Source organism: Bos indicus x Bos taurus, unplaced genomic scaffold (assembly GCF_003369695.1).
Source record: "Bos indicus x Bos taurus breed Angus x Brahman F1 hybrid unplaced genomic scaffold, Bos_hybrid_MaternalHap_v2.0 SuperScaffold_100147, whole genome shotgun sequence".
NCBI classification, from domain to species: domain Eukaryota; kingdom Metazoa; phylum Chordata; class Mammalia; order Artiodactyla; family Bovidae; genus Bos; species Bos indicus x Bos taurus.
In genome coordinates this window covers 189,163-736,154 of record NW_020867070.1, presented here as the reverse complement: position 1 = coordinate 736,154, position 546,992 = coordinate 189,163, and the positions used below count along the sequence as shown (strand labels likewise).

The following is a 546,992-nucleotide window of genomic DNA, read 5'->3' as shown; positions in this document are numbered from 1 at the left end:
GGAAATTTATTTCCATGTAAAGTAGCTTCTTAAGAACCTACTGTATAGCACAAGGAGCTCTACTCAAAGCTCTCTGGTGACCTAGATAGGAAGGAAATCCAAAAAAGAGAGGATATTTATATATAATTGGCTCACTCTGATGTACAGTAGAAACTAACTAAACATTGGAAAGCAACTATACTGTAATAAAAATTACTAAAAATTTAAAATATTTATTTTTATTTATTTATTATTATTTATGTGTTTTGTTTTTTTTTTTTACTTTACAATATTGTATTAGTTTTGCCATACATCAACATGCATCTGCCACGGGTGTACACATGTTCCCAATCCTGAACCAAGTAGCTACTTCTATGCCCAAGTAGCTTTAAAAAGTTTGAAAAGACAATGTTAAGTTGCAAGTGGACAATCTCTTAAATGAATTTCAAGAAACTACAGATTATATTTTGATATGAGATAGTAAATCTAAACAAGTACCTAATCTCTCACTAAGTGCTTGGGGGCTCAGTTCAGAATAAAGCATCAGCCTGCAATGCAGGAGACCTGGGTTCAGTCCTTAGGTTGGCAAGATCCCCTGGAGAATGAAAGGAAAGAGTGAACATCGACATTTTAGGAATAAGCAAACTATAATGGACTGGAATGGGTGAATTTAACTCAGATGACCATCATATCAACTACTGTGGGCAAGAATCCCTTAGAAGAAATGGAGTAGCCATTAGAGTCAACAAAAGAGTCCAAAATGCAGTACTTAGATGCAATCTCAGCAACGACAGAAAGATCTCTGTTCATTTCCAAGGCAAACCACTCAATATCATGGTAATCCAAGTCTATGCCCAAACCAGTAATGCTGAAGAAGCTGAAGTTAAATGGTTCTATGAAGACCTAAAGACCTTTTGGAACTAACACCCAAAAAAGATGTCCTTTTCATTATAGGGGACTGGAATGCAAAAGTAGGAAGTCAAGAAACACCTGGAATAATAGGCAAATTTGGCCTTGGAGTACAGAATAAAGCAGAGCAAAGGCTCATAGAGTTTTCCTAGGAGAATACAGTGATCATAGCAAACACCCTCTTCCAACAACACAAGAAAAGACTCGATACATGGACATCACCAGATGGTCAACCTGAAATAAGATTGATTATATTCTTTGCAGCCAAAGATGGAGAAGCTCTATACAGTCAGCAAAAAGAAGACTGGGAGCTAACTATGGCTCAGATCATGAACTCCTTACTGCCAAATTCAGACTTAAATTGAAGAAAGTAGGGAAAACCAGTAGACCATTCAGATATGACCTAAATCAAATCCCTTACGAATATACAGTGGAAGTGGAAAATAGATTTAAGGGACTAGATCTGATAGACAGAAGGCCTGATGAACTATGGATGGAGGTTTGTGACACTGTACAGGAGACAGGGATCAAGACCATCCCCAAGAAAAAGAAATGCAAAAAAGCAAAATGGCTATCTGAGGAGGCCTTACAAACAGCTGTGCAAAGAAGAGAAGTGAAAAAAAGGAGAAATACCCATTTGAATGCAGAGTTCCAAAGAATAGCAATGAGAGATAACAAAGCCTTCCTCAGTGATCAAAGAAATAGAGGAAAACAATAAAATGGGAAAGACTAGAGATCTCTTCAAAATCAGAGATACCAAGGGAACATTTCATGCAAAGATGGGCTCAATAAAGGACAGAAATGGTAGTGACCTAACAGAAGCAGAAGATATTAAGAAGAGGTGGCAAGAATACACAGAAGAACTGTACAAAAAAGATCTTCACGACCCAGATGATCACGATGGTGTGATCACTCACCTAGAGCCAGACATTCTGGAATGTGAAGTCAAGTGGGCCTTCAGAAGCATCACTACAAACATAGCTAGTGGAGGAGATGGAATTCCAGTTGAGTTATTTCAAATCCTAAAAGATGATGCTATGAAAGTGCTGCACTCAATGTGCCAGCAAATTTGGAAAACTCAGCAGTGGCCACAGGACTGGAAAAGGTCAGTCTTCATTCCAATCACAAAGAAAGCAATGCCAAACACAATTTCACTCATCTCACACACTAGTAAAGTAATGCTCAAATTTCTCCAAGCCAGGCTTTAGCAACACGTGAATTGTGAACTTCCATGTGTTCAAGCTGGTTTAGAAAAGGCAGAGGAACCAGAGATCAAATTGTCAACATCCATTGGATCATCAGAAAAGCAAGATAGTTTCATAAAAATAGCTATTTCTGCTGTACTGACTATGCCAAAGCCTTTGACTGTGTGGATCACAACAAACTGTGGAAAATTCTGAAAGAGATGGAAATACCAGACTGCCTGACCTGCCTTCTTGAGAAACCTGTATGCAGGTCAGGAAGCAACAGTTAGAACTGGACATGGAACAACAGACTGGTTCTAAATACGAAAAGGAGTACATCAAGGCTGTATATTGTCACCCTGCTTATTTAAATTATATGCAGAGTAAATCATGAGAAATGCTGGGCTGGAGGAAGTACAAGCTGGAATCAAGATTGCCAGGAGAACATATCAAAAACCTCAGATATGCAGATGACACCACCCTTATGGCAGAAACTGAAGAAGAATTAAAGAGCATCTTGATGAAAGTAAAAGAGGAGAGTGAAAAAGTTGGCTTAAAGCTCAACATTCAGAAAACTAAGATCATGGCATCCAGACCCATCACTTCATGGAAAACAGATGCAGAAACAGTGGAAACAGTTGCTGACTTTATTTTTGGGGGCTCCAAAATCACTGCAGATGGTGACTGCAGCCATGAAATTAAAAGATGTTTACTTCTTGGAAGGAACATTATGACAAACCTAGACAGCATATTAAAAAGCAGAGACATTACTTTGTCAACAAAGGTCCATCTAGTTAAGGCTATGGTTTTCCATTAGTCATGTGTGAATGTGAGAGTTGGACTATAAAGAAAACTGAGCACTGAAGAATTGATGCTTTTGAACCGTGTTGTTGGAGAAGACTCTTGAGAGTCTCCTGGACTGCAAGGAGATCCAAACAGTCCATCCTAAAGGAGATCACTCCTGAATGTTCATGGAAGGACTATATTGAAGCTGAAACTCCAATACTTTGGCGCACCTTATGCAAAAACTGACTCATTTGAAAAGACCCTGATGCTGGGAAAGATTGAAGGAGGGAGGAAAAGGGGACGACAGAGGATGAGATGGTTGATGGCATGACCCACTCATGGACATGATTTTGGGTAAACTCCTAGAGTTGGTGATGGACAGAGAGGGCTGGCATGCTGCAATCCAGGGCTTGCAAAGAGTCAGACATGCCTGAGGGACTGAACTGAACTGATGACCCAGAAAATCCTCCTATGCGGGTACCCTGAGAATCCATAATTCAAAAGAGACATGAACCCATGTTCATAGCCACACTAGTTATGATAGCCAGGACATGGAAGAAATCTAATGTCCATTAACAGATGAATGGAATAAAGAATATATTTAAAATTTTAGGTGAACATATGCTTTAAATAGTATTTAATGCTATATATATTCTAAACATTCTTGTGAATAGAGAGAGTCATGTTAATATTAGTCTGGAAAGCCAATTGTTAAAATAATCACACAGTTGAGAAGGACATAATACTAATCTCAAGTTAAGAAAGAGAGGGAATCTAATCCCAGACACTGGATTCCCTGCTTAGCTTCTCAAGTAATTAGTGATTAGCCAGTGTGGTGAAGGGAATATTCATACCTGGGAGGCAATAATGCGTTTATTGGGCCCCATGCTGCCAGAGATTTCATCTAAGATCAAAAAAGCCAAGGCTTATTTGGACAGAATTGGAACAACCTGAACCACAGGGTGGGGATCCATGTCTAATCCCGTGCACATCATAAAACAATATCAAGTTAGCTTAAAACAACCCTATTAGAATAAACATTGCAACGTATTTCCAGTGGCTAACTTTTGAATGTGCAATCTGGTTTAACTACCAACATCCAGTACAGAGTAGATTAAGAGTCTTCATTCAACCCCTTTTCTTCTAGTAGGTCTTTAAAATAATTATTCTAATCAATTCTCAGAGTAATGCAACTCAGACAGTTAATCTGTTAAGACATTACGATTACTCTGGAAGCCCTCGTTGCTCACAGACTCATTGTAACTTAAACTCTGATATAATAGAGCAAATGAGTCAACTTTACCTGAATAAACTCTTAAGCACCAGTTCAGAAGGAGCATCACATCTACATCTTCTTTTACAAATGCCCCAGAATACAGGTTAATTTGTAAATTCGCCCTATGGAACAGGGAAGAAAAAATATTATACTATACATAAACATAGAATTTACACAAATGTTAAAAAAAAAAATTACCTCAATTTGAGAAACACGTTTCATGCTGGAAAGTGTTTCCCAGCTCACAAGACCCTCTGTGTGTCTCCCTTTTAAAAATCTGAATGATTATTTTCAGTTCTCAAACTGTCTGTGAAGAGAGACTTAGAAAATGAATTTATGGTGCTGGAGGGGAAGGGATAGTTAGGGAGTTTGTGATGGCCATGCACACACTATATTTAAAATAGATAACCAACAATAACTTATTGTATAGCACATGGAACTCTCTCAATGTTATGTGGCAGCCTGGATAGGAAGGGGACAGTGTAGAACGGATACATGCATATGTATGGCTGAGTATCTTTGCTATTCACCTGAAACCATCACAAAATTGTAAACTGGCTATACTCCAATACAAAACAAAAAGTTCAAAAGCAAAAAAAGAAAACAAATTGTCTATGAAGAAGCTGCTAAAGAGAGGAACGTGGGGAGAGACCACGAGGTGATCACACTCCCACCCGCAAGAAGTTTACTTTTTCTTCGAGAAAATTACTGGTTGGTCGTAAATGGAGGTTAAACAAGCCCAACCCCGGCCCAATTTCTCAGCACTTTGGGTCAGACCAGGAATCACTCACCAGAATGCAAGCCACCAGTCCTGAAGGACGTAGGCAACCTGGAACAGGAAACAGCAATCATTCACACACTGACATTACTGAGCCCTCAAACCACCGCTCACTAGCATGGGGGATAGAAAGGCTCCAGAACACAGAGACGGTCCTTCCGGCTCAGGTCTGCACTAAGCCCCACACCCCAGATGACCATAGGTCAGGGGAGGGCATGATACATTTTAATATCTTTAAAACAGATCCCCTTTTCCCCAGAAGACACTGCTCCCCACAATGTAATGTCAGTCAGTTCAGTCACTCAGTCATGTCTGACTCTTTGCAACCCCATGAACCGCAGCATGCCAGGCCTCCTTATCCATCACCAACTCCCGGAGTTGACCCAAAACTCATGTCCACTAAGTTGGTGATGCCATCTAACCATCTCATCCTCTGTCGTCCCCTTCTCCTCCTGCCTTCAATCTTTCCCAACATCAGGGTCTTTTCAAATGAGTCAGCTCTTTGCTAATGTATTTCAATGCAAATCCAAGTAGACTGAAAGACGGAGTAATAACTTTTGTGGCAGCCTTGTTCAGTCAGGACAGAGGCCTGGAGAGCAATACCTGAGGCTTCCAGGGGAAGGAGAAGAAATTCTGCCTCAAGTCAGCAGGGTCAGCGCCTGCCTGAGCTTCTAGCCTGCAGACCTGCCTTCCTGATTTCAGATTCACCCAGCTAGAATGCACAACCTCAGCTGGTTTTTCAAAATAAATCTCTTAATACACACATCTAAAAATAATTATAAAATACAGTATAGTGAAAGTGAAGTTGCTCAGTCGTGTCCGACTCAACCCACTCCAGTACTCTTGCCTAGAGTACTTGCACCAGGCTCCTCCATCCATGGGATTTTCTAGGCAAGAGTACTGGAGTGGGTTGCCATTTCCTTCTCCAGGGAATCTTCCTGACCCAGGGATTGAACCCAGGTCTCCTGCATTGTAGACAGACACTTTACCATCTGAGCCACCGGGGAAGTCCAAAATACAGTATAAATAGTATGTAATTATCAATCTGAGTGCACAAACCAAAATAAATGCCCTTACGTACCTGAGCTGCGATGTTTACTAGAATAAGGAAGGTGATGAGGGGCCAGCCAGCACCAGCTGTGAAGTAATTCTTATAGGTCTTAAAACCAACTTTTCCTTCCAAATAGTCCTCTAGAGGTAGTGTAACTTGTATATTCTCAGTCTGGAAGGGGAAAATGGCAGTGAGAGATGAAATTTAAATGATGAACTCCAAATTTCAAGAATTCAACAATGGCCTCACTGCAAAGCTGTAGAAAACAGACACATCTCATACACTGGTGAGAGTACAAGATGATCCATCTCCTATGGAGAAGGGTGTGGGAATATCTGGCCAAAACACATAGGTGTTTACCCAGCTATCCCACTACTAGAAATCTATTAGAAATAAGGAAACATCATTTTCACAAGGTTATGCACTGCTGGATGACTTTGCTTAAAGTCAACCATGACTGTCAGCACAAGTACAGCCTACCTGATTCAAGGACAAATGCAGAAGCTTGTTCTAAAATAATGTGTAAAATGATATGGAATTAATGTATCTCTCTAGATGACTTGTATCACTCAATGATGGAAAGTTTAACTGTAGTTGGGGATCAAAATACTAGACAAATGCAATAAACTGAGTTCATACAGTGGGTAAGAGTCATGAAAATCTGGATAGCAGGGGGACTTTTGATCTGAATCTATTTGGTTCTTAAACTTCAGAGAGTGATTCCTGAGTTTAGAAACTGAATAACTAATCTGAATGCTTAACAGAATTATCCAGGCTCCTGGGTTTGGATATTGAGAAATATCTGTGTATGTTTTTAAGGGAGATCTAGTGCATTTCTGTCTGGAGGACTTAAAATGCATTATAGTCACAGGAGGCTAGGATGTCCACAGCTCTATGCTGGCCACTGGGATTCAAGGTGGATAAGATGTGGTTGTTGGTCTTGACTGGTAAGAAAGGTGAAGACGGAAACTAACTCCAAAGTGTCTACCATGTGTCAGGTCCTTTGCACATGTTACCTCTGACAATAGGGCAAAATACTACCATCAGTCACCTGCAGTGCCAGACATTCCAACATATAGGAAAAGAAGCTGATTTAATGTGATCACAGGAGGCCTCATCTAAGGGTGTCTTCACATTAAGCCTCTGGATGCATAAGGGAACCCAGGGGCCACCAGAGCAAGTAGGATGTAACTATGGTAAATTGAAGAGTTCTTATTTCAGTGTGAGCCACAAGCACCCAGAAATTTACAGCAGTGCACCCACTCCTGGTCCCCATAAGATTCTCTAACCTACACCCAAAGGGGAACTCCAAGCAGGCTTGCTCCTTTCCTGTTCTTCTATCCATTCCATGGAATAAGACTTTGGGAACCTTAGGATCTACTTTGGGACAAATAAAGATGTCATGAGCAGAGCAGACTGAAGGTCCATGAGGCCACCAAAAGCAGACAGACTCAGGCATTCTGCAGGATAGAAACTCACATCTTGGTCTTCTGGAACTGCATCTTTTAAGGAGGGTCTGGGAGACGATGGAGACCGATCCAAAGACTCAGAGATCAGAGTAGGAGTTCCCAGAACTGGAGATGATCCAGGCTGCTTATTTCTCTTCTCAAAAAGGGAAAAAATATCTACCCCAGATTTCAGGAACTCAGAGTAAGTCCCCCTTTCCACCGTTTTGTCCTAAAATAAAATTTAAAAAATTGAGAGGAATTAATTTACATTTGATAATATTGTTAGCTGCTCAGTTGTGTCTGACTCGTTTCAACACCATGGACTGTAGCCTGCTAGGCTCCACTGTCCATGGGATTCTCCAGGCAATAATACTGGAGTTGGTTGCCATTCCCTTCTCCAAGGATTTTCCTGACCCAGGGATTGAAGCCGGGTCTCCCACATTGCAGGCAGATTCTTTACCATCTGAGCCACCAGGGAAGCCCTCGATAATATTAAACCAACCGGAATACTAATCAAGAAATTTGCTGCTGCTAAGTCACTTCAGTCATGTCCAACTCTGTGTGACCTCATGGACTGCAGCCTTCCAGGCTCCTCCGTCCATGGGATTTTCCAAGCAAGAGTACTGGAGTGGGGTGCCATTGCCTTCTCTGCAAGAAAAGTTATCTGGTCTTAAATTATTATTTTTGAAGAAAATAAAAGATACCTGGGTCTAGAATTCTTGTTGAGAAATATAGCCAACTCAAACAGAACTGAGCATTCTGTTCTCTGCCAAACCCTGTGTTAAGTGCTGGGGTATTTGAAAGAAATGTGTGCTTGTGGGTTAAAAATGGAGGCTGTTCACATAACTACCATAGGCACTTAGGGAAGCAAGAAGTACAGAAGTTGCTGGGAGGATCAGCACAGTCTCTAGAGACAAGAGAACTCAGAGAAACCTCATGTGACAAGCAAAATTTAAAAAAAATTAAAACCCTGGGGAGAGTATTCCAGAAAAGAAAATTACTGACACAGAGGTGGGCACGAGCACATCTGCATAGGTAACAGTCGCTCATTAAATTTCACTGACCACCTTCACTATCACAGTATCATGTGCCCTGGCTGGGACAGGACATGTAGGAACCAGCCTTGAACAGAGAACCATAAGCTGCATATTCATGGTCCTTACAACTGTCTGGAGGACTTAGAGTGCATTAGAGAGACACAAGGATCAACGAAGTTCCCAAATGAAAATTCAATATTCCATCTGTTAAAATAATTAAACAAAGAGGCCATGAGGTTGGGGTGGCTCTAATGCCTTGACAGTCTGTGCCTGTAAACCAAAACCTAAGCCACAATCAGTGCACACAGATCCAAGACAAAACTTTACACCAACTGACCACAAGCAACCAACCAGGCTTCCCCAATCAGGCAGCTGCTTAAACTACAGCCAATCTAATCATGTTCTTTGAACACGTGTGACACATCATTGCAGTTTCCCTCCCTTATAAAGTCAAAATAATGTGCAGATGTTTCACTATTTCTGACCCTGAAACAAGATTCAGGTGATCATTGAGTGGCAAATAAAACTTTAGGGAAAAAATTCTCAGGATGCAAAACTCATCAAATGAGAGCAGCCCTGGTTAATGCAGGTCAGGTGGAAGAAGATGGCCCAGGACCCTAGCTTGGACCCCTCTCACCCTATGTCCTGAGGTGAGCCACTGGGAGAAACCCAGTGAAGCATCTGGGTACCATCTGATACTGCAGAACTAGAAAATTATGCAGGATATATTGTGTCTTGTTCCACTTGGCAGGAAAAATTCACATACCTCTTTACTAAAATCACTACTCACAACTTCATATCTCTAATATGCACAATGAAATGACTAGAAGTACAAAGACAGAAATTTCACTCAGCAGCCAAGTGCTGACAATTCTGAGGGGACAAGGGGGCAGCCATCTCCCCTCTGCTACAAGAGAGAGACCCGACAATGAGGATGGACTCCAACTCATCCAAGAGTGCCCACCAGTGGACAAACAGTTATTTTGTAAGTACTAAAACTGGGGGCAGTGCCCTCAAAGGAAGCGATAGGGGACTCTAAAACATCTAAGACATTCGTTTCCAAGGCAAACCATTCAATATAACAGTAATCCAAGTCTATGCCTCAACCAATAATGCTGAAGAAGCTGAAGTTTAACAGTTCTATGAAGACCTACAAGACCTTTTAGAACTAACACCCAAAAAAGATGTCCTTTTCATTATAGGGAATTGGAATGCAAAAGTAGGAAGTCAAGAAACACCTGGTGTAACAGGTAAATTTGGCCTTGGAATACTGAATGAAGCAGGGCAAATACTAACTGAGTTTTGCCAAGAAAATGCACTGGTCATAGCAAACGCCCTCTTCCAACAACACAAGAGAAGACTCTACACATGGACATCATCAGATGGTCAACACCAAAATCAGATTTATTATGTTCATTGCACCCAAAGATGGAGAAGCTCTATACAGTCAACAAAAACAAGACTGGGAGCTGACTGTGGCTCAGATCATGAACTCCTTATTACCAAATTCAGACCTAAATTGAAGAAAGTAGGGAAAACCACTAGACCATTCAGGTATGACCTAAATCAAATCCCTTATGATTCTATAGTGGAAGTGAGAAATAGATTTAAGGGCCTAGATCTGATAGATAGAGTGCCTGATGAACTATGGAATGAGGTTCGTGACATTGTACAGGAGACAGGAATCAAGACCATCCCCGTTGAAAAGAAACGCAAAAAAGCAAAATGGCTGTCTGGGGAGGCCTTACAAATAGCTGTGAAAAGAAGAGAAGTGAAAAGTAAAGGAGAAAAGGAAAGATATAAGCATCTGAATGCAGATTTCCAAAGAATAGCAAGAAGAGATAAGAAAGCCTTCCTCAGTGAACAATAAAAAGAAATAGAGGAAAACAACAGAATGGGAAAGACTAGAGATCTCTTCAAGAAAATTAGATATACCAAGGGAACATTTCATGCAAAGATGGGCTCGATAAAGGACAGAAATGGTATGGACATAACAGAAGATATTAAGAAGAGGTGGCAAGAATACACAGAACTGTACAAAAAAGATCTTCATGACCCAGATAATTACGAGGATGTGATCATCGACCTAGAGCCAGACATCCTGGAATGTGAAGTCCAGTGGGCCTTATAAAGATCACTACAAACAAAACTAGTGGAGGTGATGGAATTCCAGTTGAGCTATTTCAAATCCTGAAAGATGATGCCATGAAAGTGCTACACTCAATATGCCAGCAAATTTGGAAAACTCAGCAGTGGCCACAGGACTGGAAAAGGTCAGTTTTCATTCCAATCCCAAAGAAAGGCAATGCCAAAGAATGCTCAAACTACCACATAACTGCACTCATCTCACATGCTAGTAAAGTAATGCTCAAAATTCTCCAAGCCAGGCTTCAGCAATATGTGAACCGTGAATTTCCTCATGTTCAAGCTGATTTTAGAAAAGGCAGAGGAAACAGAGACCAAATTGCCAACATCTGGTGGATCATGGAAAAAGCAAGAGAGTTCCAGAAAAACATCGATTTCCACTTTATTGACTATGCCAAAGCCTTTGACTGTGTGGATCACAATAAACTGTGGAAAATTCTGAAAGAGATGGGAATACCAGACCACATGACCTGCCTCTTGAGAAACCTATATGCAGGTCAGGAAGCAACAGTTAGAACTGGACATGGAACAACAGACTGCTTCCAAATAGGAAAAGGAGTACGTCAAGGCTGTATATTGTCCCCCTGCTTATTTAACTTATATACAGAGTACATCATGAGAAATGCTGGACTGGAAGAAGCATGAGCTGGAATCAAGATTGCTAGGAGAAATATCAATAACCTCAGATATGCAGATGACACCACCCTTATGGCAGAAAGTGAAGAGGAACTCAAAAGCCTCTTGATGAAAGTGAAAGTGGAGAGTGAAAAAGTTGGCTAAAAGCTCAACATTTAGAAAATGAAGATCATGGCATCCGGTCCCATCACTTGATGGGAAATAGATGGGGAAACAGTGGAAACAGTGTCAGACTTCATTTTTCTGGGCTCCAAAATCACTACAAATGGTGACTGTGGCCATGAAATTAAAAGACGCTTACTCCTTGGAAGGAAAGTTATGACCAACCTAGATAGCATATTCAAAATCAGAGACATTACTTTGCCAAAAAAAGTCCATCTAGTCAAGTCTGTGGTTTTTCCTGTGGTCATGTATGGATGTGAGAGCTGGACTGTGAAAAAGGCTGAGTGCTGAAGAATTGATGGTTTTGAACTGTGGTGTTGGAGAAGACTCTTGAGAGTCCCTTGGACTGCAAGGAGATCCAACCAGTCCATTCTGAAGGAGATCAGCCCTGGGATTTCTTTGGAAGGAATGATGCTAAAGCTGAAACTCCAGTACTTTGGCCACTTCATGTGAAGAGTTGACTCATTGGAAAATACTCTGATGCTGGGAGGCATTGCGGACAAGAGGAGAAGGGTTCGACAGAGGAGGAGATGGCTGGATCGCATCACTGACTCGATGGACGTGAGTCTGAGTGAGCTCTGGGAGTTGGTGATAGACAGGGAGGCCTGGCGTGATGCGATTCATGGGGTCCCAAAGAGTCAGACACAACTGAGTGACTGAACTGAACTGAAAACATCTAGGGACTGGTAAGTAGGTTATTCTCCTGCCCACGAATCCTGTGCTCATAACACTGTCAACACTGGGATTTACACACTAGAAGTGCCCCTTTTGTACATGAAATCAACTGCTCTCAAGCTTGAAAAACCTTAGCTCCTCTCCCCATTCCTACAGGAGTGGAGAGGAGTCACATTCCTAGAGGAGACACATGGAACTGCTTCCAGAGCGACAGAGGTTCTGTATTTTAATAATCTTTCTTGGAGCAGAGATTTATTTCATAAGTCAAGTATCTGACCAAGTTCTGTGGAACATTCAGGTGGTAAAGAAAAAGATGCTGAGGACCAGATGTAAATGAGCCAAAAAGTGAAGCATCAAACTACCACCAAGTCTGAAAACTTCTCACTAAACCCCACCTCCCAACTATGCTAGGAGCTGTGGGTTGGATGGTGCTGCCTCCTCAAAAAGATAAGTTCAAACGTGACACGTGTGAACATAACCTTATTTGGAAACAGAGTCTTTCCAGATGTAATCAAGTTAAGATGAGGTCGCACTGGTGCAGGGTGACCCTAAATCCAATATGACTGATGATCTTATGAGAAGAGGCCCAGACACGGGGACAGTGGCCAAGTGGTATCAGAGGCAGAGAACATAGTGCTGCAGTTGGAAGCCAAGGAACACAAGGAAGGCTGGCGAACACCAGAGGCTGGAAGGAAGGATTCTCCCCTGGAGCCTTCAGGGAGAACACAGCCCTGCCAGCACCTGGATTTGGGACCTGTGGCCTCCAGAGCAGGGAGACGATAAACTTCCGCTGTTTTAAGTCACCCAGTTTGCAGTACTTGGTTACAGCAGCTCTAGAAACTGATACTCTAGCCTGAGCCCACACTTCTGTCTTCTCAGCTTTACTAAGACCCGGAATTGCTTCCCTGTCACCCCTCCAGTGACCATTAGAGAAATCTCTCAAATTTGATATCAGACCACATCGCTGTTCTGCTCTGGACCATCCAAGACTTCCATGCCAGTTCTGGTCCCCTGGCCACTGCTCAGAGACCAGCTCCCTCCACATCCCCTGCTCACTCTCCTCAGACACACTTGTCTTCCTGCTGTTCCTCCAACCTGCCAGTTCAGCTCCTTCCTCAGGACTCCCTGCCTCAGACCCCTCCCCTAGGTGACTGTGTGACCCCCATCTTCATGTCACTCAGACCCCATGAGGCACCAGCTCTTTAGAGAGGCTAGGATGTCACTCTCACTCCCTCTTTGTCACATCCATCCCCATAAGAACAGGAGCCCCGTGAAGGCAGAGCCTTGTCCTCCTGCTGCACACACAAGAGACCTGGGCAGGGAGACTAGCAACTGGAGACACCAGCAGAGAGGGCATCTCTGATCCAGGTGCTCGGCTACCCAACCTCACTTCTGGAGTTAATGGAAGATGCTCTTTAGGCAAACTATGTATGAGAATCTCTTGGATACCAACAGATCTTAGAATCTCTAATTTGTAAGTAATACACTTTGACTTAAGTCAAGGAAGAGGAAAATAAAAAGTTCTAAATAAAATTGCATCATTATCCTTAACAAATTTCATTAGAGCAGGGATGATTCAATAATCCTGTGGCTGCACTCTTACACACTTTAGGGTTTATATGGCTTAGAGTGTAATAGTGACACTTCTACAGAGCTTTAGATTCATCCTCCAAGGTGTGAACACCAGCTCTGAAAAGAGGGTGAAAAACTGAGGGAGAAGAGGGTGTTTACCATGCATCCAAGGAAAGTGACCAGAAAGGAGGTCTGTCCTTCAACACTGCTGTTACTGCTGCTGCTGCTGCTGCTAAGTCACTTCAGTTGTATCCGACTCTGTGCGACCCCATAGATGGCAGCCCAAACAGGCTCCGCCATCCCTGGGATTTTCCAGGCAAAAACACTGGAGTGGGTTGCCATTTCCTTCTCCAATGCATGAAAGTGAAAAGTGAAAGTGAAGTCGCTCAGTCGTGTCTGACTCTTTGCGACTCCACAGACTGCAGCCTACTAGGCTCCTCCGTTCATGGGATTTTCCAGGCAAGAGTACTGGAGTGGGGTGCCATTGCCTTCTCCCAACACATCTGAGGGCTAGCAATTCCACAGACTTCTAGAAATTACTTACATCTTTCAATATCAGAATCTGACTTGCCTCTTTCAGGTATTGCAACTGATGAGTGACTAAAATTGTGATCTTCTCCTTCAAGGCCTGACGAACACACCTATAAATGTAAAAGGTACAGAAACCAAAAGCACATTAATGGAGTGCCTCAAACTGAAAACCTATTTTAAAAACAGTGAGACAAAGACCACATAGCAACCACAGATCTTTAGTTTAAATGCCAAATCAATAATAAATAAACATAGTCAATTAATCCAACTAGGTTCTTAAATTTATCAGCAGCAAATTTGAATCTACTGCTACAAAAAATTCTTAAAATCAGTCCAGTGAAGGAGGCACTACCAGCTAAGTCTTTTCCTCTAAAACTCAGCTTAACAATTATTTACATGTTTCATAAAGGAAAACAACTGAGTAATACTGAGATTTCAAAACTTGACTAAACTAAAACACTATTTTATCACTATTTGGGAATGGGAGAAGAGGGAGCCATGTCATTTAAAAATGTGTACATTCTTAGCTTTCTAGGTGATTATTTATAATTAATGATTGTTGGGGGCCAGCGTGAGGCACTCCACCCATGGCAAAGGTTATGAGGAAGGAGGCTCGACATACGCAAAGGCGGGATCAAGCCTCAGGAGTCCCCCTGGAAATCGTCGAGCATCTACCCCCATAACCAGAGCCTGCCTGCTTTACCATTTTGTGCTTCCACCTACACCTCTGACTTTACGGGGGGCTGTCCCCCACCACCTCTTTCAGAGAAGGAGTTAACCTAGAGCTCCAGTTAATAAAAACTCCTGGGTGTGACAAGAGTGTTTTAACCTACAAACTCCTCTGAAGGTTCTCTAGCCTGCCTGACAGGCTTGTCCGGCCACATGTGATTGCTCACAGCCTCCCAACCATGAGAGGCACGAGATGCTTTAAACCTTCTAAAAACAGTTTCCTTAGAAAAGTTAGAAAACTATTAGTATAAGTATAATGGGCTGATTAGAAATTGTATTGGTGAAGGGTTTTTCATTTGTTGAGCCAATGTTTGTTGCTAAGTCTCCATACCCCCTGCCCTTACACACATTAATGAATATACAGAAGAAATAAGTATTAACCTTTGATATTAATCACATTAGACCTTAGGCTAAGTAAATTCTTTCCTTAACTAAAACCCACTACACCCTCACACTATAGGAATGTAACTTTATTTGGGTGGCGTCTGTTTTAAGAATAATCACCCCTGGAGAAATAAGTGTCCTGGTTAACTGACTGCTGTCACAAGGAGAGGGTCATAAATTGTCAGCAGGCCCCCTGGCCAGAAGATGATGTAACACCCCTAAGACCTCTGTATACATTTGTATGAAGCACCTGACTGATAAAAGTCAGGACTGCTGACCCCGTGTGACTTTTGAATAACATCTCAGTGTATAAAAGTAGACCATGGAAAATAAAGAATTGGGATCAGTTTCTCGAAATACTGGTCTCCCCATGTCGCTCTCTCTCTCACTCTGGCTGAGTCTCCATCTGGAGCGCGGAACTCACCATGCTTACTAATTATGCCTGGGCTTCTAAGATCCGACTGGGGAGGCCTCAGTGTCTCCTCTCCTTCGGGAGAATAGAAGGACGCCTGTGGCCTACATAAGTGGTGCAAGCTTCTTGTCTTGAAGTTTTATTGGTCTCCCGCGTAAACCAAGCTACTCAGCCTCTTTTCTCCACTGAATTTTCCTACTGAGCTATCCTCATTCTATTACTCTTTACATCTTTAATTAATATCTAATTGAAGCTATTGTATCCTGATCCTTGCCGACGCCGTCCCCGCTTCGAACTCCCTGGATCAGCTGAGGCTGGACCCCGGCAAATGATGTAAATAGTCACAACAAAAAATTAATCAATTCTTGGTAATCTTTGCCAGAGTGCATTTGTTAGACACTTCTTCCCAAAGAATGTTAGATATAAAATAAATGTCAGCATGGCCTCTGTCACTCTCTACAACAATCCCAGTTCCATCTAGGAAGCAAGTCTTCTTTCATTAGGACTGAACACCTTCCAAACATGAAAGTAAAAGAACAGAATCCAAAAGGCCCAAATCACAGTGGAAATCATCCAGTGGCTCAGAGGACCCATCAGTTCTCTTAGTCAAGACACCCTCAGTCTTCAACCTTAAATTTTTTTCACAGTGAAAAAAACTACTCCTACATTTCAAATGTAGACCCCTAGGGACTCAGCTGTAGTCTCATCCCACAGGGTTCACAACCCCTCCAGGGAAGCAAATGGCTGAGTCTGGGGCCCTGGTGACCACAGGCAGGGCTCCAGGCAGGTACTCTGGGTGCCCCAGCCCCTCACAGAGCAAATCTCAGGAACCTGAGCCACAGCTCAGCCTGTGAGTGAGTCAGATGGAGAGTCTGGAGCCAGCAGACTGCATCTCAGCCCCTCTCACAAAACTGACGTCAGACGAGCAACCCAACCTCAATTTCTTCATCTCAAAACAAGGTCAGTGACAACTCATCCACACATTCTGACAAATCAAACCACCAATCCACTCAGTAAAGGTCAGGCCCCTTCTTCACTCCTCCATAACCACAAGCAGTCATGTGCTTTGGACTCAGGATAGAAAAGTCCTAAGGGGACACTCTGGACACTGGGTCTGTGATCAAAAGCAAGACCCCTGGATGTAGAAACATACACCATTGCTTTGTTAAGTCCAAAAGGATTCATTCTCACCTTTAGACATCCGTCAGCTCAGTGTTCGTAAAAGGTTAACACCTTTTCAATTTAGAACTAAAGTTTTCAAACAGAATTTTTTCTCCTTAATTCATAATTGCCTGCCAATAGTCCCTAAAGGTGGATGTTAATCAAATATGATGGGGGTGTTACGTTCAAGATGAATCAACCCAGAAGTTTTAAGATGTTTTCTTCCTAACATTCCATCACAGATAAGGTAATACAAGTAATTACAATGAAGTGATCAGTTGATGGCTTGGAACTTTTCCTAAATAATGCTTTCATCCAAGTCACTAGAAAAATACACTCTTTTCCAAGTTTTTAAAGATTTCCAAGTCATGCCATAGAAATGATTGAGTCAGCAACCAGTTGAATAACAGTTATTCCTATATAAAGGCTGTGTTAATTCTATGATCCCACATATAATCCTATATAAGGGCTGTATTAAGAGGGGACACATCCCATGGTGAAGGTGATACAAATAAGACAGAGAGAGTCCCCACCTCCATTCATTCAATCAGCAGAGGTTTGTTGAGGAGCCAGGCACTCTCCTAAGTGCTGAGGACCCACCCACAGGTCAAGATAGAAGAGAATACTCTGCACCGTGTAGAGGACACCCTGAACAAGTACAGAAAATGTGCTATTGGGCTGTGACCTGTGCTCTGAAGGAAAAACAAGGGGAGTTGCTGTCTTAGATATGGAGACATGGGAGCCCTGTGACTATCTAGGGAAACAGCATGGAAGAAGGCACAGCAGGTGCAGGGTTCCTGGGACAGAAGATGCTGGGCTGAGGCACCTTCCTGCATTCATAGTTTATAGGTGGCAAGGGGACTCATAAATCATCAAGTGCACCCACTGAGGGTTGTGGGAAGACGAAGGGCAGGGCGCCCCCTGGAGGAGAAGGAGGGAATGGCAGGTCCTTTCTTCCACCTTCCTTCTGTGTCCTGTGCACTGCTCCCTGGCTCTGAACAGAGGGACCAGTGTGTACAGACAGACGGGGGTGAGAAAGGAGCCCCACAGAGCCAGCACAGCTGGATACCGAGTGGGTGTGGGGACGAGCTGGAAAGGCTGATGGGGGCAGAAGAAGCAAGCCTGTTTGAGGACCTGGAGCTGCTTCCTTAATGGGGCAGGGTTGGGGGTGGGGAGTGGGCAGTGTCCATAAAAGGCTGGAACATGTGGTGAGCTGTGTAGACAGCAGTGTGGGAATCTGATTAGGACAAACCCCAAGAGCTGATGATGCAGGAGGCAGGGGTCTGGTGATATGGGGCTGAACCAGGATGGGATCCATGGCTGGACACAGGTGAGACTGCATCAGTTCATGTAAGGCCCCTCACCTTCTGTAGGTACTAGAATCCACCATGTTCACAGCATAAAGTTGTAAAAGTCATGAACCTCAATGACCTTGGATATGAATTCATGACTGAAGGAAACTGTTAACAGTAAGTAGAAGTGTAATTCATTCACTTTTAATGCAAAACCCTCCCCATGACCAAGTTTCCACACAACCACCATATCTCACAGCATATTGTTCCATCTGATTCTCTAACTTGAGAACACTCTCCAGTTGCTGCTGAGTGGTTTCCTAAATTGCTTTCACACTCTCTGCTTTAAATTTCCCAAGAGAGTGTGTGGTTCTGATTATGAACAACAGTCTTAAGCTTGCTTCTATCAAGTATATATCCAAAGTGGTACACCCAAAATATTTGAGAGGATTTTATAAATATCTCCTGTGTTTGAAAAAGAACTCAGGAGAACTTCTGTGATCAGCACACTCTACTTGGCACCAAAATGCCTTGCTCTCCTCTCCCTGTGACATGGATGCTATGACCAACAGAATCTGTTCCTGCATTGATGGAGAACATGTGCAGATGCTCACAAGATGGGGTAACCGCATTTGTGAGTTCAGGGTGGGGTACTTGGAACAAGGAGGCTAAGATACTCATGACGCCAGGAGGGTGGGGGTGAGGAATCCCTGTCACAGCACTAGTGCCTGTCACTGAACTCATGACAAGACACAAGACACTTCTCTAAGGGAAAATTCAAGTCATGAACAGGAGAGGCTGGGAAAGGGGGGGTCAGATCAGAGCTGGAGGCCATGCTATGTGTCATTCACCCTGTTCTCTCCTGTTCTCAAAGATTAAGTGCTACTATGCAGGTTTGTGTGTATGTGTGTTACAATATACCTAACATGAAATTTACCATTTTAATCATATAGCCATATAGTGGCATTAAGTACATTCACATTGTTGTGCAGCCATCACTACCATCCATCTCCACAACTCTTTCATCACCCCAACACTAAGAACATCTTATATTTGGGCAGTTTCCAGCAAAGTCTAACAATCCCGTTAGTGGATGTGGAATCCTAGATCCTTGTGTCCAGAGCTCAGAGCTCCTCACATACCTACTGACTCTGCTGAAGTCTTTTTACTTTGCTATTCTAGGCCTGCTCTACACCAATCATGTCCCCCTCCAATTCACATGTCATGTTAGTTACTAGCACCTTAGAATTTGGTGACAGGGACCATAAAGAAGTAATTGTTACCCTTAAATACATTGCACCTAATCTGATCTGACTGGTGTGCTTAGATGAAGAGGAGACTAAGACATAAGGACAGAAACACAGGCATGTAAATCAATGAAGTTATGCACCATGCACCAAATAAACTAAAAATGGCTTAAAGACTTTATCATTAGATGTGACACCATAAAACTCCTAGAAGAGATTAAAGGCAAAATATTCTCCGACATAAATTATACCAATGTTTTCTTAGGTCAGTCTTCTAAGGCAATAGAAATATAAAGAAAAATATGGTGGCTCAGTGGTAAAGAATCCACCTGCCAGTGCAGGAGACACAGGATCCATTCCTGGTCCCAGAAGATCCCACCTGCTGAGCTCTGGAGCCCAGGAGCTGGAACCACTGAGCCCACACATGCAGGACCCCATACTCTGCAACAAGAGAAGGCATCTCAATGAGAAGTCCACACACCACAAATAGAGAGTAGTCCCTGCTCGTCACAACTAGAGAAAAACCATCACAGCAACAAAGACCAGGTATGGCCACAATTATTTTTTTAATTAAAAAAATAAACAAATAGGACCTAATCAAATTTACAAGATTTTGCACAGCAAAGGAAACCATAAACACAATGAAGAGACAACCTATAGACTGGGAAAAAATATTTGCAAACAATGTGACCAACAAGGGCTTAATTTCTAAAATATACAAACAGCTCATACAACTGAACAACAACAAAATCTGATCAAAAAATGTGCAGAAGACTAAATAGACACTTTTCCAAAAGACACATACAGACGGCCAATAGGCACATGTAAAGGAGCTCACCCTTGGGAATTATCAGAGAAATGCAAATCAAAACTACAATGAGGCATCACCTCACACCAGTTAGAATGGTCAACACTAAAATAACAATGGCTGAGAGGGTGTGGAGAAAAGGGAGCCCTCCTACACTACTGCTGGGAATGAAAGTTGCTTCAGGCACTGTAGAAAACAGCATGGAGGATCCTCAGAAAACTAAAAGTAGAATTACCTTATATTCCAGTAATCCCACTCCTGGGCATATATATGCACAAAACCATACACCAAAAAGACATGTATCCCTATATTCATAGCAGCAGTATTCACAATAGCCAAACATGGAAACAACGTAATATCTACCGACAGACGAATGGTTGTGGTACATGGAGAGAATGTAATACTACTCAGCCATAAAAAAAGGAAAAAGAATGCCAGTTGCAGAAAAATGGATGGACCTGGAGGTTATCATACTAAGTGAAGTAAGTCAGAACGAGAAAGACAAATATCATATGATATCACTTACATGTAGAATCTAAAATATGGCAATAATGAACCTATTGACAAAACAGAAACAGACTCACAGACATAGTGAACAGACTTATGGTTGCATGGGTGGAAGGGGTGTGGGGAGGGATGGACTGGGAATTTGGGGTTAACAGAATGTGAAGTACTATGTGTAGAATGGATAAACAACAAGGTCCTACAGTATAGTGTAGCGAGCTATATTTGATAATCCGAGATAAACCATAATGGAAAAGAATATTTAAAAGAATGTATGTATGTATATAACTGAGTAACTTTGCCATACAAAGAAATTAACATAATAACGTAAATCAATTATATTTTAATATTTTTTTTAAAGGACAGAGACAGGGGTGCACATGGACAGAAGATCATATGAGGACACAGCGAGGCAGACGCCACCAGCAGCCAAGGACAACATTCTCATCAGAAACCAAACCTGCCTACACGGCGAACTTCCAGCCTCAAGGACTGTAAGAAAATGAATTTCTGTTCTTTAAGCACCCCAACTTTGACAAGTTGCTATAGACTGAATGTTTTTGTCCTCAAAATTCATATATTGAAACCTAGTTCCCACTGTGTACTAGAAGTGTAGCTATTGGGAAGTGACAGGTCATGAGGGTGGAGCCAACATGAAAGAGATTAGTGCCCTTACAAAGGGGACCCACAGGGCTCCCTCACCCCTTCCCCATGTGAGGACATGGGAATCGTGCCCTCACCAGACACTGAATCTCTCAGCACCCTCAGCTTGGACTTTTCCAGCCTCCAGAATCCTGAGGGATAAATTTTTGTTTTTTATAAGCTTCCCAGGCTGTGGTCTCCTGTGAGAGCAGCCTGGACAGACAGCCCCAGCAAAGTAACACAGAACCTGACAGCGAGAATTTCCAAATAGCTTCTCTCTGCCAAACACCCCACCTCCTTCAGACAAGGACACACCTGCTGTTCTCCTCACAGCCCTGCTTCCTCCTCCCTCCATACCTGAGCTTCTACTCTTCCTTCAGGAAAGGAACTGGGTCCTCTTCTCAGCCTCCACACACCTGCCCAGCCTGCAGGCCCCCAGGGCACTTCCCTCCCAGCCCTGGGCACAGGGAGCTTTCCAACTTCAGTGAAAGTCTCCAGCTGCAACTTCCACTTAGCATTTACTGTATCCTGTATCAAAACTCTCTAAACCTTGACTCTGCTGAGCTTTCCCCTGGCATCTGTCTTAACAAGCTCCACACAGAGACAGGTTCCTTGGTGGCAGGAATGAGGGCTGTGTCCTAGTCTCCCTTATTCTGCCCAGTGTGGGTCCTTCCCCTCTCCTGGATCACTGTCCTCCTTGTAAAGTAAGAGGTTCTGTGCAGGAACATCTGTAAGGGTATCGATCTCAGTGCATACAGCAGGGTGCTGATATGCAGCTGGAAGGCTCATTGTCTTTAACAAGGTGAACGACAGCAAGGGAACTAACCATGGGGTAGATGTGGAGGCTGCTTCAGAAAAAGCGAATTCATGAGACTTTCAAAGATGTCAGTCTAGACTCCACCAGAGGCCTCAGTCAGCATGTGTTGGGACAGAGAAGCAACAGACCTGTTCTCCAGGAGTTCTGTGGCCAAGAAAGAGCCACTGACAACAAATTCCAGAAACACAAAATAAGAGTCAGGACTTCAGAAAGATTCCAAAAGATACTGAGTTTCAAATTCAAGTTAACCCTACATGTGGGTCTAAGTATTAATTTTAGTAAGTATCCATGAAGAAATGTTAAATAATTGAGCCATACTCAGATGTGGAATAAATCATCTGTAAATTCTAAATCATTTGTAAATACTTTACTAAGTATTTCTAAACCAACAGAATAATAAGCATAAACCAACAGGAAAAATTCACTTCTAATGTGCCTTCAGCAAATGACAAAGGAAAAGAATTGGCAGCCAATTACCAGGTTACCAAGTCCTACTCTCTGATTTTAAAACTTTACATCATCCTTCTTATCCCTGGGGTTTGGATCCATCCACAATGTCTGGATCCATCAAGTGCAAGTAACAGGGGAATCTGTCATGTATCCCTCACTCCCTAAAGCATGGACCCCACTGTCCTACACACACTGGAAGCAACTGCTGTATTTTCCTGTCCTGACCTCATCATGATGCAAAATTTCTCTATGATGGGTCTTCTGTGGAGGGAAGGGAGGGACACCAGGACAGAGTGAGCTGAGTCTCCAGCACAAAGGCTTTCCTGAGCTCTCTTCCCTGATCTCTACAGGGTTCCTGGAAAGCAGAGATGATAGAAAACAGGACCAAACTCACAGTTCAAACAAGTGCCTGCTGACTCTTGCGTCCACTGCACTGAGTGGATCGTCCAGGAGGTAGATGTCTGCGTCCTGATACACGGCTCTAGAAAACAGAGAGAGACATCAGGAGAGGACACTTCACATTGCCTGGGTCTCATCTCTGAATCATGATGGTGTCTAACAACTCCAGGTTCCTTCCACAAGCCCAGGGAAAGGGCCAAGACCCTGCTTCACACAGGCCCACCTTGTGAGTGGGGTCTGTGTGCTCAGGTCCACTAGGAGCCACAGAGGAGGAGGGGCGGATGGCAACTGAAACCCCACTTACCTGGCGAGGCTGACCCGGGCTTTCTGTCCTTCACTCAGTGGGGTTCCTCCATCTCCTGTCACAGTTAGATCTCTTTCCTTCAAATTCTGCAAATCCTGTATGGAGATAGAAAAGGGAAAAAAGAAAAAGATTTAAAATGTGTTCTCCTGCCATCCTAACCTTTTAGCATCAGTTCTTCATACAAGTGTTTAATCAACAACAATGGGCTTATTTCATAGTGACTAAACAGAAAGTGAAGAGGAACTAAAAAAGCCTCTTGATGAAAGTGAAAGTGGAGAGTGAAAAAGTTGGCTCAAAGCTCAACATTCAGAAAATGAAGATCATGGCATCCGGTCCCATCACTTCATGGGAAATAGATGGGGAAACAATGGAAACAGTGGCTGACTTTATTTTGGGGGGCTCCAAAATCACTGCAGATTGTGACTGCAGCCATGAAATTAAAAGACACTTACTCCTTGGAAGAAAAGTTATGACCAACCGAGATAGCATATTGAAAAGCAGAGACATTACTTTGCCAACAAAGGTCCATCTAGTCAAGGCTATGGTTTTTCCTGTGGTCATGTATGGATGTGAGAGCTGGACTGTGAAGAAGGCTGAGCACCGAAGAACTGATGCTTTTGAACTGTGGTGTTGGAGAAGACTCTTGAGAGTCCCTTGCACTGCAAGGAGATCCAACCAGTCCATTCTGAAGGAGATCAGCCCTGGGATTTCTTTGGAAGGAATGATGCTAAAGCTGAAACTCCAGTACTTTGGCCACCTCATGCGAAGAGTTGACTCATTGGAAAAGACTCTGATGCTGGGAGGGATTGGGGGCAGGAGGAGAAGGGGATGACAGAGGATGAGATGGCTGGATGGTATTACTGACTCGATGGACGTGAGTCTGAGTGAACTCTGTGAGTTGGTGATGGACAGGGAGGCCTGGCGTGCTGCGACTCATGGGGTCCCAAAGAGTCGGACATGACTGAGCAATTGAACTGAACTGAACTGAAACTGTAACAAGGAAAATTAAAAAAAAACTTCTCAGGGCTTTTCATTTGTTTTCATTCTATATTTTTTCAAAGCATTTATGCATTTAACCATTTCAACAGGTATTTATTGAGGATTGACTATACATGAGCCATTGTTCTGAGAACAGTGAATTCAGCCATGAGGAAACAGAACCCCTAGAATTCCTCTCCACGGTGGGAGACAGACAGTATGGAAAATAAACCTGAGCGCAAGTACTGAGGATGAGAAGGGAAAGGAAGCTGCTCAGGGGGATGGAGAGTGAAGGAGGGAGTCCACACTGGGGTGTGAAGCCTCTGCTCAGAGGGGGCTGTGAGCAGATCTGGGGGGGAGGGGCAGAGGCTCAGGCAGACCTGGAGAGGCTGCTCCTTACAGAGGGAGGGGTGAGTGCAGGGGCCACAGGGAGATGCCCAAGGGGTTCAGGACAAGGAGGCCAGGAGAGCAGAGTAAGAATGAGGGGAGTAAGGGCAGAGACAGAGCAGGAGACTTGTGTCACTGCCAGTAAAGGGGGAGGGGAAGGGGAGGAGGGACCTGGTCTGAGGTTTTTAAGGAATCACTTCTGTGCTTTGCAATAAACAGACAGTAAGATTGGTTTATTTTTTTGGGCGGGGGGAATGATGAAGGCAGATACAAGGGAGGAGGCTACTAGAATAATTTAGGGAGCAGTGGAAATGGAGAGACAGGGTCACACTCCAGACATACTTGGAAGGTGGAGTCTGTAAAACCTGCTGACAGGACGGGTGTGGGTTGTAAGAGAAGAGGACTGTGATGTTTGGGGTGAGGAAGCGGAAGGACAGGGTCACCATTTATTGAGTTGCAGATGATGATGGAGGCAGATTTAGGACACTTCTCTTGTGGACAAGCAGAAATGACCTCTCAGTGATATCACTGTGCAGCTGGACATGCAAGTGTGAAGGTCTGTGCTAGAGACACAGGTGTGAGAACTGGTGGTCCAGGCTGGTGAAGGACTTGTTTTATCTTAAATTGCCAGTTTTGCTGATCTTGGTCTCCACTTCTGATTTTCAGAGAAGGGATGAAACCTGACCCGAGTCTTCACAGTGATACTTAAGGCAAGTCATAGTGTGACAGACGACGTCTGTATAAGAAATGGGAACAGAAAGAGCAGGCTGGGCAGGAAAACCAAAAGGAAAGAAACAACATGCTGAGGGACACCAAGCAGATCAGTTGGACTAAGTAGATCCTTGCCCTTAGAAGCAGGAAATACTCAAAGTTAAGAAGGATATGAAGTTTTGGCTTGAGGATCTGGGAATCTATCATAAGTTATATTTGAGTATTATTTAAGAAGTAGACAAATCAGTCTATTTTCCCCAGAGTATCTGGGAAAAATTTTTTTTAAATGACAAGAAAATCCCCAAAATGACCAGGTAACAATCAGGTTTAAGTTACACAGTTATTACACGGGAAATCTTTACTTCAAATTACCTATTAAACCCCTCAGGCATCAACCTAAGATACACAGCAGTACCTTTCTGTAGATGACGCCCTCACTTCTGTCTCTACTTTAGAAATTTGAGGAGAAAGAAAACTAGCACACTGGGGTCTCCATGATAAACAAGTCCTCTGATCTTCCTAAGTCTCATTTTCCTCTTCTACATAATGTGCTGCAGAAACCAGAATCACTAAACTCAAGCTGTGAGAATCGAAGGAAGTGTATGAACACCCTCCATAAATGGAAAAAGGACATGAATTGATTATAACTTGCTATTGGTGACTGATGTCTATTTTCTCTTCAAACCAACAGTGGGATCCCATGCATAGTGTGTATCACAACATGCAAAGCACACGACCACAAGGAAAAGATAGAGACTGTCTCCATCATAACCCTCCCTGACAGCCACAAGACATAAAGACACACACAGGTTTCCTGCTCACTCAGAGCTTAACTTGGGTGCATCCAATGAAGGGCAGCAATTGCTCTGTTGTGAAAATTCATCATTATGTCACTTCCTCTCTTTCTGGAGCTCAGAAATTAATACCATCTCTTGCTTTGGTTTTCATGAACAACAGCAAACCATTTTAAGATAGGTTCCAAGCCTTATACATACATACATACATACACATACACACACACACACACACACACACACACACACACACACACACCCGAGTTACTTGGCCTCCATTTCACTGATGACAATCCTTGCAAACTGTTCCACTTAGCTTTTATGCTTTGATTTTACATTGTTTTTGTTTCTTTCTCAAAATAGTGACATATCATAACACAAAAATCTTAACCATGCTCTAGAAAAGGCACATAAATCCACTCTTTTAATTAGTACATGAGGGGATAGAAACAGGCTCTCTTCAACTCTGGTGGTAGGACTTCAAGTGTGTTGGTGACTCTAAAATTATTCATGCATGAGCCCCACATGGGCAAAGCATTTCAGAGGATTTGAAGTAAAATCCAAGGCAGGCTAATTTCCTAGTCACCATTTTCTGATTAAATTAGAGGGAAAGGCCTGACTTGAGCATATATTACAATTCCTCCCACTGACAGGAAGGTGTTTTTATTCATGTTATTTTCCTCTAAGTTAAATTTCACCAATTTTCACTGAAGAATAGATACACAGATGAGAGGCAGACTAGGAAACGGTGACACTGGTTTGATGCCATCATCCAGAAGCTCACCCAAGGCCCTTCAGCGATGGTGGAGACTTACAGTAGAAACACTGTTTTGTAGAAAGCTTTCACTTTCATGTCAGGTTCCAAGGATTTGCTAACAAAATAAGCCACTCGTTATATACAAATAAATAATACCAATATTTATCATAGAATTATCTAGCTTATTCAATATACTAATATTAAAAGAAAAGAGAAATAGAAACAGCAGAGGATACATCATCATATTGGGTTCTGACCAACATCCAGATGCAAACAGTGCTGAGAAGTCCCATGACATAGCACATATGGGGTCTCAATTTGTTACAGAATCCAAGCTTGCTCTGCTCACCACACAGGCCAGAGAGACGAGGAGTTGAGGCCAGGAAGAAGAGAATTTATTTGGGGAGCCCGCTGACTGAGAAGATGCCAAGCTAGCACCTCAAAATGACCATCTTATCGGGGTCTGGATGCCAGGTTCTTTTATAGATCAGAGATGGGGAGGTGTGGAAGCAAAGTAAAAAGGCCATTAATCTTGCAAATCTCCTAGAATGTCAAGACTCAGGCATGGGATATGTTAATTTCTTCCTTCCTGCCATCTACAGGTGGTCAGGATTCTGAACAAAGGCACTTTAGTTTAACAGGCAGAGGAGCAGGATTCTCTAAGGTAGGACATTCAGTATGATTATATTAACAAAAGCAACAAAAAAAAACAGTCAACAAAATAGTTTCAACATGGAGTCAGAATTGGCTTCTTCTCTACAATAAGTAGGAGAAGGTAATGGCAACCCACTCCAGTACTCTTGCCTGGAAAATCCCATGGACAGAGGAGCCTGGTAGGCTGCAGTCCATGGGGTCGCTAAGAGTCGGGCCCGACTGAGCAACTTCACTTTCACTTTCATGCATTGGAGAAGGAAATGGCAACCGACTCCAGTATTCTTGCCTGGAGAATCCCAGGGACAGAGGAGCCTAGTGGGTTGCCGTCTATGGGGGTGCACAGAGTCGGACACGACTTAAGCGACTTAGCAGCAGCAGCTACAATGAACTGGGAAAAGGAGCCAAGTAGCACATCGGCTCTGTGGGTGAGATTTCAAACACTGCAGTTCAGTTGTTGTTGTTCAGTTGCTTAGTCGTATCTGACTCTTTGCGACCCCATAGACACAGCTCATCAGGCTTCCCTCTCCTTCACTATCTCCTGGAGTTTGCTCAAACTCATGTTCATTGAGTCGATGATGCCATCCAACCATCTTATCCTCTGTCACACCTTCTCCTCCTGCCCTCAAATTCTCCCATCAGGGTCTTTTCTAATGAGTCAGCTCTTCACATCAGGTAGCCAAAGTATTGGGGGTTTAGCTTCAGCATCAGTTCTTCCAATGAATATTTAGGGTTGATTTCCTTTCGCATTGACTGGTTTGATCTCCTTGCGGCAGTCCAAGGGACTCTCAAGAGTCTTCTCCAGCATCACAGTTCAAAAGTATCAACTGAACAACAACAAACACCGTGGAGAAGACTGCAGTAATGGTTAATGAGGGCCAGACGTGAGGCCCTGGTAGAAGAATGCTGTACTTCGGACTCAAACAGGGGGTCTGAGTCCCTCTTTTTTCACAGTTTTTTTTTTTTTTTTCCATTTGAAACTGCCCCTCCTCTCACAGCCTGTTAATATCCTGCCCATCTTTCCAGGCTCAGCCCAAACACACTCTCCCATGAAACCATCCTGGATTTATCTCTCTTCTCATTGGGTTCCTAAGGCTCTGTTTACATCTCTTGTGAAGGACCCGTCTTGTCCTGCTCCATCATTTATACACATGCAGACAGCTTTTCTCCGCTCCTGGGGGATAAGATCTGTGCACCAAGCACTGTGCTGGACCACAACACTGGTTATCTCTAAGCCTCACAACAAGCTGCACAGGCAGTACTGGCCCCATTTCACAGATGAGGAAACTGAGATTAAGTGAGGTCACGTTACTGGTATGAGGACTGTTACCTGTTAAACAGAAGAGCTGGACTCTGAACCAGCTCATGTCAGTTCAGAGCCTTTTGCTCTTTCACTTCACGCTGCCCAGGTCGTGACTAAAGAGTGTATTTGAAATGAAGACAACACTAAACTAACTCAAGTCATGAAGGCCTCTATACCTAGACATAGAAGGATCAATTAACTTATTATCTTATGATTTTCCAGGCAATCTGAAAAGAAAATATTCAAGTTAGGGGAAGCACACTGACTAAAACTGCCTACCCTGGCCAGGCACCACAGTAACTATTTGCATAAGGTCCTGGTAAGGAACATGGAACTAATAAGACACCACCCACTGGAAGAGTTCAGGAAAGGTCAAAAGGAGATGCCACATGTCTGACCACCTCCCAGAATCCTTCTCGCTGGCATCCATCTTGACTGAACAAGGCAGGCACCACTAGGAAGGACTCTGGGTCAGAATGATTGGCTAAAGACAACCCTGAAACTAATCCCGTCACCATAAGACCCAAGACTGCGAGCCACATGGCAAAGCTGTTCTCCTGGGTTCCCTTACCCTTCTGCTCTCCACTCGGGTGCCCTTTCCAGATAAAATGTCTTGCTTTGTCAGCACATGTATCTCCTCGGACAATTCATTTCTGAGTGTTAGACAAGAGCCCTGTTTTGGGCCCTGGAAGGGTTCATGCTGGCAAGAATGTGGTAAATATGAGATAAAGGTACAAGCTTATAGGCATCCAAGAGGGATTTGTAAGGTCAAGTGATCTATGTGGGAAAATATCAAACTAGAATTTATCAGCTTGATACCTTTAACTGTGTAACGCCCAAAAGTTTTTAAAAGCCTTAAAAATGTTTTGTAAAAACTTGTTTTTTTAAAAAAAAACAACTTAAAACTCAAAAGTTTTTAAAAATGGTTAAAGATGACATGCAGACCAATGTTACATACACTCTTGCTTATGGTAACAGAATATGTTTACTGTTGATTTATGTAATATACTATATGTACAGCACCTATATAAATTATCAGCTCAAATAATGAAAGTTACATATATCAAGAAGATACCTTCTTTCTTACAAGTCACATTTCATGGATGTGACTTTATCAAAAACTGGTTGAGCTTACAATTAGAGGCTAATTTATTTTCAAAATTATTCTAACATTTATAGAGTGCTTGTTATGTCCCTAAGCAATCAGGTGCTTTAAAATCACTATTGCATGTCATTCTCGAAACAACCTTATAAGATTGACAGTATTATTATCTCCATTTTACAAATGAAGAAACAGGCTTGTAAGGTTCAGACAATCAGCCAAAACCACACACCTAGAAAACAGAGAAACTGAGACTCAATCTCTGAGTCTTCTGACTCCTGGGCCCTGGAGTTGACGTCATCAGCCTGAACTGATGTTGCCAATGGGATCACTTCATGTTTTATTAGAAGAATGTTTTCATCTAGATGAACTTAAACATTTACTTCAATTTGACCTAGTTTAATACATCTAGTTGTTATTGACATTCTAAGAAATGCTGTTTTCCAGTGCTTGTTCCTCTAGGATTTGGGGGATGTAGGAGGAGGAAGAACCTTGGGGAAAAAAAATCTTGATTATATTTATAGGAATGTATGTGTGGATGGCCACTAAGTGCAGGTGGCTGCGATGACCGGCACACTAAGCGTGGCCAAGAGGAGCCACCCCACATCCAAAGTCAGGGGCAGAAGCCAGGAGGACCCCATGCCCAAAGGGCAGTGGCCAAGAGGAGTTACCCCACGTCCGAGGTCAGGGGCAGCAGCTGAGAGTACCAGACTGCGATGGCGCAGGAACAGCCGAGAGGAGCTACCCCACATCCGAGGTCAGGGGCAGTGGCTGGGAGGACCAACCCCACGTCCAAGGAGCCATGGCTGCATGGGCGCAGGAGAGCCTAGAGGCGCTATTCCACTTTGAAGGTGAGGAAGGGCGGTGGTGAGGAGATATCCCTTGTCCAAGGTAAGGAGCAATAAGGCTGCGCTTTGCTGGAGCAGCCGTGAAGAGATATCCCACGCCCAAGGTACAAGAAACCCAAGTAAGACGGTAGGTGTTGCAAGAGGGCATCAGACAGCAAACACACTGAAACCATACTCACAGAAAACTAGTCAATCTTATCACACTAGGACCACAGCCTTGTCTAACTCAATGAAACTAAGCCATGCCTGTGGGGCAACCCAAGATGGGAAGGTCACGATGGAGAGATCTGACAGAATGTGGTCCACTGGAGAAGGTAATGGCAAACCACTTCAGTATTCTTGCCTTGAGAACCCCATGAACAGTATGAAAAGGCAAAATGATAGGATACTGAAAGAGAAACTCCCCAGGTCAGTAGGTGCCCAATATGCTACTGGAGATCAATGGAGCAATTACTCCAGAAAGAATGAAGGGATGGAGCCAAAGCAAAAACAATACCCAGCTGGGGATGTCACTGGTGATAGAAGAAAGGTCTGATGCTGTAAAGAGCAATATTGCATAGGAATCTGGAATGTCAGGTCCATGAATCAAGGCAAATTGGAAGTGGTCAAACAAGAGATGGCAAGAGTGAAAGTTGACATTCTAGGAATAAGCGAACTGAAATGGACTGGAATGGGTGAATTTTACTCAGATGACCATTATATCTACTACTGTGGGCAGGAATCCCTCAGAAGAAATGGAGTAGCCATCATGGTCAACAAAAGAGTCTGAAATGCAGTACTTGGATGCAATCTCAAAAACAACAGAATGATCTCTGTTCGTTTCCAAGGCAAACCATTCAATATCACAGTAATCCAAGTCTATGACCCAACCAGTAACGCTGAAGAAGCTGAAGTTGAATGGTTCTATGAAGACCTACAAGACCTTTAAGAACTAACACCCAAAAAAGATGTCCTTTTCATTATAGGGAACTGGAATGCAAAAGTAGGAAGTCAAGAAACACCTGGAAGAACAGGCAAATTTGGCCATGGAATACAGAATGAAGCAGGACAAAGACTAACTGAGTTTTGCCAAGAAAATGCACTGGTCATAACAAACACCCTCTTCCAACAACACAAGAGAAGACTCTACACATGGACATCATCAGATGGTCAACACCAAAATCAGACTGATTATATTCTTTGCAGCCAAAGATGGAGAAGCTCTACACAGTCAGCAAAAACAAGACCAGGAGCTGACTGTGGCTCAGACCATGAACTCCTTATTGCCAAATTCAGACTTAAATTGATGAAAGTAGGGAAAACCACTAGACCATTCAGGTATGACTTAAATCAAATCCCTTATGATTATACAGTGGAAGTGAGAAATAGATTTAAGGGCCTAGACCTGATAGATAGATGGCCTGATGAACTATAGAATGAGGTTCGTGATACTGTACAGGAGACAGGGATCAAGACCATCCCCATGGAAAAGAAATGCAAAAAAGCAAAATGGCTGTCTGCGGAGGCCTTACAAATAGCTGTGAAAAGAAGCGAAAAGCAAAGAAGAAAAGGAAAGATATAAGCATCTGAATGCAGAGTTCCAAAGAATAGCAAGAAGAGATAAGAAAGCCTTCCTCAGCGATCAGTGCAAAGAAATAGAGGAAAACAACAGAATGGGAAAGACTAGAGATCTCTTCAGGAAAATCAGAGATACCAAAGGAACATTTCATGCAAAGATGGGCTCGATAAAGGATAGAAATAGTATGGACCTAACAGATGCAGAAGATAATAAGAAGAGATGGCAAGAATACACAGAAGAACTGTACAAAAAAGATCTTCACGACCCAGATAATCATGATGTTGTAATCATTCACCTAGAGCCAGACATCCTGGAATGCGAAGTCAAGTGGGCCTTAGAAAGCATCACTATGAACAAAGCTACTGTAGGTGATGGAATTCCAGTTGAGCTATTTCAAATCCTGAAAGATGATGCTGTGAAAGTGCTGCACTCAATATGCCAGCAAATTTGGAAAACTCAGCAGTGGCCACAGGACTGGAAAAGGTCAGTTTTCATTCCAATCCCAAAGAAAGGCAATGCCAAAGAATGCTCAAACTACTGCACAATTGCACTCATCTCACAGGCTAGTAAAGTAATGCTCAAAATTCTCCAAGCCAGGCTTCAGCAATATGTGAACCGTGAACTTCCTGATGTTCAAGCTGGTTTTAGAAAAGGCAGAGCAACCAGAGATTAAATTGCCAACATCCGCTGGATCATGGAAAAAGCAAGAGAGTCCCAGAAAAACATCGATTTCTGCTTTATTGACTATGCCAAAGCCTTTGAATGTGTGGATCACAATAAACTGTGGGAAATTTTGTAAGAGATGGGAATACCAGACCCCCTGACCTGCCTATTGAGAAATTTGTATGCAGGTCAGGAAGCAACAGTTAGAACTGGACATGGAACAGCACACTGGTTCCAAATAGGAAAAGGAGTACGTCAAGGCTATATATTGTCACCCTGTTTATTTAACTTATATGCAGAGTACATCATGAGAAACGCTGGACTGGAAGAAACACAAGCTGGAATCAAGATTGCTGGGAGAAATCTCAGTAACCTCAGATATGCAGATGACACCACCCTTATGGCAGAAAGTGAAGAGGAACTCAATAGCCTCATGATGAAAGTGAAAGAGGAGAGTGAAAAAGTTGGCTTAAAGCTCAACATTCAGAAAACGAAGATCATGGCATCTGGTCCCACCACTTCATGGGAAATAGATGGGGAAACAATGGAAACAGTGTCAGACTTTATTTTTCTGGGCTCCAAAATCACTGCAGATGGTGACTGCAGCCATGAAATTAAAAGACGCTTACTCCTTAGAAGGAAAGTTATGACCAACCTAGATAGCATATTCAAAAGCAGAGACATTACTTTGCCAACAAAGGTCCATCTAGTCAAGGCTATGGTTTTTCCTGTGGTCATGTATGGATGTGAGAGTTGGACTGTGAAGAAGGCTGAGCGCTGAAGAATTGATGCTTTTGAACTGTGGTGTTGGAGAAGACTCTTGAGAGTCCCTTGCACTGCAAGGAGATCCAACCAGTCCATTCTGAAGGAGATCAGCCCTGGGATTTCTTTGGTAGGAATGATGCTAAGTCTGAACCTCCAGTACTTTGGCCACCTCATGTGAAGAGTTGACTCATTGGAAAAGACTCTGATGCTGGGAGGGATTGGGGGCAGGAGGAGAAGGGGAGAAGGAGAAGATGAGATGGCTGGATGGCATCACTGACTCAATGGAAGTGAGTCTGAGTGAACTCTGGGAGTTGGTGATGGACAGGGAGGCCTGGCATGCTGCGATTCATGGGGTCGCAAAGAGTCGAACACGACTGAGTGACTAATCTAATCTGATCTGATGTGTGGATGGGCAGATGTAGAGAAAAGGGTTAGAATAGAAAGGACAGGGACAATTTACTGAAACCCTGACATGCCTGCATTTCATAGGCATGGCCTATGAAGTAACTGTAAAGGCATAGCCTTTACAGTAACCTCACTCCTCCTGCATTTAATAAGAAAGGAAACTGAGACAAACACTTAGAGATACCTCCTAGGACTGCTTCTCTCCAAAGGCCAAGCCTTTTCTACTGCACATATAGTCTCCGTATCTACAGGACAAAATACCTCCAGCACACCACTATTATGTGACCACCTGATGCCCATCCACTGAGTCATGGATTCTAAAAGGAGATGAGCAGAGGATCATTACTTTTTAGGTGGTTCCCAGGTATCATAACGATCTTGCTGACCCCTGCTAATCAGAGGCAGAGATGACACTTCAGAGCAGCAGCAAAACCTCCTGGAAACTTTCTGACCCAATATCCTCTTGAAATGTCAGAGGCCCAGGCAGGAAACAGAACATACTCAAAGTAACAGCAGGCAAGACTAAGCCACAGCTCATCTCTTCACTACTTCTCTGCCCTGGGCCTCCCTTCCTGCCAAGGAAGGAATGGGCACGAGGGGCCCGACTGCATGTCCTGACTGTGCAGAGAACAGGAGAGCAGTCCATGTTTATAAACGTCACATCATGTACAGAAGAATCGCTGTGCAGCCCAGTCCTGCAGGGCCCTTTCCCACCAGAGTCTGTGCTGCACAGACTCCCAAGGATGGGTGAAGCCCCGGACGCTGCCCATATTACTGGTCCTGTCACCCCATGTGGCTGTGGCAAAGCATTGGTCCCCAGGGAAACACTGAATATCAGCCACTGTCCAGCACCTGCTCTTTTGCAGAGACGCTCACATGTGGGGAGAAAGACAAGGCTGAGCTTCACCAGAAAGGAAAGGTCATAAGAGAAACACCCACACACTGGTCTGGGTCTCTGGAGTCTGATCTGGGCATCAGGAGGTTGACATGATTAAGGTAAAGAGGAAACACCTGAAATCTGTTTATTCCACACCACACCTTCCAGCTTTATCCATCACCTGCTTTTTAAAAAGTTCTCTCTCCAAGCCTTAGTTTGACCGACTATAAAATGAAGATGGTAACACTGAAGATAATCATGCTGCTGCTGCTGCTGCTAAGTCACTTCAGTCGTGTCCAACTCTGTGCGACTCCAGAGATGGCAGCCCACCATGCTCCCCCATCCCTGGGATTCTCCAGGCAAGAGTACTGGAGTGGGTTGCCATTGCCTTCTCCGAAGATAATCATAAAGAATTAATAATTCATATACCCTCTTCTGGGAGAAGGCAATGGCACCCCACTCCAGTACTCTTGCCTGGAGAATCCCATGGACGGAGGAGCCTGGTAGGCTGCAGTCCATGGGGTTGCTAAGAGTCGGACACGACTGAGCCACTTCACTTTCACTTTTTACTTTCATGCATTGGAGAAGGAAATGGCAACCCACTCCGGTGTTCTTGCCTGGAGAATCCCAGGGACAGTGGGGCCTGGTGGGCTGCCGTCTATGGGGTTGCACAGAATCGGACACGACTGAAGAGACTTAGCAGCAGCAGCATACCCTCTTCTGGGTGCATGTCTGAGAAAGAGAAATAATTTGCATGTAGACTCTAAATAAATGGGAGCTATTGTCTCAATGTTTTATGTTTGCTTTCCCCTTCTTTTCTTACACAGTATAAACACTATTTAATAAAAATCTTGCTGTTTACTGCTAACTTGGCATCGGTTCTGCAAACACAATCTCCCATTAACCAACCACAGACCAGGAGAAAGAAACAGAAGAGTGAGCAATTCCATTTTGTCCACATCATCAAAAATTGATATTCACCTGATAAAAATCTATGATGTTCAAGCATTACTCAAGCAAAACTACTGTTTCTTCAGAAAGCAGGTTTGGCATCTCCACCACCACACCTTTGAAAGACAGTTCCAGACTTTTTTCCTCACAGTATAAAAGATGTGCAGATCTGAACAGACCACAGGGGGAGCCCTTTAACACTATTGTTCATGGATTTTTATAACTCAAGAGAGTAAAATACTGTTTAATCTGTATTTATGTTTTTCTTTCTTTTTGCCAAATTACATTTTCCTATTAAGTAAGTTCAGTTTTCATCATTCATTTACTAATTTCATCTAAATCTCAAGGTAGAGTTATATGTTTCTTCTTGCCATTTTCTGTGAAACTCAATGCAATTTCTGAAAACAATCTCTCCCCCAATGAAATGAGGCAGGATTAAGAAGAAATTTTAAAGCATTACATTTTCTTTAATAAATTACAAGTCAAAACCAAACAGAGAGGGAAACCTGGAGACTGAAAGAGACTGAGGAGGCACTAACCAAGTGCAGTGGGCAGACCTCATGTGGAGTCTGATTCCATCAATAGTGAACAAGACTTCTCAGTGAGATGATTAGCAACATGTAAACACTGATGAAAAAGTTGATGATATTCAGGAATTAGGGTAATTTTTCAGGTGAAATAATGTTGGTAAGTTTTTTTTTTCCAAAGGCTTTCCTATCTTTTAGACAAAAACAGATGAGATGTTTACAGATGGACTGACTAATCTGAGGTCTAGGATCTGCTCCAGAATAATAATGGGGTGGGGGTGGGGCTGGCAGAGGGCAGGGGCGGAGATGCAGTAAGACTGGCCACCAGCTGATCCTGGTTGGAGCTGGGGGTGGGTACATGAGGGATCATTACAGTGTGCTCTCTGTTTTTACAAATTTTTGTAACTGTCCATTAAAAAAAGAACCTAAAACTGAATGAAGCTTCACCAAATGAAATAAAGGCATTCTGTGATTATCACATCAGAATTAAAACAACTGCGTATACAACTGCATGTTTACCCAGACCAGCTTAAAGCAACAATCAAAGACCTTTCAAATTTTTTAAAAAGAGAACTTTCAACAAACCTCATAGCTTAAGCCAACACTATCAATTGAAATTTGAGTATATGCAGCTCACAAGTCATTACTCACCTCTTCCAAAGCACAAGCCTTTATTACTTCTTTATATCGCTCTTCTTCGTATTTCTTCCCAAATAAAATGTTACTTCTCACAGTTCCTGGAAACAGCCAGGGCTGCTGAGAAACATATGCGATCCTCCCATGCACGCTGACCTTCCCCTGGCTCGGGGCCAGCTCCCCCAGCAGAGCACGTAACAGTGACGACTGAAACAGACGGCAGCACATGCACATGTGAACAGGGAGAACTCAGGCCTGGACACGAATGCCGCACAGTCCCCACCCTGGTGCTTGATCAAGGATATCAGAACAGGATAAAGTGCAGCTCTGAATATTGAAGGAAAAACGTGGAAAAGAGCACTATTGGTCAATGTAAACTGAAGGTGGATAAGGAATATAAATACCGTAACAATCTACCCTGCGTTAGTTTCCCCAAACAGAGCATTCTACTCAGCAAAGACTAACAATGTGTAATATTCTTCTCTAGCAGAGCAGACCAGCAGGATGTGTACTTTCTGTTCAGTTCAGTCACACAGTCGTGTCCGACTTTTTGCAAGCCCATGAACCGCAGCACACCAGGCCTCCCTGTCCATCACCAACTCCCGAAGTCCACCAAAACCCATGTCCATCGAGTCGGTGATGCCATCCAAGCATCACATTCTCTGTTGTCCCCTTCTCCTCCTGCCCTCAATCTTTCCCAGCATCAGGGTTTTTTCAAATGAGTCAGCTCTTCACATTAGGTGGCCAAAGTATTGGAGTTTCAGCTTCAACATCAGTCCTTCCAATGAACACTCAGGACTGATCTCCTTTAGGATAGACTGGTTGGATCACCTTGCAGTCCCCTCTCAAGAGTCTCGTCCAACACCACAGTTCAAAAGCATCAATTCTTCTGTGCTCAGCTTTCTTTACAGTCCAATTCTCACATCCATACATGACTACTGGAAAAACCATAGCCTTGACTAGATGGACGTTTGTTGGCAAAGTAATATGTCTGCTTTTGAATATGCTATCTAGGTTGGTCATGACTTTCCTTCCAAGGAGTAAGTGTCTTTTGATTTCATGGCTGCAATCACCATCTGCAGTGATTTTGGAGCCCAGAAAAATAGTCAGCCACTGTTTCCACTGTTTCCCCATCTATTTGCCATGAAGTGATGGGACCGGATGCCATGATCTTAGTTTTCTGAATGTTGAGCTTTAACATTTTCACTCTCCTCTTTCACTTTCATCAAGAAGCTCTTTAGTTCTTCTTCATTTTCTGCCATAAGGGTGGTGTCATCTATATATCTGAGGTTATTGATATTTCTCCCAGCAATCTTGATTCCAGCTTGAGCTTCCTCCAGCCCAGCATTTCTCATGATGTACTCTGCATATAAGTTAAATAAGCAGGGTGACAATATACAGCCTTGACATACTCCTTTTCCTATTTGGAACCAGTCTGTTGTTCCATGTCCAGTTCTAACTGATGCTTCCTGATCTGCATACAGGTTTCTCAAGAGACAGGTCAGGTGGTCTGGTATTCCCATCTTTTTCAGAATTTTCCACAGTTTATTGTGATCCACATAGTCAAAGGCTTTGGCATAGTCAATAAAGCAGAAATAGATGTTTTTCTGGAACTCTCTTGCTTTTTCGATGATCCAGTGGATGTTGGCAATTTGATCTTTGGTTCCTCTGCCTTTTCTAAAACCTGCTTGAACATCTGGAAGTTCATGGTTCACGTACTGCTGAAGCCTGGCTTGGAGAATTTTAAGCATTACTTTACTAGCGTGTGAGATGGGTGCAATTGTGCAGTAGTTTGTGCACTACTTTCTGTATCTGATGTTTAATGCAGTTGTTCCTGCATCTGGATATCTGTTACTTGACAAATACTTGTTTTTAAAAAGGTATGTGGGGACTTTCCCTGGTGGTCCAGTGGTTAAGAATCCACCTTCCAGGATGTGGGGAAGGGATATATAGCGAGTTTGGGATGGACATGTACACACTGCTATATTTAAAATGCGTAACCAACAAGGACTTACTGTATAGCACATGGAACTCTACTCAATGCTTTGTGGCAGTCTGGATGGGAGGGGAGTTTGCCGGGGAATGGATACATGTATATATGTATGGTTGAAAGATACCCTTCACTGTTCACCTGAAACTATCACAACACTGTTAATTGGCTATATCCCAATATAAAATAAAAAGTTTAAAAAAGTAACAATTATACCCAGATTAAAAAAAAAAAAAAAGAATCTGTTTTCCATTGCCAGGGGCTCTGCTTAGATACATGGTCAGGGAACTAAGATCCCACATGCCCCAGGGCAACTAGGCCAACACACAATTAGAGAGCCCATGTACTGCAACTAAGACCCAATTCAGCAGAATAAATAAATATTCTTTGTTAACTTAAAGCGATGCGTGAAGAATATATCCAAAGATTATTAATTAAGAGAACTCTGAGGTTGTTGTGGTCAAAGAGTTAAAGTCCATCATGCCTAGGGAGCTCAAAGTCAGTGCTCTGTAACAACCTAGAGGAGTGCAAGGTGGGAGGGAGGTTCAAGAGGTAGGGGACAGGCATATACCTACAGCTGATTCATGCTGATGTATGGCAGAAGCTGACACAATATTGTAAAGCAATTATCGTCCAATTAATAAATAAATAAATTTTTAAAATGTAAAATAAATACATAAATTTTTAAAAGAAATATAAATAAATAAATATTTTTAAAAGTCCATCATAGAGATAATCATCTCCCTCTCATGTACAAATCCCACATTTAGGTTTCTGTATTTTGTTGTGCAAAACACAGGAGACTAAGTGCACGTACACATGTCCTTCAAATCTGTTGTAACACACAGAAGCGGCATGTCTATGTCCACACCATCAGAGCACGCACCACACTGGGCTGAAATAATCTGCCTGCATATCTGTCTCACCTCAGAATCTGGTTGCCTCTGAAAGGCAGAGGCGTCGGGTCTGGCTCACGTCTGTACCTTGAGGTCTACCACATGGCTGCGCATTCACTTACATGTGCACTGGCGGGACCAGGTAAAGTCACATGAGGAAATGCTCAGAGCTTCTGGCAAGAGCCTTCACCACCTCCAGACTTCCTGGAGGGGCCACTGTGACAAAAAGAAGTCCCCACTGTCTCCGTCTATCCTGATCAGCTATCACATCAATAATTTCCTTCACTGAAACAGCCAAACCCCCCACAAGCAGTTCCCAACTGTGCAACATGAAACATCAAGAAGGAAAACACAGTGTGTGTTTATCCAGACTTATTTGGCCATGAAACCTTCTTGAAAACTAACATTCTATGGAACACACCTAGAGAAACACTGTTCTAGACACACCCAATTCAAACCCTGTCACACTCAGCTGTGGGCTCCACTCTGAGAATTTAACAGGAGCTGCAGCATTGCGTCAAACTGACGAAAGGCATCACAACTTACCTTTCCTGCTCCCACAGGTCCAACCACAGTCAACAGTTCACCCGGTCTGACAGTAAATGAAAGGCCTTTTAGGGTTGGTAATTCCAATTCCTGCAAATTAAAGTTTATAAAAACACACTCATTTCAACAAAGTAACACAAATTACTTCAGAAAGTAGTTGAAAATAATATAATAGTCGTTGATATGCTAATATATCTTCCCTGGTGACTTCCCCTGTGGCTCAGCTGGTAAAGAATCTGCCTGCAATGTAGGAGACCTGGGTTTGGAAGATTCCCTGGAGAAGGGAATAGCTACCCACTCCAGTATTCTGGCCTGGAGAATTTCATGGACTGTATAGTCCAGGGGGTCACAAAGAGTCAGACATAACTGAGTAACTTCCACTTTCATGCTAATATAGCCCACAATTTTTATCCTTCCTATTTTAAGATACTGTGTCCTGGAGGCCTTTTCATCCAATCCTACCTCTTTGGGTGTTTGAAGCAGCTATAATTGCCTTTAGGAAGATACCTTATTTCATCAGATTTCCATATAGACACAGCTTTAGACACCTACAAAATTTAAGTAGTAGAGATGACAAGGTGCCTGCCTGAAATGCAAACTGCATGATGAACATGAACTTATTAATATAATGTACTTAGAATATTCAGAGGGAGGTTTTTAATTATTTATAAGTTTTCATCATAAGCTTTGGTTTTACCTGTCTATCTCATTAATTTTCACAAGGTGGCAGCATAAGTACCTAGCATGCCTGGTCTTTTAATAAATAATTTGAAATCACTAATCTCTCCATTTTCATTTGATATACAATAAACCTCAATAATGCTCAGCAAGCAAAAGGGCACTTTATATGAAGTCACTCATGCTAAATTAACTCCTGTAAGTAATGGTCAGAGTTCTAATTTAACAAGAGCTCTAACGTAACACCAACAACAAAATAATGAAGAATAAAGAAATTAATTATGACATCATGGGTCAGAGTGATAAAGCCTCAATTTTATATGTGATATATGCATTACCTATTCTGGCTAAATAGAAGCAATAAAGTGCTTCTAGTACAAGGAAAACAAAAAACATGGATGTACACAAGACAGTGCATAGTCCAATATGACAGATAAGGAAAAGTACCATCATGCCAATCACAGGTCATATTCCTGAAAGACTTAGGGTGTCTGTACATCTTTACATATCTAAATGTTAAGAGAATTCTCAGTAACTGCTATGTTTAAGAAAGACACACACACACACACACACACACACATACATACAATGGTTACATATGATTAAGTAAAAGTCTGGATAATCTTCAAATTGAATTTTTTTCCTAGAAAGAACTGAACTGATTAAAAAATGTTCACATACTAAAAAAATTTGACAATGATTTTTCATCACCAAAAAACTTGCTCCAGATTTTAAGAATTAAAAATCAATAAAAAGCTAGATTTTAATACATGAGAAAGATTTTTTTAAGCTTTTTAAATTTCTCCACTTCTTTCTTCCTGCCTGAAACTTAGGATTCCTATTTTACTACTTTTCACTCAGTTATGACTACAAAATAGTGAACTACCTACAAACATCAGCTTCCCATCACAGCCCCTCAGACGGTCAGGGCCAGACACTGAGTTCCCTCCCTGTTCAGGCTTCAGTATCCGGCACTGCTCTAGGATGACCAGAAGAGGGCAGCACTCGACAGCTCAGAGGCACTGGGTCCCCTCCCCCACTGGTTATCCAGGCTCAGGGGACACTGACTCAACAAAACACCATCAGCTGAGCCCCGACTCCGTGCAGATAAAGTTCCAAATCCCTGTCCCATGAGATCTGGAGGCCCCCACAGAACCTTTATTTTGCTTTTTTTCTTATTTTGGCTGCACTGGGTCTTTGTTGCGGTATGTGGGCTTAGTTGCTCCAGAGCATTATGAGATCTTAGTTCCTCAACCAGGGGTGGAACTCAAGTCTACTGCACTGGAAGGTGGATTCTTAACCACTGGACCACTAGCGAAGTCCTTGGGGCCATTTATATTAAAGCTGAGACCTTCCCCACCTGTCCACCTGGCTGTATAGTGAGAAGGTTACAGAGCTCACATCTATCTCCTGCCTCCCAACCCAGCAGGGGCTTCATTCAGACTCAGCTTCTCTCCAAAACTCCCAATGTCTGTTCTTCTCCCCCTTTCAAGGGCTCTCTCACCCATGACCTATGACAGCCCCTAATTACTAATGATGCCAGCAAGGGACACAGTCCTTCCATAGGCAAGGCCAGGACAACAGAACAGGGTGTTCTGTACTAAGGGCAAGAAGTCTGAGAACATGATATTCAGCTCTTGAAAGAACAAAATAGTTCATTTGAAAATGCTGCATAGTTTGGTACAAAAGAAACTCAGTGGACACCTGTACACAATGTGGGGGGGTGTGTAGGGGACAAAAGGACAGACATAGCATTGGGCACCCCAGTTCCACTTGAACACCTGCATAGAGGACACGATGTCCAGGCTCTCCCACCTGCTGCTCTGGGCACAGGCTGCCTGGCCATAGTCTGTGTGATGACCACTGCTCAGGGCACCACCATGGCCCTGAATGTAACTACACACCCAGCTTTACTGACCACCACCACGAGAGCCCCAATGCCGGTGACTCCTCAGGGTCACCTCTCCAGCACCAGAAATCTAGGTAAACGACAACAGCTGTGTCTCCTGTTTAGATGCTAAGGCTGCTAATACAACCTGCTTTTGAATTGAATGAAAGGCAAAAGCTACTGTTCAGATAATTCAGCCTTAGTGACTGCCAGGTGGTGAACACAGCTGACACACCATAGCAACCACCATGAAAACCACAGTGCTGCTTTCCCCACTTCAGCTCCCACTACAGCTACTCTCAGCTACAACTAACACCACTCTATCTACGACCTCACATCCTGTGACAAAGCCTGCCTTTGATGCAACCGGTTTCTTTCGAGGAAATGTCCTTATCCTGGGTGCATGACTTTCTTTCTAATCAGCTCAGTTCAGTTCAGTCGCTCAGTCGTGTCCAGGTCTTTTCGACCCCATGAACAGCAGCACGCCAACCCTCCCTGTCCATCACCAACTTCCAGAGTTTACCCAAACCCATGTCCATCGAGTTGGTGATGCCATCCAGCCATCTCATCCTCTGTCATCCCCTTCTCCTCCTGCCCTCAATCTTTCCCAGCATCAGGGTCATTTCAAATGAGTCAGCTCTTTGCATCAGGTGGCCAAAGTATTGGAGTTTCAGCTTCAACATCAGTCCTTCCAATGAACACTCAGGAATGATCTCCTTTAGGATACACTGGTTGGATCTCCTTGCAGGCCAAGGGACTCTCAAGAGTCTTCAACACCACAGTTCAAAAGCATCAATTCTTCTGCGGTCAGATTTCTTTATACTCCAACTCTCACATCCATACATGACTACTGGAAAAACCATAGCCTTGACTAGATGAACCTTTGTTGGCAAAGTAATGTCTCTGCTTTTTAATATACTGTCTAGGTTGGTCATAACTTTCCTTACAAGGAGTAAGCATCTGTTAATTTCATGGCTACAATCACCATCTGCAGTGATTTTGGAGCCCAAATAAATAGTCTGACACTTTTTCCACTGTTTCCCCATCCATTTCCCATAAAGTGATGGGACCAGATCTTAGTTTTCTGAATGTTGAGCTTTAAGCCAACTTTTTCACTCTCCTCTTTCACTTTCATCAAGACGCTCTTTAGTTCTTCACTTTCTGCCATAAGGGTGATGTCATCTGCATATCTGAGGATATTGATATTTCTCCTAGCAATCTTGATTCCAGCTTGTGCTTCCTCCAGCCCAGCGTTTTTCATAATGTACTCTGAATATAAGTTAAATAAGCAGGATGACAATATACAGCCTTGATGTACTCCTTTTCCTATTTGGAACCAGTCTGTTGTTCCATGTTCAGTTCTAACTTGCTTCCTGACCTGCATACAGGTTTCTTAAGAGACAGGTCAGGTGGTCTGGTATTCCCATCTCTTTCAGAATTTTCCACAGTTTGTTGTCATCCACACAGTCAAACACTTTAGCATAGTCAATAAAGCAGAAATCGATGTTTTTCTGAAACTGTCTTGCTTTTTTCTTTGATCCAGAGGATGTTGGCAATTTAATCTCTGGTTCCTCTGCCTTTTCTAAAACCAGCTTGAACAATGGAAGTTCATGGTTCATGTACTGCTGAAGCCTGGCTTGGAGAATTTTGAGCATTACTAGCGTGTAAGATGACTGCAATTGTGCAGTAGTTTGAGTATTCTTTGGCATTGCCTTTCTTTGAGATTGTGAATGAAAACTGACCTTTTCCAGTCCTGTGGCCACAGCTGAGTTTTCCAAATTTGCTGGCATATTGAGTGCTGCACTTTCACAGCATCACCTTTTAGGATTTGAAATAGCTCAACTGGAATTCCATCACTTCCACTAGCTTTGTTCGTAGTGATGCTTCCTAAGGCCCACTTAACTTCACATTCCAGGATGTCATCTGAGTTAAATTCACCTATTCCAGTCCATCTTAGTTTGCTGATTCCTAGAATGTCAGTGTTCACTCTTGATACCTCCTGGTGACAACTTCCAATTTGCCTTGATTCATGGACCTAACTGGAGAAGGCAATGGCATCCCACTCCAGTTCTCTTGCCTGGAAAATCCCATGGATGGAGGAGCCTGGTAGGCTGCAGTCCATGGGGTCGCTAGGAGTCGGATACGACTGAGTGACTTCACTTTCACTTTTCACTTTCATGCATTGGAGAAGGAAATGGCAACCCATTCCAGTGTTCTTGCCTGGAGAATCCCAGGGACGGGGGAGCCTGGTGGGCTGCCGTCTCTGGGGTCGCACAGAGTCAGACATGACTGAAGCGACTTAGCAGCAGCAGCAGCATGGACCTAACATTCCAGTTTCCTATGTAATATTACTCTTTACAATATCTGACCTTGCTTCTATCACCAGTCACATCCACAACTGGGTCTTTTTTGTTTGTTTGTTTGTTTGCTTTTGTTCCATCCCTTTATTCTATCTGGAGTTATTTCTCCACTGATCTCCAGTAGCATATTGGGCACTTATCGACCTGGGGAGTTCATCTTTCAGTGTCCTATTTTTGCCTATTCATACTCTTCATGGGGTTCTCAAAGGAAGAATACTGAAGTGCTTTGTCATTACATCTGATAGACAGAGTGTGTGATGAACTATGGACGGAGGTTAGTGACACTGTACAGGAGACAGGGATCAAGACCATCCCCACGGAAAAGAAATGCAAAAAAAAAAGCAAAATGGCTGTCTGAAAAGCCCATACAAATAGCTGTGAAAAGGAGAGAAGCCAAAAGCAAAGGAGAAAAGGACAGATATACCCATTTGAATGCAGTGTTACAAAGAACAGCAAGGAGAGGTAAGAAAGACTTCCTCAACGATCAATGCAAAGAAATAGAGGAAAACAGTACAATGGGAAACACTAGAGATCTCCTTAAGAAAATTAGAGATACCAAGGGAACATTCCATGCAAAGATGGGCTCAATAAAGGACAGAAATGGTATGGACCTAACAGAAGCAGAAGATATTAAGAAGAGGTGGCAGGAATACACAGAAGAACTGTACAAAAAAGATCTTCACAACCCAGATAATCATGATGGTGTGATCACTCACACTCACCTAGACCTAGACATCCTGGAATGTGAAGTTAAGTTGGCCTTAGGAAGCATCACTACAAAGAAAGCTAGCAGAAGTGGTGGAATTCGAGTTGAGCTATTTCAAATCCTAAAAGGTGATGCTGTGAAAGTGCTGCACTCAATATGCCAGCAAATTTGGAAAACTCAGCTATGGCCACAGGACTGGAAAAGGTCAGTTTTCATTCCAATTCCTAAGAAAGGCAATGCCAAAGAATGCTCAAACTACCACACAATTGCATTCATCTCACATGCTAGTAAAGTAATGCTCAAAAATCTCCAAGCCAGGCTTCAGCAATACATGAACCATGAACTTCCAAATGTTCAAGCTGGTTTTGGAAAAGGCAGAGGAACCAGAGACCAAATTGCCAACATCCTCTGGATCAAAGGAAAAACAAGAGGGTTCCAGAAAAACATCTATTTCTGCTTTATTGACTATGCAAAAGCCTTTTCTGTGTGGTTCACTATAAACTGTGGAGAATTCTGAAAGAGATGGGAATACCAGACCACCTGACCTGTCTCTTAAGAAACCTGTATGCAGGTCAGGAAGCAAGTTAGAACTGGACATGGAACAACAGACTGGTTCCAAATAGGAAAAGGAGTACATCAAGGCTGTATATTGTCACTCTGCTTATTTAACTTATATGCAGTACATCACGAGAAACGCTGGGCTGGAAGAAGCACAAGCTGGAATCAAGATTGCCGGGAGAAATATCAATATCCTCAGATATGCAGATGACACCACCCTTATGGCAGAAAGTAAAGAGGAACTAAATAGCCTCTTGATGAAAGTGAAAAAGGAGAGTGAAAAAGTTGGCTTAAAACTCAACATTCAGAAAACTAAGATCATGGCATCTGGGCCCATCACTTCATGGAAAATGAATGGGGAAACAGTGGAAACAGCGTCAGACTTTATTTTTGGGGGTCCAAAATCATTGCGGATGGTGATTGCAGCCATGAAATTAAAAGACACTTACTTCTTGGAAGGAAAGTTATGACCAACCTAGATAGCATATTCAAAAGCAGAGACATTACTTTGCCAACAAAGGTTCGTCTAGTCAAGGCTATGGTTTTTCCATTGTTCATGTATGGATGTGAGAGTTGGACTGTGAAGAAATCTGAGCAACAAAGAATAGATGCTTTTGAACTGTGGTGTTGGAGAGGACTCTTGAGAGTGACTTGGACTGCAAGGAGACCCAACCAGTCCATCCTAAATGAGATCAGTCCATGGGTGTTCATTGGAAGGACTGATGTTGAAGCTGAAACCAATACTTAGGCCATCTCATGCAAAGAGTTGACTCATTGGAAAAGACTCTGATACTGGGAGGGATTAGGGGCAGGAGGAGAAGGGGACGACAGAGGATGAGATGGCTGGATGGTATCACTGACTCGATGGATGTGAGTCTGAGTGAACTCCAGGAGTTGGTGATGGACAGGGAGGCCTGGCATCTGCGATTCATGGGGTAGCAGAGAATCGGACATGACTGAGCGACTGAACTGAACTGAACTGAACTGAACCTCTATGAGGCAAGAAGGAAGCTGTTTTAGAATCATTTACTAAATCTTTAATGAGAGAGTCATTTTAAGTCTTGACACAGGAAATGGGAGCAGTGTAATTTCAGAGAAAAATTTTAGTTGATCAAATTACTGTAGATTTTTAATGATGATTGCCCTGAGTAAACAGATCACACTTTTTCTTTCTTCTGTATCCTTTCTCAGTTTTTATTTCTGTGGTCTGATAAGCATGCATGCTCTCATTTCTTTAGTTTCCTTATGAATCACTAGTTTTTACAAGTTTAGAGAGATCCTTCTTCCCTGCCTTTGACACACAGGATTAGTTCAGAGGCTTCAATCAGTTTAAAATGAGCTTTTTCTCACTAAGTCTCCAGGTCCTTAAGGCTTTTTGTTTTAGTTTCTTTATCCTATAGTGGCTGAATTTAGCGCTTGGTTTTCAATATTTTACCGTAATAAATGACAAGTTGCTTTTGACCGTTTCTTAAGCCAGAATTCCCTACATTTAGATAATTAAACGTTCATAAGATGAAGATTTACTATTTCGTCATTGCTTGCTAGTACAGCTATAGTTTGTTTTATTTGAAAGTTTATGCATATCCCTAATGTTTTCAAGTACCTTAATTGTTTAATATCTCTGGCTTCAAAGGCTTCTGGGAAAAGGTAGGCTTACCTCACATTTTTGTGTCTCAGTAGTAACAGTCTAGGTACCTCACAAAAATTTTATTATGGTACCATGGCTGTTAGTTTTTAGTGAGTGCAATCCCAGGGACGGGGATGCCTGGTGAGCTGCCGTCTATGGGGTCGCACAGAGTCGGACATGACTGAAGTGACTTAGCAGTAGCATAAAAGATAAGATTCAGTTGAAAATATTTAGAAATTTCATTCCCCCAAAGTGGTACAAATTAGCTGCAATAGCATAATTATCATTTACCTAGATAGGAATACCTTTGTGTTGCTTTGCTAAGTCACTTCAGATATGTCCGACTCTGTGACCCTATGGGCTGTAGCCTGCCAGGCTCTTCTGTCCATGGGATTCTCCAGGCAAGAATCCTGGAGTGGGCTGCCATTTCCTTCTCCAAGGAAACCGTGCCACACATTAATGTTAACATGGTAGCTATTTTTGTGAAAATGTAGCTGATGAAGGCTCTCATCTCTGGAATTCTGAATACTGCTCTAACAGAATCATAATATGCAATTAGTTAGATTTTACAAGAGAGCCTTACGGCAGAACTCACAACCTTTTCTCCTCTTCCTTTAGCAGTTTAGTATCTTGAGTTATTATTATTTTTTATTAAAATCATTGATTGAGTTATTAACAATTTGGATTTTTTTTACTCTAGAAGGTATATAGAAACCTTTTCAGATTTTTCATCTGATTTATTCACATAGGCTGTAGTACAACTAAAATCCCTTATTCTACCTTACAGCCATTTGTTGCACAGGCAGATACTGTTCTATATATTTTTATTTCAGTTCATTAAAAACTGCAGAAAACAATCTGTATCATATACCCAACTGATTTAAAATAAATCTACGTGTTTACTGGGAACTAAAGAAATCTGCTAACAAGTTTCATACAAAGAATGTGGTAGCATTCACATAGAGTGGACTTTATAATGGAATTTTAGTGGTGCTTTCTATAAATGTTTCAAGAGCATTATGCCAAGAACCGAACAGGAGGCAAACCTACTATATTAAGGCAGGAGAAACCATCAGGGAAGGTCAAGTACCCTGTGTGAGTTTCCATGTACAGAAGGTACAGGGATGTGGTTTCATGTATCTGGGAACAAACCACTGGATTGTCGGTGGGGACGGCAGGTGCTGAGTCAGAAGCAGGTGAACACGATGTAGGTGGCACCACAGAGTCACAGGCATGAAAGACAGGACGAGTCTACAGAGTTGACACGTGCTCTGTGGTCCCAACTCTGACAGCTGCTGGACTCCTGGGCTCTGCTCTGGAGGGTGGACCCTCTGGTGGAGGCACCTCCTCCCAGAGGTCCTCCAGCCCTGGGAGTAGGAACAGCTTCCTGCCTTTGATAACCCCTGGGTTGTCTCACACACCACCATTTTGCCCTTTCTGCTTTTTTCTCCCTTTTATCATCTCCGTAACTAACTCCTTGAATGGAATTCCCTCTCCCACGATGAGGTTCTGTTTTACTAATTCACACTGATAGAGGAGGGTGTGCACAGAGGACCAGGGAACCAGGGGGCAGGGGGAACATTTCAGTTGGTAAAGGGGCCGCAATGGGTGTGTGATGCTGACAACTTCTTGAGACCAGACCCTGTTTTTCTTGTTTTTTTCTGTTTGCCTGAACCTAACAAATAAACCAAGTGTTGGGAATCACCAGTTCTCCCTGTCAGCTTGTCATACAGTGCAGTCCTTTAACTGGGAATCACTGGTGCTCATTATGCCCACCTGCTGTCTCCTCCTGCCCCGGCTGCCACTAAAGTATCCAGAAGCTCAGGATGCAGGAGCCCCCACCCTACCCCACAGCAAACATCCAGATCATGGCCTCACTCTATGTATAATACAGTGGCCTGATAATCAAGGCAAAAATGTACGTTGATTCCCCAAAGCATCTTTAACAACCAGTTGCGTGTTTGTTAGTTAACCCATTCCACACTGCTGCATTTTGTCTGTCCAATTCCATAAATTCTAACATTACAAATATATGGACTTTAAGTTCAAAATGTGCTAATACTTTGAAAGTTCTCTTAAAAATGAGAGTGAGAGCAATATGTCAAACATTTTAGGTTGATTTTATACTTAATCTCTATTAGATACAAACCTTAGTGTCAATTTTGAAAAAAAAAATTTAACATACTTTTAGTTAATGAGCAAGTCACATTTTACACCATGGCACAATCTAAAAATTCTCCAGTAAATCTATATCACACTTGTCTGTTAGCAGTCAGGATCTTGGAAAGAAAGATATGTTACCTCATCCCAAAAAGCAGTGAAATCTTGCATGTCCACAATCATTTCACCATCTGATGGCAGCTGAGTGTTGAGCTGTGGTATTTCATCAAGTGATAAAAAATTCTACAGAAAAGAGAAAAAAAGCAGATTGTTAAACTGCAGGAAGAAAGCACAAACAAAAACAGTCACTTTCCTGGAATTTGCAAACTTTGAACAGTCTAAATACTGTTTTGCTAACTGTACTTAAAGTATTAGTTCACATCAGAACTTATTAAATAATATATGGAATAATATATACTATTATTACATCTCATGGTATATATCAATATAATCATATAATATAGTGTATTTGTTTCTGTTCAGTCACTAAGTTGTGTCTGACTCTTTGAAATCCCATGGACGATATAGCACTCCAGGCTCCCCGTCCATCACTATCTCCAAGAGTTTGCTCAAATTCATGTTGATTGAGTCAGGGACACTATCTAACCATCTCATCCTCTGTTGTCCCCTTCTCCTCCTGCCTTCAATCTTTCTCAGTATCAGGGTCTTTTCCAATGAGTCTGCTCTTGGCACCAGGTGGCCAAAGAAAGTATTGGCCCTTCAGCACCAATCCTTCCAGTGAATACTCATGGTTGATTTCCTTTAGGAATAGCTGGTTTGAACTCTTTGCAGCCCAAGGGACTCTCAAGAGTCTTCTCCATCACTACAAATTCAAAGCATCATTTCTTCCATGCTCAGCCTGCTTTCTGGCCCAACTCTCACATCCATACACAATGAGTCGAAAAACCATAGCTTTGACTATATAGACCTTTGTCGATAAAGCAATGTCTCTACTTTTTAATATGCTGTCTATGTTTGTCATAGCCTTTCTCCCAAGGAGTAAGCATTTTTTAATTTCATGGTTGTAGTCACTGTCTACAGTGATTTTGGAGCCCGAGAAAATTAAGTCTGCCACTGTTTCCACTGTTTCCCCATTTATTGCCATGAAGCAATGGGACGAGAGGCCATGATCTTAGTTTTTTGAATGTTGAGTCTTAAGCCAGCTTTTTCATTCTCCTTTGGCCAGCATTTCACATGATGTACTTTGCATATAAGTTAAATAAGCAGGGTGACAATATACAGCCTTGACATACTCCTTTCTCAATTTGGAACTAGTCCATTGTTCCATGTCCAGTTCTAACAGTTGCTTCTTGACCTGCATACAGGTTTCTCAGGAGGCAGGTAAAGTGGTTTGATATTCCTATCTCTTTCATAATTTTCCACAGTTTGTTGTGATCCACACAGTCAAAAGCTTTAGTGTAGTCAATGAAGCAAAAGTAGATTTTTTTTTTCTGGAATTCTCTTGCTTTTTCTATGACCCAATGGATGTTGGCATTTTGATCTCTGGTTCCTCTGCCTTTCCTAAATCCAGCTTGTATATCTGGAAGTTCTTAGTTCACATAGTGGTGGGAATTACAAATTTAAAAAGAAGAAGGCAGCCAGAGAAAATGGATTAAGCAGTAAATAAAAAGGGGCCAGGGATGAAAAGACAGATACAAAAGGTAGGCTCAGACACCAACAAGCAAAACATCTGTGGAGGAAAGAACTCATTTCGAACACAGAGAATTAAGTGAATCTGAGGCCACTCTTCCTCCACAGGGAACAAGGACTTCTCAGCAAGTTCCTTCCCTCCCGGCCCAGGGACTGTGCACAGTCACTGCCTGGCCACTGGAGTCAGCACAGGAGATGCACTCTGTTTGCTTCTCCTGCTTTTAGACACTTTAGTCACTCTGTAGACATCACTACACTAGAGCCCTATGCTACTGCTACTTACATATACTACTGCCCCTACATGAGAACCAGTCTTATGATATCTGTAATGCACTCTACCTAATAAGAAAAGGGAGTACCTATAACATTCTGGAAAGATTGCCAGCTTTGGCACTGAGAGAGTTAAATATCACTTAACTGGACATAGTGATTCCAAACAAAAGGAGGCATTTTACAAAAAATCCACCTACAACTGAAAAAAAAGTATTTGTCACCAAACCTTTATCCTTTGGAGGCTGACAATGGCCTCTGACACCTTTTTGACGGCCATGGGGAAGAAGAGGGTGCTCGAGAACCGCAAAGCCTCGAACAGCGTCACCACCACAAACACTTGGCTGGCTGTGATCCGGTTGTCAAGGAGCTCATTGGTGATGAAGGTGACAAAAATCATGATTTTGCTCACAGTGAAAAATGATGCCAAATTCATGCCCCTAAGGTAGGAACTTTTCAGAATCTTGGAAATTTCCTTACTGTAAAAAGAAAGTAGGAGAAATGTTTTATAAGAAGCATCAGCATACAAGACATGAATTCAGTGCCCTGTGTAAGTGGCCGCTTTCTAGGGAATGGACACAGATTAAGATAAACCATCCCTCACATCATGGAGACATTAGCATAGTGCACACTCAGGGGTCTGCCCAACACCAGGACCACACACTGCATCATCACTTCACTCTTTCAAGTAAAAGGAGGCTTAATGTCACACTTGCAAACATTTCAGGTCAATCATACTGGGTTTGAACATTCATTCAACAAACATTCATAATCACAAGTCTATGCCAGGCTCCTCACAGAAAGACACAGCCTGTCCCCTCCAGGCGCTCATGAACTTGTGGGTGAAGAGAATTAGCAACCACAAAATTGGGAGACAATAGACAGAGACAGTCGTCACAGCCCCCAAGGGAGCCCAGAGCTGGGATATGTAACTCGGAGCAGTGGAGTCAGGGCAAGTCACACACACGTGGACCCTGAAGATGAGCTGGAGTCAGTCAGGCCTGGAGGCCAGAGTAGAAGGAAGATGGGCTCCGCAAAGGTGCAAAGTGAGAGGTGACAAGGTGGGGTCAGAGAAATGCTCACCAGATATTTAAATGAAAGATGGAGAAACAGTCTAAAAACATGAAGCAGAACAAAAGGGACAGTATTTTCATAGCTCCATTTGAAATGCATAGTGATTCATGAGCTTTCATGGTGGTAAAGAATCCACCTCCAATGCAGGAGACACAGGTTTAATCCCTGGGTCTGTAAGATCCTCTGGAGGAGGAAATGGCAACCCACTCCAGTATTCCTGCCTGGGAAGTCCTATGGCCAGAGAAGCCTGGCGAGCTACAGTCCATGGGGTCACAAGGAGTCAGATCCGACTGAGCGACTAAGCACAGCAACAACGAACAATAGTGATTCATACAGTTCGGCTCAATACAAGTATACCAAGTCTCCATAATCTTCCTGGTTATCAGCCATCACCATAAATTACAATTTTAGTTTGAATGTCATTGTCTCAAATACTATGTTAAAAGTATTGCTTATTGGGATTTGAGGTATTAAAAACTTCTTAGAATTTCATTTCTATATAAGTAAGAAGCATATATATTTTTTTCCTTTGAAAAGATGGCAAATGAAAGAACAGGTTAAATGATATCTCCACTATTCTTAATCCTCCTGCAACATGTAGGTGATGCAGTGAATAGTTAGTATTTAAGTTCACCTTAATGTGAAGATGAACTTAAACACTTCTTTGGCAAGACATCTAAAATATCCAATAGAATAGGAAATAAAGCATGAAAATATGGAGTGACATCTATATATATAAACTTACCTTCTCAGTCTGGTAATAAGGTCTATAAATGACTTTTCCCAAGCATTCATTTTTATTGTTCTGATGCCAGTTATGACTTCACTCATGGTCCTGATCCTCTCGTCTGTGAGAGCAGCGGTCTTACTCCTGAGGGGACAGACATGAGATGAGCCTCAGTGACCACAGCCCAACTTTACTCAGCAGCAGCAGCAGCAGCAGGAGTGTGCATGGGGGCGGGGCTAGGAATAAAATTATTCTCTATAGCCCTTTTGCACTTAGAACACAGGCAGGTCCTACTCAAAGTACAAATGGAGAAAAAGGCTTCAACTAGGAAACCAACCATTCAGTCCATTTTAAGAAGTAACTTGAGAATGTGCAGGATCGGCTAAGAAAGACCTGAAATGTGTCAGATACAAACCATCTGCTCAAAGAGATCACGGTCAGGTAGGGAGGCAGAAAGACACCCAGGAAGACAGAGTCTGTGCTGTAATAAAATAGGAGAGAAGTTCTGGGGAGCAGAAAAGATGGGACTGTTAATTCCACCAAGAAAGGAGAACAAAAAGAGCTTCAGAGACCTGGTAGCACTTGAACAGGGCCTTGAAGGATAGGAAGTATCTATCTCTCCAGCAAAGACAGGAAAGGAAATTCCAAATAAAGACACCAAGCACAGAACTACACACACACAACACACACAAGAACTCAGTGACCTTCAAATAGCACAACATCTCCATCACCTGACAACCACCCACCTCCAACCCTCTGGGACCTGCTTCAGGTCTAACTCAGCAGCAGAAGGCTCTTCACCACCAGCCACTTTTCTGTCACATGTGCTGCTGTGACTGTGGGGCTTCATAAAGACACAATGGAGATCAGCCTGGCCCTTGGGGTGCTTATAACTTAATGGAAACATGAATAAATACCTGAAAGGCTCCAACACAAGCATAACAAAAATATATGCAGTGAGAAATGGGGCTACAAGATTATTACTATTTAACAATATTTAAATAACTTGGACATGGGTAAATTCTGCTGAAGGACACTCTATTTTTTCAGACACAGTGCCAAGAGGACCCAGTGAATGCCTTCCCTGTTCCTGTTTCAGGATCAGCCTTCAGTTTAAGGCTGGAGCTTCCACTGGCTAAGCCTGTAGGGTCTACAACTCACACAAAGAAGTGACTAGGGAAGGCATTTGTCTTGTTTTTGAACAAAAGCATCAAGCAGACTGTGGATGTTACCAATTACGTAATATCAATTTTTAAAAGAAGTGTTTCTCTTACCGGAGTGATGAAAACAACTTCCCAAAGCAGCTTTGCAAAAGCAGAATAATAATGAGAACCGCCATCCCGGCAAGACATGATATTCCTATTTCCATCCAGAGTAGGGCGGTCACTGCGACAGCCTGCAGTGGCCCCACCCACAGATAGTGCAAGAACATCGTTACCTTAAAAGACAAAAACAAAGCCTTCTTCAGTTCAGTTCAGTTCAGTTGCTCAGTCCTGTCTGACTATTTGTGACCCCATGAACCGCACCACACCAGGCCTCCCTGTAAATTACTAACTCTCGGAGTTTACCCAAACTCATGTCCATTAAGTCGGTGAGCCATCCAACCATCTCATCCTCTGTCATCCCCTTCTCCTCCTGCCTTCAACCTTTCCCAGCATCAGGGTCTTTTCAAATGAGTAAGCTCTTCACATCAGGTTGCCAAAGTATTGGAGTTTCAGCTTCAACATCAGTCCTTCCAATGAACACCCAGGACTGATCTCCTTTAGGATGGACTGGTTGGACCTCCTTGCAGTCCAAGGGACTCTCAGGAGTCTTCTCCAACACCACAGTTCAAAAGCATCAATTCTTTGGCACTCAGCTTTCTTTATAGTCCAACTCTCACATCCATACATGACCACTGGAAAAACCATAGCCTTGACTAGACAGACCTTTGTTGACAAAGTAATGTCTCTGCTTTTTAATCTGCTGTCTAGGTTGGTCATAACTTTCCTTCCAAGGAGTGTCTTTTAATTTTATAGCTCCAATCACCATCTGCAGTGATTTTGGAGCCCAGAAAAATAAAATCAGCCACTGTATTTGCCATGAAGTGATGGGACTGGATACCATGATCTTAGTTTTCTGAATGTTGAGCTTTAAGCCAACTTTTTCACTCTCCTCTTTCACTTTCATCAAGAGGCTCTTTATTTCTTCTTCACTTTATGCCATAAGGGTGGGGTCATCTGCATATCTGAGGTTATTAATATTTCTCCCTGCAATCTTGATTCCAGCTTGTGCTTCTTCCAGCCCAGCGTTCCTCACGATGTACTCTGCATATAAGTTAAATAAGCAGAGTGACAATATACAGCCTTGACGTACTCCTTTTCCTATTTGGAACCAGTCTGTTGTTCCATGTCCAGTTCTAACTGATGCTTCCTGACCTGCATACAGGTTTCTCAATAGGCATGTCATGTGGTCTGGTATTCGCATCTCTTTCAGAATTTCCCACAGTTTATTGTGATCTACACAGTCAAAGGCTTAGGCATAGATCAATAGAGTAGAAATAGATGTTTTTCTGGAACTCTCTTGCTTTTTTGATGATCCAGCAGATGTTGGCAATTTGATCTCTGGTCATATGCCTTTTCTAAAACCAGCTTGAACATCTGGAATTTCACAGTTCATGTATTGCTGAAGCCTGGCTTGGAGAATTTTGAGCATTACTTTACTAGCGTGTGAGATGAGTGCAATTGTGCAGTAGTTTGAACATTCTTTAGCATAGCCTCTCTTTGAGATGATATAAAAGCCATTAAGGACAGAGTATAGAGACAATATGCTCTGAAGGAAAAAACAGAAACCTAAATAGAAATGACCTCACTGGGTTTTAAACCTGCTAAAGCAGAAATCCAAGTGTCCACCTCAGATGACACTGTTTCAGGTAGCACAGGGCTGACTTCAGGGATGTCCCAGGAGAATCAGACCAGCAGCAATGAAGGAAGATGTGGATTTTGACCACAACACAGATGAGCTCAGGGCTTCTCCAAATGCTCTCCATCCCAGAGTTTAGCTCCCATCTCCCCTGGGCTCCCCAGCATCCCAGGAAAGCCTGTATTATGGTACCTACTGCTCTCTCCAGTAATTACTTGTGTATTCACCTCCCTGATAGACTGTGGCTTCTACAGGGCAGAAACTAAGCTTTATTCATCCCTGAAAGTGAGTAGAGGCCTTACTTCATGTTTTATGAATGAATACTGGAAAGAGAAGTGTCTACTACAACACAGATCTGACCAACAGCTATGATGTTCTGGGTCATGTGATCTATGCTTAAGGTCAGTGGAAAAAGAGTGTGTGGGGACAGCAGAGAGGAGGTTGTGTCTGGGGACCACCCACTTGAAGGCTCCCTATGCAGCAGGCACTGAACAGGGTACAGGGGAAAAAACAATCCCTGACTACCAGGCCTTCATCACCTAGAGGAGGAGGAAGACAGTTCAGCAACACCTACACCATGTGCCAAGAAGGGCCCCTCCAGGAGGACCCTTTAGGACACTAACCAAGCTGGGCAAGACACTGCTGCCATTTATTATTAGAAAAACAAAACTCTCACTTATGAAACAATACATATAATTACATCGAATTTGCACACAGAGAAGTGAAAGTTGGATAAATAGAACCTTTGTCTTACATCCTCAACAGAACCCTGGCTGACACCAAACCCTGGCACCTGGCATCCCAATAAGCTGAACCCAGTGAGAAAAACAGGAAACGGAAGAGGATCCCTCAGGGGCAGCTCACCTGGTCAAACCTGTTCACATCGTTGGACAGCAGGTTGACTATCTGGCCTGTGGTAGTCTTCCCCATGGCTGGGCTACTCAGGCGAAGGGCCTGAAATGAGAGAGGGAGACAGAGATCCGGATTCCTAAGGTGATACCAAGTCATCTTAGAACATAACACAGTGGAGCATGTGTTCCAGGGGTCTTGAGTGGTGTCAGCAGGAGCAGGATGACCCCTGACAGCAGGGCTCTAGGGACCCTTGTTCAGCTTCTAACTCCTCAGTGTGGTGGCAGCCCCAATCACAAGGACAGCGAAGGGAGGAGCAGGAGGTAAAAGCAAAATCCACCCCCTGTTTCAGTGAACTTGCACCTGTCTGAAGGTTAAAGGGTGTAGGTTTAGACTTAGGAGTCAACTAAGTAATTTTTAGCCAAATTGGATGAGACTGGAGAGGTTGCCTTAGGAAAGAAATTCAGAGACTAGGATTCAATCATTCATTCTGTGGGTAACAATATTTAAACACTTTGGGCTTAGTTTCCTCATTCTCAAATGGGCAAGTATGATGTTCAAAACACCGTTCCTGTGAGGAAACTGTGGTCTTGATGCCAGTCTGCTGATATTACAAAATACACAACCTGTGTTGCTCAATCCCTTTATTTAGTAAGAAAAATGCCCTAGAGATCTGAGGAAGCTGAAAAGATACCAGGAGCTGCTTCAACAGACCACCAACTAGAGCCACTGATCCAAACAAAATGTCATACTTCATAAGAAACTTTTTCTTTACTCCTCAAGTAAAGAAGAAAACAATGATCAAGTGAGAAGGTAAAATGATATAACCACAATGGAAGAGAATACGGAAGTTCCTCAAAAATTAAACATGACATTAGCATACAATACAGCAATTACACTACTAAGGATACACTCAAGAAAACTAAAAACACAACCTTGAACAGACAATCTGTACACTCATATTCACAGCAGCAATGTTCACAATAGCTAAAAGGTGGAAACAACTGTCCACTGACAGATGAGCAAACACACAGAATGTTGCATAGGCCTACAGTGGAAGATTATTGAGCCTTAAAAAGGAATTAAATTCTAACACCTGCCACAATATGGATGAACCTTGAAGACATCGTGCTACAGAACTTAAGCCTCACATAAAATGACAAACACTGTATGATTCCACTTACATGAAGTACTGAAGTACTCAAATTCACAGAGATAAGAAGTAGAATGGTGCTGGGTGCGGGGAGAGGGGTTGGGGAGTTAGTGTTTAATGGATGCAGAGGTTCAGTTTGGGAAAAAGAAAAAGTTCCAGAGATGAATAATGGTGATGGCTACACAACAATGTGAGTGTACCTAATGTCACTAAATGCTGTACTTAAAAGGAGTGAAAATGGTCAACTTTACACTGGGTGTATTTTACCACCACCACCACCACAATGATCAAAAGCCAAAGGTAATTTTACCAAAGCTGTGGAAATGGCAAGTCATTTTTATATATGATACCTCCTTCACAATCATTCAAAATTCAGCTGCAAAGAGCATGAAATGCTGAATGGGCCATTTTAGGAGTGGAATATGTGCAGCCTTAGAGACCTCCTGGAGACCTGCCCCAGCCTGGAATCCATGGTCAGAACAAACTATGGCTATGGGCTTAGCAGCCACTCCATTTCTAATGCCCAATCTGATTCCTCCCCAGGATCAGGGATCAGGAGGTGGGGCCTGAGCATGAACCATGGAAGTTCAGAGGGGCCTTTCAGAGCTGCTCGGCAGCACCAGCTGTGCCCTAAAGAATCAGCCCACCTGTAACCTGAAAAGAAGTGTCTTGTTTCTGCACCCCAGCAGGACTCTAGATGCAAGGCTGTGCATGAGGAAATTTGTCTTTTCCAGGTTTCTGGAATTTCAAGTTATGTCTATGTTATAATCCCCATAAGTCCTGACTTCATATAGGGCCAACATTTAGGTAAAATCAAGGCAGTAAATGAACTTCTTGGGAGATATTTACATTCACATAAGCCAATGTGCCAGGTCAGATCACATTTCCCAAAGGCAAGATTCCAAAGTGTGGTGGGAAGAGGAAGAAACACAGGTAGACAGTGGCTCACCTGTGCAGCAGAGTGAGCTTTGACTAAACCATCACCTTACCCCTAACTTAAGCTTTCACAACACGGTTCAGGTAAAATTTCACAACCATTATGAGAGTTAAGTATGATCTGGAAAGACAAACATTTAGCCAATTTGTGGGGAAATCTGAGTATCCATCTCCTAAATGGTTAAAGACGCAACAGATTAACAAAGATGATGATAAATGACAGTGAAGACCTCTGACTGCAGTTTGCAGGCACAGTTGCAATTTCCACATCACCCAGAAGGAAAGTAGCTCAGATGCTGTTGTCAGACAAGACAGTGAGATGCCAGGTCCCCAGTTTCACACAATCCTGAAAAGTACAAGACTCTGCTCAAGGAAAAACTGAGAAGACATCTCACTTCCTGCTGAAAAAAGTATTCTGAAGAAGCAGAAGCTCTAGATAAGCAGCAGCCAGGTAAAGAAGCAATATTTTCAATTTAAGCTGCTTGGTTTTGTCTTTCAATGAGGAGTTTATTTATTAATAAAAACTGCATATGTTTAAGGTTACAACATGATACTTTGGTATAAATACACACTGGGAAATGGTTACTGTAGTAAAACCACTTAAAGTATCTACTACCTAATATAGTTATCCTATTTAACATGTGTGGTGAGAACATTTAAGATCTACTCTCTTTGAAAATTTCAAGGATACAATACAGTTAAATAAGGATTTTTTTTAAAACAGTCTAAGGCAAAGACATATCCAGGATCAAGTTTATACAGAGCCCTTCAGCTCTTGACACTGATATATCTGTGGCAATACCTTTGTAAAGATACCTGAAAGCCTTACTCTTTTTATACTAGTTTAGACAAGGGTAAACTATGGAATAATTTCATGGCATTCCTCAATACAAAATCACTAAACACATTAAATCAGTTCTTATTAAAACTGCTACAATGCATACTAAAAATAAAAGGAAATATTGTATTAAAATAATTTAAATGAAGAGCAACAAATTCTCTTTAGAATTCATAAAACAATGTAAAATTTCAAGTTTCATCTCAAATATCCTATTTTCTTTCATACAATTAACAAAAATTATCTATAAAATATAAGGAGTGAGTCTATATGTAGCATGAATTCTCTTTATATTTTTCCCTAGCAAACATAATTATATTGAATATAATTAGATGGGTCTTTTAAAATTAGAATCAGTCCCTTTATCAAATACATTCTCTGCTCTTAGATATAGTTTTATAGATACAATCTCTGAAGCTCACTTTTAAATACAAATTTGATGTACCTGAAAGTATTAATGAATGACAACAAAAAATTTCCATAAACAGCACTATGGGCTTTGGGCATGAAGACATTGAAAATCAACTTGATACTTTTCATACTTATTCTTGAATATTAATTTAATATTTTACAGTACAAATTTAGTGGTTATTATATGACAGCCTATGGCTAAAAGTTGCCAAGGACAGCCCACACGATCTCAAAAGAAAACTTTTCATTATTTATTGGTAAAGTTTGCTTCAACAACAAACTTGACTTTATGCAAAAGCAAACTTCTCTAGGAAGGTGTAAACAATCCCAGTTAGAAAATTTGTAATTTACAGAGAACTTTCCCCAAATGTTCCTGATCCCTCAAGAGACGAACACACCGTGGTACCGAGCGACACTCACCTTGCGGTAGATCATATGGCACACGGCTACTCTCAGCCTCATCCCCACGTGCTGCATGTGGTAGAAGCACAAGTGGTGCAGAATGGCCCACACGAGCACGCAGGCGCTCAGCCCTGCCGCGTAGCCGTAGGCTTCGTGCAAAGCGGCAGAATCATTGGGATCATAGTTTTCAACATAACTAATCATTTTCCCCAAAAATATGGGTTGAACTACTCTGGTGCCTTCCTAAAAGAAAAGAAAAAAGTCTTAATTAGAAATGTCAGTTTTTCTTTACATAAGATTTACTTTTATCATTAGCATATTTAAAATACATTTTGACAAAATGCTACATTTGTAACTAATTTAAAAGAAAAGTATGCAGATTTATTATCTCCTATAAGACAAGCAGGCAACAGTTTAACCTTAAGGCAAAATTTTCCATTCAAACATAGTAAAGCCTTAGTACATTGTGCTTAGCACCCCATGGATGCTCAACAAATATCACAAACAGGCTCAATACCAACTGAGCCTTAAGATGAATAAAGAAAAAGGTGGCAGAAGAAGAGGAAGAAATCTGCTTCCACAGGAACAAGCCTGCTGGCAGCCTGCCCCTGTCCCCCATACTCTCAATGTCCCAGCCCAATAGAAAGTCAATGTGGTTCACATATGGGAGACACGCTTTCATCACCTTCTTCATGAATCCTTATGAAGCGAGACACTGGCACAAACACATCCTCCCTTTTCTACCCCAAACTCCACATGTAGATCCAGAGAATGGAAACCTGGCTTTGGCAGGAGTACCACAAAGAAACCAGGTTTGGCAGCTCTGCAGGCTCTCAGCTCCCGAGAGCACTGCCTCACTATGCCTCTACCCTCTAGAAGTTGGAATGTTCCTTGGAGTAAAAAGTTAAACATGGTGGAGGCCAAGCTAAAAAATCATGTCTCCATAGTTCTTGATCCACCATCCACTGAAGTTGGTGGTTTGGAAGAAATGTTACCAATCCTCTCTTTCCCAAGGCCTACACTGATTGACTCAGAGTGCACTGAGGCTTCCACCCTGAGTAAGACTTAGGGAAAGCAAGTTTCTTTCCCAAAGAAAAAGGCAAAGGAACGGCAACACCTACCCACCCTGCCAAACAGCCACTCCACCTCACAACCTACTTCCTCTCTCTAGTCACCCCTTGAAGGCCCCCTTCTTCTTAGGTCCCCTTCTTCACCTTCAAGGAAGATCACTCAACAAATCCAAGTTACCAAAACTAAACGCCTTGGGCCGCAATATCATTTCCTCCACAGACTTCTCAAAAGACAAAATGTCAAAAGTTTGGAAGTCTTTCAGGAACAGGGCTTTTCCTTTTTTGGCAATCCCGCCTTACTAACACAGACAGGGTAAGCTTTGCTTACCTGACCAGTATGCTTTGATAGCTCTCTTCTGTCTGTCTGAAGCTAAGGAACCCACACACAAGAGGAGGGAAGGAGAATCCATAACACCAAACACCAAAAAAAAAAAAAAAAAAACAAGTATTTTCTGCTCAGCCAACCAGTGCTTGATCAGGATATTTATCAAAAGATGTCCCCATCCCTCATATGGGGGTCTCATTAAACCTTAACATTCCTGTCTTGTTCTACACAAATGGACATGCACACACACACGTTAACAGGCTGCACCAACTGCCTCTCCCTCCATGAACTCATGGAGATTTTCATCCACGATAGAGGATAAAGGGAACACTATTTAGTTGAAGAAGTGTAAGTAAGATGATCAGACCTGAGTAAAATATAACTGATACATTTCCACAATGTCCTGTCATCCATCCCAAGAGGCACAGAGAGCTCTTGGAAGAGTCCTTCACACAGTGGATTGTCAAACACACTGTTTACAGTTTCCTGCGATGGAAATGTGGAGGCTCACACAGAGAAGCAAGAACATCAAACTGTACACACGGGCAGTCCCAGCCCAGGTGCTGCCAAGGGCAGTCCAGTGCTGGAGCCACAAACCACCAGAAGCGCAGCAGTAATATCTGCCATCCAAAACTTTCCTGAAACTTATGATTCTATTTGGGAAACACTGTTGCCTGTTACTCAGCTCTCCATTTGAGCCCAACATCCTTGTAATTATAGGAGAAATCAGAGTAATAGCACTCACCTAAGATAATATGGATAAATTCAATAAATCCAGCAAACAGGAGTGTAAATAAAGGCAGGTCATTACTGCCTAAGCACATCTGGAGTTTTTCACTGAGAAACAATATTTAATAACCTAGTTGAGGGACTTCCTTGGTGGTCCTTTAGCTAAGACTCCACACTCCCAATGTAGGGAAACTTGGTTCGATCCCTGGTGAGGGAAGTAGATCCCACATGTAGAAACTAAGACCTGGCACAGCCAAATAAATCAATATTAACAAAACAAAACCAAAAAACAGTTGGAGAAATAGCCTCATTAAGGTATAATGCCACTTCATGGCTCATATCTTCCACTCATCTATGAATTCTTTTTATTCTTGATAATGATTATTATTTAATTGGGATAGAAAATTTCTTATCTTTCAAAAAGATAGCAAAGGACTTCAAACATGAACTGTTACTGATGCAATTTGGGGGGAGAGTCATTTATTATTTTGGGACTTTCTCCAGTGGCTCAATGGTAAGGAATCCATCTCAATACAGGAGTCACAGGAAATGCAGGTTGAATACCTGAGTTGAGAAGATCCTCTGGAGGAGGAAATGGCAACCCACTCCAGGATTCTTGCCAGGATAACCCTATGGACAGAGAAGCCTGGCGGGTTACATTCCCTGGGGTCACAAAGAGTCAGACACAACTGAGTGACTGAGCACACACACACAACTTTGCCTCCAGCAAGGAGCTGTCATGGCAATTCAGAGAAGTGATGAAAAGTATAACATACAAGGAATTTCCATTCTGGCATAAGTTGCAACTATGGAAAACAGAAAATTGATATTATGCTCCATATGAAAAATAGCAGCAAGTAAAAAACAATTTTCCAGTAATTTCTCTCAAAAAGAAAAAATAGAAAGCAAAATAATGAATAGCACAAAATTATGAAAACAAAACCCCAAGTACATATACAGAGTAAGAAGACACATATTAAATATGATTCTTCAAAGCTTCCAGAACACACAGGGCAGACGTGACTGAGGCCATGAAAGGTAGACTGAGTAAATCCATCCCCTCCACACACAAAGAAAGGTTAGAGATGGAGAGCCAGACAGCTGGCAGCAGCATTTGTAATCTGTGAGTGTTTCCATTTCTGACATTTGGTAAAACTGTCTGAGGCAAACCAGGCAAAAGTTTGTCCAGCTACCAGAAGATTAACTCCTGCATATGCTCAATGCTCTAGTCCAAATATTAACTCCAAATGAAACGGTGGTGTGAATCCCAAGGGTAGACTGAATTTCAGAAGACTCTGCTTGCCTTGGAGAGTCTCTCAGAGAGGCAAGGAGTGGCTGTGGCTCACCCTGGGGACACAGACACTGGTGGCAGCCATTCCTGGGAGCTGCCCCCACCACGTGTACACTGGTGTGGGCAGACACCACCAAGGAATTCTCTCATCTGTACATTCCCGATTCTCACCATCAACTAATAAGAAATAAAACAACTGAGAAAATATTCATTATCAATCATGAAGCTAACCGAATTAAAACTTTCTTGATAAGCAGGAACAAGGTCAAACACTGTCCCTTAAACCTTTCCTCTCTGACATCAATCTATACCACATGTATATTCTTTCCACAAACCAATTGAGAATATAGTTCTTATTCTTTCACAAGAATTCTTCACAGCTCTGAAATCATAAAGGATCTTTAAAAGAGCTGAATTTAATACCGCAACATCCATTATTCAGGATTATCTGACAGTCTGAGTCTCTGAGGCAGACTTTTTATTTTGGCCACACCCTGTGGCATGCAGAATCTTAGTTCCCAGTCCAGGGATCAAAAACCCTCATATCTGCATTGGGTACATGGAGTCTTAACCACCGGACTGCGAGGGAAACTGGTGGTAGCCATTTCTTGATAGAGTCCTTGGTATTCAGCCTCCTGAAAGCACCTGATATTGGGTCCCACCTTTTGCTTCTTAGGATAACTTCTTGCAGGGTTCAGTTAGAAACTAGAACTTCTGCAGTGGATAGAATTCCTCCTCCAAGTTAAGGTACTTGAAACATTTCTCACCCAATTTCCTCACATCTCATTCATGGAAATAAACACACAAAAATAGAAGCAAGCTAACAAAGAAAAACACTTGAGTGAAACATATAAGCAGAAAAGAGTGAGCTTGTAGGGAAAAATTGAATAGGCAGTTAATCTTTAGAACTGGGGGAGTTCTAATGAGGTGGATAAAACTGGAGCCTATTATACAGAGTGAAGTAAGCCAGAAAGAAAAACACCAATACAGTATATTAACGCATATATACAGAATTTAGAAAGATGGTAATGACAACCCTGTATGTGAGACAGCAAAAGAGACACAGAGGTATAGAACAGTCTTTTGGACTCTGTGGGAGAGGGATGGGGGGATGATTTGGGAGAATGGCATTAAAACATGTATAATATCATATAAGAAATGAATCGCCAGTCCAGGTTCGATGCAGGATACAGGAAGCTTGGGGCTGCTGCACTGGGATGACCCAGATGGATGGTATGGGAAGGCAGGTGGGAGGAGGGTTCAGGATGGGGAACATGTGTACACCCGTGGCAGATACATGTTGATGTATGGCAAAATCAATACAATATTGTAAAGTAAAAAAAAAAAAAAAAAAGAACTGGGGAGTTCTAAAGTAGAGTTGAGAAAAATCCAAAGATGAGGAGAAAAAGCAGTGAATCTGCGAAATCATACCCACCAGCATTCTAGATATCCTAACCTTCACTCATCTTTTACACAGTGGTCTTCATCCTGACTGCACCTTAGAATCACCTGGGTGGGGATAAGGGCACTCTGATGCCCGAGGTCCAGCCTCCAGAAACTGGTTTAGGTTCAACTGATTAGGGTGGAGCCTGAAGATTCCTCTCCCTGGAAGAGTCTGGATGCAGAAACTAACCCCATGTAGGCATCTGCTAACCTCCACTCTTGCATTGTCTTTGCATCTGAGCCTGGAATGGCTACAGACCTGCTATGAAGGAGTTACAATGATCACAAAGAGTTTTAACCAGAGTCCCATGACACATTTCATGCTTCCAGAAAAATCTTTATAAACCCAAGTCCAGAGATTACAGCATTGAAATTGAAAATTTTCATTCTGCATGGTAGGAAAACTAAAATTTCAGATAAAACCATATTTAAAAAACATTAATAAACAGATGAGTCAAAATTAGCCTGGAAAGTTATCTCTAAAAGGACAAGGAGAATTAGAATAGAGCTAACAAGGATATCAGCCTTCTTTAAAAGTAGCCTTGTCTTGATTTTGGAATCATGAAAGCATTATACAGAATTATAATTATAAAAGAACTAATTTTTTGAAAAGCAATTCCTAAAATTTCAGAGTAAATTTAAATAAAACTACCTATATATCTACCCATCCTGTTGGTTCAAAGAGCCATACAAAAAAGAACTATCAAAAGTGGTTTTAAACAAAACAATTTGAAAACACATTCTCTGCATGATACACCCATGTGAAGACAGAATAACTGCAAAAAGATAAATTTTATGTTTTCAGAAGTCACATTATAAGGTAAAACAAATAAATAATTATGTTGATATCATTGAGAATTGGGCTTAGACATGGGACAAAGAGAATAGATGATGGGAGAAAAGAGATACAGATGTAAGCAAAATAAGATGAAGTAAAAAACTAGTGTCCTGTATCTGATTTGGATTGGAAACACCCATATAAACATATTTGTTTACCTTAAAAATGTATTCTAACTTGGTCTAATGAAAAAAAGCCAAGAAACAATAAGCAAGAGCAATATCCCCTCTAACATCCAGATTATAGTCTTTAAATACCATTTCACACTAAAAGAAGACAGGGCTGCTTGGAGAAATGGATGATTCCAGGGCTGAGCAAATGCTGTACAAAATGAACTAGAAACATCCTGTCACACCAAAAACAAAAAAACCAAAACAAGCAAAAAAAGACATTAAAAAAAAAAAATAGCCAAGACTTCTAGAGTGTGTGCAAAAGACTTAGGACCCAACCTGAATATACTCCCACTGCCCAAAGATGGCCCAAGATTGATATAAGCATAACAAATAAAATGGACTGAAGCAGATCAGAAATGCTTAAATCCATGAGCTCAAACTGACATTCACAAAACCAAACCAAACAACCAACCATGAAAACTCACTAGTCCCTCTCCTCACTAGAGGAGAACCAATTCCCCATTTTGAAAACAGGTTTTAAAAACGGAAAAAATTATTTTCCCTACTCTCCCTATAAACACTATAGTTCAGTGTTAACTAAAGAGCTTAGAGCATCCCCACTTTGCAACCCTTAATAAATTAATGGACCTTGAGCAAGGATCATGAATAGCTCCAACATCATACACACACACACACACACACAAAAGATGTTATATACCTTATAAGGGGGATATACAAGCCTACCTCCTACATAGACGAAAGGGGTGAAGAAAATCCAAATGAGCTATATCGAACTTCTAGACCTAAACACCTACCTAAGGTGCCAGGGGAACAAGTTAATTGAGACAGGGGGAGATGCGATCAGCCAAATCCAGACTGTGGGAATCTCTACAGGTCAAACAACCTAGAGGCTTTGGGGTGGAGGGGAACAGAAAGGCAATCTGAATAACCTGTGTCAGCCAAGTGTACCTTATTTAATACTGCTTCCAACAGAAGAGGGGAAAAAAGACAACTGTGAGCACTGGCTAGATACTAATGATATTAAAGTTAATATTTATGCATAAAACAATAAAGTGAAAGTGAAGGCGCTCAGTCATGTCCAACTCTTTGTGACCCCATGGACTGTAGCCTACCATCTTCCTCCAACCATGGGATTTTCCAGGCAAGAATACCGGAGTGAGTTGCTATTTTCTTCTCCAGGAAATCTTCCCAACCCAGGGATTGAACCTGGGCCTCACACATTGTAGGCAGATGCTTTACCGTCTGAGACACAAGGGAAGTCTATAAAAATAATGTTTAATGTAAATATGTTTAGTGGGGGGAGATTCCACATCTTTTAAAGATACATACTAAAATATTTATGGATAAAAATGATTTGATGTCTTGGAACTTCTTTAAAAGAATCTTGGGAAGTGAGGGTGAGTTTCAGATGAATCAAGACTGCTCATTATGGCAATTATTGAAGCTGACTTAGGGTGACATAGGGGCTTATTTCCCTTTATCCTTCTGAGTTCTTAGCTGAGGATCCCTGTAATAAATGACAGAATATCAAGAGAAAATCAAACAGAAGTTTATTAACATGTATATTTCTGATATACATGCGAAATATCAAGAAGAACTGAGTAACTCCCTGAGATGGCCCAAGCCACCACTTTAAATGCCATCTCCCCCTAAAGACAAAAGAAAAGGTGATGGAGCGCCAATGAGAGGTTAGCAGGAGAAGCAGCTTAAACTACAGCAGGGTTGGGTGTGTTATACAGATTTCATCCTTCTTGAAGACTGTCCTTCAACAGGATTCTGCTGTGATTTAGAGCCATCCTTCTTTTTCTGGTACAGAGAGGGAGACACCTTTACAAATGGAGATTTCCTTTATCTGTGTAAATGTCCCTCAGAAGAATAACTTCTACTCTGTCTTCAGAGTTTCTCCTGTGTCTATTTCTGAAAAACACAACCAACTCACAACAATTTTTCTGCCAGAATGCCCTATTCTGGAGTGACACGTTGTGTTACCCTTTCATTCTATTCTATTTTTGTATTTTTGAAATGTTCTTAAAAATCTACAGGAAATTAAAAAGGAAAAAAAAAAAACACTATAGAAATCAGGTGACAGAGGGGCCAGAGTTGTTTCTAGAAAAGCAGCTCCTCTTGGCTCTGAGCCTCAGTGGAGGACTGTGGGAGGAGAGGACAGAACGCAGAGAACATGGGTCTAGCAGTCAGAGCACAGTGCCTCAGAGACCAGGTCAGCCACCTGCCAGTCACAGGACCCGAAGCCCACCGTGTGCCCTCTTCGGCCCCCAGGTCTTTATCTGTGAAAATACCTGCCTTGCCTCCCTCAGAGGACTCCTGGGACAACTAAATGAGTTACAACAGCTCAGAGTGCTCTAAAACCACCATAAAAACAAGGGTTTTTCATCACTTTTAGTATTAGAAGTCCTGGTAAGAGATTTATTCTTAATGGCAGAGGCTGGATTCACAAAGGCTTGGAAAACTCATTGTTCCTCACAGGAGACCACAGTGGAACAAGAACTCTTGAGAAAAGTCATGTGTAAAACCAAATTTTCTAGACTATAAAGTTTCACTTCTACCCAGATTGCTGCAATTTTTAACCATTATGAATGCAGTCTTTCAAAAAGAGTCTCCTACTTCCCTGACTACATAAAGAAAATGGATTGAAGGGGGTGGAGGAAACAAGTGAAATAGGTGAGGGAACTTAAGAGGTACAAACTCCAAATTATAAAATAAGTAAAAGGGGACTGGGGACAAAAAATAAATATATAAACTTTTAAAAATAAGTAAATCATGGAATTATATAACATAGGAAATATATTCAATAATATTGGAATAATTTTGCATGGTGACAGTTGGTAACTACACTTATCATGTACTGTATAAAATATTAAATCACTAATGATGTATACCAGAAACTAATATAACATTGTAAGCCAATCATACTTCAATTTTAAAAAATTATTTTAATTTTACATTAAAAATTTACATATGCTTAGAAAAAGAAAAGAAGGTGGATATAAAACCCTAATTTATAACTCAAGGTCATCACTGTGGATATTACTAACACCTAAAATTCTGGGAGTTGGTGATGGACGGGGAGGCCTGGCATGCTGCGATTCATGGGGTCGCAAAGAATTGGACACGACTGAGCGACTGAACTGAACTGAACTGAATGGCTAATGGCTAATGTTATGCTCTTAGGAACCAGCAGGGCGCACACAGCAGGTCTGCTCGGCAGGTCTCTTTCTGCTTGGCTCAAGGCCCCCTCCTTCTCTCCCTTGCTGTGTGGTCCTCAGTGGTTGCTGTCAGCCCACAGTGTCTTTGCCACCAACAGACACTCCCCAGACTCCTGGGTTGAGCAAAGTGAGGGACATATGGAAGAAAGGATTGGGAAATAAATGCAAAGATCACTCAGCTCTTGGGAACCAGCCGTGAGTCGAGGCACAAAGCCCACTGTGGGATGCAGAGGATTCTGTTTACTTCCTGCCCATTAGCTGAGCTCCAAAGTGAACATTTACACACACACATGCTTCCCACAGCCTCCACCTGGACCAGAGACCATCAGCAAAAGTGGCTTCAAACAAAGGCCAAGTGACCAGACAAGGCTGGGCCACTTCTAAGAGTCCTGGGAAAAGGACACAACTCCCGGCAACACCTCCCCTCTCAGGGGAAGGGACTGGGTGAACCCACTCTGGCTCTCTGAGGTCACCCCACTTACACAGCAGCAATGGAGACCTCACCTTTCAGAGAGAAGCACTGATGACCTGGGGAGGTGGTCTCTGTGACTCAGGCCCAGGCAGAGGCTTCAGGCTCCTCCTCTCCACCCTGAGGGCCCCGGGCAGGTGGGGACCTGTCCTCCCCACCCACAGTACCCGTGGAGGTGCACACAGGGGCCAGGGGTGCTGGGAGCGCTCCGGCTGTTCTGTTCTAATTAGGGGTGACCGGCAAGTGCTCCACAGCCTGGTACTTGTTTCTCTGAGAGGTAGAGATACTCCTCAGTTCTCAAAGGACAGCCCATGGAATTCTCCAGGCCAGAAAACTGGAGTGGGTAGCCTTTCCCTTGTCCAGGGGATGTTCCCAACCCCGGGATCAAACCCAGGTCTCCCTCATTTCAGGCAGATTCCTTACCAGCTGAGCCACAAGGGAAGCCCTTCTCATAGGACAGAGGTTTTCATATCTCAAAATCCTAAAACCCTAAAAGCCTCACTCTGGACTGGCATCACCCTGCTTTCTCCCACTGGGGCTGCCAGGAGTACCTGGGAGGCCCTGCTCATGCTGTGGGTGGAAAGACCGCACTTCTTGGGATCATGGATGATCCACAGGGCATTCTGTGCACCTGAGGGATTAAAAGAGGGCCGGAGATCAAAAAGGAAACATGTTTGTGTTTTAGAAAATCCTGGGCTGAGTTTAGATCTTCCACCATCTAAAATATAAAGAATAACAAGCAGTATAGATTGATCACAACACAGGAAATTGCTTCATAAAATCAATTATTTAACTAACTAGCACTGCTACTAGTACTAGCAGTACTGCCACACAGATGAGCCCCTAAATTTAAACTCCCCACTTCTCCGCCATGACCACCCAGAGACCAACCTCCTGAAAGGGCCCAGGGCTCTACCAGTTGCACGTTATGCAGCCCCAGGCCTGGCCTTCCTGGACCCCAGCAGGAAGTATTAATGGGGCTGGACAACTTTGAAATCAACACTCCCAGCACCACAGTGGGGAGGATTCCATCTCAGGAAGAACCCCAGATCCTGTGGCCTCTCTCTCTATGTCTGTTTCTCCCATGAGCTGCCACAGCCAAGATCCAGAACTCATATTAGAATGGGATCCATCCAAGGCTTAGTGACCCCACTCAAGGGGCTAACAGCCCAGAACAGCAAGAAAAACCAGTAGCTCAGTTCAAACCCAGCCACATGGGCTCTGCTTTGAACCCACCTGACTTTAAGACTCTTTTGCATCTTGTACCAAAGAGAAACTAGAGAACCAGGGACAGCAGAAAGAGACCTGCTCCAGGATATGATCCAGCATTAAACCCTGAGGCCACTCATCCAACCAGGCACCTGGCATGAGCCACAGGCAGACACTGAGGCCCCAGGGTTTCCTGATAAGAATTCATGAGAGCTCTGCTGTCTGAGGTCAGGAAATCCTGCACAAACAGGCCACACCAGCTTGCCACCTGTGTATTTCAAACAGACTTACTGTGACTATGCGGAAATTCCATGACTGGGACAGCTGCACACGGGACAAAGAAGGGCTGGGGCAGCCTGACGGGCTCCTGCTCCCTCTCCCACTCCTGTCCTTCACAGGGCACTGCAGTAGCTAGGTGGTCAGTGCCCTCTCAAAGGCGGCACCCTGCCCCACATACCTGTCCCACCCTCTGGCACAATGGCCAATCCTCTTCTGAAATCAGTGAGAACTCCATCCCCCAGGGCCATCCAGTCACCTGGGAGCTGACGGATTCTCTGGTCTCTCCAGTTGTGTGGGGTGGACTTCACCTGCCCAGCTGCCCAGCTGCCCACTGCCCACAGTGCCCTTCAGTCCAGCGCAGCCTTTAAACAAGAGCCATGCCTCCCACCTGTAAACCACCTGGCCCACCCACCACACCCCCAACACAATGGACTGAGGACAGCTCACACCTTCTCCACCTCCTCCATCCCTTTCACAGCACCTGCATCTTCCACCCGTCCTGCTCTCACACACTCACACGCCGCCCGTGTCCCTAAGGCAGCACTAAGGGACCATGGAGAACACGAGCCCCCAGGGGGGTCTGCAGCAGACCCCCAGCAGGCTCAGCCAGAACAGGGGGGCTGACGGCACTGTGTCCCCAGGTGGATTGTCCTCTGGGGGATCTTGACCCAGGATCTTCAGGGTCACAGGGGTCACTGACCTCACAGCTTTCTGCCTCTGGTTTGCCCTGCACATTCCCTCCTACACCCTCTGCCAATGCCAGGATACCAGGATCCCCCTTCAACCAGGAATCTGCTCCCACAACCAGGGAAAGAAAGCAGCGTGGAGGGTGCACAGAATTCACGGTGAAGCTGGAGCTCCTCCCCACGGGGGCTTTGCTCACAGTTCCAGCCCACGGGGAAGGGGCAGCCTGGGGAAAGGTGTGCTCTTAGAAGTTCTGGGCAGCTATGGTCCAGATGCTGGGTTCTGTTCCCCTGGAAGAGGAAAGGCGATGATATCTTCTTAGAAAAGCATTTATCAGATGTGACCTGGTCAAGGTAATAATTTTTACCTTGTTAAACTATAACAAAGTGCCATAAAAGGTACTTTATTCTGGGCTCAGGTCCAAATTACCTTCCTCTAAATCACAGGGCACATATTGCCTGAGGCTGTTGGAATCTTCTTTTGGTCAAAGATCAGTCAGCCTTTATACTGAACACCAGGAACTTTCTACCATAATATAAAATGTCTTTTATTTCAAGGCCATCTTCCACAACACTCTTTAACCAGTTAAAAGAACAGTAACCCCTGGAGTCCAGTTCTCGCCATTCTAAAGATGAATACAACCTCTGAGCTCTATCATGTTTCCATGAGTGTTTATCCTCAGACCTTAGACCACTGGCTCTCCCCACTGGTCCCTTCCACCTCAGTACAGAGACACATACACCAAAAAGCAGTGCACAGTATGAAAATCTTTTACCTCCAGAAATGTAAACATTCCCCAAATTAAATAGGATTTCCAGTAACACTTTATGACTGCTTTCATTAAGGAAGGCTCCTGTGCATCCTTCTGGGCTCTCTTCACTTCTTGATCCCAGTACCTGTGATACAAAACAAAGCACAGTAAAGAACAGCGTGTCCACCAAAGGGAAAATGGGAGAGGGACAGAGGGGAAGATAAGCCTTCACTACAAGGCACCCTATGGCTGCCCCATAGATGCTGGCTAACTGCTCAGAGGGCTCCTAAAAGATAAGCAGTGCAGACTCTGAAGCACCAGAGAAACAGGCCTTGAGGCAAAAGTTCCAGATTCTGGAAACAAGTTCCTGCCAAGATTTGCTGGATTCACAGGTCACAAGCAGCTCAGGTGGGCAGACTCCCTCCTCCAGGGACCCCACCTACGGGGATAGAGCTCGGCCTCCAGGGCCGTGGCTGTGGGCTCCCTCCATGCCCACAGATGCACAGGGAACGCAGGCCTCCAAAGTGGGCTAAGCCCAGGGTCAACTGAGTGGCTGAGCATGCAGTGTCAGGAGAGGAGTCTCAGAAGAACCCAGAGGAAGGCAAAGCCTCCCTCAAACCTTTAGCCCCACGTGGAAATTCTCACTCTTTCTCCCCTTCTCCCTGATGTCTGTGCTCACCCTTGCAGCTCTTCTCCGAGGTGCTGGGAGCGATCTTCTGGAAGCACCGAGTACATGTCATCTGGTTCTAATTTCCGTTTGTGACCAATTTTAAGCAAGGGGTTTAGCCACCTGTTAAAAATTAAAAGGAGAGTGAAATATATCCAAATTACACATCTCTAATTAGAAACCTACATTCATGGACATTGTTAAAAAAAAGTATACATTTTAAATATATAAAGATATGGGGAAAATTAGATATATGCTTACAAACACACATACATTCTAGGTATAGGAAAGTCATGCTGGCTTATATATTACATAATTAAAGCAGCCTTTTTGTGGCCTACTGAATATACATTGTACATCTGCTTTAATTATCAAGAAAAAAAATGTTTAGAAATCAAATAAAGTAACAGTGGGTCAGGCATGCAGAATAGAGCTGAATGGCCATTGTGGGTAAGGCTGCAGATATGTTCCTGTATTCCTGAGGACTTAAATCTTCTGAAATGTATCAGATTGAAGGATACCTACATGCGCTGCTGCTGCTGCTGCTAAGTCGCTTCAGTCGTGTCCGACTCTGTGTGACCCCATAGAAGGCAGCCCACCAGGCTCCCCCTGTCCCTGGGATTCTCCAGGCAAGAACACTGGAGTGGGTTGCCATTTCCTTCTCCAATGCATGAAAGTGAAAAGTGAAAGTGAAGTCGCTCAGTCATGTCCGACTCCTAGCGACCTCATGGACTGCAGCCCACCAGGCCCCTCCATCCATGGGCTTTTCCAGGCAAGAGTACTGGAGTGGGTTGCCATTGCCTTCTCCCCTACATGCGCTAGTGGTAAAGAATCCGTCTGCTAAAGCAGGAGATGTAAGAGATGCTGATTCGATCCCCAGGTTGGGAAGATTCCCTGGAGAAGGAAATGGCGACCCACTTCAGTGTTCAAACCTAGAAAATCCCATGGACAGGGGAGCATGGTGGGCTCCAGTCCATGGGGTCACAGTCGGACATGACTGAAGTGTCTTAGCACCAGTAATATTCAAAGAAGTTGCAAACTTGAGGTCTCAAGGTCTCCTTAGATCAGTTGTCAACACAGAGAAGTTTTTACAGGGAGTTATCTTATGGACACAACACCCTGAGTCTAACAGGCTCTGGACCCGGAACTACTTACAGTCCTGTCAGACTCCCCTCAGCCAGAACACTCATGTGAGCCTCTTTCTGAACCCAACCTTCTGAAGACAACCTCAAGATAAGTAATAGCTTCCCAACTAAAATGCGATTGATTCTTCTTATGGTCCTCCTCGGTATCACTCTCAGGAAAATTCATTTATTTTTAAAAGTAACATTCAAACATCCAAAAGGGCTGGAATTTTACTGATTGTTGGATCTGTCACCATCAGCCTCAGTTGGGGAATAAATATTGCTCACCAGACTTTCAGGGAACTTTAGCTGACAATATCACCAAACTACGGTTTAATTCCACCATGCCCAGGTTTCTGCCCAGGGACATCAAGGTTGCCCCCACTGCCACCACACCGCTGCAAAGACATATGTGTTAGTCAAATCCCTGTTTTCTGGGGGTCCAACCAACCATTTACTATGAGCCCTCCACCTACAGGCATGGCCGACTCTAGATAATTACCATGCTTAAGGGCTCTGGGGATAGGATCATATCAAACATGGAGGGGCCTGGCCATGAGCAAGTACCCTGGATGGAAGGGCACCACCATGAGCCTAAACAAGACTCAATAAAATTCAAAGACCGTGTGTGTGCCCCTGAGGGATGTTTGTTCCTTGAGGACCTTGTAGCAAGGGCCACCCATGTTGGGCCATCAACCGTCTCCAAGAAAACTACCAGGGGACACTGGGCTATATGTGGTTCACACCCAGATCAAGGTTACATTCAGATTTTAATTACACTCGCACAACCTGTGAATCAAAGGGGGCCATTCATCTAGTCAGGAGGGGAGCTGGACTGGTAATAGCAGTTGTCACTCTTGTAGGATCCCTGGTGAGCCTAGCATGAGAAAGAATTTATAATAACCTAAGTATAAAAAAAAGAAATTAAAAAAGTCAGAGACTGGCCTAGGTAAGTAGAGAACCCAGTTCTAACCTTAGAATGACAAAATCTTCACTAGACCCTCTGGCCCACATGACACTTGACCACTGCAAAGCTCTTGACTACCTGCTGGCTGATCAAGGGGGAATTTGTCCCCCAACCATTTCCTGTTGTTTTTATGTTAACACTTGTGGTTAGATAGAAAAGAGCACATCCCAATTGCCAGAGAAAACTGCCTACAGACAAAGACAAATATCATACGGTATCACTTATACACGGAATCTTAAAAAGCAGTATAAATGAACTTATCTACCAAAGAGAAACAGAGTTACAGATATAGAAAATGAACTTATGGTTACCAGCGAGGGAGGGAGGAAGGGACAAATTGAGAGACTCGGATTGACATACATAAACTACTATATACGTATCCAACTCTTTGCAACCCCATGAACTGCAGCCTGCCAGGCTTCTCTGCCCATGGGAATTCTCCAGGCAAGAATACCTGAGTGGGTTGCCATGCTCTCCTCAGTGGGTCTTCCCAACCCAGGGATCTAAGCCAGGTCTCCTGCACTGCAGGCGGATTCTTTACAGTCTGAGTCACCAGGGAACTATATATAAAAGACATAACTGATAAGAACCTACTGTGTAGCAGAGGGAACTCTACTTAATACTCTGTAATAGCTTTTATCTTTTTTTAAAGAAAAGAACCTTTTAAAAATAGTGGATATATGTCTATTGATTTACTTTGCTGTACTCCTAAAACTAACACAACACTGTAAATCAACTATACTCCAATAAAAATTCTTCTTTAATAGAGAAAAGGTCACTTGGCCAAATACTCAAAACAGAAGGGCCTGGCTGAACAAATTGTGACAGGAACAAAAGAAGGTTCCCCAGCTTCCCTGGGCTTCTAAGGCCATTCTTAGAACCCCTTACATTTATTCTCCTTTTCTGGCTCTTCGGCCCATGATTCTTCAATTGTCTCATTAGTTTTATCTCTTAGAGAACTGAGACAACCAAGTGGCAGATGGTCTTTACCCAAGGCTATGAGCAATTGGGACTCTAGCCTGGTGACAGTCAGATTCATTTTGGTGGAATCAGGAGAAATCCACTCCTCTAACCCAAAGCAAAAACAACACCCAGTTGTGGATGTGACTGGTGATGGAAATAAAGTTCGATGCTGTAAGAACAATATTGCATAGGAACATGGAATGTTACGTCCGTGAATCAAGGTAAATTGGAAGTGGTCAAGCAGGCGATGCCAAGAGTCAACATCGATATTTTAGGAATCAGTGAACTAAAATGGGGTGAAATGGGTGAATTTAACTCAGATGACCATTATATCTACCACTGTGGGCAAGAATCCCTTAGAAGAAATGGAGTAGCCATCATAGTCAACAAAAGAGTCCAAAATGCAGTACTTGGGTGCAATCTCAAAAATGACAAAATGCTCTCTGTTCGTTTCCAAGGCAAACTATTCAATATCATGGTAATCCAAGTCTATGCCCCAACCAGTAATGCCAAAGAAGCTCAAGTTGAATGGTTCTATGAAGACCTACAAGACCTTCTAGAACTAACACCCCCAAAAAGATATCCTTTTCATCATGGGGACTGAAATGCAAAAGTAGGAAGTCAAGAGATACCTGGAATAACAGGCAAATTTGACCTTGGAATACAAAATGAAGCAGGGCAAAGGCAAACAAATTTTTGCCAAGAGAATGTACTGGTCATAGCAAACACCCTCTTCCAACAAAACAAGAAAAGACTACACATGAACATCATCAGATAGTCAATACCAAAATCAGATTGATTATATTCTTTGCAGCTGAAGATGGAGACACTCTATACAGTCAGCAAAAACAAGACCAGGAGCTGACTGTTCAGATCATGAACTCCTTAGTGAAAAATTCAGTCTTAAATTGAAAAAAGTAAGGAAAGCCACTAGACCATTCAGATATGACCTAAATCAAATACCTTATGATTATAGAGTGGAAGTGACAATAGATTCAAGGGATTATATCTGATAGCAGAGTGCCTGAAGGTCTATGGACAGAGATAAGTGACATTGTACAGGAGGCAGTGATCAAGACCATCCCCAAGAAAAAGAATGCAAAAAGGCAAAATGGTTGTCTGAGGAGGCCTTACAAATAGCTGAGAAAAGAAGACAAGAGAAAGGCAAAGGAGAAAAGCAAAGATATACCCATCTGAATGCAGACTTGCAAAGAATAGCAAGGAGAGATACGAAAGCCTTCCTAGTGATCAGGGCAAAGAAATGAGGAAAATATTAGAATGGGAAAGACTAGAGATCTCTTCAAGAAAATTAGTGAAACCAAGGGAAAATTTCATGCAAAGATGGACACAATAAAGGACAGAAATGTTATGAATGTAACAGAAGCAGAAGATACTAAGAAGAGGTGGCAAGAATACACAGAAGAACTATACAAAAAAGGTCTTCATGACACAGATAACAACGGTGGTATAATCACTGGACAACAGCCAGACATCCTGGAACATGAAGGCAAATAAGCCCTTGGGAAGCATCACTACGAACAAAGGTAGTGGAGTTGATGGAATTCTAGCTGAGGTATTTCAAATCCTAAAAGATGATGCTTTTAAATTGCTACATTCAATATGCCAGCAAATTTGGAAAACTGAGCAGTGGCCACAGGACTGGAAAAGTTCAGTTTTCATTAATCCGAAAGAAAGGCAATTTCAAAGAATGTTCAAAGTACCACACAATTGCATTCATCTCACACGCTAGCAAAGTAATACTCAAAATTATCCAATAGTACATGAACCATGAACTTCCAGATGTTAAAGCTGGATTTAGAAAAGGCAGAGGAACCAGAATCAAATTACCAACATCTGTTGGATCACAGAAAAAGCCAGAGAATTACAAAGAACATGTACTTCTGATTTATTGACTATTGCTAAGTCTTTGACTGTGTGGATCACAACAAACTGTGGAAAATTCCTCAAGAGACAGGAATACCAGACAACTTGACCTGCCTCCTGAGAAATCTGTATGCAGGTCAGGAAGCAACAGTTAAAACTGGACACGGAAAAAGAGATTGGAGAGAGGAGTATGGCAAGTTTGTAGAATTCCAGAAAAAAACATCTATTTCTGCTTTATTGACCATGCCAAAGCCTTTGACTGTGTGAATCACAATAAATTGTGGAAAATTCTTCAAGAGATGGGACTACCAGATCACCTAACCTGCCTCTTGAGAAACCTGTATGCAGTTCAGGAAGCAACAGTTAGAACTGGACATGGAACAGACTGGTTCCAAATAGGAAAAGGAGTACGTCAAGGCTGTATGTTGTCATCCTGCTTATTTAACTTATATGCAGAGTACATCATGAGAAAGCCTGGGCTGGATGAAGCACAAACTAGAATCAAGATTGCCAGGAGAAATTTCAATAACCTCAGATATGCAGATGACACCACCCTTGTGGCAGAAGGTGAAGAAGAACTAAAAAGTGTCTTGATTAAAGTGAAAGAGGAGAGTGAAAGAGTTGGCTTAAAGCTCAACATTCAGAAAACGAAGATCATGGCATCCGGTCCCATCACTTCATGACAAATAGATGGGGAAACAGTGGAAACAGTGGCTGACTTTACTTTTTTTGGCTCCAAAATCACTTCAGATGGTAATTGCTGCCACAAAGTTATGACCAACCTAGACAGCATATTAAAAAGCAGAGACATTACTTTGTCAACAAAGGTTGATCTAGTCAAGGCTATGGTTTTTCCAGTAGTTATGTATGGATGGGATAGTTGGACTATAAAGAAAGCTGAGTGCAGAAGAACTGGTGTTTTTGAACTGTGGTGTTGGAGAAGACTCTTGAGAGTCCCTTGGACTGTAAGAAGATCCAACAGGTCCATCTTAAAGGAAATCAGTCCTGGGTGTTCATTGGAAGGACTGATGTTGAAGCTGAAACTCCAATATTTTGGTCACCTGATACAAAGAGCTGACTCATCTGAAAAGACCCTGATGTTGGTAAAGATTAAAGGCAGGAGGAGAAGGGGATGACAGAGGATGAAATGGTTAGATGGCATTACCAACTCAATGGACATGAGTTTGGGATAAACTCCGGGAGTTGGTGATGGACAGGGCAGCCTGGTGTGCTGCGGTTCATGGTGTCGCAAAGAGTTGGACACGACTGAGCAACTGAACTGACTGACTGAACGGATGGCAGAAAGAAAAGAAAAGCTAAAGAGCCTCTCAATGATGGTGAAAGAGGAGAGTGAAAAAAGCTGGCATAAAACTTAACATTCAAAAGATGAAGATCATGCATCTGGTCCGAACAGTTCAGTTCAGTTCAGTTGCTCAGTCATGTTCGACTCTTTGCGACCCCATGAATCACAGCACGCCAGGCCTCCCTGTCCATCACCAACTCCCAGAGTTCACTCAGACTCACGTCCATCGAGTCAGTTATGCCATCTAGCCATCTCATCCTCTGTCGTCCCCTTCTCCTCCTGCCCCCAATCCCTCCCAGCATCAGAGTATTTTCCAATGAGTCAACTCTTCACATGAAGTGGCCAAAGTACTGGAGTTTCAGCTTTAGCATCATTCCTTCCAAAGAAATCCCAGGGCTGATCTCCTTCAGAATGGACTGGTTGGATCTCCTTGCAGGCCAAGGGACTCTCAAGAGTCTTCTCCAACACCACAGTTCAAACACATCAGTTCTTCGGTGCTCAGCCTTCTTCACAGTCCAACTCTCACATCCATACATGACCATAGGAAAAACTATACATAGCCTTGACTAGATGGACCTTTGTTTGCAAAGTGATGTCTCTGCTTTTGAATATGCTATCTAGGTTGAACATAACTTTCCTTCCAAGGAGTAAGCGTCTTTTAATTTCATGGCTGCAGTCACCATCTGCAGTGATTTTGGAGCCCAGAAAAATAAAGTCTGACACTGTTTCCACTGTTTCCCCATCTATTTCCCATGAAGTGATGGGACCGGATGCCATGATCTTCGTTTTCTGAATGTTGAGCTTTAAGCCAACTTTTTCACTCTCCACTTTCACTTTCATCAAGAGGCTTTTTAGTTCCTCTTCACTTTCTGCTATAAGGGTGGTGTCATCTGCATATCTGAGGTTATTGATATTTCTCCTGGCAATCTTGATTCCAGCTTGTGTTTCTTCCAGTCCAGCGTTTCTCATGATGTACTCTGCATATAAGTTAAATAAGTAGGGTGACAATATACAGCCTTGACATACTCCTTTTCATGGCAAATAGATGGGGAAACATGGAAACAGTGACAGACTTTATTTTGGAGGCTTCAAAATGACTGCAGATGGTGACTGCAGCCATGAATTAAAAGACGCTTGATCCTTGGAAGAAAAGTTATGGCCATCCTAGACAGCATATTAAAAAGCAGAGACATTACTCTGCTGACAAAGATCTGTATAGTCAAAGCTATGGCTTTTCCAGTAGTCATGAATGGATGTGAGGTTTGGACTATAAAGAAAACTGAGCACCGAAGAGTTGATGATTTTGAACTATGTTTTGGAGAAGACTCGTGGAGTGCAAGGAGATCCATCCAGTCAATCCTAAACAAAATCTTTCCTGGATTTTCATTGGAAGGACAAATTCTTTGGCCACCTGATGCGAAGAACTGAGTCATTGGATAAGACCCTGATGCTGGGAAAGATTTAAGGCGGGAGGAGAAGGGGATGACAGAGGATGAGATATTTGAACAGCATCACCATCTCAATGGACATGAGTTTGAGCAAGCTCCAGGAGTTCACAATGGACAAGGAAACCTGGCGTGCTGCAGTACATGGGATTGCATAGAGTCAGACACTTTGAGCAACTGAACTGAACTGAACTCAGTATGTGACAATGCCTATGCTTAGCAGGTAGCAAGATCAGAAGATGAACCTTTGCCCCTTCAGAGTCCTTCAGTAATAAGGAGCAGTAAAAAGGAAAGGCTGATAACCCAGAAATATATCCCTGTCCCTCCCTCGAATGGAAACCAACTGCTCTTATCTGAGTTTCAGGCTCAATCACAAAAGGAAAGAAAAAAACAAGAACTGATTAGAACTAGGTAGGACCCAAATGGCAGAAGCTCAAACATCTAGTAGACACAGAGCCTCATTATGCATCCACTGTAATATATAAGCATGATAAATTACACACCAACCAGGACCACTAAAGTTGACAATGGCTATGATAACAAAGCAAAGAGCTCATACAAGGACTAAAAAGGAGTGCTACCTTAATTTCAGGTCCAAATCACACTGCATTATTGGGTAAGCCATGAATATTCCTCCCTCTCTTAACCTGATTCCCGTCTTTTTACTTCAACCCTCCTATATACCTAGTTGGACTGAGAGGTTGACTTGCAAACTAAGTCTCCACTTTTCCATTCTTTGGTCACTGAGCAAAGCTTGTGCTCTAACAGTCACACCATCAGTTTATTTATTGGTTGTGGGAATCTGAGGGAGAAAGAACCTCCCCATCATGATAAGGGGTCTCATCCTGGGCTAGGCCCCTGGCACAATTCCAGGCAACCAATTCCATGACAAGCACAACAGTTACATACACAAGAAACATAGACCCCAGAACCAGACTTCCTGGTTTGAGATCCCACTCCACCACTTACAAGCTGTGTGATGGTAAGCAACTTACTCAACCTCTATGCTTCAGAGTCTTCAAGCATGAAATAAGAGGTAATAGCTCCTTCCTCCCCAGCAGGAAAACTGGAAATGGGTGCCAATGAAACTGGAAGTCTTCACCTTCCATTTCTATGCACATACATTTTCAAAGTCAACAAACAGAATGTGCTTTGAGAGTTTCTTGCCTTACTTGATGTTAAAGAGACATTTGTCTACTTTGCTATTATTTATGGTAACCACACACATATTCCTTCTTCTAGGTCCTTCTTTCCTAAAGGGTGATCAAATAGCCAAGGGATGTAGCTACATGCAATGAATACACCACCATCAAAACAAGCATAGGAGCTGCCATCCCCCTGGGGATCCCCTAGGCTGTCCAATAAAAGAAGTATCAGAATTTGTGGAAAAGATAAATGGGTTATCTTTAAGACCTAATAATCACCCAAGTGGGATTAAAATCCAAAGGTTCAGGCCTGCATATCTGTAGTCCCAGCTGTTAGATGAAGACTTCAGTTAAGAGCTTTAACTCTCTGCAGTGCTTTTCATCTCTGTGTTTCCTCACAGCTCATGGACCTGTCAGTGGTTTCAGGACCAAAGGACTCCTGGGCAGGACCACCTGCATCAAGACTGTGCACTGCTTCTCTGAAGGACAGAGATCTGGATAAGATGCCACAGGTTTCAGGGACCCCATCCCCAGGGTTTGGTTCTCAAAGGTAGAAGTGGAGATATTCACAATAGGGCCAGGGGCTGTGGTCAAATACATACTCTACTCCTGGCCGTGTGCCCCAGGCAAAAGCAACACATGTTCCAGAATAACGTCCCCATTCATTTCATACAAAACAATAGTGTTTTGTACACGCATGAAATTGGCCAAAACTAGGTACCAGGACATACAGGACCACACAGGAAGTGAAGGAGGGACAGAAAGAAATACATGGTCATAGACAGGGGGAAAGAGGGAGCCCCAGGGCAGTTGGAACTCAGATGTTCACCTAAGGAACTTGGGAAAAGGTGGGGATGTTATTGGAAGATGGCAAAGATGCAGGGCACTAAATAGATAAAGAAAATTGTTCACAAGCTGCTTTCTTGGGGGGGCCGGGGGGAGTTGCAGCTTATTTCAGAACTGACAGCGAATTCCTGAATGGTTCTGAGGCCACTGGATAAGGTGGAGAGTAGGGAGCCCAGTCCCTTCTCCTGCTGGGCAGTGACTCCCCCTGAGCAACCTCCTTGCCTTCTGCTCCTGCTGCATCAGCTCTCAGGCTCCAGGGCTGGCTGGATGGAGAGCAGCAAGGCAGGGAGACTCAGTTCCCCTGACACCAGGTTCCTTGGTACCCCTCCCAACCCTACCCCTCCCAACGTCCCAACCCCACCGGCCCCAGGCACCCAGGCATGCTCCCTCGCCTTGTCCCTTGGCCCCCAACAGAAGCCGACAGTGTCAGGCTTGCCCCGCAGTGGAATGTCACAGCTCAGACAGGGCACTCACCAGACAAACAGGCGCGAGCAGAAGTTTGCCTTCTGCACTGGGCTGGTCTTCACTTCCACGGACACAGGCAGCATCTTGCCGGCCAAGGTGGACACAGACCAGGGTCTCCCTGCTCAGGCGGCGGTGGGGCTCCTGCTGCTCCTGGAGGCACTGGTGGGGATGCTGGAGACTGGCTGCCTCACGGGTCCACTGGGCCGGAGCCTGAGAACACCTGCTTCTGAGAGTGGACCGCCCTTTGTGCACCAGGTCTGCCTCCCAAGACTGAGCAGCCTCCAGGGTCCACCACTGAGGCACCCTTTCTGTGCAGGTGTTGCCACAGGCATAGGATAGAGACAGTGCGCCACGTGTGGGACTGCAGGACCAAGAGACAGCCAGGTAGATGCTTCCGGAAGCCTCACGCAGGTAGGAGGCAAAGTTATCAGCTCTTTGATAAAGGCAGCAGGCTGACTGCGGGGCACAACCAGCCCAGCTCCCAGGAACGCACGTGGCTGCAAAGTCTGCGGAAGTTCCTGCTTTGAGCCCAGGCACTCACCCAGAAGGTGGAGACGAGAGGCTCAGGCCCTGCCCATCTCTGCTGCTCAGAGGCTCCCCATTGGCTGCAGAGGAAACCTGGAGAAAGCTAGCAGAAGGAGATAGAAGCCTCCTCTCTGGGCCCTCTGCCCTCATCAAAACCAAACAAGGGCCCTGTGGGAAGTTCTCCAGCTGGATTGAAGCAGAACCTAGTGGGGCCTTCCTGGGATAGATCCTACCCCAACCCCATGCCCTCTGCCTGTCTCTTGTTTGTAGAAAATCTTCAGTCTCCCAGGCCTCATCTGAATCACAAAAGGCTGGCTCAAGAATTAATGACTGGAAAAATGTGAACAAGTAATAAAAAAAAAAAAAATAAAAAAAAAAAAAACTTTATCAGTAGATTAGCCATACTGCAGTCACAGAATCTTTAGTTCCTCCCAGAAGGCTACAGATAATATGTTTGATGCACATTCCCGAGTTGTTTTGCAGATGCTAAAAAGTGCACCAGGTGGAAGAAGTTAACTGCATGATGACCATGATAAACTGGAACCTAAAGATTTATGATGATAACCCCTGTTGCATTACCGTGCTCCTCAACATCAAGCAGAGAATAGTGCGTGAGCTAAATCAAGTACTCTCCACTCTCTCCCCTAGACTGCCTTTAAAAAACCTCCCCTGAAATCCACTGGGGAGTTCCAGCCTTCTGAGCATGAGCATCCTTACTCCTTGTTTGGCCTTTGCAATAAACCTTTCTCTGCTCAGAACGCCAACATTTCAGTTCATATCACCTCAGTGTACATTGGGCACAAGGGCTTGGTTTGGCCAATACAAACCAGGCACCAAACATTTGACGATGGCCAACAGCAGGGTTTAGCACAGATTATGTTTGTAGAGCTATAAGACTTAAACAAATGTAACAAAAGATTAGAAGACTTCAAATGATTTCGAAACATGAATTCATTGGAGATTGCCACAACATGTGAGGTGTCTTGCATCTCACACGTTACATTGTGGGGGGACCTCTGTGAGCTTTTTGCTGCCTTCTTTGAAGAGGAATTTGGGACAGAAAGATTGCCTTATGATTTCTTTCATCATGAGCTCAGGGCCTGCCTAGTGGAGTAATAGTGGCAATATGTTATAGAATACAGGTTATGTGCATTTGTGGGAAACTTAATTCACTTTTAACTCCCACAATGCCCTGTTCAAGAAGGTATTATCTCTGTTTTACAGATGAGAATGATGAGGCTCAAGGACAGCATTCTCCAAGATCTTTGAATCAGTAAATGATGAATTTTGATTTGGATTCAAGTCCAAGTCCAGCATGACTGTCTCACTGTTGGATGGTCAGTGTGTGAAAAGTGTCTGGAATATGCTATCTGAATGAATCAATGCTGTAGGGCTGAAAATAAAATCTTGGGCTCCCACTCATAAGTGATAAGTTATTTGTGTGGTCATCTTACCAGCTCAGCAGCTTCTCTTCCCTTTCATTCTAAATGAAGAAAGATCAAAGTTTGTGGTGCTTATAATAAGATCACCTCAATATTCTTTGATAATTTCCCATGTACCTTGGCTAAAATGGTGTTATTAATAATGACTTTTAGCTTCAGTTATGCAAGATGAATATGTCCTGCAGAACTAGTGTGCAGCAATTTGGTTACAGTTGACAGTACAGTACTGTGTCCTTTTCATTTGCTGAGAGAGTAGAGTTTGGAAGTTCTCAACATACAAGAGAGAAAAAATTAAATGATTAAGATGTGAAGTGATAGATATATTGATTGGCTTGGTATGATGAGCATTTCACAATGTATATGTATGTCAAGTCATCAAGTTGTACATCTAAATAAATACAATTTTTGATCATCAATTAGACCTCAATAAAGCTGAAGGAGAAATTAATTTTAAAGAAACCCTTAATGTATTCAAATGTTTTTTATAACTCAAACATATAAGAATGGCAAACTGTTGATAATTTTGTATTGACGGGCATGCTGTTGGTTTATTATACTATTTTTTTTTATATCTCATGCATATTTGAAGTTTTCTATTGAAAAAAGGAAGACAAAGCTGAACACTGTCAACTTCCAATTACCCATCTTTCTGGTGTTAACTCTTTCTCAGATAATGCAATCAAACAACCTAAATAATCACTCCTCACTTGATTTCCAGTTCTCTTGGAAATTCTCTACATTTCTCCATCCCTATAAATGTTCAGCTACTACCTCTACTTCAAAGAAGAATAAATTGCTTGCTGAAGTTGGAAGTCTACTGACTTCTCTTGTCACACTTCCCCAGACTGTTCTCTCTGGTCCCCACAACTGTCTCAAGACCATAATTAGTGTCTCCAAACTGTCAAATACACTCAGTCCCTACAGCTTCTGCTGTATTTTTTTTTTTAATTAAGATTTTTTGAAACTTCTTAGCATTCTTTTCTGAACATACACCACTATGATATTTAGAAGAAATGTTCAAATCCAATGTTACACTGTTCAGAGGACTGGCTCTGGAGCCAAGGGACCAGAGCTCTAGATGCTTCACTCATCCTGCTTCCAACAGGGTTACTGTCAGCCTCAGAATTTGTGAGAGTATTTTGTAAAAGCTAAAACAAATACAAATAAAACTCTGTTTGTTTTGAAATGACTATACTACTAAGTGCAATCAACAGATTCAATGCAATCCGGATCAAATTACCAATGGCACTTTTCACAGAACTAGAACAAAAAAATTCGCAATTCATATGGAGACATAAGAGACCCTGAATATCCAAAACAGTCTTCAGAAAGAAGAATGGAGCTGGAGGAATCAACCTTCCTGACTTCAGACTAAACTGCAAAGCTACAGTAATCAAGACAGTATGTTACTGGCACAAAAACAGAAATATAGAACAATGGAACAAGATAGAGAACCCAGAGATGAACCCACCCACCTCTGGGTACATAATTTTTGACAAAGGAAGCAAGAATGTACAATGGGGCAAAGACAGCCACTTCAGTAAGTGGTGCTGGAAAAACTGGACAGCTACATGCAAAAGAATGAAATTAGAACACTACCTCAAACCATACACAAAGATAAACTCAAAGTGGATTAAAGGCCTAAATGTAAGACCAGAAACTATTAAACTCTTAGAGGAGAACATAGGCAGAGCACTCGATGACATAAATCAAAGCAAGATCTCCTACCCACCTCCTAGAATAATGGAAATAAAAACAAAAGTAAATAAGCGCTGCCTAATTAAACTTAAAAGCTTCTGCACAGCAAAGGAAACTACAAGCAAAGTGAAAAGACAACCCTCAGAATGGGAGAAAATAATAGCAAAGGAAACAACTGATAAAGAATTCATTTCTAAAATATACAAGCAGCTCATACAACTCAATACCAGAAAAGCAAACAACCTAATCAAAAAGTGGGAAAGGGACCTGACGAGACATTTCTCCAAAGAAGACATACAGATGGGTAACAGGCACACGAAAAGATGCTCAACATCACTCATTATTGGACAAATGCAAATCAAAACTACAAGAAGTTACCACCTCACACCAGAGTGCCCATCATCACAAAGCCTAAAAACAATGGATGCTGGAGAGGGTATGGAGAGAGGGGAACATTCTTGTAATGTAAACTGATACAGTCACTATGGAAGACAGTATGGAGACTCCTTAAAAAGCCAGGCATAAAACCACCATATGACCCAGCAATCACACCCCTAGGCATATACCCAGAGGAAATAAAAACTGAAAAGGACACACGTGCCCAAATATTCATTGCAGCACTGTTTACAATAGCGAGAACATGCAGGCAACCTGGATGTCCATCGACACATAAATGGATAGAGAAGCTGCGGCACACATATATACAATGGACTAGTGCTGCTGCTGCTGCTGCTGCTGCTGCTAAGGTGCTTCAGTCGTGTCCGACTCTGTGCGACCCCAGAGATGACAGCCCACCAGGATGCCCCATCCCTGGGATTCTCCAGGCAAGAACACTGGAGTGGGTTGCCATTTCCTTCTCCAGTACTCAGCCATGAAAAGGAACAGATTTGAATATGTTCTAATGAGGTGGACGAAACTAGAGCCTATTACGCAGAGTGAAGTAAGTCAGAAAGAGGAATATAAATATTGTATACTGACACATATATATGGAATCTGAAGAGATGGCACTGATGAATTTATTTTCAGTGCAACAATGGAGAAACACACATAAAGAACAGACCTATGGATAGAATGGGAGGAGAGGAGGGAGAAGGGGAGATGTATGGAGAAAGTAACATAGAAATTCACAATACCATATGTAAAATAGATAGCCAATGAGAATTTGCTGTATGACTCAGGGACCTCAAACACGGACTCTGCAAAAGGCTGAAGGGTGAGGTGGGGAGGAAGATGGGAGGGAGATCCGGGAGGGAGGGGACATGGGTATACCTATGGCTGATTCTTGTTGATCCATGACGAAAACTACAAAATTCTATAAAACAATTACCTTTCAATTAAAATACAACAACAAAAACTTTTTGTTTTGAACAGGTGTTCAGTGAATGCCTTTCAGGCGCAGGACCACTAGGCCAGACACAGAGCTTACAAACATGGGGGAGATGTCATAAGACCTCTATCTGCACTTGTTTACTGATCTGAAATTGTTCAATACTACAACTAAAAGAACAATAACAAGTGATGGAAAGGATGTACAGAAACTGGAATTCTCATATATTGCTGGTGGGAATGTAAAATGGTACAACCACAAAGTTACCACATAACCCAGAAATTCTGCTCATAGTTATCTATCCAGGATAAATGAAAACATATGCCCACATGAAAACTTCGTTACTAGTGGTATAACACCATTATTCATGAAAAGGTAATAATTAGGGGTGTTAGGGGTGGGAGGAAGCAAGTGTACACCACCTAATGAATGGATAAATAAAATCTGGTATTACATGCAATAGGATATTATTTGTAAAGATAGATACATGTATGTATGCCACAACATGGATGAACATTGAATATATTATGCTGAGTTAATGAAGCCAGCCATTGACAAAACAACATCTAAGGAGAAATTAAATCTTGTTGGACTTGATGATTCATTTCCAAATAAATCTAAGGGATCATAGGGGAAATCTGTATCTGTGCAAACTATAAATTATTATATGGTCTACAGCAGGAGTTCCCAACCCCTGGCCACAGAGCAAGAGGTGAGCAATGGGCGAGGAAGAGAAGCTTGATGGGTATTTGAAGCTATGATGAGAGCCACTTCTCATCACTCACATTGCCATCTGATCTCTACCTCCTGTCAGATTAGCAGCAGCATTAGATTCTCATAGAAGCATGAACCCTACTGTGAACTGCTCACATGAGGGATCTAGGTTGAGCACTCCTTGTGAGAATCTAATACATTATGATCTGAGGTGGAGCTGAAGTGATGACGCTAGCACTGGGGAGCATCTGCAAGTACGATTATCATTAGCAGAGAGGTTGACAGCAGAGGGTCTGTAATAAGCCAATTGCTTGCAGACTCATATCAAGACCCTTTCAATGAGTGGCAAGTGACAAGCTGCATCTGTTGGCAGGCCGTACAGTAGCACATGAGTTGGTACTTCAATTGCACAGCTGCATCTCGTGATAGGCTTTAAGGCAGAATCTGACACTAATTTTACACTGCACAAGGCCTGCCCATTACTTCCATCAGTGCCTCTTTCCTGCACTGCATACTTGTCTCTGTCACAGTTTAGGTAAGCCCACAAGCTAACTTTAGCCAAAATGAGTAAAAAACAGAGTCAGAGCTTCTTTGATAAGGGGGAGAGACCCAATGATGAGACAGCAGAAGAGTCTAAGACTGCCAACAAAAGAAAACTTCAATTAAGATAAAATATCAAGAGTTCTACTTCAATTACAGGTTAAGTGCAACACATATATTTGCAACCAGTTATGCAATGAAGCCACAAAACCGTCACAACTGTTTTCACATGGAAAACAAGCACCCTGCATTGAAAGACAAGCCTTTGGAGTTTTTCAAAAGGAAATATGTGAACACAAAGAACAGAAGCAATTAGTGATGGTCACAACTTCATCAAATGTGTCTGCACTGAGAGCATCATTCTTAGTGGTGAACATCATTGCTAAAGTTAAAAAGTCCTTCACTCTTACTGAAGAGTCAATCCTGCCTGTTGCTAAGGACAACTTTCATGAACTTTTAGGAGAGGCTGCAGTTCAAAAGGTAGCACCGTTCCCTCTTTTGGCTAGTACCATAGCTAGATGACGGAGAAGGCAATGGCACCCCACTCCAGTACTCTTGCCTGGAAAATCCCATGGACGGAGGAGCCTGGTGGGCTGCAGTCCATGGGGTCGCTAAGAGTCGGTCATGACTGAGTGACTTCACTTTCACTTTTCACTTTCATGCATTGGAGGAGGAAACGGCAACCCACTCCAGTGTTCTTGCCTGGAGAATCCCAGGGACAGCAGAGCCTGGTGGGCTGCCATCTACGGGGTCGTACAGAGTCAGACACGACTGAAGCGACTTAACAGTAGCAGCATAGCTAGATGAATTGGTGAAACAGCAGAGGATATTGAGACACAATTGTAGGAAAGATTAATGAGTCACCGTGGTATGCAATCCAACTGAACAAGTCTACTGATATTGACAAAAAGACAACAATGCTTGTTTCTATGAGCTATGTTTTCAGGAGGATGCGCATGAGGATGTGTTGTGGGCACTTTTGTTGCCAACCAATACCACAACTACAGAACTATTTAAGTCTTTGAAATTACATATCAGAAAAACTGAATCAGTCATTTTGTGTTGGTCTGTGCACACAGTGGTTGCCATGACTGGATGGCTTTCTTGTTTCACTAGTTGACTCAAAGAGATCGCTTTTAAATGTGAGTCAATATACACTGTTTTCCATAGAGAAATGCTGGCTAGCTGAAAAGTGTCACTTGAATTTAACAATGTTTGCAGGATGTGACTAAATGATTAACTACATCACAGTGCATGCCCTTAGCTCATGTCTGTTCACGCAGTTCTGTGAGGATGGATGCAGAGCACACACATTTCTTATGCACAAAAATGTGAGAAGACTTTCTAAAGGTAGATCACTGGCCGGAGTTTTTGAGGTACAAGAGATGCTCCAGAGATTTCTAGCAGCACCTTTCAGTGACACAGAAGGGATTGAAAACCTTGCTTACCTGTGTGACATACTCAACCTGCTCAATGAACTCAATCTATCTATAACTTTGGGGGAGAAGGACAACTGTGTTTAAGTCAGCAGATAAAGTGGCTGCATTGAATGCCAAACTGGAATTATGGAGGCAACAAGTGAACACTTGGGTTTTGACATGTTTCAAATAGTAACGGAGATTTTGAAAGAGACTGAGCCAGAGCCTTCTTTATCCTGGCTGGTGTGTGATCACCTATTTCAGCTTTTGAAAGAGTTTGAGCATTGCTTCCCAACCATGAAACACTCTTGAACTGGGAAGGAATGGATCTGTGATCCATTTGCAAATAAGCCAGGTGAATCAAATTTATCCATTGTAAGAGAGGATCACCTTCTTGAGATTGTAAATGATGATGATCTAAAAAGTATGTTTGAAACAATTTCAAATCTCTATATGTTCTAGGTTAAAGACAGAATATCCTGAGATTGCAACAAAGCACTGAAAAGTCTGCTTCCATATTCAACAAGCTATCTTTGGGAAGCAGGGTTTTCTGCAGTGACAGCAACCAAAATGTGATTGCAGAGTAGACTGGACATAAACAGCATACTTCAGGTGTCAGTCTCTCCCATCACCCCAAAATGAGACTATCTAGGTGCAGAAAAACAAGCTCAGGGCTCCCACTGATTCTGCAGTATGGTGAGTTGTGTAATTATTTGATTATATAGTCACAACATAATAATAAAAGAAATAAGTACACAATAAATGTAATGAGCTTGAATTATCTCAAAACCATACCACCCTCCCTGGTCCATGGAAAAACTGTCTTTCATGAAACCGATCCCTAGTGCCAAAAAGGTTGGAGACCATCAGTCTATAGGATCCCTGACATATGGTCAAAGCTGTGTTAAATCTGTAGCAGGTTTAACAACAGAACTAAAATAGCTTGAGTGGGACAGCGCTGGTCCTCAAGCATTTTTCTATCAGGACATACAGGACAAATGGGATTCACAATTTAAACATAATCCTGTGGGTATCCATAGCTCTGAATATGGTGACAATCTCTCTATCACTCCTCCTTCTAGAAATATATCTACCTCTGTAAACTCAGGGCTGGGCACCCAACTGAAATCTAGCCAATCATAATATGCCATGTCAATATGCAAAGGCTTGGCCCACTGATAACCTCATGGCTAACCAGACCAACTGGATTTCTTCCTTGAGAATGTTGAGCGGGGGGTAATTTCTGTTTTCTTTTTTGCTGGAGCTAGAAAGAGAACACCTCTCTTTCCTTTCTGATGAGGGAGTTTTAAGGACATAACACGTGATTGGTAACCATGTGCCCCATTTATTTACATGGAGAGCCTGAAAGAGTAGAGCAGGTACTCAGGAAAAGCCTTACAGTCAACAGCTATTTATTGAACACCTACTATTCCAAGAACTAGGGATACATAAGTGAACAGGACGATTGTTATAAAGCAGAGTCTCAGTGACATCAAGTCCCTAGGGCTCTTGAGGCTAACAGGATCCCTCCTTGGATGGTGTGACCTGGTGGAGCAGAAGCTATTACTTTCTAGCTCATGTCCTCTGACTCTTCTCCAGGACTAAGGAGCTTGCTGCTTATCAGCAACTCTCCACTTAGGGCCTCTTTCTAGCTATGGAACCACACTGGGGCCATATGAAAAGCAAGTAAAAAACCTTGGATTCAGCCCTTAACCAGTGATGGATGGGGAGTGGGTAGATAAATGCCCCAGTGCCCTTGCCTGTCAGCTGGAATAATTCTGTCTCCCAGGGTGACTCTGAGGGAAGGAACCCAGTTGCAAAAGGAGTAACTTTCTTGATAACACACATTTTATTCATTTCCTTCCCTTTTTTGTCTCACTTCTCCACTCCATACATGTGTTTTCCTAGGATCACTTCTAAAATAAACCACTTTCATGCAAGTGTTTGCCTTACAGTCTGCTACTGGGGGAACCCAAACTATGACACCTATGAGGAACATCCTTCCAAATATGAAAACTACATTCACTCCCTTGAATCCATGAAAATCCTTATTAATATTACAAACCCTGGGTTGTCAAATACAGTAACACTATTCACTTAATAATTTTGAGGACTTTAAATGCATCTGGTCCAAATTGAGGTGTTCCTTAACTGTACAATACACCACAGATTTCAAAGATAGCATAATACTCTTTTTTGTCTCAATGATTTTTTCCTGCTTATTACATGCTGATGTATTTTTGACATATAGTTTCAAAAAGGTCTTACTAATATTACTTGCACTTGTCCCTTTTAACTTTTTCACATGGTTATTTCAAATTTAAATTTACAGATGTGGCTCACAATATATTTCTGTGGACAGCACTGCTGTAACCAATGGACAGAATTTAACACCACAAATTTCTCTCCCACTTAAGAAAAAAAGTAAATAAGGATCATGTTAGTATTCAAATCTTGACTGTGATCTAATTCATGGAAAGAAGTCACACTCACATTTCAGAACTTTGTTATTAGTAATGAGTTACCTGTGTTACTTCCCACTGGCCCTCAGTCATATTTGCATCATTACACTATCATATAGAGCCCTGATGTAAAAACTGAAGCAAAACTGCTCAGTGTGGGCCAATGACTTCCCTGGAGGCTCCGTGGTAAAGAATCTGCTTGCCAAGCAGGAGACTCAGGTTTGATCCCTGGGTAGGGGAAATCCCCTGGAGAAAGAAACAGCAACTCACTCCAGTATTCTTGCCTGGGAAATCCCATGGGCTGAGAGGCGTCACAAAAGACGACGACTGAGTGACTAAACCACATTAAGATATCATAATAAAAATGGGGTCTTCAGTTATTTTGATTTCAGCCTTTTGGAAAACTATTTCATTATTTAGATAAGTGTCCATAAACTGCTAAGAGTTGATAAAGGTGTCCTCAGAAAAGAATATACCTAAAAAAAGATGAAATCCCTGTTTTCATTAGGCTGACAATCTAGAAAAAGAGTAAGCAAAAAAGAAAATTACAGCAAAGTAATACAAATAATGAGATAATCAGTTCAGTTCAGTAGTTCAGTCATGTCCAACGATTTGAGACCCTATGAATCACAGCATGCCAGGCCTCCCTGTCCATCACCAACTCCCAGAGTCTATCCAAACCCATGTCCATCAAGTCGGTGATGCCATCCAGCCATCTCATCCTCTGTCATCCCCTTCTCATCCTGCTCCCAATCCTTCCCAGCATTAGGGTCTTTTCCAATGAGTCAACTCTTCACATGAGGTGGCCAAAGTATTGGAGTTTCAGCTTCAACATCAGTCCTTCCAATGAACACCCAGGACTGATCTCCTTTAGGATGGACTGGTTGGATCTTCTTGCAGTCCAAGGGACTCTCAAGAGTCTTCTCCAATATGACAGTTCAAAAGCATCAATTCTTCAGTGCTCAGCTTTCTTCACCATCCAACTCCCACATCCATACATGACTGCTGGAAAATCCATAGCCTTGACTAGATGGACCTTTGTTGGCAGTGTAATGTCTCTGCTTTATAATATGCTGTCTAGTTTGGTCATAACTTTCCTTCCAAGGAGTAAGCATCTTTTAATTTCGTGGCTACAATCACCATCTGCAATAAGATAATATAAACATACAAATATATTCATTCTCACCTATTAAATTAGCAAAACCTTTATTAAAATATAAATTTATTTATTTTAATTGGAGGTTAATTACTTTACAATATTGTATTGGAAAAGGGAACCCTGTTACACTGTTGGTGGGAATGCAAACTAGTATAGCCACTATGGAGAACAGTGTGGAGATTCCTTAAAAAACTGGAAATAGAACTGCCTTATGACCCAGCAATCCCACTGCTGGGCATACACACCGAGGAAACCAGAATTGAAAGAGGCACGTATACTCCAATGTTCATAGCAACACTTTTTAAAAAACAGAATCAGTTCAGTTGAGTTGCTCAGTTGTGTCCAACTCTTTGCGACCCCATGGACTGCAACATGCCAAGCCCCCCTGTCCCTCGCCAACTCCCCGAGTTTACCCAAACTCATGTCCATTGAGTTGGTGATGCCATCCAACCATCTCATCCTCTGTCATCCCCTTCTCCTCCCACCTTCAATCTTTCCCAGCATCAGGGTATTTTCAAATGAGTCAGTTCTTCACATCAGGTGGCCAAAGTATTGCAGTTTCAGCTTCAACATCAATCCTCCCAGTGAACACTCAGGACTGATCTCCTTTAGGATGGACTGGTTGGATCACCTTGAGGTGCAAGGGACTCTCAAGAGTCTTTTCAAATATCACAGTTCAAAAGCATCAGTTCTTCAGTGCTCAGCTTTCTTTATAGTCCAACTCTCACATCCATACAGGACTACTGAAAAAACCATAGCCTTTAGTAGACGGACATTTGTTGGCAAAGTAATGTCTCTGATTTTTAATATACTGTCTAGGTTGGTCATAACTTTCCTCCCAAGGAGTAAGCGTCTTTTAATTTCAAGGCTGCAGTCACCATCTGAAGTGATTTTGGAGCCCCCAAAAATAAAGTCAGCCACTGTTTCCACTGTTTCCCCATCTATTTGCCATGAAGTGATGGGACTGGATGCCATGATCTTAGTTTTCTGGATATTGAGCTTTAAGCCAACTTTTTCACTCTCCTCTTTCATTTTCATCAAGAGACTCTTTAGTTCTTCTTCACTTTCTGTCATAAGGTTATCTGCATATCTGACGTTACTGTTATTTCTCCTGTCAATCTTGATTCCAGCTTGTGCTTTCTCCAGCCCATCCCATGCTAATTAAAAATGTGACAGGCACTGTAATCTATTATTGGTAAGCTAAAAATTAGAATAGCCTTTTCAGATAATAATTTGACAATATTTATTAAAAGCCTTAAATTTTTCACCTTCTTTTACCCAGTAGGATTTTTACCTACAAGATGATAAAGGCAAAAAAGTCATTTACAGAAAACTGTTTATACACATCTTTATTTATATACAAATGTTTCTCAGAGCAGTGATTATTATTAAATTATAATAGAATTTAGAAACACCTATCTTCCAAGTTTAGCAACAGCAACATAATTAAATAAATAATGAATTATTTTTAAACAAGTGCTTTTGAACATCTATCACACATCACATACCCTTCAAAATACTAAGAATCAATGGCTTACAAAACATGTAAGGTTTATCTTCTCACAGTATTTACATTGAAGTAGTAGGAGGTAGACAGTAAACAAGTTAATGAATGAACAAGATAATATCAGAAGTGCTGACTCATTGGAATAGACCCTGATGCTGGGAAAGATTGGGGGCAGGAGGAGAAGAGGATAACAGAGGATGAGATGGTTGAATGGCATCACCGACTCAATGGACATGAGTTTGGGTAAACTCCGGAAGTTGGTGATGGACAGGGAGGCCTGGTGTGCTACGATTCATGGGGTCAGAAAGAGTCGAACATGACTGAGTGACTAAAGTGAACTGATGAAGAACAAGAAGTGAGAGTAGCTGGAGATGGCTGACAAGCCCTGATTTTAATTGGGTAGTCAAGAAGGCTACTCAGATGAGAAACTTAGCCAAAACATGAAAACCAAGGAGTCAGTCTTCTATAAACCTGGGAGCAAAAAGAAAAAATAAAAAAACCAAAAATGTAAAAAAATGAAAAACTGTCCTTGGTATTGGATAAGATAACTTAGGTGAGTGTAGATTAAAAAAAGGAAAGGGAGACTTCCTCTTGCATCTATCAGAGGAGGCAAACTGCCACCCCCAAGACTGGGGAGGCCCACAGGTGAACAGAGGAAGTTGAGGCTTCTCAGGGTGAAACCACCATGGGAGCCTGTGCTTGGAGAGGAAACCAGAGCCATAACTGAAAAACTGCTGGAGGCTCAGTGTGAACAATCTGAGAGTAAAAAACCCCAGGGGGACCTGGTAATGAAGGTACTCATAATACTGTGAACCTTACCTCCAGGAGTTTCACTGGGATCCTACAGGAAATACCAGGGAAAGTCTCCTCAGCCTTCCTGTTGGGAGTAGGGGGATGGGGAGGAGTCAATTTGAAATAATCAGAACACTCAGTCTTCTGTAGAAGGCCTTTCCCAGGGGAAAACTAGTACTAGAGTCTAACCCTCTAGAGTATTAACTGAGCCAACTGACCCAGGGAAGGGAATACCCTGCCCCAGCTGGCTTGAGCTATTCTGTCCCATATAAGAGAAGGGGTGGGGGAGAGAAAAATGAGAAACACTTGTGAGGTTTACAGTCCAGAGAGGAAGAGACTCACTGAGGGGCTGAGACCTAATCATGGGATCTGCCTGCCCTCACACCTCACCTCCTCATTACTAAAACCCACTTATAGCAGTGCCTTTAATCCAGGACATCATGTCTACATTTCAAGAAAAAGTTACAAGGCACAGCAAAAGGCAAAAGAAAAAAAAAAAATTTGAAGAGACAAAGCATCATCGGAACCAGACATAGCAGGGATGTTGGAAACATCAGACCAGAAGTAAGCCAAAAAGAAAAACACCAATACAGTATACTAGTGCATATATATGGAATTTAGAAAGATGGTAACAATAACTCTAAATGCGAGACAGCAAAATGGACACAGATGTATAGAACAGTCTTTTGGACTCAGTGGGAGAAGGCGAGGGTGGGATGATTTGAGAGAATAGCACTGAAACATGTATATTATCATATGTGAAACAGATCGCCAGTCCAGGTTCAATGCATGAGATAGGATGCTCAGGGCTGGTGCACTGGGATGACCCAGAGGGATGGGATGGGGAGGGATTTGGGAGGGTGGTTCAGGATGGGGAACACTTGTACACCCATGGCTGATTCATGTCAATGTATGTTAAAACAACTACAATATTGTAAAGTAATTAGCCTCCAATTAAAAGATTTTTTTTAATTTTATTGTATTTAACTTTTAAAAAATTAAAAAATAAAAGCAACTCCTGCTTCCCCGGTGACTCAGTGGTAAAGAATCTGCCTGCCAATGCAGGAGACCTGGGTTCAACCCCTGGGTCAGGAAGATCCCCTGGAGAAGAAATTGGCAATCCACTCCAGTATTCTTCCCTGGGAAATCCGATAGACAGAGAAGCCTGGTGGGCTACAGTCCATGGGGTCACAAAAGAGTTGAACACGACTGAGTGACTAAACAACAATGACAATAACATGATTAATATACCAAGGGCTCTAAAGGATAAAGTATACAGCATGCAAAAATAGATGGGCAATAGAATCAGAAAGATGTAGATTCTAAGAAGGAACACAGAAGAAATGTTAGAAATAAAAAGCAGTGTAACAGAAAGGAAGAAAAAAAACCTAAACTATGTTTATTATTTTCAAATTAAAGAAAAACACTTTGTCTATAAAGGAATAAGATAATAATTGTATCCAGTTCTACTCAGAAACCACCCAAACAAGGAGAGAGTAGAGTGAAAAAGTTTTAAGTGTTTAGAGAAAAAAAAAAAAAAGACACCAATTTAGAATTCTATAGTTTGTGAAATGATTTTCAAAAGTAAAGGAAAAATGAATACTTCTTCAGACAAACAAAAATTGGGAAAGGAGTATGACAAGGCTGTATATTGTCACCCTGCTTATTTTACTTATATGCAGAGTACACCATGAGAAACATTGGACTAGAAGAAATACAAGCTGGAATTAAGATTGCTGGGAGAAATATCAATAACCTCAGATATGCAGATGACACCACCCTTATGGCAGAAAGTGAAGAGGAACTAAAAAGCCTCCTGATGAAAGTGAAAGTGGAGAGTGAAAAATTTGGCTTAAAGCTCAACATTCAGAAAATGAAGATCATGGCATCTGGTCCCATCACTTCATGGGAAATAGATGGGGAAACAGTGGAAACAAAAAAAAGACTTTATTTTGGGGGCTCCAAAATCACTGCAGATTGTGACTGCAGCCATGAAATTAAAAGACGCTTACTCCTTAGAAGGAAAGTTATGACCAACCTAGATAGCTTATTCAAAAGCAGAGACATTACTTTGCCGACAAAGGTTCGTCTACTCAAGGCTAAGGTTTTTCCTGTGGTCACGTATGGATGTGAGAGTTGGACTGTGAAGAAGGCTGAGCACAGAAGAATTGATGCTTTTGAACTGTGACGTTGGACAAGACTCTTGAGGGTCCCTTGGACTGCAAGGAGATCCAACCAGTCCATTCTGAAGGAGATCAGCCCTGGGATTTCTTTGGAAGGAATGATACTAAAGCTGAAACTCCAGTACTTTGGCTACCTCATGTGAATAGTTGACTCACTGGAAAAGACTCTGATGGTGGGAGGGGTTGGGGGCAGGAGGAGAAGGGGACGACAGAGGATGAGATGGCTGGATGGCATCACTGACTCGATGGACATGAGTCTGGGTGAACTCCGGGAGTTGGTGATGGACAGGGAGGTCTGGTGTGCTGGGAATCATGGAGTCACAAAGAGTTGGACACGACTGAGTGAATGAACTGAACTGAACTTGTATAGCACACACACTTATGGAAAGATCTTCTATCTTTTACAGATTGTTATTTTTGTACTCAATATTACAAAGTGCTTCATCTTCAAGAAGATTCATAGGAAGGACTTTTGATAAATACAGGTTTCTAATAAATTTCAGACCTTGCTGCTAAACTTTGTAAGGAATCATATAATTCAAACAGAAAATCTGATGGGTTCATAAAACTATTAACAAAAAGGACTAGTTGCTGAATAAACTTGTGAATATGGTTATACTTTTTATGATTTTTGTCTAATATTACTGGTTTTAGCTTGCATTTGCCAGATATAAAGAAACACTTCCTTTCAAGATAATGATGACTTAAAGGGAGCCCTCTTACACTGTTGGAGGGAATGCATACTAGTACAGCCACTATGGAGAACAGTGTGGAGATTCCTTAAAAAACTGGAAATAGAACTGCCTTATGATCCAGCAATCCCACTTCTGGGCATACACATCGAGGAAACCAGAATTGAAAGAGACATGTGTACCCCAATGTTCATCGCAGCACTGTTTATAATAGCCAGGACATAGAGGAAACCTAGATGTCCATCAGCAGATGAATGGATAAGAAAGCTGTGGTACATATACACAATGGAGTATTACTCAGCCATTAAAAAGAATACATTTGAATCAGTTCTAATGAGGTGGATGAAATTGAAGCTTATTATACAGAGTGAAGTAAGCCAGAAAGAAAAACACCAATACAGTATACTAACACATATATACTGAATTTAAAAAGATGGTAACGATAACCCTGTATGTGAGACAGCAAAAGAGACACAGATGTATAGAACAGTCTTTTGGACTCTGTGGGAGAGTGAGAGGGTGAGATGATTTGGGAAAAAGGCATTGAAACATGTATATTATCATATGTGAAACAGATCAACAGTCCAAGTTTGATGCATGATACTGGTTGCTTGGGGCTGGTGCACTGAGATGACCCAGAGGGATGGTACAGGGAGAGAGGATGGAGGGGAGTTCGGGATGAGGAACACGTGTATACCTGTGCCAGATTCATGTTGATGTATGGCAAAAACAATACAATTTGTAAAGTAATTAACCTCCAATTAAAATAAATTAATTAAAAAATATAACAACAACAGCAACAACAACAAAACAATTTGGAAAATTACACCTTTGTAAGTATAATTCAGATCAGATCAGTCGCTCAGTCGTGTCTGACTCTTTGCCACCCCGTGAATCGAAGCACACCAGGCCTCACTGTCCATCACCAACTCCCGGAGTTCACCCAGACTCACTTCCATCGAGTCAGTGATGCCATCCAGCCATCTCATCCTCTGTCGTCCCCTTCTCCTCCTGCCCCCAATCCCTCCCAGCATCAGAGTCTTTTCCAATGAGTCAACTCTTCACATGAGGTGGCCAAAGTACTGGAGTTTCAGCTTTAGCATCATTCCTTCCAAAGAACACAGAGGCTGATCTTTAGAATGGACTGGTTGGATCTCCTTGCAGTCCAAGGGACTCTCAAGAGTCTTCTCCAACACCACAGTTCAAAAGCATCAATTCTTCGGTGCTCAGCCTACTTCACAGTCCAACTCTCACATCCATACATGACCACAGGAAAAAACCATAGCCTTGACTAGACGAACCTTTGTCGGCAAAGTAATGTCTCTGCTTTTGAATATGCTATCTAGATTGATCATAACTTTCCTTCCAAGAAGTAAGCGTCTTTTAATTTCTTGGCTACAGTCACCATCTGTAGTGATTTTGGAGCCCCAAAAAATAAAGTCTGACACTGTTTCCACTGTTTCCCCATCTATTTCCTATGAAGTGGTAGGACTGGATGCCATGATCTTCGTTTTCTGAATGTTGAGCTTTAAGCCAACTTTTTCACTCTCCACTTTCACTTTCCTCAAGAGCCGTTGTAGTCCCCTTTCACTTTCTGCTATAAGGGTGGTGTCATCTGCATATCTGAGGTTATTGATATTTCTCCTGGCAATCTTGATTCCAGCTTGTGTTTCTTCCAGTCCAACATTTCTAATGATGTACTGTGCATATAAGTTAAATAAGCAGGGTGACAATATACAGCCTTGAAGTACTCCTTTTCCAATTTGGAACCATTCTGTTGTTCCATGTCCAGTTCTAACTGTTGCTTCCTGACCTGCATACAAATTTCTCAAGAGGCAGATCAGGTGTTCTGGTATTCCCATCTCTTTCAGAATTTTCCACAGTTTATTGTGATCCACACAGTCAAAGGCTTTGGCATAGTCAACAAAACCGAAATAGATATTTTTCTGGAACTCTCTTGCTATTTCCATGATCCACCAGATGTTGGCTATTTGATCGCTGGTTCCTCTGCCTTTTCTAAAATCAGCTTGAACATCAGGCAATTCTCAGTTCCCATATTGCTGAAGCCTGGCTTGGAGAATTTTGAGCATTACTTTACTAGCGTGTGAGATGAGTGCAATTGTGTAGTAGTTTGAGCATTCTTTGGCATTGCCTTTCTTTGGGATTGGAATGAAAACTGACCTTTTCCAGTCCTGTGGCCACTGCTGAGTTTTCCAAATTTGCTGGCATATTGAGTGCAGCACTTTCACAGCATCATCTTTCAGGATTTGGAATAGCTCAACTTGAATTCCATCACCTCCACTAGTTTTGTTCGTAGTGATGCTTTCTAAGGCCCACTTGACTTCGCATTCCAGAATGTCTGGCTGTAGGTGAGTGATCACACCATCGTGATTATCTGGGTCGTGAAGATGTTTTTTGTACAGTTCTTCTGTGTATTCTTGCCACCTCTTCTTAATATCTTCTGCTTTTTTCAGTTCTATACCATTTCTGTCCTTTATCGAGCTCATCTTTGCATGAAATATTCCTTTGGTATCTCTGATTTTCTTAAAGAGATCCCTAGTCTTTCCCATTCTGTTGTTTTCTTCTATTTCTTTGCATTGATTGCTGAAGAAAGCTTTCTTATCTCTTCTTTCTATTCTTTAGATCTCTGCATTCAGATGTTTATATCTTTCCTTTTCTCTTTCTACCTGATCCCTCCAAAAACTGGAAACTCTTAGGTTCCCAGCAGATTTATCAGATAAATAAGGGAGGCCCCTGCTAACAGGGGCACTCTTCCAAACTCCAGTTGATAATTACATTCTCTGAATGAAATTTCTCATCTGTAAATTGGGTACTGAAAAGTAATATCAATTTCATGGGGTTATTGTTGATGTGAAAGTTCTTATTACAGTTCATAGCACAGAAGAGAAAATCAATAAGTAGAAACTATTACAGCAAGCTATTTTACCAGAGTATTAAATTGACTTTCCCTTGCTATGGTGTGAATGTTTGTGTAAAAGGAATGAAAATGGAATTCTTGAGGTTATAACTGAGGAGCACTGGTGGTGGTATAAAGAGCACAGTTGGCAAGAAAACAGCCAACCAAGATTTCCTCCACAGAAGAGAGATCAAAACCCAAGTCAGAGGCGAACAAAAGTCTGGGAATGAGAGTCAGAGAGCTGGAGAGGCCTGTCCCTGGTGATGACCATCCCCAAAGTGGAGGGGACACAGGATATGATAGAAATCCCTTCAAGTATGGCTCATGCCTTACCTCCTGCTAGAAGCCAGCAGAGTTATCAGCTTTGTAGAGGAGACTCCCATGCCATAAACTTGTGTTATGAGTGAAATAAAAAAACCCAATTTCCCACTTGCAGTCTGAAAAATTCAGAAAGAGGGAGACAGCAGGTTTATTGAGTCTACAGCCAGGGTGAGCGAATGCCATAGAGGGAGATGAAATATGTGTCTTCTAACTGGGGAACAGATGAGAACCAGCTACATCCTTCCTTCAAATTGAGAATTTCTATACACTCAGCAAAAACAGGCCCAGGAGCAGACTGTGGCTCAGATCATGAACACCTTATTGCCCAATTCAGACGTAAATTGAAGAAAGTGGGGAAAACCACTAGACCATTCAGGTGTGACCTAGATCAAATGCCTTATGATTATACAGTGCAAGGGAGAAATAGACTTAAGGGACTAGATCTGATAGACAGGATGCCTGACTTAAGAACAGAGTTTCATGACATTGTACAGGAGACAGGGATCAAGACCATCACCCAGAAAAACACTCCAATATTGTAGAGTAATTAGCCTCCAAATATAGGTTTTAAAAAAAAGGCAAAATGGTTGTCTCAGGAGGCCTTACAAATAGCTGTGAAATGAAGAGAAGTGAAAAGCAAAGGAGAAAAGGAAAGATATACCCATTTGAATGCAGAGTTCCAAAGAATAGCAAGGAGAGATAAGAAAGCCTCCCTCAGCCATCAATGCAAGGAAATAGAGTAAAACAATAGAATGGGAAAGACTAGAGATCTTTTCAAGAAAACTAGAGATACCAAGGGAACATTTCATACAAAGATGGGTAGAATACAGGACACAAATGGTACAGACCTAAGAGAAGCAGAAGATATTAAGAAGAGGTGGCATGAATACACAGAAGAACTGTATAAAAAAGATTCACAACCCAGATAATCACAATGGTGTGATCACTCACCTAGAGCCAGACATCCTGGAATGTGAAGTCAAGTGGGCCTTAGGAAACATCACTACGAACAAAGCTAGTGGAGGTGATGAAATTCCAGTTGAGCTATTTCAAATCCTAAAAGATGATGCTGTGAAAGTGCTGCACTCAATATGCCAGCAAATTTGGAAAACTCAGCAGTGGCCACAGGACTGGAAAAGGTCAGTTTTCATTCCAAGCCCAAAGAAAGGCAATGATAAAGAATACTCAAACTACTGAACAATTGCACGCATCTCACACGCTAGTAAAGTAATGCTCAAAATTCTCCAAGCCAGGCTTCAGCAGTATGTGAACTGTGAACTTCCACATGTTCAAGCTGGTTTTAGAAAAGGCAGAGGAATCAGAGATCAAATTGCCAACATCTGCTGGGTCATCCAAAAAGCAAGAGAGTTCCAGAAAAACATCCATTTCGGCTTTATTGACTACGCCAAAGCCTTTGACTGTGTGGATCACAATAAACTGTGGGAAACTCTGAAAGAGGTGGGAATACCAGACCACCTGATCTACCTCTTGAGAAACCTATATGCAGGTCAGGAAGCAACAGTTAGAACTGGACATGGAACAAAAGACTGGTTCCAAATAGGAAAAGGAGTACGTCAAGGCTGTATATTGTCACCCTGCTTATTTAACTTTATATGCACAGTACATCATGAGAAACGCTGGGCTGGAAGAAGCACAAGCTGGAATCAAGATTGCCGGGAGAAATATCAATAACCTTAGATATGCAGATGACACCACCCTTATGGCAGAAAGTGAAGAGGAACTAAAAAGCCTCTTGATGAAAGTGAAAGAGGAGAGTGAAAAATTTGGCTAAAGCTCAACATTCAGAAAATGAAGATCATAGCATCTGGTCCCATCACTTCATGGGAAACAAATGGGGAAACAGTGTCAGACTTTATTTTTTGGGGCTCCAAAATCACTGCAGATTGTGACTGCAGCCATGAAATTAAAAGACACTTACTCCTTGGAAGGAAAGTTATGACCAACCTAGATAGCATATTCAAAAGCAGAGACACTACTTTGCCAACAAAGTCCGTCTAGTCAAGGCTATGGTTTTTCCAGTGGTCATGTATGGATGCGAGAGTTGGACTGTGAAGAACTCTGAGCATCAAAGAATTGATTCTTTTGAACTGTGGTGTTGGAGAAGACTCTTGAGAGTCCCTTGGACTGCAAGGAGATCCAACCAGTCCATTCTGAAGGAGATTAGCCCTGGGTGTTATTTGGAAGGAATGATGCTAAAGCTGAAACTCCAGTACTTTGGCCACCTCATGCGAAGAGTTGACTCATTGGAAAAGACTCTGATGCTGGGAGGGATCGGGGGCAGGAGGAAAAGGAGACAACAGAGGATGAGATGGCTGGATGGCATCACCGACTTGATGGACGTGTGTTTGAGTGAACTCCAGGAGATGATGATGGACAGGGAGGCCTGGTGTGCTGTGATTCATGGGGTTGCAAAGAGTCGGACAGGACTGAGCAACTGAACTGAACTGAACTGTGCCCCCTCCTCATTCTGTCAACAACTGTGCCCCTCCTTCCTATCTCAAAAGCATTCAGTTCAGTTTACTCAAACTCTTGTCCATGGAGTCAGTGATGCCATACAACCTTCTCATCCTCTGTTGAACCCTTCTCCTCCTGCCTTTAATCTTTCCCAGCATCAGGGTATTTTCAATTGAGTCATCTCTTCGCATCCGGTGTCCAAATTATTGGAGTTCCTGCTTCAACATCAGTCCTTTCAATGAATACTCAGGACTGATTTCCTTTAGGATGGATTGGTTGGACCTCCTTGTAGTCCAAGGGACTGTCAAGAGTCTTTTCCAACATCGTAGTTCAAAAGCATCCATTCTTTGGCATTATAGTCCAACTCTCACGTCCATACATGACTACTGGAAAAATCGTAGCCTTGACTAGATGGACCTTTGTGTACAAAGTACTGTCTCCAATTTTTAATATGCTATCTAGGTTGGTCATAAATTTTTCCCCAAGGAGTAAGCGTCTTTTAATTTCAGGGCTACAGTCACCATCTGCAGTGATTTTGAAGCCCCCAAAAATAAAGTCTGACACTGTTTCCCCATCTATTTGCCTTGAAGTGATGGGACTGGATGCCATGATCTTAGTTTTCTGTATGTTGAGTTTTAAGCCAACTTTTTCACTCTCTTCTTTCACTTTATCAAGAGGCTCTTTAATTCTTCTTCACTTTCTGCCATAAGGGTGGTGTCATCTGCATATCTGAGGTTATTGATATTTCTCCCGGAAAGCTTAATTCCAACTTGTGCTTTTTCCAGCCCAGAGTTTCTCATGATGTACTCTGCGTATAAGTCAAAAAAGCAGTGGGACAATATATAGCCTTGACGCACTCCTTTTCCTATTTGGAACCAGTCTGTTGTTCCATGTCCAGTTCTAACTGTTGCTTCCTGACCTGCATATACATTTCTCAAGAGGCAGGTCAGGTGTTCTGGTATTCTCACCTCTTTCAGAGTTTCCCACAGTTTATTGTGATCCACACAGTCAAAGGCTTTGGCATAGTCAATAAAGCAGAAATAGATGTTTTTCTGGAACTCTTTTGCTTTTTGATGATCCAGCAGATGTCAGCGATTTGATTTCTGGTTCCTCTGCCTTTTCTAATACCAGCTTGAACGTCTGGAAATTCACAGTTAACGTACTGCTGAAGCCTGGCTTGGAGAATTTTGAGCATTAATTTGCCAGTGTGGTGAGATGAGTGCAGTTGTGCAGTGGTTTGAGCATTCTTTGGCATTGCCTTTCTTTGGGCTTGGAATGAAAACTGACCTTTTCCAGTCCTGTGGCCACTGCTGAGTTTTCTAAATTTGCTGGCATGTTCAGTTCAGCACTTTCACAGCAACATCTTTTAGGATTTGAAATAGCTCAACTGGAATTCCATCACCTCCACTAGGTTTGTTTGTGATGCTTTCTAAGGCCCACTTGACTTCACATTCCAGGATGTCTGGCTCTAGGTAAGAGATCACACCATCGTGATTATTTGGGTCATGAAGATCTTTTTTGTACAGTTCCTCTGTGTATTCTTGCCACCTGTTCTTAATGCATTCTGATTCTGTTAGGTCCTTCTATTTCTGTCCTTTATGGTACCCATCTTTGTATGAAATGTTCCCTTGGAATCTCTAATTTTCTTGAAAAGATCTCTAGTCTTTCCCATTTTACTGTTTTCCTGTATTTCTTTGCACTGGTCACTAACAATGCTTTCTTATTTCTCTTTGCTATTCCTTGGGACTCTGCATTTAAATGGATATATCTTTCCTTTTCACCTTTGCTTTTCACTTCTCTTCATTTCACAGATATTTGTACAGCCTCCTCAGACAGCCATTTTACATTTTGCATTTCTTTTTCTTGGCGATGGTCTTGAACCCTGTCTCCTGTACCATTTCACAAACCTCCATCCATAGTTCATCCAGCACTCTGTCTATCAGATCTAGTCCCTTAAATCTATTTCTCACTTCCACTGAATATTGTAAGGGATATGATTTAGGTCATACCTCAATGGTCTAGTGGTTTTCCCTACTTTCTTCAATTTAAGACTGAATTTTCCAATAAGGAGTCCATGATCTAAGCCACAGTCAGCTCCTGGTCTTGTTTTTGCTCACTGTATAATGCTTCTCCATCTTTGGCTGCAAAGAATATAATCAATCTGATTTTGATGTTGACCATCTGGTGATGTCCGTGCGTACAGTCTTCTCCTGTGTTATTGGTAGAGGGTGTTTGCTATGGCCAGTGTGTTTTCTTGGCAAAACTCTATTAGCATTTGCCCTGCTTCATTCTGTACTCCAAGGCCAAATTTTCCTATAACTCCAGGTGTTTCTTGACTTCCTACTTTTGCATTTCTGTCCCCTAAAATGAAAACAACATCTTTTTTTGGTGTTAGTTCTAGAAAGTCTTGTAGGTTTTCCTAGAACTGTTCAACTTCAGCTTCTTCGGCATTACTGGCCAGGGCATAGGTTTGGATTACTGTGATATTTAATGGTTTGCTTTGGAAATGAATAGAGATCACTGTTGTTTTTGAGATTGCATCCAAGCTTTTCATTTCAGAGTCTTTTGTTGACTACAATGGCTACTCCATTTCTTCTAAGGGATTCTTACCCACAGCAGTAGATATAATGGTCATCTGAGTTAAATTCACCCATTGCAGTCCATATTAGTTTGGTCATTCCTAAAATGTTGACATTCATTCTTGGCATCTACTGTTTGACCACATCCAATTTGCCTTGATTCACAGACTTAACATTCCAGGATCCTATGCGATATTGCTCTTTACAGCATCAGACTTTGCTTCCATCACCAGTCACATCCACAACTGGGTGTTGTTTTTGCTTTGGCTCCATCTCTTCATTCTTTCTGGAGTTATTTCTCCACTGATCTCCAGTAGCATATTGGGCACCTACGGACCTGGGGAGTTCAACTTTCAGTGTCTTATCTTTTTGCCTTTTCATACTGTACATGGGGCTCATGTATTCAAGGCAAGAATACTGAAGTGGTTTGACATTCCCTTCTTCAGTGGACCACATTTTGTCAGAACTCTCCAGCATGACCCATCTGTCTTGGATGTCCCTACACTGCATGCTGATAGTTTCATTGAGTTAGACAAGGCTGTGAGCATAGATACACTGTTTCCATAGTGAAGGGGCCATCTTAGCCCCTTTCTCAGGAACTCAGACCTGGTTCTCTTGCACCCTGATGCCTAGGCCCTTCCCTATTTAAACAATACTCAGTTGTTTTCCTCAGCTGACACCTCAGCTCCAGGGCCATGTGGAAAGATGCTACTTAGGCTGCTGTAATTCAAGATGGCGGCCAGGGGGCTGTATGCATAAATGATGCACCTGGCCCTGCGATCTGGGTGCACAGCTACACAAATGAGCCCACCCAATGAGAACCCTGCCCCTCTCCGCTCACATGAGCCACAAGCAGCAGCCCCGGGGAGGGCTTTTAGGGGAGAGCAGGCAATGGCACCCCACTCCAATACTCTTGCTTGGAAAATCCCATGGACGGAGGAGCCTGTTGGGGGGCAGTCCATAGGGTCGCTAGGAGTTGGACATGACTGAGCGACTTCACTTTCACTTTTCACTTTCATGCACTGGAGAAGGAAATGGCAGCCCACTCCAATGTTCTTGCCTGGAGAATCCCAGGGATGGGGAGCCTGGTGGGCTGCCATCTATGGGGTCTCACAGAGTCGGACACGACTTAAGTGACTTAGCATAGCATAGCATGTGCTCCTGAAAGGTTGTTGTTGAATCACGCGAATACACCGGGATTCTTGGCCCCCGGAAGAGAAGAATTCAATCCGGGGCCAGAGACGAGGCTTGATCGCTCAGAGCTTTTGTGTAATAAAGTTTTATTAAAGTATAAAGGAGATAGAGAAAGCTTCTGACATAGGCATCAGAAGGGGGCAGAAAGAGTACCCCCCTGCTAGTCTTCAGCTGGATGTTATATAGTCACTAGCAGTCTATTAATGAAAGAAAGGAATGTCTTAAAATTCAGAATGGCACCAGGCCCCTCACCCATAAGATGCATTTTGGGATAATCTTGGCACCAAATGGCTTATCCTGGGCCATAAAATGATTAACTTGAATCTTGAAGAAGGTCAGACCACCATACAAATAGTTTCATTTACATAGATTAGGGGAACAATATCTGAGTATAACATACTGGTTTGTCAAGTAGGTTCTGGGCCAAGAGGCGGAACCGACTTGGAGACAGAGTTTGGGGTAAAGGCATAGTACATTAGCATAGCTTAAGACAAACATTTCCATAAGAAAAAGGCATTGGTTATCTCTAGGCTCAAGAATAGCTAACTTCAGGCGAAAGCAGGTGTCATTATGGCAACACAGTATTTTAAGAGAAACCTCCCTTTAAATTTGTATAGAGAAGGAAAAAATATTGCTAGTTTGTTTCCTCCTGCCGCTTAAGAGAGAGAAAAATGTCTGACACTTGCAGGCTATTTCCTCCATTTGGAGACCCCTGGCCTTCCTGCCTGTTACCCTCTCACTCCAGAGCAAGTTCTATTGGAACAAGCCACACCTGGCAAAGAATGCTTCTTGGGATCTGACATGGGAGGGTGGGCAACAGACTAGGTAGAAATCCAACCCTCTTCTCCCCAGTAACAGAATGTGATTCTCCAAGAGACCCAGATAAGGGAGAAGCAGCAGACTAGTTTAGAAAATTATTACTTAATACCATTGTGGTCTGCATCATTCCCTTTAAAAGTGATGTTTATTCTTGGAAACCTGTGCCTCCCCTCCTGTTAGAAGCCAGGCGAGACTTATAAACCTTCCAGTTCTATCAGGTTAAACACATAAAGAACCAGAAACTCGGGAAACTCTCAGAGTAGGATTCTTGAGGGAAATCTGTTGTCTGGGAGACCCAGGCTCACACTAGACCCAGAAGCCAAGAGCATCAGAGCGTTTTCTCCTTCAGACTTCCCCACCCTTCCTGACCTGAGCCCCAGGAAATACCCTGTCATGCTAATCTAAGGATTTAAACTCGAGATTTGGTGACTAGCCACAAATGGAGCCTAACTCAAGTGATGAGACCTTCATAAGGATAAGATTTTCCTATGCGGATGTATCTCCTTCAGGAGGCAGGTGCAGATTCATGTGAAGAGAGCAGAAAGGGTCCCTCAATAAAAAAACAGGTTCAAGAGGGATGGTGTTGCCCTGGGGATTTTCCCCAAAAGAAAGAACGTGTAGTTGTTCAGTCTTGTCCAACTCTTTGTGACCACACGTACTGTAGCCTGCCAGGCTCCTCTGTCCATGGGATTTTCCAGGCAAGAATACTGGAGTGGGTTGCCATTTCCTTCTCCACGGGAGCTTCCCAACTCAGGGATCAAACCTGGGTCTCCCACATAGCAGGCAGATTCTTTACCATCTGAGCCACAAGGGAAGCCTAAAGGCTCAGTTCTTTAAGTGATTTTCCCTTTAGAATATGGGGAAAGACTATTGGAAAAACTTAAGCTATTTCCCTGCTTACTGAAGTAGATATTTTAAACGTATTCTGGTTCTTGAGTTAACTGAGACCATCCCTGCCCAGTGCGGGGCTGCAGTTCCAGGGAGGCTGATGGGACAGGATGGTGAGATGGGAAAGGGGAACAGTCTCCCCATCTCCACTCACTGACCTACTGCGGAGAGAGTGTCATCCTGTCAAGTGGACTGTGACTCAGAAACTCAGGTCCTGAGAACAGTCCAGTGAACACGACAGAGCAGGAGGTAAGGGGAAAATTCCACACAGTATCAGCAGTCCTTGGAAGGGGACAGAGCAGGAGGTGAGTGGGGAATTCCCCACAGTAGCAGGGAGTTCTCCTTACTGCACAGTCAGGAACACCAGGGAGAATAAATCTGCTGTCTGTCACTACATCAACCACCTGAGACATCAGTAGCCTAAAGCTGTGGTCACTTATTCATTACTCAGTACAGTTGTGAGGGCTGATGAGGCAAGGCTATTGCTGGCCTCCTGGGCTCACTCACAGGCTTGCCCACAGCAGGGGCCCCGCTTGCACTGGGTGTCCAGATGGGCCTCACTTCCACTGTAGGCTGAGCTGGGATGGCCGGAGGACCTGGGGTGGCCTGGTTTCTCTCCCCACGTGGCCTCTCATCTCAGGCTGCTGACAGCTCGGTGGTCAGGAAGGGAGTCTGTGATGGAGTCACCTCCAAGCTGAGGTCTCCTAAAGGATTAGAAGGCAGCAGTGAGCAGGGAAAAGGGGAGAGGCTGGTGAGAGGGTGGACATTGACTTATAAGAGAGAATAACATGTGCCTATGAGGTAGGAGGAAGTATGACAGTATGACAATTTCTAGAAAAAGTATGACACTTTCTAGAAAAACAGGAATAAGGTTAGGTTGGTTAGTGCAAGTAATATAAGAAAAGAGGGGAGGTGAGTGTCAGGTCATGCAAGTTCAAGGAGCTAAGGAGTTTTTTTCTTTGTTTTTAATCTTTGTACCAAGAGTGGGAAACTGTTGAAAAGTTTTAAATAATGGGGTGACATGATCTGATGTTCTCTTTAAAGAAAGAGCATGATTATGCATTTCAGGTTTTACAGGGGGACTGGAGCAGGCTTTCTCAACCTTAGCAGGGTTGACATTTGGACCCGACAAGTCTGTGTTGGTGAGGGGACCTGACATTGCAGGGTGTGTCACAGCATCCCCGACCTCTATCCACTGGATGCAGTAGTCACCTGTCCCCTCAGTCGTGACAACCAAAAATGTGTCCAGACATTGTTAGCGAGATATCCTCCAGGAAACCAGTTCCTGGTTGAGAACCACTGGGCTGGAGTTAATGTAGGGTTTCCTCTGTCTTCTGGGAGAGAAATACTCCTCACCGGGCTTGAGTGGTGGAGGTGGAGCTGAGATGAGCAGGTGGGACTGCAGAGACCAGGAGATGAACTCAGCAATACTTGGGGGGACAGACCCATCACGATGATTCAGTTCTCAATCCTCTGTCTGCTTACATCCTTTAACATTCCACCTGCTCTGAAGAAAGAGTCTGGTCTTGTGTTGGGGATACTCATAGTTTGGTGGCAAAAGGATAGTATGTGGAACGTAAAGTTCTCTTTCACCCTGTTGTAGTTTGTTGATGCAACACTCATATAGTGTCAAAGTCTGATCAAGGAATTGATTGCTCATGTACGGTCAAAGTTTGATCAGGGAATTGATTGAAAATCAGCAAGGCAGGGCAAAAACCCCCAGAAGTTAAAAAACAACAAAAGGGACTTCCCTGGTGACCCAGTGGTTAATAAGACTATATGCTCCCAATGCAGAAGGTACAGGTTTAATCTTATTTTCCCTGGTTGGGGAACTAAGGTCTCATCTGCCACACAGTGTGACATTAAAAACCAAAAAGAGAGAGAAAGAAATAAGGTTGGTTATTCCCAGGATTGTTTACTTATTTTTGGCTGTGCTGGTCTTTTGGTCTTTGTTGCTTTTATGCGTCTTTCTTTGGTTGAGGAGAGCAGGGGCTACTCTTCATTGTGGTGTGTGAGCTTCTCGTTGTGGTGATTTCCCCTGTTGTGGAGCACAGGCTCCAGGCATGTAGGCTTCAGTAGCTGCAGCATGGACACTCAATAGTTGTGGCAAACAGGCTTAGATGTTCCACAGCATGTGGAGTGTTCCTGGACCAGGGATCGAATCTGTGTCCTCTGCATGGGCAGGTGAATTCTTACGCAATGTACCACCAGGAAACTCGTCCCAGGCTTATTTTTGAGTGAGGGTAGTGTAAAGGTCTGGAGAGCAAACTGGGACGTGAGGGCAATTGAGAGAGGGCTCTGGAATGAACTTGCTGAGGCACTGGTAGCAAACCTTAGAACATCTGTCTGCAGATGTAACCATGTTCTTTTTAAATATAATTGTGTCTTTATTCCCTTGGTTTTTCTTGTTCTTATTCAGTCACTTAGTCGTGTCCAACTCTTTGTGACCTCATGAACTATAGCACACCAGACTCCTCTGTCCTCCACTGTCTCCTGGAGTTTGCTCAAATTCATGTAGTTTGCTCAAAATCCATTTAGTCAGTGAAGCTATTTAACCATCTCATCCCCTACCACCCCCTTCTCCTTTTGCCTTCAGTCTTTCCCAGCATCAGGGTCTTTTCCAATGAGACAGCTCCTCACATCAGGTGGCCAAAGTATTGGCCAGGAACAATCCTTCCAATGAATATTCAAGGTTGGTTTCCTTTAGGATTGACTGGCTTGATATCCTTGCTATCCAAGTGACTCTCAAGATTCTTCTTCAGATCATAATTCGAAAGCATCAGTTCTTTGGCCCTCAGCCTTCTTTATGCTCCAACTCTCACATGGATACACGACTATGGGAAAAACCAGAGCTTTGACTATGGACCTTTGTCAGCAATGTAATGTCTGCTTTTTAATACACTATCTAGCTTTGTGACACCTTTTCTACCAAGGAGCAAGTGTCTTTTATTTTCATAACTGCAGTCACTGTCTGCATTGATTTTGGAGCCCAAGAAAAGAAAATCTGTTGCTGCTTTCACCTTTTCCTTTTCTATTTGCCATGAAGTGATGGGATCATATACCATAATCTTAGTTTTATTTCATGTTGAGTTTCAAGCCAGCTTTTTCACTCTCCTCTTTCAATCAAGAGACTCTTTATTTCCTCTTCACTTTCTGCCATTAGAGTTGTATCATCCACATACCTGAGGTTGTTGATACTTCTGTTGGAAATCTTGATTCCAACCTGTGATCCACACTAGCCAGGCATTACACATGATGTACCCTGCATAGAAGATAAATAAGCAGGGTGACAATATACAGCCTTGCTGTACTCCTTTCCCAACCTTGAACCAATTAGTTCTACGTCTGGTTCTAACTATTGCTTTTTGATCCACCTAAAAGTTTCTTTTTATATAATGAATAATAATTCTCTATACTGTGCCCCAGAGAAGGCAATGGCACCCCACTCCAGTACTTTTGCCTAGAAAATCCCATGGACGGAGGAGCCTGGTAGGGGTCATGGGGTCGCTACAGTCAGACACGGCTGAGCGACTTCACTTTCACTTTTCACTTTCATACATTGGAGAAGGAAATCGCAACCCACTCCAGTGTTCTTGCCTGGAGAATCCCAGGGACGGGAAGCCTGGTTGGCTGCCGTCTATGGGGTCACACAGAGTCGGACACAACTGAAGCGATGCAGCAGCAGCAGCAGCAGCAGCAGCATACTGTGCCCATCTGCTAAGGAAGTATCATGAGGAATGGTGAGTTCCCAACCCTAAAACACTAGGAATTCACCTGATCAAAGACCCTGTCCTTAGTTTTTATTTGTTCATATCCTATTATGGGAAGTAGGTATTTGAACTTTTTATTATAGAAAATTTCAAAAATACCCAAAAGTAGAATAGCACAATGAACTTCCATGAAACAAGCTTCAACAATTATTCATATGTTGTCCATCTCATTTCATCAAACTCTCCTCTTTTGCCGCAGTGCCACCAGTATTGAGCACGACTCCAAGATACATATAATTTCACCAACTGATACTCCAGTACACATTTCTAAGAACTAAACACTTGAGAAAGATAAACACAGTACCATTATCCCTTTACCTTAGCATCAATATATGTGTGTAGCACGGGCGGCTGCAAAGGCACACATAGCATGGCCGAGAGGAGCTACCCCATGTCCGAGGTCAGGGGCAGTGGTCGAGAGTGCCAGGTTGCGACAGTGCAGGAACGCCAAAGAGGAGCTACCCCACGTCCGAGGTCAAGGGCGGCAGCCAGGAGGAGCAACCCTACATCCAAGGAGCAGTGGCTGCGTGGGCACAGGAGGGCCTAGAAGAGCTATTCCACGTTCAAGGTCAGGAGGGGTGGTGGTAAGGAGATACCACTTGTCCAAGGTAAGAAAAACCCAAGTAAGACGGTAGATGTTGCAAGAGGGCATCAGAGGGCAGACACACTGAAAGCAAATCACAGAAAATTAGTAAATCTAATCACACTAGGACCACAGCCTTGTCTAAGTCAGTGAAACTAAGCCATGCCCGTGCGGCTAACCAAGACGGGCAGGTCGTGGTGGAGAGGGCTGACAGAATGTGGTCCACTGGAGAAGGGAATGGCAAACCCCTTCAGTATTCTTGCCTTGAGAACCCCATAAACAGTATGAAAATGCAAAATGATAGGATACTGAAAGAGGAACTCCCAAGGTCAGTAGGTACCCAATATGCTACTGGAGATCAGTGGAGAAATAACTCCAGAAAGAATGAAGGGATGGAGCAAAAGCAAAAACAATACCCAGTTGTGGATATGACTGGTGATAGAAGCAAGGTCTGATGTTGTAAAGAGCAATATTGCATAGGAACCTAGAATGTTAGGTCCACGAATCAAGGCAAATGGCACCCCACTCCAGTACTCTTGCCTGGAGACTCCCATGGACAGAGGAGCCTGGTGGGCTGCAGTCCGTGGGGTCCTAAGGGCCGGACACGACTGAGCAACTTCACTTTCACTTTTCACTTTCATGCATTGGAGAAGGAAATGGCAATCCACTCCAGCGTTCTTGCCTGGAGAATTTGTACAGGAAATAGGGATCAAGACCATCCACATGGAAAAGAAATGCAGAAAAGCAAAATAGCTGTCTGAGGAGGTCTTACAAATAGCTGTGAAAAGAAGAAAAGTGAAAAGCAAAGGAGAAAAGGAAAGATATAAGCATCTGAATGCAGAGTTCCAAAGAATAGCAAGAAGAGATAAGAAAGCATTCCTCAGTGATCAATGCAAAGAAATAGAGGAAAACAACAGAATGGGAAAGACTAGAGATCTCTTCAAGAAAAATTAGAGATACCAAGGGAACATTTCATGCAAAGATGGGCTCGATAAAGGACAGAAATAGTATGCACCTAACAGAAGCAGACGGAGAAGGCAATGGCACTCCACTCCAGTACTCTTGCCTGGAGAATCCCACGGATGGAGGAGCCTGGAAGGCTACTCTCCATGGGGTCACTGAGGGTTGGACACGACTGAGCGACTTCACTTTCACTTTTCACTTTCATGCATTGGAGAAGGAAATGGCAACACACTCCAATGTTCTAGCCTGGAGAAACCCAGGGATGGGGGAGCCTGGTGGGCTGCCGTCTATGGGATCGCACAGAGTCTGACACGACTAAAGTGACTTAGCAGCAGCAGCAATAGAAGCAGAAGATATTAAGAAGAGGTGGCATGAATACACAGAAGAACTGTACAAAAAAGATCTTCACAATCCAGATAATCACGATGGTGTGATCAGTGACCTAGAGCCAGACATCCTGGAATGTGAAGTCAAATGGGCCTTAGGAAGCATCACTATGAACAAAGCTAGTGGAGGAAATGGAATTCCAGTTGAGCTATTTCAAATCCTGAAAGATGATGCTGTGAAAGTGCTGCGATCAATATGTCAGCAAATTTGGAAAACTCAGCAGTGGCCACAGGACTGGAAAAGGTCAGTTTTCATTCCAATCTCAAAGAAAGGCAATGCCAAAGAATGCTCAAACTACCGCACAATTGCACTCATCTCACATGCTAGAAAAGTAATGCTTAAAATTCTCCAAGTCAGGCTTCAGCAATACGTGAACCGTGAACTTCCAGATGTTCAAGCTGGTTTTAGAAAAGACAGAGAAAACAGAGCTCAAATTGCCAACATCTGCTGGATCATCAAAAAAGCAAAAGAGTTCCATAAAAACATCTATTCTGCTTTATTGACTATGCCAAAGCCTTTGACTGTGTGGATCACTGTGGAAAATTCTGAAAGAGATGGGAATACCTGACCACCTGATCTCCCTCTTGAGAAACCTGTATGCAGATCAGGAAGCAACAGTTAGAACTGGACATGGAACAACTGACTGGTTCCAAATAGGAAAAGGAGTACATCAAGGCTGTATATTGTCACCCTGCTTATTTAACTTCTATGCAGAGTACATCATGAGAAATGCTGGGCTGGAAGAAGCACAAGCTGGAATCAAGATTGCCAGGAGAAACATCAATAACCTCAGATATGCAGATGACACTACCCTTATGGCAGATAGTGAAGAGGAACTAAAAAGCCTCTTGATGAAAGTGAAAGAGGAGAGTGAAAAAGTTGGCTTAAACTCAACATTAAGAAAACAAAGATCATGACATCTGGTCCCATCACTTCATGGGAAATAGATGAGGAAACAGTGGAAACAGTGTCAGACTTTATTTTTGGGGGCTCCAAAATCACAGTAGATTGTTACTGCAGCCATGAAATTAAAAGACACTTACTCCTTGGAAGAAAAGTGATGACCAACCTAGATAGCATACTGAAAAGCAGAGACATTACTTTGCCAACAAAGGTCCGTCTAGTCAAGGCTATGGTTTTTCCTGTGGTCATGTATGTATGTGAGAGTTGGACTGAAGAAAGTTGAGCACTGAAAAATTGATGCTTTTGAACTGTGGTGTTGGAGAAGACTCTTGAGAGTACCTTGGACTGTATGGAGATCCAACCAGTCCATTCTGAAGGAGATCAGCCCTGGGATTTCTTTGGAAGAAATGATGCTAAAGCTGAAATTCCAGTACTTTGGCCACCTCATGGGAAGAGTTGACTCATTGGAAAAGACTCTGATGCTGGGAGGGATTGGGGACAGGAGGATAAGGGGACAACAGAGGATGAGATGGCTGATGGCATCACTGACTCGATGGACGTGAGTCTGAGTGAACTCTGGGAGTTGGTAACGGACAGGGGCGCCTGGTGTGCTGTGATTCATGGGGGCGCAAAAAGTTGGACACGACTGAGCGACTGAACTGAACTGAACTGATGGATATATATACTCCTACTCATTACTATATCTCAATAACATCTTAAGAAACTGACAGTTGCCTGCTAAAATCTTAATGCTAGGATTTCACTACAGTTTTCTTCAGATCCATCAGCCTTTATAAGCATATGCATTTAATTCAGTATTACAATCCTTTATTTATTGAACCCAAGAGGCTGTTCCAATTATGACTGGTTCCTTTTCTAAGTCATCACAAGCCATTGGTTTAATACTGCACTTGGGCTTCCCTGGTGGCTCAGTTGGTAAAGAATCCACCTGCAATGCGGGAGACCTGGGTTCAATCCTGGGTTTCGAAGATCCTCTGGAGAAGGGAAAGGCTACCCACTCCAGTACTCTGGCCTAGAGAATTCAATGGACTATATCCATGGAGTCGCAAAGAGTGGGACATGACAGAGCCACTTTCACTTTCTTTCACTCTTTCTTGGGAATTTTACATGAGGGCAGTTTCTGGAATGATTTATTTCTTCCCTTTGAAACACTGGATAAAGAGCTTAAGTCTTATCTTGATACCACTCCTTTTCTTTTGTCATTATTATGCAATAAGCTAATGAGATAATTTTCCACCCAACAAATGGAGTCAGATAATAAACATGAGTTTGAAGGTTTCCCTGTGGTTCAGATGGTTAAGAATCTGCCTGCAATGTGGGAGACCTGGGTTTGATCCCTGGGATTGGAAAGATCCCTTGGAAAAGGTAATGACTACCCACTCCAGTATTCTTTCCTGGAGAATCCTTGGACAGAGAAGCCTGGCAGGCTACAGTCCATGGGGTCACAAAGAGTAGGACATGACTGAGTGACTAATACTTTTACTTTCACTTTGAGGAGAGATAAGAACAGACTAAAGACCTGGAGTATATTGGGAGGGGCTGCTGGTGACATGGAGGTCAGGGGCCAACAAAGGTACCTTTTCCTCCCTGTCACAGTTGTAGGGGATCTGGTTCTGGTGAAAATGCTGTGATGTTTGCCTTTGCTGTGTGTTAAGTGCCCCACACCCTCGTTTAAAAGTGAGATAAGAAACTAATCAACACCTCAGACCCTCCTGCCTTTTCCATACTCGTGGTTCTCCCCTTGTCCTCCTGAGTGAAGTCACTCAACTATCAAGGAATAAGCTTTTAAACAACAAAGAAGATGGCTTAAGAAATATTTCAGCTCTGAGATAGAACTCTGGGAAACCTTGCATGAATATGAGAGGAAATCCAAGGGCAAGTCCAAGGGCAGAGGGAATGGAAGGGTGGAGGTGCTGGGGGTGGGACAGGGGGAGCACTGGCTGTGGGACCAGAGGACACTCATTCATCTCGCCTCCTCCCCACCTCTCAGTCATGGGCTGACTCAAGAGTCAGGGGGCTGGGGATGGAAACACGACAAGCCTTCTCCTGCCCTTAGCCCTGCTCTTCTGGGGAAAGTGAGTGAAGAATTCTCGGAGGTTGAAGGATAGGACTCAGTGATAACCAGTCCTTTCTACTCTGGAGGTGGATGAGAGATTTGGACACTGTAAAATATATGATGTCCTATTTAAGTGGCTTTTTTGGGGGTGCAGAGTAGCAACCATTTATACAAAGAGACGCAACACGTGTTTCCCTCAAGTTGAGCTTCCATTCACAGCCTTGACTGCAGAGCCTCAGCATATTAGAGAACCACCCAGAGTGAGCCCTCAGGGGATGTCTCCATGGCACGTTCATCCTGGAAGACTCTTTTACACACACAGGACAGGCTTTGTGTGAATCACAGCAACTGGCTTTCGGCCACGCTCTTCCTAAAGTTCCCAGTACTTTTCTCCCTTCTCTCTCCAACTGTCTTCTATTTAAATCATGCAGGGTGTCCTTACCCTCCTCCCAAACACCTGAAGTTTATTAGCCACTAACTCCTAAGTCCAAGGGGAACAGAGAAGCAAGTGGACACATTTGAGACTTGGAAAGTTGTTCACCTACCGCCTGTGTGCTTTCAAACTCAGCCACCAAATACTGAGCCCTCCTGTGCCCAGGCTCCCAGACAGGCGCTGGGGTCCCTGGAGGAGACACAGCTGCCGCTCTTCCAGGCTAAAGGAGAGGAGAAAGGAGAAAACACAAGGGAGTCAGGAGAGAGGGGGATAAGGAAGGTGGGCGGGCTCATCTCAGGGAGAAGGAGTCCTGCTGGGTAGAGCCATGTCTCACCTGTGACCTGAGAGGAGAGTAAGAGTCAGTCAATAAAAATGCGGGGTGGGGGTGGGGTGGGGTGGGGGTGGGGTTCCTTGGTAGAAAAAGATGGGTTCAAAGGCCCAGAGCAAAGGAGAGGTTAGTGGATTTGAGAAACTAAAACAGTTAAGACATGTTCGATTTCAGGCTAGAGTGAGAGAAAGTCTGGAGATGAAGCAGGAGAGGAAGCAGGACTCAGCTGTTGGAGGCCTGTCCCTCTGGACAGATTGGAGTCCCTCCTACTTCCTCCTGTGGACACAGTCTTCTGCCCTAAAGGAGTTCTTCCCCAACTCCTTACATGCCTCATTAGGGTTTTTCACTGAGTAGTTAAAATCCAACCTTCCTCAGCGCCTACTAGAGCAGGCCTGAGACTAGACCTGGAGGAAAACAGTGATAACACTCAGTCCTCCTAATAAGGGGGCCATGTAATTATGTTCTTCTTGAAACACCAAATATTAACCACAATGAATATACCTAAGACATAAAAAAAATTAAAGACTATGAAAGATAAATAAAAAACCCCAAATAATCAACTCTTTTCAGTTCAGCCACTCAGTCGTGTCCAACTCTTTGCAACTCCATGGACTGCAGCACACCAGGCCTCCAAGTCCATCACCAACTCCCAGAGCTTACTCAAACTCATGTCTATAGAGTCGGGGATGCCATCCAACCATCTCATCCTCTGTAGACCCCTTCTCCTCCTGCCTTCAATCTTTGCCAGCATCAGGGACTTTTGAAATGAGTTGGTTCTTTGCATCAGGTGGCCAAATTATTGGAGTTTCAGCTATAGCATCAGTCATTTCAATGAATATTCAGGACTTATTTCCTTTAGGATGGACTGGTTGGATCTCCTTGCTGTCCAAGGGACTCTCAAGAGTCTTCTCCAACACCACAGTTCAAAGCATCAATTCTTCAGCGCTCAGCTTTCTTTATAGTCCAACTCTTACATCCACACATGACTACTGGAAAAACTATAGCTTTGACTAGACAGACCTTTGTTGGCAAAGTAATGTTTCTGCTTTTTAATATATTGTCTAGGTAGGGCATAACTTTTCTTCCAAGGAGCAAGTGTCTTGTAATTTCATGGCTGCAGTCACCATCTGCAGTGATTTTGGAGCCTCCCAAAATAAAGTCTGTCACTGTTTCCATTGTTTCCCCATCTATTTGCCATGAAGTGATGGGACCAGGAGCCATGATCTTCATTTTTTGAGTGCTGATCTTCAAGGCAGTTTTTTCACTCTCCTCTTTCACTTTCATCAAAAGGCTCTTTAGTTTCTCTTCACTTTCTGCCATAAGCATGGTACCATCTGCATATCTGAGGTTACTAATATTTCTCCCATCAATCTTGAATCTAGTTTGTGCTTCTTCCAGCCTGGGATTTAGCATGATGTACTCCGTATATAAAATAAATAAGCAGGGTGACAATATACAACCTTGATGTACTCCTTTCCCAATTTGGTACAAGCCCATGGTTCCATGTCCGGTTCTAACTGTTGCTTCTGCCCTGCATATAGGTTTCTCAAGAGGCAGGTTAAGTGGTCGGGTATTCCCATCTCTTGAAGAACTCTCCACAGTTTGTTGTGATTCACAAAGTCAAATGCTTTGGCATAGTCAATAAACCCAAAGTAGATGTTTTTCTGGAATTCTCCTCCTTTTTCTATGATCCAATGGATGTGGGAAATTTGATATCTCATTCCTCTGCCTTTTTTAAAAGCCAGCTTGAACATTTGGAAGTTCTTAGTTTACATACTGATGAAACCTCTTGGAGAATTTTGAACATTACTAGCACGTGAGATGCGTGCAAATTGTGCGGTAGTTTGAGCATTCTTTGGCATTGCCTTTCTTTGGGATTGGAATGAAAACTGATCTTTTCCAGTTCTGTGGCCACTGCTGAGCTTTCCAAGCAGTGGAAAAGAGTGCAGCACTTTCACAGTATCGTCTTTAGGATTTGAAATACAGCAACTAGAATTCCATCACCTTCACTAGTTTTGTTCATAGTGATGCTTCCTAAGGTCCACTTGCTGTCACATTCCAGGTTGTGTGACTCTAACTGAATGAGCACACCATTGTAGTTATCTGGGTCATTAAGGTCTTTTTTTGCATAGTTCTGTGTATTCTTGCCCCCTTTTCTTTATATCTTTCGCTTCTGTTAAGTCCATAACTCTTCTGTCCTTTATTGTGTCCCTCTTTGCTTGAAATGTTCCCTTGGTATCTCTAATGTTCTTGAAGAGATCTCTAGTCTTTCCCATTGTATTGTTTTCCTCTATTTCTTTGCATTGATCACTGAAGAAGGCTTTCTTTTTGCTCCTTGCTCTTCTTTGGAACTCTGCATTCAGATGGGTATATCTTTCCTTCTCTCCTTTGCCTTTAGCTTCTCTTCTTTTCACAATTATTTTTAAGGCCTCCTCAGACAGCCATTTTGTCTGTTTGCATTTCTTCTTCTTGGGGGTGACTTTGATCATGGCTTTCTGTACAATGTTATGAACTTCCATCCATAGTTCTTCAGGCACTCTATTTATCAGATCTAATCACGTGAATCTGTTTGTTACTTCTACTGTATTTGAATTAGGTCATTGGGATTTGATTTAGGTCATACCTGAATGGTATAGTGGTTTTCCCTACTTTTATGAATTTAAGTCTGAATTTTGCAATAAGGAGTCCATGATCTGAACCACAGTCAGCTCCCAGTCTTGTTTTCACTCACTGTATAGAGCTTCTTATCTTTGGCTGAAAAGAATATAATCAACCTGATTTCAGTATTGACCATCTGGTGATGTCCATGTGTAGAGTTGTCTCTTGCATTGCTTTGGAAAGGGTGTTTGCTATAATCAGTGTGTTCTCTGGGCAAAACTCTGTTATCCTTTGCCCTGCTTCTTTTTGTACTCCAAGGCCAAATTTGCCTGTTACTCCAGGTATCTCTTGACTTCCTACTTTTGCATTCCAATCCCCTATGATGAAAAGGACATATTTTTTTGGTGTTAGATCTAGAAGGTCTTCTAGGTCTTCATAGAACCATTTAACTTCAGCGTTAGTGGTTGGGGCATAGATTTGGATTACTGTGATATTGAATGGTTTTCCCTGGAAATGAATGAGATCATCCTGTTGTTTTTGAGATTGTGCCCAAGTACCTGCATTTTGGACTCTTTTTTTGACTATGAGGGCTACTACATTTCTTCTAAGGGATTTTTCCCCACAGTAGTAGAAGTAAGGGTTATCTGAATTAAATTCACCCATTTCGGTCTGTTTTAGTTCACTGGTATCCCAAAGTGTCGATGTTCACTCTTACCATCTCCTGTTTGATCACTTCCCATTTACTTTGATTCACGGACCTAACATTCCAGGTTCCTATGCAATATTGTTCTTTAAAACATCAGAGTTTACTTCCATCTCCAGTCACATCCACAACTGGGCATTGTTTTCTCTTTGGCTCTGCCTCTTCATTCTTTCTGGAGTTATTTCTTAACTCTTCTCCAGTAGCATATTGGGCACCTACCAACCTGGGGAATTCATCTTTCTGTGTCCTATCTTTTTGCCTTTACATACTGTTCATGGGGTTCTCCAGGCAAGAATACTGAAATGGTTTGCCATTCCTTTCTCCAGTGGACCACGTTTTGTCAGAAATGTGAATGAAAGCATTTGCTGCAGGGTGGAATCACCTGTGGGGTTTTATTAATAAAAAGTGTTGACTCCTGCCTCCCCTCCCCGAGATTCTGATTTAGCTGAGATGAGGCCTCAGCACTGGGATTTTATAGAGTTCTCCTGGTGATTCGAATTTGCAGCCAAGTTTACAAACCACCAGCCTTTGCCATAATGAAGATATAAAGGACTGTACCTGGAGGAGATAACTGAATATACAGGGATGAGGTGATTCTGCAGGAGCAGGAGTGTGTGTTTCTGTGTGTGGAAGGTGAGGTGAATGAGGGTGAGGCAATGCTAGAGGTCCCACCCCTCTTGCCTGCTGTGAGGCCTTCCTGGGCCTTCATTCCCTGGCCTTTGCAGTCTCCTCACCCGGACTCATGGATTCTGCTGACCCCTAGTGGTGATTTTCAGTATGGGTACCGTTGCCCCTGGAGGTTTCATACAAGCCTTGGTTCATCACAAACCTATGAGCAGGATTCCCAAGATGTGGTTTGCCCGGAGGGAAATCCTGGGAACCGTACACAAGCAGCAGCTTGGCAGTAACTTCAAGAGTCGCTCCTGCACAGGGAAGCTCAGGGAGCTCTAGGTCACTGGCCGAGCAAGGGTCTGGCACATGCCTGTGACTGGAGCCTTTCTGTGCCTGTGGTCTGAGGAAATTGGTCTTATCAGCCAGTGACAAGTGCCTATGATATCAAGCATCAGCAAGTGCAGAGGTGTAAGGTGACAAGCTTCACAGTAAACGGCAACCACCCTGCTGTATATTCACCCTCCTATATAGAAAAGGTGTGTGTTTTTACTTAATGACCATGTTTACCTGTAACACAAGCCTAGAGGACGTTAGGATCCCCATGTCACAGACAAGGAAACAAGCTTAAGGAAATTGCTCAAGGTCATACGACTCGTAACTGACAGATGCAGCCTCTGAGTCCAGGCAGGTGGGACCACATAGTCTGTCCCCGCTCCTCCCATGTCCTGGCAGGACCCAGAGTTCTCTCCTGTCCAAAGATCTGCCCAGCCCTTCAGCCCGACTCCCAGGGTGGGTCCGGGTGATCCCTCCAGGCTCCCAGAGCCCCTTTGCTCCTATTTCCCCTGATTTGGATCCCTCTTTCTGCAGGGCAACCCCACCCACCCACCCAAGAGCCCCACGGCCGGCAGGAGGACACCTTTGCCCTGTTCTAGCAGCTTCTTCCTGCAGCCAACTCCTGTGGGTGGAGTCAGGCCAGGTTGTGAGGAGAATCATGAGAGAAGCAAGAAGGTGTGAGCTGGTGGTCAGCGCCTTCCTCTGACCTGGGACCTCCATAACTTGTGGCAGCTCCCCTCTACATCCTCCTCCCCCATTACAAGTGCTCCTGTAGCTCTGCTGTGGCTCAGTCACCAGGGGAGGGATTAGAATGCAGGTTACTGGGCTCCAGCCCCAAAGATCTGATCCAGGGTGTTACACAAGTGGGGCTTGGGAATTTGAATTTTTAACCAACAACCCAGTCGGTTTTGATGCAGGGGGTCCTCTGAACACATGCTAAGAAACATTTAACAGACCTGTCACTCAGATCTGTGAGCCCTGGGTCAAGAGTGCAAATGAAGTCCATACTATATGTTTAAATATTTAAAAGTTATAAATCAATCAAACAAAACTGGTCAAGTACACCTACATAACTATTAAAACCTGGCAGACTGGGATTTTGGATTACTGAGCTCCAAGCCAGAAGGCAGGACAGCAGAAGGAGGGTCCGACCCCAGCCCCCAGCCCTCCCCCTGCTCTTCCCACCTCTGGCTCTGACCCTCTTTGTGCCCTGAGGAATCTGCTGCTCACGCAAGAGCACCCCCAGCCTTCAAGTTCAAGCTTAGGCCACCCTTTTCCCACCCATAAACAGCTGTATCTTGACCACCTGTTGGGCTGGGACATGGGCACTGGGAAGGAGGCCTGCAGTGGCGCTGGGAGCAGGGATGCTAGGGTCCAGGTGCTCAGAGCACGGCCTCTCGAGGGGCGGAGCTCCAGGTGGCTACACCCCCTTGTCCTCTCTGGCTGCCTGCACCTGGTGGTGGGGGTGGGGATGGGGGGGGTTGTGGAGTGCAACCACAGGATGACCAGAGCAGGGCCTCTAAACCAGTGCTTCTCTAACTGTACTGTGACCAGGATTCACCTGAGATCCGGAGATTCTGAGTCAGTGGGTCTGGGGTAGAGACAAGATTCCGTGTTCTAACGGCCCCCTAGGCCAGTCGATGCTGCTGGTCCACAGGCCACACTTAGAACAGCAGGGCTCTGGGGCAGGGTGGGCAGAGTTTTCCTGTAAAGGACCAGGAAGTACATTCCCAGGCTTTGAGGGCCTTATGGTTTCTGCTCAAAAAAACATCTACTTCTGCTTCATTGATTACGCTAAAGCCTTTGACTCTGCAGATCACAACAAACTGGAAAACTTAAAGAGACAGGAATCCCAGACCGCCTTACCTGTCTCCTGAGAAACCGGTACGTGGGTGGAGAAGCAACAGTTAGAACTGGACATGGAACAACCGCCTGGGTCAAAATTGGGAATGGAGTATGACCTGCATATTGTCACCCTGCTTATTTAACTTTTATGAAAAAGAATGTATGTATGTGTAACTGAATCACTGCTGTAGAGCAGAAAGTAACACAACATTGTAAATCAATGATACTTAATTTTTTAAAGAAATAAGAGAAAAGCCAAGGGTGTCAGTAGGTTCACTTTACTAATATTTACTCTGGTTACTTGCTTAGCCAGGTGCTTGCCAGATATTTCTACTTTGAAAATATAATTCTATCCTAAAGAATTAATCTGAGAAGATACTTGGAGTCCATGAAAATTCTGTCTGCTCCAACCCCTGACATTTCACTGTATATTCAGACAATGATGAATTTTGTCTGAATTTTTTATGACAAGGATGGTTGCTACTTTTCTGTCAATCTGTCTACATTTGTTAATTGACCTTCTACTGCAAAAAAGAGCTTTCCCTTCCTACTATCTATTTTATGTCTTACAGAAATCAGTATAAACTCATGGATTTTTAAAAATTTTAGTGTTTTAAAATGTAGGGTTTAAAAGCTGTCAGTCCTCTGTTTATCATTATTTACTTATGACATTTCTAATGTGATAAAAACTCCACCTCAGAGACTCATTTTTGGTCTGGGTAGTCTGCAAAATTTAATTTAAAAAATGTTTTTCATGTAATGTCCTTCAGAATTAAATACGATAAGCTTTTGGATAAAACAGTGTTTTGGAATGCCCAAGGCTTCCACCTATTGGGATGGATACTTGTGAGCATGGTTGCTGAGTAAAAGAATGAATTTAGTCAGAACCATCCAATGTGAACTTCTTGTAGGACATTCCTAGTGTGTCTAAGTCTTAACCTCGGTTCTTCTTAAAAAAAAAAAAAAAAAATCACACAATCCCAGTTTGACTCCTAAGGCAAGTCAGATGCGGAAAAGGCCATGGCACCCCACTCCAGTACTCTTGCCTGGAAAATCCTATGGATGAAGGAGCTTGGTGGGCTGCAGTCCATGGGGTTGCTAAGAGTCGGATACGACTGAGCGACTTCACTTTCACTTTTCACTTTCATGCATTGGAGAAGGAAATGGCAACCCACTCCAGTGTTCTTGCCTGGAAAATCCCAGGGACGGGGGAGCCTGGTGGGCTGCCGTCTCTGGGGTCGCGCAGAATCGGACACGACTGAAGCGACTTGGCAGCAGCAAGTCAGATGGACCCGGAGTACAGATGGAGGTCTCACAGGGCTGGGGCATGCGATTCCTACTAGTAGTGTTATTTTTTAGGTCTAAATTCAAATAAATATATATTTCTGCCTGTTTTCAACACACATTGTTGTTTTGTTTTGGGGGGAAAAAAAGAAACACTTTTATTAGAACATTAGGTTTAAAAAACAAAAAGTTAATTCATATTCTTTCTGTTTTAAAAGGAAAATGAATAGTTTACACTTAAAACCTTGTATTATAAAAATCTCTGACGGTTTAAAAGTGGTCTGTTCTGCTTCCAGGGACCTTCTTCAACCTTAGCACCATGCTGTTGATTCAAGAATAGAATCGGTAAAAACACATGCACAGTATTTAAACTTGAAACAAACCCTTTATACTTAAACAGAAGTTTACTTATTTCTCACTTTTTAATGCTATTAAAAATCTTATCATATGGACCACAGTCTTGTCTAACTCAATGAAGTGAAGCCATGCCTTGTGGGGCCACCCAATGGATGGGTCATGGTGGAGAGGTATGACAGAATGTGGTCCACTGGAGAAGGGAATGGCAAACAACTTCAGTATTCTTGCCTTGAGAACTCCAGAACAGTATGAAAAGGGAAAAAATTAGGACACTTAAAGATGAACTCCCCAGGTCGGTAGGTGCCCAATGTGCTACTGGAAATTAGTGGAGAAATAACTCCAGAAAGAATGAAGGGATGGAGTTAAAGCCAAAGGGAAAAACAAACAAACAAACAAACAAAAACAAAAACACCCAGTTGTGGATGGGACTGGTGACAGAAGGAAGGTCTGATGCTGTAAAAAGTAATATTGCATAGGAACCTGGAATGTTAGGTCCATGAATCAAGGCAAATTGGAAGTGGTCAAACAGGAGATGGCAAGAGTGAACATCAACATTCGAGGAATCAGGGAACTAAGATGGACTGCAGTGGGTGGATTTAACTCAGATGACCATTATATCTACTACTGTGGGCAGGAATCCCTTAGAAGAAATGGAGTATCCCCCATAGTCAACAAAACAGTCTGAAATGCAGTATGTGGATGCAATCGCAAAAACAATAGAATGATCTCTGTTCATTTCCAAGGCAAACTATTCAATATCACAGTAATCCAGGTCTATGCCCCAACTAGTAACACTGAAGAAGCTGAAGCTGATCGGTTTTATGAAGACCTACAAGACCTTTTAGAACTAACACCCAAAAAAGATGTCTTCTTCATTACAGGGGACTGGAATGCAAAAGTAGGAAGTCAAGAAATACCTGGAGTAACAGGCAGATTTGGCCTTGGAGTACAGAATGAGGCAGGGCAAAGGCTAATAGAGTTTTGCCAAGAGAACGTACTGGTCATAGCAAACACCCTCTTCCAACAACACAAGAGAAGACTCTACACATGGGCATCACCAGATGGTCAACACAGAAAACAGACTGATTATATTCTCTGTAGCCAAAGATGGAGAAGCTCTATATAGTCAGCAAAATCAAGACTGGGAGCTGACTGTGGCTCAGATCATGAACTCCTTATTGCCAAATTCAGACTGAAATTGAAGAAAGTGGGGGAAACCACTAGATCATTCAAGTATGACCTAAATCAAATCCCTTATGACTATAGAGTGGAAGTGAGAAATAGATTTAAGGGACTAGATCTGATCGACAGAGTGCCTGATAAACAATGGATGGAGGCTCATGACATTGTACAGGAGACACGAATCAAGACCATCCCCAAGAAAAAGAAATGCAAAAAAGCAAAATGGCTGTCTAAGGAGGCCTTACAAATAGCTCTGAAAAGAAGTGAAGTTAAAAGCAAAGGAGAAAAGGAAAGTTATACCCATTTGAATTCAGAATTCCAAAGAAAAGCAAGGAGAGATAAGAAAGCCTTCCTCAGTGATCAATGCAATGAAATAGAGGAAAACAATAGACTGGGAAAAACTAGAGATCTCTTCAATAAAATTAGAGATACCAAGGGTATCTTTCATGCAAAGATGGGCTCAATAAAGGACAGAAATGGTATGGACCTAACAAAAACAGAAGATATTAAAAAGAGGTGGCAAGAATACACAGAAGAACTGTACAAAAAAGATCTTCACGACCCAGATAATCACAATGGTGTGATCACTCACACTCACCTAGAGCCAGACATCCTGGAATGTGAAGTCAAGTGGGCCTTAGGAAGCATCACTAGGAACAAAGCTAGTGGAGATGACGGAATTCCAGCTGAGCTATTTCAAATCCTAAAGATGACGCTGTAAAAGTGCTGCATTCAACATGTTAGCAAATTTGGAAAACTCAGCAGTGGCCACAGGACTGGAAAAGGTCAGTTTTCATTCCAATCCCAAAGAAAGGCAATGCCAAAGAATGCTCAAACTACTGAACAATTGCACTCATCTCATACACTAGTAAAGTAATGCTCAAAATTCTCCAAGCCAGGCTTCAGCAATACGTGAACCGTGAACTTCCTGATGTTCAAGCTGGTTTTAGAAAAGGCAGAGGAACCAGAGATCAAATTGCCAACATCCGCTGGATCATGGAAAAAGCAAGAGAGTTCCAGAAAAACATCTATTTCTGCTTTATTGACTATGCCAAAGCCCTTGACTGTGTGAATCACAATAAACTGTGGAAAATTCTGTAAGAGATGGGAATACCTGACCACCTGATCTGTCTCTTGAGCAATTTGTATGCAGGTCAGGAAGCAACAGTTAGAGCTGGACATGGAACTACAGACTGGTTCCAAAAAGGAAAAGGAGTATGTCAAGGCTGTAAATTGTCACCCTGCTTATTTAACTTATATACAGAGTACATCATGAGAAATGCTGGGCTGGAGGAAGCACAAGCTGGAATCAAGATTGCCGGGAGAAATATCAATAACCTCAGATATGCAGATGACACCACCCTTATGGCAGAAAGCGAAGAAGAACTAAAGAGCCTCTTGATGAAAGTGAAAGAGGAGGGTGAAAAAGTTGGCTTAAAGCTCATCTTTCAGCAAACTAAGATCATTGCATCTGGTCCCATCACTTCATGGCAAATAGATGGGGAAACAGTGGAAACAGTGGCTGACTTTATTTTGGGGGGCTCCAAAATCACTGTAGATGGTGATTGCAGCCATGAAATTAAAAGATGCTTACTCCTTGGAAGAAAAGTTATGACCAATCTAGACAGCATATTAAAAAGCAGAGACATTACTTTGTCAACCAAGGTCCATCTAGTCAAAGCTATGGTTTTTCCAGTGGTCATGTATGGATATGAAAGTTGAACTGTGAAGAAAGCTGAGCGCCAAAGAATTGATGCTTTTGAACTGTGGTGTTGGAGAAGACTCTTGAGAGTCCCTTGGACTGCCACAAGATCCACCAGTCCATCCTAAAGGAGATCAGTCCCGGGTGTTCATTGGAAGGACTGATGTTGATGCTGAAACTCCAATACTTCGGTCACCTGATGCGAAGAGATGACTCATTTGAAAAGACCCTGATGCTGGGAAAGATTGAGGGCAGGAGGAAAAGGGGACGACAGAGGATGAGGTGGATGGATGGCATCACCCACTCAATGGACATGGGTTTGAGTAAACTCTGGGAGTTGGTGTGGACTGGGACGCCTGGCGTGCTGCAGATCATGGGGTCAGAAAGAATTGGACACGACTGAGTGACTGAACTGAACTGAATTGAAAATATTGATAATGTATAGTAGGGCCTTTTGAAAGCCTGTGTGCTCTAATTTTAAGTTAAATATGATGGTAACAATTAATAGAGGATAGTGCTAGAGAGGATAGTACTGATTGACAGCTAATCACATATACAGCATTGTTCAAAAGCATTGAACATACCCAGCATTGTTTCTTACCTGTCTGAGATTAAATATCAGTTTTATCTAATTTTATATTTTCGGCCCATTGCAACCTAATCAATGATCCACTGTGCATGGCTAGTGTGCAGTTCAGCCACGTGCCCCTCCCCCACCCCCATAGTGCAACACTCACACTGGTCCCCGGGGTGTTCAGAATCCCACCCGTCCTGAGGGTGGATGTCACAGCAATACAGATGGTTTTGAGTTTCTAGCTTTCTTGAAATTTCTGTACTTACTTCTAACCAGGCTACAAACAGGTCACGGACTGGTAGTAGTGCAGTCCTCACTGCGAGTATCACTGTCATAGTTAATCTTTGCAGCAGCCTTCTGAGAATCAAGAAGGCTATCCCCACCTCACCTTTCCAACAAAGACCCTGAAGCACAGTGGGTTTCCCAACCTTAACAGCCCACACTCACCAGGTAGCAGAACTTGAATCCAAACCCAGTCAGTGCCCAGAGGAGCCAGTATTTGTCCCTGACTCCAGAGCTTGTGCTCCTCCCTGTGTGCTTGTGCCATTTTTTTTTCTTTTTTTTTTAAATTCTATTTTATTTTATTTTTTAACTTTACAATATTGTATGGGTTTTGCCATATATCAACATGAATCTGCCACAGGTATACATGTGTTTCCAACAGTTTGGTTTAGGCCATCAGATGAGGACCTCCTCAAGTACACCTTCTACATTCCACAAACCTCCTTCATCAACATCCATCCTGTTCTCCTCTCCTGGTGATAAGAATCTCCAAGGTCAATGATTCCACCCTGTGTCTTTGGATGCTCTTGGTCCATCCATCATCCCAACCAAAGCAATGGTTCAAGAGCAGGAACTATACATTTTCCAGAAAAAGAAGCTGAGATTCAGAGGTGGAGGTGCTTACCCGAGCATGTTACTAAGACCGCGTGGCTGTAGGCTGTCCAGAGCCTATTTTGTCAAGGATGGTGCCATTCTAATGTCCTGACACCTTGGCTGGTTACTGCTTTCCCACACCCACACTGCTAGTGAGTAGTAAAGGACAGACCAGTGTGACTGACTCCAAAACCAGGGCTTTCTGTTATCCCAGGCTACCTCTTTATATCTCAAAGTTATAAAGTTGAGAAGGAAGGCTTGCTCTCAGTCATCATTTGTTCATTCCACAAAGATTTACTGAGCACCCTCTGTGCACAGACACTCTGCTGAAAGCCATATTCAGTGAACAGGGCACAGTTCACAATTCACTAAGTGAGTAAAAGACCACATGTGAACACTCACACTCAGGGCAGGCTACATGCACAACAGAAAGAACAGGCCCCTTGTTTAAAAATAAGGTCTTTCAAGATGGTGACACAGGACACTAACCTAGTATGGTTCAGTTTAACACGAGCGGTGCTCAGGGTAACACACAAATCTGAATTACCTAGGATGGTGGCTGATGTTAATGTGACTTCCTAGAAGAGGTGATATCTGGGCTGACCCTGGAGAATGAGGATATCTCCCCTACATGGACATTCTCCTCTATTTTTTAGACCAGAGGGTATTCAGGAGAATCACTGAGTCATCATTTTGACTTAAACATCAGTCATCAAGAGTCTCCCCCACAGTACACCCTCATCACATACCTCTGGAGCTATGATACATGCCCAGGGGGGACATGGAGATGTGCTGTCCTGACCTCCCTTCAGGGACTCATTGTCCAGCAGCTGGAAGTGCTGCCAGTGGGAAACCTTAAACCACCAGCCCCTCTGGGGGCAGCCTACGTGCAAAGATCCATCCAGATGGAGGTATAAAGGCCTGGTTATTGGATGTGTCAGGACAACCCTGAGGGGCCATCTTCATTCCAGACCCCCATAGGGTCAGCTCAGGTCATCTGGCCAGTGATCCAGCTTGATCCTTCCCTCTGCCTTACCCTGTTTCTTCCCTCCTGATTCCACAGTGTTGACCCCAAGGGCACCCCTGATACACATCCCAGCACTAAACTCCATCCAAGTCTGCATCCCAGAGAACCAGCCTGCAACATGTATCAGAAAATATTCCAGTATTGGGGAGGATTTTTATTGAAAATTACTGGTTACACATGTATTTATAACAGTTTAAAGCCCCCCAATAAAACACAGAATGGTAGAAACAAGAACCTTTTGTGTGAATGTGGTTACCTATGGTTTAAAATTCACAATCTAATGTTGTCTGACCAAATGAAATTAAGTTATATGTTAATAACAAAAGAAAACTATATGTTGAACCATATGAAACTGCCAGTTTATCACTTTTATAAAAAAGACTGAATGTTAGCAGTTCCACATGGCTAAATCTAATTTTAAAAAATCCATTCAAATTTGAAACTTATTGTTACCATCTTTCTAAATTCCATATATATGCATTAGTATACTGTATTGGTGTTTTTCTTTCTGGCTTACTTCATTCTGTATAATAGGCTCCAGTTTCAGAGGGGGGTTCAGGATGGGGAACATATGTATACCTGTGGCAGATTCATTTTGATATATGGCAAAACCCAATACAATATTGTAAAGTTAAATAAAATAAAATTTAAAAAAAATTTGAAATTTAGAGAACATTATACTTATGAATAACTCATGGGTAAAAGATATAGTTAATGAATTAAATTAGGAATTAGAAAATACATAATACTATGGCTATTGACAGTGGTGAGTACCAAAACTTGCAGGTTGCAGCTAAGTGGATCTTAGGGAAAAAGTCAGCTTTATATATTTATATTAGAAAAATAATGATGCTAATAATCTCTTTTCAATTTAAGAATTTAGAGGAAAAACCTCAAAGTTAAGGAAAAGTTGAAGGAAAGGATGATATGATGAACTGGGGAAAAAAGAGAGCATCAATCAAGCAGAAAGTTGATTCTTTGAAAACAGGAAAAAGTTATGCAAGATTATTTATAAAAAAGAAGGCTAAAAGAAAACTAGAAAGCCAAAAGAACACAGGGAGAGGTGCTACAGATATTAAACATATAAGATATTGCAAATAAATGTATGCCAATCAAGAAAAACTCACAGAAAATAACTTATCAAAATGACTCTGCGAAATAACACACTGAATAGGAAAAAACATAATTACCAAAAGTTATCCAGAAAATGTGGCTACACAACACTGTGAAGGTGATTAATGCCACTGGATTAGGTGACTAAAAATGGTTATATGATAAATTTTATGTTATATATACATTATGACCATTTGTAATGTAAAAAAAAAACAACTAAAATCCTCTATCTAGAAGACAGTCTAGCACATGTCTGTCCTTCATGAGAAAATCCCTTAGAAGGGCTCCTATTTTGAGAAAGCATATTTTCTCTTCCTTCTCTTTTAGAACATATAATATTGTCCTTCAGTATTTAACTATATATCTATTTTTTTGTTGTTGTTGTTGTTACTTAAACTAGGCTTAAACCAGGGCTTCCCTGGTGGCTCAGAGGGTAAAGCTCCTGCCTGCAATGCAGGAGACCTGGGTTCGATCCGTGGGCCAGGAAGATTCCCTGGAGGAGGGCATGGCAACCCACTCCAGTATTCTTGCCTGGAGAATCCCATGGATAGACGAGCCTGGTGGGCTACAGTCCACGGGGTCACAAAGAGTCAGACAGGAGACTTCACTTTCACTTTCTTTCACTTTCACTTTCTTTCACTTAAACTATAGTATATTGTACATTTTCCTATCAGTTTTCTCTATAGTATTTTAACCAGAGGGCTTTTGGTGGAAAAATGGATCCTAGTCATGTTAAACGAAGTGGTGACATAAAACAGCAACTTCACATAGTCTTCAAGTAAACAGAATCCCTGATATAACTGGAAAGTAATATGTAATTCTGGAAACAGTAAAAAAAAAAAAAAAAGAAAAAAAAAAACATCTATGACAACTTTGTCTCAAATCTTAGAAAATGAGTTTAGCTCTGGAGTCTCTCAAGACACAAAACCTGGGAGATGGCTATTATTGGTGGCCTGCACCTCTGATTTGGATAAGAAAGAAAGTAATATAACATTTAAGTAAACATAATAAATTCTTTTTCAAGAGCTTGAAATCATTGAGTGAACTTGGAGAACTCACATTTTGTAATGTGTAAATATTTGTTGCTGGTGTAAAACAAGTAGAATATAGTTTATGCAGTGCAAAACCTATTGGAAAAAAGCCTTTGGAATAGACATGAACTCATGGTAGAATCACAGTGTTGACTCAAAAATCGTGAAGGCTGAGGGCTGTCCACTGGAAACATTCATAACCACATGGTTACTGTGAGTAATACTTTGCTATCTCCTTTTGAAGTACACCTGAGGGAGAAAAAGACAAAAACAACATGTTTAAAAGTTTTAAAGTCCTCCTCCTAAGGCAACACATTTCTAGGTTTCCTTCTTCATGTGAAGCAATCATATTACTATTGGAGACACAGTTTTAGAAAACCAGGGCTGTATTTATTCTATGGAGGAAGCAGCCCCATTAAAAACCCCAGTGGGTCTGGACGTAATGCAAATAACCTGTAGATCTCCTAGATTTCTGATCATTCTGATTCACAGATATGCTTTATCTCTACAATAAATTGATAAGCAAAATCATTTTATTCCCTGAAATAAATTAAAAACAGGTTAACAAAGAGGATAGGAAATCTAGCATCTGAACAGGGTTTGTCATTTTCACACATAAAAGGACCACAACAAATTTGGATGTTAGTATCAGGTTGTTATCTTTATATTTTATAAACTTTGATTGACAGGCACTGAAACACTGGCATATATGTATGAAATATCCTGGTGTTTAATTTGTGCAGCAAAGCAGTTATACGGCCTAAAGAAATGTGATCTGTGGATAGTGGGTCCCAAGAATGAAAAGAGAATCAAAAATGCTAACAATGACTCAACCAAGAGACTTCTCTAAAATGTAAGATGATACCCAATAATAGGACAGATCTCTGCCAGACCTTTGAGCTCTTGAATTCTACCAAATTCTAGCTGAACTGGAAGAGATACAGGTCTTCTCAGTGCATACTCAGAACACAAAGGAAAGGAAGTCCTGTTAAGCTCCACAGTCATCAGGTTTTAGTAGCTGTATTGTATCTCGGTTCTTTACAGATGCACATAACAAAATAAAATAATGTCAGGGCTTGTGAAGTCTTATCTCTAAACATGTTAGGGCAAAAAAACTACTTCAAGTGTAACTCTCTATCCTCAAAGAAGAATGTGAAAGTTTCATTTGAGGCTTTGAAACAGAAAATGTATCATCTATCAGAGGCTGACTCGTTTCACAAACTGGGTTGCTTCAGTTCAGTTCAGTTCAGTTCAGTCGCTCAGTCGTGTCCGACTCATATGATCCCAGGTCTCTTTTATAAAACCTGACCGCAAGTGCATTGTGGGTGCCGTAAACAAAGTTATCATGAGAGAGAATGGACTTCACACACGAAACAGAAAAGCACTAGGACACCGACCTTCATAGTAAGTGCACTTTCTTACTCTCTTGTTGCTAACATAACCTGCTCTGCATATGAAATGCTATATATTTAAATGTCACTTAAGGAGAAAAATAAACCCTCCAAGAATGTTTGGGTCCACTGGCTCAAATCTGAGGCTATTTCCATTGTAATGGAATTTAAAAATAAAGCCTTTGATGGGAGTCGGGTGGGGGGGTGGGGGCAGATGGTTAATTGCATATCATCACCCTCCTCCATTTTTTTAAGCTATACACATTTTGTGATTATAGATTTATGTACTCTTTTGGTGAAACTAAAAACAGTTAAAGGAACAAAGGAAAATTAATTTCATTTTCTATTGCTTAATATTCTTTCCAAAATCATCTGGTTCCTTTCTCCATAAGCCTTCTCAATACAATTTTTTTTTATAAAGAAAATATTATTTTTAGCAACTTTTAACTGAAAAGGACTTTGCTTCATGGTCTGAAATACCTGAACTGAATACTGCAAAGGATCTTCAGCAGTTGGGGACCCCTGATTTAGGGTCTCTAAAGCAACCTAGAAGAACTATGGGTTTATTTGTTTTATTATTGGGAGGCAAGGTTTCTACCTATAGCCTTTTACAAAATGATCCCACTTTTATACTGTAAAACACTCTACATTCTTCAAGCACTTAAGCATGTGCTCTCTCATGTGATCCCTGTGATAAGTGTGAAGAAGCCAGCAGGGCTATAATCTTGCTCTACACACAGGTGAGAACCTGAGGCTCAGAGACCTGAGGGACACAAGGCTACATGGATGCTAAGTGCTTCTTCCATCTATTCAAATGGGTCCAGGCTCCTGGAGCTAGGATATGAGAATTTTATAACTTCTGGGCTGTATTAGGTGATGTCATGAATAGACAAAATGATACCTCTGTTACACCCTGGGAAGAAAGAAACTTCAAAAAACCTCAATCAGATCTGCTTCATCACAGAACAGAATGGATGGTAGGTATTTATTCTTGGAGCTGAACTGTGTCCCTTCTGAAAGGCTGTTGAGGAATCACGAAAAGACACTGCGATTCTAGGCATCCAGAGGAGACAAATTCAATCTGGGGCTAGTGACGAGGCTTGATCATTCAGAGCTTTTGTGTAATAAAGTTTTATTAAAGTATAAAAGAGATAGAGAAAGCTTCTGACATAGACATCAGAAGGGGCAGAAAGAGTGCCCCCTGCTAGTCTTTAGGTGGATGTTATATAGCTACTAGTAGTAGCAGTGTTAGTCGGTCAGTTGTGTCCGACTCTTTGTGACCACATGGACTGTGGCCCGCCAGGCTCCTCTGTCCATGGGATTCTCCAGGCAAGAATACTGGAGTGGATTGCCATTCCCTTTTCCAGATGATCTTTCCAACCCAGGGATCTAACCCAGGTCTCCTGCATTGCAGGCAGATTCTTTACCATCTGAGCTACAGGGAAGATCCATATAGCTACTAGCAGTCTGCTAATTAGAGAAAGGAAATGTCTCAGAACTTAGAGACTGGCACCAGGCCCATCACAAACAATGTGCATTTTGATATAACATTGGCACAAGGTGAGTTGTCCCTGGCCATAAAATGATTAACATGAATCTTCAAGAAAGGCAGGTTTCTAAGCAAATACAGTCTCATTGACATAGCTTACGAGAACATTTGCATGAGTAAAACATACTGGTTTGTCACGTCAATTCTGAGTCTTAGGGGGAACCCACTTGAAGACAGAGTCTAGGGTAAATACACAGTTCATTTGCATAGTTTAAAACAAACATTTCCATAAGAAAAATGCTTTGGTTAGCTCAAGGTTTGAGAAAGTTAAGTTCAGGTGGAACCAGGTATCCTTATGGCAACAGAGAATTTTAAAAGAAACCTCTTTTTAAATTTGTATTAGTTCAGTTCAGTTGCTCAGTCCTATCCTACTCTTTGCGTCCCCATGGACTGCAGTATGCCAGGGTTCCCTGTCCACCACCAACTCCCAGAGCTTACTCAAACTCATGCCCATTGAGTCACTGATGCCATCCAACCATCTTATCCTTTGGCATCCCCTTCTCCTCTTGCCTTCAATAATTCCCAGCATCAGGGCCTTTTCATATGGGTCAGTTCTTCGCATCAGGAGGCCAAAATATTGGAGTTTCACCTTCAGCATCAGTCCTTCCAATGAATATTCAGGACTGATTTCCTTTAGGATTGACTGGTTTGATCTCCTTGCTGTCCAAGAGACTCTCAAGAGTCTTCTCCAACACCACAGTTCAAAAGCATCAATTCTTCAGTGCTTAGCTTTCTTTGTTGTCCATCTCTCACATCCATAAATGATTACTGGAAAAACCATAGCTTTGGCTAGATGGACCTTTGTTGTCAAAGCAATGTCTTTGCTTTTTACTATGCTGTCTAGGTTGGGCATAACTTTTCTTCCAAGGAGCAAGCATCTTCTAATTTCACGGCTGCAGTCACCATCTACAGTGATTTTGGAGCCCCCAAAAATAAAGCCTATCATTGTTTCCACTGTTTCCCCATCTATTTGCAATGAAGTGATGGGACCAAATGCCATGATCTTATTTTTCTGAATGTTGAGCTTTAAGCCAACGTTTTAGCTTTCCTCTTTCTCTTTCATCAAGAGGCTCTTTAGTTCTTCACTTTCTGCCATAAGGGTCGTGCCATCTGCATATCTGAAGTTATTGATATTTCTCCCAGCAATCTTGATCCCAGCTTGTGCTTCACCCAGCCCAGAGTTTCTCATGACGTACTCTGCATATAAGTTAAATAAGTAGGGTGGCAATATACAGCTTTGATGTACTCCTTTCCCGATTTGGAACCAGCCTGCTGTTTCATGTCCAGTTTTTACTGCTGCTTCCTGAGCAGCATATAGATTTCTCAGGAAGCAGATAAGGTAGTCTGATATTCCCATCACTTGAAGAATTTTCCACAGTTTGTTGTAATCCACAGAGTCAAAGGATTTGGCATAGTCAATAAAGCAGAAGTAGATATATTCCTGGAATGCTCTTGCTTTTTTGATGATCCATTGGATGTTGGCAATTTGATCTCTTGTTCCTCTGCTTTTTCTAAATCCAGCTGCTTAAACATCTGGGAGTTCATGGTTCACATACTGTTGAAGCCTGGCTTGGACAATTTTGAGCATTACTTTGCTAGCCTGTGAGATGTGTGCTATTGTGCAGTAGTTAGAAGATTCTTTGGCATTGCCTTTCTTTGGGATTGGAATGAAAACTGACTTTAACCAGTCCTTTGGCCACTGCTGAGTTTTGCAAATTTGCTGGCATATTGAGTGCAGCACTTTCATAGCATCATCTTTTAGGATTTGAATTAGCTCAACTGGAATTCTATCACCTCCACTAGCGTTGTTCGTAGTGGTGCTTCCTAAGGCCCACTTGACTTTACATTCCAGGATATCTGGCTCTAGGTGAGTGATCACACCATCGTGATTATCTTGGTGTTGAATATCTTTTTTGTATAGTTCTTCTGTGTATTCTTGCCACCTCTTCTTAATATCTCTGCTTCTGTTAGGTCCATACCATTTCTGTCCTTTATTGAGCCCATCTTTGCATGAAATATTCCCTTGGTATCTGTAATTTTCTTGAAGAGATCTCTAGTCTTTCCCATTCTATTGTTTTCCTCTATTTCTTTGTGCTGATCACTGAGGAAGGCTTTCTTATCTCTCCTTGCTATTCTTTGGAACTCTGGATTCAAATGGGTGTATCTTTCCTTTTTCCCTTTGCCTTTAGCGACTCTTCTTTCCTCAGCTATTTGTAAGGCCTCCTCAGACAACCATTTTACCTTTTTGCATTTCTTCTTCTGCAGATATAAATTTGTATAGAGAAGGGGGAAAAATATATCACTAGTAGTTTGTTTCCTCCTGCAGCTTAAGAGAGAGATAAAAAATGTCTGACACTTGCAACCTACTCCCTCCATTTGGAGACCCCTGGTCTTCCTGCCTGTTACATTCTTACCTCCAATTTTACATGTTGAAGTCCTAAAGCCCCCAGTAGCACAGAATTTGACTGTTTTTGGAGACAGCATCTTTAAAGAGGCAATAAAGTTAAAAAGAAATCATACAAGTGGGTCCTAATCTAACAGACTGGAGTTTTCATAAGAAGAGACCAGGACGCAGTCTTACACAGAGGGACAAGCATGTGAGACACAGAGGGAAGATGGTGTCTACAAGACAAGGCGCGAGACCCCAGAGGAAATCAACCCTACTGACACCTTGACCTCAGACTTCCCACCTCCAAGGCTGTGTGGATATAAGTTTCTGCTGTTTAAGTCGCCTACTCTTTGGTCTTTGTATGGCAGCCCTAGCAAACTACTGCCCCCTTTAGCTTTATGTATCTAAAAGGGACTTTCTCTATTTCATGGATCATCCAAAAGGATCAATCAGACAGTGATAAGCTCACCTGAGCTACGAGTTCAACAAACTGTGATGTGGAAGCACCTTCTCCAGATATTGGGTTTTCTTTTCAGATGAATGAATTCTGTTCTATTAGTGAAAACATTATGACTTAGGCTAATGTTCCCCGTGTTATAGCTCTGAACAATGCATTGATATCTGATGCTTGCACATTCAAAAAACTGATAATCTGATAGCTTATCCTCCTAAGAGGATGCAGAATATACAGAAGTAATGTCAGGATGGGATGAGAATTAAGAAATGTATTTCTTTCTGTAGAGGTGACCTGAGCCAGTGGCAGGACTAAAATCCAAGAGTGAGGTTCTGCCTCCCTGTGAACTTCAGTGACTGGCCCAACCTTGGCTACCACGTGACAGGAGAAGTGTTCTCAGGCTCAACACAGAACCCAGTACCTAGGATAGCACCCAGCCTCCCCAGCAATTCCCCCTCTGCGCTTCCTGGACCAGCTCTGAGACCTTGGGTGAACTCTGGACACACTCTCCTCATCCATGACATGGAATAAAAATGGACCATTATGAGAGTAAGTGAAATCATACATGTGAGAACTATATAAAATAAATTATGAAGAATTACACAAATGTAACTTACCATTAATATTGTTAGAGTAGGTGCAGGATTACTAGACCAGGAATCTCAAGATTTCTAATTCTATGACCTATGTCTGCTTCAGTATGTATGTTACACTTGATTTAAAATATTTACTGAAAGAACAAATTTATAATTCTGTGTCTGCTGCGCTAGCTTAACACCAGTTATATACATAGGGCCACCTTCCTTCTAAAGCACCTTAGTTTCCTCACCTGTACAAAGAGAGGGTTGAATCCTATTATCTTATTATCTGGACCAATCTAAAATTCTGTGTTCTATTTCTCATTACTCAATGTCATGATAATATAGTTTTAAAATGAAGACTTTGACATACAGGTGGGAACACCTATTTTGATGTGAAATGCCTAAGGTCAAAAGAGCAAAAGAGTTTGGGAGATTCCTGGCTCTCTAGGTCTCAGGAAGGATGGTCTGACTGGGAGACACTCTAGTGGATAAAAGCACTCTGTGAATTTCAGGCATAAAAATAATACAGAGTTCCTTGTTCAGCTTCTCAACATTTGCACACAATTTAAGTAACTTATGAAAAGTTCAGAATACAGACTTCCTTTTCCCTAAACCTAAGCATGAACTCTAGCTCTGCCAACTCTTCAGCCAGTTCTGGGACCCAGGAAGTCTCCTACCTGATGAGCAGTGGAAGGTCCTGCTCTGCATTTCCTCATTTCTACAGAGGATTGAGAGGAGACAGTGATGAACTCAGGCCACATTTTAGATAAATCGTTCATATACAAGTACTTAAGACACTGGGGCATATTTTCTTTAAGACATTTTAAATATTACACAAATAACAAATAATCTTATTCTGTTTACAAATGAAAATCTGGGAAAGGCAGAAAAGTATGAAGAAGGGGACATACAAAGATAATTTATCACCCAGAGATAAATTTTCGATGGGGAAGCCGCATCTCACCCTGAGCCACGCATGTTAAGGGGAAAGAACACCTGACCTTCCTTCCCTCCCTCTGTCTTCCCACGACCCCAATCCCATTCCCACCTTGTCCCAGAAAGACTTACAGACGGGCTGCATGACAATGGCTAAGCCTCTTAAACCAGACCTTGGTTACCACTTCACCTCTGTTAGGAAGATACCACGTGACCTAAATGTTACTCACTGAGCCCCTTCCTCACACCACGTACGGTGCTTAGTGCCTCGCACGCCTCATCTCTGAGAAAGTGCTCTGTAAACCTTCAGGCACTATTCAGACTACAGTGTGAAGGTGTTGTGAGTTCTTGATTTGTCCTGATGAAAATTTCATCTTCTAGAATATAGAGTAAGCATGGGGGGGAAATGGACCTAATTCTAAACAACAAAGAATTAGGGAGAAAGTGATAATTTCAGGTAAGAGTTTCCTTTACAGATTACAAAACAGAAGAGACCTACACCTTTCTCTGGAAGATCTTCCTAGAATCAAAATATTCCAAGATTTTTCCCCTTAAACTCTCAAATTTCCTGGATATTCCTCAATAGAACTTGTATCACAAATGTGCTGAACACCACTCAGAATGAATGTAAAGGGTCTTCAAAATGAGGGTGTTCAGTGCTCCATGAGAATCTCAACTCAGAGTCCAAACATGTGGAAAGTCGAATCCAAAATCTCTGTCTCAGGCACAGGTGTGTGCACACAGAAGGGTTCACACATCCCGACCCCACCCCCAGCACTGCTGCAGATTCTCAGCAGACCTGCCTTCCACCTGCCACATGTTGTTAAGACCCAGTCATGAAACTTCCTCTCTGGAGGCTTCTAACTGAAAAGAGCACAGAGTGCTTGTTCCCAGACCCTTGGTGGAGATCTTGTGAAGAGTGCACCCTGGAGGCGAATTTTAATTACAGCTTCCCGCAGCAGGCTCACCTCTTCTGCCCTTTTGGTGAGGACAGCAGCCTCCGCCTCGCCCAGTTGTTGCACCATCTTGTAAAATAGACTGTTTCTATCTCGCAGCAAATTATATGGCCGACTATATTCTTTCTGTGTCCCTGAATCCAAAACCTGTTAACAGCAGAAAGAAACCCATTAGCACGCTGTATCCCCCAGTAACACAACTCAGACAATATTTTAAAAAGGGGGCAGGTTGGGGAGAAATTGGGCGGTAGGACTGGAGGTATTTAAGTGGTTTGATTCCCCTGTTTTACTAGGCACACAAAGGCCCAGCCCAACCTTTCATCATTATATGGTTATAGGAAAGGAAGAAAAGGAAAAGTTTAGAATATAATTACTGGAACTGGACGGTCTGTAGCATTTTATGTTCTGCCTAGGGCATTTGGGGTTGTTATCATTAGTCTGAGAGCTATTTATACAGATACACAGAGTTGGACATGTCTCGATTCAAGAAAATCAGACTGCATTTATCTAAAAAGTAGGTTGACATCCTACAAACCACATGGCAGTGTCCTGACAACAAATTAATTATCAAGTTGATTTGACAATCTGAGCAATATTTGGGGGAAAAAAAAGTAAATGCTTCTGGAATTTCATTAGGGTCCTGGATTATGTCAGCCCTCCTGGAAGGACTAATGCTGAAGCTGAAGTTCCATTACTTTGGCCACCTGATGGGAAGAGCTGATTCACTGCAAAAGACCCTGATCCTGGGAAAGTTTGAAGGCAGGAGGAGAAGGGGACTGCAGAGAATGAGATCGTTAGATGGCATCACCAATTCAATGGACATGAGTTTGAGCAAACTCCGGTAAGTATCTAAGGATAGGGAAGTCTGGAGTCCTGCAGTCCATGGGGTCACAAAGGATCGGAAACCGAGAGACTGAGTGACTGAACAACAAGAGGGGCAGAATCCCTTTTCCAAGAGGTTAAGATGCTTCTTGAAGTTGGCTGTGGCTGTAGTTTATTATTATGAGAGTAGAAGTCTGGCAAAAAGAGCTGATGTATAAGCAGCTTTTGCAGAACTGCTCCGCACAGAAGGAATTTCTAGAAATCAACTTTTCTTTTTGGATAAGACTATAAAAGCAAATAAGAAATTGAGCTCCAAATTGAAGTGATCACAGCCTGCACAGCTCATGGGGCAGCCCATCCTGAACTGCCTAGAATCTGAATCTATTTTCACAAATTACCTTTATTTGCTTCTTTCTCTTTCTTTCTTAAGCTGCCTGCCTTTCACCCCTTTTATTGTTCATTAATAAACCTGTTAGTTGGACATTGAAAGGGAGAAGAAGGGGCTCTTAACTCTGTCTTTCTACCTATGAGTGACCTTGGTTAATGGTTATGGAGGGGGGAAAGTACCTGAAACAACTGACCCAAATAACAGAACTACAAACACAGTTCTGATGTTAAGTGGAATTTAATTCTTCATTTAGGTCATATTTAGAGTAAATGCATCTAAAGAGAATATGCAGTATGGGCCTACCTGGTAGCTCAGTGGTTAAAGAATCTGCCTGCCAATGCAGGAGTCCCAGGTTTGATCCCTAGGCAGGGAAGACCCCACATGCTGTGGAACAAATAAGTTCATGCACCACAACTACTGAGCCCACATTACAACTATTGAAGCCTGAGCGCCTAGAGCCTGTGCTCCACAACAGAAGCCTCTGCAAGAATTCTGCACATTTGCTGCAACTAGAGAAAAGCCCACACAGCAATGAAGACTCAGCACAGCCAAAAAATAAATTAATAAAGCTATTTTTTTTTAAAAAAAGAAGAGAATATGGTGGAACTCTAAACAAGACACAAGTTATGTTTTCCACATATAGGTATTGCAGTTAACTTCTTCCTTTTTATTTAATTGGAAACATTTTTTAAGTCTCACAAAGGACATTTTCCTATTAATCTTTTGTTTATACTATAAATCATTGTTAAGAGCAGCTTTCTCAGAAGAGTCCAAGAATAATTGACTGTCTCATCCACATAATGAATTTTCTATATGCCAATTGGACTTGCCAATTTAGATGCCCTGAATGTGGAATTTTACTTAAACATAGCATAATAGAACATAACTGCTCCTCCTGATGTAGAAGAAGAAAAACTGCAGTTTTAAAACACAGGTCTCCAAATATCTATGTTCAATTAATCTATGAAAGATTAGGTAAGAATATACATTGAAGAAAAGACAGTCTCTTTGCTAGATAGTACTGGGAAAGCTGCATAGGTGGATAAAAATAAACTCAAAATAGTTTAAAGACCTAAGATAAGACTGGGTACTATGAAACAAAAGGAAAACACAGGCAGAGAACTCTTTGACATCAGTCACAGCAATATTTTCTTAGATCAGTCTCCCAAAGCAAAAGAAATAAAAGCAAAAGTAATAGGATCTAATTAACCTTAAAAGGCAACTTAAACTTAAGGGCTGCAAGAGCTAAGATGGGACATAGACTAAAAAATGGCTGGAAATAGAATTTTACCAAGTTAGCCTTCACATTTGCTGGCTTGATTAAAGAGTCTAGATATTTCAGAACAAATAAACATAAAGCAAATCTAAATTCTCTTTATGTACAGAAAAATAGGTATAGTTTTGGATTTTTAACATCCCTTATAAGAAAAATCTTGCATAATTTCCCACTATGTACCCACACTTTCTGTAACACAAGTTAAACTATAAACTAAATCACATTCAAATTGGTGTGATAATAATCCCTGAACCCCAGGATCTCTCCAGGAACCCAACTTTGAATTACTTTCAAGCTCTAGTAGGTTAAGTAAAAGCACATTATGTTGGATAAGTAAATGAGTTACATAAGCTCAATGAAGACATGTTTATCAAACCTGTTTATGTGTAGACATTCCTGGTAGCTGTCTAGATAGAAAAATTAAACGGACCCACTGCAAGATAACTTGATCCATTCATTAGCAAGATGCCATCAGCGAAAAAGAGGAATGCAAAGAGAGGTGGGTGAGTGCACAGAGAGGTGGGGGGCAGGAGAGGATGGAGTTAAAGCCCGATAAGAAATGATGACAACAATAGAGATAGAGCCCCACTTATCAACAAGTAGAGTTGCAAGGGGAAGGTCTGTGTCATATCTCTGTTTCTGGTTGCCAGGTGAGGACACAGGGACAGCTGTCCAAACTTGCATCGTGGGTCCCTCATTGGTAAAATGGGTGCCCATGATTTTCTCAGTGACAGGGCAACATGGCAAGTATTAACTCAAAATCCTTTCCTAGATCTTGAAATAATAAATTAGTCTCTCACTAGGGGGATGATGAAGGCTGGCTCACGGTCACGTCCACAGTCACTTTCCTAAATCTGCTGCCTTTGCAAATAAGCACCCCCCTCTTAAAGTATCTCTTCTCCCCAACTGTGCTTTCTACATCCATATTAGTTATTTTCCTTTGAAAACTTGAATGAAATCTTTTGGAGTTTTTGAAGTAGTTTCCTTTTCTGAAGTATTCTAGTTGCAGCCATGTAGTACTCTTGCCTGGAAAATCCCATGGATGGAGGGAGGAGCCTGGTAGGCTGCAGTCCATGGGGTTGCTAAGAGTCAGACATGACTGAGTGACTTCACTTTCACTTTTCACTTTCATGCATTGGAGAAGGAAATGGCAACCTACTCCAGTGTTCTTGCCTGGAGAATCTCAGGGACGGGGGAGCCTGGTGGGCTGCCGTCTATGGGGTCGCACAGAGTTGGACACGACTGAAGCGACTTAGCAGCAGCAGCAGGCTTCTGAAAGAAATGTTCCATGAAGGTGAAAAACAGAATTTAAGTAAAACTCTAGTTAGGCATGAGCTGTTGTGCTTTCCAGGTGGGGAGGTTACAACAGTTTCTGGTTTTGATTTCTCTAGGGAAAATTCTACTGAGAAGAGGTTTGTGTTTAGGAAGAAACATAAAAAAAAACAAAAAACATAAAATCATAAGAGTGACTATAAACAAAAGAGGTGGAATCTGAGTTTCCTGTCCCTGGTTTTGGTTCTTCATCATTCATTTCCAAAGAATTCTCTAATTATTTGGAATTAGAGACAGTGAAAATGTTGACCACAAACAACAATACTGTTAATGTAAGTGCAGATTGTCGCATGCTTCTTTGTTCATGGTTCTAGGGAGAATTCAGGTGATATGAAGACTGCAGTGGGCAGGAATTGGAGGCAACAGCTGTGCTATTGGCTGCAGAGAAAGCAGGTCACAAGCACCCAGCTAATCCTAAAATCTATAGGAAGAACTCTCTAATGTAGAGACAGTAGTGAGTCTAAGGAGAAAAAGGATTTCTAATTTGTCTGTCTTGCTCCACTATTTCGGAGCAAATGAGGAAGATTAACTTAGTTGCTGTTATGAGTTTTATGCTTAGTCATAACTTAGATGCTGTTATGACATCTTTAAGATACTTAAAATGAAGAGACTTTATTTGTAAAATAAAATTCCTAAACATTAATGGTATGGTTTAATGAACCAAAACAGGGTAAATCAGTTCAGAGAGCCAACACATACACAAAGCTATTAACTGGATCACAATTGTTTCCCAACAAGCCTTTTCTCTTGTTCACTTACACTAAGCAAAACCATATCCATCTAATTATTTCAAGATTTTTTAATAAAAGTGACAATTTGAAAAAATATATAATCTCTAAATTGAAAGTGTTAGTTGCTCAGTCATGTTCATCTCTTTGGGACCCCATGGACTGCAGCCTGCTAGGTTCCTCATCCATGAAATTCTCCAGGCAAGAATACTGGAGTGGGTAGCCCTTCCCTTCTTCAGGGGATCTTCCCGACCCAGGGATCAAACCTGGGTCTCCTGCATTGCAGGCAGATTCTTAACAGTCTGAGCTACCAGGGAAGACCATATTATGTCAAAGTTTCAGATTAATTATACTTGATCTCTAAGATGAAATTTTAGGCAGATATTAAATTGTGATATAGAAAATTAATTATTTTAATTGGAGGCTAATTACAATATTGTAAATACATTTATATTTAAAAAAGAAAATTAATTAATGATATGGGGGATTTTAAGAATATATTGTTGCTATAAAAATTCTGCTGATGAAATACTCTGTTTTGCATAAGACTAATTATTAAATTAGTAATAGTTCTAATTTTATCCAAATAATATTATAGCACTATACAACTGTTACTTTCTGGTGGTGTATATTTTGTAATCTTCCCTTTATGAGATTTTTTAAAAAATTTCCTATTTCTACCTTGCACATTTATTGCTTTTTTTGTAACAAAAATATATTTTTATGAGTTGGGCTCATCATTTTAAAAAACAGAATAAAAGAAAATATCCACCTATTTTTGTGCAGAAGTATTCATCAGTGCAACAATATGTAATTATTACACCTTAAGCACTTGCAGTGACAGGACTTTATGGTGACAGCACTGTTGGTTATGCCCTTCCTTCATCAGCATCTGCCACTTCCTCAAGCTCCTCCCCCAGGCTGGCAGCCCGCCCTGTGAAGCATCAGGCTTTGCAGCAGACTGACTTGTCTTTATGTCCTTAAAGCTTTCAGAACAAACAATTGCCTGCTTTCCAGAAAGGAATAGGTATAGGCATCCTTTGGGGCTATTGTGGGTTCCGTTTCAGAACACCAGAATATAGTGAATATTGCAGTAAAGTGAGTCATGTGCATTTTCTGGTTTTCCAGGGCATATAGAAATTATGTTTACACTATATTATACCCAAGCATGTGTGCAATAGCATTGTGTCTGAAAAAAAAAATAATGTACAGACCTTAACTTAAAAATAAGGCATTGCTAAAAAATATTAACCATCATCAGAGACTTCAGTAAGTCACAGTAATAATATCAAAGATCATTGATGTTACAGATCACCAAAGCAACTGCACTGGTAGTGAAAATGTCTGATATATTGTGAGAATTACCAAAAGGTGACACAGAGACATGGAATAAGCAGATGCTTATGGAAAAATGGTGCCTATAGACTTCCTCAATGCAGGTTTATGATAAGCTCTCAATTTGTAAAAAATGCAATATCTGGGAAGCACAATAAAACAAGGTATGTCTATAGTTCTAAAGCAAGCAATAAAAATAAGATTGCCTCAAAAATTGAAGGTTTGAGAAAGAACATTATTTGTGAAGTTTTTGCTGCATTGAAAGCCAACTGGTAATTAGAAGCTCTAGAATAACATACAAGCTTTACACCTGGTGTGAGTGAAGCACAGAGGACAATCCCCAACCCTGAAGCTGGGGGATGCCTGTCTCTTGGTGGCCCTGAGGTCTAATCCTGTTATTCCTACCAAAGGAGTCAGCAACCATAACCAGCTCAGACTGAGATGTAAACACAGGGGCAAGTTTACATCTCCTGGTGGGACCTCCCCATGACACCACTGATGACCTCAACCAGGAAACCTTAAACTGAAGGTCTCCCAACACAGGAGTGGGAAGAGCAGCTCCACAGTGAAGGGTAAGATCCTTTCCTGGAAACAAGGTCATTCATCACAAAGATGACAGGCTCCAAAGAGAACCCTTGCCTTTCCCTTCTCCCTCCATCTTCCCTACTCACCCAGATGCTCAGGCTGTGCATCCAGAAACCAGCATCAACTTCTCTCTCTGCCCTCAGATTCCATGTTCAATCCATCACACATTCCACTTGGCTCCACTTCCTTATCTAGCCCAGGTCCCACCATCTCACCATTTCCACTGCAGCCACCTTAGACTAAGCCAACAGTCTATAGAGGGTGCATTCTAAGAGAGTGAAGATTGAATTTGGAGAACTGAAAGACCATCAGTGTGGTTTTAGCTGTAAAGGAAGGAGGGAGAACAGAGTGAGACAAAACTAGAAAGTTGGGGAGGGACGGGCAGTGCACTGCTTCATGAAACTACTTTAAATATTTGTTCATAGACATTGACCAAGACAGAAAAAATTTGAGATTATAGAAATTTATAACTTCCTTACCAGGAGGTATTGGTAAGTAAAAGACACTTGTTCCTTGGAAGAAAACTTATGACAAACCTAGACAGTGCATTAAAAAGTAGAGACATTGCTTTGCTGACAGAGGCCCATATAGTCAAAGCTATGGTTTTTCCAGAAGTCATGTATGGATGTGAGAGTTAGACCATAAAGAAGGCTGTGTGCCAGCCTAAGAATTGATGTTTTTGAACTGTGGTGCTGGAGAAGACTCTTGAGAGTTCCCTGGACTGCAGGAGATCAAACCAGCCAATCCCAAAAGAAATCAACCCTGAATATTCACTGGAAGGACTGATGCTGCAACTGAAACCCCGATACTTTAGCCACCTGATGTGAAGAGCCAACTCACTGGAAAAGACCTTGATGATGGGAAAGATTGAGGGCAGGAGGAGAAGGGGATGACAGAAGATGAGATGGTTGGATGGGATCACCGACTCAATGGACATGAGTTTGAGTGAGCTATGGGAGATAGCAAAGGACAGGGAAGCCTGGCATGCTGCAGTCCATGGGGTTACAAACAGTTGGACATGACTGAGTGACTGAACAACAAATCAGTAAATAAAGCATTAAAAAATGAATGTATTTTGATATCAAGAAAGCTGACTTGTTCAGAGAATATAGATGTTCACATCTGCAGATCAGGTGCTGAGTGATAATACCTTAGGACTGACCAGGTGACATATCCTCCTAATTCTGTCCTTCTTCAGTTTCCCTAACCAACCACACATTTCAAGCTGACAGTACTTCTAAGAATTAGATGATAAAAAGAATCAGCTACCATGAATGTCCTTAATGCTGTAATACCAAAAACCAAAAATAAATCTTCAGGGTACATTCAGGAACAAAGAATTTAATTGAACAGACCCTTAACTGAGCTGGAGATTGAGCCATCTTTCTGCTGCTATGTCTAAAGCCTGACAAAGGGCTTGAAACAGGTACATCTCACAGCATCATTTATTTGTTATGGAAAAATGGTGTGTTGGGGGACAGTCTTTGAAATACAATGTTGAGAGGTAAGAAAAAATAAAGTGACAGGTAAAAACTAGAAATAAAATTTACTTTTCTAATTAGCATTCAAGAACACAAAATGAAGGACTAAGGATGCCTGACACAAAACATTTCTAGAAATTAAGAGTCACTGTTGGGCAATCTTGAATGCCACCCCACCTCTCATGAAAGTCTGTAGGTAGAGCCTGCTTCCTGTGATGTCTAGTCCAGGTGACCAGACACACTGCTTGGAGCCTAGAGCATCCCTTTGGTTGGGGATGCCCCACTCCTGTCCTCTGCCTCCTGAGAGCTCACTCTTGTGCACACCCAACTCAGGAAGTGAGGCTACAGGCACTGCCTCAGTGCTAACAGCCTGGTATCTACTCAGTGCCCCACTGATGATCTCATCTGACAATGCATGTGAAGTAGGACAGGAGGTGGTATTCCAGAAGCTGCCCAAGAAGTCATAAGAGATGGTACTATTATCCTTAGACATAAGGAACTGTGGGTATTACTGACTACTCACTAGTTATTATTACTGTTTTGTATGGACCATCAAAATATGTTAAAGTATCTTGCATTCCTTGAGATTATTTGCTGCCAAAGTTTTTCCTTTGAGGAATGCTTTTCTTATGTTATAAAGCCACATCCCATTTCTCATTTATTGAAACTGAGCAAGCAACAGAGGGAAAGGACGAGGAAAAAGATAAAACGGAAAAGAGAGAGAAAAGGAATAGATCGAGGAAGGAAATAAAGCTAAGGAAGGAAATATTAAATTACTAAGGAAGAAAGAGCAAATCAAACCTGAAAGGAAGACACTAGGCAGGTAACCAGAGACCAAAACCTGGAGCCTGTCGTGTGTACAGAACAGAGATATTGTGTAAGAGACTCGATGGTTGTTTATTTAGTCTCTCATCCCTGATTTGCCTTTCTTTCCAAACTCTCATCTGTGATGCAGAAGCTGGGTCTCTGCAAGTCACTGCAAGAGTTCAGAGACTCTTTTGCCAGGTGGCCTTTGTTAGGTCCTGCCAGTAGAGGGCACTAGAGGGAGACTGAAGGTGGGAAACAGCTAATGCGCTACCTGATTCTGCTACTAGCATCACCTCGGTACTGGGACCTGACTCCAGCTCCCAGCTATTAGCACCTGGAGAATGAGCCCCATCCTGCCCCCTCACAAATATGACCAGCAACCGGGCAGTGACCTCTCCTCAGAGGTCTGAGCATCAATTCTTCAGAGCCTCTCTTCCGAGTTCTCAGGTCTGGAGATCTGTCCGAGGATATGGTAGCTGCTTTCTAAAATCATTACCCCAGTGTTTCACTTTTCTAGCCCTCTAATCCCTATTAATACATTTCTTGTATTAAATCCTTTCAGTTAAAAAATATTGTTTTTCTCACTAGGCCTTTTCTTCTCATGGACTCCTGAGAAATTCAACTTTAGCCATCAACCTCCTGGCAGTCTAAATTCAAGTCTATTTTTTTGATAAGGGACTCCAAAAATGCTGAAACAACTACGACACAGTGAAAATGATTGTGTTTTCTACCCAACTAAAATATGGAGCTATAACCTGGGTTTGGAATATTTTAATGGTTGGCCATCATAAAACAAAAACAAAAACAAACAAAGAAAACAAAACAAAAAAAATGACAGTTCAAATAAACTTTTAAAATGAAATATAAGATTATTGGATATATTATTTAATAGTGCATTCTAAAAGTATAGTTAAGTACCTCAGTAATTTTCAGGAATGAGAAAAGAAACTAAGAGAAATATCAAGGGAGGTTCCTATCAAATTTTACATGGAAGGATACATTGACAATTGAACATAAATGGAAACGGCTAAAATGGTGAGGGTCTTACCATTATCCATTCACAGTCAATAACGGTGCTCAACCTGTGTGTAATGGTCAGGACAGTGCACTGGGCAAATCTCTCATGAATTTTTTTTTGTATTAACTCATCAGTTCTAGAAACAAAGATGTTGATTTAGTTCAGTAAAGACAGGAAAAGCAGACTTAAGACTTAAAAATATCCTATGATATTTTTACAATGTCTTTAAAAGTCAATACTTTAACATATAGTCTTGTTCCTAAAAAAACTAAGTATAAAAAGTCTACTTAGAAATTTACTATTTTTCATAAAATGATGGAAAATTAGTCTTCCCTCAACATTGCTTGAAACTATCAGGAGCTGGATTTAGGAATTCAGCTTTCTTATGGTGCCTCATAATGACATTAACACCATATAACATGTCCTGGTTTTATCCTTTGTTTCTGGAATTAATATTATCAACGATATCCATGAGCCAAGCGAGCACTTAGAAACATTTTGAAGATTCACTAAAAGTTTTCCATTTACCACATTTACAAGTCAGTTCAAGATTTCCAGGGGCTCAGCTCCACACCTTGGATCTACGTATGATGTGGCTTTGTCAAGAATCAATATCTGATTCTTCCTGAGAATAGTCCTGGCAAGGCACACCAGTTGTTTCTGACCAACACTCAAGTTCAATCCAGATTCTGCTAATTCAGTATTCATTTTAGCAGGAAGACCTTCGATGGATTCTTTGAGTTGTACCTGTGGATACAGAAAGAATGACATTTTTCTAAGCAAACTGCTACTGAAGTAGACAAGCCTCTTAGACATAAGAGCTTTGACATGCTCAGGACTTCTTATGTATCTTACATGTATAGCCAGGTGGTGGGGGAGAGCTCCTTCCAATGAGTGTTCACTGAGAAAGATGATGGAGTCAACTCAGGACAGAAAGATCTCAATGTCTCCCATTCCCACCACAGGACATCCATCAGAAACCCACCTAGGGGTTAGTTAAGGGAGTCTATCAAAAGGTGAAGCTATTTCTCCCAATGTGATTTAAACATAAAAGTTAAAAGGATCTTTATGGTTGAGTCAAGTTTCCCAAAGTATATTTTGCATAGGAATTCATACACTAGAGAAAAATTTTCAAAAATTTTACAGAAAATCTTGTTCTCTGAAGATATAAGATTATTGGCCCTTTACTATTTTCTAAAGTTCAATATATGCAAGTTCAAGCAATGGCAAACTGCCCCTTATACATTAGTAATCCTGGAGCCCATTCTGATGATGGTTCTTTCCCAAGTTTAATCCTACAAATACTGGACCAGTCAAGTACTTTTTCTTCAATGTCATAAATGCATTATAGTGAATGAAAACACATGAAAAATAAAATACAACATTTTATTTCCCAAAGCATACGGATACAGGTTATTGTCGTCCAGTTGCTGAGTCCTGCCCAACACTTTGCAACCCCATGGACAGCAGCATACCAGTGTTACCAGTTTGGTTCAGTCACTCAGTCATGTCCAACTCTTTGCGACCCCATGAATCTCAGCACGCCAGGCCTCCCTGTCCATCATCAACTCCTGGAGTTCATTCAGACTCACGTCCATCGAGTCACTGATGCCATCCAACCATCTCATCCTCTGTCATCCCCTTCTCCTGCTACCCCTAATCCCTCCCAGCATCAGAGTTTTTCCAATGAGTCAACTCTTCACATCAGGTGGCCAAAGTATTGGAGATTCACCTTCAACATCAGTCCTTCCAAAGAAATCCCAGGGCCGATCTCCTTCAGAATGGACTGGTTGGATCTCCTTGCAGTCCAAGGGACTCTCAAGAGTCTTCTCCAACACCACAGTTCAAAAGCATCAATTCTTCAGCACTCAGCCTTCTTCACAGTCCAACTCTCACATCCATACATGACCACAGGAAAAACCATAGCCTTGACTAGATGGACCTTTGTTGGCAAAGTAATGTCTCTGCTTTTCAATATGCTATCTAGGTTGGTCATAACTTTCCTTCCAAGAAGTAAGTGTCTTTTACTTTCATGGCTGTAGTCACCATCTGCAGTGATTTTGGAGCCCCCCAAAATAAAATCTGACACTGTTTCCACTGTTTCCCAATCTATTTCCCATGAAGTGTTGGGACCGGATGCCATGATCTTCATTTTCTGAATGCTGAGCTTTAAGCCAACTTTTTCACTCTCAACTTTCACTTTCATCAAGAGGCTTTTTAGTTCCTCTTCATTTTCTGCCATAAGGATGGTGTCATCTGCATATCTGAGGTTATGGATATTTCTCCCGGCAATCTTGATTCCAGCTTGTGTTTCTTCCAGTCCAGGGTTTCTCATGATGTACTCTGCATATAAGTTAAATAAGCAGGGTGACAATATACAGCCTTGACGTACTCGTTTTCCTATTTGGAACCAGTCTGTTCTTCCATGTCCATTTCTAACTGTTGCTTCCTGACCTGCATACAGATTTCTCAAGAGGCAGGTCAGGTGATCTGATATTCCCATCTCTTTCAGAATTTTTCAGTTTATTGTGATCCACACAGTCAAAGGCTTTGGCATAGTCAATAAAGCAGAAATCGATGTTTTTCTGGAACTCTTTTGCTTTTTCCATGATCCAGCGGATGTTGGCAATTTCATCTCTGGTTCCTCTGCCTTTTCTAAAACCAGCTTGAACATCTGGAAGTTCATAGTTCACGTATTGCTGAAGCCTGGCTTGGAGAATTTTGAGCATTACTTTACTAGCATGTGAGATGAGTCCAATTGTGTGGTAGTTTGAGCATTCTTTGGCATTGCCTTTCTTTGGGATTGGAATGAAAACTGACGTTTTCCAGTCCTGTGGCCACTGCTGAGTTTTCCAAATATGCTGGCATTTTTGGAAATGAGTGAGAAAGTGAGTGCAGAACTTTCACAGCATCATCTTTCAGGATTTGAAATAGCTCAACTGGAATTCCATCGCTTCCACTAGCTTTGTTTGTAGTGATGTTTTCTAAGGCCCACTTGACTTCACATTCTAGAATGTCTGGCTGTAGATGAGTGATCACACCATTGTGATTATCTGGGTCATGAAAATCTATTTTGTGCAGTTATTCTATGTATTCTTGCCACCTCTTCTTAATATTTTCTGCTTCTGTTAGGTCCATACCATTTCCGTCCTTTATCAAGCCTATCTTTACATGAAATGTTCCTTTGGTATCTCTAATTTTCTGAAGAAATCTTTAGTCTTTCCCATTCTGTTGTTTTCCTCTCTTTCTTTGCATTGATCGCTGAGGAAGGCTTTCTTATCTCTTCTTGCTATTCTTTGGATCTCTGCATTCAGATGCTTATACCTTTCCTTTTTTCCTTTGCTTTTCACTTCTCTTCTTTTCACAGCTATTTGTAAGGCCAGTGTTCCCAGTCCTTCACTATTGCTTGGAGTTTGCTCAAACTCAGGTCCATTAAGTTGGTGATGCCATCCAACCATCTAGTCCACTTTTGTACCCTTACCCACCTGCCTTCCATCTTTCCCAGGATCAGGGTGTTTTCCAATGAGTCATCTCTTCACATCAGGTGGCCAAAGTATTGGAGCTTCAGCTTCAACATCAGTCCTTCCAAGGAAAATTCAGGGTTGATTTCCTTTAGGATTGACTGGTTTGATCTCCTTGCTGTCCAAGGGACTCTCAACAATCTTCTCCAGAACCACAGTTCAAAAGCATAAATTTTTCAGTGCTCAGCCTTCTTTATGGTCCAATTCTCACATTGGTACATGACTACTGGGAAAACCATAGGCTTGACTACATGGACTTTGTCAGCAAAGTGATGTCTCTGCTTTTTAATATTTTGTCTAGGTTTGTTACAGCTCCTCTTCCCAGAAGCAAGCATCTTTTAATTTCATGGCTGCAGTCACCACCTGCAGTGATTTTGGAAATAAAGTCTGCCATTGTTTCCACTGTTTCCCCATCTACTGCAATGAAGTGATGAGACAGGATGCCATGGTCTTAGTTTCTTGAATGCTAAGTTTTAAGCCAGTTTTTTCACACCTCTCTTTCACTTTTATCAAGAAGCTCTTTAGTTCTTCTTCACTTTCTATGATTAGGGTGGTGTCAGATGCATATATGATGTTATTGCTATTTCTCCCAGCAATCTTGATTCCAGCTTGTGCTTCATCCAGCCCAGCTTTTCACATGATGTACTCTGCAAATAAGCAGTGTGACAATATATAGTCTTGATGTACTCCTTTCCCAATTTTGAAGCAGTCCAAATTTTGCTTTGGAACCAGTTGTTCCATGTCTGGTTCTAACTGTTGTTCCTTGACCTGCATACAGGTTTAGCAGGTGGCAGGTAAGGTGGTCTGGTATTCCTATCTCTTTAAGAATTTTCCTCAGTTTGCTGTGACCGACATGGTAAAAGCCTGTAGTGTAGTCAATGAAAAAGACATTTTTCTGGAATTCTGTTGTTTTTTCGATGATCCAATGGATGTTGGCAATTTGATCTCCAGTTCCTCTGGCTTTTCTAACTACAGTTTATACACTTGGAAGTTCTTGGTTCATGTACTATTGAAGCCTAGCATGAAGGATTTTGAGCATTACCTTGTTAGCATGTGAAATGAGTGCAATTTTGTGGTAATTTGAACGTTCTTTGGCACTGCCTTTCTTTGGGATGGGAATGAAAACTGACTTTTTCCAGTCCTGTGGCCACTGATGAGTTTTCCAAATTTGCTGACATATTGAGTGCAGCACTTCCACAGCATCATCTTTTAGGATTTGGAATAGCTCAGCTGGAATTCCGTCACCTCCACTAGGTTTCTTCATCATGATGCTTTCTAAGGCCCACTTGACTTCGTGTTCCAGGATGTCTGTCTCTATGTGAGTGATCACTTCATTGTAGCTATTTGGGTCATTAATATCTTTTTTTTTTTTTTTTTATAGTTCTTCCATGTATTCTTGCCACTGCTACTTAATATCTTCTGCTTGTGTTAGGTCCATACCATTTCTGCCCTTTATTGTGCCCATCCTTGCAGGAATGTTCTCTTGGTATTTCTAATTTTCTTGAAGAGATCTCTGGTCTTTCCTTCTCTATTGTTTTCCTCTATATCTTTGCATTGATCACTTAGGAAGGCTTTCTTATCTCTCTGTGCTATTCTTTGGAACTCTGTATTGAGATGGGTATATCTCCTTTACTCCTTTGCCTTAAGCTTCTCTTCTTTCCTCAGCTATTTGTAAGGCCTTCTCAGACAACCATTTTGACTTGTTCCATTTCTTTTTCTTGGGGATGGTTTTGTTACCACCTCCTATAGAGTGTTACAAACCTCTGTCCATAGATCTTCAGGCACTCTGTCTTATCAGAACTAATCCCTTGAATCTGCTTGTCACTTCTACTGTATAATTTGTAAGGGATTTGTTTTAGGTCATATCAGAATAGCTTGTGGTTTTCCCTACTTTCTTCAATTTAAGCCTGAGTTTTGCAATAAGGAGTTCATGATCTGAACCACAGTCAGCTCCTGGTCTTGTTTTTGCTGACTGTATAGAGCTTTTCCATCTTTGGTTGCAAAGAATATAATCAATCTGATTTCAGTATTGACCATCTGGTGATGTCTATGTGTAGAGTTGTCTCCTATGTTGTTGGAAAAGGGTGTTTGCTATGACCAGCACGTTCTCTTAGCAAAACTCTGTTAGCCTTTGCCCTGCCTCATTTTGCCCTCCAAGGCCAAACTTGCCTGTTACTCCAGGTATCTCTTGACTTCCTACTTCCGCATTTCAGTCCCCTATGATTAAGAAGACATCTTTTTTGGTTTTAGTTCTAGAAAGTCTTCTAGGTCTTCAATGAGCTGTTCAACTTCAGCTTTTTTGGCATTAGTGGTTGGGGCATAGACTTGGATTACTGTGATACTGAATGGTTTCCCTTGGAAATGAACTGAGATCATTCTGTCATTTCTGAGATTGCACGAAAGTACCACATTTTAGACTCTTTTGACTACTTTTTTTTCAGCCAAACAAAAATAAATTGGAGACTTGAAGCCAGGCAGCCTGGGGATAAGTCTTACCTGGCTGTGCCAACTGGGTAAGTTCCTGAACCTACTCTATCTTATTTTCCTAAACTCTAAGTAAGACCATAATATAATTATGAAGGTGTGTACCTCCTAACAGTGTTAAGAATATTAAATGAGTCAATACATGCAGAATTTGTAACAGATCAATATATATTGCCCATTATTAATAATGCTATCGGCTAGCTCCTCCTCAAGTTCTGCTTCGCTTTTCTCCTTTGCATGTATCAGCACTGAGATTTTGTTACATATGCATTGGTTTGCTTTTCAGCTTCTCCAGGAGAATTTCAGCTCCAGAAGGACAGACATTTTGTCTCCTGATGACTGTGATAGCCCCAGAATCTGAAACATTGCCTAACAAGCTCTCAGTAGATATTTGTTGGCTGGATGAAGGTGGGCTTCCCTGGTGGCTCAGTGGTAAAGAATCTGCCTGCAAAGCAGGAGACTTGGCTTTGACCCTGGGTGAGATCCCCTGGCTAAGGAAATTGCAACCCACTCCAGTATTCTTGACTGAGAAATCCCATGGGCAGAGGAACACGGCAGGATAGAGTTCATGGGATTGCAAAGAGTCAGACACGACAAACAGCAACAACATGAATGAAGACATAAGTGACTCTAATTGCGTGACATACCTGTTTCTGTAAATTAGAAACTAAATTCATATGGATAAATAATTTATATCTATCACTGCTTTCTTATTAAGTGTAATTGTAAAAAGGATATATTCTTATAACAATTAACTGACTCCAAGATATCATATTACACTTTAAACAAAGGAAAGCACTGAAAAACTTATAATTTAAGGAAAATAGAACAAATAATACCTATTTAAAACTATACATCTCAGTATAGAATACTTCAGATTGTTTTTGAGCTTGGGAAAATAATAGAATATAGCAAATCTGAAAAACAATAAACTGGACTTATAAGGCAGCCTGTCTCCATCATTGCTATGTGCACTCTGTGTAGTAGGTGCTGATGCCCCTCATAGGAGGGGAACACAGATGTCAAGTGGTTTCCAAATTTTGTGGAACTGTCTTACTTTTCAAAAAGAAAATCTGGTGTGGGTCAGAAGGAGACACTGAAGTGCAATCAACAGATGGGGAAAAGCTTTTACTAGAGCAGGGCCAGCAGTAAAGGAAGTTCACCTAACACAAGGCCCAGGGAAATGGACATGTGACCTGTCTCCACTGCAAGGACTGAACCACGTGGTTCTTGATGCACAGGCTGCTGATACCCAGGTTTCTGTATCTTGGTTTCCTGTGTGATGAGACACACTTGTGTCCTAACAGAGACACTATCAATGTCAGCCATTTAACTGTACAATTTCTTCCCAGGTTTGACATGACATTGTTGTCATTGTTTAGTTGCTAAGTCGTGGACCTTACGGACTCTAGCCCGCCAGGTTCCTCTGTCCATGGGATTTCCCAGGCAAGAATACTGGAGTGGATTACCATTTCCTCCTCCAGGGAATATTCCTAACTCAGGGATGGATCCCACTTCTCCATTGAAGGCAGACTCTTTATCACTGAACAACGGGGGAAGCCCCCATATTATATTCTTAATTCCAAATCTCAGTATATAAGGTGTTTTGTTTTTGTTTTTTAACAGAAGCAACATATCAATGATTCATTTCCAGAGTTTTATATCCTGTGATCTTTGAACCTCTGAGTGATAAAGTGCTTCATCCTCAGGCACTACTCATTTTATAGTTTTGGAGCTGCCTTTCCTTTTTAGCATCCCTATCAGCACTAATTTCTGATGAACTTTCATCAGTTAACAGTAAGTTAGCAAGTTTTCAGTACATGAAAAATGTATTTTCAGCATATTTTGAAAAATAACCAAGATGAGACAGGCAGCATCCATAGAACTGTCTTCCTTCTGAATGTCCATCTCTGCCAAGGAAGAAGGAGGAAACAGAACTAGAGGACTTAAAAAAAAAATTTTTTTTAAGCCATCTTTTCCTTTCAACTGAAGTTTATAAAGAGGAAAACCAGTGGTTCCCTCCTGCTCATTCTCAGGGTAACTCTGTGAGTTTGGATTCACATATCCAGTTAGGCATCATTTACAAGTTAATAACTAGGGGTTTTGGTTCACTTAAAAACTGACTTCATTGATTTAATGATACCGCTTGATAAAGGTGAAGGAGGAGAGTGAAAAAGCCAGATTAAAATTCAACATTAAGAAAACTAAGATCATGGCATCTAGTCCCACCATTTCATGGCAAATAAAGGGGAAAATTTAGAAGCAGTGATAGATTTCCTCTTCTTGGACTCTTAAGTCAGTGTAGGTGGTGACGATAGCCTTGAAATTAGAAGATGATTGCTTCTGAGCAGGAAAGCTATGACAAAACTAGACAGTGTGTTAAAAAAGCAAAGATATCACTTTTCTGACAAAGGTCCATATAATCAAACCTATGGTCTTTCCAATAGTCATGTACAGATGCAAGACCTGGACAATAACAGAGTGCTGAAGAATCGATGCTTTTAAACTGTGGTACTGGAGAACACTATTGAGAGTCCCTTGGAAAACAAGGAGATCAAATTAATCAATCTTAAAGGAAATCAACCCTGAATATTCTTTGGAAGGACTGAACCTGAAGCTGAAGCTTCAATACTTTGGCCACCTGATGCAAACAGTTGACTCATTGGAAAAGACCCTGATGCTGTGAAAGATTAAAGGCAGAAGAAGAGGGAGACAGGATGAGATGATTGGATGGCATCGTTGATTCAGTGGACATGAACTTGGGCAAAATCCAGGAGATGGTGAGGGACAGGGAAGCCTGGTGTGCTGTACTCCATGGGGTCACAGTTGTACGTGACTTAGCAACTGAACAACAATAACTTAGAGTGATAAATCACCCCTTTATTCAGATTCTCTTGGAATTACTTCTTTATCACATTTGTATGTTTTTCAATGAAAGATTTGGTAAGTTTTCTTTAAAACAGTCATATGTAATCAATTCCTAGAGAAACATAATGACGGGATGATTTCTTTAAGTGGTATCATCAAAGTTAACAGAATTAATTCCAGAAGCAATACATGGGAACCACATACTTCACTTCATGAAATAAGCTCAGGTTTCTTTATTTTTATAGAAAGTCCCAAATGTAGTTTAAATATAAATAGATCTTAGTATTATCTACCACTTCAGCATTTTTATAATTTAGATTAACATTGCCTCTCTGTTCATGAAACAATATGTTCTAAAATTCTAGAGTAATGCTACCTGAGAATTTGTGAAAAAAAATTTCAATCTGGGAAACAAATATAAAAATAATTTACCAGTACTTCCAGTTATTTTTTTAAGATGTGTCCCAATTTCACCATTAAATTTGTCCTGTGAATTCAAGAGTAGTGGATCATCCTATTGTTCTTTACATTTAATGGTTAACAGCTCTACACACCTCTTCTCTTGTAGAATTTTACTGTAAAAGACTCACAAACTTAAATGAAATCAGAGGCACACTGCTTTTCAGGAAGAGAAGGTGAAGCAATCGACCCAATTTAAGAAAACAAAATCCACGTGCTGCTGAAAAGCAGGGTGGGTGTATAAAGACTCAGTTGTGACATCCTTCAGAAACCAGAATTACTGGCTGGAAATGGTCATACCTCTAAATCTGCCTGCTCATAGTTAAGGCTCATCTGTATATTACAGATTTCAGAGCTTCCCTGAAAGGGTAACAGTAAATGACAACCACACCAAATCAAACCAATGTGAACAATCAATCTCTTAGATTTGTGTAATAAAAACAAACAAACAAAAAAGATTAAAGAAATATGCCACTGTCTCTGAAATGAAAAGATCAATCAAATATTTAGCAGTTATTTATGTAGAGTGTGTTTTTCCCTGTTTTTCTCTAAGAGTTTCATAGTATCTGATCTTATATTTAGGTTTTTAATCCATTTTGAGTTTATTTTTGTATACAGTATTAGGGAGTGTTCTAATTTTATTCTTTTACACCTAGCAGTCCAGTTTTCCCAGCACAACTTACTAAAGATACCACCTTTTCTCCATTGTATATTCCTGCCTACTTTGTCATAGATTAGTTGACCACAGGTGTGTGAGTTCATCTCTGAGCTTTCTATCCTGTCCCATTGATCTATATTTCTGTTTTTTTGCCAGTGCCATACCAACCTGATTACTCTAGCTCTGTATTGAACTGGCCAAAAAGTTAATTTAAGTTTTTCCATAAAATCTTATGTAACAAACTTTTCGGCCAACTCAATAATATATTCTGAAGTCAGGGAATCTAATTTCTCCAGCTTTGTTTTTCTTTCTTAAGACTGCTTTAGCTACTTGGAGTCTTTTGTGTTTCCATTAAAACTGTAAAATTTTTGGCTCTAATTCTATGAAAAATGCCATTGGTAATTTGACAGGGATTGTACTGAATCTGTAGATTGTTTGGGTAGTATAGTCATTTTCACAATATTGTTTCTTCCAATCTGAGAACATGGTATATACCTCCATCTGTTCTGCATCGTTTTTGATTTCTGAGCAGATGTTCCAGGGTTCTGTTACCTGAATTAATGCTACAGCATTAAAATTACATAATTGCCAATAAATAATCATTATAAATTCCAACTATATAATTTATCTTTCTAAACACTTTCCTATGATATCTCTACATTTTATTGGTATGATCTTGTTTACATCTTTTAGTTAATAAGGAAAAACTATTATTGTCTCTACTTAGTAGATGTTCCCTAAGACCAGAGGAATAAAATTAATATTTGAGTGTAATGGAGTAATTTTAATTCACTAAGTCACTAGTAGAATTTAATCCCAGTTTTAACATCTAATTGAGTACTCTGCTAAGGACAAGATAATGTATTTAATTTGTTCAGGGTTTCATGGAAAAAGCTAAAATGAAAACATGTTGCATTGTATTGTTGATTTTTATCATCATCAATACACACATTTTAAGTGCACCCATGTCATCAGTGTTTTCCTAGGAGGTAAATGAAGTCAGTGAAACTGATACACTCCCCTTAATTATCTGCAATGCTTTAAATGAAAACACACAGATACTGATGCTAACAAGTTAATTATAGTTACTATTAATAAATTACCTCTTCTAAGGCATTCCATAGTTCCTCATCCATATGTTCATTAAAGGGATCCAGATTTTTCCTCATTGTTCCAGTGAATAAAACAGGTTCCTAAATACTCCAAAATAGTGAATGTTATTATTGTAACCTCTTTTCATTTTATTCCAATGTGTACAGAATATCAAAATTAAAATATAAAACATTTAAATTCATTAATGATAAAGTTACAAGTGTATGTTTACAAAACAGTATCTCTAAAATAATTTTCTATTGTACAAAGTGTTCTACAAAATATCTTCCAGACTATTGAACACTAACAGAAGAAAGTGCTGATGTTTTTTCATCTTAATAAAAAAATGAAAACAAAGAAAGATTTGATTTTTAAAAAAAATGCCATCCCAGTAATAAATATCTGCTTAAACACACACACAAACTGAGGAAATAATTACATGAGAACCTTAACATCAAGATCTACATAAATTAACTCTCAATCCTGGTGTGACTGGGAAATACCAACAGCATGGTTAGTAGAAGTTTGTGCCTCAAAGCAAACTACTAATATTTACACAGTGGCACTGAAGAATAAACTAAGCTATTTTCTCCATTTTGTCTTCTAGGACCTGTAATCTCTCCATATATGTGAAATGAATACCCCACACATCCAAGGGGGACATCATTTCCTGGAACCTGTGGCTCCTCTGTCCATGGAGAGATCACCTCTGATTCTGCACCAGGTGATCCCCATGTTCTCTTACCTGTGTGTCAGGATGACCTGCCTCACAGGACCTCATTATTCACTGCAAGTCCAGGAGGACCTGAAACCCATTGTGATGTGAGCCATAATGAAATTATTTAACTAGCTTTTCCTGTTTTACTTCTGGAGGAGCCACAAGAAAATTACTGGAAATATATGCCTCCTTCTGAGTTTCAAGAAAAAATCTTCTACATAAGCTACTGTAGGCCATTTACATTTTCTTCTGGAAGATTCTAGTAAGCCATGTCACAAGAATATGAGCAGCAGTGAAGAGGCCAATTGGCTCCTTTCAGTGAAGAGGGCAAAACAAGGGGAGGTACACATGTGGGAACAAGAGGAGACCTGACTCTTCCACAAATGCCCGGAACAGCTCAGAATCACCATGTTCAAATCCTGCCTGGACATGGGGCTGGACTTTCCTTATCACTTCACAAAAGCCCGAGAATAAAGATGAAGACAGACATTTCTTTTCCCTAATCATGAGGAAGAATGATACTCAGGAAGCCTTCCAAATCTTCCTTCAATATGGTCAGTCTGGTCAGAGAGAAATGAATGCAGAAGACTTAGGGTCTGCCACCAAAAAAGATGTATCCCTGAGCAAAATCCACAATCAAAAAGACATTATAAAGGGAGATTTATTCACACAAAAATGATTAAGTGGCCAATATGCCTCCAAAGCACTGAAAATCACTAGTCATAGGATATATCAGAATGAGTAGTGAACTGAACTGAAAAATGCCAAGACCAATTTAAGGTCTCCCTTAAAACTCTTGAATTTAGAATCAAAAACTAAACAACCACATAAACAATGGTAAGCATTTCTTGTCAGGGGAATAACCATCATTCTACTTCAGATTTTTATAAAAACATGTTCAGTTCAGTTCAGTTCAGTTCAGTCGCTCAGTCGTGTCCGACTCTTTGCGACCCCATGAATCGCAGCATGCCAGGCCTCCCTGTCCATCACCAACTCCCAGAGTTCACTTAGACTCACGTCCACCTAGTCAGTGATGCCATCCAGCCATCTCATCCTCTGTCATCCCCTTCTCCTCCTGCCCCAATCCCTCCCAGCATCAGAGTCTTTTCCAATGAGTCAACTCTTCACATGAGATGGCCAAAGTACTGGAGTTTCAGCTTTAGCATCATTCCTTCCAAAGAAATCCCAGGACTGCTCTTTGTAATTATAAACACTATGATTCCCACATGTGGGCAATTTCTCATCCTTCAGCTGTCTCCGTGAGTTTTACATAAAAGACGTGGCCAGGCGAGGAGGGGAGGCTGGTCCCCAATCTTCCTCCTCCTTCTCTTCTCCATCTTCCCTCCATTTTCCAGATCCGTTCAAGTAAGCAGGCTACTTCCTGAATATAATCTCAATCGGTGTGCTTTCTGGGGGACATATTTAACTACTTCAGATCCTGAGCACAAAGAACACACATACTTCAGCTTCCTGTTGTGTTTAAGGAAATTATTTAAGAAGAAATTTCATTTTTGCTTATTTCTGAAATTTTGAACAGAAATTGAGGAGTAACTTCTTAAGAAGTATTCATCTTTGAAAGTTCCCCCCAGGACTGACAATCTATATCTCCACTCCCCTGTCTTTGGTTCCTACCCAGGTCCTTAGTGTTATTATAACTCCCTCAGTTCTGAGAGAGAGAGAGAGAGAGACCGTCCTGGAAGTTCATCACTGCTTCCAGGATCACAGGGAGCAGGGATTCAGGGAAGATGATGTGGGCCTGGCTCACCTAAGTGGGGCAACTCAAAGAAACAGCACTGGGCTCCCCCTCTGCAGAGTCTGCTCTCAGCTTCCTAGGTTCCCTAAATCAAGGCATTGAGACACAAGTATCATTGCTTCCTACTTGTTTGGCGGGGAAAGAGAGACATACGTTTTCTGTACTTAGACAAGTAACTTCAAATAATCACAGTAACAGACTTTCTCCACCTCTGAGCCAGCAAGACATTGTAAAGAGAAAGGGATCTTGGCTGGGGAGGGATAAGATTTTGACTATTTTCTCCTGTCACTTATTAGACCATGACATATAAGTGAGTAACATATTTCTTAACTGCTGCTGCTGCTAAGTCATTTCAGTCATGTCCGACTCTGTGCGACCCCATAGATGGCAGCCCACCAGGCTCCTCCATTCCTGGGATTCTCCAGGCAAGAACACTGGAGTGGGTTGCCATTTCCTTCTCCAATGCATGAAAATGAAAAGTGAAAGTGAAGTCACTCAGTCATGTCTGACTCTTAGCGACCCCATGGACTGCAGCCTACCAGGCTCCTCCATCCATGGGATTTTCCAGGCAAGAGTACTGGAGTGGGGTGCCATTGCCTCCTCAGATTTCTTAACTGATACTGTCCAAATGAGGGACAGGGCAGTAGGAGTAGTATCTTATGGCTTTGCTCCATGATTATTCACTCTTGTTATAGTTTGGGCAATTCTTTTGAGTGGGATGGTAGGAAAAATGGGGAAAATATCTCATGAGTACAACATTGCCAAAGAATTGATGTTTTCAAATAGTGGTGCTGGAGAAGACTCTTGAGAGTCTCTTGGACAGCAAGGAGATCAAACCAGTCAATCCTAAAGAAAATCAACCCTGAATATTCACTGGAAGGACTGATACTGAAGCTGAAGCTCCAATACTTTGGCCACCTGATGGGAAGAGCTGACTCACTGGAAAAGACCCTGATACTAGGAAATATTGAGGACAGGAGGAGAAGGGGGGTGATAGAGGATGGGATAGTTGGATGGTATTATTGACTCAATGGACATGAGTTTGAGCAGGCTCCAGGAAATAGTGAAAGACAAAGAAGCTTGGCATGCTGCAGTTCATGGGGTCACAAAGAGTCAGACATGACTTAGCAATTGAACAACATTTATTGAAAAAATATAAGTTTGGAATCAGACAGTTCTATTGTTCACTAGTTATTAGACCCAGGGTAAGTTATTAATCTTCCCAAGACTCAGTTTGCTTACTGGAAATGGGGTTAGCCTTGTGGGGTTGCCCTGAGAATCTGGAACAACAGTGAAGTTCCTCCTGTGATGCTAACATGGACCAGGAGCCCAGCACAACAGGGGATAATGAAAAGCCATGTTTGTTAAACTGCAAGTGTAGTCAATGGATCATGAAATCAATATAGTGCCTTGTGACCATCATTTTGTCTTTTATATGAACTAGAATAGAACTGGTAGCACAAAAGACATCAGAGCACAGAGCAAGAGTAATATTGTTTTGTGAAATTTTTTGTGCCTGTGTGCATGTGTGTGTGTGGTGTACATGCACACATGAAATAATGTTATGAAGCAGTTTCATGGACCACAGTCAACAGCCAGTTGAAGTCACAAGCAGAGCAATTCAGTGCTCAGGATCTGGAGTTGGGAATCTCTTTAATTTGAATCCTGTTAATATAATTTAGAAATTTTATTTGTATCATTTGCAAATTTTTTCTTCTATTCCATAGGTTGTCTTTTCAGTTTTTTTTTTAGTGATTTCCTTTGTGGTATAAAACTTTTATGTTTAATTAGGTCACATTTGTTTATTTTTGCCTTTGTTTCCATTATTTTAGGGGACAGATCCAAGAAAATATTGCTGTGATTTATGTCAACAATTATTATGCCTAATTTTTCTTCTAGGATCTTGTCTGACAAAGTATCTTGTCTTACAGGTCTTTGGGTCATTAATTCATCTTCACTTTATTTTTGATATGGCATTAGAGAACATTCAAATTTAATTCTTTTACAAGTAGCTGTGCAGATTTCCAATCCCAAAGAAAGGCAATGACAAAGAATGTTCAAACTACTGCACAATTGCACTCATCGCACATGCTAGCAAAGTAATGCTCAAAATTCTCAAAGCCAGGCTTCAACAGTACATGAAGCACGAAGTTCCAGATGTTCAAACTGGATTTAGAAAAGGCAGAAGAACAAGAAATCAAATTGCCAACATCCGCTGGATCATTGAAAAAGCAAGAGAGTTCCAGAAAAAACATTTATTTCTGCTTTATTGACTATGCCAAAGCCTTTGACTGTGTGGACCACCACAAACTGTGGAAAATTCTGAAAGAGATGGGAATAGCGGACCACCTGACCTGCCTCTTGAGGAATCTGTATGCAGGTCAGGAAGCAACAGTTAGAACTGGACATGGAAGAACAGACTGGTTCCAAATTGGGAAAGGAGTATGTCAAGGCTATATACTGTCACCCTGCTTATTTAACTTATATTCAGAGTACATCATGAGAAATGCTGGGCTGGATGAAGCACAAGCTGGAATCAAGATTTCCGGGAGAAATATCAATAACCTCAGATATGCAGATGACACCACACATATGGCAGAAAGTGAAGAAGAACTGAAGAGCCTCTTGATGAAAGTAAAAGAGGAGAGTGAAAGAGTTGGCTTAAAGCGCAACATTCAGAAAACTAAGATCATGGCATCCAGTGCCATCACTTCATGGGAAATAGATGGGGAAACAGTGGAACAGTGGCAGACTTAATATTTTGGGGCTCCAAAATCACTGCAGATGGTGACTGCAGCCATGAAAGTAAAAGATGCTTGCCCCTTGGAAGAAAAGTTATGACCAACCTAGACAGCATATTGAAAAGCAGAGTCATTACTTTGCCAACAACGGTCCATCTAGTCAAGGCTATGATTTTTCCAGGAGTCATGTATGGGTATGAGAGTTGGACTATAAAGAAAGCTGAGTGCCAAAGAATTGACGCTTTTGAACTGTGGTGTTGGAGAAGACTCTTGAGAGTCCCTTGGACAGCAAGGAGATCCAACCAGTCCATCCTAAAGGAAATCAGTCCTGAATATTCATTGGAAGGACTGATGCTGAAGCTCCAATAATCTGACCACCTGATGTGAAGAACTGACTCATTTGAAAAGACCCTGATGCTGGGAAAGATTGAAGGCGGGAGGAGAAGGGGATGACAGAGGATGAGATGGTTGGATGGCATCACCGACTCAATGGACATGAGCTTGAGTAAGCTACAGGAGTTGGTTAAGGACAGGGAAGACTGGCGTGCTACAGTCCATGGGATTGCAGAGAGTCGGACATGACTGAGTGACTGAACTGAACTCAACTGTGCGGATTTCTCCATACTATTTATTGAAGTGCATGTCTTTTCTTCATTATATATTCTTACCTCTTTTGTATTAGATTAATTGACCATAAGTGTGTGGGTTTATTTCTGGGTTTTCTTATCCTGTCCCATTAATCTATGTGTCTGGTTTCTGTGACAGCAACATAGTTTACCATTACTATAACTTTGCAATATAGCCTGAAGTCAGGGACTGTGATTCCTCCAGATTCATTCTTCTCTCTCAAGATTGTTTTGACTGGGGTATTTTCTGTTTCCATGCAAATTAAAAAAATTTTTTTTGTTCTAGTTTTGTGAAAAATGCCACCAGTAATCTGATAGAGATTGCGTTGAATCTGTAAATTGTCTTGGGTAGTATGGTCATTTTTAACAATATTGATTCTTTCAATCCAAGAACACAGAATATATTTTCTTTTGTTTGTATCAGCTTCAATTACTTTCATTAGTGTCTTACAGGTTTTGGACTAAACATCTTTTGCCTCCTTAGGTAGATTTATTTCTAGATTTTTTTTCCCTTTGATGTGATGTCAATGGGATTGTTTCCTTTATTTCTCTTTCTGATACTTTGTTTCTAGTCTATATAAGTGAAGCCTATTTCTGTATATACAACAGCTTATACAGCTCAATCTTTTGACTCTGTGGGAGAGGGAGGGCGGGATGATTTGGGAGAATGGCATTAAAACATGTATAGTATCGTATAAGAAACAAATTGCCAGTCCAGGTTCGATGCAGGATACAGGAAGCTTCAGGCTGGTGCACTGGGATGACCCAGAGGGATGGTAGGGGGAGGAAGGTGGGAGGGGGGTTCAGGATGGGAAACACGTGTACACCCGTGGCAGATGCATGTTGATGTATGGCAAAAGCAATACAATATTGTAAAGTAAAAATAATAATAATAATAAAAATTTTAAAAAAAGAACAAACAACCTAATCAAAAAATTGAAGAAGACCTAAATAGACATTTCTCCAAAGAAGACACACACATGGTCAATAGGCCCATGAAAAGATACTCAACATCACTAATTACTAGAGAAATACAAATTAAAACTACAATGAGGTATCACCTCACACTGGTTAAAATGATCATCATTAAAGAGTCTACAAATAATAAATGCTGGAGAGGGTGTGGAGGAAAGGGGATACTCCTACACTGTTCATGGGAATGTAAATTGGTGCAGCTGTTATGGAAAACAATATGGAGGTTCCTTAAAAGCTGAAAAAGAGTTACTGTGTGATCCAGCAATTCCATTCCTCAGCAAGTACCTGGAAAACATAAAAACCTTAATTCAAAAAGATACATGCACCACAGTATTCATAACAGTACTACTTATAATAGCCAAGATATGTTCATGGACAGATGAATGGATAAAGATATGATGTATACACATACATACACACACACAGGAATATTATTCAGCCATAAAAAGAATGAAATAATGCCATTTGCAGCAACATGGATGAACCCAGAGATAATGAAACTAGGTAAAATAAGTCAGGCAGAGAAAGACAAATATTATATGCTGCTGCTGCTGCTAAGTCACTTCAGTTGTTTCTAACTCTGTGTGAGATCACTTATATGTGGAATCTTAAAAAATGACAGAAATGAACTTATTTACAACACAGAAACAGATTCAAAAACATAAAAAAAACCAGACTAATGGTTACCAAAGAGGAGAGTGGTGAAGGATAAATTAAAAATCTGTGCTTAATAAATACACACTACTATTTTGCTGTACAATTGAAACACTGTGAAAAAACAGTCAGACACACACAAAATTTGACTCCTGGCTCTGCCCCTTACTTGATTAGTGGGACAAGCTCTCAGTGCCTCAGTTTTTAAATCTGTCAGGTAAGGATAACAACAGAAATGTGAGGATTAAGCAGGAAATGGTCAGATAAGGGGCTAAAATGTGTTAATGATTTCACAAATGTTAGGAATTATTATCAGTTCTCATGTAACTTGTCAGGGGCTGTAACAAGCATAAGAGAAGAAACAAGAGATACAGGCTCTGTCCTCAAGGAGAGGAAGAAAAAAGCCAAGAGTGTGGGGAAGGCTGAGAAAAAAGGCCAGAGGTCTTGGTGGCAGACTGGTAAGTAAGTGTACAAGGTTGTGGTCAGGAAAGAAGCTGCTGGGTGGGAAACATGAAATCAAAGTACAAAAAAGTGTTATTCTCTCTTCTTGCTTTTGGTGGAAACGTTAGATACATGTCTCTGTTACACTTTCCCCAAAATTTCTATTGTGTTTTTTTGATTTTTGTCTCTTTGCTCTATTAAGTATATTTATATGAACAATTTAGTTTATATTGTAAACAATATATATAAAGAAAATCACCAAGGACCATGAACACATAAGCAGAAATTAAAGAATAAAGTCATTCCAGAAGATGTTACTCTTTTTATTAAGCAGAAATAAGATCCAAAGGCCAATAATCCAATAATTAAGAATAACAGTTCCTGATGACTAAGCATTTTGTTGTTGCTGTTCATAAGGCAGAAACCTTATTTCACCCAGTTGTGTGTGATAAGTCTCTTCAGTCATGTCAGACTCTTTGCGACCCCATGGACTGTGGCTCACCACATCCCTCTGTCCATGGGATTCTCCAGGCAAGAATACTGGAGTGAGTTGCCATACCCTCCTCCAGTGGATCTTCCTGACCCAGGAATTGAACCTGCATCTCTTATGTCTCCTGCATTGGCAGACATGTCTTTTACCACTAGCACCACTTGGGAAGCCCAGTTATATCTTCACAACAAATCTGTGTGGCAATGATTCCAAGACCTGGTTTAAGGATGAGAACACTGAAGTCCTGAAGCTGAGCAATGACATCAAGGCCCCACAATCCTTTGAGGCAGAGTACGAATACAATTGTTGGGTCATGTTGACACTCGGTCTACACAAACATTCTACCCCTGGCTGTCTCTGGAATGATTTTCTGGGAAGCTTTGCACATTGCAAGTTCTCTACAGATACTCTCTCTTTTATCAACCAATATTGTACCTTGGAGACAAAGGCATATATAGAGGAATCTACATGTATACAAAGCTTAGGACTATTTTCTAAGGATGCTCTCTGGAGTGTGTACATTGAACATGCTCAAAGGAAGGGTGGAAATCAACAGAACAGAACAGAACCAAACCATGTTGATGCAAAGGTATGTTTAGTCTTTGCTCAGATGTGCTTCCAAACATTATTGGCAGAGCCAAGGATCTTCTAACATTATGTCTTTATTTATAGAGTTATTTTATATGCACAAGCATACAACTTTTTCTTATTATGAAGCTTTAAAAATAATGCAGGGCATGTTTCTAAAGCCTAGCATCCAAGGTTATGAAAGGATTTTACAGACATGCTCTTTATTTCTGTTAACTATTCTCATTTCAGAGATGAGTATGATCAAAACGTAAAACCTGGGAATCTAAGCTCATTTATTTTCTACTGTAACCACAAGTCATGAATTAAATAACCAGAGGGAATCTTTAAATATGGAGGCTGAACATGCTAAAAAGTTCTTCCCATTTTTCCTGAAAGGGTTATCTTTGAATACAAATTTTTAATTGTGGTAAAATACACATGAAATTTACTAGCTTAACCATTTGTAAGTACACAGTTCAGTGGTATTAAATACATTCACATTGTTGTACATCTCTACCTTCCAGCCACAGAACTTCTTTCATCTTGCAGAACTGAAACTCTACCCACTAAACAACAACTCCCCACTCCCAGCAGCTCCTGGAACCCACCATTCTGCTTCCTGTCTCCATGCATTTACTACTCTAGGTAGCTTATATTAGTAGAATCATACAGTATTTGTCCTTTGTAACTGGCTTTTTTCACTTAGCTTAATTTCCTCAAGGTTCATCTGTGCTGTAGCATGAGTCAGAATTTCCTCCCTTTCTAAGGCTGAATAATACTCCACTGTATACATATATGCACCACATTTTGTGTATTGATTCATCTGTCAATGGACCTTTGGGTGCCTCCACCTTTTTGCTACTGAGAAAAATGCTGCTATGAACATGCACGTACAGGTATCACTTCAAGATCTTTCTTTCAATTCTTTTGGGTTTATACCCTAAAGCAGAATTGCTAGATCATATAATAATTCTATCTTTAACTTTTTTGAGAAATGACCAACTTGTTTTCCACAGTGGCTGTAATATCTTACATTCCTACCAGCAATGAACAAGGATTCTAATTTCTCTACATCCTTGTCAATACTACCAACCCATTTCCTTTCTTTCTCTTTCATTTTTCTTTTTGCTAGTAGATATCTTAAAGGGTGCAAGTTGGCAACTCACTGTAGTCTGTAAAGCTGTATCTTGGTTTCAAAAGTACTTAGACATATACATTACCATATGTAAAATTAGATAGCCAGTGGAAATCTGCTGTATGAGCTCAAATCCAGTGCTCTGTGATAACCTAGAGGGGTGGCACGAGTTGGGAGGTGGGAAAGACATTCAAGAGGGAGGGCACATATGTATACCCATGGCTGATCCATGTTGATATATGGCAGAAACCGAAAGAGTATTGTAATTATCTTTCAATTAAAAACAAATTAATTAGAAAAACAAGAGTACTTAGAGTAATTCCAGGTATTTTAGAGGCCATGGGTATAGCAACAGATGTACTCAGTTGTCAATGGCAACCCACTCCAGTACTCTTGCCTGGAGAATCCCATGGACGGAGAAGCCTGTTAGGCTACAGTCCATGGGGTCGCTAAGAGTCGGACATGACTGAGCGACTTCACTTTCATTTTTCACTTGCATGCATTGGAGAAGGAAATGGCAACCCACTCTAGTATTCTTGCCTGGAGAATCCCAGGGACAGAGGAGCCTGTTGCGCTGCCATCTTTGGTGCCGCACAGAGTCGGACACGACTGACATGACTTAGCAGCAGCAGCAGCAGCAATACTCAGTTGTAAGACCCAAGCCCACATTCCCCTTCCCTTTGGGTGCCATGTTGAGATGCTTCCTAATATACAGGCATTTCAGGGCACATTTAACCCACATTCCAAAAGCACAATTGCCTGGCTCACTTTTTCTCATCTCGTCTGTTTTTCACCTCAAGAGGGTATTTATCTGAGTTTCCTTTGATGGGCAGATGATTATCAATTATATAAAAACAATTCAAATTCCTTTTTTAAAAATCAGTAAGTCTGTCAAAGGAGACGGCAGGATGGAAGGTGAGGACACAGGATCTAGGTTGCCCTTGGCTATATACCTGGAGGATAGTAATTTCTCAGTAAATATTCACTGAGTATTACTGAGTATTTCACAGTAAATATTATTTTGAGTGAATGAACCCCAAGGAATGACATAAGTGTTACTGTACATATAATCCAGTCTCCAAAACACTCCCTGAAAGTTGTACTTCTTTAAGATGCAAAAGAAAAGAAAATAGAATCAGAGTCCAGGAAAAGACTGGCCAATGGCCAATTCAATGGTCCACCATCACAGCAGTCACACCTGAGTCTAAATGACGCACTTCACACTTAGTGACCCATTTTATCCTCACAACAGATCAAAGGGAGAGTACTGTTTGTTACCTTGTAAGAGAAAACTGAGATACATAGAGACAGACTTCTCAGGCACCTGCTGTACCTCACTATTCTGTACTGCCTCCCTGGTGAAAATTATTTACTAAAGAATGGATTGTAAAAGTCTCCCCAAAGCATCTATATATCCTGTAATTCTCAAAGCTCAACAGTTTCACAGAAAGTTCTCCAAGGAGATACTCATCTTTGAAAAGACGTCCTCATTTCCCTCAGTGAAATTACATCTGTAAGACACTTAAAAGTCATGTTTCCCTATAGGAACCTCTGCAGTGCTAAAGAAACCACTTAACCTTTTGTTCTCAGAATTATGTAGTTATCAGTGGATAAAATTGTGGCAACTGAGGAAGACTGAGTCCAGAAATTTATCTCAGTAAGTTATTAAATTACATGCACAGAAAACTAATGAATGAACAAAGAAACAAAACATGTGTCCAATGAAAATGTCTGTTGAAAATACCTGATGTTCCCAAACAGGATAAACCCAAGGCGAAACACCCCAAGACACACATTAATCAAATTAACAAAGATCAAACACAAAGAACAAATATTAAAAGCAGCAAGGGAAAAACAACAAATAATACACAAGAGAATTCCCATAAGATAACAGCTGATCTTTCAATAGAAACTCTTCAAGCCAGGAGGGAATGGCAAGACATACTTAAAATGATGAAAGAAAATAACCTACAGCCCAGATTATTGTACCCAGCAAGGATCTCATTCAAATATGAAGGAGAAATCAAAAGCTTTACAGACAAGCAAAAACTGAGAGAATTCAGCACCACCAAACCAGCTCTCCAACAAATACTAAAGGATATTCTCTAGACAGGAAACACAAAAATGGTGTATAAATTCTAACCCAAAACAATAAAGTAAATGACAACGGGATCATACTTATCAAAAATTACCTTAAACGTAAATGGGTTGAATGCCCCAACCAAAAGACAAGGCTGAATGGATACAAAAACAAGACCCCTACATATGCCGTCTACAAGAGATCCACCTCAAAACAGGGGACACATGCAGACTGAAAGTGAAGGGCTGGAAAAAGATTTTCCATGCAAATAGGGACCAAAAGAAAGCAGGAGTAGCAATACTCATATCAGATAAAATAGACTTTAAAACAAAGGCTGTGAAAAGAGACAAAGACTATCACTACCAATGATCAAAGGATCAATCCAAGAAGAAGATATAACAATTATAAATATATATGCACCCAACACGGGAGCACCACAATATGTAAGACAAATATTAACAAGCATGAAAGGAGAAATTAACAATAACACAATAATAGTGGGAGACTTTAATACCCCACTCACACCTATGGATAGATCAACTAAACAGAAAATTAACAAGGAAACACAAACTTTAAATGATACAGTAGACCAGTTAGACCTAATTGATATCTATAGGACATTTCATCCCAAAACAATGAATTTCACCTTTTTCTCAAGTGCACATGGAATCTTCTCCAGGATAGATCACATCCTGGGCCATAAATCTAGCCTTGGTAAATTAAGAAAAATTGAAATCATTCCAAGCATCTTTTCTGACCACAATGCAGTAAGATTAGATCTCAATTACAGGTGAAAAACTATTAAAAATTCCAAAATATGGAGGCTGAACAACACTCTGATGAATAAACAACAAATCATAGAAGAAATCAAAATTTGCATAGAAACGAATGAAAATGGAAATACAACAACCCAAAACCTGTGGGACACTGTAAAAGCAGTCCTAAGGGGAAAGTTCATAGCAATACAGGCATACCTCAAGAAACAAGAAAAAAGTCAAATAAATAACCTAACTCTACACCTAAAGCAACTTGAAAAGGAAGAAATGAAGAACTCCAGGGTTAGTAGAAGGAAAGAAATCTTAAAAATTAGGGCAGAAATAAATACAAAAGAAACAAAAGAGACCAAAGCAAAAATCAACAAAGCCAAAAGCTGGTTCTTTGAAAGGATAAATAAAATTGACAAACCATTAGCCAGAGTCATCAAGAAACAAAGGGAGAAAAATCAAATCAATAAAATTAGAAGTGAAAATGGAGAGATCACAACAGAAAACACTGAAATACAAAGGATCATAAGAGACTACTATCAGCAATTATATGCCAATAAAATGGACAACATGGAAGAAATGGACAAATTCTTAGAAAAGTACAACTTTCCAAAACTGGACCAGGAAGAAATAGAAAATCTTAACAGACACATCACAAGCATGGAAATTGAAATTGTAATCAAAAATCTTCCAGCAAACAAAAGCCCAGGTCCAGACGGCTCCACAGCTGAATTCTACCAAAAATTTAGAGAAGAGCTAACACCTATCCTGCTCAAACTCTTCCAGAAAATTGCAGAGGAAGGTAAACTTCCAAACTCATTCTATGAGGCCACCATCACCCTAATACCAAAACCTGACAAAGATGCCACAAAAAAAGAAAACTACAGGCCAATATCACTGATGAACATAGATGCAAAAATCCTTAACAAAATTCTAGCAGTCAGAATCCAACAACACATTAAAAAGATCATACACCATGACCAAGTGGGCTTTATCCCAGGGATGCAAGGATTCTTCAATATCCACAAATCAATCAATGTAATACACCACATTAACAAATTGAAAAATAAAAGCCATATGATTATCTCAATAGATGTAGAGAAAGCTTTTGACAAAATTCAACATTCATTTATGATAAAAAAAAACTCTCCAGAAAGCAGGAATAGAAGGAACATAACCTCAACATAATAAAAGCTATATATGACAAACCCACAGCAAACATTATCCTCAATGGTGAAAAATTGAAAGCATTTCCCCTAAAGTCAGGAACAAGACAAGGGTGCCCACTTTCACCATTACTATTCAACATAGTTTTGGAAGTTTTGGCCACAGCAATCAGAGCAGAAAAAGAAATAAAAGGAATCCAAATTGGAAAAGAAGAAGTAAAACTCTCACTGTTTGCAGATGACATGATCCTCTACATAGAAAACCCTAAAGACTCCACCAGAAAATTACTAGAACTAATCAATGATTATAGTAAAGTTGCAGGATATAAAATCAACACACAGAAATCCCTTGCATTCCTATACACTAATAATGAGAAAACAGAAAGAGAAATTTAGGAAACAATTTCATTCACCATTGCAACGGAAAGAATAAAATACTTAGGAATATATCTACCTAAAGAAACTAAAGACCTATATATAGAAAACTATAAAACACTGGTGAAAGAAATCAAAGAGGACACTAATAGATGCAGAAATATACCATGTTCATGGATTGGAAGAATCAATATAGTGAAAATGAGTATACTACCCAAAGCAATTTATAGATTCAATGCAATCCCTATCAAGCTACCAACAGTATTCTTCACAGAGCTAGAACAAATAATTTCACAATTTGTATGGAAATACAAAAAACCTCGAATAGCCAAAGCGATCTTGAGAAAGAAGAATGGAACTGGAGGAATCAACCTGCCTGACTTCAGGCTCTACTACAAAGCCACAGTCATCAAGACAGTATGGTACTGGCACAAAGACAGAAATATAGATCAATGGAACAAAATAGAAAGCCCAGAGATAAATCCACGCACATATGGACACCTTATCTTTGACAAAGGAGGCAAGAATATACAATAGATTAAAGATAATTTTTTTAACACGTGGTGCTGGGAAAACTGGTCAACCACTTGTAAAAGAATGAAACTAGAGCACTTTCTAACACCATACACAAAAATAAACTCAAAATGGATTAAAGATCTAAATGTAAGACCAGAAACTATAAAACTCCTAGAGGAGAACATAGGCAAAACACTCTCTGACATACATCACAGCAGGATCCTCTATGACCCACCTCCCAGAATGTTGGAAATAAAAGCAAACATAAACAAATGGGACCTAATTAAATTTAAAAGCTTCTGCACATCAAAGGAAACTATAAGCAAGCTGAAAAGACAGCCTTCAGAATGGGAGAAAATAATAGCAAATGAAGCAACTGACAAACAACTAATCTCAAAAATATACAAGCAACTCCTACAGCTCAACTCCAGAAAAATAAATGACCCAATCAAAAAATGGGCCAAAGAACTAAGTAGACATTTCTCCAAAGAAGACATACAGATGGCTAACAAACACATGAAAAGATGCTCAACATCACTCATTATCAGAGAAATGCAAATCAAAACCACTATGAGGTACCATTTCATGCCAGTCAGAATGGCTGCGATCCAAAAGTCTACAAGCAATAAATGCTGGAGAGGGTGTGGAGAAAAGGGAACCCTCTTACACTGTTGGTGGGAATGCAAACTAGTACAGCCACTATGGAGAACAGTGTGGAGATTCCTTAAAAAAACTGGAAATAGAACTGCCTTATGATCCAGCAATCCCACTGCTGGGCATACACACTAAGGAAACCAGAATTGAAAGAGACACGTGTACCCCAATGTTCACCGCAGCACTGTTTATAATAGCCAGGACTTGGAAGCAACCTAGATGTCCATCAGCAGAGGAATGGATAAGAAAGCAGTGGTACATATACACAGTGGAGTATTACTCAGCCATTAAAAAGAATACATTTGAATCAGTTCTAATGAGGTGGACAAAACTGGAGCCTGTTATACAGAGTGAAGTAAGCCAGAAAGAAAAACACCAATACAGTATACTAACGTATATATATGGAATTTAGAAAGATGGTAACAATAACCGTGTATACGAGACAGCAAAAGAGCCATTGATGTATAGAACAGTATTTTCGACTCTGTGGGAGAGGGAGAAGGTGGGATGATTTGGGAGAATGGCATTGAAATACGTATAATATCATATACGGAATGAGTCGCCAGTCCAGGTTCCATGCACGATACTGGATGCTTGGGGCTGGTGCACTGGGATGACCCAGAGGGATGGTATGGGGAGGGAGGAGGGCGGAGGGTTCAGGATGGGGAACACATGTATACCTGTGGCAGATTCATTTCAATATTTGGCAAAACCAATACAATATTGTAAAGTTTAAAAATAAAATAAAATTTAAAAATAAAAATATAAATTAAAAAAAATGTGGTCTATTGGGGAAAAAAGGATCAACGCTTCCATGTAATTTGAAAAAAAACTCAAATTAAAAGCAGTTAAACTTAGATACATTATAAAAAGAACAATGTGACAATGCTCTGATGTGCATACCTGAGGTGCAACTGACATTTTCTTTCTTAAATCATGAAGTCCAATGTTGCTTGTCCAGATCCCATCTATCTGAATGCCACCTTCGGGTTCTGACAATCTGAAAAGAGCAGCGATGAGGGAAGTTTTTCCAGTTCCTGTTCTTCCCACAATGCCACACTGTAAAGAGACCAAGTGGGATTAAGAATTAACAGGATACAAAAAACCTAGGAGAAACCCTGATTGTTGAAGATGAATTTTCAAAGTTCTATTATATATGAAGAGTAGTCTGTAGTTTCTCAAGCATGATCTTGGTGACATTCCGAGCCAGAAAATTCATTGTTGGCGGGGGGGGTCGGTCAGGAGACTGTCTCCTGTAAGATGTTTAAAAGTACCCATGAACTCTACCCACTAGGTACCAGATTCAATCCCCAAATTGTGGCAACCAAAAATGGCAGATGTTCACAAATGTCCCTGGATGAGACCACCATCATCCCAAGCATATAGCATATAAACTACAGTTATTTTTATGCCTTCTTAAGATGTCATGCAGTTTTATTCAGATTTCCCTGAAGGGAGGCTTAATATGCTGAAAATTGTTTTCAGTGATTATCACATAGTATCCATTATGTGGTATGTTAAAGGGGGAGACATGCATGTGTGTGTGGTATGTGTATACATGTATATGGATGTGTGTAACTAACACTCATAAAGCAAGATGACTTAAAAATAATAATAATCTGCTGGCAGTGAAAAACCAGCAGTCTCCTAAGTGGTGCATAAGAAGTCAGCTTTTAAATTAGCTTTATTCCTGCTGCCTAGGTAATTTGACCTTGGGAATCACATGGGTACTTTTACAGAGATGTCAACAAGTCACAAGTGTTATACACAAACAAGTACTCACTTTCTCAGGGATCTTTCATTTAAGAGGAATTATTCTTTGGTAGAAAAATGAAATCATTTCCTGATATTAAATATCTTAACTATATTTGATGTTGAAATATCTTAAAATATAAAATGCAGAATGTTAAAAGACAGAGGCCAGTAGACAAAATGCACATAATGAGGCCAACAAAAACACAAACAAAACTTGCTATTTACACGGGACCTTTAATTGGAGCAGTACAAAAGGCATTTAATTAACAAATTAATACTTACAATTGAACCTTGAAAAAATACATGTCAAGTGTCAGTCTATTTATTAAAACCAAAGCAGGGAGAAATTAAGTGACTAGCAATAAGATTAAAGAATCTATACAATGCAGGTTAAATGCTAGTAGGGAATAAAACTGCATTCAAATATGCATGCAGAAAATGATATTTTTTATCAAGTTTGAAAGTGAAAGAAAGTATTAGTCCCTCAGTCTTGTCTGACTTTTTGTGACTCCATGGAATGTAGCCCATGGACAGGCTCCTCTGTCCATGGAATTCTCAAGGCAAGAATAGTACAGTGGGTTGCCATTTCCTACTCAGGGGATTTTCCCGACCCAGGGATGGAGACCAGGTCTCCTGCCTTGCAGGCAGATTCTTTACCATCTGAGCCACCAGGGAGGCCCAACTACAAATTCCCTGAAGGAAGCTTCCCAAGAGATGATTTCATCTCTATTTAGAATCTGGAATTGATGAGGGTGTAAGACATGCTTTTGATCATTTGTAAATCAGTAACATTTTAAAACTCATAGCTTTAAAGAGAACAGCTAAATCTGTCTATGCAATATAATCAGAATTCTTAGAAACTTTCATTTTTCTGATTTGAATACCTCTAAATTTTCACAACTTAGCCTGTCAAGTCAATCATGGCATTTCAAAAAAGAATTTATATTTATAGAGATTAAACATCAAAAAGTGGGTTTAGTTAATTTTATTATCTTATAAAGATAATACATGTATAAGATTTTGTTGTTATTGTTGTTGTTGTTGTTTAGTGTCTCAGTCATGTCCAACTCTTTGTGATCCCATGGACTGCCGAACACCAGGCTTTCCTGTCCATCACTGTCTCATGGAAGTTACTCAAACACATGTCCATCGAGTCAGTGATACCATCCAACCATCTCGTCCTCTGTTGTCCCCTTCTTCTCCTGCCCTCAATCTTTCGCAGCATCAGGGTCTTTCCCAATGAATAAGCTCTTCCCATCAGGTAGCCAAAGTATTGGAGATTCAGCATAAGTTTTTCCAATGAATATTCAGAGCTGATTTCCTATAGGATTGACTAGTTTGATCTCCTTGCAGTCCAAAGGACTCTTCTTCACCACCACAGTTCGAAAGCATCAATTCTTTGGCAATCAACCTTCTTTATGGTTCAACCCTTACATCCATGTATGACTACTGGAAAAACCATAGCTTTGATTATATGGACTTTTGTTGGCAAAGTAATGTCTCTGCTTTTTAATATTCTGTCTATTTTTGTCAATGTTTTTCTTCCAAAGAGCAAACATCTTTTAATTTCATGGCTGCCATCACTGACCACAGTGATTCTGGAGCCCAAGAAAATAAAGTCTGTCACTTTCCATTGTTTCCCCATCTATCAGTCATGAGGTGACTGGACTGGATACCATGATCTTCATTTATTGAATGTTGAATTTTAAGCTAGCTTTTTCACTCTCCTCTTTCACTTCCATCAAGGGGCTCTTTAGTTCCTCTTCGCTTTCTGCCATTACAGTGGCAGAATCCACCACTGATCTGCATAGCTGAGGTTACTGAGATTTCTCCTGGCAGTTTTAATTCCAGCTTGAGCTTCATCCAGCCCGGCATTTCACATCACGTACTTTGCATATAAGTTGAATAAGCAGGGTGACAAAATACAGCCTTGACATATTCCTTCCCCAATTTTCAACCAGTCCGTTGTTCCATGTCCAGTTCTAACTGTTGCTTCTTGACCTGCATATAGGTTTCTCAGGACATTTTGCACCTTATTTTAAACCCTAATCTGTATGATACAGATGGGCCATTCTGTGCACACAGGCAAGTCGTAGTTTGTTCATATGTGACTTATGTGTTTTGTGTACAGGCAGGCCTCAAAGATATTTTGGATTTGGTCTGGACAACCTCAGTAATGTGACTATCACAAAATAAAGCAAGTTATATGCATTTTTTGTTTCTCTGTTCAAAAAGATTTGAGTTTATTCTATATTGTAGTCTACTAAGTGTACAATAGCATTATATATTAAAAAAGATGTACACAACTTAATTTCCAATACTTTATTGCTAAAAGAATGCTAATCATCATTTGAGCCTTAAAACACACTGATCCCAGATCCCAGAATAACACATATCATAACAATGAAATGGTTTGAAATATTGAAAGAATTATCAAAATGTGATATAGAGACATGAAGCTAGCAAATGCTGTATGAAAAATGGTGCCAATGTTTTGCTTGACACAGCATTGCCATAAATGTACAATTTGTGGGGGAAAAATGCATTGTCTGTGAAGCACAATAAAAACAGGTATGTCTGTATTTCTGGGTGTTTTCACATATAAATCAACCCACAACAGGACACAAGTGAGTACTGTATCTGTGAGGATGCATGGATGTTCCCATGTCATCAGCTCTACTTAAATTGATCCATCTTTGCAAATAGGAACATTTATAGAGTTTGAGTAAATGATCTGAGATATATAGGGGCACCAAGGGTTGTTCATGATCACAGGACTGTGAACTCCAAACTCCAGTGAGGAGAAGTTAAAAAAAAAAAAAAAAAAAAATGGAGGGCTTCCCTGGCAGTCCAGTGGTTAAGATTCTGTGCTTCCACTACAGGCAATGTGAGTTCAACCCCTGGTTGAAGATCCCACATGTTGCATGGCCACAGGTACCCCAAAAGAAAAAGGCAACTCAAAGAAAACCTAGTCCTGGCTATTTCTACAGTTCAGTCATCAAAACTATAGTCTGAGTGACTTTTCTGGGTAACCAAAGGTTTTTACCAATTGCCCATGGAGAGTATCACCATTATCAGTAAGCTCACATCCTTCAATCTAAAGACACCTTGAGGGCTTCCCTGGAGGCTCAGTGGTAAAGAATCTGGCTGCTAGTACAGGAGTCATGGGTTCAATCCCTGGTTCGGGAGAATCCCACATGCCACAGAGCAACTAAGCTCATGCGCCACAACTATTGAGCCTTTATATAGAACCTGGGAACCAAAACTACTGAGCCCACATGCCACATCTACTGAAACCCTCACACCCTATAGACTGTGCTCTGTAACACGAGAAGACACCACAATGAGAAGCCCAGGCACAACAACTAGAGCAGTCTCCACTCACTGCAACTAGAGAAAAGCCCAAGCAGCAAGAGACCCAGCACAGCCAAAAATAAATAAATAAAATTATAAAGACTCTTGGAGAAAATCTTATTTTATGTGATTTACAATGGCTCCTTTCTGTTTTTCCAACCAGGTTGGTCTCTGATTGAGAGAGTCATTTCCTAGGCAGGTTGATAGGGAGTCTAGGGGTCCCCAAAGAGAGAGGGGTCTGGAATTCTCAAGGAGGAAAAAAGGACAAACTTTTTTTCTTTCTCCACATTCCTTAGGATTATATACCAATAATGTATCCTGCCTAAGGACAGTCTTTGGATTCAACCTTCTGTTATTTTAAAAAGTTAATTATGGGAGTATACCTGGTCTTTACAAGGATGTATCTTGCCTGAGGACAGTGTTATCTTAAAATGTAAATTATGGGAGTAGGTCGGAGGAGGTCTTTACAACCTCCAGACATTCTTTGGATTATATAACCTCATTATTAACACTAGCAAGCGGGTACTCTTTCTGCCCCCTTCTGATGCCTATGTCAGAAGCTTTCTCTATCTCCTTTATACTTTAATAAAACTTTACTACACAAAAGCTCTGAGCGATCAAGCCTCGTCTCTGGCCCCGGATTGAATTCTTCTCCTCTGGGGGCCAAGAATCCCGGTGTATTCACGTGATTCAACAACAACCTTTCATGATGATGACACCAACTTGTTAGACACTTGCACCTGGCTTTCTCTCCACACATCAAACTCAATATAATCAACACCCAATGCCCCACACAAAACAGCCTCTTCTTTCATCTTTCCTACATTACTCTCACAATTTCTTTCCCAGGGTCAGGGCCTGAACTGTCCACCTCACTTCCCTGAGTCCAGCACGGTGCCAAGCCCTGAAGACTCTACTCTTGCAGTGTTTTATGATTCAGTTCCTCATTTTAAGATCCACAGCCAGCACCAGAGTGCCAGGTTACATCACCTTTTAAAAAACAAGTTAAAGAAAACTCTTTTCTTAAAAAAAAAAAAATCAGTGCAAATGAATTTGAAAAGTAAATACTAGCTATCCTCAGCACTCTGAAAAAACCATTTTCAAGATGACATTTTTACTTTCTAGACTTCTGTATGTGTCCTTAAAGACACAAGTTCACATATATAAACAAAATGGGATTAATATGAACATACTGTTGTGTGTTTTCATTTAGTATTTCATAAGAATATTTACTTTAACAGCTATTTACTTTAACAAAATATTACAGTATATATGTGATCATTTAACAAACCCCCTACTGCTGGATATTTAGGCAATCTCCAATAATTTACTATTAGAGATAACTCTGTTAAATATCCTTGAAGCTAAATTTTCAGAGCTGTTAAGCTTTTAATCTACCCTCCAGAAATAGGATACCATTTTCCACTCCCACTTGATTCCCTGCACATTCACAAACCTGAGTGTTAAGAGTTTTGTTTTAATTGACATATGTTTGATTCCAAAAAGTGGAATCACTTTCCCAAGACATTTTTCTGGAGGCACAATAGCTCCAGGCTCCCTGCCTCCTGAATCTGCCCACAATGGTCCATATGCTCTCAGTTCTCAAATTAAACTCCCAAAGGTCGGCTCTGTGCCCATCACTCCACCCCAGGATATCTCTTCTACAAAACCATCCCCACTGACCCACATGTCCACAAGTCAGCTTCCTTGGGGTCATTCAGTAGTTTTCAGGGTTGAGCATGAAAATGTGTGCTGCACACTGCTGCTGCTAAGTCGCTTCAGTCGTGTCCAAGTCTATGCGACCCCATAGACTGGACAATGCAGCCCACCAGGCTCCCCAGTCCCTGGGACTCTCCAGGCAAGAACACTGGAGTGGGTTGCCATTTCCTTCTCCAATATATGAAAGTGAAAAGTGAAAGTGAAGTCGCTTAGTTGTGTCCAACTCTTAGCGACACCATGGACTGCAGTGCACCAGGCTCATCCATCCATGGGATTTTCCAGGCAAGAGTACTGGAGTGGGGTCTGATTTTCCTGAATGCTCTACAGGTGCCTAGTTCTTCGCTCACTGGATCAGGGCATTATGCTTTTGCTTATGTTGACACCACCTCCTAAAGAACTTTCACATGCATTTCTACTGAATGTATTTCCACCTGCTGGAACCCTAACCACACATCACTAAGTCTGTCTCACATACCTAAATCCTTGGAAATTCTCTCCCTGTCCCCTCATGTGGGTTTGTCCCAACCCTAACAGATGTTATGTCATTTTTGTAAAAAAAAAAAATGTTATATTTTTAAGAACCTCTATAAAAATTATGACCTCTTTCTAGTTTGCAAAGCTAATATATTCATTTTCTTGTTTCTTCAGATGAACCATACATGTTGACAGCAGAATCTGTGTTGGATTTGACTGTCTTTATTTGTATTACCTGTGATGTCCTGAGAAAAAGAAGCTTCCATTGGGAACTTAGATTTTTAACTCAGGCCAGAGAAATTTATGGAAAATCTATTATCATATTATTTAGTTATATGATAAACCAGACAGAGAAAGACACAACAGATGGACCATACAGCTATAGATACAACTTCAAATGGCTGACACCTCTGTTCTTATGGGACAGACAACTTTTGCAGTATAAGTGTTTATGGTCATTTTACACCCAATGAAGATGATGGCCATCTTTATGCAAGCAATTACTCTGATCCCCATGCTGGGTGCTTTACATGTCTTATCTTGTTAAGTCATAAAACAACCCTACAGGCTACATCCTATTGCTTCCATTTTGCAAAAGAAAAGATTGAGGCTTAGTTAGATGAATTAGTCTGCCTGAAATATCAGAGCCCATAAGTCACAGGATGGGACTCAAATCCACATCCTTGGGCTCTTCTCCATCTGCTGATGGCCTCCTTATCACCTGGATGGCCTGGCACCATATCATGTCTTTCTGTGTAGCCAGAACAGAGAAAATGGGGAGAAGTGTAGCTGCAGTTAAATGTAAAGGCCTAAGATAGAGGTCTTATGACCAGAGAGTTAAAGCATGATGTGGATACAGGCATGTACAAGGTGAGTGGGAGCAAAGAGTGTGTCTGGGGTCAGGTGGGCAGGCTGTCAGCAGAAAGAATTGGCATCCACAGCTGGGATGAGAGAGAAACCTGCACCATGTGCACCTGAGTGGGGCACATGGTGCCTGGGGAACAGACCAGACAGACCTCGTGCCCTGCTTGTGGCAGCAAGACTCATTTTTTATCCCATCAGGTGATGAAAGAACTGCATACACTGCTACACTCAGCTCTTTCTGACTCCAGGTCCAAGCAGGACTGAGCCTGTGTGAAATCCCTCCAGTCCCTGCAGTAGGCTGGTGTGGGAAAGTTGGAGGCAGGATGAAAACTGCCCGTGATGAAGACAGACTCCACTGAAAAGATGCAAATAAATGCAGTAGAATCACACAGAATTAGATTATATTGTAAAGGCCCAATTTATAGAATATAAAAGTAAGTAAATCTGTAGGGTTAGGTGGCACAGATCTTTCTAGAGCCTCCTGCTCAGTCACAACAGGGCTTTGGGTGATTCATGAACTCAGTTTCAAACTGTCAAAGGACATTTCTTGGAAATCATAGGCTATCAGTCATCAAAAACTGCCTTTGGGAGACAAAGGACTTTACTAGAAGGTCCTGTTTAAATGCAATGCTGAGAAAGTCAGTTGAATGGGCCTGAGACTCTGCATTTCTAAGAAGCTCCAGGAGATGCAGGTGCTACTGACCCTGGCACCAGAGTCTAAATCACAAGGAATTAGGAAGCTGACAGAGGAAGGGGGACAAGCTGAGAATGAAGGGAGGGGTTTCTATGAAAATATTATGTTAAAAAGGAGAAAAAGTAAGAAACTAATATTTTTGCACATTATAGCAAGTTCTAGTAAGCATCTGCAAAAATGTATTATCCAAGTAATAGCTGTGAGCAAAAACAAACAAAAAAATAAATCTACCTCAAGAGGTGGAAAATGCTTTAATATGACCCAGGACTCTCTAAAATTATCAAATCAACCACAAAATCATGTAAATGAAAAATGCAGCCTGTGTTCAGAATCTAACCAGGAAGCCAAGGGTGCAATTTATCTCATGGTGATTTTTTTTTTTTGGCTATGCTGTGTTATGGTTGCTTTGTGCAGGCTGTTTCTGGTTGTGGCGAGTGGGAGCTACTCCTTGTTGCAGTACATGGGCTTCTCACTGAGGTGGTTTCTTTTGTTGCTGAGCACAAGCTTGAGTAGTTGTGGCATGTAGGCTCAGTAGTTGTGCCGCATGGACTTACTTGCTCTGCGGCATGTGGAATCTTCTCAGACTAGGGATTGAACCAGTGTCCCCTGCATTGGCAGGTGAATTCTTATCCACTGCACCACCAGGGAAGTCCTGGCTCTTTATTTTCACTTTCAATTTCTTCCATGAATTAAAATCCTGCATAATGCCTACTACAATTTCTTATTTACTGTAACTTCTTCAGGAATCGTGACAGCAGAGGAAATGAGGGAAAGAGAATAAAGCCCCACTTCTGCTGGGCTGGCTCACTCCTATGCCTCCTCCCCCACCCACAATAGACTCTCTCAGTCAAATCCAATACCAAAGGGGTGTCCTGGAGTGACAAGGGCAGCGACAAGTGAGCAGGAGAGGAAACCTCTGATGTACACAAGTGGAATGAAATGGCTTCATGAACATGCTGCCCACGGATCATCTCCCAACACAAAAATGAAGCTAATGGCGATACTGCATCAAGTTGCTACCATTATTAAATCAGTCTCCAGATTTAATTTGTCCTGAAACATTTTAGATTCTCAATAATCCTATGATTTGTAGGTTCTAAGAAGGAAGAATAAGAATCTGTTATGTTCCTAAGTTGTACTACAGAGTTTCTTAGATAATTCATATTCTATGCCTTTGGAGAAAATTTAAGACAAGTGCAAGTTAACAGAATTACATTTACAATGGAAAATCTGACAGACACATTGTCTGAGAGTAAACAAACATTGCCTTCAGTGCTCTAGGCGACAGGATTATATCAAGAGTTGTGGTTAATGTTTTCCTGACATACCAGTTCACCTTCTTCCTGACCTACAATGGAACTGGAAATAATTAACCAGCTTTTCCCCTGTGACATGGGGTCGCTAAGATTCGGACACAACTGAACGACTTCATTTCCACTTTTCACTTTCATGCATTGGAGAAGGAAATGGCAACACACTCCAGTGTTCTTGCATGGAGAATCCCAGGGACGGGGAAGCCCGTTGGGCTGCCATCTATGGGGTTGCACAGAGTCGGACATGACTGAAGCCACTTAGCAGCTTAGCAGCAGCCCTGTGACTAACTGAAGTTGCTCCCTGGGTAGCATTTGGGGATTAAGTTGAATATTTATTTTTTTCATTTTCATGTTTCAAAGGTATCATTCACTAACTTACAGCTACAGTCCACTAGATGGGTCTGTGGTAGTGAGAGTTTTAAAGAGTAGTTCTTTCAGTTATTCAGAGTTGTCTTGTGTATATATGTGTGTTTGTTACTGGCTGCTCACACCTGTGTGCTACTCACTCTTGCAACCTGCAGTCCCTAAGCACCCTCTCTGTGCCCTGCAGAATGCCACTTTCTGGGGAACAAAGATGAAAAAAAGATGCTCTCTGATTTTAAAAAGCCTCAAGGTACTTACTGTGAAATACAGACTCCAAATTATAAAGCATGCTATAGGTGCTATCTTTTAATAGTGATATCACATATCTTTTTATACGAATAGTAAAATTCACATAACATAAAATTTAACTACTTAACCATTTTTAAGTGGACAGTTTGGTGTTCAGTATATTCACATTGTTATGCAACCAAGCTTGAGAATTTTTTTTTTTTTGCCTGCTAAAACTGAAATTCTATACCCATTAAACAAACAACTCCCGATTCCCCACCCCCCAGTCCCTGGAGACCACCATCCTACTTCCTGTCTTCCTGAATTTGACTACTTAGGAATCTCACATAAGTGGAATCAGAGTATTCATTCCCTTTTTATCTGGCTTATATTATTTGGCAAAATATCATAAAGATTTATCCATAGGTCAGAATTTTCTTCCTTTTTAAAACTGAATAATATTTCATTGTAAGGATTTAATTCCTTCCGATTTTTGGCTACTGTGAAAACAGGTGTACCATAATTTATACCTTAAAAGAAAATACAAGACACTAAGGAAGAATTGAGGGTCTCAAAGATGCGTTAGGTCAACTCAGAAAATGAGGAGACATTCACCAGCCAGATGATGGAGGGAACAGGTCTCTGAGGTGGAGGGGCAGCATACACACTGAAATCTGGAGGGCGTGGTGCTTTGGGAGAACCTACACGCGACCCGATTGCAGGGGTGTGCGTAAGTCAGGAGACATATTGGCTTCAGAGGGAGATGGGGAAGAGCTTCCTACCACCTTGCCTGCTCTGGTTTAGTCTCTCCTTGAAGACTCTGTCCTGGGCCCAGCTGAGAGCCTCAAGCTGAATGTGAAAAGAGCATCACCAGCAGACATGGACACTGGCAGATCCAGGTCACAAGCCTCTCTGCCATCTCCCATGTGGATCTTCCCTGCTCTCTTCAATTTGCTTTTGACTTTGAGCAAGTCTCCAGGCTCTGCCTCCATCTGACGCCCTGGTTCCTCACCCCTGACTGGGTCATGATTCAAGCTCTTCTCTAGTGGCTACAAACTCACCCGAAAGCCCCTACTGGAGTGGACTTCAGGCTATGGTCAGGTTCAAGCAGTAGCTCAACCCAGGCCAGTAAGGATCAGATTTGTGCTAAAGAAAGAAGCAGTCTGTGGGGAGAGGACAGAGAGCAGCTCAGTGTGCGTGAGTAGAGGACAAGTTCATGGCAAAAACTCAGGGACAGAAGAGCAGACTGCAACCAGAGGGCACCGAGAAAGGAAAAGATTTCAGAAACACAAAGAAGAAAAGAACTTTGCTGGTGGTCCAGTGGCTAAGAACCTGTGCTCCCAATGCAAGGGGCCTGGGTTCGATTCCTGATCAGAGAACTATTAATAGATCCCACAAGCTGCAACTAAGACTTCTCATGCCACAATGAAGATGGAAGATCCTGTGTGCCACAACTAAGAACAGCACAACCAAATAAATAAATAAAAATATATTTAAAAAATAAAAGATGGAAAAGAATGAAATATTGGAGAGTTATGAACAGGGAGCCAGGGCAGACTACCCAGACTTTGTATGAATAATTAGGTGTCACATACAGTGTCCTGGGTCAGATTAAGATCGAGCTCTGGAGCCCAGGGCCCATTAACCACCATGAAGGAGCTCATGACACAGGGAAAAAATGCTGGTATCCCCATTCCATGGTTAGTTTCCAAAAAAGATTCAGGGACAGTGTCACTGATCTAATCTGCATCCATTAGGAAAAGAGTCCCCCTGTACACGGACAAGGAAGCCAAGAGCAGATATGGTGCTAAACCTTTAGCTGGATTTTAAAGAGGCAAATGGCTTAAACAAACCTTTTGTCCTGGGTCAATGGACATTTCCAGGTCCTTGAATACCACAGGCCCGTCCGAGCTATATCCAAAGTTCATATTAATGTAAATCTCTCCATTCTGGGGCCAGGATGGAGGTGGACGATACTTAGGTTTCCAGGGCAATTCTTTCCCAAGGGCTGTATATTCAATCCCTCTTTCTACTGAAATAACCTGAAACACATATGACATCACATGAGTTAGTGTCAGATGGTCTTATTCATGGGTGTTCAGAGATTGTAAATGAAACCTTCTGCTTTTCTATGGTTCAAACATCCCAGGTCTCAGCATCCACAAAGGACAGAAGTAGGAGTCTGATGAGGTCTTGGATGATTTGCAAACTTGTTCATCATCCTCAACACTTTTACTTATGACTATTCCCTTCAACTTTATATTAAAACTAAAAGAATTAGAGAACTGAATGGTAAAATTTTATTGACCCACCTTTCACATCTGAATAAAAAGCAACAGAATTTTTTCAAAGAAAAGAACACTTATGGACACCAGTCAGTATGTGTGGCTACAGAAGGGCCACATGTTACAGAAGAGCAGAATTGGATGGTCATCAAGCCTCATTTTAACAATTAGTCCCTGTCTACTCTGTTAGAAGGCTGACATGGAAAGACTTTGTTTTTCTCCCTTTAGGAGAAGATACAAATATTCAAAAGTGTATAATGTACATACTAAGACCTCCTAAACAACTGTAACTCCACACCTTTGAGAGAACATTCTGAGAGAGAACCTATCCTACCAGGAAGAAAGGCTGCCAGCAAATTCAGGTGTTCAACACATACAAGAATAAATGCTAAAATGCGGGGAGGGGTGGAGAAACATATTAATTAAATAAACCTCAAAATACTGGATTCTTTTCTTTTACCAAAAATGAGGAATTACCCATTAAGAAACAAGCTGCTAAGTTAGCAAACAATTAGCCTATATTCTCTCCAGAATTTCAGAACCTTTCTCCTATGAGACATTTATTGTTTTTGAAGCCAGTTTGTGATGAATATAAAACTTTATGACATGGTATACATACGTCTGAGAAAAGATGTATATATTTTATTTCACATTAACTTTAAGCAGATGGAGGAGAATACAAAAAAAAAAAAAAAACTTTGTTAACTATGATGCAAAAATAATAGTTTTACTATTTTACATAAGAATTGCTTTTATGCCATTTAATAGCAAGGAGACTTGAAAAGGCTAAGAACAGAAAGATAAACATCACCATGTTCTCAGCTTCAGCACTTTGCCTGATGCACCACTGGAACATCCCCGTGAGTGTGAGAGTGAGAGACAGGACCAGGCCAACCTGCCCGGGAGTCAAAACTAAAATGAAGAAGAAGAGGAATAAGGTGAGCCTACTTCTCAATCCCTCATGCAGCTCCTTCTGTCACTTTACAAAGAAGACTCTTTTATTTTTATGATTTTTATTGGAGTATAGTTGATTTATAAAGTTGTGTTCGCTTCAGGTACATAGTAAAGTGAATTAGCCAGACACATATACATATAATCTATTCTTTTAAAAGTTATTTTCCATGGGGAGCATATATATACCTGTGATGGATTCATTTTGATATTTGGCAAAACTAATACAATTATGTAAAGTTTAAAAATAAAATAAAATTTAAAAAAACAAACAAACAAACAAAAAGTTATTTTCCCATATATGTCATTACAGAGTATTAATTAGAGTTCCCTGTGCTGTAGATCCTTTTTAGTTACCTATTTTATATAGTAACCTATTTTATATAGTAGTGAGAGGACTACTTTATAATATTTGAATCTTTTACATGTAATGATAGTATTACTCATAATATTACTTCTGTTGATTGAGACTGTAAAATAGTTTAAAAAAAAAAAAAGGCAAGAAAAACCCACTATGAGGGAATTCCCGGGTGGTCCAATAGCTAAGACTCCACACTTCCAATTCAGATGGCCTGGGTTCAATCCCTAGTCAGGAAACTAGATTCCACATTCCACAACTAAGACTTCACATGCTGCAATTAAAGTCCTGCCTGTCTCACCTGAGACTGAAGATCCCCTGTGCTCCAACTAAGACCCAGTGCAGCCAAATGAATAAACAATTTTTTTAAATATTATGAATTTAGAAAGAATTAAGAAAGTTGTTGCTGCTGTTCAGTCACTAAGTCATGTCTTACTCTTTGCGACACCATGGACTGCAGCACACCAGGCTTTCCTGTCCTTCATTATCTTCCAGAGTTTGTTCAAACTCATGTCCATCAAGTTGGTGATGCTATCTAATCATCTCATCCTCTGCTGTCCTCTTCTCCTTTTACCTTCAATCTTTCCCAACATCAGGGTCTTTTCCAATGAGTCAGCATTTTGTATCAGGTGGCCAAAGTATCTGAGCTTCAGCATCAGTCCATTCAATCAATATTCAGGGTTGATTTCCTTTAGGATTGACTGGTTGATCTCCTTACAGCCCAAAGGACTCTCAAGAGTCTCCTCTAGCATCACAATTTAAAAGCATCAATTCTTCAGGCTTCAGCCTTCTTAAGGGCTTTCCTTGTGGCTCAGCTGGTAAAGAATCTGCCTGCAATGCGGGAGACCTGGGTTTGATCCCTGGGTTGGGAAGATCCCCTGGAGAAGAGAATGGCTGCCCACTCCAGTATTCTGGCCTGGAGAATTCCATGGACTGTATAGCCAAGAGTCAGACACGACTAAGCGACTTTCACTTCACAGCCTTCTTAATGGCCCAACTCTTATGTCTGTACAAGACTACTGGAAAAACCATAGCTCTGACTATATGGACTTCTGTTGGCAACATGATGTATCTGCTTTCCAATATTCTGTCTAGGTTTGTCATAGCTTTCCTTCCAAGATACAAAAATCTTTTAATTTCATGGCTGTGGTCACTGCTCAAAGTGATTTTGGAACCCAAGAAAATAAAATCTGTCACTGCTTCCACTTTTTCCCCCATATATATGCCATGAAGTGATAGAACAGGATGCCATGATCATTGTATTTTGAATGTTGAGTTTTAAGCCAGATTTTTCACTCTCCTCTTTCATCCTCATCAAGAGATTCTTTAGTTCCTCTTGACTTTCTGCCATTAGAGTGATATCTATATATCTGAGGTTGTTGATATTTCCCCTAGCAATCTTGATTCTAGCTTGTGAGTCATCCAGCCTGGCATTTTGCATGATGTACTCTGCATATAAATCAAATAAACAGTGACAATATACAGCCTTTTCATACTCCTTTCCCAATTTTGAACCAGTCTACTGTTCCACATCCAGTCCTAACTGCTTCTTCTTGACCTGAATACAGGTTTCTCAGGAGACAAGTAAGGTGGTCTGGTATTCCTGTCTCTTATACAATTTTCCACAGATTGTTGTGATCCACACAGTCAAAGCCTTTCACATAGTCAATGAAGCAGATGCTTTTCTAGAATTCCCTTGCTTTATGATCCTATGAATGTTGGCAATTTGATCTCCATTTCCTCTGCCTTTTTAAACCCAGCGTGTATATCTGGAAGTTCCTAATTCACATACTGTTGAAGGATTTTGAGCACAACCTTACTAGCATGCAAAATGAGGGCAATTGTATGGTACTTTGAACATTCCTTGGAATTGCCCTTCTTTGGGATTGGAATGAAAACTGACCTTTTCCAGGCCTTTGGCCACTGATGAGTTTTCCAAATTTGCTGACATATTGAGTGTAGCACTTCAACAACATCTCCTTGTAGGATTTTAAATAGCTCAGCTGGAATTTCTATTACCTTCACTAGCTTTGTTCATAGTAATGCTTTGTAGTTAAGTATCATTTGACTTCACACCCCAGGATGTCTGGCTCTAGGTGAGTGACCACATCATCATGGTTATCCAGGTCTTTAAGATCTTTTTTGTACAGTTCTTCTGTGTATTCTTGCCATCTCTTCTGCTTATCTTAGGTCCTTATCATTTCTGTCCTCTATCATATTCCCACCTGGATTGAGATACACTTGACAATATTATATAGGTGAGGATCATGTCATTATTCAGATTTTTGTCCCTATGCTTTCAATTATCATTATGTAATTTCACTTTCTACATCCAATGTAGCTACAGTTGAAACCACAAAAACAAAGCAACAGATTCTATGAGCCAGTGCTTTTAAGTCTAAAATATGACTCTCACTTTTCCATTATTAATGACTATGATTCAGTGTTATTACTATGGAGTAGTTAGGGACAGTGAAGTCATGCCACATTCCAACAGCTGCTCATCTGGTACCCACACAGCAGTGAGGATATTGTTTTTGTAACAGACAATATTTCTCACCCCAGTACACCAGACCCCTACAACCAAGAGATCCAAGTAGACCTAAAGTTAAAACCTAAAACCTAAGCTGTACAAAAAGCTTAATAGTAAACTTGATTCTCTCCTCCCAACTGCAGGACACTACCTGAAATGTTCAGAAGGTCAATTTGCTACACTTGTATAGACTTCAACCCGTTCAAGAAAAATAAAAAGATAAAAGATCTCAACAAAGACCTACTATAAATAAATAAAGAAACAAACTACTCAAAGCAATCTACAGATTTAATGCAATCCCTATTAAATTACCAATGGCATTTTTCACATAATTAGAACAAAATATTTTACATTTTGTATGAAAACACAAAATACCTGAATAGCCAACACAGTTTTGAGAAAAACAAAGAAGAAAAATGAAGCTGGGAGGAATCAGGCTCCCAGTCTTTAGACTATACTACACATATACAGTAATATACTATACTACACAGCTACAATAATTGAAACAGTATGCTACTGGGACCAAAATCAGAAATATAGATCAATAGAACAGGACAGAAAGTTCAGAGATAAACCCACACACCTATGGTCACTTATGGCAAAGGAAGTGACCTTCCTTTGGAAAGGAAGGAAAAAAGACAGTCTCTTCAATAAGTGTTGCTGGGAAAACTGGACAGCTACTAGTAAATGAATAAAATTAGAATATTTCCTAACACCATACACAAAAATAAATTCAAAATAGATTAGAGACATAAATATAAGAACAGACACTACAAAACTCTTAGATGAAAACAGAGAGAATTCTCTCTGACATAAATTGCAGTAAGCTCTTTATTGACCCACCACTTAGGGTAATGAAAATAAAATAAAACATAAAAATTTGGGACCTAATAAAGCTTAAAAGCTTTTGCATAGCAAAGAAAACCATAAAAATACCAAAAAGACAACCTGCAGAATGGGAGGAAAGACCCTGATGCTGGGAGGGATTGGGGGCAGGAGGAGAAGGGGACAACAGAGGATGAGATGGTTGGATGGCATCACTGACTCAATGGACATGAATTTGAGTAAACTCTGGGTGATGATGGACAGGGAGAGTAAATGCTGGGTGATGGACAGGGAGGCCTGGCATGCTGCAATTCATGGGGTTGCAAAGAGTCAGACATGACTAAGTGACTGAACTGAACAGAACTAAAGAATACGAACAGTTCATGTAGTTCAATATCAAAAGTAAATAAATAAATAAACAAACCAATTTAAAAAATGGGCAGAAGATCAAGACGGTCTCCAAAGAAGAAATACAGATGACCAAAAAGCACATGAAAGATTATCAAATCTCTATTTATTAGATAAATGCACAACAAAACTACAGTAAGATTTTACCTTACACCAGTCAGTATGACCATCATCAAAAAGTCTACAAACAATAAATACTGGAGAGGATATGGAGAAAAGGGAAACTTCTGACAATGTTGGTGGGAATGTAATCTGGTAGAGCCACTATGGAGAACAACATGGAGGTTCATTTAAAAACCCAAAAATAGAGCTACCATATGATCCAGCAATCCCACTCCTAGGCATATATCCAGAGAAAACCATAATTCCAAAAGATACATGCATCCTAATGTTCACTGCAGCACAATTTACAATAGCCAGGGCATGGAAGAAACCTCAATGTCTATCAACAAGCAATGCATATAGAAGATGTGGTGCCATACATACAATGGACTATTACACAGCCATTAAAAAGGATGAAATAATGCCATTTGCGGCAACATGGCTGGACCTAGAGATTTTAGTACTGAGTGAAGTAAGTCAGACAGAGAAAGATAGAGTATGATGTCACTTATATATGGAATCTAACAAAAGGCTGCAAATGAACTATCTACAAAACAGAAGTAGAGTTACAGGTGTAGAAAATAAACTTATGGTTACCAGGGGATAAAGGAGGGGAGGGATAAATTGGAAGACTGGGATTGACACATGGATACTACTATATATAAAATAGTAAAATAGATAACAAATAAGAAACTACTGTAAAGTACAGAGAACTCTTTAATGACATATGTGGGGAAAGAATATAAAAAAGAGCGGCTATATTTTATGTATAGCAGATTCACTTTGCAGTACATCTGAAACCAAGACAACAGTGGAAATCAACTATACTCCAATAAAACTTAAAAATAAATGAATGGACCAAATGAGCCAAAGCAGGGGCCCAAAGCACCACAGGTCTCCTGGAGTAGGCACATTCATAACTGGTCTTTGCTCCTAAAGATTCTGAAAGCCAAAAACAGAAATTCTTTTCTAAAGGACAAATTATTTAAGTATTTATTAAGATGCAAATTAATATAAAATGATACATGCACCCCAATGTTCATGGGTACGGAAAAAGAATCTTTAAAAAACTGGAGGTACGTATAATAGATTCACTTGGCTATACACCTGAAGCAAACACATTGTAAATCAGCCATACACTGATCAAAAAAAAATTTTTTAAGATGTCTCAACAAGGACCTGCTGTAAATAAATAAATAAATGGGAAAAAATAAAAGTTCTCATCAAGACACAAATGACTTCACATGGACCAAACTGAGGAGTCATATGCAGCAAACACTTTAATAAAATTCATTAGAACCAAAGAGTACATATTAGACAAGATGGCAAGAGTTTAATAACTATAAACAAAGCTGTAAACTGTAAACAAACCACAAATGTCCACATCTGTACTTACTTTCTACCAGAGTCAGGGCCCCAAAGGCAACAATAGTGACAAAGATGGCACAGGTGACATCTAGATTCACAGCGAGCCATCGGGACGTCGTCAAAAGCAGGAACCAAGCCTCTGCATTTGTGAATCGTTAAGCATAATACATGAACAGAAAAAACATGTTAGCTGCTTCTCATGAGGGAGAGAATTTTCTCAGTTGAGTTACGGAAGATTTTACACAAGGTAGGACAGCAGAGTCACATACCGAAGAAACCTGAAGATTCCAGAAAACTAGGTTCCAACACAAGACAACTTACTGGACACAGAGGATCAGTCCAGGAAGCAAGGATTGAAAACTTCAACCCACAGGTTATTGACAGAAATATGATCATAAGAGAGAAGATAGTAAATCATCTCATTGGTGTGTTTCCTGCAGTGAAGGGCCTCAATGTGAAGATCATCCTCTCACAGGGTCAAATGTTCCCAGCTCTCTGACAGCAGAGAGCACGGCTCACAATGTTTCCAGCACTTTCTGCCCTCACTACAGGGCACTGTGGTGTTTATTCTTAGGGGCCAGTGTCTACATTACCATCAACTAATAGGATCTGCATGTGACTTTCAAAATGCCATTTTATCTTTAAAATACAATAATGATTGGAAAGTTTGGCCAGGATTTTATAGACTTAGAGAAAATTCTGAATTTTTCACCTGGGGCGGGGGGTGTGGGGTAGGAACTTCACTGATACAAAGTATAATCAAGCGGGTAGCAAATCAGGAAATTATTTTCCTCAACCACATCTGCTACCCTCCATGCTCTGAAAAGAGTCGGCAAACCACAGCCTGCAGGGCTAAAACAGCCACCGCCTGATTCTGAAAATAAAGTTTTACTGGAACACAGCTGCAGCCATTCGCTGATGTATTATCTTTGCCTGTCTTTGTGCTACAACAGCAAAGGTGAGTAGTTGCAACAGAGATGGTACAGCACACAAAGCCTGCAGTATTTTCTATCTGGTCCTTTGGAAGAAAGAAAAGCTTGCTGACTCCTGCTCTAAAAAGACAGAAAGCCACAGGGCACAGGGATGGAAGGACAATGCAAGCCAGGCAGGGAAGAAAAGCAAGGGTGTGACATGGGAAGAGGGGAGCACAGAGGGATTGCTGAGAGGAAGGGGTAGGGGAGGCAGGTGTGCAGAGGGGGATGAGGGGTGGCACAGAGAGAGGTTCTGGCCAGCAAGACCACCTGAGAGGGAGGTCAGGCCTCAGAAGGCAGCACATCCCATCCTTTGAAATCATCTTCAGAAATTTACAGACCTGAATGCAAGTCCTGGTGTGAGTCGAACACTTTCTGAAACTTCTGTTCAGCTTTGCATGCCCGGATGGTCCAGAGTCCCCGCAGAGAAGATGTTAAGTGGGAAAATACCAGGCTCCGTGCTGGGGAAGCAGAGACAGACAAATAACAAAGTTGGGGAGGCTGGATGCAAGGAAACCAACTGCCTCCAGTGCTCTGTGACCACACATCCTGCCAAAGGGAATCTTCCACATGATCCTCAAACTTCTGCTCACATCACACTTCACTTTAGCAACCTGGGAATGAAAGATTCTCTTTGAAACTGCTGCTGCTGCTGCTAAGTTGCATCAGTTGTGTCTGACTCTGTGTGACCCCATAGATGGCAGCCCACCAGGCTCCTCCATCCCTGGGATTCTCCAGGCAAGAGTACTGGAGTGGGTTGCCATTGCCTTCTTCTGAAACTATCTTTGATCAAATTCAAATCACAGCTAGATTTAGGTAAAGAAATTCTTTTATTGGTTCTTTTATCAAGGTCTTCTCAAACACGCCTCCCTCCAAATTTTTCTGGCATCTCAACAGGTGGAAATTGTTGACAAAGTTTTAAAAATACATTGAAGTATAGTTGATCTACAATAATGTATTAGTTTCAGGTATATAGTATAGTCATTCAGTTATTTTTTCTGATTATATTCTATTACAGGTTATTACAAGATACTGAATAAAATTCCCTGTGCTTTACAGTAAATCCTTGTTGTTATCTGACACTATTAATAGCAATGTGTCTATTAATCCCATTCTTCTAGCTTGTTCCTCCCTCTCTCACAGTCCCCCTTGGTAACCGTAAGTTTGTTTTCAATGTCTCTATTTCTATTTTGCATACAGATTCATTTGTATTATTTTTAGATTCCATATGTAAGTGATATCATATTTATCTTTCTCTGACTTACTTTACTAAGGATATTATTCTCTAAATCCATTCATGTGGCTGTAAATGGCAATATTTCATTCTTTTTCATGGATGAGTAATTATCATTCACTAATTTTTGAATCAGTAGCATTTTAAAATTTAATTCCTCATTAGAGTCCTCACCACACTGAAGCTTGATGAGCTACCTGTGTTTTGTCTCCATGTTAGATGAGCAGCCTAAGGTCTGGGATAGAATCAGTACACCCAACCCTGCACCAGAGCCAGACCCAGGACAGGGTGAGACAAGTAAGGGGAATGGACAGTCTGCCACCTCCCCTGTCCTGGACCTCCCCCTGCACCTGCGCCAGGAGCCTCTGTACGGGTCACGGAGCACCCGGCACTGCCCCTCCCTTGTGCCCTCAGGACCCAGCAGATGAGGGGCCTTTGAATGTTCTTGACTTCCGCCCCGGGAACCTGATGGATGTTTTTATATCTGCCTGCTGGATACCTTTCCTGGTGTTTGGAGGTCATAGTGGCATGGGACATGCACATCACCCTTTTAGAACATGACAGTGGCCTTAGTGTCCATTCTCTTTTGAGTGACTTCGTGTGGGTTTGGGGTCGGGTGTCACATGACTGCCCATTCGTTTCCTGCCATCTTCTCTAAGAGCACACTGACCACGAGCTCCAGGGTCAGGCTCTTGCCTGTCAGGGAACAGCTGGGCTGCAGGCTACCAGGCAGGGATGACCCCTTATGGTTCTCATTCCCCACCATGAACGAGGCTATAACTTGCTACTGTCAGGGTAATAGTGAGTCTGTGAGCCATGTCTGGGATGAGTGATAACTTGTTCTGTATTAGCAGGAAATACTGACATCACTTTGTTACCTGTACATCTCCTAGAGAAGCCCTGTTAGTACAACGAGGTTGTTCATGGGAAGTTAGTAATGCATCTTATAGGAGGCTACAGAGATTTTATAAAACGATGGGGGAAAGGATCAAGTGTAAAACTCTAAACTGTTTTCAGGTCCTCACTTCTTAGTCCAGTATCTGAATGCCTGTTCAGTCAGTACCAACATGCACCTGGGCACTGCACATTTGGAGGGCTTAAGGTACAAACAGGTAAAGACACAGAACCTCCTCTTGTGTTTAGTGTCCCCAGTTCTATAAGGAAGGAAGAAGGAAGCTTCCTCCTGTGAGACACTGGTGCTAAGAGAGGGTAGGAAGCCCTGGACTAGGGGGAAGACAGCCTGGGCTGGGGGCCAGGTGACCATCCACTCAGCCCTGGGGCTCATCAGACCAGGAGCCTTAACTGTTAGGGACCCTCAGCTGTAATATTGCTTTAAGGAAAAATCCTTCTCTGAACTATGACATGATCTAACATTTCCCCTTTGTACTTTGTTTAGGCAAAGAGATGAAAGTGATTCAGTGGTGCTTTTGATCATCCAGTTGTGTACCTGTGTTCTCATTCCAGCATCCGCACTGCTCTTTCTCTTCACTCTACTGAGTAATTTTTTAGCTTTCTATAACTTTACACTTATAAGAGCAATATAAACTCAGACTGAGCTCAAGCTCCAAATAAGAAAGGCTGGGAACTCTGTTCAGGTCTTTTCTGCACCCCAGCAGGTGTCCCAACCACCCCCAGAACTCATCAGTCTGGACACCAGGTGCTCACATGAATGATGCAGATGAATTCTGGGGCCCATCACCCTGTCAGGAGGATGCCGAGAGTCCAGCTCCAGAGAACACAGAAAACTCACTAGAACCAGGCTCTCATTTCCAGAGCAAATGTTGTGATATCAACACTATTCATTACAGACAAGGAGGAAGTAGATGTGGCTGTTCACCCAGGAAGAATCCTGGAATGAACTCTCCAGCGTGGCCTCCCTCACCTGCTTCCCTGACAGGAGATGAAAGCTGCAGGTGATTCTGTCCAGTGGAGATAGAGGGCGGGGTTGATTTTAGAAACCAGGTGTCATCTCAGCTTTGAACACCAGGGAACCCAAACACCCCTTCACCTACCTCAACTCAGGCACAAGAGTTCAGCAGGAATGCAGACCTGTGAAAAGTCATTCTGTTTCTCTTAAATTCTGTTAGGTCTGAGCAGGATGCCAGGATGAGTGAACTGGAGGGTTTGCAAAGAAGATTAACTAGTACAGGGAAGAGGGGATGTCAAGGCCCCTGTGTCATGTTGCCCAAAGTAACATTTTCCCACAAGCACTGAGCTCGCTGTCCTGAAGAAGACTATGTATCAGCCATGGCATCAGTTCACAGTCACAGACACGTGTAACCCTACAGTTTGCATGACTGACAAGTGTTTCCCACAAATCTGAGGACAAGTGTAGGGTGCAATTCCTCCCTGGCCCGGGCTGACAGCCCTGCTCCATGTTATTATTCAACCTATGTGAGACCTTCTAGTTGTGAATAACTTCTTAATGGCCTCTTGTTCAAGGTTTTAGTGCCTTTGATAGTAGCCAGCAAGCACTTTACAAACATCAACTCAAGAAATCTTCATGAGACCCCCAGAGACTAAGGGATTCAGAGCACTGACTGTGCAGGATTAACTATATTAACCCAACAAAGTGAGCAACCTGGGTGTGAGACACAACATTGTCTTATTCCCCAGGTTGTGCTTTTAATTAGCCACAGTGTCTCAGAGGGAGAATAACCAGGGTTAAGGACGCCTTTTTGTGACAATGAGCAATTTTTCTCTAGACCTTATTATTTATGTTCAGAAAACCCCCAGATCTTACTCAGCTAACACCCAACAGCATTAGCCACTACTGCACATCTTAATCACTTGGTGCTCAGTCGCTTCAGTCGTGCCTGACTCTTTGCAATCCCATGGACTGTAGTCCGCCAGGCTCCTCTGTCCATGGAATTCTCCATGCAAGAATACTGGAGTGGGTGTACATGTGTTCCCCATCTTGAAACCCCCTCCCACATCTCTCCCCATACCAATAAAGTAATTAGCCTCCAATTAAAATAAATAAACTTAAAAAAAAAGAAAAAAAAGAATACTGGAGTGGGTTGCCATAACCTCCTCTAGGATATCTTTCTGACCCAGGGATCAAACACACATCTCTTACATCCCCTGCATGGCAGGTGCATTCTTTATTGCTAGCACCACCTGGGAAGCCCCATTAATCACCTTCCATTGAACAAAGTCCTGGGAATCCAGCATAAGAACCCCTTAAAACAGCAGACTTGATGATCCATGGTCCTAATACACCTGACACATGTGCTAACCCAGCCTTAACAATGACCATAGCAGACATTGTTAGTTGATCCCAGCACCTTTCAGACAGAATTTGGATATGGCTTCATCATTTAGGCACTGTCAAATGCAAAAAGCTGGTTACAGAAGCTAGAGAAAGGCAAGCAAAGGCCATCCTGGTTTTATGTACTTGTACATGATTGACCATTGCTATCATCACTTTTGCAAAAATGTGACCCTAAAGCCCTGTTAAAATCAGCTGCCAATATGCCATTAGATATAAATGTCCGCATAAGTTGCAAGGGCAGTTAGGTCATAGGACCTGAAAATAGATTTTTCAGTAGTCCTTCAGAGCACAAGAATGAAGCAGGCTTCTGTCTTCTGGCCACAGCAGTCAGGTGTCTTTCTTTTTGCTGTTGGCTCCAGCAGTGAACTTTAAGATATGCTCTCATTTGCTCAGTCATTCAATCATGTCTGACTCTTTGCGATTCCACGGACTGTAGCCCACCACATTCCTCTTTGCATCTAGGCAAGAATACTTGAGTGGGTTGCCATGTCCTCCTCTAGGGGATCTTTTCAACCCAGGGACTGAATCTGTGGATCCTGCATCTCCTGCATTGGCAGACAGATTCTTTACCACTGAGCCACCTGGGAAGCCCTAATATATACAATCAGTTCCTGTTTAGAGGAAGTGGCAGTGTTATTATTTATGGCATAGTCCCACCTCCCAAGGTCAGTAGGTGCCCAATATACTACTGGAGAAGAGCAGAGAAATAGCTACAGAAGAAATGAAAAGGCTGAGCTAAAGCAGAGACCCAGTTGTGGGTCTCTGGTGTGGATCCACCGGATCTCTGGGTGACAATCCACCCAGTTGTGGATGTGTCTGGTGGTGAAAATAAAGTCTGATGCTGGAAAGAACAATACTGCATAGGAACCTGGAATGTTAGGTCCATGAATCAAGGTCAAACAGGAGATGGCAAGAGTAGACATTGACATTTTAGGAACTCAGTGAACTAAAATGGAAGGGAATGGGCAAATTTAATTCAGATGGCCATTATATCTACTACTGAGGGCAAGAATCCCTTAGAAGAAATGGAGTAGCCCTCATAGTCAACAAAGGAGTCCAAAATGCAGTATTTGGATAGAATCTTAAACACAACAGAATCATCTCATTCGTTTCCAAGGCAAACCATTCAATATCACAATAATCCAAGTCTATGCCCCAACCACTAATGCAGAAGAAACTGAAGTTGAATGGTTCTATGAAGACCTACAAGACCTTCTAGAACTAACACCAAAAAAATCTCCTATTCATCGTAGGGGACTGGAGTGCAAAAGTAGGAAGTTAAGAGATACCTGGGGTAACAGGCAAGTTTGGCCTTGGAGTACAAAATGAAGCACTGAAAAGGCTAACAGAGTTTTGCCAAGAAAACAGACTGGCCATAGCAAACACTCTCTTCCAACAACACAAGAGATGACTCTACACATGGACATCATCAGATGGTCAATACCAAAATCAGAGGGATTATATTCTTTTGAGCTGAAGATGGAGTAGCTCTACACAGTCAGCAAAGACAAGCTAAGGAGCTGTGGCTCAGATCATGAACACCTTGTGGAAAATTCAGATTTAAATTGAAAAAAGTAGGAAAAACCACTAGGTCATTCAAATAAGACCTAAATCAAACCCCTTATGATGATACAGTGTAAGTGACAAATAGATTAAAGGGATTAGATCTGATAGCCAGAGTGACTGATGAACTATGAACCAAGGTTCATAACATTGTACAGAAGGCAGTGATCCAAACCATCCTGAAGAAAAAGAAATGAAACAAGGCAAAATTGTTGCTGGGGAGGCCTTACAAATAGCTGAGGAAAGAAGAAAAGTAAAAGGCAAAGGAGAAAAGGGAAAATACACCCATGTACAGAGTTCCAAAGAATATCAAGGAGAGATAAGAAAACCTTCCTCAGTGATCAGTGCGAAGCAGTAGAGGAAAACAATAGAATGGGAAAGACTAGAGATCTCTTCAAGAAAATTAGAGATACCAAGGGAACATTTCATGCAAAGATGGGCTCAATAAAGGACACAAATGGGATGGACCTAACAAAAGCAAACTATATTAAGAAGTGGTGGCAGCAATATACAGAAGAACTATACGAAAAGATCTTAATGACTTGGATAACCACGATGGTGTGATCACTCACCTAGAGCCAGACATTTTGGAGTTCGAAGTCAAGTGGGCCTTCGAAGTCAAGTAGGAAGCATCACTACAAAAAAGTCAAGTGAAGGTGACAGAATTCAGCTGAGCTATTTCAAATCCTAAAAGATGATGGCTGTTAAAGTGCTGCACTCAATATGCCAGCAAATAAGGAAAACTCAGCAGTGGCCACAGGACTGGAAAATATCAGTTTTCATACCATTCCCAAAGAAGGGCAATGCCAATGAGTGTTCAAACTACTACACAACTGCACTCATTTCATATGCTAACAAGGTAATGCTCAAATCCCTTTAAGCTAGGCTTCAACAGTACATGAACTGAGAACTTCCAGATGTACAAGCTGGATTTAGAAAACGCAGAAGAACTGGAGATCAAACTGTCAACATTCATTGGAACATAGAGAAAGCAAGAGAATTACAGAAAAAAAATATCTACTTCTGCTTCATTGACTATGCTAAAACCTTTGACTGTGTGGATCACAACAAACTGGAAAATTCTTAAAGTGATGGGGATACCAGACCACTGTACCTGCCTCCTGAGAAATCTGTATGCAGATCAAGAAGCAACAGTTAGAACCAGACATGGAACAACTGACTGGTCCCAAACTGGGAAAGGAGTATGTCAAGGCTACGTATTATCACCCTGCTATTGAACTTATGTGCAGAGTACATCATGAGAAATACTGGGCTGGATGAAGCACAACCTGGAATCAAGACTGCCAGAAGAAATATCAATAACCTCAGATAGGCAGATGACATTCTTATGGCAGAAAGTGAAGAAGAATAAAGAGCCTCCTGATGAAGGTGAAAGATGAAAGTGAAAAAACTGACTTAAAACAACATTCAGAAAATGAAGATCATGACATCCAGTCCCATGACTTCATGGCAAACAGATGGGGAAATAGGGACAGACATTATTTTCTTAGGCTCCAAAATCACTGTGGACAGTGACTGCAGCCATGAAATTAAAAGACACTTGCTCCTTGGAGGAAAAGCTGTGACAAACCTAGACAGCATATTAAAAAGCAGAGACATCACTTTGCTGACAAAGGTATGCATGTTCAAAGCTATGGTTTTTCCAGTAGTCACATATGAATATGAGAGTTGGACCATAAAGAAAGCAGAGCATGGAAGAATTAATACTTTTGATGTGGTGCTAGAGAAGATTCTTGGGAGTTACTTGGACAGCAAGGAGATCAAACCAGTTAATACTAAAGGAAATCAACCCTGTGTATTCACTGGAAGAACTGATGCTGAAGCTCCAATACTTAAGCCACTTAATGCAAAGAGTCGACTCATAGGAAAAGACCCTGATGCTGGGAAAGATTGAAAGAAGGAGGAAAAGGAGACAACAAAGGACGAGATGATTGAATGGCATCACCAACTTAGTGGACATGAGTTTGAGCAAACTTCGGGAAATGGTGAAGGACAGGGAAGCCTTGTGTGCTGCAGTCCGTGGGGTCAAAGAGTCAGACACGACTAACTGAACACCACCACTACCACCTAGAGAGAGAACATAAACATTCTAATCAACTGGCCACCACATGTCATTATCTGAAGTGTGCAGGATGTGGTACCTGGATTAAATTTATTGTCTAACTTGTTGCATCCTGTTGGCTGCAAAAAATACAAATATTCCACAGTGAGAGTGCCAAAGTTCTCAGACTCTCCAGATCAAATACTGAGAAAATCCTGTATTGCTGATTGACAAAAACCTCAGGAGAAGCCCTTCTCTCCGCTTCATTATGAATGGGAAATGGCCCTTGCCCCAGGCAAAAATTCTGTCAAGTATTCTTTTTGGAACAACCCTTCTACCAATGTACTAGAGAGTTTCTTTACACCAAGACTGCTGAATTACTACATTTCATGAGTGGCCTCAAACCATAAAACATCTGAAGCATCTGAAACATCCAGAAGACTGGATGGACCTCATCACTTCCTCTTCTGCATTCCCAGGTCCTACCATCCTATTCAGTCATACAGGTAGAATGTCACACACACCTAGACTCTACTGCTCCCCATTCATTCCAACACATCGACCTCACAGGAGGTTAGCAGCTTCTCTTGATGAGTGAAGATGTCTTCCATAGACTTTATGAAATTGATGATCATTATCCTTTTTGCAGATAAAGATAAGTACCTCAAGTGTTTATTATTAAAAATAAAACATACAAATGTTATAATAAAAAACTCCTTTGATTGGATGAACTGAGATTTTTTTTCCACTTAGTAGATACAGAGAACCATGAGACTCAATATGCTTCTGTTCTTGGCTTGGTTTCTAGAAGGTTAAGTTGGTTTTACTTTGCAATAATTATTCATGGCTGAGGTCTCTGATACAAACATATTCTCTCCTTACTTTTGGGCTATTGTTTTTATAACTTTTAAAAAATATATAACAATCCATTTTCCTCCTTATTTTTGAAATTGATGAAATTGTGCATTAATAAGAGAGAGATTTGATTTCATCATCTGTGATTACCTGTAGAATAGACTAACTAATCATTAAATGTGTCCCCATTATTCTGTTTTTTGGCTGCACCTTGCAGGATCTGGTTCCCCAATCAGGGACTGAAGAGGTGGCCCCCACAGTGGAAGCACAGAGTCTTACCCACAGGACCAACAGAAACATCCCTGATCCCCATTATTCTAAAACTAGGAAACTGAATGGAGGAATCAACTAAATACATACTGAACAGATCCCCCTCCTGTGTCCTCCTAGGGGATTATTTTCAGCATCATTTATATGAATAGTTTTGAGAAAGGGATATTCAAACAGTGTGGTATCACCCAAATACTGACAATGACAAATAGCAAACCTGAAAATAACAGGGCTTATCTTTTCAGCAGGGCTTCCCTGGAGGCTTAAACATTAAAGAATCCACCAGCAATGCAGGAGACCTGGGTTCAATCCCTGGGTCAGGAAGATCCTCTGGAGAAGGGAATGGCTACCCACTCCAGTGTTCTTGCCTGGGGAATTCCATGGACAGAAAAGCCTAGTGGGCTACAGTCCATGTGGTCGCAAACAGTTGGACATGACTGAGTGACTAACAGATATCTTTTCAATACATTTAACAACTGCAACTTACTAGAACATGTGAAAGAATGTATTTTTCAAATATATCACTTCCGACATATATTTCCTGAGGTCGCCTTTCCTTTTCCTAAACTTTTCCCTTCCTTGTCGTTTCTGGTAACTTTAGGAGAAGAAAACTTTTCTATTTTCCTTCTATATTAGTTCCAACATGATGAAACATTTTTAAGAATATTATTAACAGAGTGGATACTCTGTGTAAGGAAGTATGCCATGAACAAGATAGAAATGGTCCCTGTCCTCATGGGGCTCACATCCATCCTCCTTGGGCTAAAATGCAAAGGCAGCTGACCCGTAGCCATCTCCATTTGCCTTAAGGGCCAACCTATTCTCAGGGGCCATAACTTTCAATCACCTAATGTTAACAGTGAGAAATTCCACAAGACAGTCTGCAGAATTTCAGGAGTCTGGTTAATTGCAGTATAAATGGAAGCCAGCCTGCACTGCCCTCCAGTGCAGGTGGAAAGCCCTGGTACTGAGAGCCCCGGCACTCACTTGTACATTCCAGGCGTTTCACATCTCGTGACGTCTCTAAGAAATACCGCCGAAGAACAAAGGAAATGATGCCAAGGGGAATCATAGGTATAGCACTCCAGGGAATTGCAGCCACCATCACGCCCACCACACCAATCACAAGCAGAAATGTCTGAAATAACAAAAATATAGAGGGCTTTGTGTCAAGGATGATTTTCAAAGATAAACTTCATTGATTTGTTAGGCTTAAACTCTTTTCCTTGAAACTTGTTGAAACAGCAGGGAATGCCTTCTATTCCAAAGAAATAAAATTATAGATGGTCCTCATGATGTTTATTGCAAGCACCAACTATTCTGATAAGAACTTTCTGGGTATCAGCTCTTGTGATACACTCGAGGCAGGCATTATTATTTTTTTAAGGCATTACTACTTTTAACAGATGAGAATATTTGAGGTTCAGAGAGTAGGAGTTGCATCTCAAAATATCAGGAGTCAGCAGATGTTACTAGAGAGATGAATGAGCATGTATCATAGATGAATCCAGATGCCTCAGCTATACATGTAGGGATAAAGAACTGGTTAATTACAAATTCTGTGTAACATATCTAGTAACAGTATTATCTAATTTTACAAATGGATACAGTGAGGCACAGGGAGAGGAAAAGCAACTTGATGGAGATGGCAAAGCCTAAGTCACGGAGCTGGGAAGCCCATGTCATGAGCCATTATGACATATTTAAGCTTACTTTCAACTTACAGCCATCTTTCTATCATTATACTAAGTATTTAAAAGGCCCATTCCAAAGGTTAACTATTATAACAACACCAGATTCCATTTACAATGTGTGTACTCTGTGTAAGGCCCTGTGCTGAGTTCCATGAACATTCTCTAAATTATTATCCCGAGAGATGATTTTCTCTTGGGAAAGGATTTTGGTCTGAAAAGACAGCAGATAGAATAAAAAATGAAATTGTTGGTTGATGCTGATTTACACATCCATCCTTATCAGGAAAAGTATGATACCCTGGTGGATAGTATCAGGCCACAAGAATGCAACCAACATTTAGAGACTGCCTGCCATGAAAGTGGGGTGGGGTGGTAGGGACTTGCAGATTCACCCAGTCTGGGCCAAGGCCTCTGAAGTTTATGATCTCAGGTGGATACAAATCCACGGTTATATGAGCAGAGCACAGGGTGCTGGGGAAACACAGGGACGAATACCTGAATATTTTGAGACAATTCTAAGACTTATGACTGATTTTACAGGCATGTTTAACAAATAGAAAGAATGGCATGAATGACTTGCAGGCAGTAATCACAGTTGATCAAAATTTTGACCAAAAGGGAGCTGGGATGAGAAGGTTGAGATGCTTGTCTGAGTTAACACTGGCTGTTCTTTAAGATAAGAAATATGAGGTTGGCAGGGTGGTGGTCATCCTAAAGTTTCCCAGGAAGGTATTGCTTATCCTGGAGAAGGAGAGGAGCAGTTTGTGCTCAGGGAATCCCAGAGCCACAGCTGCAGGCAGGAGGAACAACCAACCAGAACTGTGACTCTGTGGCTAGGAGCCCTTGGGAACTGCATGATCTGGATGGAGACCCATGTGCTTTTCCTATTTCTCCCTGTCTCTGCCATGTAATAAAAATAAAACTCAAGAGTGAAGAGGATGAAATTCTGAAGAAATAAATTCTAATCATAAGTGGAAAAAAATAGGGCTGTCTGACCTCCCTCCTATTAAACCTACAGAAAACAATATCTTACAGCCACTGGCTTGACTGTGCATCCCACCAGGCTACAACCTTCATGTTCATTGGGAGGGGTCCTTTTAGCTCCTTCTATGTCTCGCTTTTAGGTCACTTGGCTTGCCATTATTGTTTGCAAAAAAAAAAAAAAAAAAAAAAAACCCTACTAAAATGTCAATTATAAAAAATCCAAATTATTGGTTTTTAGCAGACTTGCATAATTTGATAGACAACATTCATCCTTTTAAAAAATCTGGGTCTCCCCAGGAGGTTTCCCTGGTGGCTCAGTCAGTGAAAAATCTGACTGCTATGCAAGACACCCAGGTTCAGTCCCTGGGTCAGGAAATGTGCCTGGAGAAGGAAATAGCAACCCACTCCAGTGTTCTTGCCTGGAGAACCCAGGTACGGGGAAGCCTGGTGGGCTGCCATCTATGGGGTCACACAGAGTCAGACACAAATGAAATGACTTAGCAACAGCAGCAGCAGATTGGTCATAACTTTTCTCCCAAGGAGTAAGTGTCTTTTAATTTCATGGCTGCAATCACCATCTGCAGTGATTTTGGAGCCCAGAAAAATAAAGTCAGCCATTGTTTCCACTGTTTCCCCATCTATTTGCCATGAAGTGATGAGATCAGATGCCATGATCTTCGTTTTCTGAATGTTGAGCTTTAAGCCAACTTTCTCACTCTCCTCTTTCACCTTCATCAAGAGGCTTTTTAGTTCTTCTTCACTTTCTGCCATAAGGGTGGTGTCATCTGCATATCTGAGGTTATTGATACTTCTCCCAGGAATCTTGATTCCAGCTTGTGCTTCCTCCAGCCCAGCGTTTCTCATGATGTACTCTGCATATAAGTTAAATAAGCATGGTGAAAATATTCAGCCTTGATGTACTCCTTTTCCTATTTGGAACCAGGCTGTTGTTCCATGTCCAGTTCTAACTGTTGCTTCCTGACTTGCATACAGGTTTCTCAAGAGGCAGGTCAGTGGTCTGGTATTCCCATCTCTTTCAGAATTTTCCACAGTTTGTTGTGATCCACAGTGTCAAAGGCTTTGGCATAGTCAATAAAGCAGAAGCAGATATTTTTCTGGAACTCTCCTGCTTTTTCAATGATCTAGCAGATGCTGGCAATTTGATCTCTGCTTCCTCTGCCTTTTTTAAAACCAGCTTGAAGATCTGGAAGTTCATGGTTCATGTATTGCTGAAACCTGGCTTGGAGAATTTTAAGCATCACTTTACTAGCATGTGAGATGAGTGCAATTGTGCAGTAGTTTGAGCATTTTTTGGCATTGCCTTTCTTTGGGATTGGAATGAAAACTGACGTTTTCCAGTCCTGTGGCCACTGCTGAGTTTTCCAAATTTGTTGGAATATTGAGTGTAGCACTTACACAGCATCATCTTTCAGAATTTGAAATAGCTCAACTGGAATTCTATCACCTCCACTAGCTTTGTTTGTAGTGATGCCTCCTAAGGCCACTTGACTTTGCATTCCAGGATGTCTGGCTCTAGGTGAGTGATCACACCATCATTATTATCTGGGCCATGAAGATCTTCTTTGTTCAGTTCTGTGTTTTCTTGCCACCTCTTCTTAATATCTTCTGTTTTTGTTAAGTCCCTACCATTTCTGTCCTTTATTGAGCCCATATTTGCATGAAATGTTCCCTAATGTAAAGGACACATGTCTTATAAAATGACATCTGAAACGAACATAATGACATAGAAAATCTGAATAACAGCATTTCGATTTAAGAATTTGAATTCTTTAATTTCACAGTTCAGTCATTCAGTCATGTCTGACTCTGCATCCCCATGGACTGCTGTACACCAGGATTCCCTGTCCATCACCAACTCCCAGAGCTTGCTCAAACTCATTTCCATCAAGTTGGTGATATCCAACCATCTCATTCTCTGTTGTCCCCTTCTCCTCCTGCCTTCAATCTTTCCCAGCATCAGGGTCTTTTCCAATGAGTTAGTTCTTCCCATCAGGCGGCCAAACTATTGGAGTTTCAGTATCAGTGCTTCCAATGAATATTCAGGTCTGATTTAGGATGGACTGGTGGAATCTCCTTGCAGTCCAAGGGACTCTCAAGAGTCTTCTCCAACACCACAGTTCAAAAGCATCAATTCTTTGGTGCTCAGGTTGCTTAATAGTCCAACTCTCACATCCATACATGACCACTGGAAAAACCATAGCTTTGACTAGACAGACCTTTGTTGGCAAAGTAACCTCTTTGATTTTTAATATACTGTCTACGTTGGTCATAGTTTTTCTTTCAAGGACCAAGCGTCTTTTCATTTCATGGCTGCATTCACCATCTGCGGTGATTTTGGAGCCCCCAAAAATAAAGTCTCTCACTGTTTTCATTGTTTCCCCAACTATTTGCCATAAAGTGATGGGGCCGGATGCCATGATCTTAGTTTTCTGAATGTTGAGCTTTAAGCCACCTTTTTCACTCTCCTCTTTCATCAAGAGACTCTTTAGTTCTTCTTCGTTTTCTGCCATAAGGGTGGTGTCATCTGCATATCTGAGGCTATTGGTATTTCTCCCAGCAATCTTGATTCCAGCTTTTACTTCATCCAGCCTGGCATTTCGATGATATACTCTGCATATAAGTTAAATAAGCAGAATGACAACATACAACAGTGAAGTCCTCTTTTACCTCTTTGGAACCAGTCTGTTGTTCCATGTCCAGTTCTAACTGTTGTTCTTGACCTGCATATAGATTTCTCAAGAGGCAGGTAAGGTGGTCTGGTATGCCCATTTCTTGAAGGATTTTCCACAGGTTAGTGTGATGCACACAGTCAAAGGCTTTGGCATTGTCAATAAAGCAGAAGTAGATGTTTTTCTGGAACTCTCTTGCTTTTTTGATGATCCAACAGATGTTGGCAATTTAATCTCTAGTTCTTCTGGCTTTTCTAAATCCAGTTTGAACATCTGGAGATTTATGGTCACAAACTGTTGAAGAGTGGCTTGGAGAATTTTGAGCATTACTTTGCTAACGTGTGAGATGAGCGCACTTGTGCGGTAGTTTGAACATTCTTTAGCATTGCCTTTCTTTAGGATTGGAATGAAAACTGACCTTTTCCAGTCCTGTGGCCACTGCTGAGCTTTCTAAATTTGCTGGCATATTGAGTGCAGCACTTTCACAGCATCATCTCTTAGGATTTGAAGTAGCTCAACTGGAACTTCATCATCTTCACTAGCTTTTTCGTAGTGATGCTTCCTAAGCTCACTTGACTTTGCATTCCAGGGTGTCTGGCTCTAGATGAGTGATCACACCATCGTGGTTATCTGGGTCATGAAGATCTTTTTTCTTATAGTTCTTCTGTGCATTCTTGTCACTTCTTTTTAATATCTTCTGCTTCTGTTAGGTCCATGCCATTCTGTCCTTTATTGTGCCCATCTTTGCATGAAATGTTCCCTTGGTATCACTAATTTTCTTGATGACATCTCTGGTCTTTCCCATCCTATTGTTTTCCTCTATTTCTTTTTTTTTTTTTTTTAATTTTATTTTATTTTTAAACTTTACATAATTGTATTAGTTTTGCCAAATATCAAAATGAATCCACCACAGGTATACATGTGTTCCCCATCCTGAACCCTCCTCCCTCCTCCCTCCCCATACCATCCCTCTGGGTCGTCCCAGTGCACTAGCCCCAAGCATCCAGTATCGTGCATCGAACCTGGACTGGCAACTCGTTTCTTACATGATATTTTACATGTTACAATGTCATTCTCCCAAATCTTCCCACCCTCTCCCTCTCCCACAGAGTCCATAAGACTATTCTATACATCAGTGTCTCTTTTGCTGTCTCGTACACCTCTATTTCTTTGCATTGCTCACTGAGGAAGGCTTTCTTATCTCTCCTTGCTATTCTTTGGAATCCTGCATTCAAATGGTTATATCTTTCCTTTTCTCCTTTGCCTTTAGCTTCTCTTCTTTTCCTCAACCAATTTGCCTTTTTGCATTTTTTTTACTTGGGGATGGTCTTGATCATTGCCTCCTGTAGAATATCACAAAGCTCTCTCCATAGTTCTCCAGGCACTCTGTCAATCAGATCTAATCTTTTGAATCTATTTGTCACTTCCACTGTATAATCCTAAGGGATTTGATTTAGGTCATACCTGAATGGTATAGTGGTTTTGCCTAGTTTCTTCAATTTAAGTCTGAATTTTGCAATAAAGCGTCCATGATCTGAGCCACAGTCAGCTCCCAGTCTTGTTTTTGCTGACTCTATAGAGCTTCTCAATCTTTGGCTGCAAAGTATATAATCAGTGTTATTTCAGTGTTGACCATCGGTGATGTCCATGTGTAGAGTATTCTCTTGTGTTATTGTGTTGTTTTATTTTATTGTTTTTGCCATACTGTGCAGCTTCTGGAATCTTAGTTTTCCTACCAGCAATCAAACTCAGGCCCACAGCAGTGAAAGCACCAAGTCCTGACCACTGGACCACGAGGGAATTCACTAAATACATAATTTTGAAATTTCCTACAGAAAAGACTTTAAGTCCAGAGGACTTCAAAAAACCATTGTGCAGAAAAGTTTTACCAAACTTTTCCAGGGTATATGAGTCCAGCATTATCATGATATAAAAACCAGAGAAAGACATTAAAAGAAAGAAAAATTACAAGTCAAACTGTCTTAGCATATTAAACATACCAATGAACTGAATCTAGCAATATAAAGAAAAATAATACTGCACAATCTAACTTGACTGGGCAAGTCCAAAATCCTCAGGGTTGGCTGTTACAAAGGACAGGCTAGAACCCTTGGTCAGCAGTTGATGCTGTTCTCCACAAGCAGAATTTCTTTTTACTTCAGGGAAGGCTTAGCTCTTAAAGCCCTACAACTGAGTTAACTGTGCCTATTGGACTATGTAGGATAATTAGCCCTGCTTAAAATCAACTGATAATGGACTTCAATCAAATCTACAAAATACCTACAGAGCAGCACACAGATCACTTTTTGATTGAATAACTGAGGAATGTAGTCTGGTCCAGCTGACACATTAAACTGATCATTAAAAATGGAAATATTTCCCATATATTTCATGAGGTTACATAATTCTGATACCAAAAGTTGACAAAATATTTTAAGAAAAACAAATTATAGACCAATATCCTTCATGAACAACAGATACAAAAATTCTTGACAAACTACATACAGAAATACATAAAAAAGATGCTACATTATGACGAAGTAAAATCTATTCCAGGAATGTTAAGTTTAACTTTCAAATACCAATCACTATAATTCACAGTAAAAGATTAAAGGTAAATAATCATATGACTATCTGAAGAGATATAGAAGAAATATTTGTTAAAATTCAATACTTTTCTTCATTTTTTAAAAAAGTAAAATTCTTGACAATTGAGGAATTAAAAGAAACATTTTAAACCTGATAACAGATACCTACCTAAAAAACTGTAATTAATATTATTTGTAATGAAAAAATATTGAAAATTTTGCCCTAAAGAGTACAAGATTATCTGATCTAACCAATTCTCTTCAACACTAACTAGAAACTTTAGCCATAACAAGTAAAGAAAAGGAAATAAAAGTCATAAATACTAGAAATGAAGATATAAAACTGTCATTATTTACAGCTGACATGATTGTATATGGACAAAATCATACAGAATTTAAAAAATAAAAACATACCACCATCAACTCCAGGCAATGAAAAGTTAATTGACAAATAAATCGACTATATTTCTATAGACTAGCAACAAGCAAGTGAGTAATGGTATCAGAAACAAGACTTCTCCAGAAGTGGTCCAAATGGTTAAGAATCCACCTGCCAATGCAGGGAACACGTGTTTGATCCCTGGTTTGGGAAGAATCCACATGTGCAGAGCAGCTAAGTCCATGTGCCACAACTACCGAGCCCAGGCTCTAGAACCAGACTGCTACACATACTGTGCCCACGTGCCACAACTACTGAAACCCATGCGCCCTAGAGCCCACGCTCTGCAACAGGAAAAGCCACCAAAATGAGAAGTCCACCCACAGCAACCAGTCACCCCCTTTCACTGCAACTAGAGAAAGCCCACACATAGCAAAGAAGGCCCAGTGCATCCAAAATAAATAAATAAATAAATAAATAAAAACAATCAAATAATACTATGAAAAAGTAAATATGCGTGAATAAATTTAACCAGAGAAGTGTAAGATGTCTATACTAAAAATTACAAAATATTTCTAAAATTAAAAAAGACCTAAATAAGCAGAGAGAGATACATATTCATAATTGCAGATCCAACATTGTTAAGACTCAGACTTCTCAAATAACCTATAGCTAAAAGGAAACAGTAATAAAATTTTCAGCAGGCTTTTATTTAAAAACAAATTGAAAGACTTCTAAAATTGACACACAAAAGTAAGGAATCCAGAATGATCAAAGCAACCCTGACAAAGAAGTACAAAGTTAGACAATTTAAACTATGGGTTTCATCTCTTATTAAAATGTACAGTAACTAAGAATGCAGTATTGGTATAAGGATCAAAATATTGGTATACACTGCAACTACTGAGGAAAAAAATAAATTATCAGATGCAGATTTCCTTAATTTAGTGCATAAAAGTCTTTAACAAATGTGTCCAGAATAATTGGAAAAAATAAACCTCAACCAGTAATTACTCTTTCACATACAAAAAATAGCACAAGATGCATCGATATCTAAAAAGGTAGAACATAGAAAAGTATCTTCACACTCCTAAGGATGTGCAAAGATTTCTTAGGATACAAAAACATCAACTACAAAAGAAAAAAAAAAAAAAAAAAACAGTAAACATTAGATATTATCAAAATTAAACCTTGATCTCCACTAAGGATACAAATGGCAAGCCACTGACTGAAAGAAAATATCCATGAAGGACACGTATTAAATATATATTAAAAATAAACATGCCCAAGGGGGGTTTGAGGAAGGGGTTGGGGAAGGGATCAACACACCACAGAAATCTCAAAATGACAAACTCATTGTTCAGTGGGAGAGGCTGGGATACTCTCTACACAATTTCCCTGACATCTTCACACAATGAAATACAAGGGTCAGTGGTGCTGAGACAAGTAAAGACTGTAAAAGCAAGGGATCCGAAATAACCTATTATGCTGAACCTCAGGCTTCATTCTCAATATCCAGATGCAGTGGCCTGTTCTTTTGAGCTCCCCTCTCTGGAAAAAAAAAAAAAATGACTGAGAACACCTAATTCACATCTTTTTCTTGGGCATTTTCACTTCATAAAACTGCAGTCAGTGCATTCTGTGTGTGCTGAGGAGGGAAAGACACGGTGCCTAGTAATCCCATCACGGCAGGCACTGGTGACTCAAGTGACCTCAGGATTAGCCCTTTGTGTCCATGGAAGGACGTGAAGAGTCAGTTGAGCTCTGCCAAACTGCTGATATATATATTTTTTTTCCCTGAATGAGGGAGGGGTGTGTGGGGAATAAGCATTTTGCAACTTAGCTTTCCTCAATAAATTACAGTATTTTGCTGGGAGCAGCTGTGTGCAAGTTCACATGCTCAGAGCAGTCCCAAACTTTTTTTTTTTTTTTTTTGGAAAATAAAATGCCTAAACCTAACTTCCACATCTCACCCTCATTTTCACTTGTTTTAGCAGTAGGAAGACTCCTTGGAGGTGATGATTTCAATAACAAGAATTGTAGATAATTGAGACTTCTTACTCAGTGTTATTTGGGACTTTGGCAAGTTGCATGAAAATTACATTAATTTCAAATATTTAATGCTCAATGGTCTATCTTGAAAACAACTGATTTTTATTCTGTGAGTCTACATAAGAAAGTATCCATTAAAATCTTGAAGGATCACAAACCTAGAAGCTCTGTGATACAAACTCATGAGATGATATTTATGGGCCTGGAAACTGTCTCTGACAATAACTTTAATGCAACATAATGCCACTTTGCCAAAGGCCAAAGAAGAGGGCGGCAGAGAATGAGATGGCTGCATGGCATCACCAACTCAATGGACATGAATTTGGGAAAACTCCGGGAGACAGTGAGGGAGAGGAAGGCATGGCATGCTGCAGTTCATGGGGTCACAAAGAGTTAAACATGACTTAGTGACTGAACAACAACATATGCCATTGTCATGAGACTATTTCACTTACCTAAAACACATCTGTGGTATTTTAAAAATAATTACTTGGTGCTCAACATGCATTTAGATGTTATACGATTAATAATATTAAAGTGAACTTCATTTTGTCTTCCTAACAAACCTTAGAAAGTGGGTATTGTTTTCTCCATTTTACAGAAAGGAGAGTGTGGCTTTGTTTGGCAGAGATGGTAAGAGGGAGAGCTCGGACAGGGGCTTGGAAAGGGAGACTGCGGGGCTCTGCACTGACATACTTTAAAGCTGTTGACATCATAAATGATTATCAGGTGCAATCACACCTCAAAAATTGATTTTGTATGTTGCTCTCCTTCATCCTTTGAAATGGTGAACAACTCCAATTTGCCCAACCACTTATATAAAGTGACTAAACAGGTTGGTAGCTGTAAGAGTCAGTGTACAGGATGGTGCACAAACTCATGATTGCCTCTCTGTTGGGATCTGGTCTCTGAATGACATCACCTGAGAGGATGGACTGTCCTGAAGTGTGGACCACTACTCAGAATTTAGGATTTTCCTTAGCCACTCTTGGCAAAAGTATCACAAAATATTAAATAACTAATCCGAAATTTCATTTAAGGGAGTGAGAAGGAATTAGTTGAGGGAAAGTATATGGAATAAATACTTTAGAAATAATAAAAATAACAATGATCAAGAATCTTCTAAGGTTTTGAGTTTGAACACAGATGTGCTAACACAGCTGGACAATGCCCTTCCAGACCCTTCCCTTCCCCATATCTTTCCTCAGGTCTCCACCATATCTCTTCCTCTTGTCCTTGCTGTTCATTATGTGTCTCCTGTATTATCATTATTCCCTTCTTTCTCAGCTGGTGATAGAAAAGAAGACTGGGTCCTACACAGGAACTCTGCTTCCAGCAGCACCTTCTGCCCCACCATCCACAGAGGCCTTTTCCTCTCATCCGGGATCAAAGATCACTTCCTAGAAGCTCCATCACCTCCTAGAAGCTCCGCCACCTCCTGGACCACCTCTGCCTCCAACCTCCACATCCAGTTTGCCTTCCAGGACTTCCTCCAAAGAGCTCCCACAATTAGGATTCCAAAGCCATCAAGGGGTGAATCTTCCCTGGGGCACTGGAGGAGACCCTTGAGAGAAGGGTTTCATGCCTGACTCACTCCTGTACCTCAGGGCCTCAATCCTTGTTTGTTGAAGGGAAAAAGGGAAGACAGGGAAAAACCACCCACCATCACTCATACTCCCCTCCCAGTAACTAAAATCTCAAAACAACAGGCAAGAGCTTCTCAGACCCTGCATCCCAGATTCATTCCTGATTCATTCAAACTCCTTCCAGCCTGTCTTAACCTCAACTCCCTCCACACCTCCTAGATTTGCAGCCCTTTGCTCTCTAACTCTCCCATCTGAAACCTGCTCCTCAGGTCACCAGATGCCTCCTGATTCCAAATCAACGAAAAAGTTTCCATGGATTTACCTTCTCGTTTGCACTGAACATACCTGTCCTTGCTCGGGTCTCCACTGCATCTCCTCCTCTCTTCCTTGCTGTTCATCATGTGTCTTCTGTACTTCCCTTCTCTCTCTGCTTTCTCTCTGAATATCAAGGCTTCCCTAAGCTTCTGATCTTGGCTCCTAAAATGCTTTCCTCTCTCTTGGAAATCTTATCTATCTACAGAGATTTAGCTACTTGCTCAGTGAAGAATACACAGGCTCCATGCTCATCCCAGGTCTCTCTCTTAAAGAGCAGACCCTTACTTCTGGTTAGTTTTTTTTTTTTTTTTTCTAATTTTATTTTATTTTTAAACTTTACATAATTGTATTAGTTTTGCCAAATATCAAAATGAATCCGCCACAGGTATACATGTGTTCCCCATCCCGAACCCTCCTCCCTCCTCCCTCCCCATACCATCCCTCTGGGCCGTCCCAGTGCACCAGCCCCAAGCATCCAGCATCGTGCATCGAACCTTACTTCTAATAAACTACAGGACGCCTCCACCAAACTTCAAGATAATTGAACTACAAGTGGTAGAGGAGGGACTGGAAATCAGCTAGACTAGAATTTTCTCTTGTCTTTAATGAGAGTATTTCCTACTGAAATCAGGTAGCATCTACCCCTGTCCCTCTATATGCCATCCAAAAATACGTGACAAATTCTGATTATGACAAATAACTAACCATAGGCTAAGCACACGGCAGACACCCAACGTTGGACTAGCTTGCTGTAGCAAAGAAACAGAACCTTTCACAAAATCTTTTCAAAGTAATTCACAATCACTGTCAAAACATGGCACTGTTTTTAGGGAAAAAAATGTTTCCAGGGATAAATTATGTAGGTAAACCCAGCAGGGCACATTAATAAAATAAGTTTGCAAAAGAGAGATTAAAACAACAACAACAACAACAACAAAAAAAAAAAAAAACAATCAGACATCTTTGTAGTAAAAGTACTCTGCCTCTGAGTCTCAGCTTAGTTCTCATTGGCAACAGTGGAAGCCTTGCCCTCAGGCTGCACTGTCTGTAGGACACTTTTGCACTGTTCATTGCTGCATCTCTGTGTGCAGCTTTTGATAAATGCATTTCATTTTCAAAATTAACACTTGGAAAGAAAAAGTAAATTCCCCACAGGCTTAATCACTGATAAGTAGACAGAATAACAACAACAAAAAAACCACTCCATAAGAGCATCAATACTGAATGTGAGGATGAGAGCTGAGATGACCTAAATTTATTTCTTAGAACCTCACATTCACAGACAAACTGAGGCTAGATAAAAGGTATTCCTGTAGGTCTCTCTCTCTCTCTTTTAAGACACCTTAAGACAGACCAATAAGTTTGTGAAAAGAAAAACTGCCTACATAAACAAAAGACATTTTCTGAGATGACTTTGATCCCATAATCGCATTACTGGCTTAAAAGTCTTTGTATCTTCAAAGGTGCTCTCTATTGTCCTTCTTGGATTTCCCAGGTGGCTCACTGGTAAAAATCTGCCTGCAATTCAGGAGACATGAGTTTGATCTCTGGGTCAGGAATATCCTCTGAACAGGGAAATGGCAACCCACTCCAGTATTCTTTCCTGAGAAATCCCATGGATGGAGGAGCCTGGCGGGCTGCAGCCCATGGGGTCACAAAAGAATCAGACACAACTTAGCAACTAAAAAACATTGTCCTCTTTAAAGCATTATTTTCACCTTATTTTTAGCCAGTCTTTTCTTTTTAAGTAACCATACCTGGCTTTATCCAAAACACAAAAAACAAAAAAACGGTGCAGCAAATATTTGTCCCCTGTGGGAATACAACGCATAGTGTGCGTGCTCAGTTGTCTAACTCTTGCAGCCACATGGACTATCACCCACCAGGCTCTTCTGTCCATGGAATTTTCTAGGCAAGAATACTGAAGTGGGTTGCCATTCTCTTTTCCAGGGCATCTTCCCAACCCAGGAATAAAATCCACGTCTCTTGCATCTCCTGCACTGGCAGGTGAATTCTTTACCACTGAGCCATGTGGGAGGCACAATACAATGCATAATTTAGTTAATCTAGGCTACCCTTCCATGAGAGGTGATTATTTCTATATTATAAAATGTGCTCACAGTAAAGAGAATCCACACGAGACACCTGGAAGGCAGAGGGAGAACCACTTACCAGCATGTCGCTGCTTCAGACCAACCTTGACTGTGTAGCCACTCTTTCCCCAGGTGTTACTCATGCTAACTCAGCCACCCAATCACAACTGAACCTTTCTCTCACAAACACGGCCTTTACTGAAGATAACAGGATACACTGTCAGGCTGAAAGGACCACCCTCAGACCCTGTGAAAAGTCCTTGTGAAACAGGTTATCTGTCACTCCTTGTGAGAACTCTAACAGAACTGGTACATTACCTGGATGAAATCAAGAAATATCAGGGGCAGCAAGTCATCCATATGCCCAATGTCTTTGGAAAAACGATTCAAAATTCTTCCTGCAAAAACAGGATATGTGAAATTACTAATTTCCCCAGATAGAAGCTTTAAGAGAAACAATTCATGAACAAATCAAAACAATATTTTTGAAGCATATGTATTTAGGCACTTCCCTCATGGTACAGTGTCTCCAGTGCAGGGGACATGTGTTCAACCCCTGGTCCGGCAAGATTCCACATGTTGCAGAGCAACTAAGCCTGTGCACCACAACTACTGAAACTCATGTGCCTAAAGCCTGAGCTCTGCAACAGAAAAAGCCACCACAATGTGAAGCCCAGGAACTGCGATGAAAGGTAACCCTTGCTTGCTGTAACTAGAGAAAGCCCACATGCAGCAACAAAGACCCAATGCAACTAAAAACAAATAAATAAATCTTTAAAAAAATAAACTACATGTATTAAATATTTAATATATTAGGCTTCCCTAGGGACTCAGTGCTAAAGAATCTGCCTGCCAATGCAGGAGACATAAGAGACAGGGGTTCAATCCCTGGGTCTGGAAGATCCCCTGGAGGAGGAAATGACAACCCACTCCAGTGTTCTTGTCTGGGAAATCCCATGGACAGAGGAGCCTGGCAGGCTACAGTCCATGGGACTACAAGAGAGTCAGACATGACTAGCAGTAAAACAACAACAAATTAAATATATTACAAATTCATATGAAATAAGTCAATGTCAGTGGTAAAAAGAAAGACAAAATAGGATGATACCTAAATAAAAACAAAAATACCACCAAATGGCAGTGGGTGGGGAATTGAAACTGAGCCTTGATTTTTAAAACAAGGGGAAATCATGTGGCAGTATCAGGAAGGGTTGGTGGATTTGAGAATGTGCCCTATCTTTAGATCCATCCCATCTAAGACTCACTCCAAGTGCTAAGTTTGTAAATAAACAGTTGCAAAATATCTAAGTTAATCCTAATTGTCATACCAATTTTGCTTTAATTATCAAGATTAATTTTGCCAAGTGATACTTTTTAAATATAAGTATAACCTCTCTGTAATTTTTTCCCTCCAGATGGCTCACAGCACCTCACATTTTGGGTAATCTTGGATTGTGGCCATTTACAAGTTTTGAGTTTACTACTGGTGTAATAAGTCATTATTTTCAGAGGTAAACAAGGTGTGACAAGCACAGGCATATGAATAAGCATCTAAGAAGTACACAGGGATATAGGCAGGAAAACAGAAATATTACTAAATGACTAGGAATCACTTACCATTGATTTTATTTCCCTTCTCAGAATCCACAATTATAGTATATCCTTAAGGCTGCAGGATAAAATATGGGAATTTCTGGTAAATATCTGGTGAAAACTAAAAATGTCACTGTCACTTCAGTAAATAAAGGATGCTTCAGCCATCAGGATACTGCAGCAACCCCTGCAAGGGTGGTGAACCCTGAGGAGACTCAGGATGAGAAAGAACAGGACACTGGCCCCAGACAGGGAAGGTTCAAATCAAAGGACGTGTAACAGGGAGAAGCCAATTGTGACTCCATGCTGGACCTGATTTTTGACCACTGCTATTCATTGCTTTGGTCAAGGAAACCTGCCCCTCTGCCTGAATGTTAAAGTGGTTTTTTTCAGCTCACAGTGAGACAATCTGACCCTCACAAAGTGTGAATGGCTGCAGAAAAGAAAATATGAACAATTACCATCTTATTGTGCAAGATAATGGCCTTTTGACTTTACTTCCTTGCCTCCTCTCCTCTCTGTTCTATAAAAGAACCAGGCATCCAGACCCCAATAAGATGGTTATTTTGAGACATCAGTCTGCCATCTTCTCAGTCTGCCAGGTTTCCAAATAAAGTCATTATTCTTTGCCTTAACATGTCATCTGTAAGATTTATCAGTGTTGTAAGGCGACCAGGGTGAGCTTGAATTTGCTTAGAAGTAACACCACTCTATGTGGTTCTCTCTTCATGCCATCACATACCAGAAACAAAGACACCATAAACAATCTATTACAAATTCTATTTTTAAAAATAAACACAAGGAAGAGTTCAATTTAATATACTACTAAAAGAGTAAATAACCGATGACCCTAAACCTTTGGGCCTATCTTTGCAGTCCTTATTTGGGCTTCTATTTTCTTGAAGGGATGAAGTTCTGATAACAGACACAGGAGGGGGAGACAAGATACACGCTGGTATGCCTGCCGCTCTCGGATTAGTGACCTTAAAGGTTTAAACTTGATTCTAAATCCTTGAATAATAAATCAGCATCTGGAGATGCATATAGGTCATCAAGAGCCTGGTTAACAAGCGGTCACAAACACTCAGAGGCTGTGATAACAGAAATTCAGTCCCACTTGATGCTCCCAAATTTACAACTGTAGTTTTCACATTAACAGGCAAAGTAGAGTGACTTCACAGCCATAATAGCAAAGACTCTTCCAATCACTTCCTCACTCTAGCTTCGTAATTAGATGAGATTGTGTGGGTCTCTGCACTTTATCATCCTGTGCTCCTTACAGTGACTGGACTACAAAACATGTGTTGAATAAATCTGCACAAGATGCTGCACCAAACAGCCTTATTTAATCCTCACAACAGTCTTGTGAAACAGGAAGGGCACTGGTTATTCCCATTTCACAGGAGAGAAGTTCCCAGACACCATGCCATCATCCTCACTGAGGTTCATTAGGCACTGACCCTGTGCTAAGTGCTGTGAATGTATTAACCTGCTTAATGTCCACAACGTCAAGATATTGCTAAGTGTGTGAGAAGTATACTCATTTTATAGGTAAGGAAACTGTGACACAGAGAAATTAAATAACTAGCATAGAAGTATTAACAACTATAACTGGCTACTACTATTAGTAACTATATCCAGGATTGAACCCAGGAAGTTGGCTCCAGACTCCATACTTATAACCATGACAACATCCTGCCTGGAGATTTGCCTGCCTAGTAGTATCTACCTACTTAGGCCTTGATTACACAGCTAGTTGATGACCAGGCCAAAGCTATTGCTGTCCTCTCTCCAGTCACATCCCTGCCTCAACAGGCCCTGTAAATCATGACCTGCAAAAACAAAGCCACCCTGGGCCTCAGCACAAGTCTAACCAACTGAGCAGAGTGGGCATGTATGCTGATGAACTAACTCTTCATAGAAACCCAGGTAGCTTTGGCTACCTTCCAGAGCAAGACAGGTTGAAGGCCTCAGGGTGGAGGATGAAACCACTGGGAAACCTTCAAGGACACTCTTACTTAATACTGAAGATCCACCTGCTGGGTACCACAAGACATCTTTAATGTAACCAAAGGTCCATTGTAAAACTAGAGAGTTGATTTTATTGAAGAGGATGTTTACATTTCACTGATCTTGTATTTTAATTAATTTTATACTACCATTTAGGTAAAACTCAAAATATGAGCATAGGTCAGAGCACTGTGGTCCCAGAAATGGATGGGCAATGGAAGAAAGAAGCACACAGCCTGTCTTCTGTAGAGATGTTCCTGGAAGATGGTCCCCCTTAGTTAGCTTAACACTATGTAACACAGCCAACATTTTAACAACTAGTCAAAAACATTTTTTCATATGCCACATAGCAAATGGATTCCTAAATCATCCTGCAAAGTAAATATTTATGTATTTTTACAGACATGCATAAATTGGAATAAAAGCTTATATGCTCCTATATTCAGATTTTCTCTGGTAGGAAAAATTATCAGTGAAGCTTTTTGTAGAAAATGAATAAACATATACAGTGATTTTCTTCCAGGCATCTCTTCCATTTTCAAATATGAAAATGCAAATAGACACTTAATGTGTTAACAAGACACATTCATTTAGAAATTTCGTGTCTGACTTACCTATTGGATTTCTATGGAAGAACAATACTGGAGCTCTTAAAATGGACTCCAACATTTTGTTGTGCAAAGTTTGTGAAGAATTAACAAGGATGTAAAATATCAACAGAGACCTTGTGATACCAAAAAGGACAGTAGACACAGTTAACCCTGAAAAAAAGAAACATCACTCAGCACAAGATCTCTGTCTTATCCTCAACCATGCTAAAGTATGGCAGGCAGTTTAAAAAGATACTGTGCATTTTATTCTATAAATAAAATTTGTATAGAGCTTTACATATATACAGAATAAAAAACATATATATATATAAATATATATATATATATATAAAGTAGGTTATATAAGAGTTTAATGAATTCAAAAATACATTTATAAAGAAAAATATAAAAATCACTGTTTTCCTCCCACTAAATACAAACAACATAGGGGAAAAAAAATCATATGTAAACAACAGCTTCATTCTAGGCTTGCCTAATTCAATTACAAGTTCTAATAAAACTTATAAGACAGATAATTATACAAGTAGCTGATCTTCCTTTCTCTACCTTTCAAATCTCATTATTTACAACATGTCCCATAATCTAAAAGTAAGGTATGCTTTGGTGAAAGTGAACGTGTTAGTTGCTCAGTCAAGTCATACTCTCTGCAACCCCATGGACTGTAGCCCCCGGGATCTTCTATCCATGGAATTCTCCAGGCAAGAATACTGGAGTGGGTTGTCATTCCCTTCTTCAATGCTTTGCTACCAGCACATGAATTAGCAGGGAAAGGAGAAATGATCTACCACTTCCTTGTAAATTACAAGGAAATTTACTTCCATGTAAAGTAGCTTTTTAAGAACCTATGGTATAACACAGAGAACTCTACTTAATGTTCTGTGGTGACCTAATTGGGAAGGAAATTGAAAGAGAAGATATATGTTCAACTGGTTCACTTGGCTGTACAACAGAAATTACACAACATTGGAAAGCAAAAATAACAAAAATTAATAAAAATTTAAAATATTAAAAATAAAGTAGCTACTTCTATGCCCAAGTAGCTATAAAGAACATGAAAAGATCATGTTAAATTGCAAATGGACAATCTCTTTCATAACTGAACTTCAAGAAACTACAAATAATATTTTGACATGAGATAACCTAAACAAGATAATCTAAACTAATCTTTCACAGATGGAAAAGGAGTACGTCAAGGCTGAATATTGACACCCTGCTTATTTAACTTATATGGAGAGTACATCATGAGAAACACTGGGCTGGAGGAAGCACAAGCTGGAATCAAGATTGCTGGGAGAAATATCAATAACCTCAGATATGCAGATGACACCATCCTTATGGCAGAAAGTGAAGAAGTAAAGAGCCTCTTGATGAAGGTGAAAGAGGAGAGTGAGAAAGTTGGCTTAAAGCTCAACATTCAGAAAACGAAGATCATGGCATCCGGTCTTATCACTTTATGGCAAATAGATGGAGAAACAGTGGAAACAATGGCTGACTTTATTTTTCTGGGCTCCAAAATCACTGAAGATGGTGATTGCAGCCATGAAATTAAAAGACATTTACTCCTTGGAAGGAAAGTTATGACCAACCTAGACAGCATATTAGAAAGCAGAGACATTACTTTGTCAACAAAGGTCCGTCTAGTCAAGGCTATGGTTTTTCCAGGGGTCATGTATGGACCTGAGAGTTGGACTATAAAGAAAGCTGAGTGCCGAAGAACTGATGCTTTTGAACTGTGGTGTTGGAGAAGACTCTTGAGAGTCCTTTGGACTGCAAGGATATCCAACAAGTCCATCCTAAAGGAGTTCAGTCCTAGGTGTTCATTGGAAGGACTGATGCTGAAGCTGAAACTCCAGTATTTTGGCCACCTCATGCGAAGAGTTGACTCATTGGAAAAGACCCTGATGCTGGGAAAGATTGAGGGCAGGAGGAGAAGGAGACAACAGAGGATGAGACAGTTGGATGGCATCACCAACTCTATGGACATGGGTTTGGGTGGACTCCGGGAGTTGGTGATGGACAGGGAGGCCTGGCGTGCTGCGGTTCAAGGGGTCAAAAAGAATCAGACACGACTGAGTGATTGAACTGAACTGAACTGAATCTCTTACTATTTTATAGATTCCCAAATCATTTGTAAATAAATATAATCATTTAAATTTATGTCTTATCAATGACATAAAGGAGCACTACTATGCATATAAAAATTAAAATATACCTCCAAACATCTCTTCAACTCACAATGCTATATAGATTGGGGATAACTTTGGCAACATATATCCATCAAGTACTTTTTTCCATTCAGCTGCCACATCAGTGTTATTTAAATTCTGAAAGCTGCTTAAATTCCTGAATTCCATCAACAGGTATTTGCCTTAGCCCACCATACTATATGAATGTGTAACAGAATTCATTCCTTCTTCTTTAAGCCTTCATTGTCCACCAATTCAGAAGGTAAATAGCTGGTAGATTCAAGTTTCTTACCAAGTGATCAATAAAATAAATACCAAATTACAATAAGTCGATTTTTATATAACTTACTCTTTGCAGAAAGTTTTTCCAAAAAAAAAAAAAAAGAGAGAGAGAGAGAGAAAGTTTTTCCAAGAATTTCCTGTGAGGATATTTAAATTTTTACTTATTAAAAAAAATTATTGGGGGTATAGTTGCTTTACAAAGTTGTGTTAGTTTCTTCTGCTCAACAAAGTAAACCAGCTATATGTATACATATATCCCCTCCCTCTTGGACCTCCCTTCCCCCATCCCTCCCCTCTAGGTCATCACAGAGCACTGAGCTGAGCACCTTGTATTATATAGCAGCTCCCCACTAGCTACCTGTTTTACACATGGTAGTGTATCTATGTCAATCCTAATCTTCCAATTCATCTCCCTCACATCCCCATTTCCACTCTGTGTCCAAATATCTATTCTCTACTGCTACAACTCTATTTATCCCCTGCAAATAGGTTCATATGTACCATTTTTCTCATTTCCATGTTGCTGTTGTTGTTGTTCAGTCGCCAAGTCTCATCCAACCCTTGGCAACCCCATTGACTGCAGCACGCCAGGCTTCCCTGTCCCTCTCCCGGAGTTAACCCAAGTTCATGAATTGGTGATGCCACCCAACCAGCTCATCCTCTATCACTCTCTTGTCCTTTTGCTTTCAGCCTTTCCCAGTATCAGGGTCTTTTCCAGTAAGTCAGCTGCTTTCATCAGGAGGCCAAAGTTTTGGAGCTTCAGCTTCAGTATCAGTACTTCCAATGAGTATTCAGGGTTGATTGGCTGATTTCCTCTAAGACTGACTGGTTTGATCTCCCTGCTGTCCAAGGGACTCTCAATCTCAAGTCTTCTCTAGCATCACAGTTCTAAAGCATCAATTCTTCAGTGCTCAGCCTTCTTTATTGTCCATTTCTCACATCCATACATGACTACTGGAAACAACATAGCCTTGAGTATATGGACCTTTGTTGGCAAAGTGATGTCTCTGCCTTTTAACACACTGTGTAGGTTTGTCATAGCTTTCCTGCCAATAAGCAACTGTCTTCTAATTCCATGGCTGCAGTCACCATCCACAGTGATTCTAGAGCCCAAGAAGAGGAAATCTGGCACTGCTCCCACATTTTCCCCTTCTGTTTGTATGAAGTGATGGGACTGGATGCCATGATGTTATTTTTTTTTTAATATTCAGTTTTAAGCTGGCTTTTTCACCCTCCTTCTTCACTCTCATCAAGAGGCTCTTTAGTTCCTTTTTGCTTTCTGCCATTTGAGTGGTATCATCCACATATCTGAGACTGATACTCTCCAGCAATCTTGATTCCAGCTTATAACCCATCCAGCCCAGCATTTCATATGATCCCTGCTCTGTGTATAAGTTAAATAAACAGGGTGACAATAAACAACCTTGTTGTACTCCTTTCTCAATCCTGAACCAATCAGTTGTTCCATACAGGGTGCTGACTGTTGCTTCTTGACCTGCATACAGGTTTCTCAGGAGACAGGTAAAATGGTCTAGTATTCCAATCTCTTTAAGAGTTTTCCATAGTTTGTTATGACATACACAGTCAAAGGCTTTAGCTTAGTTAGTGAAACAGAGGTACATTTTTTCTGGAATTCTCTTGTTTTCTCTATGATGCAGCAAATGTTGGCAATATGATCTCTGGTTCCTCTGCCTTTTCTAAATGCAGCTTGAACATCTGGAAGTTCTCAGTTCACATGATGCTAAAACACAGCTTGAAGGATTTTTGAGCATAACATTAGTAGCATGTGAGATAAGCAGAATTGTCTGGTGGATTGAACATACTTTAGTACTGCCCTTCTTGGGAATTGGGATGAGGATTGACCTTTTCCAGTCCTGTGGCCACTGCTGGATTTTCCAAATTTGCTGACATATTGACTGCAGCACTTTAATAGCACTGTAAATCTTTTAGGATTTTAAATAGCTCTGCTGGAATTCCGTCACCTCTACTAGCTTTACAGGGAGCTGTGCTTCCTAAGGCTCACTTGACTTCACACTCCAGAATGTCCGGCTCTGAGTGAGAGACTACATCATTGTGGGTATCCAGGTCATTAAGATTTTTATTGTACAGTTCTGTGTATTCTTTCCATCTCTTCTTGATATCTTCTGCTTCAATTAGGTCTTTACCATTTCTGTTCTTTATTGTGCCCATCTTTGGATGAAATGTTCCTTTGATATTTCCAATTTTCTTGAAGAGATCTCTGCTGTGGCTGCTGCTGCTAAGTCGCTTCAGTCATGTACAACCCCATAGATGGCAGCCCACCAGGCTGCCCCATCCCTGGGATTCTCCAGGCAAGAATACTGGAATGGGTTGCCATTTCCTTCTCCAAAGTACGAAAGTGTAAAGTGAAAGTGAAGTTGCTCAGTCATGTCCGACTCTTTGCGACCCCATGGACTGCAGCCAATCAGGCTCCTCCATCCATGGGATTTTCCATGCAAGAGTACTGGAGTGGGGTTCCATTGCCTTCTCTGAAAGAAATCTCTAGTCTTACCCTTTCTGTTGTTTTCCTCTATTTCTTTGTATTGTCCATTGAAGAAGGGCTTGTGATCTCTCCTTGCTATTCTCTGGGACTCTGCATGTTCTAGGAGGTCTTCTAGGTCTTCATAGAACTGGTCAACTTCATCTTCTTTGCCATCAGTGGTTGGGGAATAGACTTGGATTACTGACATGTTGAACGGTTTGCCTTGGAAATGAACCAAGATCATTCTGTCATTTTTAAGGTTGCACCCAAGAACTGCATTTTGGACTCTTGTTGATTATGAGGACTATTCCATTTCTTCTAAGCAATTCTTGCCCACAGTAGTAGATACAATGGTCAACTGAATTAAATTCACCCATTCCCATCCATTTTAGTTCACTGATTCTTAAGATGTCTATGTTTACTCTTACCATCTCCTACTTGACCACGTCCAGTTTACCTTGATTCATGGACCTAACATTCCAGGTTCCTATGCAATACTGTTATTTACAGCATCATATTTTACTTTCCCCACCAGATACAACCACACCTGAATGCATTTCCACTGTGGCCCAGTCACTTCATCCTGTATGGAGCTATTTGTAGTTATCTTCCGTTCTTCCCCAGTAGCTTATTGGACACCTTCTGATCTGGGGGGCTAATCTTTTGGTGTCATATCTTTTTGCCTTTTTAACACCCAAAAAAGATGTCCTTTTAATTATAGGGGACTGGAATGCAAAAGTAGGAAGTCAAGAAACACCTGGAGTAACAGGCAAATTTGGCCTTGGAATACGGAATGAAGCACGACAAAGACTAATAGAGTTTTGCCAAGAAAATGCAGTGGTCATAACAAACACCCACTTCCAACAACACAAGAGAAGACTCTGCACATGGACATCACCAGATGGTCAACACCAAAATCAGACTGATTATGTTCTTTGCAGCCAAAGATGGAGAAGCTCTCTACAGTCAACAAAAACAAGACCAGGAGCTGACTGTGGCTCAGATCACTCCTTATTGCCAAATTCAGACTGAAATTGAAGAAAGCAGGGAAAACCACTAGACCATTCTGGTATGACCTAAATCAAATCTCTTCTGATTATACAGTGGAAGTGAGAAATAGATTTAAGGGCCTAGATCTGATAGAGAGAGTGCCTGATGAACTATGGACGGAGGTTCATGACATTGTACAGGAGACAGGGATCAAGACCATGCCCATGTAAAAGAAATGCAAAAAATAAAAATGGCTGTCTGGGAAGGCCTTACAAATAGCTGTGAAAAGAAGAGAAGCTAAAAGCAAAGTAAAAAAGGAAAGATATAAACACCTGAATGCAGAGTTCCAAAGAATAGCAAGAAGAGATAAGAAATCCTTCTTCAGTGAGCAATGCAAAGAAATAGAGGAAACAACAGAATGGGAAAGACTAGGGATCTCTTCAAGAAAATCAGAGATACCAAAGGAACATTTCATGCAAAGATGGGCTCGATACAGGACAGAAATGGTATAGACCTAAAAGAAGCAGAAGATATTAAGAAGAGATGGCAAGAATACACAGAAGAACTGTACAAAAAAGATCTTCATGATCCAGATAATCACGATAGTGTGATCACTGACCTAGAGCCAGACATCCTAGAATGTGAAGACAAGTGGGCCTTAGAAAGCATCACTATGAACAAAGCTAGTGGAGGTGATGAAATTCCAGTTGAGCTATTTCAAATCCTGAAAGATGATGCCGTGAAAGTGCTGCACTCAGTATGCCAGCAAATTTGGAAAACTCAGCAGTGGCAACAGGACTGGAAAACATCAGTTTTCATTCCAATCCCAAAGAAAGGAAATGTCAAAGAATGCTCAAACTATGGCACAATAACACTCATCTCACACGCTAGTAAAGTAATGCTCAAAATTCTCCAAGCCAGGCTTCAGCAATATGTGAACTGTGAACTTCCTGATGTTCAAGCTGGTTTTAGAAAAGGCAGAAGAACCAGAGATCAAATTGCCAACATCTGCTGGATCATGGAAAAAGCAAGAGAGTTCCAGAAAAAACATTGATTTCTGCTTTATTGACTATGCCAAAGCCTTTGACTGTGTGGGTCACAATAAACTGTGGAAAATTCTGAAAGAGATGGGAATACCAGACCACCCGATCTGCCTCTTGAGAAATTTGTATGCAGGTCAGGAAGCAACAGTTAGAACTGGACACTGAACAACAGACTGGTTCCAAATAGGAAAGGGAGTACGTCAAGGCTGTATATTGTCACCCTGTTTATTTAACTTATATGCAGAGTACATCATGAGAAATGCCAGACTGGAAGAAACACAAGCTGGAATCAAGATTGCCGGGAGAAATGTCAATATCCTCAGATATGCAGATGACACCACCCTTATGGCAGAAAGTGAAGAGGAACTAAAAAGCCTCTTGGTGATAGTGAAAGAGGAGAGTGAAAAAGTTGGCTTAAAGCTCAACGTTCAGAAAATGAAGATCATGGCATCCAGTTCCATCACTTCATGGAAAATAGAATGGGGAAACAGTGTCAGACTTTATTTTTTGGGGCTCCAAAATCACTGCAGATGGTGAGTGCAGCCATGAAATTAAAAGACGCTTACTCCTTGGAAGGAAAGTTCTGACCAACCTAGATAGCATATTCAAAAGCAGAGACATTACTTTGCCAACAAAATTTCATCTAGTCAAGGCTATGGTTTTTCCTGTGGTCATGTATGGATGTGAGAGTTGGACTGTGAAGAAGGCTGAGTGCCAGAGAATTGATGCTTTTGAACTGTGGTGTTGGAGAAAACTCTTTAGAGTCCCTTGGACTGCAAGGAGAACCAACCAGTCCATTCTGAAGGCAATCAGCCCTGGGATTTCTTTGGAAGGAATGATGCTAAAGCTTAAACTCCAGTACTGTGGCCACCTCATGCGAAGAGTTGACTAATTGGAAAAGACTCTGATGCTGGGAGGGATTGGGGTCAAGAGGAGAAGGGGACGACAGAGGATGAGATGGCAGGATGGTATCACTGACTTGATGGATGTGAGTCTCAGTGAACTCCGGGAGTTGGTGCTGGAAAGGGAGGCCTGGCGTACTGTGATTCATGGCGTCGCAAAGAGTCGGACACGACTGAGCGACTGATCTGATCTGATGCGGTTCACGGGTTTTATGCAGTTCATTGGTTTTTATAGCATGGGCGGCTGCAACCTGCGCATTTAGCTCTGGCAGCTGTGACTGGCACACTTAGCACGGTCAAGAGTAGCTACCCCATGTCCAAGGTCAGCGGCAGAAGCCAGGAGGACCCCATTCCCAAGGGGAGGCAGCCAAGAGTAGTTACCCCACGTCCGAGGTCAGGGGCGGCGGCTGGGAGGAGCAACCCCACCTCCAAAGAGCAGGGGCTGTGCGGGCACAGGAGGGCCTAGAGGAGCTATTCAATGTTCAAGGTCAGAAGGGGCGGCAGTGAGGAGATACCCCTCGTCCAAGGTAAGGAGCAGCGGCTGTGCTTTGCTGGAGCAGCTGTGAAGAGATACCCCATGTCCAAGGTAAGAGAAAACCAAGTAAGACGGAAGGTGTTGCAAGAGGGCATCAGAAGGCAGACACACTGAAACCATACTCACAGAAAACTAGTCAATCTAATCACACTAGGGCCACAGCCTTGTCTAACTCGATGAAACCAAGCCATGCCCATGGGGCCACCCAAGATGGGCAGGTCATGGTGGAGAGGTCTGACAGAATGTGGTCCACTGGAGAAGGGAATGGCAAACCCCTTCAGTATTCTTGCCTTGAGGACCCCATGAACAGTATGAAAAGGCAAAATGATAGGATACCGAAAGAGAAACTTCCCAGGTCTGTGGGTGCCCAATATGCTACTGGAGATCAGTGGAGAAATAACTCCAGAAAGAATGAAGGGATAGAGCCAAAGCAAAAACAATACCCAGCTGTGGATGTGACTGGTGATAGAAGCAAGGTCCAGTGCTGTAAAGAGCAATATTTCATAGGAACCTGGAATGTCAGGTCCATGAATCAAGGCAAATTGGAAGTGGTCAAACAAGAGATGGCAAGAGTGAACGTCGACATTCTAGGAATCAGCAAACTAAAATGGACGGGAATGGGTGAATTTAACTCAGATGACCATTATATCTACTACTGTGGGCAGGAATCCCTCAGAAGAAATGGAGTGCCCATCATGGTCAACAAAAGAGTCTGAAATGCAGTACTTGGATGCAATCTCAAAAATGACAGAATGATCTCTGTTCATTTCCAAGGCAAACCATTCAATATCACAGTAATCCAAGTCTATGCCCCAACCAGTAACGCTGAAGAAGCTGAAGTTGAACGGTTCTATGAAGACCTCCAAGACCTTTTAGAACTAATACCCAAAAAAGATGTCCTTTTCATTATAGAGGACTGGAATGCAAAAGTAGGAAGTCAAGAAACACCTGGAGTAACAGGCAAATTTGGCCTTGGAATACAGAATGAAGCAGGACAAAGACTAATAGAGTTTTGCCAAGAAAATGCACTGGTCATAGCAAACACCCTCTTCCAACAACACAAGAGAAGACTCTACACATGGACATCACCAGATGGTCAACACCGAAATCAGATTGATTATATTCTTTGCAGCCAAAGATGGAGAAGCTCTCTATAATCAACAAAAACAAGACCAGGAGCTGACTGTGGCTCAGATCATGAACTCCTTATTGCCAAATTCAGACTTAAATTGAAGAAAGTAGGGAAAACCACTAGACCATTCAGGTATGACCTAAATCAAATCCCTTATGATTATACAGTGGAAGTGAGAAATAGATTTAAGGGCCTAGATCTGATAGATAGAGTAGCCTGATGAACTATCGAATGAGGTTCGTGACATTGTACAGGAGACAGGGATCAAGACCATCCCCATGGAAAAGAAATGCAAAAAAGCAAAATGGCTATCTGGGGAGGCCCTACAAATAGCTGTGAAAAGAAGAGAAGCTAAAAGCAAAGGAGAAAAGCAAAGATATAAACATCTGAATACAGAGTTCCAAAGAATAGCAAGAAGATATAAGAAAGCCTTCCTCAGCGATCAATGCAAAGAAAGAGAGGAAAACAACAGAATATGAAAGACTAGAGATATCTTCAAGAAAATTACAGATACCACAGGAACACTTCATGCAAAGATGGGCTTGATAAAGGACAGAAATTGTATGGACTTAATAGAAGCAGAAGATATTAAGAAGAGTTGTGAAGAATACACAGAAGAACCGTACAAAAAAGATTTTCATGACCCAGATAACCACGGTGGTGTGATCACTCACCTAGAGCCAGACATTCTGGAATGTGAAGTCAAATGGGCCTTAGAAAGCATTACTATGAACAAAGCTAGTGGAGGTGATGGAATTCCAGTTGAGCTATTTCAAATCCTGAAAGATGATGCTGTGAAAGTGCTGCACTCAATATGCCAGCAAATTTGGAAAACTCAGCAGTGGCAACAGGACTGGAAAACATCAGTTTTCATTCCAATCCCAAAGAAAGGCAATGCCAAAGAACATTCAAACTACCTCACAATTGCACTCATCTCACATGCTAGTAAAGTCATGCTCAAAATTCTCCAAGCCAGGCTTCAGCAATATGTGAACCGTGAACTTCCTGATGTTCAAGCTGGTTTTAGAAAAGGCAGAGGAACAAGAGATCAAATTGCCAACATCCGCTGGATCATGGAAAAAGCAAGAGAGTTCCAGAAAAACATCGATTTCTGCTTTATTGACTATGCCAAAGCCTTTGACTGTGTGGCTCACAATTAACTGTAGAAAATTCTGAAAGAGATGGGAATACCAGATCACCTGACCTGCCTCTTGAGAAATCTGTATGCAGGTCAGGAAGCAAGAGTTAGAACTGGACACTGAACAACAGACTGGTTCCAAATAGGAAAAAGGAGTATGTCAAGGCTGTATATTGTCACCCTGCTTATTTAACTTATATGCAGAGTACATCATGAGAAATGCTGGGCTGGAACAAGCACAAGTTGGAATCTAGATTGCCGGGAGAAATGTCAATAACTTCAGATATGCAGATGACACCACCCTTATGGCAGAAAGTGAAGAGGAACTCAAAAGCCTCTTGATGAAGGTGAAGGAGGAGAGTGAAAAAGTTGGCTTAAAACTCAACATTCAGAAAACGAAGATCATGGCATCTGGTCCCATCACTTCATGGGAAATAGATGGGGAAACAGTGGAAACAGTGTCAGGCTTTATTTTTTTGGCCTCCAAAATCACTGCAGATGGTGACTGCAGCCATGAAATTAGAAGATGCTTACTCCTTCAAAGAAAAGTTATGACCAGCCTAGATAGCATATTGAAAAGCAGAGACTTTATTTTGCCAACAAAGTTCCATCTAGTCAAGGCTATTGTTTTTCCTGTGGTCATGTATGGATGTGAGAGTTGGACTGTGAAGAAGGCTGAGTGCCAGAGAATTGATGCTTTTGAACTGTGGTGTTGGAGAAAACTCTTTAGAGTCCCTTGGACTGCAAGGAGATCCAACCAGTCCATTCTAAAGGAGATCAGTCCTGGGATTTCTTTGCAAGGAATGATGCTAAAGCTGAAACTCCAGTAGTTTGGCCACCTCATGCGAAGAGTTGACTCATTGGAAAAGTCTCTGATGCTGGGAGGGATTGGGGGCAGGAGGAGAAGGGAAGGACAGAAGATGAGATGGCTGCATGGCATCACTGATTTGATGGACATGAGTCTGAGTGAACTCTGGGGGTTGGTGATGGACAGGGAGGCCTGGCGTACTGCGATTCATGGGGTCGCAAAGAGTCGGACATGACTGAGCGACTGAACTGAACTGAACTGAACTGATGGGTTTCTTGTGGCTAGTACACTGGAGTGGTTTGCCATTCTCTCCTCCAGTGGATTTGTCAGAACCCTCCCCTATGACCCGTCTGTCTTAGGTGGCCGTACATGGCATATATCATAGCTTCATTGAGTTATGCAAGTCTTTTCGCCATAATAAGGCATTGATCCATAAGGAGGCTAGATTCCATATATATGCATTAATTCAAGTATTTTTTTTCTGTTTTTCTCTTTATGACTTACTTTATTTTGTATGTCAGACTCTAGGTCCATCCACCTCTCAACAAATGATCCAATTTCATTCCTTTTTTTGAAAATGAAAGTTAAGTTGTTCATTCGTGTCGGACTCTTGTGATCCCATGGACCGTAGCCTGCCTGGCTCCTCTGTCTATGGAATTCTCAAAGCATAATACTGGAATGGGTTGCCACTCCCTTATCCAGGGGTTCTTCCAGACCCAGGGATGAAACTCAGGTCTCCAGCATTGCAGGCAAATTCTTTACCATTTGAGTTATCTGGGGAGCCCCTCTCCCCTGATCCAGTGTATATATGTACCATAAATGAGATGAAAAGACAGCCCTGAGAATGGAAGATAATAATTACAAAATAAGTAACTGACCAGGGATTAATCTCCACAATATACAATCAGCTGATGCAGCGTAATATCAAAAAATCCAAACAACCCAATCAAAAAATGGGCAAAGACCTGTATAGACCTTTCTCCAAAGAAAACATACAGATGGTCAAGAGGCAAATGGGAAGATGCTCAGTATCATTATTTGAGAAATCCAGATCAAAACTATAATAAAGTATTACCTCACACCAGTCAGAATGGCCATCATCAAAAAATATACAAACAATAAATGCTAGAGAAGGTATGGAAGAGAACCTTCTTGCACTGTTAGTAGGAATGTAAATTGCTACAGTCACTATGGAGAAAAGTATGGAGGTTCCTTAAAAAATTGAAAGTAGAACTACCATGTGATCCAGCAATCCCACTACTGGGCATATACTCTGAGAAAACCATAATTCAAAAGACACTTGTACCCCAGTGTTCACAGCAACACTATTTACAAAATCTAGGACATGGCAGAAACCTAAATGTACATCAACAAATGAATAGATAAAGAAAGCATTTAAATTTTTTGTTAAAGACATCCTTTAAATAGTATGCAATGCTATGCTATGTATATATCCTAAATACTCTTGTGAATAGAGTCACGTTAATAGTTAATATTAGTCTGGCAAGCCAAATTTTGAATTAATCACACAGTTGGGGAGGAGATAACACTGTGATCTCAGGGTAAGAAAGAGAAAGAATCCTAATTCCAGACACTGGGCTTCCCCTGCCTAACTTCTCAAGTTATTAGTGAAGCCCAGGAGATGAGCAGTGTGGAAAGGGGAGTTTTGCATATCTGGGAGGGAATAATGCTTTTATCTGGGGCCCAGGCTGCTAGAGGATTTCATCCAAGATCAATAAAAGCCAGGGTTTATTCAGACAGAATTGGAACAACCTGAACCACAGAGTGGGGATTCATTTCTATCCCCCTTGCCCATCTATATAAAGATATAAGATTTAGCTAAAGCACCTACTAGAATACACAGTAGCTACATATTTCCAGTGGCTGATTTTCTCAATATGCAATCCTGGTTTAACTACCAAAATCTAGTATGGAACAAGTTAAGAGTCTTCATTCAGCCTTTTTTCTTCTAGTAGATCTTTAAAATAATTATTCTAATTAATTCACAGTGTAAATGCAAATCAGATACTTAATCTATTAGACATTACTGAATTACTTTGAAAGCCCTCTTGCTCATGCAGACTCATTGTAAGCACCTAAACTCTGGTATTATAGAGCAGATGACTCAACTTTACCTGAATAAACTCCTAAGTACCAGTTCAGGACGAATACTACCTCTTCATTTTCTTTTACATATCCCCCAAAATACAGGTCACTTTGTACATTCGCCCTATGGAACAGGAAATAAAAAATATTATATTATATACATAGAATTTTCACAAATATCACAAAAAAATTACCTCAATTCAAGAAATGTATATCATGCTGGAAAGTGTTTCCCAGCTCACAAGGCCCTCTGTGCGTCTTCCTTTTAAAAATCTGAATCATGAGTTTCAGATTTCAAAATTATCTGTAGAGACAGACTTAGAAAATGAACTTATGGTTGCCAAGGGGAAGGATAGTTAGAAAATTAGGATGTTCATGCACACACTGATATATTTAAAACAGGTAACCAACAAGGTCTTATTGTATAGCACATGGAACTCTGCCCAGTGTTATGTGGCAGCCTGGATGGGAGGGAGGTCTGGGGGAGAATGGGTACATGTATATGTATGGTTGCATCCCTTCACTGTTCATATGAAACTATCACAACACTGTTGATTGGCTATATCCCAATAAAATATTAAAAGTTCAAAAAAAGAAAAGAAAAATTGTCTGTGAAGAAGCTGCTGAAGGGAGGGACATGGGGAGAGACCACCAGGGGATCACACACCACCCGCAGGAACTTTCATCTTTCTTCAGGGAAACTGTGTGAGGGTCAGAAGAGGAGGCTGAACAAGCCCCATCTCCCTTCCCTGACTCTGTGGGAAAGGCGGCTTTGTGTAGACTTCACAGCACTTTGGGTCAGACGAGGAATCACTCACCAGAATGCAAGCCACCAATCCTGCAGGATGTAGGTAACCTGGAGCAGGAAATAGCAGTCACTCACACACTGACGTCACTGAGCCTCACACCCTGCTCACTAGGATGGGGGATGGAAAGGCTCCAGAACATGGAGACAGTCCTTCTGGCTCAGGTCTGCGCCAAGCCCCTCACCCCAGATGACCACAGGTCAGGGGAGGGCATCTTACAAGTTAATATCTTTAAAAGAAATCCCCTTTTCCCTAGAAGACTTTGCTCCCCAAATATAATGTACTTCAATGTACATCCAAGTGGCCTGCAAAAGGCAGTAATAACAGTACAAATGTTGGGATTTTGCAAAGCAAAAAGTTTGACAGGTACAGTGATGGTCAGTTCCGGTGTCAGCTTGGCTGGGCCAGTCTCCAGTGATTCAACCAAACACTCATCTAGATGTTGCTGTGAAGGTATTTTGTGGATGTGGTTCACATCCATCATCAGAACTTCAGGAGAGGAGACCACCCTCAACATTGGTGGCTTCATCCAGTCAGACAAAGGCCCTAAGAGCAAAACCTGAGGCTTCCTGGAGGAGGAAGAAATTCTATCTCAAGACAGCAGGGTCAGCTCCTGCCTGAGGTTCCAGCCTGCAGGCCTGCCTTTCTGATTTCAGATTCACCAAGCTAGGCCCACAGCTGCATGAGCCAAGTCTTTGAGATAAATCTCTTAATACAAATATTTAAAAATAATCATAAAATACAATATAAATAGTATGTAAATATCAAGCTGAGTGCACAAACCAAAATAAATGCCCTTATGTACCTGAGCTGAAATGTTTACTAGAATAAGGAAGATGATGACAGACCAGTCAGCACCAGCTGTGAAGTAATTTGCATAGGTCTTAAAACCAACTTTTCCTTCCAAATGGTCCTCCAGAGGTAGCGTAACCTGTATATTCTCACTCTAAAAGGGAAAAAAATGGCAGTGAGAGATGAAATTTTAAAAATGAACCCCAAATTTCAAGAGTTCAACAATGCCCTCCACTGCAAAGCTGTGGGAAACAGACATATCCCACACACTGGTAGAAATGCAGGATGGTCCATCTCCTACAGAAAAGGGTGTGGGAATATCTGGCCACCCACATATGTGTTTATCCCAGCCATTCCACTCATAGGAATCTATGAGAATTAATTAAATGTCATTCACATCAGGTTATTCACTGTTGGGGAGACTTGCTTAAAATAGAACATGACTCTCAACATACACACAACAAAATCAATTAATGTATAAATGTAGAAACTTCCTCTAAAACACACAAAATGATATGGAGCTAAGGTATTCCTCTAGATGACTGTGTTATTCAATGATATAAACATAAAACATACTTGGAGCTCAAAACACTAGCCAAATATAGCAAACTGAGTTCACAGAGAGAGTTAGAGTAAATAGGAGTTTAAGTAGCAGGTTGCAGGCATATAATCTGAATCTATTTGGTTCCTAAATTTCAGAGTGAATCCTGAGTCTAGAAAGTGAATAGCTAATCCGAATACTTAACAGAATTATTCCAGGTTCCTGGGTTTGTATATCAAGGAATATCTGAGTATATTTTTAAGGGAGACCTAGTGCATTTCTGTCTGGAGGACTTAGAATGCATTATATAGTCACAGGAGGCTACGATGTCCTTGGCTCTCTCCTGGCCACTGGGATTCAAGGTTGATAAGATGTGGTTCTCAGTCTTGAAGGGTAAGAAAGGAGGACGGGAACTAACGCTGAAGTGCCTACTATGTGTCAGGTCCTTCGCACACGTTACCTCTGCATATCACAAACCATCTGACAGTGAGGCAAAATAATACCATCAGTCACATGAGTGCTAGAAGATTCCAACATAGAGGAAAAGCAGATGATTGAATGTGACAAGAGCAGGACTCAGTCTAAGGGGGTCTTCACATTAATCCTCTGGATGCATAAGGGAAACCAGGGGCCACCAGCATGAGTAGGATGTAACTATGGTAAACTGAAGAATCCTCAATGAGTGTGAGCCACACTCATTCAGAAATTCATTGCAGTGCACCCACTGCTGATCTCCATAAGAGTCTCTATCCTACACCAAAGGCAAACACCAAGCAGACTTGCTCCCTTCATGCTCTTCTAACTCTACCAATTCCATGGAATAAGACTTTGGGAACCTTAGGGTCTACTTTGGGACAAATGAAAATGTCACGAGCAGAGCAGACTGAAGGTCCATGAGACCACCAAGAGCAGACAGACCCGGGCACACTGCAGGATGAGAAACTCACTTCTTGGTCTTCTGGAGCCGCATCTTTCAACGAGGGTCTGGGAGACTGGAGAGACTGAACCAAAGACTCAGAGATCACAGTGGGAGCTCCTGGAATTGGAGATGGTTCAGACTGCTCATTCCCCTTCTCAAAAATGGAAAAAATATCTATCCTGGATTTCAGGAACTCAGAGTAAGTTCCTCTTTCCACCACCATCCCCTAAAATAAAAAAATTGAGAGGAATTAATTTATATTTGATAATATTAAACAAACCTAAATACTAATCAAGAAAAGTTATCTGGTCTTAAATTATCATTGTTGAAAAAAAAATGATCCCTGGGTCTAGAATTCTTGTTGAGAAATCTAGTTCAGTCAGCTTACCACAGAACAGAACATCGGGTTCTCTGCCAAACCCCGTCTCTGTGTCAGGTGCTGGGGGATGTGAAAGAAAGTTGTGCTCATGTGTTAAAAAAGGAGGCCACTGACATGACTATCCTGGGCACTTAGGGAAGCAAGAAGCAGAGAGGTTGGTGGGAGGATCAGCACAGTCTTTTTAGACAACATGGGAATTGAGAGAAGCCTCATGTGACAAGTAGCACAGTCTTTTTAGACAACATGGGAATTGAGAGAAGCCTCATGTGACAAGTCCAGGAAAGAAATTTAAACTTAACCCAGAGGTGGGCACAAGCACATCTGCATATGGGTAAGAGTCACTCATTATATCTTCACTGACCACTGTCACTGTCACACTATCATGTGCCCGGCTGGGATAATAGGAACCAGCCCCAGACAGAAAATCCATGAGAGGCATCTCCATGGTCTCTACAATGGCCCCCACACACAGCAAGTTCCCAACTGAAAATTCAATATTCCACTTGATAAAGTAATTAAACAAAGAGGCCATGGGGCTGGGGTAGCTCTAAAGCCTTGGCAGTCTGTGCCCACAAACCCAAACTTAAGCCAGAATCAATGCACTCAGATCCAAGAAGAACCTTAGGAATGACCAACCACAAGCAGCCAGCTAGGCTTTCCCAAATCAGGCAACTGCTTAAGCTACAGCCAATCAAATCATTTTCTTTGAACACATGTGACACATCCTTGCACAGTTACCCTCCCTTACAAATGCGTAGATATCTCACTATTGTCTGACCCCATGAAACCAGACTCAGCTGATTCCCTCAGTAGCAAATAAAACATCAGGGGGAAAAAATGTCAGGATGCCAAACACATCAAATGAGCAGCTGTGGTTAAGGCAGCTCAGGTGGAAGGAGCTGGCCCAGGACCCTTGCTGGGACCCCCTCACCTTCTCCCCTGAGGGGGTCCACTGGGAGAAACGCAAGGAAGCCTTTGGGTACCGTCAGATACTGCAGAACTAGAAAATTAAGCAGGATATATAGGGTCTTGCTCCACTTGGGAGGCAAAATTCACACACCTCTTTAAGGAAATCACCACTCACCACATCAAATCTGTAATGTGCACAATGAAATGACCGGTAGTACAAAGACAGCAATTTCACTCAACAGTCAAGCACTGACAATTCCAGGGCGATGAAAGGACAGCCATTCCCCATCTGCTATGAAGAGAGGGACCAAACAAACAGTAAAGATGAACCCCAACTCATGCAGGGGTGCTCACCAGGGGGCAAATAGCTGTTTTGTGAGTACTAAAATTGGGTGTACTGTCCTCAAAGGAAGCAATAAGGTGACCCCAAAACATCTAGGGACTGGCTAAATAGGTTATTCTCCTGCCACTGATCCTGTGCTCATAACACTGCCAACACTGGGGTTTACACACTAGAATCGCCCCCTTTGCACTTGAAATCAACTGCTCTCAAGCTTGAGAAACCTTAGCCCCTCCCTCCATTCCTAGAGGAGTGAAGAGGAGTTGACACATGGAACTGCTTCCAGAGAGACAGGGGGTTCTGTATTTTAATAATCTTTCTTGGAGCAGAGATTCATTTCAAAAGTCAGGGATCTGACCAAGAGCCTCTGGAACAGCCATGGGTTAACAACAAAGGTCCTGAGACCCAGAGGCAAACAAGCCAAGGAGTGAAGCATCGAACAACCACCAAGTCTGAACACTTCTCACTAATCTCCACCCCACCACCAACCATGCTAGGAGTTGTGGGTTGGATGGTGCCCCCTCCTCAGAAAGATGTGTTCAAACATGAAACCTGTGAACATGACCTTATTTGTATACAGAGTCTTTGCATGTAATGTAATAAAGTTAAGATGAGATCACAGTGGAGCAGGGTGACCCTAAAGCCAGTAAGACTGATGTTGCTCTGATAACAGAAGAGACCCAGACTTACACGGGGACAATGGACATGTGACATCACAGGCAGAGACCACAGCACTGCAGCTGGAAGCCAAGGAACACCAAGGAAGGCCAGTGAACACCACAGGCTGGAGGAAAGGATTCTCCCCTGGAGCCTCCAGGGAGAGCACGGCCCTGCCAGCACCTGGATTTGGGATGTGAAGCCTCCAGAACAGGGAGACGATAAACTTCTGCTGTTTTAAGTCACCCAGTTTGTGGTACTTGGTTATGGCAGCTCTAGAAACTGATACTCTAGCCTGAGCCCACACTTCTGTCTTCTCAGCTTTACTAAGACTCCTAACTACTTCTTCTGTCGCCCCTCCAGTGACCACCAGAGGAATCTCTTAACTCCCACATCAGACCACATCCCTCCTCTGCTCTGGACCATCCAAGGCTTCCATCCCAGTTCTAGGCTTGCAGCCCACTGCCTGGAGACCAGCTCCCTCCCATCCCCCTGCTCACTCTCCTCAGACATGCTGGTCTTCCTGCTGTTCCTCCAACCTGCCAGGTCAGCTCCTTCCTCAAGAACCCCTGCCTCAGACTCCCTCCCCCAGGTGACTATGTGACCCCCACCTTCATGTCACTCAGACCCCGTGAGGCACCAGCTCCTCAGGGAGGCCAGGATGTCACCTTCTTTGTCACATCCTCCCCCATAAGAACAGGAGCCCCATGAGGGCAGGGCCTTGTCCTCATGCTGCACAGGCTCCCACACATATCGGGCACATAGAAACCTGGGTAGGGAGACCAGCAACTGACGACACCACCAGAGAGGAGGTCTCTGACCCGGGTGCTCGGCTACCCAACCTCGCTTATGGTGCTAATGGAAGATGCTCTGTAGGAAAACTATGTATGACAATCACTTGGATACCAACAGATGTTAGAATCTCTAAGTAATACACTTTGACTTAAGTCATGGAAGAGGAAAATAAAAAGTTCTAAATAAAATGTATCATTATCTTTAACAAATTTCATTAGGACAGTGATGATTCAATAACCCTGTGGTTGCAGTTTTATACTTTGGGGTTTATATGGCTTACAGTGTAATAGTGACATTTCTAAAGGGCTTTAGATTCATCCTCCAAGGCATGAATACCAGCTCTGAGAAGGAAGGGGCAAAAAACTGAGGGAGAAGAGGGTGTTTACCATGAAGCCAGGAGAGTGACCTGCGGGGAGGTCTGTCCTTCAACACACCTGAGTGCTAGCAATTCCACAGACTTCTAGAAATTACTTACATCTTTCAATATCAGAATCTGACTTGCATCTTTTAGGTACTGCAACTGATGAGTAACTAAAATTGTGATCTTCTCCTTCAAGGCCTGATGAATACACCTACAAATGTAAAAGGCACAGTAAGCAAGAGCACATTAATGGAGTGTCTCAAACTGAAAACTTATATTTTGAAAACAGTGAGACAAAGACACACAGCAGTCAAAGATCTTTAGTTTAAATGCCAAATCAATAATAAAAATTAAGTAAAAAATCAATTAATCCAAAAAAATCAATTAATCCAAATAGATTTTTAAATTTATTAGCAGCAAATTTGAATCTAGTGCTACAAAAATTTTTTTAAACCAGTCCAGTGAAGTAGGCCCTAACAGCTAAGTCTTTTCCACTAAAACTCAATTATTTTCATGTTTCATAAAAGAAAACAAATGAGTAATAGTGAGATTTCAAAACTTGACTAAACTAAAACACTATTTTATCACTATCAAGGAATGGGAGAAGAGGGATCCATGTCATTTAAAAATGTTTACATTCTTTGACAGCTTTCTAGGTGATTATTTATAATTAATGATGTAAATATTACAACAAAAAATTAGTAGATTCTTAGGACTCTTTGCCAGAGAACATTTGCTAGACACTTGCTCCCAAAGAATATTAGATAGAAAATGAATGTCAGTGTGGTGTCCACCAGTCTCTACAACAGTCCCAGTTCCATCCAAGAAGCAAGCCTTCTTTCATTAGGACTGAACACTTTCCAAACATAAAAGTAAAAGAACAGAATCCAAATGGCCCAAATCACAGCAGAAATCACCCAATGGCTCAGAGTACCCACCAGTTCTCTTAGTCAAGACATCACTCACTATTCAACCTTAAATTTTTTTCACAGTAAGAAAACTACTCCTCCATTTCACATGTAGACCCCTAGGGACTCAGCCCCAGCCTCATCACACAGGGTCCACAACCCCTCCAGGGAAGCAAGTGGGTGAGTCTGGGGCCCAGTGACCACAGACAGGGCTCCAGGCAGGTACTCTGGGTGCCCCAGCCCCTCACAGGGCAAATTTCAGGAACCTGGACCAGAGCTCAGCCTGTGAGTGAATCAGATGGAAAGTCTGGAGGCAGCAGACTGCAGCTCAGTCCCTCTCACGAGCCTAACGTCAGATGAGCAACTCAACCTCAGTTTCTTCATCTCAAAACAAGGTCAATGACATCTCATCCACATGTTCTGAGAAATCAAACCACCAATCTAGTCAATAAATGTCATCTCACTTCTCCACTCCTCCCTAACCACGAATGGTCATGTGCTTTGGACTCAGGACAGAAAACTCTTAAGGGGACACTCTGGACACTGGGTCTGTGATCAGAAACAAGACCCTAGGATGTAAATACATACACCATTGCTTCATTAAGTCCAAAAGGATTCATTTTTACCTTTTGACATGTGTTAGCTCAGCTTTCATACCTAAGTTTCTTGATTAACACCTTTTCAAACTTAGTACTAAAGCTTTTAAACAGAATTTTTTCTCCTTAATTCATAATTGCCTGCCAATAGTCCTCCAGTGTTCTTGCCTGGGGAATCCTAGGGACGGGGGATCCTGGTGGGCTGCCATCTCTGGGGTTGCACAGAGTCGGACACGACTGAAGCGACTTAGCAGCAGCAATAGCAGTCCCTAAAGATGAATGTTAATCAAATCTGATGGGATGTTATGTCCAAGATGAATCAACCCAAAGTTTTAAGATGTGTTCTTCCTAACATCCCATCACAGATGCAGTAATACAAATAATTACAATGAAATGATCAGTTGATGGCTTTGAATTTTTCATAAATAATGCTTTTATCCAAATCACTAGAAAAATACACTATTTTCCAAGTTTTTAAAGATTTTCAAGTCATGCCATAGAAAGGATCGAGTCAGCAACCAGTTGTATAACAGTTATTCTTATATAAAGGCCATGCTAATTCTATAATCCCACATATAATCCTATATAAGGGCTGTATTAAGAGGGAACACATCCCTTGGTGGAGGCAATACAAGTAAGACAGACAGAGTCCCCACCTCCATTCATTCAATCAGCAGAGGTTTGTTGAGAAAGCCAGGCACTGTCCTAAGTGCCGAGGAACCATCCACATGTCAAGACAGAAGACAATACTCTGCACCATGTAGATGACACACTGAACAAGCACAAAAAATGCACTACTCAGCTGTGACCTGTGCTCTGTAGGTAAAACAAGGGTAGGTGATATCTTAGATGTGGAGACACGGGAGCCCTGAGACTATGTGGGGAAACATCCTGAAAGAAGGCACAGCGGGTACAGGGTTCCTGGGACAGAACATGCCAGATGGAGACAGCTTCCTGCATTCATAGTTTATGGGTGGCAGGGGGACTCATAAATGGTCAAGTGCACCCACTTAGGGCTGTGGGAAGACAGAGGGCATGGCCGACCCCTGGAGGAGCAGGAGGGGACAGCAGGTCCCGTCTTCCATCTTCCTTCTATGCCCTGGCTCACTGTTCTCTTTCTCTGGACAGAGGGACCAGTATGTACAGAAAGACAGGGGTGTGAAAGGACCCCACAGAGCCAGCACAGCTGTACACCGAGTGGGTGTGGGGACAAGCTGGAAAGGCTGAGGGGGGCAGACAGCAAAGAATCCTGTTTGTCTGTGGACCTGGAGCTGCTTCCTGAATGTGTGTGTGTGTGGGCAGGGGGTGGTGGTGGGGTGTCTGTGAAGGGCTGGAGCAGAAGAGTGAGCTGTGTAGACAGGAGGGTGAGCTGTGTAGACAGCAGCATGGAAATCTGATCAGGACACATCCCAAGACCTGATGATGTGGAAGGCAGGGGTCTAGTGATGTGGGTGGGGCTGAACCAGGATGGGATCCATGGCTGGACACAGGTGAAGCTGCATCACTTCATCTAAGGCCCTCAACTTCTGTAGCTGATAGAATCCACTATGTTCACAGGATAAAGCTGTAAAAGTCATGAACCTCAATGACCTTGGATATAAATTCATGACTGAATAAAACAGCAGCAGGTAGAAGTGTGGTTCATTCACTTTTAATACAAAACTCTCCCCATGGCTAAGCTTACACATGACCACCATATCTCACAGCATATTGTTCCATCTGATACTCTAACTTGAAAGCACTCTCCAGGATGCAGAGAAAAGGGAACCCTCTTACACTGTTTCTGGGAATGCAAACTAGTACAGCCACTATAGAGAACAGTGTGGAGATTCCTTAAAAAACTGGAAATAGAACTGCCATATGACCCAGCAATCCCACTGCTGGGCATACACCCTGAGGAAACCAGAATTGAAAGAGACACATGTACCCCAATGTTCATCGCAGCACTGTTTATAATAGCCAGGACATGGAAGCAACCTATGTCCATTGACAGATGAATATATAAGAAAGCTGTGGTACATATACACAGTGGAGTATTACTCAGCCATTAAAAAGAATACATTTGAGTCAGTTCTAATGAGGTGGATAAAACTGGAGCCTATTATACAGACTGAAGTAAGCCAGAAAGAAAAACACCAATACAGTATACTAATGCATATATATGGAATTTAGAAAGATGGTAACAATGACCCTATATGCAAGACAGCAAAAGAGACACAGATATAAAGAACACTCTTTTGGACTCTGTGGGAGAAGATGAGGGTGGGATGATTTGAGAGAATAGCATTGAAACATGTATCTTATCATATGTGGAACAGATTGCTGGTCCAGGTTCAATGCATGAGACAGAGTGCTCAGGGCTGGTGCACTGGGATGACCCTGAGGGATGGGATGGGGAGGGAGGTGGGAGGGGGGTTCAGGATGGGAAACGCATGTACACCCATGGCTGATTCATGTCAATGTATGGCAAAAAAAAAAAAAAAAAACACTACAATACTGTAAAGTAATTAGCCTCCAATTAAAATAAATTACTTTAAAAATAAAAAAATAAGCACTCTCCAGTTACTTCTGAGTGGTTTCCTAAATTGTTTTCATGCTCTCTGCTTTAAGTTTCCCTAGAGAATGTGGTTCTGATTACAAACAACAGTGTTAAGCTTGCTTCTATCAAGTATATATCCAAAGTCGTGCACCCAAAATATTAAAGAGGATTTTACAAATATTGCCTGTGTTTGAAAAATAACTCAGGGGAACTTCTGTGATCAGCACTCTGTACTTGGCACCAAAATGCCTTACTCTCCCTTCCTTGTGACATGGATGCAATGACTGGCAGAATCTGTTCCTACCCTGATGGAGAACTTGTGCAGATGCTCACAGGATGTGAATACACATTTGTGAGTTCAGGGTGGGGTGCTGGGAACAGGGAGGCTAAGATACTCATGATGCCAGGCGGGTGGAGGTGGGGAATCCTTATCACAGCACAAGCTCCTGTCACTGAACTCTTGATAAGACACAAGGCACTTCTCTAAGGGAAAAATTCATCAAGCCATGAACAGGAGAGGGTTGGAAAGCGGGGTCAGAGCAGCGTTGGAGACCATGCCATGTGTCATCTGCGCTGTTCTCTCAAGCTCTCAAAGATTCAGTGCTACTATGCAGGTTTGTGTGTATGTGTGTTACAATATACCTAACATGAAATTTACTGTTCCTGCCATTTTAAGCACATAGCCCAGTGGTATTAAGTACATTCACATTATTGTGCAGCCATCACCACCTTCCATCTCCACAACTTTTTCATCACCCCAACACTAAGCATGATTTATACATGGGCAGGTTCCACCAGTCTAACAATCCCTGCTTAGTGGACGTGCAATCCCAGCTCCTAGTGTCCAGAGCCCAGAGCTCCTCATAGGCCTTCCTCTTACACTTGCTGACTCTGCTGAAGTCTCTACTTTGCTATTCTGGTCCTGCTGTAAATCAGTTGTGTTCCCTCAGATTCACATGTTGTCACCTTAGTAATCAGTACCTTAGAATTTGGTGTCATGGACTTTAAAGAGATAATCATTACCCTTAATTATACTGGACCTAATCTAACCTGACTGGTGTGCTTAGATGAAGAGGAGACTAAGATACAAGGACAGAGACAAAGGCATATAAATCAATGAAGTTAGAACACACTCCCCACCATGCACAAAAATAAACTCAAAATGGCGTAATGACTTAATCACAAGACATGACACTATGAAACTCCTAGTAGAGATTATAGGCAAGACATTTTCTGATATAAATTATACCAATTTTTTTTTAGGTCAGTCTCCTAAAACAATAGAAATACAAACAAAAATATAAAAATTGGGGCTTCCCTGCTGACTCAATGGCAAAGAATCCACCTGCCAGAGCAGGAGACACAGAATCCCTCCCTGGTCCAGGAAGCTCCCACATGCACAAAGCAACTCAGTCCATGCAGCACAACTACGGAGCCTGTGCTCTGGGGCCCAGGAGCCACAACAACTAAGCCCACACACCCTAGAGCCCCTGCTCTGCAACAAGAAAAGCCACCACCATGAGAAGTCCATGCATCACAGCTAGAGAGTAGCCCCTGCCCACTGTAACTAGAGAAGAGCCCTCACAGCGATGAAAACCTTCACAGCCATAAATAAATAATACTTTTTAATTAAAAAAATAAATAAACAATGGGACCTAATCAAACTTACAAGCATTTGCACAGCAAAGGGAACTATAAACACAATGAAGAGACAACCTACAGATGGGAGAAAATATTTGCAAATGATGTGACAACAAGGGTTTAATTTCTGAAATATAAAAAGAGCTCACATAATTCAACAACAACAACAAAAAAATCCAATCAAAAAATGGTTAAAAGAACTAAATAGACATTTCTCCAAAGGACACTTACAGATGGCCAACAGACACAAGAAAAGAAGTTCACCACTGTGAATTATTAGAGAAATGCAAATCAAAACTACAATGAGTTATCTCCTCACATAAGCTTCAATAGCCATCATTAAATTAACAATGGCTGAGAGGAGTAAAGGGAACCCTCCTACTCTGCTGGTGGGAATATAAATTGCTGCAGGTACTGTTGAAAATAGAAGAGAGGTTCCTCAGAAAACTAAAAATAGAATTACCTTATAGTCCAATAATCCCACTTCTGGGCATATATCTGGATTAAACTATAAATCAAAAAGAGACAGGCATTCCTATGTTCACAGCAGCACCAATCACAATAGCAAAACATGGGAACAAGCTAAACGTCCTTCGACAGATGAGTAGATAAAGAAGATGTGGTGCATATAGACGATGTAATACTACTCAGCCATAAGAAAGAAAGAAAGCCATTTGCAGAAACATGGATGGACCTGGAGATTCTCATACTAAGTGAAGTAACTCAGAAAGAGAAAGTCAAATATCATAATTATATCACATATATGTGGAATCTAAACTATGGAAAAATGAACATATTTACAAAAGAGAAACAGACTCAGATCTGGTGAACAGACCTGTGGTTGCATAGATGGAAGGAGGTGGTAGGGAGGGATGCGCTGGTACTTTGAGGTTAGCAGAGACAAACTGTTAAGTGTAGAATGGATAAACAACAAGGTCTTATGGTATAGCACAGGGAGCTGTATTCAATACCCTGAGATAAACCATTATGGAAAAGTATATATTTGTGCATAACTGAGTCACTTTGCTATACAAAGAAATTAACATAATGTAGTAAATCGACTGTATTTCAATAAAAATGTTTAAAAAAAAAAATAGGACAGAGACACAGGATGCATGTAGACAGAGGAAAGAACATGAGAGGAAATAGTGAGATGGTTGCGGTCAGAAGCCAAGGAGAAAGGTCTCAGGAGAAACCAAACCTGCCCATATCTTAAACCTGTAGTCTCAAGAAATGTGAGAAATTTAATTTCTATTCTTTAAGCACCCCCATCTATGATAATTTGATATAGACTGAATGTTTTTGTCCTCAAAAATCATCAGTTCAGTTCAGTTCAGTCGCTCAGTCGTGTCCGACTCTTTGCGACCCCATGAATCGCAGCATGCCAGGCCTCCCTGTCCATCACCAACTCCTGGAGTTCACTCAGACTCACGTCCATAGAGTCAGTGATGCCATCCAGTCATCTCATCCTCTGTCGTCCCCTTCACCTTCTGCCCCCAGTCCCTCCCAGCATCAGAGTCTTTTCCAATGAGTCAACTCTTTTCATGAGGTGGCCAAAGTACTGGAGTTTCAGCTTTAGCATCATTCCTTCCAAAGAAATCCCAGGGCTGATCTCCTTCAGAATGCACTGGTTGGATCCCCTTGCAGTCCAAGGGACTCCCAAGAGTCTTCTCCAACACCACAGTTCAAAAGCATCAACCCTTCGGCGCTCAGCCTTCTTCACAGTCCAACTCTCCCATCCATACATGACTTTGGCAAAGTAACGTCTCTGCTTTTCAATATGCTATCTAGATTGGTCATAACTTTCCTTCCAAGGAGTAAGAGTCTTTTAATTTCATGGCTACAGTCACCATCTGCAGTGATTTTGGAGCCCCCAAAAATAAAGTCAGACACTGTTTCCACTGTTTCCCCATCTATTTCCCATGAAGTGATGGGACTAGATGCCATGATCTTCGTTTTCTGAACGTTGAGCTTTAAGCCAACTTTTTCACTCTCAACTTTCACTTTCATCAAGAGGCTTTTTAGCTCCTCTTCACTTTCTGCCACAAGGGTGGTGTCATCTGCAAATCTGAGGTTATTGATATTTCTCCCGGCAATCTTGATTCCAGCTTGTGTTTCTTCCAGTCCAGTGTTTCTCATGATGTACTCTGCATATAAGTTAAATAAGCAGGGTGACAATATACAGCCTTGACATACTCCTTTTCCTATTTGGAACCAGTCTGTTGTTCCATGTCCAGTTCTAACTGTTGCTTCCTGACCTGCATACAGGTTTCTCAAGAGGCAGGTCAGGTGGTCTGGTATTCCCATCTCTTTCAGAATTTTCCACAGTTTATTGTGATCCACACAGTCAAAGGCTTTGGCATAGTCAATAAAGCAGAAATCGATGTTTTTCTGGAACTCTCTTGCTTTTTCCATGATCCAGCGGATGTTGGCAGTTTCATCTCTGGTTCCTCTGCCTTTTCTAAAACCAGCTTGAACATCAGGAAGTTCACGGTTCATGTATTGCTGAAGCCTGGCTTGGAGAATTTTGAGCATTACTTTACTAGCATGTGAGATGAGTGCAATTGTGTGGTAGTTTGAGCATTCTTTGGCATTGCCTTTCTTTGGGACTGGAATGAAAACTGACCTTTTCCAGTTCTGTGGCCACTGCTGAGTTTTCCAAATTTGTTGGCATATGAGTGCAGCACTTTCACAGCATCATCTTTCAGGATTTGAAATAGCTCAACTGGAATTCCATCACCTCCACTAGCTTTGTTCATAGTGATGCTTTCTAAGGCCCACTTGACTTCACATTCCAGGATGTCTGGCTCTAGGTCAGTGATCACACCATTGTGATTATCTGGGTTGTGAAGATCTTTTTTGTACAGTTCTGTGTATTCTTGCCACCTCTTCTTAATATCTTCTGCTTCTGTTAGGTCCATACCATTTTTGTCCTTTATCGAGCCCATCTTTGCATGAAATGTCCCCTTGGTATCTCTAATTTTCTTGAAGAGATCTCTAGTCTTTCCCATTCTGTTGTTTTCCTCTATTTCTTTGCATTGATCGCTGAGGAAGGCTTTCTTATCTCTTCTTGCTATTCTTTGGAACTCTGCATTCAGATGCTTATATCTTTCCTTTGCTCCTTTGCTTTTCACTTCTTTTCTTTTCACAGCTATTTGTAAGGCCTCTTCAGACAGCCATTTTGCTTTTTTGCATTTCTTTTCCATGGGGATGGTCTTGATCCCTGTCTCCTGTACAATGTCACGGACCTCTTTCCATAGTCATCAGGCACTCTATCAGATCTAGGACCTTAAATCTATTTCTCACTTCCAGTCACCACTGTGTTGGTATTAGGTGGTGTGTCCACTCAGAGTTGATCAGGTCATGAGAGTGGAGCCTGCATGAAAGGGATTAGTGCCCTTATGAAAGGACCCACATGGCTCCCTCACTGCCTCCCCACATGAGGACACAGGAGTCCGGCCCTCACCAGACACTGAATCTGCCAGTACACTCACCTTGAACTTTCCCAGCCTCCAGCACCATGAGAGACAAATTTGTGCTATTTATAAGCCATCCAGGCTCTAGTAACCTGTGAGAGCAGCTTGAATGGACACAATCATAGAAATTAACACAGGATGTGACAGAGACAATTTCCAAACAGCTTCTCTCTGCCAAACACCCCGCCTCCTCCAGGTGAGGACATGCCTGCTGTTCTCCTCACAGTCCTGCTCCTCCTCCCTCCACACCTGTACTTCTACTCAGCAAAGGACTGGGTCCTCTTCTCAGCCTCCACACACCTCCCACACAGGCCCCAGGGTACTCTTCCCACCCAACCCCGGGCACAGGGAGCTTTCCAACTTCAGTGAAAGCCTCTAGGTGCCACTTCCACTTTCTTTAGCACGTCCTATCCTGTATCAAAACCTCTAAACTTTGATTCTGCTGATCTTCTTCCAGGCATCTGTTCTAACAAGCTCCATGTTGAGACAGGTTCCTCAGGGGCAGGAATGAGAGCTGAACATCATCAGTGCAGTTCAGTTCAGTTGCTCAGTTATGTCCGACTCTGCAATCCCATGGACTGCAGCATGCCAGGCCACTCTATCCATCACCAACTCCTGGAGTTTACTCAAACTCATGTCCATTGAGTCAGTGATGCCATCCAACCATCTCATCCTCTGTCATCCCCTTCTTCTCCCACCTTCAATCTTTCCTAGCATCAGGGTCTTTTCAAATGAGTGGACGAAGTATGGAGTTTCAGCTTCAGCATCAGTCCTTCCAATGAATATTCAGGACTGATCTCCTTTAGGATGGACTGGTTGGATCTCCTTGCTGTCCAAGGGACTCTCAAGACTCTTCCCCAACACCACAATTCAAAAGCATCAATTCTTCAGCGCTCAGCTTTCTTTATAGTCTAACTCTCATATCCATACATGACTACTGGAAAAATCATACCCTTGACTGGATGGACCTTTGTTGGCAAAGTAATGTCTCTGCTTTTTAATATACTATCTAGGTTGGTCACAACTTTCCTTCCAAGGAGTAAGTGTTTTTTAATTTCATGGCCACAGTCACCATCTGCAGTGATTTAGGAGGCCAAATAAATAAATAAATAATGTTTATAACTGTTTCCACTATTTCCCCATCTATTTGCCATGAAATGGTAGGACCAGATGCCATCTTAGTCTTCTGAGTGTTGAGCTTTAAGCCAACTTTTTCACTCTCCTCTTTCACTTTCATCAAAAGGCTGTTTAGTTCTTCTTCACTTTCTGCCATAAGGGTGGTGTCATCTGCATATATGAGATTACTGATATTTCTCCCGGCAATCTGGATTCCACCTTGTGCTTCATCCAGTCCAGCGTTTCTCATGATGTACTCTGCATATAAGTTAAATAAGCAGGGTGACAATATACAGCCTTGACATACTCCTTTTTCCTATTTGGAACCAGTCTGTTGTTCCATGTCCAGTTCTAACTGTTGCTTCCCGATCTCCATACAGATTTTTCAAGAGGCAGGTCAGGTGGTCTGGTATTCCCATCTCTTTCAGAATTTTCCACAGTTTGCAGTGATCCGCACAGTCAAAGGCTTTGACATAGTTAATAAAGCAGAAAGAGATGTTTTTCTGGAACTCTCTTGCTTTTTCAATGATCTAGTGGATGTTGGCAGTTTGATCTCTGGTTCTTCTGCCTTTTCTAAAATCAACTTAAACATCCTGAAGTCCACGGTTCATATACTGTTGGAGTCTGGCTTGGAGAATTTTGAGCATTACTGTATTAATGTGTGAGATGAGTGCAATTGTGCAGTAGTTTGAGCATTCTTTGGCATTGCCTTTCTCTGGGGTTGGAGTGAAAACTGACTTTTTCCAGTCCTGTGGCCACTGCTTAGTTTTCCAAATTTGCTGGCATACTGAGTGCAGCACTTTCACAGCATCATTTTTTAGGATTTGAAATAGCTCAACAGGAATCCCATCACCTCCACTAGCTTTGTTGGTAGTAATGCTTCCTAAGGCCCACTTGACTTCACATTCCAGAATGTCTAGCTGTAGGTGAGTGATCACACCATCCTAGTCTTCTTTAATCTGCCCAATGTGGGTCCTTCCCCTCTCCTAGCTCACCGTCCTCCTTGTAAACTAATAAGTTTTGTGCAGTGACATCTGTAAGGGCATTGATCTCAGTGCGCACAGCAGGGTGTTAATAAGTGCAGCTGGAAGGGATTGTTGCCTTTAACAAGGTGAACAACAGCAAGATAACTAACCATGGGGGAGATGTGGCTGATGTTTTAGGAAAACAACAAGTTCACGAGGCATTCAAAAAGGTCAGTTAGACTCCATAAGAGTCCTCAGTCAGTGTGTTAGGACAATTATACATAGAAAAGTATCAGAGTTGTTCTACTTTAGTCACTGTGTAGCCAACCAAGAGCCACTCACAAGCCATAAATTCTAGAAGCAGGAATGAGAGTCAAGACTTAAGTCAGATTATAGTTGACCCTACATGTAAGTCTAAGTATTAATTCCACTAAGCATCCATGAAGCAATGTGAAATGACTGAAATCGTACTCAGATGGGGAATAAATGAATCTCAAATTCTAGACTTTATGGGTTTCCCTGGTAACTCAGATGGTAAAGAATCTGCCTGCAATGCAAGAGACCAAAGTTTGATCCCTGTGTTGAGAAGATCCCCTGTAGAAAGGAATGGCAACCTATTCCAGTATTCTTACCTGGAGAATTCCTTGGAGAGAGGAGCCTGGTAGGCTACAGTCTATGGGGTTGCAAAGAATCGGAAATGACTGAACAACTAACATACACACAGACTTAAAAGACTTTATTTCAAAAGTGATAGAATAACAAGCATAAACCAACAAGGCCTTTCCATGGAAGCCCTATGACAACACCAAAAACGTCACTTCTAACGTGTCTTAAACAAATGATGGAGAAAAAGAGCTGGCAGCCAAGTAACAGGTTATGGAGTCTCACTCTCTGATTTAAAAACCCTACATCATCTTTCTTATCCCTGAGATCTGGATCCATCCACAGTGTCTGGATCTATCAACTCCAAGTAGCAGGGGGAAATCTACCATCGATCCCTCACTCCCTAAAGCACTGACTCCACTGTCCTCCACTCACTGGAAACACCTGCTGAATTGTCCTTTCTTGCCCTTATCATGATGCAAGATTTCTCTACGATGGATTTTCTGTGGAAGGAAGGGAGGGGAGAGAAGGACACCACGGCAGAGCGAGCTGCATGCGTCTCCTGAAGTACAAAGGATTTCCTGAGTTCTTTTCCTGATTTCTACAGGGTTCCTGAAAAAAAGAGATGATAGAAAACAGGAGCAAACTCACTGTTCAAATAAGTGCCTGCTGATTCCTGCATCCACTGCACTGAGCGGATCATCGAGGAGGTAGATATCTGCGTCCTGATACACGGCTCTAGAAAACGTAGAGAGACATCAGGAAAAGACACTTCACACTCCCTGAGTCTCAGCCCTGAATCACAACAATGTGAAACAACTCCATGTTCATTCCAAGAGTCCATGGAAAGAGACAAGTCCCTGCTTCACACAGGCCCACCCGGTGAGTGGGGTCTGTGTGCCCATATCCACTACAAGCCATGGAGGAGGAGGGGCAGGATGGCAACTGAAACCCCATTTACCTTGCAAGGCTGATCCGAGCTTTCTGCCCTTCACTCAGCGGGGTTCCTCCATCTCCTAACTCAGTTAGATTTCCATCCTCCAAAAGCTGTAAATCCTATACAGAGATAGGAAAGGAGAAAGAGAAAAAGATGTAAAATGTGTTCTACTACCATCTTACACTCCTAGCATTAGTTCCTCATGCAAGTATTTGATCAACATGAATGCATGTTCAGCTGCTAAGTCATGTTTAACTCTTTGCAAGCCCATGGACTGTAGCCCATCAGGCTCCTCTGTTCATGGGATTCTCCAGGCAAGAATACTGGAATGGGATGCCATTTCCTCCTGCAGATCTTCCCTAACCAGGGATTAAATCCGTGCCTCCTGCATAGGCAGGTGGATTCTTTACCACGAGCCATCTGGGAAGCCACAGCAATGGGTAAATGTCAGATTTACTAAACTGTAAATCTGAACATTAAAAAAAAAAAAAAACTCTCAGGTTTTTTAATTTGTTTTCTTTCTGTAGTTTTTGACAGCATCTATGCATTTGACCATTTTAACAGATATTTATTGAGGATCTGCTGTATATGAATTGATTGAAACTTGCTGTTAGTGACTGATCTCTATTTTCTCATTAAGCCAACAGTGGGACCCCATTCACAGTGTGAATCATAACATGCAAAGTATGTGACCACAGTAGAAGAGACTCCATCATAACCCTCCCTGACAGCCACAAAGACACGTAGACACACAGGTTCTCTGCTCACTCAAAGCTTAATGGAGGTGCATCAGATAAAAGGCAGCAATTGCTCTGTTGTGATAATTTATAATTACTTCACATTCTTTCTTTCTTGAGCTCAGAAATTAATACCATCTCTTGCCTTTGGTTGTCATTCAAAAAATGAGCTGTGTTAAGTTCTCAGCCTCACACAAGCACAGAATTACTTGGCCTCTCTTTCACTGTTGACAGTTCTTGCAAACTGTTCTACTTAGTTTTTATGCTTTGATTTGACATTGTTCAAATGGTTTTCTTCTTAAAATAACACAATGATGTAACACAGCAATCTTAACCACATTCTAGAAAAGGCACTTACATCCTCTCTTTCCAGGACATAAGATACTATCTCTGAGTCTGTTAGTAATACGTTGGGTGTGTTGTTGACTCTGCAAATTATTTAAGAACAAGCCACCAATGGGAAAACCATTTTGGAAGATTTGAAGTAAAACCAAGTCAAGCTGATTTCTCAGCCACCATTTTCTGATCAGATTAAAGGGGGAAAGCCTGAGCTGAGCATATACTACAGTTCCTTTCACTAACAGGAAGGTGTTCTTATTCATGTTTATTATCTTTAAGTTAAATTTAACCAATTCTCACTGAATAGAAGGCACCCAACTTAGAGGTAAACTAGGAAATGGCACTGTTGGTTTGGTGCCATCCATCCAGAAGCACATCAAGGGCCCTTCAGCAATGGTGGAAACAACACTAGAAACACCACGGAGCAGACTGCTGAAATGGTTAATGTGGGCTGGACATGAGGCCCTGGCAGAGGAGGGCTGGATCCCAGAGTCAAGCAGCAGGAGGCCTGCCTTCCTTCACAGCTTTTCTTCCATGTGGAATTGCCCCTCCTCTCACAGCCTGGCAATACCCTGCCCATCATCCTTCTAGGCTCAGCCCACACACGCTCTCCCATGGAACCATCCTGGACTCATCGCTTCCTGCTGGGTTCCTAAGGCTCTGTTTACATCTCTCATGAAGGACCCGTCTTATTATGCTCCATAATTTGTTCACATGCCCATGGCTTCTCTCAGCTCCTGGCAGGTAAGATCTGTGCTGGACCCTGACGCTGATTATCTCTAAACCTCACAACAAGCTGCACAGCAAGCACTGGCCCCATTTCACAGGTGATGAAACTGAAACTAAGTGGGGTTACATCACTGGTCTGAGGACCATCAGCTGTTAAACAGAAGAGATGGAATCTGAACCAAGCTCATCTCAGTTCAGAGCATTCTGCCCTTTCACATCATGCTGGCCAGATAGTGAAAGAAGAGTATATTTGAAATGAAGATAATATTAAAGTAACTCAAGACTTGAAGGCCTCTATACCTATTCATGTAAGTATCAATAAACTTATTATCCTTTGATTGTCGAGGCAATCTGAAAAAAATGACCAAGTAAGTGATTTACGTGGAAAAATATTAAACTAGAATTTATCAATTTGATACCTTTAAATATGTGTTTACTAAACATTTTTGAAAGCCTTAAAGATAATATGTAGACAAATGTTACATACTATATTGCTTTTATTATGGTAACAGAATATTGTCATTGTACATTTATATAATGTCCTATGTGTAGAGTACCTATAAAAATATAGAAATATTAACTCAAACAATGGAAGTTAAATACTCAGATACCTTCTTTCTTACATGTCACATTTTATGGATGTAATTTTACCAGAAGCTGGCTGAGCTTATAAATAAGAATTAATTTATTTTCAAAATCATTCTAATAATACTTACAGAGTACTTGCAATGTCCCTAGCAATCAGCTGCTTTAAAATCAAGACCACATTTCATCCTCAAAACAACCTCATGAGGTTGATGGTCTTATTATCTCCATTTTACAGTTGAAGTAACAGGCTTGTAAAGATCAATCAGCCAAAACCAAACACCTGGTCAATAGAGCCACTGGGACTCCATTCCTGAACCTTCTGACTCCTGAACCTTGGAGTTGACGTCATCAGCCTGAATCAACACTGCCAGTGTGATTAGTTCGTGTCTCCCTGTTTTGTTACAGAAAAGCTTTCAGCTCAATGAACTTAAACAATTATTTCAATCAGATCTAGTGTAATACATCTAGTTGTTACTAACATATGTTTTATAAAAATGTTGCTTTTAGAAAGATGGTGATGACAATCCTACATGCAGGGCAGCAGAGGAGACACAGATATAAAGAACAGACTTTTGGACTCAGTGGGAGAAGGTGCAGGTGGGATGATTTGAGAGAACAGCAAGGAAACATGTACATTACCATATATAAAATAGATGACCAGTGCAAGTTTGATGCATGAAGCAGGGCACACAAAGCCAGTACTTTGGGACAACCCAGAGGGATAGGGTGGGTAGAGAGGGGGGAGGGGGGTTCACGATTGGGGGACACATGTATACCATGGTCTATTCATGTTGATGTATGACAAAACCATCACAATATTGTAATTATCCTCCAATTTTAAAAATAAATTAATTAAAATATTTGTTGCTTTTTTATGGTTTTTCCTTCAGGATTTGCGGGAGGTGGGAGTAGGGAGAATAGTAAGTAGAAATCTTTATTATATTTATATGGATGGCTGGGTGGATGGAGAGAAAAAAGAATAGTAACAATAGCCACCACTTACTGAAACCCTGGTTTGTTTACATTTCACAGGTATTTTCTGTAGCCTTTACAGTAATCCCACCCCTCCCCATTTAATAAGAAAGAAAACTGAGACAAACACCTGGAGTCAGTACCTAGGACTGTTCTCTCCAAAGGCCAAGCCTTTTCTACCAGACATGCTGTCTCTGTGTCTACAGGTCAGACTAACTCCAGGACGCCACTATTTCCTGTGATTGTCTTACGTCCATCCACTGATATCTGGAATCCAAAAGGAGATAAGCAGAGGCTCTCTTAACTTACTAAGTAGTTCCAGGTGTCTTAAAGACGATGCTGACCTCTTGCTAATCAGAGTCATAGATGACATTTCAGAGCAACAACAAAACCTCCTGGAAACCCTCTGATCCAATGTCCTCATTTTGCTGCAGAAACATCAGAAGTCCAGGCAGGTAACAGGACATGTCCAGAGTGACAGCAGGCAAGTGATGAAGCTGGGGCCAGAACTCTCCTCCGTGCTACTTCTCCACGCTGGGCCTCCCTTCCTGCCAAGGAAGGAATGGATCCCAACTCCATGTCCCAAGTACACAGTCCATGTTTATAAACATCACATCATGTTAAGAAGAAGTGCTATGCAGCTCAGTCCTGCAGAGCCCCTTTCCACAGAGTCTATGTTGCACACAAGCCTAGGGTGGGTGAAGCCCCAGGACACTGCCCACATTATTGGCCCAGTCACTCCATGAGGCTCCAGCAGAGTATCAGCCCCCCGGATCTGATCTTGAGCTGTAAATGTAGAGATGAGGTGTCTCATCGCTCCAGGCCTCAGTTTTACTAATTATAAAATGAGGATAGGAACATCAAAGACACTCATAAAGAATGAATAACTCATAAATCTAATTTTTGTGTGTGCATGTGCACATGTGAGAGACAGAAAAATGATTTGCACATGGACTCTGAATAAATGGGAGCTAGTGTTCTCATTTGCTTTCCCTTCTTTTCTTACATGGTATCTACACCATTTAACAAAAATCTATCTCATTCCTGCTAATTTGACATCATTTCCACAAACATACAATCACCCAGGAACAATAACTCAGAAGAAAGAAACAAGCCCATTAAACAAGCAATTCTGTTTGTCCACATCATTGTAAAATTCTGCTCACCTGATACAGAGCTTCCCAGGTGGTGCTAGTGGTAAAGAACCCACCTGCCAATGCAGGAGACATAAGAGACGTGGGTTTAATCCCTGGGTTGGGAAGGTCCCCTGGAGAAGGGCAGGGCAACCCACTCCAGCATTCTTGCCAGTAGAATTCAATGCACAGATGAGCCTGGTGGGCTATAGTCCATGGGGCCGCAGAGCTGGACACGACTGAAGTGACTTAGCACACACACGTGTGCGCCTGATACAACCTATGATGCTCAAGCCATTGTTCCAGGAGAATTACTATTTCCTCGCAAAGCGGGTCTGGAGCCTTTGAAAATCTGTCTCTGTCTTTTCCTCTCAGTACAAAAGAACAGTCAGATGTCCACTGCACTGAACAGACCCCAGGGGAAGACCTTTAATGCTATTATTCACTAACTTTTACAACCTGAAAGAGTAACATAGTATTTAACATTATTTATCCTTTTTCTTTTCTTTTTGTCAAATTCTATTCTATCAGTTTAGTTCTCATTAGTTACTCACTAATCTTATCTAAATCCCAAGGTATAGGTAAACCTTTCATCTTACCACTTTCTGTGAAATTCAATTCTGTTTCTGAAAATAATATCCCTCACTGAAATGATGCAGTATTAAAATGTGTGTGTGTGTGTGTGTGTGTGTGTAAGATTCTTTTTATCTTTGATTTTACTTTATTTTTCTTCTTTTGTTTGTTTTTTTAATATAAATTTATTTATTTTAATTGGAGGCTAATTATTTTACAATATTGTATTGGCTTTGCCATACATCAACATGAATCTGCCATGGGTTAGTATTCTGGTTTCCTTAAAAAATAAATTACAAGTCAAAAAGGAAGTGGAGAAACTCATAGACTGAAAGGGACCAAGGAGGCATTAACCAAGTGCAGAGAGCAGACCTTATGTGGATTCCAACAATGGTGCAGGAGATTTCTCAGTGAGATGATTAACAACATGTAAACACAGACTAGCAGGTGGGTGATATTAACGAATTTGAGGTATTTTTCAGGTGAAATAGTGATTCTTTCCCCCAAAGCTTTCCTATCTTTTAGAGAAAACTAATGATGTTTACAGATGAATTAATTTGAGGTCTAGGATTTGCTCCACAATACTCTGGGGTGGGAGTGGGGCTGGCAGAGGGCAGGGGTAGAGATGCAGCAAGACTGGCCACCAGTTGAATCTGGCTGAAGCTGAGGGTGGTAATGAGGGTTCATTATACCATGCTCTCTATTTTTGTAAATTTTTGTAACTTTCCATTAAAAATAGTTGAAAGTGAATGAAACTTCACAGAATGAAACAATCCACCCTGCAGATAATGTATTTTGAGAGGGTCATTATCCCATAAGCATTAAAACGGCAGCATATGTAAATATGTCTGCATTATTTACCAAGAAGACCCAAATAAATATTAAGCAATATTGAAAAATCCATTTTTAAAAAGAACTTTTAACAAAACTTGTAGATTAAAATCAACACTATCATCATTTGGAATTCAAGCATATGCAACTCAGAAGTCATTACTCACCTCTTCCAAAGCACAAGCTTTTATTACTTCTTCATATCGGTCTTCTTCATATTTCTTCCCAAATAAAATGTTACTCCTCACAGTTCCTGGAAACACCCAGGGCTGCTGAGAAACATATGCGATCCTCCCATGCATGCTGATCTTCCCCTGGCCTGGGGGCAGCTCCCCCAGCAGAGCGCATAACAGTGAGGACTGAAACAGACAGGAACCCACACATGTGAACAGGGTACACGCAGGACAAAACACGACCCACAACACAGCTGACCCCATCCTGGTGCTTGATACAGCATAAACACTTTCATTTAGAACAGGATAAAGTACAGCCCTTGCAGTTGACACACAAAAATGTTGAAAATAACACTAATGGTCAATGAAAATAATGACTGACAAGGAATATATTAATAGTATAAACAATCTACCCTGCCCAAGTATCCACCAAATGAAATTCTACTCAGCAAAGAATAATTAAGAATGTTTAACATCCGTCTCTAGCAGAGCCTGGCAGGATGTGTATTTTCTGTATATGATGTTTAGTGCATCCTGCATCTGGTATCCTTTACTTAACAAACACTTGTTTAAAAACTATGTGTGAAGAATATATTCAAAGATGATTAAAAGAACTGTGAAGTGAGTTGTATCTGCAGAGCAAAGTCCATCATAGAGGAAATCAGCACCCTTTCATATACACATCCCACATTTTAAAAAATAATTTTATTTATTTATTTATTTTTAGTTCTTTTATTTTTTTCTTTTTTTTTAAATTTCAGATAAATGTTTTATTATTTTAAATCTTGAGTGGATTACATATAAGTTTTTTTTAAATTTTATTTTATTTTTAAACTTTACATAATTGTGTTAGTTTTGCCAAATATCAAAATGAATCCGCCACAGGTATTTTTTTCATTTATTTTTTTTACAATGTTGTGTTCGTTTCTGCCATACCACAATTCTAATTTTATTTATTTTTGCTTGCACTTGGTCTTCATTGCAGTGCATGGATTTTCCTGTTGAGGAGCACAGGCTCTAATGCACAGGCTTCAGCAGTTGCAGCCCATGGGCTCAGTAGTTGCAGCTCCCAGGCTCTAGAGCACAGGCCCAACAGTCGTGGTGCACAGGCTTAGTTGCTCCACATATGGGATCTTCCTGGACCAGGGACCGAACCTGTGTCTCCTGAATTGGCAGGTGGATTCTTTTACCACTGAGCCACCAGGGAAGCCCACACCCCACATTAGATTTCTGTATTTTGTTGTTTCAGACCAAGCACATGTGCACCTTTCCTTTCAATCTTCAACATCACACAGATGTGGTGTGTCTCCATGCCATCAGAGCTCTCATCACACTGGGCTAAAATAAACTGCCTGCATATCTGTCTCACTCCAGAACCTGGTTGCCTCTGAAAGGCAGAGAGTCGGAGTCTTGCTCACATCTGTACCTTTAGCTCCAGCACGTGGAGAACATTCACTACACGTGCACTGACAGGATCAAGTCAAGTCACAGGAGGAAATGCTCAAAGCTTCCGGGAAGAGCCTTTACTACCTCCAGATTTCTTGGAAAGGCCACTAAGATGAAAAGAAGTCCTCATTGTCTCTGTCTATCCTGAATAGTTGTCACTTAAATAATTTCCTTCACTGAGATATCTAAATTCCCCACAAGCAGTTCCTAACTTGGCAAAGTGAAGCAAGAAGAAAAAGACAGTGTACATTTATCCAGATTTATTTGGCCACGAAACATTCTTGTAAAATGAATGTTCCGTGGAACACACCTAGAGGAACACTGTTCTAGACACACTCGATTCAAACTGAGTCACACTCAGCTCTGGGTTCCACTCTGAGGATTTAACAGGAGCTGTGGTGTTGCATTAAAGCTGACAAAAGGCATCACAACTTACCTTTCCTGCGCCCACAGGTCCAACCACAGCTAACAGTTCACCAGGCCTGACAGAAAAGGAAAGGCCTTGTAGGGTTGGAGTCTCTGATGCCTACAAATTAAAGTTCATGAAAATGTACCCATTTCAATAAAGTAACACAAATTTTTTTACAAAGTGGAAAAGATAGCAATAATAAACATAATTGATATGCAAAATATAACCCACATTTTTCTCTTTCCTATTTTAAGACACTGAGTCCTGGAGATTCTTCATCTAATCTTATCTCTTTGGGGATTTGAGGCAGCTTTAGCTGACTTTAAAAAGGTTCCTTCTAAAAAAAATAATAATAATAAAAAATAAAAAGATTCCTTCTTTTACTAGATTCCCATATGGACAGAGGAATGTTTCATCTACTGCACAACTGGGCTCATTTCACATGCTAGCAAAGTAATGCTCAAAATTCTTCAAGCTAGGTTTCATCAGTACATGAACTGAGAACTTCCAGATATATAAGCTAGAATTAGAAAAGGCAGAGGAACCAGAGATCAAATTGCTGGCATCTGTTGGATCACAGAAAAAGCAAGGTAATTCCAGAAAAACAACTCCTTTTGCTTCATTGACTAAAGCCTTTGACTGTGTGGATCACAACAAACTGTAGAAAATTCTTAAAGAGATGGGAAGACCAGACCACGTTACCTGATACCTGAGAAACCTGTATGTAGGTCAAGAAGCAATAGGTAGAACTGGACATGTAACAATGTACTGGTTCAAAATCAGGAAAGGAGTATGTCAAAGCTGTATGCGGTCACCCTGCTTATTTAACTTTTTTTTTTTTAAACTTTACAATATTGTATTGGTTTTGCCATATATCAAAATGAATCCGCCACAGGTATACATGTGTTCCCCATCCTGAACCCTCCTCCCATATGCAGACTACATGATGCAAAATACCCAGCTAGATAAATCACAAAATGGAATCTAGAATTCTGACATAATATCAATAATCTCAAACATGCAGATGATACCACTCTAATGGCAGAAAGTGAAGAGGAACTAAAGAGCCTCTTGATGAAGGCTGAAAGAGGAGAGTGAAAAAGGTGGCTTAAAACTCAACTTTCAAAAATCTAAAATCATGGCATCTGGTCCCATCACTTCATGGCAAATAGAAAGGGAGAAAGTGGAAACAGTGGCAGATTTTATTTTCTTGTGCTCCAAAATCACTTCAGACAGCAATTGCAGCCATGAAATTTAAAGATGCTTGCTCCTTGGAAGAATAGCTATGACAAAACTATACTGTGTATTAAAAAGCAGAGATATTACTTTGCCTATAAAGGTCCACATAGTCAAAGCTATGGATTTTCCAGTAGTCATATATGGATGTGAGAGTTGGACCATAAAGAAGACTGAATGCTAAAGAATTGATGCTTTTGAACTGTGGTGTTGGAGAAGAGTCTTGAGAGTCCCTTGGACAGCAAGGAGATCAAACAAATAAATCCTAAAAGAAATCAATCTTGCATAGTCATTGGAAGGACTGATGCTGAAGCTGAAGCTCCAATACTTTAGCCATCTGATGCGAAGAGCCAACTCATTGGAAAAGACCCTGATGCTGGGTAAGATTGAAGGCAGGAGAAGAGGATGACAGAGGATGAGATGGTTGGATGGCATCACCAACTGGATGGACATGAGTTTGACCAGGTTCAGGACATGGCGGAAGGACAGGGAAGTCTGCAGTCCATAGAGTCACAAAGAGCTAGACACGACTGAGCAACTGATCCAAAACAACAGAAATACTGGGGTGGGTATCCATTCCCATGGACAGAAGGGCCTGGTGGGCTACAGTCCATGGGGTCACAAAGACTCAGACACAACTGAAGCGACTGACACTTCACAGTTCAGCCCAAAATATTAGATCTGGGTTTTCAAGATAAGATGTATTTGTGCTCTATATCTTTTGTTTAAGGTGATCCTATTGTATAGCACAGGAAATTATATTTTGTAATTATTTTTATAATTTAATATAAAATTTATAACAATTTTATAATTATTTTATACTTATTTATAATGATATTTATATAGTCTATAATAAAACAATGAAAAATGAAAATTAAAAGAAATTACATACTTTAAGCTCAACGTGTGCTAATACACTGAAAGCTTTCTTGAAAATGAAAAAAAGAGCAACATATCAAATGCCTCAGGCTGATTTTACACTTAATCTCCATTGATTGCAAACCTTATTCCTATTCTGAGAATTTTTATAACATATTCTCAGTAAATGAGAAAGTCACATTTTACAGTATGTGTAAAATCTCAAAATTTTCTAATAAATCTATGTCACAGTTGTCTTTTAGCAGGCACAATTTTGGAAAGCAAAGTTTCTTACCTTTTCCCAAGAAGCTGTAAAAGCTTGCACATCCACGATCGTTTTACCATCCGATGGCAGCTGAGGGTAGCACTGTGATACTTCATCAAGTAACAGAAAGTTCTACAGAAAAAAGGCAAAACACAGATTTATTTTTACTTCAAAAATAAAGCACAAACAAAACAATTGCTTCCCTGGAATTTGCAATAAAAAGTTTGATACCTATCATTTATACCTACCTATCATTTTACAACTGTATTTTATTAAGTCTTGGTTCATAGAAGAAATATTAAATAGTATGAAGTATGTAACATACTATTATTATAGTATATGTACATCTAAATACATAATACATTATAGCATATATATAATATAGCATATACATACATATATATTGCATGTCTGCATGTGCGTGTGTGGGTTCATGTATAAAACAAATGGTTCCTAGCCATGAGGCTATCTTTGTACTTTCTTAACAAGTGCACTGGTTCCTCTCTAGGAAGAAAATATGGATTTAAACTCCAATACATTTAGAAGCTGGACATTTTTATTGTTTACTTGTGTTAGCAACAATAAACAAGTGAGCTGGTAGGAAATTATTTCATAAATATTAACTGAATCCCACCATTTGCCAAGCACCATGCGACACTGCTAGGAACACAGACAGGAAGGCCCTTCCCAGGCCGTCAGGAACCAGGTGGCAGAAGACAGGCTGGGAAACAAGACCAATGACAGAGACTCTGAGTGCAAACCCTGTACTCAACGCGCTCATGTGTGTCAAATCTATATCACTGCTTGTCATCATTCTAAAAAGAAAACGCTCTTAAGTTTCTATGCCTTAAAAAATATTTCACAAGCATCTTTTCACAAATGCTGTCTCTTGTCCTTACTTGGTGCCCCCCTCCTCCACAGCAGGAATGGCCACACCTACCACTTGTTATCTTCTACACCACTTGGCAGTCAATCGATGCAAAGTAGCTGAATAAGACAAGGTTTTATAAACTGCTACAAAGCTGACAAACACATCCCTCTTGCCTTGCAAATGCTAGACATAATTCAATGAGAAAAGCTAGAGGGGTAGAGATACTGAACACACAACTTAGACCATTCCCACTCCCCAAGGTCCCAGAACTGTGAACATGGGGCAGAGATGGCTGGCTGTCCTCAAAATCTGCTCTCATTCTTCTGAGGTAACAGACCCTGGATTTTAGCTGCACTTGGCAGCCTGGAAGGAGGTCCTCTGCTTCTAGACTCCCGAGCAGATAGGAGCAGCCATGCGACCAAATCCAGGTCAGTGGAGAGTGACAGCAACCAGGACCTTCCTCCACTCCAAGGCCTGGGCCTTGGGGGCTGCCAGCTGGGTCGAGGTCACATGTGATGGGATAACAAGAGAGAAAGAGTCTGGGTCTCTAACACCACGGAGATGGACTGGTTGGATCTCCTTGCAGTCCAAGGGACTCTCCAGAGTCTTCTCCAACACCACAATTCAAAAGCATCAATTCTTCAGCACTCAGCTTTCTTCATAGTCCAACTCTCACATTCATACATAACTATTGGAAAAACCATAGCTTTGACTAGACAGACCTTTTCTGGTAAAGTAATGTCTCTGCTTTTTAATGGCTGCTATAAATGTAATCAATTAAAGTGAGATTACAGTGGAGTAGGGTGGGCCCTGAATCCAGTAAGACTGGAGTCCTCATGAGAAATGCAGAGACAGATTTACACATAGAAAACAGCTTACCTGATGGAGAGAAAGGCTGGAGTGATGGCAGTTACAAGCCAAGGAATGCCAAGTTTGGCCTGCAACCACTCAAAGCTAACAGAGGCAATAAAGGGTGCTCCCTTATCAGATTCAGAGAGATCCTGACCCTGCTGACACCTTGATTTTAGACTTCTGTCCTTCAGGACTGTGAAACAATACATTCCTGTGGTTTTAGGCCACGTGGTTTGTGGTACTTCATATCAGCAGCCCCAGGAAACCCATACAGAGCCTCACAAGGATTCTTGCATGAGAGAAAAACAAATGACCCCTGTAAGCAGCTTTACCATGGGTAACTCTGGGACCCACAGGCAAACCAAATTCTAACCCATATGGGGAAAAACTGAAACAAGCATGTGAGGATGTTTGAGAAAGAAAACAACATATAAACAGTAATCTACTACCTTAAACATCTTGACACCCCATCTCTCATGCCTCAGAGTCATAAATGTGATTGCAACCTTCTACTTAAAATGAATAACTGGTCAAAGGCAGTTTAGTTCAGTTGCTCAGTCATGTCCGACTCTTTGCGACCCCATGAACCGCAGCACGCCAGGGCTCCCTCTCCATAACCGACTCGCGGAGTCCACCCAAACCCATGTCCATTGTGTCAGTGATGCCATCCAACCATCTCATCCTCTGTCATCCTCTTCTCCTCCTACCCTCAATCATTCCCAGCATTAGGGTCTTTTCAAATGAGTCAGTGCTCTACATCAGGTGGCCAAAGTATTGGAGTTTCAGCTTCAACATCGAACTGGTCAAAACTGAATGTGAAAAACGTTCTGCAGGAAAAGAAAGATGTGATCCTTGCATTTCTCTCAAAGCCCAGCTGGTGGGAGATGTGATTCTTTCATGCCCTCCTCCTCTCATCCAAGCTCACTGAGAACCTAGCACCGGGCATGGTGACTCCTACCCTCCCCAAGCCTGAGTCCAGAAGGAGGCAGGATGGACAGATGGTGGTCTGAGGACACGTTGGCAGGTTTTCAGCCACCACAGCCTGAGTTCTCTCTCCACACCATCTCCCACACTGTCAGCCAGGTACCAGCTCTCATCTGTTCTGAAACAGTTCATCTCTCTCCCAATTCTCTTTTCCCCTTGAAACAACATAGTTTAGAATCTCATTCACCATTAGTCATCTCAATAATGCAGCTTTTCTTTTTCTGATTCCTTCTGCAACATCACTGACCCTACCCCAAGACAACTCCCTCCTGATCTTACAGCCCCTCTGAGAGAGTCCACAAGCTTAACACCCCCCAGTGACCGAAAGCCCCTAAGTCCACACTCCACTGGTGGCCTCTGCCTTGACACCCTGAGTTCTGACTCCACCCATCCTTCCAGCCCTTCTTAAATACTAGCCATATTGAAATTAGCTCAGCACATCCCCAGCTGGCACTGCCCTTCCTACTTCTGAATCCCCAGAAGGATAGTAAGTCACGTACAGAGGAGACACTACATCATTTGTGCACTTTTACTGTCCCAACTCCAACTAAGACCGAGCGCTGCACAGTCAGCCCATTGAGGGTGTCAGCTAAAAGAAGGAACAGACTGCATGGCTGTTCAAACCATCCAACCACTGACTGCATGGCTACAGCCTTACACAGTCTAAGCTGACAGAGCAACAAGCAAAAGGTGATAGGACAGGCTGGGACCTGGGACCCTTTATGGGAGTGTTTGCACCTAAACAAATGTCTCTTTGAGCAACAAAGAAACCATAAGGGACTAAATATAACTGCACGCGTGCAAAGGCAATTTCAAACAGTAAGACATAAAAACACCACAAGCCAACTGCCATTTCTGAGCTGCTGGGAGCAAAGCAGGGAACTGCATATGATCTTGACACACGGCACCTACAAGACGGTGGGCAGACCACATAAATCACCCCTGTGGCTCAAACGACCAAGCCTCCCCTACCCTCACCCCACTTAAAGAACCAGCCCGCCCATCTCAAAGAATCAACGGGGCATCAGTTTCTTGATTTCATATTTTGTGCTGTAGCACAAGCCTCAAAAAGCCTTGTCTGAATTTATCATCTGGCCTATTATCAATTTCTATTGATTAAAAAGACCAAGGGCCCTGGAGATTAATGTATATGTTATATATCCAGTCTAGACAGAATCAAATACAGTTTCAACTTGAGCATGTAACCAATATTGAGTGTGTGTATATTAGAATAGAAATCCCTCACTTTCAAACAAAAAAGAAAGAAAAGGAAAATTATGCCCTAAGTGAATTCAATTTATTGAGCACTTGTCCACAAATAATAGTCCTGAGGGGAACAGATGTCAGTTTTCCAAGGGTTAAAATGAGACCCCATTCTATACATGATCAGCTCCTAAAAGCATCAGAAGTGCTGGCTGGATTTTTTTTCCAGGACTCAGTCTGATGAAAGAGCTGAAATTAAATGGCCATTAGCCAGGAAGTGCAGACCCAGAACAGGTTATGCAGGAAAGTATAAACGTCAGAACTGCAGCCACAAAGACTGACTTCTCAGTGGCTGGTAATGGAAAACCTAAAGCTGCTTTGTGAACAATATAACCTCAGAGGCATATTTGACGGGATGCAAAAGTCACTGAAGACTTTTAGGGCTTTGAAGTTGAGATCTTTTGCAATCCTATTGGAGTCATTCAGTGCCAAGACCATGGGTCCTCCTTCCTCTCTTCGATAAAAATAGAGCCTTCTTGGGCCTTTGAGGTCATAATAAATCATTCATTTTCACAGAGCCCATTTAATCTTCATTTTAAACAGAAATACTTGAACACCTACTGTGTGCAAGGCTTTAGTCTTCATGATAAAAATTATTTACCCCTGATTAGAGACAGTTTTCAGAGAAGGTAATGGCACCCCAATCCAGTATTCTTGTCTGGAAAATCCCATGGATGGAGGAACCTGGTGGGCTGCAGTCCATGGGGTCGCTAAGATTCGGACACGGCTTCACTTTCACTTTTCACTTTCATGCATTGGAGAAGGAAATGGCAACCCACTCCAGTGTTCTTGCCTGGAAAATCCCAGGGACAGGGGAGCCTGGTGGGCTGCCATCCACAGGGTCGATAAGAGTTGGACATGACTGAAGTGACTTAGCAGCAGCAGCACAGACAGTTTATAAAGGAGACAGGAGGTATGGTGGGAATCAAAGGTTTGAAAGGAAGGGGGCAGCTAGAGACAGGCTTAGACACTAAGCAAAATAAGGACAGGAACAAAAATGCAGAGATCAGACATCAGCAGGAAAACATCTATGAAGCAAAGAATCTAGTTTTAAACAGAGAGAACTAAGTGAAGCTGACCAGTCTTCCTGCCCAGGGAATAGGACTTCTCAGCAAGTCCCTCCCCTCCCAGCCCAGAGAGGAACCCTGTTCACCCTGGTACTGTACACAGTTGCTGCCTAGTCATTCCAGGTAGCACAGGAGATGCAATCTGTTTGTGTCTCCTGCTTTCAGACATTTTAATTGTCCTGCAGCCATCCCAGGGACGGGGGAGCCTGGTGGGCTGCCGTCTATGGGGTCGCACAGATTCGGACACGACTGAAGCGACTTAGCAGCAGCAGCAGCAGCAGCAGCCATCACTGAATGTCAAGAGCCTGTGAGGCTTTATTTATGCTACTGTCCATATAGGAGCATGGGTCTTACGATACTTTTAACACACTTTACCTAAGAAAAGAGGGAAATACATATATTTTGGAAAGACTGCCAGCTTGGCACTGAAAGAGTTAAATCTCACCTAACTGGCACACAGTGACACTACATAAAAGGAGGCATTTTAGGTAAAATCCACCTATAACTTTAAAAAGTTATTTTTCACTAAACCTTGATTCTTCGGATGCTGATGACAGCCTCTGACACCTTCTCAATGGCCAGGGGGAAGTAGAGGGTGCTCGAGAACCGCAGAGCCTCGAACAGCGTCACCACCACAAACACTTGGCTGGCTGTGATCAGGTTGTCAAGGAGCTCATTGGCAATGAAGGTAACGAAAATCATGATTTTGCTCATAGCAAAAAATGATGTCAAATTCATGCCCCTAAGGTAGGAACTTCTCAGAATCTTGGAAATTTCCTTCCTAGAAAAGAGAGCAGGATATAGGTTTTATAAGAAGCATCAACATACAAGACATGGATTCAGTGCCATGTGTGAGTGGCCCCTTTCTAGGGAGTGGACACACAGATAAAGATAAACCATCCCTCACCTCATGGAGACACTACACAGTGCACACTCGGGGTTCCCCAACACCAGGATCACTCACTGCGTCACCACTTCAATCTTTCAAGTGAAAGGAGGCTTAATGTCACACTTTCAAACATTCTGCATCAGTCAGACTGGGTTTGAACATTCATTCAACAAACATTCATAATCACAAGTCCTGGGCCAGGCTCCTCACAGAAGGACACAGCCTGTCCCCTCCAGGGGCTCATGAACGTGTTGGAGAAGAGAATTAGCAACCAAAACACTTGGGAGACAATGGACAGAGACGGTCAGCACAGCCCCCAAGGGAGCCCAGAGCAGAGGTGTGCAACTCGAGCAGTGGAGTCAGGGCAAGTCATACACACACGTGGACCCTGAGAAGATGAACTGGAGTCAATCAGGCTTGGTGGAGGCCAGAGTAGAAGGAAGAAGGAAGTGTATTCCCAGCAGAGGGAGGGGCCCCCATAAAGGTGCAAAGTCAGAGGTGACAAGGTAGAGTCAGAGAAATGCTCATCAGATATTTAAATGAAAGATGGAGAAACATCCTACAAACATGAAGCAAAACAAAAGGAACAGCATTTTCATAGCTCCATTTGAAATTAATAATAGTGATTCATGAGCTTTCCTGGTGGTAAAGAATCTGCCTGCAATGCAGGAGACATGAGTTCAATCCCTGTGTCGGGCAGATCCCCTAGAGGAGGAAATGGCAACTCACTCTAGTATTCCTGCCTGGGAAATTCCATGGACAGAGGAGCCTGGTGGGCTACAGTACATGGGGTCACAAAGAGTTGGACACAAACAACTATGCGTGACAATGACAAAGAACAGTGATTCACATAGTTCGGCTCGATACAAGTACACCCAGTCTCTATAATCTCCTTGTTTGTACTCCATCAACATAAGTTATAATTTTAGTTTGAATGTCATTGTCTCAAAAGCTAAATATCTTAAAAGCATTGCTCGTTAGGATTTGAGGTATTAAGAACTACTTAGAATTTCATTTCTATACAAGTAAGAAGCATATATACTTTTTCCTTTGAGAAGATGGTAAATGGAAGAGAAGGTTAAATGATGTCTCCACTATTCTACGGAACCCTCCTGTAACATGTAGGGGATGCAGTGAATGGTAAGTATTTAAGCTCACCTTAATGTGAAGGTGAACTTAAAAATGTATTTGGTAAGACATCGAAAGCATTTTGTAGACTAGGAAATAAACCATGAAAATATGGAGTGAGATATATATATGGAAATATATATATATATATGTGGAGAAGGCAATGGCACCCCACTCCAGTACTCTTGCCTGGAAAATCCAATGGATGGAGGAGCCTGGTAGGCGGCAGTCCATGGGGTCACACAGAGTCGGACACAACTGAGCGACTTCACTTTCACTTTTCACTTTCATGCATTGGAGAAGGAAATGGCAACCCACTCCAGTGTTCTTGCCTGGAGAATCCCAGGGATGGGGAAGCCTGGTGGGCTGCTGTCTATGGGGTCACACAGAGTCGGACACGACTGAAGTGACTTAGCAGTAGCATATATATATACATATATATATATATATATATATATCAATCACACACTTACCTTCTCAATCTGGTAATAAGGTCTATAAATGACTGTTCCCAAACATTCATTTTTACTGTTCTGATGCCAGTTATGACTTCACTCATGGTCCTGATCCTGTCGTCTGTGAGAGCTGCAGTCTTACTCCTGAGGAGACAGATGTAAGACGAGCCTCAATGACCACAGCCCAGCTTTCCTTAGCAGCAGCAGCAGGAGTGGGCACAGGGACGGGGCTAGGAATCAAAAGATTCTCTACAGCCCTTTTGCATTTAGAACACAGGCAGGTCCTACTCAAAGTACACATGGAGTAAAGGGTTTCAGTTAGGAAGTCAAACACTCAGCCCATTTCAAAAAGTAACTTGGAGAACGTGCAGCATCGGCTAAGGAAAACCTGAAATGAGTCCGATATAAACCACCTGCTCAAAGAGGTCACAGTCAGGTAGGGAAGGCAGAAAAGCACCCAAATCTACCAGGAAGACATGGTTGTGCTGTAATAAAACAGGAATAAAGTTCTGGGGAGCAGAAAAGATGGTGCTGTTAATTCCAGCAGGAAAGGAGAACAAGAAGAGCTTCACAGACCTGGTAGCACTGGAACAGGGCCACGGAGGATAGGGAACCTCTCTCCATATCAATGGCAGGAAAGGGAATTCCAAATAGAGAAAGACACCAAGCATAGAACGGAACACAGACAACACACACAAGGCTCAATGAGCTTCAAATAGCTCATCTCCATCACCTGACAACCACCCACTTCCAACCCTCTGGCTTCAGGTCTAACTCAGCAGCAGAAGGCTCTTCACCACCAGCCACTTTTCTATCACATGTGCTGCTGTGAATGTGGGGCTTCATAAAGACACAATGAAGATCAGCCTGGCCCTGGGGGTGCTTATAACTTATTGGAAACATGAACAGAATACCTGAAAAGGTTCCAACAGAAGCATAACAAAAACATATGTGGTGAGAAAAGGGCCTACAAGATTATTACTATTTAAAAAGATTTAAATAACTTGGACATGGGTAAATTCTGCTGAAGAACACTCTACTTATTTAGATATGGTGCCAAGAGGACCCAGTGAATGCCTTCACTGTTTCTGTTTCAGGATCAGCCTTCAGTTTAAGGCTGGAGCCTTCACTGGCTAAGCCTGAAGGGTCTACAACCTACACAAAGAAGAGACCAGAAAAGGCATTTGTCTTGTTTTCAACAAAAGCATCATGCAAACTGTGGATGTTACCAATTACATAGTGTCCATTTTTAAAAGAAGTGTTTCTCTTACCGGAGTGATGAAAATGACATCCCAAAGCAGCTTTGCAAAAGCAGAAGAATAATGAGAACCGCCATCCCAGCAAGACACGACATTCCTATTTCCATCCAGAGCAGAGCAGTCACTGCGATAACCTGCAGTGGCCCCACCCACAGATAGTGCAAGAACGTTGTTACCTTAAAAGAGAGAGACAAAGCCTTCTTAGGACTGCATTCAATACAACAAGTGAGGACACAGTGTAGAAACAATCTGCTCTGAAGGAACAGACAGGAACCTAAACAGCAATGATCTCACTGGGTTTTAAACCTGCTGAAGCAGAAATCCAAGTGTCCACTCAAGATGATGCCATTCAGGGGCAGCACAGAGCTGGCTTCAGGGATGTCCTGGGAGAACCAGACCAGCAGCATTGAAGGAAGATGTCTATTTTATCCACAACACAGATGAGCTCAGGGCTTCCCCAAATGCTCTCTGTCCTAGAATTTAGACCCCATCTCCTCTGGGGAACCATGGCATCCCAGGAAAACCTATATTATGGTACCTACCACTTTCTCCAGTAATTACTTGTGTATTTAGCTCCCTGATAGGTTCTGGCTTCTATAGGACAAAAACTAAGCTTTGCTCATCCCTGAAAGTGAGCAGGGGCCTCACTTCATGTTTGATGAATGAATACTTGAAAGAGAAGTATCTAGTGCAACACAGATCTGACCAACAGCTACAAGGCCCTGGGTAATGTGATCTATGCATAAGGTCAGTGGAAAAAAGACTGTGGAGGGGACGGTAGAGAGGAGGTTGTGTCTTGCTGGGGACCACACACTTGGCATTATTCTTTGCAGGTTCCCTACGCAGCAGGCACTGAACAGGGTGCAGGAGAAAGAACAATCCCTCCCACCAGGCCTTCATCATCTAGATGAGGAGAAAGACAGTTCAGCAACAGCTGCACCATATGCCAAGGAGGGCCGCTCCAGGAGGACCCCTAGGGACACTACCAAACCTGAGCAAGAACACTGCTGCCTATTTGTTATTAGAAAAACAAAACTCTCATTTGCAGAACAATACATATAATTACATCAAAGTTGCACACAGAGAAATGAAAGTTGGATAAATACAACCTTTGTCTTACATCCTCAATGGAATCCTGGCTAACACCAAACCCTGGCACCTTGCATCCCAATAAGCTGAACCCAATGAGAAGGATGGGAAATGGAAGAGGATCCCTCAGGGGCAGCTCACCTGGTCAAACCTGTTCACATCGTTGGACAGCAGGTTGACTATCTGGCCTGTGGTGGTCTTCCCCATGGCCGAGCTACTCAGGCGAAGTGTCTGAAATGAGACAGGGAGACAGAAAACTGGATTCCTAAGGTGATACCAAGTCATCTTAGAACATAACACAATGGAGCATGTGTTCCAGGGGTCTTGAGTGGTGTCAGCAGGAGCAGGATGACCCCTGACAGCAGGATTCTAGGGACCCTTGTTCAGCCTCTAACTCCTGAGTGTGGCAGCAGCCCCTCCAGCAAGGACGGCAAAGGGAGGAGCAGGAGGTAGAAGCAAAATCCCCACCCTATTTCATTGAACTTGGACCTGTCTGAAGGGTAAATGGTGTAGGTTTACACTTAAGAGACAACTAAGTAATTTTGAGCCAAATTAGATGAGAGCAGAAAGGCTAATTTAAGGAAGGAAATTTGGAGACTTGTATTATAAATCTGGACTCAATCATTAATTCTGTGGGTGACAATATTTAAACACTTCGGGCTTAGATAGTTCGTTCTGAAATGAGTAAGTATAATATTCAAAACACTGTTCCTGTGAGGAAACTGTGTTCTTAATGCCAGTCTGCTGACTTACAAAAACCACAACCCGTGTTACACAATCCTTTTATTTAGTAAGAAAAATGCCCTAGAGATTTGAGGAAACTGAAGACACACCAGGAGTTGCTTCAACAGACCGCCAACTGGAGCTACTGATCCAAACACAATTTTATACTTTATAAAAATGCTTTGTTTACTCTTCAAGTTAAAGAAAACCAATGATCAAGTGAGAATGTAAAATGATATAACCACATGGAAGAGAATATGTAAGTTCCTCAAAAATTAAACATGAAATTATCATACAATACAGAAATTATACTACTAAGGATATACTCAAGAAAAGCTAAAAATGCAGACTTGAACAGACAATTTAACTCATATTCAGAGCATCTATGTTCACAATAGCTAAAAGGTGGAAACAACTGTCCATTGACAGATGAGAGGATACACAGAATGTTGTATAGACCTATAATGTAATGTTATTCTGTCTTAAAAAGGAATTAAATTCTGACACCTGCTACAACATGGATGAACCTTGCAGATATTGTGCCACAGGACATAAGACACACACACACACAATGACAAACACTGTATGATTCCACTTAACAGAGGTACCTACAATAGTAAAATTCACAGAGAAAAGAACGGTGGTGGGTAAGGGGACAGGGGTTGGGGAGTTAGTGTTTAATGGGTGCAGAGGTTCAGTTTGGGAAAAACAAAAAGTTTCAGAGATGAATTATGGTGATGGCCACCAACAATGTGAATGTACCTAATGTCACTAAATGCTGCATTGAAAAGGAGTGAAAATAGGACAATTTATGCAGTGTATATTTCCCCACCAAAAAAAAAAAAAAAGATTAATGATCAAAAGCCAAAAGTAACTTTACCAAATTTGTGACAATGTATTAATAAATAAATGGCAAGTCAATTTTATTTATGAAACTTCCCACAGGATCATTCAAAATTCAGCTGAAAAGAGCATGAAAATGCTGAATGGGCCATGTTAGGAGTGGCAGATGTGCAGCCTTAGAGATCCCCTGGAGACCTGCCCCAGCCTGGAATCCATGGTGTAGACAAACTACAGCTATGAGCTTAGCAGCCACTCCATTTCTAACACTTGACCTGGTTTCTTCCCAGGACCAGGGATCAGGAGGTGGGGCCCAAGATGCACCACAAACGTTCAGAGGGGCCTTTCAGAGCTGCTTTGTCGCACCAGTTTTGGGTCCTAGGGAATCAGTCCACCTGTAACCTGAAAAGGAGTGTCTTGTTTCTGCAACAGCAGGACTCTAGATGCAAGGCTGTGAACAAGGAAACCTGTCTTTCCCATGTTTCTGGAATTTCAGATTATGTCAATGGTGTAATCCCCACAATTTCTGACTTCATACAGGAACCACCTTTTGGTTACATTCACATAAGCCAATGTGCCAGGTCAGGCCACATTTCCAAAAGGCAAAATTTCAAAGTGTTAGAGGGAAGAGGAAGAAAAACAAGTGGACAATGGCTCACCTGTGCTGCAAAGACTGAGCTTTGACTAAACCATCACCTCACACCTAACTTAAAGTTTTCACAATGCAGTTCTGGTAAAATTTCATAATTATTATGAGAGTTATGGAGAAGGAAATGGCAACCCACTCTGGTATTCTTGCCTGGAGAAACCCATGGACAGAGGAGCCTGGTAGGCTATGGTCCATGGAGTCACAAAATGTTGGACACAACTGAGCGACTATCACTCACATGAGAGTTAAGCATGATCTGAAAAGACAAACATTTAGCCGATTTGTGGGTAAATCTGAGTATCCATCTCCTAAATGGTTAAAGCTGCAACAGAATAACAAAGATGATGTTGAACAGCAATGCAGACCCTGACTGGAATGTGTGGGCCCTGCTGAGATTTCCACATCACCCAGAAGGAAACCAACTCAGATGCTGCTGCCAAACAAGACACTGAGGTCTCCAGGTTCACTCAGTCCCGGGATGTACAAGACTCTGCTCAAGGAGAGATGAGATGACATCTCACTTTCTGCTGACAGAAGTATTCCGAAGAAATGGAAGTTCTAGATAAGTAGCAACCAGGTAAAAGAAGCAATATTTTAAAGTTAAGCTGTTTGGGTTTATCTTTCAACGAGGGCTATATTTATTAATAAAAATTGTATATGTTTAAGGTTACCACATGATGCTTTTATATAAATACACATTGGGAAATGATTACTATATTAAAACCACTTAAAATATCCACTACCTAATATATAGTTATCCTATTTTACATGTGTGGTGAGAACATTTACGATCTACTTTCTTGGAAAATTTCAAGGCTACAATACAGTCAAATAAGGATTGTTTTTTAAAGCAAACAGTCTGAGGCAAAGAGGTATCCAAGGTCAAATTTAAACAGAACCCTTCAGCTCTTGACACTTATATATCTGTGGCAATACCTTTGTAAAGATACCTGATATCCTTATTCCTTTTATACTAGTTTAGACCAAGGTAAACTGTGAAATAATTTCCTGGTATTCCTCAATACAAAATCGGTGAACACATTGAAAGTGAAAGTGAAGTCACTTTGGTCGTGTCCGACTCTGTGCGGCGACCCCATAGACATCAGCCCACCAGGCTCCCCCGTCCCTGGGATTCTCCAGGCAAGAACACTGGAGTGGGTTGCCATTTCCTTCTCCAATGCATGAAAGTGAAAAGTGAAAGTGAAGTCGCTCAGTCGTGTCTGACTCTCCGGATCCCATGGACTGCAGCCTTCCAGGCTCCTCCATCCATGGGATTTTTCAGGCAAGAGTACTGGAGTGGGGTGTTGCATACTAAAGATAAAAGGAAATATTGTATTAAAGTAGCTTAAATTAAGAGCAACAAGTTCTCTCTAGAATGAATGAAACAGTGTAAAATTTCAAGTTTTATCTCAAAAACTCTATTTTCTTTAATATCATTAACAACAATCACATCCATAAAATATAGTGAGTCTATATTTGGCATGAATTCTCTTTATATTTTCTCTAATTAACATAACTATATTGAATATAATTAGGTGGGTCTTTTAAAATTATAATCATTCCCTTTCTCAAATACATTATCTGCTTCTAGATATAGTTTTATAGATCCAATCTCCTTAGTTCCCTTTTAAATAAATATCTGATGTAAATTAAGGTTTTAATGAACAACAAGAAAAAATTTCTATAAACAGCACTATGGGATCTAAGCATGAAGACACTAAAAATCAGCTTGATACTTTTGATGCTTATTTTTAAATATTAATTTAATATTTTAAAAATATAATTTAATATTAATTTAATACTACAAATTTAGTGGGTATTATGCCATAGCCTATGGCTAAAAGTTATCAAGGGCAGCCCTCACATGATCTCAAAACAAAATTTTTCATTATTTATTGGTAAAGTTTACTTCAACAACAACAAACTTGGCTTGATGCAAATAGCAAGCTTCTCTAGGAAGGTGTAAACGATCCCAGTTATGTAATTTTTAGTTTACAGAGAACCTTCCTTAAATGTCCCTGATGCTTCAGGAGAGGTACACACCATGGTACCGAGCGACACTCACCTTGTGGTAGATCATATGGCACACGGCTACTCTCAGCCTCATCCCCACACGCTGCATATGGTAGAAGTACAAGTGGTGCAGAACGGCCCACACCAGCACGCAGGCGCTCAGCCCCGCCGCGTAGCCGTAGGCTTCGTGCAAAGCTCCAGAATAATTGGGATCATGGTTTTCAACATAACTAATCATTTTCCCCAAAAATATAGGTTGGACTACTCTGGTGCCTTCCTGAAAGAAAAAAAAAAGTCTTAATTAGAAATGTCAGTTTTTCTTAATACAAGATTTACTTTTAGCATTAGTAGGTTAAAAATACATTTTGACAAAACACTACATTCATGGCTAATTTAAAAGAAAAATATGCAGAACCACTATCTCCTATAAGACAAGCCGGCAACAATTTAACCTTATGGCAAAATTTTACATTCAAAGATAGTAAAGTCTTATACCTTATGCCTAATACACTGTGTATACTCAGTATAAATATCACAACCAGTGCTTTAGAAGTCATTTGGCACAATACAAGTGAGCCTTAAGATGAATAAGGAAAAAGGTGGCAGAAGAAGAGGAAGACATCTGCTTTCATATGAATTAGCCTGCTGGCAGCCTGCCCCTGTCCCCTGTCCTCTCAATGTCCCAGCCCAATAGAAAGTCAACCTGGTTCACATATGGGAGACACGCTTTCATCACCTTCTTCAGGAATCTTTATGAACTGATACCCTGGCACAAATGCCCACTCCTTTCCATCCCAAACTCCATATGTCTGTAGATCAAGAGAAAGGAAACCAGCTTCAGTTGAAACACCACAAAGAAATCAGGCTTGGCAGCTCTGTAGGCTCTCAGCTCCTGAGAGCACTGCCTCAATATGCCTCTACCCTCTAGAAGTTGGAATGTTCCTTGGAGTAAAAAATTAAACATGGTGGAGACCAAGCCAAAAAATCATGTCTTCCGTGGTTCTCCATCCACCATCCACTGCAGTTGGTGGTTTGGAAGAAATGTTCCCAATCCTCCCTTCCCCAAGGCTAAACCAATTGACATAAGGTGCACTGAGGCTTCCACCCTGAGTAAAACTTAGGGAAGCAAGTTTATTTCTCAGAGAAAAAGGCAAAGAAACAGCAACACCTACCTACCTTGCCAAACAGCCACTTCACCCCACAGCTTACTTCCACTGTCCAGTCACCCCTTGAAGGTCTCCTTTTCCCCAGGTTCCCTTCCTTCACCATCAAGGAAAACCACTCAATGAATGAAAACCACTCACCTAAAGTAAACATCCCCACCCTCAACATCATTTCCTACACAGACTTCATAAAAGACAAAATGTTAAAAGTTTGAAAGTCTTTCAGGAACAGGCCTTTTTCTTTTTGGCAATCCCACCTTACTAACACAGACAGGATAAGCAACTGACAGGTTTGCTTTGACAGCTCTCTTCTATCTGTCTGAAGCTGAGGAAGCCACATACAAGAGGAAGGGAAGGAGAATCCATAACACCAAACAACAAAAAAACTAGGCATTTTATTAGCCAACTAGTGCCTGGTCAGGATATTTATCAAAAGATGTCCCCATGCCTCATATGGGTGTCTCATTAAACCTCAGCATTCTTGTCTTGTTCTACACACATGCACACACGCATGCACACACACACATTCACAGGCTGCACCAATTGCCTCTCCTTCCATGAAGGCAGGGAAATTTTCATCTACTATAGAGAATAAAGAGAACACTATTTAGCTGAAGAAGTATAAGTAATATGATCAGACTGCAGTAAAACGATCAGTTCTGATATATTTCCACCGTGTCCTGTCATCCATCCCAAGAGGCACAGAGACCTCTTGGAAGAGTCCCTCATACAGCAGATTGTATAGAGTTTATAGAGTTTATAGAGTACTGTTTATAGAGTTTCCTGAGATGGGAATGTGGAGGCCACACAGAGAAGCAAAAATGTCAAACTGTACACATGGGCAGTCCCAGCCCAGGTGTCGCCAAGGGCAGTCCAGTGCTGCAGCCACAAACCACCAGAAGCCCAGCAGGAATATCTGCCATCCCCAAATTTCCTGAAATTTATGATTCTTTTTGGGAATCACCGTTGCCTTTTAATCAGCTCTCCATTTGAGCCTAACATCCTTGTAATTACAGGAGAAATAAGAGTAACATCACTCACCAAAGAGAATATGGTTAAGTGCAACAAATCCAGCAAAAAAGAGTAAATAAAGGAAGATCACTACCACCTAAACATATCTGGTTTGTTTTTCGTGGAGAAACAATATTTAATAACCCAGTTGTGGGACTTCCCTGGTGGTCCGGTGGCTAAGATTCCACACTCCCAATGCAACGGACCTGGGTTAGATCCCTGGTCAGGGAACTAGATCCCACATGTGGCAACTAAATCCCGGCACAGACAAATAAATAAATATTAAAAAAAAAAAGTTTATCGAAAAGCCTCATTAAGGTATAATGCCAGTTTAGGGCCCATACCTTCTCCTCATCTGTCAATTCTTTTTTTTTTTCTTGATAATGATTTTTATTTTTTTGGAATAGAAATTTTCAAAAGATAATAAAGGTTTTCAGTCATGATCTGTTACTTTGATCTGATGTAATTTGGGAGGAAAGTCATTTGTTATTCTTAAGCACTATTTTGGGACTTCCTCCAATGGCTTAATGATAAGGAATTCATCTCAATGCAGGAGACACAGGAGATGCAGGTTTGATCCCTAAGTTGGGAAGATCCTCTAGAGGAGGAAATGGCAACCCACTCCAGTATTCTTGCCTGGAGAATCCCATGGAAAGAGGAGCCTGGTGGGCTACAGTCCTTGGGGTCGCAAAGAATCAGACACAACTGAGATACTGAGTACAAATGCACAAGTTTTCCTCTAACAAGGAGCAGTCATGGTAATTCAGAAAGGTGATGAAAAGTATAACATACAAGGAATTTCCACTCTGGCATAAGTTGCAACTAAAGAAAACAGAAAATTGATATTATACTCCATATGAAAAATAACAGCAAGCAAAGAACAATTTTCCAGTAATTTCTCTCTCAAAAAAAAAAAAAAAAATAGAAAGCAAAATAGTGAATAGCATAAAATTGTGAAAACAAAACCCCAAAGTACATATAGAGAATAAGAATACACATATTAAATATGATTCTTGCAAGCATCCAGAACACATAGGGCAGAAGTGATTACGGCCCTCAAAGGTAGACTGAGTAAATCCCTCCCCTCCACACACAAGGAAAGGTTAGAGATGAAGAGTCATTTAACAAGACAGCTATCAGCACCATTTGTAATCTGTGAATATTTCCATTTCTGGAATTTGGTAAAACTGCCTGAGGCAAACCAGGCAAAAGATTTTCTGATTACCAGAAGATTAGCTCTTACATATGCTCAACGCTCCATTCCAAGTATTATCTCCAAATCAAATAGTGGTGTGAATCCCAAGGAAAGGTCCAATTTCAGAAGACTCTGTCTTGGAGAGTCCTTCAGAGAGGCAAGGAGTGGCTGTGGCTGGGGACACAGACACTGGTGGCAGCATTCCCAGGACCTAACCCCACAACGTGTACACAAGTGTGAGCACGCACCACCAAGGAATTCGCTCATCTGCACATTACCGATTCTCACCTTTCACTAATAAGAAAGAAAACAACTGAGAAAATATTCATTATCAACCACGCTGCTGCTGCTGCTAAGTAGCTTCAGTCGTGTCCAACTCTGTGCGACCCATAGATGGCAACCCACTAGGCTCCTGCGTCCCTGGGATTCTCCAGGCAAGAACACTGGAGTGGGTTGCCATTTCCTTCTCCAATACATGAAAGTGAAAAGTGAAAGTGAAGTCGCTTGGTCATGTCTGATTCTTAGCGACCCCAAAGACTGCAGCCTACCAGGCTCCTCCATCCATGGGATTTTCCAGGCAAGAGTACTGGTGTGGGGTGCCATTGATTTCTATTATCAACCATGAAACTAACCAAATTAAAACGTTCTTGATAAGCAATTCACTTCAGTTCAGTTCAGTTGCTCAGTCATGTCCGACTCTTTGTGACCCCATGAATCACAGCATGCCCGGCCTCCCTGTCCATCAAAAACTCCTGGAGTCCACTCAGACTCACATCAACCAAGTCAGTGATGCTATCTAGCCATCTCACCCCCTGCCATCCCCTTCTCCTCCTGCCCCCAATCCCTCCCAGCATCAGAGTCTTTTCCAATGAATCAACTCTTCCCACGAGGTGGCCAAAGTACTGGAGTTTCAGCTTTAGCATCATTCATTCCCTCCAAAGAAATCCCAGGGCTGATCTCCTTCAGAATGGACTGGTTGGATCTCCTTGCAGTCCTTGGATCTCCCTTGGACTCTCAAGAGTCTTCTCCAACACCACAGTTCAAAAGCATCAATTCTCTGGCACTTAGCCTTCTTCACAGTCCAACTCTCACATCCATACATGACCACAGGAAAAACCATAGCCTTGACTAGACAGAACTTTGTTGGCAAAGTAATGTCTCTGCTTTTCAATATGCTATTTAGGTTGCCCAAAACTTTTCTTTCAAAGAGTAAGCATCTTTTAATTTCATGGCTGCAATCACCATCTGCAGTGATTTTGGAGGCCAAAAAAATAAACTGTTTTCATTGTTTCCCCATCTATTTGCCATGAAGTGATGGGACCAGATGCCACGATCTTCATTTTCTGAATGTTGAGCTTTAAGCCAACTTTTTCACTCTCCACATTCACTTTCACCAAGAGGCTTTTTAGTTCCTCTTCACTTTCTGCCATTAGGGTGGTGTCATCTGCATATCTGAGGTTATTGATATTTCTCCCAGCAATCTTGATTCCAGCTGTGCTTCTTCCAGCCCAGCGTTTCTTATGATGTACTCTGCATATAAGTTTAATAAGCAAGGTGACACTATACAGCCTTGACATACTCCTTTTCCTATTTGGAACCAGTCTGTTGTTCCATGTCCAGTTCTAACTGTTGCTTCCTGACCTGCATACAGGTTTCTCAAGAAGCAGGTCAGGTGGTCTGGTATTCCCATCTCTTTCAGAATTGTCCACAGTTTATTGTGATCCACACAGTCAAAGGCTTTGGCATAGTCAATAAACCAGAAATAGATGTATTTCTGGAACTCTCTTGCTTTTTCCATGATCCAGTGGATGTTGACAATTTGATCTCTGGTTCCTCTGCCTTTACTAAAACCAGCTTGAACATATGGAAGTTCACGGTTCACATATTGCTGAAGCCTGGCTTGGAGAATTTTGAGCATTACTTTACTAGCGTGTGAGATGAGTGCAATTGTGTGGTAGTTTGAGCATTCTTTGGCAGTGCCTTTCTTTGGGATTGGAATGAAAACTGACCTTTTCCAGTCCTGTGGCACTGCTGAGTTTTCCAAATTTGCGGGCATATAGAATGCAGAACTTCCACACCATCATCTTTCAGGATTTGAAATAGCTCCACTGGTATTCGGTCACCTCCACTAGCTTTGTTCTTAATGATGCTTTCTAAGGTCCACTTGACTTCACATTCCAGGATGTCTGGCTCTAGGTCAGTGATCACACCATCGTGATTATCTGGGTTGTGAAGATCTTTTTTGTACAGTTTTCTGTGTATTCCTGCCACCTCTTCTTAATTCTACTTCTGTTAGGTGCATACCATTTCTGTCCTTTATCGAGCCCATCTTTACATGATATGTTCCCTTGGTATCTCTAATTTTCTTGAAGAGATCTCTAGTCTTTCCCATTGTGTTGTTTTCCTCTATTTCTTTGCATTGATCACTGAGGAAAGCTTTCTTATCTCTTCTTGCTATTCTTTGGAATTCTGCATTCAGATGCTTATATCTTTCCTTTTCTCCTTTGCTTTTTGCTTCTCCTCTTTTCACAGCTATTTGTAAGGCCTCCTCAGACAGCCATTTTGCTTTTTTGCTTTTCTTTTCCATGGGGATGGTCTTGATCCCTGTCTCCTGTACAATGTCACGAACCTCATTCCATAGTTCATCAGGCACTCTATCAGATCTTGTCCCTTAAATCTATTTCTCACTTCCACTGTATAATCATAAGGGATTTGATTTAGGTCATACCTGAATGGTCTAGTGGTTTTCCCTACTTTCTTCAATTTGAGTCTGAATTTGGCAATAAGGAGTTCATGATCTGAGCCACAGTCAGCTCCTGGTCTTGTTTTTGTTGACTGTAGAGAGCTTCTCCATCTTTGGCTGCAAAGAATATAATCAATCTGATTTTGGTGTTGACCATCTGGTGATGTCCATGTGTAGAGTCTTCTCTTGTGTTGTTTGAAGAGGGTGTTTGCTATGACCCGTGCATTTTCTTGGCAAAACTCTATTAGTCTTTGCCCTACTTCATTCCATATTCCAAGGCCAAATTTGCCTGTTACTCCAGGTGTTTCTTGACTTCCTACTTTTGCATTCCAGTCCCCTATAATGAAAAGGATACCTTTTTTGGGTGTTAGTTCTAAAAGGTCTTGTAGATCTTCATAGAACCGTTCAACTTCAGCTTCTTCAGCATTATGGTTGGCGCATAGGCTTGGATAACTGTGATATTGAATGGTTTGCCTTGGAAACGAACAGACATCATTCTGTCATTTTTGAGATTGCATCCAGGTACTGCATTTCAGACTCTTTTGTTGACCATTATGGCTACTCCATTTCTTCTGAGGGATTCCTGCCCACAGTAGTAGATATAATGGTCATCTGAGTTAAATTCACCCATTCCCGTCCATTTTAGTTTGCTGATTCCTAGAATGTCGACGTTCACTCTTGCCATCTCTTGTTTGACCACTTCCAATTTGCCTTGATTCATGGACCTGACATTCCAGGTTCCTATGAAATATTGCTCTTTACAGCATTGGACCTTTCTTCTATCACCAGTCACATCCACAACAAGGTATGGTTTTTGCTTTGGCTCCATCCCTTCATTCTTTCTGGAGTTATTTCTCCACTGATCTCCAGTAGCATATTGGGCACCTACTGACCTGGGGAGTTCCTCTTTCAGTATCCTGTCATTTTGCCTTTTCATACTGTTCATGGAGTTCTCAAGGCAAGAATATTTAAGTGGTTTGCCATTCCCTTCTCCAGTGGACCACATTCTGTCAGACCTCTTCACCATGACCCGTCCATCTTGGGTGGCCCCACGGGCATGGCTTAGTTTCATGGAGTTAGACAAGGCTGTGGTCCTAGTGTGATTAGATTGACTAGTTTTCTGTGATTATGGTTTCAGTGTGTCTGCCCTCTGATGCCCTCTTGCAACACCTACCGTCTTACCTGGGTTTCTCTTACCTTGGATGTGGTGTAACTCTTCACGGCTGCTCCAGCAAAGGGCAGCCGCTGCTTCTTATGTTGGCCAAGGGGTATCTCCTCATGGTGACCCCTCCTGACCTTGAACGTGGCATAGCTCCTCTAGGCCCTCCTGCGCCCCCACAGCCACCGCTCCTTGGACATGGGGTTCCTCCTCCCAGCCGCTGCCCCTGGCCTCATGCATGGGGTAGCTCCTCTCGGCTGCTCCTGCACTGTCACAGCCTGGCACTCTCGGCTGCTGCCCCTGACCTTGGACGCGGGGTAGCATCCCCTTGATAAGCAGGAACAAGGTCAAACACTGCCCCCTTAAACCCTTCCTCTTCGACATTAATCTATGACCACATGTATATTCTTTCCACAAACCAACTGAGCATATAGTTTTATTCTTTCACAAGAATTCTTCACAAATCTGAAATCATAAAGGATCTTTAAAAGAAATGAATTTAATACCACCACATCCATTATTCAGGATTATCTGAGAGTCTGAGTCTCTGAGGCAGACTTTTTATTTTGGGCATACAATGTGACAGGCACAATCTTAGTTCCCTGACCAGGGATCAAAAACCTTGGCATCCACTATGCAGAACAGCGTGGAGATTCCTTAAAAAAACTGGAAATAGAATTGCCATATGACCCACAAATACCACTGCTGCATGTATACATTGAGGAAGCCAGAACTGAAAGAGACACATGTACCCCAATGTTCATTACAGCACTATTTACCATAGCTAGACATGGAAGCAACCTAGATGTCCATTAGCAGATGAATGGATAAGGAAGTTGTGGTATATATACACAATGGAATATTACTCAGCTATAAAAAAGAATGTGTTTATGTCAGTTCTAATGAGGTGGATGAAACTGGAGCCTATTATACAGAACGAAGTAAGTCAGAAAGACAAATACCAGTACAGTATATTAATGCTTATATATGGAATTTAGAAAGACAGTAACGACAACCCTATATGCAAGACAGTAAAAGATATACAGATGTAAAGAAGAGACTTTTGGACTATGTGGGAGAAGGAGAGGGCAGGACTATATGAGAGCATTACATTGAAACATATATATTACCATATGTAAAACAGATGACCAGTGCAAGTTGATGCATGAAACAGAGCACTCAAAGCTGGTGCTCTGGGACAAGCCAGAGTGATGGGGGAGGGAGGAAGGTAGGAGGGGTAGGAGGGGGGTTCTGGATGGGGGAGCACATGTACACCCATGGCTGATTCATGTCGATGTTTGGCAAAACCACCACAATATTGTAAAGCAATTAGTCTCCAATTAAAATAAATAAGTTGGAAAAAAAAAAAAAAAAACCTGGCATCTGCACCAAGGACATGGAGTCTTAACCAGTAAACTGCCAGGGAAGCTCAAGGTAGACATTTATTGGTAGAGTCCTTGGTATTCAGCTTCAGGAAAGCACTTGACAGTGTGTCCCACCTTTTGCTTCTTAGGCTAACTTCTTGCAGGGTTAGCTTAGATGCTAGAACTTCTAAGTGGATAGAATTCCTTCTCCACATTAATGCACTTGAAACATTTCTCACACAACTTCCCCATATCTCATTCATGGGGGGAAACACACACACACACACACACACACACAAATAGAAACAAGCTATCAAAGTCTTACCAAACTCTTGAGAGAGACATAAAAGCAGAAAAGAATGGGCTTGTAGGAAAAAACAAATAGACAGAATCTTTAGAACTGGGTGAACGGTGACAAAATGTAGAGTTGAGAAAAATCCAAAGACAAGGAGGAAAAGCAGTGAAACTGCAGAAATCATAATCATCAGGATTCCAGACATACTAGCCTTCATTCTTCTCTTACACACTGGTCTTCATCCTGACCACACCTTAGCATCACCTGGGAGGGAATAACTGCACTCTGTCACCCAAGACCCAGCCTCCAGAAACTGGTTTAGATTCAACTGATTAGGGTGGAGAAGATTCCTCTCCCTGTAGATTCTGGATGCAGAGACTAACCCCATGTAAGTATCTGCTAACCTCCACTCTCGCACTGTCATGGCATCTGAACCTGGAATGGCTGCAGACCCGATCTGCAGGAATTACAAGGAATTACAATGATTACAAAGACTTTTTACCAGGGTTCCATTGCACATTTCATGCTTCCAGAAAAGTCCAGAGATTACAGTATTGAAATTGAAAATGTTCATTCTGCACAGTCAGAAAAATAAAATGTTGAGAAAAAAAATTTATTTAAGAAACATGACTCTGATGCTGGGAGGGATTGGGGGCAGGAGGAGAAGGGGGATGACAGAGGATGAGATGGCTGGATGGCATCACTGACTTGATATATGTGAGTATGAGTGAACTCTGGGAGTTGGTGATGGACAGGGAGGCCTGGCGTGCTGCGATTCATAGGGTCGCGAAAAGTCAGACACGACTGAGCGACTGAACTGAACTGAATAAAAAGATGAGTCAAAATTAGCCTGGAAAGTTATCTATAAAAGGAGAAGGAGAATTAGAATAGAGCTAACAATGATATTAGACTTCTTTAAGTAGCCTTTTCTTGATTTTGGAATCATGAAAACATTACACAGAATTATAATTATAAAATAACTAAATTTTAAAAAAGAAATTCCTAAAATTTTAGAGTAAAATTACATAAAAGCACCTAAACTAAATTTTAAAAAAGAAATTCCTAAAATTTTAGAGTAAAATTACATAAAAGCACCTAAATATAGAAACCCATTCTCTTTTGTTTTGGAAAGCCATACAAAAAAAGAACTATCAAAAGTGATTTGAAACAAAATAATTTGAAAACACAGTCTCTGATACACCCACATGAACATAGTATGATCTCCAAAAGAAAATAAAAATATTAGATTGCTTTCAGAAGTCACTTTTTAAGGTACAACAAATGAATAATTATGTTGATATCATTGAGAATTGGGCTTAGACATTGGACAAAGAGAATAGATGATGGGAGAAAAGAGACATGCAAGACAATAACAATAAACTGTGGAAAATTCTTCAAGAGATGGGAATACCAGACCACCTGACCTGCCTCTTGAGAAACCCATATGCACATCAGGAAGCAATAGTTAGAACTGGACATGGAACAATAGACTGGTTCCAAATAGGAAAAGGAGTACATCAAGGCTGTATATTTTCACCCTGCTTATTTAACTTACGTGCAGATTACATCATGAGAAATTCTGGGCTGGATGAAACACAAGCTGGAATCAAGATTGCTGGGAGAAATATCAATAACCTCAGATATGCAGATAACACCACCCTTACGGCAGAAAGTGAAGAACAACTGAAGAGCCTCTTGATGAAGTGAAAGAAGAGAGTGAAAAAGTTGGCTTAAAGCTCAACATTCAGAAAACTAAGATCATGGCATCCGGTCCCATCATGGCAAATAGATGGGGAAACAGTGGAAACAGTGGCTGACTTTATTTTTTTGGGCTCCAAAATCACTGCAGATGGTAATTTCAACCATAAAATTAAAAGACGCTTACTTGGAAGGAAAGTTATGACCAACCTAGACAGCATATTAAAAAGCAGAGACATTACTTTGCCAACAAAGGTCTGTCTAGTCAAGGTTATGGTTTTTCTAGTGGTCATGTATGGATGTGAGAGTTGGACTATAAAGAAAGCTGAGCACTGAAGAATTGATGCTTTTGAACTGTGGTGTTGGAGAAGACTCTTGAGAGTCCCTTGGACTATGAGGAGATCCATCCAGTTTATCCTAAAGGAGATCAGTCCTGGCCGTTCAATGGAAGGACTGATGTTGAAGCTGAAACTCCAATATTTTGGCCACCTTTTATGAAGAACTGACTCATTGGAAAAGCCCCTGATGCTGGGAAAGATTGAGGGCAGGAGGAGAAGGGGATGACAAAGGATGAGATGGTTGAATGGCATCACTGACTCAATGGACATGAGTTTGAGTAAACTCCTGGAGTTGGTGATGGACAGGGAGGCCTGTCATGCTGCGGTTCTTGGAGTTGCAAAGAGTCAGACATGGCTGAGTGACTGAACTGAACTGAAGCAGAATAAGATGAAGTAAAACACTAGTGTCCTGCATCTGACTTGGATTGGAAACACCCTTATAAACATATTTGTTTACCTTAAAAAATGTATTCTAACTTTGTCTAATGAAAAAGCCAAGAAAAACAATCAAGAGCAGTAAGCTCCTCTAGCAACCAGACTATCATCTATAAATACCATTTCACACTAAAAGAAGACAGGGCTGCTTGGAGAAATGGATGATTCCAGGGCTGAGAAAATGCTGTACAAAATGAGATAAAAACATCCTGTCACACCAGAAACCAAAAAACAAAACAAAAAAAGACATTAAAAAAAAAAAAAAAAAAACTAGCAAAGACTTCTAGAGCATGTGCAAAACACTTAGAACCCAACCTGAATAGACTCGCATTGCCCAAAGATGGCCAAATGTTTGCACAAGCATAACAAATGAAATGGACTGAAGCAGGTCAGAAATGCTGAAATCCATGAGCTCAAACTGACATATACAAAACCAAACCAAAAAACAATAAAAACTCACCAGCCCCGGAGAAGAACCAATTTATCATTTTCAAAACAGGTTTTAAAAAGTGAAAAAATCATTTTCTCCTACTCTCCCTATAAATACTATATTTCAGAATTAATCAAAGAGCTTACCCATTTTGCAACCCTTAATGAATTAATGGACTTTGAGAAAGGATCATGAATAGCTCCTAACATTACACACACCCCCATAACACCACCCCTCCTACACACAAAAGATGTTATGTACCTCATAAGGGAGATATACAACCCTACCTCCTAAATAGACAAAAGGGGTGAAGAAAATCCAAAGGAGTTACATCAAACTTCTAGACCTAAACACCAACCTAAGGTGCCAGAGGAATGTGTTCATTGACACAGGGGGAGAGGCGATCAGCCAAATCCAGGCTGTGGGAATCTCTACAGGACAAACAACCTAGAGGCTCGGGGTGGAGGGGAACAGAAAGGCAATCTGAATAACCTGTGTCAGCCAAGTGTACCTTATTTAATACTGCTTCCAACAAAAGAGGGGAAAAAGACAACTGTGAGCACTGGCTAGTTATTGATGACATTGAAGTAAATATTTATGCATAATAATAATAATGTTTATGCTAAATACATTTAGTGGAGAAGGCAATGGCAACCCACTCCAGTACTCTTGCTTGGAAAATCCCATGGACGGAAGAGCCTGGTAGGCTGCAGTCCGTGGGGTTGCTCAGAGTCGGACAGGACTGAGCAACTTCACTTTCACTTTCCACTTTCATGCATTGGAGAAGGAAATGGCAACCCCCTCCAGTGTTCTTGCCTGGAGAATCCAAGGGACAGGGGAGCCTGGTGGGCTGCCGTCTATGGGGTAGCACAGAGTCAGACACGACTGAAGCGACTTAGCAGCAGCAGCAAATATGTTTAGTTGGGGGGAGATTCCACATCTTTTAAAGATACATACTAAAATATTTATGGATAAAAATGATATGATGTCTTGAAACTGCTTTAAAATAATCTTGGGAAGTGAGAGTGAGTTTCATATGAATTAAGACTGCTCATTATAGCAATTATTGAAGCTGACTTAGGGTGACATAGGCGCTTATTTCCCTATACCCTTCTGAGTTCTTAGCTGAGGATCTTTATAATAAATGACAGAATAACGGAAGAAAATCTGTGAGACAGCAAAAGAGACACAGATGTATAGAACAGTCTTTTGGACTCTGTGGGAGAGGGAAGAGGGGGATGATTTGGAGAATGGCATTGAAACATATATAATATCATATAAGAAACGAATCACCAGTCCAGGTTCGATGTAGGATACAGGATGCTTGGGGCTGGTGCACTGGGAGGACCCAGAGGGATGGTATGGGGAGAGAGTTGGGAGGGGGGTTCAGGATTGGGAACACGTGTACACCTGTGGTGGATGCAGGTAGATGTATGGCAAAACCAATACAATATTGCAAAGTAAAAATAATAATAATAAAATAAATAAATTTTCAAAAAAATAAAATTAAAAAAAAAGAAAATCAAACAGAAGTTTATTAACATGTATATTTCTGATACACATGCGAAATAGCAAGAAGAATTGAGGCTGTGGGAGGAGAGGAAGCCTCAGGACATGATGTAGAGAGCACTGGTCTAGGAATCAGAAAGCTGTGTTTCAGAAACCAGGTTGGCCACCTGCAAGTCACAGGATTCTAAGCCCATCAAGTATCCTCCTGCATCTCCAGGTCCTTATCTATGGAAATTCCTGCCTTGCCTCCCTCAGAGGAATCCTGGGAAAACTAAATGAGCTGCAACAGCTCAAAGTGCTCTGAAATCATTTCAACATTTTTATTAACAGAAGTTCAGGGCAGAGACTTACTCTATTCATAATGGCAGAGGCTGGTTTCAGAAAGGGCTTGGAAAACTCATTACTGCTTATAGGTGATTGTAGTAGAACAAGAACTCTTGAGAAAAATCATGTGTAAAAGCCAAATTTTCTAGCCAAAGTTTCACTTCTAAGCAGATTGCTAAAATTTTTAACCATAATGAATGCAGTCTTTTAAAAAAGAGACACCTACCACCCTGACTACTTAAAGAAATGCACTGAGGGGAGTGAAGTGAACAAGTGAAATAGGTGAGGAAACTTAAGAGGTACAAACACCAATTTATCAAATAAATAAAAGGGGACTGGGAGAAAAGGTAAATAAATAAAATATTTAAAAATAAATCACAAGTTTGTAATATATAACATAAAAAATATACTCAATAATACTGGAATAACTTTTATGGTGACAGTTGTTAACTAAAATTACTATGTACTGTATCAAATATTAAATCACTAATGATGTATACCAGAAACTAATAAAACACTATAAGCCAATCATACTTCAATTTAAACAATTATTTTAATTTTGCAATAAAAACTTACATATACTTAGAAGAAGAAAAGAAAATGGATTGAAAAGCATCACCCTCATTTATAACTCAAGGTCATCACGGTGGGTATTACTAACACCTAATGGCTAACATGATGCTCTCAGGAACCAGCAGGGCGCACAGCAGGTCTGCTCTGCAGGTCCCTGTCCACTTGGCTCAGTGCCCCCTCCTCCTCTCCCTTGCTGTGTGGTCCTCAGTGGTAGCTCTCAGCCCACAGTATCTTTGCCACCAGCAGCCACTCCTCAGCCTCCTGGGTTGAGCAGAAGTGAGGGACACATGGAAGAAACGGTTGGGAAATAAAGGCAAAAGTCCACTGCAGCTCTCAGGGAACCAACTGTGAGTCAAGGCACAAAGCCCATTGTGGGACTCTCAGAGGATTCTGTTTACTTCCTGGCCATCAGCTGAGCTCCAAAGTGAAGATTTACACAAACATGTGCTTCCCAACCTCCACCTGGACCAGAGACCATCAGTAAAAGTGGCCTCAGACAAAGGACAAGTGACCAGACAAGACCAGGCCACTTCTTAGGGTTCTGGGAAGAGGACATAATTCCCAGCCACTCCTCCCCTCTCAGAGGAAGGGACTGGGCGAACCCACTCTGGCTCTCTGAGGTCACCCCACTTACACACCAGCAGGTAGAGACCTCACCTCTCAGAGAGAAGCCCTGATGACCTGGGGAGGTGGTCTCTGTGACTCAGGCCCAGGCAGAGACTTCAGGCTCCTCCTCTCCATGCTGAGGGCCCTGGGCAGGTGGGGACCTGTCCTCCCCACTTGTGGTCCCTGTGGAGGTGCACACAGGGGCCAGGGGTGCTGGGAACTTGCTGGCTGTTCTGTTCTAATTAGGGGTGACCTGTGCAGGCTCCACAGCCTGGTACTTGTTTCTCTGAGCAGTAGAGATATTCCTCACTTCTCATAGGACAGAGGTTTTCATATCTCAAAATGCTAAAACCTAAAAGCCTCACCCTGCATTGGCGTCACCCTTTTTCCCACTGGTGCCGCCAGGAGTACCTGGGAGGCCCTGCTCGTGCTGTGGGTGGAAGGAACACACTGCTTGGGATCACGGATGATCCACGGGGCATGCTGTGCACCCAAGGAATTGAAAGAGGGCTGGAGGTCAGCAAGGAAACACATTTGTGTTTTAAAGACTTCTGGATTGAATTTACATCTTCCACTGTCTAAAATACAAAGACCAACAAGGAGTACAGATAGATCACAACATGGGAAGTTGCTTCATAAAATCAATTATTTAACTAACTAGCACTGCTAATAGATCTAGCAGTACTACCACACAGATGAGCCCCTACATTTACGGTCCTCTACTCCCCACTTTTCCACCATGACCACCCAATGACCAGTCTCCTAAAAAAGGGCTCAGGGCTTTACCCAGTTGTACCTTGTGCAGCCCCCAGGGACCTTTCTGGACCCTCAGGTGGCTCAGATGGTAAACAGTCTGCCTCTAGGGCAGGAAACCCGGATTTGATCCCAGGATCAGGAGAAGGAAACAGCAACCCACTCCAGTATTCTTGCCTGGAGAAATCCATGGGCAGAGGAGCCTGGTGGGCTACAGTCCGTGGGGTAGTAAAGAGTCGGACACAACTGAGCGACTAACACTTTCACTTTCGGCAGGATATATTCCAGGGGCTGGACAACTTTGAAACCAACACTCCCAGCACCACAGTGGGGCAGATTCACTCTCAGGAAGAACTCCAGATCCTGCAGCCTCTCCCTCTATGTCTGCTTCTCCCATGAGCTGCCGTAGCCAAGAACCAAAGCTCATATTAGGATGGGATCCATCCAAGGCTTAGTGACCCCACCCAAGGAGCCAACAGCCCAGGACAGCAAGAAAAACCAGCAGCTCAGTTCAAACCCAGCCACATGGGCTATGCTTTGAGATCCATTTGACTTTAGGCTTCTTTAGCATCCAGTACCAAAGAGAAACTAGAGAACCAGGGACAGCAGAGAAAGACCTGCTCCTGATTTGATCCAACATTAAACCCAGAGGCCACTCATCCAACCCAGCACCTGGCATGAGCCACAGGCACACACTGAGGCCCCAGGGTTTCCAGACAAGTGGAACTCATGACAGTTCTGCTGTGTGAGGTCAGGAAATCCTGCACAAATAGACCACACCAGCTTGCCACCTGTGTATTTCAAACAGACTTACTGTGACTATGTGGAAATACCAGCACTGGGACAGCTGCATACGGGACAAAGAAGGGCTGGGGCAGCCTGAAGGGTTCCTGTCCCCTCTCCCACCACTGTCCTTCACAAGGCACGGCAGTACCTAGGTGGTCAGTGCCCTCTCAAAAGTGGCATTCTGCCCCACACATCTGTCCCACCCTCTGGCACAATGCCCAATCCACTTCTATCATCAACGAGAACTCCATCTCCCAGAACCATCTAGTCACCTGTGAGCTGACAGATTCTCTGTCTCTCCAGTTGTATGGGTTCCCAGCTGCCCACTGCCCGAAGTGCCCTTCAATCCAGCACAGCCTTTACACAAGAGCCATGATGCCCACCTGTAAACCACCTGACCCACTCACCTCACCCCAACACAATGGACTGAGGACAGCTCACACCTTCTCCACCTAAAACATCCCTTTCACAGTAACTGCATCTTCCATCCCTCCTGCCCTCACACACTCACAGGCCACCTGTGTCCCCAAGGCAGCACTCAAGGACCACGAAGAGCACGAGCCACCCAGGGGGGTCTGCAGCAAACCCCCAGCAGGCTCAGCCAGAACAGGGGGCTCACGGCACTGTGTCCCCAGGTGGACTGTCCTCTGGGGGATCTTGACCCAGGATCTTCAGGGTCATGGAGGTTACTGACCTCACAACTTTCTGCCTTTAGTTTTCCCTGCACATCCCCTCCTCCACCCTTTGCCAATGCCAAGCTACCAAGATCCCCCTTCAACCAGCAAAGCACCCCCACAGCCAGGACAGAAACCAGCATGGAGGGTGCACAGAATTCATGGTGTAGTTGAAGCTCCTCCCAAGTAGGCGTCTGGCCTGGATGATTTGGCCTATGGGGAGGGGGCACCCTAGGGAAGGGTGTGCCAGGGACACCCCAGGGAAGAGGTCTTGGGTGCTCTGGCAGCTCCAGCCCAGATGCAAGGCCCCAGCTTCTGTTCCACAGGAAGGGGATGATCCTTTCTTAGAGAGCATTTATCAGATGTGACCTGGAAAAGTCAACAATTACTTGCTGAGCACCTGTAAAATGTCTTACATTATTCTGGACTCGACTCCAAGTTTGAGTGAGTAACAGTTGCTCAGTTGTGTCCAACTCTTTGTGACCCCTGGACTGGAGCATGCCAGGCTCCTCTGTTCATGGAATTCTCCAGGAAAGAATACTGGAATGGATTGCCATTTCCTTCTCCAGGGTATCTTCCTGATCCAGGGATTCAACATGGGTCTCCTGCATTGCAGGCAGATTCTTCTGAGCACTAGGGAAGCCTACTATTAAGAGATATTTCTAAGTATAAGGGCAGGTCAATTTAAAAAGTATCAGCAGATATGTGTTTGACTTTATCTTACAATCTATAGGCAATACATTAGATATGTAATGAATCCATACACCTTTTCCAAAGGAATACCCAAGACAGAAGCAGCAATAAAGTTAAAAATGACAGTTATCAATCAGATGAAATTATTTAGATGAAGCTTGTCTCTCTCAAAGAGATGGGGACTGGGAAAGTGGTCAGGAAGGAAACACAATCTGCTTTGAACTTTGTATGAAAAATAATGTTCAGTTCCATGTTGTTGAACATAGGTCTGTTGTTGCCACATAAATCCTCTACTTCAAATTACTTTATTAAAACTTTATTTAAAACTTTATTTATTAAAGCTTTATTAAAACTCTGCTTCTGGCCTTTGTTTTGGAATCTGTTACCTTTGTTGCCATCTCCTGATCACTGTTCTCTGAAGTTTACTTCCTCCAAACCACAGGACACTATTCCCTGAGGTTGTAAGATCTTCTTTTGGTCAAGGATCACTCAATATTTATGTTGAGCACCAAAAACATCCTAACATGGCATAAAATATATTTCCTGCTATCCTTCCATTACACCATGTTTTAATCAGTTAAAAGAAAAATAGTAATCTCCAGAGGTCAAGTCCTTTAAGAATCTGTCAATTCTAAAGATAAATACAACTGCTGATCTACATCATGATTCTTAGATGAGATTTACCCTTAGACCTTAAACCACTGTTCTCTCCCTGCCTCAGTCCATCCATCTCAGGACTGACCCACATATACTCAAAATCAATGCACTGTATGGAAAAGCTTTTACCTCAAGACATGTTAACATTCCCAAAACTAAGTAGGATTTTCCGTAGCACTTTACGATCGCTTTCATTAAAGAAGGCTCCCGAGCATCCTCCTGGGATTTCAATACTTCTTGATCCCAGTACCTGCGAAGAGAGACAAAGCACAGTGAGGAACAGCCCTGTCGCAGGAAAACAGAGGAGGGACAGAGCAGAGGACAAGCCTTCACTACAGGGCACTCCGTGGCTGCCCATAGATGCTGGCTAACTGCTCGCAGGGCTCCTGAAAGATGAGCAGTGCAGACACTGAAGCACCAGCAAAAGCACCAGACCAGGTCTTCAGAGAAAAGTCCCAGATTCTAGAAACAAGTTCCTGCTAAGCTTTGCTGAACTCACAGGTCATGAGCAGCTCAGAAGGGCAGACACTGTCCTCCAGGGACCCCACCTCTGGGGACACAGCTAGGTCTCCAGGGCCATGGCTGTGGGCTCCCTCCACGTCCACTCACACAGGGAACACAGGCTTCCCCAACCTCCAAAGTGGGCTAAGCCCGGGGTCAGCGTGAAGGGGTGAGGGTTCAGTGTCAGGGAAGGAGGCTCAGAAGACCCCGGAGGAAGCAAAGGCCCCTCCCCACAAGCCTTTAGCCCCATGGAGAAATTCTCAGTCTTCTAACCGTACTCCCTGCTGCCTGTGCTCACCCTTGCAGCTCTTTTCCAAGGTGCTGGGAGCAATCTTCCGGAAGCACCGAGTACATGTCATCTTCTTCTAATTTCCGTTTATGACCAATTTTAAACAAGGGGTTTAGCCACCTGTTAAACATTAAAAGGAGAGTGACATATATTCAAATTACATATCTTTAATTAGAATCCTACATTCATGGACATTGTTTAAAAGAAGTCTACATTTTAACTATACAAACATGTAGGGAGACAATTAGACATATGCTTACAAACACATATATTAGGATGTCGATAAGTCACTCTGGCTTACACAGAATAAAACTTAACTAAAATACCCTGTTTGTGGTCTACTGAACATATACTGTAAGTGAAGTGAAGTGAAGTTGCTCAGTCATATCCGACTCTTTCCGACCCGGTGGACTGTAGCCCACTAGGCTCCTCTGTCCATGGGATTCTCCAGGCAAGGATACTGGAGTGGGTTGCCATTTCCTTCTCCAGGGGATCTTCTTGGCTCAGGGATTGAACCCATGTCTCTTGCACTGGCAGATGGATTCTTTACCACTGAGCCACCAGGGAAGCCCACCAAACTCAAGAATGCCTCAGTCACATTCATGTAAGACGCAACCTTGCGGTCTCATGACCTCCTTAGTTAGGCTAATAACACAAAGGAAATTTTACAGGGAATCACTTTACAATACACCACCCTGAGACCAACAGGCTCTGGACCCTGACCTGCTTACAGCCCTGTCAGACTTCCCTCACATGAGCCTCTTTCTGACCCTGACCGTCTGAAGATGTCCTAAAGATAAGTAGCATCTTTCCAACTAAAATGAATACATTGATTTTTCTTATAGTCCTCCCTATAATTGAACCAGAAATTGCTAGACAGTGTAAGACTTTTTTTAATTTCAATTTTTTTAAATTCCTTTTTTAATTTCAATTTTTCTCTTCTCAAGTAAGCATCTCACTCTGTGCTTCAATTTCCAGGCATTCAGAGAAATCCTTTCCTGGTCTGGAAGGTCATAAAACATTCAGACCCAGGACAAGACAATTATTAACTGCTGTCCAGTTTATCAAGAGAAACCTCCAAGAAGACCATTAGCACTTAAAACATACATTTGGTCCTTAAATAATGGTCTGGGGTCTTGAGAAAGGGTTGAGGAATGGCGTTGCAATGTCTAGAGAAACTGAGAAACTAGGCTTCCAAGAAAGCCATAAAATCGACAGACTGGACATTGTGATGTTTACATTAATTGGTCAAAAATGACATATATTAAAGAAATGAATCAACCCAAAATGTATAGGTCAATACTAGAAAAGACATAAAACTGCTATAATCCTTGCCTTTTGGGGGCCCTTCACCCCCTCTCAGAGTCTATGCTGAGGATTTTGTATCTCTGTCTTTTAAAATAAACATCGCCTCTGTGTTTGTGAGTTCCCCAGAATTCATTCTTAGGCTTCCTGAACAGAACTCAGGTTTCACGTTTTATTATCACTTCCTGGCCAATTAATTTCTTTTCAAATGTAACACAAGACTTTCATAAGGGCTGAAATTTTACTGACTGTGGGGTCTGCCACCTTCAGCCTCAATCAGGGAATAAACATAGCCCCCATACTTTCAGGGAACTCCACTAACAGCTGACAACATCACCAAACTACCGTTCAATCCCTTCACACCAGGCTTCTGCCCAGGGACATCAAGATTACCCCCATTGCCACCCCACCCCAGCAAAGGAGTATGTGTTAGTCAAATCCCTATTTTCTTGGGACCCAACCGATATTTCCAATGAGCCCTCCACCTCCAGACATGACTGACTCTAGATACAAACCATGACCAAGGGCTCTGGAAACAGGCTCATACCAAGCCTGTGGGGGTCTGGTCTGTGGCAGCAGTATCCTGGATGGAAGGGCACCACCATTAGTCTAAACATGACTCAAGAAAACCCAAACACAGTGTGCCCCTGAGGGTCCTCGAGGCCCCTGGGGGCAAAAACCAGCCACGCTGGGCCATCAACTGTCTCCAAGAAAACTCTACTAGTGGACACTGGGCTATAAGAGGTCCACACCCCAATCCAGGTCACATTCAGATTTCAATTACACTCACCCCACTTCCCATCTAAATGGAGCCATTCATCTAGTCAGGAGGGAGCTGGACTGGACTGGTAATGGAAGGAGTTGATGCCCCTGTAGCATCCTCGGTAAGCCTAGCAACGAGGAACAATTTATAAAGCCAAAGCTACTAAAAAAAACAAAAATAACAATAAAATGCACTCGAACATTGGCCTGGGCAACTAAAGAACCCAGCTCTAACTTTAGAAAGATGAAATTTTCACTGGGCCTCTGGTCCGCATGACAACGACCACTGCATAGCTCCTGATTACCTTCTGGTTGATCAAGGAGGAGTTTGTGCCCTTGCAACTATTTCCTATTGTTTCTATGTTAACATGAGTGGTCAAGTAAAAGACAGTGTAACCTGACTGTTAAAGAAGGCTGCTTGCAGACAGAGAAGGACGAATATCATATGATATCGCTTTTATGTGGAATGTAAGAACAGGCTATAAATGAACTCTTTAAAAAATAGACTTAGAGTCACAGATGTAGGAAAAAGAAAAAGCAATGGTTACCAGAGGGTGAGAGGAGGGACAAACTGGGGCACTGGGATTGACATACACACACTATAATATATAAAACAGATAACTAAGAAAGACCTACTGTATAGCACAGAGAACTCTATTCTATACTTTGCAATGGCCTACATAGGAAGAGAATCTAAAAAAGAGTGTGTATAAGAGATTCACTTTGCTGTAGAGCAGAAACTAACACAACATTGTTAATAAACTATACTCCAATAAAAATTCAAAGAGAAAGTCGCTTGATCCAATACTCAGAAGGGCCCTGATTGAACAAATCTGGGACAGTATCAAAAGGGTAATCTCAGCTTCCTGGGCTTCTGCCATTCTTAGGACCCCTTACAATTATTCTCCTCCTGCTTTTTGGTCTGTGTATCCCCAACTGCCTCATTAGTTTTATCTGGTCTTTATCTGGGTGTGAGAATTGGAACTTTAGCCAGGTGACAATCATATTTATTTTAGCTATCCACTCCAGTATTCTTGCTTGGAGAATCCCATGGAGAGAAGAGCCTGGCAGGCTACAGTCCGTGGGTTCACTAAGAGTTGGATATGACTGAGTGACTAACTCTTTCACTTTCACTTCCTGTTTTTGTCTGAGTCTCAGGCTCAAATGAGGAAGTTACAGAGAAAAATAAAAACTGGTTAGAACTAGCTAGGCCCAAAATTGGAGAAGGACATGGCAACCCACTCCAGTACTCTTGCCTGGGGATTTCCACGGACAGAGGACCTGGAGGGCTACATTCCACAGGATCGCAAAGAGTTGGACACAACTGTGCGACTAATTTTCACTTTCAGGTCCAAAATGGTGAAAAACCTAACCTCCCCTAGACCCTGAGCCTCATTTATGCATTCGCTGTAATATATTAGTATGCTAAATGGCATACTCACCAGTGCTGTGACAGCTGACCATGGTCATGACACAACCCACACAAGGACTAAAAATGAACGTTTCCTCAATTTTAGGTCCAAACCACACCCTTATTCTCAGATAAGTCATGAATATTCCTCCCTCTCTTGATTCAATTTCCTTGCTTTTCAGTTCAGTTCAGTTAGTCACTCAGTCGTGTCCGACTCTTTGTGACTCCATGAATCGCAGCACGCCAGGCATCCCTGTCCATCACCAACTCCCGGAGTTCACCCAGACTCACGTCCGTCAAGTCAGCGATGCCATCCAGCCATCTCATCCTCTGTCGTCCCCTTCTCCTCCTGCCCCCAATCCCTTCCAGCATCAGAGTCTTTTCCAATGAGTCAGCTCTTCTCATGAGGTGGCCAAAGTACTGGAGTTTCAGCTTTAGCATCATTCCTTCCAAAAAACCCCAGGTAAAATTCCAAGGTAAACCTTGCTTTTACCTTGAGCCAAATTGGGTTGAGAAGTTGATTTGTGAACTAAGCTCTTGCTTCTCCATTCTTTGGTCATTGAATAAAACTTGTGCTGTCCCAGTCTCACCATCAATTTAGTTATTGGCTTTTGGAATCTGAGTGGAAAAGCAACCTCTTCAGCCAAGAAAAGGGGTCTTAGCCTGGGCTTGGAGCCCAGCACACGGTGGGAGACCAATTTGCTGACATCAGTTACATATACAAGGAACACCATCTTCAGAGCCAGACTGCTTGACTTGGGATCCTGCTCCATTACTTACTGGCTGTGTGGCGGTAAGCGACTTACTCAACCTCTCTGCTTCAGTGCCTTCAGGTATAAAATAAGCGGTAATAGTGCCTTTCCCTCCAGCAGGAAAACTGGAAATGGGTGCCTACCCAAATCAATGAAAAGTCCTCACCTTCCCATTTCCAGGCACATACACTTTGAAAATTCACAAACAGAAGGTGTTTGGAAAGTTCCTTGCCCTGTCTGAAGTTAAGAATTTTTCCTACTTTGTTATTATTTACAGTAACCACACCCATTTTCCTTCTTCTAGGCCCCTCTTTCCTTAAGGGCCACCAAATGGCCAGGAGATGAAGCTACACACACTAAATACACCACCATCAAAACAAGCATAGGAGCTCCCAATCCCTGGAGGTCCCCCGGGCTGTCCCATAAAAGAAGGAAATACTAGAAATTTGGGAAATACAAATGGGTTAGGGTCCAGAAATAAAACAACTAGTAATCATCCAAGTGTGATTAAAGCCCAAAGGTTCAGGACCACATAGTTAGTGCCCCAGCTACCACATGGAACACTTCAATTAAGAGCTGCAACTCTCTGAGCTGTTTTCCATCTGTGTGTTTCCTCTGGACTCAGGGACCCTTCAGTGGTTTCAGAACCAAATGATTCCTGGGCAGGACCACCTGCATCAAGACCATGCACTGCTTCTCTGAAGGCTAGAGATTAGGAAAGACCTCACAGGCTTCAGGGACCCTATCCCCAGAGTGATCCCCAAAGGTGGAAGTGGAGATATCCACAATAAGGAAAGGGGCTGGTCAAATAAATCCTCCAGTCCTGACTGTGTTTCCCAGGCAAAAGCAAAACATGTTCAAGAATAGTGTTCCCAACCATTAAGTAAAAAACCTTTCATTTTTTTACCCACGTGAAATTTGTCACAACTGGGAACCAGGTTATACAGTGAGAGCCACACAGGGAGAAAGGGAGAGGGAAAGAAATACATGGTCATAGACATGGGGGCAAAGGGAACCCAGTGGAGCTGGAACACACTGTCGCACAGGGCATGTGGGAAAAGGTGGGGACATTACTGAAAGATGGCAAAGAAGGTGGAGCACTGAAGAACCGATGCCTTCGAACTGTGGTGCTGGAGAAGAGGACAGCAAGGAGATCAAACCAGTCAATCTTAAAGGAAATCAACCGTGAGTATTCTTTGGAAGGACTGATGCTGAAACTCCAGTATTTTGGTCATCTGATGCAAACAGATGACTCACCGGAAAAGGGTCTGATGCTGGGAAAGATTAAGGGCAAGAGAAGAGGGTGTCAGAGAATGAGATATATAGATGACATCACAGATGCAATGGACATGAACTTGGGCAAACTCCGGAGACGGTGAGAGACAGAGACCGGCAGTGCTGCCATCTGCTGCTGCTAAGTCGCTTCAATCCTGTCCAACTCTGTGCGACCCCATAGAGGGCAGCCCATCAGGCTCCCTCGTCCCTGGGATTCTCTAGGCAAGAACACTGGAGTGGGTTGCCATTTTCTTCTCCAATGCACGAAAGTGAAAAGTGAAAGTGAAGTCGCGACCCCATGGACTGCAGCCTACCAGGCTCCTCTGTCCATGGGATTTTCCAGGCAAGAGTACTGGAGTGGGGTGCCATTGCCTTCTCCGAGTGCTGCCATCACGGGGTTGCAAAGAGTTGGACAGGACTGAACGACTGAACAACAACAACGGTCCAGGGCACTATTCGATAAAGGAAGCTGCTCATAAGCTGCTTGCTTGGGGCTGGGGACGCGGGTAGGGGATGGGGGTATGACGCTTCAGTTCAGAAGTGGGAATTCCTGAGCAGTTCAGGGGAAGCCTTTAAGAGTAGAGGCGGGTGTTCAGTGCATTTTCCCTCTGGGCTGTGATTCCCCCTAAGGCAGCCTTCCAGCTTCCTGTTTTCTGGCTCTGGAGGGGCTGCCAGCGGCAAGGCACGGAGACCCTGTATCTCTGCCACCAGGTCACCGGGTCCCCTCCCCACCCCTGCTCCCCACTTCCTTGCCCAGTCGTGCTCCGCCTTCCCAGGGTGCAGAGGGGGAGCAGGACAGCATTGGGAGGGTCCACACTTGTTTCCGAAAGGCGCGGCAGCGGAGGGTGCCGTGACTACCGCGTATCACGGCCGGGGAGCGCTCACCAGAAGAACAGGCGCGAGCAGAGGTTCGCTTTCTGCAGCGGGTTGGGCTTCACCTTCGGGTACAGCGGCGGCATCGTGCCGGCCCTGGCGGGCGTGGAGCGGCGCTGCGCTGCTCTGACCTCGGTGAGGCTTACACTGCTCCTGGAGGCGACCGCGGGGATGTTGGAGACCAGTCTGCCTTCGGGGTCTGCTGGGCGGGCCCTGAGAACAACAGGCTTCTGGGGGTGGAGCACCCACCGCCCGCCAGGTCTCCGCCTCCGGGACTGCACAACCTCCGGCGTCGCCTCCGGGTCACCGGCTCTGCGCTGCTGTCACGGCCCTGGGAGAAGTAGGGCCGTGTGTGTGTGTGTGTGTGTGGGGGGGGGGGGGGGGGCGGTGGCGGGCTGCAGGACGAAGAGGCGTCAGGCCAAAGCTTCCAGAAGCCGCAAGCAAGTGGGAGGCAAGGCCCCGGCTCTTTGATGGAGGAGGGTAGGCGGACCGGACAGCACAAACAAACCAGCCCCAAGGATCCCACCTGGCTGCAAACTCTGCTGAAACTCCTATTCTGAGCCCAGAGGCTCACCCAGAAGGCGAAGAGGGGAGGCTCAGGCTCTGCCCTCCTCTGCTGCTCCGAAGCTCCCCATGGGCTGCAGGGAAGGCCTGGAGAAAGCTGGCAGAAGGCATGATCAGCCCATATGAGATGTCCTGTGGCATCTCACATGTTGTATTGTGAGGGAACCTCTGTGAGCTTTTTGCTGCCCTCTTAGATTGGGAAAGGGGAGTCTGGGGGGAGAGAAACTGCCTCCTAATTTCTTTCATCATGCTTTCAAAACTTAGATAAGTAACAGTGACATATGTCACAAAATACATTTCTGGGGACCTTACCTCAGTTTCAACTCTAACAATGTCCTGGTCAGGAAAGTATTATCCCTATCCTACAGATGAGAAAGATGAGGCTCAAGAACAGCCCTTGTCCAAGGTCTTGGACCCAAGTTTGGGGTTCAGCATGGTTGTCTCACTGGTACATGGGTAGAGTGTGTGAAAAGTGCCTAGAATATGCTGTGTGAATGAATGAATGACTGCAGGACTGAATGAACAAAATCTTGGGCTCCTACTCAGAAGTGTTTAGTTACCAGCTCAACAGTTTCTCTTCCCTTCTACTCTAAATGAAGAAATATCAAAATTTACGTACCTTCAACAAAATCACCATACTATTCTTTAATAATTTTTATATACCTTGGCTAAGATTGGTGTTATTAATGACGGCTTTTAGCTTCAGTTATGCGAGATGAAAAGGTAAGTTCTAGAAAACTGGTGTACAGCAATGTGATAATATTGCTGTGTACCTTTAATTTGCTTAAAGAGTAGTAGTTCTCAACATAAAAAAGAAAAAAAAAGACAGAAAAATGGAAAAAGTGTGAAGTAATGGACATGTTGATTGGCTTGGTTGTGATAGCTTATGGTGAATGGCGTCAAATTTGTGATCGCCAAAGCAGAAGATTTAGCTTCGGGCCAGGGACCAAGCTTGATCACTTAAGAGCTTTTGGGTAGCAGAGTTTTATTAAAGGGACAGAGAAATCTCCTGACATAGACATCAGAAGGGGGACGGGGGCGGGGGATGGAGAGTGCCCCCACTAGGTAGTCTTACCAAGGCCTTATATATTTTACTAGACCCACTCCCACAACACACATTTGAAGATGACAGGATTAGTCAGAAAGTTCTCAAGAAGGAGAAACATGTCCTGGAGCAAGCTACATTGTTATATTGACTACCACAAAGTGATGTAGGAAAAAAAAGTTTGTCTTTTTCTCCTTGAGAGCCCCAGACCCCTTCCTTCTTCTTGAGGGCTCCAGACCCCTTTCTCCTCCTCGGGGACCCTGGACTTCTTAGCAACCTACCTAGGAACTGACTCTCTCAGTTGTGATGAATATTTCACAATGTATATGTAAATCAAGTCAACATGTTCAACATCTACATATATATACTATTTGTCAGTTATACCTTAATGCCAGAGGGGAGATTGATTTTAAAGAAACCTTTAATGTATTCAGACTTTTTTTTATGAGTCAAACATATAAGAGTGTCAAGGTGTTGATAATTTTGTATTGATGGGCATGATGAGAATTTATTACACTATTTTCTTGATATTTCATGCATGTTTGAAATTTTCTGTTGCAAAAAAGAAGAATGATTAGAGCTGAAAATTTTAATTTTTCAATTACCTACCTTTCTTGTGTTAGCTTTTTCTCAGATAATGCAATCCACAATGTATGGTACCAGACTTGTCCTGATTTACAGTTCTCTTTTACATTCCCTACATTTTCCAGTGCTATAAATACTCAGCACTTCAAAAATAAATGAATTGGTTGCTGCAGTTGGAAGTCTGTAAGACTGCCCCAGACTGTTCCATCCGGTCCCCACAACTATCTCAGGACCATAATCAGCCATCTCCAAACTGACAAATACATTCAGTCCCTTTAGCTTCTGCTGTCTTTTTATTATTATTTTTTTTTTTAACTAAGATCTCTTGAAACTTCTTAGTATCCTCTTCTGGACATAAAATCCTTGAATGTGATCTAATTCATGAAAAGAAATCATCATTTCAGAACTTTGTTATTAGTAATGAATTACTTCTGTCACTTCCCACTGGCTCTCAGACATACTTGCATTATGACAATTTTACAGAGAGTTCTGGTATAAAAACTTAAACAAAACTCCTTACTTTCTGCCAATATATTCTATTGGATCTCCCTTTAAGATGTTGTAATAATAATGGAACCTTGAGTTATTTTGTTTTCAGTTCATCAGGAACACTAGTCCATTACTGAGATGAGTTGTCCAGAAACTGTTGAGAGTTGGTAAAGATGTCCTTGGAAAAGAATATACCTAAAAAATTGAAATTCCTATTTTCATTAGGCTCACAATCTAGAAAAAGAATAGGTAAAAAGGAAATTTCAGCAAAAGAATAAAAAATAATAAAATAACACAAACACATTAATTCTTACCCTGATAAATTAAGGCTGTTTCGTGATGCTGCTGGCGCTGATTGCGTCACACATTTTCACACTTCAAATGTTTTTCAGTGAAATAAAGAGGCCTAATAGTCATAAAAAAAAAAAAAAAACCCAGAAAAACCAGAATACCCATCTTAATGAAGGCAAAGTCTGATAGGCACTGTAGTGTATTATTGGCAAAATATAAATTAGAATAGTTTTTTCATAAAATAATCTAACAATATTTATTTTTAAGAGCCTTAAAAATGTTCATTTTTGCGACTCAATAAGATTTCCACTTTGAAGATGAAGAAGATAAAAAGTCAGCTATAGCCAGCTATTTATGTACAAATACTCAAACAGTAAATAATCTTCCTGCAATGCAGGAGACCAGGATTCAATACCTGGATCAGGAAGGTCTCGTGGAGAAGGAAATGGCAACCAACTCCAGGAAGTACTCTTGCCTGGAGAATTCCATGGACAGAGGAACCTATCAGGATATAGTTCATGGGATCACAGAGTCGGACATGACTGAGCGACTAACTCTCACTTTCATGTTTCTCAGAGCAGTGCTTATTATATTAGAATTTAGAAACATCCTAACTTCTAAGTTCAGCAATAGCAAAGTGATTGAATAAATCATGAATCATTTTTAGAGAAGTGCTTTAGATTTCCCTGGCGGTAGAGTGGATAAGAATCCACATGCCAATGCAGAGGACACAGGTTCAACTCCTGGTCCAGGAAGATCCCACATGCCGCCAAGGGGCAACTAATCCAAGCACCACAACTACTGAAGCCTGTGTGCTTAGAGCCCATGCTCCGCAACAAGAGAAGTCACTGCAATGAAAAGCCTGTTCAGTTCAGTTCAGTTGTTCAGTCGTATCCGACTTTTTGTGACTTCTTGGAGTGCAACATGCCAGGCTTCCCTGTCCATCAACAACTCCCAGAGCTTGCTCAAACTCATGACCATTGACTCAGTGATGCCATCCAACCATCTCATCCACTGTTCCCCTTCTCCTCCCACCTTCAGTCTTTCCCAGCATCAGGGTCTTTTCCAATGAGTCAGTTCTTCACATCAGGTGGCTAAAGTATTGGAGTTGCAGCTTCAGCATCAGTCCTTTCAGTGAATATTCAGGACTGATTTTTTTTAGGATTGACTGGTTTGATCTCCGTGCAGTCCTGGGGATTCTGAGGAGTCTGCTCCAACACCACAGTTTAAAAGCATCAGTTCTTTGGGGCTCAGCTTTCTTTATGGTCCAATTCTCACATCCATACATGACTACTGGAAAAACCACAGCTTTGACTAGACAGACCTTTGTTGGCAGAGTAATGTCTCTGCTTTTTAATATGCTGTCTAGGTTGATCTTGGCTTCCCTGGTAGCTCAGATGGTAAAGCATCTGCCTGCAATGCAAGAGACCTGGGTCCGATCCCTGGATCGGGAGATCTCCTGGAGAAGGAAATGGCAACCCACTCCAGTATTTGTGCCTGGAGAATTCCATGGACAGAGGAGCCTGGTAGGCTACAGTCCATGGGATCACAAAGAGTCAGACATGACTGAGTGACTGAGCATGCACACACACACAGGCACACACCTGGCAGAAGGACCCCCACCTCCTGTCGAGGGTGGGGGGTCTCATTTGGGAGAATCAGTAACAAAATAAGAAATCAAACCATTTCTGTTTTTCTGGTGGCTCAGATGGTAAAGAATCTGCCTGCAGTGCGGGAGACCCAAGTTTGATCCCTGGGTCGGGAAGATTCCCTGGAGATGAGAATGGCTACCCACTCCAGTATTCTTGCCTGGAGAATTCCATGGAATTCTCGTGGGCTATAGTTCATGAACTCACAAAGAGTCAGACACAACTAAGCAACTTACGCTTTCTCACACTTTCTAGCAAGGAAAGCAGCTGCCATTTGGGAAGAAATGAGATCTTCTGCCCCCAGTAGTGGTTCTCACTTGGCTGCAGGGTGGAATCACCTGTGAGGTTTTAAAAAGTGTTGATTTCTGCATCCCCTCCCCTAAGATTCTGATTTAACTGAGATGAGGCTTCAGCACTGGGATTTACAGAGCTTCCCTGGTGATTTGAATTTGTAGCCAAGTTTACAAACCACTGGCGTTTGCCATACTGAGGATATAAAGAATGCTATCTGGACGAGGAAGCAGAGTAAACAGTGATTCTGCAGGAGCAGGAGCGTGTGTTTCTGTGTACAGGGTGTAGTTGGAGTGGGGGCCTGTGACCCCTTTTGCCCACTCTGAGGCCTTCCTGGCCCCTCATTGCACAGCCTTTCCATGCTTCTCACCTGGATGCCTGGATTCTCCTGCACCCTGGTGGTGATTTTCAGTATGATACAGTTGTCTCAGGAGATTTCATACAAGCCCCACCTTAGTTCATCACAAACCTATGAGCAGGATTCCCAACATGTGGCTTGCTGGGAGGGAAATCCTGAGAACTATACAGGATGAGCAGCTCAGCAGTAATTTCAGGAGTTGCTCCTGCACAGGGAAGTTCAGGGAGCTCCATGCGACTGGCCAAGCATGGGTGTGGCACATGGCTGTGACTGGAACCTTCCTGTGCCTGGGATCTGAAGTGTGTGTATGTGCTCAATCGTGATGACTCTTTGGGACCCCATGGATAGAGGATGGGGTTTCCCAGGCAAGAATACTGGAGTGGGTTGCCATTTCCTCCTCCAGGGGATCTTCCCGACCCAGGGATTGAACCTGTTTCTCTTGGGTCTCCTGCACTGGCAGGTGGATTCCTTACCACTAGCGCCCCCTGGGGGCTCGAGGGACCTGATCTTAAAGTCAGTGACAGGTAATTCCCAGGCTCAGTGATAAAGAATCTGCCTGCCAATGCAGGAGACACAGGAGCCAGTAGATCAATACCTGGATCGGAAAGAAGCCCTGGGGGAGGAAACAGCATTCCTCTCCAGTATTGTAATCTTGCCTGGAAAATCTCATGAACAGAGGAGCCTGGTGGGCTACAGTCATAGGGGCACAACGAGTCGGACATGATTGAACACAGGCAGTAATAAGTGCCTATAATATCGAGCATCAAGAAGTGCAGAGGTGTAACGTAATGTGTCCCAATAAACAGCAGCTGCCCCTTTTTTGCTCCATGTGACAAGCATGTGCTTTTACTTAACTATCATATCATGTTTAATTTTTTTTTGGTATATGGAAATTTATTATATCATTCTCTCATCATCAAAATTTATGATCTTGGTCTTTCCTTCTTGCCTTTGTAGAAGACCAAAAAACACACTGGCTACTTTGACATCCTTAAAGTGGACTCCAGGAATGTCACCAACAGCATGACCTTTGGAACCCAATCCAGCAACCAGAACTTCATCATTTTCCTCAATTTATTGAATTTTAATTCAAGCAACCATCACTGGGTACAAAAGGCTGTGATTTTTTGCCATTCTTGGTGAACTGAACCCTGACACATTTCCTGATGGCAGAATTTGGATGTTTGGTTTCAACCCCTATTTTTTCGAGCACAATTCTCTTGGCATGAGAAGTGCATCCAAAAGGGTTGGCCTTGAGGGCTGTGCCCAAATGGGCTTTCTTACACTGTTACCATGCCGCTTCTGGGCTCATTGGTGGCTACAGAGCTTCCTGGCAAAAGCCACACTTGCTCATCCTACCAGCATTGTGGGCCTGAACGAAAGACCATCATGTTTAATTTTGACACAAGCTCAGAGGGTACTAGGATGTTAGGACCCCCATCTTACAGAGCTTAAGGACCTTGCTAGAGGTTATAAGACTCCTAACTGACAGATGCGGCCTCTGAGCCCTGGTGGAACCACACAGTCTGTCCCCGCTCCACCTGTGTCCTGTGGGACCAGGAGGTCTCCCTGCCCAAAGACCTGGTCAGTGGCTTCAGCCTGACTCCCTGGGTGGGTCCGTGTGGTCCCTCCAGGCACCCACAGCCCCTTTGCTCCTATTGCCCCTGACTCAGGTCCTTCCTTCTGCAGGGCAGTTCCCGAGAGCCCCATGGTCGGCAGGAGGACGCCCTTGCCCAGTTCTAGCAACTTCTCCCTGCAGGCAACTCCCGGGGATGGGGTCAGGGCAGGTTGTGAGGAGAATCAGGAGAGAAGCAGGAAGGTGTGAGCTTGTGGTCAGCACCTTCCTCTGACCTGGGACCTCCCTCTCTTCTGACACTTCCCGCCACTCAGGGCAGCTCCACTCCATGCCCCACCCCCCTCCATTACAAGTGCTCCTGTAGCTCTGCTGAGGATCAGAGTCACCAGGGAAGGGGTCAGAATGCAGAGTCCTAGGCTCCAGCCCCAAAGGTCCGATCCAACATCCCAGTGGATTGGGTTTCAGGGGGTCCTCTGAGCACATTCTGAGAAGCATTTAACAGACCTGCCACTCACATCTGTGGGCCCTGGGTCAAGAGTATAATGAAGCCCATCCTATATGCTTAAATATTTAAAAGTTATAAATCAAGGTAACACACTGTAAAGTACACACTCATTACCACCTGGCAGGCTGGGGTTCCTGGACCCCGGAGTTTGGAGCCAGAAGGCAGGACAGCAGAGGGAGGGGCCGACCCAGCCCCCAGCCCTCCCCTTGCTCTTCCCACCTCTGGCTCTGACCCTCTCTGTGCCCTGAGGAATCTGCTGCTCAAGCAAGAGGACCTCCAGCCTTCAAGTCCAAGCTCAGGCCACCCTCTTCTGCCCCATAAACAGCTGAATCTTGACCACCTGTCGGGCTGGAAGATGGGCCCCAGGAGGGAGGCCTGCACTGGCGCTGGGAACAGGGATTCTAGGGTCCAGGTGCTCAGAGCACGGCCTGGAGTGGGCGGGGCTCCAGGTAGCCAAACCCCCTGGCCCTCTCTGGCTGCCTGCACCGGGGGAGGGTGCAAACGCAGGATGACCTGAGCAGGGCCTCTAAACCAGCGCTTCTCAACCTGTACTGTGAGCAGGACTCACCTGGGTTCTAGAGATTCTGAGTCAGTAGGTCTGGGATAGAGACAAGATTTTGTGTTCTAACAGCCTCACAGGCCAGCCGCTGCTGCTGGTCCACAGGATGCACTTAGAACAGCAGAGCCGCAGGGCAGGGTGGGCAGAGTTTTCCTGTAAAGGACCAGGAAGTCCGTTTCCAGGATTTGTGGGCCTTATGGTTTCCGCTCAGAAAAATATCTACTTCTGCTTCGTTGACTATGCTAAAGCCTTTGACTGTGTACATCACAACAAACTGGAAAACTTAAAGAGATGGGAGTACCAGACCACCTTACCTGTCTCCTGAGAAACCTGTATGCAGGTCAAGAAGCAACAGTTTGAACTGGGCATGGAATAACTGCCTGGGTCAAAATTGGTAAAGGAGTATGACAAGGCTGTATATTGTCACCCTGCTTATTAAACCTACATGAGAAAGAATGCATGTATATGTATAACTGAATCACTGCTGTACAGCAGAAATTAACACAACAGTGTAAGTCAAACATTCTTATATACATTTTTAAGGAAACAAGAAAAAAAAGCCAAAGGTGTCAGTAGGTTCACTATTAATATTTACTCTAGCTACTTGCTTAGCCTGGTGTTTGTCTGATTTTTCCACTTTAAAAATATAATTCTTCCCTAAAGAATTAATCTGAGAAGATATTTTGAGTCCATGAAAATGCTGTGTCTCTTCCAACACCCAAACATTCAACATATGTTTTGTCAATGATGAATTTTGTCTGAATTATTTATGACAATGGCTCCCATGTGGTATTTTCTGTCAATCTGTCTACATTTGTGAGTTGCCTTTCTACCATAAAAAAAAAAAAATCTTTCCCTTACTCCTATTTTATGTCTTATTGGAATAAGTATAAACTCATGGATTTGAAACATGTATAATATCATATATGAAAAAAGTCACCAGTCCAGGTTCAATGCATGATACTGGATGCTTGGGGCTGGTGCACTGCGATGACCCACAGGGATGGTACAGGGAGGGAGGCGGGAGGAGGGTTCAGGATGGGGAACACGTGTATACCTGTGGCGGATTCATGTTGATATATGGCAAAACAAATACAATATTGTAAAGTTAAAAAATAAAATAAAATAAAAATTTTTTTATTGTTGCAAAATGTAGGGTTTAAAAATCCTCAATCTACTGTTTATTGTTATTTACTTACAAAAGTTCTAATGTGATATAAACTCCATCTCAGAGACTCATTTTTTTGTCTAGGTAGTCTGCAAAATGTAATTTAAAAAATGTTTTTCACATAATGTCCTCCAGAATTAAATGTGATTAACTATTGGATCAAACACTGGTTTGGAATACACAAAGCCTCCACCTATCAGGTGGATAATTGTGAGCATTGTTGCTGAGTGAAAGAGTGAAGTTAGTCAGAACCCTCTAACGTAAGCTCCATGTAGAACATTCTTAATGTGTCTAAGTCTTAACCTTGTTCTTCTTAAAAATATCACACAATCCCAATTTGATTATGGCAGGTCACATGGTTCTGGTGTATAGACAAAGGTCTCATAGGGCTGGGGCATGTTATTCCTTCTAGTAATGTTATTTTTTAGGTCTAAATTCAAATAAATATGTATTTCTCCCAGTTTTCAACACACACTGCTGGTTTAGTCTTTGAAAACAAAAATTTCCTTAGAACATTAGGCTTAAAAAACAAAAACTCAGTTAATCCATATTCTGTTTTAAAATTAAAATTAATAATGTATACATGAAACCTTGATTTAAAAAAACCTGTTGTATTTCTATGTACCCTCTTCAACACTAGGACCATGCTGCTGATTCAAGAATAGAATCTATATAAATACATGCACAGAATTGTTTTTAGACTAAAGCTACATGGCTGAAGGGTGTCCATAGTCCATTTTGTCAAAGATGGTGCCAGATTATTTCCCTGGCACTCTGGCTGGTTACTGCTTTCCTTTCAGTCTCAAGTGTCCCACTCTGGACAGTATATTCTTCGGACACTCACACTGCTTGTGAGAGCAGAGTTAAAGACCTGACAGGCAGGTCAGTATGACTGACTCCAAAACCAGGGCATTCTATTATCCCAGGCTACTTCTTAGAATTACAAAATTATAAAGTTGACAAGAAAGGTTTGTTCTCAGTCATCATTTCCTCATTCAGAAAACATTTACTGAGTGCTCCCTATGTAACAGATACTGTGCTGAAAGATGTAATTAAAAGTGAATAGGGCACAGTTCCAAGTCTTTTTCTCACTTGGTTTAGTGAGAAAACAAACCATATGAATACTCATAGTCAGGGCAGGCTACATAGTTTACATAACCTGTGTAAAATGGAAAGAACATGCCCCTTGTTTAAGAATCACCACACTGTGACAGTAGGACACTAGCCAAGTACGGTTCAGTTTAACAAACGAGAGGCGCTCAGGGTCCTACAGAAAGACGAGTTACCTAGGATGATGACTGGTCTTAAGGTGACTTCCTAGAAGACGTGACGACTGGGCTGACCCTAGAAGATGAGTTTTCTCCCCTTCATGGACCTTCTCCTCTATTTTTTAAACCAGAGGGTATTGAGGAGAATCACTAAGTCATCATTTTGACTTACACATCAGTCATCAAGAGTTTTCCCCACAGTACCTCTTCATCACCTACCTTAGAGCTGTGACAGAGGATGTGGCAGGACATGGAGACACATGTGCTGTTCAGACCTCCCTTCAAGGACTCGTTGCCCAGCTGCTGGAGGTGCTGCCAGTGGGCAACCTTAAACCACCAGGCTGCATGCAATGACCCTTCCAGGTGGAGGTATAAAGACCGGCCATTGGATGTGTCAGGACAACCCTGAAGGGCCATCTTCACTCCAGATGCCCCATGGGATCAGCTAAGGTCATCCAGCCAGTGATCCAGCTTGATCTTTCCTTCTGCCCTATCCCGTTTCTTCCCTCCTGATTCCACAGTGTTGATTCCAAGGGCAGCCCTGATAAACATCCCAGCACTAAACTCAATCTGAGTCTGCATTCCAGAGAACCAGCCTGCAACACGTATCAGAAAACATTCCAGTACTTAGGGAGTAATTTTATTTGAAAATTACTGGTTACACATGGACTTATAACATTTTAAAAATCCCCTAAATAAAATACAAAATGGTGGAAACAAGGACTTTTTGTGTGAATATCATTACTTTTGGTTTAAAATCCATAACCTAATGTTTCTGGCCAAAATGAAATTAAGTTATATATTAATAACAAAAGAAAACTATTATGTTGAAACACATGAAAATGCCATTTTATACAAAAGGCTGAATGTTAGCAATTCCATATGTTCAATCTAATAGAAAAAATCCATTAGCATTTGAAATTTAGAGAACATTATACTTATAAATAACTCATGGGTAAAAGATATAGTTAATGAATTAAATTAGGAATTAGAAAATACATAATACTTTGGCTATTGATTGGCTTAAGTATCAAAACTTGTAGCTGTAGCTAATGTGGCTCTCAGAAAAAATGTCAGGTTTACATACTTAGGTTAGAAAAATAATGATGTTATTAATCTGTTTGCAATTTAAGAATTTAGAGAAAAAAATCTCAAAAAGGAAAAGTTGAAAGAAAGAAAGAATGATATGATGAACTAGAAAGAAAAACAGAGCATCAATCCAGCAAAAAGTTGATTCTTTGAAGACAGGAAAAAGTTCGACAAGATTACTCATAAATAAAGAGAAGGTTCAAAGAAAATTAAAAAGCCAAAAGAACACAGAGGTGCTGCAGAGATTAAACATGTAAGATATCATGAATAAATTTATGCCAATCAAGCTCAAAACTCACAGGAAACAGATCCACTTCTAGAAAAATGAAACTTACCAAAATGACTCTGCAGAAATAACACATTGAATAGGAAGAATATAACTACCAAAAGTTAACCAGAGAATGAAGCCTGCACAACACTGTGAGTGTGATTAATGCCACTGAATTGTGTGATTAAAAATGGTTATATGGTAAATTTTATGTTATATATAGTTTACCACAATTTTTTTAATGTAAAAAATAAAATCCTCTATCTAGAAGACAGTCTAGAACATGTTTGTCCTTCATTAGCAAATCCCCTGGAAGGGTTCCTACTTTGATAAAGAATATTTTCTCTTCCTTCTCTTTTAGAGAGCTTCCCCAATGGTTCAGTAGTAAAGAATCTGCCTGCAATGCAGAGGATGAATGTACAATATTGTCCTTCTGTATTTTAATCATATGTTTTTTGGAGGGTGACACCTCTCTCTCCTATAATGTTACTTAAACTACATTACTGTATGTTTTTCCTATTACTTTTCTCTGTAGTATTTTAACCAGAGGTCTTTGAGTGGAAAATGGATAGTAGTTCTTTTAAAGGAAGTGGTGATACAAAACGGCATCATCACACAATTTTCAAGAATCCCTACTATAATTAGAAAGTAATATGTAATTCTGGGAACAGTAAAAAAAAAAATCTGTGAGAACTTTGCCTCAAATCTTAGAAAATGAGTTTGGCTCCAGAATCTCTCAAGACACAAAACCAGCTCTTATTGGTGGCCTGCACCTCTGATTTGGATAAAAAAGAAAATAGTATTACATATAAATAAACATAACAAATCCTTTTCCAAGAGTTTGAACTCACTAAGTGAAGTTGGATAAAAAATTATAGATTAATATTTGTAATATTAATGTAATGTAAATATCTGTTGCTGGTGTAAAAAAATTATAATATTATCTATGCAGTGCAGAAACCTATTGGAAAAATGCCTTTGGAATAGACATGAACTCATGATAGAATCACAGGGTCAACTCAGAAATTGTGAAGGCTGAGGGTTGTCCACTTGTTGTTCATAATATTCATAACCAGATGGTCACTGTGAGTGATATCTGGTTATTTCCTTTCAGAGTGCACCTGAGGGGGGAAAAAGAAAAAAACACATATTTATGAGTTTTAACTCCTTCTCCTAAGGCAACACATTCTTAGGCCCATGGCTTCACATGAAGCAAATCACATCCCTACTAGAGGCACAATAGGAAAAACCAGGGGTGTACTTATTCAATGGAGGAAGTAGCCCCATTAAAACCTTCATTGGGGCTGGACTTAATGCCAAACAACCCGTAGATACACTTGAGTTCTGATCATTCTGATTCACAGATATGCTTTATCACCAGAGTAAATTGATAAGTAAAATCATTTTATTAACTCAAAGCCTGGAGAGAAATTGAAAACAAGGTGACAAAGACTCTGGGATATCTATTAATACTCTCTGCCCAAGCGTTTCTCATTTTCACACATAAAATGAGCACAACAAATTTGGATGTTAGATTCAGGTTGTATTCCCTGTATTTTATCAACTCTGATTGACAAGCATTGAAAATAAGGAGTATGAAATGGAGAAAGCATAATACTATGTTCTTGCCTGGAGAATCCCATGGACAAAGGAGCCTGGTGGGCTACAGTCCATGGGGTCACAAAGAGTTGGACACGACTGAGCGACTAACACACACACACGTAGTCATTAAAAAGAATGAGATAACCATATGTATTGATATAATCTGAGATACAACATTGAGTGAAAAAAAGAGAAAGAATAGCTATCATTTGTGCTTAGAAACAGGAATTTTCTTTCTGATACACAGAACATCTCAACAGAACAGTCAACAGTGGTGCTGGGGCTCCACCTTGGGGGGTGGTGGGAGGAGCTGTGTGATGGCAGGAGTGGAGAGTGATTTATCTTTAGTTCATAAATTTTAAAAAAAGTATTTAAAAAAAATTTTTAAATTTTGTAGCATTAGATAAGCCATGTGTTTTAAATATATTATCATAAATACATTTTAATTGTTTAGAGCAGTGGTCCCCAACCTTTTTGGCACCAGGGACCCAGTTTCTGGAAGACACTTTTTCCACAGACAGGGTGAGAAAGAGGAGATTCAGGTGTAAAGTGAGCAATGGGGGCAGCAGCTGAAGTTTGCTCCTTTGCACACCACTCACCTCCTGCTATGTGGCCCAGTCCCTAACAGCCCACGGACCATACCAGTCTAGCCTAGGAGTTGGGGACCCCTGATTTAGAGTCTCTAAAGCTACTTAAACTATGGGTGTATTTTTTATTACTGGAAGGCAAGTCTTCTGTCTACACTGTTTTAAAAAATGATCCAACTTTTATACTGTAAAACACTTTATATTCTCAAAGCCCTTAAACATCTGCTCTCTCATCTGATCCCTGTAATAAGTGTGAAGAAGCTGGCAGGGCTGTAATCCCTGCTCCACACACAGCTGAGGACCTGAGGCTTAGAGATCTTGGGGGACACAAGGCCACGTGGATGCTAAGTGCCTCTTCCATCTATTCAAACAGGTCCAGGCTCCCAGAGCTCGGATACGAGGATTTTATAATTTCTGGGCTCTATTAGGTGATTTCATGAATAGACAACATGACACTTCTGTTGCACACTGGGAACAAAGAAATTTCAAAAAACCTCAACCTGACCTGCTTCATCACAGAACAGAGTAGATAACAGGCATTCATCTTTGAGATGAACTGTGTCCCCTCCAATTTTACATGTTGAAGTCCTAAACACCACCGTACCTCAGAATGTGACTGTTTGGAGACAGTATCTTTAAAGAGGCAATAAACTTAAAATGAAGTCATACAGGTGAGTCCTAATCTAACAGACTGGAGTTCTTATAAGAAGAGATCAGGAAACAGGCAAACAGAGAGAAGTCCATGTGAGACACAGAGAGAAGACGGCGTCTCCAAGCCAAGGAGAGAGACCCCAGAGGAAACCAACCCTACCAACACCTTGACCTCAGACTTCCAGCCACAGGGCTGTGAGGAAATAAGTTTCTGTTTTTTAAGTTGCCTGCTCTGTGGTCTTTGTATGGCAGCCCTAGCAGACTAATGCCCTCTTCAGCTTTATGAATCTAAAAGGTACTTTTTCTACTATTTCATGGATCTGGGTCAATCAGACAGTGATAAATTCGCCTGAACTATTTGTTCAAGAAAATGTGATATGGAAACACCTTCTCCCAGATGTTGGGTTTTCTCTTCAGATGAATGAATTCTGTTCTATTAGAGTAAAAACCTTGTGACTTAGGCTAATCAACCCGTTGTTACAGCTCTGAACAAGGCATTGATATCTGATGCTTGCAAATTCAAAAAACTGATAATCAGACAGCTTATCCTCCTAAGAGGATGTAGAGTATGCAGAAGTAATGTCAAGATGGGATGAGAATCAAGAACTGCATTTCTTTCTGTAGAGGTGACATGAGCCAGTGGCAGGACTGAAATCTAAGAGTGAGTTTCTGTCACCCTGTGAACGTGAGTGACCACCTCCACCTCGGCTACCACGTGAAAGGAGAAGTGTTCTCAGAGTCAACACAAAACACAGTACCTAGGTCTGCACTCAGCCTCCCCAGTGATTCCCACTCTGTGCTCCCTGGACCAGCTCTGTGACCTTGGGTGAGCCCTGGACCAATCTCTTCATCCATGACTTGTGATAAAAAAGGGCAGTCATGAGGATTATGTGAAATCATACATGCAAGAACTGTGTAAAATAAATTATTAAAAACTACACAAATGTAACTTACCATTAATATTGTTAGAGTAGGGACAGGATTACTAGACCAGGAATCACAAGATTTCTAATTCTATGACCTATGTCTGCTTCTGTATGTATCTTATGTGACACTTGATTTAAAACATACACTTAAAGAACAGATTTCTAATTCTGTGTCTGCTTCAAACTAGCTTAACACCAATTATATACATGGGACCACATTCCTTCTGAGGACTTAGTTTCCTCACCCATAAAATGAGGATGTTGAACCCTATTATCTTATCTGGGCATATCTAAAATTCTGAGATCAATTTCTCATTACTCAATGACTTGATCATACATAAGCATAATATAGTTTTTTAAATGAACACTTTGACACATAAGTGTCATTACACATCTCTTTGATATGTAATGCCTAAGTTCAAAAGAACAAAAGGGTTTTAAGAGTCCTTACTGCTTTGTGACTTGGTTGTATGGGAAATCACAAATGATTATCAGGTCTCAGGAGGGAAACTGACTCGGAGACACTCTAGATGAAAGCACTCTGAATTTTAGGCACAAAAAATACAGAGTTCCATGGTCAGCTTCTCAACATTTGCATGCAATATAGTACCTACAAAAAACTGTCTCCTTCCTACCCTATGAACAGTGGAAGGCACTGCTGTGCCTTTCCTCATTTCTAAGGAGGATTGAGATGAAACAGTGACAGAGGGAATTTAGGCCACATTTTAGATACATTTTTCATGCAGAAATACTGTTAGATACTGGGGCATGTTTTCTTTAACAGATATCTTAAATATTACACAAATAGTTTTATTCTACTTACAAGTGAAAATCTTGGAAATGCAGAAAAATATGAAGAAGGTAAAATGCATCCATAATTTAATACCTAGAGATAAATTTTCAGTGGGGAAGCCTTACCACATCCAGCCTGAAGCCTCATCCCACCCCAAAACCATGCATCTCAAACAGCAAGAACACCATATCTTCCCTCCCTCCATCTTCCCATCAATGTCAACCCCACCTTGCTCCAGAATGAATTACAGGCGGCTTCATGACAATGGCTAAGTCCCTTAAACTAGACCTCAGTTGTCACATCTGTCCAAGATACTACCACCTCACATTTGTTAGAAAGACACCACATGACTGAATGTCACTCATTGAGGGCCTTCCTCACACCATGTACAGTGCTTAGTGCTCTCCCCCACCTCATCTTCGAGCACCATCCAGAGTAGTGTTAAGGTATTATGAATTCCTGATTTATCCTGGTGGCAATATACCTTCTTCTGGAAGTTAGAGGGAGCATGGGCAGGGAGGGGGTAATTGAATAAAATTCTAAATGACAAAGAATTAGGGATTAAGGGACAATAGCATGTAGGAGTTTTCTTTACAGGTTAGAACAGAAGCAACTTATACCTTTTCCTGGTAAATCTTCCTAGCCTCAAAATATTCCAGAATTTTTTCCCATAAACTCTCAAATTTCATGGATGTTTCTGGGACAGCACTTGCATCACAAATGTGCTGAGGACCAATCAGAATGAAACATAAAGGGTCTGAAAAATGAGAGTGTTACTCTGTGCTCTAAGGGAATCTGAACCTAGGGTCCAAGTGTGTGGTGAGTCCTATCCGAAATCTGTCTGTTAGGCACAGGTGCGCATGCACAGAAGCGCACACTCATCCTACACCCCACCCCCACCACTGCTGCAGATTCTCAGCAGACCTGCTTTCAACTGCCACATGTTGTTAAGACCCAGTCATGAAGCTTAGTCTCTGGAGGTTTAGAATTGAAAAGGGCACAGAGATCCCGAGTGGATATTCTGAAGACTGAACCTGGAGAAAAACTGTAATTATAACACCCTGCCGCGGGCTCACCTGTTTTGCCCTTTCAGTGAGGGCAGAGGCCTCTGCCTTGCCCAGTTTTTGCACCATCTTGTAAAACAGGCTATCTGTATTTTTCAGCAAATCATATGGCCGGTTATATTGTTTCAGTCTCCCTGAATCCAAAACCTGTTAATCAGCAGAAAGAAACCAATTAGCACCAGTGTTTCACAGTAACATATTATGTATGTGTGCGTGTGTGTGTGTGTGTTAAGTCACTTCAGTTGTGTCAGACTCTTTGCAACTCTATAGACTGTAGCCGGTCAGGTTCCTCTGTCAGTGGGATTCTCCAAGCAAGAATACTGAGCAGATTGCCATTTCCACCTCCAAGGGATCTTTCCGACCCAGGGATTAAACCCATGTTTCTTATGAGTCTCCTGCATAACAGGTGGGTTCTTTACCATGAGCGCCAAATGTTTCACAGTAATATTAAACTTGGACAATATTTCAGAAACAGGCAGGAAAGGGAGAATAGGGAGAATCTATTTGGGGGGTAGGTCTGGCTGGTGTCTAAATGGTTTGATTCCCCTGTTTTACTAGGCAAACAAAGGCCTAACCTGATCTTTTATTTTTATAAGGTTATAGGAAAGGAAGAAAATGGAAGTTTTACAATATGATTACTGATACTCAGCAGTATGTAGCATCTTATATTCTGCCCAGGGCATTTGGGGTTTTTATCATTAGTTAGTGCTTTTAGCTCTCAGACTCTGAACTTTGAGGGATATTTATACAGATACACAGAGTTGGCAAATATCTTGATTCAAGAAAATCAAAGTCAATTATTCTAAAAAGCAGGTGATGTCAGACAAACCAGATGGCAGGGGCCTGACAGCAAATTGTCAAGTTGGTTTGACAGAATCTGAGCAGTATTTGGAAAAGAAGAAGATGCTTCTGGAATTTCTTTATGGTTCTTGATTACTGTCAGCTGCTAAGAGGGGGCAAAATCCTTTATCTGAGAGGTTAAGATGTTTCTTGAAGTTGGCTGTGGTTGTATTTTATTATTCTGAGAGTATAAGACTGGCAAAAGGAGCTGCTACATAGCAGCTTTAGTAGAATTGCTCTGCAAAAAAAAAAAAAAAATCTCTAGAAATCCAATTTTCTCCTTGGATAAGATCAAAGAAGCAATTAAGTAATTGAGCTTGTAATTCTAGTGATCATGGACCACACAGCACATGCAGGCAGCCCAATCTGAACTGTCTAGGACCTGAGCCTGTTTTCACAAATTATCTTTCACTGCTCCTTTTTCTTTCTTTCTAAATGCCTTCCTTCCACCCCTTTTATTGCTCATTAATAGGTCTGCAGGTTTCCCAGGTACTCAGATAGTAAGAATCCACCAGAAATGCAGGAGACCCTGATTCAATTCCTGGGTGGGGAAGTTCCTGAGGAGAAGGGATAGGCTACCCACTCCAGTGTTCTTGGGCTTCCCTGGTGGCTCAGACAGTAAAGAATCCACCTGCAATGCAGGAGACCTGGGTTCGATCCCTGGGTTGGCAGGACCCGTGGAGGAGGGCATGGCAACCCACTCCAGTATTCTTGCCTGGAGAATCCTATGGACAGAGGAGCCTGGCTGGCTACAGGCCATGGGGTCACAGAGAGTGACCCCATGACCCCGTGACACAGACAAGACTGAGTGACTAAGCACAATACGTTTGCTAATTGGAAATTGAAAGAAGGAGGAAGGGGCTCAACTCTCCATTTCAAATAATTAGTGACTTTAGTTAATGATTTTTTGGGGGAGGGGAGGGAGTGTCTGAAACAATTTGCTCAAATGATATAATTATAAAAACTGTTCTGATATTAAGTAGTACTTCTTCAATTCAAGTACCTAAGTAAATGTATCTTAAGAGAGTATGCTGAAACTCTAAACAAGACACAGGTTGTTTTTCCACATCTAGGTATTACAGTTAATTCCATTCTTTGTATTTAATTAGAAATATTTATTAAGTCTCATAAAGTCCATTTTCCTGTTAATCTTTTGTTCACTCCTGTGGATCATTGCTAAGGGCTGCTGCTGCTGCTGCTAAGTTGCTTCAGTCGTGTCCAACTCTGTGCGACCCCATAGACGGCAGCCCACCAGGCTCCTCTGTCCCTGGGATTCTCCAGGCAAGAACACTGGAGTGGGTTGCCATTTCCTTCTCCAATGCATGAAAGTGAAAAGGGAAAGTGAAGTTGCTCAGTCGTGCCCAACTCTTAGTGACCCATGGACTGGAGCCTACTAGGCTCCTCCGTCCATGGGATTTTCCAGGCAAGAGTACTGGAGTGGGCTGCCATTGCCTTCTCTGTTGCTAAGGGCAGCTCTCTCAAAAGAGCCCAAGAATAATAGAATCTGTCACATCCACATAATAATTTATATCTTCTGTAACTTGGCCAATTCAGATGCTCTGAATGTACAATTTTACTTAAGTATAACATGACAGAACATAACTACTCATTCTGATGTCAAGAAAGAAAAAGTACAATTTTAAAACACAGGTCTCCAAATGCCTATGGCCAATTAATCTATGAAAGAGTAGTCAAGAGTATACAATGGAAAAGACAGTCTCATTGGCAAATAGTACTGGGAAAGCAGGACACCTACATGGAAATACATGAAATTAGAACACACTATTTTTTTTTTTTTTGGTATATGTACAGCCATACAAAATAATCCATATACAAAATAAACTCGAAATGGTTTAAAGACCTAATATAAGACTGGATATTATAAAAGTAGAGGAAAACACAGGCAGAATTCTTTGACATGAATCACAACAATGTTTTCTCAGATCAGTCTCCCAAAGCAAAAGAAAAAAGCAAAAGTAAACAATTGGGACCTAATCAAACTTAAAAGCTTTTGAACAGCAAAGAATACCACTAACAAAATGAAAAGACAACCCCAAATGAATGGGATGAAACCAAATGTGACCGACAGGGGGTTAATATCTAAAATAGACAAACAACTCATATAAGTCAATATCAAAAAACCAATCAAAAAATGGACACAAGACCTAAATTTATCCAAAGAAGACATACAGAAAACCAACAAGCACATGAAAAGATGCTCCACATCACTATTAATCAGAGAAATGTTAATCAAAATCACAATTTGGTATCACTTACATGCATCAGAATGGCCACCATTAAAGAGTCTACAAATAACAAATGCTGGAGAGGGTGTGGACAAAAGGATACACCTCCTACACTGTTGGTGGGAATATAACTCGGTGCAGCCACGATGGGAAACAGTATGGAAATTTCTGAAAAAAAAACTGAAAATAGAGCTACCATATGATCTAACAATCTCAGTACTGGATATGTATCTATAAATGGCAAAAAGCCTAATTCAAAAAGATACATATAACAACGTTCATAGCAGCAGTACTTAAAATAGCCAAAATATGGAAACAAGCTAAGTGCCAATCAACACATGACTGGTTTAAGAAAATGTGATACCACACACACACACACACTTATGCACAATGGAATATTACTCAGACTATAGGAAATGATGAAATATTGTCATCCGCACCAACGTGGATGAACCTAGAGAATCACACCAAGTGAAGTAAATCAGACAAAGACAAATATAATATCATTTGTATGTGGAACCTAAACACCAATACAAACAAACCTACATATAAAACAGAAATAGATTCACAGACACAGAAAAGAAACTCAGTAACCAAAGAGGAAAGGAGAGGGCATACAAATTAAGACTATAGGATCAACAGATGCAAACTACCATAAATGAAACAGATAAGAAAAATCACTTCAGTTGCTCAGTCGTGTCCAACTCTTTGCGACCCATGAACCACAGCACACCAAGCCTCCTTGTCCATCGCCAACTCCTGGAGATTACTCAAACTCATGTCCATTGAATCAGTGATGCCATCCAACCACCTCATCCTCTGCCATGCACTTCTTCTCTTGGCCTCAATCTTTCCCAGCATCAGGGTCTTTTCAAATGAATCAGCTCTTCACATCAGCTGGCTGTAGTATTGGAGTTTCAGCTTCAACATCAGTCCTTCCAACGAACACGCAGGACTGATCTCCTTTAGGATGGACTGGTTGGATGTCCTTGCTGTCCAAGGGACTCTCAAGAGTCTTCTCCAAAACCACAGTTCAAAAGCATCAATTCTTTGGCACTCAGCTTTCCTTATAGTCCAATTCTCACATCCATACATGACTACTGGAAAAACCATAGCTCTGACTAGACAGACCTTTGTTGTCAAAACAATGTCTCTGCTTTTCAATATGCTGTCTAGGTTGGTGATAACTTTCCTTCCAAGGAGTAAGCATCTTTTAATTTAATGGCTGCAATCACCATCTGCAGTGATTTTGGAGCCCAGAAAAATAAAGTCAGCCACTGTTTCCACTTTTTCCCTATCTATTTGTCATGAAGTGATGGGACTGGATGCCATTATCTTAGTTTTCTGAATGTTGAGCTTTAAGGCAACTTTTTCACTCTCCTCTTTCATCAACAGGCTCTTTAGTTCTTCTTCACTTTCTGCCATAAGAGTGGTGTCATCTAAATATCTGAGGTTATTGATATTTCTCCCAGGAACCTTGATTCCAGCTTGTGCTTCATCCAGCCCAGTGTTTCTCATGATGTACTCTGCAATCACTGCAGATGGTGACTGCAGCCATGAAATTAAAAGATGCTTACTCCTTGGAAGGAAATTTATGTCCAACCTAGATAGCATATTCAAAAGCAGAGACATTACTTTGCCAACAAAGGTCCATCTAGTCAAGGCTGTGGTTTTTCCTGTGGTCATGTATGGATTTGAGAGTTGGACTGTGAAGAAGGCTGAGTGCCGAAGAACTGATGCTTTTGAACTGTGGTGTTGGAGAAGACTCTTGAGAGTCCCTTGGACTGCAAGGAGATCCAACCAGTCCATTCTGAAGGAGATCAGCCCTGGGATTTCTTTGGAAAGAATGATGCTAAAGCTGAAACTCCAGTACTTTGGGCACCTCATGTGAAGAGTTGACTCATTGGAAAAGACTCTGATGCTGGGAGGGATTGGGGGCAGGAGGAGAAGGGGATGACAGAGGATGAGATGGCTGGATGGCATCACTGACTTGATGGACGTGACTCTGAGTGAACTCCAGGAGTTGATGATGGACAGGGAGGGCTGGCGTACTGTGATTCATGGGGTAGCAAAGAGTTGGCCATGACTGAGTGACTGAACTGAACTGAACTCTGCATTTAAGTTAAATAAGCAAGGTGACAATATACAGTCCCGACATACTCCTTTTCCTATTTGGAACCAGTCTGTTGTTCCATGTCCAGTTCTAACTGTTGCTTCCTGAACTGCATACAGGTTACTCAAGAGGCAGGTCAGGTGGTCTGGTATGCCCATCTCTTTCAGAATTTCCAACAGTCTATTGTGATCCACACAGTCAAAGGCTTTGGCATAGTCAATAAAGCAGAAATAGATGTTTTTCTGGAACTCTCTTGCTTTTTCCATGATCCAGCAGATGTTGGCAATTTGATCTCTGGTTCCTCTGCTTTTTCTAAAACCAGCTTGAACATCTGGAAGTTCACGGTTCACGTATTGCTGAAGCCTGGCTTGGAGAATTTTAAGCATTACTTCACTAGTGTGTGAGATGAGTTCAATTGTGCAGTAGTTTGAGCAATCTTTGGCATTGCCTTTCTTTGGGATTGGAATGAAAACTGATTTTTTCTAGTCCTGTGGCCACTGCTGAGTTTTCCAAACTTGATGGCATATTGAGTGCAGCACTGTCACAGCATCATCTTTCAGGATTTAGAATAGCTCAACTGGAATTCCATCACCTCCACTAGCTTTGTTCATAGTGATGCTTCCTAAGGCCAATTTGACTTCACGTTCCAGGATTTCTGGCTCTAGGTGAGTAATCACACCACTGTGATTATCTGGGTCATGAAGCTCTTTTTTGTACAGTTCTCCTGTGTATTCTTGCCACCTCTTCTTAATATCTTCTGCTTCTGTTAGGTCCATATCATTTCTGTCCTTTATCGAGCCCATCTTTGCATGAAATGTTCTCATGGTATCTCTCATTTTCTTGAAGAGATCTCTAGTCTTTCCCATTCTATTGCTTTCCTCTATTTTTTTGCATTCATTACTGAGGAAGGCTTTCTTATCTCTCCTTGCTCTTCTTTGGAACTCTGCATTAAAATAGGTATATCTTTCCTTTTCTCCTTTGCTTTTCACAGATATTTGTAAGGCTTCTTCAGACAGCCATTTTGCTTTTTTGCATTTCTTTTTCTTGGAAATGGTCTTGATTCCTGATTCCTGTACAATGTCAGTCCTGTGGACACTGCTTAGTATAACACAGGTAACTATATCCAATATCCTATAATTATCTATAATGGAAAATATTCTGAAAAAATATACACATATTTTGGTGAATCACTTTGCTATACATCTGAAACTAACAAAATATTGTAAATCAACTATATTTCATGCTTACAAACATAAGTAACACATAGCCAAAACACATTTGAGGAACACTTAAGTAAATTTTCATTAATTTCTGAATTGATTCTGCAAACATTTATTGCAAATTTAAGTGCAATGATGGCACTTTGCTAGATGCTGTGGAAGACGAATCACACATAAGCCACAGACCCTGGCTCTATGGAGCCTGTCCTGAGAGGAGAGAGAGAGAAGAAAATTTCAAGTGTCTATCATGCAGGAAAAAAAGCACAAGAAGGGTTTAGTAACAGAAGAGATGACTTCTGGTTAGAGGTTCTGAGAATGAGCTTCAAGGAGGAGAGAGGGCAATGAACTAGACCTTGAAGAAAGGACAGGCATGAACATGCAGAAACGGGTGGGTGGGTGTACAGTGGTCTTTCCAGACACATAGACTATCATGGGCCAAGTGGACTGGAGGTGAGCCTGGCAGCTCCTTAAGGTCAGGGTTATGCAGTTTTCCTTATTCGCTGTTGCATCTCAGGGCCCTGGCATTGTACATGATAAGCAACAGGCACACAGTACATGCCGGTTAAAAGTTCAATACAAACGAAACTAAATTCAGGGCGTGACTGGGTGAGCACCCAATAGTGTGGTTTGTCAAGACTACAGGATGAGATCAAGGGGAGGATGAGTCCAGCTGGCATGGGTACAGCTAAGGCAGTGGATAAAGGGATGATAGGATGAGGGATGTGGACCTGGAGGACCACATGCCTCAGGTTGATGACTGTGGACAAGAGGAGGAGTGAGAGGGGAAATGAAGGAGGGACAAACCAGGGCTGAGGATAGAGGCTTCAAACTCATTTATGTAAAATATTGCAAAAGATAAAGAAGAAAAGAGATAGTCAGAGAGGAGGGGGAGTTGAGAGGAGCAGGAGTGCAGTGCAGCCACTGATATTCCAGGGAGCTGTCCTACACATAAAGATTAAAGGGAACCACTGCAAGGTAATATCATTTGTTCTCATTGGCAGGATGCCGTCAGTGATAATGGAGTGGCTGCAAGGAAAAGTGGGGGCAGGAGAGGCTGGAAGAAAAGCCTAGTAAGAAAAGATGCCAAGAAGAGTTTTCAATATGGTGACAAACATTAAAGGGAGATCCCATTAGGGAGAAATAGAGTGGGGAGGTAACAATCTGAGTATTAGACTTCTGATTTTGGCTGCCAGGTGACACAGGGACAGTTGTCCAATTGTCCAACCTTGGAAGTTGGGTCCCTAATGAAAAGGGTTCTTGTGATTTTCTCAGGGACTGGACACTCAAAATTTTTTCTTAGGTCCTAAAATAATAAATCATTCTTCTTACCTATGGAATGATGAATACTGGGTCATGGTCACCTCCATCATTGCTCTCCCATATCTGCTGCTTTTCTATGTAAGCACCTCCTTCATAAAGTATTTCTTTTCCCTTATTGTGCTCTCTGGTGGTGGTTTAGTTGTTTAAGTTGTGTCCGGCTCTTGTGACCCCATGGACTGTAGCATGCCAGGCTCCTCTTTCCATGGGATTTTCCAGGCAAGAATACTGGAATGGATTGACATTTCCTTCTCCAGGGGATCTTCCCGATCCAGGAACTGAACCTGGTTCTCCTTCATTGCAGGCAGATTCTTTACTGACTGAGCTATGAGGGAAGCCCTATTGTGCTCTCTACTTCCATATTAGTTATCTTTCTTCTAAAAACTTGAATGAGAGCTCTTGGCATGTTTTTGAAGGAGATTTCACTTCTGAAATGTTCTAACTGTATCCATGTAGGCTTATGAAAGAAAAATTCCATGAAGGTAAAAAACAGAATTTAAGTAAAACTCTAGCTAGGTTTGAGTTGTTTCTGTGTTTTTCAGGTGGGTATATTAAATTAGTTTCTGGATTTGATTTCTCTGGGAAAAGTACTTAGCAGAGATTTGAGCTGAGGAAAAGAAGTAAAGAATATGCATAAGATTGTTTACAAATAGAAGAGGTGGAATTCGAGATTCCTATTCCTGGTTTTGGTCCTTCATCATTCATTTCCAAAGAATAATTACACAGTGAAAATGTAAAACAGAGACAACAACACTGTTACAGCAAGTGCAGATTTTCATCTGCCTCCTTTGCTCATTCTTCTAGGGAGAATACAGGTGATATGAAGACTGGAGTGTGCAGAGATGGGAGGGGACAACTGAGCTCTTGGCTGAAGAGAAAACAGGTCCCAAGCACCCAGTGAATCCTAAAAACGACAGGAAGAAACCACCTTTTAAGGCAGAGACAGTGGTGGGTATTAGGAGAAAGAGGATTTCTAATTTATCTGTCTTGCTTCACTGATTTGGAGGCAATAAAGAAGATTAAATTAGCTGTCCTTATAATTCCATAATGTTTAATAAAATTAAAATTGAGAGAACATCTTTATAAAATAGACTTCTGAAACATTATTGGTACTTAATGAACCAAATCTGGATAAACCCCTTTGAAGAGTCAACACAAAAACGAAGTTATTAACTGAGTCAGTTGTTTCCTAACAAGTCTTTTGCTTAGTTTACTTAGAGTAAACAAAACCATTTCAAACAGTTGAGATAAGATAAGCGAAAAGCAAAGGAGAAAAGGAAAGATATAACCATCTGAATGCAGAGTTCCAAAAAAATAGCTAGGGGAGATAAGAAAGCCTTCCTTAGTGATCAATACAAAGAAATAGAGGAAGACAATAGAATAGGAAAGACTACAGATCTCTTCAAGAAAATTAGAGATAACAAGGAAACATGTCATGAAAAGATGGGCACAATAAAGGACAGAAATGGTATGGACCTAACAGAAGCAGAAGATATTAAGAAGAGGTGGCAAGATTACACAGAAGAACTATATAAAAAAGTTCTTAATGACCCAGATAAACATGATGGTGTGATCTCTCACCTAGAGCCAGAAATCCTGAAGTGCAAAGTCAAGTTGGCCTTAAGAAGCATCACTACAAACAAAGCTTGTGGAGGTGGTGGAATTCTAGCTGAGCTATTTCAAATACTAAAAGATGATGCAGTGAAAGTGCTGCACTCAATATGCCAGCTAATTTGGAAAACTCAGCAGTAGCCACAGGACTGGAAGAGGTCGGTTTACATTCCAATGCCAAAGAATGTTCAAACTATCGCACAATGTACACATTTCACATGCTAGCAAAGTAATACTCAAAATCGATCAAGCTAAGCTTCAACAGGATGTGAACCAAGAACTTCCGGATATACAAGCTGGATTTAGAAAAGGCAGAGGAACCAGAGATCAAATTGCCAACATCCGTTGGACCACAGAAAAAGCAAGAGAATTCCAGAAAAATATCACCTTCTGCTTCATTGACTATGCTAAAGCCTTTGACTGTGTGGATCACAACAAATTGTGGAAAATTCTTCAAGAGATGGAAATACCAGACCACCTTACCTGCCTCCTGAGAAATCTTTATGCAGGACAAGAAGCAATGGTTAGAACTGGATATGAAATAACAGACTGGTTCAAAATTGGGAAAGGTGTACTTCAAGGCTGTATATTGTCACCTTGCTTATTTAACTTCTATGTCAAGTACATCATGTGAAATGCTGGGCTGGATGAAGCACAAGCTGGAATCAAGATTGCTGGGAGAAATATCAAAAACTTCAGATATTCAGATAACACCACCCTTATGGCAGAAAACAAAGAGGAACTAAAGAGCCTCTTGATGAAGGCAAAAGAGGAGAGTGAAAAGCTGGCTTAAAACTCAACATTCAGAAAACTAAGATCATGGCATCCAGTCCCATCACTTCATGGCAAATAGATTGGGAAACAGTGGAAACAGTGACAGATTTTATCTTCTTGGGCTCCAAAATCACTGCAGAGAGTGATTGCAGCCTTAAAATTAAAAGATACTTACTCTTTGGAAAAAAAAGCTGTGACAAATCTAGACAGTGTATTAAAAAGCAGAAACATTGCTTTGCTGATGAAGATCTGTATAGTCAAAGGTATGGTTTTTCCAGTAGTCATGAATGGATGTGAGAGTTGGACTATAAAGAAAGTTGAGTGCTGAAAAACTGATGCTTTGGAACTGCAGTGTTAGAGAAGACTCTTAAAAGTCCCTTGGACTGCAAGGAGATCAAACCAGTCAATTCTAAAGAAAATCAACCTTGAATATTCATTGGAAAGACTGATGCTGAAGCTCCAATACTTTGGCCACCTGATGTGAAGATCTGATTCATTAGAAATGGCCCTGATGCTGGGAAAGATTGAGGGAAAGAGGAACAGGGGATGACACAGTATGAGATGGTTAGGTGACATCACTGACTCAATGGACATGAGTTTGAGCAAACCCTAGGAGATGGTGAAGGACAGGGAAGCCTAGTGTGCTGCAGTACATTGGGTCATCAGGAGTTGGAAACAGCTGTGCAACTGAACAACAAAACAAAACCATACCCTTCTGTCTTTGTGCAAATATATTCACCAGTGCAACAAAATGTACTTTTTACGAGAAATATCAGCCCACTCCAGTATTCTTGCCTGGAGAATCCCAATGGTCAGACAAGACTGGCAGGCTATTGTCCATGGCGTGGCACAAAAGTCAGACACAACTTATCAACTAAACAACAACACCTTCAGCACCTAGAACCACAGGACTTCATGTGGCAACCCTGTTGGTTATGCCCTTCATCAGTATCTGTCATTTCTCCAGCCCCTCCCTCAGGCTGACTGCCTGTCCTCTGGAGCGTCACATTTTGCAGCAGGTTGACTCATTTCATGTCCACATTAAAGCTTTCAGAACAGACAGTCACCTGTTTTCCAGAAAGGAAAGAGGTACAGGGATCCCTTGGAGATATTGAGGGTTCAGTTCCAGAACACCAGAGTATAGTAAATATCACAATAAAGTCAGCTATACAAAATTTCTGGCTTCCCAGGCTGTATAAAAGTTATGTTTAGACTACACTGTAGCCTAGCAAGTGTGCAGTAGCATTATGCCTGAGAAAACAATGCACAGACCTTAATTTAAAAAATAATTTATTGCTCATGGGTGTACCGATGGGTGATTCCTGTTGATGTTTGACAGAAAACAACAAAATTCTGTAAAGCAATTATCCTTCGATTAAAAAATAAATTAAGCAAAATAATAATAATAAATTATTGCTAAAAAACACTAAACATCATTGGAAACTTCAGCAAGTAATAACGAAAATCACCGATCACAGATCACCATAACAAATGTAATGATAGTGAAAAAGTTTGACATATTGTGAGAATTACCAAAAGGTGACACAGACATGGAGTGAGCAAATGCTGTTGGAAAAATGGTACCTGTAGATTTTCTCGACTTGCTTCATGAACTTTTTATTAAAAACAAAACAAAACAAAAACACTATCCGGGAAATGCAATAAAAAAGGTATGCCTGTATTTCTAAAGAAAGCAATTAAAAAAAAACTGATTCAAAAATCAAAGGTTAGAAAAAGAACATTATTTGTTATTTGTGATGATTTGCTGAATTACAAACCAACTGGTAGTCAGAAGCTCTAGAACAAAACATAAGGTTTACACCTGGGGTGGATGGAGCACAGAGGACAATCCCCAACTCTGAAGCTGGGGGATGCAAGTCCCTTAGTCCCCTAAGGTCTAACCCTGCCATTCCTACCAGAGGAATCAGCAATCACAACCAGCTCGAACCAAGATATAAACAAGTGGCCGAGTTTACATCTCCTGGTGGGACTTCCCTGTGATTTCACTGATGACCTCAACCAGGCAGCCCTAAACTGAAGGTCTCCCCACACAGGAGTGGGAAGGGTTCCTCCACAGTGAAGGACAAGGTCATCATGGAAAACAAGTCCAGTCATTGCAAAGGTGACAGACTTCAGAGAAAACCCTTCCATTTCCCTTCTCCCTCCATCTTCCCCAATCACCCAGATGCTCAGTCTCCACACCCAGAGACCAGCATTGACTCCTCTCTCCCCCCTCAGATCCCACGTTGAATCCATCGTTTGGCTCAACTTCCTCAATTCCCCCAAATCCAACCATCTCACCATTTCCACTGCGCATCTTAGTCTCAGCTAAGGAAGTCACAACTGTGAGAGAGAGGGAACACTTCATTTGGAGAACTGAAGACCATCAATGTGGTTTTAGCTGTGAATGGAGGGAGAAGAGTGGGGAAAAAACTAGAAAGGTGGGGAGGGACCAGAGTGTAAACTGCTTTGTTAAACCACATTAAAGATTTGTTCAAAGACACTGACCAGTTGAGAAAAACTTGAGATTAAAGAAATTTACCAGGAGATAGGCCTCCCTGGTGGCTCAGATGGTAAAGAATTTTCCTGCAATGCGAGAGACCCAGATTCAGTCTGCAGGTTGGGAAGATCCTGTGGAGAAGGGAATGGCAACCCACTCCAGTATTCTTGCCTGGACAATCCCATGGACAGAGGAGCCTGGCGGGCTACAGTTCATGGGGTTGCAAAGGGTCAGACATGACTGAGCAAGTAACACACACAAGTAAGTAAGGCATTAAAAAAGTTGAACATATTTTGATAACAGCAACAAAGCTGATTGGTTCAAGGGATACAGATGTTCACATCTGTGGATCAGGTGCTGAGGGATAAGACTTAGAAATGACCAGAGGACATGCTCTCCAAATTCTGTCCTTCCTCGCTGTTTCCCTAACCAATTACACATTTCAAGGTGACAATATTTGTAAGAATTAAATAATAAAAACAATCTTGTGTGATTAATGCTGGAATACCAAAACCCAAAATAAAGCTGTAGGGAACATTTAGAAAAAAAGAATTTATTTGGACAGACTCCTGAGCTGGAAATCAAGCCATCTTTCTGTTGCTGCCTCTAAAGACTGATAAAGGGTTTGAAACAGGTAAATTTTATAGCATTATGTATTTGTTATGGAAGAATGATGCTTTGGGGGACAGTCTTCAAAATATACAGTGCTAAGAGGTAAGAACAACAAAGCAACTAGGAAAAAGTAGAAATGAAAGGCTACTTTTCCAATTAGCATTCAAGAACACAAAGTGAGGGTCCAGGAATACCTGGTGCTAAAAAACATTTCTGGAATTTGAGCTACTCTCCTGTAGTCCCTCATGAAAGTTTTCAGGTGAAGTCGGCTTCCTACTGAGTTGCTCTAGTCCAGACAACTGGCTATACTGCTGGAGCCTAGAGCGTCCCTTTGGTTGGGGATGCCCACTCCTCCCATTAGACTCCTTAGAGCTCACATCTCTTTATGTCCATCTTGGTGAGTGAGGCTACAGGCACTGCTTCAATGCTGACAGCCTGATATATACTCACTGTTCCCACTGATGATCCATCTGACAATGCATGTGAAGTGTGGGGAAGGGAGTGATATTTTAGAAACTGTCCAAGAAATCAAAAGAGACAGTTCCATTATCATAAGGTATAAGGAAGTTTGGATGTTACTGTTATTATTGATTATTACCCTATTTTGTGTGGACCATCAAAATACCTAAATATATCTTGCATTCTTTTGGGACTGACTTCCCTTGTGGCTCAGACAGTAAAGAATCTGTCTGCAATGCAGAAGACCTGGGTTCAATCCTTGAGTCGGGAAGATTCCCTACAGAAGGGAATGGCTACCCCACTCCAGTATTCTTGCTTGGAGAATCCCATGGACAGAGGAGGCTGGCAGGCTACAGTCCATGGAGTCGCAAAGAGTTGGACATGACTGAGTGACAAACACATTCTTTTGAGATTATATGCAGCCAAAGGTTTTCCTTTGAGCCATGCTTTCTATATCATTTTATAAAGCCACACTAACAGTTACTGAAACTCAGCGAGAAGCAGAGAGAAACAACAAAGAAAGAATATGAAAAGAGATAAGGAATAGAGGGAGGAAGGAAAAGATGATAAGGAAAGAAATATTAAATTACTGAGAGGAAAGAGCCAATCAAATCTGGAGGGAAGATACTAGACAGATATCCAGAGACCAAAGCTTAGAGCCTACCCCATGTGCAGTGCCTCGATCTACTGTGTAAGAGACTTGTTCATTGTTTATCTACAGTCTTTCAGTCTTAATTTGCCTTCCTTTCTAAACTCTCACCTGCGATGCACAGGTTCAGTCTCTGCAAGTCAGATTTCAGAGACTCTTTGGCAAGCTGGCCTTTTTTAGGTTGTGCCAGTAAGCGGGCACTAGAGGGAGACTGAAAGTGGGACAGAGCTAATGTTCGATCTGATTTGGCTGTTCCTGCAGCGTCACCTCAGCAGTGAGACCTGCCTCCAGCTCCCAGCTTCCATTAGCACATGGAGAAATAGCCCCATCCTGATTTCTCAGCACATGACTAGCAACTGGGCAGTGATCTCTCCTTGGAGGTTTCAGCACCAACTCCAGGGCCTCTCTTCTGAGTTCTTAGGTCTGGAGATCCGTCCTAGGACATGATAGCTGCTTCCTAAAATCATTAGCCCAGTGTTTCCCTTCATTTTTCTAGCCTCCACTTCTTATGTAGCAAATTTCCTATATTAAATCCTTTCAGCGGAAAGTACTGTTTTTCTCACAAGGCCCTTTCTTCTCATGGACTCTCTTCTGACAGCAAGAGCTGAAAAATTCTGCAACCTTAGCCAACAACCTCCTGGCAATCTAAATGAGAGGTTAATTTTTTGATTAAGGAACTCAAAATATGCTGAAACAACTGTGACACAGTAAAAATGACTGTGTTCTAGCCTCTTGACATATGAAGCTGTAACTTGGGTTTGGAATCTTTTCATGGCTGGACAATCTTAAAAAATGACAATTCAAATATAAGAATATTTTATGAAAATATAAGATTATTGGATATATTATTTAATAGCACATTTTGAAAGTAAAGTTAAATACTTGAGTTATTTTCAGGAATGAGAGAAGAAAATTAAATTACTGGAGGTTTCTATCAAGTTTTTACAAGGAAGGATCAGTTGAAAAATTGAATATAAATGGAAACAACTGAAATGCTGAGGGTCCTTACCAATATCCATTCACAGTCAATAACAGCACTCAACCTGTGTGTGGTGGTTAGCACAGTGCACTGGCAAATTTCTCACAGATTTTTTTTTGTATTAACTCCTCAGTTCTGGAATCAGAGAAATTGATATACTTCAGTGAAGACAGGAAAGGCAGACTAAAGAGTTAAAAATTAAAAATCAATACTTTAACATATAATATTGCCCCTAAAAATCTAAGTATAAAAAGTCTTATTTAGACATTTACTATTTGTCATTAAATGATGGAAAATAGTCTTCCCTTGAAATTACTTGAAACCATCAGGAGCTGGATTTAGGAATCCAACTCTCTTAGGATGCCTCATAACAATATTAACAGCGTATAACGTGTCTTGGTTTCTTCCTTTATTTTCTCTGATTAATATTATTAAGAGATATCTACGGGACAAAGAGAGCGTAGAAACATTTCTCAGCATCACTAAATGTTTTCCATTGACCACATTTACAATTTGGATTCCAGGTTTCATGGACTTCGGCTCCATACCTTGGATCCACATTGGATGTGGCTTTGTCAAGAATCAATATCTGATTTTCCCTGAGAACAGCCCTGGCAAGGCACACTAGTTGTCTCTGTCCAACACTCAAGTTCAATCCTGATTCTGCTAATTCAGTATCCATTTTACCAGGAAGACCTTGGATGGTTTTTTTAAGTTGCACCTGTGGATACAGAAAGAACATTTTCCTAAACAAACTGCTGCTGAAGTAGACAAGCCTCTTAGACATTAGAGCTTTGAAGTGCTCCCAACTTCTTGGGTATCTTACATGTAAAGCCAGGTGATGGGGAGAGCTATTTCCAATTAGTGTTCACTGAGAAAGATGGTGGGTAGAGTCAAGTCAGGACAGAAAGATCTCAATTATCCCCTCATCCCTGCCACATGCCATCCACCAACAATCCCCACCTAGGAATTAGTCCAGAAAGTCTCAAAAATTGAATCTATTTCTCCCAATGTGGTTTAAACAGAAAATCTAAAAGGATCTTTATGGATGAATCAACTTTACCAAAGTACATTTTGCATAGAAGTTGGTACACTAAAAGGAAACTTAAAAAAAATTACAGAAAGTTTGGTTCTCTAAAGATATAATATTATTAACACTTTACAACTTTGTAACATTTAAAACAATGCAAATTTAAACAATGGAGAACTCCATCTAGTACATTAGTAATCCTGGAAGCTTTCCCAATCTTAGTCCTATAAATAGTGGACCAGTCAAGTGCATTTTCTTCGATATCATAGGTGTCCTGCAGTGAATGAAAACTCACAAGAAACAAGATACAATATTACATCTTATCTCCCCCACAGTATGGATATAGGTGATGTTTATGTTAATCTATCTTCATAAAATTATACTCCTAAAATTAAAAAAGCAAACCTTTAACCACCAAATATAATCCTGAAAATACACTTGATGGTACGGGTCAGTTCAATGAACTTTGGAGAAACTCTATGGAGCAAGAAGCAAACTCAGGCTGTACTTAAGTTAAAGAACAAAGAATAAATACACTTCAAATTAAGAAACCAACAGATTGATGACCAATAAGTTATTGAACACACTACAATGTCAGATAACAAAACACCCAGGATGAATGAGTAGCATTTTCGTGATATCCTAAATGCTGGAGCATTTCCATGAATGTGACCCTGAACTGTGCTCCTGATGGAGTCCAATCCCTAGAAAGCAAAATTCTGAGTTAGGATTAAATACGGTCCTGAATACGGAGAAGGCAATGGCAACCCACTCCAGTACTCTTGCCTGGAAAATCCCATGGATGGAGGGACCTGGTAGGCTGCAGTCCATGGGGTCACTAGGAGTCGGATACAACTGAGTGACTTCACTTTCACTTTTCACTTTCATGCATTGGAGAAGGAAATGGCAACCCACTCCAGTCTTCTTGCCTGGAGAATCCCAGGGACGGGGAGCCTGTTGGGCTGCCGTCTACGGGATCCCACAGAGTCGGATAGGACTGAAACGACTTAGCAGCATGGTCCTGATATTTATTTATTTATTTTTTTCCCCACATTCTGCTTTTATTTTATTTTACTTTTTTTTCTTTAATAGAAAATTATTTAATTAGTATACATGTGTTCCCCATCCTGAACCCTCCTCCCTCCTCCCCCCCCAAAACACCATCCCTCTGGGTCGTCCCAGTGCACCAGCCCCAAGCATCCAGCATCGTGCATCGAGCCTGGACTGGCATCTCGTTTCATACATGACGTTTCACATGTTTCAATGCCATTCTCCCAAATCTTCCCACCCTCTCCCTCTCCCACAGAGTCCATAAGACTGTTCCATACATCAGTGTCTCTTTTGCTGTCTCGTACACCGGGTTATCGTTACCATCTTTCTAAATTCCATATATATGCATTAGTATACTGTATTGGTGTTTTTCCTTCTGGCTTACTTCACTCTGTATAGTAGGCTCCAGTTTCATCCACCTCATTAGAACTGATTCAAATGTATTCTTTTTAATGGCTGAGTAATACTCCATTGTGTATATGTACCATGACTTTCTTATCCATTCATCTGCTGATGGACATCTAGTTGCTTCCATGTCCTGGCTATTATAAACAGTGCTGCAATGAACATTGGGGTACACGTGTCTCTTTCCCTTCTCGTTTCCTCAGTGTGTATGCCCAGCAGTGGGATTGCTGGATCATAAGGCAGTTCTATTTCCAGTTTTTTAAGGAATCTCCACACTGTTCTCCATAGTGGCTGTACTAGTTTGCATTCCCACCAACAGAGTAAGAGGGTTCCCTTTTCTCCACACCCTCTCCAGCATTTATTATTTGTAGACTTTTGGATCGCAGCCATTCTCACTGGTGTGAAATGGTACCTCATAGTGGTTTTGATTTGCATTTCTCTGATAATGAGTGATGTTGAGCATCTTTTCATGTGTTTGTTAGCCATCTGTATGTCTTCTTTGGAGAAATGTCTATTTAGATCTTTGGCCCATTTTTTGATTGGGTCATTTATTTTTCTGGAGTTGAGCTGTAGGAGTTGCTTGTATATTTTTGAGATTAGTTGTTTGTCGGTTGCTTCATTTGCTATTATTTTCTCCCATTCTGAAGGCTGTCTTTTCACCTTGCTAATAGTTTCCTTTGATGTGCAGAAGCTTTTAAGTTTAATTAGGTCCCATTTGTTTATTTTTACTTTTATTTCCAATATTCTGGGAGGTGGATCATAGAGGATCCTGCTGTGATGTATGTCAGAGAGTGTTTTGCCTATGTTCTCCTCTAGGAGTTTTATAGTTTCTGGTCTTACGTTGAGATCTTTAATCCATTTTGAGTTTATTTTTGTATATGGTGTTAGAAAGTGTTCTAGTTTCATTCTTTTACAAGTGGTTGACCAGATTTCCCAGCACCACTTGTTAAAGAGATTGTCTTTAATCCATTGTATATTCTTGCCTCCTTTGTCAAAGATAAGGTGTCCATATGTGCATGGATTTATCTCTGGGCTTTCTGTTTTGTTCCATTGATCTATATTTCTGTCTTTGTGCCAGTACCATACTGTCTTGATAACTGTGGCTTTGTAGTAGAGCCTGAAGTCAGGTAGGTTGATTCCTCCAGTTCCATTTTTCTTTCTCAAGATCGCTTTGGCTATTCGAGGTTTTTTGTTTTTCCATACAAATTGTGAAATTATTTGTTCTAGCTCTGTGAAGAATACTGTTGGTAGCTTGATAGGGATTGCATTGAATCTATAAATTGCTTTGGGTAGTATACTCATTTTCACTATATTGATTCTTCCAATCCATGAACATGGAATATTTCTCCATCTATTAGTGTCCTCTTTGATTTCTTTCACCAGTGTTTTATAGTTTTCTATATATAGGTCTTTAGTTTCTTTAGGTAGATATATTCCTAAGTATTTTATTCTTTTCGTTGCAATGGTGAATGGAATTGTTTCCTAAATTTCTCTTTCTGTTTTCTCATTATTAGTGTATAGGAATGCAAGGGATTTCTGTGTGTTGATTTTATATCCTGCAACTTTACTATAATCATTGATTAGTTCTAGTAATTTTCTGGTGGAGTCTTTAGGGTTTTCTATGTAGAGGATCATGTCATCTGCAAATAGTGAGAGTTTTACTTCTTCTTTTCCAATTTGGATTCCTTTTATTTCTTTTTCTGCTCTGATTGCTGTGGCCAAAACTTCCAAAACTATGTTGAATAGTAAAGGTGAAAGTGGGCACCCTTGTCTTGTTCCTGACTTTAGAGGAAATGCTTTCAATTTTTCACCATTGAGGATAATGTTTGCTGTGGGTTTGTCATATATAGCTTTTATTATGTTGAGGTATGTTCCTTCTATTCCTGCTTTCTGGAGAGTTTTTATCATAAACAGATGTTGAATTTTGTCAAAGGCTTTCTCTGCATCTATTGAGATAATCATATGGTTTTTGTTTTTCAATTTGTTAATGTGGTGTATTACATTGATTGATTTGCGGATATTGAAGAATCCTTGCATCCCTGGGATAAAGCCCACTTGGTCATGGTGTATGATCTTTTTAATGTGTTGTTGGATTCTGATTGCTAGAATTTTGTTTAGGATTTTTGCATCTATGTTCATCAGTGATATTGGCCTGTAGTTTTCTTTTTTTGTGGGATCTTTGTCAGGTTTTGGTATTAGGGTGATGGTGGCCTCATAGAATGAGTTTGGAAGTTTACCTTCCTCTGCAATTTTCTGGAAGAGTTTGAGCAGGATAGGTGTTAGCTCTTCTCTAAATTTTTGGTAGAATTCAGCTGTGAAGCCGTCTGGACCTGGGCTTTTGTTTGCTGGAAGATTTTTGATTACAGTTTCAATTTCCGTGCTTGTGATGGGTCTGTTAAGGTTTTCTATTTCTTCCTGGTCGAGTTTTCGAAAGTTGTACTTTTCTAAGAATTTGTCTATATCTTCCTCGTTGTCCATTTTATTAGCATATAATTGTTGATAATAGTCTCTTATGATCCTTTGTATTTCTGTGTTGTCTGTTGTGATCTCTCCATTTTCGTTTCTAATTTTATTGATTTGATTTTTCTCCCTTTGTTTCTTGATGAGTCTGGCTAATGGTTTGTCGATTTTATTTATCCTTTCAAAGAACCAGCTTTTGGCTTTGTTGATTTTTGCTATGGTCTCTTTTGTTTCTTTTGCATTTCTTTCTGCTCTAATTTTTAAGATTTCTTTCCTTCTACTAACCCTGGGGTTCTTCATTTCTTCCTTTTCTAGTTGCTTTAGGTGTAGAGTTAGGTTATTTATTTGACTTTTCTCTTGTTTCTTGAGGTGTGCCTGTATTGCTATGAACTTTCCCCTTAGGACTGCTTTTACCGTGTCCCACAGGTTTTGGGTTGTTGTGTTTTCATTTTCATTCGTTTCTATGCAAATTTTGATTTCTTTTTTGATTTCTTCTGTGATTTGTTGGTTATTCAGCAGCGTGTTGTTCAGCCTCCATATGTTGGAATTTTTAATAGTTTTTCTCCTGTAATTGAGATCTAATCTTACTGCATTGTGGTCAGAAAAGATGCTTGGAATGATTTCAATTTTTTTGAATTTACCAAGGCTAGCTTTATGGCCCAGGATGTGATCTATCCTGGAGAAGGTTCCATGTGCGCTTGAGAAAAAGATGAAATTCATTGTTTTGGGATGAAATGTCCTATAGATATCAATTAGGTCTAACTGGTCTATTGTATTGTTTAAAGTTTGTGTTTCCTTGTTAATTTTCTGTTTAGTTGATCTATCCATAGGTGTGAGTGGGGTATTAAAGTCTCCCACTATTATTGTGTTATTGTTAATTTCTCCTTTCATACTTGTTAGCATTTGTCTTACATACTGCGGTGCTCCCGTGTTGGGTGCATATATATTTATAATTGTTATATCTTCTTCTTGGATTGATCCTTTGATCATTATGTAGTGACCTTCTTTGTCTCTTTTCACAGCCTTTGTTTTAAAGTCTATTTTATCTGATATGAGTATTGCTACTCCTGCTTTCTTTTGGTCCCTATTTGCATGGAAAATCTTTTTCCAGCCCTTCACTTTCAGTCTGTATGTGTCCCCTGTTTTGAGGTGGGTCTCCTGTAGACAACATATGTAGGGGTCTTGTTTTTGTATCCATTCAGCCAGTTTTTGTCTTTTGGTTGGGGCATTCAACCCATTTACGTTTAAGGTAATTACTGATAAGTATGATTCCGTTGCCATTTACTTTATTGTTTGGGGTTCGAATTTATACACCATTTTTGTGTTTCCTGTCTAGAGAATATCCTTTAGTATTTGTTGGAGAGCTGGTTTGGTGGTGCTGAATGCTCTCAGCTTTTGCTTGTCTGAGAAGCTTTTGATTTCTCCTTCATACTTGAATGAAATCCTTGCTGGGTACAATAATCTGGGCTGTAGGTTATTTTCTTTCATCATTTTAAGTATGTCTTGCCATTCCCTCCTGGCTTGAAGAGTTTCTATTGAAAGATCAGCTGTTATCCTTATGGGAATTCCCTTGTGTGTTATTTGTTGTTTTTCCCTTCCTGCTTTTAATATTTGTTCTTTGTGTTTGATCTTTGTTAATTTGATTAATATGTGTCTTGGGGTGTTTCGCCTTGGGTTTATCCTGTTTGGGATTCTCTGGGTTTCTTGGACTTGGGTGATTATTTCCTTCCCCAGTTTAGGGAAGTTTTCAACTATTATCTCCTCAAGTATTTTCTCATGGTCTTTCTTTTTGTCTTCTTCTTCTGGAACCCCTATGATTCGAATGTTGTAGCGTTTAATATTGTCCTGGAGGTCTCTGAGATTGTCCTCATTTCTTTTAATTCGTTTTTCTTTTATTTTCTCTGATTCATTTATTTCTACCATTCTATCTTCTAATTCACTAATCCTATCTTCTGCCTCTGTTATTCTACTATTTGTTGCCTCCAGAGTGTTTTTAATTTCATTTATTGCATTATTCATTATATATTGACTCTTTTTTATTTCTTCTAGGTCCTTGTTAAACCTTTCTTGCATTTTCTCAATCCTTGTCTCCAAGCTATTTATCTGTGATTCCATTTTAATTTCAAGATTTTGGATCAATTTCACTATCATTATTCGGAATTCTTTATCAGGAAGATTCCCTATCTCTTCCTCTTTTGTTTGGTTTGGTGGGCATTTATCCTGTTCCTTTATCTGCTGGCTATTCCTCTGTCTCTTCATCTTGTTTAAATTGCTGAGTTTGGGGTGTCCTTTCTGTATTCTGGCAGTTTGTGGAGTTCTCTTTATTGTGGCTTTTCCTCGCTGTGTGTGGGTTTGTACAGGTGGCTTGTCAAGGTATCCTGGTTAGGGAAGCTTGTGTCGGTGTTCTGATGGGTGGAGCTGTATTTCTTCTCTTTGTTCAGTCGCGCTGTGGGGAGGGAGGGGGGATGCTGCAAACAAATAACACTGGCGTGTGCTCGCAGTGCCTCAGCCACACTGGGTCTGCCCCCGCTCACGGCGCGTGTAGCCTCCCTGCCCACACTGCTCGGGCTCTAGGTTGTTCCGCCGGGAACAATCCGAGGCCAGCCCTGGGTTGCATGTACCTCCCAGGTCCAAGCCGCTCAGGTTCAGGCACTCGGGTAGCCCTCAGAGGCGCAGACTCAGTTGGGCCTGAGTTTTGTGCTCTTCCCAGGTCCAAGCAGCTCAAGTGATGAGGTGTTTGGCGAGCGCCAATGCTGCGACTTATCGCCTCCCCGCCACTCGGTTATCTGGGTGTAAAACCGGCGCACCTTCTCAGGCAGATGTTAACCGTCCAGACCCCCAAGAAGTTTTAGTTAGCAAAGAAGCCTGCTTACAGTTTTATAGATAATGTCTCTCTGGGGCTGCGATTGCCCCCTTCCGGCTCTGGCAGCCTGTCACCGGAGGGGGAAGGTCTGCAGCCGGCTATCTCTGTTCAGTCCTTTGTTCCGTGCGTGGGCCTGGCGGTCATAGGTTAGGGCTGGCTTTTCGCGTGGTAGATATCCCACAGTCTGGTTTGCTATCCCAAATTATTTCGCTCAGATAGTGCTCAGGGTATTCAGGCCAGATTCTTACTCTGAGCGATGCAGCCCGCACTGCGCCTCCCTGCCCAGCCCCCGCTTGCTAATGGTGCGTGCAGGCGCCTGCGCTGCTTCTCCGCTGGGGGAGTTACCGTAGGACTCGCAATCTTCGAGTTTTAATTGTTTATTTATTTTTTCTCCCTGTTATGTTGCCCTCTGTGCTTCCAAAGCTCAGCACAGATTCGGCAGTGAGAAGGTTTCCTGGTGTTTGGAAACTTCTCTCTTTTTAAGACTCCCTTCCCGGGACGGAACTCCGTCCCTCCCTCTTTTGTCTCTTTTTTTGTCTTTTATATTTTTTCCTACCTCCTTTCGAAGAGTGGGATTGCTTTTCTGGATGCCTGATGTCCTCTGCCTGCATTCAGAAGTTGTTTTGTGGAATTTACTCGACGTTTAAATGCTCTTTTGATGAATTTGTGGGGGAGAAAGTGTTCTCCCCGTCCTACTCCTCCGCCATCTTGGCTCCTCCCCTCCGGTCCTGATATTTAGTGATAGCATAAAAGGTGTATAAACTCTAAAGGGTAAGATTTGGACTGTGATACAAGTGGTTGGTCTTTGTTAAGACTGACATCCTGACTTTGAAGCAATAATCTCACACTTACTCCTAAATTGGGTGACATCATATAATTAATCTGCTTTTTCCTTCTTCCTTCAGTTTGTCTATATCTGCTTCATGATGAATAAGAGTTGTAAGGGGAAATGTTTTTCATAAAATACTCTGTATTTATTTATGAATCAGGGGTGGTTATGAGAATAATATGAATATCAAGGCCCTCTGTAGCATAATTATATAATCAAGATATAAAGTATTAGAATGGAAGAAAAGGACAAAAGAGGCAGTAGACAATAATATCTAGAAGTTACAACTGGAGAATCTGATAGATGATGATAATATTACACATTAGATGATAGTGTAATATTACTATTTTATTTCTTGTTGATGACTGTGAGATAAAGCTTGATGAATGTGAGAGCCCCAGAATCTGCAATGATGCCTGTCTAAGCTCTCAGAGATATTTGTTGGCTGTGTGAAGGCAGAAGTGAATCTCATCTTGTGACATATCTGTTCCTATAAATTAGAAAATAAATCCATATAGACAGTTTACATATAACACTATTATTACATGTAAAAGGATTATGTTCTTACAACAATTAACTGGCTCCAGAATATCACAACATCACACTGTAAACTGTGGAAAGCACAGAAAAAGTTATAACTTAAGGAAAATGGAGCAAATAATACTGTTCAAAACTTTACATCACAGCTTGGAATACTTCAGATCATTTTTGAGGTTGGGAAAATAATAGAATATAGCTAAACTGAAAAACAAACTGAACTTGTAAATTACCCTATTTCTATCACCATTACCATTTTGAAAGTAACCTACTGTGTAGTGTATCTAGTAGGTGCCAATGACTCTCACAGGAGGTTAATACAGATGTCAGATGGTTCCCACATTTCAGGGAAACTTCTTACTTCTCAAAAAAGAAAGGCTGGTTTGGGCTGGAAGGAGACAGTGAAATGCAGTCAACAGATGGGGAAGACCTTTTACTAGAGCAGGATCAGCAGTAAACGAAGTAAAGGGGGAGCCCATTCACCTAATACAAGGCCCCTGGAAATGGACATGTGAGCTGTCCCACAGCCAGGACTGAACCACGTGGTTCCTGGTGCACCGGCTGCTGATGACCAGATTTCTGTATCTTGGTTTCCTGTGTGATGAGACACACTTGTGTCCCAACAGAGATACTATCAATGCTGGACTTGTGTAACACAAAATTTTGTAAAGAAATAAGCCATACTTCTCTGAAATGAAGAGATCAACCAAATATTTAGTACCTATTTATTAAGTGCTACTTTTTAAAAGCAAAAGACTGAGCTAGGTCCTATGAGAGATTAGAAGTCTGTTTATGGTTTAGCCAGTCCAGGTTCAATGCATGAGACAGGGTGCTTGGGGCTGGTGCACTGGGATGACCTAGAGGGATAGGATGGGGAGGGAGGTGGGAGGGGGGTTCAGGATGCAGAACACATGTACACCCATGGCGGATCGATGTCAGTGTATGGCAAAACCACTATAATACTGTAAAGTAATTAGCCAATTAAAATAAATAAATTTATATGAGAAAAAAAGTCTATAGTTTCTGCCATAAGCAGAATCAATTTGCAAAAGTAGGGCTAATACACAAAATAATTAGTATTAAAATATAGAAACCAAGAGCAACTTAACAGTCAAAAATGTTTCATGCAAGGGTAAGGAAATTCAGTGAAGTACGGCCAGGGGAAACATGACACAAATAACAGAAAATTCTCTAGAAATTAACCTATCCATGTAAAAACTGAGCCAAAGCTTCAGGGTTCTGTTACCTGTATTCATGGTGCAATATTAAAGTGATATAATCATAAATAAGTAATCATCATCACATTCCAACTACATAACTTACTTTTATAAATACTTTCTTATGAAAATTCATAACATTTTATTGGTATGATCTTGTTTATCTTTCAATTAATAATGAAAAACTATTGTCTCCACTTAGATATCCCCTAAGGCCAGAGAAATAAAATGAATATTGGAGGGTAATTAAGGTAATTAATTTAATAGGTCACTCATAGAATTTGACCCCACAGTTTTAATGTCTAGTTTAATGCTCTGCTAAGGACAAAATAATGCATCTAGTTGCTTGGGGTTCTATACAAAAAGCTAAAATGAAAACATGAGGAATTATATTGTTGGTTTTCATTATCAATACACACATTTTAAGTGCACCCATCTCATCACTGTTCTCCTAGAAAGTAAACAAAGTCAGATAAAATGATAAGCTTCTCTTAATTACCTGCAATGCTATAAATGTACACACACAGATACTGATGCTAATAAATTAATTACCTTATATAAATTACCTCTTTTAAGACATTCCACAGTTCCTCCTCCAAATATTCATTAAAGGGATCCAGATTTTTCCTCACTGTTCCAGTAAATAAAACAGGTTCCTAAATACCAAAAAAATAGTCAATGCTATTATCTTAATCTCTTTTTATTTTAAACCAATGCCTATAGAAAAGAATGAAAATACAAAATATCAAAATTCACTGCAATCATTAATATTAAAGTTGCCAATGTATGTTTACAAAACAGTATCTTTAAAATTATTTTCCATTGTACAAAGTATGCTACAAAATGTCCTCTAAACTATTAAACACTAAAAGAAGAAAGTGTTGAAGAAGTATTTTCATTTTTAAAAAAAAATTAAAGAAGAGAAATGAAGATTTGATTCTTTTTTAAATTGCCATTGTGGTAATAAATATCTACTTAGACACACACACAAACTGAGGATACAATTACATGAGAAACTTTACAACAAGATCTACATAAATTAACTGTCAATCCTGGTATTACTGGGAAATACCAACTGCATGATTAGTTGAGGTTTGTGCTTCAAAGAAAAACCATTCAATATTTACACATTGGCAATGAAGAATAAACTAGGCTATTTTCTCCACTGGTCAGACTGTCTTCTAGGATCTGGAATCTCTCCACATATGTGAAATGAACATCCCCACATGTGCAAAGAGAACATCAGCTCCTGGGGCCTGATGCCCCTCTGTCCATGGAAAGATCTCCTCTGATTAGGTATCAGCTACTCCACATGTTCTCTCACCTGTGTGTCAGGATGACCTGCCTCAAAGAACATCATTACTAACTACAAGGCCAAGAGGGCCTGGAAACCCACTGTGACGTGAGCCATAGTATATTTATTTAAACAGTTTTTCCTATTCATCCACTTTGGGAGGAGCCACACTGGAAATGTGGGCTTTCCTGGTGGCTCAGAGGGTAAAGCGTCTGCCTGCAATGCAGGAGATCTGGGTTTGATCCCTGGGTCAGGAAGACCCCTTGAGAAGGAAATGGCAACCCACTCCAGTATTCTTGCCTGGTGAATCCCATGGACAGAGGAGCCTGGTAGACTACAGTCTATGGGATTGCAAAGAGTTGGACATGACTGAGTGACATCACTTTCACTTTCACGTTGGAAATATATGCCTCCTGAGTTTCAAGAGAAAATCTAGTACATAAGCTCAAGTAGCCAATTTACATTTTCTTCTGGAAGGCTGTAGTAAACCAGGCTGTAAGAATATGAGCAGCAGAGAAGAGCCCAACAGGTTCCTTTCAGTGAAGGGGGCAGAAGAAGGGCAGACACATGTGTGGGAACAAGAGGAGACTTGATGCTTCCACAGGTGCCCGGAACTGCTCCAGGAAATCACCATGTTCAAATCCCGCCTGGCCTTGGGGCTGAACTTTCCTCCTCACTTCATAAAAGCCTGAGAAGAAAGATGAAGAAGACAGACATTTCTTTTCCCTAGTCATGATGAAGAATGACACTCAGAGAGCCTCTAATAACTTCTTTCCCTATTGTCTCAGATTTAAGTCTAGTGATCGAGAAGTGAATGCAGAAGGCACAGGACACTGTGCCATCAAAAGAGATATATCCCTAAGGAAAATCCAAAATTAAAAATATACTACGTAGGGAGCTTCATTTGCATAAAGTTGATTAAGTGACTGATAAGCCTATAAAGCATTAAAAATCACTGGACATACAACATTTCAAGACAATTATTGAATTGAATGGAAAAATACAGAGAATCAAATTTAAAGTCACTATTAAAATTTTTGCATTTAGGATCAAAGACTTAACAACCATCTAAGCAATAGTAAGAATTCCTTATCAGGGGGAATAACCATCATTCTACTTCAAATTTTTATAAAAACTTTTTACTCTGTAATTTTCAACCCTAAAACTGGATGTGACTGGTGATAGAAGCAAGGTTCAATGCTGTAAAGAGTAATATTCCATAGAAACCTGGAATGTTAGATCCATGAATCAAGACACATTGGAAGTGGTCAAACAGGAGATGGCAAGAGTGAACATCGACATTTTAAGAATCAGCGAACTAAAATGGACTGCAACAGGTGAATTTGACTCAGATGACCATTGCATCTACTGCTGTGGGCAAGAATTCCTTAGAAGAAATGGAGTAGCCATCATAGTCAACAAAAGAGTCTGAAACGCAGTACTTGGATGCAATATCAAAAATGACAGAATGATCTCTGTTTGTTTCCATGGCAAACCATTCAATATCACAGTAATCCAAGTCTATGCCCTGACCAGTAATGCTGAAGAAGCTGACATGGAACAGTTCTATGAAGACCTACAAGACCTTTTAGAACACACATGCAAAAAAGATGTCCTTTTCATTATAGGGGACTAGAATGCAAAAGTAGGAAATCAAGAAATACCTGGAGTAACAGGCAAATTTGGCCTTGGAGTACAGAATGAAGCAGGGCAAAGGCTAACAGAGTTTTGCCAAACAAACGCCCTAGTCATAGCAAACACCTTCTTCAAACAAAACAAGAGAAGACTCTACACATGGACATCACCAGATAGTCAACACCGAAATCAGACTGATTATATTCTTTGCAGCTAAAGATGGAGAAGCTCTATACAGTCAGCAAAAACAAGACCAGGAACTGACTATGGCTCAGATAATGAACTCCTTATTGCCAAATTCGAACTGAAATTGAAGACAGTAGGGAAAACCACTAGACCATTCAGGTATGACCTAAACCAAATCCCTTACAATTATACAGTGGAAGTGAGAAATAGATTTAAGGGACTAGATCTGATAGACAGAGTGCCTGATGAACTATGGACAGAGGTTCAAGACATTGTACAGGAGACAGGGATTAAGAAAATCCCCATGAAAAAGAAATGCAAAAGAGCATAATGACTGTCTGAGGAGGCCTTATAAATGGCTGTGAAAAGAAGAGAAGCCAAAAGCAAAGGAGAAAAGGAAAGATAGACCCATTTTAATGCAGAGTTTAAAAGAATAGCAAGGAAAGATAAGAAAGCCTTCCTCAGAGATCAGTGCAAAGAAAGAGGGGAAAACAATAGAATGGGAAAGACTTGAGATCTACTCAAGAAAATTAGAAATATGAAAATAACATTTCATGCAAAGATGGGCTTAATGAAGGACAGAAATGATATGGACCTAACAGAAGCAGACGATATTAAGAAGAGGTGGCAAGAATACACAGAAGAACGGTACAAAAAAGATCTTCACAACCAAGATAATCACAGTGGTGTGATCACTCACCTAGAGCCAGACATCCTGGAATGTGAAGTCAAGTGGGCATTAGAAAGCATCACTACGAGCAAAGCTAGTAAGCTGATGGAATTCCAGCTGAGTTATTTCAAATGCTAAAATATGATGCTGTGAAAGTGCTGTACTCAATATGCCAGCAAATTTAGAAAACTCAGCAGTGGCCCCAGGACTGGAAAAGGTCAGTTTTCATTCCAATCCCAAAGAAAGGCAATGCCAAAGAATGCTCAAACTACCACACAATTGCACTCATTTCATACACTAGTAATGTAATGCTCAAAATTCTCCAAGCCAGGCTTCAGCAAAACGTGAACCATAAACTCCCAGATGTTCAAGCTGGTTTTAGAGAAGGCAGAGGAAGCAGAGATGAAATTGCCAACATCTGCTGCATCATTGACAAACTAAGAGATTTATAGGAAAACATCTCTTTCTGCTTTATTGACTATGCGAAAGCCTTTGACTGTGTGGATCACAATAGACTGTGGACAATTCTAAAAGAGATGGGAATACCAGACCACCTGACATGCCTCTTGAGAAATGTGTATGCAGGTCAGGATGCCACAGTTAGAACTGACATGGAACAACAGACTGGTTCCAAATAGGAAAAGGAGTATGTCAAGGCTGTATATTGTCAGCCTGCTTATTTAACTTATATGCAGAGAACAACATGAGAAACACTGAGCTGGATGAAGCACAGGCTGGAATCAAGGTTGCCGGGAGAAATCAGATATGCAGATGACACCACTTTTATGGCAGAAAGTGAAGAGGAACTAAAGAGCCTCCTGATGAAAGTGAAAGAGGGAAGTGAAAAGATGGCCTAAAGCTCAACATTCAGAAAACTAAGACCATGGCATCCAGTCCCATCACTTCATGGCAAATAGATGGGAAAACAGTGGAAACAGTGACAGGCTTTATCTTTTAGAGCTCTAAAATCACTGCAGATGATGACTGCAGCCATTAAATTAAAAGACACTGACTCCTTGGAAGGAAAGTTATGATCAACCTAGACAGCATACTAAAAGGCAGAGACATTACTTTGCCAACAAAGGTCCATCTAATCTAGTCAAGGCTATGGTTTTTCCAGTAGTCATGTATGGATGTGAGAGTTGGACTGTAAAGAAAGATTAGTGGTGAACAATTGATGGTTTGAACTGTGGTGTTGGAGAAGACTCTTGAGAGTCCCTTGGACTGCAAGGAGATCTAAGCAGTCCATCCTAAAGGAGATCAGTCCTGAAGGTTCACTGGAAGGACTGATGTTGAATTGGAAACTCCAATACTTTGGCCACCTGATGCGAAGGGCTGACTCATTGGAAAATACCCTGATGCTGGGGAAGATTGAAAACAGGAGGAGAAGGGGAAGACAGAGGATGAGATGGCTGGATGGCATCACCACCTCAATGGACATGAGTTTGGGTAAACTCTGGGAGTTGGTGTTGGACAGGTAGGCCTGGCATGCTGCAGTCCACAGGGTCACAGAGTTGGACACGACTGAGTGACTGAAGTGAACTGAACTGAAGATTTCCACGTGCAGGTGATTTCTCATCCTTTAGCTGTTATCTATGAAGTTTACACAAACAACTGGCGAGGTGAGTGGAGGCTGGTCCTCATTCCTCGTCCTTCTCTTCTCCATCTTTCCTCCATTACCCAGGTCCTTTCAAGTTAGCAGCTACTCCCTGAATATAATCTCAACTGGCGTTCTTCCTGGGGAATATACTTAACTACTTCAGATCCTGAGCACAAAGGACACATACACTTCAGCTGCCTGTTGGGTTTAAGGAATTATTTAGGAAAATCTTTCATTTTTGCTTTTTCCTGAAATTTTGAACACAAATTGGAGTACTTCTTAAGAACACGGCATTCATCTTTGAAAGTTCCCCGGAGGACTGATGGTTTATGCCCCCACTAGCCTGCTTTCGATTCCTACCCAGTCCTTGCTGCTATCCCATCTCCCCTAGTTCTGCTATCACATGACCTAGTTCATGGCAGGATCAACAGTGATGGGGATAACCCAGGGAAAGAGAGAGAAACATGACCCAAGAAGCTTGCTGCTGTTCCCAGGATCACGGGTAACAGTGATTCGGGGAACATGATATGGGCCTGGCTTACCTAAACGGGGCAACTCAAAGAAATAGCACTGGGCTCCCCCTTCTGCAGAGTCTACTCTCAGCTTCCTAGGCTGCCTAAATCAGTGTGTGACACACAAGCATCACTGCTTGCTACTCATTTGAGGGGAGAAGAGGTGCATGTTTTCTGCACGCAGACAAGTTAACTTCAAGTAACCAAACCGACAGACTTTCTCCATCTCTGAGCCTGCAAGACACTGTAAAGACAAAGGGCTATTGGCTGGGGAGGGGTAAGATTTTGTCAGGAGAAGATACTCCTGACACTTATTAGTCCATAACACACAAATGAATAAACCCATTTCAAAACTGATATTCTCCAAATGAGACACAAAACAGGAGGAGTCATATCTTCTGGATTTGCTCCATCCTTATAAACTTTTGTTATGTTTTAGGGAAAATAGCTCATGAGAACATCAGTCAGTTTAACTAATATTTATTGAAAAAAAAATAAATTTGGAGTCAGTTCTAAATTCTTTTTTTTATTTTTTTTAGTTCTGAATTCTGATTCAACTTCTCATTAGTTATTAAACTTGGAGTAAATTATTTGTTTTTCCAAGACAGTTCCCTTACTGGAAACTAGGGTTAGCCTTGCAGGGTTGCTATGACAATCTGAAACAATAATGAAGTTCCTGATGTGACCAGGACCAGGACCAGGAACCCAGCCCAACAGGAGGAAAGGCAGGGACAGTATTTGTCAAACTTCAGATGTAGTAGGTGGATTATGAAATTAATTTTGTACATTGTGATCATCATTTTGTCTTCTATATGAAATAGAATAGAATTGGCATCACAGAAAAGATCAGAGCACAGAGCAATAGTAATGTTGTTTTGTGACATTTTTGTTCTTCTGTGTGTGTGTGTGTGTGTGCGCGCGCTCATGTGCGTGCATGCACACAAAGTCATGATATGAAGCAGTTCTATCAAGGACCACAGTTAACAGCCACCTGAAGTCTTATGCAGGCAGAGTTATTTGCTTTTCAGCCTCTGGAGTTGGGAATCTCTTTAAATTTACTTTGAATCTTATTAGTATATTTTGGAAATCAATACATTGTTGATCACATCATTTGAAAATATTTTCTTCTTTTCCATAGGCTGTCTTTTTGTTTTTTTTTTAATGGTTTCCTTTGTGCTGCAAATTCTTTTAAGTTTAACTAGGTCACATTTATTTATTTTTGCTTTTGCTTCCATTACTTTAGGGGTCAGATCCAAAAAATAGTGCTGTGATTTATGTCAAGAGTATTCTGCCTATGTTTTCCTCTAAGATCTTGTCTTACTAAGAATCTTGTCTTACAGTCTTTGCTCATTTATTCATTTTTACTTTATTTTTATATGATATTAGAGAATGTTCTAATTATTTCTTTTACATGCAGCCATGCAGATTTACCCAAACTATTTATTGAAGAGACTTCATTTTCTTTATTACATATTGTTACTTCTTTTGTCTTTGATTAATTGATCATAAGCACATGGGTTTATTTCTGGGTTTTATATCCTGTTGCATTAATCCATGTGTCTAGTTTCTGTGATGGTAACATACTTTTTCATTACTGTAACTTTGCAGTATAATCTGAAATCAGGGACTGTGATTCCTCCAGCTGTGGTCTTCTTTCTCAAGATTGTTTTGGCTATTTGCAGTCTTTTCTGTTTCCATACAAATTTCAAAAAAAAAATTTGTTCTAGTTTTGTGAAAAATGCCACTAGCAATTTGATAGAGATTGCATTGACTCTGTAAATTGTATTGGGTAGTATGTAGTATGGTTATTCTTAACAATATTGAATCTTTCAATCCAAGAATACAGTTTATCTTTTCATCTGTTTGTATCGTCTTCAATTACTTTCATCAGTGTCTTTCAGGTTTTGTATACAGGCCTTTTACCTCCTTAGGTAGGTTTATTCCTAGTTCTTTTTTTTTTTTTTTTATGTGATGTCAATGGGATTGTTTCCTTAATTTCTCTTTCTGATACTTTGTTTCTAGTCTATATAAATACAGTCAATATCTGTATAAACAATGGCTTATACAACTCAATATCAAAGAAACAAACAACCTAATCAAAAAATGTGAAGAAAACCTAAATAGACATTTCTCCAAAGACATACAGATGGTCAACAGACCCATGAAAAGATACTCAACATCGCTAATTATTCAGTTCAGTTGCTCAGTCATGTCCAACTCTTTGCGACCCCATGAACTGCAGCACACCAGGCTTCCCTGTCCATCACCAACTCCCAAAGCTTGCTCAAACTCATGTCCAGCAAGTGGGTTATACCATCCAACCATCTCATCCTCTGATGTCCCCTTTTCCTCCCGCCTTCAATTTTTCCCAGCATCAGGGTCTTTTCTAAGGAGTCAGTTCTTCATATCAGGAGGCCAAAGTATTAGAACTTCAGCTTCAGTATCAGTCCTTCCAATGAATATTCAGGACTGATTTCCTTTAGGATTGACTGGTTTGATCTCCTTGCAGCCCAAAGGACTCTTAAGAGTATTCTTGAACACCACAGTTCAAAAGCATCAATTCTTCTGCACTCAGTTTTCTTTATAGTCACTAATTATTAGAGAAATGTAGATCAAAACTACAATGAAGTATCACCTCACACTGGTTAGAATGACCATTGTTTAACATCTACAAATGATAAATGCTGGAGAGGGTGTGGAGGAAAGAGGACCCTCCTACACTGTTGGTGGAAATGTAAATCGGTGCAGCTGTTATGGAAAACAATATGGAAATTCCTTAAGAAACTGAAAAAGAGTTACTGGGTAATCCAGCAATTCCCCTCCTCAGCAAATATCTGGAAAACCTAAAAACCCTAATTCAAAAAGATACATGCACCACGGTTTTCACAACTGTTCTACTTACAATAGCCAAGATATGTCCACGGACAGATGAATGGATAAAGATATGATGTACACACACACACACACATAGAGGAATATTATTCAGTCATAAAAAGAATGAATATTGCCATTTGCAGCAACATGGATGAACCTAGAGATTATGAGACTAAGTGACATAAGTGAAGCAGAGAAAGACAAATATCATATGAGATCACTTATATGTGGAATCTTAAAAAAATGAAAAAATGATAGAAATGAACTTATTTACAACACAGAAACAGATTAAAAATATAGAAAACAAACTAATTGTTACCAAAAAGGAGGATAAGTTAAAAATCTGTGCTTAATAAATACACACTACTATTTTGCTGTACAATTGAAACACTGTGAAAAAATAATCAGACACACACAAAATCTGACTCCTGGCTCGGCTCCTTACTTGATAAGTGGGACAAGCCCCCCGGGCCTCAGTTTTTAAATCTGTCAGGTAAAGATAACAACAGAATTGTGAGGGTTAAGCAGGAAATGGTAGGATAAGGGGTTAAAATATGTTAATGATTTCAAAAATATTAGGAATTCTTATCAGTACTCATGTAACTTGTCAGGGACTGTAATAAGCACAGAGGAGCAGAAACGAGAGATAGATTTTTGTATCCTCAAGGAGATCCTCAAGGAGAGGAAGAAAATAGCCAAGAATGTGGGGAGGGCTGAGAAAAAGGCCAGAGGTCTTGGTGGAGAACTGGTAAGTAACAATGTGTACAAGGTTGTGGTCAGGAAAGAAGCTGCTAGGAGGGGAACATGAAATCAAAGTACAAAACAGTGTTATTCTCTCTTCTTGCTTTTGATGGAAACATTAGATACAATGTTAGATACATTCCTTACCCCAAATTCCTATTGTGTTTTTTTGATTTTTGTTTATTTGCTCTACTATTTATATGTATATAAACAAGTTACTTTATACTGTAAACAGTAAATATAAAGAAAATCACCAAGCACCATGAACACATAAGAAAAATTAAAGAATAAAGTCATTCCAGAAAGTATTACTCTTTTTACTTAAGCAGAAATAATATTCAAAGGCCAGTAACCCAATCATTAAGAATAATAACAGTTCCTGATGACTGAGCATTCCCAAGAACCAGACATGGGCACAAACCTTATCTCACCCAGTTGTGTGTGCTAAGTCGCTTCAGTCGTGTCAGACTCTTTGCGACCCCATGGACTGTGGCCCACCAGGCTCCTCTGTCCAAGGGATTTCCAGTCAAGAATACTGGAGTGAGTTGCCGTGCCCTCGTCCAGCAGATCTTCCTGACACAGGGATTGAACCTGCATGTCTTCTGTCTCCTGCATTGGCAGGCAGGTCCTGTACCACTAGCACCACTTGGGAAGCCCAGATATATCTTCACAACAAATCTGTGCGGCAATGATTCCCAGACCTGGTTTAAAGATGAGGACACTGAAGTCTGGAAGCTGGGTGATGTCATCAGGCCCCAAAGTCCTTTGAGGCAGAGCAGGAATACAATTGTTGGGTCACGTTGACACTCGGTCTACACAAATATTTTATCCCTGGCTGCCTCTGGAATGATTTCCTGGAAACCTTTGCACATTGCAAGTTCTCTACAGATACTCCCTCTTTTATCAACCAATATTGTACCTTGGAGACAAAGACATATAAAGAGGAGTCTACATGTATACAAAGCTTGGCACTATTTTGTAAGGATGCTCTCTGGAGTGTGTACATTGAACATGCTCAAAGGAAGGGTGGAAATCAACAGAACAGAACAGAACCAAATGATGTTGATGCAAAGTCATGTTTAGTCTTTGCTCAGATGTGCTTCCAAACATTACTGGCAGAGCCAAGGATCTTCTAAAGTTATTTATTTATTGATCTATTTTATGTACACAAGCATACAACTTTTTCCAATTAAGAAGCTTAAAAATAAGGCAGGGCGTGTTTATAAAGCTTTGCATCAAAGGAAATGAAAAGACTTTACAGACATGCCCTTTATTTCTACTAACTGAATCTCATTTGGCCATTTAAGAGATGAGTACCATCAAAACACAAAACTTGGGAATCTAAACTCACTTATTTTCTACTGTAACTACAAGTCATGAATCTAATAGCCAGAAGGAACTTTTATTTTTTTTTTTTTGATGGTAAATTTATTTTTATTATTATCATGTAATATATACAGTCATTTCTTTTTTAATATGTTTATTTATTTTAATTGGAGGTTAATTACCTTATAATATTGTATTGGTTTTGCCATATATCAACTTGAAAGGAGACTGAATGTGCTAAAAAGCTCTTTCCATTTTTCCTGAAAGGGATACCTTTGAAAAAAATTTTTAATTGTGGTAAAATACACATGAAATTTACTAGCTTGACCACCTGTAAGTGCACAGTTTAGTGGTAATAAATACATTTACACTGTTGTACAGCAATCACTATCATCCAGCCACAGAACTTCTTTCATCTTTAAGAACCGAAACTCCGTACCCATTAAACAACAACTGTCCACTCCCAGCAGCTCCTGGTGCCCACCATTCTACTTCCTGTCTCCATGAATTTAGTACTCTAGGTACCTTATATTAGTAGAATCATACAGTGTTTGTCCTTTTTAACTGGCTTATTTCACTTAATTCCCTCAAGGTTCATCTGTGTTATAGCACAAGTCAGAATTTCCTTTGTTTCTAAGGCTGAATAATACTCCGTTGTACACACATATGCACTACATTTTGTTTATTGATTCATCCGTCAATGGACCTTTGGGTGCCTCCACCATTTTGCTACTAAGAATAATGCTGTTATGAACATGCACATACAGGTATCACTTTAAGATCTTTCTTTCAATTCTTTTGGGTTTATACTCCAAAGCAGAATTGCTAGATCATATAATTCTATCTTTAATTTTTTCAAGAAATGACTAACTTGTTTTCCACAGTGGTTGCAATGTCTTATATTCCTACCAACAGCAAACAAGGATTCTAATTTCTCTATATCCTTGCCGATACTGCCAACCCATTTTCTTTCTTTGTCCCTTTCATTTTTCTTTTATGATAGATGTCTTAAGGGATGCAAGGTGGCATTTCACTGTAGTCTGTAAAGCTATATCTTGGTTTCAAAAGTACTTAGACATACACATTACCATATGTAAAATTAGATAGCCCGTGGAAATTTGCTGTATGATGCAAGGAGCTCAAATTCAGTGCTCTGTGATAACCTAGAGGGGTGGTATGAGGTGGGAGGTAGGAAGGAGGTTCAAGAGGGAGGGACATATGTATACCTATGGCTGATCCATGTTGATATACGGCAGAAACCAAAACAATATTGCAAAGCAATTATCCTTCAATTAAAAATAAATTAATTAGAAAAAAACAAGAGTACTTAGAGTAATTCCAGGCATTTTAGAGGCCACCGGTAGGTAGCAACAGCTGTACTCAGTCATAAGGCCCAAGCCCACGTTCTCCCTCCCTTTGGGTGCCATGCTGAAATGCTTCCTAATAAACAGGCATTTCAGGGCACATTACACTCACAATCCAGGAAGCACAATCCCCTGGATCTTTGTGTCTCATCTCTTCTCTGTTTCCCACCTCAAGAGGGTGTTTTCCTGAGCTTTGTTTGATAAGTACATGATCATGGAGTACAAAAATAAAACCTCACAATTAAAACAAAACAAAGCAGCAAATCTGTCAAAACAGAGGGCAGGATGGATGATCAGGACACCTGGCCTACATTGCCCTTGGCTATATACCTGGACACAATCAAGGACAGAAATGGTGAAGGCCTAACTGAAGCAGAAGAGATCAAGAAGAGATGAATTCACAGAAGAACTGTACAGAAAGGACCTTAATAACACAGATAATCACCATGCTGTGGTCACTCTCCCAGAGCCAGGCATTCTGGAGTGTGAAGTCAAATGGGCCTTAGAAGGCATCACTATGAACAAAGCTGGGCTTCGTGGGCAGCGCTAGTGGTAAAGAATCCACTTATGTCTTCCACAAGAATCCACTTGTCTCCTGGCAATGCAGGAGACTTAAGGGACATGGGTTTGATCCCCGAGTTGGGAAGATCTCCTGGAGGAGGGCATGGCAACCCACTCCAGAATTCTTGCCTGGAGAATCCCATGGACCATAGCCTAGAGGGCTACAGTCCATAGGATCTGCAGAGAGTCAGACATGACTGAAGCGACTTGGCAGGCACAAACAAAGCTAGTGGAGGTGATGGAATTCCAGGAGAACTATTAAAATCCTAAAAGATCATGCTATTAAACTATAAAGGAGACAGAGAAAGCTTCTGACATAGGCATCAGAAGGGCGCAGAAAGAGTACCCCCCTGGCTAGTCTTCAGCTGGATGTTATATAGTCACTGCTGCTGCTAAGTCGCTTCAGTCGTGTCCGACGCTGTGCGACCCCAGAGACAGCAGCCCACCAGGCTCTGCCGTCCCTGGGATTCTCCAGGCAAGAACACTGGAGTGGGTTGCCATTTCCTTCTCCTTTATAGTTTAATAAAACTTTATTACACACACACACAGACACACACACACACACACACAAAGATCATACTATTAAAGTGCTACACTCAGTATGTCAGCAAATTTGGAAAACCCAGCAGTGGCCACAGGACTGGAAAAAGTCAATTCTCATTCCCAATTCCCAAGAAGAGCAGTACTAAAGAGTATTCAAACTACTGGACAATTGCACTCATCTTCCATGCTAATAAGTTTATGCTCAAAATTCTTCATGCTGGGCTGCAGCGTTACATGAAGCAAGAACTTCCAGATGTCCAAGCTGGGTTTAGAAAAAGCAGAGGAACCAGAGATCAAACTGCCAACATTTGCTGGATCATAGAGAAAGCAAAGGAATTCCAGAAAAACATCTACCTCTGTTTCATTGACTATACTAAAACCTTTGACTGTGTGATCATAACAAATTGTGGAAAATTCTTAAAGAGATGGGAATACCAGGCCATCTTACTTGTCTCTTAAGAAACCTGTATACAGGTCGAGAAGCAACAGTTAGAATGCTGCATGGAACAACTGACGGGTTTAGGATTGACAAAGGAGTACAACAAGGCTGTTTATTGTCACCATGTTTATTTAACTCATATGATGAGAACATCATGGGAAATGCCAGGATGGATGAGTTTCAGCTGGAATCAAGACTGACAGGAGAAACATCAACAACTTCAGATATTTGGATGATACCACTCTAATGGCAGAAAGAGAAGAGGAACTAAAGAACCTCATGATGAGAGTGAAGGAGAAGAGTGAAAAGGCCAGCTTAAAAATAAATATTAATAAAACTAAGATCACAACTTCCAGCCCCATCACTTCATGGCCTATAGAAAGGGAAAAGGTGGAAGCAGTGACAGATTTCCTCTTATTGGACTTTAAAATCACTGTGGATGGTGACTACAGCCATGAAATTAGGGAATGACTGCTTCTTGGCAAGAAAGCTATGGCAAATCTGGACAGTGTGTTAAAAAGCAAAGGCATCACTTTGCCGACAAAGGTCTGTCTAGTCAAAGTTATGGTCTTCCCAGTGGTCATGTATGGTTGTCAGAGCTGTACCATAAAGAAAGCAGAGCACCAAAGAATTGATGCTTTTGAACTGTGGTGTTGGAGAAGACGCTTGAGAGTCCTTTGGACTGCAAGGAGATCAAACCAGTCAATCTTAGAGGAATCACCCCTGAATACTCACTGGAAGGACTGATGCTGAAGCTGAACTCCAATATTTTGGTCACCTGATGCAAACAGCTGACTCATTGGAAAAGACCCTGATGCTGGGAAAGAGTGAAAGCAGAAGAGGGCAACAGAGGGTGAAATGGCTGGATGGCATCACCATACGAAATGGACATGAACTTGGGCAAACTCTGGGAGATGGTGAGGTCCATGGGGTCGCAAAGTCAGACATGACTGGGCAACTGAACAACAGTATACTTGGAGGGTGGTAATTGCTCAGTAAATAGTCACTAAAGTATGTTGAGTGGATAAATCACAAGGAAAGATAGGAGCTTCTATGTGCATATAATTCAATTTCCAACACACTCTCTGAAAGGCATACTTCTTTAAGAAGCAGAAGAAAAGAAAACAGAATCAGAGCTGAGGGAGAAACGGTCAATTAATGCTCCACCATCACAGCAGACATACATTGGGTCTCAACGTGAAGCACTCAATACCATGCACTGACCTATTTTGCCCTCAGAACAGCTCGAAGGGTTGGTATTGTTAGCTGCCTTATAAGACAGAGAAAACTGAGGAGCACAGAGATGGAATTCCAAGTCCCTTTCTCTTCCTCACTATTCTGTACTGACTGACTGGAGAAAATTGTGTATTAATAGCTGATTTGTCAAAGTCTCCCCATAGCATCCATACACTTTGCAATTCTCAAAGCCCCACAGTTTCACAGAACACCCTCCAGGGACATAATCAACTTTGAAAAGACGTCTTCATTTCCTATGGCAAAGCTCTATCTGGAAGACACTTAAAATTTGCATTTCCCTATAGGAACCTCTCCAGCGCTAAACAAACAATTTATCCTTTTGTTTTCAGAATTATGTGGTTATGAGTGGATAAAATTGTGGAACCTGAGGAAGTTTGAGTCCAGAAATCCATCTCAGTACATTATTAAATCACATGCACACAAAACTAATGAATAAACAAAGAAACAAAACCTACTATATGATGAAAGTATCTGTTGAAAATACCTACTGCTAAAAATATGCTCTATTAGGGGTAAAAAGGATTAACCCTTTCATTTAATTTGAAAAAAATAAAAATAAAAAATAAGTAAACTTAGGTGGCTTATGAAAAGAACATGTGAGTGCATACCTGAGGTGCAACTGACATTTTCTTCCTTAAATCATGAAGTCCAATATCGGTTGTCCAGATCCCATCTATCCGAATACCACCTTCAGGTTCTGACAATCTAAAAAGGGCAGCGATGAGGGAACTTTTTCCAGCCCCTGTTCTTCCTACAATGCCAAGCTGTAAAGAGGTCCAGGAGAGAGTAAGAATTAACAAAATACAATAAACCTGGAGAAATGCTGGTTATTGATGATGAATTTTAAAAGTTCTATATAAAGAGTAGTCTATAAGTTTCTCAGTCATGCACTGTTGACATTATGGGCCAGATAATGCATTCTTGGGGGAAGAGTATGTCCTGTGTATTGTAGGATGTTTAGCAGTAGCCTTGAACTCGACCCACTAGATACCAGTAGCACTCCCTAAATAAACTGTGGCAACCAAAAATTTCAGACACTGACAACTGTCCCCTGGTTGAGAGCCCCCTAGTTCCAAGAAGAGTTAAAAATGACAATCTGCTGGCAGTGAAAGGCCAGTGATCTCCTAAGTGGTCCATAAGAAGTCAGCCTTTAAATTAGCTTTATTCCTACAGCCTTAGGAATTATGTGAATAATTTTATGGAGAAATCAACAAGTAAAGTCAGCAGTATTATATGTAAGCAAGTATTCACTTTTTCAAGGGCCTATTATTTAAGAATTATTCTTTGGTAAAAAAACTAAAAAACTTCCTAATATTAAATATCTTAATTATATTATATCTTGAAATATCTTAAAATTATAAAATGCAGATCTCAGTGTCTTATAAGACAGAGGACAGTAGACAAAATGCACATAACACAGTCAACATCAACACAACATTTGCTACTTATATCGGACTTTTCACTGGAGCAGTTCAAAAGGTATTTTATAAACAAATTAATACTTGCAATTGCACCTTGGAAAGATACATGTCAAGTGTCAGTCTAGTCATTAAAACAAAAGCAGAGAGAAATTCAGTGCACTAATGGTAAGACTGGGGTTTTTCTGGTGGCTCAGTTGTAAAGAACACACCTGTCAATGCAGGAGACTCAGGTTTGATCCCTGAGTGTGGAAGATCTCCCAGAAAAGGAAATAGCAACCCACTCCAGTATTCTTGCCTGGAGAATTTCATGGACAGAGGAGCCTGGCAGGCTACAATCCATGGGGTCACAATGGAGCTGGACACGACTGAGTGACTAATATGCATCAGTGAAGGAGACATGGGTTCAATCCCTAATCCGGGAAGACCCCACATGCTACAGAGCAACTAAGAAGGTGCACCACAACTACTGAAGCCCACACGCCCTAGACCCGGAAGCCACGACAAGAGAAGCCACCGCAGTTAGAAGCCTGTGCACAGCAACTAGAGAGCTGCTCACTGCAACTAGTGACCCCTCATTCATTGCAACTAGACAAAAAACCAGAGCAGCAACAAAGACTCAGCTCAGCCAAAAATAAATAAATAAAATTATTTTGTAAAAAATTATGTTTATACTGTGTTGTAGTTTACTTACTGCACAATAGCATTATGTATGAAAAACAATATTCATACTTTAATTTTCAAATACTGACTGCTAAAAGGATGCTAACCATCATCTAAGCCTTTATTGGGTAGTAACAGTAAAAAAACACTGATCACAGATCAGAAAGACAAATATAATAATGATAAAATGGCTTGAAATATTGTGAGAATTACCAAACAGTGACAGAGACATGAAGTTAGCAAATACTGTAGGGAAAATGGTGCCAGTGTACTTGTTCAACACTGAGTTGTCATAAATGTTCAGTTTGTTAAAAAGAAAAAAAAAAGCAGCATTATCTGTGAAGCACAATAAAAATATGTGTCTGTCTGTCTGGGTGTTCTCATATGTAAATCAACACACATTAAGACACAGGTGACAACTGTATCCATGAGAATGTGTGTATGTTCCCATGTTATCAGCTCTACTGACACTGATCCATCTGTGCAAATGGGAACATTTGTAGACTTTGGATAAATGGGCTGAGATATGTAGGGGCATTGAGGGCCACTTGGGACCACAGGACTGTGAGCTGCAAACTCCAGTGAGGAGAATAATAAGAAACAAGGGACTTCATAGGCAGTCCAGTGGTTAAGATTCTGAGCTTCCACTGCAGGGGACATGGGTTCAGTCCCTCGTAGGGAACTAAGATCCCACATGCTGTGTGGCCACACATCCCCTCCAACAAAGGAAAAAAAAAAAAAAAGGAAAACCTGGTTCTGGCTATTTCTACAGTTAAATCATTAAAGCTATTAACATAATCTGAATGTCTTATCTGGGTCACCAATGGGTTTTACCAATTCCACATGGACAGTGTCACCAGTATCAGTAAGTTTACATTCCTAACACCAAAGACACTTGGAAAAAGTCTTATTTTAGCTGCTTTGTAACAGCTCCTTTCTGTTTTTACTACCACTTGGATCAGAATGGGAAGTGTAAGACAGGGAGTCAGGAGCTGTTGTGTCTTCAGCAAGATGTCAATGGAAAAATGATTCCATTTTTTTAAATTAAACTGATGTCCAATAAAATGAAGCTATAAATCCCAGGTTTGTGAATGTGCAGGGAACCAGGCCAGGGTTCATCTTTGACGACCACACCAATTTGTTAGGCACTTGTTCCTGGGTCTTTCTTCACACACCAAACTTGACATGATCAACATCTAATGCCCCACACAAAACAGCCACTTCCTCTGATTTATCCACTCTACTTCTTTCCCAGACTCATTGGTACAACTGTCCACCTTCCTTCCAGCTTTCCCTGAGTCCAGCATGCTGCCAAGCCCTGAAAACTCTACTCTTGCAATGTTTCAGGGCTCAAACCCTCATTTTAAGGCCCACATGCACCACCTGAGAGTCAGGATGCATTATCTTTTAAAAAGCAAAATAAAACAAACTCTTTTCTTAATCATAATCAGTGCAAATGAATTTGAAAAGTAAATAAAGACAAGATGTATGCTAGAAGTCTGATAAAACCAATCTTAAGATGTTGATGTTTTTATTTTCCAGACTTGTGTTATGTATTCTTAAAGATAAAATTCATATATTTAAACAAAATAGGATTAGTATGAACATACTGTTATAATGTATCTTCATTTAGAGTTTCATAAAAATATTAATTTTAAATGGCTACATAGTATTAGAGTATATGTGGTCATTTATTTAACAAACTCCTACTGGTAGATATTTAGCCAATCTCTAATATTTTGCTATCATAAATAATTCTGTGTCAAATATACTTGAAGCTAAATTTTGCAACCAATCTTAATTATTTTCCTCAGATAAATTCTCAGATGTGGAATTGCTGAGAATAAGGTATGTACATTTTAAAAGAAAGCTGTTAAATATTACCAACATAGTCCTCCAGAAAAATGATACCATTTTCAACTTCCACCTGTTTCCCTGCACATTCACAAACCTGGGTGTTATAGCTTTGTTTTAATTGACATCAGTTTGATTTTGAAAAGTGGAGTCAATTTCCCAGGACGTCTTACTGGAAACACAACAGCTCCTGGCTCTCTGCCCCTCGCACTTGACCACTTGGGTCCACATGCTCTCACTTCTCAGATTAAACCCCCAAAGGTCAGCTCTGTGTCACTCCACCCCAGGATATCTCTTCTACAAAACTGTCCCCACTGACCTCTCCATCCTTCATGTACTTGAGTCAGCTTCCTTGGCATCACTAGGTAGTTGTGAGAGTCGAATGTAAAAATGTGTGTTACACACCTGGTAGTTCTTTTCCCTGAATGCCTTGCAGGTACCTGGTTCTTCATTCACTGGATCAGGGCATCGTGCCTTTGCTCATGTTGGGCTCACCTCCCAGAATGCCTTTCACATGCATTTCCACCTGCTGAAGCCCTGACCATACATCACTAAGTCTGTCTCACATGACTGATACTTCAGAAATGCTCTCCCTGTCCCCTATGTGTGCTTATCCCAATACTAACAGATGTTGTATTATGTTTTCATAAACTTCTATAAAAATTCTGACCACCTTCTAGCTTACAAAACTAATATAGCCATTTTCTTGTTTCTTCAACTGGCCTGTATATGTTGACAGCAGGATCTGTATTAGACTTGACTTTTTCTTATTTGTATTCCCTGTGGAGCCCTGAGACAAAGAAGCTTCTGCAGGAAGCTGAGATTTTTAATCAGGCCAGAGAATTTATGGAAAATCTATCACCATATTATTTAGACATATAAGTTGGACAAAGAGAAATATGGCAGATGGATCCTACAGCCATAAATACAATTTCAAATGCCCAACACCTTATTCTCATGGGACAGACAACAACTTCCACCGTGTAAGTGTTAATAGTCATTTTATACAGTATAAAAACTACAACCATCACTGGTCAAGCATTTACTCTGATCCCCGTGCTGGGTACTTTACATGTCTTATCTTGTTTAAGTCATACAACAACCCTACAGGTTAGGTCCTATCAATTCCATTTTTCCAAAAGAAGACTGAGGCTTAATTAGTCTGCCTGAAATTTCAGAGTCCATTAAATCATAGGATGAGACTCAAACCCACATCTGTTGGCCTCTTTTCCATTCTGTTGCTAAACTCCTTAAACCTGGATGGCCTGGTGTCTTATCATGTCTCTGTGTAGCTAGAACAGAGAAAGTGGGGAGAGGTGTACCTGCAGTTAAAGGAACAGGCCTACCATAGACATCCTTTGGCCAGAGAGTTGAAGTATGATGTGGACATGGGTACATATAACACGGTGAGTGGGACAAGAGGGATGACATCACTGAGCAGAGAGAGTATGTGAGGTCAGGTGGGCTGGGTCTCAGCAGGAAGAACCAGCACCCCAGGTGGGCTGGAAGAGAAACCTGCAGCTAAGTGGGGCAATGGTTCCCCAGGAGACAAACCAAACAGACCTGCCTTGCTTGAGGAGCAAGACTCATTTTTGATCCCATCAGGTGGTGAAAGAGCCACACATACACTGTTGTGCAGGGCTGTCTCTAACTCCAGGTCCAGACAGGGGCTGAGCCTGTGGGAAATCCTTCCAGTCCCTGCAGGAGGCTGGTGTGGGGAAGGACAGACAGCAGGATGAAAACTGCCCGTGATGAAGACAGACTCCACTGAGAGGATACAAAGAAATGCAGTGGAATCACACAGAGTTGAATTATAAAGTATAAGTGCAATTTGCAGAATATGAAAGTAAGTAAATCTATAGGGGAAGTGGCACAGAACTTTCTAGAGCCTCATGCTCAGTCATAGCAGGGACTTGGGTAACTCTTGAGTTCAATTTTAACCTGTCAAAGGATGCTTAATAGAAATCACAGGTTATCACTCATCAGAAATGCCTATGGGAGAGAAAGGAATTTACCAGAAGGTCTTGTTCAAATGAGTCAAAAGGTCTGGGTGGGCCTGAGACTCTGCATTTCTAGAAAGCTCCAGGAGATGTAGGAGCTGCTGGCCCTGACACCACAGTCTGAGTCATAAGCAATTAGAAAGTCAACAAGGGAAGTGGGATAATCTGGGAGTGAGGAGAGGGGTTGCTGAGGAGATACTATGTAAAAAAGGAGAAAATGTAGGAAACTAATATCTTTGCACATTACAGCAAGGTCTAGTAAGCATTTCTAAAAGTGTATTATAGAAGTAAGAGCTCTGAGCAAGAAAAAAATAACCAAAACCATTCTATCTCGAGATTTGGAAAAATGTTTTAAAATGTCCCAGAACTCTAAAATCATTAAATCAACCACAAAACCATCTAAATGAAAATTGCAACCAGTGTTCAGAATCTAACCGGGAAGATTAAGGTGCTATTTACCTCATTTGGGGTCTTTATTTTTACTTGCTATTTATTCCATGAGTTAGAATTCTATGTAGTAACTACTACATTCTCCTATTGACTCTAACTTTCAGGAATCAGGACAGCAGAGGAAACAATAGAAAGAGAATAAAGCCCCATTTCTGCTGGGCGGGCTCACTCCCACATCCCCTGCAGCAGCCTCTTTCAATCAAACTCAACACCAAAGGGGTGACCCAGAGTGACGGGGTGGGACAGGTTAGCAGGAGAGGGAACGCGGGATGTTCACAGGTGGAGTAGAATCACTTCCTGAACACACTGCAAGGGTATTATCTCCAAACACAGAAATGAAGCTAACGTTAAGCCAGACGGGGATGACAGAGGATGAAATGGTTGGATGCCATCACCAACTTGAAGGACATGAGTATGAGCAAGCTCCGGGAGTTGGTAATGGACAGGGAGGCCTGGTGCTGCAGTCCATGGGGTCACAAAGAGTTGGACACAACTGAATGACTGAACTGATCTGTGATACTGGGAATAGACCAAGTCAGAGATCAAAAGCCAAGCTACCACAGTCTTTAATTCAGTTTCCAAATTCAATTTGCCCTCAAACATTTTGGAATCTCAATAATCCTATGATTTGCAGTTTTTAAGAAAGAAGAATAGAATCTATTATGTTCATAAGTCATACTGCAGAGTTTCTTAAATAATTCCTATTTTATGGCTTTGGGGAAAATTAAGACAAGTACAAATTAACAGAGTCACATTTACAACAGGAAATCTGACAGACACATTGTCTGAGAGTATGCTAACATCACCTACAGTGCTCTCAGGGACAGGATTGTATCAAGAGCTGTGATTAATGTTGTCCCAACAAAACAGTCCTCAGCTTCTTCCTGAACTACGATGGAACTGGAAATAATTATGAGTCACCTTTAGTGTTGCAACTAACTGAAGCTGCTCCATGGGTATCATTTTGGCAATAAGTTGAATGTGTATTTTCATGTTACAAGGATATCATTCATTAAATTACAGCTATAGTCCACTGGGGGTTGTGGTGGAAAGAGTTAAAGAGCAGTTCTTTCAGTTGTTCATGCAGTTGTCTTGTGTGTATGTTCTGGTTACTAGCTGCTCACACCTGTGTGTTACTCATCCTTGCAGACAGTAGTTCCTCGGCACCCTCTCTATGCCCTGCAGAATGCCACTTTCTAGGGAATAAACATGAAAATAAGATGCCCCTTGATTTTAAAAAGCCTCAAGGTACCATGAGATGCAGACTGCAAATTACAAAGCACGACACAGATGTTATCTTACATTTTAATTACGATAAAGTTCACATGACATAAAATTTAACTACTTAACCATTTTTAAGTGGATGGTTTAATGTTCAGTACATTCACATGCTGTGCAACCAAGCTTGAGAATTTTTTTTTTTTTTGCATCATAAAACTGAAATTCTATAACCATTAAACAAACAACTCTCCGTTGCCACTCCCCAAGTCCCTGGAGACCACCATTCTATTTCCTGTTTTCCTGAATTTGACCGCTCTGTGTCAAATTCGTAGAATTTCACCACCTCACATAAGCAGAATCAGAATATTTGTTCCTTTCGTGTCTGACATTTCATTTAGCAAGATGTTGTCAAGGTTTAGCTATCAGATCAGATCAGTCGCTCAGTCGTGTCCGACTCTTTGCGACACCATGAATCGCAGCACACCAGGCCTCCCTGTCCATCACCAACTCCCGGAGCTCACTCAGACTCACGTCCATCGAGTCAGTGATGCCATCCAACCATCTCATCCTCTGTCGTCCCTTTCTCCTCTTGCCCCCAATCCCTCCAAGCATCAGAGTATAGGTCAGAATGTCCCTCCTTTTAAACACTGGATATTTCAATGTAAGGATTAGTTCCTTCCAACTTTTGGCTGCTTTGAACATAGTTGTCCTGTGAATACTACCTTCAAAGAGTATATAAGACATTAAGGAAGAATTGAGGGCCTCGAAGATGCATTAGAGTCAACTCAGAAAATAAGGAGACTTTCACCATCCAGATGATAGAGGGAAAGGTCTCTGAGGCAGAGAGCAGACTGCACACTGGAAGCTTGGTGGATGTGATGCTTTGGGAGAACCTACACACAACCAGAATGTAGCAGTGTGTGTTAGTCAGGAGACATTCTGGCTGCAGAGGGAGGTGGGGAAGAGCTTCCTACAAACTTGTATGCTTTGGTTTATTTTCTTCTTCAAGACTCTGCCTTGGTCCAGGCCAAGGGCCTCAAGTTGAGTATAAAGGAACATCACAGCAGACATGGACACTGGCCGGTTCAGGTCACAAGTCTCTCTGCCATCTCCCATGTGGATCTTCCCTGCTCTGTTCAATTTGCTTTTGACTCTGAGCAAATCTCTAGGTCCTGCCTCCATCAGAGGCCCTGGTTCCTCACCCCTGACTGAGTCATGATTCTGGGCTCCACTCTAGTAACAACGAGCTCACCCCATGGCCCTGCTGGAGTGGACTTGGGGCTGTGCACTGGTTTCAGCAGCAGCTCTCCCAGCCCAATAAGGATCAGATCTGTGCTCAAGAAAGGAGCAGTCTGTCGGGGGAGGGCAGGGGGATGGCAGCTCAGCGTGGATGTGTAGGAGGACAAGTCTACAGAAAAGACCAAGAGAGAGAGCAGCAGGTTGCAAACAGAGGGCACCGTGGGAGGAAGAGAAGATTTCAGAAATACAAAGAAGAAAAGATGGAAAGGAGATACTGGAGAATTAGGGATAGGGAGCTAGGACTCACTTCTCAGACTTTGTATGAATAATCAGGTGTCACATATCATGTCCTGGATCAGGTTAAAATTGAGCCCAGGAGCCCAGGGCCCACCAACCACCATGTGGGAGTTCACAATACAGGCAAGGGATAAAAAATGCTTGTATCCCCATTCCGTGGTCAGATTCCAAGAAAGATTTACCTACATATCACTGATCTAATCTGCATCCATGAGGTACAAAGAGCCCTCCCCCGCGCCCCCCTCCCCAACCCCAACACACTGGCAAGGAAACCAAGAGCAGATGTGGCGCTAAAACTTTAGCTGGATTTTAGAGGCAAACGGCTTAAACTAACCTTTTCTCTTGGGTCAGTGGGTGCTCTCAGTTTCTTCAATACCAGACGTCCATCCAAGCTGTACCTGAAGTTAATATTAAACTCAATCTCTCCTCTATGGGGCCAGGATGGCGGTGGACGATACTCAAGTTCCCAGGGTGCTTCTTTCTCAAGGTCTCTATATTCAATCCCCCTTTCTACTGAAATCATCTGAAATACATATGACATCACATGAGTTAATATCAGAGTCTTGTTTATGGATGTTCAGAGACTATAAATGAGACATTTTGCTTTTTTTATCTTTATATCTGATTTTATATAGTTCAGAATATCCCAGGTCTTAGCATTCACAAAGGACAGAAACAGGAGTTTCATGAGGCCTTGGATGATTTGCAAATTTGTTCGGCATCTTCAATACTTTTACTTACAGCCGCTTCCTTCAACTTTACATTAACACCAAAAGAATTAGAGAAATGAATGGTAAGATTTTACTGATCCACTTTTCATACCTGAATGAAAAACAAGAGCATTTTGTCAAAGAATAGAATATTTATGGACACCAATCAGTAATGTGTGGCTATAGAAGGGCCATGTGTTACAGATAACAGAACTGGATGTTACAGATAACAAACCTCCATTTAATTATTAATCATTTTCTATTCTATTGGAAGAGAGAAGTGGAAAGATTTCATTTTTATTGCTTTTCTCCCTTTAGGAGAAACTGCAAATATTCAAAAGTGCATAATTTACATATTGACCAAGGCCTCCTAAACAACCATGACTCCACATCTTTGAGAGCACTTTCTGAGAGGGAGCTTATCCTACCAGAAAGAAGGGCCACCAGAAAATTCAGGTGTTCAACACATACATGAATAAGTGATAAAATGGGGGAGGGGCAGAAGAAGGGAGCATATTCATTACATAAACCTCAAAAAACTGAATTCTTTATTTTACAAAATATGCTGCTGATGCTGCTGTTAAGTCGCTTCAGTCGTGTCCGACTCTGTGCGACCCCATAGATGGCAGCCCAACCAGGCTTCCCTGTCTCTGGGATTCTCCAGGCAAGAACACTGGAGTGGGTTGCCATTTCCTTCTCCAATGCATGAAACCAAAGAGTGAAAGTGAAGTCGCTCAGTCGTGTCCGACTCTTAGCGACCCCATGGACTGTAGCCCACCAGGCTTCTCCATCCATGGGATTTTCCAGGCAAGAGTACTGGAGTGGGGTGCCATTGCCTTCTCCGTTACAAAATATGAGGAATAATCTATTAAGAAACAAAGATAAACAAGCTTCTAAGAAATTAGCTTCTCTCCAGGATTTCAGAACCTCCCTCCTACAGAGACATTCATTGTATTTGAGGACAGCTTGTGACGAATATAAAACCTTCTGACATGGCACACGTAAAACTAAGAAAAGATATATATGTATTTTATTTTACATTAACTTTAAGCAGTGAAGAAGAATGTTAAACTTTGTTAAGAATGATGTAAAAAATAATAGTTTTACTATTTTACATAAGAATTGCTTTTATGACATTTAACAGCAAGGAGCTTTGAAAATGCTAAGAAAGGAAAGATAATCATCACCATATTCTCCACTTCGGCACTTTGCCTGATGCACCACTGGAACATCCCCATGAGTGTGAGGGTAAGAGACAGCACCAGGCCAACCTGCTCAGGATTCAAACCTAAGTGAGGAAGAAGAGGAATAAAGTCAGTCTCCTTCTCAACCCCTCACACAGTTCCTTCTGTCACTTTACAAAGAAAGTTCCTTTATTTTTATGAGTTTTACAGGAGTATAGTTGATTTACAAAGCTATGTTAGTTTCAGGTGTAGAGTAATGTGAATTAGCTATATATATATATATATATATATATATATATATATAATCCACTCTTTTAAAGTTATTTTTCCCATATATGTCATTACAGAGTATCAACTAGAGTTCCCTTTGCAATACAGGTCATTTTTAGTTTTCTATTTCATATCTCATACTGAAAAGACTCCTTTATAACATTTAAATCATTTGCATGTAGTGATAGTATTACTCATAATATTACTTCTGTTGATTGAGAGAATAATACAGTTAAAAAAAAAAACCCACTATGAGGGACTTCCCTGGTGGTCCACTAACTAAGAAGAATCCAAGCTTCCAATCAGGGGGCTTAGGTTTGACCACTGGTCAGGGAACTAGATTCCACATCCCACAACTGAGAGCTCACATGCTGAAACTAAAGTCCTGCCTGTCACAACTGAGACTGAAGATCCCACATGTCCCAACTAAGACCCAGTGGAGCCAAATGAGAAAGTAAATTTTTAAAAATATTATGAATTTAGAAAGCATTAATAATATTGTTGTTGTTCAGTCACTAAGTTGTGTCTGACTCTTTGCGATGCCGTGGATTGCAGCACACCAGGCTTCCCTATCCATCACCAACTCCCAGAGTTCACTCAAACTCATGTCCATCAAGTCGGTGATGCCATCCATCCATCTCATCCTCTGTCATCCCCTTCTCCTCCGGCTCTTAATCTTTCCCAGCATCAGGGTTTCTAATGAGCTGGCTCTTTGTGTCAGGCATCCAAAGTATTGGAGCTTCAGCTTAAGCATCAGTTCTTCCAATGAATATTCAGGACTGATTTCCTTTAGGATTGACTGCTTTGATCTTCTTGCAGTCCAAAGGACTCTGAAGAGTCTTCTCCAGCACCACAATTAAAAAACATCAATTCTTCTTTCTATTAGTGGGATATTTTATTACTATAGACTCTCAGTCTCTTCACTTTCTGCCATTAGAATGGTATCATCTGTATATTTAGGGTTATTGATATTTCTCCTGGCAATTGTGATTCCAGCTTGTGAGTCATCCAGCCTGGAATTACACATAATGTATTCTGCATATAAGTTAAATAAGTAGGGTAACGATATACAGCCTTGTCATATTTCTTTCCAATTTTGAACCAGTCCATTGTTCCATGTCTGGAACTGACTGCTGCTCTTCACCTGAATACAGGTTTCTCAGGAGACAGGTAAAGTGGTCTGGCATTCCTATCTCTTTCAGAATTTTCAACAGTTTGTACTGATCCACACAATCAAAGGCTTTTGTGTAGTCAATGAAGCAGATGTTTTCCTGGAATTCTCTTGCTTTATGTATGATCCATCAAATGTTGGTAGTTTGTTCTCTGGTTCCTCTGCCTTTTATAAACCTAGCCTGTTCATCTCAAAGTTTCTAGTTCATGTACTGTTGAAGCCTTGCTTGAATGATTTTGAGCATAACCTTACTAGCATGAGAAAAAGTGCAATTTTATGGTAGCCTGAACATTCTTTGGCATTGCCCATCTGGGGGATTGGAATGAAACTGACCTTTCCCAGTCCCGTGGCCACTGCTGAGTTTTCCAAATTTGCTGATATATTGAGTGCAGCACTTCAACAACATCACCTTTTAGGATTTGAAATAACTCAGCTGGAATTCCATCATCTCCACTAGCTTTGTTCATAGTAATGCTTCCAAAGGCCCACTTGACTTCACACTCCAAGAAGTCTGGCTCTAGGTGAGTGACCACACCATCATGGTCATCCAGATCATTAAGATTTTTTATATACAGTTCTTCTGTGTATTATTGCCAGCTCTTCCTAGTCTCTTCTGATTCTTGTAGGTCCTTATGATTTCTGTCATTTATCCTATTAATTCCAACTGGATTGAGATACACTTTACAGTATTATATAGGTGAGGGTCATGCCATTATTCAAGGTCATTCCTGGTGGTTCAGTTGGTAAAGAATCTGCCTGCAGTGCCGGAGACCCAGGTCAATCCCTGGGTCAGTAAGATACCCTGGAGAAGCAAATGGCAACCCAATCCAGTATTCTTGCCTGGAAAACTCTATGGACAGATAAGCCTGGTGGCAACAGTTTATGGGGTCACAAAGAGTCAGACATGACTGAGTGACTTTCACTTTCACATGTCATTATTCAGATTTTTGTTCTTATGGCTCCAATTTTCATTGTATAATTTCACTTTCTACATCCAATGTAGTTGCAGTTGCAACCACAAAAACAAGGCAATGGGTTCTAAGAGCCAGTGCTTTTAAATCTAAAGTATTACTCTCGTTGTTCCGTTATCAAAGACTGTGATTCAAGGTTATTACTATGGAATAGTTAGGGATGGTGAATTCATGCCATGCACCCCAACAGCTGCTCATCTGGTACCCACACAGCAGTGAGGACACCGTTCTTTGCTACAGAGACCCTTTCTCTGCCCAGTACCCCAGACACTTACAACCAAGAGATCCAAGTAGCCCTAAAGTTAGACCTAAACCCTAAGCTGAACACAAAGCTTAATAGTAAATTTGATTCTCTCCATCCATGTACAGGACACTACCTGGAATGTTCAGAAGGGCAGCTTACTACAGTTGCATGGACCTCAACCAATTTAAAGAAAGATAAAAAGATAAATGTTCTCAACAAAGACTTACAGTAAATAAACAAACAAACAAACCACCCAAAGTAATCTACAGATTCAGTGCAATCTCTATCAAATTACCAATGGCATTTTTCACAGAATTAGAACAAAAACTTTTACATTTTGTATGGAAACACAAAATACCATGAAAAGCCAAAGCAATCTTGAGAAAAACAAAGTAGAAACTTGAAGCTGGGTAGAATCAGGCTCCTTGTCTTCAGACTATACTGCAAAGCTACAGTAACTGAAACAATATGCTACTGGCACACACACACACACACACACACAAAAAAACAGAAATATAGATCAATGGAACAAGATGGAAAGTCCAGAGATAAACCCATGCACCTAAGGTCACCTATGACAAAGGAAGCAAGAATATACAGCAGAGAAAAGACAGTCTTTTCAATAAGCAGTGCTGGGAAAATTGGACAGCTATGTGTAAAAGAATAAAATTAAAACACCCCCTAACATCATACACAAAAATAAACTCAAAATGAATTATAGACATATACGCAACACCAGACAATATATAACTCTTAGATGAAAACACAGGGAGAATTTTCTCTGACATAAATTGCAGCAAGATCTTTTTTGATCAACCTTCTAGAGTAATGAAAATAAAAGATAAACTAATGAGACCTAACTAGGCTTAAAAGATTTTGTACAGCAAAGAACACCATAAAAAATACTGAAAAGACAACCTTCAGAATGGGGAAAAATATTTGCAAACAAAGTGACTGACAAGGGATTACTCTTTGAAACACACAAACAGTTCATGCAGTTCAATATAAAAAAAAAAAAAATCCCAATCAAAAAATGGGCAGAAGATTAAAACAGACACTCTCCAATGAAGACCTACAGATGACCAAAAAGCACATGAAAAGATGATCAACATCTCTCACCTCACACTAGTCAGTATGACCACCATCAAACAGTCTACAAACAATAAATGCTGGAGAGGATGTGAAGAAATGCTCCTACCCTGTTGCTGGGAATGTAAACTGGTACAGTCACTATGGAGAATGATATGGAAGTTCCTTTAAACACTAAAACCAGAGCTACCACATGATCCAGCAAGCCCATTCCTGGGTATCCATCCAGAGAAAACCATAATTCCAAAAGGTACATGCACCCTAATGTTCACTGAAGCTCTATTCACAATAGCCAGGACATGGAAGCAACCTGAATGTCCATCAACAGAGCAGTAAGGAAGATGTGTGGTATCATATATACAATGAATTATTATCCAGCCATAACAAAGGGCAAAATAATGCCATTTGCAACAACATGGATAGACCTAGAGACTTTCATAATAAGTGAAGTATGTCAGACAGAGAAACATAAATATGATATTGCTTATACATGAATTCTAACAAAATGCAACACATGAACTTATCTACAAAACAGAAATAGAGTCACTGATGTAGAAAATAAACTTATGTTTACTAGGGGTAATAGAAGGGAGGGATAAATTGAAAGACTGGGATTGACACATACAGACTGCTGCTGCTGCTGCTGCTAAGTGGTTTCAGTTGTGTCCAACTCTGTGCGACCTTATAGATGGCAGCCCATCAGGCTCCACCGTCCTTGGGATTCTCCAGAAAAGAACACTGGAGCGGGTTGCCATTTCCTTCTCCAATGTATGAAAGTGAAAAGTGAAAGTGAAGTCGCACAGTCGTGCCCGACTCTTTGCGACCCCATGGACTGCAGCCTACCAGACTCCTCCGTCCATGGGATTTTCCAGGCAAGAGTACTGGAGTGGGGTGCCATTGCCTTCTCTGATAAAATATTAAAAGAGATAACTAATAAGAAACAAATGTAAAGTACAGGGAACTCTGTAATGACCTATATAGGAAAAGATTCAAAAAAAGGAGTGTATATATGTATACATATTTCAGATTCATTTTGCTATACACCATAAACTAAGACAACTGTGTAAACCAATAAAACTTAAAAGAATGGTCTGAGCCAGCTAAAGCAGGGGCCCAAGACACCACAGGTCGGCTGCAGCCACTTTCAAATCTGGTCTTTGCTCTTAAAGATTCTGAAAGTCCAAAATAGAAATTCTTTTCTAAAGGACAATTGATTTGAAATATTAATTAACTTGCAAATTACTAAAAAAAAAGATACATGCACCCCAATGTCCATGGGGTATGGAAAAAGAATATTTAAAAAAGTGGATATACATATAACAGATTCACTTGGCTGTACACCGGAAGCTAACACAACATCATAAATCAACCATACGCTGACATGATCCTCTACACAGAAAACCCTAAAGACTCCACCAGAAAATTACTAGAACTAATCAATGATTATAGTAAAGTCCCAGGATATAAAATCAACATACAGAAATCCCTTGCATTCCTATACACTAATAATGAGAACACAGATAGAGAAATTAAGGAAACAATTCCATTCACCATTGCAATGAAAAGAATATAATACTTAGGAATATATCTACCTAAAGAAACTAAAGACCTATATATAGAAAACTATAAAACACTGGTGAAAGAAATCAAAGAGGACACTAATAGATGGAGAAATATACCATGTTCATGGATTGGAAGAATCAATATAGTGAAAATGAGTATACTACCCAAAGCAATTTATAGATTTAATGCAATCCTTATCAAGCTACCAACGGTATTCTTCACAGAGCTAGAACAAATAATTTCACAATTTGTATGGAAATACAAAAAAACCTCCAATAGCCAAAGCTATCTTGAGAAAGAAGAATGGAACTGGAGGAATCAACCTGCCTGACTTCAGGCTCTACTACAAAGCCACAGTCATCAAGACAGTATGGTACTGGCACAAAGACAGAAATATTGATCAATGGAACAAAATAGAAAGCCCAGAGATAAATCCATGCACATATGGACACCTTATCTTTGACAAAGGAGGCAAGAATATACAATAGATTAAAGACAATCTCTTTAACAAGCGGTGCTGGGAAAACTGGTCAACCACTTGTAAAAGAATGAAACTAGAACACTTCCTAACACCATACACAAAAATAAACTCAAAATGGATTAAAGATCTAAACATAAGACCAGAAACTATAAAACTCCTAGAGGAGAACATAGGCAAAACACTCTCTGACATACATCACAGCAGGATCCTCTATGACCCACCTCCCAGAATATTGGAAATAAAAGTAAAAATAAACAAATGGGACCTAATTAAACTTAAAAGCTTCTGCACATCAAAGGAAACTATAAGCAAGGTGAAAAGACAGCCTTCAGAATGGGAGAAAACAATAGCAAATGAAGCAACTGACAAACAACTAATCTCAAAAATATACAAGCAACTCCTGCAGCTCAATTTCAGAAAAATAAATGACCCAATCAAAAAATAGGCCAAAGAACTAAATAGACATTTCTCCAAAGAAGACATACAGATGGCTAACAAACACATGAAAAGATGCTCAACATCACTCATTATCAGAGAAATGCAAATCAAAACCACTATGAGATACCATTTCATGCCAGTCAGAATGGCTGCGATCCAAAAGTCTACAAGTAATAAATGCTGGAGAGGATGTGGAAAAAAGGGAACCCTCTTACACTGTTGGTGGGAATGCAAACTAGTACAGTCACTATGGAGAACAGTGTGGAGATTCCTTAAAAAACTGGAAATAGAACTGCCTTATGATCCAGCAATCCCACTGCTGGGCATACACACTGAGGAAACCCGAAGGGAAAGAGACACGTGTACCCCAATGTTCATCGCAGCACTGTTTATAATAGCCAGGACATGGAAGCAACCTAGATGTCCATCAGCAGATGAATGGATAAGAAAGTCATGGTACATATACACAATGGAGTATTACTCAGCCATTAAAAAGAATACATTTGAATCAGTTCTAATGAGGTGGATGAAACTGGAGCCTATTATACAGAGTGAAGTAAGCCAGAGAGAAAAACAACAATACAGTATACTATCGTATATATATGGAATTTAGAAAGATGGTAACAATAACCCTGTATACGTGACAGCAAAAGAGACACTGATGTATAGAACAGTCTTTTGGACTCTGTGGGAGAGGGAGAAGGTGAGATGATTTGGGAGAATGGCATTGAAATGTGTATAATATCATATATGAAACGAGTCGCCAGTCCAGGTTCAATGCACGATACTGGATGCTTGGGGCTGGTGCACTGGGACAACCCAGAGGGATGGTATGGGGAGGGGGGAGGGAGGAGGGAGGAGGGTTCAGCATGGGGAACACGTGTATGCCTGTGGCAGATTCATTTCAATATATGGCAGAACCAATACAATATTGTAAAGTTTAAAAATAAAATAAAATTAAAAAAAAAAAAGAATGAAAGTGAAATTCTGCCAGCCTTCCACTCCTAAGAGATAACTGTTAGCCATATGCTGTATGTTCTTCTAATAAATTCTTGATGCTTTATAAAATAATTAAATAAATAAATCAACCATACACCAATCAAAAAAATTTTAAAGAGCTCTCAACAAGGACCTATTGTAAATAAAAGGTAAATGGAGAAAAAGATGAAATTTCTCATCAGGACACAAATGACTTCACATGGACCACACGATGGAGTCACATGCTGCAAACACTTTAATTTTATTAGTGTTTAGTATATATTAGACAAGATGGCAAGAGTTTAATAACTACAAAGCTATAAACTGTAAACATACTACAAATATTCACATATTTACTTACTTTCTACCAGAATCAGGGCCCCAAAGGAAACAACAGTGACAAAGATGGCACAGATGACATCCAGATACACAGCGAGCCATCGGGATGTTGTCAAAAGCAGGAACCAAGCCTCTGGATTTGTGAACCGTAATAAACATAATATATAAACAGAAAAACCATGTTAGCTGCTTCTAATAAGGGAGAGCGTTTCCTCAGTTGAGGTACAGAAGATTTTATACAAGGTAGGACAGCAGAGTCACACACTCAAGGAACCTGAAGATTCCAGAAAACTAGGTTCTAACCCAAGACAAGGTATGAGACACACAGGAATCAGTCCAGGAAGCAAGCATTGAAAATGTCAATATTGTAAAGTAATTAGTCTCCAAGTAAAATAAATTTATTTAAAAAAATAATAAAAGAAAATGTCAACCCACAGGTTATCAACAGAAATACGATCACAAGAAAGAAGATGGAAAATCGTGTCATTGGTGCATTTTCTGCAGTGCTGGGCCTCAGCATGAAGATCATCCTTTTACATGTTGACTGCTTCCAGCTCTCTGACAGCAGAGAGCACAGCTCACACTGTTTCCAGCACCTTTTGCACTCACCACAGGGCCCTGCAGTGTTTATTCTTAGGAGCCAATGTCTATATAACCATCAGCAAACAGAATCTGCATGTGGCTTTCAAAATGCCACTTGTCTTCAAAATACTATAATGATTGCACAGTGTGATAGGATTTTATAGACTTAGAGGAAATTCTGTATTTTCTACCTAGGAAAAACAACTTCACCGATACAAAGTACAATCAAGTGGGTGGCAAATCAGGAAATCAGTTTCGTCAATCACATCTGCTACCCTCCATGCTCTGAAAAGAGTTGACAAACTACAGACTGGGGGACAAGAATAGCGACCACCTGGTTCTGAAAAGAAAATTTTATTAGAAATAGCCTTTTGCTGATGTATTATCTTTGCTTGTCTTTGTGCTACAACAGCCAAGGTAAGTAGTTGCAGCAGACAGTATAGCACACAAAGCCTACAATATTTTCTATCTGGACCTTTGCAAAAAACAAAATTTTACTGAGTCCTGCCCTAAAGAGACAGAAGTCCACAGGGCACAGTGATGGAAGGACAATGCAAGCCAGTCAGGGGAGAAAAGCAGGGGGTGATGGGAAAGAGGAGAGCATAGAGGGGATGCTGAGAGAAAGGGATGGGGGAGGCAGGTGTGCAGAGGGGGACATGCAGGTGACAGAGAGGTGCTGGCCTACTGGGCCACCTGAGATGGAAGTCAGGCCTCAGAAGGCAGCACATCCAATCTGAAATTATTTCCAGAAACTTACAGACCTGAGTGCAAATCCTGATATGCGTCGAACAGCTCCTGAAAGCTCTTTTCAGCTTTGTATGTCCGGATGGTCCAGAGTCCCCGCAGAGAAGATGCTAAGTGAGAAAATACCGGGCTCCGAGCTGGGGAAGCAGAGACAGACACACAAGAGAGACAGTCAGTGAGGCTGGATGCGAGGAAACCACTGCCTCCTGGGCTCTGTGGTCACACGTCCTGCCAAAGGGAATCCTCTATGTGACCCTCACTCCTGTTCACATCAGGCTTCACTTTAATGACCTGGGAATGAAAGATTCTCTTTGAAACTATGTTTGACCAAATTCATTCACAGCTAGATTTAGATAAAGAAATTCTTTACTGGTTCTTTCATCAAGGTCCTCTCAAACACGCCTCCCCTCTCTGGCATCTCTCCAGGTGGAAATTATTCACAACTTTTAAAAAATTTATTAAAGTATAGTTGATTTACAATAATGTGTTAGTTTCAGTTATATAGTATAGTTATTCAGTTATTTTTTTCTGATTATATTCCAGTACAGGTTATTACGAGATGCTGAATAAACTTTCCTGTGCTCTACAGTAAATCCTTATTGCATAAATATTTGTTTGACAAATAATAGTATGTCCATTAATCCCATATTTCTACTTTGTTCCTCCTTCCCTCCTAATTCCCTTTGTTAAGTTTGTTTTCTATATCTCTGAGTCTATTTTCTATTTTGTGTACAGATTCATTTGTATTATTTTTAGATTCCATGAATACGTGATACCATATTTGTCTTTCTCTGACTTTAAAAAAAAATATTATTCTCTAAATCCATCCAAATGCTTCAAATGGATATATTTTTTTCTTTTTCATTGTTAACTAATTTTTGAATCCATAACATTCTAAAATTTAATTCCTCATTAGAGTCCTCACCACACTGAATTTTAATGAGCTATCTGTGTGCCATCTCCACCTCAGATGAGTAGCCTAGAGGGTGGGATAGAGTCAGTACATCCCCCACCCTGGAGCAGACCCAGACCCAGGACAGGGCGAGACGAGTAAGGGGAGTAGACAGTCTGCCGCTTCCCCCATCCTGGGCCTCCCCCTGCACCTGCTCCAGGAGCCTCTGTGCGGGTCACGGAGCACCCAGCACTGCACTGGCCTTGTGCCCACAGGACCCAGCAGATGAGGAGCCTTTGAATGGTCCTGACTTCTGCTCCGGGAACCTGATGGATGCCTTCATAACTGCCCTGCTGGATCTCTTATCCGCGACATGATCTAACACTTTCCCTTTGTCCTTTGTTCAGGCAAAGAGCTGAAAGTGACTCGGTCATGCCTTTGTTCATCCAGTTAAGTACCTGTGTTCTCACTCCCGCATCCACACTGCTCTCTCTCTCTTCACTCTCGTGACTAACTTTTTAGCTTCCTGTAATGTTTTGCTTATAAGAGCAACATAAACTCAGATGGAGCTCATGCTCCAAATAATAAAGGCAAGTGACTGTGTTCAGGCCTTTTCTTCAGCCCAGCAGGTGTCCCAACCCACCCCCAGAACTCAGTCTGGAAGAAGGGTGCTCACAGGGATGCTGCAGGGGTATTCCAGGCCCCACCACCCTGTCAGAAGGATGGCAAGAGTCCAGCTCCAGAGAGCACAGAAAACTCACTAGAACCAGGCTCTTGTTTCATAGCAAATGTTGTGACATCAACACTACTCATCACAGACAAGACTTCTGAGTAGGAAGCAGACGTGCCTGTTCCCCCAGGGAGAGTCCTGGAATGAACTCTCCTGCGTGGCCTCCCTCATCTGCTTCCCTGTCAGGAGATCCAAGTGTAGCTGATTCTCTCCAGCAGGGATGGAGGTCAGGATCGACTTTAGAAACCAGGTGTCATCTCAGCCTTGAACACCAGGGAACCAAATACCCATCACCTACCTCACCTCATGCCCAAGAGTTACAGGCTGGGGAAATCTGGACCCATGAAAAGCCATCCTGTTTCTCTTATATCCCATTTAGGGCTGAGCAGAATACCAGGATGAGTGAACTGGAGGGTCTGCAAAGAAATTAGCTAGTACAGGGGGAGAGGGGATGTTAAGGCTCTGGTGCTGTGTTGCCCAAAGTATCACTTTTCCCACAAGCACTGAGCTCGCTGTCCTGAAGCAACTATGTCACAGTCATGGTGTCAGCCCACAGTCACAGACACACGTAACCCTACAGTTCACAGGACTGACAGATCCCCCTCTTGTGTCCTCCTAAGGGATTCTTTCCAGCATCACTTATATGAATGGCTTTGAGAAAGGGGGACCAAAAAACAGTGTGGTGTCAAATACTAGTAATGATAAAGAGCAAACCTGCAAATAACAGGGCATGTCTTTCCAGCAGGGATTCCGTGGTGGATCAGACAGTAAATACTCCACCTGCAATGCAGGAAACGTAGCTTCAATCCCTGGGTCGGGAAGATCCTCTGGAGAAGGGAATGTCTACCCACTCCAGTATTTTTTCCTGGAGAATTCCATGGTCAGAGAAGCCTGGTGGGCTACAGTCCATGGGGTCACAAAGAGTCAGACACAACTGAGAGACTAACATGTATTTTTCAATACACTTAACAACTGCAACTTACTTAAACATGTGAAAAAAATGTATTTTTCAAAAATATCACTTCTGACATATTTCCTAAAGTCTTCTTTCCTTTTCCTAATCTTTTCTTTTCATTGTCATTTCTGGTAACTTCAGGAGGAGAAACAATGTCTATTTTCTTTCTACATTAGTTCCAACAGGATAAAATATTTTTAAGAAAAGTATTTATAGAGTGGATACTCTGTGTGAAGAAATATGTCATGAACAAGACAAAAATGGTCCCTGTACCATGGTGCTCACATTCATCCCCCTTGTGCTAAAACGCAAAGCCACAGCTGACCTGCCACCTGCTCTATTTGCCTTAAGGACCACACTGACTCACAGTGGCCATAACATTCAATTACCTAATGTTGACTTGTGAGAAATTCCAGAAAACAGAGTCTTCATGATTTCAGGGGTCTGGTTAATTATGGCATAAATGGAAGCCAGCCTGAACTGTCATCCAAATCTGAGAGCCCCGGTACTCACTTGTACATTCCAGGAGTTTCACATCTCGTGAAGTCCTTAAGAAATACTACGGGAGGACAAAGAAAATGAGGAAAAGCAACTTGATGGAGACTGAAAAACCTAAGTCACGAAGCTGGAAAGCTCATGTCATGAGCCTTTATGACATATTCAAGCTTGCCCCCAACATACAGCCATCTTTCTATCTTTATACTAAGTATTTAAAATGCCCTTTTCAAAGGCTAATGATTATAACAACAGCAGATCCCATTTACCAGGTATTTACTGTATGTAAGACACTGCACTAAGAGTTCCATGAACATTCTCTTAATCGTCACATTATCCTGTGAGATGATTTTATCTTGGGAAATGATCTTGGTCAAAAAAAGACAGACAGTAGAATAGAAAACAAAATCATTGACTGGCGCTGATTTAAGCATCCATCTTTATCAGGAGAAGTACGATACCCTTACTTTTAAGAATGCAATCAACACTTAGTGTCTGCTTGCTGTGACAGTGGGGTGGGGTGGTGGGGATGTGCAGATTCAGTCTGGTCCAAGGCCTCCAAAGTTTAGGCTCTCAGGTGGATACAAATTCATGGTGATCTGCACAAGGCAGACTGCTGGGGAAACATGGTGAAGAATTCAGGAACATTTTTAGACAATTTTAGGAGACTTAGGATGAATTTTACAGGCTGATTTAACAAACAGACCCTGGAAAAGGGAACAGCTACCCACTCTAGTATTCTGGCCTGGAGAATTCGCAGAGTTGGACACAACTGAGTGACTTTCACTTTCACTTTCACAAATAGAAAGATTGACAAGAATAACTTGCAGGCAGTAACTAGAATTGATGGTACTTTTGACCAAAAAGGAGCTGGGATGAGGTTGAGATGCCTGTCTGTGTTAACACTGGTTGCTCTGTGTCTTCTCAGCACCAGCACCTGGATCCCATGCTCACTAGCCAGGGCCTCCCCACCTTGTCACCCAGGGCTGCTGGCCCAGATGCATATCTGAAGAATGGGTTAGCATGGTAATGTTTGTACCATAGAGACATGTATCATTTCACAGCTCTTCCAGATTGAGTTTTCTCGGAGGATCTTCATACCTATCTTGTGAATGAGAAATGTAAGAACTTCATTTTCATTTACAGATATGACATAAAGATGGGAGGGTAAGTGGTTGTCCTGACTTTTTCCAGGAAGGGCTGCAGGTCAAGGAGAGAGACAGGAGCACTTTGTACTCAGGGAATCCTAGAGCCACAGTGGCAGGAAGGAGGAGCCTGGAAGGAGGAAGAAATGTCCAGAACTGTGACTCTGTGTCCAGGAGCCCCTGGGAACCAAACCCTATTATCTGGATGGAGACCCATGTGCTTTTCCTGTTTCTCCCACACCTGCCGTGGTATCAAAATAAAACAAAGAGTGAAGAGGATGGGATTATGAAGCAATACATTCCAGTCATAAGTGGAGAAAGATAGGCCTGACTGACCACTCTCCTATTAGACCTACAGATGAACAACTGCTTACAGCCCCTTCATTAAATATGCATTCTATCTGCTACAACATTCACGGTCATGGGGAGGGGTCCTGCCAGCTCCTTCTGTGTCTGGTCTTAAGTCACTTGATTTGCCATTGTTGGTTATCAAAAGCAAAACCTGCTAAAACATCAATAATTACAGTTTTTTAGCAGACTCACATAATTTGATGGACAACATTTATCAGTTTCAATAATTCAGCTCTCCCCAGGTGAGGGCCTTTTAAGACTAAACTCAGCCTGGCAGATAACCTGGGAAGTAGAGGTAAAATCAAAGTGAAGGGCTTCACAGGAACTGAGCCAATGCATTTTCCTTAGGTACCCAGTGAAGACTCATTATTAAAGCTCTCAGAAACTCCAAAGCTAGGTCACGTCCTTCAGGTTTCATTCCCCTAAATTCTGAAGCAATTCGAAGAGGATGTCTCTGGCACCTACTTATAGGTAATACTATAGCTACCCTCATTGTGGATTGAATATTATATATTTATAAACAGTGTATGGGTTTACAGTTATATGTATACACATCTGTGAATCTTTAATGCCAGCTATCTCAAACCCTTTATAGAAGTTGGCAGATGAAAATAGTATCTAAGCAAAAATCATTTGAAGAAGGAAACAAAAGATTCTGGTGTGCAATACACATCCCTTCTTGAACCCAACTTCATTTCTTTCTCCTACATTCTCAAGAATTCCAAAAAATTCAATTCAAGCTACACACAATTCCCCCCATCTGGTTGGACTTCAGGCCCATCTGATGGACCACATCACCATAGCCAGTGCTTCTGTACCTCTGTCTCACAGGCACAGAGACAATGATGTATATAGAAAGAAGCATATGACTTAGAAGCAAGTGACTCAAGTCCTGATGCCCCCAAATAAGGAGAATCATTATTTTTATATATTTCCCATTTGGAGCACACACCATTTGGGAAATTCTACCCAAAGGCTATGAATCCACATGAAAAAATATTTTAAAATTCTTAGATGAAATCTTCAACTTGAAAGAAAATGGTGATTTTTCACAATCCAGAAAAATTCTTTAGTTTGTAGAGAATGACAGCCTATACCTACAGGGGAAATTCCACTAGCCTAGTATTGTGCTGAGACAGGGTTTAGGACAAACCTTCCTGAATATTATTAACAGGGATGGTAAGACTCTACGCCCACTCTCAATCTTAGTAAAATCTGGGACATACCAACAACATAAAAGGATGGTGGTAGGAATTAAATGAGATAATGAACTAAAGTGCTAGACAGTTCACTCATAACAAACAGAAACTCTAACTCCATCATCACCACCCTCCAGTGTGGTCTGCATGCCAGCAGCCAGGGGAGGAGGGATGAGGTATTCATAGATTTATGAGCCCCCAAAATATTAATTTCATGAAGTTTAGCCCTAACAGACCACTCATTCTAACACTAGAACAGCTTAGTATTACCTAGAGACATATCAGAGCAGGTGCTACTTTTCCTAGATGTGGTGATGATGTCACATATACCAAAGTGACTGTGGCTTTTCTTTGGTCACAGTGAAAACCGTATCAGAGGTCTATTTTGTTTGAAGATGCACTTTTAAAATAATATGACCAATAAACTTCATGCCTATGACAATTTTTGTCCTCTCTGTATTATCCTCCCCACTCTAGGCCTTCCAAAGATTGATAAACTTAGAGACATTGCAGTAACATTTTTTGAGATGTTTCTTTCCTTTTTTAACTTTTTTTTTTTAAAAAAAGAGATGTTTCTTTTCTTATTCCATATCTTCTTTCTCTTTCTTTATCCTTTTTCTTAGTGAAGACTTACTGTTTTGACACTTCTAAGTATTTATGGGAGACTAAGGGAAAAAGTGATGGACCTCTGAATCAACAAAACCAAACCAGATTATTCAATATAGTCCAAAGAGAAGAATAATTTGACATTTTTCTATTTCATGCACCATGAACTGGCATATAATACCAATGGAAGTACAAAATCTAGGTTTTGTAAACTTGTGAATCTCAGGAAATTCAACTGTGTCCACTCCAGGTTGGCATTCTTGGTGGAAGCAAGCAGCCTGGTTAGAATGTCAGGATGACTAAGGCAGAGGACATGTCATACCACCTATGGAAGGAAGTCCCATGAGTACCTTTCTTCCTCTGAATGGATACTACACTGTGAGCAGCTGTTTAGATGCCACACTAGCATCTAAATGAATTGTAAATGAAATATATAAAAAAGCAGCAAATAAAAGAAAATATTTCCTGTGAAAATGTTAATAGTCTTGTTTAAAAGCCTATCCAAACAAAAAAATTGAAAAATAAGACATTGCTCTATTGCTAGAGGCCATGACAAGTTTTCTCATAACACAGAAGTTCCACAATTCTCTAAATCTAGCCAACAAGCAAAGAAGTGATGGCTACCCCATGATCTCAAATATCAATTGCAGATGGTATTTTATAAGCCTTGCCATGAGTCCCAATCTCAAGTATTTCACAGGCTTTGTATAATCTCATCCTTACATCAATATGAGGAGGGATTATCCTCTCCATTTACAAAGCAGGAAACTCATACTCAAAGAGGCTTATCGATTTGCCCAGATGTAAGTAACTCAGTCATTATGACCCCAAGCCTTTTCTTTTAATTTCTGTCTGATACTGTATCACATATAGAGATAAACTTCACATTCTAAAAATTAATATCTAAATAAACTCCTCTGTTACATATTTCACCTTCTGTCTGCATTTTCTAATTCTGTTGGGTTTCTTGCAGTTGTATCTGTTGTCTCCCATGAGGGAACCATTAGTTTCTAGATTCCAAGCTAATTGGGGAATAACAGCCCGCTCAGTTCAGAGAGCAGACTGATCATTAAAAGATCCTAAAAGCGCTTGCTGGGCTTCCCTGGCAGCTCAGTTGTAAAGAATCTGCCTGCCAATGCTGGAGATGTGGGTTTTATCATTGTATTGGGAGTATCCTCTGGAGAAGGAAACAGTAACCCACTCCATATTTTTGCCTGGAAAATTACCATGGATAGAGGAGCCTGGAGGCCTATAGTCCACGGGGTCACAAAGAGTCAAACAAACTTGGCAACTGAGCAGCAACAGGAGCAGTGTGTTCTGTCTGTAGTTTTACAGGCACTCTGTCTACCAGATCTAATCCCTTTAATCTATTTGTCATCTCTATTGTATAACCATAAGGGATTTGATTTAGGTCAAACATGAATGGCCTATTGGTTTTCCCAACTTTCTTTAGTTTAAGCCTGAATTTTGCAATAAGAAGCTGATGATCAGAGCCACGGTCAGTTCCAGGTCTTGTTTTTGCTAACTGTATAGAGTTTCTCCATCTTTGGCTGAAAAGGACATAATCGATCTGATTTTGGTATTGATCATTTTGTGATTTCCATGCACATTTTGTGATGTCCATGTGTAGAATCATCCCTTGTGTTGCTGGAAGAGTGTGTTTGCTATGATCAGTGTGTTTTCTTGACAAAACTTTGTTAGCCTTTGCCCTACTTCATTTTGTACTCTAAAGGCCAAACTTGCCTGTTACTCCAGATATCTCTTAATTTCCTACCTTTGCATTCCAATTCCCTATAATGAAAAGGATATCTTTCTTTGGCATTAGTTCTAGAAGGTTTTGTAGGTCTTTATAGAACCAGTCAACTTCAGCATCTTTGGCATCAGTAGTTGGGACATAGACCTGGATTACTATAATGTTGAATGGTTTGCCTTGGAAGTGAAACAAGATCATTCTGTTGTTTTTTACTTTTTATTTTTACTTTACAATATTGTATTGGTTTTGCCATACATTGACATGAATCTGCCATGGGTGTACATGTGTTCCCCATTCTGTCGTTTTTGAGTTTGCACCCAAGTACTGCATTTCAGACTTTCTTGCTGACTATGAGAGCTACTCCATTTCTTTTAAGGGATTCTTGCCCACAGAAATAGATACAATGGTCATCTGAATGAAATTTGTCCATTCCCTTCCATTTTAGTTCATTGATTCCTAAGATGTTGATGTTCACTCTTGCCATCCTCCTGCTTGACCACATCCAATTTACCTTGATTCATGGACCTAAAACTCCAGGTTCCTATGCAATATTGTTCTTTACAGCATTGGACTTTGTTTTCACCAACAGACACATCTATAACTGAGCATCATTTCTTTTTCAGCCCAGGTGCTTCATTTTTTCTGGAGCTATTAGTAATTGCCCTCCACTCTTCCCCAGTAGCATACTGGACACCTTCCAACCTGGAGGGCTCATCTTCTGGTATCATATCTTTTTGCCTTTTCATACTAATCATGGGGTTCTCATCACAAGAATACTGGAGTGGTTTGTCATTTCATCTTTCAGTGGGCCACGTTTTGTCAGAACTCTCCACTATGACCTGTCCATCTTAGTTGGCCCTGCATGACATGGCACACAGCTTCATTGAGTTACACAAGCCCTTCACCACAACGAGGCTGTGATCCATGAAGGGGGAAAGGACATGAACAGTCAGTTATTTAAGCTCAGCCAAGTTGTTGATTCTTTTTTGTTGTTGCTATTGTTTTCTATTCCTGAATGAGGGTTGTGTGAGGAAGAAAGGTTTTGCAATTCAGTTTTCCTCAATAAATTATAGCATTTTGCTGAGGGCAGCTGTGTTCAACTTCTCATACTCAAAGCGGTCCTATTTTTTTTAATTTAATAAATTATTTTGGGGAATTTTTAATCTATTTATTTTTAATTGAAGGATAATTATAATGTCTAAATCTAACTTCCATATCTTACTTTCATTTTCACTTGTTTTACTAGTAGGAAGACTTCTAGGAGGTGATGATTTCAATGATAAGAACTGTACATAATTGAGATTTTTACTCAGTGTTATTTGGGACTTTGGAAAACTGTATGAAAATAACATTAATCTGAAATATTTAGGGCCCAATAGTCAGTTTTGAAAACAACTGATTTTTATTCCATGAGTCTACAAAAGAAAGTGTCCATTAAGATTTTCAAGAATTACAAACCTAGAATCTCTATAATACAAACTCTTGAGATGATATTGATGGGCTTGGAAACTGTCTGACGATCACTTTAATGCAGCATAATGCCAGTGTCATCAGACAACTTTTCTCACTTAAAAACACATATGGTGTTTTAAAAATAGCTACCCATTACTTAGTGTTCAACATGCACTTAGATGTTATGCAAAGAATAGTATTAAAACAACTTCATTTTATCTTCCCAACATTTATGGAGTTGGTATTATTTTCTCTGTGCTACTGAGAGGAGACTGGCTTTGTAGGGCAGAGACAGGAAGAGGAAGAGCTGGGATTCAAGCTTGGAAAGGGAGACTGCAGGGCTTCCCACACCACTGTACTTTAAAGCTGTTGACATCATAAGTGATTATCAGGTAGAATCACACTACATAAATTGGGTTTTTTATGCTGCTTTCCTTCATCCTTTTTGAAATGGTGAACAGCTCCAATTTGCCCAACAACTATAATGTGACTGAACAGGCAACATATCTGGTATCTGTAAGAGTCAGTGTACAGGATGGTGCACAAACCCATGATTGCCTTCTGTTGGGATGTGGCCTCAGTGACATGGTCTGAGTACATGTTCTGTCCTGAAGTGTAGACCCACCACTCAGAACCCAGGGTTTTCATTAACTACACTTAGCATCACTATTAAAAAATATTAAATAAATTATCTGAGATATCTTTTAAGGGAAAGAGAAGGAATTAAATGAGGAAAAATATATGAAATAGACTCTTTAGAAGTAATAAAAATAAAAATGATCAAGAATCTTCCAAGGTTTATCAAATACACCAAGGATAAGCAGAATCATCAAAAATGAGTTTGAAAACACTTGGCATGAACTATGTCCTTTAAAACAAATTGAAAAATCCCCTTCCCGCCCCTTCCTTCCCGCCTCTCAGCTGGGGATAAAAAGAAAGACTGGGTCCCACACCGGAACTCTGCTTCCAGCAGCATCTTCTGTCCCACCATCCACAGAGGCCTTTCCCTCTCATCTGGGATCAAGGGTCACCTCCTAGAAGCTCCGCCACCTCCTGGGCAGGCTTCCTATCTGTCTCCAGCCTCCACATCCAGTTTGCCTTTCAGACCTTCCTCCACAGAGCTCTCACAATTAGGATTCCAACGCCATCAAGGGGTGAATCTCTGGATGTCTTCCTTCCCTGGGGGACTGGAGGAGACCCATGAGGGGAGGACGTCATGCCTGACTTTCCCTTGTACCTCTTGACCTCAATTTTTTCTTGTTGAAGGGAAGGATGGAAGAGAGGGAAAAATCACCAACCATACTCCCCTCCCAGAAACCAAAATCTCAAAACACCCAACACCACCTCTTCAGACCCTACATTCCAGATGGGCCTCTGATTCATTCAAACTCCTTCTGGTCTGTCTTCACCTCAACTCCCTGCACGCCTCCTGGATTTGCAGCCCTTTGCTCTCTAACTCCTCCCACCTGAAACCTGCTCCTCAGATCACCATATGTCTCCTGATTCCAAATCAACCAACAGGTTTCTGTGGACTCACCTTCTCATTTGCACTGAACAGACCTGTCCTTCCTTGGGTCTCTACCATATCTTCTCCTCTCTTCCTTGGAAGCTGTTCATTTTGTGTCTTCTGTACTTCCCTTCTCTCTCTGCTTTCTCTCTGAATATCAGGGCTTCCCTAAGCTTCTGATTTTCGCTCCTGAAATACTTCCCTCTCTCTTGGCAATCTTACCCATCTTCATAAATTTAGCTATTTGTTCAGTGAAAAATACTCAGACTCCATGTTCATCCCAGGTCTCTCTCTCAAAGAACAGACTCTTAATTCCAAGGAACTACAGGACACCTCCACCAAACTTCAAGATAATTGAATTTCAAGTGGTATATGAAGGACTGGAAATCAGCTAGACTAAACTTTTCTCTTCTCTTTAATGAGAATATTTCCTGCTGAAATCAGGTGGCATCTATCCCTGTTCTTCTATATGCCATCCAAAACTATGTGACGAATTCTGCTTATGATGACTAACTAACCAGATGCTAAGCACACGGCAGAAAAACAACCTTGGCCCAGCTTGCTGTAGCAAAGAAACAGAACCTTTCACAAGACCGTTTCAAAGTAATTCACAATCACTGTCAAAACGTGACACTGATTTTAGGGAAAAATTGTTTCTGGGGATAAATTGTGTAGCTAAATCCAACAGGGCACATTTATAAAAGAAGTTTGAAGAAGAGATAGAAAGATAAACATCTTTTCAATAAGTTCTCTGCCTCTGAGTCTCAGCTTAGTTCTTATTGGTAATTGTGGAATCCTTGCCCACAGGCTGTGGTGTCTGCAGGCAAATGTTCATTGCTGCATTTCTATGTGCAGCTTTTGATACATGCATTTCATTTCCAAAATTAACACTTGGAAAGAAAAAGTAAATTCCCCAAGGCTTAATCACTGAAAAGTAGACAGAAATAAATAACAGAAAAAAAAAAAGACATTCCATGAGCAAAAATACTGAATGTGGGGATGAGAGCTGAGATGACCCAACATCATTCATTAGAACCTCAAGTTCACAGACAGAGGCTGAATAAAAGATATTCCTATAGGACTCTCTCTCTCTCTCTTTTTTAAGACAACTTAAGACAAAGCAACCAACTTATGAAAAGAAAATCTGCCTACAAAAACAAAAGACATTTTCTGAGATGACTTTGATCTAGAGATCTCTTCAAGAAAATTAGAGATACTAAGGGAACATTTCATGCAAAGATGGGCTCAATAAAGGACAGAAATTATGTACCTAACAGAAGCAGAAGATATTAAGAAGAAGTGGCAAGAATACATAGAAGAACTATATTAAAAAGATATTCATGACCCAGATAACAGCAATGGTGTGATCACTCACATAGAGCCAGACATCCTGGAATGTGAAGTCAAGTGGGCCTTAGGAAGCATCACTATGAACAAAGCTAGTGAAGGTGATGGGATTCTGGTTGAGCTATTTCAAATCCTAAAAGATGATGCTGCAAAAGTCCTGCACTCAATATGCCAGCAAATTTGGAAAACTCAGCAGTGGCCACAGGACTGGAAAAGGTCAGTTTTCATTCCAATCCCAAAGAAGGGCAATGCCAAAGAATATTCAAACTAAAGCACACTTGCACTCATCTCACACACCAGCAAAGTAATGCTCAAAATTATCCAAGTCAGGCTTCAACAGACCATGAACCATGAACTTCCAGATGTTTAAGCTGGATTTCAAAAAGGTAGAGGAACCAGAGATCAAATTGACAACATCCGTTGGCTCATTGAAAAAGCAACAGAATTCCAGAAAAACATCTACTTCTGCTTTATTGACTATGCCAAAGCCTTCATGCAGATCCCAACAAACTGGAAAATTCTTAAAGAGATGGGAAAACCAGGCCACCTTACCTGACTCCTGAGAAATCTGTATCCAGGTCAAGAAGCAATAGTTAGAACTGGACATAGAACAACAGACTGGTTCCAAAGTGGGAAAGGATTATGTCAAGGCTGTATATTGTCACCCTGATTATTTAACTTATATGCAGAGTACACCATGGGAAATACTGGACTGGGTGAAGCACAACCTGGAATCAAGATTGCTGGAACAAATATCAGTAACCTCAGATACACAGATGACATCATCCTTATGGCAGAATGTGAAGAGCCTCTTGACAAAAGTGAAAGAGGAAAGTGAAAAAGTTGGCTTAAAACTCAGCATTCAGAAAACTAAGACCATGGCATCTAGTCCCATCACTTCATGACAAACAGATGGGGAGACAATGGAAACAGTGACAGACAATTTTGGGGGGCTCCAAAATCACTGAAGATAGTGACTGCAGCCCTGAAATTAAAAGATGCTTGCTTCTTAGAAGAAACAAGACAGCATATTAAAAACCAAAGACATTACTTTGCTGACAAAGGTCTGTCTAGGCAAAGCTATGGTTTTTCCAGTAGTCATGTATGTTTGTGAGAATTGGACCATAAGGAAAGCTGAGTGCCAAAGAATTTATGCTTTTGAACTGTGGTGTTGGAGAAGACTCTTAAGAGTTCCTTGAACAGCAAGAAGATCAAACCAGTGATTCCTAAAGGAAATCAGTCCTGAATATTCATTGGAAGGACTGATGCTAAAGCTGAAACTCCAATACTTTGGCCACTTGATGTGAAGAACTGACTCATTGGATAAGACCCTGATGCTGTAAAAGACTGAAGGCAGGAGGAGACAGGGACAACAGAAAATGAGACAGTTGAATGGCATCACTGACTCAATGGACATGAGTTTGAGCAAGATCCAGGAGTTGGTGATGAAGAGGGAAGCCTGGCGTTTTGCAGCCCATGAGTCACAAAGAGTGGTATATGACTGAGCGACTAAACTGAACTGAATTGTCCTTGTCTGACTTCTCTAGTTGCTCAGTGGTAAAGAATCTGCCTGCCAATGCAGGAGACTCAAGAGATGTGGATTCAATCCCTGGGTTGGGAAGATCCCCTGGAGAAGGAAATGGCAACCCACTCTAGTGTTCTTGCCTGAGAAATCCCAAGGATAGAGGAGCCTGGTGGACTGCAATCTATGGGGCCATGAAAGAGCTGGACACAACTTAGTGACCAAACAATGTTGTCCTTATTAAAATATTATTTTCACCATATTTTTACCAATCTTTTCTTTGTAAATAACCATATCTGGCTTTATCCAAATAAAATGGTGCAGTAAATATTTGTCCTCTGGGAATACAATGCATCATGCTCATGCTCAGTTGTGTCTGACTCTTTTCAGTTCCATGGACTGTAGCCCACCAGGCTCCTCTTTCCATAGAATTTTCTGGGCATGAAAACTCAAGTAGTTTGCCAATCCCTTCTCCAACGCATCTTCCCAACTCAGGAATCGAATCCATATCTTTTACATCTCCTGCATTGGCAGGTGAATTCTTTACCACTGAGCCACCTGGAAAGCCCAATACAATGCATAATTTAGTTAACCTAGGCTATCTTTCCATGAGACATGATTATTTCTATATTATGAAATGTGCTCACAAAAAAAGGAATTGAGATAACTGGAAGACAGAGGGAGAATCACTTACCCAGCAGTTGCTGCTTTGGACCAACCTTGACGTGACTGTGTAGCCACTCCTGCCCCAGGTGTTCCTCCTGTGAACTCAGCCTCTGAATCACAACTGCACCTTTTTCTCATAAACACAGCCTTTGCTGAAAATAACAGGACACACTGCCAGGCTGAAAAGCCCACTCTCTAATCCTATGAAAAGTCCCTGAGAAACAGGCTCTCTTCTACTCCCTGTGAGAACTCTGACAGGACTGGTACATTACCTGGATGAAATCTTGAAATATCACAGGCAGTAAGTCATCCATATGCTCAATGTCTTTGGAGAAACGATTTAAAATTCTTCCTACAAGAACAGGATATGAGAAATTACTCACTTCCTCAGATTGAAGTAAAAGAATTTATGAACAGATGAAAATGATAATTTTGAAGTACATGTAATTAGGGACTTTCCTGGTGGTATAGTGTCCCCAGTGCAGGGGACATGGGTTCGATTCCTGGTCTGGAAAGAGGCCACACGCCACAGAGCTACTGAGCCTGTGTGCCACAACTATTGAAGCCCATACGTTTAGAGTCTGACCTCCACCAGCAAGAGAAGCCACCTCAATGAGAAGCCCACACACTGCAGTGAAGTGTAGCCCTTGCTTACTGTAACTAGAGAAAGTACATGCACAGCAACAAAGACCCAGTGCAACCAACAATAAATAAATCTTTTTTAAAAATAAAGTACATGTATTAAATATTTGCACTTCCCTAGTTGCTCAGTGGTAAAGAATCCACCTGCCAAGGCAGGAGACATAAGAGACGTGGATTCAATCCCTGGCTTGGGAAGATCCCCTGGAGAAGGAAATGGCAACTTACTCTGGTGTTCTTGCTTGGGAAACCCATGGACAGAGGAGCCCTGCAGGATACAGTCTATGGGACTGCAAAAGAGTCAGACAGACACTATTCAGTGATTAAACAGCAATAAATTTAATGTATTACAAATTCATATGATATAAGCCCATGTCAGTGGTAAAAAGAAAGAGAAAATAGGATGAGAAGTAAAGAAAAACAAAAATACCACCAAATGGCAGTGGGAAGGGAGTTGAAATTGAGCCCTGATTTTTAAAAGAATGGGGGAATCTTGTGGCAGTATCAAAAAGGGTTGGTGGATTTCAGAATGTTCCCTTCCATCCCTTTAGATCCATCCCATCTGAGACTCATTCCAAATGCTAAATTGGTAAATAAATAGTTGCAAATACCTAAGTATGCAACAGTCAATGCAACAATTAATGCAGCAATTAATCCTAATTGTTATACCAATTTTGCTTTAGCTATCAAGATTAATTTTGCCAAGTAATACTCTCTAAATAAACGTATTTATAAACACTCTGTAGTCTTTTCCCTTCCAGATGGCTCACAGCACCTCACATTTTGGGAAATTGCAGATTCTGGCCATTTCTAAGTTGTGAGTTTACTACTGGGGTAATAAATCATTATTTTCAGAGGTGTACAAGGTATGATAAGCATAGACTTCTGAATAAGCATCTAAGAAGACCAGAGGAATGTAGGCAGGAAAACAGGAATATTACTAAATGACTAAGAATCAGTTATCATCGATTTTATGTCCCTTCTCAGAGTACACAATAAGTATATCCTAAAGACTGCAGGATTAGAGAATGATAATTCCTAGTAAATATCTGATGTGCACTAAAAATGCCACCTGCCACATCAGGAAACAAAGGATGCTGCAACCATTGGGACTTGGCAGCCTCACCTTCAAGGGTGGTGCTCCCTGAGAAGACTCAGGATGAGAAAGCACAGGATACTAGCCCCAGATAGTGCAGGTGCCCATCAAAAGAACTATATAACAGGGAAGAGCCAATTTTGAGGCCATGTTGGATCTGTTCCTTTGATGTTAATGTTGCTATTCATAGCTTTTGTCAGGGAACTCTGCCCTTCTGCCTGAATGTTAAAGTACCTTTTTTCAGCTCCCAGGGATATGATCTGACCCTCACCACCTGTGAATGGCTGCAGAAAAGAAAAATTTCCACATAAATAAATCCCCTCCTATTTTGCAAGATAAATGTCCTTTTGACATTACTTTCTCACCTCCTCTCCTCTATGTTCTACAAAAGAACCTGGCATCCAGACCCCAATAAGACCGTTATTTTGAGAAATTAGTCTGCCATCTTCTCAGTCTGCCAAGTTTCCTGATAAAGTTGTTATTCTTTGCCTTAACATGTCATCTGTACGACTTATTGGCGTTGTGAGGTAAGCAGAGTGAGCTTGAATTCAGTAACAAGTAACACCGCTATATGTGGTTTTCTCTTCATACCATACCAGAAACAAAGACCGCCATAAACCATTTATTATAAATTCTACTTTTGAAAATAAACACAGGGAAGAGTTTGAGTTAATATACTGCTAAAAGAGTAAAAATTAATGCCCCTAAACTTTGGGCCTATCTTTTCAGTACTTATTTGGACTTCTATTTTCTTGAAGGAATGAAGTTCTGATAATAGACACAGTAGGGAGAGACAAGACACATACTGGTATTCTTGCTACTCTAGGATTAGTGACCTTAAAGGTTTAAAGGTTTAAACTGAGCGTTTAAACACACGCTCAGTCATGTCCGACTCTTTGCGACCCCATGGACTGTAGCCTACCAGGCTCCTCCCTCCATGGGATTCTCCAGGCAAGAGTACTGGAGTGGATTGCCATTTCCTTCTCCAGGGGATCTTCCCAACCCAGGGATCGAACCCAGGTCTCCCTCATCCCAGGCAGACGCTTTAACCTCTGAGCCACCTGAGGCTGTTTAAACTTGGTTTCAAATCCTTGAATAATAAATACATCAGCATCTGGAGAAGCCTACAGGTCATCAAGAGCTTGGTTAATCATGGTCATGAGCACACAGTGGCCATGATAACAGAAATTCAGTTCCACTTGATGCTCCCAGATTTACAACTGTTGTTTTCACATTAACAGGCAAAGTAGAGCAGCTTCATAGCCATAATAGCATGGACTCCTCCAATCACCTCCTCACTCCAGCTTCATAATGAGATCTGTGTGGGCCTCTGTAGTTTACTGTCCTGTGCTCCACACTGTGCCTGAACCAAACAACATGTGCTGAATAAATCTACACAAGATCCTGCCCTCAACAGTCTTCTTTAATCCTCACAACAGTCTTGTGAAACAGGAAGGGCAGCGGTTATTCCTATTTCATAGAAGAGGAAGTTCCCAAACACCGTGTCGTCATCCTCACTAAGGTTCATTAGGCACTGCCTGTGTGCTAAGTGCTGTGACTGTATTAACCTGCCTAATGCCCACGGAAATCAAGATATTGGTATGTGCATGAATAGTGTTCTTATTTTATAGATAAGAAAATCAAGACAGAGAAATTAAATAACTAGCATGTAAATATTAACATAACTGTAACTGGCTATTACTTTAGTAACTTGCACCAGGACTGAACCCAGGTAGTTGGCTCCAGAGTCCATACTTACAACCATGACAACATCCTGCTTTGAGATTTGCCTGCCCAGTAGTATCTACCTGCTTTATCCTTAGTCACACAGCTAGTTGATGACCAGGCTGAGGCTATTCCTATCCTCCCTCCTCCAGCCCTCATCCCTGCCTCAACAGGTCCTGTCAATCATCACCTGCAAAAAATAAAGCCACCCTGGGTCTCAGCACAAGTCTAACCAACTGAACAGAGTGGACATGTACACTGATGAACTAACTCTTCATAGGAACACGGGTCAGGAGGCCACCTTCTGAAGCAAGACAGGTCAAAGGCCTGAGGGTGGAAGAAGCAACCACAGGGAACCCTTCAGGGACACTCTTACTTAATACTGAAGATCCACCTGCTAGATACCACAAGATTCTTAAATGTAGTCAAAAGTCTACTGTAAAACTAGAAAGTTGATTTTATTGAAGAGGATGTTAACATTTCAGTGACCTTGTATTTTAATTAATTTTTCATTATATTTAGGTAAAATGCAAAATATGAGTACATGCCAGAGCTCTGTGGTCCCAGAAATGGATGGGCCAAGAAAGAAAGAAATACACAACCTGTCTTCTGTAGAGATGCTCCTGGAAAAAGGTCCTTCCTAGTTAGTGTAACACTATGTAATACAGCCAACATTTCAAAAACTAGTCAAAAATATTTCAACACATTTGCATCATATTTTGAGTGTTTCATATGCCACATAACTATATAGACTCCTAAATCATCCTGCAAAGTAAACATTAATTTATCTTTACAGACACACATAAATTGGAATAAAAGCTTATATGCTCCTATATTCAGATTTTCTCTGGTAGGAAAAATTATCAATGAAACTTTTTGTAGAAAATGAATAAACACACACAGTGATTTTCTTCCAAGCATATCTTCCATTTTCAACTATGAAAATGTAATCAGGCACTGAATGTGTTAACAAGACATATTCACTGAGAAACTTCATGTCTGACTTACCTATTGGATTTCTATTGAAGAATCATTTTGATATTTGGCAAAACTAATACAATTATGTAAAGTTTAAAAATAAAATAAAATTTAAAAAATGAACAATACTGGAGCTTTTAAAATGGTCTCCAACATTTTGCTATGCAAAGTTTGTGAAGAATTAACAAGGATGTAGAATATCAACAGAGACCTTGTGATACCAAAAAGGATGGTAGATACAGTTAACCCTGAAATAAAGAAACATCACTCAGCACAAGATATCTGCCTTATCTTCAACAATGCTAAAGTATGCCAGGCAGTTTATAAAGATACTGTGTATTTTATTCTATAAATAAATTTGTATAGAGATTTACATATATACAATATAGAATAAAAACATATATGTATAAATATGTATATATAAAATGGATTCTGTAAGAGCTTAATGCTTTCACAAAATACACTTATAATGAAAAATATAAAAATTACCGTTTTCCTCTCATTAAATAGAAACAACACAGGGAGAAAAAAAATCAAGTGTAAACTACAGTTTCATTCTAGATTTTCCTAATTTAATTACAAGTTCTAATAAAAATTCACAGGCAAGATAATTATAAAAAGTAGCTTATCTTCATCTCTCTGCATTTCAAATCTCACTATTTACAACATGTCCCATAATCTAAAACTGAAGTATACTTTGATACCAGAATGCGAATTAACAGGTAACAGGAGAAATGATTTACCACTTTCTTGTAATTTACAGGGAAATTTACTTCCATGTAAAGCAATCTCTTAAAAACCTACTCTATAGCACGGGGATCTCCACTCAGTGCTCTGTGGTGACCTGAATGGGAAAGAAATCAAAAAAAGAGAGGAGATATATATGTGTGTGTGTGTGTGTGTGTGTATATATATATATATATAGTTGGTTCACCTTGCTGTACAGCAGAAACTAATACAATATTGGAAAGCAACTATACTGTAATAAAAATTTATAAAAGTTTAAAATATTTAAGATAAAGGAGCTACTTCTATGCCCAAGTAGCTTTAAAGAGTATGAAAAGACCACTTTAAGTTGCAAGTGGGCAATCTCTTGCATAATTGTATTGCAAAAAACTACAAATTATATTTTAACATGAGATAATTAATCTAAACAAGCAACTAATCTCTCACTAAGTGTTTGGTGGTTCAGATGAGAATAAAGAATCTGCCTGCAATATAGGAGACCCAGGTTCAGTCCCTGTGTTGGGAAGATCCCCTGGAGAAGGGAATGTACCTAGTCTAGTATTCTCGCCTGGAGAATACCAAGGACAAAGGAGCCTTGCAGGGGGCCCATGGGGTTTCAAAGATAGGACACGACTGAGCAATTAACACTTTCACTTTCAAAACACTTGTAAATAAATATAATCATTTACATTTATGCTTTATTAATGACATAAATGAGCATTACCATGTATATAAAAATTAAAATAGCTCTCTGAACTTCTCTTCAACTCACAATGCTAGATACAGTGGGGATAACTTTTATAATAATTATCCCCTCAAGTACTTTTTTACCATTCAACTGACACATGAGTGTTATTTAAATTCTGAAAGCTGCTCAAATTCCTGAATTCCATCAAGAGGCATTTATTTGCTTAACCTACCATCCAATATGAATGTGTAACAGAATCCCTTCCTTCTTCTTTAAGCCCCAATAGTCCACCAATTGAGAAAAAAAAATAGCTAATAGATTCAAGTTTCTTACACAAGTGATCAACAAAATAAATACCTAATTTCAACGAGTGGATTTTTACATAAATCACTCTTTGTAAAAAGCTTATACAAGCATTTCCTGTGAGGATATTTAAACGTTTGTTAAAAAAAATTATTGGGGTATAGTTGCTTTACAATGTTGTATTAGCTTCTGCTGTACAATGAAGTAAATCAGCTATATGTATATAGATATCCCCTCTCTCTTGGACGTCCCCTCTGGTCACCACAGAGCACTGAATCCAGCTCCCTGTGCTATACAGCAGCTTCCCACTAGCTAGCTGTCTCACACATGGTGGTGTACATATGTCAGTTCTAATCTCCCAATTCATCTTTCTCATCTCCCCACCCCACCCGCTGTGTCTACACTTCTATTCTCTACATCTATGATTCTATTCCTGGCCCTGCAAATAGGTTCATCTGTGCCATTTTTTAGCTTCCATACATATGCATTAATATAAGCATTTTTTTTGCTTATATTAAAAAAACCAATTACTTTACTTTTACTTTACTCTGTATGACAGACTCTAAGTCCATCCACATCTCTACAAATGACCCAATTTCATTCATTTCTATGGATGAGTAATATTCCAGTGTATATATATACCATGAATGAGATGAAAAGACAACCCTGAGAATGGGAGAAAATAACTGCAAACTAAGCAACTGAGGCTATGATTTTTGCAGTGGTTTTGTATGGATATGAGAGTTGGACTGTAAAGAAAGCTGAATGCCGAAGAATTGATGCTTTTGATCTGTGGTGTTGGAGAAGACTCTTGAGAGTCCCCTGGACTGCAAGGAGATCCAACCAGTCCATCCTAAAGGAGATCAGTCCTGGATGTTCATTGGAGGGACTGATGTTGAAGCTAAAGCTCCAATACTTTGGCCACCTGATGCGAAGAGTTGACCCATTGGAAAAGACCCTGATGCAGGGAAGGATTGACGGCAGGAGGAGAAGGGGATAACAGGGGATGAAATGGTTGGATAGCATCACTGACTCAATGGACATGGGTTTGGGTGGACTCTGGGAGTTTGTGATGGACAGGGAGGCCTGGCATGCTGCGGTTCATGGAGTCGCAAAGAGTCGGACACGACTGAGTGACTGAACTGAACTGAAGCAACTGACCAGGGATTAATCTCCATAATACACAAGCAGCTCATGGAGCTCAGTATCAAAAAACAACCAACCCAATCAAAAAGTGGGCAGGAGACCTAAAGAGACATTTCTCCAGAGAAGACACATAGATGGCAAAGAGACACATAAAAAGATGCTCAACATCACTTTTAGAGAAATGAGATCAAAACTACAATAAGGTATCACCTCACACCAGTCAGGATGGCCCTCATCAAAAATAATAAAAACAATAAATGCTAGAGAGGGTGTGGAGAAGAGGAAACCCTCTTGCACTGTTGCTGGGAATGTAAATTGATACAGTCACTATGGAGTACTGTTGTTGTTGTTTAGTCACTCAATAGTGGCCGACTCTTTGCAACCCTATGAGCAGCAGCATGACAGGCTTCCCTGGCCTTCACTGTCTCCCAGAGCTTGCTCAGGATCATGTCCACTGAATTGGTGATGCCATCCAACCATCTCATCCTTTGTCACTCTCTTCTTTTCCTGCCCTCAAACTTTCCTAGCATCAGGGTCCTTTCCAATGAGTTGACTCTTTGCATTCAGTTCAGTTCAGTTCAGTCGCTCAGTCATGTCTGACTCTTTGAGACCCCATGAATTGCAGTATGCCAGGCCTCCCTGTCCATCACCAACTTCCAGAGTTCACTCAAACTCATGTGCATCGAGTCGGTGATGCCATCCAGCCATCTCATCCTCTGTCGTCCCCTTCTCCTCTTGCCCCCAATCCCTTCCAGCATCAGAGTCTTCTCCAATGAGTCAACTCTTCGCATGAGGTGGCCAAAGTACTGGAGTTTCAGCTTTAGCATCATTCCTTCCAAAGAACACCCAGGACTGATCTCCTTTAGAATGGACTGGTTGGATCTCCTTGCAGTCCAAGGGACTCTCAAGAGTCTTCTCCAATGGTGGCCAAATTATTGGAGCTTCAGCTTCACCATCAGTCCTTCCAATGAATATTCAGGGTTGATTTCCTTTAGGACTGACTGGTTTAATCTCCTTGCTATCCAAGGAACTCTCAAGAGTCTTCTTCAGCACTGCACTTCAAAAGAATCCATTCTTTCGTGTTCAGCATTCTTTATGGGCCAACTCTCACCTCTGTACATGATTACTGGAAAAACCATAGTTTTGACTATATAGACCTTTGTCAGCAAAGTGATGTCTCTGCCTTTTAATACACTGTTTAGATTTGTCTCAGCTTTTCTTCCAAGGAGCAAGTATCTTTTAATTTCATGGGTGTAGTCACTGTCCATAGTAATTTTGGAGTCCAAGAAAATAAAGTCACTGTTTCCATTGTCTCCCCATCTATTTGCCATTAAGTGATGGGACTGGATGCCATGATCTTAGTATTTTGAATGTTGAGTTTTAAGCCATTTTTTAAAGTATTTATTTATTTGACTGTGCCAGGTCTTAGTCACAACATGTGGGATCCAGTTTCCTGACTAGAGATGAACCCAGGCCCCTCTGCATTGGGAACTCAGAGTCTTAGCCACTGGACCACCAGGGAAGTCCCTTAAGCAAGCTTTTTCACTCTCCTCTTTCACCTTCATCAAGAGACTCTTCAGTTCCTTTTCGCTTTCTGCCATAAAGGTGGTGTCATCTACATATCTGAGGATATTGACATTTCTCCTGGCAATCTTGATTCCAGCTTGGGGATCATCCAGCCTGGCATTTCATGTGATGTAGTCTTCATAGAAGTTACATAAACAGGATAACAATATACAGCCTTGATATACTTCTTGCCCTACTTGGAACCAATCCATTGTTCCATGCCCAGTTCTGCTACTTCTTGATCTGCATACAGGTTTCTCAGGAGGCAGGTAAGGTAGTCTGCTATTCCAGTATGGAGGTTCCTTAAAAAACTAAAAATAGAACTACCATATGACCCAGCAATCCTAATACTGGGGTACCCTGAGAAAACCATAATTCAAAAAGACACATGAACCCCAATGATCATAGCAGCACAGGACAATAGCCAGGACATGAAGCAACCTAAATGTACATAAGCAGATGAATGGATAAAGAATAAAAAATTTAAAATTTTAGGTGAAGACATGCTTTAAATAGTATTTAACTTATATGCAGAGTACATCATGAGAAACACTGGACTGGAAGAAACACAAGCTGAAATCAAGATTGCCAGGAGAAATATCAATAACCTCAGATATGCAGATGACACCACCCTTATGGCAGAAAGTGAAGAAGAACTAAAAAGCCTCTGGATGAAAGTGAAAGAGGAGAGTAAAAAAGTTGGCTTAAAGCTCAACATTCAGAAAATGAAGATCGTGGCATCTGGTCCCATCACTTCATGGGAAATAGATGGGGAAACAGTGGAAACAGTGTCAGACTTTATTTTGGGGGGCTCCAAAATCACTGCAGATGGTGACTGCAGCCATGAAATTAAAAGACGCTTACTCCTTGGAAGAAAAGTTATGACCACTTAGATAGCATATTGAAAGGCAGAGACATTATTTTGCCATCTGGTCCATCTAGTCAAGGCTATGATTTTTCCAGTGGTCATGTATGGATGTGAGAGTTGGACTGTGAAGAAAGCTGAGTGCTGAGGAATTGATGCTTTTGAACTGTGGTGTTGGAGAAGACTCTTGAGAGTCCTTGGACTTGGACTGCAAGGAGATCCAACCAGTCCATTCTAACGGAGATCAGTCCTGGGTGTTCTTTGGAAGGAATGATGCTAAAGCTGAAACTCCAGTACTTTGGCCACCTCATGCGAAGAGTTGACTCATTGGAAAAGACTCTGATGCTGGGATGGATTGGGGGCAGGAGGAAAAGGGGATGACAGAGGATGAGATGGCTGGATGGCATCACCGACTCAATGGGCGTTAGTTTGAGTAAACTCCGGCAGATGGTGATGGACAGGGAGGCCTGGTGTGCTGTGATTCATGGGGTCGCAAAGAGTCGGACACGACTGAGTGACTGAACTGAACTGAAATGCTATATATATATATTCTAAACACTTTTGTGAATAGAGACAGTCATGTTAATTCTAGTTTGGTAAACCAAATATTAAATTAATTACATGGCTGGGGAGGAGATAACACTGTGATCTCAAGGGAAGAAAGAGAAGGAATCTCATCCCAGACTTTGGATTTCCCCTGCTTAGCTTCTCAAATAACTAGTGAAGCCCAAGATGAGCAGTGTGGTAAAAGGGAGTGTGCATACCTGGGAGGGAATAATGCTTTTATTTGGGGTCCATACTGCCAGAGGATTTCATCCAAGATAAATAAAAGTCAAGGTTTATTCAGACAGAATTGGAAATTTTGAACCACAGGGTGGGGATCCATTTCCAATCTCCTTGCCCACCCATATAATGATATACGATTTAGGTAAAACAACCTATTAGAATAGACAATAGCCACGTATTTCCAGTGGCTGATTTTCTGAATAGGCAACCCTTGTTTAACTACAAAATCCAGTACAGGGCAAAGTAAGAGTCTTCAGTCAACCTCTTTTCTTCTAGCAGATCTTTAAAATAATTACTCTAGTTAATTCACAGAGTAAATGCGACTCAGACACTCAATCTGTTAAGACATTACTGAATTACTCCTGGAAGCCCTAGTTGCTCATACAGACTCATTTTAAACACCTCAGACTCTGGTATAATGGAGCAGATGACTCAACTTCACCTGAATAAACTCCTAAGTACCAGTTCAGAATGAACACTGCATCTTCATCTTCTTTTACAAATGCCCTAAAATACAGGTTACTTTGTACATTCTCCCTAAAAACAGGAAAGAAAAAATATTACACTACAAATATACATAGAACTTACACACACACACAAACTACTTCAATTTGAGAAACATGTTTCATGCTGGAAAGTGTTTCCCAACTCACAAGACCCTCTGTGTGTCTCCCTTTTAAAAATCTGAATCATGACTTTCAGTTCTCAAAATTGTCTGTGAAGACAGACTTAGACAATGAACTTATGGATGCTAGAGGGGAAGGGATAGTTAGGGAGATTGTGATGGTCATGCACATACTATATTTAAAACAGATAACCAACAAGGATTTATCATATAGCACATGGAACAGTAACTCTGCTCACTGCTGTATGGCAGCCTGGATAGGAGGGGACTTGGGGGAGGATGGATGCATGTATATGTATGGCTGACTCCTTTTACTGTTCATCTGAAACTATCACAACATTGTTAACCAGCTATATTTCAATACAAAATAAAAATTTCAGAAAAAGGAAAAAAAATGTAAAGAAGCTACTAAAGAGAGGGACAAGGGGAGAGACCATGGGGTGATTATACTCACCCACAAGAAGTTTACTTTGTCTTCAGGGAAACTATGTAAGGTAATAAGAGGAGACAAAACAAGCCCCACCTCCACCGGACTCTGTGAGAAAATGAAACTTCATGTAAATTTCACAGCACTTTGGGTCAGACCAGGAACCACTCACCAGTATGCCAGCCACCAATCCTGCAGGATGTAGGCAACCTGGAGCAGGAAACAACAGTCACTCACACACTGACATTACTGAGCCCTCTCACCCCACTCACTAGGATGGGGGATGGAAAGGCTCCAGAACACAGAAGCTCCTTCCAGCTCAGCTCTGCACCAAGTCCCTCACCCCATATGACCACAGGTCAGGGGAGGGCATACTACATTTTAAAATCTTTAAAAGATATTCCCCTTTTCCCAGAAGACTTTGCTCAACACATATGGCACATGTCAATGCAAACTCAAGTGGACTTAAAATGCAGTAATAGCACTGTGGTGGCCTTGTCCAGCCAGATGAAGGCCTGAGTGCAAATCCAGTGGCTTCTTGGAGGAGGAAAAAGTTCTGCCTCAAGACAGCAGGGTCAACTCCTGCCTGAGATTCCAACCTGCAGGCCTGCCTTCCTGATTTCACATTCACCCAACAAGATCCCACAACATCAGCCAGTTTTTTAAAGTAAATCTCTTAAAACACAAATCTAAGAATAAATATAGTATAAATAGTACATAAACAAGCTGAGGGCATAAACCAAAATAAACGCCCTTATGTACCTGAGCTGCAATGTTTACTAGAATAAGGAAGAGGATAACAGACCAGCCAGCACCAGCTGTAATTCTTATAGGTCTTAAAACCAACTTTTCCATCCAAACGGTCCTCTAGAGGTAGTGTAACCTGTATATTCCCAGTCTGGAAGGGAAAAAAGGCAGTGAGATATGAAATTTTTAATAATGAACCCCAAGTTTCGAGAGTTCAACAATGCCCTCCACTGCAAAGCTGTGGGAAACAGACACATCTCACACACTGGTAGAGGAGTACAAGATGGTCCATCTCCTCCGGAGAAGGGTGTGGGAATATCTGGCCAAACCATGTGTGCATTTAGCCTTGGACCCAGCCATCCCACTTCCAGGAATCTATTAGAAATAAGGAAACATCATTTGCACGAGGTTATGCACTGCTGGGTGACTTTGCTTAAAAGTCGATCATGACTCTCAGCACAAGTATAATACACCTGATTCAAGTATAAAGACAGAAGCTTGTTCTAAAATAATATATAAAATTATGGAGTCAATGTACCTGTCTAGATGACCTGTGTCAGTCAATGATGGAGACATAAAATGCAGTTGGGGCTCAAAAGGTGAAGATGGAAACCAACTCCAAAGTGTCGACTGTGTGTCAGGTCCTTTGCACACGTTACCTCTGACCATGGGGCAAAATACTACCATCAGTCACCTGCAGTGCCAGAACATTCCAACATATAGGAAAAGTAGCTGATTTAATGTGATCACAGGAGGATTCAGTCTAAGGATGTCTTCACATTAAGCCTCTAGATGAATAAGGGAACCCGGGGACCACCAGAGCAAGTAGGATGTAACTACGGCAAACTGAAGAGTTCTCATATCAGTGTGAGCCACAGGCATCCAGAAATTCACAGAAGTGCACCGACTTCTGGTCTCCATAAGAGTCTCCATCCTACACCCAAAGGAGAACCCCAAGCAGGCTTGTTCCTTTCATGCTCTTCTATCAGTTCCATGGAATAAGACTTTGGGAACCTTAGGGTCTACTTTGGGACAAAAAAAGATGTCATGAGCAGAGCAGACTGGAGGTCCATGAAGCCACCAAGAGCAGATAGACCCAGGCATGTTGCAGGCTGATAAACTCACATCTTGGTCCTCTGGAGCCACACCTTTCAATGAGGGTCTGGGAGACTGTAGAGATGGACCCAAAGACTCAGAGATCAGAGTGGGAGCTCCTAGAGCTGGAGATGGTTCAGACTGCTTATTTCCCTTCTCAAAAAGGGAAAAAAATATCTATCCCAGATTTCAGGAGCTCAGAGTAAGTCCCCCTTTCCACCATTTTGCCCTAAAATTAAAAATAATAATAATAATAATTTTTGGAGGAATTAATTTACATTTGATAATATTGTGTTAGTTGCTCAGTTGTGTCTGACTCTTTTTGACCCCATGGACTGTAGCCTGCCTGGCTCCTCTGTCCATGGGATTCTCCAGGCAATAATACTTGAGTGGGTTGCCATTCCCTTCTCCAGGGATCTTCCCAACCCAGGGATTGAACCCAGGTTTCCTGCATTGCAGGCAGAGTCTTCACCATCTGAGTCACCAGGGAAGCCCTCGATAATATTAAAACAACTGAAATACTAATCATGAAAAGTTATTTGGTCTTAAATTATAATATTTGAAGAAAATAAACATCTCTGGGTCTAGAATTCTTGTTGGGAAATCTAGTCAACTCAACACAGAACTGAGCATTCTGTTCTCTGCCAAACCCTGGGTTAGGTGCTAGGGGATTTGAAAGAAACGTGTGCTCATGGGTTAAAAGTGGAGGTCATTCACATAATTACTGTGGGCACTTAAGGAAGCAAGAAGTACAGAAGTTGCTGGGAGGATAAGCACAGTCTCTAGAGACAACATGAGAACTGAGAGAAACCTCAAGTGAAAAGCAGAATTTTAAAAAACGCTGGGGAGAGTATTCCAGAAAAGAAAATTACTGACACAGAGGTGGGCACAAGCACATCTGCATGGGTAAGAGTCGCTCATCAAATTTCACCATGACCACCGTCACTGTCACAATATCATGTGCCCAGCTGGGACAGGATATGTAGGAACCAGCCCTGAAGAGAACACATAAACTGCATCTTCATGATCTTTACAACTGTCTGGAGGAATCAGAATGCATTATAGGGTCACAGGGATCAAGGAAGTTCCCAAATGAAAATTCAATGTTCCATCTATTAAAGTAATTAAATAAGGAGGCCATGAGGCTGGGGTGTAGCTAATGCCTTGGCAGTCTGTGCCCACAAATTAAAACCTAAGCCATAATCAGTGTACACAGATCCAGGAAAAAACTTAGTACCAACCAACCACAAATAGCCAACCAGGCTTCCCCAATCAGGCAGCTGATTAAACTACAGCCAATCTAATCATGTTCTTTGAACATGTGTGGGGAGTTGGTGATGGACAGGGAGGCCTGGCATGCTGTTGCATGGGGTTGCAAAGAGTTGGACATGACTGAGCAACTGAACTAAACTGAATTGACACATCCTTGCACAGTTTCTGTTCCTTACAAAGTCATATAGAATAATGTGCAGATGTTTCACTACTTTCTGACCCTGAAACAAGATGCAGCTAATCACTCAATGGCAAACAAAACACTAGGGAAAAAAATCTCACGATGCAAAACTCATCAAATAAGAGCAACTCTGGGTAAGGCAGCTTAGGTGGAAGAAGATGGCCCAGGATCCTAGTTAGGACCATCTCCCCTCTGCTGTGAGAGAAGGACCAGACAGTGAGGATGGACCCCAATTTATCCAGGGGTGCTCACCAATGGAGAGATAGTTGTTTTGTTAGTAGTAAAATTGGGGGTAGTGTCCTCAAAGGAAGCAATAAGGTGACCCTAAAACATCTAGGGACTGGCTAAATAGGTTATTTTCCTGCCCATTGAGCCTTTGCTCATAACCCTGTCAACATTGGGTTTTGCACACTAGAATCGCCCCCTCTGTGCATGAAATCAACTGCTCTCAAGCTTGAAAAACCTTAGCCCTCCCCCAATTGCTAGAGGAGTGGAGAGGAATTCACACATGGAATTGCTTCTATGGAGATAGATGTTCTGTATTTTAATAATCTTGGAGCAGAGATTCATTTCATAAGTCAGGGATCTGACCAAGGGCCTGTAGAACAGTCAGGGGTTAATGACAAAGGCACTGAAGCCCAGAGGTAAATGAGCCAAGAAGTGAAGCATCAAACTACCACCAAGTCTGAAAACTTCTCACTCATCTCCACCCCACCTCCCAACCATGCTAGGAGCTGTGGGTTGGATGGTGACCCTCCTCAAAAGGATAAGTTCAAATGTGACACCTGTGAATGTGACCTTATTTGGAAACAGGGTCTTTGCAGATGCAATCAAGTTAAGATGAGGTCTGGTGCAGGGTGCAGGGTGACCCTAAATCCAGTATGACTGACGTCCTTGTGAGAAGGGACTCAGACACGGGGACAATGGCTATGTGGCATCAGAGGCAGAGACCACAGTGCTGCAGTTAGAAGCCAAGGAACACCAAGGAAGGCTGGTGAACACCAGAGGCTGGAAGGAAGGATTGTCCCCTGGAGCCTTCAGGGAGAGCACGGCCCTGCCAGCACCTGGATTTGGGACTTGTAGTCTCCAGAACAGGGAGATGATAAACTTCTGTTGAAGTCACCCAGTTCAGGGTACTTTATCATGGCAGCTCTAGAAACTGGTACTCTAGCCTGAGCCCACGCTTCTGTCTTCTCAGCTTTACTAAGACTTTGAATTGTTTCTGCTGTCACCCCTCAAGTGACCATCATAGAAATCTCTCAAATTTGATATCAGGTGACATTGTTGCTCCACTCTGGACCATCCAAGACTTCATCTCACTTTCAGTCCCCTACCCACTGCTCAGAGACCAGCTCCTTCCACGTCCCCTGCTCACTCCCCTCAGACACGCTGGTCTTCCTGCTGTTCCTCCAACCTGCCAGGTCAGCTCCTTCCTTAGCACCCCCTGCCTCAGAACCCCTCCCCCAGGTGTTGCATGGCGGCCACCTTCATGTCACTCAGACCCCCTGAGGCACCAGCTCCTCAGAGAGGCAGCCAGTATGTCACCCTTACTCCCTCTTTGTCACATCTGTCCCCATAAGAACAGGAGAGCCTTGTCCTCCTGCTGCACACACAAGAGACCTGGGCAGTGAGACCAGCAATTGGAGACACCAGCAGAATGTGCATCTCTGACCCAGGTGCTTAGCTACCCAACCTCACTTCTGGTGTTAATGGAATATGCTTTTTTAGGCAACCTAGGTATGACAATCATCTGGATACCAACAGATCATAAAATCTCTAATTTCTAAGTCATACACTTTGACTTAAGTCATGGAAGAGGAAAATAAAAATTTCTAAATAAAATTACATCATTATCCTTAAGGAATTTCATTAGAACAGGGATGATTCAACAACCCTGTGGTTGTACTTTATACACTTTAGTCTTACATGGCTTAGAGTATAGTAGTGACATCCTTTAGATTCATCCTCCAAGGCATGAACATCAGCTCTGAGAAGTAGAGGGTGAAAAACTGAGGGAGAAGAGGGTGTTTACCACTAACCCAAGGAAAGTGACCAGAAAGAGGTCCATCCTTCAAAACACGTGAGTGCTAGCAATTCCACAGACTTCTAGAAATTACTTACATTTTTCAATGTCAGAATCTGACTTGTATATTTTAGGTATTGCAACTGATGAGTCACTAAGATTGTGATCTTCTCCTTCAAGGCCTGACAAACACACCTACAAATGTAAAAGGCACAGTAAGCAAAAACACATTAATGGAATGCCTCAAACTGCAAGCCTATATTTTGAAAAGAGAAACAAAGACCACACAGCAGTCAAAGATCTTTAGTTTAAATGCCAAATCAATAATAACAATTAAATAAACATAAATCAATTAATCCAACTAGGTTCTTAAATTTATCAGGAGCAAATTTGAATTGAGTGCTACAAAAAAATTTTAAAACCAATTCAGTGAAGGAGGCACTAACAGCTAAGTCTTTTCCTCTAAAACTCAACTTAACAATTATTTACATATTTCATAAAGGAAAACAACTAAGTAATACTGAGATTACAAAACCTGACTAAATTAAAACACTATTTTATCGCTATTTGGGAATGGGAGAAGAGGGATCCATGTCATTTAAAAATGTGTACATTCTTAGACAGCTTTCAAGGTGATTATTTATAATTAATGCTATAAATATTCACAACAAAAAAATAATAGATTCTTGGGAACCTTTGTCAGAGCGTATTTGCTAGACACTTGTTCCCAAAGAATATTAGACAGAAAATGAATGCCAGCGGGGCCTCCCTCAGTCTCTACAACATGCCCAGTTCCATCCAGGAAGCAAGCCTTCTTTCATTAGGACTGAACAACTTCCAAACATGAAAGTAAAAGAACAGATTCTAAATGGCCCAAATCACAGTGGAAATCACCCAATGGCTCAGAGCACCCACTAGTTCTCTTAGTCAAAACACCCTCAGTATTCAACCTTATATTTTCTTCACAGTAAAAAAAAAAAAAAACTACTCCTACATTTCAAATGTAGACCCTTAGGGACTCAGGCCCAGTCTCATCCCACAGGGTCCACAACCCCTCCAGGGAAGCAAGTGCCCAGCTCCAGGGCCCCAGTGACCAGAGGCAGGTTTCCAGGCAGGTACTCTGAGCGCCCCAGCCCTTCACAGAGCAAATATCAGGGACCTGGGCCAGAGCTCAGCCTGTGAGTGAGTCAGATGGAGAGTCTGGAGGCAGTAGACTACAGCTCAGTCCCTCTCAGGAGCCTGATGACATCAGACAAGGGACTACATTTCAGTTTCTTCACCTCCAGAACAACATCAATGAGAACTCATCCATACCTTCTAAGAAATCAAACCATCAATATGCTCAGTAAATGTCAACCCCTTTCTCCACTCCTCCCTAACCACAAATGGTCACGTGCTTTGGACTCAGAACAGAAACTCTTAATGGGACATTCTGGACACTGGGTCTGTGATCAGAAACAAGACTCTGGGATGTAAACACATACACCATCACTTCGTTAAGTCTAAAAGGATTCATTTTTACCTTTTGACATGCGTTAGCTCAGTGTTCATAACTAAGTTTCTTGGTCAACACCTTTTCAAACTTAGTGCTAAAGCTTTTAACCAGAATTTTTTCTCCTTAATTAATAATTACCTGCCAATAGTCCCTAAGTTCAGTTCATTTGCTCAGTCGTGTCCGACTCTTTGTGACCCCGTTAACTGCAGCATGCCAGGTCTTCCTGTCTATCACCAACTGCCAGAGTCTACCCAAACCCATGTCCATTGAGTCAGTGATGCCATCCAACCATCTCATCCTTTGTCCCTAAAGGTGGATGTTAATAAAATCTGATGGGGTGCTACATCCAAGGTGAACCAACCCAAGTTTTAAGATGTTTTCTTTCTAACATCCTATCACAGATGAGATAATACAAATAACTACAATGAAGTAATCAGTTGATGGCTCTGGTTTTTCCCTAAATAATGCTTTTATCCAAATCACTAGAAAAATACACTATTTTCCAAGTTTTTAAAGATTTCCAAGTCTTTCCATAGAAATGATTGAGTCAGCAACCAGTTGTATAACAGTTGTTCCTATAATAAAGTCTGTGTTAATTTTATAATCCCACATATAATCCTATATAAGGGTTAAGAGGGAACACATCCCATGGTTTTGTCCATGAAGGGCTGGAGCAGGTGAGTGAGCTGCTGATGCAGGAGGCAGGGGTCTAGTGATGTGGGGCTGAACCAGGATGGGATCCATGGCTGGACACAGGTGAGACTGCATCAGTTCACGTAAGGCCCTCACCTTCTGTAGCTGATAGAATCCACTATGTTCACAGCATAAAGCTGTAAAAGTCATGAACCTCAATGACCTTGGATATAAATTCATGATGAAAGGAAACTTAACGGCAAGTAGAAGTGTGACTCATTCATTTTTAATACAAAACCATCCCCATGACTTAGCTTCCACACAACTACCATATCTCACAGCATATTGTTCCATCTAATTCTCTTAATTTGAAAGCACTCTCTGGTTGCTGCTGAGTGGTTTCCTAAATTGCTTTCACAATCTCTGCTTTAAGTTTCCCTGGAGAATGTGGTTCCGATTACAAACAACAGTCTTAAGCTTGCTTCTATCAGGTATATATCCAAAATGGTATACACAATATATTTGAGAGGATTTTATAAATATCTCCAGTGTTTGAAAAAGAACTCAGGAGAACTTCTGCGATCAGCACCCTGTACTTGGCACCAAAATGCCTTGCTCTGCCCTCCCTGTGATACGGAGGCAATGACCATCCATAACAGCAGAATCTGTTTCTGCCCTGATGGAGAACTTGTTCAGATTCACACAAGATGGGGTGACACACATTTGTGAGCTCAGGGTGGGGCACTGGAAACAAGGAGGCTGAGCTACTCAGAATGCCAGGAGGGTGGGGGTGGGGCATCCTTGTCAAGGCACTAGCTCCTGTCACTGAACTCATGACAAGACACAAGGTACTTCTCTAAGGAAAAATTCATCATGAATAGGACAGGCTTGGAAAGGGAAATCAGATCAGTGCCCTGGAGACCATGCCATGTGTCACCTGCCCTGTTCTCTCATGTTCTCAAAGATTCAGTGCTACTATGCAGGTTTGTGTGTATGTTTGTTACAATATACCTACTATGAACTTCACCATTTTAACCATCTAGCCATATAGTGGCATTAAGTACATCCACATTATTGTGCAGCCATCACCACCATCCATCTCCACAACTCTTTCATAACCCAACTCAAAGCACATTTTATACAATGGCAGGTTCCACCAAAGTCTAAAACCCCCCACTTAGTGGATGTGGAATCCCAGCTCCTAGTATCCAGAGCCCAGAGCTCCTCATAGGCTTCCCTCTCACACTTGCTGACTCTGCTAAAGTCTCTACTTTGCTATTCTGGACCCGCTGTAAATTAGTCATGTTCCCTCAGATTCACATGTGGTCACCTTAGTCATCAGTACCTTAGAATTTGCTGTCATGGACTTTAAAGAGATAATCATTAACCTTAATTATACTGGACCCAATCTAATCTGACTGGTCTGCTTAGATGAAGAGGAGATTAAGACCCAAGGACAGAGACACAAGCATGTTAATCAATGAAGTTAGAATACACCCCCTGCTCATGCACAAAAATAAACTTAAAATGGCTTAAACATTTAATCATAAGATGTGATATCATAAAACTCTCAGTAGAGATTATAGGCAAAACATTCTCTGACATAAATTATACTAATGTTTTCTTCAAGCACAAGAACAGGCAGCTGTGACAGCACACAAGCACGGTGGAGAGGAGCTACCCCACATCGGAGGTCAGGGCTGGCGGCCGGGAGGAGCTACCCCATGCCCGAGGCCAGGGGCGCAGCCGAGAGGAGCAAACCCACATCCAAGGAGCGGTAGCTATGCGGGCGCAGGAGGGCCTGTAGGAGCTACTACACATTCAAGGTCAGGAGGGGTGGCGGTGAGGAGATACCCCCCATCCAAGGTAAGGAGCAGTGGCTGTGCTTTGCTGCAGCAGCCGTGAAGAGATCACCCATGTCCAAGGTAAGAGAAACCCAAGTAAGATGGTAGGTGTTGCAAAAGGGAATCAGAGGGCAGACACACTGAAACCATAATCACAGAAAACTAGTCAATCTAATCACACTAGGACCACAGCCTCGTCTAACTCAATGAAACTAGGCCATGCCCGTGGGGCCACCCAAGATGGCAGGTCATGGTGGAGAGGTCTGACAGAATGTGGCTCACTGGAGAAGGGAATGGCAAACCACTTCAGGATTCTTGCCTTGAGAACCCCATGAACAGTATGAAAAGGCAAAATGATAGGATACTGAAAGAGGAATTCCCCAGGTCAGTAGGTGAACAATATACTGCTGGAGATCAGTGGAGAAATAACTCCAGGAAGAATGGAGGGATGAAACGAAAGCAAAAACAATGCCCAGTTGTGAATGTGACTGCTGATAGAAGGTCTGATTCTGTAGAGCAGTATTGAATAGGAACCTGGAATGTTAGGTCCATGAAACACGGTAAATTGGAAGTGGTCAAACAGGAGATGGCAAGAGGGAACGTTGACATTCTAGGAATTAGCGAACTAAAATGGACTGGAATGGGTGAATTTAACTCAGATGACTATTATATCTACTACTGTGGGCAGGAATACCTTAGAAGAAATGGAGTAGTCATCATGGTCAACAAAAGAGTCTGAAATGCAGTATTTGGATGCAATCTAAAAAAAGACAGAATGATCTCTATTCGTTTCCAAGGCAAACCATTCAATATCACAGGAATCCAAGTTCAATGCCCCAACCAGTAACACTGAAGAAGCTGAAGTTGAACAGTTCTATGAAGACCTACAAGACGTTTTAGAACTAACACCCCAAAAAGATGTCCTTTTCATTATAGGGGACTGGAATGCAAAAGTAGGAAGTCAGAAGTTTTGGCCACAGCAATCAGAGCAGAAAAAGAAATAAAAGGAATCCAAATTGGAAAAGAAGAAGTAAAACTCTCACTATTTGCAGATGACGTGATCCTCTACATAGAAAACCTGAAAGACTCCACCAGAAAATTACTAGAACTAATCAATGACTATAGTAAAGTTGCAGGATATAAAATCAACACACAGAAATCCCTTGCATTCCTATACACTAACAATGAGAAAACAGAAAGAGAAATTAAGGAAACAATTCCATTCACCATTGCAAAGAAAGAATAAAATACTTAGGAATATATCTACCTAAAGAAACTAAAGACCTATATATAGAAAACTATAAAACACTGGTGAAAGAAATCAAAGAGGACATGAATAGATGGAGAAATATACCATGTTCATGGATTGGAAGAATCAATATAGTGAAAATGAGTATACTACCCAAAGCAATTTATAGATTCAATGCAATCCCTATCAAGCTACCAACAGTATTCTTCACAGAGCTAGAACAAATAATTTCACAATTTGTATGGAAATACAAAAAACCTCGAATAGCCAAAGCGATCTTAAGAAAGAAGAATGGAACTGGAGGAATCAACCTGCCTGACTTCGGGCTCTACTACAAAGCCACAGTTATCAAGACAGTATGGTACTGGCACAAAGACAGAAATATAGATCAATGGAACAAAATAGAAAGCCCAGAGATAAATCCACGCACATACGGACACCTTATCTTTGACAAAGGAGGCAAGAATATACAATGGATTAAAGACAATCTCTTTAACAAGTGGTGCTGGAAATCTGGTCAACCACTTGTAAAAGAATGAAACTAGAACACTTTCTAACACCATACACAAAAATAAACTCAAAATGGATTAAAGATCTCAACGTAAGACCAGAAACTATAAAACTCCTAGAGGAGAATATAGGCAAAACAGTCTCTGACATACATCACAGCAGGATCCTCTATGACCCACCTCCCAGAATATTGGAAATAAAAGCAAAAATAAACAAATGGGACCTAATTAAACTTAAAAGCTTCTGCACAACAAAGGAAACTATTAGCAAGGTGAAAAGGCAGCCTTCAGAATGGGAGAAAATAATAGCAAATGAAGCAACTGACAAGCAACTAACCTCAAAAATATACAGGCAACTCCTACAGCTCAACTCCAGAAAAATAAATGACCCAATCAAAAAATGGGCCAAAGAACTAAATAGACATTTCTCCAAAGAAGACATACAGATGGCTAACAAACACATGAAAAGATGCTCAACATCACTCATTATCAGAGAAATGCAAATCAAAACCACTATGAGGTACCATTTCACGCCAGTCAGAATGGCTGCAATCCAAAAGTCTACAAATAATAAATGCTGGAGAGGATGTGGAGAAAAGGGAACCCTCTTACACTGTTGGTGGGAATGCAAACTAGTGCAGCCACTATGGAGAACAGTGTGGAGATTCCTTAAAAAACTGGAAATAGAACTGCCTTATGATCCAGCAATCCCACTGCTGGGCATACACACGGAGGAAACCAGAAGGGAAAGAGACACGTGTACCCCAATGTTCATTGCAGCACTGTTTATAATAGCCAGGACATGGAAGCAACCTAGATGTCCATCAGCAGATGAATGGATAAGAAAGCCATGGTACATATACACAATGGAATATTACTCAGCCATTAAAAAGAATACATTTGAATCAGTTCTAATGAGGTGGATGAAACTGGAACCTATTATACAGAGTGAAGTAAGCCAGAAGGAAAAACACCAATACAGTATACTAACGCATATATATGGAATTTAGAAAGATGGTAACAATAACCCGGTGTACGAGACAGAAAAAGAGACACGGATGTATAGAACAGTCTTATGGACTCTGTGGGAGAGGGAGAGGGTGGGAAGCTTTGGGAGAATGACGTTTAAACATGTAAAATATCATGTAAGAAACGAGTTGCCAGTCAAGGTTCGATGCACGATACTGGATGCTTGGGGCTAGTGCACTGAGACGACCCAGAGAGATGGTATGGGGAGGGAGGAGGGAAGAGGGTTCAGGAGAGGGAACACATGTATACCTGTGGTGGATTCATTTTGATATTTGGCAAAACTAATACAATTATGTAAAGTTTTAAAATAAAATTAAAAAAAAAAAAAAGAAACACCTGGAGTAACAGGCAAATTTGGCTTTGGAATACAGAACGAAGCAGGGCAAAGGCTAATAGAGTTTTGCCAAGAGAATGCACTGGTCATAGCAAACACCATCTTCCAACAACACAAGAGAAGACTCTATACATGGACATCACCAGATGCTCAACACCGAAATCAGATTGATTATATTTTTTGCAGCCAAAGATGGAGAAGCTCTATACAGTCAGCAAAAACAAGACCAGGAGCTGACTGTGGCTCAGATCATGAGCTCCTTATTGCCAAATTCAGACTTAAATTGAAGAAAGTAGGGAAAACCACTAGACCATTCAGGTATGACCTAAATCAAATCCCTTATGATTATACAGTGGAAGTGAGAAATAGATTTAAGGGACTAGATCTGATAGAGTGCCTGATGAACTATGGACTGAGATTTGTGACATTGTACAGGAGACAGGGATCAAGATCATCCCCATGGAAAAGAAATGCAAAAAAGCAAAATGGCTGTCTGGGGAGGCCTTACAAATAGCTCTGAAAAGAAGAGAAATGAAAAGCAAAGGAGAAAGGAAAGACATAAGCATCTGAATGCAAAGTTCCAAAGAATATCAAGGAGAGATAAAAAGCCTTTCTCAGTGATCAATGCAAAGAAATAGAGGAAAACAACAGAATGGGAAAGACTAGAGATTTCTTCAAGAAAATTAGAGATACCAAGGGAACATTTCATGCAAAGATGGGCTCGATAAAGGACAGAAATGGTATGGACCTAACAAAAGCAGAAGATATTAAGAAGAGGTGGCAAGAATACACAGAAGAACTATACCAAAAAGATCTTCACGACCCAGATATTAGGATGGTGTGATCACACCTAGAGCCAGACATCCTGGAATGTGAAGTCAAGTGGACCTTAGAAATCATCACTATGAACAAAGCTAGTGGAGGTGATGGAATTCCAGTTGAGCTATTCCAAATCCTGAAAGATGATGCTGTGAAACTGCTGCACTCAATATGCCAGCAAATTTGGAAAACTCAGCAGTGGCCACAGGATTGGAAAAAGTCAGTTTTCATTCCAATCCCAAAGAAAGGCAATGCCAAAGAATGCTCAAACTACTGCACAATTGCACTCATCTCACACGCTCATAAAGTAATGCTCAAAATTCTCCAAGCCAGGTTTCAGCAATACGTGAACCATGAACTTCCAGATGTTCAAGCTGGTTTTAGAAAAGGCATAGGAACCAGAGACCAAATTGCCAACATCTGCTGGATCATCGAAAAAGCAAGAGAGTTCCAGAAAAACATCTATTTCTGCTTTATTGACTATGCCAAAGCCTTTGACTGTGTGGATCACAATAAACTGTGGACAATTCTGAAAGAGATGGGAATACCAGACCACCTGACATGCCTCTTGAGAAATCTGTATGCAGGTCAGGAAGCAACAGTTAGAACTGGGCATGGAACAACAGACTGGTTCCAAATAGGAACCAAAGGAGCACGTCAAGGCTGTATATTGTCACCCTGCTTATTTAACTTATATGCAGAGTACATCATGAGAAATGCTGGGCTGGAAGAAGCACAAGCTGGAATCAAGTTTGCTGGGAGAAATATCAATAACCTCAGATATGCAGATGATACCACCCTTATGGCAGAAAATGAAGAGGAACTAAAAAGCCTCTGGATGAAAGTGAAAGTGGAGAGTGAAAAAGTTGGCTTAAAGCTCAACATTCAGAAAACGAAGATCATGGTATCTGGTCCCATCACTTCATGGGAAATTGATGGGGAAACAGTGGGAACAGTGTCAGACTTTATTTTTTGGGGCTCCATAATCACTGCAGATGGTGATTTCTGCCATGCAATTAAAAGATGCTTACTCCTTAGAAGAAAAGTTATGACCACCTAGATAGCATATTGAAAAGCAGAGACAAACAAACAAAAAAAAAAAACCAAAAACATTCTCACTGATGATACTCAAGTCAGAAGAGCCTCATAAAGCAGAGAGCTCATGAGAGTTAACCTCATGTGTCCTTGGACTTGGTGCACCCTCAGGATCTCGTGACCTCAGGGTTAGGAATTCACAGACTCAACTGATGCATAAGTGCTTAGGACACGGGACACTAGAATGGGCCAGGCAGGGTTTGATCTGAGGAAACAGGAAATTCTGAGGATCCCAGAATCTCTCCTGTAGCCAGCAGTTACTTCTTTTCTCAATCTTGTTTGTGCACTTGCGTAAAGCAGAAATTTTCAGCATGCTTATCAGTTTCTCAAATCTATCCTGCGCTGGAGCCACTAAGCTAATCTTCTCTACCCTCTGGGTTCACCAGTCCTTTCCTGCCCAGACACAGGTACCCTGTTGCAGCCTGCATTTCAGGGCCTCTGTACTGAGCCTGGAGGGATCTCACCTATCAGTCTGCTCGCCCCTAGATGTGCCCCTCACTTTTCCCATTTGTATCATTCCCTTACTGCTTGAATCTCCTCCGCTGCCAGGTCTCTACTCCACCAGTTTCGCCGCCTTTCAAAGCCAACTTCAAGGTTATCTGCCTCTTATAGAGGCCTGTCTTCAGGTCTTACAGGACACATTGCCTTTGGCACAAATCAGCATACATGCTATGGAAGGCTGTGTGGTCTAATTCTTGAGTTATTTGGGTTTTCCTGCATTTTTGTCTTGATTCCTTGCCTGGGCTTTACGTTCCTTGAGGCAAGAGCCCTGGGTAGTTTCTGTTTATATTCTGCTTTTGACTTGGACCAAGATAATAAGCAGGTCCTCAAAAACAAAATTTGGTTCATTTTCTCAACATAGAATGCTGATTGAAAATGCACAGATTTTTACATATGCATGAATATATGTTTCCAGTGATCATTTTTATATTTAAAATAGTTCTTTTTTAAAAAAAAAAAAAGAAAAGAAAAGCAGAGACATTATTTTGCCAACAAAGTTCTGTCTAGTCAAGGCTATGATTTTTCCAGTGGTCATGTATGGATGTGAGAGTTGGACTGTGAAGAAAGCTGAGTGCCAAAGAATTGATGCTTTTGAACTGTGGTGTTAAAGACTCTTGAGAGTCCCTTGGACTGCAAGAAGATCCAACTAGTCCATTCTAAAGGAGATCAGTCCTCAGTGCTCTTTGGAAGGAATGATGCTAAAGCTGAAACTCCAGTACTTTGGCCACCTCATGCGAAGAGTTGACTCATTGGAAAAGACTCTGATGCTGGGAGGGATTGGGGGCAGGAGGAGAAGGGGATGACAGAGGATGAGATGGCTGAATGGCATCACTGACTCGATGGACGTGAGTTTGAGTGAACTCTGAGAGTTGGTGATGGATAGGGATGCCTGGTGTGCTGCGATTCTTGGGGTCACAAAGAGTCGGACACGACTGAGCAACTGAACTGAACTGAACTGAATGTTTTCTAAGGTCAGTTTCCTAAGACAATAGAGATACAAGCAAAACTATACAAATGGGGACTTCCCCTGTGGCTCAATGGCAAAGAATACACCTTTCAGTACAGGAGACATGGAATCCCTCCCTGGTCCAGGAAGATCCCACAAGCACCTCAGCCCATGCACCACAACTACTGAGCCTGTGCTCTGGAGCCCAGGTGCATGTCTTTTTGATTTATAGTTTCATCCAGATATATGCCCAGGAGTGGGATTACTAGATTATAAAGTAATTCTATTTTTAGTTTTCTGGGGAACCTCCATACTGTTTTCCATAGTGCCTGCAACAACTGATATTCCCACCAGCAGTGTAGGAGGGTTCCCTTTACTACACAGCCTCTGAGCCATTGTTATTTTAATGATGGCCATTCTGACTGGTGTGAGATGATAGCTCATTGTACTTTTGATTTGCATTTCTCTAATAATTCACAATGGCGAACTTCTTTTTCATATGCTTTTTGGCCATCAGTATGTATCTTTTGGAGAAATGTCTATTTAGTTCTTCTGCCCATTTTTTGATTAGATTTTCTTGTTGTTGAGTTGTATGAGCTGTTTGTATATTTTGGAAATTAAGCTCTTATTAGTCACATCATTTGCAAATATTTTCTCCCATTCTGCAGGTTGTCTCTTTATTGTGTTTATAGTTTCCTTTGCTGTGCAAAAGCTTGTAAGTTTCATTAGGTCCCATTTGTTTCTTTATTTAACTAAAATTTATTATTTATTTATGGCTGTGCTGGATTTTCATTGCTGTGAGGGGTTTTCTCTAGTTGCAGTGAGCAGGGGCTACTCTCTAGTTGTGGTATGTGGACTTCTCATGGCTATGGCTTCTCTCGTTGCAGACCACGGCTCTATGGTGTGTGCGCTTAGTAGTTGTGGTTCCTGGGCAGCACCATTCATAGTAGCCAAAATGAGGGATAAAGAAGATGTGGTAGATATAGATAATGCAATACTACTCAGCCATAAGAAAGAAAGAAAGAATGCCATTTGCAGAAACATGGATGGACCTAAAGTTTATTATACTAAGTAAGTTAAAAAGAGCAGCCAAATATCATGTCACTTATATGTGGAATCTAAATTATGGCAAAAATGAACCTAGTTACAAAACAGAACCAGACTCACAGATATAGTGAACAGACTTGTGGTTGCATGGATGGAAGGAGGTGGTAGGGAGGGATGAGCTGGGAATTTGAGGTGAGGTTAGCAGATGGAAACTATTATGTGAAGTATAGATAAACAGCAAGGTCCTATGGTATAGCACAGGGAGCTATATGAGAGAGAAACTTCTGTTATTTCTAAGCCACCCAGCTCTGATTCCTGTGAGAGCAGCCTGGACAGACACAGTCCTAGAAACTAACACAGGACCTGACAGAATTTCCAAACAGCTTCTCTCTGCCCAACACCCCACCTCCTCCAAGTAGGATGTGCCTGCTGTTCTCCTCACAGCCCTGCTTCCTACTGCCTCCACACACAAGCTTCTACTCTTGCTTCAGTACTTCCTGCCCAGCACTGGGCACAGAGAGCTTTCCAACTTCCATGAAAGCCTCCAGCTGACACTTCCACTTTACATTCAGCTCTTACTATCCTGTATTAAAACACTGAAACTCTAGTACTATGGCCACCTCATGTGAAGAGTTGACTCATTGGAAAAGACTCTGATGCTGGGAGGGATTGGGGGCAGGAGGAGAAGGGGATAACAGAGGATGAGATGGCTGGATGGCATCACTGACTCAATGGACATGAGTTTAAGTGAACTCTGGAAGTTGGTGATACACAGGGAGGCCTGGCATGTTGTGATTCATGGGGTCGCAAAGAGTCAGACACAACTGAGCGACTAAACTGAACTGCAACCCTGACTAGGCTGAGCTTTTTCCAGGCATCTGTTTTAACAAGCTCCAAGTAGAGGCAGGTTCCTCAGAGGCAGGAATGAGAGCTGGGCGTTCCAGTGTCCCTTTTTCTGCCCAGTGTGGGTCCTTCCCTCTTCTGGCTCACCGTCCTCCTTGTAAGCTAAGAGGTTTGTGCATTAACATCTGTAAGGGCATTGATCTCAGTGAGCACAGAAGGGCATTAATAAGTGCAGCTGGAAGGCTCCTTGGCTTTAACAAGGTGAACAACAGCAAGCAAACTGACCATGGGGGAGATGTGGAGGCTGTTTTAGGAAGAAAACAAGCTCTCAAGGCTTTCAAAAAGGCCAGTCTAGACCCCATAAGAGGCCTCAGTCAGTGTGTGTTAGGACACATTATATACAGAAAAGCATTAGAGTTGTTCTGCTTTAGTCATTATGTAGCCAACCAGGAGCTACTGACAAGCTCTAAATTCCAGAAATAGGAATGAGAATCAAGACTTGAGCTGGATTATAGGTGACTCTACATTGTAGGTCTAAGTATTTATTCTAGTAAGCACCCATGAAATAACATGAAATGATTGAAATCATACTCAGATGTGGAATAAATGATTCTCAAATTTAGACTTTACTAAGTCTAGACTTAATAAAGTCTTTATTTCCAAAGTGATAGAATAACAAGCATAAACCAACAGGGTCTTTCCATGGAAGCCCTATGTCAGTACCAAAAACTTCACTTCTAACATGCCTTAAGCAAATGATGGAGGAAAAAAGCTGGCAGCCAAGTACCAAGTTGTAGAGTCTCACTCTCTGATTTAAAAACCCTACATCATCTTTCTTATTCCTGGCGTCTGGATCCACCTGGAGTGTCTGGTAATCAACTGCAAGTAGCAGGAGGGAAACTGCCATCTGTCCCTCAATCCCTAAAGCACGGACCCCACTGGCCCCACACACTGGAAGCACCTGTTGTGTTTTCCTGCCCTGACCTCATCAGGATGCAAGATTTCTCTAAGATGGATCTTCTGTGGAGGGAAGGGAGGGGAGGGAGGGACACCAGGGCAGAGGGAGCTGAGTCTCCTGGAGCACAAAGACCTTCCTGAGCTCTCTTCTCTCGTCTCTACAGGGCTCTTGGAAAAAAGAAACCATAGAAAACAGGAGCAAACTCACTGTTTGAACAAGTGCCTGCTGACTCCTGCATCCACTGCGCTGAGCGGATCGTCCAGGAGGTAGATGTCTGCATCCTGATACACGGCTCTAGAAAACACAGAGAGACATCAGCAGACAACAGTTCACACTCCCTGGGTCTCATCTCTGAATCATGATGGTGTCCAACAATTTAATGTTCCTCCTACAAGCCCAGGGAAAGGGCCAAGACCCTGCTTCACACAGACCCACCTGGTGAGTGGGATCTGTGTGCATACGTCCACAAGGAGCCGCAAAGGAGGAGGGGCAGGATGATAACTGAAACCCCATTTACCTGGCGAGGCTGACTGGGGCTTTCTGTCCTTCATTCAGTGGGGTTCCTCTATCTCCTATCTCAGTTAGATCCCCTTCCTCCAAAAGCTGTAAATCCTATACAGATAGAAAAGGGGGAAAATATATAAATTGTGTCCTACTACCATTTATATCAAATATAAATAAACAAATATCCACAATTGTGTGGATCACAATAAACTGTGGAAAATTCTGAGAGATGGGAATACCAGACCACCTGATCTGCCTCTTGAGAAACCTGTATGCAGGTCAGGAAGCAACAGTTAGAACAGGACATGGAACAACAGATTGGTTCCAAATAGGAAAAGGAGTACGTCAAGGCTGTATGTTGTCACCCTGCTTATTTAACTTATATGCAGAGTACATCATGAGAAACACTGGGCTGGAAGAAGCACAAGCTGGAATCAAGATTGCCAGGAGAAATATCAATAACCTCAGATATGCAGATGACACCACGCTTATGGCAGAAAGTGAAGTGGAACTAAAAAGCCTCTGGATGAAAGTGAAAGAGGAGAGTGAAAAAGTTGGCTGAAAACTCAACATTCAGAAAACTAGGATCATGGCATCTGATCCCACCACTTCATGGGAATTAGATGGGAAACAGTGGAAACAGTGTCAGACTTTATTTTTGGGGGCTCCAAAGTCACTGCAGATGGTGTTTGCAGCCATGAAATTAAAAGACACTTACTACTTGGGAGGAAAGTTATGATCAACCTAGATAGCATATTCAAAATCATAGACATTACTTTGCCAACAAAGGTCCGTATAATCAAGGCTATGATTTTTCCAGTAGTCATGTATGGATGTGAGAGTTGGACTGTGAAGAAAGTTGAGCGCTGAAGAATTGATGCTTTTGAACTGTGGTGTTGGAGAAGACTCTTGAGAGTCCCTTGGACTGCAAGGGGATCCAACCAGTCCATTCTAAAGGAGATCAGTCCTGGGTGTTCTTTGCAAGGAATGATGCTAAAGCTGAAACTCCAGTACTTTGACCACTTCGTGCAAAGAGTTGACTCATTGGAAAAGACTCTGATGCTGGGAGGGATTGGGGGCAGGAGGAGAAGGGGACGACAGGGGATGAGATGGCTGGATGGCATCACCGACCTGATGGACATGAGTTTGAGTGAACTCAGGGAGTTGGTGATAGACAGGGAGGCCTGGCAGGCTGTGATTCTTGGGGTCGCAAAGAGTCGGACACGACTGAGCAACTGAACTGAATTGAACTGAGCCATCTTACACTTTTATTATTAGTTCCTCATACAAATATTTGATTAATTTGTATACATGCTCAGCTGCTAAGTCATATTCAACCCTTTGTAACTTCATGGACTAGGGCTTGTCAGGCTCCTCTGTCCATGGGATTCTCCAGGCAACAAATCTGGAGTGGTTTGCTATTTCCTCCTCCAGGAGATCTTCCTGACCCAGGAATCGAATCAGTGTCTCCTGTGTCTCCCGCACTGGCAGGTGGATTCTTTACCACCGAGCGACCTGGAAATCTATAGCAGTGGGTGTAAGTCAGAGTAACTAAATTGTAACCTTGAAAACTAAAACAAACAAACAAACAAACAAAAAACCCTCTCAGTGTTTTTTATTTGTTTTCATTCTGTAGTTTTGCACAGCATCTATGCATTTGACCATTTTAACAGATATTTACTGAGGGCCTACTGTATGACAGACATTGCTCTGGGGACAATGAACTCAGCTGTGAAGAAACAAAGGTCCTAGAGTTTATTTCCAGGATGAAAGACAGACGATATGGAAAATTAACCTGGAGCACAAGTACTGAGGACAGGAAGGAAAAGGAAGCTGGCTCAGGGGGAGGGAGAGTGAAGGAGGGAAGTGAGTCCACACTGGGGTGTGAGGGCTCTGCTCAGAGGAGGTGTGAGCAGATCTGGGGGAAGGGGCGGGGCTCAGGCAGACTTGGAGAGGCTGCTCCTCACAGAGGGATGGGCAAGTGCAGGGGCCATGGGGAGATGCCCAAGGCGTTCAGGACGAGGAGGCAGGGGAGCAGAGTGAGAATGAGGGGAGTGAGGGCAGAGACAGAACAGGAGGAGCCTGGGGGCACTCCAGTAAGAGGAGGAGGGGGAGGACAGATCTGTTTGAGGTTTTAAGAATTGCTCCTGTGCTTTACAGAAAAAGACAGTAAGTGGGGAAGGGTGAGGGTAGATACAAGTGAGGAGGCTACCAGAGTAATCGAGGTGAGAGATGACAGTGGTCAGGACCAGAGTGAGAGCAGTGGGAATGGAGAGATGGGGTCACACTCCAGGCACATGTTGAAGGCACAGTCTGAAAGACCTGCTGACAGGATGGGTGTGGCTGTAAGAGAAGAGGAGATTGTGGTGTTTGGGGCATAAGGAAGGGGAAGAACAGGGTCTCCATTTACTGAGCTGGGGAAGATGGTGGATACAGGTTTAGACTTCGCTTGTGGACAAGCTGAGATGACCTCTCGGTGATGTCACATTGCAGCTGGACATGTAAGTGTGGAGGTCTGTGCTAGAGACACAGGTGTGAGGCTGGCAAAGGCACAGGACTTCTTTTTATCAGGAATGAGTGTCTCTTAAAAAGACATTTTGCTGATCTCTGCCTCAGCTTCCCACTTTCATAGAAGGGATAACACCTGAACCAAGTCTTCACAGTAATACTTAAAGTAAGTGACAGACAAGGTCTGTACAAGAAATGGGAGCAGAAAGAGCAAGCTGGGCAGGAAAATCAAAAGGAAAGAAATGGTGTGCTCAAAGGACACCCAACAGATCAGCTAGACTAAGTAGATACTTGTCTGTGAAAGCAGGAAAAACTCAAAGCTAAGAAGGAAATAAAGTTGCAACTTGAGGATCTGGGAATCAATCAAAAGTTATATATGAATATTATTTAAGAGGTAAATAGACAAATCAGCCTATTTCCCCCAGAGTAACATGGGAAAAAAAGAATAGATGACAAGTACATTCCCAAAATGACGCAATAGAGATCAGGCTTAAGAAGTTGTTCAATCACTCAGTTGTATTTGACGCTTTGTGATCCATGGAATGCAGCACTTCAGCCTTCCTTGTCCTTTACCATCTCATGGAGCTTGTTCAAACTCATGTCCACTGAATCAGGGATGCCATCCAACCATCTCATCCTCTGTCATCCCCTTCTAGTCCTGGCTTCAATCTTTTGCAGCATCAGGGTCTTTTCTAATGAGTCGATTCTTCCCATCAGGTGGTCAAAGTATTGGAGCTTCAACATCAGTCCTTCCAATGAAGGGTCAATATTCAGGGTCAATATCCTTTACCATTGACATGTTTGATCTCCTTGAAGTCCAAGGGACTCTCAAGAATCTTCTCCAACACCACAGTTCAAAAACATCTATTCTTCTGCATTCAGCTTTCTTTATGATCCAACTCTCACATCCATACATGACTACCGGAAAAACCATAGCCCTGACTAGGCAGAACTTTGTTGGCAAAGCAATGCCTCTGCCTTTTAATATGCTGTCTAGATTTGTCATAGCTTTTCTCCTAAGGAGTAAACGTTTTTAATTTCATGACTGCAGTCACCACCTGAAGTGATTTTGGAGGCCAAGAAAATAAAGTCTATCACTGTTTCCACTGTTTCCCCATCTATTGCCATGAAGTGATGGAAATGGATGCCATGATCTTAGTTTTTTGAATGTTCAGTGTTAAGCCAACTTTTTCACTCTCCTCTTTCACATTCATCAAGAGGCTCTTTAGTTTCCCTTCACTTTCTGCTATAAGGGTTCTGTCATCTGCATATCTGAGATTATTGATATTTCTCTCAGCAATCTTTATTCTAGCTTGGGCTTCATCCAGCCTGGAATTTCACATGGTGTACTCTGCATATAAGTTAAATAAGCAGGATGACAATATACAGCTTTGTACTCCTTTCCCAATTTGGAATCAGTCCATTGCTCCATGTCCAGTTGTAACTGTTGCTTCTTGACCTCCATACAGGTTTCACAGGTGGCCAGTAAGGTGCTCTGGTATCCCAATCTCTTTTAGGAATTTTCTACCCTTTGTTGTGATACACACAGTGAAAGGCTTTATCATATCAGTGAAGCAGAAGTAGATGCTTTTCCGGAATTCTCTTGCTTTTTCTATGACCCAACAGATGTTGGGAATTTGATCTCTGGTTCCTCTGCCTTAGACTTAAGTTACATGGTATCATATTAGGAGTCATATGCTACCTATAATTGTCAATTGGCACATTCTGTCATAGACAGGGTTTGGAGTTTTTATCACTAAACCCCTCATACATCAACCAAGATGCACACCAGTACCTTTCTGCAGATGAAGCCTTCATTTCTCTGTCTCTACTGCAGCAAATCTGGGGAGAAAGCAAGTAGCTCACTGGTGCCACTATGACAGACAAGTCCTTTGACCTCCCTAAGTCTCATTTTCCTCTTCTATAGAATGTGCTGCAGAAACCAGCGTCACTGAACTCAAGGATGCTGTGAGAATCTAAAGAAGTGTGTGAACATCTCCACAAATGAAAAAAGGACATGAATTGATTATAACTTGCTGTTGGTTACTCATCCCTATTTTCTCATCAAGCCAACAGTAGGACCCTGTTTACAGTGTAAATCATAACATACAAAGCATATGACCACCGTGGAAGAAAGAAATTTCATCGTCACCCTCCCTGATGATCACAAAGACACAGACACACACAGGTTGTCCACTCACTCAACTCTTAATGGAGGTGCATCTGATGAAAGGCAGCAAATGTTCTGTTGTGGTAATTTATAATTACCTCATATTCTTTCTTTCTTGGGCTCAGAAATTAAAACCATTGCTTACTTTTGGTTTTCATTGAAAAAATGAGTTGTGTTATGTTCTCAGCCTCATGCCCACACACAGAATTACTTGGCCTCTCTTTCACTGTTCACAGTCCTTGCAAACTGTTCCGCTTAGTTTTTATGCTTTGATTTTATGTTGTTCAAATGGTTTTCTTCTTAAAATAGCACCACATTGTAATACAGCAATCTTAACCACATTCTAGAAAAAGCACTCACGGCCTCTCTTTCCAACACCTAAGAAGCTATCTCTGAGTCTGGTAATAATACTTTGAGTGTGTTGTTGACACTGCACATTATATATGAACAAGCCACCAAGGGGAAAAACATTTTGGAGGATTTGAAGTAAAACCAAGTCAAGTTGATTTCTCAGCCAATGTGTTCTGATTAAAGGGGAAAAGCCTGAGTTGGGCATATATTACAGTTCCTTCCACTGACAGGAAAGTGTTCTTATTCATATTTGTTACCTCAAAGTTAAGTAACTAAGTGTTAATCACTCAGTCATGTCCAATTCCGTGATCCCATGGACTGTAGCCTACGAGGCTCCTCTGTCCATGGAATTCTCCAGGCACGAATAATGGAGTGGGTTGCCATTTTCTTCTCCAGGGGATCTTTCCAACCCAGGGAGTGAACCCAGTTCTTCCTGCATTGCAGACAGATTCTTTACTGTCTGAGCGACCAAGGAAGCTCAAAAATTTAACCAATTCTCACTGAACAGCAGACACACACACCAGAGGCAAACTAGGAAAAGGTGATAATGGTTTGGTGCCATCCATCCAGAAGCACATCAAGGGCCCTTCAGCGACAATGGAGACTTACAGTAGAAGCAAATGGTTAATGAGGGCCAGATGTGAGGCCCTCGCAGAGGAGGGATGGGTTCCAGAGTCAAATAACAGGAGGCCCTGCTTTCCTTCACAGCTTTTCTTCCATTTGGAATTGCTCTTTCCCTCACAGCCTGTAAATATCCTGCCCATTTTCTAGCCTCACCCCAAACACACTCTCCCATGAAACCGTCCTGCACTCATCTCTCTTCCTGCTGGGTTCCCAAGGCTCTCATTCTCATCTCTCATGAAGGACCATCTTATTCTGCTCCATCATTTGTACACATGCACATGGCTTCTGTCAGCTCCTGGGGTGTAAGATCTGTGTACCAAGCTCTATGCTGGGCCATGATGCTCATTATCTCTAATCCTCACAGCAAGCTGCACAGTAAGTGTTGGCCCCATTTCACAGATGAGGAAACTGAGACTGAGTGAGGTCACATCACTGGTCAGATGTTAAACAGAAGAGCTGGAATCTGAACCAGCTCATGTCAGTTCAGAGCCTTCTTCTCTTTCATATTATGCTGCCCAGATGGTGACTGAAGGTATATTTGAAATGCAGACAACTCAATAAAGTAACTCAAGACTTGAAGGCCTCTATACCTAGACATATGTTATGCTAAGTCACTTCAGTCGTGTCCGACTCTGTGCCACCCCATAGACGGCAGCCCAACAGGCTCCCCCATCCCTGGGATTCTCCAAGCAAGAACACTGGAATGGGTTGCCATTTCCTTCTCCAACGCATGAAAGTGAAAAGTGAAAGTGAAGTCGCTCAGCCGTGTCCGACCCTCAGCAACCCCATGGACTGCAGCCCTCCAGGCTCCTCCATCCATGGGATTTTCCAGGCAAGAGTACTGGAGTGAGGTGCCATTGCCTCCTCCGACCTAGATATATAATTACCAATAAACTTATTATCTGATGATTGTCAAAGCAGTCTGAAAAGAAATGTCCAAGTAACTGATCCATGTGGAAAAATATTAAACTAGAATTTATCAATTTGATACCTCTAAATACATGTTCACTAAACATTTTCAAATGCCTTAAAGATAACATGTAACAAATGTTATATACTATATTGGGTAACAGAATATTGTTATTGTTGACTTACATACTGTACTATGTGTAGAGCACTGATAGAAATATCAACTTGAATAATGGAAGCGAAATACTCTTCCATAAGAAGTTAAATACTTCTTTATTACATGTCACATTTATGGATATAATTTTCCAGAATCTGGCTGAGCTTCTATTTAAAATTTAATTTATTTTAAAACTCATTTACAGAGTACTTGTTATGTCCCTAGCAATCAGGTGCTTTAAAATCACAACCACATTTCATCCTCAAAAAAAACCTCATGAGATTGATAGTTTTACTATCTCCATTTTACAGATGAAGAAACAAGCTTGTAAGGATCAAAAAACCCCAAACCAAACATCTGGTGAATAGAATGACTGGGACTCAATTCCTGAACCTTCTGACTCCTAGACCTTGGAGTTGATGTCATCAGCCGGAATCAACATTGCAGTCTGATTACTTCATGTCTCCCTGTTTTGTTACAGAAAAATTTTTAGCTCAATGAACTTAAATAGTTCCTTCAATAAGATCTAGTATAATACATCTAGTTGCTACTAACATATGTTACATAAAAATGTTGCTTCTAGAAAGACAGTAATGAAGATCCTACATGCTTGGCAGCAGAGGAGACACAGATGTAAAGAACAGACTTTTGGACTCAGGGGAGAAGGTGAAGGTGGGATAATTTGAGAGAATAGCATTGAATTGAAACATGTACAGTACCATAAGTAAAATAGATGACCAGTGCAAGTTTGATGCATAAAGCAGGGCACCCAAAGCCAGTAATCTGGGGCAATCCAGTGGGATAGGGTGGTTAAGGAGGTGGGAGGGGGGTTCAGGATAGGGGGACACATGTATACCCATGGCTGATTCATGTTGATCTATGGCAAAAATCATCACAATACTGTAATTATCCTCCAAATTAAATAAATATTTTTTTAAAAATAAATGTTGCTTTTATATGCTTTTTCCTCCAGGATTTGAGGGATGCAGGGCTAAGGAGAAATCTTTATTATATTTATATGGATGGATAAATGGATGGAGAGAAAAAGGTTAGAATAGTAACAATAGCCATCATTAACTGAAACTCTGGTTTGTTTACACTTCAAAGGCATTTTCTGTAGCCTTTACAGTAACCCCAACCCTCCCCCATTTAATAAGAATGGAAACTGAGACACATATCTGGAGTTACTACCCAGGACTGTTTCTCTCCAAAGTGAAAGTGAGAGTCGCTCAGTCTTGTCTGATTCTTTTTGACCCCATGGACTATATAGTCCATGGAATTTTCCAGGCCAGAATACTGAAGTGGGTAGCCTTTCCCTTCTCCAGGGCATCTTCCCAAACCAGAGATCGAAGCCGGGTCTCCCACATTGCAGGTGGATTCTTTACCAGCTGAGTCACAAGGGAAGCCCAAGAATACTGGAAGGGGTAGCCTATCCCTTCTCCAGCAGATATTCCTGACCCAGGAATCGAACTGGGGTCTCCTGCATTACAGGTGCATTCTTTACCAACTGAGCTATGAGGGAAGCCTGGCCAAGCCTTTCCTACCACACATGCCATCTCTGTGTCTACAGGCCAGACTAACTCCAGGACACTGCTATTTCCTGTGATTGCCTTATGACCATCCTCTGATACCTGGAATCCAAAAGGAGACAGGCAGAGAGGCTCTTTTAACTTACTAACTAGTTCTCAGGTGTCATAAAGCCTTTGCGGACCTCTTATTAATCAGAGTCATACATGACATTTCAGAGCAGCAACAAAACCTCCTGGAAACCCTCTGACCCAGTGTTCTCATTTTGCTGCAGAAACGTCAGAGGTCCAGGCAGGTAACAGGACATGTCCAGAGTGACAGCAGGCAAGTGATGAAGAACTCTCTTCTCCGCTACTTCTCCACTCTGGGCCTCCCTTTCTGCCAAGGAGGGGCTGGGCATGAGAGGCCCAAACTCCATGTCCCAACTATGACACGAATAGGAGAGCAGTCCACATTTGTAGAAACGTCACATCACATACAGAAGAATCACTGTGCAGCCCAGTCCTGCAGGTCCCCTTCCCACCAGAGTCTGTGCTGCACAGATGCCCCAGGGTGGGTAAAGCCCCAGAACACTGCCCATGTTACTGGTCCAGTCACTCCACAAGGCTGTGGCAAAGCATCATCTCCCTGGGATCTGAACTTGAGCTGCAAATGTAGAGATAAGGTGTCTCATCGCTCCAGGCCTCAGTTATACTAACTATAAAATGAGGATGGGAACATCGAAGACACTCATAAAGAATGAATAGCTCATAAATCTAAATTATGTGTGTGCATGTGCACGTGTGAAAGACAGAAAAAGCCTTTGCACATGGACTCTTAATAAATGGGAGCTACTGTTCTCACTGTTCTACATTTGCTATCCCTTCTTTTTTTACATGGAATCTACACCATTTAATAAAAATCTAGCTCATTCCTACTAATTTGACATCATTTCCGCAAACGTACAATCACCCATGAACAAGAACCCAGAATAAAGAAACAAGCCCATTAGAAAAGCAATTCTGTTTGTTCACATCATTGTAAAATGCTACTCACTTGATACAGGGCTTCCTAGCTGGCACTAGTGGTAAAGAATCCACCTGGCAATGCTGGAGACATAAAAGACGAGGGTTTGACCCCTAGGTCAGGAAAATCCCCTGCAGGAAGGCATGGCAACCCAACCCAGTATTCTTACCTGGAGAATCCCATGGATAGATAAGCCTGCCAGGCTACAGTCCATAGGGCCGCAGAGTCGGACACAACTGAAGTGACTTAGCGTGCACATGCTCACCTGATATAACCTATGCTGTTTGAGGAGAATTACCGTTTCCTCACAAAGCAGGTTTGGAGTCTTCAACACCACACCTTTGAAGATCTGCCCCTGTCTTTTCCTCACAGTACAAGAGAATAGTGGGACTCCAGACTGCACTGAACAGAACCCAGGGGTGGGGGTGGTGGGGAGCCCTTTAACACTATTATTCACTGATTTTTATAACCCAAGAGAGTAACACAGTATTTAACGTTATTTACTTTTTTCCCTTTCTTTTTGCCAAATTGAATTCTCCTATCAGTTAAGTTTAGTTCTCATCATTTATTCACTAATCTTATTTGAATCCCAACGAACAGTTAAACCTTTCATCTCACCATTTCTATGAAATCTAACTCCATTTCTGAAAATAATCTCCATCAGTGAAATGATGCAGTATTACAAAGAAATATTAAAGCATTCCAGTTTCCTTAAATAATAAATTACAAGTCAAAAATGAAGTGGAGAGAGACACTCACAGACTGAAAGGGAACAAGGAAGCATCAGCTAAGTACAGGGGCAGACCTTACGTGGGTTCAAACAGTGGTGAAGGAGATTTCTCAGTGAGATGATCAAAAACACGCAAACACAGGCTAGCAGGTTGATGATATTCAGGAAATTGAGGTATTTTTCAGGTGAAATATAGTGAGTTTTTTCCCCCAAAGGCTTTACTATCTTTTAGAGAAAATCAATGAAGTGTTTACAGATGAACTAATATGAGGTCTAGGATCTGCTCCACAATACTCTGGGTGGGGGTGGGGCTGGCAGAGGGCAGGGGTAGAGATGCAGGGAGACTGGTCACCAGCTGATTCTGGCTGAAACTAGGGGTGGGTACATGAAGGGTTCATTACACTGTGCTCTCTGTTTTGTAAGTTTTTATAGCTTTCCATTAAAAAAGTTAAAAGCTAATGAAACTTCACAGAATGAAACAACCCCTCCCCCCACCAGAAAAGGTATTCTGTGAGTGTCATTATCCCATAAGCATTAAAAGGACAGCATATGTAGATATGCCTGCATAAAAACCCAGAAGACCAACTTTAAAAATTAAGCAACATTCAAAAATCTTTCCATTTTTAAAAAAAGAACTTTTGACAAATCTTGTAGTTTGAATCAACACTATCATTTTTTTTTTCCAGTTACATCAGCATGAAGCCTTTAATGATGAAGGTATTTCAATAGTCAAATAACACAAGATAACAGTATATTTTATTAGATAGTAGTTTATAATAGTATAATGATTTGACATTCAGTTAGCACTTTATAGTTTACAGAGTACTTCCATAGATGTCTTTTCATTAGATCCAATTCAAATAAATGCAACTCACAAGTCATTACTCACCTCTTTCAAAGCACAAGCATTTGTTACTTTTTCATACTGTCTTTTTTTATATTTCTTCCCAAATAAAATGTTACTCTTCACAGTTCCTGGAAACAACCAGGGATGCTGAGAGACATACGCGATCCTCCCGTGGACCTTCCCCTGGCTCGGGGGCAGCTCCCCCAGCACAGCACTCAACAGGGACGACTGCAACAGAGGGCAGCACACACGTGAACAGGCAGCACTCAGGGCGGAACACGCCGTGCAGCACACCCAACCCCACCCTGGTGCTTGATACAGGATAGATCCTTTTCCTTCAACAGGATGAAGTACAGCCCTCACAGTTGATTCCAAAAAAAATTGAAAATAACACAAAAAGTCAAGGGAAAAAATGACTGATAAGGAATATATTAATAGTACCGTGAAGTTGCTTAGTCGTGTCCAACTCTTTGCGCCCATGGACTGTAGCCCACCAGACTACTCTGTCCATGGGATTTTCCAGGTTACAATACTGGATTTGGCTGCCATTTCCTTCTCCAGGGGATCTTCCCAACCCAGGGATCGAACTTGGGTCTCCCACACTGCAGGCAGACTTTACCATCTGACCCGCCAGGGAATATAGTACAACAACAGTATAAACAATCTACTCTGCCCAAGTATCCTTCAGATGAAGTTCTACTCAGGAAAGAGTAATTAAGAATGTTAACATCATTCTCTAGCAGAGCAGCCCAGCAGGATGTGTATTTTCTATATCTGATGTTTAATTTAGTTGCTCCTGCATCTGGGTATCTTTTATTTGACAAACACTTGTTCTTAAAAAGCTATGTGTGAAGAATATATCAAAGATGATTAACTGAAAGAACTCTGAAGTGACCTGTGTCTGCAGAGCAAAAGTCTATCGTAGAGGAAATCATCACCCTTTTGTGCACACATCCCACATTTTTAAAAATAATTTTATTTATCTTGAGTTCTTTTATTTATTTTTCATATATTTTTTACAATATTATGTTGGCTTCTGCTGTACCACAGTTCTAATTTTATTTATTTTTGTTTTCACTGGGCCTTCATTGCAGTGCATGGGGGTTTTCTTGTTAAGGAGCACAGGCTCTAGTGGGCAGGCTTCAGCAGCTGCAGCCCGTGGGCTCAGCAGTTGCAGCTCCCAGGCTCCAGAGCACAGGCCCAATAGTCATGGTGCATGGGCTTAGTTGCTCCACATGTGGGATCTTCCCAGACCAGGGATCAAGCCGGTGTCTCCTGCATTGGCAGGTGGACTCTTATACCACTGAGCCAGCAGGGAACCCCACATCCCACATGTAGATTTCTGTATTTTGTTGTTTGTTTGCTGTTTGTTGTTGTTTTGTTGTTTGTTGTGCATGTGCACATTTCCTTCAGATCGTCAACATCACACAGACGTGGTATGTATCCACACCATCAGAGTGCTCACGACACTGGGCTGAAATAATATGTCTGCATGCCTGTCTCGCCCCAGAACCTGGTTGCCTCTGAAAGGCAGAGAGTTGGGGTCTTGCCCACATCTGTATCTTTATCTCCAGCACATGGCTGCACATTCACTATACATGCACTGAAAGGATCACATCAAGTCACAGGAGGAAATACTCAAAGTTTCCGGGAAGAGCTTTATGACCTCCAGACTTCCTGGAGGGGCCACAGATGGACATTGTCTCTGTCCATCCTGAACAGCTGTCACAAATAATTTCCTTCACTGAGACATCCAAATTCCCCACAAGCAATTCGCAACTGAGCCATGTGAAGCACCAAGAAGGAAAAGACAATATGCATTTATCCTGATTTATTTGCCATGAAACATTCTTGTAAAATGGGTGTTCCATGGAACACCCTTAGAGAAACAATGTTCTAGACACACTCAATTCAAACTGAGTCACACTTGGCTCTGGGCTCCATTCTGAGGATTGAACAGGGGCTGTGGAGTTGCCTCAAGCTGACAAAAGGCATCACAACTTACCTTTCCTGCGCCCACAGGTCCAACCACAGCTAACAGTTCACCAGGTCTGACAGTAAAGGAAAGGCCTTGTAGGGTTGGGGTCTCTGATGCCTACAAATTAAAGTTTATAAAAATGTACCCATTTTAATAAAGTAACACAAATTGTTTTACAAAGGGGAAAAGATAACAATAGTCAACATAACTGATATGCAAAATATAACCCACATTTTTCTCTTTCCTGTTTTAAGATACTGTGTCCTAGAGGTCTCTTCATTAAATCTTATCTCTTTGGGAATTTGAGGCAGCTTTAGCTAACTTTAGGAAGGGTCCTTCTTTGAATAGATTCCCACACAAACAGAGGAACATTTCAACTACCACACAGTTGCACTCATTTCACGTGGTAGCCAAGTAATGTTCAAAATCCTTCAAGCTAGGCTTCAGCAGTACATGAACAGAGGACTTCTAGATGTATAAGCTGGGTTTAGAAAAGACAGAGGAACCAGGGATCAAATTGCTGATATTTGCTGGATCACAGAAAAAGCAAGAGAACTCCGGAGAAAGAAATATCTACTTCTGCTTCATTGACTATGCTAAAGCCTTTAATTGTGTGGATTACAAGAAACTGTGGAAAATTTATAAACAGATGGGAATACCAGATCATGTTACCTGTCACCTGAGAAACCTGTATGCAGGTCAAGAGGAAACAGTTAGGACGAGACATGGAACAATAGACTGGTTCCAAATTGGGAAAGGAGTATGTCAGAGCTATGTATTGTCACCCTGATAATTTAACTTTTATGCAGACAACATGATGCAGAATGCCAGGCCAGATGAAACACAAAATGGAATCTAGAATTCTGACAGAATATCAACAATCTCAAACATGCAGGTGATACCAATCTAATGACAGAAAGTGAAGAGGAACTAAAGAGCCTCTTGATGGAAGTGAGAGAGGAGAGTTAAAAAGCTGGCTTAAAACTCAACATTCTAAAATCTAAGATCATGGCATCTGGTTTCATCGCGTCATGGCAAATAGAAAGGGAGAAAGTGGAAACAGTGGCAGATTTTATTTTCTTGTGCTCCAAAATCACTTCAGACAGTGACTGCAGCCATGAAATTAAAAATGCTTGCTCCTTGGAAGAAAAGCTATGACAAACCTAAACTGTGTATTAAAAAGCAGAGACATTACTTTGCCAACAAAGGTCCATATAGTCAAAGCTATGGTTTTTCCAGTCGTCATGTATGGATGTGAGAATTGGACCATAAAGAAGGCTGAGTGAAGAAGAATTGATGCTTTTGAACTGTGGTGTTGGAGAAGACTCTTGAGAGTCCCTTGGCCAGCAAGAAGATCAAACAAGTCAATCCTAGAGGAAATCAATCTTGAGTATTCATTGGAAGGACTGATGCTGAAGCTGAAGCTCCAATACTTTGGCCACCTGATGCAAAGAGCTGACTCATTGGAAAAGACCCTGGTTCTGGGAAAGATTGAAAGTAGGAGGAGAATGGTATGACAGAGGATGAGATGGTTGGATGGCATCACTGACTCGATGGACATGAGTTTGAACAAGCTCCGGGAGAATGCTGAAGGACAGGGAAGTCTGGCATGCTGCAGTTCTTGGAGTTGCAAAGAACTGGACACCACTGAGCTACTGAACAACAAGAACAGAAATACTGGAGTGGGTATCCATTCCCATGGACAGAGGCACCTAGTGGGCTATAGTCCTTGGGGTCACAAAGGCTCAGACATAGCTGAAGTGATTCACACTTCACACTTCAGCCCAGAATATTAGATCTGGCTTTTCTGGCTCAGCTGCTAAAGAATCTGCCTGCAATGTGGGAGACCTAGGTTCGATCCATGGGTTGGGAAGATCTCCTGGAGAAGGGAAAGGCTACCCACTCCAGTACTCTGCCCTAGAGATAATCATGAACTGTATAGTCCATGGGGTCACAAAGAGTCAGACACGACTGAGCAACTTTCACTTTTCAAGAAAAGATGTATTTATGTTCTATATCTTTTGTTTACGGTGATCCTATTGTATAGCACAGGGAATTATATTTAATACTCTGTAATAAAACATAGTGAAAAATAAACTAAAAATTAAAAGAAGAATTTACATACTTTATTTTTTTATGTTTTTTATGTTTTTTAATTTTATTTTATTTTTAAACTTTACAATATTGTATTAGTTTTGCCAAATATCGAAATGAATCCGCCACAGATATACCCACGTTCCCCATTCTGAACCCTCCTCCCTCCTCCCTCCCCTACTCTCCCTCTGGGTCGTCCCAGTGCACCAGCCCCAAGTATCCAGTACCGTGCATCGAACCTGGACTGGTGACTCGTTTCATACATGATATTACACATGTTTCAATGCTATTCTCCCAAATCTCCCCACCCTCTCCCTCTCCCACAGAGTCCATAAGACTGATCTATACATCGGTGTCTCTTTTGCAGTCTCGTACACAGGGTTATTGTTACCATCTTTCTAAATTCCATATATATGCGTTAGTATACTGTATTGGTGTTTTTCCTTCTGGCTTACTTCACTCTGTATAATAATAGGTTCCAGTTTCATCCATCTCATTAGAACTGATTCAAATGTATTCTTTTTAATGGCTGAGTAATACTCCATTGTGTATATGTACCATGGCTTTCTTATCCATTCATCTGCTGATGGACATCTAGGTTGCTTCCATGTCCTGGCTATTATAAACAGTGCTGCAATGAACATTGGGGTACACGTGTCTCTTTCCCTTCTGGTTTCCTCAGTGTGTATGCCCAGCAGTGGGATTGCTGGATCATAAGGCAGTTCTATTTCCAGTTTTTTAAGGAATCTCCACACTGTTCTCCATAGTGGCTGTACTAGTTTGCATTCCCACCAACAGTGTAAGAGGGTTCCCTTTTCTCCATACCCTCTCCAGCATTTATTGCTTGTAGACTTTTGGATCGCAGCCATTCTGACTGGCGTGAAATGGTACCTCATAGTGGTTTTGATTTGCATTTCTCTGATAATGAGTGATGTTGAGCATCTTTTCATGTGTTTGTTAGCCATCTGTATGTCTTCTTTGGAGAAATGTCTATTTAGTTCTTTGGCCCATTTTTTGATTGGGTCATTTATTTTTCTGGAGTTGAGCTGTAGGAGTTGCCTGTATATTTTTGAGATTAGTTGCTTGTCAGTTGCTTCATTTGCTATTATTTTCTCCCATTCTGAAGGCTGCCTTTTCACCTTGCTAATAGTTTCCTTTGTTGTGCAGAAGCTTTTAAGTTTAATTAGGTCCCATTTGTTTATTTTTGCTTTTATTTCCAATATTCTGGGAGGTGGGTCATAGAGGATCCTGCTGTGATGTATGTCAGAGAGTGTTTTGCCTATGTTCTCCTCTAGGAGTTTTATAGTTTCTGGTCTTACATTTAGATCTTTAATCCATTTTGAGTTTATTTTTGTGTATGGTGTTAGAAAGTGTTCTATTTTCATTCTTTTACAAGTGGTTGACCAGTTTTCCCAGCACCACTTGTTAAAGAGATTGTCATACTTTAAGCTCAACACATGTTAATACATTGAAAGCTCTCTTGAAAATGAGAAAAAGAGCAACATGTCAAATGCCTCAGGCTGATTTTACACTTAATCTCCATTCACTGTAAACCTTATTCCTGATTCCGAGAATTTTTATAACATATTCTCAGTAAATGAGAAAGTCACATTTTACAGTATGTGTAAAATCTCAAAATTCTCCAGTAAATCTATGTCACAGTTTTCTTTTAGCAGTCACGATTTTGGAATGGAAGGTTTCTTACCTTTTCCCAAAAAGCTGTAAATGCCTGCACATCCATGATTGTTGTACCATCTGATGGCAGCTGAGGGTAGCACTGTGACATCTCATCAAGTAACAGAAATTTCTACAGAAAAAATTAGGCAAAATATAGATTGTTTATACTGAAAGAGGAAAGCACAAACAAAACAACTGTTTCTCTGAAATTTGCAATGCAAATTTTATACAGCCTACCTATCATTTTATAGCTGTATTTTATTAGGTCTTGTGCTTCCCTGGTGGCTTAGCGGTTAAAGCATCTGCCTCCAGTGTGGGAAACCTGGGTTCGATCCCTGGGTAGGGAAGATCCCCTGGAGAAGGAAATGGCAACCCACTCCAGTATTCTTGCCTGGAGAATCCCATGGATGGAGGAGCTTGGTAGGCTACAGTCCACGGGGTCGCAAAGAGTCGCACACGACTGAGCGACTTCACTGGTTCACTTGAGAAATAGTATATAGTATGTAATATACTATTATTATAGTATATATACATGTAAGTCAACTCCCCATTGGAAAAGACCCTGATGCTGGGAGGGATTGTGGCCAGGAGGAGAAGGGGACAATAGAAGATGAGATGGCTGGATGGCATCACCGACTCGATGGACATGAGTGAAAATGCTTGTGCAGGAAAAGAAAGACAGGATCCTTGCATTTCTCCCAAACACTAGCTGGCAGGAGACTTGATCCTCTCATTCCCTCCTCCTCTCTTCCAGGCTCACAGAGAATCTAACACTGGGCAAAGCTACTTCTGTCCACATCAAACCCGTGTCCAGCAGGAGGCAAGATGAACAGACAGTGGTCTGAGGACTTCTCTGCAGGCTCTCAACCACTGCAGCCTGAGTCCTCTCTCCACACCACCTCTCCCATCATCAGCCACATAGCAGCTCTCATCTGTTCTCCCAAAGCTCATCTCTTTCCCAATTCTTCTTTCCTCTCGAAACAACATAATTTCAGAAACTCACTCACTAATTAATCATTTCAAATACTGATACTTTTCTTTTTCTGATTCCTTCCTGAGTTCTCCTCAAAACCACCAAACTGACCCCAAACACACCACTCCTTCCTGATCTCTCTACAGCACCTCCAAGAGTGTCCACCACAATTAACACCTCCCAGTGATAGACCAGCACCTAAGCCCACACTCCCCAGGTGACCTCTACTCGGACACTCTGAGTTCTGACCCCTTCCTTCCTTCTGGCCCATCTCAAATACTAACCTTACTGGGAACCATCTCAGCACCTCCCCAGCTGGCACTACCCTCCCTACCTCTGAATCTCCAGAGGAATATTAAGTCACATAGAGGAGAGACACTATGTCATTTATGCACTTATATAGTCCCAACTCCAGCTAAGACTGAGTCTTGCATAATCAGACTGTATGGTTGTTCAAATCAGTCCAACCACTGTAGCATGGCTACAGCCTTACATAGTTAAAGCTGACACAGCAACAAGAGAAATGTTATGAGGCAGGCTGGGACCTAGGGCCCTGTATGGGAGCACTTGCACCTGGACAAACATCTCCTTGAGCAACAAAATACAAATAAATCGAAAGGGACTAAACATAACTACACACATGGAAAGGCAATTACGAACAGTAAGATACAAAAACACCACAAGCCAACTGCCATTTCTGAGCTGCTGGGATCAAAAGCAGGGAACTGTGTATGATCTTGGCTCATGGCACCTACAAGATGGTGGGCAGACCACATAAGTCACCCCTCTGGCTCAAACCATCAAACCTCCCTTGCCCTCACTTAAGGAACCAGCCTGCCCTTCTCAAAGAGTCAACAGGGCATCAGTTTTTTTGTTTTGTTTTTTTTTTTTAATTATACAAATATTGTTTTATTATTTATTTATTTGTTTTTAAATAAATTTATTTATTTTAATTGGAGGTTAATTACTTTACAGTATTGTATTGGTTTCATACTTTGTGATGCAGCATAAGCCTCAAAACACCTTGCTTGAATTTCTCATCTGGAATATATCAATTTTTATTGATTAAAAAGACCAAGGGCCATGGAGAGTAATGTATATGTTATATATCTGGTCTACACAGAATCAGATACAATTTCAGCATAAGTGTGTAACCAAGACATCAACACTCAATGTGTGTTAGAACAGAAATTCCCACTTTCAAAGAAAAAAAGCACCTGAAGTGATGGCTGGATTTTTCTCCAGGACCCACTCTGATGAAAAGCTGAAAGTAAATGGCCATTAGAGCCATGAAGTGCAGACCCAGAACAGGTTATCAGAACTTCAGCCAAAAAGACTGACTTCCTAGTGGTGGTAATGGAAAACCTAAAGCTGCTCTGTGAATAAGATAACCTCAGAGAAACATTTTACTGGATGTAAAAGTCACTGAAAAGTTTTAGCGCTTTGAAGTTAAAAATCTTTCACAATCCCATGGGAGTCATTCAGTGCCAAGAACATGGGTCCCCCTTCATCGTTTAGAGAAAAATAGACTTCTTGGGCTTATGAAGTGAAAGTGAAATCGCTCAGTCGTGTCCGACTCTTTGCAACCCCATGGACTGTAGCCTACCAGGCTCCTCCCTCCATGGGATTCTTCAGACAAGAATACTAGAGGGGGTTGCCATTTCCTTCTCCAGGGGATCTTCCCGACCCAGGGATCAAACCCAGGTCTCCCACATTCCAGGCAGACGCTTTAACCACTGAGCCACCAGGGAAGCCCACATAGTAAATCATTCATTTTCACAGAGACAATTTAATCTTCATTTTAAACAGAAATACTTGAGCACCTACTGTGTGCCAGGCTCTTGTCTTCATGATAAAAATTATTTACCCCTAACTATTTAGGGACAGTTAGTTTTAAAAAGGAGACAACAGGCATGGTGGGAATCACACATTTGAAAGGATGAGGGCAGCTACAGAGAGGCTTAGACACGAAGTAAAAGAAGAACAGGAACAAAAATGCAGAGATCAGAACTCAACAATAAGACATCTTTGGTGGAAAGAATCCAGTTTTAAACACAGAAAACTAAGTGAATCTGAGGCCACACTTCCTGCCCAGGGAACAGGGACTTCTCAGCAAATTCCTCCCCTCCCAGACCGGAGAGGAATCCAAGTCACCCCAAGACTGTGCGCCATTACTGCCTAAACATTCCAGTCAGCACAGGAGATGCAATTTGTTTGCATGTCCTGCTTTTAGATTTGACTCGTCCTGCAGCTATCACTGCATGGCAAAGGCCTGTGTTGCTGCTATTAATACTACTACTGCTAAATGAGCACGGATCTTCAGTTCAGTTCAGGGACTCAGTTGTGTCCGACTCTTTGAGAACTCATGGACTGCAACATGCCAGGTCTCCCTGTCCATCAACAACTCCCAGAGTTTAGCTAAACTCATGTCCATTGAGTCGGTGATGCCATCCAACCGTCTCATCCTCTGTCATTCCCTTCTCCTCCCGTCTTCAGTCTTTCCCAGTATCAGGGTCTTTTCAAATGAGTCATCTCTTTGCATCAGGTTGTCAAAGTATTGGAGTTTCAGCTTCAACATCAGTCCTTCCAATGAACACCCAGAACTGATCTCCATTAGGATGGACTGTTTGGATCCCCTTGCTGTACAAGGGACTCACAAGAGTCTTCTCTAACACTACAGTTCAAATGAATCTATTCTTCAGTGCTCAACTTTCTTTATAGACCAACTCTCACATGCATACATGACTACTGGAAAAACCATAGCCTTGACTAGATGGACCTTTGTTGGCAAAGTAATGTCTCTGCTTTCTAATATTTTGCTAGGTTGGTCATAACTTTCCTTTCAAGGAGTAAGCATTTTTTTTTTTTTAGCATTTTTTAATTTCATGACTGCACTCACCATCTGCAGTGATTTTGTAGCCCCCCCACCAAAAAAAAGAATAAAGTCTGCCACTGTTTCCAGTGTTTCCTTATCTATTTGCCATGAAGTGATGGGACCAGATGCCATGATCTTCGTTTTCTGAATGTTGAGCTTTAAGCCAACTTTTTCACTCTCCTCTTTCACTTTCATCAAGAGGCTCCTTAGTTCCTCTTCACTTTCTGCCATAAGGGTGGTTTCATCTGCATATCTGAGGTTATTGATATTTCTCCCAGCAATCTTGAATCCAGCTTGTGCTTCATCCAGCCCAATGTTTATCATGATGTACTCTGCATGTAAGTTAAATAAGCAGGGTGAAAATATACAGCCTTGACATACTTCTTTTCCTATTTGGAACCAGTCTGTTGTTCCATGTTTACTTCTAACTGTTGCTTCCTAACCTGCATCAGATCAGATCAGATCAGTCACTCAGTCATGTCCGACTCTTTGAGACCCCATGAATTGCAGCACGCCAGGCCTCCCTGTCTATCACCAACTCCCGGAGTTCACTGAGATTCATGTCCATTGAGTCAGTGATGCCATCCAGCCATCTCATCCTCTGTCGTCCCCTTCTCCTCTTGCCACCAATCCCTCCCAGCATCAGAGTCTTTTCCAATGAGCCAACTCTTCCCATGAGGTGGCCAAAGTACTGGAATTTCAGCTTTACCATCATTCCTTCCAAAGAAATCCCAGGGCTGATCTCCTTCAGAATGGACTGGTTGGATGTCCTTGCAGTCCAAGGGACTCTCAAGAGTCTTCTCCAACACCACAGTTCAAAAGCATCAATTGTTCGGCGCTCAGCCTTCTTCACAGTCCAACTCTCACATCCATACATGACCACAGGAAAAACCATAGCCTTGACTAGACAGACCTTTGTTGGCAAACTAATGTCTCTGCTTTTCAATATGCTATCTAGGTTGGTCATAACTTTCTTTCCAAGGAGTAAGCGTCTTTTAATTTCATGGCTGCAATCACCATCTGCAGTGATTTTGGAGCCCCAAAATATAAAGTCTGACACTGTTTCCACTGTTTCCCCATCTACTTCCCATGACGTGGTGGGACCGGATGCCATGATCTTCGTTTTCTGAATGTTGAGCTTTAAGCCAACTTTTTCACTCTCCACTTTCACTTTCATCAAGAGGCTCTTTAGTTCCTTTTCACTTTCTGCCATAAGGGTGGTGTCATCTGCATATCTGAGGTTATTGATATTTCTCCCAGCAATCTTGATTCCAGCTTGTGTTTCTTCCAGCCCAGCATTTCTCATGATGTACTCTGCATATAAGTTAAATAAAGAGGGTGACAATATACAGCCTTGACGTACTCCTTTTCCTATTTGGAACCAGTCTGTTGTTCCATGTCCAGTTCTAAATGTTGCTTCCTGACCTGCACACAAATTTCTCAAGAGGCATGTCAGGTGGTCTGGTATTCCCATCTCATTCAGAATTTTCCACAATTTATTGTGATCCACACAGTCAAAGGCTTTGGCATAGTCAATAAAGCAGAAATAGATGTTTTTCTGGAACTTTCTTGCTTTTTCGATGATTCAAAGGATGTTCGCAATTTGATTGCTGGTTCCTCTGCCTTTTCTAAAACCAGCATGAACATCTGGAATTTCATGGTTCACATATTGCTGAAGCCTGGCTTTGAGCATTCCTTTGCTGGTGTGTGAGATGAGTGAAATTGTTCAGTAGTTTGAGCATTCTATGGCATTGCCTTTCTTTGGGATTGGAATGAAACCTGAGCTTTTCCAGGCCTGTGGCCACTGCTGAGGTTTCCAAATTTGCCAGGATATTGAGTTCAGCACTTTCACAGCATTATCTTTTAAGATATGAAATAGCTCAACTGGAATTCTATCACCTCCACTAGCTTTGTTCATACTGATGCTTCCTAAGGCCCAGTTGACTTCGCATTCCAGGATGTCTGGCTCTAGGTGAGTGATCACCCCATTGTGATTATCTGGGTCATGAAGATCTTTTTTGTATAGTTCTGTGTATTCTTGCCACCTCTTCTTAACATCTTCTGCTTCTGTTAGGTCCATACCATTTCTGTTCTTTATTGAGTCCATCTTTGCATGAAATGTTCCCTTGGAATCTGTAATTTTCTTGAATAAATCTTTAGTCTTTCCCATTCATGGATCTTATGATACTTTTAACACACTAAGAAAAGACGGAAGTACATACACTTTGAAAGACTGACAGCTTGGCACTGAAAGAGTTGAATCTCACCTAACTGGCACACAGTGACACTACATAAAAGGAGGTATTTTAGGTAAAATCCAGCTATAAGTTTAAAAAGTTATTTTTCTCTAAACCTTGATTCTTTGGATGCTGACAATAGCCTCTGACACCCTCTCGATGGCCATGGGGAAGTAGAGGGTACTCGAGAACCACAGAGCCTCGAACAGCATCACCACCACAAACACTTGGCTGGTTGTGATCAGGTTGTCAAGGAGCTCATTGGTGATGAAGGTGACAAAAATCAGGATTTTGCTCACAGTGAAAAATGTTGCCATATTCATGCCCCTAAGGTAGGAACTTCTCAGAATCTTGGAAATTTCCTTCCTAGAAAAGAAAGTAGGATATAGGATTTAAAAGAAGCATCAACATACAAGACATGAATTCAGTGCCCCACGTGAGTGGCCCTTTTCTAGGGAGTAGACACAGATTAAAATAAACTATCCCTCACATCATGGACACGTTAGCATAGTGCACACCCAGGGGTCTGCCCCGACACCAGGACCACAGATTTCATCATCACTTCACTCTTTCAAGTAAGGGGAGGATTAAAGTCACACTTGCAAACATTCTGGGTCAATCAGATGGGGTTTGAACATTCATTCAACAAGCATTCATAATCACAAGTCCTGTGCTGGGAGCCTCACAGAAAGACACAACTTGTCCCCTCCAGGGGCTCATGAACCTGTGGGGGAAGAGAATTAGCAACCACAAAATTGGGAGAGAATAGACAGAGACGGTCAGCACAGCTCCCATGGGAGCTCAGAGCAGAGGCATGTAACCCAGAGCAATGGAGTCAGGGCAAGTCACACACACGTGGACCCTGAGAAGATGAGTTAGAGTTGGTCAGGCTTGGAGGAGACCAGAGAAGAAGGAACATAGGAGTGTTTTCCCAGCAGCGGGGCAGGGAGGTGGTCCCCAGAAAGGTGCAAAGTCAGAGGTGACAAGGTGGGGTCAGAGAAATGCTCATAAGATATTTAAATAAAAGATGGAAAAATAGTCTACAAACATGAAGCAAAACAAAAGGAACAGTGTTTTCATAGCTCCTTTTGAAATGAATAATAGTGATTCATGAATTTGTTAGTGATAAAGAATCCACCTGCAATGCAGAAACACGGGTTCAATCCCTCAGTCAGGAATGTCCTCTGGAGAAGGAAATGGCAATCCCTCCAGTATTCCTGCCTGGGAAATTCCATGGACAGAGGAGCCTGGTGAGCTACAGTCCATGGGGTCACAAAAGAGTCAGATATGACTGACTAATTACAACAACGAAGAATAAAGAGAGATGGGAGGGAGGTTCAAAAGGGAAGGGATATTTGTATACCTATGGCTGATTTATGTTGAGGTTTGACAGAAAACAGCAAAATTCTGCAAGGCAATTATCCCTCAATAAAAAATAAATTAATTTAAAAAAAGAATAGTGATTCATATAGTTCGGCTCAATATAGGTACACCAATCTCTATAATCTCCTCATTTATGGGCCATCAACATAAATTACAATCTTAATTTGAATGTCATTGTCTCAAATACTATCTTAAAGACATTGCTTATTGAGATTTGAGGTTTTCAGAACTACTTAGAATTTCATTTCTATACAACTAAGAAGCATATGTATTTTTTCCTTTGAGAATATGGTAAATGGAAGAGCAGGTTAAATGATGTCTCCACCATTCTCCTTAACCTTCCTGTAACATATGGATGATGCAGTGAATAGTAAGTATTGGTGAACTTAAATACTTCTTTGGTAAGACATCTAAAGCATCCAGTAGAATAGGAAATAAAGAATGAAAATATGGAGTGACATCTATATATATAAACTTACCTTCTCAGTCTGGTAATAAGGTCTATAAATGACTTTTCCCAAGCATTTAATTTTATTGTTCTGATGCCAGTTATGACTTCGCTCATGGCCTTGATACTGTCGTCTGTGAGAGCTGAGGTCTTACTCCTGAGGAGACAGACGTGACAGATGAGCTTTAGGGACCACAGCACAACTTTCCTTAGCAACAGCAGTAGTGGGCATGGGGGCGGGGGTGGTGGGTGGTGGCCAGGAAGCAAAAGGTTCTCTACAGCCTTTTTGCACTTAGAACACAGGCAGATTCTACTCAAAGTACAAATGGAGAAGAAGGCTTCAATTAAGAAGTCAACCATTCATCTCATTTCAAGAAGTAACTTGGAGAATGTGCAGCTTTGGCTAGGGAAGACCTGAAATGAGTCAGATACAAACCATCTATCTGCTCAAGGAGGTCACAGGTAGGGAAGGCAGAAAGACACCCAGGAAGACAATGTCTGTGCTGTAATGAAAAAGGAGAGAAGTTCTGGGGAGCAGAAAAGATGGGACTGTTAATTCCACCAGGAAAGGAGAACAAGAAGAGCTTCAGGGGCTTGGTAGCACTGGAACAGGGCCTCGAAGGATAAGGAACATCTCTCCACAGCAAAGACAGGAAAGGAAATTCGAAATAAAGACAGACACCAAGCTCAGACCTGCATACACACAACACACACAAAAACTCAGTGAACTTCAACATACACACAACATCTCCATCACCTGAAAACCAACCACCTCCAACTCTCTGGGACCTGGTTCAGGTCTAACTCAGCAGCAGAAGGCTCTTCACCACCAGCCACTTTTCTATCACATGTGCTGCTGTGGATGTGGGGCTTCATAAAGAGACAATGGAGATAAGCCCTTGGGGTGCTTATAACTTAATGGAAACATGAACATAAATACCTGAAAAGGCTCCAACACAAGCATAACAAAAATATATGCAGTGAGAAATGGGCCTACAAGATTATTACTATTTAACAATATTTAAATAACTTGGACATGGGCAAATTCTGCTGAAGGACACTACTTATTCAGATACGGTGCCAAGAGGAGCCAGTGAATGCTTTCACTGTTCCTGTTACAAGATGGGCCTTCAGCATAAGGTTGGAGCCTCCACTGGCTAAGTCTGAAGGGTCTACAACCCACACAAAGAAGAGACTAGAGAAGGTGTTGGTCTTGTTTTTGAATAAAAGCATCAAGCAACCGTGATGTTACCAATTCAGATCAGATCAGATCAGATCAGTTGCTCAGTCATGTCCGACTCTTTGCGACCCCATGAATTGCAGCATGCCAGGCCTCCCTGTCCATCACCAACTCCCGGAGTTCACTCAGACTCACATCCATCGAGTCAGTGATGCCATCCAGCCATCTCATCCTCTGTCGTCCCCTTCTCCTCTTGCCCCCAATCCCTCCCAGCATCAGAGTCTTTTCCAATGAGTCAACTCTTCCCATGAGGTAGCCGAAGTACTGGAGTTTCAGCTTTAGCATCATTCCTTCCAAAGAAATCCCAGGGCTGATCTCCTTTAGAATGGACTGGTTGGATCTCCTTGCAGTCCAAAGGACTCTCAAGAGTCTTCTCCAACACCATAGTTCAAAAGCATCAATTCTTCAGTGCTCAGCCTTCTTCACAGTCCAACTCTCACATCCATACATGACCACAGATTACCAATTACATATTATCAATTTTTTAAATCTTTTTATTGAAGGATAATTGCTTTACAGAATTTTGTTATTTTCTGTCAAATCTCAACATGAATCAGCCATAGGTATACATATATCCCCTCCCTTTTGAACTTGCCTCTTATCTCCCTTCCCATCCCACCCCTCTAGATTGATCCAGAGTCCCTTTTTAAGTTTCTTAGCCATAGAGCAAATTCCTGTTGGCTATCTATTTTACACATGGTACTGTAGGTTTCCATGTTACTCTCTCCATACATCTCACCCTCTCCTCCCCTCTCCCCATGACCACGAGTCTATTCTCTATGACTATTTCTCCACTGCTGCTCTGTAGGTAAATTTTTCAGTACCATTTTTCTAGATTCCATATATATGCATTAGAATATGATATTTATCTTTCTCTTTCTGACTTATTTCACTCTGTATAATAGGTTCTAGGTTCATCTACCTTATTAGAACTGACTCAAAGGCATTCCTTTTTATGGCTGAGTAGTATTCCATTGTGTATACATACCACAATTTCATTTTCCGCTCATTTGTTGATGGATATCTAGGTCACTTCCATGTTCTACTTTTGTAAATAGTGCTGCAATGAACAATGGGATACATGTGTCTTTTTCAATTTTGGTTTCCTCAGGGTATAGGTATAGCAGTGGGATTGCTGGGTCAGAACACCATACACAAAGATAAACTCAAAATGTATTAAAGACCTAAATGTAAGGTCAGAAACTATAAAACTCTTAGAGGAAAGCATAGGCCCAACACTTGATGACATAAATCTAAGCAAGTTCTTCTCTGACCCACCTCCTAGAGTAATGGAAATAAAAACAAAAGTAAACAAGAGGGACCTGATTAAACTTAAAAGCTTTTGCACAGCAAAGGAAACTATAAGCAAAGTGAAAAGACAACACTCAAATTGGGAGAAAGTAATAGCAAATGAAACAACAGACAAAGGATTAATTTCCAAAATATACAAGCAGTTCATACAACTCAATACCAGAAAAACAAACAACCCAGTCAAAAAGTGGGAAAAGGCCTAAACAGACATTTCTCCAAGGAAGACATACAGATGGCTAACAAACACATGAAAAGATGCTCAACAGTGCTCATTATTAGAGAAATGCAAATCAAAACTACAATGAGATATCACCTCACACAGTCAAAATGGCCATCATCAAGAAGTCTACATTTCAATATTTGGCAAAACTAATACAATATTGTAAAGTTTAAAAATAAAATAAAATTTAAAAAAAAAAAAACACACTAAAAAAAAAAAAAAGAAGTCTACAAACAATAAATGCTGGAGAGGGTGTGGGGAAAAGGGAATGCTCTTGTACTGTTGGTGGGAATGTAAATTGATATAGCCAGTATGGAAGATGGTATGGAGATTCCTTAAAAAATCTAGGAATAAAACCTATATATTATCAATTTTTAAAACCAGTGTTTCTCTTACCAGAATGATGAAAACAATGTCCCAAAGCAGCTTTTCAAAAGCAGAAGAATAATGAGAACCGCCATCCCAGCAAGACATGATATTCCTGTTTCCATCCAGAGCAGGGCAGTCACTGCAATAGCCTGCAGTGGCCCCACCCACAGATAGTGTAAGAACATCGTTACCTTAAGAGAGAAAGACAAAGCCTTCTTACAATGGTATAAAAAACAATAAGGATACAGTGTGGAAACAATATGCTCTGAAGGAACAAAAGGAACCTCAACAGAAATTATCTCAGTGGGCTTTAAACCTGCTAGAGCAGAAATCCAAGTGCCTACCCCAGATGACATATTTCAGAGGCAGCACAGGGCTGGCTTCTGGGATGTCCCAGGAGAATCAGACCAGCAGCACTGAAGGAAGATGTGGATTTTGTCCACAACACAGATGAGCTCAGTTCAGTTCAGTCACTAGTCGTGTCCAACTCTTTGTGACCCCATGAATCGCAGCTTGCCAGGCCTCCATGTCCATCACCAATTCCTGAAGTTCACCCAGGCTCACGTCCATCGAGTCAGTGATGCCATCCAGCCATCTCATCCTCTGTCGTCCCCTTTTCCTCCTGCCTTCAATCTTTCCCAGCATCAGAGTCTTTTCCAATGAGTCAACTCTTCGCATGAGGTGGCCTAAGTACTGGAGTTTCAGCTTTAGCATCATTCCTTCCAAAGAAATCCCAGGGCTTCCCCAAATGATCTCTGTCCTGGAATTTAGCCCCCAACTCCTCTGGGGAACCATGGCATCCCAGGAAAGCCTATCTTATGGTACCTACCACTCTCTGCAGTAATTACTGGTATATTTACCTCCCTGATAGGCTGTGGCTTCTACATGGAAGAAACTAAGCTTTATTGATCCCTGGAAGTGAGTAGGGGCCTTACTTCATGTTTGATGAATGAATACTTGAAAGGGAAGTATCTAGTGCAACACAGATCTGACCAATAGCTACAACGCCCTGGGTCATGTGATCTATGCATAAGGTCAATGGAAGAAAGACTGTGAAGGTGACAGCAGAGGGTAGGTTGTCTTTGGCTGGGGACCACTTACTTGGCATTGTTCCTCACAGGCTTTCTATGCAGCAGGCATTGAACAAGGCACAGGGGAAAGAACAATCCCTCCCACTAGGCCTTCATCAAATAGAGGAGGAGGAAGATAGTCCAGCGACACCCACACCACGTGCCAAGGAGGGCCATGTCAGGAGGACCCCTAGGGACACTAACCAAGCTGGGCAATAATACTGCTGCCTGTCTATTATTAGAAAAACAAAACTCTCATTTACATAACAATACATATAATTACATCTAAGTTTCACACAGAGAAATGAAAGTTGGATAAATAGAACCTTCATCTTACATCCTCAATGGAATCCTGGCCAACACCAAACCCTGGCACCTGGCATCCCAATAAGCTGAACCCAGTGAGAACAGGAAATGGAAGAGGATCCCTCAGGGACAGCTCACCTGGTCAAACCTGTTCACATCGTTGGACAGCAGGTTGACTATCTGGCCTGTGGTGGTCTTCCCCATGGCCGAGCTACTTAGGCAAAGTGCCTGAAATGAGAGAGGGAGACAGAGAACTGGATTCCTAAGGTGATACCAAGTCGTCTTAGAACATAACACAATGGAGCATGCGTCCCTGGGGTCTTGAGTGGTGTCAGCACAAGCAGAATGACCCCTGAAAGCAGGGCTCTAGGGACTCTTCTTCAGCCTTTAACTTAGTGTGGTGGCAGCCCCGCCAGCAAGGATGGCAAAGGGAGGAACAGGAGGTAGAAGCAAAATCCACCCCGTTTCAATGAACATGGACATGTCTGAAGGGTAAAGGGTGTAGGTTTACACTTAAGAGCCAACTAAGTAATTTTGAGCCAGATTAGATGAGAGCAGAGAGGCTAATTTAAAGAAGGAAATTTGGAGACTTGGACTCTAAATCTGGACTCAATCATTAATTCTCTGGGTGATAATATTTAAACACTTTGGGCTTAGTGTTTTCATTCTGAAATGAGTGAGTATAATGTTCAAAACACTGTTCCTGTGAGGAAACTGTGGTCTTAACGCCAGTCTGCTGACTTTACAAAAACTACAACCAGTGTTGCCAAATCCCTTTATTTAGTAAGAAAAATGGCCCTAGAGATCTGAGAAAACTGAAAAGACACCAGGAGCTGCTTCAACAGACCACCAACTGGAGCCACTAATCCAAACACAATGTCATACTTTATAAAAATGTTTCGTTTACTTCTCAAGTTAAAGAAGAAAACCAAAGATCAAGTGAGAATATAAAATAATATAACCACAATGGAAGAGAATATGGAAGTTTCTCAAAAATTAAACATGAAATTATCATAAAATACAGCAATTATATTAAGGGTATACTCAAAAAAACTAAAAACACAAACTTGAACAGACAATTTTTACACTCATATTCACAGCCGCTATGTCCACAATACCTAAAAGGTGGGAACAACTGTCCATTGACATATGAGCAAATACACAGAATGTTATATAGACCTATAATGGAATATTACTCAGCCTTAAAAAGGAATTAAATTCTGACACCTGCCACAACATGGACAAACCTTGAAGACATCATGCTACAGAACATAAGCTAGACACAAAATGACAAATGCTGTATGATTCCACTTACACGAGGTACTAAGGTAGTCAAATTCACATAGAGAAGAAGTGGAACGGTGCTGGGTGAGGGGAGAGGGGTCAGGGAGTTAGTGTTTAATGGGAGCAGATGTTCAGTTTGGGAAAAACAAAAAGTTCCAGAGATGAATAATGGTGATGGCCATTATGTGAATGTACCTAATGACACTAAATGCTGCACTGAAAAGGAGTGAAAATGGTAAACTTTATGTTGTGTCTATTTCACCACAATAAGAAAAGATCAATAATCAAAAGCCAAAAGTAACTTTACCAAATCTGTGGCAATGTATTAATAAATAAATGACAGGTCATTTTTATATATACCTTCCACAGAATCATTCAAAATTCCTCTGAAAAGAGCACGAAAATGCTGAATGGGCCATGTTAGGAGTGGCAGATGTGCAGCCTTAGAGATCCCCTGGAGACCTGCCCCAGCCTGGAATCCACGGTTTAGACAAACTACAGCTATGAGCTTAGGAGCCACTCATTTCTAACACTCGACCTGGTTTCTTCCCAGGACCAGGGATTAGGAGATGGGGCCCAAGACAAACCACAAATGTTCAGAGGGGCCTTTCAGAGCTGCTCTGTTGCACCAGTTTTTGGGTCTTAAGGAATTAGTCCACCTGTAAACTGAAAAGAAGTGTCTTGTTTCTGTAACAGAAGGAGTCTAGATGCAAGGCTGTGCACAAGGAAATTTGTCTTTCCAATGATTTTGGAATTTCAGATTATGTCAATGGTGTAATCCCCACAATTTCTGACTTCATATAGGAACCATCTTTTGGGTATAATTAAGCCAGCAAATGAACATCTTGGGAGATGTTTACATTCACATAAGCCAATGTGCCAGGTCAGATCACATTTCCAAAAGGCAAGATTTCAAAGTGTTAGAGGGAAGAGGAAGAAAAACAAGTGGACAATGCCTCACCTGTGCAGCAAAGAGTGAGCTTTGAGTACACCATCACCTCACACCTAACTTAAAGCTTTCACAATGCAGTTCTGGTAAAATTTCGTAATTATTATGAGAGTTACAGAGAAGGAAATGGCAACCCAATCCAGTATTCTTGCCTGGAGAAACCCATGGACAGAGAAGCCTGGCAGGCTACGGTCCATGTGGTCACAAAACAAAGAGTTGGACACAACTGAGTAACTATCATTCATATGAGAGTTAAGCATGATCTGAAAAGACAAACATTTAGCCAATTGGTGGGGAAATCTGAGTATCCATCTCCTAAATGGTTGAAGATGCAACAGAATAACAAAGATGATGATAAATGACAATGAAGACCCCTGACTGGAATGTGCAGGCACCACTGCAATTTCTTCAACACCCAGAAGGAAACCAACTCAGATGCTGCTGCCAAACAAGACAGTGACATGCCAGGTCTCCAGGTTCATACAGTCCCGAGATGTACAAGACTCTGCTCGAGGAGAGATGAGATGACATCTCACTTTCTGCTGATAGAAGTATCCCAAAGTAATGGAAGTTCTAGATAAGCAGCAATCAGGTAAAAGAAGCAATATTTTCAATTTAAGCTGTTTGATTTTATCTTTCAATGAGGACTATATTTATTAATGAAAATTGTATATGTTTAAGGTTACCACATGATGCTTTTATATAAATACAACATTGGGAAATGATTACTATAGTAAAGCCACTTCAAGTATCCACTACCTAATATAATTGTCCTATTTTACATGTGTAGTGAGAACACTTAAGATCTACTCTCTTGGAAATTTTCAAGGCTACAATACAGTCAAATAAGGATTTTTTTCTTTTTTTTTTTTTTTTAAGCAACAGTCTAGCAAAGAGGTATACAGGATCAAGTTTATACAGAGCCCTTCAGCTCTTGACACCAATATATCTGTGGCAATACCTTTGTAAAGATGCCTTAAATCCTTATTCCTTTTATACTAGTTTAGGGTAAACTATGGAATAATTTCATGGCATTCCTCAATATAAAATCACTGAACATATTAAATCAGTTCTTATTAAAAGTACTATGATGTATACTAAAGATAAATAGCTTAAATGAAGAGCAACAAATTCTCTCTAGAATGAATGAAACAATGTTAAATTTCAAGTTTTATTTCAAATACCCTACTATTTTCTCTAACACCATTAACGACAATCACATCTATATAATATAGTGAGTGAGTCTATATTTGGCATGAATTCTCTTTATATTTTTCTCTAACTAACACAATTATATTGAATATAATTAGATGGGTCTTTTAAAATTATAACCATTCCCTTTCTCAAATACATTCTCTGCTTTGAGATATAGTTTTATAGATCCAATCTGTGAAGTTCACTTTTAAATAAATATTTGATATAAATTAAGGTTTTAATGAACAACAACAAAAAATTTCCATAAACAACACTATGAGATTTAGGTATGAAGACATTGAAAATCTGCTTAATAAGCTGGATACTTATTTTTAAATATTAATTTAATATTTTAAAAATATAATTTAATATTATTTAATATTACAAATTTAGTGGGTATTATGCAACAGCCTATGGCTAAAAGTTATCAAGAGCAGCCCTTACTTGATCTCAAAGAAAACCTTTCATTATTTATTAGTAAAGTTTGCTTCAACAAACTTGGCTTAATGCAAAAGCAAACTTCTCTAAGAAGGTGTAAACAATCCCAGTTATTAAATTTTTAGTTTACAGAGAACTTTCCCTATATGTTCCTGATCCCTCAAAGGAGGTACACACTGTGGTACCGAGCGACACTCACTTTGCGGTAGATCATATGGCACACGGCTACTCTCAGTCTCATCCCCACATGCTGAATGTGATAGAAGTACAAGTGGTGCAGAACGGCCCACACGAGCACGCAGGCGCTCAGCCCGGCTGCGCAGGCCTAGGCTTCGTGAAAACCGGCAGAATCGGAAAGATGGTACTTTTCAACATAGCTAATCATTTTCCCCAAAAATATGGGTTGAACTACTCTGGTGCCTTCCTAAAAGAAAAGAAAAAATCCTTAATTAGAAATGTCAGTTTTTCTTAACACAAGATTTACTTTTAGCATAGCATGTTAGAAATACATTTTGACAAAATGCTATCAGTTCAGTTCACTTCAGTCGCTCAGGTCTGTCCGACTCTGCAACCCCATGAATCGCAGCACACCAGGCCTCCCTGTCCATCACCAACTCCCGGATTTCACTCAGACTCCTGTCCATCGAGTCAGTGATGCCATCCAGCCATCTCATCCTCTGTCGTCCCCTTCTCCTCCTGCCCCCAATCCCTCCCAGCATCAGAGTCTTTTCCAATGAGTCAACTCTTGGCATGAGGTGGCCAAAGTACTGGAGTTTCAGCTTTAGCATCATTCCTTCCAAAGAAATCACAGGGCTGATCTCCTTCAGAATGGACTGGTTGGATCTCCTTGTAGTCCATCAGACTCTCAAGAGTCTTCTCCAACACCACAGTTCAAAAGCATCAATTCTTCGGTGCTCAGCCTTCTTCACAGTCCAACTCTCACATCCATACATGACTACAGGAAAAACTATAGCCTTGACTAGACGGACCTTTGTTGGCAAACTAATGTCTCTGCTTTTGAATATGCTATCTAGGTTGGTCATAACTTTCCTTCCAAGGAGTAAGCGTCTTTTAATTTCATGGCTGCAATCACCATATGCAGTGATTTTGGAGCCCCCAAAAATAAAGTCTGACACTGTTTCACTGTTTCCCCATCTATTTCTCATGAAGTGATGGGGCCAGATGCCATGATCTTCGTTTTCTGAATGTTGAGCTTTAAGTCAACTTTTTCACTCTCCACTTTCACTTTCATCAAGAGGTTTTTTAGTTCCTCTTCACTTTTTGCCATAAGGGTGGTGTCATCTGCGTATCTGAGGTTACTGATATTTCTCCCAGCAATCTTGATTCCAGCTTGTGTTTCTTCTAGTCCAGACAAAATGCTATATTCATGCCTAATTTAAAAGAAAATATACAGATCCACTATCTCCTATAAGATAAGCAGGTAACACTTTTAACCTTAAATCAAAATTTTATATTCAAAGATAGTAAAGCCTTAGTACCTTATGCTTAGTACACGATGGATGCTCAGCATAAATATCACAACCAGTGCTTTAGAAATCATTTGTCACAATATCAAGTGAGCTTAAGATGAAGAAGGAAAAAGATTGCAGAAGAAGAGGAAGAAATCTGCTTTCACAGGAACAAGCCTGCTGGCAGCCTGCCCCTGTCTCCTGTCCTCTCAATGCTCCAGCCCAATAGAAAGTCAACATAGTTCACATATGGGAGACACACTTTCATCACCTTCTTCATGAATCTTTATGAACTGAGACACTGGCACAAACACATCGACTCTTTTCCATCCCAAACTCCACATGTCTGTAGACTAAGAGAAAGGAAACCAGCTTTGGCTGGAGTACAACAAAGAAACCAGGCTTGGCAGCTCTGCAGGCTCTCAGCTCCCGAGAGCACTGCCTCACTATGCTTCTACCCCTCTAGAAGTTAGAATGTTCCTTGGAGTTAAAAATTAAACATGGTGGAGGCCAAGCTAAAAAATCATGTCTTCCATTGTTCTCCATCCACCATCCACTGCAGTTAGTGGTTTGGAAGAAATGTTACCAGTCCTCTCTTCCCCAAGGCCTAAGCCAATTAATTCAGGGTGCCCTGAGGCTTCCACCCTGAGTAAGACTTAGGGAAAGCAAGCTGCTTTCCCAAAGAAAAAGGCAAAGAAAGAGCAACTCTTACCCACCCTGCCAAACAGCCACTTCACCCCACAACCTTCTTTCTCTCTCTAGTCACCCCTTGAAGGTCCCCTTCTCCCCAGGTCCCCTTCCTTCTCTACAATGAAGGAAAACCAAAAGAAAAAAACCAAAAACTCAAAGAATCCAAATCACCAAAAGTAAACACGTTGGCCCTCAGTGTCATTTCCTCCACAGACTTCTCAAAAGACCAAATGCCAAAATTTTGGAAATCTTTCAGGAACAGGGCTTTTACTTTTTGGCAATCCTGCCTTACTAACACAGACAAGGGAAGCAACTGACAGGTTTGCTTTGATAGCGCTCTTCCATCTGTCTGAACCTGAGGAACCCACACACAAGAGGAAGGGAAGGAGAATCCATAATACCAAACACCAAAATAATTAAGCATTTTCTCCTCAGCCAGCTAGTGTGTGATCAGGATATTTACCAAAAGATGGCTCAGTCCCTCATATGGGTGCCTCATTAAGCCTCAACATTCCTGTCTTGATCTATACACATGCACGCACACACACATTCACAGGCTACACCAGCTGCTTCTCCTTCCATGAAGTCATGGAAATTTTCTTTTCCTTTTTTTTTTAAAATTTATTTATTTTAATTGGATGCTAATTACTTTGCAATATTTTATTCGTTTTGCCATACATCAACATGAATCCTCCACAGGTGTATACATGCTCCCCATCCTGAACCCCCCTCCCACCTCCCTCTGCTATAGAGGATAAAGGGAACACTATTTAGTTGAAGTATAAGTAAGATGATCAGACCTAACTAAAATGATCAGTTATCATACATTTCCACTGTCATCCATCCCAAGAGGCATAGAGAGCTCATGGAAGAGGTTCTCATACAGTGGATTGCCAAACACACTGTTTATAGTTTCCTGAGATGGAAATGTGGAGGCCCACACAGAGAAGCAAGAACATCAAACTGTATACACAGGCAGTCCCAGCCCAGGCATGGCCAAGTGCAGTCCAGTGCTGCAGCCACAAACCATCAGAAGCCCAGCAGTAACACCTGACATTCCAGACTTTCCCGAAACTTGTGATTCTCTTTGGGAATCACTGTTTCCTGTTACTCAGCACTTCATTTGAGGTTAACATCCTTGTAATTACAGGAGAAATAAGAGTAATAGCACTCGCCAAAGAGAATATGAATAAATGCAACAAATATAGCAAGAAAGAGTGGAAATAAAGGCAGGTTACTACTGCCTAAACATAGCTGGATTTTTTTTCACTGACAAACAGTATTTGATAATCCAGTTGAGGGACTTCCCTGGTGGCCCAGTGGCTAAGACTCCATACTTCCACACTCCCAATGTAGGGGACCTGGGTCCAAACCCTGGTCAGGGGACTAGATCCCACATGCTGCAAATAAGACCTAGCACAGCTAAATAAATAAATACTTAAAAAAAAAAAAAAGTTGAACTAACAGCCTCAATAATGTATAATGCCAGTTAATGGCTGGTATCTTTCACTCATCTGTCAATTCTTTTTTTTTTTCTTTTTCTTGATAATCATTATTCTTTATTTGGAACAGAAATTTTCAAAAAGATAAAGGTTTTCAAACATGAACTGTTACTTTGATCTGATGGAATTTGAGGGAAGAGTCATTTGCTATCCTTAAGCACTATTTTGGGACTTCCTCTGATGGCCCAATGGAAAGGAATCCATCTCAATACATGAGACACAGGAGATGCAGGTTTGATTCCAGAGATGGGGAGATGCTCTGGAGTAGGAAATGGCAACCCACTCTAGTAGTTTGCTGGGATAATCCTATGGACAGAGGAAGCTAGTGGGCTACAGTCCATGGGATCACAAAGAATCAGACACAACTGAGTGACTGAGCACACATGCACAACTCTGCCTCCAGCAAGGAGCAGCCACGGCAATTCAGAGAAGTGATGAAAAGTGTAACATACAAGAAATTTCCATTCTGGCATAAGTCACAACTATTGAAAATAGAAAACTGATATTATAGTCTATATGAAAAATAACAGCAAGTAGAGAAGAATTTCCAGTAATTTCTCTCAAAAAAATAGAAAACAAAATGGTGACTAGCACAAAACTGTGAAAACAAAACCCCAAAGTACAATAGAGAATAAGAATACAGATATTAAATATGATTCTTCAAAGCTTCCAGAACACACAGGACAAGAGTTACTGAGGCCGTCAAACGTAGACTGAGGAAATCCATCACCTCCATACACAAGGAAAGCTTAGAGATAGAGTCATTTAACAGGAGAGCTGGCAGCAGCATTTGTAATCTGTGAGTATTTCCATTTCTGCCATTTGGTAAAACTGGCTGAGGCAAACTAGGTGAAAGATTTTCCAGCTACCAGAAGATTAGCTCCTGCATATGCTTAATGTTCTGTTCCAAGTTTTAACTCCAAATGAAACAGTGGTGTGAATTCCAAGGAAAAGTCCAATTTCAGAACACTCTGCTTATCTTGAAGAGTCTCTCAGAGAGGCTAAGAGTGCCTGGGACACAGACAATGGGGGCAGCCATTCCCGGGAGCTGCCCCCACCACATGTGGGGAGAAACCACCAAGGAATTCTCTCATTGTACATTCCTGATTCTCACCTTCAATTAATAAGAAATAAAGCAACTGAGAAAATATTCATTATCAACCATGAATCTAACGAAACTGAAATTTTCTTGATCAGCAGGAACAAGGTCAAACACTGCCCCCTTAAACCCTTCCTCTTTGACATCAATCTATGACCACCCCATGATTATTCTTTCCACAAACCAACTGAATATAGTTTTTCCTCTTCCACAAGAGTTCTTCACAACTCTGAAATCATGAAGGATCTTTAAAAGAACTTAATTTAATACTACAACGTTCATTAATCAAGGTTCTCAGAGAGTCCGAGTCTCTGAGGCCGAATTTTTTTTTCCTTTTTTGGCCATGTCATGTGGCATGCAGAATCTTAGTTCCCTGACCAGGGATCAAATCCTGAGGCATCTGCATTGGTGGGGTGGAGTCTTAACCACTGGGCTGCCAGGGAAGCTCGAGTTAGACATTTCTTGATAGAGTCCTTGGTATTCAGCCTTCTGACAGCACCTAACATTGGGTTCCACCTCTTGCTTCTTAGGGTAACTTCTTGGATGGCTAGGTTAGATGCTAGAACTTCCACGGTGGGTAGAAGTCCTCCTCCATGTTAATGTTTCTTACCCAACTTCCCCACATCTCATTCACCGGAAACACACACACACACACACACACACATGAAAATAGAAACAAGCTATCAAAGAAAAATGCTTCAGTAAAACATTCAAGCAGAAAAGAGTGAGCTTGGAGGAAAAATGAATAGTCAGTTAATCTTTAGAACTGGGGGAAAGGTGACAAAATGTAGAGTTGAGAAAAATCCAGAGATAAGGAGGAAAAGCAGTGAATCTGGGGGAGTCATAGCCATCAGGATTCTAGATATCCTAGCCTTCACTAGTCTTTTACACAGTGGTCTTCATCCTGACTGCACCTTAGCATACCTGAGAGGGGATAAGTGGACTCTGATGCCCAAGGCCCAGTGTCCAGAAACTGGTTTAGATTCAACTGATTAGGGTGGAGCTTGAAGATTCCTCTCCCTATGGATTCTGGATGCAGAAACTAACCCCAGGTAAGCATCTGCTAACTTCCATGCCTGCACTGTCATGTCATCTGAGCCTGGAATGGCTATGTACCTGCTCTGAAGGAGTTACAAGGGTCACAAAGAGTTTTAACCAGAGTCCCATGGCACATTTCATGCTTCTAGAACAATCCTTCTAAACTCAGGTCCAGACATTATAGTGATGAAATTAAATTTTTTCATTTTGCACATTAGGAAAAATAAAATGTTCAGAAAAGACATTTTAAAACTATGAATAAAACATGAATTAAAATTAGCCTGAAAAGTTATCTTTAAACAGAGAAGGAGAATTGGAATAGATCTAACAAGGATATTGGCCTTCTTTAAAAATAGCTTTTTCTTGATTTTGGAATCATGAAAACTTATACAGAATTGTAATTATAAAACAGCTAATTTTTTTAATGCAATTCCTAAAACTTCAGAGTAAAATTAAACAAAAGTACCTAAATATATACCCAATAGTTCTTTTTTATATGGCTCTGCCAACCAACAGGATGGGTATATATTTAGGTACTTTTGTGGAGAGGGTGAGCTGTATGGAAAGAGTAACATGGAAACTTACATTACCATATGTAAAAATAGATAGCCAATGGGAGATTTGCTGTCTGGCTCAGGAAACTCAAACAGGGGCTCTGTATCAAACTAGAGGGGTGGGATGGGAGGGAGATTCAAAAGGGAGGGGATATAAGTATACCTATGGCTGATTCATATTGAGGTTTGACGGAAAACAGCAAAATTCTGTAAAGCAATTATCCTTCAATAAGAAAGAAAGAAATTTTTTAAATAAGTAGTTTTAAAGAAAAAATTTGAAAACACATTCCCTGTGTGATACACCTACCTGAAGACAGTATGAACTGCAAAAAATTAAATAAAAATCTTAAATTGCTTTCAGATTGCTTTCACATTATAAGGTAAAAAAATGTATAATTATGCTGATATCATTGAGAATTGGGCTTAGACATGAGACAAAGAATAGATGATGGGAGGAAAGAGATACAGATATAAGCACAATAAGATGAAGTAAAAACTTCTTGCATCTGACTTGGACTGGAAACACCCATATAAGCTTATTTCTTTACCTTAAAAAATGTATTCTAACGTTGTTTTATGAAAAAGCCAAGAAACAAAAACCAAGAGCAATAAGCACCTCTAGCATTTAGACTATAGTCTTTAAATATCATTTCATACCAAAGGAAGCCAGGACTGCTTGGAGAAATGGATGATTCCAGGGTTGGAGCAAATGATGTACAAAATGAGCTAGAAACATCCTCTCACATCAGGAACCAAAATACAAAACAAAACAAAAAATCTAGCAAAGACTCCTAGAGCAAGTGCAAAATACTTAGGACCCAACCTGAATAGACCCTCAATGCCCAAAGATGGTCAAAGGTTGGCATAAGCATAACAAATGAAATGGGCTGAAGCAGATCAGAAATGCTTAAATCCACGAGCTCAAACTGACACTCACAAAACCAAACAAACAACAATAAAAACTCACTAGCCCCAGAGGAGAACCAAGTAATCATTTTGAAAATAGGTTTTAAAAAGTGAAAAACATTATTTTCCCCTACTCTTCCTATAAATATTATAGTTCAGGGTGAACCAAAGATCTTAGAGCATATCCATTTTGCAACCCTTAATGACTTAATGGACCTTGAGCAAGGATCATGAATAGCTCCTAACATCACACAACACACACACACACACACAAAAGATGTTATGTGCCTCATAAAGGAGGTATACAATCCTACCCCCTACATAGATGAAAGGGGTGAAGACCATCCAAATGAGTTATATCAAACCTCTAGATCTAAACACCAACTAAGGTACCAGAGGAACATGTTAACTGATGCAGGGGGAAACGGGATCAGCCAAATCCAGGCTGTGGGAATCTCTACAGGACAAACAACCTAGAGGTGTGGGGTTGGGAGCCAGGAACAGAAAAGCAATTGTATAACCTATGGCAGCCAAATGTACCCTATTTAATACTGCTGCCAACAGCAAGAGGGGAAAAAGACAACTGTGAGCACTGGCTAGATATTGATGACATTAAAATTAATATTTATGAACAATAATATGCTAAACATGTTTATTGGGGAAGATTCTACATCTTTTAAAGATACATACTAAAATATTTATGGATAAACATGATATGATGTCTTGGAACTGCTTTAAAATAATCTTGGGAAGTGAGAGTGAGTTTCAGATGAATCAAGACTGCTCATTATGGCAATTATTGAAGCTGGCTTAGGGTGACATGGGCTTCCCTGGTGTCTTAGCTGGTAAAGAGTCTGCCTGCAATGAGGGAGACCTGGGTTTGATCCCTGGATTGGCAAGATCCCCTGGAGAAAAGAAAGGCTACCCACTCCAGTATTTTGGCCTGGAGGACCATGGGGTTGCAAAGAGTTGGACACGACTGAGCGACATTCACTAGGGTGACATAGGGGCTTATTTCCCTTTACCCTTCTCAGTTCCTAGCTGAAGATCCCTGTAATAAATGACAGAATAACAAGAAAAAAATCAAACAGAAGTTTATTAACATGTATATTTCTGATACATATGCAAAATATCAAGAAGAGCTGAGTAACTCCCTGAGATGGCCCAAGCCACCACTTTAAATGCCATCTCCAGCTAAAGACAAAAGAAAAGATGATGGAGCACCAATGAGAGGTTAGCAGGAAAAGCAGCTTAAACTACACTAGGGTTGGGTTTGTTATGCAGATGTCATTCTTCTTGAAGACTGTCCTTCAACAGAATTCTACTGTGGTTTAGAGCCATCCTTCTTTTTCTGGTACAGAGAGGCAGACACCTTTACAAAGGGACGTTTCCTTTATCAGTGTAAATGTCCCTCACAAAAGAGTAACTTCTACTCTGTCTTCAGGGTTTCTTCTGTGTCTATTTCTAAAAAGCAGAATCAACTCACAACAGTCTTTCTGCCAGAGAGCCCTATTGTGGAGTGATACATTGTCTTACCCTTTCAGTCTATTCTATTTTTGAAATTTTCTTAAAAATCTACAGCACAGGGTGTGTGTGGGGGGGGGGGGGACACTATAGAAAGCAGTTGACAGAGGGGCCAGAGCTATTGCTAGACAAGCAGCTCCTCTTGGCTCTGAGCCTCAGTGGAGGCTGTGGGAGGAGAGGACAGAACACAGAGAACACGGGTCTAACAGTCAGAGCACTGGGCTTCAGAAACCAGGTCGGCCACCTGTGAGTCACGTGACCCCGAGCCCATCATGTGCCCTCCCGGGCCTCTGGGTCTTTATCTGTGAAAATACCTGCCTTGCTTTCCTCAGGGGAATCCTGGGACAACTAAACGAGCTACAACAGTTCGGAGAGCTCTGAAACCACCATAAAAACAAGGGGTTTTCATCACTTTTATTATGAGAAGTCCTGGGAAGAGACTTACTCTATTCTTAATGGCAGAGGCTGGTTTCACAAAGGGCTTGGAGAACTCATTGTTGCTCACAGGTGGTCACAATGGAACAAGAACTCTTGAGAAAAGCCATGTGTAAAGCCAAATTTTCTAGACTGCAATTAAAGTTTCACTTCTAAGCAGATTGCTAAAATTTTTAACCATTATGAATACAATCTTTTAAAAAGAGACTCCTACCTCCCTGACTATATAAAGAAAATGGATTGAGGAGGGTGGAGGAACAAGTGAAACAGGTGAGGGAACTTAAGAGGTACAAACTCCAAATTATAAAATAAGTAAAAGGGGATCAGGGGCAAAAAAATAAATCTATAAAATTTTTAAAAATAAATAAATCACAGAATTATAATATACAACATAGGAAATATATTCAGTAATATTGGAATAACTTTGCATGCTGACAGTTGGTAACTAAACTCATCATGTACTGTATAAAATATTAAATCACTAATGATATATACCAGAAACAAATATAACAGTGTAAGCCAATCATTCTTCAATTTAAAAAATTCTTCTGGTTTCCTCAGTGTCTATGCCCAGCAGTGGGATTGCTGGATCATAAGGCAGTTCTATTTCCAGTTTTTTAAGGAATCTCCACACTGTTCTCCATAGTGGCTGTACTAGTTTGCATTCCCACCAACAGTGTAAGAGGGTTCCCTTTTCTCCACACCCTCTCCAACATTTATTATTTGTAGACTTTTGGATCGCAGCCATTCTGACTGGCGTGAAATGGTACTTCATAGTGGTTTTGATTTGCATTTCTCTGATAATGAGTGATGTTGAGCATCTTTTCATGTGTTTGTTAGCCATCTGCATGTCTTCTTTGGAGAAATGTCTATTTAGTTCTTTGGCCCATTTTTTGATTGGGTCATTTATTTTTCTGGAGTTGAGCTGTAGGAGTTGCTTGTATATTTTTGAGATTGGTTGTTTGTCAGTTGCTTCATTTGCTATTATTTTCTCCCATTCTGAAGGTTGTCTTTTCACCTTGCTGATAGTTTCCTTTGATGTGCAGAAGCTTTTAAGGTTAATTAGGTCCCATGACATTGAGGAAACCAGAAGGGAAAGAGACACGTGTACCCCAATGTTCATCGCAGCACTGTTTATAATAGCCAGGACATGGAAGCAACCTAGATGTCCATCAGCAGATGAATGGATAAGAAAGCTGTGGTACATATATACAATGGAGTATTATTCAGCCATTAAAAAGAATTCATTTGAATCAGTTCTAATGAGGTGGATGAAACTGGAGCCTATTATACAGAGTGAAGTAAGCCAGAAGGAAAAACACCAATACAGTATACTAACGCATATATATGGAATTTAGAAAGATGATAACAATAACCCTGTGTACGAGACAGCAAAAGAGACACTGATGTATAGAACAGTCTTATGGACTCTGAGGGAGAGGGAGAGGGTGGGAAGATTTGGGAGAATGGCATTGAAACATGTAAAATACCATGTATGAAACGAGATGCCAGTCCAGGTTCGATGCACGATACTGGATGCTTGGGCCTAGTGCACTGGGACGACCCAGAGGGATGGTATGGGGAGGGAGGAGGGAGGAGGGTTCAGGATGAGGAGCACATGTATACCTGTGATGGATTCATTTTGATATTTGGCAAAACTAATACAATTATGTAAAGTTTAAAAATAAAATAAAATTAAAAAAAATTCTTTTAACTTTATATTAAAAACTTACATATGCTTAGAAAACAGAAAAGAAGGTGGATATAAAACCCTAATTTATAACTCAAGGTCATCACTGTGGGTATTACCAACACCTAGAACTGGACATGGAATGACAGACTGGTTCCAAATAGGAAAAGGAGTACATTAAGGCTGTATATTGTCACCCTGCTTATTTAACTTCTATGCAGAGTACATCATGAGAAACACTGGGCTGGAAGAAGCACAACCCAGAATCTAGATTGCTGGGAGAAATAACAGTAACCTCAGATATGCAGATGATACCACTCTTATGGCAGAAAGTGAAGAGGAACTAAAAAGCCTGTTGATGAAAGTGAAAGAGGAGAGTGAAAAAGTTGGCTTAAAGCTCAAAATTCAGAAAACGAAGATCATGGCATCTGGTCCCATCACTTCATGGCAAATAGATGGGGAAACAGTGGAAATAGTGGCGGACTTTATTTTAGGGGGCTCCAAAATCACTGCAGATGGTGACTGCAGCCATGAAATTAAAAGATGCTTACTCCTTGGAAGGAAAGTTATGACCAACCTAGATAGCATATTCAAAAGCAGAGACATTACTTTGCCAACAAAGGTCCGTCTAGTCAAGGCTATTGTTTTTCCAGTGGTCATGTATGGATGTGAGAGTTGGACTGTGAAGAAAGCTGAGCACCAAAGAATTGATGCTTTTGAACTTTGGTGTTGGAGAAGACTCTTGAGAGTCCCTTGGACTGCAAGGAGATCCAACCAGTCCATTCTAAAGGAGATCAGTCCTGGATGTTCTTTGGAATGACTGATGCTAAAGCTGAAACTCCAGTACTTTGGCCACCTCATGCAAAGGGTTGATTCATTGGAAAACACTCTGATGCTGGGAGGGATTGGGGGCAGGAGGATAAGGGAACAACAGAGGATGAGATGGCTAGATGGAATCACTGACTCGATGGATCTGAGTTTGAGTGAACTCTGGGAGTTGGTGATGGACAGGGAGGCCTGGCGTCCTGCAATACATGGGATCACAAAGAGTCAGACACACCTGAGCGACTGAACTGAACTGAACTGAATGGTTAACATGATGCTCTCAGGAACCAGCAGGGCACACACAGCAGGTCTACTCTGCAGGTCCCCATCCACTCTGCTCAAGGCGCCCTCCTCCTCTCCCTTGCTGTGTGGTCCTCAGTGGTTGCTCTCATCCCGCAGTATCTCTGCCACTAGCAGACACTCCTCAGCCTCCTGGGTTGAGCAAAGTGAGGGACACAAAGAAGAAAGGGTTGGGGAATAAGTGCAAAGACCACTCAGCTCTCAGGGAACCAGCCATGAGTCGAGGCACAAAGCCCACTTTGGGATGCAGAGGATTCTGTTTACTTCCTGCCCATCAGCTGAACTCCAAGGGAAGATTTACACACAAATGAGCTTCCCCACAGCCTCCACCTGGACCAGAAACCACCAGCAAAAGTGGTCTCAGACAAAGGCCAAGTGTCCAGACAAGGCCAGGCCACATCTAAGGGTGCTGGGCAGAGGACATAACTCCCAGCCACTCCTCCCCTCTCAGGAGAACGGACTGGGTGAACCCACTCCGGCTCTCTGAGGTCACCCCACTTATACACCAGCAGGTAGAGACCTCACCTCTCAGAGAGAAGCCCTGATGACCTGGGGAGGTGGTCTCTGTGTCTCTGGCCCAGGCAGAAATTTCAGGTTCCTCCTCTCCACCCTGAGAGCCCTGGGCATGCGGAAACCTGTCCTCCCCACCTGCAGTCCCCATGGAGGTGCACACAGGGGCCAGGGTGCTGGGAACTCTCTGCCTGTTCTGTTCTAATTAGCATTCACCTGCAAGGGATCCACAGCCTCGTAACTGTTTCTCCAAGTGGTAGAGATACTCCTCAGTTCTCATAGGACAGAGGTTTTCATATTTCAGAATCCTAAGAGCCTCACCCTGGACTGGTGTCACCCTGCTTTTTCCCACTGGTGCTGCCAGGGGTACCTGGGAGGCCCTGATTGTGCTGTAGGTGGAAAGAGCACACTGCTTGGGATCATGGATGATCCACGGGGTGTTCTGTGCAGTCAAGGAATTGAAAGAGGGCTGGAGGTCACCAAGGAAACACGTTTGTGTTTTAGAAAATCCTGGGTTGAGTTTAGATCTTTCATTATCAAAAATATAAAGACCAATAAGCAGTACAGATAGATCACAACATGGAAATTTGCTTCATAAAATCAATTTCAGTAACTAGTACTGCTACTGCTACTAGTACTAGTAGTACTACCACACAGATAAGCCCCTACCTTCAAGGTCCTCTACTCCCCACTTCTCTGCCATGACCACCCAACAACCAAACTCCTAAAAGAGGGCTCAGGGCTCTACCAATTGCACCTTATGCAGCCCCAGGCCTGGCCTTCCTGGATCCCCAGCAAGAAGTATTACTGGGTCTGGAAAACTTTGAAATCAACACTCCCAGCACCACAGTGGGGTGAATTCCCTCTCAGGAAGAATCTCAGATTCTCTCCCTCTATGTCTGCTTCTCCCATGAACTGCCACAGTCACGACCCAGGACTCATATTAGGATGGGATCCATTCGAGGCTTAGCAACCGCACCTAAGGAGCCGACAGCCCAGGACAGCAAGAAAATCCACATGGGCTATGCTTTGAGACCCACTTGCCTTCAAGCCTCTTTATCATCTGGTACCAAAGAGAAACTAGAGAACCAGCAACAGCAGAGAAAGATCTGCTCCAGGATATGATCCAACATTAAACCCGGAGGCCGCTCATCCAACCAGGCACTTGGCATTAGTCACAAGGACACACCAAGGCCCCAGGGTTTCCAGACAAGCAGAATTCATGAGAACTCACCCAGGACGGAAACCTGCATGGAGGGTGCATGAGTTCTCCACAATTCATGGTGAAGCTGGAGCTCCTCCCCATGAGGGCTCTGGCCTGACTGACGTGGCCCATGGGGAGGGGGCAGTCCAGGGAAGGAAGTGATCTTGGGAGCTCTGGCAGCTCCAGCCCAGACACAGGACCCCGGGTTTGGTTCCACAGGAAGGGGATGCTCCTTTCCTAGGAAAGCATTTATCATATGTGACCTGGGAAAGTCAACAATTACTTGCTGAGCAACTGTCAAATGTCATGTTATTCTGGGCTCCAGTCCAAATTTGAGTGAGTAATAGCTGTGTTTGACTCCTTGCAACCCCATGGACTGGACACTGCCAGGCTCCTCTGTTCATGGAATTTTTCAGGAAAGAATACTGGAGTGGGTTGCCATTTCCTTCTTCAGGGTATCTTCCTGATGCAGGGATCGAACAAGGGTCTCCTGCACTGCAGGCAGATTCTTCTGAGCACCAGGAAGTTCAGTTCAGTTCAGTCACTCAGTCATATCCGACTCTTTGCGACCCCATGGACTGCACCATTCTGAGCCTCCCTTTCCATCACCAACTCCCAGAGTTTACTCAAACTATGTCCATTGAGTCAGTAATGCCATCCAGCCATCTCATCTGCTGTCATCCCCATCTCCTCCCACCTTCAATCTTTCCCAGCTTCAGGGTCTTTTCCAATGACTCAGTTCTTCGAATCAGGTGCACAAAGTATTGGAGTTTCAGCTTTAGCATCAGTTCCAATGAATACTCAGGATTGATTTCCTTTAGGGTGGACTGGTTGCATCTCCTTGCAGTCCAAAGACTCTCAAGAGTCTTCTCCAACACCACAGTTCAAAAGTATCAATTCTTTGGCGCTCAGCTTTTTTGATAGTCCAACTCTCACATCCATACATGACTACTGGAAAAACCATAGCTTTGACTAGATGGACATTTGTTGCCAAAGTAATGTCTCTGCTTTTTTATATGCTGTCTAGGTTGGTCATAACTGTTTTTCCAAGGAGCAAGCATCTTTTAATTTCATGGCTGCAGTCACCTTCTGCAGTGATTTTGGCTCATGTACTATTGAAGCATGGCTTGGAGAATTTTGAGCATTACTAGCGTGTGAGATGAGTGCAACTGTGAGGCAGTTTGAGCATTCTTTGGCCTTGCCTCTCTTTGGGAATGGAATGAAAACGGACCTTTTCCAGTCCTGTGGCCACTGCTGAGCTTTCCAAATTTGCCAGCATATTGAGTGCAGCACTTTCATAGCATAATCTTTTGGGATTTTAAATAGCTCAACTGGAATTCCACCACCTCCACTAGCTTTGTTCTTAGTGATGCTTCCTAAGGCCCACTTGACTTCACCTTCCAGGATGTCTGGCTCTAGGTGAGTGATCATACCACTGTGATTATCTGGGTCATGAAGATCTGTTTTGTATAGTTCTTCTATGTATTCTTGAAACCTCTTCTTAATATCTTCTGCTTCTGTTAGGTCCATACCATTTCTGTCCTTTATTGTGTCCATCTTTGTATGAAATGTTCCGCTGGTATCTCTGATTTTCTTGACGAGATCTCTAGTCTTTCCCATTCTATTGCTTTCATCTCTTTCTTTGCATTGATCACTGAGGAACATTTTCTTATCTTTCCTTGCTATTTTTGGGAACTCTGTATTCAAATGGATATATCTTTCCTTTTCTCCTTTGCCTTTAGTTTCTCTTCTCTTCACAACTATGTGTAAAGCCTCCTCAGACAACCATTTTGCCTTCTTACATTTCTTTTTCTTGAGGATAGTCTTGGTCCCTGCCTCTTGTACAGTGTCATGAACCCCCATTCATAGTTCCTCAGGCACTCTGTCTATAAGATCTAGTCCCTTGAATCTATTTTTCATGTCTACTGTATAATCGTAAGGGATCTGATTTAAGTCATATTTGAATGGTTTAGTGGTTTTCCCTACTTTCTTCAACTCAAGTCTGAATTTGGCAATAAGGACTTCATGATCTGAGCCACAGTCAGCTCCTGGTCTTCTTTTGCTGTGGTATACAGCTTCTCCATCTTTGGTGGCAGAGAGTATAATCAATCTGATTTCATATGGACCATCTGGTGATGTCCATGTGTAGAGTCTTCTCTTGTGTTGTTGGAAGAGGGTGTCTGCCAAGACCAGTGCATTCTCTTGGCAAAACTCTATTAGCCTTTGCCCTGCTTCATTCTGTGTTCCAAGGCCAAATTTTCCTGTTACTCCAGGTACTCTTGACTTCCTACTTTTGCATTCCAGTCCCCTATAATGAAAAAGACATCTTTTTTGAGTGTTAGTTCTAGAAGGTCTTGTAGGTCTTCATAGAACCATTTAACTTCAGCTTCTTCAGCATTATTGGTTGGGGCATAGGCTTGGATTACTGTGATACTCAATGGTTTGCCTTGGAAACAGAGATCATTCTGTCATTTTTGAGATTGCACCCAAGCACTGCATTTCAGGATCTTTTGTTGACTGTGATGGCTACTCCATTTCTTCTAAGGGATTTTTACCCACAGTAGTAGATATAATGGTCATCTGAGTTAAATTCACACATTCCAGTCCATTTTAGTTTGCTGATTCCTAAAATGTCAATGTTCACTCTTGCCATCTCCTGTTTGACCACTTCCAATTTGCCTTGATTCATGGACCTAAAATTCCAAGTTCCTATGAAATATTGCTCTTTATAGCATTGTACTTTACTTCCATCATGAGTCACCTCCACAACTGGGTGCTGTTTTTGCTTTGGCTCCATCTCTTCATTCTTTCTGGAGTTATTTCTCCACTGATCTCCAGTAGCATATTGGGCACCTACTGACCTGAGGAGTTCCTCTTTCAGTGTCCTATCTTTTTCCCTTTTCATACTTTTCATGGGGTTCTCAATGCAAGAATACTAAAGTGGTTTGCCATTCCCTTCTCCAGTGGACCACATTTTGTCAGAACTCTCCTCCAGGGAAGCCTACTATTATTAAGAGACATTTCTAAGTATAAAGACAGGTCAACTTAAAAAGTATCCTCAGTACATGTTTCACTTTATCTTACAATCTATAGACAAAACATTAGAATATGTAATGAATCCATACACCTTTTCCAAAGGAATACCCAAGACAGAACTAGCAATAAAGTTATAAATGACAGTCATCAATCAGATGAAATAATTTAGATGAAGCTTGTCTCTCTCGAAGAGATAAGGACTTGGCAAGTGTTCAGGAAGGAAATACAATGTGCTTTTAATTTTGTATGAAATATAATAATGTTCAGTTCCATGTTGTTGAACATATGTCTGCTGTTGCCACATAAATCCTCTACTTCAAATTATTGTCCGAATGCTTTACTAAAACTCTGCTTCTGGCCTTTGTTTTGGAATCTGTTACATTTGTTGCCATCTCCTGATCTCTGTTCTCTGAAGTTTACTTCTTCCAAACCACAGGACACATATTCCCTGAGGTTGTAAGATCCTCTTTTGGTCAAGGGTCACTCAATATTTATATTGAGCACCAAAAACATCCTAACATGGCATAAAATATCTTTCCAGTGCTGCTATGCTTCCATTACACTATGTTTTAATCAGTTAAGAGAAAAATAGTAATCTCCAGAGGTCAAGCCCTTTAAGAATCTGTCTATTCTAAAGATAAATACAACTGCTAATCTACATCATGATTCCTAGATGAGATTTACCCTCAGACCTTAAACCACTGTCCTCTCCTTGCCTCAGTCCATCCATCTCGGGACTGACCCACATATACTCAAAATCAATGCACTGTATGGAAAAGCTTGTACCTCAAGACATGTTAACATTCCCAAAACTAAGTAGGATTTCCCATAACACTTTATGATCGCTTTCATTAAAGAAGGCTCTCGTGCATCTTTCTGGGCTCTCAACACTTCTTGATCCCAGTACCTGCGAAGAGAGGCAAAGCACAGTGAGGAACAGCTCTGCCGTAGGAAAACAGGGGAGGGACAGAGCAGAGGACAAGCCTTCACTTCAGGGCTCTCCGTGGCTGCCCATAGATGCTGGCTAACTGCTCGCAGGGCTCCCGAAAGATGAGCGGTGCAGACACTGAAGCACCAGGAAAAGCACCAGACCAGGTCTTCAGAGAAAAGTCCCAGATTCTACAAACAAGTTCCTGCTAAGCTTTGCTGAACTCACAGGTCATGAGCAGCTCAGAAGGACAGACACTGTCTTCCAGGGACCCCACCTCTGGGGACAGAGCTAGGTCTCCAGGGCCATGGCTGTGGGCTCCCTCCACATCCACTCACACAGGGAACACAGGCTCCCCCAACCTCCACAGTGGGCTGAGCCCAGGGGCAGCATGAAGGGCTGAGGCTTCAGTGTCAGGGAAGGAGGCTCAGAAGACCCCGGAGGAAGGAAAAGGCCCCTCCCCACAAGCCTTTAGCCCCATGGAGAAATTCTCAGTCTTCTAACCGTACTCCCTGCTGCCTGTGCTCACCCTTGCAGCTCTTCTCCAAGGTGCTGGGAGCGATCTTCCAGAAGCACTGGGTACATGTCATCTTTTTCTAATTTCCGTTTATGACCAATTTTAAACAAGGGGTTTAGCCACCTGTTAAATGTTAAAAGGAGAGTGACATATATTCAAATTGCATATCTTTAATTAGAATCCTACATTCATGGGCATTGTTTAAAAAAAGTCTACATTTTAACTATACAAAGATATAGGGAGAAAATTAGACATATGCTTACAAACACATATATTAGGGTGTCGATAAGTCACTCTGGCTTACACAGAATATAACTGAACTAAAATACCCTGTTTGTTGTCTACTGAACATACATTGTACATCTACTTTAATTATTAAGAAAAATACATTTAGAAATCAAAATAATGTTACCTTGGTTCAGGAGTACAGAATAGAGCTGAATGGCCTTTGTGGATAAGGCTGTAGATAGGTTCCTGTACTACCAAGCACTTAAATTTTCTGAACTGTATCAGACTCAAGGATTTTGCTGTTGATTTTTAGTGGCTAAGTTGTGTCTAACTGCTTTTGTGACCCCATGGACCGCAGCCCTCCAGGCTCCTCTGTCCATGGGATTTCCCAGTCAAGGATACTGGAATGGGTTGCCATTTCATTCTCCAGGGGATCTTCTTGGCTCAGGGATCAAACCTGTGTCTCCTGCACAGGCAAATGGATTCTTTACCACTGAGCCACCAGGGAAGCCCACCAGACTCAAGAATGCCTCAGTCACATTCACATAAGACGCAACCTTGCAGTCTCAAGACCTCCTTAGTTCAGCTAATAACACAAAGGAAATTTTACAGGGAATCACGTTACAATACACCACCCTAAGTCCAACAGGTTCTGGACCCTGACCTCCTTACAGCCCTGTCAGACTCCCCTCACATGAGCCTCTTTCTGACCCCGACCGTCTGAAGATGTCCTAAAGATAAGTAACATCTTTCCAACTAAAATGAATACATTGATTTTTCTTATAGTCCGCCTTATAGTTGAAGCAGAAATTGCTAGACAGTGTAAGATTTTTTTAATTTCAATTTTTAATTCCTTTTTTAATTTCAATTTTTCTCTTCTCAAGTAAACATCTCACTCTTTGCTCCAATTTCCAGGCATTCAGAGGAATCCTTTCCTGGTCTGGAAGGTCATAAAACATTCAGACCCAGGACAAGACAATTATTAACTGTAGTCCAATTTATCAAGAGAAACCTCCAAGTAGCCCATTAACACTTAAAACATACATTTCGTCCGGAAATAATGGTCTGGGGTCTTGAGAAAGGGTCAAGGGGTGGCATTGCAATGTCTAGAGAAACTGAGAAACTGGGGTTCCAAGAAAGCCATAAAATCGACAAATTGGACATTGTGATATTTACATTAAGTCATGAATCAACCAAAAATGTACAAATCAGTCTAGAAAAGATGTAAAACTGCTATTATCCTCACCTTTTGGGGTCCTTTCACTCCCTCTCAGTCTATGCTGAGGACTTTGTATCTCTATCTTCTAAAGTAAACTTTGCCTCTGTGTTTGCGAGTTCCCTGGAATTCATTCTTAGGCTCCGTGAACAGAACTCAGGTTTCACGTTTCATTATCACTTCCTGGCTGATCAATTTCTTTTCAAATCTAACACAAGACTTTCATAAGGGCTGAAATTTTACTGACTGTGGGGTCTGCCACCTTCAGCCTCAGTCGGGGAATAATTACTGGTGTGCTGCAATTCATGGGGTTGCAAAGAGTCGGACACGACTGAGCGACTGAACTGAACTGATACTTTCAGAAGCTCCACGATAACAGCGGACCAACCAATATTTCCAATGAGTCCTCCACCTCCAGATATGACGGACTCTAGATACAGACCATGCCCAAGGACTCTGGGAACAGGATCATACCAAATCTGAGGGGGTCTAGTCTGTGGAGGCAATATGCTGGATGGAAGGGCGCCACCATTAGTCTAAACATGAGTCAAGAAAACCCAAACACAGTTGAGCCCCTGAGGGTCCTCGAGGCCCCGGGGCAAGGACCACCCACAATGGGTCATTAACTGTCTCCAGGAAAACTCTACTAGTGGCTACTGGGCTATAAGAGGTACATACCCCAATCTGGGTCACATTCAGATTTTAATTACACTCACCCCACCTCCCATCAAAATGGAGCCATTCATCTAGTCAGGAGGGAGCTGAACTAGACTTGCAATGGAAGGAGTTGTCGCCCCTGTAGCATCCTTGGTGAGTCTAGCATGAGAAGCAATTTATAAAGCCAAAACTACTAAAAAAAAAAAGGTGGGGCGAGGCACTGAAACATTGGCCTGGGGAACTAAAGAACCCAGCTGTAACTTTAGAAATATGAAATCTTCACTGGGCCTCTGGTCCACATGACACTCAACCACTGCATGGTTCCTGAGTACCTGCTGGCTGATCAAGGAGGAATTCACGCCCTTGCAGCTATTTCTTGTTGTTTCTATGTTAATGTGAACGGTCAAATAGAAGACAGTGTAACCTGACTGTTAGAGAAGACTGCTAGCACCAGAGAAGGATGAATATCATATGATATTGCTTATATGTGGAATGTACATAAAAGCTATAAATGAACTCTTTAAAAAATAGACTGAGAGTCACAGATGAAGGGGGAAAAAAAAGCTATGGTTACCAGGGGATGAGAGGAGGGACAAATTGGGGCACTGGGATTGACATAGACACACTGTAATATACAGAACAGATAACTAAGAAGGACCTACTGTATAGCACAGAGAACTTTATTCTATACTCTGTAATGGCCTACATAGGAAAAGAATCTAAAAAAGAGTGTGTATATGTATATGTATAACAGATTCACTTTGCTGTAGAGCAGAAACTAACACAACATTGTTAATCAACTATACTCCAATAAAAATTCAAAGAGAAAGTCACTTGATCAAATATTCAGAACAAGAAGGGCCCTGACTGAACAAATCTGGGACAGTATCAAAAGGGTAATCTCAGCTTCCTGGGCTTCTGCCATTCTTAGGACCCCTTACAATTATTCTCCTCCTGCTTTTTGGTCTGTGTATCCCCAAATGCCTCGTTAGTTTTATCTGGTCTTTATCTGGGTGTGAGAATTGGGACTTCAGCCAAGTGACAATCATATTTATTTTAGCTATCCACTCCAGTATTCTTGCCTGGAGAATCCCATGGAGAGAAGAGCCTGGCAGGCTACAGTCTGTGGGGTCGCGAAGAGTTGGATATGACTGAGTGACTAACTTTTTCACTTTCACTTCCTGCTTCTGTCTGAGCCTCAGGCTTAAAAGAAGAAGTTACAGAGAAAAACAAAAACTGGTTAGAACTAACTAGGCCCAAAATTGGAGGAGGAAATGGCAACCCACTGCTGTACTCTCGCCTGGGGATTTCCAGGGACAGAGGACCTGGAGGGCTACATTCCATGGCGTCCCAAAGAGTTGGCTACGACTGTGCGACTACCTTTCACTTTCAGGCCTCAAATGGTAAAAACCCTAACTTCCCCTAGGCCTTGAGCCTCATTTATGCATTCGCTGTAATATATTAGCATGCTAAATGGCATACTCACCAGTGCCATGACAGTTGACAATGGTCATGACAACAACCCACATAAGGACTAAAAATGAGTATTGCCTCAATTTTAGGTCCAAATCACACCCTTATTCTCAGATAAGTCATGAATATTCCTCCCTTTCTTGATTCAATTTCCTTGCTTTTACGTTGACCCAAATTGGGTTGAGAAGTTGATTTGTGAACTAAGCTCTCGCGTCTCCATTCTTTGGTCATTGAATAAAACTTGTGCTGTCCCAGTCTCACCATCAATTTAGTTATTGGCTTTTGGAATCTGAGTGGAAAAGCAACCTCTTCAGCCAAGAAAAGGGGTCTTGGCCCGGGCTCAGAGCCCAGCACACGGTGGGAGACCAATTTGGTGACATCAGTTACATATACAAGGAACACCGTCTTCAGAGCCAGACTGCTTGACTTGGGATCCTGCTCCATTACTTACCGGCTGTGTGGCGGTAAGCGACTTACTCAACATCTCTGCTTCAGTGCCTTCAAGTATAAAATAAGTGGTAATAGTGTCTTTCCCTCCAGCAGGAAAACTGGAAATGGGTGCCTACCCAAATCAATGAAAAGTCCTCACCTTCTCATTTTCAGGCACATACATTTTGAAAATTCACAAACAGAATTTCTTGTTTCTTGTTTCCTCGAACCTCCCGTGAATAGGCGGGCAGCAGGGGACACAGTTGAGGGACTCTGGAGAGGCTACTCCTCAGCATGTCCCAAAGGTGCTATCTGCTGAGCCCCAGTAGCTGTTACACAAGCCAGTGGGGGTTCTTCTGCCCTTTCTCTTCTCTGTGCCAAGGATCAGACCAATGAAACTGTGAGCACCGATCAGATATTTAGCAAATCTTCCAGTGGGCTATGAAGGGGATTCCTTGGCACATTTTTCCCACTGCTTTTTCCTCCTGTCCTTCAGCTCTCTCCCGGGACTCAAGCCCGGCCAAAACTAATGAAACTCAGGCTCTGATGTCTCATTGCAAAAATTCATTGAGAGACAAAGCGATAAGAGGTAGATTTGTTAGGATCCAGAGAGAAGCCACTCTTCAGGGTGTGAACCATTGCAGAGGGCAAGGGCTGAGGCCATGGAATTAGGCCTGGCTAGGTTTTGGAGAAGGCAATGGCACCCCACTCCAGTACTGTTGCCGGGAAAATCCCATGGATGGAGGAGCCTGGTAGGCTGCAGTCCATGGGGTCGCTAAGAGTCAGACACAACTGAGCGACTTCACTTTCACTTTCCACTTTCATGCATTGGAGAAGGAAATGGCAACCCACTCCAGTGTTCTTTCCTGGAGAATCCCATGGGCAGAGAAGCCTGGTGGGCTGCAGTCCATGGGGTCGTATGGAGTCAGACACGACTGAAGCGACTTAGCAGCAGCAGCAGCAGGTTTTGTGAAGGGATGGAATTCATATGCTAATAAGTGAGAGAATCTTCCCAGCCATTGGGGATCCACCCTCTCCTCCCTCGTGACTGACCTTGTGCCTTGGAGCTGTCCTGCTACCTCTGGGTGTGTCTGTTGGTTTATAGATTGGGGATTAAGGTTTACTTGAATTTGACTTGTCATCTTGGACGCAATTGATTTTAATTGGTTTACATTATACCCTTGTGCTATGTCATTCTTTCAAAGGTTGTGCTCTGCCCTCTTCCCTCCTGTTTCATGCTATTTTCCTGAGCCCCATCCAGACCCACAAGGTTGCCTCTACAATCTTCTGGAGAGACAACCAGAAAGTAGCTGGCTTTGGGAGGGAAATACTCTATAATATTCAACCCCCTAATCCTACCCAATACTGGTCACACTGGAGATTTTGGGGACACCCAAACTCCAGTCTGGGGGATCCCAGAAGGTCATCACGCCTTGACCTGCCTAGGGACCGGTCTTCCAAAGGTTGTCACGCCTTAACCTGCTCGGGGATCCTCTAGTCCCAGGGGTCCCAGGAGGTTGTCACGCCTTGACCTGCCCAGGGACCCAATTCTCGGGAGGCCGTCACGCCTCAACCTGCCTGGGGATTTGATCTCTAGGAGGCTGTCACGCCTCAGCCTGCCTGGGGATCTGCACCCTGACCCGGGGATGCCTGGCTCTCAAGTTGCAACAGTACTAGGTAGGATAAACTTACATCATATCTATTCCCGTCCACGGTGGGCAAACTAGCAATGAGTTACAAACCCCTTAATTCTACCCAGCACTGGTCACACTGGAGATCTTGGGGACGCCCAAACTCCAGTCCAGCGGGTCCCAGGAGGTCATCACGCCTTGACCTGCCTAGGTATCGGTCTTCGAAAGGTTGTCACACCTCAACCTGTTCGGGGACCCTCTAGTCCCAGGGGTCCCAGGAGGCTGTCACGCCTTGATCTGCCCGAGGATTCGATCTCTAGGAGGCTATCACGCCTCAGTCTGCCTGGGGATCTGCACCCTGACCCGGGGATGTCTGGCTCTCAGGTTGCAACAGTACTAGGTAGGATGAGCTTACATATCTATTCCCGTCCACGGTGAGCAAACTAGCAATGAGTTACAAACCCCTTAATTCTACCCAGCACTGGTCACACTGGAGATCTTGGGGATGCCCAAACTCCAGTCCGGGGGATCCCAGGAGGTCATCACGCCTTGACCTGCCTAGGGATCAGTCTTCGAGAGGTTGTCACGCCTCAACCTGCTCAGGGATCCTCTAGTCCCAGGGGTCCCAGGAGGTCGTCACGCCTCGACATGCCCAGGGACCCAATTCTCGGGAGGCCATTACGCCTCGACCTGCCCAGGGATTCGATCTCTAGGAGGCTGTCATGCCTCAGCCTGCCTGGGAATCTGCACCCTGACCCGGGGACGCCTGGCTCTCAGGTTGCAACAGTTCTGGGTAGGAAAAGCTTCAGAAAGACTCACCCCTAAGGAAGTCCACCTATGGAAACATAAAGAAGCCTATTACTTGTGGGACTGTGCCCAGTCTCAGCAATAACTCAGAAGCCCAATGAGAACCCCATTGCCTTTCTGGAAAGGCTCAAAGAGGCACTCCAAAAGTTTACCAACCCGGACCTAGACTCTTACAAGGGATGGATGATTTTAAAGGACAAATTCCTGTCCCAATGTGCATCAGGTATCAGAATTAAGTTACAGCAGCTACAACAGCAGGGCCCTGCTGCCTCTTTAGATGAGATGGTCCAGACAGCCACCAATACCTTTTATAACAGGGAACAGGAGAAGGAGGCCAAGGCCCAGGAGAAGGAGAGAAAGAAAGAGACAAGGCATGCCCAGATGCTGGCCGCCCTCCAGAGGAGCCCTATGGCAAATCCCAAGCCCTTGAGCGACAAGGCATGAGACAGATGCCTGATCTGCAGACAGGCGGGGCGTTGGGCCAAAGAGTGTCCAAACCGTGACAAGTCTCCTAGAACTGCTTGCCACAAATGCCATCAACTGGGACATTTGGCGGCACTCTGCTCTCGGGACCCAAGAGCCTCTAGGTCAAGCGCCAAGCCTACCCTCATGATGGTTCAAGAGGACTGAAGCGGCCTGCTCTAGCCAGCCCGCCTGTCACAGATAACCATCACGGGGCTGGAGCCAAGGGTGCAACTGGATGTGGCAGGTAGGTCCGAGAATTTCTTGGTTGACACAGGGGCTACCTACTCTGTCTTGATCTCCCACTCTGGAGCCTTCTCTTCCCAAACCTGTACCATTTTGGGTGCTACAGGAAAAGCAACTACTAAAAGATTCACCTGAGCACTTCTTTGTTGCTGGGATGGACAAATATTTTCCCACCAGTTTCTGGTGGTCCCTGAATGTCCTACCCCCTTATTGGGAAGAGATATACTCACTAAACTGGGGATCACCCTTGTAATGGGAAGTTTTTCAGCCCCTAGAGCTCTACAGCTCCTGGTTACTACTGAAGAACCCATTACACCTCCAATAGAGAGGGACCAAAAACTATGGGAAGACAAAATTAACCCCCAGGTGTGGAACCAGGGGATTTCCGGACGAGCCCACCAAGCTGAACCGGTCGTCATTGTCCTCCGAGATCCCACTCGGTTTCCTAACCGGAAACAATATCCTCTCAAAAGAGAGGCTCGGGAGGGACTACAGCCTTTAATAAATAAATTCCTTGCTTGTGGGCTATTGATCCCCACCAGTTCGCCATGTAAGACCCCAATCCTCTCAGTAAAGAAAAAAGACAGAACCTGGCGACTGGTTCAAGATCTCCGGATCATAAATGAAGCTGTAGTCCCCCTCCATCCCACAGTACCCAACCCCTATGTAATCTTGGGAGAAATCCCACCCAGTGCCAAGTGGTTTACAGTCTTGAATCTCAAAGATGCGTTTTTTACATACCACTGGCTAAAGAATCCCAATACCTTTTTGCCTTTGAGTGGGAGGCCCCAGGAGAAAAACACCAACAGATAACTTGGACAGTATCACCTCAGGGGTTCAGAGATAGCCCCCACCTGTTTGGATAGGCCCTTAGCCAGGATCTCCTAGATCTGGACCTGGGACCTAATGGGAAAACATTACAATACGTAGATGACCTACTAATCTGCTCTCCAGATGAGAAAAGTGCCCAAGAACATGCAATTCAGGTTCTAAACTTCTTGGCAGAAAGGGGATATAAAGTCTCCCGTGCTAAGGCACAGATGGTCGAGACAAAGGTCACTTACCTGAGAGTTCAGATTACACACGGGTCCAGGAGGCTATCCTCTGATCAGGTGCAAGGAATTCTCCAGTTGCCGTCCCCCACAACTCAAAAACAATTGCGAGCTTTCCTGGGGCTAACTGGTTATTGTAGAATCTGGATACCCAATTATGGTCTAATTGCCCACCTTTATATGAAAGCTTAAAGGGATGAGATGATTCAAACCCACTGATGTGGGGAACTCCTCAAAAGAAGGCAGAGGCTACACTAAAACAGGCCTTAACTCAGGCACCTCCCTTGAGGTTGCCAGACCCAGAAAATGCATTCCAACTTTATGTCCATGAAAGAGAGGGAATAGGCTTGGGAGTGTTAACTCAAAGGTTGGGATCTGAGCCCCAGCCTGTAGCTTACTTATCCAAGAGGCTCGATCCAACTTCCTGAGTTTGGCCCCCCTGCCTTCGAAATCTTGCAGCTATTGCAATCTTGATAGAAGATGCTTTAAAACTCTCCTTTGGGGGGCAAACTAACTATTTTTTACCAGCCACCAAGTAAAACAACTCCTAAATGGGAGAGGCCATTTATGGATGTCTGATCAAAAAATCCTCAGATATCAAGTAATGCTGATGGAAAATACAGGCCTCACTGTATCCCCTTGTGAGATTCCTAACCCAGCCACCCTCCTACTTACCCCCGAGGGCTCTCTCCCCTTTCATTCTCGTCTAGAAACCTTGGACCACTGGACAAAACCCCGAGAGGGATTGTCAGAAGATCCTCTGACCAATCCTGAGGAAATCTGGTACACTGATGAAAGCAGCTTTGTCTTGGATGGAAAAAGAAGAGCCGGGTATGCAGTAGTCTCCAATTTTGAGACCATAGAGGCCAAGCCTCTGTCACCAGGTACTTCAGCCCAATTAGCTGAGCTCATAGCCCTGACTTGAGCTTTAGAGCTGGGAAAAGGAAAAAGAACAGCAATTTACACTGACTCCAAGTATGCCTTTCTGGTGCTACATGCACATGCAGCTATTTGGAAAGAAAGGGGCCACTTGACCACCCGAGGGTCCCCAGTCAAATATGGTGATCAGATTCTTCAACTCTTGGAGGCAGTCCATCTGCCCACTGAGGTTTCAGTCTCCCACTGTAAAGGACACCAAAAGGGGAACACGGAAGTGGCACGAGGGAACCAAGCAGCTGATCAGGCAGCTAGGAGAGCAGCATTACAGAACCATGACCTAATAAGGATTGCCACCTTAGTTCCACAGACTAATTTGCCAGAAACTCCTTCATATACTGAAGATGAGACTCTTAAAGCTAAGAGCAAGGACTTTCAAGAAGATCATATAGGGTGGTTCCAAAAGGAGGGACTCCTTTTTCTGCCTGGAAACCTCCAATGGAAGTTGGTTAACTCCTTACATGCCACTACTCATTTAGGAGAAAAGGCCTTCCAAAGATTACTAGAAAGGTCCTTCAGAGGAACAGGCTTCCAAACAACTATAAGACAGGTGGTCTCCTCTTTTCCCACTTGCCAATTAAACAACCCCCAAGGAGCTCGAAGACCCCAGCTGGCCCAGCCCATCCAATGACGTGGGGCCTACCCAGGAGAGGACTGGCAGGTGGACTTCACCCAGATGCCAGTTTCTCAAGGGTATAAATACCTATTAGTTATGATAAATACAGTCACAGGATGGACTGAAGGCTTTCCCACCCAGACTGAGAAGGCTAAGGAAGTGGTAAAAAAAAAAACTGCTCCATGAAATCATTCCAAGATTTGGTCTGCCCAGGTCATTACAAAGTGACAATGGGACATCATTTACTTCTAAGGTCACCCAAGGGGTCTCGAAAGCATTGGGCATTGCTTATTATCTCCATTGTGCCTGGAGGCCTCAGTCTTCAGGAAAAGTAGAAAGAGCCAATCAATTCTTAAAATCAGCGATAAAAAAGATAACCCAGGAGACCTCCCTGGGATGGAAGGAGGCTTTACCAATAGCTCTCCTCTGCACCCGCATTGCCCCTAAGGAACAGGTTGGTCTTAGTCCTTATGAGATGCTATATGGGAGACCTTTTGTTTATGCCAATGACCTCTTCCTAGATCCAGAGGTTCAGACCCTCCAGTCTTGTACCATGGCCATTGGGCAATTCCAACAGGATATACGCTTGTGGGGTATGAACCAGGACCCAAAAGATTCTAAACAGTCACCACTATATGCTCCAGGAACTCAAGTCCTAATTAAAGTCTGGAAAGATGGGTCCCCAAAGGCTCAACTCCAGCCCACATGGAAGGGCCCTTACCCTGTAATACTTCCTACCCCCACAGCAGTCAAGGTACCAGGACATGACTCCTGGATTCACTACTCATGAGTCAAGCTGTGGAAGAAAACAGAAGAGGACACTCAATACACCTGTCAACCAGCTACAACATGCAGTGCCAGTTCAACAAAAATATAAAACTACAGCTGACTACGGAAAATACCACACACCCTTGGACACCACTATAAGGACTCTGAGGATTGAGACTAGCAAGAGGGGGAGGCCCAATACCCCTCGCCACCCCAGTTCAGCAGGAAGTAGTCAGAAAGACCTCGACGCCCCTATTCCCAAAGAATTGGGCCTCCCATCTCTTGAGGGGGGAATGTTAGGTAGGTAGAATAAGGAAAATGAGTCCAAAATGGTGGTGGCTAAAAGACAAGGAAGGTCAAAGGAAGGTCCGAGGACCAGAGTGAAGACTTCAGGCAGAACAAATAGCACTCCTGGCTAAGCCCAATTTGCATAGGGCAGGCCCAGGTGGAGGAAAAACATACAAAAGGAGGAGCCCAAGCGCTTTCTCAAGGACTCTCTCTCCCGCGTGGGTGCACTCTCTCTCTCTCTCTCTCTCTCTCTCTTTCTCACTCTCTTTCTCCCGTGTGTGTGCACATTCTCTCTCTCTCTCTCTCTCATTCTCTCTCTCTCTCCCTCCCCACGCACTTCTCGACTCTCTTCTCTTCGAGTCTTGGGTTTTCCTGCTATCTTCTAAATAAAATGGAGCTGTAACACTGATTTGCCTAAGAGCTGTAGTACGGTTTGTCCAAGACCTGAGAGCCGTGACACGCCAAGGGCTTTAATGTCTGTTGCTCCAAATCTTTGTTGTGATGAGACAAAGAACCGAGGAACATACACTCGCATGACACTATCTGCATGATAATTTTGAGGACTTGAAATGCATCCGGTCCAAATTTGAGATGTGCCATAACTGTAAGATAAGATATACAATAGATTTCAAAGACAGCAAAAAACATTATTTATCTCATTAATGATTTTTATAATTTATATGTTAATATAGTATTTTGGACACACTGGTGTAAAAATGTCTTACTGATATTATCTTCACTTGTTCCTTTTAAAATGGCTACTACAAATTTAACATTACAGATGTGGTTCACTTTATATTTCTATGGACAGGACTGCTGTAACCAATAGACAGGCTCTGGCACCACAAATCTCTCACAGTCAAGAAAGCAAATTAATAATGTTCATATTATTATACAAATAACCTTGAATGTGATCTAATTCATGAAAAGAAATCATCCTCACATTTCAGAACTTTGTTACTAGTAATGAATTACTTGTGTCACTTCCCACTGGCTCTCAGACATACTTGCATTATGACACTTTCACAAAGAGTCCTGGTATAAAAACTTAAACCAAATTCCTTATTTTGGATCAATATATTCTATTTGATCTTCCTTTAAGATGTTATAATAATAATGGAATCTTGAGTAATTTTGTTTTCAGTTCATTTGGAACACTAGTCCATTACTGAGATGAGTTGTCCAAAAACTGTTAAGAGTTGAGAACGATGTCCTCAGAAAAGAATATACCTAAAAAATTGAAATTCCTACTTTCATTAGGCTCACAACCTAGAAAAAGAATAGGTAAAGAGGAAATTTCAGCAAAAGAGTAAAAAATAATAAAATAACACAAACACATTCATTCTTACCCTGATAAATTAAGGATGTTTCGTGATGGTGCTGGCACTGATTGTGTCACACAGTTTCACGCTTCAGATGTTTTTCAGCCAAATAAAGAGGCCTGCTGCTGCTGCTGCTGCTAAGTTTCTTCAGTTGTGTCCAACTCTGTGCGACCCCATAGATGGCAACTCACTAGGCTCCTCTGTCCCCGGGATTCTCCAGGCAAGAACACTGGAGTGGGTTGCCATTTCCTTCTCCAATGCATGAAAGTGAAAAGTGAAAGTGAAGTCGCTCAGTCGTGCCCAACTCTTAGCAACCCATGGACTGGAGCCTACCAGGCTCCTCCATCCGTGGGATTTTCCAGGCAAGAGTACTGGAGTGAGTGGGGTGCCATTGATTCTCCAAAAGAGGCCTAATAGCCATCAAAAAAAAAAAAGAAAAAAAGAAAAAACAGAATACTCCGTCCTAATGAAGGCAAAGTCTGATAGGCACTGTAGTATATTGTTGGCAAAATATAAATTAGAATAGTTTTTTTCAGAAAATAATCTAAAAAATTTATTATTAAGAGCCTTAAAAATGTTCATTGTTTTTGACTCAATAAGATTTCCAAAGTTAGCTATAAACAACTATTTATGTACAAATACACAAACAGTAAATGATCTCCCTGCAGTGCAGGAGACCCGGATTCAATTCCTGGATAGGGAAGGTCCCACGGAGAAGGAAATGGCAACCCATTCCAGGAAGTACTCTTGCTTGGAGAATTCCATGGACAGAGGAACCTAGCAGGATATAGTTCATGGAATCAGAGTCGGACATGACTGAGCGACTAACTCTCACTTGTATGTTTCTCAGAGCAGTGCTTATTATAATATTAGAATTTAGAAACATCCTAACTTCTAAGTTCAGCAATAGTAAAATGATTGAATAAATCATGAATCACTTTTACAGAAGTGCTTTAGATTTCCCTGGTGGTAGACTGGATAAGAATCCACGTGCCAATGCAGGGGATACAGGTTAAACCCCTGGTCCTGGAAGATCCCACATGCCGCCAAGGGGCAACTAAGCCCAAGCACCACAACTACTGAAGCCTGTGTGCTTAGAGCCCATGCTCCGCAACAAAAGAAGTCACTGCAATGAAAAGCCTGTTCAGTTCAGTCGCTCAGTCATATCCGACTATGTGCAACCTCATTGACTGCAACATGCCAGGCTTCCCTGTTGATCACCAACCCCAGAGCTTGCTCAAACTCATGCCCATTGACTCGGTGATGCCATCAAACCATCTCATCCTCTGTTCCCCTTCTCCTTCCGCCTTCAATCTTTCCCAGCATCAGGGCCTTTTCCAATGAGTCAGTTCTTCACATCAGATGGCCAAAGTATTGGAGCTTCAGCTTCAGCATCAGTCTTTTCAGTGAATATTCAGGACTGATTTTCTGTAGGATTGACTGGTTTGATCTCCTTGCAGTCCTGGGGACTCTGAAGAGTTCTCCAACACCACAATTCGAAAGCATCAATTCTTTGGTGCTCAGCTTTCTTCACAGTCCAACTCTCACATCCATACATGACTCCTGGAAAAACCACAGCTTTGACTAGACAGACCTTTGTTGGCAAAGTAATGCCTCTGCTTTTTAATATGCTGTCTAGGTTGGTCAGAGCTTTTCTGCCAAGGAGCAAGCATCTCTTAATTTCATGGCTGCAGTCACCATCTGCAATGATTTTGTAGCCCAAGAAAATAAAGTCTGCCAGTGTTTCCATTGTTTCCCCATCTATTTGCCATGAAGTGATGGGGCTAGATGCCATGACCTTCATTTTTTGAATGTTGAACTTTAAGCCAGCTTTTTCACTCTCCTCTTTCACTTTCATCAACAGGCTCTTTAGTTCTTCTTCACTTTCTGCCATAAGGGTGGTGTCATCTACATATCTGAGCTTATTGATATTTCTCCCAGCAATCTTGTTTCTAGCTTGTGCTTCATCCAGCCCAGCATTTCGCATTATGTACTCTTCATATAAGTTAAATAAGCAGGGTGACAATATCCAGCCTTGATATACTCCTTTCCTAATTAGGAACTAGTCCATTGTTCCATGTCTGGTTCTAACTGTTGCTTCTTGACCTGCATACAGATTTCTCAAGAGGCAGATAAGGTGGTCTGGTATACCCATCTCTTGAAGAATTGTAAATAGTATCTTGTGGTCCACACAAAAACTTTGGCATAGTCAAGAAAGGAGAAGTAGATGTTTTTCTTGTATTCTCTTGATTTTTCTTTGATCCAATGGATGTTGGCAATTTGATCACTGGTTCCTCTGCCTTTTTAAAATCCAGCTTGAACCTCTATAATTTCTTAGTTCATGTACTGTTGAAGCCTAGCTTGGAGAATTTTGAGTATTACTTTGCTGAGTGAGGCCCCAGAGAAGCCTTCTGATGGCTTCAGCCTCATGAAGGACCCTGAGCCAGATTACCCAGCTAAGCTGCTTCCAGATTACTAACCCTCAGAAATTCTGCAAGATTTGGAGTATCCTGGAGTCTCCAGCAGAGGCTGAGTCAGCAGTGGCCTCCTGCTGGGTTAGGGGCACTGAATGCAACATTGTGTGCACAAATCCTTTTGAAGGAGGTCTCCATTATCTTCATTACTCCCACTATAGTTTGGCCTTAGGCCAAACAACAGAGGGAGAACACAGCCTCACCCAACAACAGAAAATTGTATTAAAGATTTACTGAGTATGGCCCCACCCATCAGAACAAGACCCAGTTTCCCTCACAGTCTATCTCTCTCATCAGGAAGCTTCCATAAGCTTCTTATCTTTATCTATCAGAGACCAGACAGAAGGAAAACCACAATCAGAAAACTAACCAATCTGATCACATGGATCACAGCCTTGTCTAACTCAATGAAACTATGAGCCATGCCTTGTAGGGCCACCCAAGATGGATGGGTCATGGTGGAGAGTTCTGACAAAATGTGGTCCACTGGAGAAGGGACTGGCAAACCACGTTGGTATTCTTGCCTTGAGAACCCCGTGAACAGTATGAAAAGTACAACAAACAGTAGCCCCCACTCACCACAACTAGAGCAAACCCATGCAGCAACAAAGACCTAGTACAGCAACAACAAAAATGGTACTGAATGCTTTGAACAATGACCAAAATGGTAAAAGATCTTAAGAAAGCTGGATCCTGAGAGTGTACTGATGAAAGCAACAAAGAAGTTGTGAGGTATTCTGGCAAAGAAGTTATTAGGCTCTGCCTGCCATTCCCATTGCTTCATTTCTCTTTCATGGAAAAATGTGTTGTGTATCACCTTTCAACTCAGAATCAGCCCACTGTACACTGACTTGTATGTTGACCTATCTTTACTGCACTGAAACCTAATACCTTTTACTGACTCAACTGTAGGTTCCTTCTGGATTCCTAACATTTGACTATGACTGAGCTTTGGTAACTAAAGTTATTATTCCTTTTTTACTTTGTATTAGGTTTTTCTGGATTCTGCCTGGTGATGGTATTTTACTATTGACCAGAGTCTACCACACAGAGGGATCAAGATTAAAGTGATAGTTTTTTTGTTTTGTTTTGTTTTGGCTTTGTTTGTTTTACTGCCTGCAGTGGGTTTCTCTGGATTCTGTGTAGTGAAAATATTGACAACAATCTACCAGATGGAGGATCCACAATAAGGCAATAGCTTTAGTAAAGAAGCAACTGGGAAAGAGCAACTGGCCTTTGCTTCAAAGCTGGTAGTTTTGGTCAGAGAGCCTGAGGTACCTCCTCTTCAAATGAGCTGATCTGTAAGAATACATTTAACTCCATGTCATGTAGCCACACAAAGTTCAGAATCAAATTATGTAGTATAGCTTGCTTCTATCCCATGAGAGACACCACTCTGTCTAAATTGAGACCAAATTCTGCACTAAAAGTTTTGATACCTTTCAGTTCAGTGCAGTTCAGTCGTTCAGTCATGTCCAACTCTTTGTGACTCCATGAGTTGCAGCATGCCAGGCCTCCCTGTCCATCACGAACTCCCAGAGTTGACTCAGACTCATGTCCATCGAGTTAGTGATGCCATCCAGCCATCTCATCCTCTGTCGTCCCCTTCTCATCCTGCCCCCAATCCCTCCCAGCATCAGAATCTTTTCCAATGAGTCAAATCTTCGCATGAGGTGGCCAGAGTACTGGAGTTTCAGCTTTAGCATCATTCCTTCCAAAGAAATCCCAGGGCTGATCTTCTTCAGAATGGACTGGTTGGATCTCCTTGCAGTCCAAGGGACTCTCAAGAGTCTTCTTCAACACCACAGTTCAAAAGCATCAATTCTTCTGTGCTCAGCTTTCTTCGTAGTCTAACTCTCACATCCATACATGACCATTGGGAAAACCATAACCTTGACTAGATGGACCTTTGTTAGCAAAGCAATGTCTCTGCTTTTGAATATGTGATCTAGGTTGGTCATAACTTTCCTTCCAAGGAGTAAGCATCTCTTAATTTCATGGCTGCAGTCACCATCTGCAGTGATTTTGGATCCCCAAAAAATAAAGTCTGACACTGTTTCCCCATCTATTTCCCATGAAGTGATGGGATCAGATGACATGATCTTCGTTTTCTAAATGTTGGACTTTAAGCCAACTTTTTCACTCTCCTCTTTCGTCTTCATCAAGAGGCTTTTTAGTTCCTCTTCACTTTCTGCCATAAGGGTGGTGTCATCTGCATATCTGAAGTTATTGCTATTTCTCCCGGCAATCTTGATTCTAGCTTGTGTTTCTTCTAGCCCAGCGTTCCTCATGATGTACACTGCATAGAAGTTAAATAAGTAGGGTGACAATATACAGCCTTGACGTACTCCGTTTCCTATTTGGAACCAGTCTGTTGTTCCATGTCCAGTTCTAACTGTTGCTTCCAGACCTGCATACAAATTTCTCAAGAGGCAGATCAGGTGGTCTGGTATTCCCATCTCTTGAAGAATTTTCCACAGTTTATTGTGATCCACACAGTCAAAAGCTTTGGCAGAGTCAATAAAGCAGAAATAGATGTTTTTCTGAAACTCTCTTGCTTTTTCCATGATCCAGTGAATGTTGGCAATTTGGTCTCTGGTTCCTCTGCCTTTTCTAAAACCAGCTTGAACATCTGGAATTTCACGGTTCATGTATTGCTGAAGCCTGGCTTGGAGAATTTTGAGCATTACTTTACTAGCGTGTGAGATGAGTGCAATTGTGCAGTAGTTTAAGCATTCTTTGGCATTGCCTTTCTTTCTGACTGGAATGAAAACTGACCTTTTCCAGTCCTGTGGCCACTGCTGAGTTTTCCAAATTTGCTGGCATATTGAGTGCAGCACTTTCACAGCATCATCTTTCAGGATTTGAAATAGCTCCATTGGAATTCCATCACCTCCACTAGCTTTGTTCATAGTGATGCTTTCTAAGGCCCATTTGACTTCACATTCCAGGATATCTGGCTCTAGGTGAGTGATCACACCATCATGATTATCTGGGTCATGACTATCTTTTTTGTACAGTTCTTCTGTGTATTCTTGCCACCTCTTCTTAATATCTTCTGCTTCTGTTAGGTCCATATCATTTCTGTCCTTTATCGAGCCCATCTTTGCATGAAATATTCCCTTGGTATCTCTAATTTTCTTGAAGAGATCTCTAGTCTTTCCCATTCTGTTGTTTTCCTCTATTTCTTTGCACTGATCACTGAGGAAGACTTTCTTATCTCTCCTTGCTATTCTTTGGAACTCTGCATTCAGATGCTTATATCTTTCCTTTTCTCCTTTGCTTTTCGCTTCTCTTCTTTTCACAGCTATTTGTAAGGCCTCCCCAGACAGCCATTTTGCTTTTTTGCATTTCTTTTCCATGGGGATGGTCTTGACCCTGTCTCCTGTACAATGTCATGAAACTCACTCCATAGTTCATCAGGCACTCTATCAGATCTAGTCACTTAAATCTATTTCTCACTTCCACTGTATAATCATAAGGAATTTGATTTAGGTCATACCTGAATGGTCTAGTGGTTTTCCCTACTTTCTTCAATTTAAGTCTGAATTTGGCAATAAGGAGTTCATGATCTGAGCCACAGTCAGCTCCTGGCCTTGTTTTTGTTGACTGTATAGAGCTTCTCCATCTTTGGCTGCAAAGAATATAATCAATCTGATTTCGATGTTGACCATCTGGTGATGTCCATGTGTAGAGTCTTCTCTTGTGGTGTTGGAAGAAGGTGTTTGCTATGACCAGTGCATTTTCTTGGCAAAACTCTATTAGTCTTTGCCCTGCTTCATTCCATATTCCAAGGCCAAATTTGCCTGTTACTCCAGGTATTTCTTGACTTCCTACTTTTTCATTCCAGTCCCCTATAATGAAAAGGACATCTTTTTGGGGTGTTAGTTGTAAAAGGTCTTGTAGGTCTTCACAGAACCATTCAACTTCAGCTTCTTCAGCATTACTGGTTGGGGCATAGACTTGGATTACTGTGATATTGAATGGTTTGCCTTGGAAAAGAACAAAGATCATTCTGTTGTTTTTAAGATTGCATCCAAGTACTGCATTTCGAACTCTTTTGTTGACCATGATGCCTACTCCATTTCTTCTGAGGGATTCCTGCTCGCAGTAGTAGATATAATGGTCATCTGAGTGAAATTCACCCATTCCAGTCCATTTGAGTTCGCTGATTTCTAGAATGTCAACGTTCACTCTTGCCATCTCTTGTTTGACCACTTCCAATTTGCCTTTATTCATGAACCTGATATTCCAGGTTCCTATGCAGAATTGCTCTTTACAGCATTGGATCTTGCTTCTATCACCAGTCACACCCACAACTGGGTATTGTTTTTGCTTTGGCTCCATCCCTTTCTTATTTCTGGAGTTATTTCTCCACTGATCTCCAGTAGCATATTGGGCACCTACCGACCTGGGGAGTTCCTCTTTCAGTATCCTATCATTTTGCCTTTTCATACTATTCATTGGGTTCTCAAGGCAAGAATACTGAAGGGGTTTGCCATTCCCTTCTCCAGTGGACCACGTTCTGTCAGACCTCTCCACCATAACCCGCCCGTCTTGGCTGGCCCCACAGGCATGGCTTAGTTTCATTGAGTTAGACAAGGCTGTGGTCCTAGTGTGATTAGATTGACTAGTTTTCTGTGAGTATGGTTTTTGTGTGTCTCCCCTCTGATGCCCTCTTGCAACACCTACTGTTGTACTTGGGTTTCTCTTACCTTGGACTTGGAATCTCTCTTCAGTGCTGCTCCAACAAAGCGCAGCTGCTGCCCCTTACCTTGAATGAGGCTTATCTCCTCACCACTGCCCCTTCTGACCTTCAACGTGGAATAGCTCCTCTAGGCCCTCCTGTGCCCGGGAAGCTACCTCTCCTTGGAGGTGGGGTTGCTCCTCCCAGCCGCAGCCCCTGGCCTCAGGTGGGGAGTAGGTCCTCCCGGCCGCCGCCCCTATCCTCGGACATGGGGTAGCTCCTCCCAGCCACCACCCCTGACCTCAGACATGGGGTAGCTTCTCTCTGCCGTTTCTGTGCTGTTGCAGCCTGGCATTCTCGGCTGCTGCCCCTGACCTAGGACATGGGGTAACTCCTCCTGGCCGCCTCCCTTCGGGCATGGGATCCTCCCGGCTTCTGCCCCTGACCTCGGACGTGGGGTAGCTCCTCTTGGCCGCACTAAGTGCGCAGGTCACAGCTGCCCACGCTAAATGCCTTTATGTGTATGTAATTTATCATTCTGCAACAGCCAAGAGACTTAAGTTTCTACTCATTAATCAAAACAGCCAGGGAGGCTATTTCTAGCACACAGCTAGATGTCCCATTGGGTCATAACCTTTAGTCTGCTAACCTCAAACCACTTCTCTTATTTCAAATTTAGAATTTCACCCAGCAGCTGACTATCAAGCATTGCCATCCATCTCTCCTAGTCAACTTGTTCAGTTTCCATAAAACAATTATCTCTGTATCGTAATGGCCCGTCTTTGTAGATTGATTCAGGTGTTTTATTACATTTTCCTCCACTGTTTAAAAAAAAAATAGAAGATGGAAAGAATCGATATGCTAATCTTAACAATGCAATTAACGTAAATATGGAGAGAGCATGAAATGAAAGAAAGGAGGTGCCTCTTCAGTCTGGTTTGGATGCATATTTGAAGTAAGCTGGTTCATTATGTATTTAATTTTTAAGGAAGAGAAACCATTTTTCTGAATCTCTGAAATATCTAGGGCAGCTTTATTCAAACTATCAAAATTTGGAAGCAATCACGATATCCCTCAACAGGTGAATGGACAAACTGGTTCATCCTGGCAATGGAGTACTACTCAGCACTAAAAACAAATGAGCTACCCACACATGAAACAACATGGAGGAAACGTAAATGCTCATTACTAAGTGAAAGGAGTCAGTCTGAAAAGGCTACATGCTGTATGATTCTAACTACATGACAACAAGGCACACTATGGAGACAGTAAAGGATCAGTGTTGCCAGAGGGTGGAGGTGGGATGAGAGATGAGTAGATGGAGCACAGGGGATTTTTAGGGCAATGAAAATACTCTGTAATATGCCACAATGATGGAAATGTTATCATACTTTTGTCTAAACCCATGGAATGTATGACACCAAGAGTGAACCCTGATGTAAACTATGGATTTGGGGTGACTGCTGTGTCTCTATAGATTCATCAGATGTAGCAAATCTTTCACTCTATGTTGATAGTGGGGAGGTTATGTGGTGTGGGGGCAGGGGAGAGAAGGAAATCTCTGTACCTTCCCCACCTCACGTCCCCCAGAAAGAAAAATCTACTAAATGCTTGTGAGACACTGATGATTAAACATTCAAACTTCCCTGGTCATCCAGTGGTTAAGAATCCGCCTGCCAATGCAGGAGACTTGGGTTCTATCCCTGCCCTCAGAAGATCCCACAGGCTGTGTAACCCGCACTCTAGAGCCTGTGCTCTGCAACTACTGAGCTCACAAACCATAACTCCTGAAGCATGTGTGCCCTAGGGCCTGTGCTCCACAACAAGAGAAGCCACGGCAATGAGAAGCCCACGCACCACAATGAAGAGTAGCCCTGCCCACCACAGGTAGAGAAAGTCCATGCATAGCAGCAAAGACCCAGCACGGCAAAATTAAAATAAGCAAATAAATAACAATTTAAAAAAATGAAGTGTTGTAATAGAGGAAATGAGATTTTTAAACTTATAAATTGAGATTCATTTTAATAAAATGTCCCATTGATCCCTTATAGTATTTGTAAATAAGAACAATTTACCTTTTCTCTTGTCAATTTTTTAAAATAACTTATAAAACACTACCAGAGTTATACTCTCCTTCCCACCCCTTGAAAATCAAGTCCATTTTGCTTCATTAAATTTTCTGTTCCTTAACTATAACTTCAGTGAAATTAAGAGAAATAGAGTTTGAGGTAAGAAATACTTCTATAAAATTAATTTGTATTGCATATTATTAATATTTAATTTATATTTTAGATACACTTATAACATTCAGAGGTTAAAAAGCTGAAATATTCTTTCCAAACATAAAGAACTTTAGAATTCTTTCTTTGTTTTCTGAGAAGAGACTCCCCTTGCTTCCTTTCATCCAGTCTACTTTCAATTGCACTCTCAGGGAAAGCTGTGGGTAGAAAAGTACCAAAATGCATCTATATGAAATGTATTTCCTACCCTCACCAAGCATACAACTTATAATTGTGTGTATAATTCCCATTCTTAAGAGTCACACCTTTGCATGAAGGCTTTCATTATATGTGGACAACAGAAATGAAGTCCATCATGTGTCAATATTAAAACAAAACTATTGACTTTTTATGGACGTTTTTTCTAACATGTATTGCTGATGTCCCTCCCTTGCAGTTTGCAGAACATAATGACAAACATTATTAACTATTTGATATCATTACCAGCAGTAGTATTATGCCATTTGGTGCAATACACTTAGGGGCTAAGAAACATAGGTACAGGGGTTTACAGATTCATTCATATACACTTACTAACAGCAAATTAACTTTTAAAAATTTCACATCTATTTTCTTCTATATTTTTATTTCTTATCTTGTCTAATAATACTTTACTTTTTACTACTTTTAAACTAGCTTGAAAAAGTAAGATTTAATAGGCTTTAAAATAAAGACCTGATGATCTCTGCTAGGAATAATTATGAGTTTGCAGATCTAATTTTGGCAACTTAGATGCCTCTTGGTGTCAGATGTCTTCTGTGAGACTGAAATTACCCAAGGATGACAGCTGGAAAAGTGAATGTTATCAGAAGGTGCTTTGGTTTACCAGTGGCTTTATGAAAGTGAAGGTGAAAGTGAAAGTTGCTCAGTCATGTCAGACTCTTTGCAGCCCCAGGGACTATACAGTCCATGGAATTCACCAGACCAGAGTAATGGGTAGGCAGCCTTTCCCTTCTCCAGGAAATCTTCCCAACCCAAGGACTGAACCTAGGTCTCCAGCATTGCAGGCAGATTCTTTATTAGCTGAGCCACCAGGGAAGCCCATGGCTTTGGAAGTGTTCCTAAATTTCCTCTCTTCTTTTGACATGAAATAGTTTAAGAATGCTAAAAATATTCTCCTATTTTATTTTTTTAATGTAAATAATTCCCAAATGGATTCCATATTAAGTATTCACACTTTTCTATAGTTATTTAAGAATTTTCATTAAAAAAAAAAAAAGATATACAGAAACACATCAAAGAGAAAGAGGGAGAGAGAAGCCCAAGGCTGAGACCTGAGACCATCCAGCATTCACAGGTAGAGACTCACCCAAGGAGACTGAGGAGGGAGAGAATGTGCAGTCACCAGAGTGCAGGAGAAGCTGGAGCCCATGCCTCTGAGAGGCTGGTAAGTTGAAGACATAAGAGTACCAGTTGGATCTGACAAAGACAGGGGTTTTGATGATTTAGGAAAAGCATTATTTTAAAGAGAAAGAGACTGAAATCTTTTAAAGATGTGTTGAGCAGAGAACCGTGTCTGAAGGTGTGGAAAAGTGGTTATACACAACTCCTGTGAGAAATTTTGCTGTGAGGAGGAACAGAAAATAGAAAAAGTAACTGCCGGACTATAACCCCTAAAGAGGCACTCATCTGCACTGTGAACTGTTCAATAGCCAGTCTAAAATACACTGTTTGAGTAACATGGGTGAGCCGATGTTCTCAGTGTCTGCCCTGGTGCCTTCCATGTCACCCTAGCCTGACTTCCTGCAACTCTGCCTGAAGGCTTTGTCTGCCACCTGAGTCAGCTCTGCTAAAGCACAAGGCAGCCAGGAGTGCTGGGGATTTTAACGTCTTCCTCTGCTCTCCCCCGGCAGCCTTCAGTCAACAGACAGACAGGAGCTGGTGTGTAAATACCCCTAATCCCTCACTCAGGGAAGCTAACCCTGAGGCTTGTGCTCCACACTGTCTCCTACAGTTTCCCAGCAGGATTGTGTTCCAGTAGCCCAGCCTGGAACATACCTGATAACACATCCTGTGCGGCCCTCTCTCCCTTTCTTGTCTCACTTCCCCACTCCATTACCAGTGTTTCCTGGGAACCCCTCCCAAATAACCTATTGCATTCAAATTCTCATCCTAGACTTTAGCTTCAGCACACTCAAACTAAGACAACCGAAAATATTCATGTAATGACTTGAAACCATTATACCAATTTTGCACAAGACTGCACGAAACAAGAAACATTAAAAGAAAATATTTGAAAATGATAACAAGGATCATTTCTTTATTGTGGGATTATGGGTCATTTAAAAAAAAATCTCGTTTTTCCTCAAGAAAATAAAGTGGTTTTCTTTTGGTAAAGAAGTACTGTAATTACAATATACAGATTGATAGAGATTTTGTGATTTTCAGAAGGTGGTCTTAAAAGAACAAAGAAAGGGAAAGAAAGAAAGGGAAGCCCCTCAGTCATGTCCAACTCTTTGTGACCCCATGGACTGTAGCCCGCCAGGCTCCTCTGTCCATGGGATTTCCCAGGCAAGAAAACTGGAGTGGGTTGCCATTTCCTTCTCCAGGGGATCTTCCTGACCCAGGGATCAAATCAGGGTCTCCCGCATTGCAGGCAGATGCTTTACCGTCTGAGCCACCAGGGAAGCCCTAAAAGAACAAAAAGTATTACCAAAGAAAATATGACTGCTGCTAAAGAAGTACCAATATTCATATGAAAAACACACCAATGGCTTTTGTTATAGTTACCATTTATCGAATGTGTAACAATACCCTTTTATCATCTCACAAATCCTTGCAACACTACTGTAAGGTATGTATTATTCTCATCTTTTTACATAAAATATAGTTCAGACAACAGTGAATTCTCCAAAATGAGGGAAGATTTGAACCCGGATATTGGTCCCAAAGCCCATGAACTTTCTGCCACTTTGGGCTGCCTCTCTCTGTACCTTCAGGTATTATTTTAGAGTCACCAACAGAAAGTCAAAGAGTAATCACTGCATCAACATTTCTAATGTGCTTGATGCAATTTAGACCTAGGAGGATAGATGTGTATAAAGACACTTTGCTGGGGCAAATGGCTTCTTCAGAGCAAGCTGAAGTGTGGTCACCATGGTCATGTTGGATAGAACAATTAGAACGCTGTGCTGTCAAGCCCTGGAGGCAAGAACAGTACATCACAATGGTGGAAAAATAAAACTGTACAGCAGAGAGATGGATTTTTTTAAACTACGAGGCCAAGAAAGCACAACCCTAAAGTATATCTGAGCTTAAAGGACCAAAAATGGCACAGAGTACATAATAACATACTGTGGAATAAATTTTTGGTCACAGGTTCTTTGGTCACACTTTACACAGAACAGCTCTTACTTATCTCTCAACTGTATTTGCTTGACTATCTCCTAGATGCCAGTTGCTCACTACTTTATTTACAAGGTAAAATGCAGATTAATCTTTAAGAGATAATGGAGAAATAAGCCTGTTATTTCTATTTTTAGCTTATTAAAAATTAGCTAAGAATTATAATTGCTGGATCTGCACTGGTTCACAATTCCTGGACCATAGGCTTCTTAAAGCAGGAGAAGGTCCGCTCCCTTGGACTCGAGGACCCACTCAATGCCCTGCCCACAGGAAGTCTTAGAAAGCACATGCCTGGTGAATGACAAGGATACCCACACCCCACCAGAAAGAGGAGGGCACTGCAACCTCTAAAAACATTTACTGTGACTCAAAAAGTTTCTCTGTCTCTCAGGACCAAAGGGAGAACTATGCTTCCCCCACTGCCTGAGATATACAGGGATAATGGCCAATACTGATCAGTGGAGGTGAGCATAAATGACAGGGACAAAGACAGCCAGACTACTTAGATGAAAGCCCCTAACTCCCTAGTGTCTGTTCTACTCCTAGGTTGCTCCTGGAGGAATCCTGTTTTGATAAGAGAGGGAAAGAGGAAAGACCAAAGCACATTCTTCTAGGGGCATGAAGGCAGTTACGCAGCAACTGATGCATAGAGAAAAGTACATAAGCAAGAAGTCAAATTCTGCTTTTTTTAATCTCTCAAATAAATACATAAATTTAAGTGAACTAATAAGTGCACATCAGTATAAGAGGAAAATAAGTAACTTCAGAATTTTTCCCATATATGAAAACCATCTGAATAAAAAATAGAAATATTTTTAAAATATAAATAATAAAATATAAATAAAATATATAAATAAAAAATAATAAACACACTCAATGCTGACTGTACTGTTTCTGTCTATAGTTTACAATGCTGACTGTAGCCCTCTCTGTCTATAAAAAGCTCTTGTCCACTGATTGTCAAGGGAGGGGGAGTCAGCCTTTGGACAGGAGTCTACCCACCACCCAACACACACACCAGCATCCAAAATAAAGCAAATGTTCCTTTCCATCAACCTGGCCTTTTATTGGCTTTTGAGTGGTGAGCAGATGGAACCCCACCCCCCCTTCACTTTTGGCTGTCTATGGTCAGCCTTGGAACTATCACAGCACCTGTCGTGGTGAGAGGGGAGTGAATTTTAGTGTTACAATGAAGGCATAATGAGCTAGAAGTCAGAGACCAGACCATCCTCAAAACCATCTTGATTTTAGCTGGTTCATGCCAGTTTTCATGGGATTCTGTTTATCTCAATATCTGTGCCCACCCACTTCCTTCCTGTTTCACAAGCATAGACACACTGTTTCCCTGGTGACGAGGCCATCTTAGCCTGTCACCTGAGAGCCCAGGCCTGCTTCTCTGTGCACCCTGAAGCCTAGGTCCTTTCCTTTCCTATTTAAATAATACTCAGTTGTCTTCCTTAAATGAAGGGTGCCAGGGGCTCCCATTTATTTCAGGAGCAACATCAAGCCCCAGCCAAAAGGGAGTTACCTTATGGGTAAAACAACAACAATAAACAAACAACTCTGATTATATCAATACCTTCCCTTTTGGACCTTCAGGAATAGAAGAGAAATTGGTCTCTTTTTCTTCATCAGGATTATCTCCACAGGTAACAAAGGAAACAGTCATTAAAGGTAAATCGGGGCCCTTAATATTCCATGAGGCTGGGCTGTGATGAAACAGTCACCAACAAAGCCCATCAACAATTCCCTGGGAGTAAAAGTAGAACCTTGGTAATAAAATAAAGTCTAATCTTTTGTTACTCTTTTTGTGCTGAGTCAAGTTTCACTTGCTCACAGGGTGCTTCATGAAGAGGCCTCACACCCAGCCCATCAGACAAGACTCCCTGGTGTGAAACAGCTGCGGTGACATCTCAGCTTGGAGGGCCAAGTCCAAGATCATTGCCCCCAGCGCTGCGATTCAAGATGGCATTGAGGTGTCGAACGCAGAGATGCTGAGTCCTGCACTACAATCTGGAGCCACCAGCAGCACAGCTGAGCCCGTCCTATGAGAACACCCCTGGCCCCGAGTTGACAGGAATCACATTCAGCAGCACTGTGGAGGGTTTTCAGAGGAAACAGTGTCCTCTAGAGCACATTCTACTGGCACGAGCCACACCTGGAAGAGGGACTTCCCAGGTGACTCAGCAGTAAATATCCCGCCTGCCAATGCAGGACACTCATGTTGATCCCTGGGTCAGTAAGACCCCCTGGAGTAGGACATGGCAACCCACTCCAATATTCCTGCCTAGGAAATCCCATTGACAGAGGATCCTGGCAGGCTGTAGTCCATGGGGCCACAAAGAGTCAGACATGACTGAGTGACTGAGCATGCACACACACACACACTCACACCCCTGGCAGAAGGACCCCCACATCCTGTCGAGGGGGGTTCTCACTTGGGAGAATCGGTAATAAAATAAGGAATCAAACCGTTTCTGTTTTACTTGGTAGCTCAGATGGTAAAGAATCTGCCAGCAGTGCAGGAGACCCGAGTTTGATCCCTGAGTTGGGAAGATTCCCTGGAGATGGGAATGGCTACCCACTCCAGTATTCTTGCCTGGAGAATTCCATGGAATTCTCGTGGGCTATAGTTCATGAAGTCACAAAGAGTCAGACACAACTAAGCGACTTACGCTTTTTCACACTTTCTAGCAAGGAAAGCAGCTGCCATTTGGGAAGACATGAGATCTTCTGCCTCCAGTAGTGGTTCTCACTTGGCTGCAGGGTGGAATCACCTGTGAGGTTATAAAAAGTGTTGATTTCTGCATCCCCTCCCCTGAGATTCTGATTTAACTGAGATGAGGCTTCAGGACTGGACTTTACAGAGCTCCCCTGGTGATTCAAATTTGTAGCCAAGTTTACAAACCACTGGCCTTTGCCATACTTAGGATATAAAGAACTCTACCTGGACGAGGAAGCAGAGTAAACAGACAGAGTGATTCTTCAGGAGCAGGAGTGTATGTTTCTCTGTACAGAGTATAGTTGGGGTGGGGGCCTGTGACCCCTTTTGCCCACTCTGAGGCCTTCCTGGCCTCTCATTGTACAGCCTTTCCACTTTTCTCACCTGGATGCCTGGATTCTTCTGTGCCTCGGTGGTGATTTTCAGTATGGTACAGTTGTCTCAGGAGATTTCATACAAGCCCGACCTTAGTTCATCACGAACCTATGAGCAGGATTCCCAAGGTGTGGCTTGCTGGGAGGGAAATCCTGGGAACTATACAGGATGAGCAGCTCAGCAGTAACTTCAGGAGTTGCTCCCGCACAGGGAAGTTCAGGGAGCTACAGGCCAGTGGCCAAGAATGGGTGTGGCACGCAGCTGTGACTGGAACCTTCCTGTGCCTGGGATCTGAGATGTGTGTATGTGCTCAGTTGTGATGACTCTTTGGGACCCCATGGACAGAGGATGGGATTTCCCAGGCAGGAATACTGGAGTGGGTTGCCATTTCCTCCTCCAGGGGATCTTCCCAACCCAGGGATCGAACCTGTTACTCTTGGAACTCCTGCACTGGCAGGTGGATTCCTTACCACTAGCGCCCCCTGGGGGCTTGAGGCAACTGATCCTAAAGTCAGTGACAGGTAATTCCCAGATTCATTGATAACCTGCCTGCCAATGCAGGAGACACAGGAGATGCAAGTTCGATCCCTGGGTCAGGAAGAAGCCCTGGGGGAGGAAATGACAACCCTCTCCAGTATTCTATTCTTGCCTGGAAAATCTCATGAACAGAAGAGCCTGGTGGGCTACAGTCACAGGGTCACAAAGAGCTGGACATGATTAAACACAGGCAGTGACAAGTGCCTATGATATCAAGCATCAAGAAGTGCAGAGGTGTAATGTAATAAGCGTCCCAATAAACAGCAGCTGCGCCTTATTCTGCTCTGTGCAAGGATGTGCTTTTGCTTAACTATCATATCACATTTAATTTTTGTTTTGGTATATGAAAATTTATTACTATCATTCTTTCATCATCAAAATTTATGATCTTGGTCTTTCCTTCTTGCCTTTGTATAAGGCAAAAAAAGAGACACTGGCTACTTTGACAGTCTTAAAGTGGACTCCAGGAATGTCACCAACAGCATGACATTTGGAACCAAATCCAGCAACCAGAACTTCATCATTTTCCTCAGTAAAATTCAAGCAACCATCTCTGGGTACAAAAGGCTGTGATTTTTTTGCCATTCTTGGTGAACTGAACCCTGACACATTTCCTGATGGCAGAATTTGGATGTTTGGCTTCAACCCCTATTTTTTAAAGCACAATTCTCTTGGCATGAGAAGTGCATCCAAAAGGACTGGCCTTCAGGGCTGTGCCCAAATGGGCTTTCTTACACTGTTACCATGCCGCTTCTGGGCTTGTTGGTGGCTACAGAGCTTCCTGGCAAAGACCAGGATGCTTGCTCATCCTACCAGCACCATGTCCCTGAAAGAAAGACCATCATGTTTAATTTTAACACAAGCTCGGAGGGTACTAGGATGTTAGGACCCCCACCATTTTACAGAGCCTAAGGACCTTGCTAGAGATCATAAGACTCCTAACTGACAGATGCGGCCTCTGAGCCCCGGTGGAACCGCACAGTCTGTCCCCGCTCCACCCATGTCCCGTGGGACCAGGAGGACTCCCTGCCCAAAGACCTGCTCAGCCTGACTCCCCGGGTGGGTCCGTGTGGTCCCTCCAGGGGTCCGCAGCCCCTTTGCTCCTATTGCCCCTGACTCAGGTCCTTCCTTTTGCAGGGCAGCCTCTTAGAGCCCCATGGTCGGCAGGAGGACACCCTTGCTCCTTTCTAGCAGCTTCTCCCTGCAGCCAAATCCTGGGGGTGAGGTCAGGCCAGGTTGTGAGGAGAATCATGAGAGAAACAGGAAGGGTGTGAGCTTGTGGTCAGCACCTTCCTCTGACCTGGGACCGCCCTCTCTTCTGACACTTCCCGCCACTCAGGGCAGCTCCTCTCAATGCCCCACCCCCCTCCATTACAAGTGCTCCTGTAGCTCTGCTGTGGATCAGAGTCACCAGGGGAGGGGTCAGAATGCAGAGTCCTAGGCTCCAGCCCCAAAGGTCTGATCCAACATCCCAATCCCAGTGGATTGGGAGGCAGGGGGTCCTTTGAGCACATTCTGAGAAGCATTTAACAGACCTGCCACTCACATATGTGGGCCCTGGGTCAAGAATATAAATGAAGCCCATCCTATATGTTTAAATATTTAAAAGTTATACCAAATCTTACTGTTAAAAATTTTTTGACTCTGAAATTCATACTTCTTGATAACTGGTTTTATTAGCTGTCTTTTTACTTTAAAACCAAATCTTACTGTTAAAAATTTTTTGACTCTGAAATTCATACTTCTTGATAACTGATTTTATTAGCTGTCTTTTTACTTTAAAACCAAATCTTACTGTAAATATTTAAAAGTTATAAAACAAGCTAACACCCTCATAACCACATGGCAGGCTGGGGTTCCTGGACCCTGGAGTTTGGAGCCAGAAGGTAGGACAGCAAAGCGAGGAGCCGACCCAGCCCGCAGCCCTCCCCCTGCTCTTCCCACCTCTGGCTCTGACCCTCTTTGTGCCCTGAGGAATCTGCTGCTCAAGCAAGAGCATTACCGCCTTCAAGTCCAAGCTCAGGCCATCCTCTTCCACCCCATAAACAGTTGTATCTCAACTACCTGTCAGGTTGGGACATGGGTCTCAGGAGGGAGGCCTGCACTGGAGCTGGGAGCAGGGGTTCTAGGGTCTAGGCGCTCAGAGTATGGCCTGGAGGGGGCGGGGCTCCAGGTGGCCACACCCCCTGGCCCACTCTGGCTGCCTGCACCTGGGGGAAGGTGCAACTGCAGGATGAACTGAGCAGGGCCTCTAAACCAGCGCTTCTCAAACTGTACTGTGAGCAGGACTCACCTGGTATCTGGAGATTTTGTCAGTAGGTCTGGGGTAGAGACCACAATCACGTGTTCCTAACAGCCTCCCAAGCCAGCTGACACTGCTGGTACATAGGCCTCACTTAGAACAGCAGAGCTCTGGGGCAGGGAGGGCAGAGATTTCCTGTAAAGGACCAGGAAGTACATTTCCAGGCTTTGGGGGCCTTGTGGTCTATGCTCAGAAAAACATCTACTTCTGCTCCATTGACTACACTAAAGCCTTTGACTATGTGGATCACAACAAACTGTGGAAAATTCTTCAAGAGATGGGAATACCAGACCACCTTACCTACCTCCTAAGCAACCTGTATGCAGGTCAAGAAGCAACAGTTAGAATCTAACATGGATCAACTGCCTGGGTCAAAATTGGGAAAGGAGTATGACAAGGCTGTATATTGTCACCCAGTTTATTTAACTTACATGAAAAATAATGTGCGTATATGTATAACTGAATCACTGTAGTATAGCAGAAATTAACACAACATTGTAAGTCAACTATACTTAAATACAATAATTTTTTCTAAAAACAAGGGTGTCATTAAGTTCTTTATTAGTAATGTGTACTCTGGTTACTTGCATGGCCTGTGTTTGCTGGATTTTCCCACTTTAGACAAACAATTCTTCCCTAAAGAATTAAGCTGAGAAGAACTTTGAGTCCATGAAATGTCGTGTTCCTCTCAACACCCACGCCCCAACATTCACCATTTAGTCAGCCAATGATGAATTTTGTCTGAATTATTGATGACAATGATTGCTGTCACATGGTACTTTTCTGTGACTCTGTCTACATTTGTGAGCTGGCATTCTACTACAAAATAAGAGTTTTCCCTTCCTCATAGCAATTCTATATCTTATCAGAATCAGTATAAACTCATGGATTAAAAAAAAATTATTGTAAAATGTGGGGTGTAAAACCCTCAATCCTCTGTTCACCATTAATTACCACATTTCTAATGTGATATAAACTCCATACCAGAGACTCATTTTTTGCTAGGTATTTACTTTTAAAAATGTTTTTCATGTAATGTTCTCTAGAATTAAATATAATTAGCTTTTGAATCAAACATGGTTTGGAATACCCAAAGCTTCCACCTATTGGGATGGATACTTGTGAGCATGTTTACTGAATGGAAGAGAGAATTTAGTCAGAAACATCCAATGTATACTTTGTGCAGAACATTCTTAGTGTATTTAAGTCTTAACCTTGGTTCTTCTTCATTTTAATTTTATTTATTTTAATTGGAAGAAAATTATTTTACAATATTGTGGTGTTTTTTTGCCATACATCAACATGAATCACCCTCAGGTGTACATGTGTCCCACCATCCTGAACCCCCCACCTCACCCCTCTGGGTTGTCCCAGAGCACTGGCTTTGAGTGCCCTGCTTCATGCATCGAACTTGCACTGTCCATCTATTTTGCGAATGGTAATATACATACATGTTTCAATGCTATTCTCTCATACCACCCCACCCTCACCTTCTCCCACATAGTCCAATAGTCTGTTCTTACATCTGTGTCTCTTTTGCTGCCTTCCATATAGGATCATCATTACTGACTTTCTAAATTCCAAAAATATGCATTAATACACTGTATTGGTGTTTTTCTTTCTAGCTTACTTCACTCTGTATAATAGGCTCCAGTTTTATCCACCTCATTAGAACTGACTCAAATGTGTTCTTTTTATAGCTGAGTAATATTCCATTGTGCATATGTACCACAACGTCCTTATCCATTCATCTGCCGATGGACATCTAAGTTTTTTCCATGTTTTAGCTATTGTAAACAGTGCTGCAAAGAACACTGGGGTACATGCGTCTCTTTCAATTCTGGTTTCCTCAGTGTGTATGCTCAGCAGTGCTATTTCTGGGTCATATGGCAGTTCAGACACGACTGAGCGACTGAACTGAACTGAACTGATGGAAGTTCTATTTCCAGTTTTTTAAGGAATCTCCACACTGTTCTCCAAAGTGGCTGTACTAGCTTGCATTCCCACCAACAGTGTAAGAGGGTTCCCATTTCTCCACACCCTCTCCAGTATTTATTGGTTATAGGCTTTTTGATGGCTTCCACTCTGATCGCCATGAAATGATACCTCATTGTGGTTTTGATTTGAGTTTCTCTGATAATGAGTGATGTTGAACCTCTTTTCACTTGTTTGTTAGCCCTCTGTATGTCTTCTTTGGAGAAATGTCTGTTTAATTCTTTGGCCCACTTTTTGATTGGGTTGATGTTTTCTGGTATTGATGCATGAGCTGCTGGTATATTTTGGAGATTAATTCTTTGTCAGTTGCTTTCTTTGCTATTACTTTATCCCATTCTGAAGGCTGCCTTTTCACCTTGTGTATAGTTTCCTTTGTTGTGCAAAAGCTTTTAAGTTTAATTAGATCAAAATATGCCAGCAAATTTGGAAAACTCAGCAGTGGCCACAGGACTGGAAAAGGTCAGTTTTTCATTCCAATCCCAAAAAAAGGCAATGCCAAAGAATGCTCAAACTACCACACAATTGCACTCATCTCACACGCTAGTAAAGTAATGCTCAAAATTCTCCAAGCCAGGCTTCAGGAATATGTGAACCGTGAACTTCCAGATGTTCAAGCTGGTTTTAGAAAAGGAAGAGGAACCAGAGATCAAATTGCCAACATCCACTGGATCATTGAAAAAGCAAGAGAGTTCCAGAAAAACATCTATTTCTGCTTCATTGTCTATGCCAAAGCCTTTGACTGTGTGGATCACAATAAACTGTGAACAATTTTGAAAGATATGGGAATACCAGACCACCTGACATGCCTCTTGAGAAACCTATATGCAGGTGAGGAAGCAACAGTTCGAACTGGACATGGAACAACAGACTGGTTCCAAATAGGAAAAGGAGTACATCAAGGCTGTATATTGTCACCCTGCTTATTTAACTTCTATGCAGAGTACATCATGAGAAACGCTGGGCTGGAAGAAGCACAAGCTGGAATCAAGATTGCTGGGAGAAATATCAATAACCTCAGATATGCAGATGACACCACCATTATGGCAGAAAATGAAGAGGAACTAAAAAGCCTGTTGATGAAAGTGAAAGTGGAGAGTGAAAAAGTTGGCTTAAAGCTCAACATTCAGAAAACGAAGATCATGGCATCCGGTCCCATCACTTCATGGGAAATAGATGGGGAAACAGTGGAAACAGTGTCAGACTTTATTTTTGGGGGCTCCAAAATCACTGAAGATGGTGATTGCAGCCATGCAATTGAAAGACACTTACTCCTTGGAAGGAAAGTTATGACCAACCTAGATAGCATATTGAAAAACAGAGACATTACTTTGCCAACAAAAGTCCATCTAGTCAAGGCTATGGTTTTTCCAGTAGTCATGTATGGATGTGAGAGTTGGACTATGAAGAAAGCTGAGTGCCGAAGAATTGATGCTTTTGAACTGTGGTGTTGGAGAAGACTCTTGAGAGTCTCTCCTACTGTAAGGAGATCCAACCAGTCAATCCTAAAGGAATTCAGTCCTGAATATTCACTGGAAGGACTTATGTTGAAGCTGAAGCTCTAATATTTTGGCCACCTGATGGGAATAACTGACTCATTGGAGAAGATCCTGATGCTTGGAAAGATTGAAGGCAGGAGGAGAAGGGGATGACAGAGAATGAGATGGTTGGATGGCATCACCGACTCTATGGTCATGAGTTTGAGCAAGCTCTGGGAGTGGTAATGGACAGGGAAGCCTGGCGTGCTGCAGTCCACGGGGTCACAAAGAGTTGGACATGACTGAGTGACTAAACTGAACTGAAATTTGAACAGGAATTTAACTCTTTCTAAATTTTAAATGCTATTAATTACATTAATAATGTAATAGTATTTCCTTTTGAAAGCCAGTATGGCTTCATTTTAAACATAATTATGATGGTAAATAAGAAGGCAGTACTGGAGAGGGTAGTACTGATTAATAACTAATCACATATCCAACATTGTTCAAAAGCAGTGTTTCTCAGCTGTCTGGAATCACATATCAGTTTTACTTAATTTTACATTTTCAGCCCATTGCAACTTAGTCACTGATCCACTGTGCATGGCTAGTATGCACCTCCCCCTTCAAGTGCAACACTCACATTGGTCTCTGGGCTGTTCAGGATCACATCCATCCTAAGTGTGGATGTCATGGCAGTAGCTGATGGCTCTGAGTTTCTAGCTTTCTTGAGTTTCCTGTACTTACTTCCAACCTAGTTACAAACAGTTCATGGACTGACATTAGTGCGCAGACCACACAGTGAGTGTCACTGTCATAGTTAATCTTTGCAACAACCCTCTGTGAATCACACTATCCCCACCTCAACTTTCAGACAAAGACACTGAAGCACAGTGGACTCCCCAACCTTAAGAGCCCATGGTAAACAGGAGCAGAATTTGTATCCAAACCCAGTCAGCAATGCCCAGAATTTGTCCCTAAAGGGTGGCCCCAGAGCTTGTGCTCCTCCCTGGAGGCTTATGTCATTTTAACTACATGTGGAGGAAGAACAGTCTGATTTAGGCCATCAGATGAGGCCCTCCTCAAATACACATTCTACAGTCTACAAACCTCATTCATCCACACTGATCTTGCTCTCCTCTCCTGGTGGTTTGGAATCACCAAGGTCAGTGATTCCACCTTGTGTCTCTGGATGCTCTTGGTCCATCCATCATCCCAACCAAAGAACTCCAAGAGCAGGAATCATATCCATCTTCCAGATGAAGAAGCTGAGAATCAGAGGTTAAGATACTTACCTAAGTATGTAACTAAGACTACACGGCTGTAGGGTGTCCATAGTCCATTTTGTCAAGGATGGTGCCAGTTTATTTCCCTGGCAGTCTGGCTGGTTACTGCTTTCCTTTCATTTTCAAGTATCCCATTCTGTGCAGTACATTCTTTGGACACCCACACTGCTGGTGAGAGCAGAGAAAGACCTAACAGGCAGATCAGTGTGACTGACTTCAAAATGAGGGTTTTCTGTTATCCCAGGCTACTTCTTAGAATTCCACAATTACAAAGTTGATAAGGAAGGTTTGTTCTCAGTCATCATTTATTCATTCAGCAAACATTTACTGAGCTTCCCCTATGTGACAAACACTGTGCTGAATGATTAAATTAAAAAGTGAATAGAGCAGTTTCAAGTTTTTTTATCACTTGGTTTAGTGAGAAAACAGACCATATGGATAAAGAAAGCTGAGTGCAGAAGACTTGATGCTTTTGAACTGTGGTGTTGGAGAAGACTCTTGAGATTCCCTTGGACTGCAAGGAGATCCAACTAGTCCATTCTGAAGGAGATCAGTCCTGGGTGTTCATTGGAAGGATGAATGTTGAAGCTGAAACTCCAATATTTTGGCCACCTGATGCGAAGAGCTGACTTGTTGGAAAAGACCCTGATGCTGGGTAAGATTGAGGGCAGGAGGAGAAGGGGACGACAGAGGATGAGATGGTTGGATGGCATCAACTGACTCAATGGACATGGGTTTGGGTGGACTCCGGGATTTGGTGATGGATAGGGAGGCCTGGCGTGCTGTGGTTCATGGGGCTGCAAAGAGTCGGACACGACTAAGCGAATGAACTGAACTGAGACCATATGAATACTCACAGTCAGTGCAGGCTACATAGTTTACATAACCTGTGTAAAATGGAAAGAATAGGCCCCTTATTTTAAAATCACCACAATGATGACAATAGGACACTAACCAAGTACAGTTCAGTTTAACAAATGAGAGGTGCTCAGGGTATTACAGAAATATGAGTTACTTAGGATGATGACGGAGAAGGCAATGGCACCCCACTCCAGTACTTTTGCCTGGAAAATCCTATGGACGGAGAAGCCTGGTAGGCTGCAGTCCATGGGGTTGCTAAGAGTCAGATACGACTGAGTGACTTGACTTTCACTTTTCACTTTCATGCATTGGAGAAGGAAATGGCAACCCACTCCAGTGTTCTTGCTTGGAGAATCCCAGGGGCGGGGGAGCCTTGTGGGCTGCCATCTATGGAGTCACACAGAGTCGGACACGACTGAAGTGACTTAGCAGTAGCAGGATGATGACGGATCTAAAGGTGACTTCCTAGAAGAGGTGACGACTGGGCTGACCCTAGAAAATGAGATTTCTCCCCTTCATGGACCTTCTCCTCTATTTTTTAAACCAGAGGGTACTGAGGAGAATCACTAACTCATCATTTTGACTTACACCTCAGTCATCAAGAGTTTCCCCCACAGTACATCTTTATCACCTACCTCTGGAGCTGTGACACAGGATGTGGGGGGACATGGAGATGTGCTGTTCAGACCTCCCTTCAAGCACTCATTGCCCAGCTGCTGAAGGTGCTGCCAGTGGGCAACCTTAAACCACCAGGCTGCATGCAATGATCCTTCCAGGTGGAGGTATAAAGACAGGCCATTGGATGTGTCAGGACAACCCTGAAGGGCCATCTTCACTCCAGATGCCCCATGGGATAAGCTAAGGTCATCCAGCCAGTGATCCAGCTTGATCTTTCCTTCTGCCCTATCCCGTTTCTTCCCTCCTGATTCCACAGTGTTGATTCCAAGGGCAGCCCTGATAAACATCCCTAAACTAATTCACTAAACTCAATTGGAGTCTGCATTCTAGAGAACCAGCCTGCAACATGTATCAGAAAACATTCCAGTACTCAGGGAGGACTTTTATTTGAAAATTACTGGTTACACATGAACATTTTAAAACCCCCAAATAAAATACAAAATGGTGGAAAGAAGGACTTTTTGTGTGAATATCATTACCTTTGGTTTAAAATCTACAACCAAAAGGAAATTAAGTTATATATTAATAAAAGAAAACTATTACATTTAAATACATGAAAGTGCCATTTTATATAAAAGGCTGAATGTTAGCAGTTCCACATGTTCAATCTAATAGAAAAAAAGCCATTAGCATTTGAAATTTAGAGAACATTATACTTATGAATAACTCATGGATAAAATATATAATTAGTGCATTAAATTAGGAATTAGATAATACATAATACTTTGGCTAGTGATTGGTGGTAAGTATCAAAACTTGTAGGTTGTAGCTAAAGTGGATTACAGAAAAATTGTCAGCTTTATATACTTATGTTAGAAAAATAATGATATTATTAATCTGTTTCCCATTTAAGAACTTAGAGGAAAAAAATCTCAAAATTAAGGAAAAGTTGAAAGAATGATATGATGAACTAGAAAGAAAAACAGAATATCAATCAAGCAATAATCTGATTCTTTGAAAATAGGGAAAAGTTATACAAGATTATTCATAAAAAATGAGAAGCCTCAAAGAAAACTAAAAGGCCAAAAGAACACAGAGATGATGCAGAGATTAAACATGTAAGATATTGTGAATAAATTTATGCCAATCAAGCTCAAAACTCACAGGAAAAAGATCTACTTCTACAAAAGTGAAACTCACCAAAATGACTCTGCAGAAATAAAACACTGAAGAGGAAGCACATAATTACCGAAAGTTACCCAGACAATGATGGCTGTACAACACTGTGAGGGTGATTAATGCTAAATCGTGTGATTAAAATTGGTTATATGACAAATTTTATGTTATATATATTTTACCACAATTTTTTTAATGTAAAAAAATAAAATCCTCTATCTAGAAGACAGTCTAGATAACATGTCTGTCTTTCATTAGGAAATCCCCTAGAGGGGTTCCTACTTTGATAAGGCATATTTTCTCTTCCTTCTCTTTTAGAGGGCTTCCCCAATGACTCAGCGGTAAAGAATCTGCCGGCAATGCAGGGGACACAGACAAATGTACAATATTGCCCTTCTGTATTTTAACCATGTATTTTTTGTAGGGTGACATTTCTCTCTTCTATACTGTCACTTAAACTACATGTACTGTATGTTTTTCCTATTGCTTTTCTCTGTAGTATTTTAACAAGAGGTCTTTGAGTGGAAAATGGAAAATAGTTCTGTTAAAGGAAGTGGTGACACAAAACAGCAACTTCATACAATCTTCAAGAATCTGTAATATAATTAGAAAGTAATATGTAATTCTGGGAACAGTAAAAAAAAAAAAAAAAAATTGTGAGAACTTTGTCTCAAATCTTAGAAAATAAGTTTGGCTCCAGGGTCTCTCAAGACACAAAACCTGGGAGACACCTTTTATTGGTGGCCTGCACCTCTGATTTGGATAAAAAAGAAAATAGTATAACACATAAATAAACACAATAAATCCTTTTGTAAGAGCTTGAAATCACTGAGTGAAGTTGGAGAAAAATTATAGATTAATATCTTATAATATGTCAATATCTGTTGCTGGTGTAAAAAAAAGAACATAATTTACTCAGTGCAGAAACCAATTGGAACAATGTCTTTGGAATAGATGTGAACTCATGGTAGAATCACAGAGTAGACCCAAAAGTTGTGAAGGCGGAGTGTTGTCCATTGGCCATTCGTAATATTCATAATCACATGGTCACTGTGAGTGATATCTGGTTATTCGCTTTCAGAGTGCACCTGAGGCTGGGGGTAGGGGAGACAAAAACCACACATTTATGAGTTTTAAAGTCCTTCTCCTAAGGAAACACATTCATAGGCCCACTGGTTCATGTGAAGCAAATCATATCACTACTAGAGGCACAATAGGAAAAACCAGGGGTGTATTTATTCTATGGAGGAAGAAGCCCCATTAAAACCTTCACTGGGGCTGGACATAATGCCAAACAACCTGTAGATACACTTGAGTTCTGATCATTCTGATTCACAAATATGTTTTTAAGACTAGAGTAAATTGATAAGTAAAATCATTTTACTAACTCAAAACCTAGAAATTAAAAACAAGGTAACAAAGAGGCTGGGAAATCTATCAATAGTACCTGACCAAGGGTTTCTCATTTTCACATATAAAATGAGCACAACAAATTTGGATGTTAATATCAGGGTGTAATCCCTATATTTTATAAACTCTGATTGACAAGCATCAAAAATAAGGAGTAGGAAATGAAGAACGCATAATACTATGTTCTTTCCTGGAGAATCCCATGGACAAAGGAGCCTGATGGGCTACAGTCCATGGGGTCACAAAGAGTTGAACACGACTAAGTGACTAATACACACACACGTAGTCATTAAAAAGGATGAGATAACCGTATGCATTGATATAATCTGAGATATAACATTAAGTGAAAAAAAGAGAAAGAACAGCTATCATTTGTGCTTAGAAACAGGAAGTTTCTTCCTGATACACAGAACATCTCAACAGAACAGTCAACAGTGGTGCTGGGACTCCACCTTGTAGAGGAGCTGTGTGACGATAGGAGTGGATAGTGATTTACTTTTTGTTCATACATTTTAAAAAAGTATTTTTAAAAGTTTTTAAATTTTGTAGCATTAGATAAGATATGTGTTTTAAAATCTATTATTATAAATACATTTTAATTGTTTAGAGCAGTGGTCCCCAACCTTTTTGGCACCAGGGACCCAGTTTCTGGAAGACACTTTTTCCACAGACTGGGCAAGAGGAGGGTCAGGTGTAAAGTGAGCAATGGGGAGCAGCAGTTGAAGCTTTGCTCCTTTGCACACCACTCACCTCCTGCCATGTAGCCCAGTCCCTAACAGCCCATGGGCCATACCAGTCTGGCCAGGAGTTGGGGACCCCTGATTTAGAGTCTCTAAAGCTACTTAGAACTATGGGTGTACTTTTTATTACTGGAAGGCAAGTCTTCTGTCTACAGCCTTTAAAAAAATGATCCCACTTTTATACTGTAAAACGCTCTATATTCTCAAAGCTCTTAAGCATCTGCTCTCTCATCTCATCCCTGTGATAAGTGTGAAGAAGCCAGCAGGGCTGTAATCCTGCTCTACACATAGGTGAAGACCTGAGGCTCAGAGGCCCTGGGGGACACAAGCCCACGTGGATGCTAAGTGCCTCCTCCATCTATTCAAATGGGTCCAGGCTCCCAGAGCTTGGATATGAGGATTTTATAGTTACACACTGGGAACAAATAAACTTCAGAAAACCTCAACTAGCTCTGCTTCATCACAGAACAGAATGGATGACAGGCATTCATTCTTTGAGTTGAACTGTGTCCCCTCTAACTTTACGTGTTGAAGTCCTAAATACCACAGTACCTCAGAATGTGACTGTTTGGAGACAGCATCTTTAAAGAGGCAATAAAGTTAAAATGAAGTCATACAGGTGGGTCTTAATCTAACAGACTGGAGTTAGATTAAGAAGAGGAGACCGGACACAGGCTTACACAGAGGGAAGAGCATGTGAGACACAGAGGGAAGACGGCCTCTCCAAGCCAAGGAGAGAGACCTCAGAGGAAACCAACCCTACCGACAACTTGACCTCAGACTTCCAGCCTCCAGGGCTGTGAGGAAATAAGTTTCCATTGTGTAAGTCACCTGCTCTGTGGTCTTTGTATGGCAGCCCTATCAAACTAATGCCCCCTCCAGCTTTATGTATCTAAAAGGTACTTTCTCTGCTATTTCATCGATCAGGGTCAATCAGACAGTGATAAACTCGCCTGAACTATTTGTTCAAGAAAATGTGATGTGGAAGCACCTTCTCCCAGATTTTCTTATCAGATGAATGAATTCTTTTCTATCAGTGAAACCTTGTGACTGAGGCTAATGCTCCCGGTGTTACAGCTCTGAACAATACATTGATACCTAATGCTTGCACATTCAAAAAACTGATAATCTGACAGTTTATCCTCCTAAGAGGATGCGGAGTATGCAGAAATAATGTCAAGATGGGATGAGAATCAAGAATTGCATTTGTTTCTGTAGAGGTGACCTGAGCCTGTGGCAGGACTGAAATCTAAGAGTGAGGTTCTGTCACCCTGTGAACTTGAGTGATCACCTCCACCTTGGCTGCCACATGAAAGGAGCAGTGTTCTCAGACTCGGCACAGAACACAGAAACCAGGACTGCACTCAGCCTCCCAAGAAATTCCCCCTCTGTCTCCCTGGACCAGCTCAGTGACCTTGGGTGAGCCCTGGACCAATCTCTTCATCCATGACATGGGATAAAAAAGGGCAGCCATGAGGATTAAGTGAAATCATACATGCAAGAACTGTGTAAAATAAATGATAAAGAACTATACAAATGTAACTTACCATTAATATTTTTAGAGTAGGGGCAGGATTACTAGACCAGGAATCACAAGATTTCTAATTCTATGACCTATGTCTGTTTCTGTACATATCATATGTGACACTTGGTTTAAAACATATACTTAAAGAACAGATTTCTAACTCTGTGTCTGCTGCAAACTAGCTTAACACCAGTTCTATACATGGGGCCACATTCCTTCTAAGAGGACTTAGTTTCCTCACCTGTAAAATGAGGATGTTGAATGCTATTATCTTATCTGAAAATATCTAAAATTCTGAGATCAGTTTCTCATTACTCAATGTCTAGCACATACATAAGGATAATATAGTTTTTCAATGAACACTTTGACACATAGGTGGGGACACCTCTCTTTGATGTGTAATGCCTAAGTTCTAAAGAACAAAAGGGTTTTAAAAGTCCTGACTGTTTTGGGACTAGGTTATGTGGGGAATCACAAATGATTATCCGGTCTCAGGATGGAAACTCTGACTGGGAGACACTCTAGTAGATGAAAGCACTCTGTGAGTTTTGGGCACAAAAATTACAGAGCTCCACGTTCATCTTCTTAAAATTTGTATACAGTACAGTACCGACAAAAAGCCATCTCCTACCCTATGAACAGTGGAAGGTACTGCTGTGCATTTCCTCATTTCTAAGGAGGATTGAGATGAAACAGTGACAGAGGGAAATTAGACCACATTTTAGATACATTTTTCATACAGAAATACTGTTAGATGCTGGGGCATGTTTTTTTTTTTTTAACAGGCATTTTAAATATTACACAAGTAATTTTATTCTACTTACAAGTGAAAATCTGGGAAATGCAGAAATGAAGAAGGTAAAATGCATCCATAATTTAATAACCAGAGAAACAGTTTCAATGGGGAAGCCTCATCACATACAGCTGGAAACCTTACCCCACCTCGAACTACGCATCTCAAGTGGCGAGAACACCACACCTTCCCTCCCTCCCTCCCTCTATTTTCCCATCAGTTTCAATCCCACCTTGTTCCAGAATGAATTACAGGCAGCTGCATGACAATCGCTAAATCCCTCAAACTAGAGCTCAGTTGTCACTTCTGTACAAGACATTACCACCTCACCATTGTTAGAAAGACACCACGTGAGTGAAGGTCACTCATCGAGGGCCTTCCTCACACCATGTACAGTGCTTACTGCTTTAACACACCTCATGTTCAAGCACCATCCAGAGTACAGTGTTGAGGTATTGCAAATTCCTGATTTATCCTGATAACAATCTACCTTCTTCAGGAAGTTAGAGGGAGCATGGGTGGGGAGGGGGTAACTGGATAAAATTGTAAACAACAAAGAATTAGGGATTAACTGACAGTATCATGTAGGAGTTTTCTTTACAGGTTAGAAACAGAAGCAACTTATACCTTCCCTGGTTAATCTTCCTAGACTCAAAGTATTCCAAAATTTTTTCCTTAAACTCTCAAATTTCATGGATATTCCTTGACAGCACTCGCATCACAAATGTGCTGAGCATCAGTCAGAATGAAACACAAAGGGTCTGCAAAATGAGAGTGTTCCATGCTCTAAGGGAATCTGAACCTAGGGTCCAAGTGTGTGGTGAGTCCTATCTCAAATCTGTCTGTTAGGCACAGGTGTACATGCACAGAAGTGCACACTCATCCTACACCCCACCCCCACCACTGCTGCAGATTCTCAGCAGACCTGCCTTCAACCTGCCACATGCTGTTAAGACCCAGTCATGAAGCTTAGTCTCTGGAGGTTTATGACTGAAAAGGGCACAGAGACCCCTGGTGGAGATTCCAAAGAGCGAATGTGGAAACAAACTTCAATTACAACACCCTGCAGCAGGCTCACCTATTTTGCCCTTTCTTTTTTTTTTTTTTTTTTTCTTCTTCGTTTTCTTTTTTTTTTTTTTTTTAAACTTTATATAATTGTATTAGTTTTGCCAAAAATCAAAATGAATCCACCACAGGTATACATGTGTTCCCCATCCTGAACCCTCCTCCCTCCTCCCTCCCCATACCCTCCTTCTGGGTTGTCCCAGTGCACTAGCCCCAAGCATCCAGTATTGTGCATCGAACCTGGACTGGCATCTCATTTCATACATGATATTTTACACGTTTCAATGCCATTCTCCCAAATCTTCCCACCCTCTCCCTCTCTCACAGAGTCCATAAGACTGTTCTATACATCAGTGTCTCTTTTGCTGTCTCGTATACAGGGTTATTGTTACCATCTTTCTAAATTCCATATATATGCGTTAGTATACTGTATTGGTGTTTTTCTTTCTGGCTTACTTCACTCTGTATAATAGGCTCCAGTTTCATCCACCTCATTAGAACTGACTCAAATGTATTCTTTTTAATGGCTGAGTAATACTCCATTGTGTATATGTACCACCGCTTTCTTATCCATTCATCTGCTGATGGACATCTAGGTTGCTTCCATGTCCTGGCTATTATAAACAGTGCTGCGATGAACATTGGGGTACACGTGTCTCTTTCCCTTCTGGTTTCCTCAGTGTGTATGCCCAGCAGTGGGATTGCTGGATCATAAGGCAGTTCTATTTCCAGTTTCTTAAGGAATCTCCACACTGTTCTCCATAGTGGCTGTACTAGTTTGCATTCCCACCAACAGCATAAGAGGGTTCCCTTTTCTCCACACCCTCTCCAGCATTTATTATTTGTAGACTCACCTATTTTGCCCTTTCAATGAGGACAGTGGCCTCCACCTCACCCAGTTGCTGCACCATCTTGTAAAGCAGGCTGTCTCTATTTTGCAGCAAATCATATGGATCATCATATTCTACCGCGTTCCCTGAATCCAAAACCTGTTAATCAGAAGAAAGAAACCAATTAGCACCAGTGTTCCACAGTATCATGTTGTGTGTGTGTGTGTGTTAAGTCATTTTAGTTGTGTCCAGCTCTTTGCGACCCAATGGAGTATACCCTGCTAGGCTCCTCTGTCCGTGGAATTCCCCAGGCAAGAATACTGGAGTGGGTTGTCATTTCCTTCTCCAAGGGATCTTTCTAACCCAGGATTGAACCCATGTTTCTTATGAACCTCCTGAATTGGCAGGTGGGTTCTTTACTATGAGCACCAAATGTTTCACAGTAACGTAACTCGAACAATTATTTCAGAAATGGGCAGGACAGGGAGAATAGAGAGAATCTATCTGGGTGGTAGGCCTGCTGGTGTTTAAATGGTTTGATTACCCTGTTTTACTAGACAGACAAAGGTCTAATGTGATCTTTTATTATTATAAGGTTATAGGAAAGGAAGAAAATGGAAGTTTTACACTACGATTATTGACACTCAACAGCCTGAAGCATCTAATATTCTGCCCAGAGCATTTGGGGTTGTTATCATTAGTCAGTGCTTTTAGCTCTCAGACTCTGAGCTCTGAGGGATATTTATAGAGATACACAGAGTTGGCAAATATCTTGATTCAAGAAAATCAAAGTCAATTTATCTAAAATGTAGGTTGATGTCATGCAAACCAGATGGCAGTGACCTGACAGCAAATTGTCAATTTGGTTTGACAGAATCTGATCAATATTTGGGGAAAAAAGGGTGCTTCTAGAATTTTTTCAGGGTTCTGGATTACTGTCAGCTGCTAAGAATCTTTTATATGAGAGGTTAAGATACTTCTTAAAGTTGGCTGAGGTTGTATTTTATTATTCTGAGAGTGAAAGGCTGGCAAAAGGAGCTGCTACATAGCAGCATTAGTAGAACTGCTCTGCACACACACACACAAATCTCTAGAAATCCAATTTTCTCCTTGGATAAGATCAAAGAAGCAATTAAGAAATTGAGCTTGTAATTCTAGAGATCATGGCCCACATAGCACATGGAGGCAGCCCAATCTAAATTGCCTAGGACCTGAATCTGTTTTCACAAATTATCTTTCTGTTTCTTTTTCTTTTTTTCTTAAGCTGCCTTCCTTTCACTCCTTTTATTATCATTAAAAGGTCTGCTGGGCTTTCCAGGTAGCTTAGTTGATAAGTAATTCACCTGCAATGCAGGAGACCCCTGTTCAATTCCTGGGTTGGGAAGTTCCCCTGGAGAAGGGATAGGGTTATGCACTCCAGTGTTCTTGGGCTTCCCTGGTGGCTCAGACCGTATAGAATTCACCTGCAGTGTGGGAGACCTGGGTTTGATCCCTGGGTTGGGAAGAGCCCTTGGACAAGGGGATGGCAACCCACTCTAGTGTTCTTGCCTGGAGAATCCCCATGGACAAAGGAGCCTAGCCGGCTGCAGTCCATGGGGTCACAAAGAGTCGGACCCTTGAGCGACTAAGCACAATAGGTCTGTGCTTACTGACTAAGCACGATGAAGTGAAGTGGAAGTGAAAGTTGCTCAGTTATGTCTGACTCTTTGCAACCCCAGGGACTATACGGTCCAAGGAATTCTCCAGCCAGAATACTGGACTAAGCACAATGTGTCTGCTAATTGGAAATTGAAAGAGAGAAGAAGGGGCTCTTAACTCCCTCTTTCTACTTATTAGTGACTTTGGTTAATGATTTTTTTTTTGGTGGGGGAGGAGGGAGTGTCTAAAACAATATGCTTATATGATATAACTATAAAAACAGTTCTGATGTTAAATAGTATTTCATTCTTCATTTAGAGTAAATGTATCTTAAGAGAAAATGCTGAAACTCTATAAGCAAGACATAGGTTGTTTTTCCACATAAAAGTATTACAGTTTATTTCATTCTTTGTATTTAATTAAAAATAGTTATTAAGTCTCATAAAGTCTAGTCTCCAGTTAATCTTTTGTTTACTTCTGTGGACCACTGCTAAGAGCAGCTCTCAAAAGAGCCCAGGAATAAAAGAATCTGTATCATCCACATAATAATTTATATCTTCTGTAACTTGGCCAACTTAGATGCTCTGATTGTATAATTTTACTTAAGTATGACAGGATAGAATGAAACTACTCATTCTGATGCCAAGGAAGAAAAAGCACGATTTTAAAACACAGGTATGCAAACACCTATGATCAATTAATCTATGAAAGAGTAATCAAGAATATACAATGGATAAGACAGTTTCCATGGTAAATAGTACTAGGAAAGCTGGACACCTACATGGAAATAAATGAAATTAGAACACACTAATCTTTTTGTATATGTACAACCATACAAAATAAACCATATACAAAAATAAACTCAAAATGGTTTAAAGACCTAATATAAGACTGGGTATTATAGAACTAGAGGAAAACACAGGCAGAACACTCTTTGACATGAATCACAACATATTTTCTTAGATCAGTCTCCCAAAGCAAAAGAAAAGAAGCAAAAGTAAACAAATGGGACCTTATCAAACTCAAAGCTTTTGAACAGCAGAGAAGACCACCAACAAAATGAAAAGAGAACACCAAATGAATGGGATAAAATATTTACAAATGATGCAACCAACAGGGGGTTAATATCTAAAATATACAAACACCTCCTATAACTCAATATCAAAAAACCAATAACCCAATCAAAAAATGGACAGAAGACCTAAATAGACATTTCTTCAAAGAAAACATACAGATGACCAACAGGAGAAGATGCTGCACATCATTAATTATCAGAGAAATGTTAATCAGTCAAAATGAGGTACCACCTCACATGGATCAGAATGGCCATCATTAAAGAGTCTACACATAACAAATGTTGAAAAGTGTGTGGATAAAAAGTATAACTTGGTGCAGCCACAATGGAAAACAGTATGGAGATTTCAGATAAAAATGAAAATAAAGCTACCATACAATCTAACAATCTTACCACTGAGCATGTATCAAGAAAAGACAAAAAGATATATACACCCTAATTCAAAAGATACATACACCCCGACATTCATAACAGCATCACTTACAATAGCCAAAATATGGAAACAACCTAAGTGCCCATCAACAGATGACTGGTTTAAGAAAATGTGATACACCAAACCAACACATGTGCGTGCACACGTATGTGCAGTGGAATATCCCTCATATCACAATAAATGATGAAATATTGCCATTTGTACCAACATGGGTAAACCTAGAGAATATCATACTAAGTGAAATAAATCAGACAGAGAAAGACAAATATGATATCATTTATATGTGGAACATAAAAAATAATACAAATGAATCTACATATAAAACAAAAGCAGACTCACAGACACAGAAAATAAACTTATGGTTACTAAAGAGGAAAGGAGGGGTATAAAAATTAGGACTATGAGATCAACAGATACAAACTACTATAAATGAAACAGATAAGCAAAATGGGCTTAATATATAACACAAGGAAGTATGTCCAATATACTGTAATTACCTATAATGGAAAATATTCTGAAAAAATATATACGTATTTAGGTGAATCACTTTGCTATACATCTGAAACTAACAAAATACTGTCAATCAACTATATTTTATGTTTACAAACAGGAGTAACACATAGCCAAAACACACTTGAGGAACACTTAAGTAAATTTTCATTAATTTATGAATTGATTCAGCAAACATTTATTGTACATTTATGTGCACTAATGGTATTTGGCTGGATGCTGTGGAAAATGAAAACACACATAAGCCACAGACCCTGCCCCTAGGGAGCCTGTACTGAGAGAAGAGAGAGAAGAAAACCTCAAGTGTGTATCATGCAGGTAAAAAAGCACAACAAGGAGGGTTTAGTAACAGAAGAGATGACTTCTGGTCAGAGGTTCTGAGCTTCAAGGAGGAGAGAGGGCAATGAACTAGGCCTTGAAGAAAGGACAGGTGTGAACACGCAGAAACAAAGGTGGGTGGGTGGACAGTGGTCATTCCAGACACATGGACTATCATGGGCCAGGTGGACAGGAGATGAGCCTGGCAGCTCCTTGAGGGCAGGGTGATGCAGTTTTCCTTGTTCACTGCTGCATCTCAGGGCCCTGACATTATACAAGATAAGCAACAGGCACACAGTAGATGACAGTTTAAAATTAGATACAAATGAAACTAAATTCAGGGTGTGACTGGGTGATAAACCAATGGTGTGATCTGTCAAAACTACAGGGTGAGATCAAGGGGAAGATAAGTTTAGCTGGCATGGGGAACAGCTAAGGCAGGGCATACAGGGATGACAGGATGAGGGATGTAGACCTGGAGGACCACCTGCCTCATGTGGATGGCTGTGAACAAGAGGGAGAGTGAGAGGGGAAAATGAGGGAGGGTCAAACCAGGGCTCAGGATGGAGGCTTCAAACTCATTTATGTCAAATACTGGAAAAAAACAAAGAAGAAAAGAGATAGTGAAGGGTGGGGGAAGTTGAGAGGAGCAGGACTGCAGTGCAGCCACAGATATTCCAGGGAGCTGCCCTACACATAAAAATTAAATGCAGCCACTGCAAGATAATATGGTTTGTTTTCATTGGCAGGATGCCATCAGTGACAATGGTGTGGCTTCAGGGAGAGGTGGGGGCATAAGAGGCTGGAAGAAAAGCCTAGAAAGGAAGAGATGCCAGAAAGGGTTTTCAATATGGTGACAAACATTAAAGGGAGATCCCATTAGGGACAAATAGAGTAGGGAGGTGAAGATCTGAGTATTAGACCTCTGTTTTTGGCTGCCAGGTGACACAGGAACAATTATCCAATTTGGATCCAACTTGGAATTTGGGTCCCTAATTAAATGGGTTCTTGTGATTTTCTCAGAGACTGGACACTATGGCAGGTATTAAACTCAAATTCTTGTCTTAGGTCTTGAAATAAGAAGTCATTCTTCTTGCCCATGGAATGATGAAAGCTGCAGCATGGTCACCTCCATAATTGCTCTCCCAAATCTGCTGCTTTTGTATGTAAGCACCCCCTAATAAAGTATTTCTTTTCCTGTGTTGTGCTCTCTACTTTCACATTAGTTATCTTTTCTCTAAAAAGTTTAATGAAAATACTTGGCATGTTTTTGAACGAGGTTTCTCTTCTAAAATGTTGTAACTATATCCATGTAGGCTTATGAAAGAAAAAAATCCATGAAGGTAAAAAACAGGATTAAAGTAAAATGCTAGTTAGATATAACCTGTTTTTGTGCTTTTCAGGTGGGTATATTACAACAGTTTCTGGTTTTGATGTCTCTGGGAAAAATTATACTTAGAAGAGGCTTGAGTTGAGGAAAAGAGGTAAAGAATATGCACAATATTGTTTACAAATAGAAGAGGTAGAATTTGAGATTCTTGGTCCTGGTTTTTGTCCTGTGTCATTCATTTTCAAAGAAAAACTACAGACAGTGAAAATGTTGAACACAGACAACAACCCTGTTAGGGTAAGTGCAGATTTTCATATGCCCCTTTGCTCATGCTTCTAGGGAGAATACAGGTCATATGAAGACTGCAGAGTGAGAGATGGGAGGGGACAACTGTGCTATTGGCTGAAGAGAAAACAGGTCATAAGCACCCAGCAAATCCTAAAACAAGAAGAATTCACCTTTTAATGCAGAGACAGTGGTGAGTCTTACGAGAAAGAGGATTTCTAATTTATCTGTCTTATGGAGCAAATAAGGATGATTAAATTAGTTGTCATTATGACTCCATTATGTTTCAGTTCAGTTCAGTTCACTCAGTCATGTCTGACTCTTTGCGACCCCATGAATTGCAGCACTCCAGGCCCTCCCTGTCCATCACCAATCTCGGAGTTCACTCAGACTCATGTCCACTGAGTCAGTGACACCATCCAGCCATCTCATCCTCTGTCATCCCCTTCTCCTCCTGCCCCCAATCCCTCCCAACATCAGAGTCTTTTCCAATGAGTCAACTGTTTGCATGAGGTGGCCAAAGTACTGGAGTTTCAGCTTTAGCATCATTCCTTCCAAAGAACACCCAGGACCGATCTCCTTTAGAATGGACTAGTTGGATCTCCTTGCAGTCCAAGGGACTCTCAAGAGTCTTCTCCAACACCACAGTTCAAAAGCATCAATTCTTCGGCGCTCAGCTTTATTCACAGTCCAACTCTCACACCCATACATGACCACTGGAAAAACCAAAGCCTTGACTAGATGGAACTTTGTTGGCAAAGCAATGTCTCTGCTTTTGAATATGCTATCTAGATTGGTCATAACTTTCCTTCCAAGGAGTAAACATCTTTTAATTTCATAGCTGCAATCACCATCTGCAGTTATTTTGGAGCCCAAAAAAATAAAGTCTGACACTGTTTCACTGTTTCCCCATCTATTTCACATGAAGTGATGGGACCAGATGCCATGATCTTCGTTTTCTGAATGTTGAGCTTTAAGCCAACTTTTTCACTCTCCTCTTTCACTTTCATCAACAGGGTTTTTAGTTCCTCTTCACTTTCTGCCATAAGGGTAGTGTCATCTGCATATCTGAGGTTATTGATATTGCTCCCGGCAATCTTGATTCCAGCTTGTACTTCCTCCAGTCCAGCATTTCTCATGATGTACTCTGCATAGAAGTTAAATAAGCAGGGTGACAATATACAGCCTTGACATACTCCTTTTCCTATTTGGAACCAGTCTGTTGTTCCATGTCCAGTTCTAACTGTTGCTGACCTACATATAGGTTTCTCAAGAGGCAGGTCAGTATGTTTAATAAAATTAAAAAATGAGAGAACATCTTTGTAAAATAGAATTCTGAAACACGAATGGTGCTTAATGAGCCAAAGCTGGGTAAATCCCTTTGAAGTGTCAACAAATAAATAAAGCTATTAACTAAGCCAGTTGGTTCCCAATAAGTCTTTTGCTTAATTTACTTACAGTAAACAAAACCATTTCAAATAGCTGAGAAAAGAAGAGAAGAAAAGGCAAAGGAGAAAAGGAAAGTTATACCCATCTGAATGCAGAGTTTGAAATAACAGCAAGGAGAAATAAGAAAGCCTTCCTCAGTGATCAATGCAAAGAAATAGAGGAAAACAACAGAATGGGAGAGACTAGAGATCTCTTCAAGAAAATTAGAGACACCAAGGGAACATTTCCTGCAAAGATGGACACAATAAAGGACAAAAATGTATGGAACTAACAGAAGCAGAAGATATTAAGAAGAGGTGGCAAGAATACACAGAACTGTACCAAAAAAAGATCTTCATGACCCAGATAACCACAATGGTGTGGTCATCCACCTAGAGCCAGACATCCTGGAGTGTGAAGTCAAGTTGACCTTAAGAAGTATCGCTACAAACAAAGCTAGTGAGGTGATGGAATTCCAGCTGAGCTATTTCAAATCCTGAAAGATGATGCTGTGAAAGTGCTGCACTCAGTATGCCAGCAGATTTGGAAAACTCAGCAGTGGCCACAGGACTGGAAAAGCTCAGTTTTCATTCCAATCCCAAAGAAAGGCAAGGCCAGAGAATACTCAAACTACCACACAATGTACTCATTTCACACACTATCAAGGTAATGCTCAAAATCCTTCAAGCGAGGCTTCAATAGCATGTGAACCAAGAACTTCCAAATATAAAAGCTGGATTTAGAAAAGGCAGAGGAACCAGAGCTCAAATTTCCAACATCCATTGGATCATAGAAAAAGCAAGAGAATTCTAGAAAAAAACATCTACTTCTGCTTCATTGATTTTGCTAAAGCCTTTGACCCTGTGGATCACAACAAACTGTTGAAAGTTCTTCAAGAGATGGGAATACCAGACCACCTTATGTGCCTCCTGAGAATCCTGTATGCAGGATAACAAGCAACAGTTACAACTGGATATGAAACAACAGACTGGTTCAAAATTGGAAAAGGCGTATATCATGGCTGTATACTGCTGAGTACAACATGTGAAAAATCAGGCTGGATGAAGCACAAGCTGGAATCAAGATTGCTTGGAGAAATACCAACTTCAGATATTCAGATAATGCCACTCTTATGGCAGAAAGCAAAGAGGACCTAAAGAGCTTCTTGATGAAGGCAAAAGAGGAGAGTGAAACAGCTGGCTTAAAACTCAACATTCATAGTGGTTTTGATTTGCATTTCTCTGATAATGAGTGATGTTGAGCATATTTTCATGTGTTTGTTAGCCATCTGTATGTCTTCTTTGGAGAAATGTCTATTTAGTTGTTTGGCCCATTTTTTGATTGGGTCATTTATTTATCTGGAATTGAGCTGCAGGAGTTGCTTGTATATTTTTGAGATTAACTCTTTGTCAGTTGCTTCATTTGCTATTATTTTCTCCCATTCTGAAGGTTGTCTTTTCACCTTGCTTATAGTTTCTTTTGTTGTGCAGAACCTTTTAAGTTTTATTAGGTCCCATTTGTTTATTTTTGCTTTTATTTCCAATATTCTGGGAGGTGGGTCATAGAGGATCCTGCTGTGATGTATGTCAGAGAGTGTTTTGCCTATGTTCTCCTCTAGGAGTTTTATAGTTTCTGGTCTTACATTTAGATCTTTAATCCATTTTGAGTTTATTTTTGTGTATGGTATTAGAAAGTGGTCTAGTTTCATTCTTTTATAAGTGGTTGACTAGTTTTCCCAGCACCACTTGTTAAAGAGATTGTCTTTAATCCATTGTATATTCTTGCCTCCTTTGTCAAAGATAAGGTGTCCATATGTGCATGGACTTATCTCTGGGCTTTCTATTTTGTTCCATTGATCTATATTTCTGTCTCTGTGCCAGTGCCATACTGTCTTGATGACTGTGGCTTTGTAGTAGAGCCTGAAGTCAGGCAGGTTGATTCCTCCAGTTCCATTTTTCTTTCTCAAGATTGCTTTGGTTATTCAAGGTTTTTTGTTTTTCCATACAAATTGTGAAATTATTTGTTCTAGCTCTGTGAAGAATACCATTGGTAGCTTGCCGGTCAGAATGGCTGCGATCCAAAAGTCTACAAGCAATAAATGCTGGAGAGGGTGTGGAGAAAAGGGAACCCTCTTACACTGTTGGTGGGAATGCAAACTAGTACAGCCACTATGGTGAACAGAGTGGAGATTCCTTAAAAAACTGGAAATAGAACTGCCTTATGATCCAGCAATCCCACCGCTGGGCATACACACCGAGGAAATCAGAATTTAAAGAGACACGTGTACCCCAATGTTCATCGAAGCACTGTTTATAATAGCCAGGACATGGAAGCAACCTAGATGTCCATCAGCAGATGAATGGATAAGAAAGCTGTGGTACATATACACAATGGAGTATTACTCAGCTATTAAAAAAAATACATTTGAATCAGTTCTAATGAGGTGAATGAAACTCGAGCCTATTATACAGAGTGAAGTAAGCCAGAGAGAAAAACACCAATACAGTATACTAATGCATATATATGGAATTTAGAAAGATGGTAACGATAACCCTGTGTACGAGACAGCAAAAGAGACACTGATGTATAGAACAGTCTTTTGGACTCTGGGAGAGGGAGAGGGTGGGATGATTTGGGAGAATGGCATTGAAACATGTATAATATCATATATGAAACGAGTCGCCAGTCCAGGTTCCATGCAGGATACAGGATGCTTGGGGCTGGTGCACTGGGACGACCCAGAGGGATGGTATAGGGAGGGAGGAGGGAGGAGGGTTCAGGATGGGGAACACATGTATACCTGTTTTGGGTTCATTTTGATATATGGCAAAACCAATACAATATTGTAAAGTTAAAAAAAAAAAAAAAAAGAACTAAAAGGATAAAAAAAAAAAAAAAAGACAACAACTCAAAATTCAAAAACTAAGATCATGGCGTCTTGTCCCATCACTTCATGGCAAATAGATGGGAAAACATGAAACAGAGAGATTTTATTTTCTTGGGCTTCAAAATCACTGCAGAGGGTGATTGCAGTGATTAATTAAATTTAATTAAAATTAAAAGACCCTTGCTCCTTGGAAGAAAACCTATGACAAACCTAGACAGTGTATTAAAAAACAGACAGTAATTTGCTGACAAAGATCCATATAGTTAAAGGTATGGTTTTCCAGTGGTCATGAATGGATGTGAGAGTTGGACCATAAAGAAGACTGAGTGTTGAAGAACTGTAGTTTTGGAGAAGACTCTTGAAAATCCCTTGGGCTGCAAGGCCATCAAACCAGTCAACCGTAAAGGAAATCAACCCTGAATATTCATTGGAAGGACTGATGCTGAAGCTAAAATGCCAATACTTTGGCTACCTGATGTGAAGAGCCAATTCATTAGAAAAGACTCTGATGCTGGCAAAGATTGGAGGCTGGAGGAGAAGGGGACAACAGAGGATGAGATGGCTGGATGACATCACTGACTCAATGGACATGAGTTTGAGCAAATTCTAGGAGATGATGAAGGACAAAGAAGCCTGGTGTGCTGCAGTACATAGGGTCGCTGGGAGTTGGACGTGACTGAGCAACTGAACAAGAACAAAACAAAACCATACCCTCTGTCTTTGTGCAGATATATTCACCAGTGCAACAAATTGTACTTGTTACAAGAAATGGTAACCCATTCCAGTATTCTTGCCTGGAGAATCCCCATGGCCAGCGGAACCTGGTGGGCTACAATCTATGAGGTGGCACAAAAGTCAGATACAACTTAGCAACTAAACAACAAGATCTTCAACACCTATAACCACACGACTTCATGGTGACAACCCTGTCGGTTATTCCCTTCCTCAGTATCAGCCCCTCCCTCAGGCTGGAGTGTCAGGTTTTGCAGCAGGTTGACTCGTCTCATGTCCACATTAAAGCTTTCAGAACAGTCACCTGTTTTCCTGAAAGGAAAGAGGTACAGGGATCCTTTGGAGATATTGGGGGTTCAGTTCCAGAACACCAGAATGTAGTGAATATCACAATAAAGTCAGTTATACAATATTTCTGGTTTCCAAGGGTGTATAGAAGTTATGTTTAGACTACACTGTAGCCTAGCGAGTATGCAGTAGCATTATGCCTGAGAAAACAAGGTACAGACCTTAATTTAAAAAATAATTCATTGCTCATGGGCATATCCATGGGTGATTCTTGACGTCTGACAGAAAACAACAAAATTCTGCAAAGCAATTATCCTTTAATTAAAAGAATAAATTAAGCAAAATAATAATTTATTGCTAAAAATTACTAACCATCATTGGAGGACTTTGGCAAGTAACATTAAAAATCACTGATCACAGATCACCATAACAAATGTAATGATAGTGAAAAAGTTTGACATATTGTGAGAATTACCAAAAGGTGACACAGACACAGAGTGAGAAAATGCTGTAGTCCCCTAAGGTCTAATCCTGCTGTTCCTACAAAAGGAGTCAGCAACTACAACCATTTTGGACCAAGATATAAATAAGTGCTGAGTTTACATCTCCTGGCGGGACCTCCCTGTGACATCACTGATGACCTTAATCAGGCACCCTTAAACTGAAGGTCTCCCAACATAGGAGTGGGAAGGGCAGCTCCACAGTGAAGGACATCATGGAAAACAAGTCCAGTCACTGCAAAGGTGACAGGCTCCAAAGAGAACCCTCACATTTCTCTTCTCTCTCCATCTTCCCCATTCACCCAGATGCTCAGTCTCCACACCTAGACACCAGCATCGACTCCTCTCTCTCCCCTCAGGTCCCACATTCAATTCATCACTTGGCTCCTCTTTCTTATCTCCCCCAAATCCAACCATCTCACATTTCCACTGCAGACACCTTAGTCTCAGCCACCAGCAGTCAAGAGAGGGCACAACTGCAAGAGAGAGGGAAAGCTGCATTTGGAGAATTGAAGACCATCAATGTGGTTTTAGCTGTAAAGGAAGGAGGGTGTGCAGAGTGGGACAAAACTAGAAAGGTGGGGAGGGGCCGGGCTGTAACTGCTTTGTTAAAAGATGTTAAAGATTTGTACACTGATCAATTGAGAAAAATTTGAGGTTACAGAAATTTACCAGGAGATTGGCTTCCCTGGTGGCTCAGATGGTAAAAGAATCTTCCTAAAATGTGGGAGAACCGGGTTCAGTCTCTGGGTTGGGAAGATCCCATGGAGTAGGAAATGGCAACCCACTCAGTATTCTTGCCTGGAAAAATCCCATGGACAGAGGAGCCTGGCGAGGTACAGTTCATGGGGTTGCAAAGAGTGGGACATGACTGAGCAAGTAACACACACCGAGTAAGTAAATAAATTGAACATACTTGATAACAGCAACAGAACTGATTGGTTCAAGGGATACAGACGTTTACATCTGTGAATCAGGTGCTGAGGGATACGACTGAGAACTGACTAGCAGACATGCTTTCCAAATTCTGTCCTTCCTCACTGTTTCCCTAACCAATCACACATCCCAAGGTGACAGTATTTCTAAGAATTAGATAATAAAAATGATCTGCTACTATTAATGCTGGAATACCAAAAACCAAAAATAAAGCTGCAGGATGCATTTAGGAACAAAGAATTTATTTGAACAGACCCCTAAGTGAGCTAGAGATCAAGCCATCTTTCTGCTGCTGCCTCTAAAACCTGACAAAGGGCTGGAAACAGTTAATTTATAGCATCATTTATTTATTATGGAAGAAAGATGTTTGGGGGACAGTCTTCAAAAATATACAGTGTTAGAGGTAAGAACAACAAAGCAACAGGAAAAAGTAGAAATGAAAGGCTACTTTGCCAATTAGCATTCAAGAACACAAAATGAGGATCTAAGAATGCTGCTGCTGCTAAGGTCGCTTCAGTCGTGTCCGACTCTGTGCGACCCCACAGATGGCAGCCCACCAGGCTCCCTCGTCCCTGGGATTCTCCCAGGCAAGAACACTGGAGTGGGTTGCCGTTTCTCTTCTCCAATGCATGAAAGTGAAAAAGTGAAAGTGAAGTCGCTCAGTCCTGTCTAAGAATACCAGGTGCTAAAAAAATACTTCTGGAATTTCAGTTACTGTCCTGTAGTCTTGGAATTTAACGCAGTCCCTCTTGAAAGTTTGCAGGTGGAGTCAGCTTCCTACTGAGCTGCTCTAGTCCGGACAACTGGCTTACACTGCTGGAGCCTAGAGCATCCCTTAGTTGGGGATGCCCCACTCCTGTTGTCGGGACTCCTTGGAGCTCACTCCTGTGCATGTCAAGCTCAGTGAGTGAGGCTACAGGCGCTGCTTCAATGCTGACAGCCTGATATCTACTCATTGTCCCCATTGATGATCCATCTGACAATGCATGTGAAGTAAGGAAGGGGGTGGACATTCCAGAAACTGTCTAAGAAGTCAAAGAGACCAGTTCCATTATCATAAGATGTAAGGAAGTTTGGATGTTACTGTTTATTATTGATTATTACCTATTTTTTTGTGGGCCATCAAAATACGTAAATATATCTTGCATTCTTTTGGACTGACTTCCCTTGTGGCTCAGACAGTAAAGAATCTGTCTGCAATGCAGAAGACCTGGGTTCAATCCTTGAGTGGGGAAGATTCCCTGCAGAAGGGAATGGCTACCCACTCCAGTATTCTTGCTTGGAGAATCCCATGGACAGAGGAGCCTGGCAGGCTACAGTCCATGGGGTCACAAAGAGTCGGACTTGACTGAGTGAAAAACACATTCTTTTGGGATTATATGCAGCCAAAGGTTTTCCTTTGAGCCATGGTTTCTATATCATTTTGTAAAGCCACATTCTAACATTTACTGAACTCAGCAAGCAGCAGAGGGAAACAACAAAGGGAATATGAAAAGAGATAAGGAATAGAGGGAGGAAGGAAAAGAAGATAAAGAAGGAAATATTAAATTACCGAGAGGAAAGAGCCAATCAAATCTGGAGGGAAGATACTAGACAGGTGTCCAGAGACCAAAGCTTGGAGCCTACCGCACGTGCAGTGCCTCGATCTACTGTGCAAGAGGCTTGTAGGTTGTTTATCTACAGACTCTCAGCCTTGATTTGCCTTCCTTTCTAAACTCTCACCTGTGATGCACAGGTTGGATCTCTGCAAGTCACATTTCAGAGGCTCTTCGGCAAGCTGGCCTTTTTTAGGTTCTGCCAGTAAGTGGGCACTAGAGGGAGACTGAAAGTGGGACAGAGCTAATGTTCTATCTGATTTGGCTGTTCCTGCAGTGTCACCTCAGCAGTGGGGCCTGACTTCAGCTCCGAGCTTCTATTAGCACATGGAGAAAGAGCTTCATCCTGCCTCTTCAGCACATATGACCAGCAACTGGGCCTCTCCTTGGAGGTCTGAGCACCAACTATAGGGCCCTCTTCTGAGTTCTTAGGTCTGAATATCTGTCCTAGGACATGGTAGCTGCTTCCTAAAATCATGACCCCAGTGTTTCCTTTCATTTTTCTAGCCTCCAATTCTTATGTAGCAAATTTCCTATATTAAAATCCTTTCAGCTGAAATACTATTTTTCTCACGAG

At 41.6% G+C, this 546,992-nt stretch overlaps 4 protein-coding genes, 1 long non-coding RNA gene and 1 pseudogene across 9 annotated transcripts in view; 1 reads left to right on the top strand and 5 right to left on the bottom strand.

Annotated features, from left to right (window-relative positions):
• LOC113888456 (multidrug resistance-associated protein 4-like) overlaps positions 1-85,599 on the bottom strand; it is a 90,993-nt gene extending 5,394 nt beyond the window's left edge. Inside the window, exons 1-18 of the mRNA XM_027535579.1 lie at positions 85,116-85,599; positions 74,977-75,087; positions 74,322-74,442; positions 61,870-62,094; positions 58,127-58,216; positions 55,636-55,799; positions 54,380-54,505; positions 52,790-53,039; positions 50,782-50,883; positions 40,664-40,753; positions 37,247-37,438; positions 23,319-23,413; positions 23,010-23,096; positions 14,183-14,279; positions 7,443-7,640; positions 5,994-6,134; positions 4,926-4,963; positions 4,162-4,256 (exon numbers count right to left, since the gene is read on the bottom strand). Of these exons, the coding sequence (XP_027391380.1) occupies positions 4,162-4,256; positions 4,926-4,963; positions 5,994-6,134; positions 7,443-7,640; positions 14,183-14,279; positions 23,010-23,096; positions 23,319-23,413; positions 37,247-37,438; positions 40,664-40,753; positions 50,782-50,883; positions 52,790-53,039; positions 54,380-54,505; positions 55,636-55,799; positions 58,127-58,216; positions 61,870-62,094; positions 74,322-74,442; positions 74,977-75,087; positions 85,116-85,189 (2,296 nt within the window). The 5' untranslated portion in view covers positions 85,190-85,599. The remainder of the gene's footprint in view (positions 1-4,161; positions 4,257-4,925; positions 4,964-5,993; positions 6,135-7,442; positions 7,641-14,182; positions 14,280-23,009; positions 23,097-23,318; positions 23,414-37,246; positions 37,439-40,663; positions 40,754-50,781; positions 50,884-52,789; positions 53,040-54,379; positions 54,506-55,635; positions 55,800-58,126; positions 58,217-61,869; positions 62,095-74,321; positions 74,443-74,976; positions 75,088-85,115) is intronic.
• A 51,439-nt stretch (positions 85,600-137,038) lies between these two features.
• LOC113888460 (multidrug resistance-associated protein 4-like) lies at positions 137,039-313,820 on the bottom strand. Of its 5 annotated transcripts, none has more exons than XM_027535583.1 (31): positions 313,485-313,819; positions 307,104-307,214; positions 306,434-306,554; positions 287,951-288,175; positions 283,815-283,904; positions 282,597-282,760; positions 281,344-281,469; positions 279,385-279,634; positions 273,847-273,948; positions 271,485-271,574; positions 269,597-269,788; positions 263,552-263,646; positions 263,242-263,328; positions 250,861-250,957; positions 247,334-247,531; positions 245,859-245,999; positions 245,066-245,103; positions 244,277-244,371; positions 230,629-230,775; positions 226,730-226,809; positions 213,018-213,168; positions 203,114-203,233; positions 201,830-201,940; positions 196,068-196,168; positions 194,825-195,013; positions 183,111-183,266; positions 166,561-166,650; positions 156,042-156,214; positions 155,498-155,603; positions 145,708-145,842; positions 137,039-137,688 (listed from the first exon to the last, which is right to left on the bottom strand). In XM_027535583.1, the coding sequence occupies exons 1-31, from the start codon at positions 313,556-313,558 to the stop codon at positions 137,668-137,670; spliced, it is 3,876 nt and encodes a 1,291-aa protein (XP_027391384.1). In that variant the 5' UTR covers positions 313,559-313,819; the 3' UTR covers positions 137,039-137,667. The 5 variants fall into 5 exon arrangements, 4 of the variants coding, with proteins under 4 accessions (XP_027391384.1, XP_027391383.1, XP_027391387.1 ...); XR_003509979.1 differs by lacking the exon at positions 137,039-137,688 and adding an exon at positions 152,248-152,484 and having other exon boundaries at positions 145,755-145,842; positions 313,485-313,820; XM_027535582.1 differs by lacking the exon at positions 137,039-137,688 and having other exon boundaries at positions 145,289-145,842; positions 313,485-313,820.
• A 50-nt stretch (positions 313,821-313,870) lies between these two features.
• On the top strand, positions 313,871-319,818 carry LOC113888462. The gene is made up of 2 exons (XR_003509980.1): positions 313,871-313,952; positions 319,702-319,818. It is a non-coding gene; the product is annotated as an uncharacterized LOC113888462 (long non-coding RNA).
• A 6,286-nt stretch (positions 319,819-326,104) lies between these two features.
• LOC113888455 (multidrug resistance-associated protein 4-like) lies at positions 326,105-487,950 on the bottom strand. Its single transcript, XM_027535578.1, is given in 35 exon segments — positions 326,105-326,240; positions 326,242-326,298; positions 330,813-330,947; positions 346,151-346,212; positions 346,215-346,255; positions 346,669-346,841; positions 357,078-357,167; positions 372,122-372,277; positions 380,990-381,178; positions 382,553-382,653; positions 390,116-390,226; positions 391,437-391,556; positions 394,510-394,621; positions 406,312-406,391; positions 410,508-410,530; positions 410,602-410,725; positions 417,000-417,094; positions 417,782-417,819; positions 418,372-418,429; positions 418,431-418,507; positions 419,482-419,625; positions 419,627-419,680; positions 423,026-423,122; positions 436,437-436,523; positions 436,747-436,841; positions 447,604-447,789; positions 449,567-449,656; positions 453,339-453,440; positions 459,512-459,761; positions 461,258-461,383; positions 464,394-464,557; positions 465,881-465,970; positions 469,807-470,031; positions 487,176-487,296; positions 487,847-487,950. Coding segments are annotated over 35 exon segments (3,786 nt in total). The 5' UTR covers positions 487,903-487,950; the 3' UTR covers positions 326,105-326,183.
• Positions 487,951-516,751: 28,801 nt separating this feature from the next.
• On the bottom strand, positions 516,752-517,386 carry LOC113888454 (annotated as a pseudogene).
• Positions 517,387-525,345: 7,959 nt separating this feature from the next.
• The window catches only part of LOC113888461 (multidrug resistance-associated protein 4-like), a 162,961-nt gene continuing 141,314 nt past the window's right edge, over positions 525,346-546,992 (bottom strand). Inside the window, 2 exon segments of the mRNA XM_027535587.1 lie at positions 525,346-527,185; positions 532,485-532,619. Coding sequence (XP_027391388.1) covers positions 527,060-527,185; positions 532,485-532,619 — 261 coding nt within the window. The 3' untranslated portion in view covers positions 525,346-527,059.

Excerpts from the sequence above, each read along its gene's own strand:
- LOC113888460 (XM_027535582.1), bottom strand. The coding sequence starts at position 313,558 with ATGCCGCCGCTGTACCCGAAGGTGAAGCCCAACCCGCTGCAGAAAGCG. Across the intron at positions 250,958-263,241 it reads AGCAGGCACTTATTTGAACA|GTGTATTCATCAGGCCTTGA; the intron begins GTGAGTTTGCTC and ends TTACATTTGTAG. Across the intron at positions 246,000-247,333 it reads CGGCTCCAGAAGACCAAGAA|AGTGAGAATATACAGGTTAC; the intron begins GTGAGTTTCTCA and ends TTTCCCTTTTAG.